General features: G+C 41.9%; 2 protein-coding genes across 2 annotated transcripts; both read right to left on the bottom strand.

The window, feature by feature from the left end:
* Nucleotides 1-77,027: 77,027 nt before the first annotated feature.
* Nucleotides 77,028-78,075, bottom strand: TMSB10 (thymosin beta 10). Its single transcript, XM_068979638.1, has 3 exons — nucleotides 77,978-78,075; nucleotides 77,586-77,700; nucleotides 77,028-77,303 (listed from the first exon to the last, which is right to left on the bottom strand). Exons 2-3 carry the CDS (start codon nucleotides 77,683-77,685, stop codon nucleotides 77,275-77,277), a joined length of 129 nt encoding a protein of 42 aa, XP_068835739.1. The 5' UTR covers nucleotides 77,686-77,700; nucleotides 77,978-78,075; the 3' UTR covers nucleotides 77,028-77,274.
* A 110,788-nt stretch (nucleotides 78,076-188,863) lies between these two features.
* DNAH6 (dynein axonemal heavy chain 6) lies at nucleotides 188,864-473,395 on the bottom strand. The gene is made up of 76 exons (XM_068975806.1): nucleotides 473,171-473,395; nucleotides 464,960-465,136; nucleotides 458,602-458,864; nucleotides 444,317-444,584; nucleotides 440,606-440,740; nucleotides 440,396-440,516; nucleotides 439,450-439,564; nucleotides 437,151-437,319; nucleotides 434,191-434,307; nucleotides 426,936-427,136; nucleotides 416,622-416,742; nucleotides 412,681-412,832; nucleotides 410,389-410,541; nucleotides 408,513-408,764; nucleotides 404,951-405,079; nucleotides 400,270-400,383; nucleotides 396,771-396,914; nucleotides 393,498-393,710; nucleotides 392,731-392,823; nucleotides 389,997-390,116; nucleotides 385,837-386,017; nucleotides 379,287-379,383; nucleotides 376,672-376,891; nucleotides 372,987-373,151; nucleotides 372,788-372,901; nucleotides 370,302-370,427; nucleotides 370,061-370,216; nucleotides 369,190-369,351; nucleotides 363,052-363,189; nucleotides 360,914-361,081; nucleotides 358,114-358,262; nucleotides 356,020-356,127; nucleotides 349,774-350,329; nucleotides 348,699-348,821; nucleotides 339,017-339,199; nucleotides 338,341-338,484; nucleotides 328,777-328,998; nucleotides 327,612-327,759; nucleotides 324,518-324,675; nucleotides 320,919-321,050; nucleotides 316,858-317,029; nucleotides 315,790-315,936; nucleotides 315,122-315,195; nucleotides 313,011-313,165; nucleotides 303,958-304,189; nucleotides 300,094-300,246; nucleotides 298,203-298,343; nucleotides 293,778-294,020; nucleotides 292,337-292,504; nucleotides 291,431-291,666; nucleotides 289,627-289,888; nucleotides 288,197-288,320; nucleotides 287,003-287,199; nucleotides 285,577-285,780; nucleotides 283,200-283,325; nucleotides 278,931-279,095; nucleotides 274,059-274,126; nucleotides 272,697-272,877; nucleotides 271,061-271,240; nucleotides 266,302-266,535; nucleotides 259,376-259,511; nucleotides 254,845-255,014; nucleotides 247,577-247,767; nucleotides 241,164-241,324; nucleotides 237,080-237,168; nucleotides 235,870-236,016; nucleotides 232,199-232,337; nucleotides 217,016-217,135; nucleotides 215,878-215,999; nucleotides 208,091-208,220; nucleotides 204,393-204,520; nucleotides 198,498-198,683; nucleotides 197,879-197,951; nucleotides 196,688-196,839; nucleotides 192,770-192,992; nucleotides 188,864-188,967 (listed from the first exon to the last, which is right to left on the bottom strand). The coding sequence occupies exons 1-76, from the start codon at nucleotides 473,393-473,395 to the stop codon at nucleotides 188,864-188,866; spliced, it is 12,465 nt and encodes a 4,154-aa protein (XP_068831907.1).
* Between the last annotated feature and the right edge of the window lie 27,285 nt (nucleotides 473,396-500,680).

Below are 500,680 nucleotides of genomic sequence, written 5' to 3'. Positions count from 1 at the left end.
TTTATATTTGAAATTCCTTTGTGTGTGTGTCTGTGCGTATGCAAAAACCAGAACTGTGCCCTTTAGCTAAGTCTACCTAAATTGGATTCTAAAGTACTTCTTGCTTTGGGATTATTCTTATTCCTTTCCACCATTACTAGCTGTGTTACCTGGAGAAGATGAGAGCCTTCTTGTGTCTTTCCCATCTTTAAAATGGGCGTTAAAAAAAATGGGCGTGATTACAGATAATAATAACAGCAAGTATTTGGTGAATTAAGAGCTAAAGTGTATATAAACTAGCAGGGGACACAATAAAAGCAGTTTGTTACAGTATTTCTTAAATCTGATTTAAGAGACATCTTGATTTCAAAGATATAAAAAGCTCGACAAGGCAAGGAAATATTCCGTCACTCAGCTCTACCCAAGGGCTTGTGTGTGTTTGGTGGTAATTAATGATCAGCCAAACTAAGGTTTAAACAAACACGGCTTTAAATGAGGACTTTGTCACCAGAAATATTTCCAACGCATGTATGGAGCTTTTGCCTAAGTCCAGTCCCGCACAGCTTGAAAAGGTTCATCAAGGCCATAATGGGGTTTGGTGGGATAGAAAGAATAGGGCTTCCAGGGACTTCCCTGGTGGTCCAGTGGTTAAGACTCCATGCTTCCAAGCCTGGGGAGTATAGTTCGATCCCTGGTTGGGGAACTAATTTCCCACATGCCCTGTGGCGTGGAAAAAAAAAAATAGGGCTTCCGTCAAGGATCAGTTCAGTTCAGTTCAGTCGCTCAGTCGTGTCTGACTCTTTGCGACCCCATGAATCGCAGCATGCCAGGCCTCCCTGTCCATCACCAACTCCGGGAGTTCACTCAGACTCGCATCCATGGAGTCAGTGATGCCATCCAGCCATCTGATGATTGTCTCCTGCCAGTGACTTTCTACGCATCTTAGAGTATTGTGTGTGTGATCTAAGGTATACCAAACTATTAATACCCTTGGGCTATAAAAGAAAAGACAGCAACATCCCATAGTCCTGTGATAAGTAAACGATGTCTGTAAATATAATATGATAGAGATTAAGGCACTATCAATAATATAGTCAGACAAAATGCTGGAGCAGGTAGGAGAGCTGACAAATACAACTAAACTCCAGGAAGGAGTAAGAGTTTGTTTCGGTTTGGGAAATTGTTAGCTAATCTATTAAGGAGTGCATACAGATGACTGTCTAAACCTGAAAGGGATATCAGATGTTTGACAGTTACTGTTTTCAATCAGGCAAGAGTAAGAAAATGAAGAATCTGATTAAAATATTTTTTTTCTCTTTGTTAAGAGTAAGCAGGAATATTATGATTATTCAGGGTTTTCATGACTGGACGAAACATTTCCTCAGTTCAACTAGAGTCAGCCCTTCAGTTAAAACAACCGCTTGCTCTCCTGCCATATAGGAGACTCCATTTGCCAAAGGATTAATGTAAACGTTCATACCAAGTTGTTCATCAAATGATGTTTGTTCAGAAATGTCTCCTCCAGTCCTTTTCCTGCATTTACTTGAGTTCTCCTTCCATCTCTAAATCCATATTAGGGGCTTTGCAGGAGACACTAGTAAAGAACTCACCTCTCACCTCTCGCAGAGAGTCAGACAAGACTGAAGTCAGCACATCCTCACATGTTCCTTGAAAGTGAAAGCGTTACTCACTCAGTTGTTTCTGACTCTTTACGACCCCATGGACTAGCCCACCAGGCTCCTCTGTCCATAGAATTCTCCAGACAAAAATACTGGCGTGAGTAACCATTCACTTCTCAAGGGGATCTTCCTGATCCAGGAATCAAACGTGGGTCTCTTGCATTGCAGGTAGATTCTTTACCATCTGAGCCACCAGGGAAGCAATGTACATACATCAAAACATTCACGATAGGCATGTTCAAAAATTATAGTAATCTTACAAGTCAGGGTGGTCAGCCAAATTTCCCTTTATAATAAGAAAAATGGTGAAATTATTTCTTGAATTTAAGTTACAGGCACTGTACCAGATAAGCACACCTGTATCACTTCCTGGTGTTTAGTCACTCAGTCTTGTCTGACTCTGCGACCCTGTGGGCCGAAGCCCTCCAGGTTCCTTTCTCCATGGGATTTCCCAGGGAAGAATACTGGAGTGAGTAGCCATTCCCTTCTCCGGGGGATCTTCCTGACCCACGGATTGAACCTAGGTCTTCTGCATTGCAGGTAGATTCTTAACTGTCTGAGCCACCAGGGAAGCCCAATTATGTTCCTTAAAGCAAGCTAATGCATGTAAACTTTGGTGAAACCAGAACAGTTTCCTGGTTTGATATGTTCTGTAGTTTTGTAAGATGTTACCATTGGATGGAGCTGGGGTAAGGGTATATGGGCTCTCTGTGTAACTTCTTGTGAGTGTATAATTAATTTTATAAAGTAAAAACTTAGGGAATATCCTGGTGGCCTAGTGGTTAGGATTCCAGGTTTTCACTGCCATGGCCCAGGTCCAGTCCCTGGAGAGATCCTACCAGCTGTGTGACATGGCCAAAAATCAAATAAAAACAAACTAAAAACAAATCAGATTAATAGTTACCTGCAGCTGAGAAAGTGAGGGTTGGGCATTGGCTACATAGAATTTACTGGGGTGATGGGAGTATTGTCTTGGTTTCATTAGTGTTTTCTGTATACCTTTGTCACAACTTACAGGTCTATAGACGTAAAAGATTATTACATTCTACTTCCGTGTAAATTGCAGCTAACTAAACCTGTGCTTTGTTGTACTGTTTTAATTCCTGCCTCTGGTCGTGGGCACGTGCTGTTCCCTCTGCTTAAATGAGCACAAGAAAATTCAGGCCTAAATTCAAATTGCTTGTACTCTCTTAAGCCTTCTCTTGCCTCTCAGACCCACCACTCCAGCAAGTTCTTCCCCTAGACTCACTTATGCTATGCCTAATTTTTAGTTTTCATCTGTTTCTTAGCTAATCTCCTCCAAGACAGGCAGTCACACGATTTTTTTTTCTGTCGCTGGGATCCAGTAATGTTGAATGGGTGAATGAATGAATGGTTTAAAGCAGGAAGAAAGGAACTTACCTGGTGGTCCAGTGGTTAAGAATCCCAAAGATCACACGAGCCCCGGGGCAGCTAAGCCCACTAGCTGCAGCAAAGACCCAGCCCAGCCAAAATTTAAAAAATGAAGTTGGATAAAAGCTTAAAGTAACCATTCTCAAAGTGTGGTCCGGGCTCTTTAAGACCCTTTCAAAGGGTCCGTGAGTTGCTTGGGTTTTCTTACATGTTAATACTTGAAACAGCACAGCTCAATAGAAGGCAGAAGCAGCTAAGAGAATCCAGCTGTCTTCAGTTAAGTCAGCCATTAAAGATATTGCTTGCAAAGATGTAAAATACTTTTTACTTTGAAAAATTATTTTTTCTTAAAAATACTAGGAAATGGGTTACGATCAAGTTTTTACTTAGTTTTAATTTTCATTAAAATGCAGTAGATATGCAGTAGATACATGTTTGGGTTTTTTTTTTCAGTTATTTGGAGTCTTCAATAATTTTTAAGAGCAAAAAGGGATTCTGAGACCAAACAGTTTGAGAGTCTGTGCCTTAGAGACTGTTACAACCCCTTCGTTCAAGTAGGAAATGACAATGATGTTGACATTCAGGTAGTGCTCTGGTACACGTGGCAGGCCTTGTGATAAGCACTTTACTTGTCAGTGCTATTGTATCTCCATTTTACTCCTAAGACCAGTGAGGCACAAAGTGAATTGACTTGGCCACATACCTAGTCAGGATTTGAACCCCCATGTGTTTCAGAGGTCCTGCTGCCAACAGTTTTCCACCGCCTTCCCAGAGGCCTGGAAAGGAGTGGAAGGCTGGTGCTATCTGGTGCCTCCCTGCTTTGTGCTCTCCACTGACCTCAGTCACTAGGCAAGAATCGTAGAGGCCTCCAACTTTTCAGTTTTCATTTAAGACCCTGCTACCCTAGTATTTTCAAGCACAGCCTTGCAATGCCTTGGTTTCTAACAATCTAACCACGTGCACCTGTGCTTCAGCCACCCATTCCTCTCTCCGAACCACACCCAGACTCTAGTATACAACTTCCTGTTTTATTGTGACAGCCTACTTTTCTGGTTTTCTTAAGTGTGAAAGTGAAGTCACTCGGTCGTGTCTGACTCTTTGCGACCCCATGGACTATAGCCCACCAGGCTCCTCCATCCATGGAATTTTCCAGCCAAGTGTACTGGAGTGGGTTGCCATTTCCTTCTCACCTGGTTTTCTTACCCTGGAATTAAAGCTATTCTTTTACTGCTTCAGGCCCTCAATCTTTTGATATTTCCACTTGACTTTTTTTTTCCCCTTTAGCCCCATTCTCTTTTCTTTTTTCTTTTTTTCAAAAGATTTGTTTATTTTTTGCCTGTGGTAAGTCTTTGTTGCTGTGCATATGCTTTCTCTAGTTGAGGTGAGCGGGGCTGCCCTGGTTGTGGTCCCTGGGTTTATCGTGGTGGCTTCTCTTGTTGAGGAACACAGGCACTAGAAGTGCTGGCTCAATGGTTGTGTTGCACAGGCTTAGTTGAGCCATGTGGAATTTTCCTAGACCAGGGATCAAACCCGTCCCTTGCATTGCAAGGCAGATTCTTAACCACTGGAACACCAGGGAAACTCCCCATTCTCTGCTTGACCAGTGCGTTCCCTGTTGTCAGCTAAAACTCTTCTCATTCATGACCTTCAACTCTTGAGATGGTAAACTCCCAGTCCTGAATCAATTGCACGATTCCGCACACCATCACCACCTATGTTGGATTGGCAGGCAGAGCACAATGTAAAATATGCTGGAAAGATACGGAGTTGGAGCCGGGGATTGTACAATGGAGGGGGGATCTATTAGAAAAATCTAGTGGATTCAGCTACAGTTTGACCTCTGTATCACTGAGCACTTCTTATCTGATCAGCACCCTCTGTTATTCTCAGATTTCTTTAGACCTTCACCAGCTGGTGTCAACTACTTACCTATCCATAACCCCAGTAGATAACCTCACCCAATTCACAGGGGGAGTGCAGTTCACAAAATAAGAACTCCTTCCCATTCCCACTGTGAACCCCCAAAGGAATCTGTACATATCTATCCTATTGCCTCATGCTCTCACTCCCATCCCGGAAGAACTGAGAGGTCCTTTTTCCAGTTCAATCCCACCTCTGCTTAGGATCCCACTTCACCCCATCTCAGATCAGACTCCTTCAGCCACTTCCTTGACATGTATACTTTGAAGTAGTCAGCCTTGGTTAGTATGCTTCCCCTTTCTGAGAAACACCCCAACTCAACACTCCCTCTTATTACCACCCAATTGTTTCTTTCGCTTTGTAGTTAAGCTTAAAATAATTGTAGCTCCTTTTCCTTAGCTTTATAACCTGATTCATCTGATTGCTTGGCTTTTGATGCTGCAGGCCAGTCTCATTGCCTGTGACACTATTCTCATCTTCCATGTCTCCGTTCTTCCTGGATTCCTTGTTGGATTAAGCAGAGTCACCATCAACCTAGTCAGTCACCCAAGATGAAATCCAGCCATCATCTAGACTTCCCATTATCTCCCATGGCCAGTCAGTCACCAGTGGATTCTACCCGTTAAACATTGGTCATATTCATCCCTTTTCATTCCCATGGCAACCAAACCATTCCAGGCTGCTACCCTCCCTCCTTGAGGCTCATAGTGAAACTTGTCTCTTGATCACAAATTCATACCCCTTTCTCTCTTTTGTGCCACTTTGTGTGTGTGTTAGTCACTCAGTCTAACTCTTTGCAACCCCATGGACTGTAGCCCAGGGGCTCCTCTGTCCATGGGATTCTTCTGGCAAGAATAGTGGAGTGGGTTGCCATTTCCTTCTCCAAGAGGATCTTCCCAACCCAGGGATCGAACCTGGGTATCCTACACTGTAAGCAGATTCTTTACTATCTGCACTTCTAGTTTGTATTTTTCCTTTTTTGACTAAATTTCTAAAACTATAAAAGTAATACATACACATTGGAGAAATTCTGGCCAATACAGAAAAGTGTAAAGAGAAAAAACTAAAGATCACTTAGAAATTTACCAGCCAGAGGTAAACACTGTTATCTTGTTGTTTAGATACTAAGTCATGTCTGACTTGCAACCTCAAGGACTGGGCTTCTCTGTACATGGGATTTCCCAGGCAAGAATAATGGAGTGTGTTGCCATTTCTTCCTCCAGGAGCACTTTCCCACCCAGGGATCGAACCCTGGTCTGCATTGGCAGGCAGATTCTTTAACACTGAGTCACGAAAGTGAAAGTGAAGTCACTCAGTCGTGTCCGACTCTGTGCGACCCCAGAGATGGTAGCCCACCAGGCTCCCCCGTCCCTGGGATTCTCCAGGCAAGAACACTGGAGTGGGTTGCTATTTCCTTCTCCAATGCATGACAGGGAAAAGTGAAAAGTGAAAGTCAAGTTGCTTAGTCATGTCCGCTTTTAGTGACTCCACAGACTGCAGCCTACCAGGCTCCTCCCTCCATGAGATTTTCCAGGCAAGAGTACTGGAGTGGGGTGGCATTGCCTTCTCCAAACTCTGAGTCACTAGGGAAGCCTAAACATTGTTATATACATATATATATTCTTGGCCACACGTCACGTGAGAATCTTAGTTCTCCGACCAGGGATAGAGTCCACACTCCCTGCATTGGAAACGTGGAGTCTTAACCTTGGACCACAAGGGAAGTCCCAATTTTGTTATATTATGATATATTTTCTTACTAGAGCTATAGTTCAGAGTCACAGATGGATCATATATTACTGCTTATTGTTGCTGTGGTCACTAAGTCATTGGTCTGACTCTTTGAGACCCCCATGGACTGTAGCTCACCAGGTCCCTCTGTCCATGGGATTTCCCAGGCAAGAATATTGGAGTAGGTTGCCATTTCCTCCTCCAGGGAATCCTCTCACCCAGGGACTGAACGCGTGTCTCCTGCATTGGCAGGCGGATTCTTTACTCCTGGGCTACTCGGGAAGCCATTCCACAGCTTCAGTTCAGTTCAGTTCAGTCGCTCAGCCGACCCCATGGACTGCAGCACGCCAGACTTCCATGTTCATCGCCAACTCATGGAGTTTACTCAAACTCATGTCCGTTGAGTCGGTGATGCCATCCAGCCATCTCATCTTCTGTTGTGTTCTTTTCCTCCTGCCTTCAATCTTTCCCAGCATCAGGGTCTTTTCCAGTGAGTCAGTTCTTCGCATCAGGTGGCCAAAGTATTGGAGTTTCAGCTTCAGCATCAATCCTTCCAATGAATATTCAGGACTGATTTCCTTTAGGATTGACTGATTGTGTCTCCTAGTCCAGGGGATTCTCAAGAGTCTTCTCCAACACCACAGTTCAAAAGCATCAATTCTGTGCTCAGCTTTCTTTATAGTCCAACTCTCCCATCCATACATGGCTATTGGAAAAACCATAGCTTTGACTAGACAGACCTTTGTTTACAAAGTAATGTCTCTGCTTTTTAATATGCTGTCTAAGTTGGTCATAACTTATCTTCCAAGGAGCAAGCATCTTTTAATTTCATTCCACAGCTTAGAGCCCTTCAAATGGTTTGCCTTCAGTGTCCTCATCTCTTAAAATCACTCAAATTCCTACCAAGGTATAAGTCCTGACAGGGTCTGCCTCCACTATATAATTCATGTTAGACAGATGGAAAGCATACCGCAAGTATATTTCTAGCTGCTTTGAGTTTGGATAAACCATAATTTATTTAGGTTGTCCTCAATCTGTCTGCAGAGAAATTTCCTTTCTTTCCTGTCCCTGGAATGTCTGTACCTCATTCTTCTTGGAACAGCATTAACCTAAAGTCATCTCCTTAGGGAATCCTTTCCTGACCACTTTATCTGATATAAGGTCCTCCCCCCACCACAGGTTTTTTTTTTTAAGTCTTGTTTATTTTATTAATAGAAATTCACGTAAATTATTACTACCATTCCAAAACAGGATTTCAAAGAGCTGTAGAGTTTTGCCCAATCTTTGGTACAGCAATCCCACTTGAACCCACTTGGTCTCTTTAAATCATGATTGATACATGCAAAGATTTTAGATACAAGGACATTTATCACAATGTTCTTTTGGATATTTAAGATTGAAGACAGCCTAAATAAATTATGGTTTATCCAAACTCGAAGCAGCTAGAAATATATTTGTGGTATGTTTTCAATAAGAAAATCAGACTTCAAATATACACTGATCTTCTTCTAAATGATGTATTTATAGCGCAATGTCATTTTTGTTTTCTAGTAAAGCAAATACATAAAGACTGGATGGATAATATAAATTATTTATGTTATTTGTTCAATTTATACATCTTTATTGGGATTCTTCTGTGTCTACTAAGGATACAAGGATGAAAAAGAAAATCATGTACTTATTCTCAAGGCCTTTACATTCTAGTGAAAGAATTGAATTGCCATTGCGCTAAGTGTTCAGTGTCTTGAGAGTTTATGGTGTGGGTAAGAAGGGCCTTTTCCACTGAGTTTTGAAATTTTCTAAAGTGAACATGTACTGGTTTTGGAATCAGAAGGGCCCTTTTGCCTCCTGCCCTTTTGTTTGTTTCTTTTCTTTTTTTTTTTTTTTCTTTTATGTTTAAGGAAGCTTCTCACTGAAATAAATGGGAGGGACTTCCCTGATGGTCCAGTGGCTAAGACTCTTCTCCCAATGCAGGAGGCCTTGGTTTGATCCCTGGTCAGGGAACTAGATCCCACAAGCCACAACTAAGAATTTACATGCTGCAACTAAGACCTGGCACAGTCAAATAAATAAAATATTTTAAAAAGAAAGAAATGGGAACTAGAAGGTGATAAGTGGAGGGGTCCTGAGTGAAAGGGGCAGTTCTTATGGTTTGGGGAATGGGGGAGACTCCAGTGTGTTTAGAGGCTTGGGAATAGGATGTATGCATGTGAGTGTGTGTTCCTGTCTGTGCCTAGGTGGGAGAGAGGAGGAGCCCAGGTGAAGAACTAAAATCAGTTTAGATAGAGCTGTGTCTCTTGGCCTTCATTTTCTCAAAATCAAAGGTAAAGATAACATCACACCATTTTGTGTCTCTGTGCCGAGTAAGTTTCTACTTCTTCCTCCTTTAAAAATCAGGCAAAGAGGAAGTTCCCTGATGGCCTACTGATTAGGATTCAGCAATTTCACTGCCCCCGGTTCAATTCCTGGTGGAGGAACCGAGATCTCACAACCTGCACCCTGCTCTGCAGCTAAAAACAACAGTAGACCCCTGCCCTTGTGAACCATTTCCTGTCCCCTTCCTTCAGGCGTGCTAGGGCCACTTTCAGTAAAATCACTTTCGTTTTTGTGTGTGGGGGGTGGTGGGGGGTGGGGGGTGGAGCAGGTGAACACTTGCTCAGACCTACTGGATCAGAATTTCTGAGTGGTGGGGACCAAGGATCTGAATTTGAAAGAACACCCACGAGGATCCTGGCCATCATGCACAGTTGGAGACTAGCCCCACAAAGTGCTCCCAATTCATTTTGTAATTCTCCGTGATTACAATGAAACTATTGCCTTTTACCAGCTTGACACCCTTGGGAGGGAGGGAGCACAGCCCTGTACTTGGCCACCACGGAGAGTTTTGGGTGCTAATTTGTGAAATGACTGATATGTCCAAAACAAGCCCATGTATCCTGATCCCCAGGTCCACACTTGCTCCTCTCACATCATGGTTTATCCCCACAGACCACTGAATTCTTCATGAGAACCTTTCTGCTTCAACTTTGCCAAAAAATCATATGCTAACTAAAAACCTCACGAACTCACCTAGGAAGATCTTGGGAAGAATGGGACTTAAAGAGAATGAGTAGTTGTAAGGAAAGTCAGAAAATGTGACCCTTTGAAAGCAAAGTGAGTGCAATCCCCACCAAATGGATGAGTCAGCCCCTGCCGCCGGCAGCCGGGCCTCTCAAGAGTGTCACCTGTCCCCCGCCACACCCATCAAGGAGTTAAAACAAGCTCTGGAAAAGAGCTCTGGAATGTAACAGTTAATAAGGTGAATGCTCAGCAGGCAATGAGTCATAACAAAAGGCTTGTGAGGAATCCAGAAGAGGGGTGACCACAAGGTTAGAAATCATAGTGTGTCTCCCACACTGTCCAAGGACAAAGATGCTCTGATTGGTCAGAGCTGTTCATTTAGAGAATTGTTCAAAGGACAGCCAATTCATCTTAGGAGAAATGAGTGTATATTCTGATAACAGCTCATCCACTTTCTTTTATACAAGTCTTTATGGAGCACCTCCCATGGGTCAGGGGCTATACCCGCTGCTGGAGAGGTAAAGGTGGGCAACACAAGCATAGTACCTGCCCTTGAAGAGTCTCAGCATCATTTTCACTCACTCAGTTCCCAGCCTGTAATTAGGAACGCTTTGTGGACTGGCCTGGTAAGGGGAGAGGACTCTGAGCAAACGATCAGAGCCAATTATTTTGCAATTAGGCCTCCTGTTCTCACATTAATAACATTCTAGTTTTGAGCCACTTATGACTCAGATGAGGGACAGAGAGGCCTGGCATGCTCAAGTCCATGGGGTCACAGAGAGTCGGACATGACTGGGAGACTGAACAACAACAACAATGACTCAGATGAGTGTAAAATAGCCAGTTCTTCAGAGTTTGATTTCCTCTGGACCTGTGGATATGCTGGACAAATATCCCTGGCCTGGTAAGCCCTGTGAAGGCCAGCAGCCTGGCTTTAGTAGCCCTCAGTTCCCGCACAGCCTCAGCCCCACCCCCAGCACCGCTTGGACTGCCTGTGTACTTTCCTGCCCCAGTGGCCTACTGAGAGGTTGTTGGGAGGATTTTTTAATTCCTGGGTGTCTTGAATTCCTAAACGATTAGCCAGCAGAAACCACTGCTTGCTGCCCACCCCACCCCCCAGTGGCCCCGGGTTGAGTTAAAAGGCAAAGGGAGAAGGACCAACTATTTGTTGTTGTTGTTGTTCAGTTGCTAAGTCATGTCTGATTCTTTGTGACTACATGGACTGTATCCCGCCAGGCTCCTCTGTCCATGGGATTCTCCAGGCAAGAATACTGGAATGGGCTGCCATTTCCTCCTCCAGGGGGATCTTCGTGGATCAGGGACTGAACCTGTGTCTCCTGTACTGGCCGGCAAATTCTTTACCACTGAGTCACTAGGGAAGCCTGGAACCAGCTGATATTCAGTGAAGAATGAATGTAATAGGAATGACTTTGAACTGGCCACACCTGTGACATTGAGGGCAGCTCCCGGGTTCTTAGTTGCCTTGAGAGAAACCCTGAGAGCCCAAACCAGGATCTTTAGCTGCTGGTAATTCCTAAAAACAGTTTCATAGACCTGGCTCTGAGAAACATTCACTCAAAGACAGATCCAAATTTTGGAGCCTGAGGCCTGCCTGTTTCTGAGGGGTGACTCTTAAGAAAGAAATACAAAATTAGACACAAGGTCTTAGGGAGCCAGGGACCCTGAAGCATAAGGTTGGATAGTTTCATGATAAACCACCTACATGCTCATGCTAGAATATAAAAATATTGGGTGTTTCTGATCCCAAAGAATTGGAGAACTCTAGGGATGCTTAGCGGAGAAGGCAATGGCATCCCACTCCAGTAATTTTGCCTGGAAAATCCCATGGGCAGAGAAGCCTGGTAGGCTGCAGTCCATGGGGTCGGTAAGAGTCAGACATGACTGAGTGACTTCACTTTCTCTTTTCACTTTCATGCATTGGAGAAGGAAATGACAACCCACTCCAGTTTCTTGCCTGGAGAATCCCAGGGATGGGAGAACCTGGTGGAAGCCCAGGATGAAAGTGACTTAAATATTTTACCTCCTTGATCTTATTGATAAATCACACTTCCCTTTCTTCATACTCATGTCTAGTTATAGATTCAAATGCTAGGCTCTTTGATACTCAAGGACAGAAATCACCTCCCATTCATCATTGAATCCCTAGTACTTCACAAATTTTTTGTTGTTTTTCAGTCACTAAGCCATGTCCAACTCTTTGTGACCCCGTGGACTGCAGCCCACCCGGCTTCTCTGTCCTCCACTATCTCCCACAGTTTGCTCAAATTCATGTCCATTGAATTGGTGATGCTATCCAACCATCTCATCCTATGTCGTCCCCTTCTCCTCCTGCCCTCAATCTTTCCCAGCATCAGTGTCTTTCCCAGTGCATTGGCTCTTGGCATCAGGTGGCCAAAGTATTGGAGTTTCAGCTTCAGCAGCAGTCCTTCCAGTGAATATTCAGGACTGATTTCCTTTAGGATTGACTGGTTTGATCTCCTTGCAGTCCAGGGAACTCTCACTAACAGCATAAAGCAAAATACCTATTGAAGGGATGAATGGATGAATGAATGACTGAGTGAATGAAGTCTCTCAGGCACAAAGAAAGGACAAGTCCTGTTTATCCCCTACCCGTTCTTTCTTGACTGCCTCTAGGTGGCATGGGATGAGAACCTGGGCTCTAGAGTTGAACTTGACCTTGAATCCTGATTTTGCCATATACCAGCCTTGGGCATCTCTCAGCTTCAGTTTCCTTCTACATTTTATAATGGAGCCAATAATCCCTCTCTGCAAGTTTGGGAGAATCAGCAATAATGTTTGAAAACTGCCTGCTACATGGTGGGTCTCAATGTCCTCTTATTACTTTAGGTCAAGCCTAGGCAAACGGTGGCCCACAGGCCAAATATGTCCCCAACTCCTTTTTCTTGGCTTCCATGGTGGCTCAGCTGGTAAAGAATTCACCTGCAATGTGGGAGATCTGGGTTCAATCCCTGGGTTAGGAGGCTCCCCTGGAGAAGGGAAAGGCTACCCACTCCAGTATTCTGGCCTGGAGAATTCCATGGACTCTGTAGTCCACAGGGTCACAAAGAGTCGGACATGACTGAGTGACTTTCACTTCACTTCCTTTTTTGTAAATAAAGATTTATTGAAACATGGCCGTGTGTCTGTGTGTGTATGTGTGCATGCACGCTTAGTCGTGTCCAATGCTCTGAGGCCCCACTGGACTGTAGCCCACCAGCTCCTCTGTCCATGGGACTTTCCAGGCAAGAATACAGGAGTGGGTGGCCATTTCCTCCTCCAGGGGACCTTTCCAGCCCTCTCTTCTGTTTCCAGCACAGGCAGCTGGATCCTTTGCCACTAGCGCCACCTAGGAAACTCATGGCCATCTATCTGTATTTGTTACATGTTGTCTCTGGTGAGTTTTGTGCTACCATGGAAGAGCTGAGTAGTGTTGACAGAGACTGCCTGGTAAACAAAGCTTAAAATGTTGTCACTCTCTAATCTAGGCCTTCATCAGTTTACTCTAAATTTCTGCTTTACAAAAAAGATCTTCACGAACAAGGTAATCACGATGATGTGATCATTCACCTAGAGCCAGACATCCTGGAATGTGAAGTCAAGTGGGCCTTAGAAAGCATCACTACGAACAAAGCTAGTGGAAGTAATGGAATTCCAGTGGAGCTATTTCAAATCCTGAAAGATGATGCTGTGGAAGTGCTGCACTCAACATGCCAGCAAATTTGGAAAACTCAGCAGTGGCCACAGGACTAGAAAAGGTCCGTTTTCATTCTAATCCCCAAGAAAGGAAAAGCCAGAGAATGCTCAAACCACCACACTATTGCACTCATCTCACAGGCTAGTAAAGTAATGCTCAAAATTCTCCAAGCCAGGCTTCAGCAATACGTGAACCGTGAACTTCCAGATGTTCAAGCTGGTTTTAGAAAAGGCAGAGGAACAAGAGATCAAATTGCCAATATCCGCTGGATCCTGGAAAAAACAAGGGAGTTCCAGAAAAACATCTATTTCTGCTTTATTGACTATGCCAAAACCTGTGACTATGTGGATCACAATAAACTGTAGAAAATTCTGAAAGAGATGGGAATACCAGACCACCTAACCTGCCTCTTGGGAAACCTGTATGCAGGTCAGGAAGCAACAGTTAGAACTGGACATGGAACAACAGACTGGTTCCAAATAGGAAAAGGAGTACGTCAAGGCTGTATATTGTCACTCTGCTTATTTAACTTCTATGCAGAGTACATCATGAGAGATGCTGGGCTAGAAGAAGCACAAGCTGGAATCAAGATTGCTGGGAGAAATATCAATCACCTCAGATATGCAGATGACACCACCCGTATGGCAGAAAGTGAAGAGGAACTAAAAAGCCTCTTGATGAAAGTGAAAGAGGAGAGTGACAAAGTTGGCTTAAAGCTCAACATTCAGAAAATGAAGATCATGACATCTGTTCCCATCACTTCCTGGGAAATAGATGGGGATACAGTGGAAACAGTGTCAGACTTTATTTTTGGGGGGGCTCCAAAATCACTGCAGATGGTGACTACAGCCATGAAATTAAAAGATGCTTACTCCTTGGAAGGAAAGTTATGACCAGCCTAGGTAGCATATTGAAAAGCAGAGACATTACTTTGCCAACAAAGGTCCATCTAGTCAAGGCTATGGTTTTTCCAGTGGTCATGTATGGATGTGAGAGTTGGACTGTGAAGAAAGCTGAGCGCTGAAGAATCGATGCTTTTGAGTTGTGGTATGGAGAAGACTCTTGAGAGTCCCTTGGACTCCAAGGAGGTCCAACCAGTGCATTCTGAAGGAGATCAGTCCTGGGATTTCTTTGGAAGGAATGATGCTAAAGCTGAAATTCCAGTACTTTGGCTACCTCATGTGAAGAATTGACTCATTGGAAAAGACCCTGATGCTGGGAGGGATTGGGGGCAGGAGGAGAAGGGGACGACTGAGGATGAGATGGCTGGATGGCATCACTGACTCGATGGACGTGAGTCTGAGTGAACTCTGGGAGTTGGTGATGGATGGAGGCCTGGCGTGCTGTGATTCATGGGGTCGCAAAGAGTCGGACACGACTGAGCGACTGAACTGAACTGAACTGAAATCACTTCAGTAGTGTCTGACTCTTTGCGATCCTATGGAGTACAGCCCTCCAGTCTCTTCTGTCCATGGGGTTTCTCAGGCAAGAATACTGGAGTGGGTAGCCATTTCCTGCTCCAGGGGATCTTCCAGACCCACAGATCAAACCCATGTCTCCTGCACTGCAGGTGGATTCTTTACTTTCAACTGGCAGTTACCTCCTAACTGATCTTTGCTCTTCTTCCCACTCTATTCTCTTTCTATTCTGCAGATGGTTATTTTCCTAATATATATAATCCTGCTGCTGCTGCTAAGTTGCTGCAGTCGTGTCCGACTCTGTGTGACCCCATAGACGGCAGCCCACCAGGCTCCCCCGTCCCTGGGATTCTCCAGGCAAGAACACTGATGAGTGGGTTGCCATTTCCTTCTCCAATGCATGAAAGTGAAAAGTGAAAGTCAAGTCTCTCAGTCGTGTCCGACTTAGCAACCCCATGGACTGCAACCTACTAGGCTCCTCCATCCATGGGATTTTCCAGGCAAGAGTAGTGGAGTGGGGTGCCATTGCCTTCTCCAATATATATCCTACTAAGGTTTAACTCAGTGAAACCTCTGTTGGAGCCTCATTTTCTACATCTTCTTAGTGTATTTTTAAAGTTTGTTGCCATCTGGCCTCTATGTTTCCCTGAAGCCTCTCTCTCCCTACTTCCTTTCTGTGTCTTATACAACAGCCACATCACACCTCAGTGGCTTGTGTAGCTCTGTGATTCTACACCCCACCCACCTCCAAAATGTCCCCTTCTCTGTTTTCTGCTGCTCCTTGGCTTCATCTTACCAAGCATCTCTGTGAAACCTGTCCTGATGCCCTTTCTCTGTACTCTTAGATCAATCAGGAAAAGGTCAGTTACACTGCAGTAACAAACCCCCAAATCTCAGTGACTGAAACCTACAAAAACCAAATTTTAACAAAGAATAACAAGTATACAAAGGTCCCACTCCTGAAGTGCTTGACAAATATCTATGATTTTTTTTTCCTCCCAAGAATAGAAAAAAAAACAACCTAACCTTTTTTTTCTCCCCTGTATAATGATCCTTGTCATTTTGCCTAAAACAAAGGCTCTTGTAGAGGTTGTAGTTGATAAAAATTGTAAAAGGGAAATTTCATTTAAGGAAGAAAGAATGGAAAGTCCGGATAGATGAACTGTAACTAAAGAGTTGGCCCTAAAAAAAAAAAAAAAAAAGTTGGCCTTCCCGCTAGCTCAGTGGTAAGAATCCACCTGCTAATGCAGGAGACACAGGTTTGAAGGTTTGATTCCAGGTTTGGGAAGATCTGGAGAAGAAAATGGCAATCCACTCCAGTATTCTTGCCTGAGAAATCCCATGCACAGAGGAGCCTGAGGGGCTACAATCTATGGGGTCACAAAGAGTCAGATATGACTTAGTGATTAAACAGCAACAACAAACTAAAGAGTCATGATTAGCACCACTTTGGGCTACAGTAATAGCTCAGTAAGCCCAGCGTGTGGGATCATAGTTCCCCACCCAGGCATTGAACCTTCCCCCCCTGCATTGGCAGCACAGAGTCTTAACCACCAGACTGCCAGGAAAGTTCCTCGCATCCAGCTCTTGAGCCAGTCCTTCCCAAGCCCAGGTCATGGGGTTGAAAGAGGAGGGAGGGAGGACCCAGTCTATGTCTGAACCAGCGTGTGGGGTGCTGTCATCAGGATCCTCTTCCCAGGGGGCAGAAAACCAAATCTGAGCCGCTCCAAGGGTCATAGGAGAATTTCGCCAAGACTCTCTCCTCTCTCTGTTCAGAATGTCCTTGTCCTTGTCTTGCTCTCTGATACTTGGTTTCTGCCTCGTCCCTTCCTGCTGTGCAGCCCACAGGGCACACCTTCATTCTGGGGAGCACATTAGGAGCTGGGTTGTTCCCTGAGCTCTCTTGTTGCTGTTCACCATGTCTTTGTTTAATAATCTGGCCCCAGGAGTCTCTGGCCCAGGGCCACCCACTGTGCCTATGTGTTCCTGAAATCACTTCTTGCATTCTCCACGATTCCGCATCCTTGGGCTTGGCCTTTTTTAAGGTGTTACTGTTCCGTCTTGCTCTCTCCTGTGTTTTCCCTTTGGACTCTGAACACCACTTTTGGCTCCTGCCCTTGTTCTTCCAGCCAGTGCCACATCAGAACTCATGAGAAAGCCAGGCTTGGAAATCCATACTGGCCTCATCTCTGATCGACATCCAGATCTGTGCCTCATCCCACCCCTCCCCCCAATACCCCTAGACCCCAGTCTTACTCCGTATGCAGCCCTAAGAACTCTGGATGTAGAACTGGATTAAATTTACCATGCTGGGGGACTTTCCTGGTGGACAAGTAGCTAAGACTCAGTGCTCCCAATACTGAGGGCCCAGCTTCAATTCCTGCTCAGGGAATTAGATCTCACATGCCACAACTAAGGCCCAGTATACCTGTGCATGGTAATTTACCTCAGTTGTGTCCGACTCTTTGAGACCCTATGGACTGTAGCTCAGCAGTGTCCTATGTCCATGGGATTTCCCAGGCAAGACTACTCAAGCGGGTTGCCATGCCCTCTTCCAGGGGATCTTCCTGACTCAGAGACTGAACCCATGTCTCTTATGTCTCCTGCATTTGCAGGCCAGTTCTTTACCACTATCGCCACCTGGGAAGCCCCAAGATCTAGTATAGTCAAAGAAATAAATATGAACATTTATTTTAAAACATAAATAAATGCAAAAAGGCAAAATGGCTGTCTGAGGAGGCCTTACAAATAGCTGAGAAAAGAAGAGACGCAAAAGGCGAAGGAGAAAAGGAAAGATATGCCTATCTGAATGCAGAGTTCCAAAGAGTAGCAAGGAGAAATAAGACAGCCTTCCTGAGTGAACAATGCAAAGAAGTAGAAGAAAACAATAGAATGGGAAGGACTAGAGCTCTCTTCAAGAAAATTAGAGCTACCAAGGGAACATTTCATGCAAAGATGGGCACAATAAAAGACAGAAATGGTATGGACCTAACAGAAGCAGAAGATATTAAGAAGAGGTAGTAAGAATACACAGAACTACACAAAAAGGATCTTAATGACTCAGAAAACCACGATGGTATGATCACTCACCTAGAGCCGGGTATCTTGGAGTGTGAAGTCAAGTGGGCCTTAGCAAGCATCACTATGAACAAAGCTAGTGGAGGTGATGGAATTCCAGCTGAGCTATTTCAAATCCTAAATATGAATGCCAGCCTGCAGCACTCCAGGCTTCTCTGTCCTTTGCTGTTTCCTGGAGTTTGCTCAGACCCCTGTTAATTATGATTAACAGTGATGTTACCTAACCATCTAACCAGGTTGTTGTTATTATCATCATATAATTAAACTAGCCATGGCTTGGCCCCAGAAGAGGAAGACCTATATGGCAGTTAATAATCCTGGAATTTCCTTGGTAGTCCAGTGGTTAAGAATCCACCTTCCAATACAGGGGACACGGGTTCAATTTCTGGTTAGGGAGTTAAGATCCCACATGCCATAACTGGAGAGAAGCCTGCCCACTGCAGCAAAGATCCCACGTGCCCCTCAAAATAAATAAATTAATTAAAAAATAATAATCTGGGCTTCCCTGGTGGCTCAATGGTAAAGAATCTGCCTGCCAATGCAGGAGACATGGGTTTGATTTCTGATCTGGGAAGATCTAACATGCCTTGGAGCAACTAAGTTCGTGCGCCACAACTATTGAACCTGTGCTCTAGAGCCCAGGAGCTGCAACTCCTGAAGGCCATGTGCCACAGAGTCCGTGTTCTGCAGCAAGAGAAGCCACTGCAATGAGATGCCTGTGCACTGCAGCTGGAGAGTAGCCCCTGCTTACAGAAACTAGAGAAAAATCTGATGCAGCAGTGATGACTCAGCACAGCAAAAAAAAAAGAAATAGTCTTAATTGTGGGAGCTCCCTGGCAGTCCAGTCGTTAGGACTCAGTTTTCATTGTTGGGGCCCGAGGTTCGGTCCCTGGTTAGGGAAATAAGATCTTCAAGCGTTGCATCTCAGCCAAAAAAAGCCTACTGTCCAGGTAGTTGGACATCCCCTTACCCCCGCCATGTTGCCTCAAACTCTGTTCCATGCATTTGGATTGTAGGACTCACCTTGACCTTTCACAAACCAAGTGCTCTCTCTTGGTCTGTTTCTTCTGCTTTGCTCTCAGCTTGTAATGAATGACCCTTTTATCCAATCCTGTACCCCTATGAAGTCATCTCTCCTCTTCCTCACTACAGACGATCCTCCATCTGGATGAAGACTGAAGGTTAATTGTCCTTCCCCTAATGACCTTGGACAGTGTGAGGAGCTGGTGACTTGGAGAGCGCCTAACATCCCCTGGCTTCTTTCGCTATAAATAGACTGTGGGCAAGAGGTGTCTCTTAGGCAGGAATCTGGAGTCCAGTGAACACAGGCCTTGAAATAGGAAGACAGGAGGAATGGGCTTCGGGTTGTCAGGAGTTGCTGAGGCATTGCTGACAGATTCCAGGAACAGAGAAAGACCACTATGGAGGCCACATGGCCACTGGATGTGAGCTGGGAGTGGTTAAGACTCAGTGCTTCTAATGCAGGGGTGCAGGTTCAAAAAGAGAAAGAGAGAAGGAGGAGATGCTTCACCAAAGGGAAGAGCAAGCCTGGAAGAGAACACATGCAGCTTCCTCTGGACCTGGTTCTGTGCCTGGACCACAAGAGCAATGCAGAATGGATGGATGAATGGGTTCAAGGGAGAGAAGGAAAGATAAAATACAAAAGAACATATGCAGCAAATAAGATAAGTAAATGAGTCATAGCAAGATCTGGCTTCCAGTAACCTGGGACCTTCCTTCCTTGCCTCCCTCCTCCTCTCCATCTCCCTCTCCCCCCTCAATCTCTCTCTTAGTCTCTCTCTTTCTTTCAGATTGACCTTGTTCATATGTTAGAATCATGTTTGTTTATTTATTTTTTTAAAAAAATTTGTTTTGGCTATGCCACGTGGCATGTGGGATCTTAGTTCCTTGATCAGGGAACAGACCCATGCCCCCTGGTTTGGAAGCACACAGTCTTATCCACTGGGCTGCCAGGGAAGCCCCACTGTCTCTTTCTTTAATGAGGTTATTTCCCATCCTGGAGTGGCTCTAACTTTTGTCCCCACTAGAGTGGCAGCCTGGCTAAGTAGGGCGGTGTGTACAGGAAGAAAGCCAGAGGGCTGGGTCTGATGTGTGTGACGTGGGGCCCACAGGAGGGAGAACCAGAGGCTGAATCAGGCCCCTTTAGTAGCAGGGCTGAGCACAGAGCTTGGTTTCATAAAGGAACTAGCAGGATTAGCTGGACTGAAGGTTCAGGTGGAATGTACCAAAATTCTCTCTTGCACAGGGAGATCTTTGGCACGAACAGTTACGCCGAATCCACAGTGAAGTCTATTGACATAACAATGGGTAGCTGTTAAAATATTTCCTTCACATACCAAGAAGTTTACCATTTTAAAGGGTGAACCTACTAGTTTTTACTTATTCACAGAATTGTGCAACCATCTCATCTAATTCTAGAATAGTTCATCACCCTGAGTCTCTTAGCAGTCACTCTAAATTCCTCCTTTCCTCAGCCCCTGCTGCTGCTGCTGCTAAGTCGCTTCAGTCGTGTCTGACTCTGTGAGACCCCATAGACGGCAGCCCACCAGGCTTCGCCGTCCCTGGGATTCTCCAGGCAAGAACACTGGAGTGGGTTGCCATTTCCTTCTCCAATGCATGAAAGTGAAAAGTGAAAGTCAAGTCGCTCAGTCGTGTCTGACCCTTCGCGATCCCATGGACTGCAGCCTACTAGGCTCCTCTGCCCATGGGATTTTCCAGGAAAGAGTAGTGGAGTGGGGTGCCGTTGCCTTCTCCTCCTCAGCCCCTGGATACCAGTAATTTACTTCCAGTCCCTGGATTTGCCTATTCTGGACATTTCATAGAAATGGAATCATACAATATGTGTGGGGCCTTTTGTGTCTGTTCTTTTACTTAGCACAGTGTTTTCAAGTCTTATCCATGTTGTAGCATTTATCAGGATTTTGTTTCTCTTTATGGCTGAATAATATTCTGTTATGTGGATATATCACATTTTGTTTACCCATTCACATGTTGTTAGATGTTTGTGTTGCTTCCACCTTTTGGCTACTTGAATAATGCTACTCTGAACTTTTGTGTACAAGTTGTTGTGTGGACACATTTTTATGTGTCTTGAGTATATACACAGGAGTAGGCTTTCTAGGTCATTTATGGTAGGTAGTTCTAGGTTTATCTTTTTGGGGAACTACCAAACTGTTTTCCAGAGTGGCTGCACAATTTAATGTTCCTGTCATCAGTATATGAGGGTTCCAGTGTCCACACATTCTTACCAACACTTGTCATTGTGCACCTTTTTACTAGAGCTATCCTAGTAAGTGTAAAGCTATACCTTACTGTGTCTTTGATTTGTACTTCTTTAATTGCCAGTGATTTTGAGCATCTTTTCATACATTTATTGGCTGTTAGTATATCATCTGTGGGAAAATACCTATAACAATGTATAACTTTAACTCTACACACATATATTTATATTCCCCAGTACAGTCTGAAACTGTGCACAGCTTCTGATCATTGCTTCATTGGCAGTCCAAGGGGAAGGGATTATCCCTGAGGCTTCTTGGAAGGAAGAGGAGTTTTGTGTGGGTTGATATTTTTCCTCAAGGTTGCTTTTCTTGGCTGTCAGGTGGCATATTACTAGGGGTATTAAATTTGGAGTTAATATGGATAGTGTGATATTCAGCAGCTCACACGGGTCAGTGATACCAGTTATTGATGAATAAGGCCTGCCACAAAATTAAAAGATGCTTGCTTCTTGGAAGAAAAGCTATGACAAACCTAGACAGCATATTAAAAAGCAGAGACATCACTTTCCTGACAAAGTTCTGTATAGTCAAAGCTATAATTTTTCCAGTAGTCATGTGCAGATGTGAGAGCTGGGTCATAAAGAAGATTGAGTGCTGAAGGACTGATGCTTTTGAATTGTGGTGCTGGAGAAGACTCTCAAGAGTCTCTTGGACTGCAAGATCAAACCAACAATTCTAAAGGAAATCAGTCCCGAATATTCATTGGAAGGACTTTTCCTGAAGCTGAAGCTCCAATACTTTGGCCACCTGATGTGAAGAGCCAACTGACTGGAAAAGACCCTGATGCTGGGAAAGACTGAGGGCAGGAGGAGAAGGAGGTGACAGAAGATGAGATGGTTGGATAGCATCACTGACTCAATGGACATGAGTTTGAGCAAACTCCTTGAGATAGTGAAGCACAGGGAAGCCTGGCCTGCTTCAGTCCATGGGGTCACAAAGAGTTGGACACAACTTAGTGACTAGACAGCTAACAACAGCAAGGTCTGTGTCTGTTCTGATTGGTTGATGTCCATGCCATAATGGTCATTTAATATTTGGAACACCATGCCTGTATATAGAGTATTCAGCTTGCATGTCTAGTGTGAGGTTGGTAATTGTTAACTTTCTTTTTGTTTCCTTCTTTTTTTGGGCTCTGTTATGTTCCATCATCTCCAAGAGTAGGCCAGAGTTCCATCATCTCCAAGAGTTGCTAGTATCTCTTTTTCATTGTTTTATATCCCTGAGTTTTCACCTAATTCTGGCCCCTGGAGGGTGGTTTGATGCTTTTTGGTGAGTGTTCTGGTTGTTTTTCATGTAAACAAGATCTCAAGGACTTTGGCATTTACTCCTGTCTGTCAACTCAGAGACCCTTTATTATTATTAATCATTATTATTATTAGCCATGCTGCATGGCTTCAGGATCTTAGTTCCCTGACCAGGAATAGAACCAGTGCTCTCTGCAGTGGCATGGAGCCCTAACCCCTGGACCACCAAAGAATTCCTTGGCACACTTTTTCTGCAAAGGACCAGATAGCAATGTTTTAGGCTTTGTGGGCCGTAGTCTCTGATGCAACTGTTCATCTCAGCAACTGTAGTGCAAAGCCCGCCACAAACAATATGTAAACGAATGGGCTTGCCTGTATGCCAGTAAAGCTTTATTTAGGTGCTGGGCTGTCTTTGCCTGGAGTCCATGGTTTGCTGACAGTCTGATATGATATGTGGCTATGTGCTGTTAAAAAAAATCAAATAGAATTAGGTGTTTTGACAAAGATTTCCATCAAGTTATTTAAATATATATGTGTATATTTTTGTGGGGAGAAGGGGTAAAATTGCACACACCTTTGTGTGGGTCAGAAAGTCTCCAAGACACACATCCAACTGTTAAAAGTTGTCACACCTGGTGATTAGGACTGGGGAAGTGGGAGGTTAAAACAGATGAGCTCTTTTCCTGACTTTATGTATTTATTTATTTTTGACTGCACCTCCTGGCATGCAGGATCTTAGTTCCCTGACCAGGGGTCAAACCCATGCCCCCTGCAGTGGAAGCTAAGTGTCTTAACCCCTGGACTTCCAGGAAAGGCCCTCTTGACGTTGTTGAAAGTTGTGGACTGAGAGAGCTTTGCTTTTGAAATTAAGTAAAATTCATTGCGGTTTTTTTTTTAAACAAAATAATTTTACTAGTCTTAGTCATAATGCAAATACATTTGTATGCTACATAAAACAGAACAAGTTTCATAACTATATTAACCACACAATCTCCATTACGCAGTGTGTCTAAGGCATGGCATCTCATGATTATACATGAGAGTCTACAGGGATCCATGGACAAAGAGAAGGCAGGCTGGTTGAGAAGACAGATCAGAACCTTTGTAGGAAGGCACCAGTCTGTGTCTGGAGCTAGGAGGTGAGGCAGGGCTGAAGACCGAGGTATCAGCCTCAACTCAGGCCTCCTTTAGTCAGCATAACACCCCCCTCGCCTCCCCCTGACATCGAACTTCTTCTAGGTCTAAATGGTCTCAGGGATGTTCCAGCAGCTTCTGCTTTCTGGGTCATCAGCTGCATATTCACTGGTCGGAAGCCCTTGTTTGTTTCCTCATTTGCTGAAGAACTGCTGTGGGCCAGCCAGTGGGTGCAGAAGGTCTTATAGCCCCGCGGTTGGAGCAGGAAGGAGAACTTGTGAATGAATGAGGTTCGCAGTCCTGGAATACGTGCATCCCAGAGGTGAGCTCGAGTGGGAGGGAATCTGTGTGTAAGACGTCACGTCTGAGTCACAGCTGAGTCACTCTGAAGTGTGGATAGGGGTTCGCCACATCAACCAAGGCAGGGTAGGAAATTCCGGGCAGACAGAAGAGCAGAGGTGAAGGTCCAGAGACAGGAAATACTGTCAAGGGCACCCTGAGAACTTTATGAACAGAGGTGAGGCTGAGAGGAGGCCACAGATCAGGAAGGCCACAGATCAGGAAGGGGAGACAGGAAGTCAAATTGAGCTTTAGAGAGATTTTCTGGTGGAGGAGAATGAGTGGAGAGATCCATTAATGATCTCTTGTCCATGCTGCCTTTACCTCTGGTTCATTCTCAAAGCTGCCTACTCTACTCACGATGTCCCCTTCCCTTCTCTTGGTATAGCCAGTTCTCCTTTAAACTTTAAAATGCAGGCATCATCTTACTAAGAAAAGTTTACTGAGGGACTTCCCTGGTGGTCTAGTGGCTAAGACTTTGCATTCCCAATGGAGGGAGCCTGGGTTTGATCCCTAGTCAGGGAACTAGATCCTTCATTCTGCAACCACAAAGATCCTGCATACCACAACTAAGACTCAGCACAGCCAAAAATAAATAAATAAATAATTTAAAAAGAAAAGAAACGTTCGCTGACATTCCCACCACTCCCAGCTGGCCTCCTGCTCTGGGCTACAGGAGGCCTTAAGCATTTCTTTGTTTCTGCATGAAACTCATTGCTTTATGGTTGTATTTTTGTTCTTAAATCTTCCTAAGGCAGGGGCCAGGTCTCATTAGTCTTTGGTTTTCAATCCCTGGCATAAAACCTGGCACAGAAAAGGTAAATATTGAACTGGATAAGTAAATCTATGAATAAAAGGTAGAGACAGGGGATGAGAGCTATTTGGGAGGTTGCATCAGGACAACTTGGCAAGGTCTTGTGCAGGGTTTGCGGTAAGGGTGGGCATTGTGGTGTGGCATCTAAGATCATGGCAGGTTTTCTGGTTTGGGAGTTGGGGCGGCCTGAGCTGTTTTTCCTTAGGATTCTCTGACATTAGTGTGTGGGTGTTTTCCTCACAATAGCCAATTAATTCTCCAGCTCTCCAGACACCAGCTGGGTGTCCAACGATTCAATTCAATTCTGATAGTACTTACCTGGAGTTAGTGTCAGATCCCACAAGTTAAGGGTTCAGTCCTGCAAGCATGCCTCTACTTCAGATGCCAGTAGCAAGGCCCAGGTTCCCAAGTGTACACCTGACCAACCAGCTGTACATCGGGTTTTTTTTTACCCATCCCCCCCCACTTCAGGTTCAGTAATTTGTTAGAGTGGCACATAGAACTCAGAGAAACACTTAACTTGTCTTCACCAGTTTATTATAAAGGATGTGACTCAGCAACAGCCAAATAGAGGGGTTTTGATATTTAAATGTTTGTCTCTCTAGGGGAATACAGATGCAAAGACAAAACCCTTAAACATGGGGAAGTTGTAGAGTCAAGAAATCTCTTAAGGTTAATACGGCTTTAGTCCTTATTCTGCAGTTTCCAATTCTTCCTCCTAGACGGAAGCTAGGAGCCCAATTTATTTATTTCTTCACTCATCTAATAAACATTTATTGATCACCTGCTCAGGACCAAACCCTGGAGCTGCGGAGGTGGATAAGGCCCAATTTTAGCTCTTGTGGGGTTCACAGGCCAGAGCTGGGGAGACTGACCCAATCTGGCTTTGGATGTCTGCGAATATTCCAGTCATAAAGGAAGAGTTTAGGAAGGAAGGAATCCCCTGTTCCCCTGGGGCTGAGCTGCCTGGGCAGATTCTCAGCACAGTTGAAATCATCTCAATTCCTGCCTGGAACATGTGCTCTGAATTGCAAGTGGGGGATAAAGTTGGCATGGATTTTGTGTAGGTAAATTTGACAGTAAGGAGCAAAAATTTTCCCAGAATTTTCCCTTCCGGGAATGTATCTTTCTTTGTATGCGTAAGAAGTTACCTATGCACAGGTTTTTTTCACTGTAACACTGTCAGTAATAACAAAGACTGAAAATTATCTTAATGTTCAACGTGAATAAAAGAGATGGTGCAACGACACAAAGGAATCCTATGCAACTATAAAATCGAAGAGGAACTGTATTTGTACTGATCAGGAACATTCTTTATGACACACTGAGATGTGAAAAAGCAAGTCTGAACTGTGTTATAATAAGCTACCCTTTAAGAAAAAAAATATATATTTAAGTATATTAAGATAAATCATATATATGTGTGTCTTGTATATGTATAAACTAGTTCTGGGAAGAAACAAAAGAAACAGTTCTTTTGGGAAGGGGAACTGGGACAATGAGAGGGAAGTTTCAGTGTGTACTTTTTTTAAAAAAAGATTTCTTTATGAGTTTTTGGCTGTGCTGGGTCTTCGTTGCTGCACGTCGGCTTTCCACAGTTGCAGCAAGTGGGGGCTGCGCTTTGTGGCAGTGCACTGGCTTCTCACTGAGGTGCTTCTCTTGTTGCAAGGCACAGGCCCTAGAGCACAGGCTTAGTAGTCGTGGTTCATGGGCTTGGTGGCTCCGGAGCATGTGGGATCTTCCGGGACTGAAAGGGGAATCAACCAGTGTCCCTTGCATTACAAGGCGGATTCTTAACCGCTGGACCACGAAGGAAGCCCTCAGTGTGTACTTTTATCACTTAAAATTTCAATATATTGTCTATTTTCATTTTTTTTTTTAAAGACACCCCTCTCCTTCTTTTCCTAAGGTGAGGATGGGGAGGGGGGTGGCAATTTGTGTCTCTGGGAGGGTGAGCTATTGCTCTGGGTGAGTCTATTGCAATGATCCCTTTATCCTGCAGCAGAAAGGCCACCTGGGGCATCTTTCTTCACGTGGACTTGGCCTGAACTTTCAGTGTTACCCGTAGCTGCTCAGTCTAATGTCAGCTTTCATTTCCTGTTCCACCCCCTATAAAAGGCTCCGTGCTTTCACAAGCCTCAGGGTTTGGTCTGCATCATGTCCCGAGTCTCCGATCTCAGGGGCCCCTGGCTGGTTCCAGCTGCTGGCAGCTGTGTGGACAATCGAGCATCTTAGGCTTATTGCTCCCCAGCTGTTTGAACTCAGCTTCCTGTGTCCTTGCTGTGGGGCTGTTCCCGCTGTCAAACCTTCCTGCTCTGATGAGGAAAGTCCCATTTTAAGCCACGTGCTTAAAACTGAAACCAAAGTGTAACAACCACAGGTCACCACCAGGGCGGGTCTCAGTGTGTCAGTCGCTTCGTGGTGTCTTGACTGTTTGCGATCGATCCCACAGACTATATAGCCCACCAGGCTCCTCTGTCCATGGAATTCTCCAGGCAAGAATACTTGAATGGGTTGCCATTCCCTTTTCCAGGGGATCTTCCTGACCCAGGGATTGAACCCAGATGTCCTGCATTGCAGGAAGTTTCTTTACGAGCTGAACCACCAGGGAAGCCCTGGTGCCCTCTAAACCTCACTGATGTCCTGCTGCAGTAGCACACTCAAGCCCAAGGTGGCTCGAGGAACCCAGTTGCCGGTAGTTTTGAAATCTAGACTTGTTTTCCCTCCAGGGAGGAATTTTGTCCTTTGCCTCTCTCCCCACTAAGCCTTTTCTTTACTGATTCACATTTCAAATTTAGCCAAGAATTGGAGAGCGTTTTTAAAATTTGACTTTAAAAATATCAGATAGTAAAGAATCTGCTTGAAGTGCAGGAGACCTGGGTTTGATCCCTGGATCAGGAAGATCCTCTGGAGAAGGGAATGGCCACCCAGTCCAGTATTCTGGCCTGGGGAATCCCATGGAACCTGGTGGGCTATAATCTGTGGGGTCGCAAAGAGTCAGACATGACTGAGTGATTAACACTGTGTGGCAGGTATTTGCCTAGAAAATATGTAGAATTTTAAATATGAATATTTAGGATATTTCAGGGTTTCATGGTCTAAATGAGAAGATGGCTCATAAAGATGACTAGAATGCAAATGCAACAATTCTGTATTAGAGCTCTGGCTGAACAGTTTTTAAAGGAGAAAAGAAGCCACAGGAAGATTTATCCCCTCTCTCTTTTCTCTTTCAAGTCAAAGAAGTGAGTTGATGAGCTGACTCCCTTCCCTCATTGCCATTAGAAACCTTAACTGAGGGGTTGGGATGCACCTTGGGGCCAAGCAGGTAAAGCAAGTGAAAGTAGCCACCAGGAGTCAGGTAAGAGTGGCAGCGGGACACTTTGGAAGATGTGAGAGCCATGCCTTACACAGGAGGCGGTTGCTACCCTGTTCCATCCCATCTGGGTATACGGATTTTTTTTTTTGAAAGATGGAGGCACATGAGATTTTGATATGAAACTTCATGCATCTTTAAAACATTATGAGTGTCCCAATCCAGTGTAGGCCTCCTGAGCGCATGCTCTTCCCTAGGGAAGCTGCTGTTTCTGCCAGCTTTCTTGGAAGTCCCTAAGCAGGAAGCCTTTAGTCTGGGACTAGTCTTAGGATGGTTGCATGACACTTGACCTCTGTCTTGGTCCATACAGGCTGCTAGAACAAAATGCTATATACTGGGCAGCTTCAGACTTTATTTTTTGGAGCTCCAAAATCACTGCAGATGGTGACTGCAGCCATGAAATTAAAAGACGTTTACTCCTTGGAAGGAAAGTTATGACCAACCTGGATAGCATATTAAAAAGCAGAGACATTACTTTGTCAACAAAGGTCCATCTAGTCAAGGCTATGGTTTTTCCAGTGGTCATGTACGGATGTGAGAGTTGAACTGTGAAGAAAGCTGAGCGCCAAAGAATTGATGCTTTTGTACTGTGGTGTTGGAGAAGACTCTTGAGAGTCCCTTGGACTGCAAGGAGATCCAACCAGTCCATTCTGAAGGAGATCAGTCCTGGGATTTCTTTGAAAGGAATGATGCTGAAGCTGAAACTCCAGTACTTTGGCCACCTCATGTGAAGAGTTGACTCACTGGAAAAGACTCTGATGCTGGGAGGGATTGGGAGGCAGGAGGAGAAGGGGATGACAGAGGATGAGATGGCTGGATGGCATCACGGACTCGATGGACGTGAGTCTGAGTGAACTCCGGGAGTTGGTGATGGACAGGGAGGCCTGGCATGCTGTGATTCATGGGGTTGCAAAGAGTCGGACACGACTGAGCAACTGAACGGAACTGAACTGGGTAGCTTATAAACAATGGAAATTTAAAAAATGTATTTATTTATATGTTTATTTATTTTTGGCCTTGCTGGGTCTTAGGTGCTGCAGTGGGCTTTCTCTAGTTTCCGAGAGCAGGGACTTCTCATTGTGGTGGCTTCTCTTGTTGCTCAGCATGGGCCCCAGGTAGTTAAGGCTTCAGAAGTTGTGGCACATGGGCTTAGTTGCCTTGCAGCATGTGGGATCCTCACGGACCAGGGATCGAACCTATATCCCCTGCATTAGTAGATGGATTCTTAACCATTGGACCACCAGGGAAGCCCCAACAATGGAAATTTATGTCTCACCATTCTGGCAGGCTGGAAAGTACAAGTTCATTGAGCCAGCAGATTCAGGGTTTATTAAGGGCTTGCTTCCTGGTTCATAGATACCTGTCTTCTTGCTGTGTACTTATATGGCTAGGGGGCTCTGTGGGGTGTCTTTTATATGGCACTAAATCTGATTCATGAGGGCTCCATCCTCACGATCCAGTCACCTCCCAAAGGCCCCTACTTGCTAATATCATCACCTTGGGGTTTAGGATTTCAACATATAAATTGGGAGGGACACAAACATTCAGACCACAGAAACCTCACACAAATTCCCAGTGCCCTATGAAACCAAAAGCTATTTTATGAATATGGCGTCTCAAACAGAGATCAGCCCTAGATTTGAATGTTTTAATTTTTGTTTTGGTTGATTTTATTATTTAATCTATGTCTCTACCTTTCAGCATTTCAAAATTATTTAAAATTGCTCACACCTTTTAAGATTGCTTCTACCGCCCCCACCCCATTTACTGTTTTTAGTAACACTTGTATTGAGACAAAATTCACATACCCTCCAAATTTTCCTGTTTAGATTGTACAACTCATGGCTTTTAATAGATTGACAAAATTGGGCAACCACCACAATCAGAAAGTTTTCATCATTTCCAAAAGAAACATAGCCAGCAGAACTCCACTGGAGAATCCTGGGGTGGGTACTCATTTACGTTTACTCCCCAGGAGAAAGGTTCCTCAGCCCCAGGCACCGCTTTCATTTCCTATAGATAGATTTGTATATTCTGTTTTTTCATGTAAATGGAATTATGCCATACATGGCTTTTGTCTTAAGCATAATGTCTTCAAGCTTCATCAGTGTTGTGACATGCATCAGTACATTGTTCCTTTTTATTGCTGAATAACAGTTTGTCGTATGGACATACTATCTATATATTTTTGGCTGCACCTAGTGGCATGTGGCAGAGAAGGCAATGGCACCCCACTCCAGTACTCTTGCCTGGAAAATCCCATGGGCAGAGGAGCCTGGTAGGCTGCAGTCAAGAGTCGGACACAACTGAGCGACTTGACTTTCACTTTTCACTTTCATGCATTGGAGAAAGAAATGGCAACCCACTCCAGTGTTCTTGCCTGGAGAATCTCAGAGTTGGGGGAGCCTGGTGGGCTGCCGTCCATGGGGTCGCACAGAGTCGGACACGACTGAAGTGACTTAGCAGCAGCAGCAGTGGCATGTGGAGTCTTAGTTCCTTGACCAGGGATCGAACCAATGCCCTTGCATTGGAAGCATGGAGTCTTAACCACTGGGCGGCCATGGAAGCTCCCTGGATAGACTACGTTTTGTTTATCTCTTTATCAGTCAATGGACATTTGGATTGTTCCTACTTTTTGACTGTTGTGAATAGTGCTGCTGTGAACATTCGTGTCTGTTTTTTTCTTCATTGTGATAAAGTATACATAATGAATATTTACCATTTTACCATTTTTAAATTATTGTAGAATTTTAAGTGTATAAAATAATTTGCTTACATTTATAGAACTGTATTTCTTTTACATCCACTTCTTTTAAAAGCTTCTGGTAATTATTTTTAAAATTATGATAAAATAGACATAAACATAAAATTTGCCATCTTAGTCATTTCTAAGTGTACAGGTCAGAAGCATGAAATCTGAAGTACTTTCACATTGTTGTACAACCACCACCACTACCTATGTCCAGACTTTTCTTTATCTTCCCCAGTTGAAACTGTATCCGTTAAACAATAATGCCCCATTCTACCCTCCTGCCAGCCCTTGACAATCACCATTCTACTTTCTGTCTCAGTGACTTTGCCTGTTCTTAGCACCTCATTTAAGCAGAATCATACAATACTTATCCTTTTTTGACTGATGTTTTATTTATCATGTCATCAAATTTCACTCGTAGCATGTATCGAAATTTCTTTCTTTTTTAAGGCTGAATAATAGTCCGCCATAGATATATGCCTCATTTTGCTTATCCATTCATTATGCACAAGTGTGTATGTGGACACATATTTCTATTTCTATAGGGAATATACCTGGGGGTGGAATTGCTGGGTATTGTGGTTATTCTATAATCATCTGAGAAACTGCTAGACTATTTTCTAAAGTGACTGCACATTTTGCATTCTCTATAGTGGTGTATAAGGGTTCCAATTTCTTCACATCCTTGTCAACACTTGTTATTATCTGTTTTTTGAGTGTAGTCAGCCCAGTGGCTGTTCTATTGACTTCTGTAAAGATTTGGGATAGATAGAAAGGCACAAATAGGAAAAAAACTGCCCATAATCCTACCATCCTACCGGAGGTACCCACTTTTAGCTTTTTCATCTTAATTTTTTCCTTTGTATGTATGTATGTGTGTGTGTGTGTATATAAAATATATGGAGGGCTTCCTGGTGGCTCAATTGGTGAAGAATCCACCTGCAATGCAGGAGTCCCAGGTTCAATCCTTGGGTTGGGGAGATCCCCTGGAGAAAGAAATGACTACCCACTCCAGTATTCTCCAGTATTCTTGCCTGGAGAATTCCTTGGACAGGAGTTTGGACGGAGGGCTACAGTTCATGGGGTCACAAAGAGTCAGACACGACTTAGCAACTAAACCACCACCACCACCATATACAATATATACTGTCATTTAGTTGTATTCCAATGTATGTACAAACATATCCCAATGTATGTACTTTAATAGGGAGCAACGTAGAACCTGAAAGGTGGCCAGATGCTTTGCCCCTGGCAGCCAGGTTGCTGCCATGTGACAGGCTCAGCCACTCCAGAACTCCCCTCAGGTAGAAAAATTTAAAAAGACTGACTCAAAGATGGCTGACAAGTAGAAACTTTCTCAGTAGCCATAGCAATGAGTACAAACTGCAGTTTCAAGTAAGTTGACCCAGATCTCAGACCTAGTAACTAGCAGGTCTATCTGACCCTAGACCTTGAACTTGTAACCACCACCCAATTTAAAGCTTTTATTGAGATTTCTGAGTTTTCCAAATTTGCTGATATATTTGGAAAACAGCAGTGGCCACAGGACTGTAAAAGGTCAGTTTTCACTCCAATTTCAAAGAAAGGCAATGCCAAAGAATATTCAAACTCTGTACAATTGCACTCATTTCACATGCTAGTAAGGTTATGCTCAAAGTCTTCAAAGCCAACAGTACATGAATTGAGAATTTTGAGATGTACAAGCTGGATTTAGAAAAGGCAGAGGAACCAGAGATCAAATTGCCAACATCTGTTGGATCATAGAGAAAATAAGGGGATTCCAGAAAAACATCTATATCTGCTTCATTGATTGCGCTAAAACCTTTGACTATGTGGATCACAGCTAACTGTGGAAAATTCTTTAAGAGACAGGAATACCAGACCACCTAACCTGTCTCCAGAGAAACCTGTATGTGGGTTAAGAAGCAACAGTTAGAACCTTACATGGAACAACTGATTGGTTCAAAATTGGAAAAGGAGTATATCAAGGCTGCATATTGTCACCCTGCTTATGTAACCTCTCTGCAGAGTACATCATGCTAAATGCTGGGCTGGATGAATACCAAGCTGGAATCAAGATTGCCAGGAGAAATATCAATAACCTCAGATATGCAGATGATACCGCTCTGAAAGCACAAAGTGAAGAGGAATTAAAAAGCCTCTGGTTTTGTTTTTTCAATTTGGAGGAAATAAAGAGCCTCTTGGTGAGGGTGAAAAGGAGAGTGAAAAAGCTGGCTTAAAAGTCAACATTCAAAAAACTAATATCATGGCATCTGATCCCAACACTTCATAGCAAATAGAAGGGAAAAAAGTGAAAGCAATAACAGATTTTCTTTTCTTGGGCTCCAAAAATCACTGCAGCAAGTGACTGCAGCCATGAAATTAAAAGACACTTGTTCCTTGGAAGAAAAGCTGTGGCAACCCTAGACAGCATATTAAAAAGCAGACACATCACTTTGCAGATAAAAGTCCATATGGTCAAAGCTATGGTTTTCCCAGTAGTCATTTCCGGATGTGAGAGTTGGACCATAAAGAAGGCTGAGTGCTGAAGAATTGGTGCTTTCTAATTTTGATGCTGGAGAAGAATCTTGAGAATCCTTCGAGCTGTAAGTAGATCAAACCAGTCAATCCTAAGGGAAATCAACCCTGAATATTCATTGGAAGGACTGATGCTGAAGCTGAAGTTCCTGTACTTTGGCCACCTGATGTGAAGAGCTGATTCACTGGAAAAGCCCCTGATGCTGGGGAATATTGAAGGTAAAAGGAGAAGAGGGTGGCAGAGGATGAGATGGTTAGATAGCATCACTGACTCAAGGACACGAATTTGAGCAAACCTTGGGAGATAGTGAAGAACAGGGAAGACCGGCCTGCTGCAATCCTTGGGGTCGCAAAGAGTCGGACACGACTTAGCGACTGAACAACAAAGCAAGCACTGAGTTTCTTAGGCCCGGAATTATTGAGCCCCATTCTCGGCTCTACTTTGTCTTCATCTTCATCTTTTTTTTTTTTTTTTTTGGCCACAGTTTTAAATTTCTCTTTGGTTATAAGACTGAAAACTGCCTCAAACCCTTTCTGGAAGAAAATGGCAATTAGATGAGTAGATGTATATCATATAATTCAGTTCAGTCGCTCAGTTGTGTCTGACTCTTTTTGACCCCATGGACTGCAGCACACCAGGCCTCTCTGTCCATCACCAACTCCCAGAGCTTGCTCAAACTCATGTCCATCGAGTTGATGATGCCATCCAACCATCTCGTCCTCTTTCATCCCCTTCTCCTTCTACCTTCAATCTTTCCCAGCATCAGGGTCTTTTCCAATGAGTCAGTTCTTCGCATCAGGTGGCCAAAGGATTGGAGCTTCAGCATCAGTCCTTTCTATGAATGTTCAGGGTTGATTTCCCTTAGGATTGACTGGTTGGATCTCCTTGCAGTGTAACTCTCCCTCATATGTAAGTTGAAGTGCCTGAGCTACAAATGGTGTGAGAAACCTCTGGATCTTGCACAATGAAACCAAGACTATTTGCATGGGTAAGGGATTCTAATCTCCTGACAGCAACTGTTGCTTGTCTTGGCACTAATAGCAGTGGAAGCCTTCATTTATTCAACACATGTATATTCAGTACCTGCTAAGTGCTAGTCAATGTTCTCAGTGCTGGGGAAACAGCCATGAGCGAAAGTTAAAAAAAAACTATATCTGCTTTCACTGATCTTGCATTCTAGCAGTGTGACGGAAAATTTTCTGAGAGTAAAATTCCACCACTACCATTTAATAGTTGGCTACAAATTTCTCATGAGGATGATGTCTAACCTGTAGTATTATAAGAGTAAATAACATATATAAATATCAGTAAATGAGACCCACATGATGGGAGGCAGTAAACCAGAGTCTTTACTATTGGCATGGCATCTGGAGTTGGATTCCTGTGTGTGTGGCCTTGCTTCACAAATTACTTAACCTCTCTGTGCCTCATTGTCCTTATTTTAAAAAATTGGAATCATAACGGCACCTCTTTCATAGGACTGTGAGGATTAAAAGGGTTAATAAATGGAAATCCTAGCACATAGTAATCACCCAATAAAAGTTAACTATTTTTCATTACATTCAAGTGGTTAGCCCTGTATCTCATATTTCTTTCTATCCTCTAAAAAGAAAATAAAATAATAATTATATATAGATAATATGTAATCATATCTAGTTATATATATAAGTATATACAGTTATTATATAATCACCCAGTCAGGGCTGTATATAGGGTAAGGAAAAATAATGACGTTTCAAGCACCAGGTGCACAAAGGAAACTTGGAGTGGGTGTGAGATAGGGTGAGATGGAGGGTCGGTGGTGCTAGTGGTAAAGAACCAGCCTGCCAATGCAGGAGACATAAGAGATGCAGGTTCGATCCCTAGGTTGGGAAGATCCTCTGGAGGAGGACATGGCAACCCACTCCAGTATTCTTGCCTAAAGAATCAGGGGAACCTGAAAGGCTACAGTGCATAGGGTCACAAAGAGTAGGACATGACTGAAGTGACTTAATACGCATGCATGCAAGAGAAAATACTCTTGGGTGGGTAGAGCAGTCCACACTGAGAAGTTTCTGTGTATGGTAGCAATCTGTTCAGATCATTATCGTTACCAAAGAGAGCAAATTGATTTAACTGAGCTTTCTTCTCCACTCTATTTGTGTATCAGAAATGTTATTTGGAAGAACTACTGATTCTGGGTAGATTGTGTTTTCTAGGAAGACGTTTCAAATGCTGATTTAACATGCATCTCTGAATGTGTTGCTACACACCCTGTAGTTTTTTAATTAATTAATTTGGATGTATCGGGTCTTAGTTGCAGCACACAGGATATTCCGTTGCAGCTCTCAGGCTTAGTTTCTCCAGGGCATGTGGGATCCTAGTTCCTCGACCAGGGATCAACCCATGCTGCCTGCATTGCAAGGAGGATTCCTAGCCACTGGACCACCAGGGAAGCCCCCACCCTGTGTTTTTTTATATTTTTTTAATATGTGATTCCATTTATATAATTTTTTGAAGGCAGACTAATCTATAGTGAGAGAAAGATGATCACTGTTTGTCTGGGGAAGAAGCATAAATTTAAGCAAAAGTGGGGAGGAGGGTTTACTAAAGAACAGAATGAAGTTGTTCATTTCCTTAACTGTGGTGATTATTACACAGGTGTATATACATAGGCCACAATTTCTCAAATTAAATGTTTTAAATTGTACAGTTTATTGTCTTTAAACCTCAACAAGTTGTTAAAAAATAAAAATGAAAACAGAAAATAATTAAACATGATAATAAATTTGATCATATTGAGATGCTTGAAAGCTTCAGAATGAATTGATAGAACACTAAGTAAGGAAAATATGAAGCAATGACTAATTACAGGAAAAACATTTGATCAAGAAAGGAAATGTAATTCTGATATATGCTATACTGCTTTGTTGTGAATCATATTTATGTAGTAATAATTGAAAAGCAAAGGAGAAAAGGAAAGATATTCCCATCTGAATGCAGAGTTCCAAAGAATAGCAAGGAGAGATAAGAAAGCCTTCGTCAGTGATCAGTGCAAAGAAATAGAGGAAAACAACAGAATAGGAAAGATTAGAGATCTCTTCAAGAAAATTAGACACCAAGGGAATATTTCATGCAAAGATCGGCTCGATAAAGGACAGAAATGTTATGGGCTTAACAGAAGCAGAAGATATTAAGAAAAGGTGACAAGAATACACAGAAGAACTGTACAAAAAAGATCTTCACGACCCAAATAATCACGATGGTGTGATCACTCACCTAGAGCCAGACATCCTGGAATGTGAAGTCAAGTGGGCCTTAGGAAGCATCACTACCAATAAAGCTAGTGGAGGTGATGGAATCCCAGTTGAGCTATTTCAAATCCTGAAAGATGATGTTGTGAAAGTGCTGCACTCAATATGCCAGCAAATTTGGAAAACTCAGCAGTGGCCACAGGACTGGAAAATGTCCGTTTTCATTCCAATCCCAAAGAAAGGCAATGCCAAAGAACGCTCAAACTACTGCACAATTGCACTCATCTCACACGCTAGTAAAGTAATGCTCAAAATTCTCCAAGCCAGGCTTCAGCAATACATGAACCGAGAACTTCCAGATGTTCAAGCTGGTTTTAGAAAAGGCAGAGGAACCAGAGATCAAATTGCCAACAACTGCTGGATCATGGAAAAAGCAAGAGAGTTCCAGGACAACATCTATTTTTGCTTTATTGACTCTGCCAAAGCCTTTGACTGTGTGGATCACAAAAACTGTGGAAAATTCTGAAAGAGATGGGAATACCAAACCACCTGACCTGCCTCTTGAGAAACCTATATGCAGGTCAGGAAGCAACAGTTAGAACTGGACATGGAACAACAGACTGGTTCCAAATAAGAAAAGGAGTACGTCAAGGCTGTATATTGTCACCCTGCTTATTTAACTTCTATGCAGAGTATATTATGAGAAACATGGGGCTAGAAGAAGCACAAGCTGAAATCAAGATTGCTGGGAGAAATATCGATAACCTCAGATATGAAGATGACACCACCCTTATGGCAGAAAGTGAAGAGGAACTAAAAACCCTCTTGATGAAAGTAAAAGAGGAGAGTGACAAAGTTGGCTTAAAGCTCAACATTCAGAAAACGAAGATCAAAAAAAAAAAAAAAAAGAAAATGAAGATCATGGCATCTGTTCCCATCACTTCCTGGGAAATAGATGGGGAAACAGTAGAAACAGTGTCAGACTTTAATTTTGGGCTCCCAAATCACTGCAGATGGTGATTGCAGCCATGAAATTAAAAGACACTTACTCCTTGGGAGGAAAGTTATGACCAACCTAGATAGCATGTTCAAAAGCAGAGATATTATTTTGCCAACAAAGGTCTGTCTAGTCAAGGCTATGGTTTTCCAGTGGTCATGTATGGATGTGAGAGTTGGACTGTGAAGAAGGCTGAGCACTGAAGAACTGATGCTTTTGAAGTGTGGTGTTGGAGAAGACTCTTGAGAGTCCCTTGGACTGCAAGGAGATCCAACCAGTCCATTCTAAAAGAAATCAGTCCTGAGTGTTCTTTGGAAGGACTGATGCTGAAGCTGAAACTCCAATACTTTGGCCACCTCATGCAAAGAATTGACTCATTGGAAAAGACCCTGATGTTGGGAGGGATTGCGGGCAGGAGGAGAAGGGGATGACAGAGGATAAGATAGCTGGATGGCATCACTGACTCGGTGCACATGAGTTTAGATGAACTCCGGGAGTTGGTGATAGACAGGGAGGCCTGGCGTGCTGCAGTCCATGGGGTCTCAAAGAGTTGGACGTGACTGAACGACTGAACTGAACTGAATAAGAGTTTTAAAATAAATATTTACTACTCAATTATCAAACAACTATACTGAGGGTTTGGGGAAACAGTCTTTGTAGATGGTGGTATAAAGGAGATAAATGATGCTCTAGCACACTAAGAAGTGTATATAGATGTGTACACATCCTGTTTTAAAAGAGAACCCATTAATATGCTATATTTGAAAAAACACTTTTTTTCTTTAAGGCATTTAATGAAAGTTATGATGAATGTTTTTGATGAGAAAAGAATGAAATGAGAGACCATCCTTAACCTGGAGACTGAAACAAAGAAGGTTTATCTAGTCTTTGTGTGAGTGAATCCTAACCCACAAACTCAGGTACACAGAAATGTAATTTTCTTTTTATCTCTTGCCATGTGGCATGTGGGGATCCAAGTTCCCCAACCAGGGACTGAACCCATTTCCCATCAGTGGAAGTGCAGTCTTAACCACTGGACCACTGGAGTGCTGAGGAAGTCCTGAAATGTAATTTTCTGTACTTAGAGAATTCAACCTAACTTCTATTTTTCAGTTAGGGTTTCCTGGATTAATTTTTAGAGTTAGTCTGATTTTTGAGGAACATGGAGAAGGAAATGGCAATCCACTCCAGTACTATTGCCTGGAAAATCCCATGGACAGAGGAGCCTGGTAGGCTGCAGTCCAGGGGTCGCAAAGAGTCAGACACGACTGAGCAACTTCACTTTCACTTTCACTTCGAGGAACATGGAGGGGATCATGGCATCAGGTGGGGATTTGGATAAGGAGTCCATCCTTGCTGTTGTCTGTCAGGGTGGTGCCCACTGTGGTGGACATTGTCCTCTGGTCCATGAAGGTCACTGCTGTGTCGTTGCTTCTGCTGACTGAGGGTCCCCACAGGTCTGGTTCTATCACAGCTCCTGCAGAGGAGAAATTTGGCCATGCTTCCTCAGCACCAGCCTGGAAGGTCAGGGTCCTCTTGGGCCTCTTCTCGCTCCGTGTTCCTGTCATGCTGGGCACTGGGGAACTGCAGAGGCCCTCCTTCCCTAAGAAGGGAAAGATAGGCCACTTTGCCCTTGGACCATCGCACACCTCTCTGCATCACCCCCTTTCCTTGACCTCTCTTGAAGCTTGGGGGCTGCTGCAGACTGAAAGCTGAGTCCCTCCTGAACTTGTATGTTGAAGACCTAATGCTTGATGTTATAGTATTTGGAGGTGGGTCTTTGGGAGGTGATTTATGGTTGGATGAGGTCATGAGGGTAGGGCCTTCATGAAGAGATTAGTGTGCTTATAAAAGGAGAAAGAGACATGAGATCTTTCCTTCTCCTTGTGCACACACCAAGAAAAGGCCATGTGAGGATGTAAGGAGAAGGCTACTATCTGTAATCCAGAAGGGGGGCCCTCACCAGACACAGAATCTATCAGCACCTTTTTAAAAAGAGTAATTTGATTAATTTACTTACTTTTGACCATGCTGAGTCTTCACTGTTGAGTGGGCTTTTCTCTAGTCTCAGTGCTCGGGCTTCTCATTGCGGTGGCTTCACTTTTTGCAGAGCATGGGCTTTAGGGTGCAGGGGCTTCAGTAGTTGTGGCTCCTGAGCTCTAGAGCACAGTTCAGTAGTTACAGCACACAGGCTTCAGTAGTTGCCCCACGACATGTAGAATCTTCCCAGATCAAGGGTTAAACCCATGTCCCCTGCACTGGCAGGTGGATTCTTTACCACTGAGCCATCAGAGAAGCTCTGCCAGCACTTTGATGCTGGACTTTCCAGCTTCTAGAACTGTGAGAAATCAATATTTGTCATCTAAGCCACCCAGTCTATGGTGTTCTGTTAAGGCCACCTGGGTGAACTGAGATGTCGAGATTCTCAGGTCTTTTTAACTCTCCTGCTTCCCCTTCAGCTTTTCTCTCTCCAAGAAATTTTTTCCCGCTTATTCCTCCATGGAAAAACCTTACCAAATGGACTGAATAGTCTTCTAAGTCATCTTTGGATTTTTGAAACCCCAAAGCCAAAACTCAGTCTCTTTTCTTCATTTCTCTATAATTGTTCTGCCATTAACCAAAGGGCCGAGTGGTTAAGGAGATGGACTGCTAATCCATTGTGCTCTGCACCCATGGGTTCGAATCCCATTCTGATCGGCTTGCAGCTTCCTCGGCGCTCCTTATGTTGGGCTTCCCTGATAGTTCAGTTGGTGAGGAATCCGCCTGCAAAGTGGGAGATCTGGGCATGATCCCTGGGTTGGGAAGATCCCCTGGAGGAGGGCATGGCAACCCACTCCAGCATTCTTGCTTGGAGAATCCCCATGAACAGAGGAGCCTGGTGAGCTACAGAACATGGGGTCCCAAAGAGTCAGAAATGACTGACTGACTAAGCACAGCACAGACATTCACCAAAGGAGGGGGAATACTCTTGGTTTAGCTGCTGGATAGAGAGGTTCATCAAATATCAGGAAATCACGGGGGAAAATATTTATGGTTGCTTTTATCACAATGCTGGGGCTACCTGGTAGCTCAGCAGTAAAGAATCTGCCTGTAATGCAGGAGACATGAGTTCAGTCCCTGCATTGGGAAGATCCCCTGGAGAAGTGCATGGCATCCCACTCCAGTGCTTTTGCTTGGAGAGTCCCAGGGACTGAGGAGCCTGGTGGGCAAGAGTCCATAGGGTCACGAAGAGTCAGACGTGACTGAAGCAACTGATCACACATATCACAATGCTATCCATCAATTAAATATTCATATTTAAAAAATTAACAGATCACTTTTAGAACAGTTTTAGATTTATAGAAAAATGAACAGAGAGTAAAGGGAGTTCCCGCAATACCAACCTCCCACACAGTTTCTCCTGTAACTAACATCTTGCGTTAATGTGGTACAATTGCTACAACCAAAAAGCCAATATTTTCAATACATTATCAGTAGCTAAAGTCTCTAGTTTATATTAAGGCTCACTCTGTGTCTACAGTTCTATGGGTTTTGCTAAGGATATAATGTCTTGTATCTACCTTTAAAGCATCATTTAGGATAGCTTTGCCATCCTAAAATCTCCTGTGCTTAATTAATCATCTTTTCATCCCCTACCCCTGAGCCCCCAGCAACCACTGATTTTTTTTTACCATCTCTAACAGTTTTGCCCTTTCCAGAATATCAGATGGCTGGAATCATACTGCCTTTTCAGACTGGCTTCTTTCATTTGGTAATATGCCTTGACTTGATAGCTCAATTCTTTTTATCCATTAATAATATTCCAGTGAAGCAAAAATATAAAATGGGAAAAAAAACCAGTCTCCTCAGCAAAGTAGTGTGGGAAAGTTGGAAAGCTGCATGTAAATCAATGAAGATAGAACACACCCTCACACCATGCATGAAAATAAACTCAAACTGGCTTAAAGACTTATAAGACTAGAAGAGAACCATAAAACTCCTAGAAGAGAACATAGGCAAAACATTCTCTGACATAAATCATAGCAATTTTTCTTTGGTCAGTTTCCCAAGGCAATAGAAGGAAAAAACCAAAAACAAACAAATAGGACCTAATCAAACTTACAAGCTTTTTCATGGCAAAGGAAACCATAAACAAAAGGAAAAGACAATTCACGAAATGGGAGAAAATACTTGTAAATGATGTGACCGACAAGGGCTTAATCTCCAAAATAAACAAACAGTTCATACAACTCAAAAACAAGCAAACAAAAGCAAGTGACCCAATTGAAAAATGGAGAGAAGACCTAAATAGACATTTCTCCAAAGAAGACATACAGATGGCTACCAGGCACATGAAGAGATGCTCAACATTGCTAATTATTAAGTGAAGTGAAGTTGCTCAGTCGTGTCCAACTCTTTGCAACTCTATGGACTGTAGCCCACCAGGCTCCTCTGTCCATGCGATTCTCCAGGCAAGAATACTGGAGTGGGTTGCCATTTCCTTCTCCAGGGGATCTTCCTGACCTGGGGATCGAACCAAGTTCTCCTGCATTTCAGGCGGACGCTTTAACCTCTGAGCCACCAGGGAAGCACCAATGCAAATCAAAACTATAGTTAGGTGCTGCCTCATACCAGTCAACTCAGTGATCATTAAAATGTACACAAATAACAAATGCTGGAGTGTGAAGAAAATAGAACTCTTTCCCACAGTTGGTGGGAATGTAAGTTGGTGTAGCCACTATGGAAGACAATATGGCAACTTTTCAGGAAACTAAAAAGAGCTACCATATGAGGCAACAATTCCACTTCTGGGCATATATCCAAACAACAGTATAAATAAAAAATATGCTTGTAGCCCTATGTTCATAGCAGCACTATTCACAATAACCAAGACATGGAAGTAATCTAAATGTCCATTGACAGAAGAATGGATAAGGAAAATTTGGTTCATATAAGCAATGGAATACTACTCAGCCATGAAAAAGAATGAGATAATGCCATGTGCAGCAACGTGGATGGATCTAGAGATTATCATACTAAATGAAGTAAGTCTGAAAGAGGAATACCACATGATATCACTTATATGTGGAATCTAAAATATGAAACAAATGAACCTACCTGTGATACAGAAACGGACTCACAGACATAGAAGACAGACTTGTGGATGCCAATAGGGGCGTGGCAGGGGAGGGGTAGACTGGAAATTGGGGTTCAGTTGAGTTCAGTCGCTCAGTTGTGTCTGACTCTTTGAGACCCCATGAATCGCAGCACGCCAGTCCTCCCTGTCCATCACTATCTCCCAGAGTTCACTCAGACTCACGTCCATCGAGTCAGTGATGCCATCGAGCCATCTCATCCTCTGTCGTCCCCTTCTCCTCCTGCCCCCAATCCCTCACAGCATCAGAGTCTTTTCCAGTGAGTCAACTCTTTGCATGAGGTGGCCAAAGTACTGGAGTTTCAGCTTTAGCATCATTCCTTCCAAAGAAATTCCAGGACTGATCTCCTTCAGATTGGACTGGTTGGATCTCCTTGCAGTCCAAGGGACTCTCAAGAGTCTTCTCCAACACCACACTTCAAAAGCATCAGTTGTTCGGTGCTCAGCCTTCTTCACAGTCCAACTCTCACATCCATACATGACCACAGGAAAAACCATAGCCTTGACTGGACGGACCTTAGTCGGCAAAGTAATGTCTCCGCTTTTGAATATACTATCTAGGTTGGTCATAACTTTCCTTCCAAGGAGTAAGCGTCTTTTAATTTCATGGCTGCAGTCACCATCTGCAGTGATTTTGGAGCCCCCCAAAATAAAGTCTGACACTGTTTCCACTGTTTCCCCATCTATTTCCCAGGAAGTGTTGGGACCGGATGCCATGATCTTCGTTTTCTGAATGTTGAGTTTTAAGCCAACTTTTTCACTCTCCTCTTTCACTTTCATCAAGAGGCTTTTTAGCTCCTCTTCCCTTTCTGCCATAAGGATGGTGTCATCTGCATATCTGAGGTTACTGATATTTCTCCTGGCAATCTTGTTTCCAGCTTGTGCTTCTTCCAATCCAGCATTTCTCATAATATACTCTGCACATAAGTTAAATAATCAGGGTGACAATATACAGCCTTGACATACTCCTTTTCCTATTTGGAACCAGTCTGTTGTTCCATGTCCAGTTCTAACTTTTGCTTCCTGACCTGCATACAGATTTCTCAAGAGGCAGGTTAGGTGGTCTGGTATTCCCATCTCTTTGAGAATTTTCCACAGTTTATTGTGATCCACACAGTCAAAGGCTTTGGCATAGTCAATAAAGCAGAAATAGATGTTTTGCTGGAACTCTCTTGCTTTTTTCATGATCCAGCAGATGTTGGCAATTTGGTTTCTGGTTCCTCTGCCTTTTCTAAAACCAGCTTAAACATCAGGGAGTTCACAGTTCACATATTGCTGAAGCCTGGCTTGGAGAATTTTGAGCATTACTTGAAATTGGGGTTAGTAGATGCAAACTGTCACGTACAGATTGGATGGTCCTATCTTATAGCACAGGGAACCATATTCAGTGTCCTGGAATAAGCCATAATGGAAGAGAATATAAGAATGTGCATCTATTATATATATATGTATATATATATGTAACTGAGTGACTTTGCAGAAATCAACACAACATTGTATATCAACTGTACTTCAATTAATATTATATTCCTTGCTTCCAAGTCTTTGGCAATTATCAGTTCAGTTCAGTCGCTCAGTCATATCTAACTCTTTGCGACCCCATGAATTGCAGCACGCCAGGCTTCCCTGTCCATCACCAACTCCTGGAGTTCACCAGACTTGCGTCCATTGAGTCAGTGATGCCATCCAGCCATCTCATCCTCTGTCGTTCCCTTCTCCTCCTGCCCCCAATCCCTCCCAGCATCAGAGTCTTTTCCAATGAGTCAACTCTTCACATGAGGTGAAACAACTATAAATAAAAATGCCATAAACATTTATGTGTAGCCTTTTGGGTTCAGAATTTTCAACTCAACCGAGTAAATACATAGGACTGTGATTGCTGGATTGCCCAGTAAGGCTGTGTTTAGTTTTATAAAAAATGGCCAAACTGCCTTCCAAAGTGATTGTATAATTTTGCATTTCTACCAGCAATCAATAATCACTCCTGTTGCTCCACCTTCTCACCAGCATTTGATATTGTCAGGTTTATTTCTTATTGAAAACATTTTTTAGCCATTCTCTTGATATAAGCATGGTGCTCTCTCTGCTGTTTTAATTTGAAGTTCCCTAATGATATATGTAGGAATATATAGTAGGAAGTCAAGAAACACCTGGGGTAACAGGCAAATTTGGCCTTGGAATACAGAATGAAGCAGGGCAAAGGCTAATAGAGTTTTGCCAAGAGAATGCACTGGTCATAGCAAACACCCTCTTCCAACAACACAAGAGAAGACTCTACACATGGACATCACCAGATGGTCAACACCAAAATCAGATTGGTTATATTCTTTGCAGCCAAAAGTGGAGAAGCTCTATACAGTCAGCAAAAACAAGACCGGGAGCTGACTGTGGCTCAGATCATGAACTCCTTATTGCCGAATTCAGACTTAAATTGAAGAAAGTAGGGAAAACCACTAGACCATTCAGGTATGACCTAAATAAAATCCCTTATTATTATGCAGTGGAACTGAGAAATAGATTTAAGGGACTAGATCTGATAGAGTACCTGATGAACTATGGACGGAGGTTTGTGACATTGTACAGGAGACAGGGATCAAGACCATCCCCACGGAAAAGAAATGCAAAAGAGCAAAATGGCTGTCTCAGGAGGCTTTACAAATAGCTGTGAAAAGAAGAGAAGTGAAAAGCAAAGGAGAAAAGGAAAGATATTCTTATCGGAAAGCAGAGTTCCAAAGAATAGCAAGGAGAGATAAGAAAGCCTTTGTCAGTGATCAATGCAAAGAAATAGAGGAAAACAACAGAATGGGAAAGGCTACAGATCTCTTCAAGAAAATTAGAGATACCAAGGGAACATTTTATGCAAAGATGGGCTCAATAAAGGACAGAAATGGTATGGACCTAACAGAAGCAGAAGATATTAAGAAGAGGTGGCAAGAATACACAGAAGAACTGTACAAAAAAGACCTTCATGACCCAGATAATCACGATGGTGTGATCACTCACCTAGAGCCAGACATCCTGGAATGTGAAGTCAAGTGGGCCTTAGGAAGCATCACTGCGAACAAAGCTAATGGAGGTGATGGAATTCCAGTTGAGCTATTTCAAATCCTGAAAGATGATGCTGTGAAAGTTGCACTCAATATGCCAGCAAATTTGGAAAACTCAGCAGTGGCCACAGGACTGGAAAAGGTCAGTTTTCATTCCAATCCCAAAGAAAGGCAATGCCAAAGAATGCTCAAACTACTGCACAATTGCACTCATCTCACACGCTAGTAAAGTAATGCTCAAAATTCTCCAAGCCAGGCTTCAGAAATACATGAACCGTGAACTTCCAGATGTTCAAGCTGGTTTTAGAAAAGGCAGAGGAACCAGAGATCAAATTGGCAACAACTGCTGGATCATGGAAAAAGCAAGAGAGTTCAAGAACAACATCTATTTCTGCACATGGATCACAATAAACTGTGGAAAATTCTGAAAGAGATGGGAATACCAGATCACCTGGCAAAGTGACAAAGTTGGCTTAAAGCTCAACATTCAGAAAAAGAAGATCATGGCATCTGGTCCCATCACCTCCTGGGAAATAGATGGGGAAACAGTGGAACCAGTGTCAGACTTTATTTTTTTGGGCTCCAAAATCACCACAGATGGTGATTGCAGCCATGAAATTAAAAGACACTTACTCCTTGGAAGGAAAGTTATGACCAAGCTAGATAGCATATTCAAAAGCAGAGATATTACATTGCCAACAAAGGTCTGTCTAGTCAAGGCTATGGTTTTTCCAGTGGTTATGTATGGATGTGAGAGTTGGACTATGAAGAAAGCTGAGCACCAAAGAATTGATGCTTTTGAACTGTGGTGTTGGAGAAGACTCTTGAGAGTCCCTTGGACTCCAATGAGATCCAACCAGTCCATCCTAAAGGAGACCAGTCCTGAGTGTTCATTGGAAGGACTGATGCTGAAGCTGAAGCTGAAACTCCAGTATTTCGGCCACCTCATGCAAAGAGTTGACTCATTGGAAAAGACCCTGATGGTGTAAGGGATTGTGGGCAGGAGGAGAAGGGGACGACCGAGGATGAGATGGCTGGATGGCATCACCGACTTGACATACATGAGTTTGGATGAACTCTGGGAGTTGGTGATGGACAGGGAGGCCTGGCGTGCTGCGATTCATGGGGTCACAAAGAGTTGGACACGACAGAGAGACTGAACTGAATTCAACTGAATGATATATGACAACCCACTCCAGTACTCTTGCCTGGAAAATCCCGTGGACAGAGGAGCCTGGTAGGCTGCCGTCCATGGGGTCCTGAAGAGTCGCACACGACTGAGTGACTTCACTTTCACGCACTGGAGAAGGAAATGGCAACCCCCTCCAGTATTCTTGCCTGGAGAATCTCAGAGACTGCGGGGCCTGGTGGGCTGCCGTCTATGGGGTTGCATAGAGTCGGACACTACTGAAGCGACTTAGCAGCAGCAGTAGCAATGATATATGATGTTGAACATCTTTTTTATGTTTATTTGCCATCTGTATACCCTCTTTGATGTGGTATTTTTAGATCTTTTGCCCAATTTCTAATAGGTTGTTTGTTTTCTTATTGTTGACTTTTAAGGATTTTTGGTATATTTTATACAAGTTCTTTATCAGATATGCGCTTTACAAATATATTCTTCTAATCTGTGACTTGTCTTTCATTCTCTTGGTGCTTTTCACAGGGCAGAAGTTTCTAACATTAATGAAGCCCAATTAATTGTTTTCTTTCTTTCATGGATTGTGCTTTTGACCTTGTATCTGAAAAGTCATCACTGTTTTCAAGATCATCTAGATTTTCTCTTATGTTATCTTCTGGAAGATTTATAATTTTGCATTTAGATCTATTATACATTTTGAGTTAATTTTTGTAAAATATGTCAGGTCTGTGTCTAGATTTTTTTTGCTTAACTCATGTCCATTCATTTTAGTTCCGTTTGTTGAAAAGACCATCTTTTCTCCACTGAATTGCTTTGTTCCTTTGTCAGATGACTACATTTGTGAGGGTTTATTCTGGGTTCTCAATCCTGTTCCATTGGTCTATTTGTCTATTCTTTTGCCAATACCACACATTGCCTTGATGATTGAAGCTTTAAAGTAAATTGTGAAGCTGAGTAGCGTCAGTCCTCTGATTTTGTTCTTCCTCCTTAGTATTGTGTTGACTGTTCTGGGTCTTTTGCCTTTCCATATAAACTTTTGAATCAGTTTGAAGATATCCACAAAATAACTCGCTAGGATTTTGACTGGGATTGACTTGAATCCACAGATAAGTTGGGAAAAACTGACATCTTAACAATATTAAATGTTATCCATGAACATATCTCTCCATTTATTAAAATCTTCTTTGATTTCTTTCATTAGAATTTTGTGCATGCGTGCTAAGTTGCCTTAGTCATGTCTCACTCTGTGCGACCCTACGGACAGCCGTCTGCCAGCCTCTTCTGTTCATGGGATTCTCCAGGCAAGAATACTAGGGTGGGTTGCCATGCCCTCCTCCAGGGGATCTTCCCAACCCAGGAATCAAACCTGTGACCCAGGGATTGAACCTGTGTCTCTTACATCTAACCTGCATTGTCAAGAGGTTTCTTTACCACTAGCACCACCTGGGAAGCCCTAAAGTTTTGCAGTTTTCCTCAAACAGATCCTGTACATATTCTGTTATATTTATTCCTAAGTATTTATCTTTTGGAGATGCTAATGTAAATGGTATCGCATTTTTAATTTTAAATTTGAATCATTTCATGATACCATATAGGAAAGTAATCAACTTGTATACTAACCTTCTGTCTTTCAACCTTATTAGTTTCAGGAACTTTTTGTTGTTGTTGATTCTTTGGGCACATAGACCCTCATGTCATCTGTAAGCAAAGATAGTTTTATCTTTTCCTTAGCAATTCACATACCCTTCTCCCTCTTTTCTTTATTTTATTGCACAAACTAGGACTTCTAGTATAATGCTCAATAAGAGTGATGAGAACGGATTATCTTTTCCTTGTGTTTGATTTTAGGGGGAAAGCATCTAATCTTTCACCGTTATGTATGATGTTAGCTGTAGGTTTTTTGTAGATATTCTTTATCAACTTGAGGAAGTTCTCTTGTGCTTCTAGTTTGCTGATTGAGTGTTCATTTATCATGAATGGTTGTTGAAGTGGCTTCAGGCAGGGCCACATGAGGAAGTACCAAAGTTGGTCAGAAGGCAGAGGGAGTGAGAAAGCCTGGGGCAGAGCTTTTATTGTGTTTTCCATGAAAAAAGCAAGGCCAAGTAAAGGAAACAGTTTAGGACTGGCCAGTTTGAATAATTCTGATGGGCTTTGGACATCAGGGCTGTTTCTAGTTGTCCAGTTTTTGGCCCTGGATTGACTTAGGGAAGGAGAAATATTGTCTTAATTTGTGAGAACTAGGTAAAGGATAGAGGCTCTGGATTGAAGGGGAGATGTAAGTAACCCTGGTCATTAGTTTGTCCCTATGACTAATGTATGACATATAAATAAAAATCTAAGAAAACATAGATCAGAAGTGTCCTCTCTGCTTCCATTTTCTGGAAGAGATTGTCGAGAATTGATGTAATTAAAAAAATAACATCAAAAAATTGATGCTTTTGAACTGTGGTGTTGGAGAAGACTCTTGAGAGTCCCTTGGACTGCAAGGAGATCCAACCAGTCCATTCTGAAGGAGATGAGCCCTGGGATTTCTTTGGAAGGAATGATGCTAAAGCTGAAACTCCAGTACTTTGGCCACCTCATGCAAAGAGTTGACTCAGTGGAAAAGACTCTGATGCTGTGAGGGATTGGGGGCAGGAGGAGAAGGGGATGACAGAGGATGAGATGGCTGGATGGCAACACTGACTCGATGGGCGTGAGTCTGGGTGAACTCCAGGAGTTGGTGATGGACAGGGAGGCCTGGCATGCTGCGATTCATGGGGTCGCAAAGAGTCAGACACGACTGAGCGACTGAACTGAACTGAACTGAACTGAAAAAAATATTGGGGTAGACTTCACCAATGAAACTATCTCCATTTGGTACTTTCTTTTTTGGGAAGTTATTAATTATTGATTCAATTTCTTTAATAGCTACAAACCTATTAGGATTTTCTATTTCTCCTTGTGGGGCTTTTGGTAGCTTATGTCTTTCAAGGAACTGGTCTGTTTTCATCTAAGTTACTAAACTTGTGGGTGAAGTTATATCCTTTATTATCCTTACAATAATTGGTAGTGACGGGATCAATAGTGATGACCCCTCGTTCATTTCTGTCATTAGTGGTTTGTGTCTTTTCTTTTTTCCTTTTTTTTTTTTTCTTGCTTAGCCTGGCTAGAGGTTTATCTGTTTATTGGGTATTTTCAAAGAACCAGCTTTTGGCTTCATTGGTTTTCTTTATTGATTTCCTGTTTTCAATTTCATTGATTTTTGCTCTAGTTTTTATTATTTCTTTTCTTCTCTTTCCTTTAGGCTTATATTGTTCTTCTTTCTCTAAACTTTTAATATGAACCTTTGATTTTTAAATTTTTAGATATTTCTTCTTTTCTATTATATGCATTCACTGCTATAAATTTCTCTTTAAGGACCACTTTTTGCATACCACAAATTTTGATAAGTTATATTTTCACTTTTGCTTAAAATATTTAGAAATTTCTCTTGTGACTTCTTTGGCTCATTATTTTGAAATGTGCTATTAAAATGCCAAATATTTGGGGATTTTCCAGCTATTTTTACTCTTACTGATTTCCAGTTTGATTCCACTGGGGTTTGAAAGCATACTTTGTACAATTTGTATTCTTTTGAACCCACTGAGGAGTGTTTTATGGCCCCAGTATGGTCTGTCTTGGTGAGTGTTACATGTGAGTTTGAAAAGAATATGTATTCTGCTGTCGTTGGATGAACTATTCTACAAATGTCAATTAGATCCAGTTGATTGATGGTGCTGTTCAGGTCAAATATATCCTTATAATTTTCTGCCTGATAGATCTGTCAACTACTGACAGATGCTGAAGTCTCTAACTAAAAGAGTGATTTTGTCTTTTTCTCATTGCATTTCCATCAGTTTTTGTCTCATGAATTTTAACACTCTGCTGTTTAAGTGTACAGATCAGAATTGTTACATCCTCTTGGAAAATTGACCTCTTTATCATTACATAATACCTTCTGTATCTCTGATAATTTTCCTTGTTCTGAAGTCTGCCTGGTCTAAAATTAACATAACTATTCTAGCTTTCTTTTGATTAGGCTTAGCATGGTATGTTTTTCTCTGTCCTTTTACTTTTAATCTGTCTGTATCATCATACTTAAAATGGATTTTTTCTATACAACATACATTTGGGTCTCTTTTAAAATCCACTTGGGGACTTCCCTGATGGTGCAGTGGTTAAGAATCTGCCTTCCAATGCAGGAGATGCAGGTCTGACTCCTGATTCCTGATCAGGGACTAAGAGCCCACATGCCTTGGGGCAACTAAGCTCGAACACTTCAACTAGAGAAGCCTGAACACTGCAACTACTTTTAGATGAGTATTTGCTAAATTTTACTTTTCACAGCATATCAAGTATATTTCTTTACTTTTTTTTTTTTTTACTGATTACTCTAGAGTTTACTAGAGTAAACTCTATGCATTTACAATTAATCTAAGTCTATTTTAAAATAAGATTATACTGCTTCACGAGTATCACGAATAGTGCAGGTACCTTAAAACAGAGTACTCTCAATTCCTCCTGCTAGTCCCTTATAAATTGCTGTCATTCATTTTATTTACCCCGATGCTATAATTGCCAAATACATTGTTGCTATTATTATATCCTTGAACAGTTATTAATTAGATCTATTTTTGATTTTCCACAACTTGAATATATGACTAGGTGTAGACATTTTGGTATTAATTATGACTGGTATTTGCTAAGCTTCTTGGATCAATTTTGAAAAATTCTCAACTATTACTACTTTAGCTATTTCTCTCTTCTGCTTTCTCTTCTTCTTGTGTTCTCATTACCTGTACGTTACATCTTTTGAAATTATCCCACAGTACTTGGATCTTATGTTTTTGTTTTTCTTTCTTTGTTTGTTTTACATTATGAAGTATCTGTTGACATATCTTTAAGCCCATTGATTTGACTTCCCTGATGGCTCGGTGGTAAAGAATCCACCCACCAAGCAGGAGATGCAGGGGACATGGGTTTGATTTCTGGGTCAGAAAGGTCAGAAATGGTGACCCATTCCAGTATTCTTGCCTGAAAAATCTCATGGACAGAGGAGCCTGGTGGGCTACGGTCCAAAGGGTTGCAAACAGTCAGACACGGCTGAGCACACACACTTCTATCCATATGGCTATCAAAGGCAGTCTTCATTTTTGTTATTTTTATTTCTAGAATTTCCTTTAGATTCTTTTTTAGAGTTTCTATCTCTCTGCTTCATTATCCACCCGTTCTTGTCTATTGTCTACCTTTTCCCTCAGAACCCTTAACATATTATTCATAGCTATTTAAAATTCCCTGTTAATTTCAAGATCTGTGTCATATCATATCTGAATCTCTTTTCTTTGTTTCTTTAACTGTATTAAAATTTTTTTTTAGGATGACTTACAGTTTTTGTTGAAAGCTAGACATGATGTATCAGCGAGGTGATAGAAACAAAGAAGCTTTTATGTGAAATGTTTATATTAATCTGGCTAGGTGAAGCTGGGCTTTGTTTAATGTATACTAAAGCTGTAGGTGCCAGAGGCTACAGTTTACTCTAATATCCTTAATTTTTCCCCTTTCATTGTTGTCTTTCGTCTTCTCTGATAACTCCTTTTTCTTGAGATGGTTATTTATTTTTTTGGCCCTGCTATGCAGCATGTGGGATCTTAGTTCCCTGACCAAGGATTGAACCTGTGCCCCCTGCATTGGAAGGATGGGGTCTTAACCGCTGGACCATCAAGAAAGTCCCATCTGAGAATTCCTTGTAAAAAACTGTGGCAACGCCCCCTCCCCCCACAACCCCGCAAAACGTAAAATTCACCCTCTCAACATTTTTCAAGAGTATACTATAATACTGTCAACTGCCATGCAACTGATTCCTAGAACTTCTCTGTTCTAAAAAATACCTCTACATCGATGAACACCAACTCCCTACCTCCTATTCCCCTCAGCCACTGGCAACCACCATTTTCTTTCTATTTCTGTAAGTCTAACTATTTTAGAGACCTCATATAAGTTCAATCAACACAGTACTTGTCTTTCTGCGATGAGCTTATTTCACTTAGCATAATGCCATCAAGGTTTGTCCATATTGTATTAATAGCATATGACAGGAATTCCTTGTTTTTAAAGAATGGATAGTTACGTTCCACTGTATGTATACACCACATTTTCTTTATCCATTCATCTGCTGATGGACCAGAGATTGAATCCATGTCCCCTGCATTGCCAGGTGAGTTCTTAACCTCTGGACCACTAGGGAAGTCCCTCTCTTCATTTTTCATCGGGCAGATTTGCTCTACCACCTCAGTATTTTGATGTATCAAAGAAAAGTTGCTAATTTTCAGTTTATTTTTTTCTTGTTTTGAGGATAGAGTGACAATTTCCCAGATGTTTGTGTTCTAGCTGAAACTGAAAGTCTTCATATTTTTTTTAAATGAAAACAAACATATTCAAAAGTACAGAGAATAGAAAAGGAATCCCCATAAACCCATTGTTCAGATTCAAAACATACGAACATTTCCTCACATTTATTTTGTCTTTCCATCTATTCCTTTGCATTTTGCTTCTTTTAGTCTCTATGGAAATAGTTTACAGCAAATCCCAGACATCAATCAGTATGCAATCAGTTTGAAGCTCTAAAAAAAAACCAAAAACAGGTTTTTCAGGTTGTTGGTGATTTTGCTCATGTAACTTTGGTATTTTAGCACGTAGTTTTCTTGTTTCATTTTGCGGAAATATTTGATGGCTGAAGCATTTTCTTTTAAAAATTAAGATGTGATTTTTAATATTAAATATTGAAATGTCCTTAAACCAAGTTTTCTACACAAAACAATATTTCTGAAAATGTTTACTCAGAAAACACTATTACTGTACCTGGCAACTGCTTGTGAGTTTAGGTCCATTTTGCCACTAGCTGCTGGCTGAAACAACATTTTGACAACACTTGCCTTATTTTCTGTCTGCTGTTCCCCTTCTATGACCTGAGGGACTTCCCAGGTGGAGCTAGTAGTAAAGAACCCACCTGCCAACGCAGGAGACATAGAGGTGCGGGTTTGACCCCTGGTTTGGGAAGATCCCCTGGAGGAGGGCATGGCAATCCAGCATTCTTGCCTGGAGAATCCCATGGACAGAGGAGCTTGTCAGACTACAGTCCATAGGGTTGCACAGAGTCAGATATGAGTGAAGCGACTTAGCACACACACACATGACCTGAACACAACTCTCATACTCACTTCCACCCACTCCTTTTCCAACCTGGGTATTTCCTTCCCTCACTAATCACTCATTCATGGATTCAAGACTTATTTGTCAGTATACATATCTATGGACTTCCCAGGTGGCGCTAGCAATAAAGAACTCTCCCGCCAATGAAGGTAGGCATGAGACACAGGTTTGATCCCTGCTTGGAGAAAATCCCCTGGAGGAGGGAATGGCAAGCAACTAACGTATTTTTTGCCTGGAGAATCCCATGGACAGAGGAGCCTGGCAGGCTACAGTCCATAGAGTCACACAGAGTAGGACATGACTGAAATAGGACAAATTCATAAACATGTATACCACAACTTATGCCACCATAGATTTAAGGTGATTAAAAGTGATTAAATCTTAAATCGTAATTAAATTAAAAGATTTAAGGTGATTAGATCTGCTTTTCTTAAAACGCCTTCAGACCTGCCTTCCCATCTGTCTCCTAGGGGTGGTCAGCAGTAAGGGTGATAAAAAGGACCCATGTGTCTGGGTTTGGGACTCTACCCACTTAGATCAGGCTTGTGTTGAGTGAGGCCCAATTCACATGTGTGAGTGTGGGTGGAAAAGCAGCTTTGGAAAGGAGGAGAAGCCCCACAGTAGACCCTGCCAAGGCCCCGTGACTGTACTAACACTCGCTTGTCAGGGTCCTTTGAAAACCACCTCTAGGGAAGTTGCATCTCCGTCTACTTCTAAATGCCTCTCAAGCTTAAAGGTAAACAAGCTATGCAGTGTTGAATAAGAATGTGTAGACAGCAGAGATCTTATAGGGAAGCTCCCTGGAAAATAGGAGACCTCCTGAGAACCCAAACTTAACTCCAAAGTTGAGTCAAAGCAGGAGGTCAAGCACTCATAAAGGATCCTCCACCCTCAACCCTCGCACCAGTGTGAACTGTTTGGGGAATATGAAGGAGGTCAGTTGTGATCAGAGAAGAGGAAATGTGTTAAATTTGTTGCTTCTGGCCTTTAGGCTGTTTAGTTGCTCAGTTGTGTCCAACTTTTTGTGACTGGGGACTGTAGCCTGCCAGGCTCCTCTGTCCATAGGATTTCCCAGGCAAGGATACTGGAGCGGGTTGCCATTTCCTTCTCCAGGGTTCCTGATCCAGGGATCGAATTCACATCTCCTGCATTATAGGCTGATTCTTTACCACTGAGCCACCTGGGGGAAGCCCGCAGATACTACACTACTTTCTGGATTTTTTTATTTTTTTTTTCTGCTTTGCTGAAGACCTGAAACAGAATTGGAGTAAAATACAGAAACGTGTCCCACTTCTCTACGGCTACTCCAGAAATGGCCACAAGATGGCGCTCGTTCCCTCTTTAGGGGTCTTCAGTGTTCCTTCCGCCCAGTAGCCACCACTTGCGCCCTGTTGTACCTGGAACCTGCTTGTGGCTGCCTGCAGGCTGGTGGTTTGAGTTCTTTCGTGTCCCTCCAATCTTGCATGAAAGAAGTCTGCTCTCCTGCACTGGGAGCCCGGAGTCTTAACCACTGGACCGCCAGGGAAGCCCTTCAGAACTTTTTTAAACATTGTGCTGGCCTAAAACTGCATATCTCCAAGCCACTTATATTTAAAATGTCTGGCCCAGGATAAAACCTGAATTCCCCAGTATGGCCCTGGGGACCCTTCACAGCTATCCCCGCCCTCCTTTTCCATCCCCATCTCAAGCGCTTAGGCTCTAGGTAGACCCAACACGCCTTCCACAGCCTTCGCCCTGGGCGCAAATCCGTTGTCCAGAAAGCCCCTGCTCAAGCGTTCCCGCTCCTCCGCTGGCTTGTGGGGTCCTCACAGGCTGAGACAGGACCGCTGCCTAGCTTCACTCCAAGGGGCAATTTTCCACTGGACTCTGTCAGAACGGTGTCCCCCGGGGCAAGTTGTGCAACGTCGCCGCCGGCATGGAGCCGGCTCTCGGCGTGACACGTTACCGGGCTCGCTCAGTCTGTGGCCGCCTCCACGGCCCGCCGCCAGTCGGCGCTCATCCTCCCCTCGGGGGCTCTGCGGCGGCCGAAGACCACGGAGGCAGGTCTGTGGCGCTTTTGAATCTCAAGCCGCCCTTTGCCCCTCATGTCCCTAGAGCCCTGAGCCCACCAGAGACCGGATTTAGGGTACATTCCCCTCCCTTCTGCCCCGTGGTTGGTTCTAAACACCCCCAGGCTCAATTCGTTTCCATGTGGACGCTGGTGCTGACTCAAGAACTTGTTATTGGAGTCATCAGAAACTCTCATGATGATCAAATTGACAGTGCTAGCCCTGCACGTTCCACTTGCCTAGACCAGCCCTGTATCCCCCGGGGGTGGCCAGGCTTGAGGAAGTGGACTAAGTGGACTGGTATCTAGATAGGCCAGGCAGACACCCCAACTCCCCACCCCCAGAGTGTGACCGAGGGGTTCTGGAAAGACCCTTTTAGCACTCTGAGCAGGCCGGCAGAAGGGGGAGATGCAGCCATGGGGGGGCTTCCAACAGCCGGGAACCTCCAGGCGAGCTGAGCATAAGCAATGGGACAGCCTTGTCTAAAGGGCCATTCATCTGCCTTGTGTCTATGTTCTGTGAAGTGAAAGTGTTAGTTGCTCAGTTGTCTCTGACTCTTTGGGACCCCATGGACTGTAGCCTGCCAGGAGTCTCTGTCCACGGAATTCTCCAGGGGAGAAAACTGGAGTGGGTAACTATTACCTTATCCAGGGGATCTCCACCCAGGGACCAAACCCTCCTCATCCTGCAGGAGGATTCTTTACCATCTGAGTCACCAGGGAAGCCTTTCTATGGCCTTTAAGACCTCTAGAATTTCTAAAAGAAGGGGCTAGGCAGCGATCTGTTTGGAAGAGGGTGGCCTATGGCATGGGAATGAGGGAGGCGCCTACAGACTTGCTTTGCAAGGATCCCCTTTTGCAGCTTAATAAAAAGAATAAGATTTTCTAGCATTGGTTTTGGAGAAGGCAATGGCACCTCACTCCAGCACTCTTGCCTGGAAAATCCCATGAACGGAGGAGCCTGGTGGACCGCAGTCCATGGGGGTCGCTAAGAGTCGGACACGACTGAGCGACTTCACTTTCACTTTTCACTTTCATGCACTGGAGAAGGAAATGGCAACCCACTCCAGTGTTTCTTGCCTGGAGAATCCCAGGGACGGGGGAGCCTCATGGGCTGCGGTCTATGGGGTCACATAGAGTCAGACACGACTGAAGCGACTTAGCAGCAGCAGCATTGTTTTTATTACATGTACATAAGGGTATTCTTGTTCAGATGCTCAGTCGTGTCCAACTCTTTGCAACTTCATGGACTATGGCCCACCAAGCTCCTCTGTCCATAGGATTCACCAGGCAAGACTACTGGAGAGGGTTGCCACTTCTTTCTCCAGGGGATCTTCCTGATCCAGGGATGAAACTCATGTCTCTTGCACTGGCAGACGGATTCCTTACCACTAATGCCACCTGGGAAGCCCCAAGGATATTCTTATATGTGTTTGTATACTGCTACTGCTAAGTCACTTCAGTCGTATCCGACTCTGTGCAACCCCATAGATAAAGATTGATAAAGATTGGTCTTCCCTGGTGACTCAAGTGGTAAAGTGTCTGCCTGCAATGCAGGAGACCCGGGTTCAATCCCTGGGTTGGGAAGATTCCTTGGAAAAGGAAATGGCAACCCATTCAAGTACTCTTGCCTGGAAAATTCCATGGATGGAGGAGTCTGGTGGGCTACAGTCCATGGGGTCGCAAAGAATCAGATATGACTGAGCAACTTCACTTTCTTTCACTTCTTTCTTTGATAAAGATTATAGTGGGGTTGGGACTTCCCTAGTGGTCTAGTGGCTAAGACTCTGTGCTCCCAATGCAGGGGGCCAGGGATGGATCCCTGATCAGGGGACTAGATCCCACACGCCACAACTGAAGATCCCATGTGCTGCAACAAGGAGATCCAGTGCAGCCAGCGACTAACACACACACATAAAGATTATAGTGGGACAAACGTCCCTTGGCACCAATCATGTTCTGGGTGACAGATGCATTGGTAAGCAACGCTGATGAGAAGCAAACTGTGATGGATTTAGCATACATCAATGGCAACCTACTCCAATACTCTTGCCTGGAAAACCCCATGGATGGAGGAGCCTGGTAGACTGCCGTCCATGGGGTTGCTAAGAGTCAGACACGACTGAGTGACTTCACTTTCACTTTTCACTGCATGCATTGGAGAAGGAAATGGCAACCCACTCCAGTATTCTTGCCTGGGAAATCCCATGGACAGAGGAGTTTGGTGAGCTACAGTCCACCGAGTTGCAAAGAGTCGGACACGACTGAGCATGCGTACACACGCAGGCAGGAAGTGGCAGGACCTTCCGTTTCTCTAAAAACCCTGACTAGAGAACTCTGACTAATTTCTCTCCCATCTTATTCAAATCTTACTCAGTTTCCACCAGTAGAGTTTTGGCGCGCTCTGTACATTTCTTGGTTGACTTTTTTCCTAAGCGAGTTTTGTTCTGCTTTGCTGCTGAACGAAAAACTCGTATTAAGTGGCTCTGCCTGTTTTGCTATCTGATGTATTCTGTGGATCAGGGAAATTTTTTTATTGTGGTAAAGTGTACATGATATAAAATTTCCCATTTTAACCGTTTTCAAGTGTAAAATTGAGTGGTAGTAACTGCTTTCAAAGTATTTTGTAACAATCACCACTATCTATACCCAAAACTTTTTCATCATCCCCAACAAAAACTCTGTACCCATCAACAATAACTCCGCACTCCTCCCTTCCCTTGATGGTTCAGCGGGTAAAAAATCCACCTGCCGTGCAGGAGACACAGGAGACATAGTTTCCATCCTTGGATCCGCAAGATTCCCTGGAGTAGGAAATGGTGACCCACTCCAGTATTCTTGCCTGAAAAATCCCATGGACAGAGGAGCCTGAAGGGCTATAGTCCACGGGGTTGCAAAAGAGTCAGACACAATTGAGTGACTAAGCATGCACTATTAGTTACCTCACTTCCCCCAGCCCCTGGTAACCGCTGTTCTATTTCCTGTTTTCTCTATGAATTTGCCTATTCTGGGTGCCTCATACAAGTGGAACCATACAATGTTTGTCCTTCTGTATCTGGCTTATTTCACTAAGCATAATGTTTTCAATATTCATCCATGTTGAAGTAGGTATCAAAATTTCATTCCCTTTCATGGCTGAATAAATATTCTAATATTTGTATGTATCATATTTTATTTATCCATTCATCTGTTGTTGGAGTTTAGGGTTGTTCTCCCCTTTTGGCCATTGTGATTAATGCTCCCATGATCATGAGTGTGCAAACATCAGATTCTGCCTTCAATTCTTTGGGATATGTATGTAAGAGTGGAATTGTTGTTTATTCACTCAGTTGCGTCTGACTCTTTTGTGACCCCATGGACTGTAGCCCACCAGGGTCCTCTGTCCATGGAATTCTCCATGCAAAAATACTGGAGTGTGTTGCCATTTCCACCTCCTGGAGTGGGTTACCATTCCTTCTCCAGGAGAAGAGTGGAATTGCTGAATCTTATGATTGTTCTGTGTTTAACTTTTGGAGAAATCCCCAAGCTGTTTTCCTTGGTGGCTGCACCATTTTGCATTCTGAGGGCCAAGAGTTTGAGCCGGTTCAACTGGGCAACACTGCTCCTTGTCACATCAGTTGAGGTCACTTCTTGGTACTCAGGTGGCAAATGGGGTGGTCTAGAAGTTCCAAGGTGGTATCATCACACATCTGCTCCCTTGATGGTATTGTGGGAAGGCTGGGCTCAACTGGGACTGTAGGGGGCTGGGAACTGGAGTGCTGAGAGTGGCCCCTCCAACCTGGTGGCCACAGAGGATAAGACTTCTTACCTGGCATATGGATGGGAACAGGCATCCCAGGGGAACTAGGCGTGCCCTTTTCTGGCTTAGCCTTAGAAGTCAGCTGAATTCTATTGATTCCCAGCAAGTCACAAGGCCAGATTGGGTTTAAGGGCTAGGGACCTGAACTCTATCTCTTATGAGGGAGTGGCCAGGACACCCTGAGGAAGAGTATGTGGAATGGGATTTACTGTTGCTGAGAATTTAAAAAATACAGTCTATCAGCGTTTATTGAAAATATAGTCTGCTAGGTTTTCTTTTTACTTTATGAATGGCTTTTGTCTGTATATATTCTAACTTGATTGATGTTCACTTTGTGATCTAAATAACCTCACCAGATTCTCTGAATAATTCTAACATTTATTTACCAAATCTTACTTTGGATATATATATTATTTGCAATTATGACATTTCTTTTTTATTTTTCATAATAAATTCCTCTTATTTCTTTTTATTAACTTAAAGTGATAGTTAAGACCTCCAGAATGATGTTGAAACACAGTGGGGCTAATTCACAACCTTATCTCTTTCCTGATTTTAAAGGGAACCATTCTGATGTTTCACCATTAGATAAGATGTTGGCTGTTAATATGAGCCAGATATTTTTAGTCCTTTTAAGAAAGAGCTCATCTATTATTAGTTTACCAAGAACTTAAAAAAAATCAGATATAGCTCTTGAAATTAAAAACAACAAACTTTGAGGCTCATATCAAGGTAAACATATTTTTTCCTTGACCAATGAATGTTCTGAATGATGACAATAGACTTCCTGATATTGAAATATCCTTGCATTCCTGTAGTAAACTTTAATTAGCAACATTGTTGTAGTATTATTTTGATGTATTTCCTGATTAATTTTGCTAGTATTTTTATTTAGAATTTTTCAATGATATTCATAGTAGCCTTTGTTTATAGGATCATCTTGGCTGTGTAAAATGTTTGGGTAGACATATGTTTTTTTTCTAGCTACTGAAACACATTTTGAGGTATTGAAGTTACTGCTTTCTTGCAGCTTTGAAAGAAGTCATCTGTGAAACCATCTGGACCTGGCACTCTTCTAAGTGGTAACAGTGTGTGTGTGTGTGTGTGTGTGTGTGTGTGATGTTATTCAGTGCATAAAAGTTTGCGAAGGTTTTTAAGATAGTGGCAATATTAGACAACACTCTTTAAATGTCTACTATCTTCTGGCTTGAATTTTACTTTGTTTGTTAACACCCTAACTGTTTTGAAAACTGTTGCTGATGTGCTTTTCCTGGAAAAAAAAAAAAAAGACCAAAGTTGGTTTTGACCCAATCTAAGTTAGAAAGATTTAAGAAATGAATTTATATTTATGGTTAAAAAATTTCTCTAGTCTTACTTCCATCTTTTTTTGGTGGAGGGATGGAGTGCTGCACAGCTTGTAAGATCTCAGTTCCCCAGCCAGGGATTGAACCTGGACCATGGCAGTGAAAGCCCAGAATCCTAACCACTTGGCCACCAGGATACTCCTTTATTTCTGTCATCTTGAATTATGCTTTATTTTAAAAAAGATGGTTCCTTGTTTAGTACTTTGTTTATCATCCTAAGTGAGTTGCATGTTCTGTGGTTTTTGTATTGCGTAGAATTAGGCTCATATAACAGCTTCACATAACAGAAAATCCCCCAAACCCAGTGACTTAAATATCATAGAAACTTTCTCCTCTCCCTCAAAAGAAGCCTGTAAGTAGGCAACTCAGGCCTGGAGGCTAGGAGATCCCAGGCTCAGAACAGAGGCTCCTCCCAGCTTTCTGTTTCATTAATTAATTTAATGAATGGTCTAGTGGTTTTCCCTACTTTCTTCAATTTAAGTCTGAATTTGGCAATAAGGAGTTCATGATCTGAGCCACAGTCAGCTCCCGGTCTTGTTTTTGCTGACTGTATAGAGCTTCTCCATCTTTGGCTGCAAAGAATATAATCAGTCTGATTTCGGTGTTGACTATCTGGTGATTTCCATGTGTAGAGTCTTCTCTTGTGTTGTTGGAAGAGGGTGTTTGCTATGACCAGTGCGTTCTCTTGGCAAAATTCTATTAGCCTCTACCCTGCTTCAATCTGTGTTCCAAGGCCAAATTTGCCTGTTACCCCAGGTGTTTCTTGACTTCCTACTTTTCAAATCCTGAAAGATGATGCTGTGAAAGTGCTGCACTCAATATGCCAGCAAATTTGGAAAACTCAGCAGTGGCCACAGGACTGAAAAAGGTCCATTTTCATTCCAATCCCAAAGAAAGGAAATGCCAAAGAATGCTCAAACTACCATACAATTGCACTCATCTCACATGCTAGTAAAGTAATGCTCAAAATTCTCCAAGCCAGGCTTCAGCAATACATGAACTGTGAACTTCCAGATGTTCAAGCTGGTTTTAGAAAAGGCAGAGGAACCAGAGATTAAATTGCCAACATCTGCTGGACCATGGAAAAAGGAAGAGAGATACAGAAAAACATCTATTTCTGCTTTATTGACTATGCCAAAGCCTTTGACTGTGTGGATCACAATAAACAGTGGAAGATTCTAAAAGAGATGGGAATACCAGACCACCTGACCTGCCTCTTGAGAAATCTGTACGCAGGTCAGGAAGCAACAGTTAGAACTGGACATGGAACAACAGACTGGTTCCAAATAGAAAAGGAGTATGTCAAGGCTATATATTGTCACCCTGCTTATTTAACTTCTGTGCAGGGTACATCATGAGAAACGCTGGGCTGGAAGAAGCACAAACTGGAATCAAGATTGCCAGGAGAAATATCAGTAACCTCAGATATGCAGATGACACCATCCTTATGGCAGAAAGTGAAGAGGAACTAAAAAGCCTCTTGATGAAAGTGAAAGAGGAGAGTGAAAAAGTTGGCCTAAAGCTCAACATTCAGAAAACAAAGATCACGGCATCTGTTCCCATCACTTCCTGGGAAATAGATGGGGAAACAGTGGAAACAGTGTTAGACTTTATTTTGGGGGGGCTCCAAAATCACTGCAGATGGTGATTGCAGCCATGAAATTAAAAGACGCTTACTCCTTGGAAGAAAAGTTATGACCAACCTAGATAGCATATTGAAAAGCAGAGACATTACTTTGCCAACAAAGGTCTGTCTAGTCAAGGCTATATTTTTTCCAGTGGTCATGTATGGATGTGAGAGTTGGACTGTGAAGAAAGCTGAGCACCAAAGAATTGATGCTTTTGAAGTGTGGTGTTGGAGAAGACTCTTGAGAGTCCCTTGGACTGCAAGGAGATCCAACCAGTCCATTCTAAAGGAGATCAGCCCTGGGTGTTCATTGGAAGGACTGATGTTGAAGCTGAAACTCCAGTACTTTGGCCACCTCATGTGAAGAGTTGACTCATTGGAAAAGACCCTGATGCTGTGAGGGACTGGGGGCAGGAGGAGAAGGGGACGACAGAGGATGAGATGGCTGGATGGGATCACCGACTCGATGGACATGAGTTTGAGTAAACTCCGGTAGCTGTTGATGGACAGAGAGGCCTGGTGTGCTGCGATTTTGGGGTCACAAAGAGTCGGACATGACTGAGCTACTGAACTGAACTGACTGAACTGAATTAATTTATGCAAACTCTGGGAGATAGTAAAGGACAGGGAAGCCTGGCATGCTGCAGTCCATGGGGTTGTAAAGAGTCAGGCATGACTTAATAACTGAACAACAACAAACTTCAAGTAAAAGAGATTATGGCTATAATATGAGTGGGTCTCATTCAAATCAGGTGAAGGCATGAAGAGCAAACGTTGAGGTTTTCTGGAGAAGAAGGAATTCTGCTGTAAGACTATAACACAGAAGAACTGTCCAAGTTTCCAACGTGCAGTATAGAGATTGCATTTGCCAGTCTCCATAATCCTGTGAGCCAATTCCTTAAAAACTTTCTCTCCAGGGCTAGCATGAGATCTAGCTTTTTAACCTTATTTTACTTTTTTAAAATTAATTTTTATTAGAGTATAGCTGATTTACAATGTTGTGTTAGTTTCTGCTGTATAGCAATGTGACTCAGTGATACGTATACCCACTGTTTTTAGATTCTTCTCCCACAGAGGTCATTATGGGACCTAGCTTTAAACCAGGCTCTGTCTTGCCTTCTCCTGGCCAGTGTAATTGTGTCAGGGATGGCCACTTGACCTAACTTAGGTAGTTGAAGATTAGGTGCCGGGTTTTTGTTCGAACTGGTTGAAGCTCTCTCTTCTCTGATGTTCTTACCCCTGAGAGGATGTAGCTGCTGGGCTCCAGCAGCTGTATTATCATCACGAGGGCAAGGGTCAGTCTGAAAAGAAGTTTGAAGTGAGAGATAGTGAGAGAGAGAAGCCAGGTCCCTGTGACATCACTTGACTATTGTCACGTCAGCACACCTGAAACAGAACCTAAATCTACTCCCTGGATTTTTCATTGATATGACTCAATGAAAAATTCTCTTTGCATAAGCCATGTTGGATAAGATTTTTACAAATAAAAAGCCAAAGAATCCTCATGATATGATCAGGCACTCCACTGGTTTTTTCCTAAGAAGAAGCCATATCAAATAACCTGGCATCAGGAAACAAAGTAAGAGACAGCCTGGCAGGAGATAACATTTGGATGAAAAAAGTAACTCAAAGAATAGGTTCTTTTTAGCCACAGATGCCTCCGATGAAGATTTTGGGGCTATACTGGTATGAGAGTGAGAATTTTTCTGTTTTCTAGAGAAGAGGATTTCTCCATAATGTAGGAAGTTTTCTCAAATGCGGTTTAGGGGCTCCGTAATCTTGTATAACATCCACGGGGCGAGTGGTTTTTATATTCTCACCCATAACAAAGTCCTTCTGATCTTTTTGATTTGTATGAACTGCATCAATTGAACAATACACAGAGAAAAAATGCTACAGAAATTCAGAGTAAACGCTGAGAAACCTCAGGGAAGAGCCAGCAGGGCCATCTCTCAGTGTTAAGCGTTCAGTCTTTTGAATTTCACTGTGAAGTTAAACAAAATGAGACTAGTGCCCTTTTAGTTTTAAACTGGAATATAGAGTTCTTGTATTTTGTCATTAATCTAGCTTACCTTTGAGAGTATGAGGCCCAAGAAATCCCTTTTGTTTATCCCAAGCATACTTAGCCTAGGACCCAGTACTTAACAGATGCTTAATAAATTGTGGTTGAATAAATGGAGAAGGTAATGGATCAGTTGGGCTTGCCAGGCGGCTCAGTGGTAAAGAATCTGCCTACCAATGCAGAAGACACAGTAGACATGGGTTCGATCCTTGGGTGGGGAAGATCCCTTGGAGGAGGGCATGGCAACCCAATCTAGTGTTCTTGCTTGGAAAATCCCATGGACAGAGGAGCCTGGCAGGTTAAAGTCCATGGGGTCGCAAAGAGTGGGACATGACTTAGCGATTGAGCATTCCCACGCACTATGGATTGATAATAGCATCCATGGATTGAACTATAGCATCTCCACTCTGACCAGCTTGCTGATTCTGGCCAACCTAGCCTGCTCTCCTCCCACCATGTGCTTCCACCCAGACTCCCATTGGTGTTTTGCCTGATGCAGGTTTTAGGACACTGTGATGTCTTACAAGTTCACCCTGCCCATCCCAGGGCTCAGTGCCAGAGATACCCACTTAATCATGGCCTCATTTTATTGTATCTCTGTACAATGTGCTGGTCATGAAATTAATTCATGATCCTTATTTGGGGCTTCCCTAGTGCCACAGATGGTAAAGAATGCACCTGCAATGTGGGTGACCTGGGTTCGATCCCTGGGTTGGCAAGATCCCCTGGAGAAGGGAATGGCTACTCACTCCAATATTCTGGCCTGGAGAATTCCATGGACAGAAGAACCTGGCAGGCTACAGTCTATGGGGTCACAAAGAGTCAGATGTGACTGGGGGACTTTCACTTATTTGTTGACTGTGAAATTACCCTCCAAAGTGATCCTGTGTCTCCCAGTGTACTTCCTGGGAAATGTCCCAGTTATTGGATGCTTTGAGCTTCCACTCTTGAAGCACAGAAATGAAGTCACAGAGATGAGCCAAAGTTTGTTTCTGTTTGCCTGTTTGTCTGATTACAGCTTCTGCAACTGCCCACATAATCTGGAGTTTTACTAATCCTGCCTATCTATCAGGGTTTCCTATCCACACAGCCAGGGGTGTGCTGAAGCCAGCTGGTGCCATCTTGCAACCAACTGTTGAATTTTCAGAAAGCAGAGAAGCTGGTGGTTAAACTGTTGGTAGCTTGGTATTGGCAATAATTGCTGTGCTTTGCTTAGTCCTTCAGTCGTGACCGACTCTTTGCGACCCCATGGACTGTAACCTGCCAGGCTCCTCTGTCCATGGGGATTCTCCAGGCAAGAATACTTGAGTGGGTTGCCATTCCCTCCTCCAAAGGATCTTCCCAACCCAGGGATCAAACCGAGGTCTCCTGCGTTGCAGCAGCTTCTTTACCGTTTGAGCCACCATGGAAGCTAATAGATGTTGGCAAATGCTACCAACCTGGCTCCTATCCACCTCCACCCCGAACTGAGAGCTGGTTGTGAAGCACTTACCAACACACCACTATGTGCAGGTCTTCCTCTCATTCAAGGCCTCATTACCTCTTTTTGTTTGTTTTGTTTCTGTTTGTTTTTTGTTTTGGCTGCACTGGGGCTTAGTTGCCTCGTGGCAGGTGGGATCTTAGCTCCTAGACCCGGATTGAACCCGCGTTCCCTCCATTGGAAGATGGATTCTTAACCATTGGTCCACTGGAGAAGTGCTCTCATTAACTCTTGCCTGGACTATTACAATATTCTACATACTAACATCTCTGCCCGCAGAGTCTTCCCATTCCAGGTGATTGTAGCATACTTTTGACTACCAGGAACAGAAAACTCAACTACAGATATCCTTGAATACCAGAAAAATGTATTGTTTCATATAACAAAAAGTTCAAAGATGAAGCATTTTCAGGAAAACTTAGCAGCTCCTCAGTTACCCAGATTGTTTTCATTTTTCCACTCTCAGCATTTTGGCATGGCCCTTTGTGGCTTTAAGACGACTGTTGTAGTTCAAGGTTAACATGCTTACACAGTGACATGTGCAATTTTTCCTTATTTCCTCAAAGCACAATTATCATCATCTCAGAAGTCCTCCTGAGAGTTTCCTCTTGAGTCTCTCTGGCCAGAATTGCAACCCATACGTATTCTTTAGTCAATTTCTGCAAGGGACTGGAATTACCATGATTGATTCAGACCACTGGTTCTCAGCCTCTTAGAACCAACATCTCCTTTTGTGTAAATATTTTATAGTACTCCTCTTTCCTGAAATGAAAATTGAAGATAATATAATCTATCCACACCCATACTCAAAAAACAAATCCATACAAGTCCTCATTGGAAATATAAAAGTGAAATTAAGATAATTTACAAAAATTATATGGATATACATTTCAGTATATATGGTAAATTATATTAGGACTCCAAATTATTCCCTGCCTTCGCTATATCAGAATTATATATCCCAGCCTAATGGCATGGGACTTATATTGCCTCGCTCAACTGATGTCAGGCTTGCTTTATGACGTGCTTTGGTCAATGTAATGTGAATGGAAGTGTCACTTCTGAGAAGAGCTTGAAAAGCCCTTGTGTGGTTCCGCCACTCCTCTTTCTTTCTGCATGACAGCAGCATGTCTCAAATAAGGTTGCTCCTTTGGCCTGGCTTTTGTAGTGAAAGAGCCATATGGAACAGGAGCAGAGCTTCCACTGGTGTATATATGAACAAAAAGATAAATTTTTGTCATTGTAAGCCATTGACATGTTTGGAGATGTTTGTTGCAGGAGCACAAGCTGTCAAAAGCTGACTAATATGGCACACATGAAAAGGAATGAATTTGAGTCAGTGCTAGTGAGGTGGATGAACCTAGAACTTGTTATACAAAGTGAAGCAAGTCAGAAAGTGAAAAACAAATATCATATATTAATGGGTGTATATGGAATCTGGAAAAGTGGTACTGTTGAGCCTATTTGCAGGGCAGGAATAGAGACACAGACATAGAGAACAGACTTGCGGACACAGTGCAGGAAGGAGAGGGTGGGATGAATTGAGAGAGTAGAATTGAAGAATATACATTACCATATGCAAAATAGATAGCTAGTGGGAAGTTGCTATGTAAGACAAGGAGCTCAACCCAGGACTCAGTGGCAACCCAGAGGGGCTGTGAGGGAGTGAGGAGGGGGGTTCAAGAGGGAGGGGACATATGTATACTTATGACTGATTCACATTGTTGTATGGCAGAAATCAACACAACATGGTAAATAATTATTTTCGGATTTAAAAAAATGAAAAAATATAGCACAAAAATAAGCATAAAAAAGCAATCTGTACTTTATGTATGTTTGACCTGTACGTAGCATTACCATGAACCCAGTAGCTTCAGATGAAAACTGATACAACTGTGCTGTATCAGCAATTAAAAACCAAGAGAGATATTGCTCTCAATGTGGTGATTTTCTACAGTAGTGATCAACTCTTTGTAAAACCCTGAGCTTTAAAAAAAGGCATCCCTTAATTTACACTTACATGATGGTTGCATTCTCAGAAAATGCATTGTAGAATAAAATTGTGCAAAATTTATTGTTGTTGAAGTTAATGATTACAAAGAGATATTCATCTATAGAAATGTCTAGTGGTTTATTCACAAGTCATGGGTTCATTTATGTAAAGTTCAAAAGTGACCATACTGGTGTACATTCTATCAGAAGTTAGGGTTGATGTATGACTGGAAGTAGGCACTGGGATATATTCAGTTTGTGAAGATTCATCAGGCTGCACACTTACGACCTGTGTATTTTTTTCTATACATAATTATACTACAATGAAGAGTCTTTTAAAAAGTCATGCAGGGCACAGGACAAATCTTTGGTGTGTGGGATTGTCCTGTGCATTGCAGGATGTCAAGCATTCCTGATCCTTGTCCATGAACTGACAACAGTGTCCCCTAATCATTGTGACAATCACACAGAAACAAAACAACCTCACAAATTTCTATGATGCTGAACTCCTGGATCCCTAGGTTTACATAAGCAAGACTCACTCCTGGGGCTGTGTCCCTTGAAGCTCATCAGCTGCTTCATATCTAAATACAACTGAGCTTCCATTGACCATGGAAAAGGCAGGATGGGAAAGAATGAGAAGTGTGTGGTGACATTAGACGTGGGGGTGATGGTGGTGGTGGTGGTGATGGTGGTGAGGGGGGAGCTGGTGGCGGGGGTGATGGTGGGGGTAGTGATGATAGAGGGGGTGGTGACAGGGGTCAGGTAGATAACCCTCTGTGTATGCCGCAACATCCCGCAACATCCTTCACATTCTATCAAATACATTCTAGATCACTTTGCCCCAACCTGAAATCTGCAGTGACTCTCAACTGTCTACAGGATAAAGAGCTCAACTTATCTTTCTAAGGTAATTTTGAAGCTTCTTTTGTTTTCATTGAACCATTGCTCTTTCCCCCCATGGAAGTGCTATGGTATCATTATGCATTACTCCTGTTGAGAAAGCCCTGCTCTCATTCTTGCTCCTCTGGGTCTTCATTCACATGCTTCTTCCCCATGAAGGAGCCTCCTGTCCAGAGTTAACAGCTACTTCACATAACTTCCCACGGTGCTGGGCTTATTTCTCTCTCTTTACCGTTTACTTCATTTTATCTTTCATAGTTTGTTGGCTTTTGTCTTTTACAGCTTCCACAGGCTTAGTACAGTGATAAGCACTCACTGGGTGCTCAAAAAATGCCTGCTGAATTGAACTGAACAAGAACACAGCCTCTGCATTTCACAGAAATCAGCAACCCCGTATCTAAAATCTTTGAACTGGTTGAGACTCAGTTACCATCTGGGTAATTAATAAATAGCTTTCCATCAACAGCCTCAATTGTGAATTCACTGTACTTCCCCTCATTGTCATAGGACTGCATCCTGTTCTGGTTCTGGGAGGGAAATGAAGTTGTTCGGCTTCCCTGAACCATACAACCATCATGCTTAGGGCCTGTCAATGCACAGGAGAATCCACGGTAAGACAGTGGAGGCCTGGTAGCAGTCTGACTTGAGTGTGGCCAAGATGGAGCAGGTGAGGTGGCCGGGATGGGGTATTTCAGTGACAGTTCAGTAAGTGTTATTGAGTGTCAGCTATATATTGGCTACTGTGGGAGTCACCAGTATCAGTGAATACATATCTTCTATTCAGTGTAAGGAATAAGGTGGTAGATGTGTGCCGGGACCAATAGAGAGAGGCAGGTAGGACAGAGAGAAATGCCATTGGTTGGGAAATCTAGGTGGGTTAACCGGAGAAGGTGGTGATTTGTAAGGTTTTGTAGGATGGCTAATATTTGACAAATTAGAAAAGAGATGGAGGGTCATTCAAAGTGGGGAAACACTCAAAGGCAGGGAAGAAGGAAGGAAAGGGCCAGAGGAATGTGGTTTCCTTTTGCCCCTTGGAACCAGCTATGGGCTCTGTTTATATAATTTTCTGCTTTTTCCTCTGAGCTACTAGTATGCAGTCTTACAAGCTGGGAATCCTTAGCTCTTCATAGGATTATAAAATCTTTTTACTGAAGTAAAACATACATATGGAGAAGTACATATGAGCATGAATGGTAAGTGTCCGTCTTGATAACTTTTTACACACATTTGCACTCACATAGTGACCACTTTGGTCAAGGAATACAGTGTTTTCATCACCCCAGAAGATATTGTTACTTGTATTATCAAAAGGTATTCTTGCCTTTTCTAGAATGTCATCCAAATTTAATCACACAATATTAGGTATCAGCACTTGGCTCCTTTTTACTGATGAGTAACTCAATGACTGACTGTGTGAATACATCAGATCTGTCTATTCATTCTGTTGTTGGATGTTTGGGTTGTTTTTGCTGTTACTAATATGAGTGGAACATTCTTGGACATGTCCTTTGGTGAACACATTTCTCTGGAATGCATCACTAGGCCTGGGGTCACTGGGTCATGGCATGCTCTGTTCAGCCTCAGTCTATTAAATGCCTACTGTCAAGCCAGACTTGCAGTTGGAGTCTGAAGTTGGGGGAGAGGGCAGTTTTGTGGCACTGAGCCCTTAACCTGCGTGCTCTGCTGCTAACTCTGAGTAGGCAATGTCAGAACTGAACTGAACTGTGGGACACCCAGCTGGTGTCCGGAGAATCAGAGAATTGCCTGGTGTGGAAAACCCAGCCATTTGGTGACCCGAGGTAGGGTATTCTCTGAGTAGAGTGTTGCAGTAAAGGAGAAACAGGAGAGTTTTTCCTGCACATCTGATTGAGCAGTGCAGGAAGAGTAGAGAGGAGAAACACAGGAGGGTTTTTCCCATTTAAGGGAAATGACAGAAGGTGGGGAAAAGCATGGGAACAAAGGCACGTAGCATTTTCTTTCCACTCTAAAAAGAATGTGGAGCAGCTTACAAAAACACATCTAGGGCATCAGTCGAATCGTGGGAAAACAAGACAAACCTGAATTGAGATACATTTGGCAGAGACTTGACGGTACACTTATAAGTGTCAAGGTCATTAAAAAAGAAGGAGAGACTGAGGATCGATCACAGATTGCAGGAGACTAAAGAGGAATAACTGAATGTTACGTGGGATCCTGGATAAGATCCTGGAACAGAGAAAGGACATTCATGGAAAAACTGGCCAAATTTGAATAAGATCTTTATTTAGTTAAGAGTAGGATAATTAAAATTTTTATTTTTAAGAAAATATAGTATAGTTGGAGTATGAAGTATAGTTGATTTATGATGTTGTGTCCGTTTCTAGTGTCCTGCAAAGTAATTCAGTTATATATATATATATATATATATATATATATATATGGCTTGGCAAAGAGTGGGACACAGCTGAAGCAACCTAGCCCGCGCACACACACACATATACACTATGTGTGCTTAGCTTCTCAGTCGTGTCTGACTCTGTGCGACCCCATGGACTGCAGCCTGCCAGGCTCCTCTGTCCACGGGATTCTCCAGGCAAGAACACTGGAGTGGGTTTCCTTCTTTTCCATTACAGTTTATCACAAAATAGTGAAGACAGTTCCTTGTGCTATACAGTAGGCGCTTGTTGTTTATCCATCCTACATATAATAGTTTGCATCTGCTAATCCCAAACTCCCAGTCCTTCCCTCCCCTCCCCTCCCCCGACCTCCCCCTCGGCAACCACAGTCTATTGGCTATACCTGTGAGTCTGTTTCTGCTTCATAGGTAAGTTCATTTGTGTTGTATTTTGGAATCCACATATAAGTGATATCATATGGCATTTGTCTTTTTCTGACCTACTTCACTTAGTACGATAATCTCTAGGTCCATCCATTTTGCTGCACATGGCATTATTTCATTCCTTTTAATGACTGAGGAATATTTCACGGTGTATATGTACCACGTCTTCTTTATCCATTCGTCTGTCAGTGGACATTTAGGTTGCTTCCCTGTCTTCACTACTGTGAATAGCGTTGCTATGAACATAGGGGCGCATCTTTTCAAATTGTAGTTTGTCTGAGTATATGCCCAGGAGTGGGATTAATAATAGTGTAACATGAATACTTGATTGTGATAACTGGACTATGATGAAGTAAGATGCTAACATTAGGAGAAGCTGAGTGAGGGATGTAGAGAGACTATTATTTTAAGGCATCTAATATTGCCTGGGAAGAGAAAGTGTTTGTCTAAGGGTGAGAGAAGAGTGTAGGAGAGCAATCTGGGGGACTGGGAAGTGCTGGGACTTCCTTCTGATCTAGCCTAGGTGCTCCCTGAGGCGGCCTCCATCTTGTTTCCCAGCTCCAGCAGCCTGGGGTACATACAAGGCACTGAGTGCACGCTGAATAGGAGGTGGAATGTGTGTGGGGGGACCTTCTGTCTTCCTAAGCACTCCGGTGCACCCTACGACAGTGGAAAGTCCCAAGCCCTGAGCTCTATTCACAACACGGAAGCCTAATTATCAAAGCTTGTCTTAGAAATGAAATAAGAAAATGAGAAACTTCTCTGGTGGTCCAGTGGTTAAGACTCTGTGTTCCCAATGCAGGAGGCCAAGGTTCGATCCCTGGTCAGGGAACTAGATGTCACATGCCTCAACTAAGACCCAGCACAGTCAAATAAATAAATAAATAAATAAAAAGAAAATGAAACCAGGACTTCCCTGGTGGTACAGTGGATCAAAATCTGCTTGCCAGTGCAGGAGACATGGGTTTGATCTCTGGTCTGGGATTATTCCACATGCTGGGGAGCAACTAAAGCCCACGAGTCGCAACTACTGAAGCCTGTGTGCCCTGGAGCCTGTGCTCTGCATCGAGAGAAGCCACCACAATGAGAAGCCCATGCACCACAACTAGAGAAAGCCTGTGTGCAGCAATGAAGACCCAGTGCAACCAAAAATAAATTTTTTTAAAAAAAGGAAACGAAACCAGAAATTCATCTGAGGTGTGTTTAAAAAGGAACATTACAACTGTATTCTAGTTTCAAAGCAAGCTTCATTTTGTCATTGGACCAATAACTGGTTTCTGAATGCTTAGATAGGAGGAAAAGGGCAGAAACTAGTAACTTAGTGTAACTTTCCCAAGGGTGTCACTATTCCCAGGTGGGGAGAAATAAAAAAGGAGGGGTAAGGGAGGGAGAAGGGGGAGTGAGGGGGCCTGAGGTGCTTCAACGTTCTCTGACACCCCAATCCTTGGTTCTGACACCCAAAGGATTTCCTGGGATCAACCAAGGGGAAAGAGATGGGGCCTAGGAAGATGGGCCTCCTGGCCAGTACTTGGCCTTCTGGGTCTGTCCTCTGGGGGTTCTACCTTTCAGGCTGAGAGGTACCTAGATGTGCACCCCTTGAAATAGCTCAGGAGCCTGGATAGGTTGAGGAAGGCAGCCTTACCTTCTAAACCAACGCAGTGTGATCAGCTTTCTGAAATGATAACTCACAACCGCCTTGCCCATCTGCATCTCCTTTCCCCACTGGGGCCGGGCCCCATTCAATCAATTCATTGTCTCTAAGTGGAAAAGCTAAAGTGTCTTAAATCTCCTCATTTTTGTCTTCGTAAATTCTTAGGAAGAGCAAGGCTCTCGTGGGCTCCCCACCACCTCAGAATAGAAAGGATATCCTGGGGAGGAGGTGAGAAAGTCATGGGAATCTTCTGAGAAGAGGGTGCCAGGAATGGGAATCTGAAGTTGTTCTCCTGAGTGACCCCACTGGAGATGAGGAGTCAGTGGGATCTGGGGAGTAGGGGGCCTGCGACCTGTGTCCCAGATGGAGCCCCTGGAGAGCGGGCTGGTGCAGAAGGGGCCTTAGTGGGGCGTGGGGTGTGACCAGACAGGATGTTTCATCTCCTGAGGGGTGCCTATGCAGCACCTTGGAATCGGGGGAGGGAACCCCTCAGCAGTCAACCTTCCAACAGCCCAAGGATGTCAAGACCTGCCCCCCCCTCCTGCCCCCCTCCCCCATCTCTTGGCCTCACACCTCAGCTTCTTAGGCCATGCCCATTCCAGTCCAGCTTTTTGTTTTTCCTCAGCGGCCACTGGGTGAGCATGCACTTGCTGTTCCTCCCTTAGAGAACATGCTTATCTTATCCCTCCAGGTGTTTACTTTTCTCCTCCTCGAATCCCTAGATCTTTGTTGCAGACCCCCTTCTCTGAGAGACACCCCCCTCCGACCATCCCACGGAAAGCAGCAGAGGCGCTCCCAATCTCTCTCACTCCAGCCCACTGATTCCCCCATACAGCTTTATCTTCCTCCAAAGCCCCCTTGCCCCGCAGACAACTGTGCTGTTTTTGAAGGTGGTAGTGATTTCTTATTTTCTTTTTCCTCAGTCTACCAACAATAGACCGCAACTGGTGCAATTATTAATGCTTCAAGGAGTGGATGCTCACAAAACGGACACAAGAGATATACTGAACGTCAGGTTGTTAAGGTCCCCCAAACCACACCCTTGGCCCCAGATTCTGGCTCCACTACTCACTGACTGTGTGTCTTTAGCAAATTCCTTGTCTCTCTGAATCTGTTTCCTCATCAGTAGCATGGGATGATAATCATTCTGCCTTAATGCGTTCATGCATGCATGTGCATGCTCAGTAGTGTCCAACTGTGACCCCGTGGACTGTAGCCTGCCTGTAGTCTCCTCTGTTCATGGGATTTCCCAGGTAAGAAAACTGGAGTGGCTTGCCATTTCCTCCTTCAGGGGATCTTCTCAACCCAGGGATAGCATGCATTAAGGCAGTGATCCTGCCTTGATAGTTTTTGAGAATTAAAGCTCTGAGCACAGTGCCTGGCCCATAGCACACATCCAGTAAAGATTAGTGTCCCTTCGCCTGATGGCCTGTGTGTCCCTTATTTCTTTTCCCTAGGCCCACTTAGCCTCCATAGCACAGGTCTCACTGTCAAGCCCCTCCATGTCAAAGGAGCCGTGACTCCCTCAGCCTAGGTGTCCCTGATTGTGGTCCCAGAGGTCTTACTCACTGGATTTTAAGGCCCCTTTGGACAGGGGTCACACTTCAAATACCTGCCCTCACCCACCATCCAGCCCCTGATGGTCAGGCGGTGCACTGTATGCTCAGCCCTTTCTGACTCTTTGGGACCTCTATGGACTATATAACAGGCTCCCCTAGTGGTGCAGAGGTTAAAGCGTCTGCCTGCAATGTGGGAGACCTGGGTTCGATCCCTGGGTCGGGAAGATCCCCTGGAGAAGGAAATGGCAACCCACTCCAGTATTCTTGCCTAGAGAATCCTGTGGACAGAGGAGCTTGGTGGGCTACAGTCCACGGGTCACAAGGAGTCGGACACGATTGTGTGACTTCACTTCACTTCATGGACTATATAGCCCACCAGGCTCCTCTGTCCAGGGGATTTGTACAAGCAAGAATACTGGGGTGGGTTGCCATTCCCCCTTCCAGGGGATCTTCCCAACACAGAGATTGAACCTGCATCTCCTGCATAAGCAGGTGAATTCTTAACCACTGAGCTACTAGGAAAGCCTAATGGTCAGGCAGATAGGGGACAAATCCCTACACAAAGTGTTACCACCATCCTCCTTTGAAGGAACTCCACCCCCCAAGCTCCTCCCCAACCCAGAATCACAAGCCTGTTCCTTAAGATTCAGAAAGCCCCACCATATCAGGCTTTCCTCCTTCGTGGAGGCCTGTGGGCTGGCCCAGCCCTTCCCAATGGGACCAGGGGTGTGACCCAGCAGGGTTCTGCTGCCCCTGCCGGTCCCAGCCCTCCCTCCACATCCCCACCCTTCCTGCTGATCACAGCACCCGAGGCTGCTCAGCCCAGCACTCCCTCTAATGGCTAACGCTTTTGAGCTCGGGTTAAGAGACAAAAGCTAGGCTGTCCCCCACAGCTCCTCTAGTTCTGGTGCTGGTTTCTCCAGTTCTGATATTCTGGCATTTTCCCTGGACCCCGCCTTTGTTCCTGTTCCCAGGCCCCCTCTTTCAGGCCCCAAGAGAAAGCTAATGGGGGACTTTTGTGACCTCGCCCAATTTCCAACATTGTGGATTCGGTCTTCCCCCGCCCCTTTCTTCTTTGACGTGAACTCTCTGTTCTCTCCTGGTGTTCATCAGAATTATGAGGGGTCCAGAGGAAAAAAAAAAAGCGGTGGGACTGGAAAAGCTTATCAAAAACAATTATGCCCTTTTGCCAAAGCATTTTCCAAGACAGCTTCCAGGAACTGAAAAGTGGGGTTAAATTTTGCATCGATTGCATTATAAGCAAGAATAAGTGGCTAATAACCTATGAAATCTTATAGAGGAACAGGTAAATCCAAAACTAAAAGATGGTCCCCTCCAAGCCAGCCCATTCTGCGACCCCCTCCCCCGCTCTGCAGCAGGAACTCCCGACTCCCGCGCGCCGCCGGGCTTCGCTGCAGCGGCACTACCCACGCATATTCAACTAAGAAACAAGAGCACGCCAGCCATGCCACGAGGTGTGTTTTATTTTCATTAATCATACAAATAATTTTCTATAATATTCCAGGGCAAACCGGAGAAATTTGGCAGTCCGATTGGAAGGTCCCCTTCAGAGACCCGCGGGCCGGTGGCGACGGCACGGAGTGCCCGGGTTCACAGTGCAGCTTTCGCTCGTGTACATCTTGCAGGTGGCTCTTCCTCCACATCACGGCTAGGGTCTCCAAGATGATGCGGTGGAGAATCCTCCAGGTTCGCGGAAAATCTCACTTTGCTTGCTTCTCCTGCTCAATGGCTGTGGAGAGCAGGAAATTGGACACTGGGGGATGGGGACCCCTGGCAACCCACCCAAACGGGGCGCTTGCAAACCTGGTTTGGGTAAGGCACCCACGAGGTCTAGGGATTAAGAAAGAGGAGTGGGGCTGGGAAGAGAGAGGCGCTTTGTGCAACAGAAACAGGGGCTGGGGCCGCCCGATGGGAAGCAACTGCCGGATGGGGTGTGGGGCTGGGTTAACGGGAAGGGCGGGGTAGGGACTGGGCTCGGAGCCCGCGGACCCGGAGGCGGGGGCGGACTCACTCTCTTTGGTCGGCAGGGTGTTCTTCTCCTGCGTCTCAGTCTTCTTCAGCTTGGCCTTATCGAAGCTGTTGATTTCCCCCATGTCGGGCTTGTCTGCCATTTTCTTAAAACAATCCTAGCGGGCAAATCAAGGCGGTTGGCCGGAAGCCAGCGGCCCCCTCTGCCCTCCCCGCCTCCGCTGCACGACGTGGCACTCGGGCTGGGGCGTTCCCGACAGTCCGGAGGCCGAGGATCTGGGCGCGTCCCGCACCCGGCTCCGCAGCCCCAGGGTGTGGCCCGCCCGCCCCGGCGTCCCGTCGGGAAAAGGCGCCCGACGAGGCCGTCGCGCACCCGCCAAGAAAACCCGCTCTGACCCCACCCGGACTGGGCCTCCGCCCCAGGACGCCGCTCACCGAGAAGTTCCGCTTCCAGACCGCGGTCCCGGGGTACCCGATCGCGTTGCTGCAGCAAAAGACAAAAGAGCGGCGCCCGCCCCTCGCCTTATATAGGCCGCGCCCGCCACGCCCCTCCTCTCGCCCGCCGCAGCGGGGGCGGGGCCGGCGGCCGGGGGGCGGGGCCAGCGCGGGTCGCTCACTTCCCTACCGCGCCCTCAGCTCGGCAGCCCGCTGGGCTGGACCCGGCTCTTCTCCCGCGCACGGTCCCTTCATCCAGTTCCCCCAGCTCCCTGGACCCCCAGAGAGGAGGCAGCAGGCGCCGCCAGGGTGGGTGCCACGCCCTCAGTTTTCTAGGGGACTGCACTCCCCCCTTTCCGGAAATCCGCTGCTCACCCGCAGCAGGGGCGTGGGAGGTCGGCGGGGGGAAGGGTGTACGGTTGGGTGTGGGTGTGGGTGTACTAAGTGTGCAGTGTATCGTTGTTGAGTATGGATGTGTAGACGTGCTCAGACGCATTACAGCAGTCCCAGCTTACAGGAGGCACCCAACCCTGTGCAGTCCCCACGTGTTTTGCCTTTAGCTTCCCGGAAATCCTCCACCCGCTGTCCCTCTCCTCCTGGAGGTGGACGCCTCCGGGGCTCACACGTAAAGAATCCGAGCCAGGGGTCCTAGAGATGAAAGACAGGGAAGTACAGGTAGATTTCCACTGCTCTTTGCTACTACTGGGGCCCGTTGTCTCCGTTTTCGAGCTGGGCAGTTCCTGCAGGACCCATGGCTGGTGCTCCCTTAGGACGCTTGTTACAAGCATTGTCTGAAAGGCGATGGTGAGAGCAGGCAGCCCCCAGGGGCTTGCTGTGTTCGTTTTCTCACAGGGCTCCTAGGGACGTAAGTGTCCCAAGGTTCAGTTTTTCTCCTTGAGTTAACCTTGAATATGTCCCTACAAAGGTTCTTGCTTTCCTTTTCAATGCATTATAGGCGTATACTACAACTATTCAAGTCTTTCTTAGAAAAGTTGTATCTTCATTCCGTTCAACATCTTTAGTTCCATAAATGAACAACCCAGGGGGTGAAGCTGGTCATTTTATTCGCTCTGAACTTGCCAAATGTCCAGGAGTATTATTAAGCCCTTTTATTTTTATTTTCTTTTTTGAGGGGGTTGCACTGGGTCTTTGTTGCTGCTAGGTCTTTCTGTAGTGGCAGCGAGCAGGGGCTTCTCTTGAGGTGCGAGCGCTTCTCATTGTGGGGGCTTCTCTTATTGTGCAGCCCAATCTCTAGGGCACATGGGCTTCCGTAGTTGTGGCACATGGGCTTAGTTGCTCCGTGGCATGTGAAATCTTGCTGGACCAGGGGTCGAACCTGTGTCCCCTGCAGCGGCAGGCACATTCTTATCCACTGTGCCACCAGGGAAGACCAACCAAGCACTTTTAAATTGGCATTTTGTGGAAACATCCTAAGTTCTGTCCCAGCCCTTCCTGATTTTGTCTGCTTTTTTTTTTTTCACATTCCCTCAGTGCATTTGGCACAGAAGGAAATAAATTTGGGCTTATGAATTTGATATACGAAACTTCCTGTATGCCCTTGGGCAAGTGTTTTCTTATACCTCTTCATTTATAAGAGTTTTGGCATAAAACTTAAGTGAGATAAAGAACAGGCATCAAGTGGAAGCTTAACATGGCAGCCCCATGAGCGTGACACACACACTTTATTTGTGTATCAGTCAACTGTTGCCACAGTATGTCGTGTAACAGACTATCACAAAAGTCAGCGGCTAAAACAATAATCACTTGTTCTCTCCTCTCCTCTGGAGGTAGGCGCTGCTGTGTTGGGCTCAGCTGGGCCTGGTTTCACCCTGTTCGTGGGATCTAGGTCTGCTTCTCAGGTGTCTCGTGCTCTGGCCCAGGATCTAGCTGGAGCTTGTTCTCAAGGTGATGAGAAAACAGCAAGAGGGCTGTTGCGTAAGAGAGTGCAGAATTGTTGAAGTGTGTATTAAAGCATACCATGTCTGTTAACATCCCGTAGGCCAAACCAACCATCAGTGGAATGGAGATGTGTAGTCCACTCATGGTGGGAGAGGGAGGGGAATGAACATTTCTTAAATAAACATTCAACTTCACAGGGTAGGCAAACAACCATAACAAACAATTCCCAAAGGGCCCTAATGCGGTAAAAGTTTATTCCCCATTCACTCAGCAACATTTTATGCTCTTTCTGTTCAGATCGTGTTCCTTCTTGTAGTGACTCATGTACTCAGGCTTCTTCTTTCTCATCCCAGGCTCCTCCCCGAGGTCCTGGATGTTTATTCCATCCAGTCAGTGGATGGGAAAAGAGAAAAGAGAGGACTGCACTAGAGTTTTTAGGGATCAGGCTTGGAAGTGTGGCTCAGTCATGTCCAACTCTTTGCGACCACTGTGGAGTGTAGCCCTCCAGGCTCCTCTGACCATGGGATTTTCCAGGCAAGAATACTGGGATGGGTTGCATTTCCTTTGCCAGGGGATCTTCCCGACCCAGGGATCAAACCTGCATCTCCTGTGATTCCTGCATTAGCAGATGGTTTCTTTACCACTGAGCCACCAGTGAAGCATATTCCAGGCTTGGAAGTAGTCTCCATCAGTTCTGCCCTCATCTCTTTGGTTAGGACTCAGTCACATGATGTCACCTAAATGCAAGGGAGGCTGGGAAATGTAGTCAAGCTATGTGCCCAGGAGTAAGACTTGGGAGCAGACTCTGCCATATATGATGGAAGGATTTGCCAAACTTCAGCATGAAAATATCCAGACATCCAGAGATGTCGTCTCTTCGAAGGGTCTTGGTGGCACTGGATTCCTTTTCAGATGCAATGCCAAGTGTTATTTAGGTATTACCTTCCTGGGCCCCACCTTTGGCCTGTGAAGTTGTCCTAATTTGGTTCCATGGTGAAGTACAATTCCAACTTCCTTTTATTTGGGAAACAAAGGAATCTATTTCTTCTAGATACAGTTGTGGAGATGCATATTTCAAACATATCAAGCTTGCAGGGTTTCCAAACTAAGGAGCTCTGAGTAAACTTGCAGACATTCTTTTTTGTTTTGTTTTGTTATTTTGGCCATGCTGGGTAGCATGCGGAATCTTAGTTCCTTAACCAGGGGTTGAACCTGCACCCCCTGCAGCAGAAGCACAGAATCTTAACCACTGGACCTCCAGGGAAGGCCCCACATTCTTTATTTTCACTTATTCAGTTCTGTGACTCATCTCTAAGAAAGGAGTGAGCCTCTTAGGCATTTGTTTCTTAAGAACAAAGGTCAAACCTTTGTTTGTCTAATTCAGTCCTATTGGTGGTGGTTTTAAAACATCTGCATATTTTTTTGACACTTGTCCCTCCAATTCCTGAGTGTAGACTATCCTTGGTGACTTTATTCTAGAGAATAAAATTCCAGAAATTATGCTTTTCCACTTAGGAGCCACACAGCTCTGCTTGACTCTCAGAGTGCCTCTACACTCTGAGAAAACTGAGCACCTATAAGGGTAGGTCACTTGCAGGCATTCTGGCCACAAGCCACAGCTGAGGTCTGAGCCAGCATCCACCACCAAGCACACAAGTCCATGAGGTAATGCAGAGAGGAGCATACAAGCTGTCTCAGGTCCCATTGCAGGTTCATGAGTAAAATACATGTTGCAGTTTTTATAAGTCACTAAAGTCTTGGGAATTTTTGTTCTGTGGCAATACAATTCATTTCCCCATGAGATAGTCAAAAGAGTTCCTTGGACTGCAAGGAGATCAAACCAGTTACTCCTAGAGGAATTCAATCATGAATATGGACTGATGCTGAAGCTAAAGCTCCAATACTTTGGCCACCTAAGGCAAAGAGCTGACTCATTAGAAAAGACCCTGATGCTGGGAAAGATTGAAGGCAGGAGAAGGGGACGACAGAGGATGAGATAGTTGGATGTCATCACCAACTTGATGGACAGGAGTTTGAGCAAGCTCCAGGAGGTGGGGAAGGACAGAGAAGCCTGGGGTGCTACAGTCCATAGGGTTGCAAAGAGTGTCACAACTGAGTGACTGAACAACAGCAACAGAAAAATCGTAACTTAGTGATCCCAGGGTCTTTGGTCTTGTTGGGGGATTTTCCTCTAAATATCTTCCATATACTCACACACATAACTTTTCAACAAGGGTTTATCAATGTCCATGGGGTATCTGGCAATGTTCTGGGTGTGGAAGATAGAAAGATGATGAGACTCTTACTGACATTTAGTGTAGAAACTGAATAACTCTGAATCAGTCAACAAGCTGTTGCACGTGCCCTGTGTTTCCTTATGTCTTGGGGCTTCATTTGTCTGACAACATATCAGCCTGCTGCTTGGAGCAGATTTTATTCTGTTCACAGATGGTATAGAGAAAGCAGAACCACTCAGCTCCAGTTGTATTTCCATTGAGAAGGAAGTGCTGGAAATTGAAGCACTGATAAGAAAGGACAGAAGGGAGTATTTTCTTCTTTATACAAGATCTTACTCTCTGACCCGGGATCAAACCCGGGCCCTGCTGCAATGGAAGTGCAAAGGCTTAACACTGGACCACCAGGGAAGTCCCCCAAAGAGAGTCTTGATGACTGTCAGTTTGTTGAGGGGCTGGGAGAAGGCTTTGGAGATTTACCGGGGGACTCCAGCCCTCAGACCTGGCCCCTGTGACTTCATTTTTAGAGACTTGAATGGAAATGTAGATAGAATGCTGACTATATTATTAATAGGGAGGATGAAACACTGTAAACACCAAAGCAAGTAGGAGAAATGTACAAAATATGATGACATTGGCCCAACAGGACAGACACAGAGCCTTCTCAGCCTGACCATTAACCCTACAAGTATAGGGAGACATGAGTAACAGGATTAACTCTCAAGTGGCAAGGAGATTCGTGGCAGTGTGAACAGGAAGAAAGAATTCAGTCCAGATTTCCTTGAATATAAGGAAGACATTTACACCTACTCTGTTCACTCCTGGCTGAAATGTTCATGTGAGATGTTCTTCTTAGTCTAGGTGTTCACATTGTATCCTTTCTGTTTTCATGAAGAAAGCTGCTTGAGTGTCCTTGCCTCAGAGAATTCTCCTTGACCGTTCCTGTCATTCCCTAAATTTAACCTTGTTTCATTTTTCTTCTTAAAATCTGATAAAAGTTTATATTCAGGTATGGGGAAGTCATTCTGGCCTACACAAGCATTAAGTTGAATTTTATGCTAATTCCAGTAGCCTATTTGTGGCCTATCAAACATACATTGTGTGTGTGTTAGTTGCTCAGTCATGTCTGAGTCTATGAGACCCCAGGGACTATATTCCACCAGGCTCCTCTGCCCCTGAAATTCTCCAGGCAATAATACTGGAGTGGGTTGCCATTCCCTTTTCCATCAAACATACATTCTACATCTTTAAAAAAATATTTTAATTTATTTATTCATTTGACTGCACTGGGTCTTAGTTGCTGCACACAGGATCTTTGGTTGCCACCTTCGGGATCTAGTGCCCTGACCAGGGATCAAACCCAGGCCCCCTGCGTTGAAGTGTGGAGTCTTAGCTATTGGACCACCAGGGAAGTCCCTACATCTGTTTTAATTATTGAAGAAAAGGGTGCATTGATGGGAAATAAAGAATGCCCATATTAAAAATACAGATGAAATATTTTCCTTCCCTGGACACCAGTGTTGGTACTTCTTCAATGAAAAGATTCCTGTCCCAGGTGTCAAGGCCATACTGACTTACTGTGCATGCATGTGATGATTTTTTGTTTGTTTAAATCTTGAAGGAATGTATACCTGACTTGTTTAGTGGTCTTTGTTGTGACAAGAAATAAAACTGTGCTGAAAACCATGCTTCTCTGGAGTAGTTCCTTGGAGTTATCTGAGAGGCTGTCTTCTGGGTTATAGTCCACAGTTTGGCTCAATAAAACTCTTTTCTATTCCTATTACAGGTTGTTTATTGATTATTTCATCAACTAATTGATCTCTACCAAACATATATTCAACTCTTTGTTTTTGTCTGTCTCTCACACTAGGAAATGGGAGACCTCATGTGTCTCATTTACCACCAGCACCAAATGCAATGCCTGATATATAGTAAGTGCTCAATCAATATTCCTGGAATACATACATAAAATTCTTAACCAAAATAGAATAAGCTACTTTGGGAATAGTGATGAGTTCCCTGTCTCTGGAGGCATTCAATGAGAAGTGGATAGCCAGGGGTGTGGACTGTGATAGGGACGATTCAGACCCTGGGCTCGAGTAGGTTCACTCGAGTACAATGATTACAACTGCTTCTCCCTAGGTGACCTCCCTGGTCCTTGTCAAGCTGTTGTTCCAGTTGTGAAACAAACTTCCTTTTGGCTATCAGTTCTGGCAGCCTGAAAATAGCTGTGTGACTCACACCATGGAGGTTGAGAAAGCAAAGAAATCAACAAGTTGTGTTTGTGTTTTCCATACCATCAAAACGCTGTTTATCTTTGTAGCTCATGGAGTTTAAGGACTCCCCAAGATAAAACTGAAGAAAGCAACGTGGGCCTTTGAGGTTCAGCCTCAGTTATGATTGTCCTGCTCTGGAGATGTGTGAATGAACCCCTAAATCAAGCTTGGCAGTTGCTGAGATCCCCCAAGTGGCTAACAGTCCCAGTGTGGGTGAGGATGTTATTGTTTCAGTTTTCACCTCTGGTGTTAGAATAGCAATAATAAAACCAGTCTTTTTGAGCTGTTGTCATATTCCAGGCCCCGCGAAAAGGATTTCATGTATTGTGTCACTAAAACCTCAGCAAAGCAGTGTGAAATGGCATGATTTTGATCCACTCTGCTTTACAGGGTAGGCTCTGAGGCTTGGTCAAGGTCATACAACCAGTAACTGGTATGGCTAGAGCTTGAATCCACTTCTACCTGACTGTAAACCCTGAGCTTTTAACCATGACACCACCCTTGCCTGGACTTGGCAGCAGGGTTTGTAAACTGGATCCATATGGTTTATATATTTTATTTGGTCACATTAAGTTAACAAAAAACTTCAGCCGGTACTCAACTATTGGAAGATTTCCAAGTTGACGATCCAGCAACTCTGGATCTATATTTTTTTCTCATGTAGCACCATGATTAGCAGCTGCCCCTTGAAATGGGGTGTGTCTGCTTCCCTTTACAGCACAGAGTCTTAACCACTGAAATTCCAGGAAAGTCCCAGTATGCCATTTCTGAGGTTATGTTATAAAAGATGAACTTCTAATTTGATGCCTGGCTTTCTTGCTCTTTCTTTTCTATCTCTCCTTCTTGGGAAAGCCAGCTGCCATGTTGGGAACAGTCCTATGGAGATGCCCATGTGGTGAGGAGCTCAAGTCTTGTCAACAGTCAGTGATTCGCTGAGGCTTGTCAACTAGTGAGCTTGGGAGTTGATTCCCTGGCAGCTTTTGAGCCTTCAGAAGGCTGCAGCTTTGACTGATAATCCAATTGCAATGTCCTGGGAGATCCTGAGTGAGAACCACCCAACTAAACCATTCCTAAAAACCATTAGATGATAAACGTTGTATGTTGCTATGATTTGGAGTAATTTGTTACTGGGCAACAGAAAAACTAATTCACTCTCAAAAGTGGTGAGAGCACATAGACCAAGAGTGTCATGTGGTTAAAAAAATTAAAATTAAGAAAGAGCACATGTATCTGTAGAAGTAAAGGATGTTTATATTGTTATGAAACCTGCTATAGTAAGAACTATGATATATGGGGAAGAGGAGTGATGACAGTCTTAACCAGGCCTGTCTTAACTTCTTCATACTGGCTGCCTGGCTCCTTCTAGACCTTTGAGTCTCCAAGCTTGCTGTAGAGCAGTTGTTTCAAACTGGTTTTGACCTTGATAACCACCCTCCCACCTCCCAAGAAGTACATTAAGTACATTTCACATGGTGACCCAGGACTCACAAGAGCACACAAATGAAATAAAAGTTTCACCAGAACAATACTCACTTCTACTATGAGTGCCCTCTTTCTCTGACTCTTTTTCATTTTAAAAAACTTTTACTTTGGAATAATTATAGACTCATAGAAAGTTGCAAAAACAGTACACTGAAGTTCTCTGTGTACTTGATGGTAACATCTTATACAACTGCAATGCTGTATCAAACCCAGGACACTGACATGCTTGTGATTTACAGACCTTTTCCAGATTTTACCCTGGTGGCTCAGATGGTGAAGCTTGTAATGAGGGAGACCAGAGTTCTATCCCTGGGTTGGGAAGATCCCCTGGAGATGGAAATGGCAGCCCACTCCAGTACTCTTGCCTGGAAAATCCCATGCACAGAGGAACCTGGTAGGCTACATTTCATGGGGTCACAAAGACTTGGAAATGACTGAGCGACTTCACTTTCACTTTCAAGATTTTACCAATAATTATATGCACTCTGCTGTGTGTAGTTCTATGCAATTTTGTCACATGCATAGATTTGTACAACCACCCCAATCCAGATACAGAGATATTCCATCACCACAAAGGGAATTCCTGGTGCTACTTTTACTTGCTCCTTGGAAGGAAAGTTATGACAAACCTAGACAGCATGTTAAAAAGCAGATGTTACTTTGCCGACAAAGGTCTGTATAATAAAATCTATGGTTTTTCTGATAGTCATGTACCGATGTGAGAGCTGGATGGTAAAAAAGGCTGAACGTCGAAGAACTGATGCTTTTGAATTGTCCTGCTGGAGAAAACTCTTGAGAGTCCCTTAGACTGCAAGGAGATCAAATCAGTCAATCCTAAAGGAAATCAACCTGAATATTAATTAGAAAGACTGTATATTGTCACCCTGCTTATTTAACTTATATGCAGAGTACATCATGAGAAATGCTGGGCTGGAGGAAGCACAAGCTGGAATCAAGATTGCTGGGAGAAATATCAATAACCTCAGATATGCAGATGACACCATCCCTATGGCAGAAAGTGAAGAAAAACTGAAGAGCTTCTTGATGAAGGTGAAAGAGGAGAGTGAAACAGTTAGCTTAAAGCTCAACATTCAGAAAACGAAGATCATGGCATCTGGTCCCATCACTTCATGGGAAATAGATGGGGAAACAGTGGAAACAGTGACTGACTTTATTTTTGAGGGCTCCAAAATCACTGCAGATGGTGACTTCAGTCATGAAATTACAAGACACTTACTCCTTGGAAGGAAAGTTATGACCAACCTAGACAGCATATTAAAAAGCAGAGACATTAGTCTGCCAACAAAGGTCCATCTAGTCAAGGCTATGATTTTTCCAGTAGTCAAGTATGGATGTGAGAGTTGGACCGTTAAGAAAGCTGAGTGCTGAAGAATTGGTGCTTTTGAACTGTGGTGTTGGAGAAGACTCTTGAGAGTCCCTTGGACTGCAAGGAGATCTAATCAGTCCATCCTAAAAGAGATCAGTCCTGGGTGTTCATTGGAAGGACTGTTTCATTGAAGCTGAAAGTCCAATACTTTGGCCACCTCATGGGAAGAGCTGACTCATTTGAAAAGACTCATGCTGGGAAAGATTGAGGGCAGGAGGAGAAGGGGACAACAGAGGATGAGATGGTTGGATGGCATCACCGACTCAAAGGACATGGTTTCGGGTAGACTCTGGCAGTTGGTGATGGATAGGGAGGCCTGGCATGCTGCAGTTCATGGGGTCGCAAAGAGTTGGACACGCCTGAGCTACTGAATTGAACGGAACTGATGCTGCAGCCAAAGTTCCAATACTTTGGCCACCTAAAGCAAAGAGCTGACTCTTTGATAAAGACCCTGATGATGAGAAAGATTGAAGGCAAAAGAAGAAGGTGGTAGAAGACGAAACGGTTAGATAGCATCACCGACTCAATGGACATGAATTTGAGCAAACTCCGGGTGACAGTGAAGGGCAGGGAAGCCTGGAGTGCTGCAGTCCATGGGGTCGCAAGGAGTCAGACACGAATTAGTGGCTGAACAACAACAAGTTACTCTTATATTCTCATGTACCAGCACCTCACCTCCACCCATAACACCTGGCAATCACTTATCTGCTCTCCACTTGCAAAATTTTGTATTTTGAGATTGACTTTTCCCACTGATGGTGATGCCCTGAAATTCATTACAGTTGTTGAGCGTACCAGTGGTTCATTCATTTTTGTTTCTGAGTGATATTCTGTGGTATGAATGTACCACCTATTGAAGGTCATTTTGACTTTTTCCTGTTAAAAATAATGATGATGTGAACATTTGTGTAGATTTTTTGATTTGTGTGGACGTAAGTTTCCATTTCTCTAAGACAAATGTCCAGAGGAGTGATTGCTGGTAAGTGTATGCTTAGTTTTGCAGGAAACTTCCAAATAATTTTTTCGGAGTGCTGGCTGCGAATGGGTCATTATCCATTTCTACTACCACTGTGTAAGAGATCCAGTTTCTTAGCATTCTCGCCATATTTGGTATTGTCACTATTTTTAATTTTAGGCTTAGTTGCTTAGTTGTGTCCAACTTTTTGTGATGCCATGGACTGTAACCCTCTAGGCTCCTCTGTCCATGGGATTTCCCAAGCAAGAACACTGGAGTGGGTTGCTATGCCCTCCAGGGGATTTTCTCAAACCAGGGATTAAACTCAGGGCCTTCTTGCACTGCAGGCCGATTCTTTACTGTTTGAGCCACCTAGTTTAATAGACATGGAGTTAGATCTCATCAAGGTTATAATTTGCATTTCTCTACTGGCTGGTGGGGTTGAACTATTCCTTTCCATTCTATCATTTCAATAAAACTACTAGTTATGACCTGCCAATTTGATTATATCACCTGAATTATATTATGATTCACTGTGGTCAGAAGTTCAAATACTGCTGAAGCGAGATCATTCAGTCAATGACTTAGCATCTGTGATTCAGAAATTGTCCCTTTAATTTCTAAATTCTGTATTCACCTCCAAAGACAGATGTTTCTGGAATTTGATGTGTAACCCAGATATCCTCTGGGGCCTGATAAAGACATCCTATTTGATGGTTTTCCCAAATTTTTCAGGAATATTCTCCTTTTATGTCTCTCTAAATTTTTGTGTCCATATGGATGCATATCCAAATATTGACAGTCCTTGATTTCCTTCTTTGAAGAAACTATGACTATAAGACTGGTTTTGTGGCTTAAGGGGAGGGGGGAAGATCTGTATTTTTTGTGACACAGCCCTCTGGGTGCTGTGGGAGACCCCTCCCTCTCCACTGTGCATTTCCTAGGTAGCCCCAAATGCCCACTTTCTTACCATCTCCTCTTTTCCATTCTCTGATTACTTCCTTCTTTCTACTCTTCCCTTTGATAACTCTTCCCTTTGATAAATAACAACTCCCCTCTTTCTCTCCAGCAGAACAGTGTACATATTCTCTGCTATTTTGTTTTTTTGTTGAAAGGAGATTTCTGGGCATCCCTTTGTGCCGTGAGTAACTGATGGAGATATACCTCTGAAACTGATTCCTTTCCCCAGTGAACTTGTGGTGTTAGCTGTTAAGATAATACTACTTGTGGGACTTCCCTTGTCCAGTGGTTAAGCCACTGTGTTTCTACTGCAAGGGGCACAGGTTCAATACCTAGTCAGTGACCTAAGATTCCCCATGCTGTGTGGTATGGACAAAAAAAAAAAAAAAAAGAAAAAAAAAAAAGATATTACTTGTGTCTTGTGACAGGATTGTCTGTTTTCTGTGTTTTTCTTTCATTTAAATGTTAAATAAGTGTTCCTGCCCCCCTCCACTGAATGAATATCATCATATCATTCCCCTTCCCTGCCTGTGTATATCTCGGTAGGATCCCTAAGGTCTTGGATTTTGCCTGCCCTTGATTCGTATGTGAAATCTGCTCTTGGCACCAGTACTTGCCAGTTTGCTTCTGTCCTTTATTTTCTATTCCAGTTGACCTAGTCTGTTGGGGCTGCTGTAACAGCATATTATAGACCGAGTGACTTATAAACAACATAAATTTCTCTCTCACTGTTCTGGAGGCTGGGAAGTCCAAGGTCAAGGTGCTGGCAGGTTCAATGTCTGGTCAGGATTTGCTTCCCGGTTCACTGAGAGCAATAATCTCACTGTCCTCATGTAGCAGAAGGGGCAAGGGAGCTCTCTGGGGGTCTCTTTATTACGTCACTAATCCCATTCATGAGGGTTCCACCCTCATGACCTCATCACCTCCCAAAGGCCTCACCTTCTAATACCGTCACCTTGGGGGTTAGAATTTCAGCATAGGAGTCTTGAGGACACAAATATTCAGTCTGTAGCACCAGTGCTCTTAGTTGATAAAGTTCTTTGAAAAGTCACTCTGATACAAGCTGCATCTACCTGAAAATAAATGAGGTTTTGTTTCTAAGGTTGTGACTTTCAATCTCTGTGACATGGTATAAGCCAATGAAGAGGTAGGGGGCATATCTGAGATTAGGAAATGATGAATAAAAGGACTGTAGAACAGATAAGAACATGGATTCTTTTTTTAATTTTTTTAATTGAAGTACAGTTGATTTACAATGCTGTGTTCACCGGGGCATGGATTTTTGTTTCTTCATTCACTCCACCAAGATTTTCTGAGTACCCATGCTACATCCTGTGAGTGACACAGAGATGAATAAGTTGTGATTCTTGTCCTCAAGGATCATACAGTCTGATGAAGGACACAGATCTGGAACATCAACCTAAAATATCGGCTAAATGAAATAAGGGCAACAAGAGAGGGAAGACCACTGACATCATGGAATAGGAATTAGCCTCCCAGTTGGATTCTGCCAGATTTCTTAGCCTAGAGAAACCATGAAAAATAGATGACTGCTGTTTTAAGCCACTAAGCTTTGGGTTGGATTTTTTATCAGACACACAGTGAAAAATCTCTCTTCTACCTCCAAGCCCCAAATCTTCCATTTCTTTCCCTGGAAGCAACCCTATGTTAGTTTCCTGTACAAATACAAGCCTATATGTACACACACAGATTCTTTTATTTATTTTCATAAATGATAGTGTATTATTATACTTTCTGTGTTTTACTTTATTCCTTTACCATATCTTTCAAAAATACTTATTTATTTGGCTATGTCAGGTCTTAATTGTGGCATGTGGGCTATTCCATCTTTGTTGCAGCATGCAGGATCTAGTTCCCTGATTAGGGATCAAAACCAGGCTCCTTGCATTGGTAGTGCAGAGCCTTAGCCACTGGACCACCAGGGAAGTCCCACCCTTACTATATCTTAGAGATTGTAGCACATTAGGGCAAATAATGAATATAATAATACTTAGCTAGCATATTGAAAATCAGAGACATTACTTTGCCAACAAAGGTCCACCTAGTCAAGGCTATGGTTTTTCCAGTGGTCATGTATGGTTGTGAGAGTTGGACTGTGAAGAAAGCTGAGTGCCGAAGAATTGATGGTTTTGAACTGTGGTGTTGGAGAAGACTCTTGAGAGTCCCTTGGACTGCAAGGAGATCCAACCAGTCCATTCTGAAGGAGATCAGCCCTGGGATTTCTTTGGAAGGAATGATGCTAAAGCTGAAACTCCAGTACTTTGGCCACCTCATGCGAAGACTTGACTCATTGGAAAAGACCCTGATGCTGGGAGGGATTGGGGGCAGGAGGAGAAGGGGACAACAGAGGATGAGATGGTTGGATGGCATCACTGACTCAATGGACGTGAGTCTGGGTGAACTCTGGGAGTTGGTGATGGACAAGGAGGCCTGGCGTGCTGCGATTCATGGGGTCACAAAGAGTCGGACACGACTGAGCAGCTGAACTGAACAACTGAACTGAGAGTAAAAATTTACATACCACTTCTATGCATCTAGCACTGTTCTCGGAGAAGGCAATGGCACGCCACTCCAGTACTCTTGCCTGGAAAATCCCATGGACATAGGGGCCTGGTAGGCTGCAGTCCATGGGGTCGCTAAGAGTTGGACACGACTGAGTGACTTCACTTTCACTTTTCACTTTCATGCATTGGAGAAGGAAATGGCCACCCACTCCAGTGTTCTTGCCTGGAGAATCCCAGGGGCTGGGGAGACTGGTAGGCTGCCATCTATGGGGTCGCACAGAGTTGGACCCGACTGAAGTGACTCAGCAGCAGCATCAGCAGCAGCACTTTTCTAGGAGTTCCCAGTTGGCACTAGTGGTAAGGAACCTGCCTGCCAATGCAGGAAACATAAGAGACATGGGTTCAGTCCCTGAGTGAGGAAGATCCCCTGGAGGAGGGCATGGTAACACACTCCAGTGTTCTTGCCTGGAGAATTCCTGGGACAGAGAAGCCTGGGGGGCTACAGTCCATAGGGTCACAAAGAGTTGGACACAACTGAAGTAACTTAGCATGCACACATCACTGTTCTAAGCACTTTACACATATGGACTCTGAGTCCTCTAAGCAAAGTACTAGTACTTCCTTATTACAGAAGAAGAAACTGAGGCACAGGCAGGTTAAATAAATCAAGGTCACGCAACTACTGAGTGCTAGAGTCAGGATCTGAATCCTAGCCATTTGGTTCCAAGTCCACTATTTTAAATTTCTCTAATTAAACACTGTATAATATTGTCACCATGCTTATTTAACTTATATGCCAAAAAAAAAATTTATATGTAGAGTACATCATGAGAAATGCTGGGCTGGAGGAAGCACAAGCTGGAATCAAGATTGCTTGGAGAAATATCAATAACCTCAGGTATGCAGATGACAACACCCTTATGGCAGAAAGTGAAGAAGAACTGAAGAGCTTCTTGATGAAGGTGAAAGAGGAGAGTGAAACAGTTAGCTTAAAGCTCAACATTCAGAAAACGAAGATCATGGCATCCGGTCCCATCACTTCATGGCAAATAGATGGGGAAACAGTGGAAACAGTGATTGACTTTATTTTGGGGGGCTCCAAAATCACTGCAGATGGTGACTTCAGTCATGAAATTACAAGACACTTACTCCTTGGAAGGAAAGTTATGACCAACATAGACAGCATATTAAAAAGCAGAGGCATTATTTTGCCAACAAAGGTCCATCTAGTCAAGGCTATGGTTTTTCCAGTAGTCAAGTATGGATGTGAGAGTTGGACTATAAAGAAAGCTCAGTGCTGGAAAATTGATGCTTTTGAACTGTGGTGTTGGAGAAGACTCCTGAGAGTCCCCTGGACTGCAAGGAGATAAAACCAGTCTCTCCTAAAGGAGATCAGTCCTAAGTGTTCATTGAAAAGACTGATGTTGAAGCTGAAAGTCCAATGATGCGTAGAGCTGACTCATTGGAAAAGACCGTGATGCTGGGAAAGATTGAGGACAGGAGGAGAAAGGGATGACAGAGGATGAGATGGTTGGATGGCATCGTCGACTCGATGGACATGAGTTTGGGTAAACTCTGGTAGTTGGTGATGGATAGGGAGGCCTGGCATGCTGCGGTCCATGGGGTCGCAAAGAATCAGACACTACTGAGTGACTGAACTGAACTGAACTGAAGATTCTACAATATTATATGGGTGAATCATATAATATTTAATTAATACACATTGATTTACATTTACATTGTTTTCAGTAGTTTGCTACTACACACTACTACCCCTAATGTTTGCAGATCCTAGGCCAGAATATAAATGGAGACTCACATGCCATGTGTTTAATTTATAAAGCAAGCTAGCATGCTGATAAAGAAAACATATTTTATCCTCCTGCATAAGAAATTCAATTTCATAATATAATTTAGAAAATGTGATAAGTGATGGTTTTTGTGAGTGAAAGTGGGCAAACTATCACAGATAATTGAATTTGAAAAATATTATGCAGATCTGGGCATTCTATTCATAAACTGGGGACATTTAAAAGAAGTCCACAATTAAGATATACTAATAAAAACATTTCTAATAAATTACTGGAAATTTATTCCACAAATTTTTTTCTGTTCTCACTTAAGCATAATTAGCAATTGTGTTGGTATCAAGAGTTTTACATAACTTGTGTTCCAAAGATAGTAATTAATATATTTATATATTATAAATATATGTCATATAATTATATATTATATACATATGTATACAAATGTATAAGTAATATAATAATATAATATATGATAAGTAATATAATTATATTCAAGGTATACAAAATTTAAACATACAGGTGATTTTCCTTATTCAGGGAAGTTTTGTACCAAAGTCGCTGCCAATGCTAAATTGGTGAATACCAAACTGTTGTTCCAACAGATAGGTTCCTGTAAACATCTGGTCAGAACATTTTCATCAGCTGAGCCATACGTAAGCTTGTTTTATGTGTGTTTCTGTTGAAAGACAGCTTATTTAGGATATATTGTTGATTCATTAATGTTGAATGCACACAGCCAACAGCATAAAATGCCTGTACAAAACTTATGTAACAAGTGCATTTTTCTCTGTAAAGCATGTCACAATCTTATTCTCAAGAACACTAGACAGCACTTCAGCCCTCTGGTTGGGCCATTTTAAATAGTGAAATCACCAAGAAAAATGAGAAAAATGAGGTACTAAATAGACTGCAAAAAGAATACTTATTTATAGTATAAGAGCTGAAATAAGAAGGCAGAGTGTTGCCTTGTGTGGCCTCCTCTGGGGAACATGTACCTTGGGAGCCCAAATATTCCAGCATTTTGTGTGTGTCTTCAAGTGACTACAAAACCACAGTGAGCTTGATATGGGGGTTAAAAATGAACTTTAGCAAGTGCATAATTTTCAACTATGGTATCCATGAATAATGAGACCAACTTTATTTTCATAAAAAATGTGAATTCAATAGGTAAACAACAACAAATTCATTCATGTTTTAAATGTTTTCTTTTAGAATATTAACATTAGTATTTTAAAGCAAAATACAAATAATTATTAATAAATTTCAAAGTCATGTTAGCATTTTAAAAAATAAAATACCATTTTTGTAGACATAATTGAATTCAATGAAGAATTTTATAAAAATGAAACTGTTTGCATTTATGGCATTCAAAGTCAATCTCCCGGCCATTAGAAAGAATCTGTATTTTGCTTCATAAGTATTATGTCCGGACCTACACATGCTCAAATTAAAGAATAATATGAGCTGTTCATTACTGCAAAATATTCCTTAGCTGTCACATGCAACTGTTGGGAATACTGTGCTAATCTGTGAGCAATGCCTGCAGCTGCAGGAATTCCTGTGCTAATTTTTGGAGGCGCAGACTGGAACAGGAAAAGCAGCGAGATAATGGGCGCGGGATACTCCTGGGAATCATCGTTAAGCAAGAATCTATGAGAGAAAAAGTTTGAGTGACAGAAGTGCTTGGGTAAGTGCCTCTATCATTCCAGTCATCCCTAAACACAATAGCACATCATCTTCAGTGCTGTCAGCAGCACAGCCCACAAAGCTCCCTGGCCCTGAGATGCGGTCGCCCTTTGCTTCCGGGACTTCGAGCCGAGGAAGCGTGTGCTGAGTCTGTTGGTGCTTGTGTGTGGAGTGTGCGTGTGTGCTAAGTGGCTTCAGTCACGTCTGACTCTTTGAGACGTCACGGACGGTAGCCCACAAGTCTCCTCTATCCATGGGATTCTCCAGGCAAGAATACTGGAGTGGGTTGCCATGCCCTCCCCCAGGGGATCTTCCCCACCAGGGATCGAACCCGGGTCTCCTACATTTCAGGCGAAATTCTTTACCTTCTGAGCCCCCAGGGAAGTCCTGTGTGTGGAGGGACATCTGCTAAGTGCCAGCCCCTTGCCTGGGTCTATGGAAGGGACAACCAGAAAGGATGCTGCGAATGATTTAAAGCAAACACAACCCTCACAAGCTTCTGTGAAGGATAAATTCTCTCGGCTTTTTTGAATCATTGTTGTAGTTGTCACCGATTTTCATTCATCTCTAATTTCTTTTTAATTTGCATAATTACTAGAAAACTGGCCCCTTCTGCGTACTCTTTTTTTTTTTTTTACCCTCCTACTTACGGAACATGCAAAATTTCTATTTTCTTTTTAGCTGATTTTCTCATTTGAAAATTCATATTCTTTTTCTGTCTCTTTTATGCAGTGTGTTCCTCTTTGGCTTGGAGCCAAATTTAACAGCTTCCTCCCAGTGAAGCCTTACCAAAAGCCTATTGCCAGCTTACTGGGAAGGGAGTAACAATTTATAACAGGCAAGTAGAGAAAAAGGTTTTATTTATTATCTTTGTACCTCTAGAAAGGAATGTGGCAAATGTGTGCTTTCAGGTTGTTGTTGTTCAGTTGCTAAGCTGTGTTTGACTCTTTGTGACCCCCATGAACTACAACACACCAGGCTTCCCTGTCCTTCACTATCTCCAGGAGTTGGCTCAAACTCATGTCCATTGAGTCAGTGTTGCCATCCAACCATCTCACCCTCTGACGCCCCCTTCTCCTGCCCTCAATCTTTCCATCAACATATTTTCCAATGAATCGGCTCTTCGCATCAGGTGACCAAAGTATTAGAACTTCAGCTTCAGCATCAGCCCTTCCATCGAATATTCAGGACTGATTTCCTTTAGGATTGACTGGTTTGATCTCCTTGAACGCCAAGGGACTATCAAAAGTCTTCTCCAGCAGCATGATTCAAAAGCATCAGTTCTTATGCGCTCGGCCTTCTTTAGGGTCGAGCTCTTACATCTGTACATGGATTTCAGGTAAAACTCCTCTTTTCTAATAAAGCACCTCAGACAGCATGTGAGGTCAGGAGACCTGGGTCTAACCCTGGGCTCTGGGCCAGTCACTTCATTCTCTGAGCTTCAATTTTCTCATCTAAGAAATGAAGATAGTAATTGAGCTGTCATGAGGATCAGGGAGATCAAGTATGCGAAAGAATATTGTAGGTGAGATGTACTATATGAAAGGGAGTGGTTCAACTACTTTAGTTCATTTTCATCATTTTCCCCACACTAGGCTAATTACTTCTCTGCAGCATTTTCTGAGCTACTTTCAGTATTGTTCTATTTGCATCGCTCCATGTGGCCCAATAAATGCTCCCAAGCTGAATATGAATTCTTCACAAGAGGTTTCTGGACATGTTAAAGGGACAGGGTCATTTTGGGCATAGTGATGATGGGTGGAATAAACTGCCAGAGTCCTGAAATTAAGATCAGATGATATCTGGAATTGATGGGAAAATGTTTAAGGAAGTTATGGGAGAGTTCCAATATAGAAGCGGTAGGGGAAACAGGAATGGGAACTCACCCATTGTGTTAGTTTTCTAGGGCTGCCATAACAGAACACCTGAGACTGTGTCTTAAACAAGAAAAATCCATTTTCTCACAGTGTGCATGCTGGAAGTCCAAAGTCAGGGTGTGACTAGGTTTGGCTTCCTCCAAGCCCTCTCTCCCGGGCTTGTAGACGGCTGCCTTCTCACTGTACCCTAACAATGGTCATCCTCTGAGCATGTCCATCCCTGATGTCTCTCTGGTATCCATATTCCTCCTTATAAGGGCACCAATCAGACTAGATTTGAGCCCTACCTAATAACCTCATTTTAATTTAATCATCTCTTTTAAGGCCTTGTATTCAAGCAGGGTTATATTCTGAGGTGCTGGGGATTAGGACTTCCAGTATAATGAATTTGGGGAGGCGACACATTCAGTCCATAATGCCCATCAACATTTAAATCACATGCTAGTACAGGTGCCAGGTTTGGTCCAGGACAAGAACTCTGACTCCTAGCTCTCTGTCAACTGAAGCAAACATACCAATTTTTGTCCGCAAAGCATAGCCCAATACATGCTGTAAGCGGCTGAGGAAATCAGGGAACCCTCACCTGAGAATCTGAGTGTCACTTGCCCTGGCTCATGCTTTCATTTGCTCTTGTATTTATTCAACAAGCATTTCCTAGTGCCCATCAGGTGCTGGGTAACAGACGGGGTGCAGGCATCTTGACCTCTAACCTTGACATGTTCATGGTCTGTAATGGGAAATAGACACATAAATAAATGGATGTGATGACATGTGATGGATATAACAGAACAACTCTACAAGATTCAGTGGTGACATGGGCTGATCCACATGGCTGTGGACGTTTGAGCTGAGTCTTAAGGAATATGTAATGCCACCAATAATAACTGATATTTATGCAATCTTTTCTATGTGGCCAACTTGGTGCTTTAAGTTTTAATTATGCTATCTCAATAACCACGGTTACTACTGGGTTGTTGAGTCCTTATGACTACCCTGGGGGAAGTATTATTACCTTCATTTTACTAATGAGGAAACAAAGATCTAGGGAGTTTGTTAGGGACTGAATGTTTACCCACCCACCACCAAATACATACACTGAAGCCTATAGCCTAGAGCACTGATATTAGGAGGTGGGGCTGTTGGGAGGGAATTAGGTTTTGATGAGGCCATGAGGGTGGAGACCTCATGATGGAATTAGTGCTCTAATTTAAGAAAAGGGCGAGCATGTGCTCAATTGTGTCATCTCTTGGATTGGAGACCCCAAACACTGTAGCCCTCCTGGCTCCTCTGTCTATGGAATTCTCCAGGTAAGAATACTGGAGAAGGTTGCCATACCCTCCTCCAGGGGATCTTCCTGACCCAGGGATTGAACCTGTTTCTTCTGCGTCTCCTGCATTGGCAGGTGGATTTTTTTTTTTTTTTAAATCACTGAGACACCTGGAAAGCCTCCATCCAAGAAAAGAAGGAAACATGAAAACTTTCCCCTGCCTGTGCAGGGAGGAAAGGCCATGTGGGCACCAGTAAGAACGTGGCTGTCAGTAAGCCAGGAAGGGGCCCTCACCAAGAGCTGAAATGGCTGGTCCCCTTGATTCTAAATTTCTCAGCTGTGAGAGATAAATGACTTTTATTTAAGCCACCCAGTCTACCGTGTTTTGTTATGACAGCCCAAGCTAAGATAGAACCAAAGGAACAAGCCCAGGCTCTCTCGGTCCTAAGTGACAGAGCAGCGATCTGAATCTATGTTGATATAAATCTCAACAGAATTTAGGCAGAGGGGAGCAAAGAAAGAGGCAGTGAGGGATGGAGGTTGTCCAGGTAAGAGATCAAGAGGCGCTGACTCACAGAGTGGGGATGGGGATCAAAAAACTGAAGAATCTGAGAGTTGATCACCACAGAAAATAAGCAGTGGTGGGTGTGATATGTTAGGGTTGGTCGCTTCAGCTGTGTCCACCGCTTTGCAGACCCCATGGACTGTAACCCACCAGGCTCCTCTGTCTATGGAATTCTCCAGGCAAAGAGAGGTTTCTAACTGGTTCAGGTGACGTGGCAACATTAACAGAAATAACTAAGACTGTATGTTAGGCCCTGTGCTAAATGTCCCTCCCTGTGTGTCCAAGCCTCACCCAGCTTGATTATTTTTTCATAAAATTTATCATACCATGTGACTTATGAATGGGTGTGTGTGTGTAGATACATAGTTAATAAATAGCCAAGACTATAGCCTAATCAAGAATCAAGGTGACACATTAAAAAAACCCATCTCGGGGACCCTGATGGTCCAGTAGTTAGGACTTGGTGCTTTCACAGCTGTGGCCTAGGTTCAGTCCATGGTAGGGGAACTGAGATCTCATAAGCCATGCAGCAGTTTCCAAAAAATAAAAATAAAAAAATGGCATAATGGAAATTAGGCAATCTGGCCTTGGAGAGCACCTAGTTCCCTTTACCTGCATGATCAGCTCAGCGAGTATAGAGGTCCAAGAATGCCCCAGGGCCTCAGGGAGAAATGTAGAAGTTCCCTGAGGGATTGACGTTTGCAGAGATGAGGGTATCACTACGGCAGGGGTGAACTGACCCCATAAAGAGGGCCCCAGGGAAGGTTGCCCAAGCCAGAGATGAAAGTAAAGCGGCCTTCAGATTTCAGGTGACGTGCAAGTCAGGAGATCAGCCAGGGAAACAGGCTCTGGGCTGCACCAGCGGCAGATGCTTCAGGTCAACCTCTGGCTCTTGGACATGCTTGGGGAAGAGGGAAAAAGAAAGAATGACCCAACACTGAGCATTTCTCCCTGGCAAGTGGGGGTTCGGGGGGTTGAATGAAGTCCTAGAAGACTGCTTGGTTCAGGAAGAGACTGAATTACCTTTAACTGGCTCACCCACTCACCATCTGCTGGAGTGGGCTCCTCAGCACCCCCTCCCCCAGAGAAATAAAGCAAGCTGCATCCCCCTCCCCTGAAATGTGCTTTGCGTCTTCCCCAGACACATACCATGTAAATGTCTCTCCTGTTTGCTTTGTCTTTCTTGTGGCTCAGCTGGTAAGAATCTGCCTGCGATGCAGGGGACCCAGGTTTGATCCCTGGGTTGGGAAGATCCCCTGGAGGAGGGAGTGGCTACCCACTCCAGTACTCCGGCCTGGAGAATTTCACGGACTGTATAGTCCATGGGGTCTCAAAGAGTCAGGCATGACTGAGTGACTTTCACTTTCACTCTCCTGTCCTGATATCTGTGTTTTCTGTGAATAAGGTGTAGCAGTCCTTACTGGCCCAATAAAATGACTCTCCGGGCGACTGTATTATTAATGCTTTTTATTTGTTTTATTCGAAAATTTATTTCTTTATTTTTCACTGTAATGGGTCTTCGTTGCTGTGAAGGCTTTTCTCTAGTTGCAGTGAGAAGGGGCTATTTCTAGTGGTGTTGTGTGGGATTCTCATTGCAGTGGCTTCTCTTGTTGTTGAGCACGGTCTCTATAGCAGGTGAGCTTCAGTAGTTGCGGCTTCTGGGCTCTAGAGCACAGGCTCAATAGTTATGTGGTGCATGGGCTTCGCTGTTCTGAGGCACATGGGATCTTCCCGGATCAGGGATCAAACCTGTGTCTCCTGCACTGGCAGGTGGATTCTTTACCACTGAGCCACTAGGGCTCAGGGCTGTAATGCTTTTTAGAGACAAGTAGCATTACACATTGGGTTTCTGGGGAAGCAGACCCTGAGATGGTTTAAGGCGCAGGATATTTGTCCAGGAGTGCCCCAGGATTACCTCCTGTGGAAGGGGAGGAAGTGAGACTGGGCAAAGGGAAGAGAGCTAAGATGGCTTTAGTCCCCCTTCGGGGCTCTGGAACTAGAGTTGTCCCAAGAGGGGCTGAGCAGGTGCCTTCTGCTGCTCAGGCAATACTGAAGGGCCTGACCCAAATCTGCAGACAATGCCCCCAGCCAGTTAGGGCAGCTAACCCTCCCTTGAACTGGGATCTCAGCTATGCTTCAAAGTGTCCATCCCAGGAGATTTAGACTAAGAATGGCTTAGGGCTGGAACCTGACAGCTGCCAGCAGCCCCCTGGGAATTTTGAGCACCCACCGCTACTAACCCCACAGCGTTCATGATGCTTGTGCTTCCTCTGTGGGTCTGGCCTGCTCTTTCCTGGGCACTACCTGGATCATCCTCACTGTGTTCTTCTGACCAAGTCCTGGAGGAGCTACTCACAATGACCTAGGTCTGGGATTCCCAAACCTTTCTATGGGATACTGATACTAGAGATGCTAGCATGATCTTCACAAGCTGGGTGATATGTACACACTGGTTCATACTCTTCCCCCTTCTTTTGTGTGTGCTTACAATCCCACTCCTGGGCATATACTCAGAGGAAAACATGGTCTGAAAGGATATATGTACCCCAATGTTCATTGCAGCACTGTTTACAACAGCTAAGACATAGAAGCAACCTAGATGTCCATCGACAGAGAAATGAAAAAACAAGATATAGTACATACATACAATGGAATATTACTCAGCCATTAAAAAGAATGAAATAATGCCCTTTGCAGCAATGTGAACGGACCTAGAGATTGTCATGCTGAATGAAGTAAGTCAGATAGAGAAGGAGAAATATTGTATGACAGCTCTTATATGTGTAATCTAAAAATAAATGATGCAAGTGAACTTATTTGCGAAACAGAAATAGACTCACAGACTTAGAGAATGAACTTATGGTTGCCATGGCGGAAGAACAGGGTTGGGGGAAGAGATAGGGAATTTGGGATTGACAAATACACAGTGGGTATGTAAAATGGATAACCAACTAGATCCTGTTCTATGGTGCTGGGGACTCTGCTCAATGTTATGTGGTAGCCTGAATGGAAGGGGAGTATAGATAAATACTTGTATATGTATGGCTGTCCATCTGAATCTATCACAGCATTGTTAATTGGCTATACTCCAGTACAAAATAAAAATGAAAAAAATTATCCACAATACCATTATCATCTTTAATAGCATAAACAATAATTCCTTATGATGAACAAAAACCCAGAGTTCAAATTTCCCCAAAGTCTCTTAAATGTTGTCATTATAACTCATTTGTTTGGATCGGGAATCAAATAATGCCCAGTTACTCTAATGGGTTGACAAGTCTCTCGCGGGCCTCCATGCTCAGTCGCTTCAGACATGTCAGACTATTTGCGATGCTATGGACTGCAGCCTGCCAGGCTCCTCTGTCCATGGGGTTCTCTAGACAAGAATACTGGAGTGGGTTGCCTGTGCTCTCCTCCAGGGGATCTTCCCAACCCAACATGAACTCGTGTCTTCTGCATTGCAGGCAGATTCCTTACGGCTGAGGCATTGGGAAAGCCCGACAAGTCTCTTAAGTCTCTTTAAACCTCTAGTTTCTGCTTCCTCTTTTTTTTTTTTTCCTTGTAGTTTATTTGTTGAAGAAAACTGACCATTTGTCCTGTAGAGTTAGTGACCACACTAATTGAATTTTGCTATTTGCATCCCCGGTGGTGTTGTTTAACATGCTTTAGTGTTCCTTGTATTTTAAAGAAAAAAAAATTTAGTAGGAAAAATAATGATCTAATGTAATTACCCGAATAAAACTATTTTTATTCTTGAAAAAAATCTTCATAATGGAAGATATAAAGAAATATATCTCCTTAAAGAAAATACGAGCTTGTAATGAGAGGAGGAGGTACAGGGAAGCAGGTGAAAGTCTGGATTCTGAAGTCAGAGTATGTGAGTTTGACTCTAGCACCTACCAGAGGCAGTGACTTGGACAAATGACTTAACCTCCATGTGCTGTACTCTGCTTCCCTGAACAAGGAGGGTGGGACTTGACAGATGGGGACACTGTCCATGTCCACGTGGTTGTTTTGTGGAAAAAATATCAAATATGAAGCCCAGGATGTATTTTTTTTTCAAAGTTGTATATGTGTGCATACAAGGGCCAACTGAAGAATATAATTTTACAGATGCCTCATTTCTGGGAGACTGTAAAACATATTTCTCTCTGTAGATGTACCTTTGGTTTTGGACTAACTGTGTCCATACACACATGGAGAGAAGCTGACCCTTGGACTGGAATTCTGGGCCACAAGGGAGATTAGATTAGAATCTAATCTTTGTTAGATTCAAACTCACAAAGAAGTGAGTTTCCTTCTTAGGAATAAGGAAAATAAATCTCTGAGCCCCTGGGAAGGATGACTTATGGCCTACAGATGAGAGGGGATGTGAGCAGAGACGCTTCCTTACTAAGGCTCCCAACAGTCTGTGAAGCCAGGCTGCATGTTAAAAGAGCTTGGGATGCTGGGGGGCAGCCAAACTCTGGCAAGGAATGAAGAAGCAAAAATGAGAAGCCTCCTCTCTCCATCATGAAAATATCAGATGGCAGGTCAGTGGCATTCAAAGTGTGGTAGGGTCTCAGGGGCCAGCCTGGGGTCATGGCAGAGGCCAGCTGAGAGAAGTGGCTGAGAATGCTAGTAGCACGATGCATCTCTTGAAAGAGGCCAGCCACTCGGGGCCACTGCTCCTAACAGATAAGTCAGAGTCACAAGAATACCCATGGTTTCCTCTGCCCTGCTTCTCTCCCCAGCACTCTCCCCTGCAGAATTATTTATGGTCATGAGAAATGACAGGGAGGCCCTATTGTGGAGAGCACTGTAGCTGCTGGGAAGAACAAGGCTATTAGATTTTGAAGTGGAGGAACCTTCCCAGCTGGACAAGCCATAGAGTGAGCGCTCAAGAAGCATTCAGTCAAAAAAAAAAAAAAAAATCATTAAGGGCTTCCCTGGTGGCTCAGTGGTGAAGAATCCACTTGCCAATGCAAGAGATGTGGGTTCGGTCCCTGGTCCAGGAAGATCCCACATGCCATGCAGCAACTAAGCCCGTGCACCACTACTCCTGACCTTGTGCTCTACAACCGGGAACCTCCAACTACTGGAGCCTGAGCGCCCTAGAGCCTAGACTCTACAAGAGAAGCCACTGCAACAAGAAGACTGTACATTGCAATGAAGAGTAGCCCTAGCTTGATGCAATTAAAGAAAGCCCACGGAGCAAAAATGACCCAGCACAGCAAACAAAACAAAACAAAACAATAATTAAAAAAATTATTAAAACTAAATGCATTATAAAAGTTGTGCTTGGTATAAAAAAATCAGCAACATAGAAGCTCCCTGTAGTGGAAGCTCAGAGTCTTAACCACTGGACTGCCAGGGAAGTAATAAAGAAGCGCAGAGAATCAAAACGGAAGTCCCTCCGCAGAAGTCACGAGTTTGGTGTGAACGTAAAGATCTTCCTCATTTGTTCAAACAGCCATGTAACTTTTCATTTTAAGGACTGTTTGAGGTTGTTTTTTTGTCGTTCTAATGCTCCAGTGAGCCCAGCTTCACTTCTAATGCTTCAGAGTGTGTGAGTGAATGTGTGTATGTGCATGTGTGTTTGCACATATGTGTCAATATTTCCCTTGGACAGATTCCTGCACTGGAATTTCTAGGTCAAGGGACATCCACATTTTAAATGGTGCTGGACAGCATTACACAAAACCTGTATGTTTCGACTGAATGCTGCCATGCTTTTACTTCTGCCAATTTAAGCGGTGAAAAAACGTAATCCTTAGCTGTTTTATTTTGCTTGATTAAAGGAATATTATATTTTATCTTTTAAACTGTGGTAGAATACGCTTAACAATATTTACCATATTGATCATTTTTGAGTGTACATTTTTGTGAAATTAAATTTATGTTTATTGTTGTGTGACCATCACCACCATCCTTCAGCAGAAGTAATTTGCTTTTATTTGATTAGTTAATGAGGGGCTTCTCATTTATCCATTGGCTATTGTATTTTTCTTTTTCTCTCTTTCCTCCCTCCATCTCTCCCTTCCTCCTTCTGTTTCTTTCTTCAGCCTCTTTATGATCTTTGCAGATTTTCTAACCTGGCTTGTCCTTTTTTCTTTCTTCTCTTTTTTAAAGAGAAGTGTGCTTGGGCTCAGTGACCAAGTTGTGTTTGACTCTTTTCAATCCCATGGACTGTAGCCCACCAGGCTCCTTTGCCCATGGGATTTCCAAGGCAAGAATACTGGAGTGGGTTGCCATTTCCTTCTCCAGAGGATCTTCTGATCAAGGAATAAAACCCGAGTCTCCTGCATTGGCAGGCAGATTCTTTATTACAGAGCCACTAGGGAAGCCCTTAAAAGAGATGAGATTTCTACATTACCGGTATCATCTGTTTTTAGTTTTCTACAATTTGCTTGGTTCCTTCTATGTTACATTAGTTCTTAATCTTCACATCTTTACAAGTGTTATTATTCCCATTTTGCAGATGAAGCCGCTAAAGTTTACTGAGTTTCCATGAGATGGCTTGCAAAAGTCCATAAGGGTAACAGGTGGCAGAAATGAGATGGGACTCTAGGTCTCTGGCCTTTTCAGTTTGGGGCCAAAGGGAAGCTGCTTGAGGCAGTAAGACTCTGCTAAGGGTGGGGCAGCAGGGGGAGTTCAAAAGACTTCAGGGGGAGGCTGTGGTGAAGGAGTTGGGAGGATCTAGAAGTGGGTGTTTCTAAGCATGGAGGAAATAAAGAGACAGGCTCCTCTGTTCCTCTCCTGCTCTTACTGCATGAAGGGTCACTGCAGGACCTTAGAACTGAGAGTCTTGTGGCTGCTGAGTAGAAGCCGGAGGGTGTGGTCAGGAGGCCCTTTCTGGTGCTAATTCCAGAAAGTTTCTTGTCCTTCTCCCCCATTCAACTCACCATCTAGTGCGGTGGGGTTTCACTTCCTTGTTATTACTTCACTTTTCTTCATCCTCTGCCAGGGTCTGGCCAGGGGCCCCCATCATCTCTCCTAACTGGTCTTAACACTTCCATTCTGGGTCCCTCCAATTTCCCCTCCCACCCTGGCCTGAGGGATCCTTCTAAAGCTCACATTTTTCAGCCTGGATGGGAGGGGGCTTTGGGGGAGAATGGATACATGTGTATGTATGGCTGAGATCACCTGAAACTGATCACCTGAAACTGATCACCTGAAACTATCAACATTGTTCATTGGCTATACCCCAATACAAAATGTTTTTGGTGCTAAAGTGCACATTTGATTGTGCAACTCCTTTGTTTAGGACCCATGGGTGCTCAGCAGTGCCTTGTGGATGGGGGCCAACTCTGCCCAGCGCACAGGCCCTTCACCTACTGGTGACTCTTATCTCTCTGCCTCTCTATCACTTGCTTCCATTGATGGGTCCACCAAGCTGAATTCCATGGACTAGGTAACTCTCACTCATGCCTCAAGGCCTCTCCCTGGAATTCTGTTTTCCTACTAACTCCTACTCAAAATATAGGGCTCTATTTCGATAACATTCTGCTGGGAGGCCCTCCCTGGAGGGAGGGCCTGGTTACGGGCTGCATTAGATCTTTGTCACATACACTCCACCACCTTGTAATTTTCTTTTTGTCAGTCTGTCTCTTGATCCTGGCTGCATGTAGCATCGCCAGGGCTGCTTTTAAAATACTGATGCTTGGGGAATTCCCTGGCGGTCTGGTGACTAAGACTGCACTTTCACTGCTGAGGGCATGGGTTCAATCCTTGGTCAGGAAACTAAGATCTTGCAAGTTACATGGCATGGCCATAAAAAAGAAAATACTGATGCTGGGGCCCCAGAAGGTTCTGAGCTAACTAACCAGTGGTGAGGCCTGGGCTTCAGTAGATTTGGAAGTCCCCCAGGTGAGTCTGATGTGCATCTGTGGATGAGAACATTGTTCCATCGTGGGGCCAAGAGTCCTGGTAGAGTCATCATTCTAAACTCTTCACTTGGCATTGAAATGCTCCTGTATTAATATTTAGTAAGTGTGTTGAAGAAATGAATGAAGTGGTTTCTAGAAGGGATGCATGAACCACTGGAGACAAAATACAATGTACCCGATACAGACGCTGGGTGGGAAGTTAAGGGTTTTTGAGAGGTTTTAGAGGACAACTGGGGCTTCCCAGGTGGCTCAGCAACAAAGAATCCATGTGCCAATGCAGGAGGCTCAGGTGCAATCCCTGAGTCAAGAAGATCTCCTGGAGAAGGAAATGACAACTCACTTCAGTATTCTTGCCTGGGAAATTGCATGGAAAGAGGAGTCTCTTGGGCTACAGTCCATGGGGTTGCAAAGAATCAGACATGAACTTAGTGACTGAACAACAACAACAACAAGAGAACAATCACTCACCTGTCATGTAAAAATGCACCAATTATTCAGGTCACTTAAAAAAATGGTAGTTTTGTTTAGATTCATAATAAAAATGACATTTAGACTGTTGTCACTTGTGTGTGACTCATCCATCTTCTGGAGAAGGCAATGGCACCCCAGTCCAGTACTCTTGCCTGGAAAATCCCATGGATGGAGGAGACTGGTAGGCTGCAGACCATGCAGTCGCTAAGAGTTGGACATGACTGAGCGACTTCACTTTTACTTTTCACTTTCATGCATTGGAGAAGGAAATGGCAGCCCACTCCAGTGTTCTTGCCTGGAGAATCTCAGGGACGGAGGAGTCTGGTGGGCTGCCGTCTATGGGGTTGTGCAGAGTCGGACACAACTGAAGTGACTTAGCAGCAGCAGCAGCAGCAGCATCCTTCTTTGGAAGCCTTCTCTCTTCCCCAGGCCTCCTTGAAGTCAAATGCTGCACTGTCAAGAGACTCCAAAGTTCACCTCCCAGAGACTGTATGTAATTTAAATTTTACTGAAAATGTCCTGAATTTTTCATTACTCATGGACAATAAAACATGATAAAAAAACTCCCTGACCAACACCCTGACTTTCTTTCTTCTCCAATAGCCTTCTGTGGTTTCCTTGTCTCTAGTCTCTTTGTCTTTCCTCCCATCTCTGGAAAAAAAATTTCTCTCCAATGTCCAGCAATCCAGCGTTTTGCCTCTGCCTGCATATTCCACTGAGAAAACCAGAGTCAGAAGTTGGCTGAGTGGTGACCACTCAGTATCTCCAGCACTCTCCCAGGAGGCCTCAGTTCATCCAGATGTATCATTAAGACCCTTCTGTCAAAAATCAGTCACACAGTCACCATCGATATGCCAGGTTTCTGGAGACAAGGTACCATTCACCTCATCATTGAGTCACCCATGTGGACGTAGGGACGGAAGGAGTTGGAGAAGAAGAGGGGCAGAGAATGGAAATATGCCAACACTGGGAGAGCTTCTCCCCACACCAGGTCCACATAAGCCCAGTGAAAACACAAGGGATGGCTTGCGGTGCGGGCCAAAGCGGCTTCAAGCAGAACTATAGTTATCAACACCCTTCAGGCAAAGACCACCAGAGACACAGCTGAAGTTGAATTAGTTGGATTTCTTGCTCTTTGCAACTAGGAAGAATGCATACTTTGAGGAATGTGTGTGCCATCTCAGAAAGAGGGTGTTGGGAGGGCTTATTAAAGGATTTGACTTTGTTGTTAGGTGATCTTGGGAGAGGTTTAAGGAAGCAGGGCTTTGCTCTGCTTTGAGTGTTTTCAGGAAGTCAGCGTAATTCTGAAATTCTGATTGAGCATCTATAAGAGTTTGCTAGGGCCCCGTAGACTGGGTGGCTTGAACATCAGAAGTTAAAAATGTCTCATGTTCTGAAGGCCAGAAGTCCAAAATCAAGATGTTGGTGGATTTAGTCCTCCTGAGGCCTCTTTCCTTGGCTCAAAGATGGTCATCTTCCTGCTGTGGACTCACATGGTTGTCCCTCCAAACCCAAGTGTCCCTGTATGTCCAAATCTATCCTGTGTGCAAATTTCCTTTTCTTATAAGGACAGCAGTCAGATTAGATTAGGACACACCGTGTGTGTCTGTGCTCAGCAGTCTCTGACTCTGCAAATCCATGGACTATAGCCCCCTAGGCTCCTCTGTCCATGGAAATTTGCAGGTAAGAATATTGGAGTGAGTTGCCATTCCATACTCCAGAGGATCTTCCCAATTCAAGGATCGAATCTGTGTCTCTTGCATCTCCTTGCATTGGCAGGTGGATCTTTACCACTAGTGCCACCTGGGAAGCCCAGGACATACTATAACAACCTCCTTTAACACAATCACCTCCTAAAGACCCTACCTTCAAATACAGTCACCTCCCGAAGTACTGAGGTATGTACTTCAGCATATGAATTTTAGGGGGACCAAAGTTCACCCTATAATAGCATCTTAATACATCTTGTTTATAAGGTGGGGAAAATGATGGAGACCAGAGCTGGGATTGGTAAAGAAGCATTAGTCACTCATTCATCAGGATAGGTGATGTTTAGTTCTTTTTGTGGTTTGGATAATACTCACATTTTGTCTGTGTTGTACAGTGATTGTGGAGTGGTCTTGTTTTTGTCTTTATCCATCATGGTCACAGTGTGGCCTTGGCAAATGTTGGTATTCTCTGAATTATTTATGCTCAGCAGGAGAACATCACAATCTGGCTGTGGATATTGTATAGCAACACCAAGTCCTTGTTGATAGAACCAGGTCAGCTCCTGGCTGTCAGAAGATGTTTCTTCCTTTTTGAGATTTGTGTAGTTACTAAGCCAATGCAGCTTTGGGATCATTGCCACCCTTTCCCACTTAGAAATTCTGATGCCAAACTTGGGTGACCAAGAGTATGGCAAGACTCTAGCCCCCTTCCAGGAATGCATGGAGCCTGAAGACCGAGAAGTGTAGGGAATCAGTCTTCAGCTGCCCACTTCTAAAACACACCCTGATGGTGGAGTGCCATGCTGGAACTTCTGGGAATTCCTTGGCACTCCACTTCACCTGGTATATTTGTTTTCTGTTACTGTGTAACAGAGCATCTCTAACTCAGTGGCTTAACACAGCACACACTTATCTTGCAGTTTCTCTGGGTCAGGAGTTCAAGCATAGCTTAACTGGATCCTCTCACAAGGGAACAGTCAAGGTTTACCCAGGACTGTCTTCTCAACAGAGGCTCTGTTTCTGAGCTGTTGCAGGTTGTTGGCAGAAATCATTCCCCCGTGGCTGTAGGATGCATGGCAACTTATTTTTCAAAGACGCCAAAGGAGAGAGACTCTAGAAACCTTGTTACTCCATGGATATCACATCTCTCTTGCCACATTACACTCTTTAGAAGGAAGTCACAGGATACCCTCTTCTGCCACATTCCACTCGTTAGACAACAAGTCACAGGTTAGAAGCAAGTTAGGACAGGGGATTGAACAGAAGTATGAATACCAGGAAGCAGCTGTTTGGACCATTTCTGGAAACCTGTCATGTAGTAAGTGACTCAGGACTTAGATGGTTGGTATAGCCAGGCTGGGCAAAGGCACAGAGGTGCAGAGGAAGCCATGGCAAATCTTCTGTGTATCCTGAAAGCTTTGCTTTTGAGGAAAGATCTGATTTTGGGGAAAGAACAAAAAGATATCCAGGGTATTATTTCCTCAGGTGACATTTATGAAGGGACCAAGACTCACAGGTTGGTGTAAATTCAGGAAGCTATTGGTAGGAGCACAAAAGAATTTAAGAGTAGGTGGACAGAAGGAGGGTTGCTGGGGTATCAACTATACTTGAAGGAGAAACAGAAAGGAGCAGGGAAGGACTTAAAATTGGGTCTCTGACAGTGGGATGTAAGTGGTATGGATCAAGAAAAATGTTCAAGTGAGGGAGTTGAACCAGATACAAAAACTTTCCGGAAAAAAAAAAGCTTTCTGGAGAGGCAGAGAGCAGGCTACAGGGATCTTTAGCATCTCCTTCCTGACCATGAAAGGGAAGCAAGGAAGACCTTCAGCCCAGATGCCTTTAGAAGGTAAGTGAGGACCAGGCCGTCCCCACCGGCTGGTCACCAGGTCAAAGGTAGTACCCTAGAGTGATGGGGGACAATGTATGTAGGGTAGATGTGATTCTCTGAACTTCTGAACACAGAATGACTTGTGGAATAAATCCTCTATAAGGATGGGTCTTGGGCTTCCCAGGTGGCACTAGTGGTAAAGAACCCACCTGACAATGCAGGAGACATGAAAAAAAAAAAAAAAAAGATGTGGGTTCGATTCTTGGGTTGGGAAGATCCCTGGAGGAGGGCATGGCAACCCACTCCAATACTCTTGCCTGGAGAATCCCACGGACAGAGGAGCCTGGTGGCCTACAGTCCAAAGAGTCAGACATGACTGAAGCAACTTAGCATGCATTCAATGATGGGTCTAACAAAGGCAGGAAGTCCTACTAAAAAAGTGTTGAAACCAAACAAAATTATCTATATACCAGATGTTTCAAATTCAGTGTCTGACCATATCCTGGGCCATGAAACAAATCCCAGTAAATTTAAAATATTTTAAGTTATACTTAGTTTGTTCTCTGATTATAAAGGAGTTAGATTGGAAATCAACAACAACAAAATATCTAGGAAAACCCCATAACTTGGAAATTAAATAACACTCTGCTAAACTATGCATGATCAAAAAAAAAAATCAACAAGGAAATTAGAAAGTATTCCCAACAGCATGGTAATGAAAATAAACCTTTTCAAAATCTGTGCGATGCAGCTAGAGTAGTGCTTCAAGGGAAATTGATAGCTGTAAATAATTATATTAGAAAAGGAGAAAGTTTTAAAGTCAATGATCTGGACTTCCTGGTGGTCCAGTGGCCAGGACTCTCTATACTCCCAATGCAGGGGACCCAGGTTCCATCCCTGGTCAGGGACCTAGATCCCACATGTTGCAACTAAGACTCTGAGCAGCCAAATAAATATTTTTAAAAAGTCAATGATCTAAGGTTCCACCTTAAGAAGTTATTAACAGAAAAAGAAGAGAAAAGTAAATCCAAAATAAGTATAAGGAAGGACATAATAAAGGTAAGAGTAGAAATCAAAGGAATAGAGAAGAGACTTTTCTTTTCCAAAGAGACTGGGCTTCCCTGGTGGCTCAGATGTGAAGAATCTGCCTACAATGCAGGAGACCCAGGCTAGATCCCTGGATGGGGAAGATATTCTGGGGCAGGGGATGGCTACCCACTCCTGTATGTTTGCTTGGGAAATCCCGAGGACAGAGGAGCCTGTCTGGCTACAGTCCATGGGGTCACAAAGAGTCGCACTGGACAGAATGACTAAAACTTTCACTTTCACTCAGAAAAGAGACAAGAGGAAATTAACAAGCTCAATCATGTTTTCTGACACATTATTCCCCTCCCTCTTCCTTCTAGTCTCTGCACATTGGATGAGAATTCATTTGGAGTGGGGGAAAGAGTATGAAATAATAGTTAATTCCTTCCTTAGGGGTTCTTGATGCTTGTACCTCACAACCAGAGAACTTTTTTTGCCAGTAGGTGGCGCGGCTGTCACCTTGAAAATTGGGACAGGCTGCCTTCTGGGTCGGCTTGGGGACCAAAAATTAGCCTGGGGCTGAAAGGAAGGCATCATTTCAAGATAGGAGAAGTCAATTCTAGAAAGTAAATCCTCACTTTTAGATCAGGGAAGTTAGAGATTATACACGCACAAACACACACATGCACAATTCCTAAGCCGAAATCCCCGTGGAATCAAAGTTTGAAACACCTATCCTTTAAAAGCTGGGTTTCTGGGGGACTCCCCTGGCGGTCCAGTGGTAAGGACTCCGGGCTTCTAATGCAGGGTGTTAGGGTTATATTCCTGGCTGAAGAACTAAGACAAAGCTTGCCACACGGGTGAGGCTATCCCCCAAACAAAACAAGAGAACGCCAAAACAAGCCCCCTCCCCCGCTTAATTGGAACTATTGTAGGTGGGAACCTGAGGCTAAGAAAACTCCTCTCATTGTGTGCAAATCAGGGCTACCCTCTCCTCGACCCCCATTCTAAATTTCCATCAGATTTCCCAAACGCACGTAGAGGACCGGGAATTAAAACAATTAAGATCCCCTGCCTATGAATGCGCCATTAAACAACACTAAGAAGTTAATCAAGCAGGAGTCTGGGCTGTCAAGGGAGGTGGAGTACCCTCAGGCCTTGGGTGGGAGGTGGGAAAGGCCAGTTGCTTTTATAATTTTTTTTCCTTCCAGGGCCTCTGCTGTTAAAAGCCCCTTGGGGAGTTTGGAGTGGAAAATTTGCAGACCTACTGTGTGCGCCTGCGTTCTTGCTAAGTCGCTCAGTCGCGTCCGACTCTTTGCGACCTCATGGACTGTGGCCTGAACGGCCTCTGTCCATAGGATTCTCCAGGAGAATGCTATGCCCTCCTCCAGGCGTTCTTTCCGAACCAGGGATTGAATCTGTGTCTCTGGCATCTCCTTTACCACTAACGTCATCTGGGAAGCTCTGCGGAGGTGCTTTTCCTAAATTAATCATTTAATCTTTGCAGTAATCCTTTTTATTACCCCTCCAAATCCCTTAAGAAAGCACTTAATGGAGTGCTTGCTGGCTTTCGTGGTTCCGGGTTTTAAGTGAATGCACGCACTGATTATTCCCCTTTTACACACACACAAGACTTCCGCGCGATTCCCTCGTTTAAATGAACTTGCCTTTAAAAACAGCCTTTCATTTATTTCTTTGGTCTATTTCTTTCCAACAAGAGTCACCCTCAGGATTGGCAGCAGGAACGTAGACAGGACAGGAGGCAGTACGATTTTCGTTCGAATTTAGAAGACAGTCCTGGAGTCTCACTTTTCCCTTCTATCCGGCTCACAAAGTGTCGGGCTGCCAGGGCTGGGTTTGGGCGGGAGAAGCCGGGCCAGAGCTCCCGAGACCGACTCCGCGCGGGGCTGGTGGGCCGCAGAGCGGTTGAGTGGGGTCGGGATTTAGCCCCTCGTGGCAGCCAGCCGGCTCGCTCCAGCCCCGCCCAGAGGCGGCCGCGCCAACCGTGAAGGGAGCCGGCGAGAGGCTCCCCGGATCTCTAGTGCGCCACGGACGGCGCTCAGCGAGTCCGCAGCCTCTAGGTCGCCGACTAGTTGGGATGGGCGGCCACTGCTGAGTCCTTCCTTGCCTCTGCGTCCCGGGCCTCGGAGTCGCCGAGAGGAGGAGTCCCTGGAGCTGGTTCCTGCTGCGGACCCTCTGCCTCCGGCCCGTGAGCTCAGCCCCTCCGCGCGGCGCGCCCGCCTCTGCCAACTGCGAGCTCCAACCCCCAAACAAGGCGCGCAGTAGGCGCGGACGCTGCAGCCTCCTGGCACCTCCCGGGGGATGGGGTGGTTACCTCCCATCCTTGCCAAACTCCGCACTCTCGGACCCGGATCCGACTCGGCAGGCCAGACTCCCACCTGCCTTGGCGGTGCCTCCTAGCTCGCACTTCTCACCCCCGGTTCCCCTTTCCGGCGGGGGCGCAGCCTTCCGGCCACACGAGACTCTGTCCCACGGCCCAACCGTTTGTCAACCGAAGGGTCTCGGGCCAGAACTCCTGAGTCTCGCCAGCCTGCTTCGCTGGAGATTTGGGCTCGAACCCGCGAAGACCCGGTGGGCCCGGAACTTGGGCTCATTTTCTTTGAAGTTTGAGCTGCCCGCTCTTCCCTAGAGTTTCATTTCTGCTCTTACGGAATGGTAACAAGCCCGCAGCAATTGCTTGATTTAACCTTTGTCTATTCAGTGCCTGAATTAGGAGGGATTTGGAGCTTCCCTGATAGCTCAGTTGGTAAAGAATCCGCCCGCAATGCTGGAGACTCCGGTTCGATTCCTGGGTCAGGGAGATCCTCTGGAGAAGGGAAAGGGTATTCTGGCCTGGAGAATTCCATGGACAGTCCGTGGGGTTGCAAGGAGTCAAGCACGACTGAGCACACTTGAACTTAGGAGGGATTTGGGAGAACTGGAGTCATCCCCCTAATTTACTGATATGGGAAACTGAGGCTCACAGAGGGACATTTGTGCTACACGTCACGGAGCGCTTTCCTGGATAGACCGGGTCTGACACGCACTGTGCGCCTTGTTAGAACGCGTTTTGCGGTGAGGGGAACCTAGGTGAGAGAGGGCCAGTCACCTGCTCGGGCCCCCCCAGCGCTATTGGAGCAGAAGCCGAGCGGAAACCCCGTAGGTCTGGCGTCTCCGGCGCTGGACGTCTTTCGAGGAGAGCGCTCCCTTTCCATGATCAATTTTCTTACTCTCGAAATTTTCTGCCTTTCTAAAGTCCCTCTCTTATGAGCGGTGTGGAAGTTGAATTTTGCGAGTTTGCATCAGTGGTTTCAGTCTCTGTGGAGCCCTGGTGTGGTGGGTGGTCGTAGACCTTGCGCCCTCGGAAGCCCACCTTCTGTGATTCCTGCGCAGCATCAGAGGTCGCGTGATTTTATTTATTGTCCTAACCACAGCGAGGAAGAGGGTGACCTCACTGAGCCATTTCTGGCGAACGGGTTGCCCAGGAAGCCACACTGTGTTCTATAACACCCTGGGCTAGGGACGTGGGAAGGCCATCTAGTGGTGATCAGACAGTCAGTAGCAAAGCTGTTTGATCACCTGCAGGCTGTAGAGTACGCTGTGGATGGGTTCCTCAGGGGATGCTGAGATTGTAGTCAGACTCTGGAATCTAGCTTCCCACCCCGTGTAGCTGCTTCCTGGTACATTCTGGAAGGATCGTGGCTTGAGAGCTGGCTTGGTTTTCAACTTTCGTTAATCATTAGGGAGATCTTCTGAGCCAACATCAGCCACAAACAAGGCAGCCTTGACCCAAAGCACGTCACAGGTTGTTGTTATTGTTCAGTTGCTCAGTCGTGTCTGACTCTTTGTGACCCCATGGACTGCAGCACACCAGACTTCCCTGTCCTTCACTGTCTCCCAGAGTTCTCTAAAACTCATGTCCATTGAGTCAATGAAGCCATCCAACCATCTCACCCTCTGTTGCCCCCTACTTCTCCTACCTTCAGTCTTGCCCAGCATCAGTGTCTTTTCCAAGGAGTTGGTTCTTCTCATCATGTGGCAAAGTATTAGAGCTTCAGCTTCAGCATCAGTCCTTCCAGTGAATATTCAGGATTGATTTCCTTTAGGATGGACTGGTTGGATCTCCTTGCAGTCCAAGGGACTCTTAAGAGTCTTCTCCAGCATCCCAATTCGAAACATCAATTCTTTGGCACTCAGCCATCTTTATGAGCTTTCTTCTTTCCATATCAACACTCAAACACAACTCTGGAGTTCTTTATTACCCCTGCTGGAGTCTGTGCCACTTACTGTTTCTTCCCACAGATATCCACATGTTCCCACACTTCTAGCTGGGCTTTGCTCAAATTCTCTCAAGAAGATCCTTCAGGATTACCTATTAAAAATTATGTCATCTCCATCCCTCCACCCACCTGCCCTCTTATCTGCTTTTCCAACTTAATTTTTTTGACTTAAAAAATTACTTATTTATTTTTAATTGATTGATGATTGGTTTACAGTATTGGTTTGATTTCTGTCATACATCAACATGAATTAACCATAAGTGTACATTTGTCCCCTCCCTCTTGAATCTCCCTCCCACCTCCCGCCCATTCCCACCTCTCTAGGTTATTACAGAGCCCCCGTTTGAGTTCCTTGAGTCATACAGCAAATTCCCATTGATATCAACTTACATATGTTAGTGTATATGCATTCATGCTATTCTCTCCATTTATCTCACCCTCTCCCTCTTCTCCACCAGCCTTACCTATAAATCTGTTCTCTATGTCTGTGTCTCCATTGTTGCTCTGCAAACAGATTTGTCATTACCATCCTTCTAGATTCCATGTATGTGTTAATATATGACATTTGCTTTTCTCTTTCTGACTTACTTCACTCTGTATAATAGGCTCTAGGTTCATCCACCTCATTAAAACTGACTCAGATGGGCTCCTTTTTATGGCTTAGCAGTGTTCCATTGTATATATGTACCACAGCTTCTTTATCCATTCATCTACTGATGGACATCTAGGTTGCTTCCATGTCTTGGCTATTGTGAACAGTGCTGCAATGAGCGTTGGGGTACATGTGTCTTTTTCAGTTTTGGTTTCTTCAGGGTATATGCCTGGAAGTGATATTGCTGGGTCATATGGCGGTTTTATTTCTAGTTTAAAGGAATCTCCTTACTGTCCTCCATAGTGACTGTATCAATTTACATTCCCACCAGCAGTGTAGGAGGGTTCCCTTCCTTCTACACCCTCTTCAGCACTTCTTTTTGGATTTTTTTGATTATGGCCATTCTTAGGCTCCAGAATCACTGCAGATGGTGATTGAAAGTGAAAGTGAAAGTGAAGTCAGTCAGTTGTGTCCGACTCTTTTTGACCCCGTGGACTGTAGCCCACCAGACTCCTCTGTCTATGGGATTCTCCAGGCAAGAATACTGGAGTGGCTTGCCATTTCCTTCTCCAGGGGATCTTCCTGACCCAGGGATCAAACCCAGGTCTCCCGCATTGCAGGCAGACACTTTAACCTCTGAGCCACCAGAGAAGACTTCTTGGGCAGATGGTGGTTACAGCTATCAAATTGAAAGATGCTTCCTTCTTGGAAGAAACGCTATGACAAACCTACACAGCATATTAAAAAGCAGAGACGTTACTTTGCCAATAGACATCTGTATAGTCAAAGCTATGGTTTTTCCAGTAGTCTTGTATGGATGTGAGAGTTGGACCATGCCAAACAACTGATGCTTCTGAACTGTGGTGTTAGAGAAGATTTTTGAGACTTCCTTGGACTGGAAGGAGACCCAACCAGTCAATTGTAAAGGAAATCAGTCCTGAACGTTCTTTGGAAGGACTGATGCTGACACTGAACCTCTAATACTTTGGCCACCTGATGGGAAGAACTGACCCACTGGAAAAGACCACGATGCCGAGAATTACTGAAGGCAGGAGGAGAAGGGAACAACAGGAGGGTGAGATGGTTCGATGTCATCACAACTCTATGGACATGAGTTTGAGCAAGCTCTGGGAGTTGGTGAAGCCTGGCATGCTGCAGTCCATGGGGTGTCAAAGAGTTGGACATGACTGCACAACTGAACTGAACTGAACTGATTCTGTCTGAGGTGAAGTGATATTTCATTGTAGTTTTGATTTACATTTCTTTAATGATGAGTGATGTTGCGCATCTCTTCATATGTTTGTTAGCCATCTGTATGTCTTCTTTGGAGAAATGTCTGTTTAGGTTTTTTGCCCACATTTTGACTGGATTGTCTGTTTTCCTGATATTGAGTTGTATGAGCTGCTTGTATATTTTGGTCATTAATTGTCAGTTTTTCCATTTGCTATTATTTTCTGTCATTCTGAAGGTTGTCTTTTCACCTTGTTTATAGTTTAAGAAGCTTTTAAATTTAATTAGTTCCTACTTATTTATTTTTGTTTTTATTTCCATTGTTCTAGGAGGTGGGTCATAAAAGATCTGGCTATGATTTATGTCATATAGTGCTTTGCCTATGTTTTCATCTAAGAGTTTTATAGTTTCTGGTCTTATATTTAGGTCTTTAATCCTTTTTGAGTTTATCTTTGTGTATGGTGTTAGGAAGTGTTCTAATTTCATTCTTTTGCATGCAGTTGTCCAGTTCTTCTAGCACCACTTATTGAAGAGACTGTCTTTTTCCCATTGTATATTCTTGTCTCCTTTGTCAAAGATAAGGTGTCCTTAATGTGCGTGGGTTTATCTCCAGGCTTTCTATTCTGTTCCATTGGTCTATATTTCTGTTTTTTTGCCAGTTCCATACTGTCTTGATGACTGTATCTTTGTAGTTTAGTCTGAAAGCAGGTAAGTTGATTCTTCCAGCTCCATTCTTCTTTCTCAAGATTGCTTTGGTTGTTCAAGGCCATTTGTATTTCCAACGAACTGTGAAATTTTTTGTTTTAGTTCTGTGAAAAATGCCATTGGTAATTTGATAGGGATTGCATTGAATCTGTATGTTGTGTTTGGTAATATAATCATTTTCACAATATTGATTCTTCCAACCCAGGAGAATAGAATATCCCTCCATCTGTTTCTATTATCTTTTCCAACTTAATTTTTCTCTGTAACCACCATCTGATGAAAAATTTTGCTTCTTGTACCCACTCTGCCACCCCCAGTCTTCACCAAGGTAGGAGTTCTAGTCCATTGTTTTGCATCCCCAGTGCATACAAGAGTGCTTGGCCATGTGGATGTACGGTCAATAAATATTTGTTGAGTGAAAAGGGCAAACTAAAGCCAAATTATTTTTTAATTTAATTTTTAAATTAATTAATTAATTAATTTGTCTTCCTCTGGTCATAGTTGTGTCATGAGGGATCTTTGCATATTATCTGCATATCAACCTTAAATATGCAGATGATACCACTCTAATGGCAGAAAGTGAAGAGGAACTAAACAGCCTCTTGAGGGTGAAAGAAGAGAGTGAAAAACATGGCTTGTACTGCAACATTAAAAAAACTAAGATTATGGCATCCGATCCCAACGCTTTATGGTAAATAGAATGGGAAAATGTGGAAGCAGTGTCAGATTTTTTTTTCTTGGGCTCCAAAATCACTTTGGATGGTGATTGTAGCCCTGAAATTAAAAGACACTTGCTCCTTGGAAGGAAAGCTATGACAAGCCTAGACAGTATATTAAAAAGAAGAGACATCACTTTGCAGGCAAACGTCTGTATAGTCAGAGCTATGTTTTGTTTTTTCAGTAGTCATGTACGGATGTGAGAGTTGGACCATAAAGAAGGCTGAGCACCGAAGAATTGATGCTTTTGAATTCTGGTGCTGGAGAAGACCCTTGGGAATCCCTTGGACAGCAAGGAGATTAAACCAGTCAGTTCTAAAGGAAAACATCCCTGAATATTCATTGCAAAGACTGATGCTGAAACTGAAGCTCTAATACTTTGGTCTCCTGATGCCAAGAGCCAACTCATTAGAAAAGACCCTGATGCTGGGAAAGAATGAAAGCAGGAGGAGAAGGGGATGACAGAGGATGAGATGGTAGATAGCATCACTGACTCAATGGACATGAATTTGAGTAAACTCTGGAAGACAGTGAAGGACAGGGAAGCCTGGCGTGCTGCAGGGTCATAAAGAATCAGACACAACTTAGTGACTAAACGACAACAACATAAAGTCGATTTACTTCAATATAATTGCAACTGGTCTCCTGAAGGGTCCTCTTGGAGAAGAGGAGGTATCACAGGTCCAGGAGCTGGGATGGGAGGAGCTGAGATGGGCTGTGGCTTAGAGTCTTAGCTCGTAATACACAAGCTGTCATTGTGCGCCTTTGTTTCAGTGCATGGATTACACTTGTGTGTGTTTAAAATCTTTGGTGATTCAGTCAACAGAGTTTCTTGTGTCTCTATCATCCATGGACAGGTGTTTTTCTTTTAAAAGAAACCTGTTCATGGTATATGTTTTTTTTTTTTCTTTGAAATCATCAAAACCTTAAGATACATGGCTCCATCTAGTAGTATCTGGGGACCACAATTACATTGCAAGTAGGGTGGAAGAGCCATTTTGGTTTTTAGCTTTTTTGGAGACAAATAGCCCTTCCCCTGAGGGTGTCCGTGTGAGGGAGTCAGGGACAGCTGCTGCTGTAAAGTTACTGCAGCAGCCTAGGGGATCACCTGTTTGCAAAGGTGAGGTAAGGACTTTTCGATCAGATGCCCTACTTGTCTCTAGATGGGCTAGTAGGGAGGTGTCTGTGGCCAGAAGGAGAGACAGGGTGCCCTTCTGGGTCAGAACAGAACAAGATAAGGGTCATTTCTTTAAAAACACTCAAAATCCTGGCTTTAAAAAAAAAGTGAATTCTCCCCAGGTTGTGTTATCCTGAAATGAGAGATAGGAAGACTTGACCCCCTGAGGATTTAAAGATGTCAACGTGGATTCATTCATGCTACGTGGCACAGCCAAAAAAGGGTAGATGCAGAGTCAGGTGGTCCTCCCGAGTGATGGCAGAGTACTAATTGAAAAAGATGTAAGTCTGATTGTCAAGGCATGTCTGTTGCATGTTAAGGGAGAATAATGTGGTGTTTAATACCTGGGGCTCAGGAACAAGCCTGCCTGGCTTCAAATCCTAGATCCATTACTCAGCAGAGATAAGACCTGGGGTAACATAATAAACCTCCTAAAGCCTCAATTTCTCCATCTGAAAATGGCCAGTGTCTTACTTAGGTCTGTATCCTCCTTCCTCCTCTCTTTCCCATCTCTCCTGCATGGACACCAGGCAGGTGTTCACTCCCATCATCCCCCCAAAACCATTCTTATCTGGGCCCCCATTGACCTCAGTGTTGCTGCAGCCAGAGGTCAGTTGTCAAAATCCTCAACTTGTTTGGTTCACCAGCCACACCCAACCTACTGGCATACTTTCTCCTCTCCGAAACTTTCTTCTGTGGGCTTCCTGTTCTGATTTTCCCAACCACCTGGTGGGCTGTTTCTCTTTTTCTGGCTGTTCTTCTTTCCCTTGACTTCACAAAGTTGAACCATTTCTAGACCCATTCTGTTTGCAATGAGTCCCTTGGCGATCTCCTCCCAACCCGTGCTTTGCTGCTGCTGCTGCTAAGTCGCTTCAGTCATGTCCGACTCTGTGTGACCCCATAGACGGCAGCCCACCAGGCTCCCCCGTCCCTGGGATTCTCCAGGCAAGAACACTGGAGTGGGTTGCCATTTCCTTCTCCAATGCATGAAAGTGAAAAATGAAAGGGAAGTCGCTCAGTCGTGTCCAACTCTTAGCGACCCCATGGACTGCAGCCTACCAGGCTCCTCCATCCATGGGATTTTCCAGGCAAGAATACTGGAGTGGGTTGCCATTTCCTTCTCTAACATGTGCTTTAAATAATATCAAAGTGAAAGTGAAAGTCTCTCAGTCGTGTCCGACTCTTTGCAACCCCATGAACTAGTTCGTGGAATTCTCTAGGCCAGAATACTGGCATGGGTAGCCTTTCCCTTCTTCAGGGAATCTTCCCATCCCAGGGATCGAACTGGGGTCTCCAGCATTAGCAGGCAGATTCTTTACCAGCTGAGCTATTGGGAAAGCCATTTAAGTAACATCAAGATGGTGCCAAAATCCTCATTCTTATCTGTAGCCCAGACCTCTCCTGGACTCCAGACACATGCTTCTGCCTACCTGCTCGGCTTCCGCACTTGAATGGATGCTCTGCTTGACACTTCATCTCACAGGGCCCAAACCAAACTTTTAACCTTCCCTCTGAGTCTTGTTCTGCCCCATATTCTCCATCTGGGTTGATGATAACTTCATCCTTTTAACACATTATTGATGGGGGGATTTATGCAGAAACTAATGCCTGTGGCCAAAGATTTGTTATGTAAGTGAATATTGAAAGATTCTGGTCAATAATGTTTGGGTAACAATAGATGTATTAATACGTCTCTGATCAGAAAGTTGTTAATTAACTGATTCATCATCAAATCCTATTGGCTCTCGCTTTCAGAGTACAGCCAGCATCTCACTCTGATCACTTCCCATCAGTTCTGTGACTCCCACTCTGTTCTCTCTCTTGGATCATTTTGGTAACTTCCTACCTACCTTCTTTCGTCTGCCTTCTGTAATGTGTTCATCACAGCCACCAGCATGGTCCTATCAATACATTAGCTCATTTCACTTTTCTCATAAAAACCTTCATGAACTTCCCTGTTGTTAGCATAAAAGCCCCCACTGTTCCAGGAGTTCAGGGGCCCTATGCGGTCAGGCGTTGTTGCCCTGTATGACCTTTGCCTCCCGCCTGCCTCTTGAAATGCACAGCTGCAGTCATACTGGTCTCTTTGTTCCTGCAGAAAATTGAGGGCCTTTCTGCCCCAGGGTCGTTGCACTGCTGTTGCCTCCTCATGGAGGGAACACTCTTCTCTGAGATAGCCCTGTGCTTTGACCTCTTATCTCCTTGTCGGCAAGGCTTAAGCGTTCTACTGGACATTTAGGGACTTTGCTGCTCACCTTATTTAAGACAACATCCCCTCCCCCCTCCACCAGTACTTCCTGCTCGCTTTCTGCTTCAGTGTTCCCCCCAGCAGTTCCCACTAAAATACCCGAGGCAGGGACCTGTGCTCCGTTTACTGCTGTATTCCTGGTGCCACATGCCTAGAGCTGTGCCTGCTGCTTGGTGGGCACAGCATCAGTAGTTGGGAAACAAAGGAGCGTTGGACAAATGCAGGGAACCATCCACGTGCCATGCCTGGATGGTGTCTGACACACAGTCAATATCAGCCAGCTGCTTTCAGTATCATTACTATCAGCACGTGGCTAGATGCCAGAACATGAGTGTCTTTAAAAACATCTGAGCAGTTTTGGGGTCTTCCTGACTGTCCAGTGGTTAGGGCTCTGCACTTCCAATGCAGGGGATGTGGTTCAATCTCTGGTTGGGGAGCTAAGGGGTGCCCCCCTCACCAAAAAAAAACCTAAAAAAACTCTGAGCAGTATTCATTGAAAATATCATACAGGGGCCCTATTTCTAGACTAATACTAGTTGAAAAGGCAACAATAGAATAAATAAGGAATAAACTAAAAATGGACACATATAATTGAACAGAATTTGTTTCTGAAGAGAAGTGCAGGTGTTATGAGTAGGATGGGATGTTAGGAAGCTTAAGTGTGTTGGGTGAAAACAAACCAAAACCAAATCAACATGAAACACCCCCTCACTCCCCCACCCCACTCCCACACTATAATCCTGCAGTAAAGGTTTGTTTTTTCTGGAAATATATTGGCTTATTATACCTGGATGGAGGACAATAAATCAGGTGCACATGGATTTAGTATTTCAGCTTTTTACCATGTCTTCCTATGTAGAAGTCCTTTGGTAGATTATGTGGAACTATGTGACCAGATGCAGAGGTCAGTGGTCTCCAATCATATTGTTATCCAAGACTCCTCTGTTATCACTGACAGATGATCAGATAAACCAAAATGAACAGATAAACCAAACTAAATCTATGCTTGGAAGGCCATGTCTAGCAAATCAGTTGCAGTTTTTGGATCTTTGTTGCATGATGCAGGATATTCCCTTGTGGCCCACGGACTCTCTCATTGTGCACAGGGGCTTAGTTGCCCTGAGGCATGTGGAATCTTAGTTCCCCGACCAGGGATCGAATTCTTGTCCCCTGCATTTGAGGGCAGATTCTTAACCACTGGACCGCAAGGGAAGTCCCTTTGTTACCCATTTAAGATTAACCAGAGCCAGAATTGTCAACCTCAGCTTTTGATTACCATCTAAGCAGTGTTTTTCTACCAGCTTGATCTAATTCTAAGCAACAAGGAGATATTTCGCTGCTTAATTAGCCTTGGCAACCATTTTCCGGTAGACTTAGAATTTCCATTTGGCTTTTTGAAGTAGTACTTAAACCCTGGGGGCTCTCAATACTCCCTAAGATTCTTGAGTACTGACTGGAGACCCTGTACACAGTTCATCTCTTAATACTAATTCAACCATTAACAGGTTTTAAAAATTATTTGAAAAATGTAGTCTGTCTCTCATTTGTTCAATCATTTAACTGTTAATTGTTTAACTTATTACTATTACCTATGATAAAGGTTCTGGAGGAGGGCATGGCAACCCACTCCAGTATTCCTGCGTGGAGAATCCCGTGGACAGAGGAGCCTGGTGGACTATAGTCCATGGGGTCACAAAGAGTCAGACACGACTGAGCAACTAAGGACAGCACAGCATGATAAAGGTTACTAACTGACATTCACTGATGAGAAACTAAGTTATAGAGAAATGAAGTGGCTTTAAAAAATTTCAGTGGGGGGAATTTCTTGGCGGTCCAGTGGTCAGGTTTGATCCCTAGTCAGGGAACTAAGATCCCATAAGCCACACAGTGTGGCCAAAAAAAAAAAAAAAAAAAATCTCAGTGAGGGTGGCTGAGTCAGAATTAAAATTTAGACTTCTTTTGTTCAATTAGTACATTCTTGAAAAAAATAGCTGTGTGAGCAGAATTATAACTTCAATACTTTAAAAAACAAGGTTGGGACTTCCCTGGTGGTCTAGTAGCTAAGACTCCATGCTCCCAACTGAGCTAGAATGCTGTTTCCTCACCTATAAAATAGGGATGATACTGCCCATGTTGTAAAGTCCTGAGGATTCTGTGCAAGATTATCAGCAGGCCTGGCTCATAGTGGGCACTGTATGTTAGTTTTCTTCCCCTTAAATCTGCGTAGTATTTATGAAGTGTTTTCTATGAAGCGCTGTTCTATTTGCTTCTGACAAAAGAATGATAGGGCAATTATTATTATCACCATTGGAAAAGATGAGAAAATAATTTTGAACAGGACTTCCTTGGTGGTCCAGTGGTTAAGAATTCACCTTCTGATGCAGGGGACACAGGTTCGATCCCAGGTCAGGGAACTAGATCCCATATTCTGCAACTAAAGATCCCACACTTGCAATGAAGACCCTGCTTGCTGTAACTAAGACTTGGTGCAGCCAAATTAAAAAAGAAAAAGAGTTTATAGCCTGGAGGCCTGTGAGATGAGTTCTGTCTGGTGTGCTTAGAGTTAGAGAAAACTGAGACCTTGTTTTCCAACTGGAAGATTTTATTTAACATCAGGATTTCTAGTCTCCGTGGAGAAGTCCCTTCTGGGGCACCAGGCCTGTTCCCCTGTGGCCAGCCCTGCTTGGGCTGCCTAGACAATGTCCTTTGTGGAGAGTTGGGGGCCACTGACTGGCCCCACCTTATTATGCCACCCCCAGCCCATATGTTTTCCTATCTGCCTCTGCCCTCGTCTGAGTGGTCAGATGGTGTTTTTGTAAAGATGGCAGAGGCACAGATGGTAAAGAGCAGGCTGCATGCTGTGAGGGTAGGGCCCCTGTCCCAGCCAGCTCCACCCTCATCACTCTTACATTTTGAGGTTCTGTGTAAGTTTTTTACTTGAGACTAGACTGCTGCTGCTGAAAGAGCCACACAGAAATGCAAATATAGTTGATCCCCATCATTTGTGGGCTTCCCTGGTGGCTCAGATGGTAAAGAATCTGCAATGCTGGAGACCTGGATTTGATCCCTCGGTCAGGGAGATCCTCCAGTATTCTTGCCTGGAGAATCCCATGGACAGAGGAGCCTGGTGGGCTACAGTCCATGAGGTATAGTATAGTATATATATATATATAGAGAGTAGAGTATTGAGTATACTATATACAATATACAGTATACTATAGTATAGTATACTCTCCATGCATGTATAATCACATGGAGACCTGCCCAGAACTGTGAAAAGTTTGAGTGGTCTGATGCACATGCTCCCAGCTGAAGTCCAGTAAGTCAATGCTGTGTCTTGTCGTTTCAAACTAGAAACAAGTAATCCCACGTTGAAGGTCAGGAACGGCCGCGGTAAGGAGATACCCCTCGTCCAAGGTAAGGAGCAGCGGCTGTGCTTTGCTGGAGCAGCCATGAAGAGATACCCCATGCCCAAGTTAAGAGAAACCCAAGTAAGATGGTAGGTGTTGCAAGAGGGCATCAGAGGGTAACACACTGAAACCATACTCACAGAAAACTAGTCAATCTAATCACACTAGGACCACAGCCTTGTCTAACTCAATGAAACCAAGCCATGCCTGTGGGGCAACCCAAGACGGGAGGGTCATGGTGGAGAGGTCTGACACAATGTGGTCCACTGGAGAAGGGAATGGCAAGCCACTTCAGTATTCCTGCCTTGAGAACCCCATGAACAGTATGAAAAGGCAAAACGATAGGATACCAAAAGAGGAACTCCCCAGGTCATTAGGTGCCCAATATGCTACTGGAGATCAGTGGAGAAATAACTCCAGAAAGAATGAAGGGAATGGAGCCAAAGCAAAAACAATACCCAGTTGTGGATGTGACTGGTGATAGAAGCAAGATCCGATGCTGTAAAGAGCAATATGGCATAGGAACCTGGAATGTCAGGTCCATGAATCAAGGCAAATTGGAAGTGGTCACACAAGAGATGGCAAGGGTGAACGTCGACATTCTAGGAATCAGCAAACTAAAATGGACTGGAATGGGTGAATCAAACTCAGATGACCATTATATCTACTACTGTGGGCAGGAATCCCTCAGAAGAAATGGAGTAGCCATCATGGTCAACAAAAGAGTCTGAAATGCAGTACTTGGATGCAATCTCAAAAACAACAGAATGATCTCTGTTCGTCTCCAAGGCAAACCACTCACTATCACAGTAATCCAAGTCTATGCCCCAACCAGTAACACTGAAGAAGCAGAAGTTGAACAGTTTTATGAAGACCTACAAGACCTTTTAGAACTAACACCCAAAAAAGATGTCCTTTTCATTATAGGGGACTGGAATGCAAAAGTAGAAAGTCAAGAAACACCTGGAGTAACAGGCAAATTTGGCCTTGGAATGCGGAATGAAGCAGGGCAAAGACTAATAGAGTTTTGCCAAGAAAATGCACTGGTCATAGCAAACACCCTCTTCCAACAACACAAGAGAAGACTCTACACATGGACATCACCAGATGGTCAACACTGAAATCAGATTGATTATATTTTTTGCAGCCAAAGATGGAGAAGCTCTATACAGTCAACAAAAACAAGACCAGGAGCTGACTGTGGCTCAGATCATGAACTCCTTATTAACAAATTCAGACTTAAATTGAAGAAAGTAGGGAAAGCTGCTAGATCATTCAGGTATGACCTAAATCAGATCCCTTATGATTATACAGTGGAAGTGAGAAATAGATTTAAGGGCCTAGATCTGATAGATAGAGTGCCTGATGAACTATGGAATGAGGTTCATGACATTGTACAGGAGACAGGGATCAAGACCATCCCCATGGGAAAGAAATGCAAAAAAGCAAAATGGCTGTCTGGGGAGGCCTTACAAGTAGCTGTGAAAAGAAGAGAGGCAAAAAGCAAAGGAGAAAAGGAAAGATATAAGCATCTGAATGCAGAGTTCCAAAGAATGGCAAGAAGAGATAAGAAAGCCTTCTTCAGCCATCAATGCAAAGAAATAGAGGAAAAGAACAGAATGGGAAAGACTAGAGATCTCTTCAAGAAAATTAGAGATACCAAGGGAACATTTCATGCAAAGATGGGCTCGATAAAGGACAGAAATGGTATGGACCTAACAGAAGCAGAAGATATTAAGAAGAGGTGGCAAGAATACACGGAAGAACTGTACAAAAAAGATCTTCACGACCCAGATAATCATGATGATGTGATCACTCATCTAGAGCCAGACATCCTGGAATGTGAAGTCAAGTGGGCCTTAGAAAGCATCACTATGGACAAAGCTAGTGGAGGTGATGGAATTCCAGTTGAGCTGTTTCAAATCCTGAAAGATGATGCTGTGAAAGTGCTGCATTCAATATGCCAGCAAATTTGGAAACCTCAGCAGTGGCCACAGGACTGGAAAAGGTCAGTTTTCATTCCAATCCCAAAGAAAGGCAATGCCAAAGAATGTTCAAACTACTGCACAATTGCACTCATCTTACATGCTAGTAAAGTAATGCTCAACATTCTCCAAGCCAGGCTTCAGCAATACATGAACCGTGAACTCCCTGATGTTCAAGCTGGTTTTAGAAAAGGCAGAGGAACCAGAGATCAAATTGCCAACATCTGCTGGATCATGGAAAAAGCAAGAGAGTTCCAGAAAAACATCTATTTCTGCTGCATTGACTATGCCAAAGCCTGTGACTCTGTGGACCACAATAAACTGTGGAAAATTCTCAAAGAGATGGGAATACCAGACCACCTAACCTGCCTCTTGAGAAATCTGTATGCAGGTCAGGAAGCAACAGTTAGAATTGGACATGGAACAACAGACTGGTTCCAAATAGGAAAAGGCTTACGTCAAGGCTGTATATTGTCACCCTGCTTATTTAACTTATATGCAGAGTATATCATGACAAATGCTGGACTGGAAGAAACACAAGCTGGAATCAAGATTGCTGGGAGAAATATCAATAACCTCAGATATGCAGATGACACCATCCTTATGGCAGAAATTGAAAAGGAGCTAAAAAGCCTCTTGATGAAAGTGAAAGAGGAGAGCGAAAAGGTTGGCCTAAAGCTCAACATTCAGAAAACGAAGATCATGGCATCTGTTCCCATCACTTCCTGGTAAATAGATGGGGAAACAGTGGAAACAGTGTCAGACTTTATTTTTCTGGGCTCCAAAATCACTGCAGATGGTGACTGCAGCCATGAAATTAAAAGACGCTTACTCCTTGGAAGGAAAGTTATCACCAACCTAGATAGTATATTCAAAAGCAGAGACATTACTTTGCCAACAAAGGTCCGTCTAGTCAAGGCTATGGTTTTTCCAGTGGTCATGTATGGATGTAAGAGTTGGACTGTGAAGAAGCCTGAGTGCTGAAGAATTGATGCTTTTGAAGTGTGGTGTTGGAGAAGACTCTTGAGAGTCCCTTTGACTGCAAGGAGATCCAACCAGTCCAATCTGAAGGAGATGAGCCCTGGGATTTCTTTGGAAGGAATGATGCTAAAGCTGAAACTCCAGTACTCTGGCCACCTCATGCGAAGAGTTGACTCATTGGAAAAGACTCTGATGCTGGGAGGGATTGAGGGCAGGAGGAGAAGGGGACGACCGAGGATGAGATGGCTGGATGGCATCACTGACTCGATGGACATGAGTCTGAGTGAACTCCGGGAGATGGTGATGGACAGGGAGGCTTGGCGTGCTGCGATTCATGGGGTCGCAAAGAGTCAGACACGACTGAGCGACTGAACTGAACTGAGTGCCACATTTTTTTTTGTTGTTGCATTTTTATGCTTTTTAGAGGTCATTTGACTTTTTAAAATAAATTCAGGCTTAGTGCTGAAGTGCTGTCTAGTGTTTTTAAACACAAGAAGGCTGTGATGTGTCTTAGGGAGAAAATACATGAGTTAGATGAGCCTCAATCAAGCATGAGTTATAGTGTTGTTGGCTGTGAGTTCAGTGTTTGTGAATCAACAAAATATATTAAATAAGGTGCTTTTCAACAGAAGCATACTTGACAAGGTTTATGTATTGACCTGTTGATGAAAATATGACCATAGTGACTTCCCTAGTGGTCCAGCAGTTAAGACTCCGAGCTCCCAGTGCAGGGGGCACAGGTTCGATACCTGGTTGTGGAACTAAGATCCTACATGCCACACAGCGAGGCCCCCCCCCCCACCCCAAAATAACTTGACTACAGGCTCATGAGAACTTAACCCTGTATTTTCCCTAGGAGTATTTGGTAATTTAGTCTTCACACTGACTTTATAGAACATAACTATGATAAATAATGAGACTGATCATAAATTGAAACCCCAAAACCCAGGAAAGCATGTTGCATAAAAGGCTACTGAAATGAAGCCTTTGTAAAGAGAATGCATTCTAAATTTTCTTTCCTATAAAACCTGTATTTTCCCATTTCTGTGTTGCTGAATGTGTGACTCATTCCATGAATATATCTGACATTTACACTTGAACTTCTTTGCTTTTAAACTTTTTAGCTATGTCCCTAAGCATGTGGGATCTTAGTGTCCTGACCAGGGATTGAACCTGGGCTTCCTGCATTGGGAGCAGGGAGTCTTAGCCACTGGACCACCAGGGAAGTCCCTGTTAGTTAAAGTGCATTAAATACCTCTAGGGGCCAGTGGAAATTTAGCAACATGAAATAGGTGTTCTTGTTTTGCAGACAGTCTCAGTGGTTGGCTTGTATGTTGGTTCTCAGAATAAAACCCATTCAGCCTGCAAATTATGAAGTGCTGAAACTGAATTGTTACTTAAAGGTTTAAGGACATTCAACAGCCTAAAATGGGCTTCCCAGGTGGTGCAGTGATAAAGAATCCTCCTGCAAGGCAGGAGAACATGGGTTTGATCCCTGGGTTGGGGAGATCCCCTGGAGAAGGAAATGGCAACCCACTGTAGTATTCTTGCCTGGGAAATCCCATGGACAGAGAAGCCTGGCGGACTATAGTCCACAGGGTCCCAAAGAGTCGGAAAGGACTGAGTACACATTCTCCAACTCTCTCAACAGCCTAAAAATGGTGTTCTGGAATTGAAAATGAAAATGTTAAAAAATATTTATTCATTTATTTGACTGTATTGGGTCTTGGCTATGGCCCTGGAGATCGCTGTGGTGCAGGGACTCTTTGCCTTGTGCAGGTTCGGTAGTTACAGGGCACAGGCTTAGTTCCTCCTCTGTATGTGGAATCTTAGTTCCCTGACCAGGGGTCAAACCTGAGTTCCCTGCATTGCAAGGCAGATTCTTAACCATTGGACCACCAGGGAAGTCCTGATAGTGAAACTTTTAGGGACTACCTTGCTAAAATTTTATAGCATTAATAGATACTCAGATGCTAAAATATACTGTTTGTTTGGCAAGTTAAGATCTATAGACAAGATGGGGACCACTGATTCTATCAGTGACCTGGGGGTGTTTTCTTGCATTGTTTTGGAAACCCCCAAAGCCAATATTATAATTTTTTTATTGTCTGCATTTAATACAAATGTTTTAAAAAAGACAGGTGCTTTGATTTAAAGGTTCTTTGATTTTGACCTTACCAGTTTGAAATTTCTGAGCATTTTTACCTGAGCCAAAGCCTTTTGTACTTCCAATTGCAGGGGAAAAGGCTTGGAAGTAACATATTAGCTTGAGCAGGATATCTTTGCAGTCAGCTATGTAGCATCATTTTCTTGGTGATAGGTCTAAGAGACATTTTAAGCACTATAATTATGCACTAAGATGTCATGTTGATTTCATGACATCTTTTTGAGGGTCATGTACATTCATAAACTAAATTTCTTATAAGACCTTTTTAAAATTGAAGAATAATTGACTTAGAATGTTAATTTCTGCTGTAACGCAAAGTGACTCAATGATGCATATATACACACATTCTTTTTTATTGGGTTGGCCGAAAAGTTCATTTAGGTTTTTCCATAAGATGTTATGGAACGAGCTTTGTGGCCAGTCCAATATATTCCTGTCCATTATGGTTTACCCTTGCTGTCCATCCATTCTATATGTAATAGTTTGCATATACCAACCCCAATCTCGCAGTCCATCCCTGCCTGACTCCCCTCCTCTTACAAGACCTTGAGGTTAAGCTAGTGAGGTTAGAGTTATTTAAATTTAGGAGAAAAACGTTATATTACTTGTTTCTGAGACTTTTTTTTTCTTTTACTATACCTCCCTCATGTTTCGTTTTTAGAGATAAACAATAAAATACTCACAACCTAAGTGTCCAGCTCAATGCGTTTTGACACATGCATATACTCACCACTAGATCAAGAAGATTTCCATCAGCCCAGAAAGTTGTATAAAAGTTTTCACTGTAACATAGCTCTACAGAAAATTGCACTTGATGAATTTTCACAAACACAAGCCACGTGCTGCCTGTCCAGGGCAGGAAACAGAAGAGCTCCAGCTCACCATAAGCCCTGAGGTCCTGCCCTTGTCCCCACCCCAGGGATAACCCTTACCCTGAAAATTTTTGAGCATAAATTAGTTTGACTGTCCTAGAACGTCACATCAGTGCAGGCACCCGGTGTGCCCCTTTGGTGCTTGTCTTCTTTCACTCAGCTTTACCTTTGTGACTCACCCATGTTGCTGTGTGTGGTTGTCCATGGACCATCCTCATTGCCGTGACACACTGTAGAATTCCATCTGACTTTCAGGGTGATGGTTGATGGAGGCTCCCTTTTCAGTAAGCGAGATCATTTGTCCTTTTTTTTGGTAGAAGACAAACCCTAATGCATTCTGTAGGACCCCCGACTTCTCTTGCTCATTTGAGGGGCGGCTGGTTGCTTTCTCCTTAATCTGTAGCAATCGCCTGTCGTTCTGAAGAAGGACGTCATAGGGTGTTGACTGTGTAGTCACCCTGAGAGAGGGAGATGGCTAACCCTGTAGGTTTCTGAGCCCATTTCACAAACTAGGAAGAGGCCAGAGAAGCAGAAGGAAGCAAACAGCAGAGCAGTAATGAGAGTCGGAGTCTTGCCTTTGAGGACTGGGAGGAGCCCTGAGGCCTATGCTTCAGGGCCCCTCACCTGCCTCTTGGACTGTGGGATATAGGGAGCTCGAGACTGGGGCTGGCACACTGCCAGTGGAGGAAGCCCTGGGTCCAGAGCCAGAAGAGCTGGGCTTAGCATTCCCACACTGTCACTTACCAGGGTGTGACTTTGAGGGGGTTCACTTAACTTCTCTCAACGTTCTTTTTTTATTTATGGCTGTGCTGGGTCTTTATTGTGGCACGTGGCCATAGTCACCTGGTGGCATGTGGGATCTTACTATGCAGATGTAAGGGGAAGAGAACTAACGTAGAGTGCTCACTATGAGCCAGGCCTTGTTGGTAATTTTACTTTGAATCCTCAGGATTTTACAACACGGGCAGTATCATCCCCATTTTATAAGTGAGGTAGCTAAGGGACAGTGAGCTTCAGAGCACTGAAGAGTAGCCCCCGCTTGCCACAGCTAAAGAAAGGCCCATGCAATAATGAAGACCACAGCTGAAAATAAATAAATAATTTTTTGACAAAAAGGCATGCTTGATCTGCCCTTCAGTTCCATAAAATTTAGAGTTGAAAAAGGACATTCAGGTGCTCAAGTTGTTCCAAACATACATAAAAGTTTTCCAATTGATGCATCAAGTATCAGCTTTTCAACTTTAATTCAAATTAAGTAAAATTAAAAGTTCACTTCCTTTGCCATAGTAGCCACAATTCAACTACTCAACAGCCAACCTTACATGGCCAGTCACTGATGCATCGAACAACTTAGTCCAAAATCCTTTGCTACAACTCAGATCTCCAGGGCCTCACATTGACCACCATATCCTATTGGACACTCAAGGTCACCAAGACTTTTAACACAGCTAGAATCAAATGCAAATTCCTCCATGCGTTCGCTCTGTAATCATGGGCTGATTTTTCTTTTTTTTTCATCTAAAGTTCATGCCTACTTGATACTACTGGCAGCAAAGCCATTCCCTGTGTGAAGAAAGCATGTTGATAGCTTTAGCTTAGCCACCAAGATGATAGCTATACCTTGTCTTGGGATCTCAGTGAGTTGCCGAGATGATAGATGAAAGCTTATGGTATTCCACCAGATTTGTGGTCTCTGAAGGAGAAGATTTAACTCAGGGACCAAAGACAGTCTCACTCACTCAGAGCTTTGTGTAGTAGAAATTTTATTAAAGTGATAGTGACAGATAAAGCTTCTGACATAGACATCAGAAGGGGGTAGAAAGATTACCCACCTTGTTAGTTTAAGCAGGTCTTTATATACTTTTCTGCTAGCTGCTGAGAATAGAAAAAAATACTTCAAGGTTGTGAAAATTTTGCCCAGATCCTTTCCCATAACATACATCCTGGGATGACATCAGCACGAGATTAGCCAGAAGGAATGGGTTAACCCAGAGCTCAAGGCTGTGGAAGTTTTACCCAGACCTTCTCCCACAACATACATTCTGAGCTCCAAAAAGCTTGTTCTTGAGCAAGAAATACTGCTGCCTATGAGGCCTACATGTCTAAGGCAAAAGAATGTGAAAAAGAAAGAATGTTCACCTCTTCCTTAAAGGGGGCTTAGGCTTGGACTCCTTATCAACCTGCCTAAGGTAACTCTCTTAACATGAGCTCAGCCGTGGGTGTCACTTCACTTCCCTCTCCTTCTGCATAGATTGGTTCCCATTCAAGATTCTGAGTTTCTTAGAGACGTGATCTTTCTAAATTCCATTTCCACAGTCACGTACCACCAGGCAGTTATGCTCAAACTCCAGACATGGTACATTATATACTTCCTCTGAGGAACTAACCAGAATGACTGTCCAACCACAAGATTCTCCCACCTGCTTCCCGAGTGAGGGACTGCTGTCAGGGTGTAGTGTGGTAGGAATTTGAGACAGCCCCAGTCCCCTTGGCATAGGGGTCCATCCTTGGGACCCAGTCACACTTGGGTCTGTGGTCTGAGTCATGGGATCTGAGAGCTGATAGGAATGCAGCCAACAGGTCTGGCGTTGCACTGTGTTCCATGTGCAAGGCCTTGTTTCTGGGCTTCCAGTAGCCTAAGAGGCAGTTAGTGGGATATGAGTCCTTTGCGAACCTCACAGTGCTCTTTAGATGGTGTGTTTGTGTTCTTATCCTCTGAATTGCTGTTGGTAAAGAATGGTTCCTTTGTATATTGTTTATTCTTGCCAATGGGCTTCCCTAGTGTTTCAGATGGTAAGGAATCTACTTGCACTGCAGGAGAATCAGTTTCCATCCCTGGGTTGGGAAGATCCCCCAGGAGAAGGGAATGGCTACTCACTCCAGTCTTCTTGCCTGGAGAATTCTATGGACAGAGGAGTCTGGAGGGCTACAGTCCATGGGTCTCAAAGAGTCAGACACTACTGAGCAACTGTCACTTCACTTTTTCATTCTTGCCAATACATGGCACTAACATATTTGCCATGGCAGCAGTCACTGTTTCTACAGTATGGTCCAGCAGTAGCCGTGTCACTACCAGTTCCTGCCCTCTTTATCCCAGGACCTAATAACTCCATCACTCTTTCAGCTGAGAAGTCCTTTGTTTTTTTTACAAAATGAAATCTTAATTAAAAAAAAAACAAACACACAACTTTTGGCTGTACCACATGGCATGCGAGATCTTAGTTCCCCAGTGAGGGAGCTAACTTGTGCTCCCTGCATTTGGAGGGTGGAGTCTTAATGACTGGACCGCCAGGGAAGTCCCACAAAATGAAGCCTTAAATGATGGTTTCATCTGGTGGACATACTTGGAGGTGCGTTTCTTGAGTCACAGTTTTGGAGACGATGTAGATCTTTCTTCTGTGGAGGAAGCTCTCTTTAGGCAGGTCAGTTACTTAACAGAAGAAAAACTGGTTCTAGGTTGGAGCACTGGAAACGTCCAGGGCAGGGCGGAGTTGGGGAGGCAGCCCCTGCCCCCAGAAGATCATGGTCTGGCTGGTGAGGCTGTGCAAGTTCCTCAAAAGATGCCCCATGTCTCTGTCCTTGGGTATTGTTGATGGAGGCTGGAGAAGAGGGAAGTTGGGAGGTGCTGGTGAAGCTGGGTTGGTGCTCCCTCCCTTGAGAAAGCTTCCTGAGGAGAGAGGGTCAGAATCTTTGTGAAGAAGGCAGACCCGCCAGGCCCAGGGGAGGCTGAAGGCAGGAATACTGCATGGTGCCTTTGTAGTTCTCTCTGCATCTTCTCCCATCAGTGTGTTGGATCTTAAGAACAACCCTGTGGGGTGGGCAATTCTCTGTTCTCAGAGGCCATGAGGGTGGGTCAGCGAGCAGAAGCCGATGGGCACAGTTTCCTGTTGGAATGACCCTGGTGCTCGGCCTGGAGTCTAAGTGAGACTGTGCAGGGCTGGGCTGCCCTCTTGGTCTCCAGTTTTCTAATCTAGTTCTGCCTCTGAGCACTGCCACTCTCCTAGATTTACAGTCTGATTTGTTGAGGGAGTTCCTGCTGCTCCCAAGTCATAAATTCCAATAAAAGCAAGCGATTTTATCTTTGAGACTGACCATGTTTTCCATCATTGAGATGGAATGTGCTTGAAGATGGAGATCTTGATACAAATAAAATTATTTACAAAACAGAAACAGACTCACAGACATAGAAGTCAGACTTATGGTTCCCAAAGGAGTAAGGGAGAAGGATAAATTCGGATCTTGGGCTTAGCAGATACAGACTACTGTATATAAAACAGATAAACAACAAGAAGCTACTGTAAAGCACAGGGAACCATATTCAAAGTCTTGTAATAATATATAATGTAATAGCATCTAAAGAAGAATATATAGACATGTATGTATAACTGAATCACTTTGCTGTACACCTAAAATGAAGATAACCTTGTAAATCAACTATAACTTAAAAAAGGTGGAGATCTTGATGTTGTATCTTTCCTTGGTAGGTTTTATTTACAATAAAGATCTAGAAAAAAGGTATGTGAAATCTCTGAAAGGGACGTGCGTGCTCAGTTGCTAAGTCATGTCAGAGTCTTTGAGATGTCATTAACCATAGCCCGCTTGGGTCCTCTGTCCATGGGATTTCCCAGGCAAGAATACTGGAGTGGGTTGCCATGCCCTCTTCCAGGGGATCTTCCTGACCCAGGGATCCAACCTGCATCTCCCACATTACAGGCAAATTATTTACCACTGAGCCACCTGGAAAGCGCTCTCTGAAAGGGAACTGGTTCCTAAAATACGGGCAGATTTGCTTTTGAATAAGAACATCCTTCCAGGAATTCCCTGGTGGTCCAGTTGTAAGGAATCTGTGCTTTCACTATGTAGGGCCTGTGTTTGATCCTTTGTCAGGAAAGCCAAAAAGAAAAGGAAAAAGAAAAAACAAAAGAAGACATTTCCTAGCCTAGTGAAAGACTCAGGTGAGCTCAGTGTAGGCACACACTGTTCCCTCTGCTGGGAACCCTTGCCATGCTGCACCTCTGGCCGACAGCTGATTCAGCTAACATACTGTGTCCTCTGTGAAGGCCCCCCAAGCCTAAAGAACCCTCTGCTGTCCTCTCAGTGTCCCCATGGCAGCCTCTGCCCCTGATGACTGCCTCCCCCAAAGGTGCAGGCTCCTCCAAAGCTGGGCTATGGTCTCTTGGTCCTTGTACCCTAACTTCTAAAAGGGAATCTGGTGCCTTGGAGGGGCTCATCAGAGGCTGTTGGCTAAAGAGTGAGCTACTGCTGAATGTGTCAGCCACGTAGGATGTGTGAAAGTCCGACCTCAGTGGGCACAGCTTGGAAAGAGCAAGGGGAAACCGTGAGCTTGTGGATACCTTGCTAAACTGGGATACAACTTGAGTGTGTGCTGATAATTTACAGAAGTTGAATATAGTCTTTCTGACAGCTGTTTATAATATATATAGACTGGCACCTTAAAATTCACATTAAGCCCAATCTTTCTTGCTTGTATCAAATTCTTTTGCTTTTTAAAGATTCTTTCTCCCACATAATATTTTCATGTTCTTTTTTTAAAGTTAAAAAAATTTTTTTGGTTACACCACATGGCATGCAGGATCTTGGTCAGGAATCAAACCTGTGCCCCTTGCAGTGGAGATGTGGATTCTTAACCACTGGACCACCAGGGAAGTCCCTATTTTTGTGTTCTTATGCAGAGCTGGGTGCAGTGTTGAAGTTACTGTAAATGCCCCAGGAGTGGTAACATCTCTTCCTTGATTTAACCTGTCCCTGCTTTCACATATAGCATCCACACCGGTGTTGGAGGTGGGCACAGTCTTCAGAAATTGGAAGTCTGGACTGGTCTATTAGCCAAGAAGAGGTTTTCCACAGCATACCTTGGCCATCCTTTTAATCCCTTATTTTTTGACCAGTAATGGAAAACTGAATCAATGGTGTCCCTATGGCCGGCTGTGATGTTCAGATGCTGTAGAGTTCAGCTCTGTGTTCCCACCTGGGCGCAGGCCTACCTGGGACCTGAGTCATCGTTCCTTTCATTTGTGAGTCTTTATTTGGGACACATCTTCTGAAGCACTCAGCGTGGACTGGACTCTCTGTTTCTCATTTTCAGGATTCAAAGACAAAGCAGGTATTGATCTCGCCTTTCCCTGCATCTCGGTGGCCCTTCTAAAGTATAAAGTGAACTAAAAAAAAAGTCTTTTTGTACAGGTACCTGGATCCCACATGTGCTGCTGGGGTTCTGACCTCAGCTACATCTGACCCTGCTTGGCTGCCTTTGGGGTCACAAGAGAAAACACTTCAAGGGAGGCTGCAGTTTCATTTTGGCTCACTTTAACTTAATTACCTCTTAGGCATCATGGACTTGATGAACGTGAGTCTGAGTGAACTCTGGGAGATGGTGATGGACAGGGAGGCCTGGCGTGCTGCGATTCATGGAGTCGCAAAGAGTCAGACACGACTGAGAGACTGAACTGAACTCCAGAATTGAGGGTTGGACCATAAAGAAGGCTGAGCACCAAAAAATGGATACTTTTGACCTATGGTGCTGGAGAAGACTTTTAAGGATCTTTTGGACAGCAAGATCAAACCAGTCAATCCTAAAGGAAATCAACCCTGAATATTCATTGGAAGGACTGTTGCTGAAGCTGAAACTCCAATACTTTGGCCACCTGATGTGAAGAGGCTACTCCTTGGAAAAGACCCTGATGCTGGGAAAGACTGAGGGCAGGAGAGAAGCGAGCGACAGAGGATGAGATGGTTGGATGGCATCACCATCTCAGTGGACATGAGTCTGAGCAAATTCTGGGAGATGGTGAAGGACAGGGAAGCCTGGAGTGCTGCAGTCCATGGGGTCACAAAGAGTCAGACACAACTTAGCGACTGAACAATAAACCAGAGTCACATTCTAAAGTAGTTAGGGTGTTAGGGATTCAACATAAATTTAGGGGAACATGATTCAGCCTGTCATAGGATCCAGGGTAAAGTTGCATAGTTTGGGCAGAGGGGGTAGATTTTGGCATCATTTCAAATGTGTGTTGTTACAGGAACTAACTCAAGGTAAAAACCTATATGCAAAATAGAAAGCCCAGAGATAAATCCACACACCTATGGACACCTTATCTTTGACAAAGGAGGCAAGAATATACAATGGAGAAAAGACAATCTCTTTAACAAGTGGTGCTGGGAAAACTGGTCAACCACTTGTAAAAGAATGAAACTAGAACACTTTCTAACACCACACACAAAAATAAACTCAAAATGGATTAAAGATCTAAATGTAAGACCAGAAACTATAAAACTCCTAGAGGAAAACATAGGCAAAACACTCTCTGACATAAATCACAGCAGGATCCTCTATGACCCACCTCCCAGAGTAATGGAAATAAAAGCAAAAATAAACAAATGAGACCTAATTAAACTTAAAAGCTTTTGCACAACGAAGGAAACTATAAGCAAGGTGAAAAGACAGCCTTTAGAATGGGAGAAAATAATAGCAAATGAAGCAACTGACAAAGAATTAATCTCAAAAATATACAAGCAGCTCCTGCAGCTCAATTCCAGAAAAATAAATGACTCAATCAAAAAATGGACCAAAGAACTAAACAGACATTTCTCCAAAGAAGACATACAGATAACAAACATAACAAACACATGGAAAGATGCTCAAATCACTCATTATCAGAGAAATGCAAATCAAAACCACAATGAGGTACCATTTCACGCCAGTCAGAATGGCTGCGATCCAAAAGTCTACTATCAATAAATGCTGGAGAGGGTGTGGAGAAAAGGGAACTCTCTTACACTGTTGGTGGGAATGCAAACTACTACAGCCACTACGGAGAGCAATGTGGAGATTCCTTAAAAAACTGGAAATAGAACTGCCATACGACCCAGCAATCCCACTGCTGGGCATACACACCGAGGAAACCAGAATTAAAAGAGACACGTGTACCCCAATGTTCATCACAGCACTGTTTATAATAGCCAGGACATGGAAGCAACCTAGATGTCTATTGTCAGACAAATGGATAAGAAAGCTGTGGTACATATACACAATGGAATATTACTCAGCTATTGAAAAGAATGCATTTGAATCAGTTCTAATGAGGTGGATGAAACTGGAGCCTATTATACGGAGAGAAGTAAGTCAGAAAGAAAAACACCAATATAGTATATTAATACATATATATGGAGTTTAGAAAGATGGTAACAGTGACCCTATATTCAAGACAGCAAAAGAGACACAGATGTAAAAAACAGACTTTTGGACTCTGGGAGAAGGCAAGGGTGGGATGATTTGAGAGAATGGCATTGAAACATGTATATTGTCATATGTGAAACAGATCGCCAGTCCAGGTTCGATGCATGAGGCAGGGTGCTCAGGGCTGGTGCACTGGGATGACCCTGAGGGATGGAATGGGGAGGGAGGTGAGAGGGGGCTTCAGGATGAGGGACACATGTACACCCATGGCTGATTCATGTGAATGTATGGCAAAAACCACTACAATATTGTAAAGTAATTAGCCTCCAATTAAAAAATATGTTAATAAAAAAAACCTATATATGCATGGTTGGGAGAGGGGGTGTCTAGCAGCACTGAGTACATTGTAGGCACTTTTGGTGTGGCTGAATCTCTTGAAGCAAAGTGATTTTTGAGGATGTCACTAAAGGATGTTGTCAGGTGGCAGAAGTAGTGGAATAAAATAGCAAGTTTCACGAGATGTTAATATTTACATTAGAGGGCTCAAGGTGGAGCCCAAATGGAAGGAGATGTGAGAACTGCCATTGGTTAATTTAAAATGTCCAAGTAGAAAAAATGTCATCTAGCTAGCTGATTTTTCTCATTTTGTGTTATAACTGATTTAAAATGGTATCTTTAACCTTTTTGTGGGTGTACTGTATCAAATTGACCCCGTAATCCAACCTCTATGAATTTATCCAATGAAATGATGGAGCAAGTGACAAAGATGTATGTTGATTGTGATTAACTGCAGTGTGATTGATGCCAACTATGGGCCCAGCCACTGAGAACTGGTTAAATTATGGTCTGTCCAGGCTGTTGAATCCCATATGGTTATTAAAGGTACTTATGTAGATCATCGGAGAAGGCAATGGCAACCCACTCCAGTGCTGTTGCCTGGAAAATCCCATGGGTAAAGGAGCCTGGTAGGCTGCAGTTCATGGGGTCGCTAAGAGTCAGACACGACTGAGCGACTTCACTTTCACTTTTTACTTTCATGCATTGGAGAAGGAAATGGCAACCCATTCCAGTGTTCTTGCCTGGAGAATCCCAGGCACGGGGGAGCCTGGTGGGCTGTCGTCTATGGGGTCACACAGAGTCGGACACGACTGAAGTGACTTAGCAGCAGCAGCAGCAGCAGCAGCAGCAGCAGCAGCAGCAGCAGCAGCAGCAACATGTAGATCATGGATCATAGGGTCTGGGTAGGCAAAGGCATGAATGCACCTGGCCTGTGTTGGGAGTGGGGAGTGATAGGAACTATGGCATTTGAGGGGGTGAAAGTGCCGAGTGAAGATGACTGGCTACTTGGTTCTAGTTGCTTCCTGGCCATGTGGAAATGTGCACCCAGTGTGGTCAGACCTTCCCATTTAAAAAAATTGTAATTTGGAAGAACATTATAAAATTTATTTATTTTATTTTATTTTTTTCCGTTTTAGTCAGATGGGCTTCCCAGGTGGCTCAGTGGTAAAGAATCCACCTGCCGTGCAGGAGATGCAGGTTGGATCCCTGGGGTGGGAAGGTCCCCTGGAAGAGGGCATGACAACCCACTTTCAGTATTCTTACCTGGGAAATCCCATGAACAGAGGAGCCTGGTGGGCTACAGTCCACGGGGTCACAAAAGAGTGGGACATAACTGAATGACTAAACCACAGCAATGACAACAAAATTGACATATAGCCTTGTGGAAGTTTAAGGTGTGCTAAGTCGCTCAGACATGTCTGACTTTTTGTAACCCGTGGACTGTGGCCCACCAGGCTCCTCTGTCCACGGGGTTCTGCAGGCAAAAATACTGGAGTGGGTTGCTATTTCCTTCTCCATTAAGGTGTACAAAATGATAATAATTTGGTGCACATAGATTGTGAAATGATTATCACAATAAGTTTAGTCGGTTGTTGCTCAGTTGCTAAGTTGTGTCTGATTCTTTGTGACCCTGTGGACTACAGCACATCAGGCTTCCCTGTTCTTTACCATCTCCCAGAGTTTGCTCAAACTCATGTCCACCGAGTCGGTGATGCTATCTAACCATCTCATCCCCTGCTGCCCCCTTCTCCTTTTACCTTCTATCTTTCCCAGCATCAGAATCTTTTCCAATGAGTTGGCTCTTCACATCAGGTGGCCAAAGTATTGCATGTTAAGTTTAGTTAACACTCATCATCTCCTATTGGTACAAAAAAGAAGAAAAATGTACTTTTTCTTTGTGATGAGAACTCTTAGGATTGACTCTCTCAGGAGCTTTCTTTTTTTTTTTCTTTAATTAAAAATTTTTTTTTGGTGGCACCAAGTCTTTTTTGTGGCACTTGGGCTTCTCTGTTTGTGGTGCACAGGCTTAGTTGCCCACAGCATGTGGATCTTTGTTCCCTGACCAGGAATCAAAGCCACATCCTCTACACTGGGAGGTGAATTCTTAACCACTGGACCACCAGGGAAGTCCTTAACTCTCTTAACAGCTTTCATCTACACCACACAGCAATGTTCATTGAAATCATCATGCTGCTGGTTATATCCTTAGAACATATATTTATCTTATAACTGGAAGTTTGTGCTTTTTGTCCACCTTCCATCCAATTCCCAGATTTTCTGTTTTTTTTTTTTTTTTTTTTTAAAGAGAAGTCAGAAGTCTGGAATTTTCTGGAAAATGTTCTGATTTTTTAAAGTTGGTAAAATGCTTCCCTGGTGGCTCAGTGGTAAACAATCCACCTGCCAATGCAGGTAATGCAAAACGTTGGGCCCAACTCCAGACTTCCTGAATTAGACTCTGGAAGTCTGGAATTTCCCCGACCAGAATACTGGAGTGGGTTTCCATTTCTTACTCCATGGGATCTTCCCGGTCCAGGGATTGAACCTGCATCTCTTGCATCTCCTGCACTGGCGGGTGGATTCTTTACCACTGTGCCACCTGGGAAGCTCCTCCTACTGTCACAGAATTCTTTCCTAATTGTTATCTGCTTACTTAAATGAGCATATTAGAATTTGAGCTGATTTCCAAGGTAGGACTAGGACTTGCCCAGGTGGAAGAAACAGGGAGATAGTTCAGATGAGCCAGCAGTACTGGCAAACCCGGCCTAAAGCCTGATGCGCTGGTAGTGGGCTGGGCTTGTAGGGTGAGGTGGGGGATGAAGCTTGAGAATGAGTGTGAGGTGGGGAACCCCCCATGCGCCCTGAGGGCAGTGCCCCCTCGTTCAACCAAGGGATTGGGATGTTAGGGGGATGACATGGCTACTTTCTAGGGACAGTGAGAGCACAGGAAGCAGGATTGTAGGACATGCACCTGGCAGCTGAGTGTGGGCCAGATGGGGCCAAGATGCTGGTCACTTCTGCAGGGGTGTTGGCGTTAGTTAGCCTCTTGGCTGAGTGCTTCAGTTGTGTTAGCCCAGGACCTTGGGCCATCAGGAGGGAGATGCCAGGGGCCTGGGGGAGAGAAACAGGAGAGGGGGATGGATGTCTGTCATTTAGTGTTGCTCTCTGTGTGGACTTGATCATGAGCATCATATAGGTTGTTGTATAAAGGAAAACCTACTACAATTGCTGATACTGGAGAAAATGCAAAATAAGAGAAAGGCCAGAAGCAGCCTGGATTCCAGGAGTGTTGACTAAAGTTAAAACACACAAGGTGAGAGCTGTGAGTTTGGGTTTTATTTGGGGGCCTTACTGAGGCTGGTAGCTCAGATGGTAAAGAATCTGCCTGTAATTCAGGAGACCTGGGTTTGATCCTTGGGTCGGGAAGATACCCTGGAAGAGGGCATGGCTACCCACTCCAGTATTCTTGCCTAGAGAATTCCATGGGCAGAGGAGCCTGGCGGGCTACAGTCTGTGGGGTTGCAAAGAGTTGGATGTGACTGGAAGACTACCTCGTCCGCTTTCTCTTTTCACTGAGGACTATAGCCTGGTCGGCAGCCTCTCAGACAGCTCTGAAGAACTGCTTCCAAGAGGAATGGGGGTGCAGGGGGCAGTCAGTATATATGTGATTTTGATGAAGAGGGGATGTGTAACCAGGCACACATCTTGTTAAGAAAGTAGCTGCTAGTCACAAGGAACAGATGTCTCTGTTAGTGATTTTACTGCTTTTTCTAAGTATGGGAAGATGTTGGAATCCAGGTCCATTAAACATTTCTCCTAAAAATATCTGTCTGAAGGCCTCTTCTGCCAAGTTTTTCCCAGCGCACAGAATGCCTTGCTTCTGATCTCCACCCTGAACTCCTCTCAGTGTGGGTTAAAGGTCAGTGACTGCCGTGGTGAGTGACACAACCACGCCCACTCCCCGCCCCGGAGCCAGATGGCGGGCAACATTCTTTGGCAGAAGCAAATACAGTGTGTAGCTGTTCAGTGAGCTGCTGTCCACTTACCCCAGTCACAGGTCCAGACGTGGTTTAGTGTGTAAAGTCAGCTTTTTGTTCTTCATATGATTCTTTGCAGTTTATTGCTCCCAAGGCTTGTCTGTCTTGTCAGAACTTCAAACAATTCAAAGGGAAATTACCTTTCAGGGCCTTCCTGGCTCAGTGGTAGAGAATCTGTGTGCAATGCAGGAGACCTGAGTTCAGTCCCTGGGTTGGGAAGATCCCCTGGAGAAGGGCATGGCAATCCACTCCAGTATTCGTGCCTGGAGAATCCCTTGGACAGAGAAGTCTGGCAGGCTATATAATCCATGGAGTTGCAAAGAGTCGGACATGACTGAAGAGACTTAGCACCAGCAGCCACCTTTCAGGGCAATGTAGAAATAACAAGAATGGAGATTTCTAGGAAGGGACTGAGACAGTCCTGAAGCGCTTAGCAGAGGTTGTCACTTTTACTGGGGCTTGGAGGTGGAGAGATTCATGTCGGTTCTTATTGTTACTCCAGCATCCTGTGGGATCTGGGCGGAGGAAGTATGCTTGACTGCTTGGACTGCCATCATAGGATACCACAGACTGTGTGACTTAAAGAGCAGAAATTGATTTCCTCATAGATCTGGAAGCTCCAAGTACCAAATCAGAGTGGCGCCTGGTTGGTTTCTGATGAGGCCTCTCTCTTTTGTTTGCAGATGGCTGTTTCTTGTTGTGTCCTCACATGCCCCTAGAGGGAGCAAGAGAAAGCTCTGGTGTTTCTTACTCTTCTTGCAGGGACACCAGTCTTATTGGATCGAAGCCCCACCCATATGACCTCATTTAGGGCTTCCCAGGTGGTGCAGAGGTAAAGAATCTGCCCTCCAATGCAGGAGCCGAGAGAGACAAGCATTTAATCCTGGGATTGGGAAGATCCTTCTGGAGTAGGAAATGGTAACCTATTCCTGTATTCTTGCCTGGAAAATTCCATGGACAAAGGAGCCTGTTGGGCTACAGTCCATAGTGTTGCAAAGAGTTGGACACGACTGAGCACCCGTGGGTGCTCCCATAATCTTAATGACCTTCTTAAAGTCCCGTCTCCAAATATAGTCACCGGAGGTTGAAGTTCACAAGAGAACTTTAACATATGAACTGGGGATGGGGGGAGGAATGAGGGAAATAGTTCAGTCCACATCCATAACAGAAGACAGTGTGCTCAATCACCCATGAAGTCAGGGCACATGTGGGCTGGATGGAAGGAGAGGTGGTCGGGGGACCTGATCAAAGGGAGAAGAGGGCTTGGAGGATGTGCAGGGGGTGGCAGGAGTTGAAAGAGGAAAGGCCCAGTGTTCTCTTCCAGCTTGTCTTCCTGTGCTCTCCTGGAATTCAGGAATCGTCATCATCAACAAAATGACACTTCTTCAGGTTGGAACATCACTGAAGATCAGTTTCTCTGGTCCTCATCGGAATCCTTTGGCTGAAGTATTCTCAGGTTCAAGTTTTGAGAAGCATCTTTTCCTTCTGAAAGGCAGACCTCATGTCCAGTGAAGCGCGTGGAAGCTTTAGTTCCCAAGTCTGGCAGCATCTATTAACGTGACAAGAAAAGGAGTCAAATTTCCCCCATCATTTTGCTATGAAGGGTCAGTTTAGACTGTTCGAAGGGCATGGTCCCTTTTCAGGCAAAGAAGAAAAGAGATTTTTCAGAGCTGCCGAGGGGCTTCCCTGGTGCCTCCAGTGGTAAAGGATCCGCCTGCCAATGCAGGAGCCTCAGGCTTGATCCCTGGTCTGGTGGATCCCACATGCCAGGGGATAAATAAGCCCTTGTGCCACAACTGTTTTGTTTGTGCTCTAGAGCCTAGGAGTTGCAACTACTGAGGCCTGTGTGCCCTCAAGCCCGCGCTCAGTGACAAGAGAAGCCACTGCAATGAGAAGCCCGCACACTGCAACGAGAGAGTAGCCCCTCCTCACCCCAACTAGGGAGAAGCCCGCACAGCAACGAGCACCCAGCGCAGCCAATAAATACGTGAATACATAAATAAAATATTAATAAAATAAAAGAGTGGCTGAGAGAGGGTGAAGTAAATGAGCTTGAGGTGGGAGAGGTGAGGACCAGAGGTGAGGTGGGAGAGAAGAGCACCAGAATCCTCAAGGTGTCTTGAAAAATGATGTGAGTGGAATGATCTGAGGGTGAGAGAGAGCTTCCCCTCTGCTCCCCTACTCTACTTCAAGGAACTGAATGGCCCACAAAAGTGAACTGAGAAAAATGAAGATGCAGCAAGCCAGTGCCCCAGAAGGTGAGGGCTGTGCCTAAACAGATGCCAGGGTCTTTGTTGAGAGCAGCAGCTGCCGGAGTGGGGTGGGGCTGATGGGAGCCACATTATGGGTGGTGTTTTTCATATGCAGAGCAGCCCTTTGATCTGAGGGGTATGCAAGTGCTGGAAACTGGAGAGGCTCGGTGGAGGGGGCCTTTGTCTGTGACAGAGAAAGCATCTGCCTGACTCCAGCTCCCTTGCCTGCCCCTTCAGCCTGTGAGCTCCCACAACAATATCTCAATGGGAACCTGGGTCTCCTCACCGCTGAAGAAGTCTCAGGAAAGAGAAAGAAGACTGCTGCAAGTGTTGGACAAGGAGCTTAATCAATTCTTCCCAAAGCCCCGAAAGCGAGAAGAGAGGAAGTGCAGAGGTGAGCTGAGAGTGGAAAGGGAGACTCAGCAGGGAGCAGGGGAGGAGAAGCGGCATTGGAACACTGAAACAGACGTTTGGGTAATGAGCTTGCTTTCCCAGTGAACACGACTCTTCAGAAAAAAGTGCAGGTGGGATGAGTATGTGTCATTGGAGTGAGGGGGAAGAGTATTCAGCTGACAAGACACGGTTTTTGATGGACTGATAATTCTTTTTTCCCCTAAAAGGCAGTATTGTTGTTAGTCACTAAGTCGAGTTAGTCACTCAGTCATGTCTGACCTCATGGACTGTAGCCCACCAGGCTCCTCTATCCATGGGATTTCCTGGAGTGGGTTGTCGTTTCCTCCTCTCGGGGATCTTCCCCACCTAGGGATCAAACCCACATCTCTTACATTGGCAGGCGGATTCTTTACCACTGAGTCACCAGGGAAGCTCGCTAAAAGACAGTATAATACAAGGCAAACACTAAAGTGAAAGCAGAAATCTGTTTATCTAGCTGTGTTTTTGCAGGGTGAAAGAAAGTCCCTGTAAGTCTTTGCACTGTTAGAAACTTCATGCTAATTGGAATTTTATCACAATCACAATAGTTTACAATAGTTCTTCCTTTCTTGCTGTTTCTTACTCTTCTTACAGTCTCAACCAAAACAGATTAAGAGACTTGAAACAAAGCAATGGCTTTTTGGCCTGAAGATGAGTATTTTCTGCTTGTGGAGATTTTCGAGTGCATCCTGTGGGGTAGATGTAATCTTTGGGTGTACATCTCATACACTATTTGTATGAGCATGTCCACTCATACTATATCTTTAAGTCAGATGTCTGCCCAGACATGGGCATTTGGCATGGCATGGGGTGGGGAGGGGAGAGGCAGAATTGGGTCCTATATTGGATTGTCTCTTTAGGGGCTCTGGTTTGGGTAGCAGTTTGGGAGAGCAGGGAGCATGGTGATTTGGCACTTCGTGAACACAGCAGAAGAGAAAGGTCTGAAATAAGAGAATGGTTTTGTGGATTTTTTTTCCTCCTATAGGTGGAAATCGACCTGACACAGTGATCTAGGCGAGGGCCGCTAATTAACAGATCCAGAAGGTGGATTTGGGGCTGTTTCTAAATCATTACACCTGAGTGGTACTGTTATAACCAGGATGGAGCATTCAGGAGAAGTAGGCATACTGCTTTCAAAGAGGTGCTGGAGAAGACTCTTGAGAGTCCCTTGGAGAGCAAGAAGATCAAATCAGCCAATCCTAAAGGAAATCAATTCTGAATATTCATTGGAAGGACTGTTGCTGAAGCTGAAGCTCCAATACTTTGGCTACCTGATGAGAATAGCTGACTCGTTAAAGAAGACCCTGATGCTGGGAAAGACTGATGGCAGGAGGAGAAGGGGGTGACAGAGGATGAGACACTTGGATGGTATCACCTACTCAATGGACATGAACTTGGGCATACTCCAGGAGATGGTGAGGGGACAGGGAGGCCTGATGTGCTGCCAGTCCAGGGGGTCGCACAGGGTCAGACACGACTTGGCAACTCAACCACAAGAACAGGCACACTGCCTCTCCCTGCCTTAGGGGTACATTTGCTCTGAGGAGTCAGACCTTGCCTTGGGCAAAGTCGTCTTTGGACACCTTGAAGAGACCAGGGTCAGTCCTGCTGCTAGACCCACCAGCAGCTACCCAGCTTCTCAGTGGAAAGAATATGAAGTGTGGGGACCACAGATCTGGGTTTGAGTCCTGGCTTCCCTGTTTCTTAGCATTGTGACCTTGAGCCGTATAGTCCTTGAAAGATAGTCCTTTCTGTGTCTGATTCCTCATCTGTAAAGTGGGTGTGATGAAACAAACCTCATAGGATTGTAACGAGGAATAAACAAGAGGACCTTTATAAAGTGCATCAAAGACGTTTGGTAAAAGTTTGTTTTGCTTTGCTTCTGCTATTGTAAAGTGGTTGGCTTTTCCTGTAACTAGTGGGTCTACTCTTATACCTCATCCTTGCTGACACATTTTACTGAATAAAACTTTTCCCCCCAGCTGAGGCATGTGGCATGCAGACTCTTAGTTCCTTGACCAGAGATCTAACTGAGGCTCACTGACACATTTTAAACCCTTGGTTCCCCTTGCCATATTCCATTTCTTTATTCCTGGGCATTATTTTCAAACTGGCAAGAGAAACTGGGGCAGGGTTGGGATTGAATTCTGTTTTTGAACCCAACAGTTTGCCATCTTACTTGTTTTTACTCCAAGTGTCCCTCTTGGAGTGATTGGTCTGGGACCCAATCTTCTTAGTGATTGGTTCAGCAGTCTGGGTTTAAGCCAGTCAGCGACAGTATTCCTCTGTCTACTTTTGTGGGTGTGGGTGTGAGCATGTGTCCTATGTTGGGTTCACCTGGTCAAGCAGAGGTTGGAAGGGAGTTCTTGATGTTGTTTTGTTTGTTTTTTGCTGAGACTGGTGTTGGATTTTCTCGTTATAAGGGCAGTTACATAGACCAGGGGAGTCCTGATCTCTCTATGCTCCTCTGCTTTTGACTTTCTGCAGTGTGACAGTCTGTTCCATTATTGTTTAAGCCAAGTTAATGCTGGGATGTTTGTGTTAATCACTCAGTCATGTCCAAGTCTTTGGGACCCCTGTGAACTGCAGCCCTCCAGGCTCCTCTGTCCATGGCATTTTCCAGGCAAGAATACTGGAGTGGGTTGCCATTTCCTTCTGCAGGGGATCTTCCCGATCCAGGGATTGAGCTCGGGTCTCCTGCACTGTGGGCAGACTCTTTACTGACCGAGCCACCAGGGAAGCCCTGATTCCAGCTGATTCCTGCTGTCTCTGTAACAGTCCCATATAAACTCCCTATGCATTACCTGAAGTCACTACATATGTATCCTAAACAGTGTGTTATTGGTGTTGTTTTTCAGTTGTTCTATACATGTGAAGAAGGCTGAGCACTGAAGAATTGATGCTTTTGAACCGTGGTGTTGGAGAAGACTCTTGAGGGTCCCTTGGACTGCAAGGAGATCCAACCAGTCCATTCTGAAGGAGATGAGCCCTGGGATTTCTTTGGAAGGAATGATGCTAAAGCTGAAACTCCAGTCCTCTGGCCACCTCATGCGAAGAGTTGACTCATTGGAAAAGGCTCTAATGCTGGGAGGGATTGGGGGCAGGAGGAGAAGGGGACGACAGAGGATGAGATGGCTGGATGGCATCACTAACTCGATGGATGTGAGTCTGAGTGAACTCCGGGAGTTGGTGATGGACAGGGAGACCTGGAGTGCTGCAATTCATGGGGTCACAAAGAATCGGACACGACTGAGTGACTGAACTGAACTGATACACGCAATTACATGATGTACATTCTTTTATGCCTTGCTGGTTTACTGAACATTTTGCAACATTCATTAATGCTAATGAATGTGGCCACAATTCGTTTTCTTTGTTGCATGGCATCTCACTGATACGTATACCACCATCTATCCTGCCCCTTTTTAATGGACATTTGAGCTGTTTTCAAGTTCCTGCTGTTTCTAATTATTTTGCTGTAAACATTGTGGTATTGTGTCCTAAAACACATGAGAGTTTTATGCTCAGATTCTATGGATTTCCTTTTATTTAATTGAACTGAAGTAAGGAAAGCTGGAATGACTCTGTAGGGATACTTCTCTGAGTTGTCTTCTGCTCTCCTTTTTCTTTAACCTGCTCCAGAGATTACTGCCTTCTTGGTCACAGGATTTAGGTACCTGTGATCTTTAGCCTCTCACCACCCTCTGATGTACTTCTGTTTTTCATCACAGTCTTAGACACACTGTTCCTTTCACCAAAAGTTGGGGCCCTTTTTAAAAAAAATTGAAGTATAATTGATTTACAGTGTTCTTATATACAATATTAGTTTCAGGTATATAACAGTGATTCAATATTTTTATGGATTATACTCTATATAAAGGTATTATGAAAATTGACTTACTCTGTGCTATACAGTATATCCTTGCAGCTTATTATTTTATACAGAGTAGTTTGAATCTCTTAATCACCTGCCTCTATCTTGCCCCTCCCTCCTTCCCTCTCCCCATTGATAACCACTAGTTTGTTCTCTATATTTGTGAATCAATTTCAATTTTGTTATATTCATTCATTTTTTTCCCAGATTCCACATTTAACTGATAACAGAGCATTTGTCTCTGACTTATTTCACTTAGTATAATACTCTCCAGGTCCATCCATGTTGTAGCAAATGGCAAATTTTCATTCCTTTTTAATGGCTGAGTTGTATTCCATTGTATGCATAAACCACATCTTCTTTATCCATTCATCTGTTGATGGACACTTAGATTGTTTTAATATCTTTGCTGTTGTAAACAGAACTGCTATGAACATTGGGATGGATGTATGCTTTTGAATTAATGTTTTTCTTTTATTCAGATAAAAAAATCAGAAGTGGAATTGCTGGATCATGTGGTAATTCTATTTTTAATTTTTAGGGGAACCTTCGTACTGTTTTCCAGTAAATGTAAATTGGCTGCACCAATTTACATTTTCACCAACAGTGTACAGGCGTTCCCTTTTCTCCACATCCTTGCCAACATTTGCTTTCTGTGGTATTTTTTATGATAACCATCTGACAGGTGTTAGGTAATCTTTCATTGTGGTTTTGACTTACATTTCTCTCATGATTACTGATGTTGAACATGTGCCTGTTGGCCATCTGTATATCTTCTTTGGAAAAATATCTATGTATATCTTCTGTCATTTTTTAACTAGGTTTTTTTTGATATTCAATTCTGTGTGCTGTTTATGTGTTTTGATATTAACTCCTTATTGGTCACATCATTTGCAAATATTTTCTTCCATTTAATGCATTGTCTTTTCATTTTGTTGATGGTTTCTTTTGCTAAGCAAAAGATTTTGAGTTTAATTAGACCCCATTTGTTTGTTTTTGCTTTTGTTTCTTTTGCCTTGGGAGATAGATCCATAAAAAACATTGCTGTGATTTATGTCAGAGAGTATTCTGCCTATGTTTTCTTACAGGAGTTTCATGGTTTCTGGTCTTATATTTAGATGTGTAATCCATATTGAGTTTATTTATCTTTTTATGTGGAGTGAGAAAATGTTTTAATTTCATTCTTTTACATGTAGCTGTCCCCCAACACCACTTATTGAAGAGACTCATTTTTCCATTGTATGTCCTTGCCTCCTTCGTCATAGATTAATTGACCAAATGTACGTGGGTTTATTTCTGGGCTCTTGATTCTATTTCATTGCTCTATATATCTGTTTTTGTGCCAGTACCATGCTGTTTTGATTACTGTAGCTTTCTTTTTTTTTTTTTGATTACTATAGTATAGTAATCAGAAGTCAGAGAGCGTGATACCTCAAGCCCTGTTCTTCTTTCTTAAGATTGCTTTGGCTAGTTGTGGTCTTCTGTATTTACATACATATTTTAGAATTATTGGTTGTAGTTCTGTGAAAAATGCTGTTGGCATTTTGATCAGGATTGCGTTGAGGGCCCACCAATTTTGGAGTAGGACTAGCTCTTTCAAATTTTTCAAGAGAGAGCCAGCCCAGCTGGGTTTCTAACCTATAGAACCTGAAGCAGCTGTAGATCAGCTCATCTCATTTGGGGTGTCCTAGACCCTTCCTCGGAGAAGGCAGTGGCAGCCCACTCCAGTCCTCTTGCCTGGAAACTCCCATGGACAGAGGAGCCTGGTGGGCTGCAGCCCATGGGGTCGTGAAGAGTCAGACACAACTGAGCAACTTCACTTTCACTTTTCACTTTCATGCATTGAAAAAGGAAATGGCAACCCACTCCAGCGTTCTTGCCTGGAGAAGCTCTAGAACGGAGGAGCCTGGTAGGCTGCTGTCTACAGGGTCGCACAGAGTCCGACACGACTGAAGCGACTTAGCAGCAGCAGCAGATCCTGCCTAGTGAGACTGTGGTGCGAGCAGGAGCAGGTCTGTTCCCCAAGTGTTAGGGCTGTGATGCCACAAACTAGGATGGCTTAACATGATAGAAGCTTATTCTCTCACAGTTTTAGGGCCTGGAAATCTGAGATCAAGCTGTTGGCAGGGCCATATTCCCTGAGAGATCTGGAGGAAAGTCATCCCTCCCTTCTTCCAGTTTCTTGTAGTTGTCAGTAATCCTTGGCTTGCAGATGTACACTCCAGTCTTCACTTCTGTCAACACACGGCTGTCTTTACACTGTGTTCCCTCTCTGTGTGTGTGTGTCTGTCTGTGTCCAAGTTTCCCCTTCTTTTAAGGACACCATAATGGAGTAGAGCCCACTTCAGTGACCTCATTTTAAATTGATTACATCTGCAAAGACCCTATTTCCAAATAAGGTCACATTTGAATGTCCTGGGGGTTAGGATGATCTTGCCTTTTGGGGAGATAAAATTCAATCCATAAACCCTCTTTTTGCCCAGTCTAGTAGCTCTACACCTGGTTAAGGAGATGGATTTTGGGTTGACCAGCTTTCTTTGTCCTGTGGTGACTTCCACCTGTCCTGTGGTGATGGTGACTCTTCCTATCATTAAATCTTTTTTTTCCCTCTTTACTTTTTATTTTGTATTGGAGTATAGCCAATTAGCAACATTTAGTTGTGATAATTTCAGGTGTGATAGTTTCGGGTGCACAGCAGAGCAACTCAGTCATACATATACATATATCCATTCTTCCTCAAACTCCTCTCCTATCCAAGCTGTCTCATAACATTGAGGAGCTCTATATTTCTTTTTCCTCTGGGCCTCAGCTTTGGCCCAGCAGGCTCTGGCTTCCATTTTGCTCACTTATGGAGTGTTCACTCTGCGTGGTTGAGAAGAGAAGTCCCATCACCTGAACATTAGCTGCTTCCCTGGTGGTTCAGGTGGTAAAGAATCTGCCTGCAAAGCAGGAGATCTGGGTTTGATCCCCGGGTTGGGAAGATCCCTTGGAGGAAGGCATGGCAACACACTCTAGTATTCTTGCCTGGAGAATTCCACGGACTGAGGAACCTGTTGGGCTGCCATCCGTGCAGTTGTGAAGAGTTGGACATGACTGAAAAGCTAACACTTTCACTTTCACCACTTACTACTAGGTTGGTGAAAAAGTAATTGCAGTTTTGGACCATGAATTTTAAGTCATAACTAGGCTCAAACGCATCTTTATTAATCAAAATAGGAACCTCTACAATCAATACATTTTTGCCAATGAGAAATAAATTAGTGTATTCTTGTAGCATAAAAATCCTTGGTTTAGAATTCAACAAACTCTTGGAAAGCATTTTCTGCCTCTTGCTTGTTGTGGAAACTTTTTCTCTGCAAAGAGTTGTCAAGATGCTTGAAGAAGTGGTAGTCAGTTGGTGAGAGGTCAGGTGAATGTGCGGAGGGTAGGGCAGAACTTCGTAGCCCAGTTTGCTCCACTTTTGAAGTGCTGGTTGTACAATGTGCAGTCGGGCATTATTGTGGAGAAGAATTGGGCCCTTTCTGTTGACCAATGCTGGCTGTAGGCATTGCAGTTTTTGGTGCATCTCATTGATTTGCTGGGCATACTTCTCAGATGTAATGGTTTCGCCAGGACTCAGAAAGCTGTAGTGGATCAGATAGGCAGCAGATCGCCAAACAGTGACCATAACTTTTCTTTGGTGCAAGTTTGGCTTTGGGAAATGCTTTGGAGCTTCTTCTGGGTTCAACCACTGAGCTGGTTGTCGCATAAAATCCAATCCGATTGAGAAATGGTTTGTTGTTGGGTAGAATAAGAGAAGATGACTTCAAAGTGACGACTTTACAAATTTTCATCAGCTCATGAGGCACCCACTTATTGAGTTTTCGCCTTTCCAATTTGCTTCAATGCCTGACAACTGTAGAATGGTTGACGTTGAGTTCTTGGGCAACTTCTGGTGAAGTTGTAAGAGGATCAGCTTTGATGATTGCTCTCTATTGGTTGTTGTCAACTTCCAATGGCTAGCCACTGAACTCTTCATCTTCAGGGCTCTTGTCTCCTTTGCAAAACTTCTTGAACCTCCGTTGCACTGTACAGTCATTAGGAGTTTCTGGGCCAGATTTGTTGTTGATGTTGCCAGTTGTCTCCTCTACTTTATGACCCATTTAGAACTCAGATCGCTCGAATTTGCTTTTTGTCTAACATCATTTCTATAATCTAAAATAAATATCAAAAAAACGGCAAGTATATACAGAGTACATCATGAGAAATGCTGGGCTGGATGAAGCACAAGCTGAAATCAAGATTGCCAGAAGAAATATCAATAACCTCAGATATGCAGACGACACCACCCTTATGGCAGAAAGTGAAGAACTAAAGATCCTCTTGATGAAAGTGAAAGAAGAGAGTGAAAAAGTTGGCTTAAAACTCAACGTTCAGAAAACAAAGATCCGGTCCCATAACTTCATGGCAAATAGATGGGGAAACAATGGAAACAGCGAGAGAGTTTATTTTCTTGGGCTCCAAAAATCACTGCAGATGGTGACTGCAGCCATGAAATTAAAAGACACTTACTCCTTGGAAGAAAAGCTATAACAAACCTAGACAGCATTTTAAAAAGCAGAGGCATTACTTTGCCAACAAAGGTCTGTCTAGTCAAAGCTATGATTTTTCCAGTGGTCATGTATGGATGTGAGAGTTGGACTATAAAGAAAGCAGAGCACCAAAAAATTGATGCTTTTGAACTGTGGTGTTGGAGAAGACTCTTGAGAGTCCCTTGGGCTGCAAGGAGATCAAGTCAGTCCATCCTCAAGGAAATCAGTCCTGAATATTCTTTGGAAGGACTGATGCTGAAGCTGAAACTCCTATACTGTGGCCACCTGATGAGAAGATCTGACTCATTGGAAAAGACCCTGATGCTGGGAAAGATAGAAGGTGTGAGGAGAAGGGGTCAACAGAGGATAAGATGGTTGGATGTCATCACTGACTCGATGGCCATGAGTTTGAGTAAGCTTAGGGAGTTGGTGATGGAAGGAAGCCTGGTGTGCTGCAGTCCATGGGGTCACAAAGAGCTGGACACGACCGAGCGACTGAACTGAACTGAAACAGCAAGTGATAGGTCATTAGCAAAAAACATAAAGTGAGTAATGCACATTAAAATGATGTATAACATAACTACATTTATTTAAGAAAGTACTTCAATATCAAACGGCAAATTTCAACAGTACAAAACTGCAATCACTTTTGCGGCTACCTAATAGTTGTTTTTGCAGTTGCCACACTCCTGCTGCCCCCTAGGGGAGGACTGATTCTTGGTGACATGCGGGAAGCAACCCCCAGGACAAGCTCGCAGCACTTACCCTCACAGGCCCCACCCCGTGATCATGCTGGTTCACTTCCTCCTAGACTCCTAGTGTTGCTGTGGTTGTCTCTCTTGGGCTTGCAGACTTGGTTGATGCCATGCTCAGAGCAGCTGCTGCATTCCCTGTGGCTACGCCTGTTATTGCCCCATTTGAAGCTCTATAGGTTTCATGGCTATAGAAATGTGTGTGCTTGGGATGGGTACACTGGTCCTGTGGTTTTTTTTTTTTGGTGTTACATTGGATTCCCTCTTCCCAGCATAACCAGAAGAGGAGGCCCAGACACATCAGGGACCACTTGGAGGTTCCTGATGGGCACCTGGTCCTGATCCCTTTCTCCATGGAGCCTCCGTGGCCAGTGCCGAGGGGCGGAGAAACAAGGGAGGCAGAGAGGACAGAAGGTGAGGCCAGAGAGCCTGCTATTCCTGAGATGCACTTCCTGAGATGGAGCAACTCAAGGGCTTGTAAGTGGAAGAGCATCTGAAGCCATCACCTCCACTCTCCTGTCCTGTTTGATGCAGTAATCCTCTCTGTGTGGTGATTCCAATTTTGATTGAACAGTCCCAGTGCCAGGGAGTGCTCTGTTACAGTTCCCCAGGGACCATCCTCATGCACTCACATATTTCTTATGTACTTGTGCTCATGTTTCTTTCTTTCTTCCTCCCTCCCTTCCTTTCATTTATTTGGCTGCACTGGGTCTTACTTGTGGCACATGGGATCTTTAGTTGCAACATAGGAACTCTTAGTTGCACTGCAGCATGTGGGATCTAGTTCCCTGACCAGGGATAGAACCCAGGCCACCTGGATTGAGGGCACAGAATCTTAGCCACTGGACCACCAGGGAAGTCCCCGTGCTTGTGCTTCCATGGGAGAGATTCCTAGAAGTGGAACATGCACATTTTCCATTTGATGGTTAACAAATTACACACGTGTGGAAACACATACTATTGGTATACACAGAAAACAAGTACAGGGTAATCATGATGAGATATGGAGCTCAAAATGTAGGAGGGACTTCCTAGTAGTTAAAAATGTCTCCCAATAGACCAGAGCACCTGACTTGGGGTAGCAGGTGTTCAAAAGGTAAAGCTTGGCACACTCCGGAGAAGCACTGGGAAACTCTCCAAGGAGGCAAGTGCCCCAGTGGTGGCTTTGATGGCCTGGAATCCTTCCAAATGCAATGATTTTCCAGGTGAGGCTTGGAGAACAGCAGTGGTTCTGCAGGACCCATCCCGAAGCTCTCTGAGCCCCTCTCTTTGTAGAGGCTTTTCCTGAGCTCTGCTTGTCCTCTGCTGTAGACATGGCCCTGTCCACTCTATTCCCAGCTGGGATGCCCTGGGCTCTGCTGGGACTCTCCATTGGTAGCCTCAAGAGATACATGAGTTTTCCCCAAAAGGTCAGAAGTCTTCCTATGAGCCATCTTTCTCCCCAAAGCAGCTCCACCTCCCAGGGGACAGGCTGACTGCAGGGTGGGAGAGGGCTTGCTGCTGCTATTATTATTATCATCATTATTAATTAATTAACATATTTGGGACTGCACTGGGTCTTAGTTGTGGCATGTGGGATCTAGTTCCTTGACCAGAGATCCAACCTGGGTCTCCTGCATTGAGAGCACAGAGTCTTAGCCCCTGGACCACCTGGGAAGTCCCTACTGATATTATTATTATTGTAAATGTATCATGTTGACCCCTGGTTGTCCCCTCCATGTTGCTCAGAGTCCTAAGATTCTACCACCTCCATCTCATCCTCTCTTCTCTAATGCATCTTGCTTTGCTTTCAGGTGCTTTTAGCAGATTGACAGTGAGTGACAAGGGCCGCTGTGAAGTCAGCTGCCCGGCAGTTTTCCTTTAAGAGAATCTGTTGATGCTGTGTCAGCACGGTAGCTTGGCAAGAGAGCAACCATATGGGAAACATTAGGGAGGAATTCTTGGCGCTTCCTGGTACATTTCCAAAGCTGGGCTGGAGAAGGTAGAATGTGGGTTTTTTTTTTTTTTTTTAATAATGTTTTACCTTTTTAGTATTTATTGGAGTTTAGTTGCTTTACAATGTTGTGTTAGTTTCTACAACAAAGTGAATCAGTTGTACGTATACATGTATTCCCTCTTTGTCACCATGTTACCGAGTCTAAGTTCTTGCTGCTCATCTCGTGGCAGGCCAATAATTCTGAGAGACAAGGTGTTGAGGTAAGCAATACTACTTTATTTGGAACGCTAGCGGACCGAGAAGATGGCAGACTAATGGCAAACTAATAACTGTCTTATCAGGGTTCGAATGCCAGGTTCTTTTATAGAACAGAGTGTGGGGAGATGAGAAAGTAAAGTAAAAAGGCTGTTAATTTTGCTAATACCTTCTGGAATGGCCTCTGGAAGGGGATGTGTCCATTTCTTGCTTGCTTAGCCATCCACAGGTGGACAGCATCTTGAACAAAGCCATTTTGATTTAACATTCAGGCAGGGGGGCAGGGTTCTCCGAGGCAGGTGTTTGTGACAGAAGCAACAGGAAGCAAATGTTAAAGTAAAAGAAACAGGTCTAACATGGAGTCAGTTCTCTCCTGTAAAAACCACAGAACATTGGGTAAAGTTCCCTATGCAATACAGTAGGTTCTCATTAGTTACCTATCCACACAAACATAAGCCTTTCAGTGGACTCAATTTACTAATACATTATTTCAGGGAGGCGCGATGAATTGGGAGATTGAGATTGACATATATACACTACTATTTCTCAATCTCCCAATTCATTCCGCCTCCCTGAAATAATGTATTAGTAAATTGAGTCCCCTGAAAGGCTTATGATTGTGTGAAAAAACCATAGAAGCAGTACTGTTTCAGAAGCATGCTGGCCCCCTCTGCCAGCACCCTGACAGCCCACATCCTTCCTTGTGAGGACATGAGTCAGACCTTGAAAACTCTGGTGCAGAGAACTGTCAGTAAGGGCCAGAGCACTGAGCCAGGAACTGACTGCAGCTCTCGGGAGACAGTTCACATCTGAACGAGTTGAGTCTGATCTGTAAGCATCTCTGGAGGTTCTTAGAGCTCTGACCCTGGCTGAATTCAGTCAATCGCTCCCAGCCCTGCCTGTGTGTTGGAGTCATCTGGGGGTGTTTGTAGGCGGTGATTGACACTACCGGAGCTGTCAGGACAAAGTGGGGCATCCTAGGGCGCCTCTCCTGATTTACAGGCAGCCCTTAGGAAGCATGAAGCGACCCAGGAAGTGCACTGTGTGGACTGCTATCTGGGTGAAAGGAGATGAACAAGCTACAGAGCGGTGGCTGGGGCCTGCCAAGATTTCTGTCCACCATGACATGATGGATAATGAGTTGTAAACCATGGTTGGGGAAAAAAAAATTGGCTTAAGAGGTTTCTGGGAAAAAAGCAAACCATCTGGGTGTCTGAAAGGTATGGCTTATTTGAGATCTTGAAGGAATGAGTCTGAATCTTTGTAGGATTGTGTGAAATCTTCAACTGTTGACTTCTGCCTGGATATCTCTTGGGGTCAGCCTGAGTTAGCCTGAGCCCAGAGCAGAGGTCCCATGACAGCTTTGGATTAAGGGCCATGAGGTTACCTCCTGGGTGTCTCCAAGGGACTTGTGCATCCAATCTGCTTTCTCACTGGAAAGGCAACCTTAATTTCATCTCTTCTTGCTCTCAGAAATTTCCCTTTTCCTATTCTATGCTTTAGCTTAGTCACTGATATTATCTTGTGGATAGAAAGTCTCAGATTCCATTTATTTCAAGAAGAGTGGAGAGTATTGCTGTTTGCCGAGATTTGGCATTTTATTCCTTGGTGGTTCTCCCTTACATTGTAATATACAGCTTCAGTATTTATTTATGGAAAGGTTTTTATTTGACTGCTTACAAACCAAAGGGGCAAAAATAAAAACAAAAAAGTGGAGGAGATATCTCTGTTTCTGTCTCTCTCAACTGTCTGTCCACGTATGTATCTAGTGGCTTTACATAGAGACTACTCTTGGAAAGAGATACAAGACACAAGCAGCAGTGATTACTTTTGAGGAGGGTGATTGGGGAACAGGAATGGGAGGGAGATTAATTTCTTTTTACTCTCAGACATCTTTACCGTATGCATGTGCGTGTGTGCTAAGTCACTTTAGTTGTATTCAACTCTTTGCAACTGGTGGACTGTAGCCCACCAGGCTCCTTTGTCCATGGAATTCTCCAGGCAAGAATACTGCAGTGGGTTTCTCTCTTCCAGGGGATCTTCTTGACCCAGGGATTGAACCAGCATCTCCTGCATTGGCCAGTGGAGTTCTTCACCACTAGTGCCAGCTGGGAAGCGCACGGTATGCATGTTAGCGATTAAAAAAGAGAGTAGAGCTGTCTGTGCAACTTATCATGGCTCTTCTAAGCTGGCGAGGAGTTTCTCAATGCTCTATAAAAATTATTTGTGTTTTATATAGTGAGTTTGTCCAGTAAATATGGCTTAATGTTTTAATTTTTAGAATGTATCTTCTCTATGAGATGCAACTCAATTCTGGTTTTTTTGTGTGTGTGTGTAAAATGACTTGCACAGATCAACTTCCTCTTCCCTCACTTAACAAAAGACCAATGAGCTGTTAATCAAGCTGTTATCTCCATGGTATTACTTTGCTAAATGCACTGATTTCATAAGCATGTGGAATCCTCTTGCTTTTGAATCTGTGTAGCATATATAAGACTGAATCTATTTAATAAACACTGAATAACAAACTGAAAAAAAAGAGTAGAGCTGAGATTGATACGTTTTATGAATTGACTTGTGTTGCTAGATCTTACATTGAAGTACTAACCCCAAGGACCTGTGAATGAGACCTAATTTGGAAAATGAGTTTTTGCAGATGAGGTCACCAGAGTGGGCACTAATCCAGTATGAGTGTGTCCTTATAAAAAGAATAAATTAAGACACAGAGTGACCCACAGGAAAAAAAAAGCCATGTAAATACTGGAGCTATGTTTCTACAACCCAAGAAACTCTCAGAAGCTAGGAGAGAGGCCTAGAACTCTAGTGCCTTCAGAGGGCACATGTCATTGCCAGCACCTAGTTCCTGGACTTTCAGCTCCAGAACTGTGAGACAATACATTTCTGTTGTTTCACTTCCTCAGTTTGTTAAGACAGTCCTAGCAAATAAGTGTAACATGTGAGAAAATGTTAGCAGAAACTGCAGAGAAAGGAACTGAATGGACACAAGGGGTAGTAGGCAGGGAGGGGCTGCTTGGGGAGGAGGTGGGGGGCAGTATGCATGGCCACTGACACTCGCTCAGACCCCTTGCCTGCCCTTTTGCCTCATTCCTCTTCCTGGTTGCCTCCTCCCACCCGGTCCTGCCCCCCATCCCAGCTGGACATGCTTCCCACTGCTCCTGGGCCTTTTGGTTGTCCAGTTAACAGTCATTGTGCCCCATTTGTGATCACCAGTTACTGATCCCACACTGTAGGAATTTAGAGCAATGACCTAATATTCCAGGTTCCTTCTGAATGATCTCATCTGGATGAGATGGCTGAATGGGATCACTGATTCCATGGACATGACCTTGGGCAAACTCTGGGAGATAGTGAGGGACAGGGAACCCTGGCATGCTGTAGTTCATAGGGTCACAAAGAGTCGGACGCAATTGAACTTAGCAACTGAACAGCAACAACAGGTCACTGACAATGCCTGTCAGGAGGGACTTCCTGGACTCGGCCTTTGTGGTCAACTCAGTCAAACACAGTTGCTTCTGAGGAATCTGCTTCTCTGTGAGTCATATCCTGAGACCCCACATTTGTGAGATTGCCTCAGCCTCTGGCAAGCACAGCAAGAAGAGAAAATTACATGAGGATGATTGACAGCTGATAACCATTTGGAGATGCCACTGCAGGTTTCTGAGGAGGCTAGGTCTGGCTCTCAGTGGCTTTAGCTGGGCCGAGTTTTGTTGCTTAGTTGCTAAGTCTTGTCTGACTCTTTGTGATGCCATAGACTGTAGCCCACCAGGCTCCTCTGTCCAGGTGATTTCCCAGGCTGGAGTGAGTTGCCATTTTCTCCTCCAGGGGATCTTCCCGATCTAGAGATCGAACTCGCATCTCCTGCATTGGAGGGCTGGTTCTTTACTGTCTGAACCACCAGGAAAGTCTTCCTCTGGGTTTCTTTCAGTGTGTTTCATGAAACAGATAAAAGCACTTGGGATCTGCCAGGGAGAACTGTGGGCCAGGCTCCTTCCTCTTCCCAGCCAAGAAAACCCAGCCCCCTCCACCAAATCTCCTAGGTGGGGGCTTGAGACACAGTAGTAGTCAGTAGCTTTCCTGTGCTGACTTTTAATCTGTAAGATGCATAAGGCCTCTCGGGAGTTGTTAGGCTACAAATAAGCACAATATAAAAGCCTCCAAGGTTAAGTTAGAACCATTGTAGCAGCTCTAAAAGGAAAGACTCGATGACTATAGAAAATCGTATTAGAGATTCAAAAAGGGCATTTGTGTATTTTTTTAGGAACAAGAGAAGGACTTAGCACCAACTCAGACACATGTCCAATTCATTGTTCACACTTACTTAAAGTACACTGATTTGTAGTATGGCCTCCTCAGAGTTGCTGGGTGACACAAGATGATCTCCTTCCTGCCAAGGAAAAGCAGCAAAGGGCTAACTTGGGAAGTGTTTTGACTTGCGGTGGATGGATTGTCCCAGCAAGTCTGGCATCATCGAGTGAAAGTTTATTTTGGGCCACTACCTCTGGGAGGAAGACGTCCTTCTGTGATATCCCAGGTCCCTCTCCCCTCCCTGTCTTCTTCTTGACATCACCTCCCACACTTCCAGGTAAAATGAAACCCCAGGAGGGCAAGGATATGGTCTTTCTTGTTCATTACTGTATCTTCAGTGCTCGGATCAAGTTGGCATCAGTAACAATTTATTGGCTGAATTAATGAATGGAAGAGGAATGAATGAGCTTCAGGAACTTTTAGCACTATACTTGCTGCTGTGATTCTGTTCTTCAGTAGTTGACACAAGAATGGTCATTGACATTTCTCATGACACCTTTCACGATCCATTACACTCTCTTGTTCTTGATGATGCTTTGCTGACCATCCACTCAATTTCCAGAATTCTACACTAACCCAGGATTATGATTGGCATTTTGCTCCCTAGCCTGTGCTCCCCACCCCTGTTCTCAGCCTCTGCTGTCCCCAGTCTTTCTATGACTTGAGGACCACAGGCTGACAGGGAACTTTCATGATGAGCACCACTAGCCAGGTTACTATCTGGATGTCCTTCCACCAAGGACTGTGTGTAATTCTGAATAGGGATGCATCCGATATCATGAATCTCTGTAATGCACTAAGCTCCCCATCAACTGTTTTAATGTCTCAAGGACATTCTCTCTCCTCGGCAAATGGAAAGAATACATTTCCCAGCACCCTTAAGGATTAGGCAAGACCATGTGACTGCTTCTAGTCAATGAATTGTGGGAATTCAGGCAAGCTGTAGGTCACCTGCCATATCCACTCCATGGCACCCCATGGAAACCATATATTGGGATGGCAGTGTCACAAGATAAACAGAACTGGATTCCCAAGGGACTAGATGGATGAAAGAGCCGCTAACTCACTCGGATTGTGTGAGCAAGCTAAATATTATCTGTTAAGCCACTGAGACTTCAGGTTTAATTTATTACTGAGACATAGCTTACCCAATTTTCCAGGTAAGAATACTGGAGCAGGTTGCCATTTCCTACTCCAGGGGATCTTCCTGACCCAGGAATCAAACCTGCATCCCGTGTGTCTCCTGCATTGGCAAGTGGATTCTTTACCACTGTGCCACCTGGGAGGCCCCTATCCTGACGTATACCAGGCGAGAAAATGGGAGTTTAAGAGCTTTCAGGCTTGGTCAGGACAAGCATTTAAGGAATAAACCCAAATGCAGATGTCCCAAAGCTGGCTGAGAGATAAGCTCAAATAAAATATGAGTCTCTAGGGAGTAAGACTCTCTTCCCTCCCCCATTAGGCCCAGCATTCCTCCCCTGGCCTCACCCCCATTTACTTCTCTGAGAAATTTGATGGGTCTGGGTTTCCCGGAAATGCTTCCTGTTTGTCTTGGCTGGCGAAATTTTGTTGAGCTTCCTTTATGAGTCTCCAACCCACCTCAGACTTCAGTTTTTGGCAGAGTCATTTCTAGATTTTATTCATTCAGTCAAAATTTATTGAATGTTTGCAGTATGTCAGGTCCTGTGTGCCAGATGGGAAGAATAGAGAGGTGAGTAGGGCGTGATTGCTGCACATGGGGTGACAAAACAGGGCGATGCCATTAGTGCTGTGATAGAATAGTCGCAGGATGCTCCGGGCAAAGAGGGGACGGTCTCACTGTGCCCCGGAGTGCCCGCAGGACCGTGGCTTCCTGAGGAGGAGGCTCCCCTTTCGATTTCCAAAGGACAAGAGTGTTATTTGTCACAGGGAGGAGGGTAGGAAGAGCCTCCCCGGCGGAGGCAGCAGCGCGCGTGCGCGGCCACAGCAGCGTGTCTGCACTGGTGCCCCACTGGGGGTATCAGTACAGAGGCACAGATTGCATTAGAGATGGAGCTTCTGTATAAAACTGGCTTTGGGAGATTGTCTGTGTTACCACTTAATGTGTATCGAATTTGTTTTAATGGAGAATTAAATTTTTACTAAAAAAAAAAAGCACAAGTTAAAAGAAGTTTTTAGAAGAAAGAGAAGTGACAATCTTTTGACTGGTTCATGCCCATTGACTCAGTAGGCCTGGTCTTAGGAATCTATACTAAGGAAATAATTAGAAAATAGAAAGAACTTTCTGCTCCTGGATGCTCTTGATGGTGTATTCATGATTGTTTAATTAAATGATGGCATGTAGTGTGATGCTAAGGACTCCATACTCTGGTGAAATGCTTACACTGTCACACAAAAAGTGTAGGATACTAAATTTTATATATTTTATATATATATATATATATACATATAGTAATTTTATATATAGGGATCCCCAGGTGGTGCAGTGTTAAAGAATCTACCTGCCAATGCAGGAAAGACAGGAGAGGTTGGTTTGATGGCTGGGTGGGGAAGATCCCCTGGAGAAGGGAATGGGAAACCACTCCAGTGTTCTTGCCTGGAAAATTCCATGGGCAGAGGAGCCTGACCGGCTATAGTCCATGGAGTAGCAAAGTCAGGCGTGAGAGACTGAGCATGCAATAATTTTATATATAAAACAATTGATTGCATAAAATAATAAACTGAAAGGAAGTAAACTCAAAATATACTCACAGGTTTTAAAACCAATTATAACCCGAGTGTTGAAATTATCGCTAGTTCAACATTTCTTCTGTGTAACATCTTCTGTTTTCTAGATATAGTGTGCTTGCTGCACTTACCCGGATGAAAAAAGCTTTTGTGTGCCCTTCCTTCTGTCTCCTTTTCTGCCTTCCTCTTTCCCTCTTTTCTCCCTCTTGTCTCTCTCTCTCTCCCTCCTTCCTACCCCCCCTCTCTTCTTTCCAGTTTCAGATTCTCAGGTCTTTACTGTAAGCCTAATAATTTAAATTAGACCATGTGACAGAAGTCAGTTATGCAGCGTACCTCGTGTACAGCATGGTGGTGAAGATCTCAAGTTCTGGTGTTGAACTGTTTCCGTTCACACACTTTGTGGGGACACTTTGGTTTACTAAGCTTTGTGATCGTAAGCAAGTTATTTAACTTTCTTTCCCCTCATTTTCTTCTTTTTAAAAATAGATTTAAAAATAGTTACTACTTCAGGATGTTGAGAGGATTAAATGAGCACAGAAGTGAACTATTTAGCAGGGTCTATAGTTAGCACTCAGAAAATCACTTATATTATGGAACTTATGGTTGCTGGGGGGAAGGATAGGGAGAAAATATAGTTAGGGAGTTTGGGATGGATATGTACACACTGCTATATTTAAAATGGATAATCAACAAGGGCCTACTGTATAGCACATGAAACTGTTCAATGTTATGTGGCAGCCTAGATGGGAGGGGAGTTTGGGGGAGAATGGATAAATGTATATGCATGGCTGAGTCCCTTTGCTCTCTGCCTGAAACTATCACAACATTGTTAATTGGCTATAAGTCCAATGCAAAATAAAAAATAAAAAGTTTTTTTAGAGGAAAATCATTAATGTTATTGGCTTAGTTTTGGTATGCAAACTTCTTTAAAGCTTAATCATCAAAAACAAAGACTAACATCCCAGCAAGTCTTTGTAAACTTCTCATGAACAGGTGGACACATGAATATGTTGAGAAGGGCCTGAATAAACAAAGTTCTTATTTACTGTATAATGTCCCTGCGACTTAGCACACACACCCGCGTGCATGTCCCATACAGCGTTCCCCAGTTTGCAGACAGCTGTGTCCATTAGAATGAGTGGCTCAGTCTTCTTTAAATACCAAGCATTTCAGAATCAGTGGCAACACTTGGAGGAAGGTCTCAGCCACAGGTAACCTGGGCTTGTCCTTAATGTCTTTAGAACATCCAAAGCCATCAGCCAGTGTTTTTGAGTTGAGCCTGGGGATCTGGAGGAGTTAGACTGAGACGGAACATGTGAGACCTTAGCCTGGGGCATGGCATACCTGAGAGGTACTTCATAATACCCCCTGGCACTCCCCTCTGAAGATTTCTTCCTCTAGCTGATCGTAAGTCATTTAGCAATCCCTGGTGGTGGGGATAGGTCCTCATTTTATGGTTTTAGAACCCAGAAGCTCATCTTGAGTTTCCTCACTTAGACCAAAATTTGCAGACCTGTCCATGAATGGACGTATCTGCCTCTGTCAGCTCATGTCACCAGCAGAGGGGTAGGAAGGGTGGGAACAGATCATAGTTTGGGTATGCATGCTTGTTCAAAGTTTAATTATAACAAAGACAAACATCCTAGTATGGCTTTGTTAGTTTCTCGTGAATAGGTGAGAACCCCCAGGGCCCATAGAGGGTCCTGTCCCAAGACAGAAGAGGCTGGTCTATAGATCCTTGGGGAGCTGACCTCTGGGAGAAGGTGGAGGTGTCTCTGATGGAGGGGGCATGTGGCAAGAAGAGAGTAGAGGAAGGGATTTTATAAAGAAGGACCTGCTCCCTCCCTCTTTGGTTAAGGCCCTGATGGGGACAGAATAACTGAGGGCGGAAAGGATGATGAAGGAGGGTGTGTGGTAGGCAGGCCCATGCACAGTGGCCTGTGAGGAGCAAGGTGACAAGAGTCCTGGCCTCTTGGCCACTCAGAATGAAGAGGAGAAAGCATGGAAGGAGAAAGAAGGCGATGGGGGCTGCACAGTGTCATTGCATGGCTTGAGACTTGCAATGTGTTATCTCCAGAGAATTGAAAACTTGCTGCTGAAGACCTCAGGGTCAGACAGGCCCTGCCTGCATTTGAGCCAAGTGGGTGGGGCAGGCATTCCAGCAAAGGCAGTATCCTATACACTGCCTACAGGGGTATCTGTCAAAGGTGGTATATCCACATCTATACTTGGGTGAATGAGAAAGAAAAAGCCACAGATCTCTGGTGCTGTCAGAAGTCTTGTGGAGGGTGGTGGTGGTATTAGTTGCTAAGTCATGTCTGACTCTTTGTGACCCACGGACGCAAAATAGCCATGGGGTTGCAAAGAGTAGCACATCAGGCTCCTCTGTCCATGGGATTTCCCAGGCAGGAATATTGGAGTGGGTTGCCATGCCCTCCTCCAGGGGATCTTCCCGACCCAGGGATTGAACCTGTGTCTCCAGCATGGAGATTCTTTACTGCTGAGCCACCAGGGAAGCCCTGTGGTGGGTGTCTGACCCAGTTCCCACCTGGTGCCATATTCTCTGTCTTTCCCTGTCTAACCTAGCTCTCCAGTGCCACAGAGAGTTCACAGCTTTGTAAAACTTCTTGAGTCTGGATTGTCCCCAAACATGTTCTGTGTAACCCTTCTCTTGTGATGTGTCTCCCAAATCATCTTGGGAAACCCAGCACACCCTCCCCCTCCTCAGGGAGAAGCACAGTGCACTTTAGTGTGTCAAGACTCTGGGGAGTTTTGTAAGGATAAAAACCTGTTTGTCTCCTACACTGTTGGTGGGAATGTAAGTTGGTACAGCCAATAAGGAAAACAGCATGCATGTTCCTCAGAAAGCTAGAAATAGAATTATCATATGATCCAGCAATCCCACTCCTGGGCATATATCCAGACAAAACTACAGTTGAAAAGATACATGCACCCCTATGTTCAAAGCAGCACTATTCACAATAGCCAAGACATGGAAGCAACCTAAATGCCCATTGACCAATGAATGGATAAGGAAGATGTGGTACATATCTACAACGGAATATTACTCAGCCACGAAAAAGAGTGAAATAATGCCATTGGCAGCAACATGGATGCAACTAGAGATTATCATACTAAGTGAAACAAATCAGAAAGAGAAAGACAAATACCATATCGTTTATATGTGGGATCTAAAATATGACACAGGTACACTTGTCCTTGAAACAGAAACAGACTCATGAATGTAGAGACCAACTTGTGGATTCCAAGGGGGCGGGAGGATGTGGGAGGTTGGGGTTAGCCGATGTTAGCTATTATATATAGAACGGATAAACAAAGTCTTACTATATAGCATAGGGAACTGTATTCAGTATCTTGTGATAAACCATAATGGAAAAGAATATTAGAAAAGAGTCTATATATATATGTATAACTGAATCACTTTGCTGTGCAGCAGCATTGTAAACAAATTATATATCAAGTAAAAAAAAATTTAAAAAGATAAAAACCTGTTGGATTTTGTGTGGCCCTCATTTCTCCCTTCTTGTGCCATAATAGAGGCATCCCAGGTGGCGCTAGTGGTAAGGAGCTGCAAGAGCTGTGGGTTTGATCCCTGGGTCAGGAAGATCCTCTAGAGTAGAAAATGGCAACCGACTCCAGTATTCTAGCCTGGAGAATCCCATGGACAGAGGAACCTGGTGGGCTACAGTCCATGGGGTCACAGAGTCAGACACGACAGTGTGCGTGCGCGCGCGCGCACACACACACACACACACACACACACACACACTGCCATAACAACTTTCATTAACATCCTGTGGCCCAAATAAACTCATTAGCCCTCAAATGCTGCCCTGATGGTTGGAAAAGACCTGTGTGTATTGTGTATAATTCTATCTGGTTGTTCATATAATTCAAACCTGTTGGTATGTGTGTCTGTGTGTCCCTCCCTGCCTCACTTCCCCAGCTTCAGCTGGTCCTCACGAGCCAGCTCTTTGGGTCCCTCCCCTCTTGGTCACTCTCTTGAGAGAGTTTCAGGTTGTCAGTCTCCCAGGTGTCATCTGATGGGCTGATGTGGGCAGAACTGTCCTCTTTTCTTTCTTTGGACACCATCCGGGGATTTGAGTTCCTTTTTTCAGCAGCAGGGACCATGTCCTTACATAACCAACACAGGTGAGGCTATTTGCCAACCGCAGTCAGAAGAATTAAGATGGCAGCTTATTTTTGCTGCATCAGTGGACTTAAAAGAGACCTGAGTTTTCTTCCCTCAGATCATCTTTGCTTTGAACCAGACCTGCCTGCAGCAAGAAAGCCTGCGAGCAGGCAGCCTTTCAGGTCCCCTACACACAGAGGACCTCTTCAAACACTGTGACTGTGGGGACCTCGGCTCCATCATCTTCAGCCATGGCAGCTCCCAGATGAGAGCCCTTGACCCCTGCCCAGCTCAGCACACATTTAAGTGCAAGAATAAGGACATTACCTGCCGACACTGGGACATCCTGTGTACAAAAGATTGAGGTCACGAAGGGCTCTAAAAATAACCGTGCCATGTATGTGTTGAGTGAGATGCTGCAGTCAACAAAGACATTCTTTAGGAAACTGAGACATTCTTTAGGAAACTGAGGAACAGTGGGAGAATTCATTCCAGATGAAGTCAAAGGATAAAGCTTCGTGGGACTGGGCAGAGGCATCATGAACCAGCCTGCAAAGAGGGGAAGGGGACTGAATCTGAAAGCTTCCTGGCTGACTTAGGTAACGTTTGATGGTAATGATGGAGCAGAGTGTTGGTTGTGGCTTTCGGTGGCTTTCAGAAACATGTGAGCACAGTACAACAGAAGTGTTCATGATATTCTTACAGTGGGGTGAGGGGGGCACACAGAAAAAGCTGGGGAGGCTGCTAGCATTTCCAGACATGGATTGCATCCTGCAGTGTTACGGTGAATGTGATGGAGCTAGTGCCACGAGTGTAGACACAGGACAGGCCTTACCTGGGGACAATCTAGGGAAGAAAGCGGTTGGCCAGGCCTCAGAGGAGGCCTCGCTACAGGAGGGAGATGGATGGGTATTTGTTATGCTTTGATCAACAAGCTTCCCTTGAGACAGATCCTGGCTTCCTTCCCTCCTCTACTAAGATCAAATGAAAGTGGTGAGCCCAGCCGAGCTTCTGATTTGGGGAAGTGTATTGTCTCCCTCACTTGTAGGAGGAAGAGAAGCGGGGGGGTTGCTGGTGGGTGTGAGTGATGCTGTCTGGGTCTGTTAGATCTGGGAATCCTGTCATATGCAATGTGAGTGAGTGTAAGATGCAAAAAAGGAATGTCCCATGGAGAGGGACTTGCCCTGCAAATGTCAAAAGAGAAAATGAACTTTCCAGGGAGTCTAGAGTGGGAGAAAGTAGAACCAAGGCAAAGCAAACAAGAGGAAGGGGAAAACAAGAAATACACTCAAGAAAGCACAGCAGAGTTTATGGTGCACTCTGAGTGGGGATGGGGGAAGTGGGGAGAAGGGTCAAGATCAACTGGGAAATTAAAATTTGAAGCTGTAGGTAGAAGCTAACATGGGCGGGGGGTGGGGCTTGCAAGTTACAATGGGCGGATGGCAAGGCAGACAGAGCCGTTAGTGGGTAGATGTCTCATGTGTTCCTCTCCTGTGGCTCCTCACTGCCTGTCCTGCTCCCAGGGCCCCTGTGGGTGATGTCGGGTGTGCAATGTGCCTGCCCTTGTGGAATGAGGGCCAGCCGAGTGTCTGAGTGGTATAGGTCCTAGGTCACGTCTGGCATTTAGAAACTGGGGCAGGATGGCAGGAGGCAACCACCTTGCACATTCGGGGCTGTTTCTGTGGAGAGGATACTGGGGCAAAGGGAGTGCAGTGCAAAAGAGAAGAGATTTTTGGGAAACGGACAAGAGGATCTTATATAAATGACATGACTTAAAAAAAATGACAAAAAAAATGACAAAGGGGAAGATGAAGGTATTTGACTTGAAAGTGAAAGAATATCATTGCAAGGCAATAGCAGGACAGCTGTTATCCATAAAGTGGAAGCGGATGGCTACATTACAGAGAGTGAGGACTTCCTAGGTGGCACTAGTGCTAAAGAACCCTCCTGCCAATGCAAGAGACATCCACAGGTCGGGAAGATGCCCTGGGCTAGGAAATGGCACCTACTCCAGCATTCTTGCTAGGAGAATCCCATGGACAGAGGAGCCTGGTGGGTTACAGTCCCTTGGGGCACGAAGAGTGAGACACGACTGAAATGACTGAGCACGCATACCCACTTGCAGAGAGCGAGGATTTTCGAAAGGTCTTTTGGAAGTTGCTGGAAGTTGGAGAAGGAGGAAGGTGGATGTCTTTTTCTGTATTGGGCTAGGGCAGTGCTTAAGAGGAGGAGAGGAGGGGTGGGGCAGGGAGGCCGAGGTTTGAGGCTGGAGAGGGAAAGTGGTGTGTCAGCCTCACCCACAGCCACTGTGTTGCAAAAACCACCCCTGGTTGGCACAGTTTTGGTGTGACAGCAATCTGTTGTTAGCCAAAATACTGAAACTGGTTAACATGTGCAGCAGAATCAGGTGAAATACTTTACCAGTAGGGTAAAGAACACTGGAGAAAGCATGAGGGAGAAACAGGAATTAAAGAAATAAGGAAAATATAAAGGTATGGAATTTATAAATCAGCTGAATGTCTATAGAATTTTCATGTATTTGGTAATTGAATCATAATGGTTGATTCTAAACTATGTAAATATGTAGTTATTTTCATGAAAAGAATCGCATGTGAATAAAACAAGTTAAAACCACTGATGAATGAATAAAGAAGACATGGTACATAAATATAATGGAATATTGTGCTCTTGTAAAAAGAATGAATGCCATTTGCAGCAACATGGATGGACCTAGAGATTATTATACTGAATGAAGTAAGCCATACAGAGAACAAATGTTATATATCACTTATATGTGGAATCTAAAAATTAATACAGAACTTATTTACAAAACAAGCTCACAGACATAGAAAACAAACTTAAGGTTACCAAAAGGGAAAGAAGGAAGAGAGGCATAAATTAGGAGTATGGGATTAACAAACTACTATACATAAAATAGAGAAACAACAAGGATTCACTATACAGCACAAGAAACTATATTAGTGTCTTCTAATAACCTACAAGGGAAAAGAATTGAAAAAATACATGTATAACAATCATTTTGCTACATACCTGAAACTAACACAGTGTTGTAAATCAGCTATACTTCATTAAAAATACAAAAAACCAAACAACTGTGGATGTGCTGTGCACGGAAATTGTTTCCTTTCTTTCCCAACCCCCCACTCCCAACCAGGCTGGTGCTTAACATTGAGCAGAGTTCGATGTGCTATGCCATAGGTCTTTGTTAGCTATCCATTTTAAATACAGTCCCTTCAGCTTTTCACCTGAAACTATCACAACATTGTTAATCAGCTATACCCCAGTACAAAATAAAAAGTTTAAAGTTAAAAAAAAAAGAAAAGATTGTTTCCTTACAGAAACAGGTGGCATAAAACAGAATCATTTAGGTGGAAAAACAAATACTCTTTGAAATAGCCTAAGAGTTCTTTCAGGGCACTTTATTTGATATTTTTCACTTGAGTTACAGGAAAAACAGCAGGCAGGGGGCTCCCAGAATAGTGTGTCAATCTTTTTCTTTTTCTTGACGACATCTTGACTCTTTGGGCTGGGTGATATGATGCTCAAAATTAAGCAACTTCATTCATAACTCTGTTGTCCTTATTTCTCTTTATATTAATGGAGGTTTTCAATTTTATTAACGCCACACTACTACTGTAGGCTCACTTCACTGCTCAGGAGATTGACAGCTACTTCCTCCGGGGAAGGTTATCTACAAGAGAAAGTAGAGGATGGGGAAGCGGGTGAAGGCCCTTTGGGAGGAGTTCCCTTGACAAAGGCTTTTTCTTTGCCTTTGGAGCTGGTGAGTTGTAGGTTATCTCTGATCAGACTCAGGACTCTGCTGCTTCTGCCAAGGAGGGGATCTTGAGGAGGGCCCTGTTGTGTGTGAGAGGAGTGATGCCTTCTTTGACTTTTTTTAAATTAAACTTTTTATTTTCTACTGGAGTATAGCTGATTAACAATGTGATAGTTTCAGGTGGACGGCAAAGGAACTCAGCCATACGTATTTGTGTTGTGTTCTTATTCATGTCCAACTCTTTGCAGCTCCGTGGACTGTAGCCCGCCGGGCTCCTCTGCCCATGGGATTTTCCAGGCAAGAGTTCTAGAGTGAATTGCCAATTTCTACTCCAGGGGATCTTCCCAACACAGGGATCAAACTCTCATCTCTCCTGCCTCCTGCATTAGCAGGCAGACTCTTTACCACTAGCGCCCCCTGGGGAGCACCAACCGTACGTATACATGTATCTGTTCTCCAAACTCCCCTCCCGTCCAGGCTGCCACATAACAGTAAGTAAGCAGAGTTCCATTTGCTATACAGTATGTCCTGGTTGATTATCTATTTTAAACATAGCAGTGTGCATTTGTCCATCCCAAACTCCCTAACTGTCCCTTTGATGGTGACTGTCCCTTTGCTGGATGAGCTGGTGCCTGTTACATTAGTTCTCTTTCCACGAGGGTTTCCTGATACACTCCCTGGCTGGAAAGGCACTTACCTGGCACTTAATCCTAACTTTTTCCTGGCACCTTTCTGTGTTTTAACTTTCCCTAAAATTTTTCTTCTCTGTGCTACCTGACTGTGAGCCTCTCAAGCCTAAGGTACATCAGCTATTATTAACTATTAGTAGTGTACATGGAGATAGATTGGAAAAATTATTTCCTTTTGTGGGAATATTGAAATATATTCCTGTATTTCTTGAGCGATTCTAACATACCTTGGCAGCTTCCAGAATTAAGGATGGAAATGCCGGAGGCTGGGTAATATGCAGAAGGAACATTTGCTTTCTTCTTTCAGTTCTTCCACTTGCTTCTTGAAATTGGACCCGTCACCCCATTTGGTTTTTTTTCTTACCAGGTGCAGCGACTGAAGAGAAGCGCTTCTGGAGCGGCAGAGTGAGTGATCGAGTGTCATCTCCTGGTCTCATGACCCTTAGCTTAATTATATCTGCAAACTACCTACCTGCCTTTTTTTTTTTTGGCCATGTAAGATTTCTCCCTGGTAGCTCAGTGGTAAAGAATCTGTCTGCCAATGCAGGAGACCCTGGTTCGATCCCTGGGTTGGGAAGATCCCCTGGAGAAGTGAATGGCTATCCACTCCAGTATTCTTGCCTGGAGAATTCCATGGACAGAGGGGCCTGGCGGGCTACAGTCTGTGGGGTTGCAGAATTGGACATGACCTAGTGATTAAAACAACAATAAGATATTTACAGGTTCTAGGGGTTATATAATTAGTTTACCACGACATCTGAAACTCAATTAATGTAGTATCTCATATTGATGGAATGAAGGACAAGAATGACAAGATCATCTCAAAAGGTGCAGAAAATGCATTTGACAAAATGGAATCTTTCGGATAAAATCACTCATCAGACTAGGAATGGAATGGGACTTTATCAACCTGTTAAAAAAATTGATGAAAAATCCATAGTTGATATCATATTTAATGAAGAAGACTGAATCCCTCTAAGATTAGGAACAAGACACAGATGTCTGCTCTCTCCACTTCTCTTTGACCTTGTGCTGAAGGTTGTAGCCTTCAGGGAAATTAGACAAGGACAAGAAATAAAAGCTATTCACATTGGAAAGGAGGAAGTGAAGCATCTTATTTTCAGAAGACATCATCTTAAGTATAGAAAATCCTAAGTAATATACTCACACACACACACACACACACACACATAGAAACCTATTAAAACTATTAACTGAGTTCAGGATATAAACAAAAATTATTTGTATTTCTATACCCTAGCAATGAATAATGTGGAAATAAAGAAACCAGTTCCACTAGATTTGATATCTTACAATAACCTATAATGGTAAAGAACTAGAAAAAGAACCCATCTATGTACAACTGACTTGGAATTAATATTCTAAATTAACTATACTTCAATTAAAAAAAAAGGTTAAAAATAAAAGAAACCAGTTCCAGATGCAACAGCACAAAAAATCTTTAGGACTCAATTTAGTAATGAGCAAGATGTACAATAAAAACTAAAAACATTATTTGGAGGAATTAAAGAAGATCTAAATAAATAGAAAGACATCTCATGTTTGTGGCTTGGAAGACATAATACATAGTGTTAAGATGCAGTATTCCCCAAATTGAGCTTCACATTCAATGCAAGCCCTATCACAACCTCAGCCGATGAAAATGTTTTAAAATTAGTGGTAAGGGTTGCATACACTTTATGAATGTTCCCCAAATCCTGAAATCAATGAATTTTATGTTATGAATGTAATGTTCAAATAAAACTGTTTTAGAAAAAATAAAGAGTCAGATTTCTTCATCTTGTTTGTTGAAAAGTTCTACTTGAAACAAATGGCTTGGTAGCCCTGGGTGGGTCTGGGAGCGAGTTTCCTCCTCCTGAGTCCTGTATGCTGTAGTTGGATGGCAGACTGTGCTGTAGGGCCCAGGTCAAGTTTGTCTCAATGAGCTGTCAACCATTGCTCTGCAGGCACCCTGACAAGGCTCAGGTCTCAAAGGTGTCCGTGGCTTGTCCCCTAGTTGGGTGGTGGAGGCTCTCTGTTAGGATTCGGAGCTGGGGACTTTGTTCCAGGAGGCTTGCTAGGTCTGAGAGATGAAACAGAAGGGAGCCCAAGGCTGCCTGCCTCTTTAGTGTGGGTTTCTGCCTCCCACTCCTGCTGACTTGGCTGATGTTTTAAGAGCTTCCCAGATGTCCAGTGCTGGGACAATGGGGTGCTGGGGGCAGGGACCAGGAGAGGCTTTGAGATGACATAGGCTTGCCAATGTGAGGAGGGCTGGCCCCCCAGATGGAGACTGTACTGGACGGATGGCACAGGTGACACCGGGGCACCTGGGCTCGCCTGACTTTCAGGCGTGGTACTTCGTACAGCTGCAGCTCTGGGTGGAGACCTCACAGTCCCTGGGCCCTCTGGCTGTCGGGAGTGTCCTGGAAAGCCACCAGGGCTCAGCTGTCTTCATGGGGCGGCTTTCTCCCCTGCATGTGTCCATTTCTCCTGGTGCCTTTCTGAAGGCTGAGTTGATCAGAGGGAACCACAGAAATTCAGAAATTGCTCCCAAACTCTTCGCCTTGCCAGTGTGAGATTTAAAAACCTGTGTGGTTAGCACACTTTTAATTGTAAAGTGAGGATAAGTCCAAACTGAAAGCTCCAGAGGTTTAAAAGGAAGCAGCAGCTTTTTTGTCATGGGGACCTGCAGGTGAAAGATGAGATGTGGCGCTTCTCTTTGGAGTAGGAGGAAATTGAAGTCAGGCAGTATAGTATATTCCATAATGATAACAATTGCTGATAGGGACTGTTCATTTACTGGACAATTACTGTTTTCATTCCTGTTTGGTTGAGAGTGTGGACGCTGGAGCCAGACCACCTGGGTCTGAGTTGCAATTTGCTTAATCTGTCTGTGCCTCTTCCTTATCTGGATAATGGGGTTAATAATACACCTGCCTTATAGGATGGTTGGGGGGAGGCAGAATGTTGTGTAAAGCACCAAGAACAGTGACGCACACCTTGTAATGCTCAGGAAATGTTAGTTGTTTTTATTGTTGTGGTTTCTTCTTGTTAACATGGACTGGGTAATGGCTAGGGGGCAGGGGGTGAGAGCCATCACTGCAGCACTCTGCAAGCTCAGTCCCCCTCCCCAAGTCTGGGCATACTCTGTACATGAGCTTGCTCGCTTCTGCACCGGGCCTTGCCAACGTTCTTTTCTTCTGAGTCCGTTGCATGCATGCATGCTCAGTCGCTCAGTCATGTCTGACTCTTTGTGACCCCATGGGCTGTAGCCATCCAGGCTCCCCTGTCCATGGGGTTTCCCAGGCAAGAATACTGGAGGGGGTTGCCATTTCCTCCTCCAGGGGATCTTCCCAACCCAGGAACTGAACCTGTGTCTCCAGTGTTGGCAGGCGGATTCTTTGCCACTGAGCCACCTGGGAAGCTCTGAATCAGTTGCCCCTCTTCAATCTTGGGTTCCTAGACTGTGGGTGGACCCAAGAATGCAGTAGAGCCCAGTACCTTGGCCTCTAAATACACCCTCAGGCTCCCCAGGTTCTAAGTTTCCTCTGCTTCTTTTCGCAGTGGAGTCGGGACAAGGGAGAGTATGGACGGACCTTCATTTGTTTTCCTGGTCTCTGGCTCTTAAGTATTCTGTTGTCAAAATGGCAAAGACCCTGGGGCCAAGCTGCCTGGATTTAGATTCTGCTTTGCTGCTGCTTTGTGTGTGAAGTCCTGAATCTGCTTTACCTGTTTTCCATTTCCAAGTGGAGATAATAACAATCCATCTAAGCTTTTTTCCTGGATCAGAGGATGGTATGCTGCGATTTAATTAGCTATTTAGGACATTAATGTGCCACTGTCGCAGAAGGGGACATCGTGACCTCGGAAGATCATGTCAGTTCTGAGCATCAAAGACTGAAATGGAAGAATTCCCAGGATCTACCCCTTGAAAATACTTATTTTAAGTTGCCACCGTAAGCTTGTCTGGTTGATCTTTGAGGCTTTTTATTGAAAAAGAAAAAAGCGATATGAAATTCAGGTTGAGGTTTCCAGCTATTCTGCTAAATGGAGGATTTTATTGTGCATTTATGAGTATACCGAGGGCAGAAAGGGGCTGGGGTCTTTGAGATACTCAGTTTACACAGAATGGTCAGGACTTTCAACACTGGACTCCGAGGTGGAAGGTTGGGACTCGGTGTCTCCTTAGCTGTTTGGCTCAGGGCAGTGCACTGCCTGGCTCTGATCCTCAGAGTCCTCATCTCTGAGACACGGCTTATTGCACGCTGTGGCCCCATTGCAGCTCTCCGAACTTCTGGGTTGGACAGAGGCAGCGTTATTTCTTGGTCCTTGGGCATGTGTTTGGGGGCCACAAGTGCTGCCACATTTCTGATCGTTTTTCTCACCACAGGGGATTTCATGGGCAACAGCACAGTTTTCCATCTTCTGTGATGGGAAGGCTGTGAAGTAGAACATTCCCCCACTGGACGACCCATCAACAAATAACCTTCCTGTGCTTCAGTCCCAGTTGGGGAGCAGTTAGGGGAGCCAAGTGCCCCATGGGGCTGCCTGGGCACCAGAGCGAGAGGTGTCCAAGGGGTTCCAAGGGCTCCAGCAACAGGCCATTAAGCAACCTCTTGGCCCCCGGTCAGCTGGCGCCCCCATGTGGCTGGGACTGTGTCAGACAAGTTGGCTGGTGGAGCACTTTGGGCAGCAGAGGCTCCAGTGGCCCTCTGTCCCAGAGCTTGGGGAAGACACGAAGGTGAAGGTAATTCTGTTCTGTGGCCCTGGGTCCCAGGCAGGGTAATTCAGCTCAATGCTCTGTCTTTGACCAGGACCTTTGTGAAATTTTAGGGAGGCATGAGGTCAGTCATAAAGTAAGGTGGAGGGTGGTGGTGGGTGGTGGGGGGGTGGAGGGTGGTGGTGGGTGGTGGGGGGGTGGTGGTGGGTGGTGGGGGGGGTGGTGGTGGGTGGTGGGGGGGGGTGGTGGTGGGGTTGGCGGTGGTGGGGGGGTGGCGGTGGTGGGGGGTGGCGGTGGGGTGGAGGGTGGTGGTGGGTGGTGGGGGGGGTGGTGATGGGTGGTGGGGGGTGGCGGTGGTGGGGGGTGGTGGTGGGGTGGTGGGGGGTGGGGGTGGGGGTGGGTGGGGGTGGGGTGGTGGGGCAGAGATGCAGGAGTGCCTGCAGGCCCATCTCTGAGACAGCAGCAAAGCCCCTTCTCTTTCTCTGAGCTGTTTCTTCCCTCCACGTCTGTTTATTTCTCATTTTTTATGCAGAGTCAGCCTCCTGCCCTGTGGACCCTTCTGTAAAGAATTCAGGAGGCCAGGATCCCCCACTCTCAGCAATGCTGCCGCCCGGTGCTGGCCACCCTTCTAGTCTCTGCCCCGTGTCCAGTCCCTGTGGGCACCAAGTGGCCCTTTCCACCCACCTCTGTAGGTCTGATTGGGCTGCCATAACAAAACACCACAGACTGGGTGACTTCAGCAGTGGAAATTAATTTTCTCATGGTCCTGGAGGTTAGACTCCAGGATCAAGGTGTCGGCAGTTTTGGCTTCTCCTGAGGCCTCTCTCTTTGGCTTGCAGATGGCCACCTTCTCACTATCCCCAAGTGGCTTTTCCTCAATATAGTCCTGGTGTCCCTGTGTCCACGCTTCCTCTTCTAAGGACACCAGTCAGATTGGCCTAGGACCCACTCTAAAGGTCTCATTTTAATCTCCTCCTTAAAATTCTTGTCTCCGAACACAGTCTTACTTTGAGGTTCAGGGGTTAGGGTTTCAGCATGTGAATTTTGAGGAACACAGTCCGTTCAGCCTGTAGCACACCTTCCGGTCCTGGCTCACTCTCTCCAGATCGTGGTCACCAGCGCCCCCTCCTGGCAGAGTCCTCAGCTGTGGCGAGAGGACTCAGGAAGAAAATGCCAGCCCTTGGCTGGGCTGAGGGGCTGGAGGCGGGATCCAGCTGTGGTGTCTGCCTGATGCCTGCCCTTCTCCAGGTGCCCTCTTTCTCTTCGGAAGACCCCCCTTCATCTCATGTTGTCTCAGACCAGGTCCTCCGCTATCCCCTCACTCCAGAAGTTCCTCCTTGGGAATCCACTTTCCATCTTAGGAGCCAGGATTCTCTGGGTCTCCCTCAGCGGGAAAGCCTGGCTACATCCTGGGCTTGTCTCACCCCCACCTCTCTCGGCATACTGCATTCTGAGTATCAGTAACAACAGTTCCTCACACAGTACTTTCTAGTTTACAAAAGCCCTCACGTAAGACTTCTCATTTTCCACCTCCACCAGGCCTCTAGCTTCTTCTAGTAAAACCTCTCCCGGATTTGCCCCCTTTGTTCCTAAGGTCGTTGTCCTCTGGTCACTCCTCCTACCTTTCTGTGGGACTAATCTTGCAAGTGTCTCTTACCCAGAAGCCTTCAGGCTTTCTTGTTGCTCTCTTCATGCTGACGCCCTGGCACCCGGACCCCCTGTTTTCCCAGTTCTGCCTCTGATATTCTGCCTCAGAAACCTTATGTCCCTGCCGTTGCCTCGCCACCTTTGCTAATGCTCTTCCTTTCCATTGACGCAGTGCCTTCTCCTCTCCTTCCCGTGCTGAGAAAATCCGGCCCCAGGTCTCCAGCCGTCTTTCTCTCCTATTCTCCTTCAGCTCTGTGGGGAGAGCCAGAGCTGAATAGAATCCGTGGATCTTTCCTCACCCCCTGGACTGAGTGCTTGGGCAAAGCAGAGTGGGTTGGACCCTCTGATCGTTTCTCAGCCTCTGACCCCAGGCTGACTGGCAAGGCTGGGATTCGTCACTCTCTTTGGGTTGTGTGTGTGGGTATTGCTACTTGCTCCCCGACTCCTTAAATCTGCCTCTAACCCTGACACCTGCCCCTGAAGGAAGAGAGCTCAGGAGTCAATATTTTAAAAATCTGTCCATGAGATTCTGACACACCATGAGGGCTAAGAACCAGTCCTATCATTTATGGGGCTGCTCTCACTTCCCAGGGGAGGAAGGAATATTTATGGGTTGATTGGTGCTAACTGGTTCACACAGACTCTCAGTCCTTAAAACTGTAACCAGGAAGGGTTAATTTTGAATTTACATCGGATCTGCTTCTGTGACTTTAACCCTTACCTTGCTGCTTTTGTTATTATAGGCATACCTAATGACCTGCCTCAGGGAGATAACTTTACCCCATCCACCTGTGAAGGACTGTGACATTCTTGAATTCTTTGTGTGGCTAATGCGCAGCACCCGGTGCCCCTGTTTGCCCACTTAGTGGCCCAGAAATTCACATTTCGGGAGGCCAGAATTACAGATAGATATGACATCTTTGTTTGTTGATATGACAGGTGATGTTCCATTTCACACCACCCATGAAATGACTGTAAGGAACTGAAACTAACACATCCCCATATCTGAGGCTTGCCATTCTAGGAGATATTTGCAGGAATTAAATGGTGTTTTTACTTTGTTTCCTCACCTCCTCCCATCTCTGATCCATAAAAGAACCTGGCATTCAGGCCCCAACAAGATGGTTATTTTGAGGTTCTGACCTACCATCTTCTTGGTCAGCTGGCTCTGGAATAAAGTCCCTTCCTTGTCTTAACACCTTGTCTCTGATTTATTGGCCTTTCGTGTGGGGACCAGAGCAGCTTGGACTCTGTAACAAAACCAACCTCTGAGGTGGTGGTTTCTTCTTTACTGATGAAAAAACTGAAGGTGACGCAGCTCATCAGCCAGGAGACAGTTCCGAACCTTTGCTTGTACCGCCCTTCTCCTTCTGCCTTTTCTTCTCCTCCTTTTAGCTCTCCAGCCCCTTCCTCTTTGTTCGTGCGGGTTCCCCTGCCGTGCTCTGTTAGGGGAAGCACCCTGACTGAAACCTCCTACGCTGGCCAGGCACCATGGGAATCATTTGCGTGAGTTATTTTATGACAGGAGGTTCTGTTAAGGAACATGGAACTAATAAACCACCACTGACCAGAAGAGTTCGGGAAAGGTCACAGGGAGACATCACACATCCAACCACCTCTCAGAATCCCTCTCACTGGCATCCACTTTAGCTGAGCAAGGCATGCACTACCAAGAAGAAGTCTAGGTCAGAATGATTGGCCAAAGACAACCTGGAAGCTGATCCCATCACCATAAAACCCAAGACTTCGAGCCAGGAGCTGAGCAGTTCTGCTGGGTTCCCTTCCCCTACTGCTCTCCACCAGGGCACCCTTTCCAATAAAATCTCTTGCTGTGTCGGCTCATGTGTCTCTTTGGGATAATTCATTTCTGGGTACTAGACAACCACTTACAGGCCCTAGAAGGGGTCCCCCTTCCTGCAACAGATCCATTCAGTGCCCCCACCCCTAATTCTATCAGAGTCTGTGAGAACCAGTGCAAAGACCTGGGTTCCCCTCTCATGTGATCCTGGGGAGTTTGGTATATGAGGCTGCAGCAGCTGTCCTGACTGTGCCCTATGAGGGTTGCATCAAAGAGTTTTCAGTAGTGATCTTGCCTGCAGTTCTCTCAGGTGAGGCAGCAAGGGAGCACGAGGTCTCCAAAGACGCTCCTCTTCAGGGAGAAGAAGAGATGAGGGGCTAACAACCCAGAGCCAGGGAGACACCCACAGTGAAGGGGTGGGTGAGGGGGCCCAGGGCAGCGGCTGTGGAGAGACTGCCTTCCTTCTTCCCCTTCTTGGCAGCCATGTGCTAATCCTTAAGGAGGATTCTGAGCATATGACACTTGAATCTAGGCAGGGCTCTGTGGGTGTTAAAGAGCCTCTTTATGAGCAGGGCCCTTACCGGGATTCAGGAGGGATTAACAGGGTTAAGGGCCACTTCAGTTGTTCTAAGTAAATAGCATTTAAATATTTTTCATCCCTCTTTAAATGCTGTAATCTTCAGTGACTTTCTAGATGGTGGTGATCCATTGCTAGGCAAATGCAGTAATTATAAGCCGTTAACAAGGAATCTTACATTTCTTCCCCAGAGCTAGGGGATCTGGAGAGAATACAATGATGGCATATGAAGGAGAAACAAAGCTTCAAAAGTGGTCTCTTCTCCTCCAGGTGGCTTCCAGACCCCTCCCTCCCCAGCCTTCTTAAACTTTCACATTATCTGCCTTTGTGAGGTCCTGAGCCTTAAAGGTGTGGGAGGGCATCATGCTGAGGGACCGTCCTTCAATCCCTTGCCCTGCCTCTCCAGAAACCCATTGCCTCTTCAGCTATCTTGGCTACAGAAGTGCCTGCCCTGAAGAGCTAGTACCGGAAACTGGGTCTAAGGGGGCGCTCACTGTTGCTGCCTCTCGTGTCTCTGCCCAGAAGTGCCCACCTGCCAGGGAAAGCACCAGGAAAGTTCCAGAAGAAGTGGAGGTGGCCGCAGCAGATGCAGGGCTTTCGGCAGTTTAGCAACCAGGGGGTCCGACTGGAAGAGAAGTGAGGCGACTGGGCTGGCCAGAACTGTATCCTCTGATGGGTCCTTACTCCGTAAGTGCGGGTGAACAGCAGTCCAGGATTGTGAGTCTTATTTGCTTAGGCAGAGGTTCAAGGCCGTGGTTGGGGTGAGTGTCCCCACCGTTAGGGAGCAGCCTTTCCTGTTCCTCACAGCCCTGGGGCAGGGTGGGAGGGGTTGTCTTCTGTCCACTCTGATGGAAGGGAATCCAGATTAAATTTAACCGTCCTTCACTGATGGAGGTATACACTGACCGGTTTATTACTTTCTCAGACTGGGGTCTTTTGTTTCAAGGTGGCCATGCAAGTGTTGGGCACGTTACACCTGAGCTGAGTTCAAAGGGCCAGGTGAGCCTGAGGTCATACCTGAGATGGCTGCATGGTGTTCACACCAGACCCAAGCTGGGATAGGGGAGAGAGCCAGAGAGCCAGGGGGGAATCATACTGGCTTGGTGGTGCCTGTGTGTGTGGTCAGGGCCGTTGCCTGACATTGCCCAGATGCTGATGATTAGCAAGTTTGAGTAACCTAGTTTTAGTAATGCTTGAACCAAGAAGCAGAGAGCTGAGGGAGAGTCGTCCTGCTAGTCTTAGCACCTGTACCATTTTGTTCTCTTGTGGCTGGGGTAAAAAGGACGGGATGTAGGAAACCTATTAACATACTGAAATCCAGTCCTGTCTTTGGAGGAGAGAGCTGAAAAAAAAGCCGTGCAGGCCTCTGGGGGCCTTGGAGTGTCTAGTTGCTCCTGTTGTGCCCGAAGACTCTTTTTCTTTGTCAACGAGTGCTGCAGTCCCACAGTTCAAGGTCCTTATTCTGGACAGGCCCTTCTCCACTGATCTGTTGCTCCTCATCCCAGGCAATAACCCCACAGCTAGATGGTGGCCAGCAGTGCCTGCCTGTCTCTCTGGACTCCTGCATTCTGGGAGCTGGTGCTGGCTTTCCAAACAGAGACATACTTCCTATATTGACCAGAGGAGTCAAGCCAAGACCCTGACCCCTTGGACTTGAAGGACAGCCCTTCCTGTACTCCACATTCTGGGCTGGCCCTGATAGGCACAACCCAGAAGAGACTCAGAATAAAAGCCAGCACTGATTCTTTTTTCCAAGGAATGACTTTGGGTTATCTAGTGCTTGGGGGAAGTGTATAGTTCTGTAACATAATGAGTAGTATGATAATAATTGTAAACCAATTGTATGAAAATCTTTTTTTGTGTGTAGATTTCCCCCCCTACATTGTGTTTATCAATCAGGCAACTCTTTTTTCTCACATGCTCTGAATCCCACCTCTGCTGCACTCCTAGCCCCATACCTGAGCCTGCCTGCAGCCATGGACGCTGCCCCTTCTCCCTGCCACCCCTCTCCTCATCATCTCCTGGTTCTGGCTGCAGTGGAGTCAGCAGGCCCTGGGACTTCTGTTCTGCTCCTCTCTGTTCAAGGTCTGGTGACTAGGGTGCCTCCCACACTCTGACAGATGCTTTCATCAGGTATAATGTGTGAGGATGTTTCATCCACATGTGAAGACTGGTGGATGGTAGGGTTTGTCAGAGGTGCTGTGCGAGCAGGTGGTTTTCAAACTCTCCTCCTACCCTTGCCTTGTGTGTTATTTATTATTTATATGTTTTTGTGTTTTCCAAATAAAGTCTTATGGAGAATATCTCTAAAAAATGAGTAAAAGCCAAACTGCCCTGATTGAGTCTGAAATAGAAACTTTCAGCTAGTCTCCACGCACTCCCCCCGACCCGGCCCCTCATCCTCTTCCCCGTGTTCCACCTCGGTTACCGACCAGGAACTCCTACATGTGGCCAAGTTTCTTTATGGTTCTCCTGGGCCTCTGAGCAGCTCACAGAAACTCAAGAGGACCTACCCAGGACTTGGACGGGGCTGATAAGCAGCAGATGTGTTTCTTCCTAATCTTGTTTTGGTTACCTTGATTGCCTGGGCTTGCAGCTCTGCTTTCCTTTCTAGAGACTTTATCTCTCTCTCTTTTTTTCAAACTTTTTATTTTGTATTGGTGTATAGCTTATTAACCGGAGAAGGCAATGGCACCCCACTCCAGTATTTTTGCCTGGGAAATCCCATGGATGGAGGAGCCTGGTAGGCTGCAGTCCATGGGGTCGCTAGAGTCAGACACGACTGAGCGACTTCACTTTCACTTTTCACTTTCATGCATTGGAGAAGGAAATGGCAACCCACTCCACTGTTCTTGCCTAGAGAATCCCAGGGATGGGGAAGCCTGGTGGGCTGCTGTCTATGGGGTCGCACAGAGTCGGACACGACTGAAGCTACTTAGCAGCAGTAGCAGCAGCATAGCTTATTAACAATGTTGTGGTAGTTTCAGGTGTTCAGTGAAAAGACTCAGCCGGATGTATGTGTATCCATTCTCCCCTAAACCCCACTCCCATCCAGGCTGCCACATAATATTGAGTTGCATGTGCTATACATCTCCTTGTTGGTTACCCATTCTGAATATAGTTGTGTGTACATGTCCATTGCAAACTCCCTATCCTTGTCTCCCTGGCAACTGTAAGTTTATTTTCTAAGTCTGTGAGTCCCAGAGACTTTCTGTGGGTTCATTCTTTGCCATTTCCAGGGCTGGGAACGTCTCTGGGGTCCCACAGAAAGAGTACTGTGATGGCAATCGGGACCCATGTCCACCACCTTTGCTCCACTCCATGCCCTCTGTGGGAGGGCTGGGGTGGGAGGGCTGAACTTTGACAGATACCCTTGCTGCTGTGATCAAGAATCTTCTCATGAGATACACTGAGGGAGATTCAGAAGGTGAAAGGGGCAGAAGACTGTTTTCTTCAATAGTGGTGGCAGTTATGTGCCGGCTCCAGCAGACACAAGTGTGTGCAGTGGCTAGGCTCTGCATGAGGTTGGCACAGTTTCCTGCAGCTTTCTGATCTCAGATTATAGCTGCTCCGGTCTCTAATGTCAACCATCTGACTTCTGCAGCTGCAGCCACTCCCATAGCTTAGGAAGCACCAAGAGGAGCTGCTGATTTCTGCACTGATGTAAGTGGTGCTCCTTGCTTCTCAGTGATTTGAGTCTGTTCTTAACTTTGGTAGGTAGGGGGATGAAGGTGGGGTTGTTGTTGCTGTTCAGTCGCTCCATCGTGTCTGACTCTTTGCCACTCCATAGACTGCAGCACACCAGGTTTCCCTGTCCTTCACTATCTCCTGGAGTTTGCTCAAAGTCATGTCCACTGAGTCAGTGATGCCATCCAACCATCTCATCCTCTGTTGCCCCCTTCTTCTCCAGCCTTCAGTTCTTTCCCAGCATCAGGGTCTTTTCAATGAGTCAGCTCTTCGCATCAGGTGGTCAAAGTATTGGAGCTTCAGCATCAGTCTTCCAATGAATATTCAGGGTTGATTTCCTTTAGGATGGACTGATTTGATCTCCTTGCTCTCCAAGGACCTCCCAAGAGTCTTCTCTAGCACCACAGTTCAAAAGCATCAATTATTTGGTGCTAAGCCTTCATGGTCCAACTCTCACATCCGTACATGACTACTGCAAAAACCATAGCTTGGCCTTTGTTGGCAAAGTGATGTCTGTTTTTTAATATGAACGTGGAAGAGGGGAGGTAAACAGGAGGGAAGGATTACTGTGGCTGATCCTGTTCTTTCAACTTCCTGTTAAGCGGGTGTCATGGCTTTCTCCAGAGGTCCACATCCTAGCAGAGTGGTACCCAAGTTCGTGGCTCATATTAGGGCAAGGAAGCAACAGATTCTATTGGCAAAATAGTTTGCAAAACACAGTGGTTGGGCTTCTCTGGTGGTACAGTGGGTAAGAATCCACCTGCCAATGCAGGGGACATGGGTTCAGGGACATGGGTTTGATCCCTGGTCTGGGAAAATTCCACATGCCACAGAGCCACTCAGCCTGAATGCCACAGCTACTGAGCCTGTGTGCTGCAACTTCTGAAGCCCACATGCTTGGAGTCTGTGCTCTGCAACAAGAGAAACCACCACAAGGAGAAGCCCACACACAGCAACCAAAACTAGCCCCCACTCGCCGCAGTGGAGAAAGCCTGTGCACAGCAGTGAAGGCCCAGCACAGCCAAATAAATAAGAATGAAAAAAACAAGCCACCCCAAAGTGGCTGCTCCATGTCAGCACTGGCCCAGCAACCTCTGAGGTGGCAGGGGCGCCAGTGCACCTGGGGGGGACTTGGCCAGTTTTCACTTGAAAATGTTAGTGGCTCAGTCGTGTCTGACTCTTTGCAACCCTATGGACTGTAGTCCGCCATGCTCCTCTGTTCATGGGATTCTCCAGGCAAGAATACTGGAGTAGGGAGCCACTTCCTTCTCTAGGGGATCTTCCTGACCCAGGGATCAACCTGGGTCTCTTGCTTTGCAGGCATCTGAGCCATCGTTACCATCTGAGCCACCAGCAAAGCCCAGTAGTTTTATCCTAAAGTGGAAAGTTCCTCTGTACTTGGGCAGGAGCGACTTGCTCTTTCCTGAGAGCACCACAGGCTCTTCTAAGAATTGCAATCCAGCCCCACAGGGTGGAGGAATGTCACCGTGGGCCCAGATCTCATGCACTGGGCTCTTGATCTGGTCTAGAAATGGAAGGACCTAGGGCCATGTGACTGACATGTACACTGGGCCTTTTATATTCATGTAAAAGGAAGGAAGCCCTGATAGATGAGGAAGTCCTGGGCTCTGACTCTGCCCAACCCCTCTCTGCCCCTTCATGCTGGGCCCAACTCCTTACAAATGGGAAGCTGCCTCTCACATAGGGGAGGGGGAGTAGGCTTAAGATGTGAGGGTTAAACCCACTGCTTTCACATCAGAGTTTAAATCAACAGCAGAAAGAAAGAACTCAAACACTTTATTCTAGGTTATAAAAGAAATAAAAGCCACACTTGCTGCGTTTACGCCAGATCACAAGTAAACCCCTTTTGCTTATTTGTAAGTTATACAGAATTTTCTCCCCATTAGGGAAAGATCTCTGGTCTGGTTCTTTTTCAGCACAGAGGTGGCATGTTTTCACTCATTTAGCTGGCAGAGCAAAGCCGATCCTTTGGCAATCCAGTAATCTTTGGACCGCTTGGAGGGTAAGAGGACGGTCACCACAAAGTTGGTTGAATGACCTAGTTAAGGACACAAGGAAAAAAGTGTTAAAGAACAACCCCTTAATATAAAAATCATGGTGCCAGGAGTCAAGAAATCTGGGTTCCAGACCTGTCTGTGCCTCTAAAGAGGCAACAATCCTCTGCGGATTTCAGTTTTATGCTCCATAGAATGAAGATGTTAGAACAAATGATCCTTTAGGACCTGTCCAGTTTAGAACTTGTACAACCTTAGAAATTATGTTTCAATCTCCTTTCAGTCTGTGTCTGAGCATTAAACTAGGATTGAGGCCTGAGCTTTTAGTGAGACTCAGGGGATGTGGTTGGTAGGTTAGGCATCCATCCATTTGTACATCTGCTTGTCTGTCCATCCATCCATCCATCCATCTGTCCATCTGCTTTTCCATCTATCCTTCCATCCATCCATCCATCCATCCATCTATCCATCCACCTATCCATCTGCTTGTCCATCCATCCATCCATTTATCCATTCATCCATCCATTTGTCCATCTGCTTGTCTGTCCATCTATCCACCCATCTATCCATCTGCTTGTCCATCCATCCATCCATCCATTTGTCCATCTGCTTGTCCATCCATCCATCCATCTATTTATCCATCCATCCATTTGTCCCTCTGCTTGTCTGTCCATCCATCCATCCATCCATCCATCCATCTATCCATCTGCCCATCCATCCAGTTGTCCATATGCTTGTCTCCCTCCAGTCACCCATCCATTTCTCTATTCACCCATCCATTTGTCCATCGGCTTGTCTCCATCCATCCATCCATCCACCCTTTGTTCCACCCAGCAGGTAGGCACTGGGGTCCTGAGTCACAGGTAGTTTGTCCTCAACTCTGAGACATCTGAAGTAAGAGATCAGTTTTGCAGTTTCTTCATTGTAGGCCTGTGTGAGGGGACCAAGACCAGGATGAGAAGAAGAGAGCCTTGTCCTCAAGATGGGTGCTGCTATTTCTGGCATTCACAGCAAACTTCACCTGCCTGGAAGCTGGGGACACTGGGGGTGTCCCCAGCAGAGAATGCCTACGTCTCCCCTCTCCTTATCCTTGTATGTCATTCCCTGCATGTGCCTTGGCGAGCGCTGGAGTAACATTTTATAGCAGTGTTACAGTAGATATATGGATAGTAACCATTTCTTTGGTTTGAGATACAAATAAGGTCCACACTGTACAACAGTGATGTGTCTCTTGGATCTCTTTCTATGGTAGTATCCCTCTGTGTTTCTTTTGCCACTTTGTAATATATTTGTTGGAACAACCAGGCTGTTTGTCCCATAAGGTTTCCTGGAGTCTGGCTTTTGCTGACAGTGTCCCTTTGGTGATTTTACACATGTTCCCCTATCCCTGTAAGAGTGGTTAGATCTAGAGGTGTGATCACATTCAGGGTTGAGGTTTTTTGGCAAGAATGCTTCCTAAGTGGTGTGCACTGCCATCAGGAAACGCCTCGTGTCTGGTTGTCTTTTTTTGAAAGGAATATCCACAGAAGCTAATTATTACTTGTTGTTTAGTCACCAAGTTATGTCTGACTCCTTTGTGACCCCATGGACTGTAGCCTATTGAGCTCCTCTGTCCAGGGAATTCTCTAGGCAAGAATACTAGAGTGGGTTGCCATTCCCTTCTCCAGGGGATCTTCTCGTCTCCTTCATTGGCATGTGGATGTTTTACCACTGAGCCACCAGGGAAGCTCAATTACTACTTAGAGCCATTATTTCATTTAGGTTAATAATTTTAAATTTTAGTGATGATTAAGTCCCTCTGTGATTTAATTTTTGTAGTGATATGAGGTAAAGATCTTAGCTTGGCATAACCAGTTGTCCCAGGATCATTTATGGAATAATCTCCCTCTTCCTGATCAATTTTAAATGATGCTGCTATCACATGTCAAGTTCCCCATGTGCACAGTGTGTTTCTGGGCTGTCTATCCAGTACAAAATTTGATCTGTTCATTGAGTCTTGTGCCAGTGCACTGTCATCCTCTTCCTGAAAACCACAGAGTTCCTGTTGGAAGGTTAGCTAGTAATAAATAAGAGGAGAAATGACTTGGTCAAAAAATGGGCAAAAGATTGGAACAGACACGTCTGAGAAGATGTAAATAAGCACTAGAAAAGATGGTTACTGTCACTAGTCATTAGGGAAATGAAAATTAGATACCACTATATTCTATTATCTGTCTATCATCAAGCTACCTGTCTGTCATCTAGCATCAAATTAAAAGGACTGATCATACTAAGTGGTGGTGAGGATCTGGACGATCTAGAACCCCCATATGCTGCTGGTGGGGATGTTAAGTGCTGTGGTCGCTTTGGAAAACATTTTGGCTGTATCTTAAAACATTAAACATACGTTAAACACCTACTGCATGAGGCATCATTCCATTCCTAGATACTTATCCAAGATAAATAAAGCTTATGTCCCTACAAAAACTTGTAAATACCATATTAATTTAAAAAATACCTTTGAATAAGGTGTGTTTTAGACTTGCCATGGGAGTGGTAGATCATGTGATGTGAGTGGCTACCTTAGTTCTATTCTGTACCTTGCCCTGAGAGGACATCCTTTAACTGAGAAAAATAAATATCATCAGTATCTACACATCCTCCATTGAAATGAGAACAACTGTTTTAGTTCTTTTTGCCCTGCTCCCCCATCCCATATTTCTGTCATTTGGAAATTTAGTTCCAAGTTATTATAAATTCATTTCTATCATCAAATATTAAAGATTTAACTCTGTGTGTGAGTTTTAAATAGAGGATCAGTAGTGATTAATATAGAGACTTTGTATGTTCAAGACAGTTGTTATTACAGCTTTCCTTTCAGATGATAATCTGGTTGCATTTGCCATTCTAGTTGAAGGTTGTTTATCTTCAACACTTTGAAGAGGTGTCTCTATTTTCTTTTATATGCACTGTGGATCATGAGACAAGTCTGAAGTCAATCTGATTCTCATTTTCTGAAATTTTATTTCCAGCCTATTAATAATTTTATCTCTTTGAGAATTTTCTTTCTGATAATCGTAAGTATCACTTTGATATATCTAGGTTTCTTTTAAAATTTGACTGTTTATTGGCTTGTTGTATATTTTAAAAAATTACCTCTTCTACTTTGTGAGCTCTCTTAACCTGAGGACTCAAGTGTTTCTTCGGTTCTGGGAAATTATCAGCCACTTTTTCAAATATTATTGCTCTTTCATTTTTCTCTCTTTTCTCTTTATAGATTACCTACTAGATAAATGTTGGAAATTTTGACTCTTTCCACAGTGTTACGTTAAAAAAAAATTGCTTTGAGCTGTATTTTTAGGGATTTCCTCAGTGCATTCTCTTGGCTCACTCTTTAGCTATCTGCATTCAGTCTTTCAGCTTATCTGTTGATAATGGCTTTTTAAATATCTGGTTCCTTTTTTTCAGGGCTGTATCTCAGTTTCAGGACTACTAAGATTTCCCCTTTGGTACCATGGCATTCATTTATTTATTTTAAAATCTCTTTCTATGTTGAATCTCAATGTTTTAGTGTCTACTCAGTCCATCATTTTGAAATTAGGAGACGTTGCTCAATAAACTATTTTTGACTCTTTACCACCACCAGACTAATAGAAGCAAGCATTGGTTTTATAATATTAATCTATACTCAGCATTAAAATGAATAGAATTTACAGCATTGATAAATTTGTATGTTATAAGTAGCCTTATTTTAAGCCTGGCTAACTGACCCAAGATCACTATTTGTACATTACAACAAAGCATTTGGATTTTGATTGTAGTCTGCATTTAGTCATTATTTATTTGCCTATATAAGAATGTCCTTACCTGTGGTTGAGAGGGTTCCTGCTCGAGCCCCTGTCTTATAAAGTGGGGAGTGGTAGAGTGTTGGGCTTGGCTCATAATTTTGTCGTGGTTCAAAATGCACCACAGGCAGCATTGGATTCATCTGTCCTGGGAGTGCGTCTTCTATCACCATGTCCTTATTATCCCATCGAGAAGCATCCATGAACATCCCATGGACAAGAACGCCATCCTCAGGAGAGGGCAACTGAAAGATGTGCAGACGTTCAGAGGTGAGAAGAGCAGGAGGGGTCGCCCTCTTGGGCCCCCTCCTAGTCCCACATCCTCAGTCAGTTTGAGGAACTATTCTAGAGATTCTCTTATCCCTCACATCTTAGAGAGGAAAATGCCAAGGCTCCAAAAGGTGAAATAGTTTGCTTTTCAGTTTGTCACCAAATCTCATACTGTTCACACTCCACGAGGCTGTCTGGTACATGGTACCCCAGGGAAACCCACTGATGGGCTTCAGTGTCTGATACCATGATGTTAGGATTTTCCCCTTCTCATGGGAAGTGGCCAAGAGGGCTGTGATTATCAACTGTTATTTTTACAAGGCCTTTCAAAGATCTCAGTGCTCTTCCAGACGATAGATTACATATCTGTGACAATATTTGCAGAATGCTTATGGAGAACTTTTTAAAAGAAATTTTGTGAGAGAAAGAGACAGAGATCGAGACCCTCCCTATCCCTCAATGTCCTGTGAGTAGATGTCATCACTAGTGTCTAGTTTCTGCCAGGTGTGAGCTTTGTGTCTCCTTCCTCAAACACTGAGTGAATCTGGCCAGTCCTGGGGCCCTAGATCTTTTTACAATTGGAGCTTCACACCTGCAGACAGAGGACTAAGCAGTGTGGTTTTAAGTGGTATGTTTTATAGTGAATCAAAGGATGATAAGCTCTTTTTGGTTGGACTTTACTTTCTAGCATCTTGTAGTTTGTCCCATGGGTACAGCGTGGTGCTGTGGGCCTTCCTGTCATCGGGGCTGCCATATACACTTGTGCAGGTTTGCCTGAGTAGAGGCTGAAACCATCCTGCCTTGAGCTTGTCAGGCTGTGTGTAGGAGTCATCTGCACACACTTCCAAGAGGGGTGCCTTTTCCTAAATGGCATGAAGGCGGCACTGGGCTGACAGTGGCCCTGTTGTTGGTAACAGAACTCAAGTTGTCTAACAGTCTCTTGCTGTGTTTTCTGGGAGGACCAAGAGATGGGCTGACTATACAATCTGCAGTTTCCACAGGAGGCAGAGATTCCCAGGCATCGCTATGGCTCACTGTACATAACCCACGTGGAGACGTGTGTATACTGGTGTGGCTGGAGGGCAGAGACACCAGCAGTTACTGTGAACTTCTGTCTGTCAGTTGGCCTATGTGGCAGATACAGCATGCCAGGCACAGAGCAGGGCCAACATCCAGGATGGCCTGGATGAAGGCATTTATATGGGTATTGTCCTGCCCTCCTGCAGACTCACTATTCCTGACCTGGGCCTGCAACACTCTCCTGGCTGAGAAGGGTCTCAAAATAACAGCGAGTGCATTTCTAAATTGATTTCCTCCCTAGTTTTACATGCTAATACTTTAAGATAAAGATTTTTGATGCTAAAACAAATGTTCTTAAAGACATAAACTCTTTCACTGTCATTTTAAGATACAGGCAATTAAGAGGCATGGGGAATTACAATATTTTGTAGAGTAATCCATGAATATGGGATCAATCTTATCTTTGTGCATTTTTGCTAATCAGAGCAAAGACTAGATCAAGCAGTTCTGAGTGAGGGGGATACTGATTAAATTACCCAGGAGAAATTCTGAATAATACTATGATATTTTAAGGAAAGTCACTAAAAGTCACTTATCCCATCTACACTGACCGGCTAGTGAACACATTCTTAGCAAAAGCAATCTGGAACAGATCTTTGATGTCATAGCACACATAGAAAATGACATTTATAAACCCCACTGGGATGGACAGGTGCTCTGGAGGCTCCCCTGCCCCATTAATATCTCAGCACATTGGAGGCAGGCAGCTCAGATGGGCAGCAATGAGTCTCAGCCCTGGCTGTATGCTGGAAGCACCCAGGGAGCTTTAAGAAGTAGATGACCGATGTCACTGGGGTGATTCTGATGCAACTTGATGTGGTCTGGGCATCAGGATGTTTTTAAAGCTCCAAAGATGATTCTAACCTGCAATCCAGGTTGAGATATTCTAGAGTAGGGGTTCTCAAACTTGAGGGGCTAAGAACCCCCTGGGGGACTTATTAAAATATAGATTTCTGGATCCCAGTTCAGAGTTTCTGATTCCGTCTGGAATGGGTCCTTGGGACCCATAAATAAATGCTAATTTCCTTTACTTAAAAAAAAATTTTTAAATATGTTGTGTCAGTGTCAGGCACAGCGATTCAGTTATGCATACATACATATACATGTACATGTGCGTATCTACTTGTATACATGTATTTGTGTTTAGTTGCTCAGTCGTGTCTGACTCTTTGTGACCCTTTGGACAGTAGCCCGCCAGGCTCCTCTGTCCATGGAGTTTTCCAGACAAGAATACTGAAGTGGGTTGCCATTTCCTCCTCCAGGGGATCTTCCTGACTTAGGGATCAAACCTGCATCTCCTGTGTCTCCTGCGTTGCAGGCAGATTTTTTGCCCACTGAGCCATTGAGAAAGCCTCATATACTTGTATATAAATATCTTCTTTTTCAGATTCTTTTCCGTTACAAATCATTACAAAATGCTGAGTATAGTTCCCTGTGCCACACAGGAGGTCTTTATTTCTTATCTGTTTTACATATAGCAGTGTCTATGTCTTAATCCAAACCTCTTAATTTATCTCTCCTCCCTTCTCCCACTTTGGTAACCATAGTTTCCTTTCTGTATCTGTGGGTCTGTTTTCTGTTTTGCAAATAACTTCATTTCCAAAAGTGCCCAGGTGATGCTGATGGGGCTGGTCTGGGGATCACACTTCAAGAATCTCTATTCTAGAGGGAGTAAACCATGTAAGCAAAGAGCCTGAGCTGCTTCCTTAGTGCATTCCTACTGGTGATGTAATGTAGTTACAGTTGCATGATGTGTGAAGTTAGCGTATCAGTTCTGCTAGGAGACAGCTGAGTGAATGAGGCAGGAAGGTTTAACTTCTGATAATAGTTATATACCGTGAGGGCACTACATGGTGGTCACGTGACACCTGCAGTTTCATTGACAATGCACTACAACTCTGAAGTTGGTGGCACGAGCCCTATTTTGCAAATGGAAACACTGAGGTGCAGACATGTTAATCATTGCTCTAGCACACACAGCTGGGGAGAGGGGAAGGCAGAATTTACCCAGGCCTGCCTGATGCTGAAACTCTGGTTTTCAACCTCTTGCTACATTGCCTCCTCTGGTGGCTCAGCGGTAATGGATTCGCCTGCCAATGTGGGAGACATGGGTTCGGTCCCTGGTGTTGGGAATATCCCCTGGAGGAGGGAATGGCAACCCACTCCAGTATTCTTGCCTGGAGAATCCCATGGACAGAGGAGCCTGGCAGGCTGTAGTCCATGGGGTTGCACAGATTCGGACACGGCTTAGTGACTAGACAACAAATATTGCCTCCACATGAATGAGAAAGTTACTGTAAGTATCTAAAGAAATAAGCAGTATTGATGTAAAATATATTTCTACAGATCAGACTAATTTAGGAGGTTGCCATCCAGTCACTGGTAATTGGGAGCTTGTCTTGGGAGTCTGACACGACTGAAGCGACTTAGTATGCATGCACGCATGCATGCTTGGAGGTGTAGACCCATCCTGCCCTCTCCCACTCCTGCAAATGGAAAGTGGAAGGGGTGAAGGAGGGGAGATTGCTTGAGATCCTGATGACAGTAGATAGAAGCTGCTGTGCTGTAACAACGGTCAGGGGGACAGTACCTCTGTGTCCATGGGCAGTTCTTGTCCAAACTGTACTGTCTTGGCAGCTTCTATGACTGTGGCTTGATCCCGATAGACAGGAACCATGTTGTACTTGAAGCTCAGCTCATCTATAGGCAAATTGTATTTCCGAGCGTGATTTTGAAGAGTTCCTGTAAATACGAAAGCCAGAAAGCTGAGTTGCTATTATCCAAACATAGCTTCCACTTGCCTGGACCAGGATATTCTAGCATTAAAGAGCTTCCTTTCCATCTAGAAGACCCAGCTGTTAACATCTTACTCGGAATTACTGAGAGGGGTGGAGTCAAAGCATGTATGAATTTTGGTCCTGGTGGGAAAGAGAGGGAGGGCCAAGTCTAAAGTGCACTGCTCTGCTAATGGGGGAGACAAGCCAGCAAGGGCGTTTCAGAGCCCAGTCTTCCCAACTTTTAACATCTTGCTTAGCTTGTCCTGTATGGGCTGTTTCTGGGCTGTGTATGAGGGACTCGGATGAGACAGATTAAGAGCTGGGCTAATTAGCATCTAGGGCCTCCCCGGTGACTCAGTGGTAAAGAATCCACCTGCCAATGCAGGAGATGCAAGAGATGCGAGTTCAGTTTCTGGGTCATGAAGATTTCCTGGAGAAGGATATGGCAACCCATTCCAGTACTTCTTGCCTGGGAAATCCCATGAACAGAGGTGCCTGGTGGGCTAGAGTCCATTGGTGGCAAATATTTGGACAGGACTTGCAGACTAAACAAAATTAGCATCTAGGAGCCCAGAGGCCTTAGTGCCCTCTGGGACTCTCTGGCCAGAATTCCTGAGGAGCACTGGAGAGGCAGCAAAAGTATTTTTTAGAGAGAAGGAAGCTGCTCAGAGTTAGAGCCAGAGAAATTGAGCAGGTGGTGTCCTGAGCATTGGTCCCATGGGGACTTGGAGCAGCTGTGTGCATTATCAGGGAAGCAGCGTTTAGACTTGTAAACTGAGAGCAGCGGGGATTAAGTTGTTGGGGGAATGCCTGCTATTTCTGCCATCATTTTCTTCTGCAAGCGAGGAAGAGCAGGGCCTTGTTGGGCTGCCGAATAATCAATTCCCCTTGGTTTAGGCCATCAGCAGTCATGCCATTTTCCCAGTTCCCAGAAACCCAGCACAACTCATCACACACTTATTGATTTTTTCCTATGGGGATTTTTCTAGGGAAAGCAGTGATACCTGTTAGAAATCCTTGAGGAAAGAAGAAACCGGAGATCCAGAAGGACTTGGGCTGTCCTCTTTTGAGCCACAGCTAAAGGAGAAACATTATCCTATAATGTACTTTTTTTTTTTTCTGAGATAGCAACTGTCATTTAAATCAGAGTTATATTTTGGAGGGTGTCTTAGGAGGCAGAGTCTAAACCAATCCTGAGTTATCACTGGCCCCATTCTTACTGCCTTCCCTGTCCCCCTTCCTCACCTACCAGGCTGACCATAAACTCAGAACCTGGTTATTATGGAGGTTCTGGAAGAGGGAGATAACAGCAAGGTCATGCCTGGCCACTTGGACCCATATCAGATTGGTTCTGTACCTCATGGTGGGGGTCCCATGAACGAGACCTGAACCCCAAGGACGGCTGGAATTAAAATGAAAAGTGGGGATAAGGACACAGGACAAACTACACTATAATCAGTGCAAGATTTTCAAAGTGATGCTATTCCAGAAGTTTCTGTTTCTTTGGATTCAGATGATCCCTCAATGGTTGTCGATATTTCAGTTAGCAAGGGCTTCCTTAAGGACCCCAGGGCCAACCATGTCATCAGATGGATCAGACCCCAAAGAAGTAAATTTTCTTACGTCCACAAATGCAGTCCTCAGAATAAGGTCTTTGACCCAAGATCCTAGTGGCTTCAGGGATGGGTAGGCAGTATTGGACCATAGAGAGGGAACCTGGTTGTTGAGGAAACTGTTATACACCTTTTCCATTTCTTCAGACATCACCACCAACCCAGCAATGGCTTTGTTGAGTGTATCTAGAGAGGTCTGAAAGAACAAGAAAGGATTGGTGCCCTTCACTGATGTTGTTATCAGGTGGGAATGACCCTTGTTCGTGGTGGCAGGTGTTGCCTTGGGCTGAAGGGCCTGCTTGGTGGTTTGCATACTCTTTGCAGACCCTCTGCTGGGTCAGACTTTCCAATCTTCATGCACTTTTTACAACCTGTGACATAGAGGTGTAAGACCTCGGAGTGGGCATGGTTTAGGCAGTTAGTAGCATGATACAGTGAAGTGGATAGAGAAGGGAAGGTGGAGAAATGTCCCCCAAGCATTTTGAGAAATGCCACTGTCCAGCTTTCCTCCAGGCTGAAGGAAGAATGGGCCTTACGGTTAGTGATCTGGGAACCACGGTGGGGGTTGGGGTCATGGGAAGTACCTTGAACTTTATCCAGAGGGTGCCTGCAGCCCCAGCAGTTATAGCTGGAAGGGGGGATTCCTAGATGAGACCAATCTTTCAGTTGATACCAGAGAGCTTCCTTATACTGGAAATACTTCTTTAAAGGTACACTCCTCATCCTCCCCTCATCTCAACAAAAGACAGAGGCTGGCAGCAGTCCTGGGAGACACTGGGCCAGCAGCAGCCACGGGAAATACAAAGCAATATCTGTTACCAGGCTAAAGGTAAAGGCAGGGTGTATAGATTTGTATAGGGATTTCCCAGTGGCTCAGCAGTAAAGAATCTGCCTGCCAGTGCAGGAGATGTGGGTTTAATCTCTGGTCTGCAAGATCTCCTGGAGAAGGAAATAGCAACCCACTCCAGTATTCTTGCCTGGGAAGGCCCATGGACAGAGGAGCCTGGTAAGCTATAGTCCACAGGGTCTCAAAAGACGTCAGACATGACTTAGCGACTAAACAACAACATAGATTTGTATATGGCTCTTGTGGGTCCCAGTTTTGTGAAAACTGCTGCCATACACAGGGGAAATAGTACAGGAAGATATTAGAGGGCAAATTTATGTTGATGAAAGTGTCCGATTCTTTGAGAACCCATGGACCGTAGCCCACCAGGCTCCTCTTGTCCGTGGGATTCTCCAGGCTAGAATACCGGAGTGGGTTGCCTTGCCCTGCTCTCGGGGATTGTCCTGATCTAGGGATGGAAACTGCACCTCTTACATCTCCTGCATTGGCAGGCAGGTTCTTTACTACTAGTGCCGCCTAGGAAGCCCAAGTCCTAGGACCACATGTAAATAGTTCTAGAGACAAGGTGACATGCGGGTAAGACAGGGCTAGTCATCCTTCTATTCCTTCATGGAGTTTTCCCCCTCTTCACATCTCTTCTCACAAGAGACAGTGCTAGAAAAGAGGAGTTTTGAGTAGATATGCCCTTAGGATCTGAGGAATCATATGTAGCAGAGCAGAGGAAAAGAGCCTTTAGCCAGGGCCAAAATACCACTCAACCTTAGACACCAAAAACGGAAGAAGGTAGCAGAAGACGTATCTAAGGTGGGTGGAGAACACCTGAGTCAGGCTGCAAGGACCAGGCCTCCAGTGCTGTCTAGATCAGTGGAAAGCAGACAGAGGTCACGCTGCCGCCAGTTCTCCCAGAGGCAGCGGCTGACAAGCAGTCATGTTCAGTGAGAAGAATGCACTTCAGATCTTTCTCCCTTATATCTAGAGGCCTACATCCCTGAGGGACCTCATCGCTCCCAGGACCTGCCTGGTCTCACGGTCCCGTACCATCAGGAGGCCAGTGAGCTCACCAAGATGGCAGCCCAAAGCCCCAGATGCTTCCCCCCTCCCTTGGCCTTTCTTGTTGTCGCCACAGTGCAACCTTGCTGTTCGCTGGGCGAAGTGAAGGTGAGGCTGCGACACAGCCAGAGCCAGGCAGGAGTGGGTAGGGGTCAGGATGAGGGAGCTCTGTGGTGCGGGCCCAGCACCCCATGGTGGCCACTACCCTCCCTCTAATGGGAGTGCTCAGCTCTGACTCCTGATTGCCTTGCAGCCTGCTTCTCCCTGGGCTCCTCTTCCTTCTGCTTTTATTAGGGGAATCCTTCCATTAGTGGTGGACACTACTGTTTGACTAGAAGGGAGGACTTTGTTCCTGAGAGCCACATTAGCTCACTTGCATGTTCAAATATTCATGGAAGACTTAGGGTGTGTCAGGCCCTGGGGAGACAGAGATGAAAGTGTTAGTCCCTCAATTGTGTCTGACTCTTTGTGACCCCAGGGACTGTAGTTCATCAGGCTCTTCTGTCCATGGAATCCTCCAGTAAAGAATACTAGAGTGGGTAGCCATTCCCTTCTCCAGGGGATCATCCCAAAACAGGGATCAAACCCAGGTCTCTTGCATTGCAAGCAGATTATCTACCATCTGAGCCACCCAGGAAGCCCCCAAACAGATATGAATTATGTTTGGTATTATGAATACCAGTCCTTTTGTCTTCAAGTCTGCTGAGGGAGCTATACGCATGGAGGAGTAATTAGAAAGAAAGGTGGTATGCTGTACACAAATACAGTGATGGACACAAACACCTGAGAAGGGGGCCCTGTCATCCGGCAGTGCAGGGAAGGACAGGTATTCCAGGAAAACTTTATGAGGAAGTGACATTTGGACTCATCCATCCTTAAGTGGGTGACCGTGCATGAGGTGGAAGAGGCCAGAGATGAGCAGCATCCATCTCTTCTTCTTCCTTTGAACAATCCACTTGCCAAGCAGATGTGGGTTCAGTCCCTAGGTTGGAAAGATCCCCTGGAGAAGGAAATGGCAACCCACTCCAGTATTCTTGCCTGGGAAATCCCATGGACAGAGGAGCCTGGCAGGCTACAGTCCACGGGGTCGCAAAAAAGTCAGACATTACTGAATGACTAAACAACAACCACAACCACGTTAGTTTTAGTGGGCACCGAACAATCCAACACAGAGACTACATTTCCCAGGAACACTTGCAGCTGGAGTGCTGCTGTGCGATCAAGTTTTGGCTAAAGGGATATATGAAAAAATGATGTATGCCACTTCCGTCTGACATCTTTATGAGGACGCTGCTCTCCCTCGGCCCTCTTTCCCCTGTCTCAGTGGCTGGCAAAAGGGAACAGTTGGAACAGCCCCCTTAGTATCAAAGGTGGAAGTCACCCGCTGAGGCTGGAAAAGCCAGCCATCCAGTGGGATTCCTGGTTAAACTCACAAAGCAAGAGTAACTACCTGCCTTAGGCAGGGCTTCCTCTGGGCTCTTCGCAGGGAGAGAATTGAATTCCAGTCTTGTTTTGGCCACTGCATTTGGGAATCTTTATCACAGCAGTTTAATCTATACCCTGATTCACTCAATGTAGAAGGTGATGTCCCCTTCCTTACTTAACTTATATGCAAGAGTATATCATGTGAAATGCCAGACTGGATGAAGCACAAGTTAGAATCAAGATTGTAGCACGAAATATCAATAACCTCAGATACTCAGATGACACCACCCTTATGGCAGAAAGTGAAGAGGAACTAAAGAGCTTCTTGATGAAGGTGAAAGAGGAGAGTGAAAAACTGCCTTAAAACTCAGTATTCAAAAAACTAAGATCATGGTATCCGGTCACATCACTTCATGGCAAATAGATGGGGGACACAATGGAAACAGTGAGAGACTTTATTTTCTTGGGCTCCAAAATCACTGCAGATGATGACTTTAGCCATGAAATTAAAAGATGCTTGCTCCTTGGAAGAAAAACTATGACAAACCTACACAGCACATTAAAAAGCAGAGACATCACTTTGCCGACAAGGGACTGTTTAGTCAAACCTATGGTTTTTCCAGTCGTCATATATGGGTGTGAGAATTGGACTATAAAGAAAGCTGAACACCAAAGAACTGATGCTTTTGAACTGTGGTGTTGGAGAAGACTCTTGAGAGTCCCTTGGATAGCAAGGAGATCAAACCAGTCAATCATAAAGGAAATCAGTCCTGAATATTCATTGGAAGGACTGATGCGGAAGCTCCCATACTTTGGCCACCTGATGTGAAGAACTGACTTATTAGAAAAGACCCTGATGCTGGGCAAAACTGAAGGCAGGAGGAGAATGGGATGACAGAGGATGAGATGGTTGAATGGCATCACTGACTCGATGGACATGAGTTTGAGCAGGCTCCGGGAGCTGGTGATGGACAGGGAAGCCTGGTATGCTGCAGTCCATGGGGTCACAAAAAGTCAGACATGACTGACTGACTGAACTAAAAAGGTGATAAGCTCTGACCTGACTAGCTGGCCTTCTGGTGCTGCTGTTTACCTAGTAGACCCAAGGTGAAGACGTCGCTTATTCAGCTAACCTAGTTTCCCCTCACCCCCATCCCACGAGCCTGGGTATTGTCAGACAACCAGAAACATTTGGAGACTTGATTTCCTAGTAGGGAACAGTCAGTCTTTAAAAGATCTACCCTAGTGCTTCCCTGGTAGGCCACTGGTTAAGAATCTACCTACCAACGCAGAGGACATGGGTTCACTCCCTGGTCTGGGAAGATCCCACATGCCACAGGGAAACTAAACCTGTCAGCCACAACTACTGAGCTTGTGCTCTAGAGCCCAGGAACTGAAACTACTGAGCCCACGTGCCACAACTACTGAAGCCCATGTGTCGAGCCCATGCTCTACATGAGAAGCCGTCGTGATGAGAAGCCCATGCATTACAACTAGAGAAAGCCCACAAGCAGCAACAAAGACAACACAGCCAAAAAAAAAAAATAAAGTTCATTCACATTAAAAAAAAAAATCTACCGTGGCTGCCCTCTCCAGTCTTATCACTGAGCCTTAATCCTGTGCCAGGTGTTTGGTTCCCTGCTTGGCAGTAAAACTTCCCCTGTTACTGCTCAATAGTCAGTCTCTGTTTCCCTTATTCAAGTCATGCACAGAGAAACCAGGAAGTCCTGTAGCCATCATTACAAAGTCAAGGGCCTTCGGAAAGTATTCCTGAGCATAAGGCAAAAGTTTAAATAGTTATTCTCAAATTTTAGTTGCAATGATATCATCTGGGGGTGTTCATTTAAAATTCACATTTGCAGGAATTACTCAAGAATCCTCACTTGGTAGGTCTGGAGTGGAATCAGGGAATTTATACTTGGAACACAGCATAGTGGATCCTAATGCAGGTGTTTTATGGCCCATACTTAGAGAAACTTGGTTTTCATAGTCTTCACAAAGACTATGGTATTAAATGCTAACTAGACATTGGGCTTCACAGGTGGTGCTAGTGGTAGAGAACCCTCCTCTCAATGCAGGTTAGACATAAGAGATGTAGGTTCTATCCCTGGATCAGGAAGATCCCCTGGAGGAGGTCAGAGCAACCTACTCCAGGGTTCTTGCCTGGAGAATCTCATGGACAGAGGAGTCTGGTAGGTTACAGTCCATGGGGTCCCACAGAGTAGGACAGGACTGAAGCGACTTAGCATGCAAGCAGACCCTGGGAACAAGCACTGAATCTGAATCTCTCTTAACCGAGCGCTTAGGTCCCTGCTCAAATTCCTAAAGCGTCAATCAAATTCTAAGGGTGCAAGTTAGGATAATGAAGGGTTTGTAATGCCCTGCAGTCATAAGCCATTATTAGAGAAAGGGAGCACAGACCAGTGAGAGGAGGGTGAATTAAGGTTTAGACAAGTTGGGCTTGAAGGGTTGTTAGCACATCTACATGGAAATGTTCAAGCTATGGGAATGGAAACCACATTGTTATACACGCTCCACAACACTTTGATCCCCAAGAGCAAGGATGGCAGTGAGCACTCATACGTGTATTAGCCTCAGCAGATTGTTAAACCGGTCCACTTCCTGTCCAAGAACAGTGGTCAAGGAGTTAAGGCGTCCTTGAGGATCCTTGACGAAAAGGCTCTCAGAAGCGTTTTCCATCTCCAGAATTTCTGAAATACACATGGCAGATTCATCAGATGGATTATCATTGATTTCTTTCCTTACAACATTGCACTTATCTTAAGCTTTCTTAAAGCCAACTTCTCTTGTCCCTGGGCCCAGGTTGAACGGGAGTCAGGCTGTGCACACTTCAAGGGCAAATGCTACATGGTAGACAAGGGACATCCCTGAGACCAGAGGTGCCAGGGGTCTCAAGTTGTCTCCTCTGCCTTGTGTATGTAAGCCTCACTCTTCCCTGCACACCCATGTGGCATTTAGTCACTCGGTCTTATCTGACTCTCTTTGTGACCCCATGAACTTTAGCCCACCTGGCTCCTCTGTCCATGGGATTTTCTGGGCAAGATTACTGGAGTGGGGTGCCATTTCCTTCTCCAGGGCATCTTCCTGACCCAGGGATTGAACCCGCATTTCTGTGTCTCCTGCTTTGCAATCAGATTCTTTACCACTGAGCCGCTGGAGAAGCCCTCCACGTTGCATCTAGGCATCTAGGAGCGGAAGGGCTGGGGGCAGGACACCCCCCAAGAGAGAAGAGACTTGGCATTTATCTCACTGTTGTTCAAAGGGACTGACTGGATTCTGAAATGAGTCCATGGTTCAAACTGGATGAAAAATTGTGCTCTTCTCTTTGTCTATAATCCACCCAGTAGGGGCTCATATAAGCTCTGAACAAAGAAGGACCTGCATTCTCCTGACATACCTGAGCAAAGCATGAGAAGATGAGTGGTTCTGAGCTATGTACATTAAGTTCCTTCTAACCACTCATTTTGGCTGCTGTAGAGAAATCACACAGCAGTGTGGGTCCGTGCAAGCTCTTGGGTCCATAGGGCTGTGGTTACAGGCCCCTGCTCTTCTCCTTCTGTCTGTCCCCTTGGGCTACTCTGAATCTCAGTTCTCTTGTTGAGCCAACTGTACCCCTGCCCCCTCAGTCTTAACAGATGGCATTGCTTATCATTTCACAGCAAAACTACAAACTTCATGAAGCATGGAGAGAAACACCTCCTAGGTGTCAATGGAACTCTATGAAACAAGAACCGTTACTCTCCATTCATCTATTCATCCATCTACCCATCCATCCATCCATCTTCATCCCTTTTTCTACCCAGTTCTCCATCTCATGTTTATTAAAAAATGCTTTCTAAAATAATTCAGTTGCTTTGATATCTATAGAATGCTGTACTCAAGAAGAGATTCTTTTGTTTTAGGAGGAACATAACTGGCATCTGAGGTCACATAGGTCTTTTTTTGGGGGGGCCCTTAGAGTATTGGGGGAAATTCGCTGGTGGCTCAGATGGTAAAGAATCTGCCTGCAATGCGGGAGATCTGGGTTTGATCCCAGGGTCGAGAAGTTCCCCTGGAGAAGGGAATGGCTACCCACTCCAGTATTCTTGCCTGGAGAATTCCATGGACAGAGGTTACAGTCCATGGGGTCCCAAAAATTTGGACACAACTGAGTGACTTTCACTTCAAGAATATTGGTAAAGCTTAGTGTGATTGCATGCGTGCATGCTCAGTTGTGGCCAATTCTTTGTGACCTCACAGACTGTAGCCCCTCAGGCTCCTCTGAAACTGAGTTTTTCATGCAAGAATACTGGAGTGGATTGCCATTTCTTACTCCAGGGGGTCGTCCCGAGCCACGGATTGAACCTGAGTCTTCTGCACTGGCAGGTGGATTCTTGACCGCTGCACCACCTGGGTGTGCTACTATGATGTAATAAGAAATATGCATTTTGGTCTTTGTCTCCATCTTCTGGCCAGAGTACCTAAAACCCTTATAATTTCCTCATTGATAAGAGTGATAGGAGCATCTTTTATATAATTATTGGTTTTTGACCCCAACTCCTGAAATAGCTCTTGATCAATAAAGGTGAAAGGGGTATCTTTTATTATTGATAACAAACCCCTTTCAACCACATCTGAGTTTATGTTAAGGAGGTGACTCTAGTACTGACCCTAAAGATGAGGGGCTGGTTGTCAGGCAAACTAACCATGTGATTAGAGATTTGGACACTCTAGCTTTACTCTCTGACCTCCTGGGAGAGGGGAGGGGCTGGAGGTTTAGTTACTTATTAAAGGCCAATGATTTAACCAATCATGCCCATGTATGGAAGCTTCCATAAAAACCTAACTGAAGGGGTTTGGAGAGTTTCTGGGTTGGTGAACACATCCACGTGCCAGGAGGGTGGTGCACCCCGACTCCTCAGGGACAAAATCTCCTGTCCTTGGGATTCTTCTGGACCTTGTCTTATGTATCTCTTTATCTTGTTGCTTATCTTTATCCTTAATAATATCCTTTAAAACGATCTGGTAAATGTAATTAACTGTTTCCCTGAGTCCTGTGAGCTAGTCTAGAAAATTACTGAACCCGAGAAGGGGCTTGTGGGAATCCTTGATCTATGGCTGGTTGGTCAGAAATAAAGGTCACAACCTGAGGACTTGCAGTTGACATTTAAAGTGTGGACAGTCTTATGGGATTGAGCCCTTAACCTGTGGGATTTGTGCCAACTCTGGATGGTTAATGTCATAACTGAGTTGTAGGACATCCAGTTGGTGTCCAGAGAGTTTGAGAATTGCTTGATGTGTGTGTGGGGGGATAACCCATACACTCAGTATCAGAGTACTGTGAACAGAGACAGAAGCACAGTTTACTTTTATAGTCACTCATTTTTTTTTCTGCCTCATCTTTCTTTTTCCTATAATGACATTTCCAACCACGAACAATAGATTAAGACATCTAAATCTATAGTCACTCTAAGAAAAGTGTGAAAGTAGATTTCTGTGATCATTCAGGAAGATTCCTTAGCTCACCAGAAAATGAAATGAAATAATAAATTATTCTTTTCTACTTCTCACTTCGCAGGTGGCATTAGTGGTAAAGGGCCTGCCTGCCAATGCAGGAGACATAAGAGATGCAGCTTTGATCCCTGAGTTAGGAAGATCCCCTGGAGGAGGGTATGGTAACCACTCCAGTGTTCTTGCCTGGAGAATCCTATGGACAGAGGAGCCTGGCGGGCTACAATCCACAGGGTCGCAAAGAGACGGACATAACTGAAATGACTTAGCATATATGCATGCACTTCTCTTGTTGGAGAAAAAAAGTGAAATGGATTTTAGAGCAGGGCTGTCCAATAGAATATTTTATGATGATGGAAATGTTCTCCATCTGCATTGTCCAATATGGCAGCACTTAAAATGTGACTAGTGCAACTGAGGAAATGAATTTTAAAGTTTAAGTAGCCACATGTGGCTAGTGGCTACCGTCTTGGACAGTACAGCTCTAGCGACATTATGAAGCTCAGAAAAAAGTCTGTTTAAAGTTATATTGGGCTAGAAACCAACTCTCTCTTCATGCTTCTGGCAGTTGAGATGTCAAGGGGCTGCAGGCTTCAGGGGCTGCAGGCTTCTAATCTATAAATAGAGGCCTCTACATTGAAAGAGCTCTCCCTCTACCTAAAGAAAAAGTTCTACATAATAAGCAGATTTGGACACCTGCCTATCACTCAGCTTTCTGAGTTTATTCCTAAAAGTCCCATTACCCACATAAGCCAACAATTATTTACTACCTGGAACTCTAGTCCGGACAGAAGCAACAAGTTCTTGGACAATTTCATCATTGCTCTTTCCCTCTCCACCAGAAGAGGACCTTGGTTGAACCTCAAGTATAGTGTTGATCAAAGTGTTGGTCTCTTTGTACTATAATGGCGAGAAGAAACAGAACAGTGAGGACCCAAATTTTCCAAAAAATAATTTTGCAGCACATACGGTTTATTACAGAAATAATAGCTGTTGCCAAAACCAAGGACATTTTATTTTTTATGTTGAAGATAGAGTTGGTAAAATATGCTCATTGGAAATGCATAGTATTTCATCTGTGGTGTTATGTTTAAAACATTTCTGGTTGAATAACACTTTAATGAAACTGTCATTTAATCATATTTTAAAAAATGGTTAAAATGATAAATTTTATGTTATATGTTTTACCACAATAAAAAATGGTTAAACAATTTTTGGCTAATTCTTTAAAAGGCAGTTATAAAAGTGAGAAAGAAATAATGAGAAGTCAGTGTTAGAACATACTTTTATTTAAATAATGTTACCTCAATTAGAAAAGTATTATAGAACATTACTAAAAATTTAGAAAACACAGAAAAGTAAAAGGAAAAATTATTCATGATTTTGCTTTTAAGAAATATTTATAACTTTAGTTTACCTGGCCCACCCCTGAATTAGCCATCTGACTACCAGGGAAGTCCCCACTGGCTCTTTCTAATGTGATTTATTTTTCCTTTGATTTTATGCTTAGAAATTCCTATTCTAAGATCAGTTAAATATTGTTAATTTTTCCAGATTTTTCCTTTATTCAGAAACATGGTAACTTCTCATGTATATTTGTTGGAATCTCTTAGAGGTTTTCTTTATACTGGTCATAACACTCATCATTCACTTACCCAAGAAAAGAATTCAGAACCTAGAATTACAGATCTTGATTGTAAAAATTATATTTTACATGACAGATCTTCTTTCAAACATTACTTTCGACATGTTCATTAGGTCCTAAACAACTTAATGCTATAGTTAAATAGTTTGATTTCCTTGCTCAGTGCCAACCATTTAATAATGACTTTTCTGTTTTAGTTTGTGCTTCCCAGGTGTTGCTAGTGGTAAAGAATCCACCTGCCAGTGCAGAAAATGCAAGAGATGTGGGTTTGATTCCTAGGTTGGGAAGATCCCCTGGAGGAGGAAATAGCAAACCATTCTAGTACTCTTGCCTGGAGAATTCCATGGACAGAGAAGCCTGGTGGGCTACAGTCCATGGGGCCACAAAGTGTCGGACATGACTGAGCACATACACTGTTTTAATTCTTGACTTCTTGGTTAGTCAAAAGTCTTGAAACATTTAGAACAGCCAGGCCCAGCTTTCTTTACTGGTCTCTAGTATGCACCTTTGTAAGTGTAGTTTGCTGAGCTGAGGAAGGAATCATTGATATTTTTTGAATTAAGACTCTATTGATGAGATCTAATTATATAACCTAAATCAACTATAGCAAAAAGAAGGGATATGTTGGCATATATAGCTGGGAAGAAGAGAACTCAAGTCATGTGGGTTTCAGGCATGGATGGAGCTAGCATTCTCTCTCCTGTTCATGTCTGGTTGTTTCTCTCATTCTTTCCTGTGGAAGATGACCTTCTTCATGTGGTAGGGAGAAGGGGTCAGGGCATCAGGGATAAGGGCACAAAATGCTGCAGATATGCAGCATCTTAGTCAGACATTCCAGAGGAAAGACAGCCCTCTCCCAGTCCAGCATCTATATATCATGTCTCAGGAAAGGACTCTCATTCTCCTAGCATGGGCCATGGGCCTGCTTCTTTGACCAGGTCCAGTAGCTGGGTGATGCTCTGATGCCTGGGTCACATGCCCACCTCTGTGAAGGCAAAGAGTGGCTGGAGGTTTTACCAGAATCTAATAGACTGAGGAAGTGGAAGTTGTCCCAAAGGAAAGAGGTAGGAGTCAGGTGTGTACTGTGCCAGAAAAATGAAGGAAAGGAGGCTGGACAGAAAAATATACCTGGGACCTCACCACATGCTTACTGTCTCATTCTCAGTCATTCAGAACTGATGGAAAACACAAAAAACTACATTCATAGGTACACATTGCCAAGAATGCTGCTCCTCCCCAAAGTCCTGACTTCTCATTGAATGCAGCGAGTCTATCATTTCCACACTCTTCTCTCTCTTCTCTCACCTCCACATCTACCCACTCTAGAGCAAACAGTCAGATGACTGAATATTAACTAGGTTTGGCCACCTCTTTTTCCTCCTGAAAGTAGAATCAGGAAAAATGAGATATTCCAATTCTTGACTGAATGTGCTGTGGTTAGTTGTTCAGTCGTGCCCAACTCCTTGCGACCCATGGACTCTAGCCCAGGCTCCGCTGTCCACGGGGATTCTCCAGGCAAGAGTACTGGAGGGGGTTGCCATGCTCTCCTCCAGGGGATTGTCCCAACCCAGGAATCGAATCCAGGTCTCCCGCATTGCAGGCAGATTCTTTTACCATCTGAGCCACCAGGGAAGTCCTTCACTGAATAGCAAACCAATTTTTAGGGCAGAGAGCATGACATAGGTTTTGGATCACTGAGAAGTTCTACAGTTGTTTTGTACATGTTCCTTGATATCTAGGCTGACTTTACCCTCTAATTTGTCTCTTATTTGTAGAGATAAAATTTAAATTGCAAAGAAAGGTGATTCCCTTCAGCTTCATGAGGCCAATGTGGTCTCCAACATTTAGAGTATTCCAGGGCCCCAGGGACATACCTCTTTTCATGGCTTTGGTTCACCTAACGATTCCAGAACATGATAGATAATAAAACTGGAAGGATATGGAAGGGACCAGTCATGGGGGAGTCTTGAGTGTCATGCTGAGGAGCTTGGACTACCCTTAAGTAATGGCATGGCATCAGAGGGTCTTGGAGGAGTAAAATTATCCATTTTGCTCTTTGGACTTACTGCTGTAGTCAGGTTGTTGTTATTCTATTGCTAGTTCAGTTCAGCTCAGTCGCTCAGTCGTGTCCGACTCTTTGCGACCCCATGAATCGCAGCACGCCAGGCCTCCCTGTCCATCACCAACTCCTGGAGTTCACTCAGACTCACGTCTATGAAGTCAGTGATGCCATCCAGCCATCTCATCCTCTGTTGTCCCCTTCTCCTCCTGCCCCCAATCCCTCCCAGCATCAGAGTCTTTTCCAATGAGTCAACTCTTTGCATGAGGGGGCCAAAGTACTGGAGATTCAGCTTTAGCATCATTCCTTCCAAAGAAATCCCAGGGTTGATCTCCTTCAGAATGGACTGGTTGGATCTCCTTGCAGTCCAATGGACTCTCAAGAGTCTTCTCCAACACCATAGTTCAAAAGCATCAATTCTGCGGTGCTCAGGCTTCTTCACAGTCCAACTCTCACATCCATACATGACCACAGGAAAAACCATAGCCTTGACTAGATGGACCTTAGTCGGCAAAGTAATGTCTCTGCTTTTGAATATACTATCTAGGTTGGTCATAACTTTCCTTTCAAGGAGTAGGTGTCTTTTAATTTCATGGCTGTAGTCACCATCTGCAGTGATTTTGGAGCCCCCCAAAATAAAGTCTGACACTGTTTCTACTATTTCCCCATCTATTTCCCATGAAGTGATGGGACCAGATGCCATGATTTTTGTTTTCTGAATGTTGAGCTTTAAGCCAGCTGTTTTGCTCTCCTCTTTCACTTTCATCAAGAGGCTTTTTAGCTCTTCTTCACTTTCTGCCATAAGGGTGGTGTCATCTGCATATCTGAGGTTATTGATATTTCTCCCAGCAATCTTGATTCCAGCTTGTGCTTCTTCCAGTCCAGCGTTTCTCATGATGTACTCTGCATATAAGTTAAATAAGCAGGGTGACAATATACAGCCTTGATGTACTCCTTTTCCTATTTGGAACCAGTCTGTTGTTCCATGTCCAGTTTTAACTGTTGCTTCCTGACCTGCATACAGATTTCTCAACAGGCAGGTTAGGTGGTCCGGTAGTCCCATCTTTTTCAGAATTTTCCACAGTTTATTGTGGTCCACACAGTCAAAGGCTTTGGCATAGTCAATAAAGCAGAAATAGATATTTTTCTGGAACTCTCTTGCTTTTTCCATGATCCAGTGGATGTTGGCAATTTGATCTCTGGTTCCTCTCCCTTTTCTAAAACCAGCTTGAACATCAGGGAGTTCACAGTTCACATATTGGCTTGGAGAATTTTGAGCATTAATTTACTAGCATGTGAGATGAGTGCAATTGTGCGGTAGTTTGAGCATTCTTTGGCATTGCCTTTCTTTGGGATTGGAATGAAAACTGACCTTTTCCAGTCCTGTGGCCACTGCTGAGTTTTCCAAATTTGCTGGCATATTGAATGCAGCACTTTCACAGCATCATCTTTCAGGATTTGAAACTGCTCCACTGGAATTCCATCACCTTCACTAGCTTTGTTCATAGTGATGCTTTCTAAGGCCCACTTGACTTCACATTCCAAGATGTCTGGCTCTAGATGAGTGATCACATCATCATGATTATCTGGGTCGTGAAGATCTTTTTTGTACAGTTCTTCCGTGTATTCTTGCCACCTCTTAATATCTTCTGCTTCTGTTAGGTCCATACCATTTCTGTCCTTTATTGAGCCCATCTTTGCATGAAATGTTCCCTTGGTATCTCTAATTTTCTTGAAGAGATCTCTAGTCTTCCCCATTCTGTTGTTTTCCTGTTTCTTTGCATTGATGGCTGAAGAAGGCTTTCTTATCTCTTCTTGCCATTCTTTGGAACTCTGCATTCAGATGCTTATATCTTTCCTTTTCTCCTTTGCTTTTCGCTTCTCTTCTTGTCACAGCTATTTGTAAGGCTTCCTCAGACAGCCATTTTGCTTTTTTGCTTTTCTTTTCCATGGGGCTGGTCTTGATCCCTGTCTCCTGTGCAATGTCATGAACTTCATTCCATAGTTCATCAGGCACTCTATCTATCAGATCTAGGCCCTTAAATCTATTTCTCACTTCCACTGTATAATCATAAGGGATTTGATTTAGGTCACACCTGAATGGTCTAGCAGTTTTCCCTACTTTCTTCAATTTGAGTCTGAATTTGTTAATAAGGAGTTCATGATCTGAGTCACAGTCAGCTCCTGGTCTTGTTTTTGTCTACTATATAGAGCTTCTCCATCTTTGACTGCAAAGAATATAATCAGTCTGATTTTGGTGTTGACCATCTGGTGATGTCCATGTGTAGAGTCTTCTCTTGTGTTGTTGGAAGAGGGTGTTTGCTATGACCAGTGCATTTTTTGGGCAAAACTCTATTAGTCTTTGCCCTGCTTCATTCCGCATTCCAAGGCCAAATTTGTCTGTTACTCCAGGTGTTTCTTGACTCCCTACTTTTGCATTCCAGTCCCCTATAATGAAAAGGACATTTTTTTTGGGTGTTAGTTCTAAAAGGTCTTGTAGGTCTTCATAAAACTGTTCAACTTCAGTTTCTTCAGCGTTACTGGTTGGGGCATAGACTTGGATAACTGTGATATTGAATGGTTTGCCTTGGAGACGAACAGAGATCATTCTGTTGTTTTTGAGATTGCATCCAAGTACTGCATTTCGGACTCTTTTGTTGATCATGATGGCTACTCCATTTATTCTGAGGGATTGCTGCCCGCAATAGTAGATATAATGGCCATCTGAGTTAAATTCACCCCTTTCAGTCCATTTTAGTTCGCTGATTCCTAGAATGTTGACGTTCACCCTTGCCATCTCTTGTTTGACCACTTCCAATTTGCCTTGATTCATGGACCTGACATTCCAGGTTCCTATGCAATATTGCTCTTTACAGCATCGGATCTTGCTTCTATCACCAGTCACATCCACAGCTGGGTATTGTTTTTGCTTTGGCTCCATCCGTTCATTCTTTCTGGAGTTATTTCTCCACTGATCTCCAGTAGCATATTGGGCACCTAATGACCTGGGGAGTTCCTCTTTCGGTATCCTATCATTTTGCCTTTTCATACTGTTCATGGGGTTCTCAAGGCAAGAATACTGAAGTGGCTTGCCATTCCCTTCTCCAGTGGACCACATGCTAAGTCATGTCCAATTCTGCAACCCCATGGCATGTAGCATGCCAGGCTCCTCTGTCCTCCACTATTTCCCAGAGTTTGCTCAAATTCGTGTCCATTGAATTGATGACACTATATAACCATCTCATCCTCTGCTGCCCCCTTATCCTTTTCTCTTCAGTCTTTCCCAGAATCAGGGTCTTTTCCAGTGAATCACCTCTTCTCATCAGGTGGCCAAAGTATTGGAGCCTCAGAATTAGTCCTTTCAGTGAATATCCAGGACTGATTTCCTTTGAGATTGACTTACTTGATGTCCTTGCAGTCCAAAGGACTCTCAAGAGTCTTCTCCAGCACCACAATTCAAAAGCATGAATTCTCAACCTTCGTTATGGTCCAGCTCTCACATCCATACATGACTACTGGAAAACTATAGCTTTGAATATACGGATCTTTGTTGGCAAAGTGATGTCTCCATTTTTTATTATGTTGTCTAGGTTTGTCATAGCTTTTCTTCCAAGGAGCAAGTGTCTTTTAATTTGATGGCTGTACTCACTGTCTGCAGTGATTTTGGAGTCCAAGAAAATAAAATCTGTCACTGCTTCCACTTTTTTGTCTTTTATTTGCCATGAAGTGATGGGACCAGATGCCATGATTTTAGTGATCTGGTCCTATGACCTTGATGAACTGTGCTTTCATTTTAAAAATTTTAAATTATTTTTTAAAAATTAAGATATAATATCCAGGAAACTATATTCAATATCATGTGACAAACCATAATGGAAAAGAATATGAAAAATAACATATATATATGTATAACTGAGTCACTGCTATACAGAAGAAATTAACATTGTAAGTCAACTACACTCTAATAAATTTTTTAAAATTGTTGAGTTGAAAAAATTGAGATATAGTTGATGTACAATATTATATGTTACAGGTGTGCAGCAGAGTGATTCACAATTTTTAAAGGTTATACACCATTTATAGTTATCATAAAATATTTCCTACTTGTGTTGGTACAATACGCCCTTATAGCTTTCTAATTTTATACATGATAGTCTATACTTCTTAATCTCTTACCCCTGTTTTGCCCCCCACTCTTTCCTTTCCTCACTGGTAACCACTAGTCTGTTCTCTGTTATCTGTGAGTCTGCTTCTTTTTTGTTATCTTCACAAGTTTGTCTTATTTTTTGGATTCCACATATAAGTGATATCACACAATATTTCTCTCTCTCTGTCTGACTTATTTCACTTAACATAATGCCCTTCAAGTCCAACCTGCTGTTGCAAATAGCAAAATCAATGATCCGTGCTTTTAAAGAGCAGTGTTTGATTTTTCTGCCTTGGATATTTGTTATTGTACTTTTATAACCTATTCATCTGTGGATCCATAAATCCTTGTATAATATGATATAAATATCCCCAGAATGGAGGGAGAGGAGCAAAAGAGAAAGGACTGTCTGGATTACCATCCAAATCCCCATATTATGGAAGACTAGCAGGTAGATTATGGACCAGGCAGAGGCTGAAAGGTGAGGAGGTGGTCAGTGACAAGAAGATACCTAACTATCTTAGGATTCCATGAAAGATCCAGAGACAACAGGCGGCTAAATTGGAACCAAATGCTGAAGCTGAGGTGAAACATTTATTTTATTTATTTAAGAAGATTATAATTTATACAACCAGTGAGATGATTATGGATGTTTCAGGTTTATATACACAATATGAATATGCATTTAAGTTGAAAGGCCACATACCTGGTAAACTAGGTTGGCATTTTCATGCATTCCAAATATTTCTGGGTCATCTATCAAAGGCAGATTTTCAATGTAGTCTTTAAACTCTTCCAGGCTGTCAGCCAAGGGAGCAAAATAGATACCTGTTATTGAAAACACAGAAGGCAAATATGTCTTAAATAGATGACCTTTGAGTACCGCCAAGTTTTGTGCTTCTCTGTCTGTTCAGATGGTGGCTATCATCAGCTGCATCATGGAGAAACAGGGATGGTTTTTTGCAAGCCCCCTAGCTTTCATTGCTGTGTCAAATTCCTTCACATTTTCTGGAGGCCTTTAGTATCTATCAGTGTCCTAACCTTTTAAGGTGTCACCTGCAGAACATTCCAAGATTCTAAGAATTCAGGGATGTGCTGCTGAAAGGTGTGCTCTTAAGTGATAGAACTTTGAAAACACATTTAGACAGAATACAATCTACTTTAGACCAGAAATAGTTAAAAATGGTTATCACACAATAGATATCTTTGTACTCTTACAACCAAAGCTGAAGCTATGACAATCCTGGACAGCATATTAAAAAGCAGAAACATCACTTTGCCAACAAAGGTCCGTATCGTCAAGGATATGGTTTTTCCAATAGTCATGTATGGACATGAGAATTGGACCGAAGAATTGGTGCTTTTGAACTATGGTGCTGGAGAAGACTTTTGAGAGTCCCTTGCACAGCAATGAGCTCAAACCAGTCAATCCTAAAAGAATTCAACTCTGAATATTCATTGGAAGGACTGATGCTGAAGCTACAATACTTTGGCCACCTGATGCAAAGAGCCAACTCATTGGAAAAGCCTTCAATGCTGGAAAAGATGGAGGGCATGAGGAGAAGGGGGCAACAGAGAAAGAGATGGTTAGATGGCATCACTGATTCAACGGTCATGAGTTTGAGATAGTGAAGGACAAGGAAGCCTGGCATGCTGCAGTCCCTGGGGTTGCAAAGAGTCAGACACAACTTAGCAACTGGAAAAGGAACAAAGCATGGGGATGGTGAGTATGGGGGTCTGGGTGGCGAGGACTGGACACAGACAGCTCCTGGATGGAAAGCTGAGGATGCTGTTAATGACTTCTTGGAAAAGGTCTTTTTCCATAGTATTGAAAAGTCACTCACCTGATTCAGAATATTTATAACCATCTTGTAATGTTTCAGGAGAAAAAAATCTTTTCAAAACAGTACGAAGGCATCTTTGATCCCAGGTATCCGTAACTCTTCCACCATAGGTAATTTCACCTGAAAAGGAGTTTGCATTTAAAAACGTTGTTTGTTTTTAACTGATATGCATACCCACATTCTAATAGGTTTATTTATTTACACATTTGGCACATTGAGTGTCTTTCCACTAACCTATCCCTAAAGATAATAAAAGTCAATTTTTAAAAAGCAGATAGAAGACTAGTATATGTTGTTGTTGTTTAGTTGATAAGTTGTATCCAACTCTTTCATGACTCCCACCTGAACTGTAGCCTGCCAGGCTCCTCTGTTCATGAGGTTTCCCAGGCAAGAAAATACTATAGTGTGTTGCCATTTTCTCCTCCAAGGGATCTTCCTGACCCAGGAATGGAACCTTTGTCTCCTGCACTGGCTGCTGCTGCTGCTGCTAAGTCGCTTCAGTCATGTCTGACTCTGTGCAACCCCATAGATGGCAGCCCACCAGGCTCCGCTGTCCCTGGGATTCTCCAGGCAAGAACACTGGAGTGGGTTGCCATTTCCTTCTCCAATGCATGCAAGTGAAAAGTGAAAGTGAAGTTGCTCAGTCGTGAGCGACCCCATGGACTGCAGCCTACCAGGCTCCTCCAGCCATGGGATTTTCCAGGCAAGAGTACTGGAGTGGGGTGCCACTGCCTTCTCCACTCCTGCATTGGCAGGTGGATTCTTTACCACTGAGCCATCAGGGAAGCCCAAGGAGGTATATGTACTTTCCCCCAATTATTTCGCCTTTCCCAAATAATTGAAACTAAAGCTACTGAGCTCTGTTTACATATTTCTTCTTTCTTCCTGTTTTTTTTTTTTCCTTTGTTTAAAAAATATTGAAATGTTGACTTTTGGCCTTATCCCATCATTGACTGTAGTATTGTAAAACATACCTACTTTGCATCAAAGACTGCTTTTTTGGGGGCCAGTAAGCTAAATAGAACCAAAATATTTACAAGGCATTCAAAATCTATACATACCTTATACATTATTGATGTACATGGAGGAAAGGATAGATCCAAGATGAAAGAGACAATTTACCTCCCAGAAATTATATTATGGGGAATTAAAATTTATTGGTATCCCATCTCTCTTTCCACAGAGAAGTTATGCTCCATTGTCACCCTGACATTACAAATAGGAAAGATAGTTATTCTGTGCTGTAATGATTGTATTACTGATGTGGTGGTTTAGTTGCTAAGTCATGTCTGACTCTTGTGACCTCATGAACTGTAGCCTGCCAAGCGCCTCTGTTCATGAATTTCTCAGGCAAGAATACTGGAGTGAGTTGCCATTTCCTTCTCCAGGGGATCTTCCCTACCCAGGGATTGACCCTGCATCTTCTGCACTGAGGGTGGATTCTTTACACCTGAGACACCAGGGAAGTCCACTGCTGATATAATTCCTTGGAAAAATTCCAGACCCATTGCTACAATTTCTTATTCACCTCTGTAGTGCTCCAAGAAGAATTTTACCTATGATACTGATGTTGTCAACTTCTGAATCTTTTAAATGTTCATCTGCTCATCTCCATCTCTTATGATGTCAAGATTTTTTTTCATTCTCTTTCAAGCTGAGATGGTTGGTTGAGAGAAAGTTATTTTTGCTTGGATCTTTGTAGTTTATTTTTTCCAGGATAGTAATATGCTAACTGGCATCTATCTTTCGTCTCCTGTTGAAGCACCTCTGGTCCGTCTTTTTTTTTTTTTTTTTAATTTATTTATTTTAATTGGAGGCTAATTACTTTACAATATTGTAGTGGTTTCTGTCATACATTCACATGAATCAGCCATGGGTGTACATGTGTTCCCCATCCTGAACCCTCCTCCCATCTCCCTCCCCAGCCCTGAGCACCCTGTCTCATGCTTTGAGCCTGGACTGGCGATCTATTTAACATATGATAATACACATGTTTCAATGCCATTCTCTCAAATCATCCCCCTCTTGCCTTCTCCCAGAGTCAAAAAGTCTGTTCTTTACATCTGTGTCTCTTTTGCTATCTCACATTTAGGGTCATTGTTATCATTTTTCTAAATTCCATATATATGCATTAATATACTATATTGGTGTTTTTCTTTCTGACTTACTTCAGTCTGTAGAATAGGCTCCAGTTTCATCCACCTCATTAGAACTCATTCAAATGCATTCTTTTTAATAGCTGAGTAATATTCCATTGTGTATATGTACCACAGCTTTCTTATCCATATGTCTGACGATGGACATCTAGGTTGCTTCCATGTCCTGGCTATTATAAACAGTGCTGCGATGAACATTGGGGTACACGTGTCTCTTTCAGTTCTGGTTTCCTCAGTGTGTGTGCCCAGCAGTGGGATTGCTGGGTTGTATGACAGTTCTATTTCCAGTTTTTTAAGGAATCTCCACACTGTTCTCCATAGTGGCTGTACTAGTTTGCATTCCCACCAACAGTGTAAGAGGGTTCCCTTTTCTCCACACCCTCTCCAGCATTTATTGTTTGTAGACTTTTTAATAGCAGCCATTCTGACCAGTGTGAGATGGTATCTCATTGTGGTTTTGATTTGCATTTCTCTGACAATGAGTGATATTGAACATCTTTTCATGTGTTTGTTAGCCATCTGTATGTCTTCTTTGGAGAAATGTCTGTTTAGTTCTTTGGTCCATTTTTTGATTGAGTCATTTATTTTTCTGGAATTGAGCTGCAGGAGCTGCTTGTATATTTTTGAGATTAATTCTTTGTCAGTTGCTTCGTTTGCTATTATTTTCTCCCATTCTGAAGGCTGTCTTTTCACCTTGCTTATAGTTTCCTTCGTTGTGCAAAAGTTTTTAAATTTAATTAGGTCCCATTTATTTATTTTTGCTTTTTATTTCCATTACTCTGGGAGGTGGGTCATAGAGGATCCTGCTGTGATTTACGTCAGAGAGTGTTTTGCCTATGTTTTCTTCCAGAAGTTTTATGGTTTCTGGTCTTACATTTAGATCTTTAATCCATTTTGAGTTTGTTTTTGTGTATGGTGTTAAGAATGTGTTTTAGTTTCATTCTTTTACAAGTGGTTGACTGGTTTTCCCATCACCACTTGTTAAAGAGATTGTCTTTTCTCCATTGTATATTCTTGCCTCCTTTGTCAAAGATAAGGTGTCCATAGGTGCGTGGATTTATCTCTAGGCTTTCTATTTTGTTCCATTGGTCTATATTTCTGTCTTTGTGCCAATACCATACTGTCTTGATGACTGTGGCTTTGATTCCTTCAAGTCCATTCTTCTTTCTCCAGATTGCTTTGGCTATTCAAGGTTTTTTGTATTTCCATACAAATTGTGAAATTATTTATTCTAGTTCTCTGAAAAATACCATTGGTTGCTTGATAGGGATTGCATCGAATCTATAGATTGCTTTGGGTACTGCAATCATTTTCACTATATTGATTCTTCTGATCCACGAACATGGTATATTTATCTATCTAGTTGTATCATCTTTGATTTCTTTCATCAGTGTTTTATAGTTTTATATATATATAGCTCTTTTGTTTCTTCAGGTAGATTTATTTCTAAGTATTTTGTTCTTTTTATTGCAATGGTAAATGGAATTGTTTCCTTAATTTCTCTTTCTGTTCTCTCATTGTTAGTGTATAGGAATGCAAGGGATTTCTGTGTGTTAATTTTATATCCTGCAACTTTACTATATTCATTGATTAGCTCTAGTAATTTTGTCGTGGAGTCTTTAGGGTTTTCTATGCAGAGGATCATGTCATCTGCAAACAGTGAGAGTTTCTTTTTCTTCTCTGATTGCTGTGGCTAAAACTTCCAAAACTATGTTGAATAGTAGTGGTGAGAGTGGGGACCCTTGTCTTGTTCCTGACTTTAGTGGAAATGCTTTCAATATTTTCGCCATTGAGGATAACGTTTGTTGTGGGTTTATCATATATGATGTAACTGAATGACTGAACTGAACTGAATCATATATGGCTTTTATTATGTTGAGATATGTTCTTTCTATGCCTGGTTTCTGGAGGTTTTCTTTTTTAATCATAAATGGATGTTGAATTTTGTTAAAGGCTTTCTCTGAATCTATTGAGATAATCATATGGTTTTATCTTTCAATTTGTTAATGTGGTGTATCACATTGATTGATTTACAAATGTTGAAGAATCCTGCATCCCTGGGATAAAGTCCACTTGGTCATGATGTATGATCTTTTAGATATATTGTTGGATTCTGTTTGCTAGAATTTTGTTAAGGATTTTTGCATCTATGTTCATCAGTGATATTGGCCTGTAGTTTTCTTTTTTGTGGCATCTTTGTGTGGTTTTGGTATTAGGGTGATGGTGGCCTTATAGAATGAGTTTGGAAGTTTACCTTCCTCTGCAATTTTATGAAAGCATTTGAGTAGGACAAGTGTTAGCTCTTCTCTAAATTTTTGGTAGAATTCAGCTGTGAAGCCATCTAGTCCTGGGCTTTTGTTTGCTGGAAGATTTTTGATTACGGTTTTGATTTCCATGCTTGTGATGGGTCTGTTAAGATTTTCTATTTTTTCCTGGTTCAGTTTCAGAAAGTTGTACTTTTCTAAGAACTTGTCCATTTCTTCCATGTTGTGCGTTTTATTGGCATATAGTTGCTGATAGTAGTCTCTTATGATCCTTTGTATTTCTGTGTTGCCTATTGTGATTTTTCCATTTTCATTTCTAATTTTATTGATTTGATTTTTCTCCCTTTTTTTCTTGATGAGTCTGGCAAATGGTTTGTTTATTTTATTTATCTTCTCAAAGAACCAGCTTTTATTTTTTATTCTTTTTTCAAGTTTGCTTTTCTTTTTTTTTTGAAGGATATATACAATTTATTCTTACAACATGTTTCTTCTTGAATGAGCATGTGTATTTTTTGTCTTTTTTTTTTAATTTTTATTTTTACTTTATTTTACTTTACAATACTGTATTGGTTTTGCCGTACATTGACATGAATCCACCACAGGTGTACATGTGTTCCCAAACATGAAACCCCCTCCCACCTCCCTCCCCATAACATCTCTCTGGGTCATCCCCGTGCACCAGCCCCAAGCATGCTGTATCCTGCATCGGACACAGACTGGTGATTTGATTCTTACATGATAGTATACATGTTTCAATGCCATTCTCCCAAATCATCCCACCTTCTCCCTCTCCCTCTGAATCCAAAAGTCTGCTATACACATCTGTGTCTTTTTTGCTGTCTTGCATACAGGGTCATCATTGCCATCTTTCTAAATTCCATATATATGTGTTAGTATACTGCATTGGTGTTTTTCTTTCTGGCTTACTTCACTCTGTATAATCGGCTCCAGTTTCATCCATCTCATCAGAACTGATTCAAATGCATTCTTTTTAATGGCTGAGTAATACTCCATTGTGTATATGTACCACAGCTTTCTTATCCATTCATCTGCTGATGGACATCTAGGTTGTTTCCATGTCCTGGCTATTATAAAGAGTGCTGCGATGAACATTGGGGTACATGTGTCTCTTTCAATTCTGGTTTCCTCAGTGTGTATGCCCAGCAGTGGGATTGCTGGGTCATAAGGCAGTTCTATTTGCAATTTTTTAAGGAATCTCCACACTGTTCTCCATAGCGGCTGTACTAGTTTGCATTCCCACCAACAGTGTAGGAGGGTTCCCTTTTCTCCACACCCTCTCCAGCATTTATTGCTTGCAGACTTTTGGATCGCAGACATTCTGACTGGTGTGAAGTGGTACCTCATTGTGGTTTTGATTTGCATTTCTCTGACAATGAGTGATGTTGAGCATCTTTTCATGTTTTGTTAGCCATCCATATGTCTTCTTTGGAGAAATGTCTATTTAGTTCTTTGGCCCATTTTTTGATTGGGTCCTTTATTTTTCTGGAATTGAGCTGCAGGAGTTGCTTGTATATTTTTGAGATTAGTTGTTTTTCAGTTGCTTCATTTGCTATTATTTTCTCCCATTCAGAAGGCTGTCTTTTCACCTTGCTTATATTTTCCTTTGTTGTGCAGAAGCTTTTAATTTTAATTAGATCCCATTTGTTTATTTTTGCTTTTATTTCCAGAATTCTGGGAGGTGGATCATAGAGGATCCTGCTGTGATTTATGTCAGAGAGTGTTTTGCCTATGTTCTCCTCTAGGAGTTTTATAGTTTCTGGTCTTACATTTAGATCTTAAATCCATTTTGAGTTTATTTTTGTGTGCAGTGTTAGAAAGTGATCTAATTTCATTCTTTTACAAGTGGTTGACCAGTTTTCCCATCACCACTTGTTAAAGAGATTGTCTTTACTCCATTGTATATTCTTGCCTCCTTTGTCAAAGATAAGGTGTCCATAGGTGCGTGGATTTATCTCTGGGCTCTCTATTTTGTTCCACTGATCTATATTTCTGTCTTTGTGCCAGTACCATACTGTCTTGATGACTGTGGCTTTGTAGTAGAGCCTGAAGTCAGGCAAGTTGATTCCAAAGCAATTTACAAATTCAATGCAATTCCTACCAAGCTACCAGCGATATTTTTCACAGAACTAGAACAAATAATTTCAAGATTTGTATGGAAATACAAAAAACCTCGAATAGCCAAAGCAATCTTGAGAAAGAAGAATGGAACTGGAGGAAAGAACCAGCTTTTAGCTTTGTTGATTTTTGTTATGGTCTCCTTTGTTTCTTTTTCACTTACCTCTGCCCTAATTTTTATGATTTCTTTCCTTCTATTAACCCTGGGGTTCTTCATTTCTTCTTTTTTCTAGTTGCTTTAGGTGTAGAGTTAAGTTATTTATTTGATTTTTCTCTTGTTTCTTGAGGTAAGCTTGTATTGCTATGAACCTTCCCCTTAGCACTGCTTTTACTGAATCCCATAGGTTTACGGTTGTTGTGTTTTCATTTTCATTTGTTTCTATGAATATTTTGATTTCTTTTTTTATTTCTTCTGTGATTTGTTGGTTATTCAGAAGCATGTTGTTTAGCCTCCATATGTTTGTATTTTTAATAGTTTTTTCCTGTAGTTGACATCTTATCTTACCACATTGTGATCAGAAAAGATGCTTGGAATGATTTCAATTTTTTTGAATTTACCAAGGCTAGATTTATGGCCCAGGATGTGGGCTATCCTGGAGAAGGTTCCATGTGCACTTGAGAAAAAGGTGAAATTCATTGTTTTGGGGTGAAATATCCTATAGATATCAATTAGGTCTAACTGGTCCATTGTATCATTTAAAGTTTGTGTTTCATTGCTAATTTTCTGTTTAGTTGATCTATCCATAGGTGTGAGTGGGGTATTAAAGTCTCCCACTATTATTGTGTTACTGTTAATTTCCTCTTTCATACTTGTTAGCATTCGCCTTACATATTGCAGTGCTCCTATGTTGGGTGCATATATATTTATAATTGTTATATCTTCTTCTTGGATTGATCCTTTGATCATTATGTAGTGTCCTTCTCTGTCTCTTTTCATGGCCTTTATTTCAAAGTCTATTTTATCTAATATGAGTACTGCTACTTCTCCTTTTTTTTGGTCTCCATTTGAGTGAGATATCTTTTTCCAGCCCTTCACTTTCAGTCTGTAGCTGTCCCTTGTTTTGAGGTGGGTCTCTTGTAGATAAAATATATAGGGGTCTTGTTTTTGTATCAATTCAGCCAGTCTTTGTCTTTTGGTTGGGGCATTCAACCCATTTACATTTAAGGTAATTATTGATAAATATGATCTCATTGCCACTTACTTTGTTGTTTTAGGTTCGAGTTTATAAACCTTTTCTGCGTTTCCTGTCTAGAGAAGATCCTTTAGCATTTGTTGGAGAGCTGGTTTGGTGGTGCTGAATTCTCTCAGCTTTTTCTTGCCTGTAAAGCTTTTGATTTCTCCTTCATATCTGAATGAGATCCTTGCTGGGTATAGTAATCTGGGTTGTAGTTTTCTCTCTTTCATCACTTTAAGTATGTCCTGCCATTCCCTTCTGGCCTGAAGAGTTTCTATAGAAAGATCAGCTGTTATTCTTATGGGAATCCCCTTGTGTTATCTGTTGTTTTCCCCTTGCTGCTTTTAATATTTGTTCTTTGTGTTTGATCTTTGTTAATTTGATTAATATATGTCTTGGGGTGTTTCAAGTCTCCCTGGTGGCTCAGACGGTAAATCGTCTGCCTGCAGTGCAGGAGACCTGGGTTTGATCCCTGGGTTGGGAAGATCCCCTGGAGAAGGAAATGGCAACCCACTCCAGTACTCTTGCCTGGAAAATTCCATGGACTTAGAGGCTCCTCAGAGCCTGGTAGGCTACAGTCCATGGGGTCACAAAGGGTTGGATATGACTGAGCAACTTCATTTTCACTTTGGGGTGTTTCACCTTGGGTTTATCCTTTTTGGGACTCTCTGGGTTTCTTGGACTTGGGTGGCTATTCCTTCCTCATTTTAGGGAAGTTTTCAACTATTATCTCTTCAAGTATTTTCTCATGGCCTTTCTTTTTGTCTTCTTCTGGAACTCCTATGATTTGAATGTTGGGGCATTTGACATTGCCCCTGACCTCTGGTCAGTGTTATTGGCTTAGCCACTTAGAGTGAGCGTGTAGCTGATTCCCTGTATCAACAGTTCTAAGAAGGAAGAAGGAGATGCTGTTGTACTTTCCTGAGAATATTCTTCAGTTACCCTCTGGGAAGTCTTGGAACACAAAGTTGGGTTAAATCTTTGTGGTCAGTTTATCTAGCTTTGGACTAACTCGAAGCTCCTCTTGCATCCTGGGGGCTGGATAGGAATATAAAGTTCAAGTTTCTTCAGTTGTATGATGATGTCTGGGAAAGGAGGGTGGCTTGGAAAAGTCAGGTTCTAATAATTACTCAGTAGTGAGAGGAAGAGCTGGCCTAAAATGCATTATTCTAAAAAAAAAAATTCAGGGACTTTCCTGGTGATTCAGTGGTTAAAATTCCATGCTTCCACTGTTGGGTTGATACTTGGTTGGGGAACTAAGATCCTATATGCCTCGCAGCAGGGCCAAAATATTTCAAACTAAAATATCTACATTTTGAGAAGCAGCACAGAAATTATTTGCCTTAAAAATCAAATTTTGTGATTCTGTGTCCAGATTCAGTGTTATCTTTTTCTTTGCTCAAATAAGTAAACCAGGAGCCCAAATAATTTGACTCAAGGTATCTGACTCAATTTTAGGCTTACTTTTAAGCAGCAGTTTTCTGGATTTAGAATAAGAACATTTGGGAGGGGGTGTCTACCACACATACCCACTGTGTGTCCTAGCCCTAGCATGACGGTTCCTAAGGGTCTCGCTGCAAATCCTGATGTCATGGTTTTCCCCTTCTCTTCTATTCTTATCCCCATGGGTTGGCTCAGGGATGGCCTGATACAAACTGGACAGGCCTGAGGTTTGGCTTTGTCCTTGTCCACCTAGTGCTCAGATCTGATTCCTGGACTTAGACATTGCTGTAGCTTGCTCTATAAAATTTTAAGGACCGCCCCCGCCTTCCTCCAACCCCAAAGACCTTATCATATTCAAAGCCTCCTTAATCTTTCTCTGTTTATTCGCTCCTGTCTAGTCTCCCCCTTGGTGTTGCTATAATCCCCTTGTTCAATTCTTCATCTTGCTTTTACTATAGCTTTGTAAATGATTGCACCTCTTCCCAGCCTAAAGGACTGTAATTGCCAACCGTTGCTTATAAGGTAGAGTCCAAATTTATGAAGAACACACACAGGCTTTCAAGATGTGCTCGCAGATCACTTTTTTTTTTGTTTGTTTGTTTTATTGAAGGTAAAGCTTTCTTCCAAATACATGACCTCTTTAAAAAAATGATTTATTCATTTTAGTATTGGCTGTACTGGGTCTTTGTTGCTGCATAGGCTTTTCTCTAGTTATGGAGAGCAGGGGCTACTCTCTAGTTGTGGTGCGTAGGCTTCTAATTGCAGTGGCTTCTCCTGTTTCAGAGCATGGCTTCTAGAGAGCTTGGGCTTCAGTAGTTGTGATTCCCCAGGCTCTAGAGCACAGGCTCAGTAGTTGTGATGCATGGGCTTAGTTGCTCTGTGGCATGTGGGATCTTTGTAGATCAGAGATTGAATCTGTGTCTCCTGCACTGGCAGGTGGATTCTTTACCACTGAGCCACCAGGGAAGACAACATCATCTCTTTAAAGCCTGCTCCAGCACTACTGAACTATTCACAGTATCTACAGGCATAGCTCATCCTGATATTGCTTGCTGGGCTTTCCCATCAGTGTTCTCTCTGCCAGAGTGCTCTCCTGCCTCTTCTCTTCCGCTGAGCCCAACCCACTTTTCAGCATTCTGCTCAACCGTCACACCTCGATGGAGCTTCCCTAGATTCCTCCAGGTAGAGTTATTTGCTCCTTTTGAATTCCCACAGTATTGTCCTTACAACTTCTATTTTGGTAATTATACCATATTATAGTTTATTTATTATCTCTATCCATGAGTTTTTGGTAGATGGGAGCTACATCATCTTTATATTTCCAGCCTTTAACATAGTAGTACTAAGCTGTATTTTCTGGATTAATCCATAGATGGCTGTCTAAAATCTCACCATGAGCAAATATTATTGCCTGGATACAGCACTGCCTTTTTTTTTTAATAAAAAGTTTTAAAATTTATTTTATTTTTGGCTGCACTGGGACTTCATTGCTGTGCTCAGGCTTTCTCTAGTTGCAGCTAGAGAGAGTGTGACTCTTTGTTGTGGTGTGTGGGCTTCTCATTGCAGTGGCTTCTCTTACTGCAGAGTACAGGCTCTGGGCTTCAGTAGTTGTGAGGCATGCAGAATCTTCCCAGACCAAGGATTGAACCTGTGTCCCTTGCATTGGCAGCATAATCTTAACCACTCTGGACCACCAGGGAAGTCCCCAGCATTGCCTTTTTTCTCCTACTTTTTAAAAACCTTTTAAATGAGCTATACCTTGAAGATCATAAAATCACTTAAATTTCACATGTATAACTAGTTTTTAGTAAATTTACAAGATTATATAACAATCATTATAATCTAATTTTAGAACATTTCTATCATCTTCCACAGAATACATCTTGTGCCCATTTGCAGTCACAGTCCTTTTCTATTCTGCCCCATGCAATCATTCTTTCTGTCTGTATTCTACTTTCTGTCTGTATATTTGGTTTTTCTGGAAATTTCACAGAAATGGAATATACAGCATGTGATATTTTATGTCTAGCTTCTTTGACTTAGCATGTTTTTGAAGTTTATCCATGTTGGAGCATGTATCAGTACTTTATTTCTTTTTATGGAGCAATTATGGCTCAGCTGGTAAGAATCTGCCTGCAATTCAAAAGACCTGGGTTTGATCCCTGGGTTGGGAAGATTCCCTGGAGAATGAAAAGGCTACCCACTCCAGTATTCTGGCCTGGAGAATTCCATGGACTCTATAGTCCATGGGGTTGCAAAGAGTTGGACACGACTGAGAGACTTTCACTTTTCAATGCTACATTGTGGGGTTTTCCCGTTGGCTCAGCCATAAAGTATTCACTTTCAATGTAGGAGAAGCAGGAGACATGGGTTCCATCCCTAGGCTGGGAAGATCCCCTGGAGAAGGAAATGACAACCCACTCCAGTATTCTTGCCTAGGAAATTCCATGGACAGAGGAGCTTGTGGGTTACAGTCCATGGGGTCACAAAGAGTAGGACACAACTGGGTACACGTGTTGTCAATATTATTGTATGGAATATACCTGGTTTTATTCATCCATTCATCAGTTGATAGACATTCAGGTTGTTTCCACTTTTTGGTATTATGAATAATGCTTTTATGAACATGAATGCTGTTAAGAACATTTATGTACAAGTTTTAGTGTGGACATGTGTTTTCATTTTCCCTGATATATACACAGGAGTGGAATGGAATTTATAGGTCATATGGTAAGACTATTAAAATATTTTCCAAAGCAGTGGCACCTCACTGCATTGCCACCAGCAATGTATGAGATTTTCAGTTTCTTCACTTTCTTGATAACACTTGTTATGGTCTTTTTTTTTTTTATTATAGTCATCCTAACAGGTATAAAGTGGTATCTCATATGGTTTCAATTTTCATTTTCCTAATGATTAATTGAGCATCTTTTCATGTGCTTATTAGCATCAGTATGTATTTTTTGGTGAAATGTACATTCAAATCTTTTGCCTATTTTAAAATTGGATTTTTTTCCTACTGTTGTAGGAGTTCTTTACACACTTCATAGACAGGTGCCTTATCAGATACATGGCTTGCAAATATTTTATCTTGCTTTTTCATTTTCTTGATAGTGTTTGCTGAGGTGTAAAAGCTTTACATATTGAAAAAGTTGAATTTATTATTTTTCTTTAATTACTAGTGCCTTTTGCACCATATCTAAGAAGCCATAATTAACCTAAAGTCATGGGGATTTATTTATATGCTTTCTCTTAAGAGTTTTATAGTTTTAGCTCTTACATTTAGATATACCACTCAGTTTGAATTAATTTTTTTGTATGCTCTGAGATAAGGATTCAAATTCTCTTTAGCAGCTGGGTATCCAATTGTCCCAGCATCATTTGTTAAGTTGTCCTGGTGCCTTTGTTAAAAATGATGATAAATATAAGACTTTATTTTTGGATTCTCAATTTTGTTCCATTGATTATATGTCTAATGTTATGCCAGTACTATATAGTTTTTTTTAAAAAAGTTGAATTTAGTTGATTTACAATATTGTGTGTAAGGTGTACAGCAAAATGATTCAATTATACATATATGTGTATATATCTTTTTTCCAATTCTTTTCCTTTATAGTTTACTACAAGACATTGAATATAGCTTCCTGTGCTATACAGTAAATCCTGTTTTGATTATTGGGGTTTTGTATAACTTTTGATATTGGGAATTATAACTCTTCCAACTCATTCATTTGTTTTTTCAAGATTGTTTTTGTTTTCTGGGGCCCTTCACATTTTCGCAGATTTTATGATCAGCTTCAGCTGTTAAATCTGTCAGTGATTGTGTTAAATCTATGTTGTGCTTATACTTAGTTGCTCAGTCATGTCTGACTGTTTGCAGTCTCATGGACTGTAGCCCACCAGGCTCCTCTGTTCATGGGGATTCTCTAGGCAAGAATACTGGAGTGGGTTGCCATGCCCTCCTCCAGGGGATCCTCCTGACTCGGATTGAACCCAGGTCTCCCGCATTTCAGGAAGACTCTTTACCATCTGAGCCACCAGGGAAGCCCGTGTTAAATCTATAGATTGTGTTAAATCTATAGATTGGTCTGGGGAATGTTATCACTTTAACAATATTGTATCTCTCAATTCATAAGCATGTCATGTTTCTTCACTAATTTCAGTTCAGTTCAGTCACTCAGTCGTGTCCGACTCTTTGCGACCCCATGAATTGCAGCACGCCAGGCCTCCCTGTCCATCACCATCTCCCGGAGTTCACTCAGACTCACGTCCATCGAGTCCGTAATGCCATCCAGCCATTGTCCCCTTCTCCTCCTGCCCCTAATCCCTCCCAGCATCAGAGTCTTTTCCAATGAGTCAACTCTTCGCATGAGGTGGCCAAAGTACTGGAGTTTCAGCTTTAGCATCATTACTTCCAAAGAAATCCCAGGGCTGATCTCCTTCAGAATGGACTAGTTGGATCTCCTTGCAGTCCAAGGGACTCTCAAGGGTCTTCTCCAACACCACAGTTCAAAAGCATCAATTCTTTGGCGCTCAGCCTTCTCACAGTTCACTAATTTAGATTATCTTTAATTTTATTTGGCAACACTTTGCAGGTTTCAGTGTACAAATCTGCACTTTTTAAATTAAATTTATTCTTTTTGATGTTATCATGAACATAATTACAAATATTTTCAAATTGTTCATTGCCAGTGTACAGAAAAGAAGTTGATTTTTGTATATTGACTTTGTATCCCACAGCCTTGCTGAACTCATTTGTTACATCCAGTGTGTGTGTGTGTGAATTCTTTAGGATTTTCTGCATTCGAGATGTTGTCATCTGCAAATAATTTACTTCTTCCATTCTAAACTGATGCCTTTTATTTATTTTCCTTGTCTAATTTCCTGGGATAGAAACTTCAGCACAACATTGAATAGTAGTAGTGAGAAAAGATATATCATTGTCTTGTTCCTTTCTATGCTTTTCAAAACCCAGTTACTTTCATGGCAGTAGAAACAACTGAGCTAACGGAAAGGTCAAAGGTTCTAGGAAAGAAAAAAGCAGAGAAAAGCTAGGATGCAGAAATTTCAGGGTATGTACAGGGTGGCAGGGAGAATACTGTCTAGTTCACTGTTATGTTAAGCAATCTCAGCCCCACAGGAGTGGCTGGGGGCAGAAGTACAAAGGAGCTTCCCAGGTTCCATGCCCAGCCTTCTCGGTCCAGCCTGGAGATAGGTCTTCATCCATTTTCACTATTGTTTCACTGCCCTTCACTCAAGCATGTTCCAAGGTGTCACATGCTGTTCAAGTCTCTAGATCAGCTGACTCTTCTCTGCTGTTCCTCATTTCTTTTGTTCACCAATGAAAACCATCCATTCCCATTCTGCTCCTTTTCAGGCTCTCTCCCTCCCCCACCTCCTAATGGGAATCTTTTCTTCATTATTTGGGCCTGCATGGTCTAAACTGGATCTAGTTTTACCAGTAAGATCTCACAGGGCCACAATTAATATTTTCTAAAAATTATACTTCATAAAATATTTTTTCCTTTGTTGTAAGTACCCTTGACTCAATAGGTCTCTACTGGTCAACCATGTTCAGATTCTTTTGAATTTAAGAGCACAAACTCTGGAGGCTGGATTGCTTGCTTAAATCTTGGCTTCACCCTTGTAAACTGTGTGCTTCAGTTTCCTTATTTGTAAAATAGGGATATAATGGCCTTTACCTTATAGGGTTCTTATGAGCATTAAATCTGCTAATTCATGGGCTGTGCCTGAAATGTGCTTGGCATGTAGCAAGAAGTTTGCTAAGAGTTTGCTATTATTATCTGGGAAAATATCTGTCTCATCTTCTCTGTATAAACATTCTTATGATATTCTTATCACGGTCTTATCTTCTCAAAGGGAATATCAGAAGTCATCACCACCCTCACTATACACTTGGGAGGACACCATCTTGGTATAAGCCAGGTAGATGTAAACCAACAACCGTGTGGTGGAGAGCTGGACATCAGACCATGTGGGCATACTGACCAGTGATGTAAATCAGTGCATCCCAGGGAATCTTTCCTTCTTGACAGTAAAGGCTGAGGTTCAGTAGAGCGCATTCCCTGTCGCTATCATTAAATTCATAGCAGATATTCCAACCAAGAGGGCCAAACTTTTTTCTCTCCTAGAACAGAAAATGAAAATGGTCTTAAAATTTGATAAAATTAATTCTGCATAAAATACTGAAAACCAGAGTTTCTGTTGAAGCTTGGCATCCTCATTATGCAAAATGCCATTCAGCTTGAGTGAGGCTTGCAGTTTGACTTTCACCAAATAAGGCAGGCACCTCTTCCTCCAACTCTGGCCTTTTTCCAATGTTCCAAAAGATGATTAGATATTACTGGAAATGTGAAATTGTGACAGACCTGACAAAAGAACATTTGTTCTTTATGGTAAAATAAAATATTTACCCATCAAAATAAGAAAAAATATCCCACCTTAGAGTCATCTTGGTATAAAAATACTGATGCTAATCACCTGTGTGATGGAGACAGCTGCCCCTAAATCTTCTCAGAAGTCTATCCATCACGTAGGCTTTTCAGTCATGCCTGATGGGTTGATTATACCCTGACTTCTCCATAGAGACCTTTTTAAAAAAGTGGTATCCAGAATCTCAATTCCTGTTTCATGACTCTCCACAGGGAAATCTTTCCCGCTCTTTGTTATCACCCTCTCCTACCTAATTTCTTAACTCTAAACTGATTATATCAGAAGATGGGTGCCATATTCCTTCTTCTTCTTTTTTTAAAACTTATCTTTTATACAATTTTAAAAGGCTACACTCCATTTACAGTTATTACAGAATATTGGCTATAGCCCCCATATTGTACAATACATTTTGGAGCTTATCTTATACTCAATAGTTTGTACCTTCTGAGAGAGTTAATTCTTAGATAGGTTGATAAAGAGTCCCTGGCTCTCAAGGAGGAGAAAAGGACAAAAGTTTTTTTTTCTACATTCCTTCATCTTAGTCACATAAGACATTATTTTCTTTCAGCCCAGAGCTAATTATTACACAAGACAACTCATCTTGATCAAGGGTATGTTTTTCCTTAAGCTCTGTACTAATGAATATATAACAACAATGTATCTTGCTCAAGGACATATTTCTCCATCTTAAGGAGAACCTTCTGTCTAATCCTGTTATCTTATGTGGAGTGGGTCTGGTAAGACCTTTCTACTGTTACTTCTAATCCTGTTATCTTAAGATGTATGTTGTGGGAGTGGGTCTGGTAAGGTCTTTCCATTGTAGAAACCAATTGTAAAAGTATATAAGGCCTTGATAAGACTATTGAGTGGGGCACTCTCTACCCCCTTCTGATATCTATGTCAGAAGCTTTCCCTATCCCTTTTTCACTGTAATAAAACAAGGCAATGGCACCCCACTCCAGTACTCTTGCCTGGAGAATCCCATGGATGGAGGAGCCTGGTAGGCTGCCGTCCATGGGGTCGTTAAGAGTTGGACACAACTGAGCAACTTCAGTTTGACTTTTCATTTTTATGCATTGGAGAAGGAAATGGCAACCCACTCCAGTATTCTCACCTAGAGAATCCCAGGGATGGGGGAGCCTGGTGGGCTGCCATCTATGGGGTCGCACAGAGTTGGACACGACTGAAGCGACTTAGCAGCAGCAGCAGCAGTAGCACACAAAAGCTCTGAGTGATCAAGCCTTGTTTCTGGCCCCGGATCTAAATTCTCTCCTCCAGAGGTCATGAATCTGACACCATTCATCATAAACTATCACTCCTTCCCCACCCCTATGTAGCCTCCCACCTGTAACCAGTAGTTTGTTTTCTATATCTGTGAGTCTGCTTCTTTTGTGTTATATTCACTAGTTTGTTGCATTTCTTATATTCCACGTATAAGTGATGTTATACAGTATTTGTCTTTCTCTGACTTATTTCACTTAGCATAATGGCCCTCCAAGTCCATCTATGTTGCTGCAAATGGCAAAATTTCATTCTTTTTAATGGCTGATAAGTATTCCATTGTATGTATGTATATATATATATATATATATATATATATATAATCATTTTTATCCATTCATCTTTGAGGGACACTTAGGTTGTTCCCATATAATGGCAATTGTACTCTGTTTGCTCCTCTTGATTTCAAAATTTCCCTAAGTCTTAAACCACCTCCTACATCTCAGATGCTTTTGTAGTAGAACAAAGGCCTCCCACATAGATGCTCTAATCCAGAGTCTCTGATTTTCTCTAGGGTCTTGTTTACTTATTTATTTCATATCTTGCATATTTAATCTTTGCTTTTTTCTCTACTAATTCTTTCTTGGCAGACTAAACACATTTGAAAACAAGGCAGCTTACTTAGTCAAGACAGGGATACAAAGCTAAAGTCAGAGTTCCTGTACAAGGCCACAGAATGGACACCAGGTCAGGGTAGTGAGTTTGAACAGAGGGAAGGAGAAAGTAGTGCTGATTTGAAGGTCACTGGTCAGGAGACTTGGGGATCTAATCACAGGGAGGAAGCCATTAAGGGTGGTGAAAGTGAAGTTGCTCAGTCATGTCCAACTCTTTGTGACCCCAAGGATTGTAGCCTACCAGGCTCCTCTGTCCATGGGATTTTCCAGGGAATAGTACTGGAGCAGATTGCCATTTCCTTCTCCAGAGGATCTTCCTGACCCAGGGATGGAAGCCAGGTCTCCCGCATTGTAGACAGATGCTTTACCATCTAAACCACCAGGGAAGTCCTGGAGGCAAGCCATTAAGGGTGGTAAGCCCACTCAAACAGAAACAGGTGAGAGTGAAATTATTGTAATAAAAAATGCAGACTTGCTGACCAACATGATATATATGTGTAAAGGAGGAAGGATAAAAACAGTCCTGAAATTCTGGCTGTAGGTGATTACAAAAATGGGACCATCCATTTCAGGAGTAGAGTCTGGAGGGGAAGCAGATTTTGTGAGTGAAGCACAGCTGAGGAGACAGCTTCATGCTTTTGAATTTGACCTACTGCATTTATCCAGGCAATGTAGCTCCTTAGGTCAGAGCAGAGCTGGGAGGCAAAGCTGTGAGGTACAGAGGCAAGGGTCATACAGAAATCAGAGAGTGTGCATGTTAGTCGCTCAATCATGTACGACTCTTTGCGACCCCATGGACTATAGTCTGCTAGGCTATTCTGCCCATGGAATTCTCCAGGCAAGAATACTGGAGTGGGTAGCCATTTCCTTCTCCAAGTGAGCATTCTGACCAAAGGATCAAACCCAGGTCTCCTACATTGCAGACAGATTCCTTATCATCTGAGCTACCAGGGAAGTCTAGGGACTGAATTAAAACAACTTGGGTTCAGACAGAACAAAGACCTCAGCATTTCACAATGTCATTTGTAAGCTTTTAATTCTTACTTTTTATTGATTTAAAGTGTTAGTCACTTGGCCGTATCCAACTCTTTGCAACTCCATGGACCGTAGCCCACCAAGCTCCTCTGTCCATGGAATTCTCCAGGCAAGAATACCGAAGCAGGTAGCCATTCCCTTCTTCAGGGGCTCTTCCTGTCCCAGGGATCGAACCTAGGTCACCTGCTTTGCAGATAGATCCTTTACCATTTGAGCCACCATAGAAGCCCTTTATTGATTTTTAACCTAATACACTTCTCCTTGTCTATATTTAAAAAATTAGCAAATTTAGTGTACCTGAATAATTGCATGGAAGAAACAAATACCGAATATTATTTGTCTCCATTTTCCTCCAAGTATATTTTCTTCAAAAAATGAAGGCATCATTTCGGCAAATGCTCGTCTGATATTTGCACGTAAACCTTTTGGAGGCTCATTGGTTACCTGTATTTAGAGACACATGGCAGAGAGTGTGGTTGTACAGATTTTAATTTTTTTCCAAATAACACATATAGAAGCCAGTGAGGGGATGCAGGTAACTGATGCCTGGGAGGCATTCCTGCCCTGTTCCTGCCAGCTCTGTATCCCTGTCAGCCTTGTCCTCTGGAGAACAGGGGGTTCTCAGGCCTATGGTGGGTGGGTGAACCACCTCTACAAGAATCTCAGACCTTTCCATTTGGTGTCCATTTTTCTAACCACAGGCCAGAAAGGATGCTCAGGCCTTCTGCACTGGATTTTCTGGTCATCTCAATGTCCACCATCACCCTACACTTTGCCTTAATGGCATGGGGCACCAGGGAAGAGACAACCCTGGTTCCTGAGTGATCATTCATATGCAGAAGTGTGTGTTAGTTGCTCAGTCATGTCTGACTCTTTGTGACCACATGGACTGTAGCCCACCAGGCTCCTCTGTCCATGGGATTCTCCAGGCAAGAATACTGGAGGGGCTTGCCATTTCCTTCTCCAAGTTCATATGCAGAGGCTTCCCATATAAGGAAACTTTGATCCCTGGTTGGGGAACTAAGATCCTGAATGCTGTGCATAATGGCCAAAAAAGAAAAAAAAAGATGCCTTCTGGGACTTGCCTTAGGGTCTCCAGCCCTCAGCTTGAAGGTCTTTTTTACTTAGTAAGCCTCTCTATCCAAGTTTTCTGCATTATGTGAACGACAATTGAGGTTTCAACCCATCAGCCATACTGCCTGTGGGCTTTCCTGTCTCCCACATGCTGAAACATTTTCTTAACTCTGAGAAGGGTTCAGTTCTCATCTCTCTGCATCCTAGACATTTTCTTGAAGAGGGGAAGCAGGGAGGTGTTGGACGACTAGCAGAAGGGCACACAGGAAGGGCAGTGGCCTGGGAAATTGAATGGACACTGACTCCCACCTCTCCACCTTGGCTGACCAAACCCTGACACAACCCTGCACAGGCCCAGTGGGCTCCATGGATTCACTCGGGGAGCACCCTGAGCCCAATCATGTCACAGAGTTCAACCACGAACATATGTTACCTTGACCGAATTTTGAAGGACTGTCACAGGAAATGTACTACTAGGCATGGAACTTAAAAAAAGTCGAAATGTGTCCTTGATAACAACATCTGTTTAAAACAAAGACAAAAAAGAAAATGCTTAACTCAGTAATATTTTTCTATAAGAAATAATTATTATAGGATAGAAAAAGATAAGCTCTGTTTAAGGACTAGTTTATCTTTTTAAAATATGTGATGTTGTAAAATGTTCTAGAATGGAGGCGAGGGGATTCCTTCTAGAAGCTCTTCACCCAGGTGATCCTGGCAGTCTGGATGTTGGCACAGTTGAGTAAAGAAATTAAGAACTTGTTCTATTCTTTTAAAAAAATTATTAATTATTTTGACTGTGCTGGGTCTTCATTGCTGGGCATGGGCTTTCTCTAGTTGCAGTGAGTAGGGGCTACTCTCTGGTTGTGGTGTTCAGGCTCTAAAGCTCAAGGGCTTCAATCGTTGTGGTGCACAGGTCCAGTTGCCATGAGGAATGTGGAATCTTCCCAGACCAGGGATCAAACTTGTGTCCCCTGCATTGGCAGGCAGACTCTTAACCACTGGACCACCAGGGAAGTCCAGGAATGTTAACTTTCAATTCTTGATAGAAATGTTAAGGATCATTCCTCTGAAACTGGTAATTTTTCAAACGAAAAAAAGGACAGTTACTATCTTTATGCTTGTGAAGTTGTTTTAATTTTTGTTTGTTGTTAGCCATTCAACTTAGGGAAAATTCCATGAAAATGGTCAGAAAGCCTTATGGAGAATAAAGGAATGTGTTCCTTCTTCAGAGAAGAAGCAAAGGGAACTCAGTGAGCAGGGAAATGGAGAGACCTCACAGGCAGCATCAAGAAGTCAACATGCTTCCTTTTTGAGTTGTGGGCATAGAACCTAAGAAAGAACAAGCTGCATTCCAGTTTCAAAAGGCCAGAGCAGAACTGGGAAAACCACTGTTCCTGTCACAGGAAGACACAAGCATCATCCAAGGAGGCCTTTCTCATCATTGGTCTCTAAGCACAAGTGATGGTGTTCCTCTGGCATGCTCCCCCTACCTCCTTATGGGGAGCCCCCAGGCAGTAGCTGTTCCTTCTACCTGGAAGGCTCTTCCTTTAGACTCCTTGACTTTTCTCAAGTGTTGGTCAAATGCCAACTTCTCAAAGAGGTCTACCCAGACCACCCCATTTAAAACTGCTCTCCACCCTTCCTCCTTACTCCCATTCCACCCCGACCTTCCTGTTCCTCCTTACTTTACTGTTAATTTTTCCCAAAGCACCGATCACATTCTATCATACCATATACATTATTTATTTGTTATGTGGTTTGTCTATGTGGTTTCTCTGTCTCCACTCGCTAGCATGTAAGCTTGAGGAGGGCAGATGACTGTGGTTGCTTTGTTCACCAACATGCCCTAAGTAGCTAGAACAGTGTGTGGTACACAGTAGGTTCTCGAATATTTATTAAGTGAATGGCTGCAGATTAAAGTTGTATTTATGCTTCTTGGTTTAGTAATCTAAACTAATGAGCTACATTAAATAGCCAAGATTAAGTTAGTTCTAGTACTGTTCTAGTAAAGTTAGTCTACCTTTTGGTGGACCAAAAAGTTCAAGGGAAGAACCCAAACAAACTTTCTGACCAACCCAATGCAATTCCAGAGCAACATTAAAGTTGTTTCTATGGTAAAAAGTTTTCCAGTAATCATGTATGTATATGAGAGTTGGACCATAAAGAAAGCTGAGCACCAAAGAATTGATGCTTTTGAACTGTGGTTTTGGAGAAGAGTCTTGAGAGTCCCTTGGGCTGCAATGACGTCAAACCAGTCAATTGTAAAGGAAATCAGACTTGAATATTCATTGGAAGGACTGATGCTAAAGCTGAAGCTCCAATACTTTGAACACTTGATGTGAAGAACTGACTCATTAGAAAAGACCCTGATACTGGGAAAGATTGAAGGCAGGAGGAGAAGGGGATGACAGAGGATGAGATGGTTGGATGGCATCACCGACTTGAAAGACATGGTTTGAGCAAGCTCTGGGAGTTGGTGATGGACAGGGAAGCCTGGTGTGCTGCAGTCCATGGGGTCGCAAAGAGCTGGACACTACTGAGCGACTGAACTGACTGACTGATTAGCATAGAAGTCAGATATCATAAAATCTTAGGGCTAATGCTTTCATTAACTACCCCTCCTACACACACATACAAACTGAAGAGTGAAAAAGGCCAGGTTTAGAGAAGCATCTTAAAAATCCTTTTTTTCTCTCATGACTGCAAAAGCATCGAGGATCTTAACATTTATAGACATCATAGAAGTTTAGAATTGGAATAGAATAGAAATCATCTTAGTATGGACTTGTAGCAATGGGGCTGTGTAGTCACTTTATTTCTGAGGAAGCAGAGGCCCAGAGATGAGGTGTGATATATATAGTCAGGCAGTGGTGGGGGCCAAACTCTACTCAGGTCTTAGAATTTCAAGTCCAGAGGCTTTTTTCCCTTTTCTTTCTCTCTTTTTTCTTTCATTCACTTTCTCTTTTCAACTTCTTACCTGAATGTAATTTAAAAAATATTTATTTATTTATTTGGCTGCTCCTGGTCTTAGCTGTGGCATGTGGGATCTAGTTCCCTGACCAGGGATCTGACCTGGGCTCCGACCTGGGCTCCCTGCATTGGGAGCATGGAATCTCAGCCACTGGACCACCAGGGAAGTCCCTCCCTGAATGTATCTTATTTTATACTGGTTCAGGTTAAACGTTAGAACCCAAATGGTTATGTTAGTAAACGGTTGTAACAAGGACCAGAAGAGGATTTTTCTGTCTACTTAAGCACTTAAACTTCATCAACAACTTCTCTGGCTGCCGTGGCCCATCCAGCCTCCTTGTAGGTCTGGCAAGGTCATTGTGAAGGTGATTGACTGGTCCTTATTCAGAAGGCTCCCATAGTAGCTCTGCAGCAAACTGCTTTTAGATGCTTTCTCTAGCATTTTTTCTTAATCATAATCCTAATCATCAGGATAAGGAATCTGATGATTCAAGTAGTAAACACCATACCATTTTCTTTACTTATTTAAATAGAAGTAAGTCACAGACCCCACAGGAAGCAAGCCATCTCTTGTTCATATCATGAAGAGTGGAAAGAGTGGAGATTCTGGGTGGCTGATGCTACAGACTCTGTCCTTGATAGAAGCAGTCTGTAGAAGGCAGGGCATGGGGCAATCAGGGAGTGAGGGCTCTTTGGGGAAGGCTGCTAAGCCCTGTTGGTGGCTTGGTGACCAGTGCAGGCTGGCTGCTCTGTAAAGGAGAAGGTCTTCATCTTACCAGGCAACGATAAGGAAAGTCATCTGCACAGTTCTCACCTTTCTAGAAAGCCCTCTGTCAGGACACAAAGGAGGACACCAGAGAAAAGGCCCTGGATATCCCAGGTGGGCAGTTCTCTTCCATGATCTCCTGGAACAGTAAGGAAGTTTGCCCCACACAGCTTATTACCTATCATACAGTTCCTAATTCCAACTCCACTTCTCTCTTTGCAGTCCATTATACTTACTTGAGTGGGAAAGAAGGCAGTGATAGTATAGTTAGTGGTGGCAATTACGACTTATGTTGGGCACACCCATGGGGGTGTGTGTGTCTATGAGATACATGTGAAAGTTAATTGTCATGTGGGTTATAGAGGATAAAAAGTGGTAAAACACCACCATGAGAACTGGTGTTAACTTGAACTCTGTTCCTGAACGTCTCTCATTCTGTAGTGAAAAACATAATTTTCTTCTTTTGTCCTAAGTCCATTTTCTATTTCTTTTTAAAATTAACATCATGCCTAGATGTTATTTATTTTGAATTCAAATGGTCTTTCATAGAAGGTAACATGAAACAAAAATGACGCAGTTCATTGTACCCTCAACTTGGAGTCTGAACATTTTTATTTGAATCAGGGTCGTGTAACCTAACTAAACCCCTCTAGATCTCAAATTTTTCCTTTTAATATAGGATAAACAATGCCAATAATAATTGTTATAAGGATTGGATTCAACAAGAAAGGCCACATAAAAATGGTATTATTATATAAATGCTATATGCTCAACATACTTGAATCTGTGAAGGTTTTAATTAGCTCCTCCATTGCCAACATCCAAGAAACAGCAAGGTGGCAGTTTTGCAGAAACACCCAGTTTCCTGATTTCATTGCATCTTTGATCATTCTTTCAGCAATAGGTCCTTGTCCTTGTCCCAGTGAAATTGACTGCACCCTGAATTCAAAAACAACAATGAAATGCTGTTTCATATTACTTTTAAGTAATGCAACTATTAATAAATATAAATATGGTAGGCTTCTAGAATATGCATACATTTCAAAATTCTCATTCTGATAGATGTAAAGATATTTTTTCTTATTTTCTTGTTTTTTTTTTTACTATAACATGCAAAAGTGAATAAGACAAATATAGTTCTATGTATACAAATATATGAATAAAAGTGCATAGAGGATAAAAACATCTGTGCTTGAGAAGAGAACTTCCCTAACACCCCAGAGACATCTCTCCTACCTCCTTTCTATTCCAATCATCTTCCCTTCCTCCTTCCCAAAGGTACCCTTTGTCCTGACTTCTAATGCTATAGGTCAGTTTTTAAAAAGCTTCTGAAAACCCAAAGTCTAACATATATATAGGACTTCCCTGGTGGCTCAGATGGTAAAGCGTCTGTCTACAATGCGGGAGACCTGGGTTCAATCCCTGGGTTGGGAAGATCCCCTGGAGAAGGAAATGGCAATCCACTCCAGGACCATTGACTGGAAAATCCCATGGACAGAGGAGCCTGGTAGGCTACAGTCCATGGGGTCTCAACATATATACAAAAGTACACAAATCATTAGTGTTTAGCTGGATGGATTCTCTCAAAGAGAGTGTACAGAAGAACCACCACCCAGGGCCAAAAACAGAGAGAACATTACTAGTACCCTGTCAGTTAGTATCCTCCCTTTGTCTCAAAGGCAACAATTACTTTGAATTCTAACACCATAGATTAATTTTTCTTGTTTTTGAACTTATATAAATGGAATCATAAAGTGTATATTTATATTTGGTCTATTTCAATCAACATTATTTCTTCAGATTAATTCATATTACTGTGTGTCATTCATTTTCATTGCTGTCTAATATTCTACTGTATGCTTATATCAAGTTTATTCATCCCTTCTGCTCTTGCTGGACATCTGGGTTACTTCTGGTTCTTGGCTATTACAAACAATGCTGCAATAGCCATTCTCACAGATGTCTCTTGGCATAAATGTGTACTCCATCTTGTATGTATATATTCCTTGTATGTATATATGTGTATATTCCTAGGAATGGAACTGCTGTTTGACAGAGTATGTGTATGCTGAATTTTTTTATAATATCAAACTGTTTTTCAGAGTGATGACATCATTCCACACTTGTACCAGCAATGGGTGAGAGTACTTATTTTTCCACAACTTTGCCAACACCTGATAGATATAGAATGGTATCTCACTGAGGTTTTAAATTATTTCCCATTTTCATAGGTTTATTTATTGGGCATTTGGATATTTGCTTTTATATTCTTCTCTCCCCTTTTTTCCTACTGGTTCACCTGTCTTTTTTCTTACTGATTTCTAAGAGTTCTTTACATTGGATATAAACTCTTTGTTATTATTATTTTTTTAATTGTATTCATAGTTTTGCCTTTTACAGAATGTCATATACTTGGAACCATCCAGTATATATAGCCTTTTCAGATTGGCCTCTTTCACTTAGTAATATGCATTTAAAGTTCTTGTGTGTCTTTTCATGGCTTGATAGGCTCATTTCTTTTTAGCACTGAATAGTATCCACTGTGGGCTTCCCGGGTAGCTCAGCTGGTAAAGAATACACCTGCAATGTAGTAGACCCTGGTTCAAATCCTGGGTCAGAAAGTTCACCCGGAGAAGGGATAGGCTACCCACTCTTGTATTCTTGGGCTTCCCTGGTGGCTTAGATGGTAAAAGAATCCACCTGCAATGCAGGAGACTTGGGTTCAATCCCTGGGTTGAGATGAGCCCCTGGAGGAGATCATGGCAACCCATTCCAGTACTCTGGCTTGGAGAATCCACATGGATGGAGGAGCCTGGTGGGCTATAGCCCATGAGGTAGCAAAGAGTCAGACTTGACTGAGCGGCTAAGCACAGAAAGCACAGCACAGTATCCATGGTACGGATACACCACAGTTTATTCATCCATTCATCTACTGAAGGACATCTTGGTTGCTTCCAAGTTTTGGCGATTATGAATAAAGCTGCTATGCATTTAATGTAGGCTCTTGTATAACGTAGATTCTTGGGTGAACATAAGTTCTTAACTCCTTTGGGTAAATGCCAGATGGCTGATCATATGAAACATGAAACTGTTCCAAAGTGGCTGTACCATTTTGTATTCTCACCAACAATGAATGAGAGTTTCTGTTGCTAGTATGCATTAATGCAATCTATTTTAAGTCCAGTAACCTTGCTAAATCCACTAAAAATTAAGATACATTTTGTCTGAGTAGAAGAACGTCCTATTTCTGTTTTTCTCTTTTTAAGACATGATTTCTAGATTCTTAGTTTATTAGGACATTTCCCACCATGAATTCATGTCGAATTTTAACAGACGCTTTTTCTGCATATGTTGAATTAATAGTTTTCTTCTTTAAGGATATTTTGTCATTACTCTTTCAACATGGTGAATTAAATTATTTTCAGTATTTTAATGCTTATATTACTGAAATAAACCCAGAATTCTGGGGAGGTTTTTAAATAATGAATTCAATAAAAAATTCTTGAACTATTTAGATATTCTAATTATTCTTATTAGTTTTTTAAAGGTGTGCTTTTGGAGGAATTTTCCTGTTTATCAACATTTTCAAATTCATTAGCAAAGTTTTCTTTTTAAATAATATGCTTTTATGATTATTTTAATGTCTGCAGGTCTATAGTGATATTCTCTTACTCATTCATGACATAGGTTTTTTGAATTTCTCTGTTTCTTTCTCTCTGTATTAGTTTCAAGAGAGATTTATATTTTATTAAATTTTTCAAAAAAAGCAACTTCTGTTCTTTTAAATCTTGTCTATTGAATGGATGTTTTCTGTCACTGTTTCTGCTCTCAGCTTATTATTTTTTCCTTCTATTAGAGCTTAACAACTAAATTTTAGATTGCCCAATTTTTCTTAGTGGGAATATCAGCCTGAGTTCTTAGTCTGACATTTCTGGAACCAGAAGTCATTACATATGTATAAATTTACACTAAGTGTCTTATTACTAACACCCTCTGGTTTTTGATAGGTTATATTGTTTTGTCATTGTCCATTTATTGGAAAATTTCCAGTATGATTTCCCTTTAACAAACAAGCTGTTCATAAGAACATTTTTTTGCTTTCCAAATATTAAAAATATTAACTTTTAAGATTTATAAGACTTATTGTGGGCAGGGAATAAGTTTTATTCTTTTTGAAATACCTGTCTCTTAGAAAATCATTAAATTTCTAAATGCTGCATAGGTATTTGAAGATCTTGCGTTTATTTGTTGAGTATAAAGATTAAGGCTCTTCATTTCATTATTAATTTCATCAGCCAAGTATTTTACCTTTATAACACCTTTATAACCTTTATAACAAAAGTTATAAAGTTAATATATGTACCCATACCCAGCTTCAGAAGTAAAACATATGATCTGAGCTTGCATTATGCCCCTTCGTCTCACTTTTCTTATTACCCAAACTTCATCTTCTACAAGGTCACTGCTCTCCTGGACTTGGTATAACTTTTGTATTTTTCTTTATACTATTATTGCAAAAATGTGAATTCATAAGCAGCATATAACATATATCTGTTTAATAATTTTATATGATTTATCAAATTTCTCCAATATTATATAATTTTTGTGCAACTTAATTTATTTTGCTCAGTATTAGTTTGTGTGCGGAGAAGGCAATGGCACCCCACTGCAGTACTCTTGCCTGGAAAATCCCATGGACGGAGGAGTCTAGTGGGCTGCAGTCCATGGGGTCGCTGAGAGTTGGACACGACTGAGTGACTTCCCTTTCACTTTTCACTTTCATGCATTGGAGAAAGAAATGGCAACCCACTCCAGTGTTCTTGCCTGGAGAATCCCAGGGACGGCGGAGCCTGGTGGGCTGCCATCTATGGGGTCGCACAAAGTCGAACACGACTGAAGGGACTTAGCAGCACCAGCAGTTTGACCCATCCATATTAATAAACATAGTCCTAATTTATTTATTTTCTTGGCTATAGTGTATTATATTCAATTATATGAATGTGCCACAATTTACATTGTTTTTTAAGATGGACATTTTGGTTGTTTCCAGGTTTTTTTTGTTGTTGCTATTATAAACACGTTTCTATGAATGTTCCTGAATATGGCTCTTTGCCCATCCATGACTGACTTTGAACATGCAAATTCAGTAGTGAGTTGTTGGGATATGGGGAATGCTCTCTGCAACTCTGATATACTGCTAATTTCTCTTCAAAATGATTTAAACTAATTTTTCACTCCCATTTGCAATATGAATATTTCTATAGCTCCCTATCTTTGGCACGATTTTGCTAATTTGATGAGTATGAAATATCTTCTTAATGGTTTTAACTTATTGTTTCCTAATTACTAGTGAGGTTGGACTGGGTCACACGGTGCCCAGACATTAAGTCAGACATCATTCTGAATGAGTCTGTGGGGATGTTTCTGGGTGAGATTAATATTTGAATCAGCAGACTGAGTAAAGCAGATTTTCCTCCTTAATGTAGATGGGGCCCACCCAATCAAGTGAAGACTTGAACAGAATGAAAAGGTTGAGGAAGAGGGAACTCCTTCAGCCTGACTGAGCTGGGTCACTGTATTTCTTTGCACTTGAATTCAAATGAAAACACTGACTTTTCTTGGGTCTTGAGTCTGCTGGCTTTCAGACTGGGACTCATATCATTATTACTTCTGGTTCTCAGACCTTTGGACTTGGACTAGAATTACACATTGACTTTCCTGTGTTTCTCTCTTGCTGACTGCAGATTTTGGAGATTAGCCTCCATAATCATGTCAGCAAATATCTCATTTTATGTATAATATATATACACACATATATAGCATAATATATTCAAGGCCACGGTTTTTCCAGTAGTCATGTACAGGTGTGAGAGTTGGACCATAAAGAAGGCTGAGTGCCAAAGAACTGATGCTTTTGAACTGGGTGCTGGAGAAGACTCTTGAGAGTCTCTTGAACTGCAAGAAGAGTAAACCAGCCAACCCTAAAGGAAATCAACCCTGAATATTCATTGAAAGGACTGATGCTGAAGCTGAAGCTCCAATATTTGGACACCCTATGTGAAGAGCTGACTCATTGGAAAAGACCTTGATGCTGGGAAAGATTGAGGGCAGGAGGAGAAGGGGATATCAGAGAATGAAATGATTGGATGACATCATTGACTGAATAGATATGAGTCTGAGCAAACTCCAGGGGATAATGAAGGACTCAGAAGCCTGGCATGCTGCAGTCCATTGGGTTGCAAATAGTTGGACATGATGGAGCAACTGAACAACAACAACAATAGGGTAATATATATATGTTATTTGCATAATATATATAATTTGTATTATGTGTGTGTATATATATATCCATATATATCTGTTTCTCTAGAGAAGCTTGACTAATAAAGATTGTTGCTGTTTAGTTGCTCAGTTGTGTCCAACTCTTTGAACTTCAAAGAACAGATGGAATTCATTGTCTCGTAATCTCCATGCAAGGGCCTGTCGGCGCTGGAGATTACCTCCTAGATATGAGACCCTTACTCTTCCCTGCTATTCCGTGGTCTTATGTACTTTCCTACCCATCAGAACACCATCTTGGGGAGGACTTGGGAAAGAAGGAGTCAGGAAGACTGAGTTTTTATGAGAAAGGAGTCAAAACAGCTTACTCTGGAGAGATTTAAATCTGAAGAAAAGATAATATTGTAAATTCACAAGTTTAAACTTCCCCCTCTTTTTCTTACTCAGCAGAATAGAGGCTCAGGAGAAAGAAGAGATTAATAACACAACCTAAAGAGCTATGGGATTTTTTTGTACATTTGAGCATAAGGTGTAAAGTACAGACCTTTATAGTTACATTAAAATAATGTCTTAAATAGCAAATGTTTTAATTATTATTTAATTAATTATCCCTCAATAAACAATCTCCCCTTTGTTCAAATGAAGTTTACATCTGCTTTTATGAATTTACTACCACTTTAATCACATGTGTAACTAACTATTAAATATTTTAACTTATTTATATTTAAATAAATATTTATATATTTAATATATAATATATTATTTATATATATTTAAAATATATTAAATATTTTAACTTATAAGGGATACCTGAATTAGGAATTCACATTCCACAGAGGGAAGGAAAAAAAAGGGAAATTTTAACTAGGTGATGTTCATATGAATGATAAAAACGGAACAATGTGACCTTACCTTTCTGAATATCCACTCTCCCGGGCAAACCTCTGAAATGCACCCATGGGATCTGAGCCTGTGCTTAAGATAAATACCAGGGGAGTGTTGTATGACATGTCTTGATACAGAGTGGGCAGGTCCACAGGTGGTGTCTCTATAAAGGCTTTCCCAAGATTTTCTATGACAAAGTCTGTAAGAGCAAAAACCACCTGAAAGTTGAAAGAAAAAACATTAAAAGGCTACTGGATGAGGATCCATTTCAACATAGTATCAGAAGCTCTAACCAGGGCCATTAGGCAAGACAAAGAAGTAAGGCATCCAAATCAGAAAGGAAGAATTAAAAATGTCCTTATTTGCAGATGATATGATCTTATAGAGTTAACCCTCGAACAACATGAGTTTGACCCAAGACATGGGTTCATTTTCATTTTTCTGCATCTGAATATCCAATTTGCCCAACACAATTTATTGAAGAGACTATGCTTTCCCATTCTGTTTCCTGTAGTGGCTATATCAATTTACATTCCTGCTTACACCACTCATAAAAATCAACTCAAAATGAATTAAAAATTTAAATATAAGATCCCAAACCATAAAACTCCTAGAAGAAAACAGAGGGGAAAGGCTCCTTGATGTAGCTTTTGGCAATGAGATTTTGGATATGACAGCAAAAGCACAAATAACAAAAGCAAAAATAAGCAAGTGGGACTATACAAAATGAAAAAGCTCCTGTGCAGCAAGAGAACCAACCAGCAAAATAAGAAGACAACCTATGGAATGGGAGAAGGTATCTTCAAGCCATACATCTAATAAGGTGTTAAAATCCAAAAATATATAGGAAATTCATGCAACTCAATAGCAAAAAAATCCCAAACAATCCAATTAAAAAACAGGCAGAAGATCTGAAAAGGCACCTTTTTCAGAAAAGACATATATCTGCTTAGCATCATTAATCATCAGGGAAATGTAAATCAAAATCACAATGAGATATCATTTTATACCTGTTAAAATGACTATTATCAAAGAGACAAAGAATAAATGTTGGTGAAGATCTGGAGAAAAGGGAGCCCTGAGGCATCATTGCTAGGAATGTAAATTGATGTCTCCACTATGAAAAACAGTATTTATATTTCACAAAAAATTAAAACCAGAACTACTGTATGATCCAGCACTCACAATTCTGGGTATTTATCTTAAGAAAATGAAAGCAATAACTTGAAAAAAATACATGCACCCCCGTGTTCACTGCAGCACTATTTACAATAGCCAGGACATGAAAACAACCTGTGTCTGTCAATGGATAAATGAATAAAGAAAATGTGATACATACACATATAGGAATATTATTCAGTCATAAAAAAGAATGAACTCTTGCCATTTGCAACAACATGAATGGACCTTGAGGGCATTATACCAAGTGGAATAAGTCAGACAGAAAATAAACAAACATATTATCTTTCATATGTGGAATCTTAAAAATAACAACAAGAAGGAAAAATACTCTTTGACATAAAATCACAGCAATATCTTTCTTGACCCAACTCCTTCAATAATGGAAATAAAAACAAAAATAAGCAATTGGGACCTGCCACTGCTGCTGCTAAGTAGCTTCAGTTGTGTCCAACTCTGTGCGACCCCATAGATGGCAGTCCACCAGGCTCCCCTGTGCCTGGGATTCTCCAGGCAAGAACACTGGAGTGGGTTGCCATTTCCTTTTCCAATGCATGAAAGTGAAAAGTGAACGTGAAGTCGCTCAGTCATGTCTGATTCTTCGCGACCCCAAGGACTGCAGCCTACCAGGCTCCTCTGTCCATGGGATTTTCCAAGCAAGAGTACTGGAGTGGGATGCCATCGTCTTCTCCGAATTGGGACCTAATTAAACTTAAAAGCTTTTGCACAGCAAAGGAAACTATAAACAAAATGAAAAGACAATCCTCAGAATGGGAGAAAATAATTGCAAGTGAAACAATGGACAAAAGACTAATTTCCAAAATATACAAGCAGCTCATGCGGCTCAATATCAGAAAAACAAACAACCCAATCAAAAAGTGATTGAAGGTCCTGAACAGGCATTTCTCCAAAGAAGACATACAAATAGTCAACAAACATATGATAAGATGCTCAATATCACTCATTATTAGAGAAATGCAAATCAAAACCACAACGAGGTATCACCTTACACAGGTCAGAATGGCCACCAACAAAAAAAAATCTATAAAAAAAAAAAAGTGCTGGAGAGGATGTGGAGAAAAGCGAACCCTGTCGCATTGTCGGTGGGGATGTAAATTGATACAGCCACTAAGAACAGTATGGAGATTCCTTAAAAAACTAGGAATAGAACTACCACGTGACCCAAGAATCCCAGCACTAGGCACACAGCCTGAGAAAACCATCATTCGAAAAGATACATGCACCGCAGTGTTCACTGCAGCACTGTTTACAATAGCCAGGGCATGGAAGCAACCTGGATGTCTATCAACAGATGAGTGGATAAAGAAGCAGTGGTATATATATACACAGAATATTACTCAGCCAAAGAAAGGAATGCATTTGAATTAGTTCTAGCGAGTTGGATGAACCTAGAGCCTGTTACACAGCATGAAATAAGTCAGAAAAAGAAAAATGAATATCCCATATTAACACATATATATGGAATCTACTGGGCTTCCCTGGTGGATCAGAGGTTAAAGCATCTGCCTGGAATCTGGAGACCCAGGTTCGATCCCTGGGTCGGGAAGATCCCCTGAAGAAGGAAATGGCAACCCACTCTAGTACTCTTGCCTGGAGAATCCCACGGAGGGAGGAGCCTGGTAGGCTACAGTCCATGGGGGCGCAAGGAGTCGGACACGACTGAGCGACTTCACTTCACTTTTATGGAATCTACTGAACTGAACTGAATTGATGGAATCTAGACTGGAAAATCCCATGGATGGAGGAGCCTGGTAGGCTGCCGCCCATGGGGTCGCTAAGAGTCGGGCACAACTGAGCGACTTCAGTTTCACTTTTCACTTTCATGCATTGGAGAAGGAAATGGCAACCCACTCCAGCATTCTTGCCTAGAGAATCCCAGGGATGGGGGAGCCTGGTGGGCTGCCGTCTATGGGGTCGCACAGAGTCGGACACGACTGAAGCGACTTAGCCGCAGCAGCAGCAGTAGAATGATGGTACTGATGAACCTATTTGTAAGGCAGGAATAGAGACACAGCCATAGAAAACAGACTTGTGGACAACGAGGGGGAAGGAGAGGGTTGGATGAATTGAGAAAGTAGCACTGAATCATATACATGGCCACGTGTAAAATGGATAGCTAATGGGAGATGGCTATATATCACAGAGAGCTCAACACTGTGTTCTGCGACAGCCTAGAGGAGTGGGATGGGGTAGGGGGTAGGAGGGAACTTCTGCAGGGGAGACATATGTATACTTATGCCTGAGTTGTGTTGCTGCGTGGCAGAAGCCAAAACAACACTGTAAAACAATTACCCTCCAATTAAAAATAAACTTAAAAAATAGCAACAACAACAACAAACTTCTGAATACAGAGCATACACTGTTGTTTGCCAGAGAGGGGAAAATGGATGCAGAGGGTGAAAAGGTAAAAATAAAAATTAAATGTAAAAAATAAATGTGTGTGTGTGAGAGAGAGAACGCACTTCATTTCCCAAGATTGAGATTTTTAACTAGAATTACATAATCATACGTGGAAGACCATTTGTGTATTTTCTAAGAAGGCTTGCAACTTGCATCATATTCTTCAAAGGGTCCAAGAGACAAAAAAAAAAAAACACAAAACACAACAAACAAACTCTCAACATTGTAAATCAACCATACTCCAATAAAAAATTAATTAAAAACAAACAAACAAAAAATCCTTGTCCTCAGGCTGACCTGGATTTCATGACTGGGAGGGGTAGGAAATCATTGTCTACCAAGGCCCTTTGCTCCTTCCCTCTCCAAGCCTAGGTGGTGCCTGAGGGGGAGTGACTCCGCCTGCTTCTGGTGCAGAGCTCCACTCCATTTCTCATTCTATTTGTTTCTTTTTTGTTCCCATGAGCAATCACTCAAACCACAGCTTGAAGGCCTGGCTCTAAGCTATTCCTGGTCCTTCTCCTCTGGAACCCTCTTCCTTCTCCTAACTGGTCTGCCCTTGAGTCTCTGCTAGGCTTCCCCACCCAGGGGCACTGTTCCAGGTCTCCCTGCCTGACACCCTCCAGTCTGCCCCCACAGGATGTTGGTATGACACAGGAAACGATTTATATGAGCTGAGACTATCACCTCTTCAAAGAGGTCCTCCTTGGCTTCCTACTCTAGTTTCCACTCTACTACTTTTATTGAAAATTCCCTTTCATGTCCTTCTTAGAACTTTTTGCAAGCAGAAAGTATTTTATTCTTTCTGTCCCTTCTCTCTCCCACTAGAATACAAGCTTTTGGGAGTAATTTTTCTTTTTCATAAGAAAAAAGAATTTTTCTTTTTCACGATTGTATCCTCAGTGCCTGGAATACAAAAATTACTCACCAAGGTATTTGTTAAATGTTTTATGGACAGAAGCTGAGGGACAGGTACTGGTCTTCAAATGATCGAAAGTGAGTCTTAGGTCTTTTCCTGAGTCTGATCTTCTCTGGACCAGAGAAATGGGAATATTGGCTGTGGGACAAGGCCCCCTAGCAGGTGGAATCTTGCATGGATGTAGCCCACCGGCATCTGTTCTCTTCCCTAGAACTCTTGTGTAGTCATATTTCTACTGCATGATGCAATTTTCCTATCTGTAGCTGACTGGACGAGGAACAAAACTTAAGTTGAGCTGGACCAATCAGAATCTCTCTCCTGAGAATTTGAAACTGGAGGAACAATTTCATTGAGAGTTGAGTGCTATCAATGGCAATACTATAGAGTTATGTTCAGTGAGTTGCCCAGTGAGCTGCTCCTCCTGAAGTGTGATTAACTGGTTTTCCTCAAATTTAATGAGCTACCCCAGTATCCTTTTAATATATCCTTTTTAGTCTTGAATTTATTAAATTTGTTCTATATTGTTGCAACCTTAAGAACTTTAGCTCATACACAGAGACACAGAACCCGAAACAAAAACAACAAAAATTTCCCATAGTTTAGAATTTTCTAGCCTATGTCTCAGTCTTAAAACTCCTTCTTTGGGACTACTGCTGTTTAATCATCCTTTCATCTTTGTCAGTATCTGACCTGGTAGCCACTGTCGCATATCCATTGAGGACTTGCCACCTCGCTTATAGCTTCCTCTCCATTTATATCTTTTCCAGTGATTTATCAACTGTGTCTCAGGCATTGTCTTGTCATCATCTGGGGTGATACAACCTAGGTTCAGGGCCCAGAAGGACCTCCCACATCCTAACTGCACAGTAACTTGACCTCAAACTCTAGTGCACATCATCTCATCACTTTCTCAGTCACCCTTACCTATGGCCACCCTCAGGACATGGTCACCACTTGGAACTTCTCATTCGAAGTTTTAAGCTCAACTTTGATCACAACCTCTCCTGTCCTTCTAACTGTTCTACATTCCTAGTTCAACTACAGTTGCTTCCGAAGAAACTTTCAAGGTTTTCCCTCTTCTCCCAGTCTATAAGCTTTTTCTTAGAGCTCTTCCCCGTTATAGAACTACTTTTACCAACAGTCTCAATGACCTTCTATCTTCATATATTGCAATAATCGGTAGCCCAGGCCAACCCCACAGCCTTTCTGTTTTCCTAAAGAGATCGTAGAAAATCCTACAGTATAGCCTCAATATCTCCAAATTACAGTTTGACTTTCTCCAGTGCATTTTCTTTCTCCTGTTTCTCATAGAACACCCTCCATTCATTACAAACTGTTGATAATTATTGCTGTATTGAAACACTATGCCTACTTGGTTTCCACATCATTTCTTTCTCCTGGTGTTCTTCTTGCCCCTCTGCCTCTTCTTTCTTAAGGGCTCTTCATCCTTTCTCTTTGTCTTTTCAAAGTTGGTGCTACTCAGGGTTTCATCCTTTGCCCATCTGTCCTCTTAACCTATTATTCCTCTACGATTTTAACAACTCCTGTGGTTTCACTTTCCAACTCAATGTTAATGATTCCCCAGTCTCTATTTTTCAAGCTATATTTCTCTCTAAAGTTTTCTGTGCAGATATTAACTGGTCCTCAGACTACCATACAGTTTGATATTGGTAGATACTGCAGACTCGGTGACGTCTTTATCTGACATGTTTCTCCTTTCACATTTGCTTAGTCGTTGACACAACTCTCCCCTTTGGCACCCACGCAGAAACCAGGAGCCATACTAGTTGCCCCGTCTCCACATCCCCCTCCATCTCTTTAATCTACTACCTCTATCTTAATTCAGGTTGCCATAATTTTAAAACAATTTTTATTGAAGTACATTTGACTGACAATGTTTTATTAGCTTCCAGTGTACAGCAAAGTGAATTATATATATACATATATATGTATATGTATATATCGTCATTCTTTTTCAGATTCTTTTCTCATATAGGTTATTACAGGATATTGAGTAGAGTTCCCTGTGCTTACAGTAGGTCCTTGTTATCTAGTTTATATATGTAGTGGGTATATATTAACCCCAATTAACCCCAACTCCTAATTTATTATTTCCCTGCATGTTTCTCCTTTGGTAATCATATGTCTGATTTCAAGATATATGAGTCTGTTTCTGGTTTGTAAATAAGTTCATTTGCATCATTTTTAAAATTAGATTTCACATATAAGTGATGCCATAGGATATTTCTCTTTCTCTGTCTGATGTAACTTCACTTAATATGATAATCTCTAGGTCTATCCATGTTGCTACAAATGGTGCTGTTTCCTTCTACTTTATGCAAGCTGCCATAATTTCTTACATAATTATGTCAGCCATCTTCAAACTGGTCTTGGTGACTATGGTTTTTTTCTGTTCAAATGCCTCCTTCCCATTGCTGCCAAGTTCTGAAAGGCCCACCAGTCCCCTGCTAACACCATCCAGCGGAGCCCTGACCTCCCTGGCAGGAGGAACAAGTTCCCCAGGCAATATTAAGGAAGTTCCTCTAGGTCCCTGGATGACTCTCCAGCCTTTTCTCTCATCATTTCCTGTATAAAATATTGTTCTCTATTGATAACACAAAGTCTCCATTTCTTACTAACAACACAAAGTCACAAACCATTTCCCAAATTTGGCCATTGTTACTTTCTAAACAAATCTAATCAGTCCATGAATCATAACTGGCTGGTGAGCTTTAGCAAAAATAATTATAACACAGTTCTTTAATGAAAAATATCCTACCTTTTCTTCTTTACAGCATTTAATAAGGATTAATTTATGGAAAGAACTTAGTTCTGGATGCCAAAAATTATAGCTTGTGGGCACCCTTTCCGTTGTTATGAGTTGATCACTCTCCTTCATTATAGAATAGGCGTCCCGATCGGGTGGGTTAATATAAGTCTCAAAAGACCCTGGAAACACAATTTTAAAACATGCTTTAATTACAGTTGCTATGACTGTGATATTAAATAAATGTGTGTGTTTAGTTGCTCAGTTGTGTCTGACTCTTTGTGACCCTTGGGACTATAGCCTGCCAGTTTCCTCTGTCCATGATATTCTCCAGGCAAGAATACTGGAGTGGGTTGCCATTTCTCCCCTAGAGGATCTTGCTGACCCAGGAATCAAACCCACATCTCCTGTGTCTTCTGTGTTGCAGGTGGATTCTTTACCCACTGAGCCACTGGGGAAACCCATTAAATAAGTATATTTGGTAAGGAAAAAATTTCTACATTGACTATCAGTTTTTTATATTACCGCAAATGTAAATATATTACTCTCCCTCTACCCAACCTAATTAGGAAATACTGAATTCAAAATTGGATCAGAAAATGAATTCAAACCACTTATAAAACATGAAGTTAAAACAAATGACAGAGAAGTTACAAATTAAAGGATGCATAGAGATTTATCAATCAAATGTGAGGGAAAAAAAAAAAACCAAACCCAACCCTAAGTGATAAGAAGTGATGAGTAACATTGGCTATACTAGAATTCAAGGCAAACATAATTAAATGGGACAAAACAGGTCAAGTTATATTAATTACAATACAAACCCAATAATAAAAATACAATAAAATAAATCAATGTGTCAGACAATAGCATAGAAGTACATCAAACTATCACTGCTGGGACTTCCTTGGTGGTCCAGTGTTAAGAATCTGCCTTCTTATGCAGGGGATGTGGGTTTAATCCCTGGCTGGAGAACTAAAATCCCACCCGCCAAAGGGCAACTAAGCCTGAGTGCTGCAACTAGAGAAAGTCTGAGTGTCACAACAAAGCCCCAGTACAGCCCCACCTCCAACAAAGCCCAGAACCCCCATCACTGTTGGAGGCAGAAGGAAAAGCAGAGAAAAGCAGAGCAGTGATAGAAAATGGCACAATTATTAGTGTGAGACAGATGAAGCACATAAAATATTCAGGCATATATACATTTTTACCATATAAATAACATATGAATAAATTGTGTATTATACATGAGTCCTGAAGAATCGAAGCTTTCGAATTGTGGAGCTGGAGAAGACTCTTGAGAGTCCCTTGGGCTGCAAGGAGATCCAACCAGTCAACCATAAAGGAAATCAACCCTGACTATTCACTGAAAGGACTGATGCTGAAGCTGAAGGTCCACGACTTTGGCCACCCTGATGTGAAGAACCGACTCACTGGAAAAGACCCGATGCTGAGAAAGACAGGGCAGGAGGAGAAAGGGGCGACAGAGGATGAGATGGTTGGATGGCATCATCAACTCAAGGGACATTGAATCTGTGCAAACTCAGGGATATAGTGAAGGACAGGGAAGCCTGCCATGATGCAGTTCACAAGGTGGCAAAGAGTTGGATATGACTGAGCGACTGAACAAGAATTAGCACTGAAATTCCTGCAGGGCGCACAATGTGCTGCTGTTAAGCCGCTCGGCAGACCAACACGGCCATCTAGTGATGAAATAGGCTGCTGGGGTTGAATATTACACAAAATGGTTGGCTTCCACAGCAGGCTGGAAAACTACTTTCTCCTCTGAGGCTCTCCTCTGAGGGCCTAACAATAGTAGCTACAGAGCTGGTGACAGAAATTAAGTGACACTGAAGCCCATGACCCTGGAGCAGTAGGTAATTCTGTAAGACTTCTAATTTCTGTGTGAAATATAGAGAATTACATGGCATGAGACCACAGGGTAGAGCACACCACAGCACTTTTTAGTGGATGCATTATTCTGAGAACCAGGTAGTGGAAACATTTATTCCAAAAGGACTTCTTTTCCCCTCAGGTTCTCATTATTGTAATGATCACTAGGACTTTGGCTAATAAGGCAGGATAATTTGAAATTCTAACTCCCAACTAGTAGAACATGAAATACATAGGCACAAGATTAAGGCAATTAGGAAGCCTTTGAAGCTGAGTAGCTTTGAAATTAATTATGAAACTTCACCTGCAAAGATCTAAAGCTCACTTTTAGAACACAAGTCATCCTATCACACACAAACCTTCGTAATTCTGCAGGGTTTCCAGAATCAACCTTGAAATTTAACAAATGAAAGCAAGAAAGTTGTTTTAAATTGCTAAAATTTTAGTCTCAGATGACAGTAATAAATGGTGCCTTTTGTCCAAACATGATGAGTTGTTTTCAGAATTACTTTGTCTTTCCGCCTTTATCTCTTTCTTTGCCTCTATGTTTATGAAGCTCCATCTAGCCCCTTCTGCTTTGGGTCTTTCCCTAGCTGTCCATCACTAGACTTCTCCTACGAGTATTTTGATTCTGTGTTCTACCTCTTCCTCTAGCCATCTTGTTTAATTGGTCCATAATATAGAAACACAATTTTCATTTGGTTTATTTACTGAAGAGTATTTTATTCTTCCTAGTCTTTATTTAGAAATCAAATGAGCATATAAGGATCCCAGAATTTCTGGTCCACATAGCCTTTAAACCACCACACTTACTGGGTGTACTCGGGAAAAAACTCATTCAGATGAGAAGCAGAAGAATACTAAAAATAACAACAGAACACACAACTTCAAATCAGTACCAGGAAAATAAAAAAAGAATGTGGACAACAGACCCGAGGGCAAGAAAGAAGAAGTAAAAAATAAAGAAAAGCATGCCAAGGAAAAAATCCCTATAAATAAGGTGACAGAAGTCAGTCTAAATAAATGAGGATTTTCTCAACCCTTGCCACTACTGCCATTTGGTCCAAGTGGTCATTTGCAAGTGGTCAATGGTTGTGGAGAGTTGTTCTGGTTGTTTTGAGCATTGTAGGATGTTTAGTTACATCTCTGGTTTCTACCTACCGGATGCCTGCAGCACCATCCCAGTTGTGGGATCCAATAATATCTTCAGAATGTCCCCTGGGGAACAAAATCTTCCCCAGTGAGAACCACTGAAATAGAGGTATAACCAACTTTACAACAGTCGGATTAAAAATTGCTTGTTTAAAAGAGACTGCCATGTTGCTCAAAACAACAAAATCCTACTAAAGATACACTGAAACATGATGATGACCCAGAAGAGATAAAGAATGCAGAAATATACAGAGGGAATACTAATGAAGACAATCCTGCTGTAATAATATTTAATAATACTAATATTAGAAAATATATTTTAAGGCAAAAAGCACTATTCAGGTATTTTACTGGTTAGGAAGATAATCACCCTAAACCTATTTATGCTTAATTAACAACATCAGTTCCACAAGATATAATGGGAGAAATTCTAGAATTACAGAGAAATTGTCATAGTGGTGTACCTTAATGTAGCTCTCTTAGAAAATGACTGGTTAGGTGTAAAAAACAGTAAAATAAATGCCATAATTAATAGGCTTGAATTAAAGTTTACATGTGGCTTCCCTGGTGGCTCAGTGGCAAAGAATCTGCCTGTCAATGCAGGATATGTAGGTTCAATCCCTGGGTCAGGAAGATCTCCTGGAGGAAGAAATGGTAATCTACTCCAGTATTCTTGCCTGGGAAATCCCATGGACAGAGGAACTTAACAAACTACTTTTCATGGGGTGGCTAAAGAGTCAGACATGACTTAGTGACTAAACAACAACAGCAAAGATTACATACACATAGTAAAACATGGGGGAAAAGTAACATAGACGGTTATAATTCAGAGCAGGCATAGCCTTTGGGAAAGAGGGTAAGGGTTCTATGAAGGAGTAGACAGGAATTCTGTGATGAAGGTGCTCTAGTTCTTGACTTGGGTGGTAGCTCAGAATTAGTCAGTATTTTATAATAAGCTGTTGATTTTGATTTGCGTACTTTTCCATATGTATGTTTTCCTTCAGTAAGAAGTTAAAAAAAAGTACAACCTGCCGTGCTCAGTTGTGTCTGACTCTTTGCCACCCCATGGATTGTAGCCCCTAGGCTCCTTTGTCCTTGGGATTCTCCAGGCAAGAATACTGGAGTGGGATCCCATTCTCTTCTCTAGGGGAATCTTCCCGACTCAGGGATTGAACTTTTGTCTCCTGCATTGCAAGAAGATTTTTTTTTACCATTGAGCCACCAGGGAAGCCAAAACCAGTATGAGATGAAGCTAAAACAATACTTGGAGGTAAATGCATCTCCTTAAAATGGGTATAACTGTAAACATGAAATACTGAAAATTCATGGGCCAAGCATTTACCTCAAGAAACTGGGAAAACAAGTAATTCAAAATTTCTTAAAAATGAAGGCTTTCCTAGTGAAAAATACTGATACTGCAGAAGAGGCTAAAGGAGACTTAAAGTTAGGGTTCATGAATTTGTTTACAACCTCCTACAGCAGATCCTTTTTGCTGTATTACCTATGCGTACGGAAATAGGATATAATACTATATACTGTGTAAGTCCTTTAAAAACTGGAAATAATTCTTCTAAGTCACAGCAGGCGAACCACGTGGCAGTAACCAGCCAGGGAAATTCAGGCTTAGGTGGGCGTTCCTGTTAGGAGACAGAAAAAAAGTGAATAGTAATGCACAAAGACACCCACAGAATATGCTTTCACCTTGTCTAAGGGAAAAATCAAGCTCTAATAGCATATTAAAAATAACCATTTGCCCAGGACAGATATAAGATATGGTGAAATAGATATGCTGTTGAATCAATTCTACCTGTTGGTGTTTGAAATTAAGTGCAGCTGATGAAAGCTTTTCATGTTGACATGTGCTGAAAGTCATTGATCTTGTGAAGGGTTAACAATAAATCTGTCAAGTCTACTTGTAGCCTGTTCTCCAACATGCCACGCTGGTCTCTCCCCACCCCTCAAATATTCTTATATTGATGATTTTTTTCCTAGAGAACTAGTTTCCAAATCCAGTTCCTTGATGTTCTCACTGCTAGGAGACAGGGAAATCTGAGAAGTAGAGCAAAATAAGTAGCAAGACAAGTAGTACTCTCCTTCCAGCTGGGATGAGTGTGTCTATGTCTAATCATTTCACATATTCCCAGAAATTTCAGGGAAAAGTATCAATATTAGGCCACCTGGCAATATTCCATGAAGATCTTACATGTGGGTAAACAGTTTTAAAAGAGACAGAGAAACAGCTATAATTGTAGACTGAAACTAGCTCTTTGAAAATTTAATGAATATTTGCCTGAGGCTTTTATCAGTTCTGTTCAGTTCATTTCAGTCATTCAGTCATGTCCAATTCTTTGCGACCCCATGGACTGCAGCATGCCAGGCTTCCCTGACCATCACCAATTCCCAGAGCTTGCTCAAACTCACATCCATTGAGTCTGTGACGCCATCCAACCATCCCAACCTCTCTCGACCCCTTCTCCTCCTGCCTTCAATCTTTTCCAGCATCAGGGTCTTTTCTAATGAGTCAGTTCTTCCCATCAAGTGGCCAAAGTACTGGAGCTTCAGCTTCAGCATCAGTCCTTCCAATGAATATTCAGGACTGATTTCTTTTACAGTTGACTGATTTGATCTCCTTTCAGTCCAAGGAACTCTCAGGAGTCTTCTCCAAAACGGTTCAAAAGCATCAGTTCTTCAGCACTCAGTTTCTTTATGGTCCAACTCTCACATCCATACATGACTACTGGAAAAACCATAGCTTTGACTAGATGGATCTTTGTTGGTAAAGTGGTGTCTCTGTTTTTTAATATGCTGTGTAGGTTGGTCATAGCTTTTCTTCCAAGAAGCAAGTGTCTTAATTTCATGGCTGAAGTCACCATCTGCAGTGATATTGGAGCCCAAGAAAATAAAGTCTGTCACTGTTTCCATTGTTTCCCCATCTATTTGCCATGAAGTAATGGGACAAATACCTGTGAAAAGAAGAGAAGCAAAAAGCAAAGGAGAAGAGGAAAGATATAAGCATCTGAATGCAGGGTTCCAAAGAATAGCAGGGAGAGATAAAAAAGCCTTCCTCAGTGATCAGTGCAGAGAAATAGAGGAAAACAATAGAATGGCAAAGAGTAGAGATCTCTTCAAGAAAATTAGAGATACCAAGGGAATATTTCATGCAAAGATGGACTCAATAAAGGACAGAAATGGTATGGACCTAACAGAAGCAGAAGACATTAAGAAGAGGTGGCAAGAATACACAGAAGAATTGTACAAAAAAGATCTTTATGACCCAGATAATCACGATGGTGTGATCACTCACCTAGAGCCAGACATCCTGGACCGTGAAGTCAAGTAGGCCCTAGGAAGCATCACTACGAACAAAGCTAGTGGAGATGATAGAATTCCAGTGGAGCTTTTTCAAATCCTAAAAGATGATGCTGTGAAAGTGCTGCACTCAATATGCCAGCAAATTTGGAAAACTCAGCAGTGGCCACAGGACTGGAAAAGGTCAGTTTTCATTCCAATCCCAAGAAAGGCAATGCCAAGAATGCTCAAACTACTGCACAACTGCACTCATCTCACATGCTAGTAAATTAATGCTCAAAATTCTCCAAGACAGGCTTCAGCAATATGTAAATCGTGAACTTCCAGATGTTCAAGCTGGTTTTAGAAAAGGCAGAGGAACAAGAGATCAAATTGCCAACATCCGCTGGATCATTGAAAAAGCAAGAGAGTTCCAGAAAAATATCTATTTCTGCTTTATTGACTATGCTAAAAGCCTTTGACTGTGTAGATCACAATAAACTGTGGAAAATTCTGAAAGAGATGGGAATACCAGACCACCTGACCTGCCTCTTGAGAAACCTGTATGCAGGTCAGGAAGCAGCAGTTAGAACTGGACATGGAACAACAGACTGGTTCCAAATAGGAAAAGGAGTATGTCAAGGCTGTATATTGTCACCCTGCTTATTTAACTTCTATGCAGAGTACATCACGAGAAACTCTGGGCTGGAAGAAGCACAAGCTGGAATCAAGATTGCCAGGAGAAATATCAAAAACCTCAGACATGCAGATGACACCATCCTTAATGGCAGAAAGCAAAGAACTAAAGAGCCTCTTGGTGAAGGTGAAAGAGGTGAGTGAAAAAGTTAGCTTAAAGCTCAACATTCGGAAAACTAAGATCATGGCATCTGGTCCCATCATTTCATGGCAAATAAATGGGGAACCAGTGGAAACAATGGCTGAGTTTATTTTGGGGGGCTCCAAAATCACTGCAGATGGTGATTGCAGCCATGAAATTAAACCACACTTACTCCTTGGAAGGAAAGTTATAACCAACATAGACAACATATTAAAAAGCAGAGACATTACTTTGTTAACAAAGGTCCATCTAGTTAAGGCTATGGTTTTTCCAGTAGTCATGTATGGATGTGAGAGTTGGACTGTAAAGAAAGCTGAATGCTTAAGAATTGATGCCTTTGAACTGTGGTGTTGAAGAAGACTCTTGAGAATCGCTTTGACTGTAAGGAAATCCAACCAGTCCATCCTAAAGGAGATCAGTCCTGGGTGTTCATTGGAAGGACTGATGTTGAGGCTGAAACTCCAGTACTTTGGCCACTTGATGCAAAGAGCTGACTCATTTGGAAAGACCCTGATGCTTGAGAAAGATTGAGGGCAGGAGGAGAAGGGGTCGATAGAGGATGAGATGGTTGGATGGCATCACCGACTCAATCGACATGAGTTTGGGTAAACTCCAGGAATTGGTGATGGACAGGGAGGCCTGGCATGTTGCAGTTAATGGGGTTGCAGAGTTGGACACTACTGAGCAACTGAACTGAATGGGGCTGGATGCCATGATCTTTGTTTTTTGAATGCTGAGTTTTAAGCCAGCTTTTTCACTCTCTTTCACTTTCATCAAGAGGCTCTTTAGTTCCTCTTTGCTTTCTGCCATAAAGGTGGTGTCATCTGCATATGTGAGGTTATGATATTTCTCCCGGAAATCTTGATTCCAGCTTGTGCTTCATCCAGCCTGGCATTTCTCATGATGTACTCTGCATATAAGTTAAATATGGAGGGTGACAATATACAGCCTTGACGTACTCCTTTCTTGATTTGGAACCAGTCTGTTGTTCCATGCCTAGTTCTACCTGTTGCTTCTTGACGTGCATACAGATTTCTCAGGAGGCAGGTAAGGAGGTTTTATATTACATTTATAGCTCTGCATGCATGCTAAGTGGCTTAGTCATGTCCAACTCTTTGCGACCCTATGGACTACAGCCTGCCAGGCTCCTCTGTACATGGGGTTGTCCAAACAAGAATACTGGCATGGGCTGCCATTTCCTTCTCCAGGGGATCTTCCTGACTCAGGGATCAAACCCACATCTCCTGCATTGGCAGGTGGGATCTTTACCACTGAGCCACCTGGGAAGCCCGAAAATAGCTTATTGAGATACAATACACATACCACGGAATTCATCCATCTAAAGCATACAATCCAGTAGATTTTAGTAAATTCACAGCTTTTGTAACCATGACCACAGTCAATTTTAGAATATTATAGAATATTTCATCTCCTCACACACACACACACACACACACACACACACACACACACTAACCATGATGTGTTTAGCAACTTCCCTCCCACCTGCCCATGCCCTCTAGCCCTAAACAGCTAAAACTAGTTCTTTGAAAATTTAGTGCTTGGGAACTAAACTTTGAAAGGTTTCTATCTCTATAGATTTGCCTGGTCTGAATATTGCTGTTCATTTGCTAAGTCATGTTTGACTCTTTGCAACCCCATGGACTGCAGCATGCCAGGCTTCCTTGTCCTTCACTACCTCCCGGAGTATGCTCAAATTCATGTCCATTGAGTCATTGATGCCATCTAACCTCTGCCATCCTCTTCTCCTTTTTGGCTTCAGTCTTTCCCAGCATCAGGGTCTTTTCCAAATGAGTCAGCTCTTTGCATCACGTGGCCAAAGTATTGGAGCCTCAGCTTCAGTATCAGTTCTTCCAATGAATATTCAGGGTTGATTTCCTTTAGGATTGACTGGTTTCATCTCTTTGCTGTCCAAGGGACTCTCGAGAATCTTCTCCAACACTACAGCTTGAAAGCATCAATTTGTCAGTGCTCAGTCTTCTTTATGGTCCCACTCTCACATCGGAACATGACTACCAGAAAAACTATAGCTTTGACTACATGGACCTTTAGTCTAACAAAACATGATCCACTGGAAATGGGAATGGCAAACCACCCCAGTATTTCTGCCTTGAGAACCCCATGAACAGTAGGAAAAGGCAAGAAAACAGTGTTAGGAAAGGATTAATAGAATATGTATGTATGCAGGGTGAGTAAGGGTCAGGGAAGCAGGACTGTTGGGTGAAGAGGTCTTGCCTGGGCTTGACTCAGAGTGCTGGGTCAAACAAAAGCATGAAGTTCAATATCCCAGCGATACATTGAGGCTCAAATACTGGCAAGCTCGTGCAGGTGTCAGAACCGTAGGAGCCAAGGGCAGGGCTTGAGATGGACAGAACAAAGCCAAGAGTTTAGAGTTGGGCTGGATGGTAGGCAAGGGTCAGGTGGCTGTGCTTCTGTTCTGTGAGTGACCAGGTCTGTGGTATGTGGGTGGGTTACGCCAGTTAGAGGGACTGGAGCAAGTTAGACAAACATTATGTTATTACAGAAGGCAACAAGCAAGTTCTATTCTTCCCCATGTTTTATAATGAAAGATGTGTCCAGGCAAGAGAGGATCATGACTTCACAAACACTAGGGTCAGATCTGTGAATGACTACTTTTACTGGATTTTAACTCTCCCATTTGTAAATGGTCAACTTTTCAAAACATGTTCCCATCGAAACCAAGCAGGACCCTTGGGTCTCATAGGCCCAAAACCTTTAGGCTTCATTCAGCCTCCATAACCTTCCATGAGTTCCAATAAGCAGGTTCAGTTCAGTTCAGTTCATTTCAGTCACTCAGTCATGTCCAGCTCTTTGCGACCCCATGGACTGCAGCATGCCAGGGTTCCCTGTCCATCACCAACTCCTGGAGCTTTGTCAAACTCGTCCATTGAGTCTGTGATGCCATCCAATCATCTCATCTCCTTCTCCTCCTGCCTTTAGGAGGAGATCTTTCCCAACATCAGGGTCTTTTCTAATGAATCAGTTCTTTGCATCAGGTGGTTAAAGTATTGAAGCTTCAGCCTCAGCATCAGTCCTTCCAATGAATATTCAGGACTGATTTTCTTTAGCATGGACTGGTTGGATCTCCTTGCTGTCCAAGGGACTCTCAAGAGTCTTCTCCAACACCACAGTTCAAAAGCATCAGTTTTTTGGTGCTCAGCTTTCTTTATGGTCCAACTCTCACATCCATATGTGACTTTGGAGAAACCGTAGCTTTGACCAGATGGACCTTTGTCAGCAAGAAGCAGGTTCAATCAGTTGCTAATAAGGGAAGGGAGGGGATGTCCAGACAAGGGGGAAACAGTCAAGAAACAATAGTGCAGCCTTGGGGCAAAGCCTGGTTCCCCTTCAAGGGATATACATAGCAGTATTTTTGAGGTGTTTTGCAGATACTGAAACTCCCACCAGGTGGGAGAAGTTAATGTTAACGATGGTAGGCTGCCCACAAGTATGGAGACACCGGAAGGGTTGGAACCAGAGGCTGATGATGCTGACTCCCACTCACTTCACCACCAACCATTCAGAAGAATGTCCACAAGCTGATCACACCCTCTTTGAACCATTACTCTAAAACTCCTCACTATCCCCTCTAGTTTGGGACACACAGTGTTAGTTCACTGTGGCCCCCTCTGTCTGGAAACCAATAAAGTTATTTTTTTCTACTTCACCGCAAAACTCTGTCTCCAAGATTTAACTTGGTGTCAGGGTGGAGAGGCTGGATTTGGCTTCACCATATGCTAGCTCACTGGTTACTTCCAACATCCCTTTTCTATAGGTGACGACACTGCTGCATAAAGAGGTCAAATTTTATAGTCACTGCTGCTGCTGCTGCTAAGTCGCTTCAGTCGTGCCTGACTCTGTGCGACCCCATAGACGGCAGCCTACCAGGCTCTGCCATTCCTGGGATTCTCCAGGCAAGAACACTGGAGTGGGTTGCCATTTCCTTCTCCAATACATGAAAGTGAAAAGTGAAAGTGAAGTTGCTCAGTCGTGTCCAACTCTTTGCGACCCCATGGACTGCAGAGGACCCCATGGGCTCCTCTGCCCATGGGATTTTCAAGGCAAGAGTACTGGAGTGGGGTGCCATTGTCACTATACAGCTACTAAAGACAAGACTAAGTTATAGCCTGGGTCCCAGACTCCCAGTGGGCTACACCGCTGACGGTAAAACTTTCAGTTACCAGAGTCACTGTGGAGCATTGCTAGGTGCTTATGAGCTCTATCTAATAACATTCACTGTCTAAACTTGAAACAGGTACCTTCTCCAGGCCTGCAGAACCTCGGAGAAAGAAATTCCATTCAGCTTCAGTTAATCTTCCTTGCTGACGCATGATCTCAACACAGAGCATAAAGCTGTAGATCAGTTTATGTTGTTCAAAAAGTCCTCTTGACACATTGACATAAGCAGTTAGGAGAGTCTGTTCCAGCAGTATTTCCATGCGCTGCTGTAGATCATCTGTCCTTACAGACGTCTCAATTGTTGTGTTGAACAACTGTGAAAGAGAACTCTATCAGTGTCTCTGATTTAATTCAATTTTGTGAAGGAAAAAAAATCCTTGCTTTTTACCCAGACTCCCCCAAATTCAGTGACTAAATGTGTAGCAGCACAGGAGGTGAATAGTGTACAATGATTAAGTCCGGGATTCATCCCCAATTGACACATTTATTCGTAGTGTTCTGTGCATTCCTTTTTCTCTCCCCTTTTTTCAGAAATGGACCAATGCCAAATTCTTGACTATTCTGTAGGGATCATCCTGATGCGGGACAGAAAATGGAAAATGAAGGTGAGCTGGCAGAACCGGTTTCTCATATCCTCAAATCACATTTGATAATCACTTTGGATGAGAGGTCTAAGTGAAACAGGAGAGAAGGGGGCAGGGCACAACCTTTAAAACAATGACATAGCCCGACGACACAACATAAACTGATTAGAATCAAATAGGTTCAAGATGGCGGATTAGTTGACTTCCCCTAGACCTTGAGCCTCATTGTACTATATCAGCTAGCTAAAAGACACACCCACAGGTGCTAAGAAAATTCCAAGTGAAAGTCACTCAGTTGTGTCTGACTCTGAATTCTCCAGGCCACAATACTGGAGTGGGCAGCCTTTCCCTTTTCCAGGGGATCTTCTCAACCCAGGGATTAAACCCAGGTCTCCCGCATTGCAGGCAGATTCTTTACCAGCTTAGCCACAAGGGAAGCCCAAGAAAACTGGAATGAATAGCCTACCCCTTCTGTACTGCAGGTGGATTCTTTACCAACTGAGCTATCAGGGAAGCTGACAATTTCAAGGTTGACCATAAGTGTCAAAATGTGGGCAGTGGCCCAGTTCCTAGAAATCCACCCTCTTCCCCATAATAGCTGGAATACTCCTCCCACTCATGAAATTACCCACACCTACAAAAAGTGATATCCCCATACCCTGGGGCCAGTCTGGTCTTTTGAGATGGTTCACACTGTGTCTGTGGAGTATGTTTCTTTCTAAAAACATTCACTTCTTACCTATCGCCTTGTCTATCACTGAATTCTTTCTGTGATAAGACATCAAAAACGTGAGCTTCATTAAGCACTGAGACCAGGCTTGATCTCAGTTAAAAGACCGCAAGTTCAAGTCCCATTCTGGGTTGCATGGTTTTACAGCAGGGCAGGATATCAGGGTCATGCCCTCTTCTTGGCATTTCCACAAGATAATTCTTACTGTGTAGGAAGAATGTACAAGACTTTTCTTTGAAGTTTAAGAGAAACCAATTTTAAAGGGGGCTTCCTGGGTGGCTCAGTGGTAAAAGATCGGAGATCTTTTGGCAAGATTGCTTGCCAATGTAGGAGATACAAGAGACATGCGTTTGATATCTGGGTCAGGAAGATCCCCTGGAGAAGGAAATGGCACCCCACTCCAGTATTCTTGCCTGGAAAATTCCATGGACAGAGAAGCCTGGCAGGCTGTAGTCTATAGGGTTGCAAGGAGTTGGACACAACTGAGCATACACTCTCAATTTTAAAGGAGACTTCCACCTTGCTTCCTGTGTAGAAATTCTGGGAACAGGTCTACTTCCCAAAAGATTCCCTACACACATTACAAGAATATCAGGAAGGCAGCAGAGATGCTGGCATTGAGGTTTCATGTGAGAAGGACAGAAGCAGCCCCATCCATTTCCTGCCACTTCCAAGTAGCACAAAGGGATGGGGGAGAGAAGATCCAAAAATTCCCAAGGGTCTCAGACTGTGTGATAAAGCTGAGCAGAGCCTGAACTGATGGGCTTGCCTGGAAGTCGCGGGCAAGTGTATCTTGCAGTGGTGACTGGGGAGGGCTGTTCATGAGGCTTCAGCCTTGAGGATCCACAGCACAAAGGGCAACGATGTGAGGTGAGGTCAGAATGCCCAATCTTTTGGTCACCTTTAGAGGGGTCAAGATGCATTGCTCGTGGGGAGACCAGGTAGGTCAAAGGTGACTAGTTGCTGAAACCAGCTGAGGACCAAGGCAGATCGGGGTCAAGAAGTGTGCTTCACTTGCCCCTAAAAATGCTGCACAGCCCTTGTGCAGGCCTTGCTGTATCCACTTCTCCTGCCAACAGGATGGAGTACAAGAGCTGACTCTCAGGCTCCTCACCAAAAGACAAAGCTCCATTCCCTAGAATTAAAAGCCCAGAGAACTCTGCTCAATACCCTGTCATGACTTACATGAGAAAAGAATCTAGAGAAGACTCTTGAGAGTCCCTTGGACGGCAACGAGACCAAACCAGTCAATCCTAAAGGAAATCAACCCTGAATATTCATTAGAAGGACTGATGCTGAAGCTGAAGCTCCAATACTTTGGCCACGTGATGTGAAGAGCTAACTCAATAGAGAAGATCCTGATGCTGGAAAAGATGAGGGCAAGAGGAGAAGAGGGTGACAGAGGATGAGCTGGTTGGATGGCATCACTGACTCAATGGACATGAGTTTGAGCAAACTCTGTGAGACAGTGAAGGACAGGGAAGCCTGATGTTCTGCAGTCCATGGTATTGCAAAGAGTTGGACATGACTTAAAGACTGAACAAACAAAACAAAAACATGTGTACGTATAACTGGCTTATTTTGATAAACACCTGAAACTAACACAATACTGTAAATCAACTCTACTTCAGTAAAAATTGTTTTTTTTTTTTTTTTTTAAAGAGCTTCAAGGAGGCATACCCTTATTTTAGAGAACTGGGAGAGTTTGGTCAACAAAGAATAATGGAATTGCTACTTTAACACATTCAGAAGAAAAGAGGATTGGGTGTTCTTTAACAAACTGACAAGAGGCAGAGTTTAAAGTCCAGGGAAGAGGTGGTAAGTTTGGCGCTCAAATAAAACGTAGTGAATCCTGACACACCGTGAATGATTTCAGTGTGAAACGGATGGCCTGGTGGAGGATGTCTTGGCTAGGGCTGTCACCTGCAGTTGTGTTTTGGGTTTCTAGTTTCCCTTCCAAACTGCAAAATTCCAGTGTTTTGATGATTCATCCTACAATTTTTTTTTTCTGTCAGTCCAACATATTTTCAGAGCATCTTCATTTTTATTGCTCGAAGGAGATTTTAAAATCTTGAAAAGCATGGAAATTCCCTGGTGGTCCAGTGGTTAGGACTCAGTGCTTTCACTGCTAAGAGCCTGGGTTTAATCCCTGGTTGGAAAACTAAGATCCCTCAAGCTGTGAGGCATGGTAAAATGAAAAAACAAAAACCTTGAAAAGCATGAACTGCAAAACACCCAGGATGGGAAAAGCATTATCAGAGTCTTTTAGGTGGAACGAAAGGATTTACTTCTCCTTACCTTGCTTGGTCTAAAATGTGTGTGCGTGTGTGTGTGTGTGTGTGTGTGTGTGTATGTCTGTGCTCAGTCATCTCCAACTTTTTGTGGCCCCATGGACTGTAGCCTGCCAGGCTTCTCTGTCCATGGGATTTCCCAGGCAAGAATACTGGAGTGGGTAGCCATTTCCTTCTCCAGGGGATCTTCCTGACTCAGGGATCGAACCTGTGTCTCTTGAGTCTCGTCCCTTGGCAGGTGGATTCTTTACCAGTGTTACCTGGGAAGCTTGGTTTAATGTCCACCAAGTAAAGGGGGAGATGGCAACCCCTTGTGAGAACAGCAGCCCTGCCATTAGGAACAAGAGAAAATGGCTTGTAAAGCCTGCTACAACAGTTGCACATCTTGTTGGAAGAGAGCCCAGGTGTGTCTATACAACGTGCCTCGTATTTCTCTCAGTTCATTACCATTCTCTCCTCGCTACCGTTCTCTCCTGCATCTCCTATTGCTGCCGGCCCCCTGACCATACCAAGAGGACTAAACAAGACATCTAGAGGAAAAAGCGAGCTTGGTCTAGTGTATAAAAATTGTCTGAGTATTTCAACATCTTTTTTAAAATTAATTTTTATTGGAGTATAGTTTCTTTACAATGTTGTGTTAGTTTCTTGCTGTAGAGCAAAGTGACTCAGTCACTAGCATTCATATATCCCTTCTTTTTTGGATTTCCTTCCCACTCAGGTCACCACAGAACACAGAACAGAGCTCCCTGTGCTTTACAATAGGTTCTCATTAATTATCTATTTTATACATAGTATCAATCACATAGGGCTTCTATGTATGTCTATCTCAATCTGCCAGTTTATCCCACCCTTCCCTTGCCCACTTGGTAGCCATACTGTGTCTTTTTTTTGGGGGGGGAGGCACACCTTGCAGCCTGAGGGGCCTTAGTTCCCTGACCAGGGATTGAACCCATGTCCCTTGCGTTAAGAGTGCAGAGTCTTAACCACTGGACCATCAGGGAAGCCCTCACTTATTTTTATTGAGGGTCAGAAATAGCCTCTTTGCTCCTGAAGTGGAAGTGAAAATCACTTCAGTCATGTCTGACTCTTTGTGACCCTATGGACTATAGCCCACCAGGCCCCTCAGTCCATGGGATTCTCCAGGCAAGAATACTGGAGTGGGTTGCCATGCCCTTCTCCATTTTGCTCATGAGGCACTGATACATTTCTTTAACAACAACAACCACACACTTACCTGTTTAAAATATTTTAGTGAGTACTGATACATGGGATCTATTTCTGAAAGGCTTGCAATGACAAAGTACATAACAGAGCCTTGAGTGGCCACGGGACGATACTTCTCACGAGCGATGTTTATCATCCGTTCAGTAGACTCGGCTTCCTTCAGTCTGATTTTAATGGCACCGGAAGTGATCTGAATAAACATAAGAAAACAAGTCCTTGAGCATGAGCTTCCAAAGAACGGTGGGATTTAGAGAACATATCCAGTTAGGTCTAGGAAAGAAAGCAGATGACAAATTCACGATTATAATAAGGAGGCTCCCCAGACACATGACTCAGTCTCAGGACTCAGTGACCTTCTAACTGAGCTGACCTCCTTTCCAGGCAGAGTTAGGGATGGGCAGAAGAAAATAAGCAACACAGGAGACTGAGGGAGAAGCGCAGCAGAATTTTTCTGAGCCTGGAACCTGGGTGCCTTCTGAAATGGAAACACTAACACCCAGTTGCTCCCTGGCTTCATCATGAGCAGTCCTCAAGAGATCCAGGGTTCCTGTAAAGAAAGGAGATAGGAGGGGAGAAAGGATATCCGTGAAACTGCTCATGAGAGGGGGTGGAGAGAGCCCAGGAGGCAGTGGTACCACATCCCACTCTGGAATAACAAGGGAATCTAATGTTCTCTCTCTTTTCCTGGTACTCCAGGTGTACCTACAGGGAAACCCGGGGGTGGAAGCTGTTGTTTGAGAAGGGTTATTGGCTCAGTGTTAAAGAATCTGCCTGCCAGTGAAGGAGATGCTGGTTCAGTCCCTGGTTCAGTCCCTGTGTTGGGAAGATCCCCTGGAGGAGGAAATGGCAATTCACTCCAGTATTCTTGCCTGGGGCTTTGGACAGAGGAGCCCGGTGGCCTGCGGTCCAAGGGGTCGCAAAGAGTCGGACACGACTTAGTGACCCAACAGTAACAGTGTAATCCTAAGTAAGCTAGAGATGTTGTCAAGGTCTCTCGCTGCTCTCTTGGTTTTCTGTCTTGTGGTTTTGTGGCTCTGGGGAGCCTTCTGGCCAGTGGGGTTTTCAAGATTCCCCTCTCTGTCTCCTTCAGTCTCTCTGCCTTTCCCTATTGCTGTCTGTCCCAGTTCTGTTCACCACTCTCTCATCTTCTTTAGGTGTGGACATCCCTAGGTTGGGAAATCCTCTGTCTTGAAGTCACAGGGTCTAGGGCAGGGACCATGAGCAATCACTATGGAACCGCTGACCTATGAACTATAGGCAGGAAGTGGCAGGAAGTGCAGCCCAGGAGCAATCAATCCTGACTCTACTCTTTTTTTAAAAACAGAAAAATTTTAAATTTATTTTTTAATTGGAAGAAAATTGCTTTACAGTGTTGTGTTGGTTTCTACTGTACAACAATGATGTCTCTACTCTATAGGAAGGATGTCTTCAAGGCAACGCCTTGCAAACAGAAACCAGTTTACAGATACAGATGATAGGATACTGGCGAGAAGTCCCCACTCGCAAAACTAGAGAAAGCCCATGCACAGCAATGAAGACCCCACAAGTTAAAAATAAAATAAAAAAACTGGCAGGACCCTTAAAGGGTACAGTTATGTCTTTTGAAGTAACACACTGTTTATAAATAATAAAAATATTTGACTTGCCTTTGAATCCTGGAGTGTGTCAATGAGTTCTTCATTGTCCAGAATATTTCCCTCAGATGTGAAGAGCATTTTCAGGATTTTCTCTTCAATAGCTTTCAGTTGGTTTTTATCAGTGTTGATCCTCACGATGAGCTTGATCCTTTGCTCTTCCAACTCAGGCTTCTCGAGTCGCACGACATCACTGGTGCCAAAGTGAATCCCTAAGTTAGGTCTTTCTCAGGGCTCTAGGGTTCTATGTTTCTTTCCGAATTTCTCATTGTTTGTATCCTGAATACTACTTGCCTGAATATTAATGCTACCAGCCAAATCCTAGTGCATAGGCCCCTCTTCTGCTGGGTGTCCCCAGGGACTATCTGCATTACATATACAGTTTAATTCTTTATCTTAGCTCTCAGAGGCCTGCACCTGACCACAGTTCCCACGGCTTTTGCTCATCTTAGGAAAATCTGCTCAGTGCTTCATTTCTCTAATCATTCAATTTCTGTTTTGAACAGCTGCTTGTCCCAAGCTGAAAATGGTGCCTGGAACATTCTTTTCCTGCTAACAGGGGAGACTCATGAAATCCCACCACCTCTCTGAAACAAATCTTGGTTGCATCTAAAAAAGGGGCTTTATTCATGATGAGAAAGCACAGGATGCTGGCCCCAGATAGCTAAGGTGCATATCAAGGGAATGATTTCAGGCAGCCCAGATTCTTGCATCTTCCCACACATAGAAAAGCACTTAGATTCCTTAACTTGACTTAATCCAGCTTTCTTTGGTAGTGGTGGTTTAGTCGCTTAGGCATGTCCGACTCTTGCAACCCATAAACTGTAGCCCGCCAGGCTCCTCTGTCCATGGGGTTCTCCAGGCAAGAATACTGGAGTGGATTGCCATTTCCATCTCCAGGGAATCTTCCCGATCCAGGAATCGACCCTGGGTCTCCTACATCGCCAGCATATTCTTTACCAACTAAGCTATGAGGGAAGCCCTTTTAGAGGGAAGTTTTCTTTAATTAACAGCAATCTTTGGTTACTTTGTTGCAAAAACTCTTGAATAACCTGGCTTCCCTCCTTGCATCTTCAGAGCAGTCCCTCAGAATAATCTGAGAGTCCTGTCTCCCAGGCTCGAAGCCCTCAGAATGTCCACCAAATAACACATAAATCTCAAAAGAAAAAGAAAAGAATAAAGGGGCTATACCTCTAGCTTCTCTAGTCTAAACATGCAAACTGATGTCTCCCCTCACTTGCCCTTTCATCATTTACCCGCATCTCTCTGTTTGAAAGCCAATCTTTTTCTTTAAGTCAAAATTTCTAAACAAAATATTAGGAAATCTTTGCTCTCCCCGCCACTCCCTCCCCACCTGCCCTTTGTTTTTTTTACCTTAACAACTGATCCTCCAGACCTGATTTGGTTACAGTGAAATTGATGATGGTAACTTTGATGCACACCTAGAAGAGGAGCAGAGAGTAACTGGTTCAGACTAATAATATATGGACGGCTTTCTTTATTAGAACAGAGCTCATTACTGCTCAGCTGGATGTATTCCAGGTCTAATGGTGAACACACTTGCTACCCATACAAGGCAAGCAATAAAATCCTAGTCTCATTAAGTTCTCTCTTTTTTAAAAAAAATTATTTAATTATATTATTTGGTTGCACTGGGTTTTAGTTGCAGCACGTGAGATCTTTGATCTTCATTGCAGCATGTAGAATCTTTAGCTGCAGCATAATTGTGGCATGTGGGATCTACTTCCCTGACAAGGGATTGAACCCAGGCTCCCTGCATTGGGAGTGTGGAGTCTTAGATATTGAACCACCAGGGAGGTCTCATGTCTCACAAAATTATAATGCAATTTTCTCTACTGCCATGAGTGACAATCTTGCTCCTCAAATGCCACCATTAGAGAATTCTATTTTATGGAAAGGTGAGCCAGTGAAAGGTTAGAAAGAAGCAGACTCAAATTCTAGCTGTACCTGTCAGTGTGTATGTGATGTAGAACAAGCCAGTCCATTCTGAGCTTCAGGTCCTGATCCTTAAAAATTAGGAAAATAGGGGACTTCCCTGGTGGTTCAGTGGCTAAAGATTAGTGCTTCCAATGAAGGGGGTGCAAGTTCAACCCCTGGTCAGGTAACTAAAATCTCACATGTCATGTGATGCAGCCAAAAAGTTTTTTTTTTTAAAGAGAAAAATTGGGAAACTAGGAAGCAAGAATACATAGGGTATTTGTGAGGCTAAATGGGCTAATAAAAATCACTTATAGTGACTTTCACATTGTTTACCTTTGTTAAAAAGAAGCTATATGACTTTCACATAGTTTGCCTGTGTTAAAAAGAAACTGTTGATACTAGAGTTTTATATACTTTGTTTCATCATACTATTTTTATGAAAAATTGTTGCTATAATATTCTGATATCACGTGGATATGAAAACTCGGTCACTTGTGTCCGACTCTCTGTGACTCCATGGACTGTAGCCAGCCAGGCTCCTCTGTCCATGAAATTCTCCAGGCAAGAATACTGGAGTGGGTTGCCATTTCCTTCTCCAGGGTATCTTCCTGACCTAGGGATTGAACCCGGATCTTCTGTATTGCAGTCACGCTTTACCATCTGAGCCACCAGGGAATAAGTCAACAGCAAAAATCATACATGTAGTGTTTAAATGTCATGTACTTTATAAACATTCTTACAAAATTTTAAACATTTTTGTTGACACATAGTTGATTTAAACTGTGTTAGTTTCTGCTGCACAGCAAAGTGATTCAGTTTTATACATATACATATATGTAAACATTCACTTTCCTTTTTATATTCTTTCCCATTTTATGGATTGCCACAGGATATCGAATATAGTTCCATGTTCTATTCAGGAGGACCTTGTTTTTTATCCACACAGATTATTCTTATTTAATCTTCACAGACAAATCCTTGAAGTAAGCTTTATCTCCACTTTAGCTGATTGACTCGATGATCCGAGAAGTGGAATAATCTACCTGCAGTCACAGAGCGCGGATTGGGGAGGTGTGTGATATTCTCCCGAAAGTTAAACAAGTGAGAAACTGAAGGCTGTGAATCAGCACGTGAGTAGTGCTTAGTCACTCAGTTGTGTCCGATCCTCTGCTGCCTCATGGACTGCAGCCCACCAGGCTCCTCTGTCCATGGGGATTCTCCAGGCAAGAATAGTGGAGTGGGTTACTATGCCCTCCTCCAGGGGATCTTCCCAACCCAGGGATCGAACCCAGGTCTCCTGCATTGCAGGCAGATTCTTTACCATCTGAGCCACCAGGGAAGCCCAAGAATACTGGAGTGGGTAGCATATCCCTTCTCCAGGGGATCTTCCTAACTTGGGAACTGAACAGGGTCTCCTGCATTGCAGGTGGATTCTTTACCAACTGAGCTTTCTTAAATCTAAAATGGCTCTTGGGAAGTGAGCTCTGGCAGCGGCTACATATTTAAACCCATCGAGGCTGACAAGTAAACCCTGACCTAGGCTTTTAAGAGCATTTCCCTCATTTTATGCAAGAAAGGTGTCAGTTTCATTCAGCCTGAATACATCCAGGGAAGAGAGGCAGCTATGAGGTTTCAGTAATTAAAATGAAATGATACTCTTTGGAATAGTATTTTCCAAGATGACTTTTAGTGGGAGTTTTAGAGGAGTGAATTTGAGGAAAATTCTCTTCTCTCACTCCTTGGACATCACTAGCGAAGGGGTATCCTGCAGAGTTAGTGGCTGTGCCTGGAGCAGAGGCAGCCCCAGGCTATGAGTGGGTGGAGGAGGGAAGTGGGGATGGGTAGGTGGGTAGGTCCAGCCGTCCCTCAGAGCTCCCTGTGGGGAGGGAGAGAGGAATCCCAGCTGTCTTCTTTTCTGTTACAACTGCCTCCAGCTCTGCAGCACAAGAGGAGGGAACTGTCTGGATCTTACTGCGGTTCAGAGACTTGTGGATGGATGTGGGGCTCACATAGCTCCCTTCAACAGTCTGAGAGCACGAGGAAGGGGACAAGAAGCCTCTCCTCCAGAGCTCTAAGTACAGACTCCAGACATTAGAATCATGACCCTCTAATGTCATCGGTCACCAGAGTTCTCAAGCAGGCCATCTTCTCATTTGAGGCTGTCTGCCGGGCACACACAGACATTGACAGATCCCCCCACCCTTGGAGGCTCTCTTAGGCTCTGAGTCATTTCTCAGCCACAATAAGAGGGGACGAATGGCCTTAGTTCCGAGGAGAGAAAAGAATGATTCAGTTCAGTTGAGTTTAGTCGCTCAGTCGTTTCAGACTCTTTGCGGCCCCATGGACTGCAGTACACCAGGCCTCTCTATCACCAACTCCCGGAGTTTACCCAAACTCATGTCCATTGAGTCGGTGATGCCATCCAACTATCTCATTCTCTGTTGACCCCTTCTCCTCATGCCTTCAATATTTCCCAGCATCAGGATCTTTTCAAATGAGTCAGTTCTTTATATCAGGTGGCCAAAGTATTGGTGTTTCAGCTTCAGCATCAGTTCTTCCAATGAATATTCAGGACTGATTTCCTTTAGGATGGACTGGTTGGGTCTCCTTGCAGTCCAACGGACTCTCAACAGTCTTCTCCAACACCACAGTTCAAAAGCATGAATTCTCAGGCCCTCAGCTTTCTTTATAGTCCAACTCTCACATCCATACATGACTACTGGAAAAACCATAGCTTTGACTAGACAGACCTTTGTTGGCAAAGTAATGTCTCTGCTTTTTAATATACTCTTTAGGTTGGTCGTAACCTTCCTTTCAATGAGCAAGGATCTTTTAATTTCACAGCTACAGTCACCATCTGCAGTGATTTTGGAGCCCCCCCCAAAATAAAATGTGTCACTCTTTCCACTGTTTCCCCATCTATTTGCTATGAAGTGATGGGACCGGATGCCATGTTCTTAGTTTTCTGAATGTTGAGCTTTAAGCCAACTTTTTCACTCTCCTCTTTCACTGTCATCAAGAGGTTCTTTAGTTCTTCTTCACTTTCTGCCATAAGGGTGGTGTCATCTGCATATCTGAGGTTATTGATATTTCTCCCGGCAATCTTGATTCCAGCTTGTGCTTCATCCAGCCCAGCATTTCTCATCATGTACTCTGCATGTAAGTCAAATAAGCAGGGTGACAATATACAGCCTTGACGTACTCCTTTTCCTATTTGGAACCAGTCTGTTGTTCCATGTTCAGTTCTAACTGTTGCTTTCTGATCTGCATACAGATGTCTCAGGAGGCAGGTCAGGTGGTCTGGTATTCCTATCTCTTTCAGAATTTTCCAGTTTGTTGTGATCCACACAGTCAAAGGCTTTGGCATAGTCAATAAAGCAGAAGTAGATATTTGTCTGGAGCTCTCTTGCTTTTTCAATGATCCAACAGATGTTGGCAATTTGATCTCTTATTCCTCTGCCTTTTCTAAATCCAGCTTGAACATCTGGAAGTTCACAGTTCATATACTGTTGAAGCTGGCTTGGAGAATTTTGAGCATTACTTTGCTAGCATGTGAGATGAGTGCAATTGTATGGTTGTTTGAGCATTCTTTGGCATTGCCTTTCTTTAGGGTTGGAAAGAAACTGACCTTTTCCAGTCCTGTGGCCAGTGCTAAGTTTTCCAAATTTGCTGACACATTGAGTGCAGCACTTTGACAGCATCATCTTTTAGGATTTGAAATAGCTCAACTGGAATTCCATCACCTGCACTAGCTTTGTTCGTAGTGATGCTTCCTAAGGCCCACTTGACTTCCAGGATATTTGGCTCTAGGTGAGTGATCACACCGTTGTGATTATCTGGGTCGTGAAGATTTTTTTGGCATAGTTCTTCTGTGTATTCTTGCCACCTCTTCTTAATATCTTCTGCTTCTGTTAGATCCATACCATTTCTGTTCTTTATTGTGCCCATCTTTGCACAAAATGTTCCCTTGGTATTTCTAATTTTCTTGAATGATTAGATGATTGGAATTCATTAGAATTAGATGACTGATTAGAATGATTGGAGAGCAGAAAAGGAGCACAGGGAAGCGAGACAGGGTGGGGACTGGGGACCCAGCATTGGGAGGGAGTTGAGTCCCAATCAGAAGGTGAGCAGAAGGGTGACTGGAATCAGTCAGGACTCTGAAGAGAAGCAAGTAGAAGATGGTAGGAGGAGGGAGTGACAGAGGGGAAGAGGGGTTAGGAGGAGTCATTCCTTTCAGCAAGGGGAAACCCATCACACCAGCAAAACCCTCTCAGGCTGGGGGTTCCAGGCCTGCAGCTGTACCTCAGGCAGGTAGTGGGGGTTCGGCAGTTTGGTCGTCATGTAGAACCTGAAGTTTTTATCATAATCAATGTCCGAGTCTCCAAGGCGAATCAGCAGTCGTCCACCACTGATGAAAGTCTGTTTCAACAGAATGGGTTCCAGAGCTGGATCCAGGGTTTCTCTAAGCTTAAATGTTAAAACAATAAAAAAATATATTTTCAAAAGGCATTAAATGCATGGCAGCAACTTTTTCAAATTTATGTTCAAACTTTACTCTGAACAGGCAAATTTTCAGTGGTCATATTATGGATATTTCTTAAACTCCTCTCACTCCCTCTAACAGTGTACATTTTCCAGAGTTTGTTTCCTTGATACTCTAGAGATAAGAAATAGGAAGGTTATATATTTATTTGGGCTAAATTTATACACAATTCATCCCCACGAGAAAGCAGCTAAGATAGAAGAATCCACAGGGTGGTCCTTGAACAGGTCCCAGACAAAGGAAACTCTGTTCTCCTTCATGGTTTGCATGGCAAACTCCATCCTGCAGGCTGAATCTGGCCCAGTGGGGCCTGTTTTGGTATAGCTCTTGAGCTAAGAATGATTCTTATCTTTTTAAAGGGTTGTAAAACAAATAAACAAAACCCCCAAAGTAAACAAAACAAAGAAGAGTATTTGTTCAGAGACTATTTATAGACAGACCATGCACAGTAAGTTGCTTTAGTGATGTCTGACTCTGTGTGACCCTATGGACCACAGCCCACCAGGCACCTCTGTCCAAGGGATTCTCCAGGCAAGAATACAGTATGTGACCTGAAAAACCCCAAATATCTGGCTCTTCACAGAAAGTTTGTAGATCTCTACACTACATGATAGTAATTTGTACCCCCCTCAAAGCAAATCTGATTGTTGGTAAGAACATGGACATGTAGGCATTGCCAACAATCTCCATGATAAACATCTTTATATCAACTTGTGATGGGGGCTTGGGAGCTGCCAAAATTTGATGTAATTTATAGCTAACAAGACCTGGACTTCTCTGGGGGCTCAGGTGGTAGAGAATCTGCCTGCAGTGTGGGAGACTTGGGTTTAATCCCTGGGTCAGGGAGATTCCCTGGAGAACGGAATGACAACCCACTCCAGTATTCTTGCCTGGGAAATCCCATGGACAGAGGAGCCTTGGGGGCTACAGTCCATGGGGTCACAAAGAATTGGACATGACTTAGAGACTAAACAACAACAATAGCTAACAAATCTATTTTAAATCGCGATGTGGTAACTGAACATGCAATTTCTTAAAACAAAAGTTTATGAGATAAAAGTTTCCCTTACTACCCACAATACAATTTTGTGCTTTTTACTATTTTTATTTTTAAAAAAATATTTATTTTTGGCTGCACTGGGTCTTAACTGTAGCACATACAATCTTCTTTTTTTAGTTGCAGCATATGAGATCTAGTTCCCCAATCATGGATCGAACCCAGGTCCCCTACACTGGGAGCACGGAGTCTTAGCCACTGGACCACCAGGGAAGTCCCCAGTTTTGTGCTTTTTAAAGTCTATTCTATGACATGTCCCTCATGGAGGAAGTAGATGAAGCTCCACTTGAGGATTAGTTGGCTACCTGTTCAACATTCTGTTTCCATTCCCTCTGAAAATGTTTTCAGGTATTTCCTTAACTTTGTTAACATTTAAAAATCTGTATGACAAGGGAAGATAAGATTTATTTCTACCAAGTGTGACACTGTGATACTTTTGGCACTAAAGCAGAGCTAGTTTTTCTTTCCTACTTTCATGTTGGCTTAATGGACTGAAGTAGTGTTTCTTGTAAGGTGTGTGTAACCAACATTACCTTCGTGGCCTGAAGTATTCAGCTATCAGGCAGATTTTTAGTGGACTGGGTCTTTTGTCACTGAAGTGTTCTGAAGTATTAATATACACGTTGATATTTAAAAGAAAAATAGTCACTAAAGCTGGGCTTCCCTGGTGACTCAGTGGTAAAGGATCCAGACGCAGTGCAGGAGACTCAGGTTCAATCCCTGGCTCAGGAAGATCCCCTTGAGAAGGAAATGGCAACCCACTCCAGTATTCTTGCCTGGGAAGTCCCATGGACAGAGGAGACTGGGGGGGCTACAGTCCAAGGGGTCACAAAACAGGACTGAACAACGACAACTTGTTAAAGTGACTTTCATCTTCTGGAATCTGCTTTTCAAACCTCCCATCCCCTGTAGTGATCAACTGCATGTGCCAAGCCTCTAGAAATTAGTATGTTAAACTAAACCAACTTAATGGAAATAAATACCCATAGGACTTGTTTTCCAAAGACAAATATTTTTTAGAGTAGCACATTTCTAAGCCTACCTAGGAATGATGGAAAGCCATTTGAAAAGTAACTCAGAGCAAGTTTTGTGAACGTAGTGCTTAACTCACATTCCAGCTTTAAAAGTCATAATAAATGCAGATGAATTAAAAATACATAAAAATCTATTTTATTTCATTAAAAGATAGTGATTGAGATTGGTTAACTCTATTTCACACCAATGGGTACAGGCAAAGTTTGAAAATACCACCCCACAAATGTAGAAAGCAGTTAGGTGTATAGTCTGAGTGACACTAACTCACAGAAAGAAAGAGAGACTCCCTGCCAAAGATTTTTGGAGATCTCCCCCTCTCCCGTAACTTCAGGGTTTAAATGGGGGCCTGGGACCCATTACAGAACCTTGCCCATTTTGGTCAAGGTCACAGCCACACATGGAGGATTCTTGTGCGCTATGGAGCTCAGACTGGGAGCCTGGCAACTTGCTGTGGATTTTCTATACAATCAAGACTTCTCAAATGGTTTACTTCACATTTCTGTGCCTCAGATTCCTCATTGGTAAAATGGAATAATAGTAGTAACCACCTTGTAAGGTGCAGTGTGGATCAGAGTTCATACACATAAAACACCACCACCAGAGTCTGGTGTATAGGAAGCATTCAGTGAGTGATGCGTGTGTGCTAAGTTGCTTCAGTCGTGTTCGACTCTTTGCAGCCCCATGGACTGTAGCCTGTGAGGCTCCTCTGTCCATGGAATTCTCCAGGCAAGAATACTGGAGTGGGTTGCCATGCTCTCCTCCAGGGGATCAAACCCACATCTCTTGCACGTCCCGCATTGCAGATGGATTCTTTATTGCTGAGCCACTGGGGAAGCCATCAGTGAGTGGTACCTGTTTCTAATATTAGCTGCACCAGGCCAGGGTTGCAGCTAAGTTGCCCCAGGTCCTCGGTCTGTTCTGAGCTTCTCGCCATTCTGCAGCTGCAGAGATCCTTCTAGACACAGTTACACTGAGACTAAGCTCACAGTGTTCATTTACTCATTCTTCTGTTATGCAACTAGTATGGGAAATTAAGGAAATAAACTACAATTGTTTCCCAGTTTCTTTTGTGTCCAAGGCTGCTGTACATGCTGTCCTCTTTGCCTGGAAAGCCTATCTTTCTGAGTGCTCATGGTGAACTCTTCATACAGGTCACAGCTTAAATGTTACTATTGGTAACCATGACGGTAGTCAGCTCTCCCCACCCTACCTCCTTATTAGCTATGTCAGCACTGGGTTTATCTCTTCGAAGTCCCTACCACAAGTTCTCTTCGTCTCCTCTGTCTCATTTTTTCTCTCTTTTCTCTGTTTATTGTCTCTGTCCCCAACTAGATAGTCAACTTATTAAGGGCAAGAACCATCTTTGTGTTATTTGCCATTGATTCTCAAACAATGTGTATTGAATGAATGAACAGGTTAAAAAACCTCCACTCTTGGAGTGATTTGATTCTGAAGAAATAAAGCACAAAGATTTAAAAAATATATACTTTTTTTTTAAAAGTGAAAGTTTATACCATACCACTCAATTGAATTCTAACTTTATGTCTAAGTGGAAAATAATATTTATACTTATTGGGGTGCTTTACTGGCTTCACATCAGTGGTTCAAGGAGACATGCCCTGATGAGGTTGTTGCTTTGAATTTCTGGGGCTGCTAATGATCAAGAGTCACACGAGGCCTGAGAATCAGCAGTGTCAGAAGACAGTGACCATCCCACTTCACACCAAAGCAGTGTCTTCCAAAAATTGGTTCAGTGACAGACCATTCCTCATATGAGAGTGTGTTGTTTAAGGAGCAAAGCAATTGGTTTGACCATTTAGAAAAGGGAGCTGACTGGTGTCTTTGTCATAATGTAACCATTGCCTGTACAGGATTTCGGATATGGTCTGAAGGTTGGAAACTAACACAAGGAAAACAAAAAAGTGAAAAAGCAAACCTCTTCCAGTAAGACAGGTAAACCAAGTCGGATCGAATTTTCAAGTGTGCGTAAGAAATTACTATCTGTGAGCTTAATGATCTTTAAACCATTTTTGCTTTCTTTGTTTCTTATCCAGCGGTTTGCCTGTATGAGAAAGCACAGAGTAGGACATTTCATTTTGTAAAAATGTGAAAGTTTTTAAAGTTTAGAAACTATGTTCAATCTAGAAACAAATTTGAAAGATTTTACAGAGCAAAGGAAATATTTTGTTTAATGTTTTCATTCATTAAACGAAATGAAAAGACAACCCTTAGAATGGGAGAAAATAGTTGCAGATGAAGCAACCAACTAGGAATTAATCTCCAAAATATATAAACAGCTCATGCAGCTCAATATCAAGGAAAAAACCAAACAACCCAATCAAAATATGGGTGGAAGATATAGCATTTCTCCAAAGAAGACATACAGATAGATAAAAATACACATGAAAAGATTCTCAATATTGCTAATTATTAAAGAAATGTGAATCAAAACTACAATGAAGTATCACTTCATACACTTCAGAATGGCTATCATCAAAAAAATCTACAAACAATAAATGTTGGAGAAGGTGTAGATAAAAGGGAACCCTCCTACACTGGTAGTGGGAATGTAAGCTGGTGCAGCCACTATGGAGAACAGTACGGAGATTTCTTAAAAAACTAAAAATAGAGTTGTCATATGATCCAGCAATCCCACTCCTGGGCATATATCTGGAGAAAACAATAATCGAAAATATATCAATGTATGAATCCCAGTTTTCTTGGCAGCACTATTTACAATCACCAAGACATAGAAGCAAACTAAATTTCCATCACAGAGGAATGAAAAAAAGATGCGGTATACCTATACAATGGAATATTATTCAGCCAAAAAAAGAACAAAATAATGATATTTGCACCAACGTGGATAAATATAGAGATTGCCATACTGAGTGAAGTAAGTCAGAGACAAATATCATATGATACCATTTATATGTGGAATCTAAAACAAAACGGTACTAATGAACTTATTTAGAAAACAGAAATAGAATTACAGATTTAGAAAGCAAACATGGTTACCAGAAAGTAAGTGAAAGTGAAAATGAAGTCGGTCATTCGTGTCTGACTCTTTGCAACCCCATGGACTGTAGCCTGTGGGATTTTCCAGGCAAGAATACTGGAGTGGATTCCTATTTACTTCTCCAAGAGAGTAAGTAGGGGAGGGATACATCAGAAGGTTGGGATTGACATATACATACTACTATATATAAAATAGATCACTAATAAGGACCTACTGTATAGCATAGGGAACTCTACTCAGTACTCTGCAATGGCCTACAGATTCCCACTTGAAACTAATACAACATTGGAAGTCACTTATACTCTGATTTAAAAAAAATGTAAAATAAAAGAAAAATCACTCCCCTTGCAAATAAAAACACTTTTAAATTCTAATGTTTGGGATTCTTTTTTGTTGTTGTTCAAACTTGGGACAAATAAAGATTTATTTATTTATTTATTTTACCATCTAGGCTAAAAAAAAAGTTCATACAAGGTGTTCAAGATCCATCTATGAAAATAAAGCTCATACAAGGTGTTCAAGGTTGTCTCCCTTGCTTTCAAATTGACTCCATTTTCTAAACCCCATTTAGAACATGATGAAATGGTTAGATAGCACCACTGACTCAATGGACATGAATCTGAGCAAGCTCTGGGAGATAGTGAAGGACAGGGGAAGCTTGGCGTGCTGCAGTTCGTTGGATTGCAAAGAGTCAGACACGATTTAGCGATGAAACAACAGCCATTTAGGGAGTCAGATAATGGAATTCAGTAAATTCCGGGAAAGCTGGTCCCAAATTCATCACCTGAAAGTGAAAATGTTAGTTGCTCAGTCATGTCTGACTCCTTGCAACCCCAAGGACTGTAGCCCACCAGGCTCCTCTGTCCATGGAATTCTCCAGGCAAGAATACTGGAATGGATAACCATTCCCTTCCTGACCCAGGGATTGAACACGGGTCTCTTGCATTGTAGGAAGATACTTTACCACTAGCACCAAATTCATCATACTGACTTCCTTCTGACTCCTCTGACAAGGACTATACAGGAATGAATTTCTGCTCCCATAGAAAACAGAAAACAAATGGTCAACTCTCTAAATAAAACCAACTAATATCAAGTGTGCAGAGCACTTGGTCTCTTCCCTTTTTATTTTCTCCATAAAATGAGGGATGTGAACTAGAAGACATCTCGGTGGCCTTGTAGGTTTACATCCAAGATCTTATAAGTACACTGAAGTCTACTTTTCGAATTTGTAATAGAATTGTATTAAGCAGAGTTAATAAGCTGCTCTTCATCTGAAGAACTGGTTACACACCTGATCTTGGGGATCAATCATCAAAGGCCACTGTCTGCCTTGAGTAACCAGAATGCCATTTTCCGTTGATGTCAAGTCCCGGGGCAGCCCGTCTGTGTTCCACTGCCGTATTTCGTAGGGATCGCCGAGAGTGTTAATAAGACTGAAGTCGGGATTGATTGGGATCTCCAGAGACTGACAGTCCTGGATCCAATACTCTATAAGCTGTCGAAGGAGAAAAGCTTACTTGTATATGAGTCAGGAACACTTAGTAAATGAGGATCCACAAAACAAGTCCTACCAGGCTCCACAGGCATCCTGGAATCAGAGCCCAGGACATAAGAAGTGGACAAAGAATTAGGAGATCTGGGGGCTAGAACTACACCATTAGCTAGGTGTGGCTTTGGGCACGTCATACGTGCTGTCAGGACCCCAGGTTTCTCAAGTATAAAACACAGGGGGTGTCATGGTAGTCTTCACTCTGGGGAGAGTCTGAGACCACGTGGAGAAGTTGGGGGTTCCCACAATGACCTTGGGTGATCCTGGGAATTAGCAGATGAGGCAGAGGCTATTAGCATTTACCTCCTGCAATGAGTGGTGCAGACACGCACAACAGGGACCTGTCTCCCCCAACAGCACTCCTGGCCCCCTTGCTTGATTAGAATCAGTTGACCCTTGAGCTCCTGGAGAGTCTCTATGAGTCTCACACCAACTAGGTTTTAGAACTCAAGGTCAGGGCAAAACATGTTTTGAAAGGCATTTCATAAAAGTGTTTTGCAAATATCTCCAAATAATCCCTGCTCTTTCCCATTGCTGAGCCTGTGTAGCAGCCTCGGCAATTCAGAACACTTCATCCTGGCTGAATTTGGTGCCACTTCTGATCCTAGGGGTGGGAGACTCCCTGTCTCTTTTTCTTCTCCCAGGTTGCTGTGTTGTGTAAGCAAAGCTGCGAGTAACTTTCTAAGACAGGAGAGGAAAAGAAGGACTGTGTTAAGGAAGGCCTAGGGGTACAGGGGAGTCCCTTGGACTGCAAGGAGATCAAACTAGTCAATTCGAAAGGAAATCAATTCTGAATATTCAATAAAAGGACTGATGCTGAAGCTGAAGCTCAGAAAGATTGCTGGGAAAGACTGAAGGCAGGAGGAGAAGGGGGTGACAGAAGATGAGATGGTTGGATGGCATCACCAACTCAATGGACATGAGTTTGAGCAAACTCTGGGAGTTGGTGAGGGACAAGGAAGCCTGGTGTGCTGCAGTTCATGGGGTAGCAAAGTGTCAGACATAACTTAGTGACTGAAGAACAATAGGGGAGGTGGTGGGTAGTGGAATGTAAACCTAAGTTTCCATCATAGAGAACCTCCGTCTAAATCCAGAAAAATGATGCACACATCCCGCCTCCCCCAGTATCAGCTGCTTCTCAGTCCTCACAGGAAGTACGTTTGCTCACCGATTGCCTGTACTGGGCTGTGAAGGCCCCGTAGTAGGCCACACAAGCTGCTGCTATGAACACATTCCCAATGATATTCGATATCTCCTCGTTGAATTTCTGGATGCTTTCTTCCCATCGGACTTGCTCGTCTCCTAATGCAGCCGTCAGCTTTCCAGCACGTACCAGACGTGCTTTGGTCAGTGCCATTGTCTTTGCTAGAAAATCGAAAGAAAATCAGGTTATGTCATTCAGTATTTTCCTACAGTATAAGAAGTTTACTCATCTGCTTCTGCTTATAGCAGAATGACCATTATTTGGTTAATGATGTCAATACATCTCTGGGAAACCTCAGGCCAATTTAGCCCAAGTTCTCATTTCAGAGCCAAGTCCAAGTGCTTTGAATCGCCTATGCAGAGAGTTCCTTTCACTTTATTTTAAATTAATTAATTTTAAATTGCAGTATAGTTGCTTTACACAGCCGTGTCAGTTTCTGTTGTACCACAGAGTGAATCAGCCATATATATAAATATATCCCATCCTTTTTGGATTGCCTTCCCTTTTAGGTCACCACAGAGCACTGAGTAGAGTTCCCTGTGCTATACAGTAGGTTCTCCTTAGTAATCTATTTTATGGGGGCTTCCCTGGTGGCTCAGACAGTTAAGAATCTGCCTGCAATGCAAAAGACCTGGGTTGGATCCCTGGGTCAGGAAGATCCTCTGGAGAAGGAAATGGCAACCCCCTCCAGTATTCTTGCCTGAAGAATTCCATAGACAGAGTCCAGTGGGCTACAGTCGCAAAGAATCTGATATGAATTTATACATAGTATCAACAGTGTGTATATGTCAATCCCAATTTTTCAATTCATCCTTCCCCGTTCCCACTTGGTATCCATATGTTTGTTCTTCACATCTGTGACAGAGAGCCCCTTTTTGATACTCCTTTCTTCTGGCTGAAGACAGAGCTCTCTTCTTGTCTCTGTAGTATTTATTTTCTGGATCAAATTCACGTGCTGCTCTGTCTTATTCAGACAGAGAAGCTGAATGCATACAATGTACTCAGTTCTTCTAATGTGATACTTGAAGGTTAAGGCCATCCATCTAATGCAAATACGCCCATATGTTGGATGGAAACTGAGATCTGACTGTCTGAAAACACTGTCTCCTTTGGAAAATCTGGCATTTCCTAACCAACACAGATTTTATAGTTACTTACCCAGACTTTCTTTCTCATTCACACTTTTGTCATATTCATCTTGTAAGGCTTGTATTTGTTCTTCTACTTGTCTTAGTAATGCTTGCTTTTCTTTCAAAGTAGCCATAGTGATATCAAGTTCAGCCTAATACAATCAAGAAATATTTTAAGAATAAGCTCCAAAGAGGGTTGAATTTGCCCATTTATAATGGGCTATTTAAAAAAAAATCTGATTTACTTTCTCTTTCTCCCTTTGTTCTAAAAGATTTTGATATGACATACAAAATTAAACCAAATATAAAGTAGAATAAAATATAAGAGGAGGACTAAACAGAACAAAACAAAGCCCAATGAATCGTAGAAAGATTAGCAAAACAGATGTACTAAGCATTTGGAGGTGAATTAGTTACTACAATGAACTGTTAACTTTAAATGCTAAAACAAGGCTTCCCTGTAACTCTGGAGCCAGGGAGCTGCAACTACTGAGCCCATGTGCTACAACTACTGAACACCATGAGCCCTGGAGCCTATGCTTCACAAGAGAAGCCACTGCAGTGAGAAGCCTGTTCACTGAGTAGACCCTGCTCACCACAGCTAGAGAAAAGGTCTGAACAGCAATGAGGACTCAGTACAGCTAAAAATAAATAAGTATTTTAAAAATGATAAAACAAATGAAATATTCATGCAATAGTGAAAACTAATCTTTCCTAACTAGTTCTTTAGAGTAGAGGTCTGAAACTATGGCTTGCAGGCCAAATCCAGCCTGCTACCTATTTTTGTGTGGTTACAGTTTTAAATGGTTAGGGGAAAAACAAAATCAAAGGAATAATATTTCATAACACATGATAATTATATGATTTGAATTTCAATGACCATAAATAAAGTTATATTGAAACACAGCCACACTTGTTCATGTTTGAATCTTTTTTTTTTTAATGTTTACTTATTTATTTGGCTATGCTGGGTCATAGTTGTGGCATGTGGGATCTTTAGTTGCAGCATATAAACTCTCAATTGCAGCGTGTGAGATCTGGTTCCCTAACCAGGGATCAAACCGGACCCACAGCACTGGGAACGTGAAATAACAATCTCTACTAGCTACTCTGGTCTTCCCCGATGGCTCAGATGGTAAAGAATCTGCCTGCAGTGCAGGAGACCAGGTTCAACTGCTCAGTTGAGAAGATCCCCTAAAGAAGGGAATGGCAACCTACTCCAGTATTCTTGCCTGGAGAATTCCATGGACAGAGGAGCCTGGTGGGCTGCAGTCTATGAGATCACAAACAGTCAGACACGACTGAGCGACTAACACTTTTGTGAAAACGAAAAATAATCTTCAAGAGCATGATTACTATCTATATTGCATAGGGTCTCAGTGGCACCACAAAAGAAGCTTGAATGTCTGATGATCATGGTCGTTGATTCTATAAGATATCACAACACAGACAATATACCTGTGCAGCACGGAGTTTCTGTCTCTTTGGCTCGACTTCTTTGACAACTCGGGAATACAAATCCATGGCTCTTACCCACATGCACATGGATTTACATGCTTTGGATACTTTCTCAACTTTTTCAGGCACAAAATCAGGATTATTAATATACTTTTGAAGTTTTGCCAGGATTTGAGGCTTAATATTTTCCTTATCATATTCTAAAAGTCTTCTTAGGAAGTTAGAGTCACCAAGAAGTTGCTTTGCTGTTGGCCAGTCAGGTCTAAAAGACACAAATGGTAAGTTAATAGCATTGCAATAAAGGAATGTGACAACAAAAGAAATGTATTCCTTTGAGAACGTTAAGATATTATTCTACAGATATATGTCAATTATGCATGATTTTAAGGAATTGGACTTCAAGGAGATCAAACCAGTCAACCCTAAAGGAAATCAATCATCAATATTCATTGGAAAGACTGAGGCTGAAGCTCCAATACTTTAGCCACCTGATGCAAAGAGCTAGTTCATGGGAAAAGACCCTGATGCTGGGAAAGATTGAGAGCAAGAGGAGAAGGGGATGACAGGATGAGATGGTTGGATGGCATCACCAACTCAGTGGGTTTGAATTTGAGCAAACTCTGGGAGATAGTGAAGGACACAGAAGCCTGGCATGCTTCAGTCCATGGGGTTGCAGAGAGTTGGATACTACTTTATGACTGAACAACAACGTCAACTGTCTATGTCATTAGTTATGTAACAAGTTTAACTTGCTCTGAGTCTTCCTATTATAAAGGAAATACAACACAATTTACTGAAAGCATTTTGCTAGGCTTTAAGAGCACCATGAGTTACTACTTTTGTTTTCTAGGCATATATTTATGCTATTTACTTTCATAGTGTGTATAGCCTGTTTTTTCTTTTTAATATTTACAATGATGTTTCCTAAAATGTTCTTATTTACTGGTTGAAAGTATTAGGTGCTCAGCTGTGTATGACTCTTTGCGATCCCATGGACTGTAGCCCACCAGGCTGCTCCGTCCATGGAATTTTCCAGGCAAGTATACTGGAGTAGGTTGCCATTTCCTCCTCCAAGAGATCTTCCTGGCCCAGGGATCAAACGTGGGTTTCCTGAATTGCAGGCTATCTGAGCCACCAGGGAAGCCCCATTTACTGGTTGAGCTATAGTTATAAAAACTCACTTTGTTTGTATCTGACTTGCAAAATTTGTAGAATGATATTTATGTTATTTTCCACCTAAAATGGGTTTTGTTTTACTGCTACTATTACTATTGTTATTTCTAAGCAAGAGAGAAAATCGAAGATAATCTAAAGAAGCTATAAAGATAGGTGTTTAGTGATGTGTGTGTCACTTATAATTAAAAAAAAATACTATTGGAACTCCCCTGGTGGTCCAGTGGTTGGAAATCTGCCTGCCAATGAAGGGGACATGATCTGGGCAAATTCCATGACGTGCCATGGGCCAGCTAAGATCGAGCACCACAACTACTGAAGGCTGCCTGCTCTAGAGCCTGTGCTGTGCATCAAGAGAAGCTAGCACAATGAGAAGCTGGCATACTATAACCGAGCTGGACAGCAGCCCCTGCTCACCGCAGCTAGAGAAAGCCCGCATAGCAATGAAGACCAAAAATAAAAATAAATTAATTAATTAAAAAATACTATTAAAGTACCAATCAATTTGTTGGATGACTAATCGAATCAATGAGAGGGTGGAGAAAAGAATGAAACATGTAAGTGAGAATGAAGGAGAAAAGCAAAGAAATTCCACCAGGCATTTTGTATTGGGTGATTGTGAGGCACTCACTTGGCATTCAAGAGAATGGAGATGGCCTCCATCACAGTCATGACCATATCTGGAGGCTTTGTGAAAACTCTGATTTCAGATATATCCGCTTTATCTAAGGAATCCAACGCTTTGTTAGCAGCATCGAGGGCAGGGAGCGCTTCTTCAAGATCTTGCTGAGCATCGTCAGCTATGGCTTGGGTCTCTTCGGCTTTCACTTTTGCTATTGCTTCATCTTCTTGCACAATGCTACGGACCTAATCATTGAAATGTGACTGCTCAAGTGATCTCAGTATGTTAATTTCAATGTTTAAAAACAAAGTGAATGATGGATAACCAATAAGGACCTATTGTATAGCACATGGAACTCTGTTCAATGTTCTGTGGCAGCCTGAATGGGAGGTGGGTTTGGGGGAGAATGGATATATGTATATGTATGGCTGAAACTATTACAACATTGTTTCTTAATTGGCTATACCCCAAAACAAAATAAAAAGTTTAAAAAGTAAAAAAAAAACAAGGCAAATAATAGTGAGTTATATTTACCCCTTTGAATCAGACCAATGATGAAAGAAGATTAGGTATACTGCATTTTATACTCTTCTTTGTCCATCTCATGCCATGATGATAAAATAATGGAGATAGAGTCATAAGAATGAATAACTAATTCATTCTTGGGAGAAGATTGGATGCTTTTTATTTGTAGCTTGTACTTTTCTTACAACTTTCTCTGTCCCATTTCCTCATTCTCAGGGAGAGAGCCAGGATTAAAAGCATGGCTAAACTGATCTACCGGTTCATTGTTTTAGCAACATATTTAAATTAAATTTAATAACATATCTAAAAAGTCCAGTTCTTTATCATTGTACGTAAGGGGTCAGCTGGTGGTCAAAGTGTCCTCACCCACTGTCAGGTGATGCTGCATACCTGATCTGCATTTTCTTGATCCACTGCCAATTTGTCCATCAGGGCTTCAACATCTTGTGATTTTGTTAAAAGGACAGGTTCTAAAGCTGAAAGATCTAATTTCATTTTATCTACTAGTACATTTGTTTCTAATAGCTTGGTGAGACCATTCTTCACCCGTTCACGTGCCTAAAAGACAAAGAAAATAACTATTATGTTGAGTATTACAAACTATGAGTTTATTGGTATCTCTATTCGATTTATGTGCTAGAATTTTGCATTCACAGAATTAGTGAATCAGTTTGTAATACTTAACACTGAACGTACAGGAACACATGGCCCTGCAGTTCACCACAGTGGGTTTGCATCCCTGTCCCCTGGCCACGGGAGTAGGGCATCACTGAGGGATCACACTGTATTATTTTTAGCCTCTGTGGTAGCTTGGTAGCACGGTGAATGAATTAAGGACAAGTTTAGATAGAAATTCCTGGAGTTCACATCTCTGGGAGCTTGTTTCCTTAGGATGGACCAGCAGGGCTGAGGCCCAATGGAGACAGTGTCCCAGATACTTATCTCTGGTTGCTGATGTGACCACAGGGGTAGGAAACCCTTGACTAGGATCAAAGGGCAGTATTTGGTAAAGAAGCCACCTGGAAATAACTTTTTTGAGGATGAGACAGAAAAGGTGGCTCAAATAGGCTGGTTTCAAAAATATCTGTCACATTATTTTTACTAGGCATACATTTACCAGGTAATATCCATTGAAAAACACTTAAAATATCTAAATGATAAATGATTTCATTTTTGTTATTTAAAATGTTGAAAATTTTAGGTCATGTTAATGATGATTACAATGATGACAATGTAGTAAACAGTAACTATTCTGAGCACTTATTTGTATCAGATCATATTCTAATACTTCACAAACAGTACCTTATTTAAATTCTACAACAATCCAAGAGGTAGATACAGATTTTTAAAAATCTTATTTTGTACTAAGATTGGAATAGTTACAAAACCTGCTCCAAGTTGTTCAGGAAGAAAGAGTCAGAATAGAGGTGCTACCTGGTCTGCCTGACATGAGTCCTTGCTCTGAATGGGAACCACTGATAGGTAAGACAACCAAACTCCCATCTCCATTACTAAACCAAAAATTTTCCTTCTTACTAAACACTGCAGAGGTGGCTAGATATGGGCTTAATTTAATTCTGTTACAATGTCCAAATCACATCGCTGAGTCAAGGAATCTTACGTAAATGATAAAAGACAAAATATTAAGGAAGGGTAAGGCCTCTAAATGACCAACACAATATACTTTTTGGTCATATTGTAGGTTGTCAAGGGCATGTTAGGATGGAGAGATGTCCAACAGGCAAGATGGCACATAGATCTTACACATTCTGGTAAAGGTTTTGAGACCAAGCCAAAAAATTTTTTTTTAAATTAATAATATTAAACTTACAGAAACTAACTGCTTCCTCTTTTCAGTCAGCATAGACAGGTAGAGATTGATGAGTTCCAAGTAGGAAGTGGGTGTTGTGTAGTACCGTCTTCTGAGCTCCACGTAATAGCGTTCCGCCATATTGGAGACACTCAGGTGGACATTCACACACATGAGGGAAAGCTTTTCTCTCAGTTCTTCATTTGCGGCATCAACATTTGAGAAAAACGTCTTTGATACAGAAAGAAGTGCTTCTCTGGGCCACTGTAAATAAAGATATGATTTGGAAAGTCAGTTGCTCATTTCCATAATGCATGGTTTAACTATTAAGAAAAATGCACTTCTCTGCAACTCTTCCTCACCTTGGCTCCCCTTCACTGTTACTCCTACTTGTGTCCATGATGTTTCATGAACTGAATGGCTGTGTTCAATAGATGAGCGTCTGGGTCTGCATTTGCTGACCCCAGCACAGTGTCTGCTATATAGAAGTTATTCAATAACTACTGTTGGTTGAATGGATAAGTTAGTCAGTTCAGTTGCTCAGTTGTGTCCGACTCTTTGTGACCCCCATGGACTGCAGCATGCCAGGCATCCTCGTCTATCACCAACTCCCAGAGCTTACTCAAACTCATGTCCATTGAGTCGGTAATGCCATCCAATAATCTCATCATCTGTCATCCCCTTCTTCTCCCACCTTTAATCTTTCCCAGCATCAGGGTCTTTTCCAATGAGTCAGTTCTTCAAATCAGGTGGCCAAAGTATTGAAGCTTCAGCTTCAGCATCAGTCCTTCCAATGAATATTCAGGACTGATTTCCTTTAGGATGGACTGGTTGGATCTCCTTGCAGTCCAAGGGATTCTCAAGAATCTTCTCCAATACCACAGTTCAAAAGTATCAATTCTTCAGCACTCAGCTTTCTATATAATCCAACTCCCACATCCATATGTGATTACTGGAAAAATCAAAGCTTTGACTAGACAGACCTTTGTTGGCAAAGTAGTATCTCTGCCTTTTAATATGCTGTCTAAGTTTGTTGAATGAATGTCTAGGCTGAATGAATAAACGCGGCTGTTTTTAATTTCATAACTAAAATCACATGCAGGGATCTCATGTCCTTACTCTGCCTATTATACAATTTGAATTTGGTGTAATCACTGTCCTGTTCACCTCAACTCATTTGCTCCTCTCCTAACACTTTGAGCTCAGCTGGACGTCAGTCAAGTGCAACTCTCTGTTACCCTCATGTCTACAATCATGCAGCTAGCACAGCTAGAGAAAAACTCACAGCTGTGCTAACTGGCCTCATTGTCAGTTCACGACAACTAGCTCAAGCAAGTTCTTAGTGCAGCCCAGAAAAACTTCTGTGTTGTCTCACCCATCACTTCTAATTCCCCCAAGTATTTCACACCCTATGTTACTTCCTAAGACTACTAACACTTCCTCTCTCTTCTTCACCATTCATGACTTTGATCCCCACATAATTAAAAAAATAGAAGCAATGCAAATAGAATTTCAGTGAGCTTTCACCCTGTCTTCCCCTCTACGTGCATTTTATGCTTTGGGGTGAGCTATGCGTGCTCCCTGCCCAGGTCAGCCCCTTCACTGGGAACTCCGTCCCATCTCTTTTTGCCTATTCAGTCATGTTGGTCCAGCAATGCCTAACTCTGTCTGCTGCACCATCAATATAATTCTGTTTTCTGAATCATTTCCATCAGCACACGTGTGTTGCTTGTGTTCCCCACTTAAACATACTTCTCTTTTGACCTCACATACCCCTCTGGCTATTACCCATCTCTTGGTACTCTTTTGGAGCAAAACTCCTTGAAAGGTTTGTCTCTGATTCTTCTTCCTTCTCCTCTCTTGAACCTTCTCCCCCATCAGTTCAGTTCAGTCACTCAGTCATGTCTGACTCTTTGTGACCCCATGAACCACAGCATGCCAGGCCTCCCTGTCCATCACCAACTCCCGGATTCCACCCAAACCCATGTCCATCAAGTCGATGATGCCATCCAACCATCTCATCCTCTGTCATCCTCTTCTCCTCCTACCCTCAACCTTTCCCAGTATCAGGGTCTTTTCCAATGAGTGAGCTCTTTACATCAGGTGGCCAAAGTATTGGAGTTTCAGCTTCAACATCAGTCCTTCCAATGAACACCCAGGACTGATCTCCTTTAGGATGGACTGGTTGGATCTCGTTGCAGTCCAAGGGACTCTCAAAAGTCTTCTCCAACACCACACTTCAAAAGCATCAATTCTTCGGCACTCAGCTTTCTTTATAGTCCAATTCTCACATCCATACATGACTACTGGAAAAACCATAGCCTTGACTAGACAGATCTTTGTTGGCAAAGTAATGTCTCTGCTTTTAATATGCTGTCTAGGTTGGTCATAACTTTCCTTCCAAGGAGTAAGCATCTTTTAATTTCATGGCTGCAATCACCATCTGCAGTGATTTTGGAGCCCCCCCCAAACTAAAGTCTGCCACTGTTTCCCCATCTATCTGCCATGAAGTGATGGGACCAGATGCCATGATCTTAGTTTTCTGAATATTGAGCTTTAAGCCAACTTTTTCACTCTCCTCTTTCACTTTCATCAAGAGGCTCTTTAGTTCCTCTTCACTTTCTGTCATAAGGGTGGTGTCATCTGCATATCTGAGGTTATGATATTTCTCCCAGCAATCTTGAATCCAGCTTGTGCTTCATCCAGCCCAGCATTTCTCATGATGTACTCTGCATACAAGTTAAATAAGCAGGGTGACCATATACAGCCTTGACGTACCCCTTTTCCTATTTGGAACCAGTCTGTTGTTCCATGTCACACAGGTTTCTCAAGAGGCAGGTCAGGTGATCTGGTATTTCCATCTCTTTCAGAATTTTCCACAGTTTATTATGATCCACACAGTCAAAGGCTTTGGCATAGTCAATAAAGTAGAAATAGATGTTTCTCTGGAACTCTCTTGCTTTTTTGATGATCCAGCGGATGTTGGCAATTTGATCTCTGGTTCCTCTGCCTTTTCTAAAACCAGCCTGAACATCTGGAAGTTCACGATTCACGTATTGCTGAAGCCTGGCTTGGAGAATTTTGAGCATTACTTTACTAGCGTGTGAGATGAGTGCAGTTGTGCGATAGTTTGAGCATTCTTTGGCATTGCCTTTCTTGGGGATTGGAATGAAAACTGACATTTTCCAGTCCTGTGGCCACTGCTGAGTTTTCCATATTTGCTGGCATATTGAGTGCAGCACTTTCACAGCGTCATCCCCCCATCACTCCATTGAAATAACTCTTGTCAAGATCATTGATAACCTCTACATTGACAAATTTGATAGTTTCCTCTTCTTTATAGATTCTATTTGCATTTGTTCAATGATTGTCATTGTCAACCCTTGCATGTGAGCAAATTCCCAGTGGGTTTTGAAGCTAATGTAAGTACCCTTGAGTTCTTAGTGGACAGTGTGTTACCTTTTTAAAATAAAGCAACTTCAGACACATACCTGAAAAAGACAAAAACTCTAATTCGAAAAGATACGTAGCCCCCAGTGTTCACAGCAGCACTATTTACAATAGCCAAGAGATGGAAGTGACCTAATTGTCCAGATACAGATAAATGGATAAAGAAGATGTGATATACACACACACACACATGTACATATATACAATGGAATACTAATCAGCTGCAAAATAGAATGAAATACTGCCATTTAAAAGCAACATGGATAGACCTAGAGATTATCATACTAAGTGAAGTTGGACAGAGAAAGACAAATATCATATGATATCACTTATATGCGGAATCTAAAAAAACGATACAAATGAACTTACAAAACAGAAAGACTCACAGACATAGTAAACAAACTTGTGGTCACTAAAGGGGAAAGGTGGGGGCAGGGATAAATTGAGAATTTGGGATTAACATATACATACAATTATATATAGGTGGCTCAGACGGTGGGCTGCCGTCTATGGGTCGCAGTGTCAGACTGAAGCGACTTAGCAGCAGCAGCAGCAGCAGCAGCAGATGGTAGAGAATCTTCCCTCAAAGCAGGAGACTGGGGTTCAATCGCTGGGTTGGGAAGATCTCCCAGAGAAGGGGATGGCTACCCACTCCAGTGTTCTTGCCTGGAGAATGGTGGCTTATAGTTCATGGGGTTATAGAGTTGGACACCATTGAGTGACTAACACTTTCACTTATATAAAACAGATAAACAACAAGGACCTTCTGTATAGCACAGGAAATTGTATTCAATATTTTATAATAACCTAAATGGAAAATAATCCGATATATATATATATGTGCACATATGTATATGTACACACATATATAACTGAATATATATGTAACTGAATTACTTTGCTATACACCTGAAACACTGTAAATCAATTACACTTTAATTAAAAAAAGTCAAGCAAATCCAACTTCTCAAAGAGATATGTTGTGATGTCACTGACCTGGACAAACCAGTCAATGGTGCAGCAGTTCACAAGGGATGGAAACATCCGGCATCGGGACCGGAAGGCCTCCCCAACGGGGCTCATGCAGAGCACAATGTGCAGCTTCTGACGGACTCTGCTGATGAAATACTGAAACACCTGACAAAAAGAAAGATACTTTCAATTTAGAATAAGGCTGAACCCATGATGAAAATAAGTGTCGGCTAATGTATCTGACTCTACCAATAGCAAATATAAAGTTTGTGGAGTGGACGCGTGAATTGTTTTAACATCCCATTCCAAGTCCCTTCTTCTCATGCAGACTCAAAAGATTAATTATTTTTCAGACTCTGTTGCAACTTGGGTTTGGGATGTGATATGAGTACTCCTCATCAGTGGATTTAAGAGACCCCTTGAATAAAGTGGAGAGGTGTGTTCATACAAAGTTTTGCTTTGAGGTAGAAGACCACTGGGAGAGAGAGACACGGTGCAGGGCAAATATTTTTGCAGGTGCAGAGCCCAGCAGAAATGGCATGGACCTGTTGTCACTATCATTGGATGTGGCTCCTTATTTCAGCTCCTCCCAACATGGTGGGGGACACACGGCTTGGGAGCTGAAGCAGTAGCATTCTGGGTTAGAGGCTTCCTGGCTCAGCAGAATGACTGTGGCAGACACAGCAGTGTCCTTGACTGTTGACTTCTACAGTGTCATTTCATAATCATTTCAAGGAATTCAGCATGGCATCCCTTTGTTTAGCCCTCCCAATGTTAAAGCCACTTCTGCTTATAATAGTTGTCTGTGCCCATAAGTCCTGACCTAGCAGTGGAGGGAATTCTCATGAAAGGACACAGAAGAGATAATATGAGAAAGAGTGGCCAAAAAGGATAAGATGCAGAAAGAAGAGAAAGACCTGGGATAGACAAACAGTGGCTTAGAGAATCTAGCACAGTGTTGGAGAAATGAGAGTGGACCGCAGCTGTGTTTTGTGCATGTGTGTGTGTGTGAGAGAGAAAGAGAATGCATTTCATAATTCTGCTGATAGGCTATTGTTGTTGTTTAGTTGTAAAGTCATGTGCAACTCTTTTTGCAACCCTATGGACTGTAGCCTGCCAAGCTTCTCTGCCCATGGGGTTTTCCAGTCAAGAATACCTCAGTGGGTTGCCATTTCCTTCTCTAGGGGATCTTCCTGATGGACCCAGGGATTGAACCTGAGTCTCCTTCATTGTCAGGAGGATTCTTTACCACTGAGCCACCTGGGAAGCCCTCTTGCTGACAGGACATGGAATCAAAAGCACTGAACTCCTCAGGCAGGGCACTGGGGGTGTGTGAAATAAACTTGTATTTAAGAAGGATAAGAGAAGCTTTCCAGTTTGGATAGGACGATGACCCTCTGTGGAGAAGGCAATGGCAACCCACTCCAGTACTCTTGCCTGGCAAACCTCATGGACGGAGGAGCCTGGTAGGCTGCAGTCCATGGGGTCACTAGGAGTCAGACACAACTGAGCGACTTCAATTTCACTTTTCACTTTTATGCATTGGAGAAGGAAATGGCAACCCACTCCAGTGTTCTTGCCTGGAGAATCCCAGGGACAGGGGAGTCTGGTGGGCTGCTGTCTCTGGGGTCGCACAGAGTCAGACACGACTGAAGCGACTTAGCAGCAGCAGCAGCAGCAGCAGCATGACCCTCTGTAGGTAGTAGGGATTCTGTTTTGTGCTTTCCTTAACCATCTCCGGAAGTCTCATGAACCAATGCTTTAAATGTAGGAAATAAAGTACATAGGATTAAAAACAAATTACACTGAAAAAATTCTACCCATGGACTGCTTAAAAGGGTTTGTGGATGACTGGAAAAAGGCTGAGACAGCTTTTTCTTTCCCAAAATCTTATTACCATTTTGACATGTCCTACCTCATCTCTATTTCCCTCAGAAATTCCTACTTCTTTTGCTCTTGGTCTGGTGGCTGCTAAAACCTGCTCCAGTTCATCCTTTTCAAATAAATTAGGCACTTCACCTGAGTTCAGAATGTTATTTATATCTTCTAGAAACTCTTCCACTACAATCTGTAGAAGAAAGCAGAGTGGTCATTGTAAGTTAGTCAACCATTTTACATTTACTTCCTATACATGATAAAGCAAACATATGATCTAAAATTCACATTGAGTTAATTTTATCTTTAAAAGAAGATGGCCTTGGGGGATCAAACCAGTCAATACTAAAGGAAATCAACCCTGAGTATTCACTGGAGAGACTGATGCTGAAGCTCCAATACTTGGGCTATCTGATGCCAAGAGCTAATTCATTGGAAAAGACCATGATGCTGGGAAAGATTGAGGGCAGGAGGAGAAGAGGGCGACAGAGAATGAAATGGTTGGATGGCATCACTGACTCTATGGACGTGAATCTAAGTAAATCCCAGGAGAGAGTGAAGGACAGGGAAGCTTGGCGTGCTGCTGTTCATGGGTTTGCAAAAGTCAGACACAACTTGGCGACTGAATAACTAAAACAATCTTGGGAAGTGGCCAAGATGTTAAAGCAGGATAACCCTGAGCTGACCTCCTCCCACGGGCACACCGAAATTACAACTATTTACAGAGCAATGATGAATGAGAATGACCTACTTAATGCATAGAAATAAAAACAGAATTAGGCAAAATGAGGCAACAGAAGAGCATGTTGCAAATAAAAGAAAAGTGAAAGTGTTAGAGGCTCAGTCCTGTCTGACTGTTTGTGACCCCATGGGCTGTAGCCCACCAGGCTCCTTTAGCCATGGGATTCTCCAGGCAGAAATACTGGAGTGGATTGCCATTTCCAGGAATGAGATAAAATCCCAGAAGAGTAAATGATGTCCCCTTCCAGATTTTATTGGTCTACTTTGGCAGAGACTGTTCTTTGCCAGTCAGCTCAGTTTGGGTTTCTGGACATGTCAACTGGTAACATCTTTGAGCAGGTGGGACTTGCTATCAGTGTCTATTTTGGGGACATTGTGAGGACAATGCCTGAGCTCTGAGGTCATGGGTGATGCTACTGGCTGAGAACAGTTGGACAGGACTTCCGACTTGGTTTTGAATGAGCAAGGCTATAGGATGAACTTTGTGATTCCCTGGGTTCTCTGATCAGGTTTCCTAGACTATCAGAACTGGGTACTATACTTAGCAGTAGGTGGCACTAGGAATTAGCTTTCCTGTCCTGGCAGAGTGGAATAACTGGCTTCATGTGCAACAAGGATGTCTGTGGTCTTGACTCTAGCCATCCTGCCTGGCTGAGTGGGTCACTGGCTTTGCTGTGTGGATGATCTGCTCTTCCTGCCAGACTCTCCTAAGCACTGCTGGGCTACACAGCTTTCCAGGTGTTCTGGTCAGGTTCTTTGACTGGGAAGGGCCAAGAGGTACACTCAGCAGAGAGCAGAGTGTGACTCAGTTCCCCTGCCTGGGTGAGTGGGGGGCCTGACCAGGCTCCAGGGCTGGCAAGGCATTTCATTTGAGGACTTTGAATCAGGCAGATCTGCATCTGCTGAGCTCCTTGGTCAGACTGACTCTGCATATGAGTAAAGCTGCTGGCTTGGACCATTACTTGGGTGCTGAGGGTAAAAACTTGGTCTGTCATGATCGGAGTGCTGGTTATTATATCCTCAAGCCTTCTATGACACAACTGGCTTCCTAGGGGTCAAGCGCTACAGAGTTTCTCACCATCTCTGTGATTCGAGACTGGAGTGAAACCCCAACGGGGCCCAGAATACCGGGGAGCAGGATGTCCATCTTGGCCTCTTTCTTCCCACTGGAGGAACTGGTAGGCTCGGGGGAGACCTCTTAATGTGATGCTGCGATGGCCTGGGGGTAGGGCAGTGAGGTCAGTGTGTAACTGCTCCTCTTATCCTTCTAACATGTCTGTCTCAGTCTCTGTGGCGTGGGGGTACGCTTCGGCCTCCCCCCCATGTCCTAGGACTTTCTCCATGTCTTATCCATGAATGACTGTCAGTTGTTCTTGTGAGGGGGAGCAAAGCGGGGACTGAGCTACATGGCCATCTTGGTGATGTCACTTGCTGTCACTTTGTTCTTGCATTATTTTCCTGATGTCATGAAATTGTTTATCTGTGTTCTCTTGCGACTCTCAGAGAATCTTTAGAATGATTATTTTGAGTTCTTTGTGGGCCAGCTTGTGGATCTCCATTTCTTGGGGCCAGTTATAGGAGGTTTACCATGGAGTTACCTTCCCCTGATTCTTCACGATCCCTGTAGACATAAGTAGTGTCAGTGTATTCGAAGAGGCAGTCAGATCTTCCAGATTTCATGGGATGACTTTGGTAAGGGAAGACTTTTACCTGTAGCTTGGGGCACACTGGGGTGTTAGACTCCAGGTCTAGGGAGGCAGGGCATCAGATGTGGGGGCATGTGGTATGTGAAGGTTATGTCTCTTCCACTCAGGCTACTGGGGTCCACAGGATCAACTACCATGCGCACTCTGCAAACACTGCAGAAGGTTCGCAGGGGTTGCAAGGGTCACTGCCGTCCTCAGCGGTGCCTCCCTGTGCAGGGCCCAGGGCAGGGGGCTGCTGGTGGCCACATATTCAATTCTTGTTTGTAAAAGATATTTACAAACTCAGATATAAGCTCACTGCATGTAACATATGTTAAAAATATTTTTCCTATTTTGTGATCATACTTAGTCATGTTTACAGTGCTTTGGAAACTAAAATGAAGTTAAAATACTTATATGTCAGATTTATCACTTATTTTTTGGATGATTTCTGTTTAAAAAATTAATTAAAATTTATATATATGTATTAAAAATTTTTGTTGGAGTATAGTTGATTTACAATGTTGTGTTAGTTTCAGGTGTAAGACAAAGTGAATCAGTTATACATATACCTGTATCTACTCTTTTTTAAGATTCTTTTCCCATATAGGCCATTATAGAATATTTAGTAGAGTTCCCTGTACTGTACAGTATGTCCTTATTAGTTATTTATTTTCCCTAATATTAAAATACCCAAGTGTAATCAATGTAGAAAATGAAGTGAAGTGAAGTGAAAGTCGCTCAGTCGTGTCTGACTCTTTGTAACCCCATGGGCTACACAGTCCATGGAATTCTCTAGGCCAGAATACTGGAGTAGGTAGCCCTTCCCTTCTCCAGGGCATCTTCCCAACCCAGGGATCAAACTCAGGTCTCCCACATTGCAGGTGGATTCTTTAGCAGTTGAGCCACTTTATTAGAGAATAAATTCAAAATCAGTTAAATTGGTTGTGGTAGACATGAATGTAATCCTACTTTAAAGTTAATTTAACTAAAATATAGCCATTATTTTTTCCTTTTCTTGAGTAAAGCATATCTCCCTAATTGATTTCACTTAGGGAATTACTTTTTTATATTTACTTCCACAGAAAGATTTTATCACCTTCTGCTGTCTACGTCCTTCCTCTCCAAGTTAAGTCCCTTCTTAATGCTCTGAACCTCTGCTTACATTTTCTTATGTAGAATTTAAAGATGGAAGTAATAGTTGTTAAAAGAAGTAGTATTTTATAAGGTCCAAGAACTCTGTTATAAGATGGGAAGATTCCCTGAACTACATCATTCATACAAGCTATTTGAAGGACAGGTGCGATTATAACACGTGTCCTTTTCCCGTTCTTGTTTTTGTGTGAAAGTCGCTCAGTAGTGTCCAGCTCTTTGTGACCCCATGGACTATACAGTCCATGGAATTCTCTAGGCCAGAATACTGGAGTGGGTAGCCTTTCCCTTCCCTGTTCTTGCTCTTTGGTTATTTAAATACGTACCTGGGTGTCTGTGAAGAGGAAAACCATATTCCTGTCTTCTACACCAGCCAGTTTGTACAGCTTCCTCAGGTCCTCCTGAAAACTGTCATAATTATATCCCCGGCTCAACTCAATCTGCAAACATCTATAACCACATATATGAGCTGCGAGCCTTGTAAGAGACTGCTTTCCTGTGCCTCCCACTCCAACCAGCAGGGCGTTGCCTCTCTCCTGACGAATCATGCGAGCGATCCTGTGGGAGACAAAGCAGAAAAGGTTTAGTTATGGGGTACAAATGTGGCTTCTGCTCTGAATGCCCGCCCACAGTGGAAGGCTAGTGGCTGCTGGAGGGTTATCCCCCAGCCAAAGGCCACAGGAAAGAATAGGGTATGTCTGAGGTTCACGGTTGGGCGAAAAGCACTGGGGGTTTCCTTATAGCCATCTCTCGTCCATTTCACAGGCTGTTGACTTTGGTCATGAAAATTGAGAAAAACAAATATACCATATTAAATACATACATATGGAATATAAAAAATGGTACAGATGAACCCATTTGCAGGGCAGGAATAGAAATGTAGACGGAGAGAATAGACATGTAGACAAAGGCAGAGAAGGGGAGGGTGGGATGAATTAGGAGATTAGGACTGGCATATATATACTACCACGTGTGAAGCAGTTAACCTAGTGGGAAGCTGCTGTATAGCACAGGGACCTCAGCTTGGTGCTCTGTGATGACCTAGAGGGGTGGGTTGGAGTGAGGTTCAAGGGGGGAGAGGATATGTGAATACATATAGCTGATTCCCTTCATTGTACAGCAGAAATGAACAGAACATTGTAAAGCAATTATATTAAAAAAAAAATCTCTTCTCCCTTTAAAGTGTGAATAGTCTTATCAGGAATGCTGGCTGATTTAGGCCACGACTTATGTTAATCATTATATTGGCAAGCAGGTCTTTATTTCTAAGGATGAGCAAGCAGAAAAATCACTGAACATAAGAAAAGAGACTGCAGCTCAAGAAAAGATCAACAGGAACAATCTGAAGTGGATTTACTATATACAATTTCTGATTTATGTTAACAATAAAGATTTTTTTAAAAAATGCCATCATGATACTAGAATGAGCACTCAGAAGTGGGGGGAAAAAATCCAAGTTTAGGAAAAACTGATTGAAGATGGAAAATCTGACTATCAAAGTGAAAACATCAGTGGAAGATGGGTTTTAAAAATAGGATATGGTGAAAAACTGAATGGGCGGAGCAGAAGACAAACTCAAGGCATTTACCCAGAACTCAAATAAAAAAGATAATGATATTAAAAATGACAAGAGAAAATGGAATGTAAGGATGACAAATCTAGGAGAAACAAATGGAATCACAGAGACCACACTATAGGAATTGTAGAAGAAATGAAGGGACAGAGTTGAAATAAAAGAAAAAAACCTCAGAGTTGAACCCATTGATCTGAGGAAGTTACTGAGGGTCAGGAAAGAAAGTCAAAGAAGAGAAGCAAAACACAATGTTTTCTAAGAGAGATATAAATATAAAATAAACTCTGTGTGTGTGTATAGGTGAACGGATGTTTTATACATATATGAAATAGAAATCTATATATCTATATTAAGCATAATTTTGTGAGCATCTAAAAAGTAGATATAATAGACTACTCCCAAGGGGGTTTCCCTGGTGGCTCAGACTGTAAAGAATCTGTCTGCAATGCAAAAGATCCGGGTTTGGTCCCTGGGTTGGGAAGATCCCCTAGAGAAGGGAATGGCTACCCACTCCAGTATTCTTGCTTGGAGAATCCCATGGACATAGGAGCTTGGTGGGCTACAGTCCACAGGATAGTAAAGAGTTCACCATGACTGAGTGAGTAACACTTTCGACTTAGCATGCATACATGAGTCAATATATGAAATAGAAATTTACATTTTAGACATAACTAAAAATGTGTGAGGATCTAAAAAATAGATATACTAGATTACTCTTAAGGGGTCAAATAATTATAGGCTGGCTTCAAGAATCTCTTTTACAAGATGCCATTCCACAGTGGTTAAGAGGGAAAACTATCACATTATTTCTGAGACTAAACCACCTGCAAACCTATCCTAAAAGGTTCCTTGAGATATATAGAGAAGCATGAATAAAATTCAAACACTCAAGAAAGGGGAAAGGATGTCAGTATAAAATTGAGCAGTTTGTATGAGAGTCAAGTTCACTGCTGTTAAGATAAAAATGTAGGGACCTCCCTGGTGGTCCAGTGGTTGAGAATCTGCCTTGCAATGCAGGAGACATAGGTTTGATCCCTGGTGGGGGAACTAAGATCCCACAGGCTGAGGAGCAACTAACTGAAAATAATGAGAGAGCCCATAAGCCATAACCAGATAAATGAAATAAATAAATATTTCAAAAGGTCAGTAAACTCTCCTTAAAAAGAAGTTGCAAATGTAAAAACTTTCTTTGAAAAATTATCACTGAAAATCTCAGATTGGACTATAGTTTGCTAGGCTCCTCTGTCCGTGGGATTCTCTAAGCAAGAATACTGGAGTGGTTTGCCATTCCTTTCTCCAGGGGATCTTCCCAACCTAGGGATTGAACCCAGGTCTCTTTCATTGCAGGCAGATTCTTTACCATCTGAGCCACCAGGGAAGCCCCAACTGGGTCATGAGAAACTAGAAAATCATGAAATGTTGTTGTGTGTTTAGTCTTGTCTGACTCTTTGTGATCCTTTGGACTGTAGCCCACCTGGCTCCTCTGTCCATGGGATTCTCCAGGCAAGAATACTGGAGTGAGTTGCTATTTCCTCCTCCAGGCGATCTTCCTGACCAAGGGATCGGGCCTGAGTCTCCTGCATTGCTGGTAGATTCTTTACCGCTGAGCCATTGGGGAAAGCCCAGGAAATCATTCGAGAAATGTAAAAGGTTTAATTTCTCCCTCTCAATCTCTGTTTTTTAAAGGAAAGTATCTTTCTATCCTCTATGTTCTTTATCTAGTTCTAATTCATAATGCTGATAACTAAAAAAAAAAGGTTCAAATATTTGAGAAGGATAATGGCTTTATGACTTTTTTAATTAAGAAAGTAAAATATGATCATTGTAACTGATAGGAAAAAAACACTGCTAACCCTTTACTGCATATACACTCCATCATGATGGTCTGGATGTTGTCCTGTTCTCTATGGGAGTAGTGTGTAGCTCATAGGTGTTGTTGTTCAGTTGCTAAGTCATGTCCGACGTTTTGCGACCCCATGAACTGCAGCATGCCAGGCTTCCCTGTCCTTCACCATCTCCCGGAGTTTGCTCAAATTCATGTCCTTTGAGTCGATAATGCCATCCAGCCATCTCCTTCTCTGTCACCCCGTTTTCCTCCAGCCCTCAGTTGTTCCCAGCATTAGGGTCTTTTCAAATGAGTTGGCTTTTCACATCAGGTGGCCAAAGTATTGGAGCTTCAGCATCAGTCCTCCCAATGAATATTCAGGGTTGATTTCCTTTAGGATTGACTGGTTTGATCTTGCTGTCCAAGGGACTCTCAAGAGTCTTCTCCAGGATCACAGTTTGAAAGCACCAATTCTTTGGCACTCAGCATTCTTCATGGTCCAGCTCTCACATCTGTACATGACTACTGGAAGAATCATAGCTTTGACTATAAGGACATTGGTCGGCAAAGTGATGTTTCTGCTTTTTAACATGCTGTCTAGGTTGGCAAGCATGGCTAGCTTTTCTTCCAAGGAGCAAGCCTCTTTTAATTTCATGGCTTATAGTAAGCACTTCATAAACAAATTTATGTCTGTTGACTTGTATGTGTGTGTTCACAAAAATGGACTTAAACTCTATACCACATTTTGTTTTGTGAATTTTTTTGATAAGTAACACTTTATGGACATTCTCATGCTAATAATGGCAGAGTTGAGTAGGTGTGACAGGGACTATAGCAGAGCCTAAAATATTTACCATCTGGTTATTTACAAAAAAAAAAAAAAAAGGTGTGGCTCCTTTCCTTAGGAACTGCCAGCTAAAAACTGATGCTTGCCATCTGGTTCTACAATAATGGAGTCACTTGTCACTGCAATTGCTGACCTTCAACACACCCTGAAAGGAGTTCAGGGTGGAGATCAGGTGTTGCCCTAAAGGTCCAGGAGCAAGCGACGAGAATGAAAACAGAACGCAAAATCTGGTGCAATGGGTCAGGGCATCTGCAGCCTCTATTGGACTGAGGTGCAGAGTCCACTGTGAGTCCAGCTTTTATTTCTAATTGCAGACTACAAAACTTTCTTTGATCTATCTTTCCCAAGACACTACATCGACATAGTCCAGATCTCCTTGTTTATACCCCAGGTCGTTCCCTTCTGGGATAGTCTCAGTAACAAACAGCGAGTGTGTAGGGAGTGTTCATACCTAACACTGACCCAGTGTTCCAAGGACCATGCTCCCAATCATACTCCCTTCTGGGTCTGGCCTTGGGGTTTGTAACAAGGAGATTATTCTTAAGAAAAACATGAAAGATAATCATTAACACAGTTTCTTATTATATGCTGTTTTTCCAGGTGCTATTTCTGTGGAATTTCTCAAGGTTGTGAAAGTACATTATTAGAAATTCCCACTACAGTCAGGAACGAGGCACTCTGTGCTCTGCGAAAAACTGGTAGGACAGGCCTTCAGATATCCATTTTTAGGAGATTTTATGAACACAATTTCTTATATCTTCTCATATCTAGAAGAGCACTAAAATCATTAAAGGAGACATCTACTCCTTGTGACTAGCAGCAGCCTTCTGTTAAAATGTGCGCCTGACTGCATGCATCCCCCTTCACTAAAATCACCTACATACTGACTTTCCCCCTACCTCTCTGGAGCAGTTCCTTGGAGTGATCTGAGAGGCTGTCTCTGGGGCTATGGTCTTCATTTTTCCCTAGATAAAACTTAATTGCAACTCTCACAGTGGTTTGTTTTTTTTTTTCCCCAGTTGACAGATCCTTTGCTAATTCCTCCCCCAAAGCAACTAAGACCCACAGGTATGATCTCCACAGCTATGTCTCTATCACAACATACATCTAGCAGAAGACACTTTAGATCATCTGTTTGCTTATATTTCCTCAGTTACCTCTGAGAGTATAAAATTGAGGGTTCAATGGATATGTCCCAATGTTTTGTTGTTTTTTCCCATAATGCATCACAGTGCTACAGTGGATAAATATTGAATACTATTAATATCTTGCATTATTTATGTTATTCTTTCCTTTTTTCACTTACATTATAGTAATTTGTTACTTCCATTTGAGATTGAGAAAACAAATGGCTTGTCTATCTGCTTCCTAGTGTTATTTTTTTTCTGTCAACTTACATATCAAAGGATAAAAACCCCCTCCATTGAGAATCTTCCAAAGTTACATTTTCTCTACTGTAGAGGCAAGAGATACATTTCCTAATTAGTCATTTAATTTTATTATTACTTAAAAATTTTTTTGGCCATGACACACAGCATTAGGAATCTTAGTTCCCAGACCAGGAATTAAACCTATGCTGCCTACAGTGGATGCCTGGAGTCTTAAGCATACTGGACTGCCAGGGAAGTCCTGTTAATGGCTTTATAGAGAGAGCCATTTGACCATCTTTGGAGTGTGATGACAACTTAGGGGGTATGTAACATATAAATAGTCTGATGCAAACTGCTCTTTGAAAGCACAGGCTCTGAAGTCAATTCTAGTTTTTTCTGAGTTGAGAAAGCTTTTATTCAGTTTTTCAGTGCAACAGAAACCTAGAATGCTAATAAATGGAAATGTACTATCTGTTATATTACCGAATATTTGGTATTTGCCCCCAGACTGCTTTCCACCATGGAAGCCCTGTTCCTTGCTAATCAGCAGCAGGTGTTTGAAAGCTCTTATTTCCTCTAATTCCTAACTACCGATCCTCTCTAGAGAAAACATCTACATCATTATTCACATGGCAGTCTTTTTTGCCAGAAAACCAAATCTCCCCCATTCTACAAATGGTTTTTAATTTCCTTCTGTAATAATTTAAGCAAACTTTAAGTAGCCTGGTGATTCCCATTCATGAAAGTAAGAAAAGTTATAAATATAATTAAGCTGACTTTTCCTATTGTCTGGTCTATTCTTCAGGAAGTTTCTCAGACCAGGATTCCGCTGTTAGTTTATTTTCTTTCAGGCTTAGGGACTGCCTGAGCCATGGGAATAAAAGTTGTTAGGAGAAAGTGTATGGGTATTTTGGCAGGGGCAGATGGGAAGCAAGTGGTATCTTGACAACCCAATGGTAAACTATTGTATTTTACAACCCTGGAGCTGTGAAGAACATAAATCTTTGAATTAGAGTTAATTAAATAGCAGAAGTATGGGAAGCACAAAAGACTTGGTTCGCTTGTGGCTATAGAAAAAAAAAATTCTGGAGATTTGTCAGTCTTAATATGGTCCAACACTAAAATATAGTTGACAAGGGAAATAAACAAAGCAATTGTTTTCCATGGTAGTAGCCTATGGGAAATCTTGCCCTCACACACATTTTGCACAGCTTATTCCACAGAATACTACATCAAATCTGGGTATCACATGTTAAGTGAAACACTGAAAAATTATAAAGGGCTCAGTATGTTGAAGACTGGAAATAATCACTAACAGGAAACAGTGAAAAGTCTGGGATAATTGTGCCTGGAGAACGTAAAGCTAAGAGGAGCTTGGTAATGATTTTCAAGTATTTGGAGGAACTGTTATGAAAAAGAGGGATCCATTTTGGGCCGAGGCATCTACTGGTGAAGCCAGAATCTAAGCACTGGTTATGATCCCCGTAGCCTGTCACCGGCCAGCTAGAGGCTGTTGTTCAGTCACTAAATTGTGTCTGACTCTTTGCACCCCATGTACTAAAGCTGGCCAGACTCCTCTGTCCATGGAATTCTCCAGGCAAGAATACTGGAGTGGGCCATTTCTTTCTTGCCAGTTGCTACTTCCTTCTTCAGGGGATCTTCCCAACCCTCCTCGTGCATTGGCAGGCAGATTCTCTTCCACTGAACCAAATGGGAAACCTGAAACACTGCTTATGATCCTCAGCCTGCCACTCACTAGCAAGAGGGCTTGGGACAGTTGACTTAATCTCTCGGTGGCACACAATGTTATCCAAAACTGGCTGCAGTAATGTTTCTGATTCTACTTGCTTTGACTCTACGAACAGGTAGAGTTGCTGATCCTGTCTTGTGAATCCGTATGAATCTTTGGCCTGATAGAGTATGGCAGAAGCAATGCTGAGTAACTCCCAAGGCTGTGTTGTGAAAGGCCATTTACCTTCAGCCTGGTAGTCTTTTGGGGCACAAGACTTTGGAGCCCTGAGTTACCGTGTAAGAAGTCCCAACACTCTCCTGATGCCCATGCAGAGACAGTGGAGTCCACATGGAGGCAGAGATGGGCCAGGTGTTCTAGGTGCTGTCTGATTGCAATTGTGTGAGAGATCCCAGGGGAGAATGGCTGGGACCCATGAGAAATAATGAAAAAATGTTCATCGCAGCACTGTTTATAATAGCCAGGACATGGAAACAACCTAGATGTCCATCAGAAGATGAATGGATAAGAAAGCTGTGGTACATATACACAATGGAGTATTACTCAGCCATTAAAAAGAATACATTTGAATCAGTTCTAATGACATGGATGAAACTGGAGCCGATTATACAGAGTGAAGTAAGCCAGAAAGAAAAACACCAATACAGTATACTAACATGTATATATGGAATTTAGAAAGATGGTAATGATGACCCTGTATGCGAGACAACAAAAGAGACACAGTTGTGTAGAGTGGACTTTTGGACTCTGAGGAAGAGGGAGAGGGTGGGATGATTTGGGAGAATGGCATTGAAACATGTATACTATCATGTAAGAAAAGAATCGCCAGTCTATGTTTGATACAGGATACAGGATGCTTGGGGCTGGTGCACGGGGATGATCCAGAGAGATGATATGGGGTGGGAGGTGGGAGGGGGGTTCATGTTTGGGAACTCATGTACACCCGTGGTGGATTCATGTCAATGTATGGCAAAACCAATACAGTATTGTAAAGTAAAATAAAGTAAAAAAAAAAATGAAGCTACAAAGTATTACAGTGGTTTATTATATAGGATCAGACCACTGGAACATTCTCTGAGCCTCATATTTAGAAAGATCATGATAATGAGCCACAGACAAGTGTTACCGAAGTTAAATGAGATATTCCATATTATGGTTTACATTCACACTCAGTGCCATTGGTATCATTAATACTGCTCCAGAAGATGGAGTATCAGAAGTTACGGGGAACAGATCTTAACTTACCTTTGAAGGGTCATTCCAACACTTAAAAATTTTTTTATTGAAGTACAGTTGATTGACAATTTAGTGTTAATTTCTTTTGTAAAGCAAAGTGACTCAGTTATACACACACATATATATTCTTTTTCACATTCTTTTCCATTATGGTTTGTCACAGGATGTTGAATATAAGTCCCTGTGCTATACAGTATAACCTTGTCATTTTAACATTTTTAACACATATTTACAATTTCAGAATTGTTCAACAGGACAAGAGCCACTTCAAAAAGTTGTGTGTGCCCCAAGGACTGCAGATATTCAGACTCGATACCTATACATCAGGGATGACCCTCACAGGATACCTGCAGTGGGTATGAGTCAGACTCATAAGCAGATGAAATCTACGGTCCTTGCATTTGACTTGTTTTGCTACAAACAAAGTAAAATCTCCTCTTTCTTTAGGCATGCATGTTAAATCAGCCTGGCTACTCTATATATTTCTGTAAACCACATTTAGATTTTAAAAATTGTTTTGTAATGAGATAGGACATTTTCAAAACAAAAACAATCTATTAATATTTTGCAAAAATAATGACTTCTGAGATTGCATACAAAGTTCATGCCATACATATTTTAAAGATATCAAAAATAACTTTGAAGTTATAGCAAGATTTGGTAATAGACCTTTGTCCATCTAGCAGTCAATTTTAAGAGTTTATATAACTTAAAATCCTTACCTTTTAATATAAAAGAAATAGATCAATGCATTATTGGGTACTTGATGGCACTTTACCTTGAAACATGCTCTATAGCATCCTGGAAGAACACCAACTTTACTTCTTTGGGGTTTATAAGGTTATAATCATCAAGGTAGTCCTGTAGAACATTTGCGATTTTTTCCATATCAGGCATGTCATCATAAATCCGGTCAGATCTATCTGCTCCAAACTAGAAGATGATTTATTGGATAAGAACCAAGTTGGATCAATTCTGATGTATAAACATATATAACATACATAACCTTAGGAGGGGCCATTATTTTTATTTCTATTTCTATTTAATCATTTGCTTATATATGCTAGCAGGGCTGTAAAATGAAGGAAATGGGATTAAAGCAACTCAGATATTCATGGTTAACTGAAAAATTCATTTAATTCAACTTCTTCAAGTGAGACACTGGAATTTCAAATGATCTTTGCAATAAAATTCACACACAAGTTCAGAAATAATTAAAAAAATTTTCTCACTTCTCTCTCATTTAACTTAACTCTGGTTTCATACTTTTGCTCCTAGGCTGTTGACATCAGAAAAGTGAAATGGTTGAAAATTAGGTTTGGCAGACTGTTTTATTAAAAAATCATGCCAGAATGATATGTAGTTTTTGCATACTAGTCATTTGTTTAAATAAATCATTGAGAATGATATTTAGTACAAACTATAGGGCACCGAGTTCCTGTTTGGACCTATTGATAATTTATTGTCTTTGTCATAGCAACTGCCCTGGGGACATTTTCTTTTGAAATCTTTGACTAAAATACACATAGGCAATGGAAGAAGAGTCAGACTGCTCTTTTTGCTTTGCTTCAATTTCCCATTTGATAATACCACCATTAGAAACACATAGGAAATATAATCACCACCTGAAAATAAACTTTAAATTTTTAAAAAGAAACATTAAATATATACAGTTCATAGAATAAATTGTTTATTATTACCATATTTTTGTTGTCTAGGGTTATCAGAGTGGTGAGATATTGCATAAATACAATATAAAGATAAATCCATTCATTTGTTTAAACACCACCAGTTGAGAGCCACTGCTGCAGCTCTGTGTAGGAAATAGGATTTAAGTTGAACTAAACAGACATGACCCTTGCTTTCTCAGAGACACTAGTAGTGTTGTGTGTGCCCAAGCAAGAGTCAGCTTGGTAAAACAAGATGGCTGCCTGTCAACATAGGTATGGTAGTTAGTTAGATAGAAGTCTTTTAACCTATAATAAGGTTATTCACTTATAAGAAGTATATTCTAGGTAGGTCTAGAAGGTAAAATTATGTAGATGTTACTAGTGGGGACAGACTTGAGGCACTTCAGTTCAGTTCAGTCGCTCAGTTGTGTCTGACTCTTTGCGACCCCATGAATTGCAGCACGCAAGCCCTCCCTGTCCATCACCAACTCCGGGAGTTTACCCAGACTCATGTCCATTGAGTTGGTGATGCCATCCAACCATCTCATCCTCTGTCATCCCCTACTCCTCCTACCCTCAATCTTTCCCAACATCAGGGTGTTTTCAAATGAGTTAGCTCTTCGCATCAGGTGGCCAAAGTATTGGAGTTTTAGCTTCAACATCAATCCTTCCAATGAACACCAGGACTGAAGCACTTAGTAAAAGGAAAGTTTTGCTACTAATTAGAGCTACCCTGAAATGAAGGAGGCTAACTAATTGGTAAGAGAATTCCAGTTCTGAGTTAACAGACTAAACTTCTTTGCTTCCTTTCAAATGGAATACCTGATAATTCAGTCTCTGATTCACTATTATCAAAATGAATGTAAGTAGATCAGAAGTCAGCAATCTTTTTCTCTCAAGAGCCATATAGTAAATATTTTAGGCTTTGCAGGTCATATAGTAACTGTTGCTAGTACTTCAGTCTGTCTGGTCATTAGAAAGCAACCAGATAAATAAGACAGAGTCAAATGGGTCTTGTGCTCCTATAGAACTTCATTTACAAAAATGAGTGGTGAGTGGATTTGGACTATGGACTATAGTTTGCTGACCACCCCCCACCCCTCAGTCTAGGTCTGGAATCTTCACATGTGCAAAGCTCCTGTAGAATATGAACTTGAACTAGAAAACAGTAAATGTTTTATAAACTTCAAATGTAGTCAAGTCACTACAACACACTTACCTTAATGAAATCTCCAAATATGATGGGCCTAGTCAAAAAATATTCCAGGCCTATAGCAATTCCAAAATGTTTGTCTATTAAGAAAATAAAATCAATTTTTAATATAATGATTAGCTTGAATGCAGGGTATTAATGGTAAGATATACACAATAACTACCCCTGCTACTTTACTTAGAAGCCTAATTAATACACATGAAACTGAAAGCCTATAATACCACACCACTTTGGTCTGATTGATAATCTCTTGAATTTAAGATTAAGAATATTTACTATTAATAATTATTTTTATTAAATAACAGATATGAATACATATTAATTAGAAGTATCCTGGCTTCTTACCTGACAAAATGCTGTTTGTTTTCTACTTTCCCTCCTCTACTTAAAATTCCATACTGAATTAGGAATATTAATCCTTCCTGAACTTCAATAAAATGATTTTCATAACATTTCACATGTTATTATATATATGGGTCATCAAAGAAAAAAACTGTTACTAATGAATGATTACAGTTTATTTTGCTCATTTTAGAAACCAAATTGTGTCTCCTTGGTCATCTAATGGCTAGGATTAGAAAACAAATTGTTTTTCTACTAAAACAATAAAAATAACCCCTGAAAAAACCTAACTAAATAAAGAAGGATAGATTGATATAAAGATTGATATTTACTGGCCATTTCTGTCAAAATAGCATGGAAATAGTGCTTATCTTCATTGTTAATCAAACGATCATGGAAGACTCTTTGACATTCATGGCAGAAGAGTCTGAAGATCTGTATTTCTTCTCTTATTGTTCCTGGGTCACATTGAAGAATACCTGTTTTTTCAGAAAGGGAGAAAAGAAAAACTCTACAATTGTGGAATATCTAGTGATAGTTTAATTAATGAGAAAATCTGTAAGTTCAACTTTATCCCAAACTAAAGGAAATGGATAGTTGGATATATACATATAGTCATTGTGACCTCATTTTTTGAAAGCAAAATTGAGGACACATTATAAGCACAAATGAGCAGGGTAGCAGAAGGGGAATATGGAGCCTAAAGAGAACTATTATTTTTATTTTTAATATCTTCGTAGCTTATTTTATTAAAAAAAATTTTTTTGGCCACACCACTGTGGCATGTAGAATCTTAGTTCCTTGACCAGGGATAGGACCCACATTCCCTGCATTGGAAGGCAGAGTCTTAACCATTGGACATTCAGGGAAGTCCCAAGAGAATTGTGTCTTTTAAGATGGGAGGTATTATAGCAGAATTGTATGCTGTTAGGGATGATCTGACATAAGAAGCGGCACTGACAATGCAGAAGAGAAGGGGGGCGCATAAAAGCAAAATCCTAGGGTCAGCAGAAGGGGATGGGTTCAGTACCAGAGGGGCTGTTGGCACATATTAGAGGCAGGGACAGCTGAACCACTGCAGTGGGAGAGAAGGCAAGGGCAGGGTGTCTGGGAGATTTGGAAGAGGAGCCCCTTCTGGTTTGATTTTATTTATTTATTTTTCTTCAGTGAAAAAGAAGACAGGCTACCAGCTGGGAGTGAGAAATGGGATGATGGTTTGAGGAAAGTTGTGAAGCAGTCAGTGAAGGGTGGGGGTGGAGGGTGACTAAAACAGGGATACTGTAATGGAATTTCCAGGCAAATCTCAGACACCCATGTACATACACTTTTACTCAGGGATGTGTGGGCGAATGGAAATGGAAGGAGGGTGCAGGCCAGGGAATGAGAGTTCCATACACTACCTTGCACACATTTAGATAAATCCCTCAAGTTAAACACGTAATGAGACTTGGCTGGTGTTGGCAGAAGATCAATACTCATCCTGTTGTAGATTTCAACTGAGGCTTCCACAATGTTGGATGCAGTTTGCTTTACAGCTGGTGTGAAGTCATTCAGGAAGCCGTTTAAGATGGCCTAGAACCAGAAATGTAATATAAGAGGGTTGGAATGTTTTTAACCAAAATTTATCTTTCAAATACTCCAGACCTGATAAAATTCCAGTGCAAGGACCTGTGGGTGTTAAAAGTCTTTTCTGGGGAAATGGGTAAGATAGGCATTTGGGCTTCCCTGATGGTTCAGACAGTAAAGAATTCACCTGCAGTGCAGGAGACCTGAGTTTGATCCCTGGGTTGGGACGATCCACTGGAGAAGGGAATGGCTACCCACTCTAGTATTCTTGCCTGGAGAATTCCAGAGACAGAGGAGTCTGGTGGGCTACAGTTCAGGGTTGCAAAGAGTTGGACACGACTGAGCAACGAACACTTTTCACAAATCAGGCACTTGGGATCAGCATATACGAATTACTGTCTATATAAAAGAGATAAACAACAAAGTCCTACTGCAGATAGGACTGCAGTAGGAAGATCCTCTGGAGAAGGAAATGGCAGCCCACTCCAGTATTCTTGCCTGGAAAATCTCATGGATGGAGAAGCTTGGAAGGCTATAGTCCATGAGGTCGCAAAGAGCTGGACATGACTGGGCAACTTCTGTTTCACTTTCACTGACTTGATGGACATGAGTTTGAGCAAACTCCAGGAGATAGGGAAGGACATGGAAGCCTGGGGTGCTGCAGTTCATGGGTTGCAAATAGTAGGACACAACTTAGCGACTGAACAACAACAGTTGTATATATACAAATATAGTATTTTACATACAAATATAGTTGTATATATGCAAGTACAGCTATATATATATAAGTATATATTTATAATTACATATATGTTAGTTCATTTATCTATGTTATCTGTCTCTATGGTAGAAGATCTGTGAGGACAGGGGTGGCATCTGTTTTGCTTAACGTGATGTGCCAACATCTGGTGTATGGTTGATACTCATCAAGTATTTCTTCAGTGAATGAATGAAGGGTTATTAAACTGATATTCATAAATTAAAACTATCAGGTGGCTATCAAGTTTACTGAGGATCACAGCTTGGTATTCTGTCCAAAGATCTGGCTTATATGACATGTTTGGCAACTTTTAAAAGTTTTACTGAGAATATTCATACAACACAAAGACAGAATTTCCATAGTTTAAGGAAAGATGGCTTTGTCATGAGAATATTAGTAATGTTTTATGGAGTTGATCATGGCTTTTAATCACTGCTGTTATATCTTTCTAATTAGAATTTACAGTTAAGTTCAGGGACCTCCCTGGTGGTCCAGTGGTTAGGACTCTGGATTTCCAGTGCAGGATGTGTGGGTTTAATCCCTGGTCAGGGAACTAAGATCCCAGATTCCAAGTAGCCAAAAAAAGAAAAAAAGAATTTACACCTAATTTAGTGAAAACATTATCAGTTTAATTTGTTGTGTGCTATTCAATTTACCTTCAGAATATATAGTGATGCATATTTTTGCACAAAAAATCCCAGCAGATAAACAACTAAAATGTGTGTGAACTGTGGTTCTTGATTCACCTACAACTATACATAATCCAAATTGTGACCCATTGTTAATGGGACTCTCCCTGCATATATGTGTTGTTTCACTAACTTAAAATAGACTCACAAGAAAGTAGTGATATTATTGATTGCTTTAGAACTAACAGATGATTAAAAACATTATAAATATAAGCATATTATATATCATATATGTATACATATACTATGTAGACTTATAGGTTTCTTTTGTATAGTAAACATAAATCAGTTTATTTGTGTTGCTATCAACAAATTTGCTTTTACTTGTTGATTTTGCTTTTTTCAATTCTTGTTTATCCCCAAGTTCCTTCTCCTCCACACAAAGGACAGGAAAGGTGGACTCTGAACTCTTGAACTCTGCTTAGATGGGCTGTGATTAAAAAAAAAGCTTGGAATCCAAGTCCTTTCCTTCTACAGATAAAATATCCAGTCCATTTTGGTAATGAGGAAAACACATGTTCCCATGTGAATATAGTCCAGCTTAGTGGCCCCCAGAATCTCAGTTTTGCTGCTTTGCATTTCCATTGTGGCCTTGGTTAGTGCGAGTTTTAAATACTAGCATCTAAGTTATAGCAGGAAGAAGTAATTGCTGCTCATCTTCAGCTGTGACATATTTGCTGCACGATGCTCCTGTAAGTGACACATTTCTGTGGATGTAACATTCCTACAGGCAGAGGCAGGAGGCTGAAGGTTCAGATCAATTTGATTTCCAGGAGCCCAGACTCTACTTTCTTCTTCCCACCCAAGAAAGCATTTTGGAATGAGTTAAGAATGCCATTTTTGTTGTTGTTGGGATAACTCTGAATTTGGTTGAATTTATTAAAATGCAAAATAATTTGCAAGTTCAGTACTTTATCATCAGGCATAAGTTACTTGGGACATTCCCTCACTACTGATCACATCACAAGGGTGTGTTAGGACAGCATGGTTGTGAATCACTCATTTCAGACTTTAAAATATATACAGAAAGGTACTCAACAAAAAGAGGGGGTTAAAAAGTCTTCTAATACCTGTATTGGTCCCTGTTACCTGCTTCCTGTCACGTTTTTTACTTGTGGCTTAATTATGGGAGATAAGCTCCCATCTTCTCCTGTTCTAAATAAATAAATAAATGAAGTCGCTCAGTCGTGTCCGACTCTTTGCGACCCCATGGACTGGGGCCCATCAGGTTCCTTTGTCCATGGGATTTTCCAGACAAGAGTGCTGGAGTGGATTGCCATTTCCTTCTCCAGAGGATCTTCCCGAAGCAGGGATCAAACCCGGGTCTCCCGCATTGCAGGCAGATGCTTTACCGTCTGAGCCACCTAAAAGTTTTTCCAAATGTGGCATTTCTCATGTATCCTTTTGGTCTTAGATCCTAAACAGCTTATTGGAATGACTTCAAATTTATTAAAAATAATTTCCCACGGATGTAAGCTATTTCAATATGAAAACTAATTTTTATACACTGTTGTGTATGTGCCGGGTCTGGTCATTTCTCTCCTCTAAGAAGGCCCCATTGGAAGGAGAGGGAGATGCTGGTAAATGTAGAGCCTGGTTAATGCCAGCATTACTGCCTCTCTGACTCCTGGGCTATGGTCACCAAAGCCAGTTTCTCCTGACCAGTCACCTGCCTTAACTTACCTGGATGCCCACATTACCACTTCCGGCCTCTGTGACCACATTTACCTGTGTGTTTCTGATCTTCTCTGTCAATTTCACCCTGCAGGACTCGGCTCACTAGCTGTCTCCTCTAAACATCTTTGCTATCAATAGTTGGCATGACATACTCACCTTGGTCATGCTGCTTCAAGGTCTTTCATCGTTCTGTTCAGAATAATGCCGTGCACTTAATGAACACTTCTGCCGAGCACTTACAGGGCAGACACAGTTACTTACCCCTTTTAAAGGACAAAGAAGTGGTCTCCTGGGGAAGTTTGTACAGATGGAAGAAATACCGGTGGTTGTTTCTCTTGGGAGGATGGGGGCGGCAAGGGTGATGAATTCTGGGTTAGGTATGCTGAGCTTGAACTCGCTGGTTATTGGGGCTGGGCTTTGCTGGGCAAGTGGACACAGACATGGCGGTCAGGGAGGAGATGAGCACCGAGGTGGGAGCTAGGTGGGGATGATATCTCCCGAGAGTCAAGGGCCCAGGATACAGCCTTCCTTAGAGGTATGGGAGGTGTTCTGACTCTCTTTCCTCATTTATAAGACTACCTTTGAGACTATAAACAAAGACTATAAATGCCTATCAACTACTGCCCAGATGCCTCTGTGTTTACATGGTTTCTGATCAGGCAAGAATGGATGGGCTCCCTAGAAACACAACAGGCCGTGCTGATTGTGTGAGCTTTGGAACAGATAAATTTTCTTTACCCCTTGTGCCCAGACTGGAATCCACATTTACCTGAAAAATCTGTTTCAGACTGTGCTCTGAGGGCATCGGGAGGCAGAGCATGCTGAAGTGCCGGATGAAGCGAGGGGTCACAGGGTTGCGGCCGCCACCTGGAGGTGCACATGCTGATACAATTGTTACATCCTGTATGGAGAGAAATCCACTTGGGTCACCCAGCAAAGATGGAGATGAGATCTACCCATCCCAATGGCAGGACTCAACCAACATTTTTGGAGGACCTATCACAGGACATCCTGGTAGCTCAGTAAAGAACCTGCCTGCCAATTCAGGGGACCTAGGTTCGATTTCTGGGTTAGGAAGATCCCATGGAGAAGGAAATGATAACCCACTCCAGTATTCTTGCCTGGGAAATCCCATGGACAGAGGAATCTGGTGGGCCATAGTCCATGGGATTGCAAAAGATTTGGACAAGACTTAGTGACTAAACAACAACAACACCATCATAGGATAATATTGTGTTGTATTTTCCTGCACGTTATCTAACTTAATTCTCACAACCACCTTAGGAGATCACCTTAGGAGTGTTGTTACCTCCACTTTATAGATGAAAAAAAAAAATCAAGGCCCCAGATGGTTAAATAAGTTACTCAAGGTCATTCAGCTAACTCACTGACCTTGTAGAAATACTCCTATGTAAAAATTGAATTTTAAAAAATTGTAAGAATTTGTACCTTAGGTTAAAGTACATTCATTCAACAAATAGTAAGAATAGTCAATTCTTATTTGTGGTAGTTATGTTCTATAAAATCACCAGGAACACTGACTTAATGCATCCTGAACCATTGCTCCTAGGGGAAAAACAGAGCTAGGTTCCTGTGAGCCTCTGGTCACAACATGTTCAGTTGGTCAGTATATGATCTCACAGGGGCCTCTGATCTTGCCTCTTTTTTAGTCTACACCTTCCCTGAAGCCAAGGGGATCTTTCTATAATGCTTCCTCAGAGGTTCCCCATGACTTACACCAGTGGTCCCCAACCTTGTTGGCACCAGGGACCAGTTTTGTGGAAGACAATTTTTCCACCTACAATGTGGGGGGATGGTTTTCGGATGATTCAAGAGCATAACACTTACTGTGAACTTAATTTCTATTATTATTACATGAGCTCCAACTCAGATCATCAGGCATTAGATCCCGGAGGTTGGGGACCCCTGTCTTAGAAGATAAATCTACATTCCTCTTCATGGCACTATGATCCCCTGGTCTGACCTCTGCTTCTCCTGTTGCTTTGGTGCCCACATTCCATACCTTGAAAGTAGTATTCTACACCCCATAAGTAGTGTTCCAAACTATCTGCTTTGAGATGCAAATAGCCCCTTTTCCTTGGTTTGCTCTGCCTTGCCTGCAAAATCCTGTCTGATATCACCTCTTCTGGGAAAGATTCTCTGATCATCAATCCACTGCCCACTGCTGCTTCCCTCTAATCTCTCTCCACATTATATAACCCTGCATTACAACACATGGTCTTTTATAATCTGAAGCTAAGGAGGCCAGGGCTGTCACACTTGTCTATATATCTCATGAATCAAGCAGGGCGAGAACTCAGTATAGACTGAATGAAGTTACACATAGGAACACTAAGGCCATATGTCATGGGCTGACTTATGTGTTTGTCTGTACCTCCTTCCCACCACTCATGTGCTGAAGCCTTAACTCCAGGTGGTGCAGTGGTAAAGAATCTTCCTGCCAATGGAGGAGATGCAAGAAACATGGCTTCCATCCTTGGGTTGGGAAGATCTCTTGAAGAAGGAAATGGTTACCCATTCCAGTATTCTTGCCTGGAGAATCCCATGGACAGAGGAGCCTGGCAGGCAACAGTCCATGGGGTGGCAAAGAGTTGGACACGACTGAGCAACTGAGCACACATATAAGAAACATCGAAGCCATTAGCCATGGGCTGAGTGTCTCCACCTCCTTTTGGCCAATCACGTGCTCAAAATTCTTCAAGCCAGGCTTAAACAGTACATGAACCATGAACTTTCAGATGTTCAAGGTGGATTTAGAAAAGGCAAAGTAACCGGAGATCAAATTGCCAACATCTATTGGATCTTTGAAAAAGCAAGAGAGTTACAGAAAAACATCTACTTCTGCTTTATTGACTATACCAAAGCCTTTGATTGTGTGGAGCACAATAAACTGTGGAAAATTCTGAAAGAGATGGGGATACCAGACCACCTGAGAAATCTGTATGCAGGTCAGGAAGCAACAGTTAGAACTGGACATGGAACAACAGACTGGTTCCAAATAGGAAAAGGATTACGTCAAGGCTGTAGATTGTCACCCTACTTACTTAACTTCTATACAGAGTACATCATGCGAAATGCCAAGCTGGATGAAGCACAAGCTGGAATCAAGATTGCTGGGAGAAATATCAATAACCTCAGATACGCAGATGACACCATCCTTATGGCAGAAAGTGAAGAAGAACTAAAGAGCTTCTTGATGAAAGTGAAAGAGGAGAGTGAAAAAGTTGGCTTAAAACTCAACATTCAGAAGACTAAGATCATGGCATCCAGTCCCATCACTTCATGGGAAATAGATGGGAAAACAATGGAAACAGTGAGAGACTTTATTTTTTTGGTCTCCAAAATCACTGCAGATGGTGACTTCAGCCATGAAATTAAAAGACACTTGCTCCTTGGAAGAAAAGCTATGAACAACCTAGACAACATATTAGAAAGCAGAGACATTACTTTGCCAACAAAGGTCTGTCTAGTCAAAGCTATGGTTTTTCTAGTAGTCATGTATGGATGTGAGAATTGCACTATAAAGAAAGTTGAGTGCTGAAGAATTGATACTTTTGAAGTGTGGTGTTGGAGAAGACTCTTGAGAGTCCCTTAGACTGCAAGGAGATCCAACAAGTCCATCCTAAAGAAAATCAGCCCTGGGTGTTCATTGGAAGGACTGATGCTGAAGCTGAAAGTCCAATATTTTGGCCACCTGATGCAAAGAACTAACTCATTTGAAAAGACTCTGATGGTGGGAAACAGTGAAGGTGGGAGGAGCAGGGGATGACAGAGGATGAGATGGTTGGATGGCATCACTGACTCAATGGACATGAGTTTGAGCTAGCTCCGGGAGTTAATGATGGACAGGGAAGCCTGGCATGCTGCAGTTCATGGGGTTACAAAGAGTCATACAGGACTGAGCGACTGAACTGAATTGAACTGAACCTCCTTTTGGCTGAAGTCTTAATTCCTAGTATCCACAATATGACTATATTTGGAGATGGGTATTTAAAGAAGTAACTTAGTTAAGAGGAAGTCACTAAGATGGGCCTTAATCCAATATGATTGATGTCTCCTTATAAGAAGAGATGATTTGAACAAAGATGGACACAAGGAGAAAATCATAAGAAGACATAGGGAGAATGTGGCCATCTGTAAACCAAGGAGAGAAACCACAGAATAAAGAAACCCTACTGAAATCTTGACCTTGGACTTCCCTCTTATAGAACTGGGAGAAAATAAATTTCTACAGTTTGAGTTACCCAGACTATGGTACTTAGTTATGGCAACTCTAACTAATGAGTGCACCACATTTCATTGCTGTTTACATGGAGACACACAAAGTCATTTAAAACCTAAAGTAACCTGTATATCTTTCCAAAAAAGTTTGTTTCTGTCATAAAATCCACCAAAATCTTGATATTGCCGAAGTAATTCAATGGGAGGCTGAGAGCCATAGCGATCCAGCCTGGGCATGTTTAGGTCATCAACAAAAATCACAACTCGTTTGTTTCCTGGTGCTCCTAGGGAAAGAAAATGAGTTTAAGAATTATGATTTGTCTTCAGTAAGGTGGCTCAGATGGTAAAGAGTCTGCCTGCAAATGCAGGAGACTCAGTTTGATTCCTGGGTTGGGAAGATCCCCTGGAGAAGGGAATGGCAACCCACTCCAGTATTCTTGCCTGGAGAATTCCATGGACAGAGGAGCCTGGCAGGCTAATGACCATGGGGTCACAAAGAGTTGGACACAAATGAGTAACTCACTTTTGAAACTTTCAAAACATACGACAAAGCTTAGGTAAGGCTTTGGACTCAATGCACACCATGTAGGTCATAATGAGCTCAGCTCTTAAGTGTGAGGAAGGCCCTAGGGGAATCCTGAGTTGAGGAGGAGAGACCTCCCTCTGGTCCCATCCAGGCTCTGACAGGGAGCTATAGACTCAGCCAGGATACTCACATTATCAGATGGTCCCTCACCAAAATGGCAACTCACTCCAGTACCTTTGCCTGAGAAATCCCATGGACAGAGGAGCCTGGCAGGTTACAGTCCATGGGGTCGCAAAGAGTCAGACATGATTGAGCAACTGAGCATACATAATTGATTTACAGTGTTGAGGGATTCTTTTTGATTGCTTGAACCCTTTGGAAAATATGCTGAAAGTTGCAGGCCTTCTTAGAAAATGCAAGAGCGCTTTCCCAGATATGATTTTGTAATTCTAGGTTAAGAATCTCCAGCCTAGGAAATGAAGTGCATCCTAAGCACAGCACTCACTCTCACCATCCAGGTGAGATGATGATGATGCCAGCACTTTGGGTGACCTTCCTCAACCCAACCACTCCCAACCATCCTCACCAAGTGCACAGCCTGGGCACGGAGTGAAGAAGGTCATTTCATTTTCACACTAGGAAGGAGACAAATCTCCAGGTTTCCTTACATAAATGCCATCCCACTATCCTCTATAGGGAAAGCATGGCTGGATTTTCAAAAGCACCTTTATAACATCAAAACAGGGATAGTGAAGGACAAGGAAGCCTAGGAGGCTGCAGTCCATGGGGTTGCAAAGAGTCAGACATGACTGAGTAACTGAACAACAACAAACTAAGTCAAAGGGAAATCCACTGGAGCTGTACAATGTCCTATCTAACCTGAAGAAAGTCAGTATGTACATTCAGGGAAAAACAAGTGATAAACAGAGAAAAGAGAACAACGTAAGCAGAGGAAGTGACTCCACCCATGCTGGTATCTGGCATCAGTGACAACTGCAAAGAAAATAAGGTAAATCTCATGGGCTCACTTCATTTTCTGGCCTCTGGAAGTCAAGTAGCAGGTCAGGGGTATGGAAGGGTTCTAAGACAATCATTCATAAAAATTTGGGGCCCCCACCAGAAAGACTGGCATCTATTGACCTGCATCTACTTGAGCTGGAAAGGAGGAACAAAAAGGGGTTGACAGAGCAGCTGGCACAGCAAGGCTTTTGAGATGATGGCATGTGGAGGGCAGCTGGGCCTGAGCTTGGCCTAGTGCTCCACTCAGGAGGGCTGTGGGCTGGGCAAGCGGACCATAGCACAAGAGGCTGCAGGATGTGCCTCAGGAGGGTGGGACGGAGTGGGGCAGAGACTCATTGCCAACAGGGAACTTTTCAATGGAGAGGTCAGGGAATCTTCTTTGGGGGAGGAGGTCAGGGAACCTTCCCATGCAGGGGTCAGGGGAACCTTCAAGTGTGGAGGTCAGGGGAACCTTCCACTGGGGAGGTCAGGGAAGCTTCCAGTGGGGAGGTCAGGGAAGCCTCCAGTGGGGCGGTCAGGGCTTGGCCTGCACACAGTTCTTTCGAGAATCCTTCAGAGGGCCTGCTCTTGGAGCGTGTCACACCAAGGGCATGGACAGCCGTCTCGCCAACAGAGAAGCAAAGACAACCCACAGAGGCCCATCTAAACTTCACTTACAGAGAACCTTGTCCTTCCCTTCTCCTCCCATCCCGATACACTAGAGCCTCCCAGAGGCAGGGTGGGAAGAGTAAAAGAGCACTCATGCCCCTCTTCGCCTCTAGCACCTCCAGCCACAAATCTGGCTTACAACAGAGGAGAGGAAGAGCTTTTTAAAAAAGTCTTTATTGAATTTCTGACAACACTGCTTCTGTTTTATGTTTTGGCTTTTTGGCTGCGAGGCATGTGGGGATCTTAGCTCCCGGATCAGAGATCAAACCTGCACCACCTGCTTATGTCACTGGACCACCAGAGAAGTCCCTGGGAGGAGTTTTAAATTGGTTGGGGATTGATAAACAACAAGGCCCTACTGAAGAGCACAGGAAACTAGATCCAATCTCCTGGGATAAACCATAATGGAAAAGAATATAAAAAAGAATGTACATATGTGTATAACTGAGTCACTTTGCTGTACAGCAGAGATTAACACAACGATACTTAAAAAAAGACAAAAAAAAAATTAGGTTAGGGATTGAAGACTTCATTGGGCCAGACTCAAAATGACGGCAAGTGACCAGAAAGTTATGGTATTGATAGAAACAGTTGAAAAGGAAGGGTGAGGGAGATCCCACAAAGCCTGGGGGGAAAGTGCTGCCTGAAGAAACCCCATAGCAGTTTCATGCTTATTCCCTATTGGGTTCAGGTAACTCAGTGCACCAGATATAAAGAGGTTTGTTTGCTTTAAATAAAGGGAAATCAATGCAGGTTTGAAAGAAGAGCGAGTAGAGCGAGGGAGCGCCTTGGAGAGGTGGAGAGAGAAGATGTTCTGAGTTGAAGGTGATGACAGACGTAAACGACTTGCTTGCTAACAGTAAGATATCCAGATCTAAAGCCATGAAAGAATGTCATGAACAGAATTACCTTTACAGATAAATTAAGCAAAGGAAATATCCAATTGTAACTTTATTACATGTACTGTTTTTGTGAATTAGCTTAATAAATAATTCGTGTGAGGCAAATGACAAGAATAAATCTCACCTAGGATATTTTTTCTTTTTCTTTCCAGTTTTGACTCAATGATCTCTTGTGTTCTTGAAGATGAAGTTTGAGCAGAAAAGTTTAGATAAACAGGGATATAGCCGGCTGATTCTTGAATTCTATTTAGCAGTCCTTTCGCAATAACAGACTTCAAAATTTAAAAAAAGATGTTAATTGATTTACATTCAATATCTTTCAATTATGTATATCAGTAATAATCTGGTACAATGAGTAAAATCAGGATAAGAGGAGGGAGGGAGGTTAAAGCTAGATTGAAATGTCTTTTTCTTCCTGGAGATTCCATTTAATTACAGTTATCAGAACCAAGGAAATATTCTAATTAGCTCTATCTCAGCAAAAAATTTTATTTTAGTTTTATACCAAATTCCATCTTGGCTACTATCCAGGTTAATTTGATAGCAAGAGTCAGAGACTTAGAAACAATTTAGAGGGAAACAGTGGGTCCCTGTTCATATGGACTGCCCCCAAATCAAGAAGACCAAATAATCAGCATTTTCCTCTATATTCTACTTTTCCTAAACACCATCGCTGTGCCGAGTAGAAGTAAATGGGCGGGAGGGGAAAGACTGACCTTCATTAATAGTCCACAGGGACACAAATTGCCTTGACAGGTTCCCACCCTAACTTGTGAACTGGCAGCCCCAGAAATTTTCAGGGACACAACATAAAAGCTCCCAAACACAAAAGATTTGGTTCACAGGGTCCTCTGGTTTATATATATTATTGACACCAAGGATTTATTCAGAAAGTGGCAAACTGTTGAGCTGATATAGATTCAGCATAGTTATATTCTTCCTGAAAAAGTGACACAAATTCAGAAGAAATTCCCCTGAGAAATAAGGTGTTATTTATGGGGCTTACAATTCTAGGTTCATTGTGCCCTCATTTTGGACAGAGCTGCTTGTACGATGCGGGGCTTCCCCGTGGCTCAGATGATAAAGAATCTGCCTGCAGTGCTGGAGACCCAGGTTTGATCCCTGGGTTGGGAAGATCCCTTGGAGAAGGGAATGGCTAACCACTTCAGTAATTCCTGCCTCGAGCATTCCATGGACAGAGAAGCCTGGCAGGCTACAGTCCACAGGATCATAAAGAGTTGGACACGACTGAGCAACTAACACTTTCTTGTTTGATGTCGGTTTCCTACCTTGCCAACTCCAGTTATTCCAGTAAACAACACTGAATGCTTGACTGCCAGTAGTTTTTCCATTAGGTACCCAAAACGCACTGTGTCAGCTGTGGGGACAAGCATTTCAAAAAACGGAGTGTCTCGGCTATATTTGAAGGTGGGTATGATTCGTTCCCAGGGATCCAGCCGTTTGGTGTCAAAATCCATGTGAATGCTCCACAGGTCACCAGAACTGGGAAGCTAGGATACAAAATTAAACACCACTATTGAAAGGATTGACACAGTCATAGAAATAGTTACGTAGAAGCAAAGGTAGTCATAGAACATGGATGGGTTTGGATTTCTTGTTGCCTTGTAGAGAAGTAGTTGCTTAAGTATCAGAGTCCAATTCTTTAATCATGAAATACTGTACAGTAAAAGCCTGATGTTCTATGTTAAAACTACATTAAAAAATATTTAATTCAACATTAAGACCCAAAATTCAAGGGATTACTCTACACCAAATACTGTGTTTGGTGTGGGGGAAAATGCTGAACAAGACCCAGCCTTTGTCTTCAATGACTTTATAATCGACCTCGAGGATACAAACACACTAGTTAATACTCATGGAGAAATAAGGGTTCTAATAGAGTTTAGTACATCCACAGAGGAGGGATGCCTCATTTCTACTCACAGGGGCGTTGTAGCAGTGGCTAGAGATTTAGGTGGGCTTCCCTGGGGGCTCAGACAATAAAGAATCTGCCTGCACTCTGGGATCCACAGGTTCCATTCCAGGGTTGAGAATATTCCCTGGAGAAGGGTAAGGCTACCCACTCCAGTGTTCTTGCCTGGAGAATTCCATGGGCAGAGGAGCCTGGTGGGCTATAGTCCATGGGGTTGCAAAGAGTCAGACACGACTGAGTTACTAACATCTCCTAACACACTAGGGGGTGGTGATGCTACAACTCAGACTTGAAGGATAAGCAGGAGTCAGATGGGCAGAGAAGGGATAAAGTGGAGATGGGGAAAAAGGAGTCAGGGTTCACGCTAAGAAAACAGGTCTGGAAGCCATGGAAAGTGCCATGCACATGGAAACTAGAGATAAGTCTGGGCACATAGATGTGACCAAATTATAAAAACCTCATTTGTTAAAGAGCTTGCAGCAAGAGTTCAGTGAAGAATTCTAAGTGGGTAACATGATCAGATTGCATTTCAGAAGGTTCATTCTGGCAGCTGCACAAAACAGTGGTATTTCAAGCTTACTGGGCAGTGACCCTTTTCAAAAAAAATTATTTTTAATTGGAGAATAATTGCTTTAGTGTTGTGTTGGTTTCTGCTGTAGAACAGCATGCCCCTTCCCAGGTCATCACAGAAGTTATCACCGGAGTGAGCTCCCTGTGTTATATAGCAGCTTCCCACTAGCTATCTACTTTACATATGGTAATGTGTATGTTTCAAGGCTACACTCTCAGTTCATCCCATCCTCTCCTTCCCCTGCTGTGTCTACAAGTCTGTTCTCTGTGTCTGCGTCTCTATTCCTGCCCTGCAAATAGGTTCATCAGTACCATTTTTCTAGATTCCATATATATGCATTTACTATATGATATTTATTTTTCTGTTTCTTACTTCACTCTGTAAAACAGGACCTAGGTTCATCCACCTCAGTTCAACTGACTTATATTCTTTCCTTTTTATGGCTGAGTAATATTCCATTGTATATATGTACCACAACTTCCACTTTATTCATTTATCTGCTGATGGACATCTAGGTTGCTTCCATGTCCTAGCTATTGTAAATAGTGCTGCAATGAACACTGGGGTATATGTGTCTTTTTCATTTCTGGTTTTCTTAGGATATATGCCCAGTAGTGGGATTGCTAGGTCATAATGTCACTTTTATTCCTAGTTTTTTAAGGAGTCTCTATACGTTCTCCATAGTGGCTATAACAATTTACATTTCCACCAACAGTGCAAGAGGCTTCCCTTTTCTCCACACCTATTTGTGGATTTTCTGATGATGGCCATTCTGAACAGTGTTAGGTGATACTTCATTGTACTTTTGATGTGCATTTCTCTAATAATGAATGATGTTGAGCATCTTTTCATGTATTATTGGTCATCTGTATGACTTCTTTGGAGAAATGTCTGTTTAGGTCTTCTCATTTTTTGATTAGGTTGCTTGTGTTTCTGATATTGAGCTGCATGAGTTGCCTGTATATTTTTCAGATTAATCCTTTTTCAATTGCTTTGCTATTATTTTCTCCCACTCTGAGGGTTGTCTTTTCATTTTGTGTAGTTTCCTTTGCTGTGCAAAAGCTTCTAATTAGGTCCTATTTACTTATTTTTGTTTTTATTTCTATCACTCTAAAAGGTGGGTCAAAGAGGATCTTGCTGATATTTATTGACAGTGACTCAATTTCACATGGTGATCTGGTACATACATATAGCTGTGTTTGTTTAAATATGTATAATATTTACCCGAAGTATCACTCTATTTCACATTCTATTCTATTAAGAAAACCTTATTAGGATTTTCTACATAGTCAGTTACGTTTCCTTCAAATAATGACAGTTTTATTTCATTTCTAAAGTTTATATTTTATTTTTTCACCTGCCTTACTGCCCTGGCTAGGATCTCCAATATAGAGTTGACTAAAAGTTGTGATGGTGGCTATTTCATTTCTTTTTTTTTTTTCAGTTAAAAGTGATTTTTATTTGTCCATGTTCTCTTCTAGCCCTTGTGCATACATGTATATAATTTTAAAAAGTCATAGAATGGGAATAGTTTTGTAAAATATATAGATACATGTCATATGTATATAGGTATCTAAATATATATATATGATATGATTTATAAACCATATTTTGTTTTGCTTGCTTAAAATTATCACCAATATTTTTTCATTTGGTATATAATCTTTTTCATAATCATGGATGCTTAATATTTCAAAGTTCTAAGAGCTTTCTATTTTATAACTCATTCAATCCTTACAACAAGTCTATAAAATTGCTTTTATTTTCTACATTTGAAATTTTTCACTATTTCATTGGTATTTACTCTCATCTTTATTATTGCCTACCATCCACTTTTATAAGGTTTGATTTAATATTTTTTTTGGTTTTTAGTTTTTTTAAATTTTGATTGGAGGCTAATTACTTTACAATATTGTGGTGGTTTTGGCATACATTCACACGAATCAGCCATGGTTGTACATGTGTTCCCTATCCTGACCCTCCCTCCCACCTTCCTCCCCATCCCATCTCTCAGGGTCATCCCAGTGCACCAGTCCTGAGCACCCTTCCACTCAAACAGAGTCCAACAGTCTGTTCTTTACATCTCTGTCTCTTTTGCTGTCTTGCATATAGGGTCATGGTCACCATCTTTCTAAATTCCATATATATGCGTTAATATACTGTATCAGTGTTTTTCTTTCTGACTTACTTCGCTCTGTATAATAGGCTCCAGTTTCATCCACCTCATTAGAACTGACTCAAATGCATTCTTTTTAATAGCCGAGTAATATTCCATTGTGTATATGTACCACAGCTTTCTTATCCATTTGTCTGCCAATGGACATCTAGGTTGCTTCTGTGTCCTGGCTATCATAAACAGTGCTGTGATGAACATTGTGGTACACATGTCTCTTTCAATTCTGGTTTCCTCAGTGTGTATGTCCAGCAGTGGGATTGCTGGGTTGTATGGCAGTTCTATTTCCAGCTTTTTAAGCAAAAGCTGTTCTCCATAGTGGCTGTACTAGTTTGCATTCCCACCAACAGTGTAAGACGATTCCTTTTTCTCCGCACCTTCTCCAGAATTTATTGTTTGTAGACTTTTTGATAGCAGCCATTCTGACTGGTGTGAGACAGTACCTCATTGTGGTTTTGATTTGCATTTCTCTGATAATGAGTGATGTTGAGCATCTTTTCACATGCTTGTTAGCCATCTGTATGTCTTCTTTGGAGAAATGTCTGTTTAGTTCTTTGGCCCATTTTTTAATTGGGTCACTTATTTTTCTGGAATTGAGCTGCATGAGCTGCTTGTATATTTTTGAGATTAATTCTTTGTCAGTTGTTTTGTTTGCTATTATTTTCTCCCATTCTGAAGGCTGTCTTTTCACCTTGCTTATAGTTTCCTTCATTGTGCAAAAGCTTTTAAGTTTAATTAGGTTCCATTTATTTATTTTTGCTTTTATTTCCATTACTCTGGGAGGTAGGTCATAGAGGATCCTGCTGTGATTTATGTCGGAGAGTGTTTTGCCTATGTTTTCCTCTATGAGTTTTATGGTTTCTGGTCTTAAGTTTAGATCTTTAATCCATTTTGAGTTTATTTTTGTGTATGGTGTAAGAATGTGTTCTAGTTTCATTCTGTTACAAGTGGTTGACCAGTTTTCCCAGCATCACTTGTTAAAGAGATTGTCTTTTTTCCATTGTATATTCTTGCCTCCTTTGTCAAAGATAAGGTGTTCATAGGTGTGTGAATTTATCTCTGGGCTTTCTATTTTGTTCCATTGATCTATGTTTCTGTCTTTGTGCCAGTACCATACTGTCTTGATGACTGTGGCTTTGTAGTAGAGCCTGAAGTCAGGCAGGTTGATCCTCTAATTCCATTCTCCTTTCTCAAGATTGCTTTGGCTATTCGAGGTTTTTTGTGTTTCCATACAAATTGTGAGATTATTTGTTCTAGCTCTGTGAAAAATACCGCTGGTAGCTTGATAGGGATTGCATTGAATCTATCCATTGCTTTGGGTAATATAATCATTTTCACTATATTAATTCTTCCAATCCATGAACATGGTATATTTCTCCATCTACTTGTGTCCTCTGATTTCCTTCATCAGTGTTTTATAGTTTTCTATATATAGGTCTTTTGTTTCTTTAGGTAGATATATTCCTAAGTATTTTATTCTTTTCATTGTAATGGTGAATGGAATTGTTTCCTTAATTTCTGGCTATTTCATTTCTAAAAACTGGGCTGTGGCTCTTTCAACTGATTTCATGTCAATTAATGCATTGCAGCTTGTAATTTTAAAAAATAATGGTGTATAGCTTAATCAGAAAGGACAAGACCAAAAGGAAGGGAATAATTAATTTGCATTTTAACAACCCAGAAAAGAAATGAAAAGAATATGAGTTATTGAGAGGCAATAAGGATGAAGAGGAGGAGGACATGGCAACTCACTCCAGTATTCTTGCCTAGAGAATCCCAAGGACAGAGGAGGCCAGTGGGCTACAAGTTCATGGGGTCACACAGAGTTGGACATGACTTAAAGCGACTTACCATGCATGCATGTAAGGATGAAGAGAAGAGGCCACATTTGAAAAAAACTTATTAGAGGAAAAAGTTCACTCACTTTAACTCAGATGAGTAAAGAAGGAAGAATCTATAACAGTCATTGAGCTCTGGCTACTACCATGTGGCTGTCAGACCATTTATTGAGGCAAGAAACAAAAAGTCATCAGCCCACTCATTTGGGGCTTGCAGACCGAAGGAGGAATCCACTTTTTCATCTGGACTCCCTCCTGCTATCCAAGTAGAATTACCACTTCCAGGACAGGGGCTGGCACTGTCCTTCTAAACATCTTAGGTCATAATGCTTCAATAGCTTCTCATCACACCCAATGTGAAATCAAGGTCCTTACAATGGCTCACAAGGCTATATTTTTTGTTCCCCTGCTTACTTCCATGACCTCATTTTATACTACACTCCCACTTGATTTTTCCACTCTGACCTTGCAAGTCTGCTGTTTTTCAAAACTGTCAAGCAATCATTCACTGAGTAAAGGCATTCATATTTGGTTTTCCTTCTGACTGGATTGCTTTCCTCTATGGAACCATTAGAGCTTTGACTTTATTCAGAACTCTGCACATGACCTAATTAGCAAAGCTTTCCTGACTAATATTAATATATAAAACAGTTTCCCTCTGACCCTCAGTACTGTCATCCTTACTCTGCTTTATTCATCTCCATGGCACTGAATTGTCATTGATGTATACATGTCTGTGGCTGACTCCCCTGACAGTAATGTAAGGTCTATGAGGCTAGGGACTTTGGTTACTTGATTTAGCTCTCATATCCAGAATAGTGTCTACCATGTAAGAGGTTTTCCACAGATATTTGTTGAACTGACTATTTGCCCTGGGCCATCTCCCACAGCCCTTTGATGAACCCAGATCATTTCCGTTGATCCAGAGGGATCTGTCTCTCTGTCTCAGATTCTCAGTTGTCCTCAACTAGGTTCATCTTGTCCAATTATGATACAATGATCTTGAAGATCCAGCAGGGTTTCATATCTACCAGAAGGTTTTAATCCATAGGCCTTAGTTTCTTATCTTAGGGATTTTACTTTTGGGAACTTTTTATTTTGATATAATTCAAAACTTATAGAAAAGTTAAAAGAATAGTAAAAAGAATTCCCATATGTTTCTTATATAGATTAACTGACTGTTCACATTTTGCCTCTTGATTTAGTGTTTCTCTTACTCAAAGATGTCAGTTATATACACTATGCTGTATTACCCTAAGTATGTGAGCATTTCCTAAAAAGCAGGGATATTTTACAACCACACTAAAATGACTGAAATCAGAAAACTGAATATTAATACAATGCTATTATCCAATTTACATTCTATATTCAAGTACTGTCTATTAACAATGTTATTTATAGCCATATTTTTTTCAGTCTAGGATCCAATCCAGGATATTGCATTGCATTTGATTATATCTCTTTAGTCTCTTTATCTGAGAAAGTTCCTCAGTTTTCCTTCATGACAGACACTGTTAAAAAATATGGGCCAGTTTATTTTATGGAATGTTCATCAGTTTGAGTAGTCTTGGTGTATCCATAGTCAGAGTTCAGTTCAGTTCAGTTCAGTTCAGTCACTCAGTCATGTCTGACTCTTTGCGACCCCATGAACCGCAGCACACCAGGCCTCCCTGTCTAACACCAACTCTTGGAGCCTACCCAAACTCATGTCCATTGAGTCAGTGATGCTATCCAACCATTTTGTCCTCTGTCATCCCCTTCTCCTCCTGCCCTCAATCTTTCCCAGCATCAGGGTCTTTCCCAATGAGTCAGCTCTTCATATCAGGTGGCCAAAGTATTGGAGTTTCAGCTTCAACATCAGACTTTCCAATGAACACCCAGGACTGATCTCCTTTAGAATGGACTGGTTGGATCTCGTTGCAGTCCAAGGGACTCTCAAGAGTCTTCTCCAATACCACAATTCAAAAGCATCAATTCTTTGGCCATCAGCTTTCTTTATAGTCCAACTCTCACATCCATACATGACTACTGGGAAAACCATAGCCTTGACTAGATGGACCTTTGTTGGCAAAGTAATGTCTCTGCTTTTCAATATGCTATCTAGGTTGGTCATAACTTTCCTTCCAAGGAGTAAATGTCTTTTAATTTCATGGGTGCAGTCACCATCTGCAGTAATTTTGGAGCCCCCCAAAATAAAGTCTGACACTGTTTCCATTGTTTCTCCATCTATCTGCCATGAAGCAATAGGTTCAGATGCCATGATCTTCGTTTTCTGAATGTTGAGCTTTAAGCCAACTTTTTCACTCTCCTCTTTCACTTTCATCAAGAGGCTCTTTAGTTCTTCACTTTCTGCCATAAGGGTGGTGTCATCTGCATATCTGAAGTGATTGATATTTCTCCTGGCAATCTTGATTCCAGCTTGTGCTTCATCCAGCCCAGTGTTTCTCATGACGTACTCTGTGTATGAATTAAATAAGTAGGGTGACAATATGTAGCCTTGACGTACTCCTTTTCCTATTTGAAACCAGTCTGTTGTTCCATGTCCAGTTCTAACTGTTGCTTCCTGATCTGCATACAGGTTTTTCAAGAGGCAGGTCAGGTGGTATGGTATTCCTATCTCTTTCAGAATTTTCCACAGTTTATTGTGATCCACACAGTCAAAGGCTTTGGCATAGTCAATAAAGCAGAAATAAGAACTCGCTTGCTTTTTCAATGATCCAGCAGATGTTGGCAATTTGATCTCTAGTTCCTCTGCCTTTTCTAAAGCCAGCTTGAACATCTGGAAGTTCATGGTTCACGTATTGCTGAAGCCTGGCTTGCAGAATTTTGAGCATTACTTTACTAGCGTGTGAGATGAAAGCAATTGTGTGGTACTTTGAGCATTTTTTGGCATTGCCTTTCTTTGGGATTGGAATGAAAACGGACCTTTTCCAATCCTGTGGCCACTGCTGAGTTTTCCAAATTTGCTGACATATTGAGTGCAGCACTTTCACATCTTTTAGGATTTGACATAGCTCAACTGGAATTCTATCACCTCCACTATCTTTGTTGTAGTCAGAGTAAGGTTATGCATTTTGGAAGGAATAGCTCGGAAGCAAGGCTGTATACTTTTCCATGTACCACATCAGAAGGCACAGGTTTGTGCTAATACTGATGATAAATCGGTCACCTAGTTAATATGGTGTCTACAAGGTTTTTCAGTATAATGACACTATTCTTCTCTTTACAACTAATAAGTAATTTGTAGAAGATGTTTTGAAACTATGTAAATAGTGTTTTTCAAGAAACCTTCACCTACTAGTTTTTGCAACCATTGGTGATTCTTGCCTATATCAATTATTACTACAATGGTTGCAAAGTAATAACTTTCTAATCTCATCATTTCTCCTATATAGATTAGCTGGTATTCTCCTGTAAGGAAGAGCTCTTTCTCCCTAGTTTATTTGTTCATGTATATTTTTATGTGGATCAACTCACAGACTTTTATTTCATTCAGTAGTTTGTAATCCACACCATTATTATCTTGATGCTCAAATATGCCTAGATTTGTCTAATGGGAATACCTTCAAATTGGCTCCTGTGCTCTTTTGACAGGTGCCACTGTTCTTCAAGCACTTATTCATTATCCGACATAAGATAGTCTGGGCTCATTTTGAACTTTCCTCAACTCAGTCCTGGAATCAGCCATTTCACTAAGGTGCTTTGGTTCCCTTTCATGGAGAAGAGTATTCAGAAATCAGCAACTAAGTATGCTCATTGCTATTGATGTGCCATTGCTTCTAGTTCCTCTCAGCACACAGAACTAGGAAATTTATGTATGTATGAATATATACTCCATATACATATGATCTATCTATCTATCTATTTCATGAGTCCAAAAACCTCTAATTCCAATCCAATAACACAAAATATATTCTAATTTTTCTCCTCTATATTTGTAATATACCTTCTCTTAACAGTGAGAAACCTGGTTGCCATAATCTTCAATATACTGATTCATTTGCTCAGTTTTAGAACATACAGAAAGTAGTTTCACAACTGCTAAACCACAGCACTGTGAAAATATAAATTTACTAGCTAGAATTCAATATTTTTGTTAATAGTAGGGAGTTTTTCTTCACTTTTACACCTTACATTCTTCATATGGCCTGGAGAGAATTCTTAAATAATTTTAACACAATAAATGTTATAGCTAGTTTAAGAAAGTGAATAATTTTAGAAACCTTTCAAATGAAGAAATTATATTTATACTAGAACTAAAGCTTTGAAAGTTTTAGTCTTGAAATTTAATTTTAATGATTCAGAGTTATGTTAAAATTAAATTTATTTGGCTCTTACCCTGGCATCAGGATTATCATCAAATTGTGTTCTAATAAATGTATCAAAAGAATCCCAGTGATTTTCAGTTAGATTTCCACCTAAAGACCATAAGTAACAGAATACAAAAGTCTGACACAGAACAGTGTTCAATTTTGTTTGCTCCTGAAAGAACAAAGAGAAAAACTTTTAATATTTAATGTTAGCATAAAAGAATCCTAATTTGCAAAGTCTAAAGGCTGTTTTCTCTTGGTAAGACTTATGTATTTTTAAAAGGGCACGGTGCATGTTTCTTATATTTCATTCAATAGTGTACCAAGTAATGTTTTATAGTGGCATACATTTAAATACTCTGATGAGAAAATGAATGGCAAGAAGCATGGAAAACAAAAGTTCAAGGGTGTCTTTCAACTATTATAACTACGTCTATGCTTGTATGAAGTTATTTAAGTAGACAAACACTGGGAATATGTTACAGACTAAGGAAATTTAAACATTGAGAAGAGGAGTAAACTATAGTGCAAAATTCCTTCCAATTTTAGCATCTACAAATCTATTCACATGCATTAGTCCCCTAAAAAATTAACTTGAAAATCAAATAACTGTATGGCAGAAAGTTTGGAATTGTTTATTTGCAAAGAATCTATATGATAATCACATTTTCCTAGCTTTACAGCAGTAAGAAAACTCTTCCTACCATTGTCAAATTAACTCTATCTTTCTCAAGTATTAAAGACTCCAATAAGCAACAGAGTGTAGTAACTTTGCTGATGTCCACTTGTGGAATTGCTTGGTGGCATTTTTTATTGATAAAATTTAAACCATCATCAACATAACGCTGGAAAAGATTCAATATATATTCTTGAGTTTCTTCACTCAGCTGAAAATCAAACAAACAATATTTTAGCAAGACCAGATAAAATATATAATTAAGTTTAAAAATAGTTGGTTCAAACTTGAAAGCTGTGGTACATGTACACAATGGAGTATTACTCAGCCGTTAAAAAGAATTCATTTGAATCAGTTCTGATGAGATGGATGAAACTGGAGCCGATTATACAGAGTGAAGTAAGCCAGAAAGAAAAACACCAATACAGTATACTAACACATATATATGGAATTTAGAAAGATGGCAATGATGACCCTGTATGCAAGACAGGAAAAAAGACACAGCGGTGTATAACGGACTTTTGGACTCAGAGAGAGAGGGAGAGGGTGGGATGATTTGGGAGAATGGCATTCTATCATGTATACTATCATGTAAGAATTGAATCGCCAGTCTATGTCTGACGCAGGATACAGCATGCTTGGGGCTGGTGCATGGGGATGACCCACAGAGATGTTATGGGGAGGGAGGTGGGAGGGGGTTTCATGTTTGGGAACACATGTAAGAATTAAAGATTTTAAAATTAAATAAAAAAAATTAATTAATAAAAAAAAACTTGTATATTACATTATATCCTGTGACTTTTAGACTAAAGGATGTAAGCATCACATGATATGAAACAAGTTACAAAAAAAAGACATTCTATGGGAAGATTCCAGGTCACTGATAAGTGATCTTGACCTGGTAGTTGGTATATAGGTATTTTGGGTCAGGAAGATCCCCTGGAGGAGGGCATGGCAACCAGCTCTAGTATTCTTGCTTGGAGAATCCCATGGACAGAGGAGCTTGGCAGGCTATACTCCACAGGGTCACAAAGAGTCAGACACAACTGAAGCTACTGAGTGCACACGCATGTACACACACACACAACACACGTATTTATTTTATAATCATTTATTAAACTGGCAACATGTATTTCATACAGTCTTCTATACTGATGATTATCTTTCATAATTAAGAACAATGAAAAAAAGTATAAAAAGAAGCATTTAAAATATTTATTCAAGGTAAAGGACCAAAGATTTAAGAAAGAATGTTGCCCCCTCACCACTTTTATTAACATTGTACTGAAAGTCTTAGCTAACATGATAGGACAATCAAAGGGGAAAAAAGTATACAGATTGAGAAGAAAGAAAAAAAAATTGTCTTTACAATTATCCATACAAAAAATCCCAAAGAAGTGAAACAAAACTCCTCAAACTAGTAAGTAGTTATAGTAAAGTTGTAGGATACAAGGTAAATATACAAAAGTCAATTGCTTTTTTATGTATCAACAGTGAATAATAATTTGAAACTGAAACTACAAAATCATTTAATTAGTATAAAAAATGTTGGCATATTTTAAACAAAATATTTCCAAGAGGAAATGTGAGGAAAACAACACAATTCTGATGAAAGAAAACAAAGAACATCTAAGTAAATGGAGAGATTGTGCATGGATATAAAGACTCAATACTGTGAAGATGTTAGTTATTACCAACTTGATCTATAGATCTGATGCAATCTGAATCAAAATCCCAGTAATTTACTTTGGAGAGAGCAACAAAGTGAATCTTACATTTATAAGGAGAGGGAAAAGGCCCAGGTAGCTTCTCCTGGCCGCCACCCCTGGCCTCGGGTGTGGGGTAGCTCCTCTCGGCCACTCCTGCGCCATCGCAGCCTGGCACTCTCAGCCGTCGCCACTGACCTCGGACGTGGGGTGGCTCCTCTCGGCTGCCGCCCCTGACCTCGGGCCAGGGGTAGTTCCTCTCGGCCATGCTTCTGCGCGGTCCGTCGCAGCCTGCGCGCTACTGCGGTGGCTGCAGAAGCAGTGGCTGCACAGGTGCAGGAGGGCCGAGAGGAGTTACCCCACGTTCAAGGTCTGGAGGGGCGACGGTGAGGAGATAGCCCTCATCCACAGTAAGGAGCAGTGGCTGCGCTTTGCTGGAGCAGCCGTGAAGAGATACCCCATGCCCAAGGTAAGAGAAACCCAAGTAAGACAGTGGGTGTTGCGAGAGGGCATCAGAGGGCAGACACACTGAAACCATACTCACAGAAAACAAGTCAATCTAATCACATGGACCACAGCCTTGTCTAACTCAATGAAACTAACCATGTCGTGTGGGGCCACCCAAGACGGGTGGGGTCATGCTGGAGAGGTCTGACAGAATGTGGTCCCCTGGAGAAGGGAATGGCAAATCACTTCAGTATTCTTGCCGTGAGAACCCCGTGAACAGTATGAAAAGGCAAAATGATAGGTTACTGAAAGAGGAACTCCCCAGGTTGGTAGGTGCCCAGTATGCTACTGAAGATCAGTGGAGAAATAACTCCAGAAAGAATGAACGGATGGAGCCAAAGCAAAAACAATACCCAGCTGTGGATGTGACTGGTGATAGAAGCAAGGTCCGATGCTGTAAAGACCAATATTGCATAGGAACCTGGAATGTTAGGTCCATGAAATTGGACCTAATTGGAAGTGGTCAAACAGGAGATGGCAAGAGTGAACATCGACATTCTAGGAATCAGCGAACTAAAATGGACTGGAATGGGTGAATTTAACTCAGATGACCATTATATCTACTACTGCATGCAAAAATCTTGTAGAACAAATGGAGAAGCCATCATGGTCAACAAAAGAGTCCAAAATGCAGTACTTGGATGCAGTCTCAAAAATGACAGAATGATCTCTGTTCGTTTCCATGGCAAACCATTCAATATCACAGTAATCCAAGTCTATGCCCCAACCAGTAATGCTGAAGAAGCAGAAGTTGAATGGTTCTATGAAGACCTACAAGACCTTTTAGAACTAACACCCAAAAAAGATGTCCATTTCAGGGGACTGGAACGCAAAAGTAGGAAGTCAAGAAACACCTGGAGTAACAGGCAAATTTGGCCTTGGAATGCGGAATGAAGCAGGGCAAAGGCTAATAGAATTTTGCCAAGAAAATGCACTGGTCATAGCAAACACCCTCTTCCAGCAACACAAGAGAAGACTCTACACATGGACATCACCAGATGGTCAACACCAAAATCAGACTGATTATATTCTTTGCAGCCAAAGATAGAGAAGCTCTATAACAGCCAGCAAAAACAAGACCGGGAGCTGACTGTGGCTCAGATCATGAACTCCTTATTGCCAAATTCAGATTAAATTGAAGAAAGTAGGGAAAGCCACTAGACCATTCAGATATGACCTAAATCAAATCCCTTATGCTTATACTGTGGAAATGAGAAATAGATTTAAGGGACTAGATTTGATAGATAGAGTGCCTGATGAACTATGGATGGAAGTTCATGACATTGTACAGGAGACAGGGATCAAGACCATCCCCATGGGAAAGAAATGTAAAAAAGCAAAATGGCTGTCTGGGAAGGCCTTACAAATAGCTGTGAAAAGAAGAGAAGTGAAAAGCAAAGGAGAAAAGGAAAGATATAAACATCTGAATGCAGAGTTCCAAAGAATAGCAAGGAGACATAAGAAAGCCTTCCTCAGTGATCAGTGCAAAGAAATAGAGGAAAACAACAGAATGGGAAAGACTAGAGACCTCTTCAACAAAATTAGAGATACCAAGGGAACATTTCATGCAAAGATGGGCTTGATAAAGGACAGAAATGGTATGGACCTAACAGAAGCAGAAGATATTAAGAGGTGGCCAAAATACACAGAAGAACTGTACAAAAAATATCTTCAAGACCTGGATAATCACAATGGTGTGATCACTCACCTAGAGCCAGACATCCTGGAATGTGAAGTCAAGTGGGCCTTAGAAAGCATCACTACAAACAAAGCTAGTGGAGGTGATGCAATTCCAGTTGAGCTATTTCAAATCCTGAAGGATGAATCTGTGAAAGTGCTGCACTGCATATGCCAGCAAATTTGGAAAACTCAGCAGTGGCCACAGGACTGGAAAAGGTCAGTTTTCATCCCAATCCCAAATAAAGGCAATGTCAAAGAGTGCTCAAACTACCGCACAATTTCACTCATCTCACACGCTTGTAAAGTAATGCTCAAAATTCTCCAAGCCAGGCTTTAGCAATATGTGAACTGTGAACTTCCAGATGTTCAAGCTGGTTTTAGAAAAGGCAGAGGAACCAGAGATCAAATTGCCAACATCTGCTGTATTATTGAAAAAGCAAGAGAGTTCCAGAAAAACATCTACTTCTGCTTTATTAACTATGCCAAAGCCTTTGACTGTGTAGACTACAATAAACTGTGGAAAATTCTGAAAGAGACGGGAATACCAGACCACCTGACCAGCCTCTTGAGACACCTGTATGCAGGTCAGGAAGCAAGAGTTAGAATTGGACATGGAACAACAGACTGGTTTCAAATAGGAAAAGGAGTACGTCAAGGTTGTATATTGTCATCCTGCTCATCTAACTTCTATGCAGAGTACATCATGAGAAACACTGGACTGGAAGAAGCACAAGCTAGAATCAAGATTGCTGGGAGAAATATCAATCACCTCAGATATGCAGATGACACCACCCTTATGGCAGAAAGTGAAGAGGAACTAAAAAGCCTCGTGATGAAAGTGAAAGAGGAGAGTGAAAAAGTTGGCTTAAAGCTCAACATTTAGAAAATGAAGATCATGGCATCTGGTCCCATCACTTCATGGGAACTAGATGGGGAAACAGTGGAAACAGTGTCAGACTTTATTTTGGGGGGCTCCAAAATCATTGCAGATGGTGACTGCAGCCATGAAATTAAAAGACGCTTACTCCTTGGAAGGAAAGTTATGACCAACATAGATAGCATATTGAAAAGCAGACACATTACTTTGCCAACAAAGGTCCATCTAGTGAAGGCTATGGTTTTTCCAGTGGTCATGTATGGATGTGAGAGTTGGACTGTGAAGAAAGCTGAGTGATGAAGAATTGATGCATTTGAACTGTGGTATTGGAGAAGACTCTTGAGAGTCTCTTGGACTGCAAGGAGATCCAACCAGTCCATTCTAAAGGAGATCAGTCCTGGGTGTTCATTGGAAGGACTGATGCTAAAGCTGAAACTCCAGTACTTTGGCCACCTCATGGGAAGAGATGACTCATTGGAAAAGACTGATGCTGGGAGGGATTGGGGGCACGAGGAGAAGCGGACGACAGAGGATGAGATGCCTGGATGGCATCACAGGCTCGATGGACATGAGTTTGAGTGAACTCTGGGAGCTGATGATGGACAGGGAGGCCTGGTGTGCTGCGATTCATGGGGTCGCAAAGAGTCGGACATGACTGAGCAACTGAACTGAACTGAAAAGGTGGGGAATAGTGAATACAGTATTGGAGAACAAAGTAGAACTGACACTACCTGACAAAACTTACTGTGAAGCTACAGTAATTGACAGTGTCATATTGGCAAAATAATTAGACAAATAGGTTAGTGGTGTTAGAGCCCATAGAAGACTCATACAAATCCAGCAACCTGATCTTTCACAAAGGGACAAAAGCAATCCAGTGGAGAAGCAATGGTGTTTTCAACAACGGTGCTTGAATTGGGCATCTGCATGCTAAAGAGAGAGAGAGAGAATCCAGACATTGATAGTACGGCTTTCAGAAAAAGTAACTCCAAATGGATCATAAACCTAAACATAAAATGCATAACCATCAACTCATAGAAGGTAACAGAGGAAAATATTATTTAGGTGACTTTCAACTTGGACATAAGTTTTAAGATGTAACACCAAAAACACAAATCATGCAAGACAAGTTAGACCACTAAAATTAAAAATGTGTGTGCTGTGAAAGATATTATTTGAAAAAAATGAAAAGAAAGGCAGACTTGGAGAAAATACCTGCAAAATACATACAAAGAACCTGTATCCAAAATATATAAAGAACTCCCAAAACTCAGTAACAAGGAAACATACAACCCAATAATAAGTGGGAAAAAGATGTGGACAACTCATCAAAGAAGATATATAGATGGCAAATAAACATATGAAAAGACACTCAACATCTTATAAAAGAAAACTACTCACTGAAAGCAAAATGAGCTACAAATACATATGAGTTGTGTTAGTTGCTCAGTTGTGTCTGACTCTTTGTGACCCCAAGGACTGTACCCCACCAGGCTCTTCTGTCCATGGGATTGTCCAGGCAAGAATACTGGAGTGGACTGCCATTACTTTCATATTAGAATGGCTAAAATCTAAAACACTATACCACTACATGCTGGTGAGGATGCAGAGTAACAAAGTTCTTTGGAATGCATAATGGTACAGCCACTTTGGAAGACAGATCGGAAGTTTCTTCACAGTTTCACCATATGATTGAGAAATCACAGTCCTAGGTATTTATCCATATGAGCTGAAATCTTTTGTCTACACAAAAACATATATGAATGTTTATGTGAGCTTTATTAGTAATTGCCAAAACTTGAAAACTTTGAGATGTCTTTCAGTAGGTGAGTGGATAAACTTGGTAAGTGATAAACTTCAGCATACAATAACACTGAATATTATTCAGTACTAAAAAATGAGCTATCAAGCCACAGTAAGACATGGAGGAACTGTAAATACATATTACTAAGTGAAAAGAAGTCAATTTGGAAAAGCTACAGACCATATAATTCCAACTATATGATGTTCTGGAAAAGGCTAAACTATGGAGACAGGGAAATCAGTAATGTCAGGGGTTGGGAGAGGGTGTGGATGGACAAACAGGTGGAGCACAGATTTCTTGGGCAGTGAAACTATTCTGCATGATACATGATATATTCATTTATCAAAATTCATATAACTGCACAACACAGAGTGAATCATAATTTAAACCATGGACTTTAGTTCATAAGAATGTATCCATATTGGTTCATCAATTTTAACAAATGTACCCACATAAATGTGCTTAGTCACTCAGTCTTGTCTGACTCTTTGCAACCCTATGGACTATAGTCCACCAGGTTCCTCTGTCCCTGGAATCCTCCAGGCAAAAATACTGGAGTAGGTAGCCATTCCCTTCTCCAGGGGATCTTCCTGACTCAGGGATCAAACCAGTGTCTGCTGGCAGATTCTTTTCCATCTGAGCCACCAGGGAAGCCCACTCACACCAAAGAAAAATGCTAATAAAAGTGGGGACTGTGTTTGGAGGAGAGAAAGCATATGCTAACTCTCTGTACTTTCTGTTAAATTTTTCTATAAACCTAAAACTGTTCTGAATAATAAAATCTATTTAAAAAGTAAATTCAGAAAGGTTAACATGATAGTCTTAATTCTGAGAATTACTTTCTTTAACAAGGTTTTCTGTTCATTTGCTGTACATATGAAACAAATATTGTAAATCACAATATTGTGAATCAACTATACTCCAGTAAAAATTTCAAAAAAATAGGGTACTCTAAAATGGTATAGATGAACTTATTTGCAAAGCAGAAATAGACACACAAACATAGAGAACAAACATATGGATACCAAGGTGGGGAGTGGGTATGGGATGGATTGGGAGATTGCGATTGACATATATACACCAGTATGTATAAAATAGATAACTAATGAGAATAGACTGTATACCACATGGAACTCTACTCAATGCTCTATAGTGAGCTAAATGGGAAGGAAATACAAGTAAGAGGGGATACATGTATATGAGTGGCTAATTCACGTTGCTGTACAGCAGAAACTAACACAACATTGCAAAGCAACTATACTCCAACAAAAAATGTCAATTATACCTCAATAAAGGTGTTTTTAAAGAAGCTGATTATGGGGGGAAAAGTAAGGTGCCCTGAGGGTAGGTCACAATATTCTTAAAATGTTGATGCCTAAGAGTGAGGAAAACAATAGTTCTCTGATTCATCTTTGGAGGAGGAGAGGCAGAAAGATGGCTTTCTCAGAATGTCAATTGAGATGAGATGGGGAAAAACATTTTAAAAGATTGCTTATTAAGTTAAGTGGACTGGGCTGTCATTTCCTTCTCCAGGGGATCTTCCCAACCCAGGGATCAAACCGGAGTCTTTTGCATCTCCTGCATTGGCAGGCAGATTCTTACCACTGAGCCACCTGGGAAGCCCTTATTAAAGCAAAGAGAAATCCTATTTTAGAATAGAGAGGATATAGAAGAACTGCCTTGTTCTGAATAACATAAAAGTTTTTCTTCACTTTGGATGGAATCCTACCTCTCAGGTTAGAATGCATCTTAGATAAGGGGCCTAAGATTGAGTCAAAGCTATGGTTTTTCCAGTAGTCATATATGGATGTGAGATTGGGCCATAAAGAGATGGAGAAGGCGATCGCACCCCACTCCAGTACTCTTGCCTGGAAAATCCCATGGATGGAGGAGCCTGGTGGGCTGCAGTCCATGGGGTCGTGAAAAGTCCATAGAAAAGGGGCCTAAGATTGAGTCAAACCTGTGGTTTTTCCAGTAGTCATGTATGGACGTGAGACTGGGCCATAAAAAGAACTGAGTGCCAAAGAATTGATGCTTTCGAACTGTGGTGCCGGAAGACTCTTGAGTGTCTCTTGGATAGTGAGATCAAACCAGTGAATCCTAAAGGAAATCAACCCTGAATATTCACTGGAAGGACTGGTGCCGAAGCGGAAGCTCCAATAATTTGGCCACCTGATGTGAAGAGCTGACTCATTGGAAAAGATCCTGATGCTGGGAAAGATTGAGGGCAAGAGAAGAGGGCGACAGAGGATGAGATGGTTGGATGGCATCACTGACTCAATGGACATGAGTTTGAACAAACTCTGGGAGATAATGGACAGGGAAGGCTGGCGTGTTGCAGTTTATGGGGCTGAAAAGAGTCGGACATGACTTAGTGACTGAACAACAGCAACAACAAGGCTGAATGGGAAGCTAAACTGTTTTTTTCTTCCTTCTGGCTCTCAGAGGCATTGTTCTTGTGTAATTGCTAAGTCCTGTCCGACTCTTTTGTTCCCCCATGGACTGTAGCCTGCCAGGCTCCTCTGTCCATGGGATTTCCCAGGTAAGAGTACTGGAGGGGGTTGTCATTTCCTTCTAGATGGAATCTTCATGACTCAGGGATCAAACCAGAGTCTCTTGTATATCCTGGATTGGCAGGTGGGTTCTTTAGCACTGAGCTGCCAGGGAAGCCCCTCGGCGGCATTAGGGGCTTCTAAAATCTAAAAACAAAGATCTGGCCTGGATTTAAGTGTTCTTTTCCTTCGTTGTGCTTCCCCTCATTAACTCAAGCCTTCTGCAGAGTCTTTTTTTTTTTTAATGCCCTTCCTTGTTCTACCTGTGTTTGGGGAAACTAAAGGAAGTGTTTCTGTTTGTATTTGAGAGAACCCAGTTGAGGTAGGGGAGGAACAAGGTAGGGTAGGCAGAAACCAGAGTGACTAGGTGGGCTGGTGGGCTGAGGTCACAAATAATGAAGACAGCTATGGGGAGTATACAATCTCCTTGGAGGATCCCAAGAATTCAAGGGAGAGGGCCAGATACAACACCAGGATTCCCTTCATCAAGCACAGTGAGGTCGTAATCAGTTGCTATCTGGGCCCTCGAGAAAAGGGTGAGCCCTGACAGAGGGAAAGGGTGGGGAGTGTCCAGTTGCACTTACTTTTTTAGAAACACTCTGCATCCAGGTTTTAACATAAGGCATCCACTTCAGTTCTTCAGGATCCACAAACACCATTCCACATCTACTGACTGTTGCAGGAGAGGCAACCTTTAGATCTTGGACCTAAAATTTTAAAAAGTTCAACAAGGAATGGCCAACATGATACTTCCTTGTTCCTCCCAGTTCAATGCTAATAAATCACACATTTAAAGTTTAAGGTAACATACTGTTAGGTTTTGCATGCAAGAGAGTGGGAGAGCTATAAGTGATTTAAAATGGAGAAGGAAAGTTAAATGAGGCATGAGGAGAAATATACATACATACAGACATATATATATATATACATATGACAGTATAGAAGGATACTGGAGAAGGAGATGGCAACCCACTCCAGTATCAGTATTTTTGCCTGGAGAATCCCATGGACAGAGGAGCCTGGCAGGCTACAGTCCATGAGGTGGCACAGAGTTGGAAAACAACCGAAGTGAAGGATGCTGTCAGATTCTTATGGGAAGGTATACATAGTTATTCCCTTCTTTTTCCTTCTTACCTTTTTTATTCTTATATCCAATGCATAGCCTAGTACCTAGGACACAGTAGGTATTCAACTAATGTCTGATGAATGAACACAGCAGGGGTGGTATCTTCTGTAATATTTTGTAAAGTGTATTTGACCTGCATTCCTTTTCCAATCCCATTACCAAATAGTCATACCACAGAGGGCTGACTTATTCTTCTTAAACGGAACAATTATTTTTAACTTGGAAAGCATTTCAAATCATGTAAAGACACTAATATATATAACTACCTTCAAGGGGAAAGAAACAAGTAGTGGCGAAGACAGAATTTACTTTATTTCCCATTTATAGAGAGATAGGAACATTTGAGAGACTCTGGTTGTCAGAATGGAAAATCTATTATAAAAAGAAAATTTGATAAATATTTAGTGTGTAAATGAAATACCATGGTAGGCCTTACAGATAATCAAAGAGACATCAGTAAGAGAAAAAAAAATTAATGATGTTATGCCAATCTAACAAATGATTTCACTCCACAGTAAGGAATATATATTTACCTCAAAAAGCATGTGGATTTGAGGTGTGAGTTTAATCCTCTCACTGTTAGCCAAGCAAAGCATCTTGTTATCATCCAGCACCGTATTCATATTTTCAATCCAAAGAGCGTCTACTGGCCCATCACTGATGATCCATTTATGGTCTTCTGAAGTATCACTCACAGCCGCTCGGACACTTAGTGCCATTAAACCATCTTTCCATTCCAAGGTTACGTTATTAACTTCACCGTACAATTCACCCATTGTAATTGATTTAGGATTAAGAACATATGTTTTAACTGGTTGGTAAAAGGGATTGTCTACACCAAGTTTTTGCAAATTCCCTAAAGTTTCTGCTAGTACTTGGTAAACTGTGGTCTTGCCACCTCCTGTTGGCCCAACTAACATTACACCATGCCTTACTAGCATCGTTTCATAGAACTGTATCACTTTTTTAACCATACATGCTTCAGGCTGAAGATTCTTTTTCTTCATGACATCTATAATTGTTGACTGCAATATACCATAATCATGTTCTGGAATTTGGACGCCAGGAAAAAGGTCAGATATGATTCCACTGGGAAAATAAAATAATAAAATAAAATAAAAAATAAAATAAAATCAATTAGGAACTACTGGCCATTGATATCCACCCATGTTACAATTAATTTTTTAGACATTACCAAGGTTTTTATTTTTCTCATTTTCTTTTCCTCTAAACACACAGTGCTACATTATCTTATGTGTTGTACCAGAATCTATCATTTCTCTGATTTTTGTATGATTTTGCTTGTTCCTTGTACAGTGGACCAATGTTCTTAAGTATACTGGGAGCTTTTTGAGATACAGAATATTTCTTACATTTTTGTATTATACACAGTACATGGCATAGTGCCAAACATACATGCAATGATTTTTCAGTTTATTTTAAAAATTATACTTATAGCTCAACTTTTCCCAAAAAGCACTTATGTGTGATTATAATGGTATATAAATATTTAGAAAAAAAAGATGGAAATGGAAATAGAAAACTAGTACTATGTGAAAAAGGGAGTAAAGGAAAAAAATGGACTCTTTCTATGGGAAACCAAATGGCTGTACGGGTAAAAAAGAAGTGAAACTCTTACACACAAAAAAACATCTGAGAAGCAGTAAATAATTTAATATAAAATGACAAGAAAAGTACAAGATGGGGGAGATAAAGATGATGGAGTAGGAGGATGTTGAGCTCACTTCCTTCCACAAATACATCAAAAATACATCGACATGTGAAGCAACTCTCACGAAAACAAACTGGAGACTTGCAGAAAGACTCTTCTACAACCAAGATTATAAAGAAAGATTCACAAAGAGTTGGGTAGGAAGGGAAGAGAAAGAAGCAATCAGGTTGGTATCTGTGCCTGTTGGAGGGGACACAGAAGAGGAGGGGGCTTACATGGGCTTTGAGATCCTCCCTGGAGAGTGAGGGGTTGGAACCACATTAGGCACTGCCGTCCTAGGAGCTGATACTGGGAAGACAAGCCTCTTAGCTGATTTGAAAGCCAGTGAAACTAACAGCAGAGCTGTAAGAAACCTATATCCCACCTGTGAAGAGTGGTTGTTTATTCCAAGAACAAGAGAGAGGAAACAGAATGAAACTGCCTAGGGCTCTGGCTGTCTCCCGCAATCCTCACCCTTGACTTTGTGTCCCAGCTCACAATGAGCACCTACCACAGAACTGCCTGCTCTAGCACAGCTCCCCACTAGGGTGAAGGGTGCTCCTTCTAAGGAGAGTGCACAGTTAGGGGGAAGGAGCAGGCTTGGATCCAGCACTGAATCTGAGCAGGGTGAGGATGGCTATTACTGGAGCTCTTGAAGGCAGTGGGTCAGGAGTGTTCTGGAGCTCTGAGGTGCTGGGACTACCCCAGTGCTTGCCCAAGCCTGCACTTGGTACCCAGTCTGGCCCCTCTTACTCCATCACGGCTCCTCTAGAGTAAAGGTACCGATGCTGGGAGAGGTAGATCACACACTTGGAAGAGAACCAGCTCAGACCCAACCCTCAGGGCTTCTGCTCCAGTATCTTGGGACCTGTCCCTGCTCCAATAGGGCAGTGTTGACCACTGAGAACAGGACAAGCCATGGCTCACATCTGACTCTGGCTCTAGCCAGAGAGAAAATTACAGGTCAATGTCTCTGATACTATACATGCAAAAATTCTCAACAATGATACACCAAAGATCAAGTTGAATTTATTCCAGGGGTGTAAGAATGGTTCAATATTTGCAATTCAATCAATGTGATACACCACATTAACAAAAGGAACATAAAAATCACATGATCATCAACAGTCACAGAAAAAGCAATTAACAAAATACAAAAATCCATTCATGATAAAAACTCTCAAGAAGCTTCGCATAGAAGGAACATAATTCAGCATAATGAATGACACTTATGACAAACCCAAAGCTAACATTATACCCAGTGACAAAAAGCTGAAAACTTTCCCTTTAAAATCAGACCAAGATAAGTATGCCCAGTTCTGTCACTTTTATTCTACATAGTATTGGACATCCTTGTCACAGCAATCAGATTTGAAAAAGAAATAAAAGGAATCCAGATTAGAAAGGAAGAAATAAAACTGTCACTTTTTGCAGATGACATCATATTATGCATAGAAAATCCTAAAGACATCACAAAAAATCTACTAGAACTCATTAATGAATTTGGTAAGGTTGCAGGATACAAAATTAACACACAGAAACATGTTGCATTTCTATACACTAACAACAACCTGTCAGAAATAGAATTATGAAAACAGTCTCATTTACATTCACATGAGAAAGCGTAAAATATCTAGAGACAAATTTGCCTACAAAGGTAAAAGACCTATACTCATAAAACTATAAGAAACAGAGGAAAGAAACTGAAGAAGACACAAACAGATGGAAAGATACACCGTGTTCATGAACTGGAAGAATCAATATTGTCAAAATGATCATCTACCCTATAGATTCAGTGCAATCTCTCTCAGAATACCAATGGCAATTTTTCACAGAAATAGAACAAGTAGTTTTAAAATTTGTATGGAAATATAAAAGACTCCAAATAGCCAAAAATAATCTTGATAAAGAAGAAAAAAGCTGGAGTTATCACACTCCTTGACTTCCAACTATGCTAAAAAATGATAGTAATCAAAACAGTATGGTACTGGCCCCCAAACAAACTCATAGATCAGTGAAACAGAATAGAGAGCTCAAAAGTAAACCCATGCACTATGGTCAGTTAACCTAAGACAAAGGAGGCAAGAATATATAAGGGAGAACAGATAGTCTCTTCAATAAGTGGTGCAGGGAAAACTGGGCAGTTGCATGTAAAACAATAAAATTAGAACATTTTTCTCACACCATATAAAATTGAACTAAAAGTGGATTAAAGACGTAAATGTAAGACTAGAAACCATTAAACTCTGAGAAGAAAACATAGGCAGAATACTCTCTGACACAAATTGTAGCAACATTTTTTTGGAATTGGTCTCCCAATGCAAAAGAAACAAAAGCAAAATTAAACAAATGGGACCTACTTAAATTTAAAAGTTTTTCACAGCAAAGGAAACCACTGACAAAATGAAAGACTAACCTACTGAATGAGAGAATATTTGCAAATGATGAGGGGTTAATATTCAAAATATATAAATAGCTCATACAACTCAATATCAAAAACAAACAAACCCAATTAAAAAATGGTCATTAAACCTGAATAGACATTTTTCCAAAGAAGACATACAGATGACCAACAGCCTCATGAAAAGATGCTCAACATCACTAATTATCAGAGAATGAAACTCTAAGCCACAAAAAGATATCACCTCACACCTGTCAGAATGGCTATCAGTGAAAAGACCACAAATAACAAATGTTGGTGAGGATATGGAGGAAAGGGAACCCTGTAAACTTTTGGTGGGAATGTAAACTGGTGCAGCCACTATGGAAGACAGTATGGAGGGTCCTTAAAAAACTAAAAATATAACTACCATATTATCCAGTAATTCCACTCTTAGATATATATTTGAAGAAAATGAAAACACTAATTTGAAAAGACATATTTGAAGACAATGAAAACACTAATTTGAAAAGATATATGCAGCCTAATATTTATAGCAGCATTATCAAGAATTATTACAACAACCAAGGCATGGAAGCAACTGAAGAGTCGACCAACAGATAGATGGATAAAGGAGATTTTGTATGTATGGAATGTATGTTGGAATATTATCCAGCCATAAAAAATGAAATTTTGCCATTTGAAAAAATATGGGTGGACCTGGAGGGTATTATGTTTAGTGAAATAAGTCAGACAGAGAAAGACAAATAATCTGTTATTACTTATATGTGGAATCTAAAAAATAAAACAAACTAGTAAATATAGCAAAAGAAATAAACTCACAGATATAGAGAACAAACTAGTGGTTACCAGTGGTGAGAGGGAAGTGGGAGGGGCAAGACAGGGGTAGTGGGTGAAGAAGTACAAACTATTCTGTATAAAATAAAGAAGCTAAAGAATATAGTTTTCAGCACACAGAGTATAGCCAATATTTTATAATAACTTCAAATGAAGTATAATCTATAAAATATTCAATCACTATGCTATACACCTGAAATTAATACAATATTGTAAATCAATTATACTGCAATAAAAAAGAGCAAGGGAAAAATACAAGAAGAAAATATAAGAGGTGAATTTATAGTACTATATTAAGAAAGTCTATCTCAAAAAGATAAAAATTCTATAACTTTAAAAAAGTTGATAAAGTGAAAAAATAAAAACACACAAGGAAAAACCAAACTTCTGTGAGGTAAGAGGCTTTACACGTAACTTAGAGTGAATTATATACTTAAAAGAAATATTTCCAATGTTTTACCAGATAAAGTTCATGATTTCTCACAAATTGCTAGGTAAAAGAATACAACAGAATAATGCTCTAAGAATAATAAATGACTAATGAACAGAAGAAATAAATGACTAATGAACAGAAGAAATGATGCTCAGTGGTACTAACAAAATAATGTATATAAAATAGGCTACTAATTTGGTATCTCTCTCTAAAACATATAAAAGGAGATGTGCATTTTCATAAATTTGTATCTATAAACATAAAGTGCCTTTGGAGGATGTACTGATAGGATCTATCTAAATTTAAAATGTCCATACCCCATGATCTCTGGAGTGTACTTCCTAGAATCTCACTTATAGCACTATCATAAGTGTGCAATCATTAATATATAGGAATTTTCATCACTGTGTTCTGGAAAAGTGCAAAGACACATATTCTGGCAATCAGGGGATCTGATGGTGGACAAAGGCAAAGAGGATCCTCAGTAAGGTCATAAATAGACATCCCACGATGACAGATGTATATCACTGAAGGTCATTTTTGTTTTTAGGAGATTTATACTCTGGCAGAATTTTGAAATGAATTAGTGATAGAGGTATAGAAAAGTTGATGAAGGAATAAAAAACAAAAATCAAGATTAATAAATGCAGGAAAAATAAGAAGCAAGGTACTTTAATAAACAAGGGAAAGATAGCTCAGCTTTGGGTGATATTTATATCTCTAAAATAAATTATGGAAATCCTGTATATTGAGCTCCGGTTATACTGTCACATGACTACCCAGAGAGGATGGGTTGGTGGGGAGAGAAGTGTGTCCATATCTTCACTTCTCTGTTAGTAACTTAACAACATCTAAAACGGAAAAGTCATGAAATGACACAAATGTGGTACCAAAAGATGGATAGATATAGGAAAATGAAAGGACAAATAGATGAATTAAAAAGTTATTGTCTTTAGGAAGTGGAAGTTGGTAAAGGGCAGGAAACTGTTGTTTTCCCTGAGAGTAACTTAAAACAGCATTTCATTTTTAAAACCACATACATATATGACTTGAATAAACATAAAACTCAGTAATGAAAGTAGAAATAGATAAAAGCAATCACACTGTGTTGAGACCCCAATCTACTTCTTTTGAGTCTGGAACTTCTCTTAGGTCAGGAATTTGTAACCAAATGCTACTTTGCATAGCATGCAGCTTGGTGGTCAACATGTTGAAAAAATAAATGATTGGATTGATGCTAAAACTTTAGTATCTTTATTTGAAACTAGCATTTAAAAAATTACAATAAGTATCTCTAGAAAAGATAAAACCTTGCTAGAGACTGACATGTTTGAAGATAAACTATCCTTCACCTCTACATAGTAGCTATGCTTTCTCTGTAACACCCAGACATTTACCTGAATAGAATAGCATCATCTGTTAGGAATTTTGGCAAGTTAGAGTCCCGCAAAGCTCTTATTAACACCACATCTTCACTGAGGTCTGGGTTCTCTCTTTTTAAAGACCTAAATTTAAAGGAATAATTCAGATGACGTTGCAAGTACATAATATTGAACATGATTTTCTAAATCTCTGCACTGGGGATTCTGCCTGCAGAAAGCTGTGGAGGGTACCCCACTGCTGATTCTTACTAGAAGGATGGGACCATTTTCCCTGGCATGCCCAGCGTCCATCTCCAAAATAACACATGGACAAGTCAGGCACAGGCTGCTTTGACTTGAGGAGAATGATAAGGACATTTTCTCAAGGACCTCCTATCAATCCAGACTTTATCCAACCTGAATTTATAGTTCTCTGAATACATTATGATGGTTCAGATCCCTGTCACTTTCTTTTCTCTTATCCCAGAATGGTTTTTTGCTGGCTCTCATTTTTCCTTCGAAACCCAGCTCAATCATTCCCTCTTCTAGAAAATTCCCTCCACCACCCACCTCAGTGAACCCCAGGGCACAGCACCACGGTTGCCCTCACACACTAACTAGTCTAATCTAGATGACTGCTCATTTGTCTGTCTTGCCCCTGGGTTGCAGTCATGTTCTCTGAGTACAAGTATGTCTGAACTCCTCAGTATCCTTCTTCCTTCAATGGCAATCCTGTAAAGAGGAGAAATGTTGTATCTGAGAGGTTGAAGGAATGAACAGAGGGTAGAAAGGCAGGGTGATCTGTGCAGAAGCCAGGGGTATGGGAGCCAGGCAGAAGGGGCCCCATGTAAATAGAATCTAAGCCAGAGAGTCATCGCCTGATAGGAAGGAACATATGAAAGACAGATTTCCCTCAGAGACTCTGGAGAGGTAGGGGTGTCAAGAGGTTATAAAGAGAGACGCTAAGGCCTTAAGAGAAAAGGCTCTTGCTCTACTAGCTTTCCAGATGGTGCTAGGGGTAAAGAATCCGTTTGCCAATGCAGGAGATGTAAGAGAGGTGGGTTCGATCCCTGGGCTGGGAAGATCCACTGGAGAAGGAAATGGCAACCCGCTCCAGTATTCTTGCCTGGAGAATCCCATGGACATAGAAGCCTGGCAGGCTACAGTCCATAGGGTCACAGAGTTGGACACGACTGAAAGCGACTTACCATGCGTGCATGCCACTAGAAACTAGAAAGAAGCCCAGCATTGGACCAGACTGTAGTGACAGAGGAGGGGGTCTAGGACATACGCTTGTACTGAAGATAAAACTGAAGTTTCTCTGAATGCTTTAGGCTTTGTCAGTTGATGGGGATGACTTAATTGTGTATGTGCATGACAAAGTAAATGCCTTTTAATTCTCATCAGTTGGCTCAGATAGTAAAGAATCTGCCTGTAATGCAGGAGACCTGGGCTCGATCTCTGCATTGGGGAGATCCCCTGGAGAAGGGAATGGCAACCCACTCGAGTATTCTGGCCTGGAGAATCCCATGGACAAAGAAGCCTGGTAGGCTACTGTCCGTGGGGTCACAAAGAGTTGGATATGACCGAGTGACCTTCACTTTCACTTTCACATCCTGGCTCATGGTGGTTAATTAAGCCTTTAATATGCTGAAACCCATACTGGATGTACCCATACTGGATGCATTCAGGTGAAAAAAAAGCTAGCCAAAGCTTAACGGCAGCTATGTTGGTTCTCATAGGGAAGAACTGTTGTGAGATGAACAGAGATGCCCTCTTTCACTGTGGCAGGGTGAGTGTCAAGGTAAGAATGATAACAGTGGTGGCTAACATTTATTAATCATGTTGCTGGGAAAGACTGAAGGCAAAAGTAGAGGACAACAGAGGATGATATGGTAAGATAGCATCACCGACTCAATGGACATGAACTTTAGCAAACTCCAGGAGATAGCAGAGGACTGGGAAGACTGGTGTGCTGCAGTCCATGGGGTCTCAAAGAGTTGAACATGACTTAGCCATTGAACAACAACAACATGTTGCTTTAAGAGCCATCTGTGAATTACTCATGAAATGTATGAGTAATGCATGACACAGTTTGGAACTCAACTCTTGCCCACTTTGGTTTCTTACCCAGCCATGACCAGTACGGACTTTACAGCTCTCATGCCAAAGTCATAGTGATCCTGCTGAGAGAGCTGTTCACTGCAAAGCTTATACATCTGGGTCATTTTTCTTGCTAATATTTTACTGGATTCAAATCCTTCGGAATATAGAATTACCTAGAATGGAAAAAATATAATGCAATGCCTGATTATATTATACTGATAACAGCACAGTAGCATAACACCAATGCATTCAAAATCTAGTTAAGGTATTATATCTCTCCAAGTGGTGGTGGTTGTTGTCCAGTCGCTCAGTTGTGCACAATTCTTTGCAACCCCATGACTGAAGCATGCCAATCTTTCCTGTCCTTCACCATCTCCCAGAGATTGCTCAAACTCATGTCCATTGAGTCAGTGATACCATCCAACCATCCATCCATCCGGTCCTCTGTCGTCCTCTTCTCCTCCTGTCTTGAATCTTTCCCAACATCAGGGTCTTTTCTAATGAGTCAGTCCTTCACATCAGGTGGCCAAAGTATTGGAGCTTCAGCTTCAGCATCAGTCCTTCCAATGAACATTCAGGATTTATTTTCTTTACGACTGACTGGTTTGATCTCCTTGCAGTCCATGGGACTCTCAAGATTCTTCTCCAGCACAATTCAAAAACATCAATTCTTTGGCACTCAGACTTATTTATGGTCCAACTCTCACATCTGTACATAGCTTTGACTAGATGGACCTTTGTTGACAAAGTAATGTCTCTGCTTTTTAATATGCTGTCTAGGTTTGTCATAGCTTTTCTTCCAAGGAGCCAGTGTCTTTTAATTTCACAGCTGCAGTCACCATCTGCAGTGATTCTGGAGCCCAAGAAAATAAAGTCTCTCACTGTTTCCATTGTTTCCCCATCTATTTGCCATGAAGTGACTGGACCAGATGCCATAATTTTAGTTTTTTGAATGTTGAGTTTTAAGCCAGTTTTTTCACTCTCCTCTTTCATTTTCATCAAGAGGCTCTTTAGTTCTTTTTCACTTTCTGCTGTAAGAGTGGTGTGGGATATTACATAGGGATGTCTGAGAATTGATTCTGCTCTCTTTCTATAGATGAAGATGTGGTCTTGTTATGTTTGGTTTGAGGAGCTGCAGAGCCCAGTGTGAAACATTCACATCATAAAGGCTGGATGGTGTTGTGAGCCTGAGTATAAAAGCAAAACTTGCAATTCCCTGATCTGACAGTCAGTGATACCTTCCCTATAGGCTCCCTGAGAGTCAAATAAAGCTATACAAAAATGTGCAGCCTCTTTCCTGCCCTAGGAGGCCACCATGCCTCTGACAAGTTTCTGTGCTCTTGGTTATATAAACCAATGATGATCATGGAGGGGTATGTGGACCCTTCTTTCAATGCATAATCTACTCGAGTCACTGCAGTTGGCCTTGGAATGAGATTCGAGATGGTGCTGAGATTGCATGCTGGTGTCTGTTTTGCTCATTGCTTTATCACGACCTATTAGCACAGCACTCTGGGCACTGAAGGTGATTAAAAATACTTACTGACAACAGACCCTGATTTATTTGATCTGTAACAACAATAGGAATAGCTTTCAGAAGACTGGATTTTTAAATTTCTCCAATTGATTACTGAGTAATTTAACAATCAGACAAAACAGGAGATGTGAATATGATGTTGGACTGAGTTTCAAGCCTGGTTTTCTTTCTATCAGCTTTGGACAATGAGCAAGTCATTTACTGTCCTGTCCTCAGAGGGTCTAGTGTGAAGACGCCACCTGTCTTAGCTGCCCAGCACCCCATCTTACCCGCAGGGGTGTTGCAAGACTCATGAGATGCTGTAGGCATTATATTAATACTATTAAAAGTTGTAATTTTTCTAATGATAGGATTTGGCATGGTCTATTCTTAGGCAGTTACTTTTACTTCATTTAGAGGAATATTTTAAATTAGCTGTTGTCAGAAATTTACTAGCCATGGGAGTAACATGTGCTTTCTGAGAAACTCCATTCTAAAAGAGGTGGTGTCTCTTGTGAACTGTAGCATTGAGCATGAAGGGCCTTCCAGAGTCTTGAAAATATCCTATATCTTGGTCTTGGTGATCACACAGGTGAATACATATGTAAGGATACATTCAGTTGTACCCTTATGATCTGTGCACTTTACTATATGTAAATTATACCTCAGTAAAAAGTGTCAAGAAAAATACATATAAGATTTAAATATACTGGTTATTAGCTAGAATGAAGAAACAAACAAACAAAAAAACAGTTTAAATAGTAAGGTTCCTAGATAGATAGAGAAGAAACAAATATAAACATAAATAATTAACTTATTAATGATGGCTATTTTTTTTTTACTCTATTGATACAAACTAGAAACAAATCACTGTCTTTCATCATTAGTGATTGGTATTGTTTCTACTCAACACCCCTTGACTCTAATTAAAAAAATAATGCAGCAAGAGAAGTGAGAATAATATAGTCTTTTTAGGATAATCTAGACATTTTAATTCCGAGAGACAAACTGATAAATTCCAATGAAATGGTTAATTGAGTTCATTTATTTACTCCAGTTTTCAGGGCTTACAATATTCCAGATGCAAACTGGACTTTGGGGATATAACAGTTACACACACACACACACACACACACACACACACCATTCTAAGTGGTAACAATCATATCTACACACTTAAGAGGAAATAATACTGTATAACCTTGGCCAGAGTACATTCATAATGGAAACTTTCTACCATGATAGAAATCAAATACTAAATAAAAGAAACAAGCTTAAAGTTTTGCTGCTTTATAGTGTGAAGCTCACCTCTGCAATCAAGGCATAATTTGGAACCATCATTGCAAAGGGTCTAAACAGGGCTTTCAAATTATCTGGCAACTCAGTTCTGCCTGCATATCCAGGATTCATTGTGATGAAGGCTGCACAAGTCATAACCAACTTTATTTCTCGCCCCTCAAACATGAATCTAGAGAGCTGTTGAAAAGAAAGAGAAGATATAAGTTAACACTTCGCCATATATTTGTAAACTCTTCCTCATAATTACTGCTTGAGTACAAAACTTGTGTGACGTGCATTTAAGCAAAAACTACTGAATCCTATTGTTGGGAATGTTTTCATCCTGATTTTGTCCTACACACTCTCTCTCTCTTCTGGGCTAAGTATTTCCTGTTGTTTGCCTCCTTGCCCCTGCCTTGCCCCAGGTGTTTCCTCCTTCTTGGCCCAGTCATAATAAAATAAAAGAATAAATAATAACTAAAATAAAATAATTTTAAAAATTAAACAACTCGCAAGGTTGTTCTGGTTTGTACCTGCTGAATACCCGCCTGCCCTTTGGTGCCCTCATTGACCATAATTTTGCAAGGTCAACACAACAGAATGGTGGGGGGCTTGGTCCTACCCTTCACTGCCATCACCTTCCAGCACAAAATCCTTCTTCAGGAACATGCTCCAAGGGGCTAAAACAAATTTTAAATACTGTTCAGTTCAGTTCAGTCACTCAGTCATGTCCAACTCTTTGCGACCCCATGAATCGCAGCACATCAGGCCTCCCTGTCCATCACCATCTCCCAGAGTTCACTCAGACTCACGCCCATTGAGTCAGTGATGCCATCCAGCCATCTCATCCTCTGTTGTCCCCTTCTCCTCCTGCCCCCAATCCCTCCTAGCATCAGAGTCTTTTCCAATTAGTTAACTCTTCACATGAGGTGGCCAAAGTATTGGAGTTTCAGCTTTAGCATCATTCCTTCCAAAGAAATCCCAGGGCTGATCTCCTTCAGAATGGACTGGTTGGATCTCCTTGCAGTCCAAGGGACTTTCAAGAGTCTTCTCCAACACCACAATTCAAAAGCATCAATTCTGTGGCGCTCAGCCTTCTTCACAGTCCAACTCTCACATCCATACGTGACTATTGGAAAAACCATAGCCTTGACTAGATGGACCTTAGTCGGCACAGTAATGTCTCTGCTTTTGAATATACTATCTAGGTTAGTCATAACTTTCCTTCCAAGGAGTAAGCATCTTTTAATTTCATGGCTGCAGTCACCATCTACAGTGATTTTGGAGTCCAAAAAAAAAAAAAAAAAGTCTGACATTGTTTCCACTGTTTCCCCATCTATTTCCCATGAAGTGATGGGACCGGATGCCATGATCTTCATTTTCTGAATGTTGAGCTTTAAGCCAACTGTTTCACTCTCCTCTTTTACTTTCATCAAGAGGCTTTTTAGTTCCTCTTCAGTTTCTGCCATAAGGGTGGTGTCATCTGCATATCTGAGCCACCCTAATATCTTCATCTGTCCCTACACTCCTTGGCTTTTCCCGTCCAGTGACTTCTGGACCTAGGACCCCTCTCTCATTTTTTTACCAGCAACAGGCTGAGACTAGGGGCTGTGAGGAAGGCAGTAGAGTCCAGAAGAGGCAGAAATAGAGAAACAGAACAGAGAAATCAATGTCAAAGGCAAGAACAAGAAAAATAAGAGGAAAATAAGAGGTGGAGGACAGAAGAACAAGGGAGTAGAAACATGCATGTGTGTGTGTTGGGGGAGCAAAGAATAAGAGGGTTCCATGAGGGCACAGACTGAGTTTCACCAACTCTATACCCCTAGGTTCCAGCACAGTGTCTGCCATATAGTTGTTTATTGTGTTGCCTGGATGAGCAATTAATTCACCCAACTCAGTTCCACTGCTGCATACTCACCGATGACACTGGAAACATGGACTAGATAGGCCAAAGTTAGCACTGTCCTTCCTAAAATGCAACATGATATAAGTTCGTTATGAACTTCTTATTCTTTAGTTGCTAAGTTGAGTCTGACTCTTTTGTGACTCCATGGACTGTAGCCCACCAGGCTCTTCTGTCCATGATATTTTCTAGACAGGACTACTACGAACTTAAGAAACATGATATCTGCGGGCTAGAAACATGATATCTATGCCCAGCTTCTTACCTTTGCAGCTTTGGCATTCCTGATGGTAATGAGCTGCTGAGCAATGACGGACAAAACTTCTATGTCAATTCGATTAAATTCATCAAAGCAGCACCAGGCTCCTGATTGTGCCAGACCACTGAAGAAGCGTCCCATCATCTGAAATCAAAAGAATGCCACTCAGCTCGGTACTGTAGAGTTGAACTCCCAAAGTTAAATTCTGAGGTATTAAAAAGATAAGAGGTGGTATCTGCAAATAAGCAATAGCTTTCTGTGACTCCTGGGCTATGGCAGAGAAGACTCCTTTTTCTTGGAGGAAATCTTTTTGCTACTCTCTGAATGATTTGAAACTTTTTATTATGACCTACTTTTTCATAATCCTCATTCACTTATGTAAATACAGTTTCTCAAAGAAACTGACACATAGAATGCTGCTGCTGCTGCTAAGTTGCTTCAGTTGTGTCCGACTCTTTGCAACCCCATAGACGGCAGCCCACCAGGCTCTGTTGTCCCTGGGATTCTCCAGGCAAGAACACTGGAGTGGGTTGCCATTTCCTTCTCCAATGCGTGAAAGTGAAAAGTGAAAGTGAAGTCGCTCAGTCGTGTCCAACTCTCAGTGACCCCATGGACTGCAGCCTTCCAGGTTCCTCCGTCCAAGGGCTTTTCCAGGCAAGAGTACTGGAGTGGGGTGCCATTGCCTTCTCCGGACACATAGAATAGACACACTTAATAACTTAAGAAAACCTTGAAAACTTTGCTGATGGAGACTTTCGTCATCTTTACCAGGTACTACACATGGCAGGCAACATGCAGGAACAACTGAGCAGAAGGACAGTCACTTGAGCATGCTAAGTTGCTTCAGTCATGTCTGACTCTTTGCAACCCTATGGACTGTAGCCCACCCGGCTCCTCTGTCCATGGGATTCTCCAGGCAAGGATACTGGAGTGGATTGCTGTGGAAGATCCTTCTCCAGGGGATCTTCCTGATCCAGGGATTGAACCCACATCTCCTACATCTTCTGTGTTGGTAGGCAGCTTCTTTACTACTAGTGCCACATGGGAAGCCCATACACAGGGTAATGTAATGGTGGTTAGTTTCTTCTACAGCAGAATCCTAGTGGTTCAGGAGAATGAATACATACCTGTGGCTATCTACTGAGGAAAGTTCCTTTAGAGATTTGAATTTTGGATTAAGCATTAGTACAAATATTGCATCATACCACACCATCATATCTCTTTGAAAACAGAGCTAATGGTTTTTTGTTTCAAGGTGGTCAATTGAGCACATAGGGATAACATCCCTTTCTCTGAAATGACGATGTATGAAACACAGAACTCTCTCCATTTCTGTGTCTGCATTTGTACCTGCACCTACCTGATGAAAACATAATGGAAAGGAAAACCAGCAGCAGAAAGCAAGTTTTGAAAAAATATCGGGAAGATGGAAAGTTCATAAATACCGATTACTCAGCTGAGAAGCGCAGAATTCAGCCCAAGCCATAAGGAAGGTCTCCAAGAAACTCTGAACCCATCAGCAATACATGCAAGGAAAGCAGACAAGGTCCCAGGGCAATCCTTGGAAATTAGTCAAAGGTGAGTATTTGTAGTGATCAGGTTTGTGGGCCCTGCCTTTCTCTGTGCTTCTCTCTCCTCATTCCATGTAGAGTAAACAGGGCTCTTGAGGCTGGCGTTGCTGAATTTTCCCTCCAGAATAATATCCAAGGACTGCCTTGTTGAGAAAGGGTGAGATCTGTCTTTGGGAGACATCAGGAGATACTGGGAGAAGACATTAGGCTTGGGAGATAACAAAAGCAGAGAAAAGACAGATAACTTCAGACCTCCACATTACTCAACTGAGAGTCAAAAGGACAGACGGCTCCATCCATGAGTGAAACCCACTGAATTCTACTACTGTAGAAAAAAATCCTTGTTATTTTGGTATTTATAAAAGGTTTCTGGCTTCCTGGCTGCCCATGCCCACACCTTCTATGGGGAAGCTGGCCAGCCAAATATCTTACACTCTCACAGAGATCACAGGAGCTCTTTCATTGAAAGCAGGGGTGAAACAAGTTATTCTAAATGATCAACTCAGTCCCCCATCCACGCTTATGAACTAAGAAGTAAAGATCAACAGACATTTAAGAATAATCAACATCAAGAAAGAGAGAAGAAAAATAAACAAAATAAGCAACTCTGAAGAAAATGGAGGTAATTTGGGGGACAAAAGAAAAAATTTAAAAATTCAAATGGAATTCTCAGAGAGATTTTAGAGGACATTACATTACTATAGTATAAAACAAGAAGCTCTTAAAAAAAGAGCCAGAGATAAGAAACAATCCTTGGAATGTAACTATAATAGAACCTAGATTACAAAAATGAAATAGATGGACTGAACAATGGAACAGTTAAAGACCAAGCTGGCATTCTTTTTTGGCTGAGCAGCTTGTAGGATCTTAAATCCCCAACCAGGGGACAGAGGAGAGAAAGCTCACAATGATAACTGGTCATCCAGTCACAACTTGCTCATGGAAGAGCTTTCAATGGTATACAAGGACTGATGGTCAACAGGAGACAAAAAGAAGAAAATGAAATGTGTCTCTGTTAGAGTGACGTTACAGTCTCTACCATCTCTGTTGACCACTCACGCTGAAGTGAGCAGAAGTAGGACTCCAAGCAGGGGGAAAAGACATTTTCCAATAAAGGTGGGTCCCTACAGCTCTCTCTCTTAGAATCACTTAATTTTATTACTTTAAAAAGGGACTTAATTTTATTCCCTAGGCCGTTTTAGCATGACATACAGGTTCCCCTAGTTTCAGAACTCAACGCTAATATATTTGGGGCACACTGGAAGCTCTCTTTCCCTTCATGTATACTTCCTAAAAGTCCACGAAAGGACTAATGTCTAATGTCAGTAACTGCTTCTGTTATCAGCTACTTCTGTGGGAACTGACAGCTGGTTTGTGCTTCTCTGGTTTCTGATCCTGGAAGAGGCATCCACATCTACCTGTCCTATTGGGATGGAGAGGTGGAGGTGGCACAGTGTCACTGAGAAGTCTTTCTCCTCCCCCATGTCCAACTGGGAAGTTGGGAAGTTGCCAGGAATGACCTTTGTCTTTTTCTGAAGGTCCTCTACACCAGTGGTCCCCAATCTTTTTGGCACAAGAGATGGATTTAGAAGAAGACAATTTTTCCACAGATTGGGCAGGGGGGATGGTTTCAGGACAATTCAAACACATTACATTTATTGTACTTAATTTCTAATCTAATGCCACTGCTGGTATGACAGGAGGTACCAGTCCATGGCCCAAAGGTTGGGGATCTCTGCTCCACATCTTTCAGGAGATACACAACTCTCTCAATTAGACATTAACATGCTATGGGCATACCAGGCCATCTGACCTGCCTCCTGAGAAACCTGTATGCAGGTCAGGAAGCAAGAGTTAGAACTGGACATGGAACAATAGACTGGTTCCAAATAGGAAAAGGAGTACGTCAAGGCTGTATATTGTCACCCTGCTTATTTAACTTCTATGCAGAGTATAGATATGTAGATAGCATGTTGAAAAGCAGAGACATTACTTTGCCAACAAAGGTCCGTCTAGTCAAGGCTATGGTTTTTCCAGTGGTCATGTATGGATGTGAGAGTTGGACTGTGAAGAAGGCTGAGCGCCACAGAATTGATGCTTTTGAACTGTGGTGTTGGAGAAGACTCTTGAGAGTCTCTTGGACTGCAAGGAGATCCAACCAGTCCATTCTAAAGGAGATCAGTCCTGGGATTTCTTTGGAGGGAATGATGCTAAAGCTGAAACTCCAGTACTTTGGCCACCTCATGTGAAGAGTTGACTCATTGGAAAAGACTCTGATGCTGGGATGGATTGGGGGCAGGAGGAGAAGGGGACGACAGAGGATGAGATGGCTGGATGGCATCACGGACTCGATGGACGTGAGTCTGAGTGAACTCCAGGAGTTGGTGATGGACAGGGAGGCCTGGCGTGCTGTGATTCATGGGGTTGCAAAGAGTCGGACACGACTGAGCAACTGAACTGAACTGAACTGATGCAGAGTACATCATGAGAAACACTGGGCTGGAAGAAGCACAAGCTGGAATCAAGATTGCCGGGAGAAATATCAATAGCCTCAGATATGCAGATGGCACCACACTTATGGCAGAAAGTGAAGAGGAAATAAAGAGCCTCTTGATAAAAGTAAAAGAGGAGAGTGAAAAAGTTGGCTTAAAGCTCAGCATTCAGAAAACTAAGATCATGGCATCTGGTCCTACCATTTCATGGCAAATAGATGGGAAAACAGTGGAAACAGTGGCTGACTTTATTTTGTTGGGCTTCAAAATCACTGAAGATAGTGATTGCAGCCATGAAATTAAGAGACGCTTACTCCTTGGAAGGAAAGTTATGACCAACCTAGATAGCATATTAAAAAGCAGAGACATTACTTTGGCAACAAAGGTCTGTCTAGTCAAGGCTATGGTTTTTCCAGTGGTCACGTATGGATTTGAGAGTTGGGACTATAAAGAAAGCTGAGCGCTGAAGAATTGATGCTTTTGAACTGTGGTGCTGGAGAAGACTCTTGAGAGTCCCTTGAACTGCAAGGAGATCCAACCAGTCCATCCTAAAGGAAATCAGTCCTGGGTGTTCATTTGAAGGACTGATGTTGAAGCTGAAACTCCAATACTTTGGCCACCTCATGTGAAGAGCTGACTCATTGGAAAAGATCCTGATGCTGGGAGGGATTGGGGGCAGGAGGAGAACGGGATGACAGAGGATGAGATGGCTGGATGGTATCACCAACTCAATGCACAAGAGTTTAGGTGAACTCTGGGAGTTGGTGATGGACAGGGAGGCCTGGCCTCCTGTGCTGTGATTCATGGGGTCACAAAGAATCAGACACGACTGAGCGACTGAACTGAACTGAACTGATGCTAAAACAGCAGTTTCTAAAGTGTCATCTGGGGACCGCTGCAAGTCCCAGAGTTTCTTTTAGGGGGTCTGTGAGGTCAAAGGACTCATTATAATGCTAAAATGTTATTTGCCTTTTCAATCTCATTCTCTCAGGAGAGAACAGAATATGAAAATGTTTCAGTTTTTCTCAGTATATTGTTTCAGTTTCCACATCACAAGTAATCTTTAAGAAACTGCCACTTGTCAAGTTTTGGCATAGTTTCAAAGAAGAATATCAGCAATTATCTGAAGAAGCTATTAGCCTATTCCCCTCTTTTAGTGTGTATATCTGTGTAAGACTAGATTTCTCTTCAAATACTTCAATCAAAATAACATATCTCAAAAGATTTGATGCAGAAGCAGATATTCCCCCATATGGAATCTGGCCATATTCCATTATACCAAACAAGAGATTTAAAAATATATAAAATAGTGTCGCTCTTCTCACTAAATTTTTTGTTTTGAAAAATGGTTATTTTTCTCAAAATATTTGTTTATGCTAACATGTAATAATTGATTATGGTTATTTTAAAACAGGTAAATATTTAAGATGCATCAATTTTAACTTATAACATGGAAAATATCAACAGGTATAACTCATACATATAAACAAAAACTCTTTGGAGGTCTCAATAATTTTTAAGAGCGTAAAAAGGTCCTGTGATCAAAAAGTTTGAGAACTACTCAATGAAAAAACCTTTCCCTGAATTCTGACTTTCTATGCATTTCATTTTTAATACACAACTCTGAATTGCTCATCTCTCTTTTAATATTAATTTATTTATTTGGCTACACCAGATCTTAGCTGTGGCATGTGGAGTCTAGTTCCCTGACCAGGGATCAAACCCAGGGCCCCTTGCATTGGGAGTACAGAGCCTTAGCCCCTGGACCACCAGAGAAGTCCTTACTCTTCTCTTCCTGTAAGCTTATTCCTTGTTCCTAGATCTCCCTGCTATTCTGTTTTATACCTCATTTTTACCACAATTTGACAAATCCTGGCCTTGATTCCTACCTGGCCCACTCAGATTGCCTTTTGTTGACTAGTCTCCCTTGCTCTATTTATTCCACTTCAATCATTCCTGGCCCCACTAGTTTTCCCCAGTTTGCCATCACCCCCTTTTCTCCTTCTTTTGCTGTGTCACACTGCAAACAGAGAAAGCCACATGAAGCACTTAATGTTAGCATTCATACGCCAAGACTGTACCTTGTAGTCCAAACCATCAGAGCAGTTAAAGACCACACACTGGATGGCAAGGGCTTTTGCGAGGTCTTTGGTGGTCTCCGTTTTCCCAGTTCCAGCAGGACCGGCTGGTGCACCTCCCAGGTCCAGCTGCAAAGCCCCCATGAGGCAAAGGTAGCAGCGATCCTGAAGAAATGGATAAATTGTCATTATTGAAGGGAACTGACACTGGTCACAAATTTGTAAGTTGTTTCTACAGCAAGAGGGTTGTTATTTATTTTTTTAAATACATTTTTAAGTGGAGGATAATTGCTTTACAATGTCATGTTGGTTTCTGCTGTACAACAATGTGAATTACTCATAACTATATATATATATAATCTCCTCCTTCTTGATCCTCCCTCTCAGCCGCCTCCTCATCCCACTCCTCCCCGTCTAGATCATCACAGAGCAACAAGTTGAGTTCCCTGTGCTACACAGCCGCTTCCCACTAGCTATCTGTTTTACACTCAGTAAAATGTATGTCAATGCTGCTTTCTTAATTCATCCCACCCTTTCTTCCCTCCCTGTGTGCACAAGTCCATTCTCTACATCTGCTTCTCTATTCCTGCCCTGCAAGTAGGTTCATTGGTACCATTTTCTTCTAGATACTATATATATTCATTAATACGTAACATTTGTTTTTCTCTTTCTGACTTAACTTCACTCGCAAAATGTTCTAGAGCAACTGAAACATACTAAAAAATTCAGGCACATGATCAAATAGAGTAAATAAATCTCTGCGATACGAAGATGTATTCACAGCAAATTCTTTCAAGGTTTAATCTTAGAAATGTTTCAGAACTATTATGGTGGGGGAAAAAAGCAGTCATGAACCTAACGGTCAGTAACTTACCGTGAGAGGAGTAATAACTAATCTTGGGCATGCACCTAAATACTCATAGCCATAGGTGTACTGAGAGAGTGCCATCCTTGCCACACAATTGTCCAGGTCTACATCCCAGTAATAGCGCAGCTGTCTCTGCCAGTCAAAGGAGTCAACTACCTGCACCTACATAAGTGACGACAATGATACACTTGGTAGATGCATTCATTTTAGAAAGAAACATATGATTTTATTTGAATGAAACAGTTACCTTGGCTTGAACAAGTTCAGTGACTATGTCTCTTGCATGTACATCAATAGTAATTAAGGCAGTTATGATGTTTCTGTGTAATTTAGGAAGAGTGCCTCGGACTATTGCAGCCAGGGCATTTAATCTCTACAAAAGAAAAAAAATGTGATCGTTAATTTTCAAAAATCAGTTTACATGTATATCTTTTTACTATTAGGTTTGGAATAGATATTTGCCAGAATTATCTATAAAACTAAGTATCTATAAAATTAGATAGTTTTAGGACTTCCCTGAAGGTCCAGTGTTTAACATTCTGTGATTCCAATGCAAGGGGTGCAGGTTCAATCCCTGGTTGGGGAACTAAGATCCCATGTGCCATGTGGCACTGCCAAGAAAATATAACATAAAATAATATAAAGATGACAAATTTATTAATATTTTAAAAATTAGACAGTTTTGACAAATGTCTATTCCAAATTTCATAAAAATCTGTAATTCTGTGACCAAATATGACAACAGTTTAACTTATTTAATTCCAATAAGACTTCTGTGAAGTACATACTAGATTTACTGCTATTTCACGTGGGAGGAAACTGAAGGTCAGGGAGGGTAAGTAACAGTGGCAGTCACAGTCAACAAAGTGGCAAAAATGAGACTTAGGTAGACATCTGCCTTGAGGAAAGCTCTTAACCATCCTGTGATGATGTCTCCAGAGAAGACTGTCCTCCTCAAAAATTAAATGTGATTAAGGTAGTGCTTCTCATTTATTGGGCTAGGTTCTTTTATTTTGGGATATTCAGAAAACTCAGGCAGCTTAACCAAGCCAATGGCTGATGAACCAAAAGCATTCACGTTAAGTCGTTAAATCTTTTTCAAAGAAGGGCAGTGACGCTGAAAACCTTGACTGGCTGAATTTTCACTCAGGCTGATCCTGATCAAGGGTCACCTCTGTAAAGAGATCAGTGGGACTTTCCTTAGTGAGTCTTCTCTCTGGAGCTCTCTGAGATGAAATTCTATTGACTCTTATAAGAGAGTTTTCTTTTACTTCAAGGAAGCTGTTTCTTGCTTTTTCTAAGTGTGATTTTCTAAAAAAACTTATTTTGGCCATGCCATGCAGAATGCAGGATCTCAGTTCCCCAACCAGGAATCAAAGCCGTGTCCCCTGCAGTACAAGAGCAGAGTCCTAACCACTGGACCACCAGAACACTCCCTAAGGGTGAGTCTTTACAACTGCAACATTGCTTGGAAGTAGAACTGAATTTGGAATTGAAGATCTGGCCCCGCTGTAAGCTGCATTTTCTAAGGATAGCTCAAAAATTTGTGTAGAATGGTATTTAATTCATTCAATCTTTTTTTTTTTTTTTTAATATTTTAGGGCTTTTTAAAAAAATTCGTTTATAATGTTAGTACATGATTACCCGAGGGAAGTTATTTCTATAATTATAACTCCTTGGAAAGAGGGCAGAAATCAAGATAGTTTATGCAAATATCATGGTGAGGTGAGGTGAAGTCGATGGGTCGTGTCCGACTCTTTGCAACCCTGTGGACTGTAACCTACTAGGCTTCTCCGTCCATGGGATTCTCCAGACAAGAATACTTGAGTGGTAATTCATTCAATCTTATGACTTTATTGATCACGCCTGTTCTATAAAACAGTATAAAAGCATGTGTTGGGCTTAAGAACAGAAATGGCACAAATCCTGTGGTTTTCCTGGATCATATCAACTTCTGGGAGAGACATCAGGATCCAGTATACCATTTCTCCTTAAACTTGGCAAACCCTGATAATTCTGACATTTTCCTTTTGAATTGTTTTTTTTCTTCTATTTCTAAAAGTATTCATATAAATATGGCAATGCGGGAGACCTGTGTTTGATCCCTGGTTTGGGAAGATCGCCTGGAGTAGGGCATGGCAACCCACTCTGGCATTCTTGCCTGGAAAATCCCCATGGACAGAGGAGCCTGGCGAGCTGCAGTCCATGGGTTCACAAGGAGTCAGACATGACTAAGTAACTGACCACACACATAACTACTATGCAAACATCAGGAGAGTATTGCTGAGAAAACTTGACCAGAGAGAGTTTCTGTGAGCACTCCAAATCTTTGGATGTCATCTCAGAGCCTTACAATTTTTTTTAACAGTTAAAAACTATTCAGTCTTATTGGTTAATATATATTTATTTCATACATAGTTGAAATAGAGCCTTTAACAATTCATTCTGTGATCCCTGATTAAAATACAGAGTACAGGCTTTCAGAAACATTTTTGTTTATGTGACATAATGACGTAATGACACTTCATGATTTCTATGATTTACAAAACGGAGGCTAATCATTTAGTTCAGTAATGTTTCTGACTTCTCTCGTCAATATTAGAAAGATGCAGCAAGTTTTTAGTAACCTGTCACTGTTTTATCCTTACAAGAAGAGCCTTACAATTTCCGAAGTAGGCACTGGGACTATCTTGCCGAGCCATACGTCTGATATTGACCTGCCCATAATCTCACCTCAAAGTTCACTTTTTCAAAATCTTCCAGGGCCTCTAAGTGATTCCCCTCTTCTTTTTCCAAACACTCCGTCAAATCGCGGCACCACATGATTTGAGAAACGGTCAGGATCACCTGCGGGGAAACACCCTCCTTCAGTGTGGGCTTCCTCTCAGCCGAGTAAGATGCAGAGGCAGAGATTTAAAGGAGCCTAAGTTACCTGAGAAGGGTGGCCTGCGACCACCCACACTGTTCTCTGTTTCCTCAGATAGTCCGCGATGGCGGCTTTGCACAGGCGGCGCAGAGACGTGAACATGGCTTCCTCCACTTTGCCCAGCCACTCCTCCACGTTGCCTCGGGCCTTTAGGCCTTTCCCCAGGCTCACCTGGGAGGTAATCAGAGAGGTGATAACATCCTCCATACATCCCTAACAGAATCCTGAGCTCGGTAAACACGGCAGCGTGGCCACAGACACTGAAACTTTCTATAGATATTCCACTCTCACTTTACCCACTTCTACTTAAAAAAAAAAAATTGTTTGGCTATGCCTCATGCAGAATTTTTAGTTGTGGCACGTGGGATCTAGTTCCCTGCTGCTGCTGCTGCTGCTGCTAAGTCGCTTCAGTTGTGTCTGACTCTGTGCGACCCCATAGACGGCAGCCCACCAGGCTCCCCTGTCCCTGGGATTCTCCAGGCAAGAACACTGGAGTGGGTTGCCATTTCCTTCTCCAATACATGAAAGTGAAGAGTGAAAGTGAAGTCGCTCAGTCGTGTCCGACTCTTAGCGACCCCATGGACTGCAGCCTACCAGGCTCCTCTGTCCATGGGATTTTCCAGGCAACCAGGGATCAAACTCAGGCCCCCTGTATTGGCAGCATGGAGTCTTAGCTAAGGAACCTCTAGGGAAGTACCTACCCACCTCTGCTGCTGCTGCTAAGTCACTTCAGTCGTGTCCGACTCTGTGCGACCCCATAGACGGCAGCCCACCAGGCTCCCCCGTCCTTGGGATTCTCCAGGCAAGAACACTGGAGTGGGTTTCCATTTCCTTCTCCAATGCATGAAAGTGAAAAGTGAAAGTGAAGTCGCTCAGTCATGTCCGACTCTTCGTGTCCCCATGGACTGCAGCCTACCAGGCTCCTCCGTCCATGGGATTTTCCAGGCAAGAGTACTGGAGTGGGGTGCCATTGCCTTCTCCGCTACCCACCTCTACTTGGTGCGTTATTTCACGGCTTCCCTTTGGGGCCAACTCTTGGAAAGAGGAGCCATGTGTGTGTGTATGTGACTCAGTTGTGTGGAAAGAGGAGCCGTGTGTGTGTGTGTGTGTGTGTGTGTGACTCAGCTGTGTGGAAAGAGGAGCCATGTGTGTGTGTGTATGTGTGTGTCACTCAGTTGTGTCCAACTCTTTGCTCAGTTGTATCCTGCCCACCAGGCTCCTCTGTCTGGAATTCTCCAGGTAAGAATACTGGAGTGGCTTGCCATGCCCTCCTCCAGGAGATCTTCCTGACCCAGGGATGGAACATGGTCTCCTGCATTGCAGGCAGATTTTTTATTGTCTGATCTACCAGGAAAGCCCAAAGAGGAGTTTATGTGTGCTCAATGAATTCCTCCACTTTCTTTGCCTACCTGCGGCCATATGATTTTTGGCTCCAACCATTCCTCTAAACCTGGTCAGGTTATTAAGGTGATCAGGTGGGTGCGTGCTCAGTAGTGTCCGACTCTTTGGACACAAGCAGACTGCAGCCTGCCAGACTTCTCTGTCCATGGAATTTTCCAGGCAAGAATACTGGAGTGGGTTGCTATTTCCTACTCCAGGGTATCTTCCCAATCCAAGGATCATACCCGTGATTCCTGCATTGGCAGGCGGATTCTTTACCACTGAGCCACCTGGGAAGCCCCTAAGGTGACCAGTGTTCTCCCAATTGTTCACTCCAATTGACACTTTTCAGTCTTTTTCACATTTATTTCTTGGACTTTCAATGACTTGCTGTTGCTGCTGCTGTTGCTAAGTTGCTTCAGTCGTGTCCGACTCTGTGTGACCCCATAGATGGCAGTCCACCAAGGCTCCGCCGTCCCTGGGATTCTCCAGGCAAGAACACTGGAGTGGGTTGCCATTTCCTTTTCCAATGCATGAAAGTGAAAAGTGAAAGTGAAGTCGCTCAGTCGTGTCCGACTCTTCCTGACCCCATGGACTGCAGCCCACCAGGCTCCTCCACCCATGGGATTTTCCAGGCAAGAGCGCTGGAGTGGGGTGCCTGCCTTGGTTATCTGGGCTCCAGAGTCTGCTCATGTATTCTACCCTCGCTTTACATGTCCTGTCTTCCCTGAATCCTGGCCTAGGTCTTTCCTCTCTCTTCTGCACTAGTGATGAGCAAAGTCTTTTGCCAGAGAATCAATTTAGGTCAAGTAAAAAAAATTATTGAGGTATATTCTATAAGTTTCAGGAGTACAACATAATGATTCAATATTTTTTATAGATTCTACTTCATTTAAAGTTATTACTTTAATGGTTATACTGCCCTGTACAATATTTCCTTGTGGTTTATTTATTTTATATATGGTACTAGTAGTGTGTACCTCTTAATCCCCTACCCCTATAATACCCTACCCTCCTTGACTCTTCCCACTGGTAACTAATTTGTTTTCTATATCTGTGAATGTTTCTGTTTTGTTATATTTACTAGTATGTATTATTTTTTAGATCCCCTATTAAGGGAGAATATACAATATTTGTCTTTGTTTATTTCCCTTGGCATAAAACCCTCCAGGTCCATGTATATTGTTGCAAATGGTAAAGTTTTATACTTTTTTATGAAGGAGTAATATCCCATTACTCTGAATGGCATTACTGATGCAACGGACATGAACTTGGGCAAACTCTAAGAGATGGTGAGGAACTGGGAGGCCTGATGTGCTGCAGTCAATGGGGTCACAAAGAGTTGGACTGGACTTGGCAACTGAACAACAACTATATATATATATATATATTCACACACACATATATATATTCACATCTTTATCTATCCATCTGTTGGTGGACACTTAGTTTGCATCCATGTCTTGGCTATTGTAAACAGTGCTGCTATGAACATTGGAGTGCCTGTATAGTACAAGTGAAATGCCTATGGGTTCTTGCTGATCCCATAGATATACCACTGTGTTCTAATTGGATTAAAATCCTTGGCATTTCCCCGAGTGACATGTCTGTGTGGAGTGCTCTCCCTTCTATGTCTCCTCTCCATGTTCCTTGGCTGCCTCTGTGTGTGTGTGTGTGTCTGTTTGTGTGTGATTCTCCTATGTGATGTCACTTGGTTCCCTATAGTCTGCTAGTGCATTCACTTGGTTGATGCCTACTGTATTCCAGGCACTGTGCAGAAAGAGCCTAGGAGACCCTGCTGTCAAACAGTGACAACTAATACTTCATAGCACCCGCTTGGTACTATTCTAAAGTAATGTACATACAGGAACACCTGAAAAATCCCCAGCAACTCATTAATTGGGCACTATTACTAATCCTCATTTTATAGCTGAGATTAAAGATTGGGAGTGGAATCCAGGTGACCAGGCAGTAGAACCAGCTCTTATCTAGGCTACTCCTTTGCTCCTTGTGGAGAGTTAAGACTTGGCTCCAGTTCTTTCCACCCTGTTTCCAAGAACAGAGCACGTGCCTCTGTTATTACATTTAGTATGGGACTTTTCAGTTGTTTGACTATGTCTCTGCTGGACTTTGAATTCTTCGAGGGAAAGAATTTAATCATGGTTATTTTTGAAATTGTTGAGCCAGCCCAAGACCAGGGCATGTAGCACTTGGTGAATGCTTAGCATGCTGATGAATAAAATCTCCATTCTCCAACCCTGGAAGAGTAACAAAGTTGACCCATAAAGAATTATTAACAAGAATACCTTACCCTTTCTCCCTCTGGTGATAGCATCGCTAAAATATCATTAGTGTAAACCTTTTCTGGCTCTGCATCCATTCCAGGAATTTTTCCCTCAGTAGGAGGCAGGAGAGCAAATTCAAGCTTTGAAATGGAGTCGAAGCATTTCCTTAAGTGCGGCTGCACAGCTTGGGGATTTCGTGTCTGGGCCAAAATCTCCAAGAGCTCATCATTTGACAAGAAGTAAAATCTAGATTAAAGAATATACTTAAAATGTAACTTGAAGTTGAAGCAAAACCTTATATAGGCATGAAAGATGAATTCCTTGCCCACATCTCTTCCCCATCCACTGATTTCCTGGACCTATTGGTCTTAGGTTTCTGGGGAAGCCACACATCTCTAAATATGATTATGATAAAGATTAGTGTGGCTGCATCTCAAGCGTCTGGAGTTAGTGCCTGGTACATAAAAGGTAGAGATTTTTCATAAAATTTGTAAAAATGCTAGCACTTGCTATGATACTGATTTGGTCACATGTCTGTTACTTGGCTTTGAACTCTTAAAGTGAAGCTATATTATTTGTTTTCCCTAGAATCCAGCCTTGTACCTCATATATACCTGATATTCAATACATAATTTGTTGAATAGATGAATGCGTGGTTGCTGGAAGCTTATTTGATTCTGTGACTACACACATGTGGGCTGTGCTGATGTGAGCTAGCAGGGGATTTTCTTAGATCTTGCCCAACAGGGCCATTTGAAGGCATGAAGATATTCTATGAAAAAAAAAAAAAAACTGGAGAAGGGGCATACCTGGATGCTGAGGGATGAGAGAGAGGGATGAGGGTCTGGCTGGAGAAGACACTTCACTCCTATGGAGGAAACTGCCTATGAGAGATCCCTCCGGACTGGAGGAATCTCATGAGCTCATGGAAGGCCCCATGTGAGACAGGGGGCCAGTTGGGTACCAGCCAACTCAGATTGCTCCTGCTGTACTGCCTCTCCTCCTTTCCCTGCCCCAAACCTGGATATCCCAGAAACCTAATAGGAAGTAGGGAGGGTTGACCATTATACATCCTTATCATCACTAAAGGCTTCAGCCTTGCAACAGGCCTGGGCCAGAGAAGGGAAATGTTTTCACTTTGAAAGAATTTCAGAGTTTCGACGACTACAGATTGTTTAGTGGGTTAAGGCAACAAGAGGTTTTTTTGGCATTATTATCTGAGAATGGCCAGAAAATTCATGAGGTCAGCTTAAGATTCTGAGCAGGAAGAAACTAGCCCCTTGTAGGGAATGCAGAGGTAGTCTTTAGAAATAAAGATGTTTTGGGGTTGCACTCTATCAGTCCTACCAGATACAGAATAATTCATCTCCCTTTTCAACGAATGAAACAGACAACTGTCAAGATTTGACTATGAAACCTGACAGAGCAGGAACCATGCTGCATTCCTCTTGTGTCCCCAGGACCTAACTTGTGGCCCCAGGAACTAATTCATATGGTTCATAATCTGTCTTTGTTAAGGCTTGGAAAGTGAAATCAATGGTGCACAGAGCCTCTTGACCTAATAAACACTGCAGACCTAGTTGACGTTAATTCTAAACAAAAGGAAAAAATAAAAGCTGATGCTTTTGGTGTTCAGCATTATCACAGGTAAATTTGTGTCCAGGTTTCTTTAAATATCAGAAGTAGTGTACAGATTTTCTCTGTACACTGGGGAGACCCAAGCTGGGAGCCACTGATTTAAGAGTGAAATAAAAGGCACATCTCAAACATATTCCTCTATCTTTTCTTGTGTTGCCTGAATCTGTTGAACTCAATCAAATCTTCCAGATCTTGGATGTCTCATGCATACACATACCCTGGCGTGGTACCCAGAAACAAACCCTCTTAACCAAATAACCTACGTAAGTGTGTAACACTGGCTCACTTGGACAGAACTTATCAGCCATTTCTTCTACAGCTAACAGGAAAAATCCACAAAAGATGAACATTTTGTGATATTGTCTATGTTGCAGTACAATGTGCCCCAATGAATGAAGTCTGGAGCTCTTGTGATCATCAGGTAGTCATAGTCTGTTTGTACATAATCGCACCGGAACGGTGTATTTACATGACTGTCCACATGCTAACCACGAGCTCCATTAGAGCAGGGATCTGGCCTTTTCTTCTTATATCTTTAACACTGAGCAAAACATCTGGTATGTTTCTGGAATGAATGGATGAGTAAAAAATTTCATTTGGAATTTGTGAAATGACCTTTTAGATAACTTCTACAGTGACCCTCTTAGGCCATCAATTAGCCTGAAGAAACCAGCTCAGGCAACAAAGGTCTCTAACATTTTACTGATACATCTGTGGACACATGTACACATGCAGGTGCACACATACACACCCAGCAGTGAAACGGTGCTGTGATCAAGAGTTCTTCCAGCACCTACCCACTTAAACCAAACACTGTATCTTTATCCTTGACACTTACATGCCCCAATCCAGAGATGAGCTACATTGCTATTATGAAATATATTTCCTGCTTCCCTTTTTGGTCCCCTGATATTTTGAGGTTATAGTTTGTTTTAAAGTATATCTTCACAAATTCATGGAAACTCAACTACTAAAAGTGTTGTTGGTAGCTTTATAAACTTACCTTGGAAAGATAACTCTTTTTGATTCTAAATATGCCTCTAGACACTTCTGAATTTGGTCAAGTAATGCATTATTATTTTGAAAAGTCTCCAGAAGTCCTGTTCATTGGAAAAAAGGTATTGGTAAAGTCGTATTGAAATAAATAGAGAATATAATTTTAAATATGATATTAACTTTTTTAAAAGCTTTGGTTTTATTTGGTAAAATAATGGCCTAATAAATTAAAAGTTGGGAAGGTTGGTTAAGAATGTTAAGTATTTTTTAGCATCTATCTTATTCTATTTTTTAATTGAAGTATAGTTGACTTACAATGTTGTGATAATCTCTGTTGTATAGCAAAATCGCTCAGTTATACACATACATACATTCCTTTCTTTAACTTCTTTTCCATTATGGCTTACCCCAGAATACTGAGTATAGTTCCCTATGCTATACATTAGGACCTTGTTGTTTATCTAGTCTAAGTGTAATACTTTGCGTCTACCAACTCCAAGCTCCCAGTCTATCTCTTAATGATGACGTTAATTTTAATATCTGCCACTGAAGAAAACGCATTTAATTTGAAACCTTTTTATCTGGCGTCACACACTTTTGGGGATTCAGTCAGTTCAGTTCAGTTCAGTCTCTCAGTCGTGTCCAACTCTTTGTGAAACCATGAATCGCAGCACGTCAGGCCTCCCTGTCCATCACCAACTCCTGGAGTTCACTCAGACTCATGTCCATCGAGTCAGTGACGCCATCCAGCCATCTCATCCTCTGTCATCCCCTTCTCCTTCTGCCCCCAATCCGTCTGAGCCTCAGAGTTTTTTCCAATGAGTCAACTCTTCACATGAGGTGGCCAAAGTACTGGAGTTTCAGCTTTAGCATCATTCCTTCCAAAGAACACCCAGGACTGACCTCCTTTAGAATGGACTGGTTGGATCTCCTTGCAGTCCAAGGGACTCTCAAGAGCCTTCTCCAACAACAAACTTCAAAAGCATCAATTCTTTGGCACTCAGCTTTCTTCACAGTCCAACTCTCACATCCATACACGACCACTGGCAAAACCATAGCTTTGACTAGATGGACCTTTGTTGGCAAAGTAGTCTCTGCTTTTGAATATGCTATCTAGGTTGGTCATAACTTTCCTTCCAAGGAGTAAGCGTCTTTTACTTTCATGGCTGCAATCACCATCTGCAGTGATTTTGGAGCCCCCCAAAATAAAGTCTGACACTGTTTTCTCTGTTTCCTCATCTATTTCCCATGAAGTGATGGGACCAGATGCCATGATCTTCGTTTTCTGAATGTTGAGCTTTAAGCCAACTTTTTCACTCTCCTCTTTCACTTTCATCAAGAGGCTTTTTAGTTCCTCTTCACTTTCTGCCATAAGGGTGGTGTCATCTGCATATCTGAGGCTATTGATATTTCTCCCAGTAATCTTGATTCTAGCTTGTGCGTCTTCCAGTCCAGCATTTCTAATGATGTACTCTGCATAGACGTTAGATAAGCAGGGTGACAATATACAGCCTTGACATAATCCTTTTCCTATTTGGAACCAGTCTGTTGTTCCATGTCCAGTTCTAACTCTTGCTTCTGGACCTGCATATAAGTTTCTCAAGAGGCCGGTCAGGTGGTCTGGTATTCCCATCTCTTTCAGAATTTTCCACAGTTTATTGTGATCCACACAGTCAAAGGCTTTGGCATAGTCAATAAAGCAGAAATAGATGTTTTTCTGGAACTCTCTTGCTTTTTCCATGATCCAGCGGATGTTGGCAATTTGATCTCTGGTTCCTCTGCCTTTTCTAAAACCAGCTTGAACATCTGGAAGTTCACAGTTCACGTACTGCTGAAGCCTGGCTGGGAGAATGTTGAGCATTACTTTACTAGTGTGTGAGATGAGTGCAATTGTGCAGTAGTTTGAGTATTCTTTGGCATTGCCTTTCTTTGGGATTGGAATGTAAACAGACCTTTTCCAGTCCTGTGGCCACTGCTGAGTTTTCCAAATTTGCTGGCATATTGAGTGCAGCACTTTCACAGCATCATCTTTTAGGCTTTGAAATAGCTCGACTGGAATTCCATCACTCCACTAGCTTTGTTTGTAGTGATACTTCCTAAGGCCCATTTGACTTCACATTCCAGGATGTCTGGCTCTAGGTGAGTGATCACACCATTGTGATTAACTGGGTCTTGAAGATCTTTTTTGTACAGTTCTTCTGTGTATTCTTGCCATCTCTTCTTAATATCTTCTGCTTCTGTTAGGTCCATACCATTTCTGTTCTTTATCGAGCGCATCTTTGCATGAAATGTTCCCTTGGTATCTCTAATTTTCTTGAAGAGGTCTCTAGTCTTTCCCATTCTGTTGTTTTCCACTATTTCTTTGCATTGATCACTGAGGAAGGCTTTCTTATCTCTTCTTGCTATTCTTTGGAACTTTGCATTCAGATGCTTATATCTTTCCTTTTCTCCTTTGTTTTTTGCTTCTCTTCTTTTCACAGCTATTTGTAAGGCCTCCCCAGACAGCCATTTTGCTGTTTTGCATTTCTTTCCCATGGGGATGGTCTTGATCCCCGTCTCCTGTACAATGTCACGAACTTCCATCCATAGTTCATCAGGCACTCTATCTATCAGATCTAGTTCCTTAAATCTATTTTTCACTTCTACTGTATAATCATAATTAGGTCATACCTGAATGGTCTAGTGGTTTTTCCTACTTTCTTCAATTTAAGTCTGAATTTGGCAATAAGGAGTTCATGATCTGAGCCACAGTCAGCTCCCGGTCTTCTTTCTGCTGACTGTATAGAGCTTCTCTATCTTTGGCTGCAAAGAATATAATCAATCTGATTTCGGTGTTGACCATCTGGTGATGTCCATGTGTAGAGTCTTCTCTTGTGTTGTTGGAAGAGGGTGTTTGCTATGACCAGTGTGTTCTCTTGGCAAAACTCTATTAGCCTTTGCCCTGCTTCATCCCATATTCCAAGGCCAAATTTGCCTGTTACTCCAGGTGTTTCTTGACTTCCTACTTTTGCATTCCAGTCCCCTATAATGAAAAAGACATCTTTTTTGGGTGTTAGTTCTAATAGGTCTTGTAGGTCTTCATAGAACTGTTCAACTTCTGCTTCTTCAGCATTACTGGTTGGGGCATAGACTTGGATTACTGTGATATTGAATGGTTTGCCTTGGAAATGAACAGAGATCATTCTGTCATTTTTGAGATTGCAACCAAGTACTGCATTTTGGACTCTTTTGTTGACCATGATGGCTACTCCATTTCTTCTAAGGGATTCTTGCATACAGTAGTAGATATAATGGTTATCTGAGTTAAATTCACCCATTCCAGTCCATTTTAGTTCGCTGATTCCTAGAATGTCGATGTTCACTCTTGCCATCTCCTGTTTGACCACTTCCAATTAGGTCCAATTTCATAGACCTGACATTCCAGGTTCCTATGCAATATTGGTCTTTACAGCATCGGACCTTGCTTCTATCACCAGTCACATCCACAACTGGGTATTGTTTTTGCTTTGGCTCCATCCGTTCATTCTTTCTGGAGTTATTTCTCCACTGATCTTCAGTAGCATACTGGGCACCTACCAACCTGGGGAGTTTCTCTTTCAGTATCCTATCATTTTAAGCCTTTTCATACTGTTCATGGGGTTCTCAAGGCAAGAATACTGAAGTGGTTTGCCATTCCCTTCTCCAGTGGATCACAATCTGTCAGACCTCTCCACCATGACCCGTCTGTCTTGGGTGACCCCAGATGGCATGGCTTAGTTTCATTAAGTTAGACCAGGCTGTGATCCATACGATTAGATTGACTAGTTTTCTGTGAGTATGGTTTCAGTGTGTCTGCCCTCTGATGCCCTCTCGCAACACTTACCGTCTTATTTGGGTTTCTCTTACCTTGGACGTGGGGTACTCCTCACCGCCGCCCCTCCTGACCTTGAACGTGGAGGATTAGGGGTGCAGAAACTAAAGCCAAACAACTGCCTCCTCTTGACCCTCCAAACAAAGCCATTCTCTAAACGCTACATATTCTGTGTCACTTCCTTACTCATGTCTTCTATTTCTTCTGCCATATTTAGATGCTGAAATTGTGGCAATCGCATCCTATTTCTTCATCACTAAACAGGACCACGTTAAGAAGCAAGATTCATGTCTCACTTGATATTGATGTTTTGGTGCCTATCACACTACCTGACTTCCATACCTGTTCAAGAATCAAATCCAGTCTTTTCCATGGTCTCCAAGGCTCTATGTGATCAGTGACCCAATCCAATCCCCAACCCACTACCCAAGCACACTTACCTCTCTGGTCTCACTCCTAAGCCCTCTACTGTGCACTGCTCTCCACCCTGCCCTGGCTTCCTTGCTGACAGGAGTACACACTAAGCATGGTTTTACTTCAGGGTCTCTACCTTTGTTTGCTCTGATGTTAGCAATACTCCCTTATAGCCACACACATATTTCATTTCTTCATTCTTGCAGATTTCTACCCAAAAGTAGTCACTTTATCAAAATATCCTTTCAACATACACACATACACAGCAGCCCCCAGCTATTCTTTTGCCACATTGCTGCTGCTGCTGCTAATTCGCTTCAGTCATGTCTGACCCTGTGGGACCCCATAGATGGCAGCCCACCAGGCTCCCCTGTCCCTGGGATTCTCCAGGCAAGAACACTGAAGTGGGTTGCCATTTCCTTTTCCAATGCATGAAAGTGAAAAGTGAAAGTGAAGTCACTCAGTCATGTCCGACTCTTCGTGTCCCCATGGACTGCAGCCTACCAGGCTCCTCCGTCCATGGGATTTTCCAGGCAAGAGTACTAGAGTGGGTTGCCACAGCCTTCTCCGTTTGCCACATTACCCTACTTAATTTTTCCTCACAGCTTTATCATCATCTGAAATTATATATATATATATATATATATATATGTATATATATATATGTATATATATATATGTATATATGACAGTAGAAGTTGCTTAGTTGTATTTGACTGCTTGTGACTTGATGGACTGTAGCCCACCAGGCTCCTCTGTCTGTGGGATTCTGCAAGCAAGAATCCTGGAGTGGATTGTCATTCCCTTCTCCAGGGGATCTCCCTGACCCAGGGATCGAACCCAGGTCTCCTGCATTGCAGGTGAATTCTCTACCATCTGAGCCACCAGGAAAGTCATATATATATATATATATATATATATATCTCCACACTTCTGTATCTGAAATTCCTGGGACTAAATGTATTTTTGAAGTCTTTTTTTTTTTTAATTCCAAAAGTTATACAACAATAGTCCAGTAGAGACTGGGGCAGCACTATGCAATGAGACACATTAATATTATTGCAGCAAAAGGTTTGAATATGCACACTGAGTGGGGGTGCTAGACAAGATAAAAGGTCTTTCAGAGATATCCATGTTTTAATCCCCAGAACTTGAGAATTTGTTAAGTTTTTATGGGAAAAGGCACCTGGCAGATGTGATTACATTATGGATCACAGGGTGGGGAGATTATCATGGATCATGTGGTGGGCCCAGTATAATCACAGGGTCTTTATAAGAGGTAGAGGGAGATGTGATGGCAGAAACATGGACTGGAGTGATAACAGTTGTGGCTGAAAGGGAACTAGGAACAAAGGAATATGGGCAGCCGCTTGAAGCCCCAAAGTTTTAAGGTTTTCAATACTATCATCTCATAGAGTTTTTCCTGTCTGTTTCTGTAAGAGTCTTTGGGCAGAGAGCACAGCCCAGCAGCTGCTTCTGCCTGAAGGAAGCTCTCTGGGGTTATCACCAGGACAGACCATGTACTGCCATTTACAGAACAAGCCGTTGAGCTGAGGGTTTGATAGAAAACGTAAAAGTTCAATCACTGAATATGTGCACCCCAAAAGATTTTGATTCTACATCCCTAGAAACAGAACTTACTAAAACACTTTTCAATTGTAAAACCCTGGGGACTCTACTCAATACTCTATAATGACCTACATGGGAAAAGAATCTTAAAAAGAGTGAATATATGTATATGTATAACTGATTTACTTTGCTGTATACCTGAAACTAACACAACATTAAAAATCAACTATATTCCAATAAAAATCAACTAAAAAATAAATAAAACACACTTCAACCCTGAGATCAGAATTACCATTAGTGGCGTTATTTGTAAGTGGTTGTAATGAATTACTTAAAGTGTGAAAATTTGTATGGTTAGAAGTCTGTAAGAACTTTAACAGAATGGGTCAACTGAATGTAAATGTATGTTTTGTAACCTAAATTGTGAGATGGAAGCATCAGTGATACTGTGTGAGGCAACATTCCCCAATGCTACACACAGCAAAAGAAGTAGATGCTTGTGTGCCAAAACCATGAAATGAGCTGAAAGATAATGATGACAATACATTGATAGTAATAAAATAACAAGTGTTCAATTCACATTGCTTATCAAGAGTGTCAAAGGTACTACAAATGTTCCTGGTCATCAGTGCTGACTAGATGAAGGATTGAATGTACCACATATTATTAGAATTTTCCAGGTGATGAATGCTTTTGAAAGTCTTTTCGTGTGTTTCTTTTCTACCTGGTTGAGTAGCTGCTCGGAGAGCGTTAGGCAGCCGGTTAACCTTCCTCATGATTTCCTTCCATGACTTGTCCACTTGAAGGAACATCTTGGCCTCTGCAGGCAACTGCCTTTGAATATCTGGAGCATTAAAAATACTCTCTAGGTAGAGCCAGTTTCTCTGGCAGTTCAGCCATTCTTCCTAGGAGAAAAACAAGGACATTATCAAATTTTTTCACGCAAAGTTGAAAATAAACAGCTATGTTAAAAATAACTACATGAGGATTCACCGTATTTTCTACATTTTGGCAGTGTCTCACAGGCCTTAATTTTTCATTAAAATTTTTTTTATTTTATATTGGAGCATAGTTGATTAGCAATGATATGTTAGTTACAGGTATTCGGCAAAATGATTGAGTTAAACCCACAGAAGCATCAATTCTTTTTCAAATTATTTTCCCATCGAGATTATTACAGAATATTGAAATGAGTTTCCTGTGCTGTGTAGTAGGTCCTTGTTGGTTATCTATTTTAAATTCAGTAGTGTGTACATGTCAATCCCAAACTCCCAATCTATCCCTCCCCTGGCCCCCACGCTTTCCCCTCATAATGATAAGTTCATTCTCTATGTCCTCACAGCTCCTTTGAAATAACACCTCTTTAAAATACCCAAGATTCATCTCAGCTTAATTCCAACTCATTTTTTAGTATGAGTAGAGTTATAATGAGTCTACTACTGTGTGGTAACCAGAATGGACCCAAAGAAAGAGGATTAAAATGCCCAGAGGAGACATTCTAGGGGGAAGCAAGATGCTTCAAGGAATCTGAAGGGTTGGGAAGCTGTTAAGTTTAGTGATTGTTTCCAAATATATAAAAAAGGTTCTTTGCCTCAATGAGGTCTATATTCTTCCCTCTCCTTCCTTTTAAAGAAGAAATATAATTCACTTTCTTCAATTAAAAGAGTAAAACCTGCTTATAACAGAACATGTGGCAAAGACATAAGACTGGGAAGAAGAAGAAAACCATATACTCTCTCTCCTCTCAGAGATGACCACTGTTAATCAAAGACACCACAAGTGCAGGGTCAGATCTAAAGTCTGCAGACCTCACCTTTCCGCTGTGCCTCTTGCCATCACATGTGCAGGCCTGAGATTCGTAAAAGAGCATCTCCCACCTCACTCTAGATTTGGGGGCTGTGCCTAAACCCTAATATCCCAGCCACTCCCTGGTTTACTCATACTTTCTATGCAGTTAATTCTCTGGAGGGTCTCTGTTATTCAGGGATCAGATTATAAGGTGTCCATTGAAGAGGATGGATTCCTGAAAAAGGTCTCTATGAAATAAAGATGAGACAAATTGCCTTTTCCTACTTAGTGCCTGTATTAAGTCACAGATAACTTTTCATATTAGTACATATAGGGAAGTGTCACCCAGGCATGTCTGACTCTTTGTGACCCCCTGGTGGCTCAGAGGTTAAAGCGTCTGCCTGCAATGCGGGAGACCTGGGTTCGATCCCTGGGTCGGGAAGATCCCCTGGAGAAGGAAATGGCAACCCACTCCAGTATTCTTGCCGGGAGAATCCCACGCACGGAGGAGCCTGGTGGGCTACAGTCCACGGGGTTGCAAAGAGTCAGACATGACTGAGCAACTTCACTTTCACTTTCTTTTCACTTTCAGACTATAGCCCACTAGGCTCCTCTGTCCATGGAATTCTCCAGGAAAAAACACTGGAATGGGTTGGCATTTCCTTCTCCTGGGGATCTTCCTGACCCAGGGATCAAAGGATCTGCCTCCTCATTTCAGGCAGATTCTTTACTGTCTGAGACACTAGGGAAGACCCAGAACATAGAGGAACCCAAATTAATTAAGTTTAAAAAACTGAAGTAGAAGAAAGACATTGGATGGGAAAAAAATTAGAGTAAGTGGTCTTTTTGTTTTATTATGGGGTAATCTGAGGTAGAATAAAATAAAAAGGAAGTGTGCATGAAAGGAAGAGCACCATGGAGACTTCAAGGAATAGTATTCAGTTCAGTTCAGTCTCTCGTGTCCAACTCTTTGCGACCCCATGAATCGCAGCACGCCAGGCCTCCTCGTCCATCACCAACTCCCGGAGTTCACTCAAACTCATGTCTATCGAGTCGGTGATGCCATCCAGCCATCTCATCCTCTGTTGCCCCTTCTCCTCCTGCCCCCAATCCCTCCCAGCATCAGAGTCTTTTCCAATGAGTCAACTCTTCCCATGAGGTGGCCAAAGTATTGGAGTTTCATCTTTAGCATCATTCCTTCCGAAGAACACCCAGGACTGATCTCCTTTAGAATGGACTGGTTGGATCTCCTTGCAGTCCAAGGGACTTTCAAGAGTCTTCTCCAACAACACACCAAAAGCATCAATTCTTCAGCACTCAGCTTTCTTCACAGTCCAACTCTCACATCCATGACCACTGGAAAAACCATAGCTTTGACTAGATGGACCTTTGTTGGCAAAGTAATGTCTCTGCTTTTGAATATGCTGTCTAGATTGGTCATAACTTTCCTTCCAAGGAGTAAGCGTCTTTTAATTTCATGGCTGCAGTCACCATCTACAGTGATTTTGGAGCCCCCCAAAATAAAGTCTGACACTGTTTCCACTGTTTCCCCATCTAGTTCCCATGAAGTGCTGGGACCAGATGCCATGATCTTTGTTTTCTGAATGTTGAGCTTTAAGCCAACTTTTTCACTCTCCTCTTTCACTTTCATCAAGAGGCTTTTTAGTTCCTATTCACTTTCTGCCATAAGGGTGGTGTCATCTGCATATCTGAGGTTATTGATATTTCTCCCAGCAATGTTGATTCCAGCTTGTGTTTCTTCTAGCCCAGTGTTTCTCATGATGTACTCTGCATAGAAGTTAGATAAGCAGGGTGACAATACACAGCCTTGACGTACTCCTTTTCCTATTTGGAACCAGTCTGTTCTTCCATGTCCAGTTCTAACTCTTGCTTCCTGACCTGCATATAGCTATTCCCATCTCTTTCAGAATTTTCCACAGTTTATTGTGATCCACACAGTCAAAGTCTTTGGCATAGTCAATAAAGCAGAAATAGATGTTTTTTTGGAACTCTCTTGCTTTTTCCATGATCCAGCGGATGTTGGCAATTTGATCTCTGATTCCTCTGCCTTTTCTAAAACCAGCTTGAACATCTGGAAGTTCATAGTTCACATACTGCTTAAGCCTGGCTTGGAGAATTTTGAGCATTACTCAACTAGTGTGTGAGATGAGTGCAATTGTGTGGTAGTTTGAACATTCTTTGACATTGCCTTTCTTTGGGATTGGAATGAAAACTGACCTTTTCCAGTCCAGTGGCCACAGCTGAATTTTCCAAATTTGCTGGCATATTGAATGCAGCACTTTCACAGCATCATCTTCCAGGCTTTGAAATAGCTCAGCTGGAATTGCATCACCTCCACTAGCTTTGTTCGTAGTGATGCTTTATGAGCTTGTTGTGATAAGACCCTTAAGGTGGCCCCAGGACCTGGGCTTCATGTCCTTGTGTGATCCTCTCCCCCTGAGTGTGGGTGCCACCTGTGACTTGCTTCTAGTTATGGAGAATATGGTAAAGGTAATAGGATATTCACAATTAGGTGTACAGTACAGAAGGCTGTAACCTACATCTTGCCTAGAGACTTCCTCTTCCCTGCTTTACTGATGAAACAAGTCATATTGTTGAGGAAGTCCATGAAAAAAACTGAGCAACATGGAGGAGCTAAGGATGGCCTCTGATTGACAACCAGTGAGAAACTGAAGCCCCTTGTCCTGGAATTGCAAGGAAATGATATCTGTCAGCATCTTCCCTTAGCTGAACCTCTGACTGGAACCCAGTCCTGGCCGGCATCTTGATTGAACCCTTGTGAGACCCTTAAGCATAAGACCCAGTTAAGCCATGAACTCCTGACCCACAGAAACTGTGGGATAATAAATGTATCTTGTTTTATACGACTAACGTTTGTGGTATTTTGTTTCACAGCAATAATAACTAATTATTGATGGTATAATCCATTCTCCTTTTATTCTGAGAATAATAAAATGTCAATAATTGAATCTTATATCTAAACTCTATACTATCTAACCCCAAGTGAACAAATGACTTCTAAGGTCCTGTGATTCCAATTCTCTGAGTCCATGAATTGAAATTATCCTTACTCACCAGTGTTTGATTAAATAAAGCAAGCTGTTTCTGCCATTCGTCTACTCGAGCTTTCAGTGGGCCAACGTAACGTGATGAGGCAATGGTTGCAATGTTGATGGTGCTGTCATCAAGAAGGACCTTTCAGGAAAGGTGAAGAAAATATGTGCAACGTCGTATGTTAGTGCTCTCAAAGATAATTACAGATATTTAACTCCAAGAGTCTATTTATTTATTTTTATTTTTACCTAAAAATTTTTATTTTATATTGGAATAGAAATTTCTATTGGATTTACAACATTGTATTAGTTTCAGGTGTACAGCAAAGTGATTCAATTACACACGTACATATATCCATTCTTTTGCAGATTCTTTTCCCATCTAGGTTATACAGAATATTGGGTAGAGTTCCCTGTGCTATACAGTAGGTCCTTGTTGATTATCTATTTTATATATAGTAGTGTGTATATGCTGGGACTTTCCAGGTGGTGCTAATGATAAAGAACCTACCTGCCATTGCAAGTTAGACACAAGAGATGTGGCTTTGATCCCTGGGTCCATAGTGTTGCACAGAGTCGGAGATGACTGAAGTGACTTAGCACACATGCACCCAGTGTGTATATGTTAATTCCAAACCACTTAAAAGTCAACTTTCTGAATTAACAGCTTAGTCCCACCCATTATTTCTCACCAACCCATTTCCTCTCCTTCTTCCCTTCACCAGGATTTACAACCCACTATGATGTTTTCTTCAGTGTCACCATGGAACTTCTGATTGTCAAATCCTGGCTATTTCTGTCATTATTAACAGCCCACATTTCTGTTTAGCTAAGCCCTTTTCTTCAATCTTCCCCTACAAGTTATCTGGTACTTTATACCACTTTGTCATCCAGGTCTTTATTTCTCAAAGTGCTCAAAACTTGAAAAGTAGCTGCTTGCTTTATCCAATGAAACATCATTCTCCCTCAGTTATCTTGAGGAAGAGGAAAAGTGAACTCATTCATGTCAAGCTCTGGATGATTATAGACAAGTTTTCATCTACCTCCTTCCCCTACTCCTTCTCCATATGCCACAGCAACCCTTGCAGAACATGTACATTTAAAAAAACGTGTCTTCTAATCTAAAGAATTTTCACTATTCTATTTAAATTATAAACTTCTTCGGAGCAGAAGCCCCATCACCTGGTATTACCTGGTCTCATGCTAACTGATTTCCATCTTGGGTCTGCTCTCCCCTTCACCACCCAGAATACTGTCTGGTTTTGCTCTTCTAAACTACACCTGGCAAAGACATTTCATCTCCAATTCTAGTTTGGGGACTCACTAAGAGAATGGGGCTTTGCTTTAAAAAAATATTTTATTGAAGTATGATTGATTTACAGTGTTGTGTTAATGTTAGCTATACAGCAAAGTGATTCAATTATACATACATACATACATACATATATATATATATATATATATATATACACTTTTTCACATTCTTTTCTATTATGACTTATCACAGGATATTGAATATAGTTCCCTGTGTGGGATTTGTTTTTTAAATTGAGTTACAATCCCCATATTCCTGTGCTAAACAAATATGCCTTTGGATATTAAGTCACTAAGAATATTCCAAATACACGGGTTATATTTATCTTCTTTTGCTGTTAATAGAGCATGACCATTTACTTCTAATCTCAAAAATTTCAAGTGAATTTAGCTTCTTAGTGTGCTATAAACATGAAATGCTTATTCATGCTTCTTTGCCTTATTTAAATGGTTTGAAGTGCCTTCTATTCTCATCTATAACTATTAATATCAAACCCTCATATTTTTAAGGTCTAGAATGTCTCGGCTGGTCTAGCAAGGATTCTCTGATCACTTCAGCTACAACTGATCTCTTTGCTATTCCAAATTCTCCAGCAGTTACTGACTACAAGGTTTTTAACTCATATATATATATATATATATATATATATATAGTTGATAAATGAATATAGAATGAAATAATGGAAACTCTATAATTACCCTAATCTCCTCCTAATTGCCTTTAAAATTCTTAACATCTTCTTCCATTCAGTTCAGTTCAATCGCTCAGTCATGTCCGACTCTTTGCGACCCCATGAATCACAGCAAGCCAGGCCTCCCTGTCCATCACCATCTCCTGGAGTCTACTCAAACTCATGTCCATCGAGTTGGTGATGCCATCCAGCCATCTCATCCTCTGTTGTCCCCTTTATTAGATGACACTAATTTGCTTAATTTTATTGAAGAGCATTAATGCATATGGAAACTTGTGATACTTTAATGTGTATTCCTTTCCATCTTATGCTTTGATTAAAAGGAAAAAATTCTTTATATATATATATATATGTGTCATATCTATTGCTTTGATAAGTATTTCATGTACAAGCATTCATGTCCTGGTGGCTCAGTGGTAGAGAGCCTGCCTGCCAACACAAGAGATGTGGGTTTGATCCCTAGGCTGGTAAGATCCCCTGGAGAAGGAAATGACAACCCACACTCCAGTATTCTTGCTGGGGAATCCCATGGACAGAGGTGCCTGGCAGACTACTGTCCATGGGGTCTCAAAAGAGTTGGACACGACTTGATGACTAAACAAATATTCATATTCATATTTTGCCTTCTAAATTAGATTTCTCCCTAACAACTTTCATATTTCAGTCCTTCATTATAATCTCCCATAGGATATTTAGGACTAGGTCTGGCAAGAACCTTCACCATAGGTTTCAATAATCCAGTTTACCCACCTGTATATCATCTGTGCCACCCAGGATAAACACATCTTTGGAGTCACGGTGAGGCAGGACAACAAATTCAGTTGTTTTCCAAGAATCCTCCACCTAGGAGATTGGTCAAGTCTTAGTATATCTCAGTTCATTTACTTTTAGGTTGATAAATGAATATGGAATGAAATAATGGAAAACTCCATAATTATGCTAATCTCCTAATTGCCTTAAAATTCTTAAAATCCTCTTCTCCATTAGGTGGCACTTATTTGCTTAATTTTATTGAAGAGCATTAATACATATGAAAACTTGTGATACTTTAATGTGTATTCCTTCCCATTTTATGCCTTGATTAAAAGGAAAAAAAATCTTTTTACATAGATCCTTGGTAGATGTGTAGTTTTAGAGTAAGGAGGTTAAACATCCTAACGAAAGAAATCTTCTCAATGTGCTTTTGAAGCATTTCATAGAGTTAGTCTTCTCTAATATGTACTTTGAAAGATAATATATTTTGGCATAAGAGATCTTCCTTGGTGTATGGTTCTTTATACAAAGCATGCAAATGTGTTGCCATCAAGTTCCTGTTGGAGTATAAGCTAAGCAGAAAGAAGATATGTATAGTGGTGATAACAATAATAATGATAATAAATGTAAAGAAACAGCAGAAAGATAACTGATAATGAGAAGATGGAACTTGCAATGTTGACAAACAAAGTTCATAATCTTCCCACTGAATATGAAAACCTTTGTATCTCAAGACCCTCAGAATACACATTTTTCAGGTTTACCTTTTTAAGGGTTGTTTCTAAGGCAGCTTCTCCAGAAGCCTGTCCAGAAATGTCCTGAATTTCATGGCCAAAGTCAAAAACATGTAACTCAATGAGCTTCTCCAGGGTTAACGGAACTTCAAGGTCCACTAGGGTGGCATCAACTGTTTGTTCAATAGCTGCCCAATGTCTAGGCTTCAGAGTTGGGTTCCTCAGGTCAATGATAACTGGAAGCTGGAAAACACACACTCTCTGAGGCACCATTCTTTTTATCCTAAAAAATACAGTCCCATTTGGGCGTGTATAAAGCTGGAAAGAACACCTCTGATGTGTGTAAACAATGAAAAATCTGGACAAACTGCAAATTAATGACTTGTATTGAATCCATCAGAAAAGTGAGGCTGCAGCAAAACCAGCTAACTCAAAATTTAGAGACACTGGTATCCATAGTTTTCTCCACAGAAAGAAGTTTCTGAGAATTTGTTTACCTAGGAGAGATACCTTGGGTTGCCATTTAAGCTAGTTAGAAGATGTAGCTGAATTTAAAAAATAAATTGCTAAGACTGAGTGTAGGGTAGCATGAGAGTGTGAAGTCTCAGGGGCAACAAATACATAGAGGGGTTCACAGAGAAGATTGGAAGAACCCTAAGAAAGCCTATCTTACGGTATGGTCAGAAACATGCAAGTAAAAAGATAATAAGAAAATACTTTTACATTGCTGGAAGAAAACATAAAATCTGCCAATTCAGAATTATATGCCAGTGAAAATATCATTTAAAATAAAGGATAAAGACACAAATTTGAGCAGCTCATTGCTAGCATACCTACTCAATAAGAAATATTAAAGGAAGTTCTTCAGGCAGCATGAATGCTATGAGTCAGAAATTTAGATCTCTACAAAGAAATGAAGAATATTGAAAATGGAATATATGTAAAATAAATTTCACTTTATTTCCCATTTTTATTCCTTAAAATGTAACTATATAAAACAAAAATAGCAGCAACATGTTGTGTTCATACTACATATAAAAGTAAAATACATGACAACATTAATACAAAAGATGAGAGGGAGGAATGGGGAATATGGTATTATAAAATCTTTACACTCTACATTAAGCAGTATAATATTATTTGAAGGTTGATTTGGATTAAGTGAAAATCTAAAAATTGCTTAAAACAGGTGTGAACAATAATTCCATGGAGAAGATAAAATGGAATAAAAAAACATATACAATTAAATCAAGAGAGGGAAAAAAAAAGAGGAAAAAAGAAACAACAAACAAATTAAAAAACCAGCATGATAGCATTTTTAAACCAATCACATCAATAATGCTTTAAATATGAATGGTAAACATGTTAGTTAAAAGACTTAAAAAATCAGATTGTATAAAAAATCAGGAACCAATTATGCACTGTTCAAGAAATCCACTTTAAATATAAAGACAGAAAAATTAAAAATAAAAAGATGGAGAAAGTCATATCGTGCAAATTCTAAAAGCAAGCTTTACTATATATACAAATTAATATATAATTGTATTAATTTCAGACAATTCAGTCTTTAGAACAAGAAATCTTATAAAAAATAAATGAAGCCTCTCAGAAAACTAGGAAACTTTGTTATCTTAATATAAGGCATCTATAAAAATATTTGACTAAAATCATACTTAAAAACAGATTGAACATTTCCCCTTTAAGATCAGGCACAGGACAAGGATGTTTTCTCTCATTACTCCTATTCAATATTGTATAGAAAATCCTGCCCAGTGCAAGAAGGCAAGAAAAAGAAAGAAAAGACACACAGATTATAAATGAATAAATAAAATTGTCTCTATTCACAGCTGAAGTAATTTTCTATGTTTATAATTCTGAATAATGTACAAAAGCTCCTAAAATTAAAAAGCGAATTTAGCAAGATTACAGGATATAAGATCAATATACAAAGGTCAACAGTATTCCTACCTACCAGAAATGAACAATTAGAATTTGAAATTAAAAGCAATATCATTTAAGATAACATAAAAGAATAGTTTTAAATCTAACAAAGTATGTGCATAATCTGTATGCTGAAAACTATAAAACATTCATGAAAAATATAAGAAGATCTAACTAAATGAAGGGATAGGCTGGTAGGAAATTAGAAAATTCTATCTTGTGAAGATGTCAGTTCTCCTCAAAATGATCTATTGATTTAACACAGTCTCCCCCCAAATCCAAGCAATTTGTTGTACATATTGATAAACTCATTTTAACATTTATATGGAAAAGTAGAAGAATTTGAATTGACAAAATTGTGAAAAGAAGAACAATGAAGAACTTACACTACCCGATTTCAAGATTTTCCAGCTATAGTTATCAACACAGTGTGGTACTGGTGAAAGAACAGACTTACAGAGCAACAAAATAGAATAAAGTATTCAGCAACAGACTAAAAAATATAGTTAGCTGATTTTTCCCAAAGATGCAAAGACAGTCAATGGAGAAAGAATACTCTTTTCAAATAATGGTGTTGGATCAACTGAATATCTACCTGCAAAATGTAAATAACTTAAAATAAGTCATATACCTTAATTTAAAAAAAGCAAAACTATAAAACTTCCAGAAGGAAATACAAGAGAAAATTTGTGTGATCTTTAGGTTTGGCAAAAAGTTGTCAGATACTAACTAAAAAAGTAATATGTAAAAGAAAAAATACATTAATAGGACTTGATCCAAATTTAAGCCTGTTGTTTGGTGAAAGTCACTATTTACGGACTAAAGTCACTGACTGGGAAAAACATTTTCAAGTTACATATTTGAAAATGATTTATATCAGACTGTATAAAAAAAGTCTTAAAATTCACTAATAACAAAACAAACAAGCCAATTAAAAATTGAGCTAATAGCCAGACAGACATTTCAGCAAAGAAGGTGGATGAATGGCAAATAGACATGGGCAAAGATGATCACGTCACTAATCATTAGAAAAGTGTAAATCACCATTATGAGATATTACTACACATTATTAGAATAGTTAAAATAAAAAACAAAGCAAACCAAATTTTAAAAGAACTCCTTATTGATAACAAGTGCTAGTGAGGATGAGAAACAGCTAGAATTCTCATACTACTCAGTTGCATGATTTGCCCAGCTAAGGAGAAGGATGCAGTTTGTGCCTCTGTAGTAACTGAATTTGTCTGTTGCTTCTTCTCTCTGCAAAGGTAATTTAAACAAGGAAGAATTCCTGGCTTTGGTCTCATTAGCCTCAAGTATAAGTGATTGACCTGGAGTTTCTGAGATAATTTCATCCAAGCTTACCTTTTCTTTCATTTTTTCCACCTTACTTTTTAGCTGGGGCACGACACTGTTGGGTGGCAAGCCTTTTTCCAATTGAGTCACAAATTTGGCATATTTAGAAACTTGACCATTTAGAAATTCTGGATCCAAGGAGTCAAATTTGGACTATGAAAATTAGGGAGAAAGAAGTTAAGACATATGATAAAAGGCAAACTTGAAATAGTAAAAATTTCTTTACTCAGATTTTCTGGTAGCTATGTTGTCAAATCAAGTCAACTTTATGCTTTTTTAAATGGCTCTACGTATGAAGATTTCTAATAGTAGATCAGGCATTGTTTATTACTTTCATGTCCTTTTCTCACATACCATCAAATGCAGTATTGCAATCCCTGTAATTTATTCCTGAGGGCCAATCACTGTAAAGTTGCAAACAGCTAATTTTTATTCTTGTGACCTACAAACTTCTTACCCAGTAGTTTCCTATTATATTTGATTATGTACCCCTTTAATGTAACTTATTTAAACATGCACTTCAATGTATGCATGTATCTATAAATATATTTATCAGTTACATAAACATGTAAGTGTATACATATCATGTCAGATGGTCATATGGATTGAAGGCAATAGAAAATTTATAAAAATGAAAAGATATTTGATGCCCATAGATTGGAAGAATTAATATTGTTAAGATGTTTATACCACCTAAAACAATCTACAGATTCAATATGATCCTTATCAAAATTCCAGTGGCATTTTTTTTCACACAAATACAACAAACAATCCTAAAATTTGTATGGAATCACAAAAGATCCTGAATAGCCAACACAATTTTGAGAAAGAAAAACAAAGATAGAGGTATCAACCCCTTGATTTCAGACTATGTTCCAAAGTCATAGTCATCAAAACAGTATGGTACTAGCACAAAAACAGACACATAGATTAATGGAACAGAAACAAACCCACACATATATGGTCAATTAATTTATAACAAAATGGTCAAGAATATATAATGCAGAAAGGATAGTCTCCTCAATAAATGGTGTTGGGAAAATTGGATAGCCACAGGCAAAAACAAAGTAATGAAATTGAATCACACACAAAAATAACTGAAAATGAACTAAAGATCTGAATATAAGACCCAAAACTTAAAAACTCCTAAAAGAAAACATAGGTATTAATCTCTTTGAGAAGGGTCTTGGCAATGATGTTTTGGATTTAACACTGAAAGCAAAGGCAAAAAAGCAAAATAACCAATGAGAATCTAACTAAAACGCTTCTGCACAGCAAAGGAAACCATCCATAAAAGAAAAAGTCAATTGATTTAATGGGAGAAAATGTTTGCAAATTATATATCTGATAAGGGGCTAATATCCAGAACTCGTATAATTCAATAGCAAAAAAACAAATTACCTGATTAAAAGTGGGCAGAGGAGCTGAATAAACATTTCTCCTAAAAAGATGTAACAGATATCCAACAGGTACATGAAAAGATACTCAACATCACTAACCATCGGGAAATTAAAATGAAAACCACAATGAAATAAAACCTCATACCTGTTAGAATGGCTAGTAACAGAAAGACAAAAAATAACCAGTGGAGAAAAGATATGGAGAAAAATGAATACTTGTGCTCTGCTGGTAGAAATGTAAATTGGCACAACCACTATGAAAAACAGTATTAAGATTCCTCAAATGATTAAAAATAGAACTACCATATGACTCAGCAATTCCATTTCTGGACTTTTATCCTAAGAAAACAAAAACAATGATTTGAAAAGACATATTCATAGTGGCGTTATTTACAATCGCCAAGAGAAAAAGACAACCTAAGTGTGTTCACCAATGGATGAATGGATGAAGAAAATGTGTTATATGTATACAATGGACTATTACTCCACCATAAAAAGAATGAAACTTTATCATTTTGGCAACATGGATGGCCCATGAGGGCTTTAGGTAAAGTGAAATAAATCGGACCAAGAAAAATATCATATAATCTCACTTAAATGTGGAATCTAACACAAAACAAAGCAAGAGTCTAAAGTAAAACAACTAAAACAGAATAGATTGGTGGTTTCCAGAGAAAAGGGGTGGGGAGATGTAACGAGTGAAGGAGGTCAAAAGGTACAAACTTCTAATTATAAAATAAATAAATCATGGGAATGTAATGTACAGAATAGTGACTAGTTAATAACACTGTATTGCATATTTGAAAGTTTCTAAAAGAATAGATCTTGAAAGTTCTCGTAAGAAAAAAATTATGGTTGTGAATGGTAACAAATGTTAACTAGACTTACTGAGCTGATCATTTTACAATATACACAAATATAGGATCATCATTTATACACCTGGAACCAATACAGTGTGTCAGATATGCCTCCACTAAAAATTTATAAACATTCATTTTTCCCTAGATACAATGTCTACTTTTTGTGCACTTCCTGGGTAAATTTGTCCCACTTCGGAAGCCACTGCTCTAATCTCTGGTGGGAATCAGAGCACTTTCTAAGCTTCCTCTTTCCTACTCAGGAGCATTTTCTACTTCTGAGATAACCGATAAATGAGTTATACAACAGCATTTAAAATTCTCTGTTATAATAGCATATATATGTTTGTTTGTTTTCTGCTTTCTTCACCAAAAGGTAAATTCTGTGAGAGTTTAGACTCTGTTCTTTTTATTCTCCACTGCTATCCACTGTGTCCAGAACGTTATCTAGGAATCATTCTTGTGTCACTGTGGTTTAACCTAGATGTGTGACTTCTAATTTCGGGTACCAGCACAGGGAAGCTGAACCAGCAAATGTAAAGCAATATTTGTGACGCTCATGGTATTTCTAGTATGAGCATATCACACCGGAAAGAACAGAAGGTCATATATTCTGTCTCCTAGAGGATTAATCCTTGTTAATGTTTGAATACAAGAGTAGACCCTAAGAACCAAACCCTATGATACTTGTCTCCCCTTACGATACTTGTCCCCCTAGTTTACTATGATTAGAATTTACTATTGAACTCTCAAAGAAATAACCTAGATCTCATTACCATGATCCTATTTTATCACAGAGGAAAAAAAATGGCTTCCTTAAAAAAAAAAAAGACAATAAAAACAGAACCTCAGCAAACAGAAATCTAATGTTGCAGATCATAAATAAAATTCTATGATCTTTAATAACACTTGGCTGTATGTATCAGGACAACACTGTATTCAGAAACCACAAAGCAGTTAAATGCCATATGGTGAGGTCCTTTGATCCCTCCTTCATTTAATGTTCTTAAACAGAGGACCTGAGAAGCCTGCCTTAAATAAAGCATTCTTCTTTGTGGTACTTAAAGATTTGTGTAGCAGAAAGACCTCTGTGCATTTCACTGGAAAGCTGATAAATTTCCACAAAATTATAATATTGCATATTTTACTGAAATATACCAGATTATTTAAAAACTATAATGCATACTACCATGATTTTAAAATTAAATAATATATGAATGATTTAAGAATTAAGAGTTTTTCTTTTTTTACCTTTAACCATTCTTGCTGGAGTTGATCCCATTCAGATAAAGAATCCCAGAGCAATTGTTTAAGCTTCAATTCAGCACTAACTTCTTCCAAAGCATCAAACTTGGACACTTCTACCTTTAAAAATATAATAAGCAAAATGTGCAATTTAATTTTCAGATATAGAGATCTTATGTTATCTTCCTATTAGTAATTTTTGTTTTTTCATTTGTAAAAAACAAGTGACAAAACCCCACATACATTCAAATTTCTATTTGAGGGACAAAATATAACTTTATATATCCTTAGAACTTAGAAATTCTCAAAAGACACAAATATTACAGAGGTTTAAGGGCATTTTCTCTTAAGTTGGGTCATATCTGACTGGTTTTTCACATATACAAATGAGTCCTCAGAGGCATCTATATCCTTTCAGTTCAGTTCAGTTCAGTTCAGTCAATCAGTCATGTCTGACTCTTTGCGACCCCATGGACTGCAGCACACCTGGCCTCCCTGTCCATCACCAACTCCCGCCGTTTATTCAAACCCATGTCCATCGAGTCGGTGATGCTGTCCAACCATCTCATCCATTGTTGTCCCCTTCTCCTCCCACCTTCAATCTTTCCCAGCATCAGGGTCTTTTCAAATGAGTCAGTTCTTTGATTCAGGTGACCTAAGTATTGGAGCTTCAGCTTCAACATCAGTCCTCCCAATGAATATTCAGGACTGATTTCCTTTAGGATGGACTGGTTGGATCTCCTTGCAGTCCAAGAGACTCTCAAGAATCATCTCCAACACCACAGTTCAAAAGCATCAATTCTTCGGCACTCAGTTTTCTTCACAGTCCAACTCTCACATCCATACATGACTACTGGGAAAACCATAGCTTTGACTAGATGGACCTTTGTTGGGAAAGTAATGTCTCTGCTTTTTAATATGCTGTCTAGGTTGGCCATACTTTTCTTCCAAGAAGCAAGCATCTTTTAACTTCATGGCTGCAGTCACCATCTGCAGTGATTTTGGAGCCCCTCAAAATAAAGTCTCTCACTGTTTCCCCTGTTTCCCCATCAATTTGCCATGAAGTGATGGGATTGGATGTCATAATCTTAGTTTTCTGAATGTTGAGTTTTAAATCAACTTTTTCATTCTTCTCTTTCACTTTCATCAAGAGGCTCTTTAGTTCTTCTTTGCTTTACGCAATAGTGGCATCATCTGCGTGTCTGAGGTTATTGATATTTCTTCCAGCAATCTTGATTCCAGCTTGTGCTTCATCCAGCCCAGCTTTTCTCATGATGTACTCTGCATATAAGTTAAATAATCAGGGTGACAGTAAACAGCCTTGACGTACTCCTTTCCTGATTTGGAACCAGTCTGTTGTTCTATGTCCAGTTCTAATTGTTGCTTCCTGACCTGCATACAGATTTCTCAAGAAGGATGTCAGGTGGTCTGGTATTCCCATCTCTTTCAGAATTTTCCACAGTTTGTTATGATCCACACAGTCAAAAGCTTTGGCGTAGTCAATAAACCAGAGGTAGATGTTTTTCTGGAACTCTCTTGTTTTTTCGATGATCCAACGGATGTTGGATCCTATATCCTTTAGGGCTTATATGTAGATGATGGAAGAGGCATGATAGAAGATGGAGAGAATTTTTGTGTGGTAGTTGGTGCAGGGGATGGGGAGATTTAAGATGGAGAGAACATTCTGGTTTCTCACCTATTTCTAACCTAATGGACTGATTATGAACCCTATAGAGAGAAAGGTTCCAAGAAAATCTAAAGAAACCATTTTCATGGCTTGGAGATTAGTTGCACAGAAACTATGAACCTTGAGATAAGCCAAGATTTCAAACATTCCATAGAACAGCAGTAAAATACACACTCTTATCAAGAGCAGTCAGAACATTCCCCAGGATAAATCATCTGACAGGGCACAAAACAAGTCTTAACAAGTTTAAGAAGATTGAAATCATACTAAGTATTTCTTTTAGCCACAGTGGTATGAAACTAGGAATCAACAACAGTAGGAAAGGTGGAAAACTTACAAATGTGTGAAAACTAAACAACACAATCCTGAACAACTGATGGGTTAAAGAGGAAATTAAAGGGAAATAAAACAAATGAAAGTGGAAACAGCACACTATAACCTATGAGATGCTGCACAAGCAGTTATGAGAGGTGAGTTTATAGTGATAAATGGAAATATTAAGAAAATAGAAAGATTTCAAATAACATAACTTTACACATCAAAGAGCTAGAAAAAAGAGAACAAGCTAGCCCAACATTGTCAGAAGAAAGGAAGTAAGTTCATAGTGGAAATAAATAAAATAGGGATCAGAAGAATAATAGAAAAGATCAATGAAACTAAAAAGCATTTTTTAAAAGACAACTCTTTAGCTAGAACAAGAAAAAAAGAGAGGTGACTCAAATAAATAAAATCAGAAATGAAAAAGGATACATTACAACTTACACCACAGAAATACATATGATCTTATGCCTGCATGCATGCTCAGTCATGTCCAACTCATTGTGACATGTCCAACTGTAGCCCACCAGTCTCCTCTGTCCATGGGGTTTCCCAGGTAAGAATACTGGAGTGGGTTGCCATTTCCTTCTCAGGGGGATCTTCCTGAGCCAGGGATCAAACCCATGTCTCCTGCACTGGCAGGAGGATTCTTTACTACTGAGCCACATAGGAAGCCATATCATAAGAGATTACTATGAAAAAGTAACTGTATACCAACAAACTGGTTAACTTAGAAGCAGTGCATAAATTCCTAGAAACACATAACCTATTAAGACTGAATCAGGAAGGAACAGAAAAATAAGGAGTAAGGAGATCAAATCAGATATCAAAAACCTCCCAGCACATAAAAGCCCAGGACCAGATGACTTCACTGGTAAATCTACCAAACATCTATGGTGGGGGCGGGGGGAAAGAATTAATGCCAATCTTTCTCAAACCTTTCCAGAACATTAAACAGGTGGGAACACTTCCCAACTCATTTTACAAGGCTAGCATTACCCTGACAATAGGGATCTAGCCTTGTCTTCATTAAGAATTAGAAATGATTTCCTACACCTCTTAGGCCTTCACTCCTGACCCCCTAATAACCAAGAGCTGGAGAGGAAGGTTGGATATGAGGTCATCCTATGCTATGCTGTCACTCAGTCATGTCTGACTTTTTGTGACCCCATGGACTATAGTCCCCCAGGCTCCTCTGTCCATGGAGATTCTCTAGGCAAGAATACTGGAGTTAGTTGCCATGCCCTCCCCCAGGGGATCTTCCCAACCCAGGATTGAACCCAGGTCTCCCACAGTACAGGCAGTTTCTTTACCATCTGAGCCACCAGGGAAGCCTGAGGTCATCCTAAAGAATCATAAAATATAGATATGGAGTCTGGAAGGAGGGAAACACACTTCTATTTCAGGCTCTGGTTCAAGCTACACTATTCTTCCTGACCCAAAGGAGTGCTTACCTGGTATAGCTTTTTATCAGGTAATGTTTCATCCATAGTTGCCTTGCTACCTCACACTTTCCTGTCTTATATGTCAGTTAATTCAATCTGGGAACAACTTTGAACCATAATTGTCTCATGCACAAACTTCCTGCCTTAGGTATTATGTCAGCTGCACTTTCTAGTGCCCAGGTTATTATTTTGCAGGTTGCTCTACCAAGCCTCAGGTCTGGAGTGGAGACCTGCTCAGGTCTCAGAGCCCTCAGACCACTTTCTGGTCATCCATTTGGGGCTCTGAAAGAAATGGATGCATCTCCATGTGATGCCTAGGCACTTCTCTGAAATTTAGGGGAGACTATTAACACTCCTTCATTGCTGGTGGCCTCTGGTTTTGGTCTCAGGAATCTTTCCTATTTGCTTTTCTCTTTGTTCTCTCTAATAGCTATTCTGATACTTTAGCTCTAATACTTTGGCTACCTGATACGAAGAGCCTACTCATTGGAAAAGACCTTGATGCTGGGAAAGACTGAAGACAAAAGAAGGGGGTGACAAAGGATGATATAGTTAGATGGCATCACCAACTCAATAGACATGAATCTGAGCAGGAGACAGTGGAGGACAGAGGAGCCTGGCATGCTGCAGTCCATGGATTCACAAAGAGCTGGACGTGACCTAGTGACCGGACAACAACAATATCTGTTCAGATCACTTATAACTCTTACTCATTCCTTTTCATTTTGGGGGGGGGCATATCATTTAGCTTTTTAATTTTGGGGATCCACCTTTTCCCTGGCTCAGTCAAATTCTCTTCTTTCATCAAACTGGCACATCGAAACCAGAGCAAATGAGGCAATATTGATGGAATCAATAATATACACATGAATGAATGTAAAAGAAGCTAGAATATTAACAAAGAATCAAGGGGTTTCAACTGATTACACTAAAAAACCCACACGCATTTTAACATAGAAACTACAGTTCCTGGTCTGAGTATTTGTCTATAATTCACAATTACTTTTTAATAAATAAAGATACTTTTTCTCTCATGTGTCCTAATCTTTAAACACTTCAAAGACAGAGAATATACCATATTTTGTATTTCAGATTATTCCAGTACAGTGACTGGCATATAGGTGTCTAAACGTTGAGTATTATTGAAAATGAGTGCATCAGTGTCACTTCTGTGCATACACAAAGATATATTTTATAGTTCTATATTTTAAGAACAGATGTGTAGCGCTGTCATTACCTTAAAATTCTTCTGATAGGATTTATATTGAAAAGCGCGTTTTTGAAGATCATCCAGAACTAACAGCAGTTCATTCAACATGACCTTTATTTTCTCTTGGTCAGCATTAATGTCCAAAATCTGTGGATCCTGTAAAATTAAGATAGCTTTTGATCAGTCATTCCTACTTTTTGATGTATGCTATCAAATTACATGAATAAACATTTTTGAAACATATTTTTGCTAATTCCCTTTTCACTCTAATTTTTAGAAAATATATGAAAATGGTTGCTTTTCTTGAATTTTAAAACAATGCAGATACATTGTAAAAAGTACAGAAATGTATAAGGAAGTACTATGGGGATAATATAATTTTTAAGGAGTACCTAATGCATTTTGCTTCATCGTCTTTCCTATATTACATCTTTTTTCAACTAACAAGACTTCAGTTAAGGAGAGGTGAATGCAATATGGAAAAGAATGAAGGGAATATAAGGAAAATTATCATTTTACAGTAAAGGAATGATTATAATTTACAACAAAGGTAGCATTCTATTTGATTGAAGTTCATAAATAGGCAAAAACAATTTATGGCTTTAGAATTCAGGGTAGTGGTTGCTTTTGGAAAGGAAGGAAAGGTTAGTGACTAGAGGGCACCCTAAGGATACCAAGAACAACAGCTCTTGACTTGAGCAGTAAGCATATGGATATGTTCACTTTCTGAGAACTCACTGAGTTGTACAGTTATTACAGTTATGTACAGCTTTCTCTTGCAAAACACAAAAACACTTCCGTACAAAAGTAAAAGCAATGCAAAGTCCTTTAGACTAAAAGTTGACATATAATAAGTACACAATAAATGTTAGCTACTTTTAGCCATGTCAACCCATATAAATGCATGTTGTAATCTTCAACATCGGTATTGAATTCCTTTGAGTAGAAGTACCTCAACACATTTTATTATTCTGTTGAAGGACACTGAGTTTTTCCCATTTTTTTTCTGATTTGATCATAAGTTTATATGGTTTTGGGCTTCCCTAGTGGTTCAGCTGGTAAAGAATCCGTCTGCAATGTGGGAGACCTGGGTTCGACCCCTGGGTTGGGAAGATCCCCTGGAGAAGGGAATGGCTACCCACTGCAGTATTTTGGCCTGGAGAATTCCATGGACTCTATAGTCCATGGGGTCACAAAGAATCAGACACAACTGAGCAACTTTCACTTTCACTTCACTTTATATTGCTTTAAACTTTTGGGATAAGATTTAGTCAGTGTTAATAATTAAAGAGTAGATCATTATTATATGATATATTTTCACGTTTGCTTCAGTTAAGAATTATCCAGATGTCTATTCTATGGCATTGAAACATATATATTATCATATGTGAAATGAATCGCCAGTCCAGGTTCGACGCATGATACAGGATGCTCGGGGCTGGTGCACTGGGATGACCCAGAGAGATGGGATGGGGAGGGAGGTGGGAGGGAGGTTCAGGATGGGGAACACATGTACAGCCATGGTGGATTCATGTCAATATATGGCAAAACCAATACAATATTGTAAAGTAATTAGCATCCAATTAAAATAATAAATTTATATTAAAAAATAAAGTAAGTAAGAGTGAAAAAAAAGATATCTAGTCTAAGTTCTTAAAAAGTTCCTTTTATATCTTTAGGATAGTAAAATTGGTGCAAGTTATTCAAACATTCTTTATCACTTATTAATTTATACTCTGCCTCTTTCTAAGAGGGAATTTTCTAACATGTGACTAATAAAACTCTAAAATTGTGAATAGCTATAAAATATGCTAATAGGATGTAAAAACACTAATTTCAAAATAATAAATGGAAGCTAGGAAGAAGAGAATTCACTACTATTGAACTGAGTTTTTCCCACTTTTTTCTGATTTGACCATAATACTTAAAAATTTTTTTAAATTTAATTGGAGGATAATTACTTTACAATTTTGTGATGGTTTTTGCCATACATCAACATGAATCAGTCATGGGTATAAATGTGTACTCCTATCCTGAAACCCCTCCCACCTCCCTCCCCACCCCATCCCTCTAGGTTGTACCAGAGCACCAACTTTGGGTGCCTTGCTTAATACATCAAACTTGCACTGGTCTTCTATTTTACATATAGTAATATACACGGAAAAGGAGTACACCAAGGCTGTATATTGTCACCCTGCTTATTTAACTTTTATGCAGAGTACATCATGAGAAATGCTACGCAGGATGAAGCGCAAGCTGAAATCACGATTGCCGGGAGAAATATCAATAACGTCAGATATGCAGATGACATCACTCTTATGTCAGAAAGTGAAGAGAATCTAAAGAACCTCTTGATGAAAGTGAAAGAGGAGAATGAAAAAGCTGGTTTAAAACTCAACATTCGAAAAACAAAGATCATGGCATTAGGTCCCATCCCTTCATGGCAAATAGATGGGGAAACAACGGAAACAGTGACACACTTTATTTTCTTGGGCTACAAAATCACTGCAGATGGTGACTGCAGTCATGAAATTAAAAGATGCTTGCTCCTTGGAAGAAAAGCTATGACCAATCTAGACAGTATATTAGAAAGCAGAGACATTACTTTGCCGACAAGGTCTATCTAGTCAAAGCTACGGCTTTTCCAGTAGTTATGTATGGATGTGAGAGTTGGACCGTAAAGAAAGCTGAGCATTGAAGAATTGATGCTTTTGAACTGTAATGCTGGAGAAGACTCTTGAAGAGTCCCTTGGACTGCAAGGAGATCCAACTAGTCCATCCTAAAGGAAATCAGTCCTGAATATTCATTGGAAGGACTGATGCTCAAGCTTCAATACTTTGGCCACCTGATTTGAAGAACTGACTCATTTGAAAAGACCCTAATGCTGGGAAAGATTGAAGGAGAGAGGAGAAGGGGATGACAGAGGATAAGATGGCTGGATGATATCATCAACTCAATGGACATGAGTTTGAGCAAGCTTCAGGATTGGTGATGGACAGGGAAGCAGTCCATGGGGTCACAAAGAGTTGGACATGACTGAGCAACTGCACTGAACTGAACTGAATGTACATGTTTCAATGCTATTCTCTCAAGTCATCCCACCTTTGCCTTTTCACACTGGGTCCAAACAAGTCTGTTCTTTACATCTGTGTCTCCTTTGCTGCCCTGCATGTAGGATCATCGTTATGTCTTTCTAAATCCCATATATATGCATTAATATACAGTATTTGTCATTCTCTTTCTGACTTGACTCTGCGTAATAGGCTCCAGTTTCACCCACCTCATTAGGACTGACTCAAATGTATTCCTTTTTATAGCTGAGTAATATTCTATTTTGTACTTTTGATCATAAGTACTAAAGCAATACATACGTTAGTTGCAGTGGCCTGGAATTTATTCAGTACCTCAGAGAGGTTCAGAAACACTTTAAATTTTCAGTAGCTGCTCAAAGACATTGTTAATTGATTAGAATGAAGCATAAACAAAATGAAAGCTAAACCAGATTAAAATGAAATATGCTTTCTAAACGGTTTATTAAAATGTAATAGCCTTTATATAGGTTATTTTAAAAATTCTGCTTCAGCTTACCTGTGCTATCATCTTTACTTCATTCACTTCATTGTTTAGATCTTCAAGATCTCTACCCAAATGCAGACAAAATTGCTTAATGCTTGTTTCTCTGTCACCCACAGATTTATCAATGGCATTCCGAACAGCAACAATGGATGGCTTCATAGTTGCAAAAACGGCAAAGTCTTCAGGAGGTGTGGGAACCTGATACTGTTCAATGAGCTTGTACATCTGAATCACAACATTCCCTTCATCATCAAGGCTTTCGATCTAAATGGAAACATCAGTTGCTCGTTAAATAAATCAGTATCCTGTTATACCTGTTAAGAGTGACTGGTAAGAGACAGTCGCTGTGCACCACGTTGTAAAGAGCCAGCACACAGAGGAGTGCATTTAATGCAGATCAAATTGGCTGGAGCTGGCTGGATGACAAATACAGTCATTATTACGACGCAGACAATGAGGCCTAGGAGGTAAACTGTTCAGAACTGAGCACAGTTAATATTACCCTATAGGTATCTACTTTTTCTCTCTCTCTTGTTCCCTAGTAAATAGTAGTACTCAGTCGCTTTAGTCGTATCTGACCCTTTTGCAACTCCTTAGCCTGCAGCCCACCAGGCTCCTCTATCCATGGAATTTTCCAGGTAAGAATACTAGAGTGGATTGCCATTTCCTCCTCCCAGGGATCTTCTTAACTCAGAGATAGAATCCGCATCTCTTATGTCTCCTGTCTTGGGAAGCAGGTGCACAAGCACCACCTGGTAAACCTCAGATTAAACTTTAAAAGTTATTTAAAGTTTTCAGAGATGGCAGGTGCTGTGAGGATGCTCAGCTGCAACATCTGAGATTCCAGGCATGTGTGCTGAGCAGTGACTGTCCCAGGGCAGCCTCTGAGCTGTGTGGACCATGTACCTCTCTGTGTAGATTCAGAACCCTGACTGATGGAGAGCATCATGCTACCCTCTAGTAAAGGCTTTTACTACCACTATTACTGACTCCTAAACATCTCTGCTCTGATGCCCTTGCCTCAGTGGACAGTGTCTTTCCTAATTTTCTGGCAAGGTCTCCCCAGTTTGAAGGGAGCTCTCCTTGCCACCATTCTGCCACCAGGTTATAGAGGAAGCATCCAGGTTCTATAACTTGACCCACCTCTTGGCAACAACTTAACCAGGGAGCATCAAATTGGGACAAAGGTCTGCAGAGTTATAGCTATGGTTTTTCCAGTAGTCATGTTTGCAAGTGAGAGTTGGACCATCAAGAAGGCTGAGGACTGAAGAATTGATGTTTTGAACTGTGGTGTTGGAGAAGACTCTTGAGAGTCCCTTGGACTGCAAGGTGATCAAACCAGTCAATCCTAAAGGAAATCAATCCTGAATATTCATTGGAAGGACTGATGCTGAAGCTGAAGATGTAATACTTTAGTCACCTGATGTGAAGAGTCAACTCATCAGAAAAGACCCTGATGCAGGGAAAGATTGCAGGCAGGAGGAGAAGGGGATGACCGAGGATGTGATAGGAGAGGTTGGATAGCATTATTGACTCAATGGACATGAATTTGAGCAAGCTCTGGGAGATGGTGAAGGACAAGGAGGCCTGGCATGCTGCAGTCCACGGGGTCGTAAAGAGTCAGACACGACTGAATGACTAAACAATACTTCTTAAGCTTTTGTAAGGATAAAAAATGTAACATATGTAGAAAATGTAGTACATGCCTGACTAGCAGTGATCAATGTTAGCTGCCATTACAACTTTGAGGTAAGTCATCCACTTCCTTTGCCTGAAAGTGTTTCTGATATTCTGACAGCTGTATCTTGACCTTCAGTCCCTCAGTTTCTCTTATTTGCCTTCCTTCCCACAAGATTTGGAATAGTGAGTTACACAAGAATCAACTCACCCTTTCCTGAATTTCGTCAAGAAATACTAAGCTGTTAACATATTCTATGGTAGTGGTTGGGACAAATTCAAGCTTGTATTCTGCATCTTGTGCCTCAGAGATGATGGCATCCACTTTTTTCTTGCTTAGACGAGGAAGCATATAATTCAGCACCTAGAAAAGAAGAAGGAACTATGAATCGTAACTACTTGAGTATTTCTACTTTATTATACATTTTAGATAAAGTCTAACTGAATGTCTGTTAAGTCAGCAGGCAATGGAAGCAGCAGTATATGAAAAGGCTTTTTTTCCCCCACACTGAAACAATAGGATTACTTTTGAAGATTATTTCCAGAATAAGTTAGATTGCACAACTTTTTAAAAAGTTTACCTAGGGACTTCCTTAGTGGTCCAGTGGTTAAAAATCTGCCTTGTAATGCTGGGAAAATGAATGTGATCCCTGGCTGGGGAACTAAGATCTCACATGCCATGGAGCAACTAAGCTCGAGCTCCACAACTACTGAAGCCTGTGGGTGCTGGCGTCTGTGCACCACAAATTAGAGAGCCCACATGCCACAACTAGAGAGTCTGTGTGCCACAAGGAAAGATCCCGCATGACTCAACCAAGATCCCATATGCTGCAACTAAGACCAGATGCAGCCAGATTAATAAATAATTTTTTTTAAGTCTGCCTAAATGGTCTGATATTTTGTAAGTACCCTTTCTGTTACTTCGTCCTGTATAGTGAACATTGTGGTACCACCCCCAGTATCAACTCCACTTCTTTCGTGCTGGATGGTAGTAATGATTTGGAGGAAGGTGATCTCTCCTTCAAAAACAAAGATTGAGTCTAATTGGTCTTAAGGTAAAATGAGCATGGCTTTCTTTGGCTAGTGTGATTGGATTAGAGTGAACCTCTGACATTAGCTGATCCAATTAAGTAGAAACCCAAGACTTTTGTTTAAGACTGAGAGATCTCTCTCTCTCTCTCTGGACATGAATAAGGAAATAATTATCCTATGGAGCCTTTGACTACCATTTCAGAAAAGTGAGGGTATATGAGCTTTAGGATGAAGCTGCCACATCAGAAGGAAGCTGGCACACAATGAATGGAAAAAATCAGGTCTTTAGGAACCACGGAGTCACTAGATCACAGCTTCCTGATGCCCATCCATCCACCCTCTGGACTTTTTCGATCCATACATTTTCTGATTGCTGAAGCCAGTTTGAAGTTTCTTTTGTTTTTTGTTTTTGGCTTAGTATACAGTAGTACTCAGAGTGCTCAGAAATGTTTGCTGAAATTGACTTTGCTTCAATTCTCTATTGTTTTCTTTTTCAACAGATGAATCAGCAAAGCTCTAGAAAGAAGTCCAATGCCACACAACTAATTAGTGACAGAAAAGATAGTAGCACCCGGGCCTGCAGCCTTTTAGACAGAGCACTGTCTTATTTCATCTGCACCAGGGGCAACAGAGGTTTTCTGTAAGGGCTGAATAGTAAATACTTTAGATTTGCAGGATATACGGTCTCTGTCACGACCACTCAGCTCTGCCCTTGTAGAGCAACCATAGGCAATACATAAGCGAACTGTCATGGTACAAAACAGCTGGCAGGCTGGAATGACCCTGTGGGATATAGTTTGCCAATCTCTGTTCTATACCATTGTGTCTCTAGAGGTATTTTTTAGAGTCTTTATTGAATCTGTTACAATATTGTTTCTGTTTTATGTTTCGGGAGTTTTTTTGGCTGTGAGGCATGTGCAATCTTAGCTCCCTAACCAGGGATTGAACCTGGGCCACTTTTAACTACTGAACACCAGGGGAGTCCCTTTGTGGTGGGATTTGATGGTATATATGACTAAAGGAAGACCTTAAAGTTATCGTAGAAGCAATCAAATCTCCTCAGCTCTACCACTCACTAAAATACAATCAGATCTTTAGGGACAGTTTCAGATCAGGAAACCTCAGTATCTAGGATACCTCAGTATCCTGGAATCAACCAGTATTCCTACTAGGACTCTGAGCTGTTACAGCAATGCCTCCTCTGGAGGAAATCTTGAAATGCTCCAACAAAGGAAAAAGGAGTGGATGTAAGAGGCTAGTTTAAGGACTTTTGTTCCCTCATCTGAAATTGACAATACTTGGGACAGAAAGAAAAACATGGAACTTTCCCTACAAATTAAAGATGCTGAATAGACTTAAGTTAATTTTAAATAGCTGCAATACTAGAAAATAAAGATAGGCTATTTGCAGGAGAAAAATCGTAAAATAGTTGTAGAGACTATAATTAAAATTTTTCCTAGTTCATAGTTACCTCCAAGCATCGCAAAGGTGATGGAATTAGTTTTTCTTTTAGTTGCTTAGTGTCAATGAGCAGCAGTCCTACATTCCTGGTGGGTCTCAGAGCTACTGCGTCCTTGTGCTGTCTGTGATATTTTTCCAGTTGTTCACTAAAGAACTTAACACCTACATAAAATAATTCATATACAGCGAAAAACATATGTTAGATTTTAAAGGACCATTACACAGATATATCAAAAATCATTGCATTAATACACTTACATATGTATTTAAAATGAACTATCCATAGGTAGAGAACCTTGTATAATTTTAAAATGTTAATTCAGGATGCTTTATATTTTATTCTTGTAATGAAGAAACTAACATTTCATAATGTAAAAATATTTTCTGGCTGTCACTAAGAATAGCTCATGAAAATAACTTGTAATTGCATTAGAGAATCTAGTCTATAATGGAGTAGATTCTAGAATCAGGCTGGTTTGAGTTGGCTTAATCCAACGGTTCTTCCACATCATACCTCAAAATAAGTATGAATATGCATCCTTAGTTGTATTCGATTCTTTGTGACCCCATGGACTATAACCTACCATGCTCCTCTGTCCATGGGATTTTCCAGGCAAAAATACTGGAGTGGGTTGCCATTTCCTCTGCCAGGGGATCTTCCCGACCCAGGGATTAAACCTGCATCTCCTGTGTCTCCTGCATTGCAGGCAGATTCTTTACCAAGTATATAAGGATATTAACAACAGAGAAAGTTTGAAACTCAAGAGATCAGGCATAGCTAAAGTTATTTCCATTCCTCCTCCCAACACCTCTGCCAACCCTGCTCCCCACATCAAAGTTAAGGCCACTGTCAACTTTGTCTGCCAATGCTGCAGCTGCATTTTGATAATCTTCCTACCTCCAATTTCTCAAATCACCAGTGGAAGGCAGATTATCTTGAAATCATACTATTGGTCAAAAACAGCTCTTACTAATACACATATAATACAAAACAACTCCTTGTCTTTAAAAACTCAGCTACCTTTATTTCTAGTTGCTCCCTCCACTTGAGTCAGACAGTTTTCCCTACTGCTTCCTGTTCTTCTCTAACCCTCTTCAACCATCCCCAAGAGAAAAGGTTGTTGATCCTTGCCTTTATTTCCATCAGTTCCTGTTCTGGACACAAGGGGCAGTTTGACACAGTATAAAGAACACATCAGACAAAGTCTTAGAAAACCCAGGCCCAAGTCTTTAACCCAGCTGTTGCTCTGGCTAAGTTACTTAATCTTTCTGAGCTTCACCTTCCTCAAGATACAAAAAAAGGATGACAATTATCACTCCTACTCATTTTAGAAGGTTTTGATGTGTTTATTTTTGAGAAATGAAAAAATTAGGATATCAAATGATCTGAGAAAACCCCTGGTGAGGAAAGCTGTATAATGTTGCTTGATCTAGTATTTTCCAAATTTATTTGAACACAGAGCCTTTTTCATAGTATCATGTAATATCCTTCAGAATAGTGGTTCAAGGAATACCAATTTGGGAAACACCAATTTAGTCCAATACTTTCATTTTATACATAAATAAATTTAGATCACTCAAAGTTAAATGACATATCCATGTTCAAAGGGAAACAAAAGAGTAAAGCCGACAGAAGAGCTCTCTCTTGATGAGATGGGGGAGGAATGGTTTGTATAACAAACTCTCAAGTCAGGGGCAACAATTTCTAAACCACTTACTCACTGCGTAATCTTGGAGTTGCCTTATCTTTGTATTTCCACTTACCTATTTGTAAAATGAGAATATGCGCCTATATAGAATTATGAGGATTAGATAAAATAGATTAGATGAGACAGCACAGCACCTATCATAAGTGCTTAGCAAGTACGGAAAATATTAGTAGACACTGACTTTTATAGAAATTTAGTGGTTTCTAAATTTATGGCTGATTATTTCAGAAAGCCAGAGTCTGTCTTCTGATCACCTTCTGGAGCTAAACAAAGGGCAGTCTGGCTAAAAGTTTGGTTAAACAGACATTTATTAAGTCTAATAAACTCTAATATATCTTAGGGCTTCCCAGGTGGCACTTGTGGTAAAGAATTCCCCTGCCAATGCAGGAGACGTAACAGATGCGGGTTCAGTCCCTGGGTGGGGAAGATCCCTCTGGAAGAGGAAATGGCAATCCGGTCGAGAATTCTTGCCTGGGAAATCTCATGGACAGAAGAACTTGGAGGGCTCCAGTCCATGGAATCACAAAGACTTGGACATGACTGAGCATCTGAGCACAATATGTCGTAGGCAGTGTTATAGTAATTTGAGGGAATATGGTATAACAGGCAAGGCATGGTATCCAAGGGGCAAAGCTACGTTCTAATGGGAAATACTGGGTTCAGAGGTTTAGGAAGTACAAGAGAGTTCCTAAAAGAGGAAGAAAACTTTTAGGAGTCCAGGCCAATCTACTCCAGATTCCCAGACAACAAATGGCTAATACCTATGATACCCTGGTTCGGAAATTGAGACAGGATTGACAAGCCAAGGCAGGACTAGATGAAGGGCAGTCTGGGAGCGTGGTAGCCTTATCCAGTTAGGTAACTGGTGAGGGAGTAAAGCCATCCAACGTGAGGAACGTGGAGACTCAGAGGCCTTGGCTCAAGGCTGTGAGTAGGCGATCTAGATGGTTAGACCTGGTTATTTGGATTAGTCTATTTCATGCTGAAATGCCAGGCTCCACATCTTACTGTTACCACGGTGCCACCGTGGTATATAATATAATATAATATAATAAATACCGGTCAGTTCCCTTCAGTTCAACACACACTAAGTCTCAGTGTGACGGTGTTGGTGAAGAATGGTAGAAATGAACGTGTCTAATATTTTTTTAAAATTTCTTAAGTAGAACCCCACTTTTGTTTCTTGAGCAAGTTAGTGCTCTGGAGGAAAAAGGTCTGTTTCAACTTTTCAAAACTTAAGAGACATAAAAAGTAAATACGGTGTCTATTCTTGGATTAGATTCTGGGCCAAACCAGCTGCAAACTGCTTTATTTGGCAGATTCTGAATATGGACTAAATGTTGATTTTAGAGATTTTTTTCTCAGGTGTGAAAATATTTTGGTTTTGTAGGGAGATGCTTTTTGAAGATGCATATTGAAGTATTTCATTTAGGGACTGGCATGTCTAATTTATTTTAAAATACTTCAGTGTAATAAAAATAATGAATTGAAAGAAAAACACAAGAATTTACAGAAAAAAAAATAGTGCTCATTCATGAGGCAAAGTATCAGAGTAAACATTTTTGTTCATGAGAGAAAAAAAAAGAATAAAACCAGTTAATGAAACAACAGCAACAAAAGACGAATATGGGTATGCTTCACATTTTTAAACGGTAATAATGAATGCTATATACTTAATTTTCATAATCATTTGGAAACTTTCTTGCCTGAAATTTCACTTGGGCATTGTATTTTATTTTCTTTGGTTGAATAAAAATAAATTTAATAAAATAACTTCTTCATGGTTCTAATCTCATGACTAAGGTGTCGATTCATACCTACCTGGTTGCAATAGGGCTGTACAAATAGAGTAACTTGAATTCCTGAGACAGAATGAATTCTTGAGATACATGTTACACTATGTAAACATTTTTTAAGGAATCTAAGGGGAAAACATTCCTTTCAACTCCTTTCCATCTAGAGGCTATATGACCTTGGCACTGGTACAGCTTCATACTAAAAGATAAGCTCTTGGGGAAGAATTCCTTTCCATAATGTTTTGAAATAAAACATAACAGTAAAAGTAGAGAAAAAAGTGGTTCTACAGAAATTAATCTAGAAATGAATAAACTCTTGTGTTTTGTCACGCCAGATCTTTTGGGCTACCATCTCTGTCACCACACATCACAAAACAGAAACCTAGACCATGATAAAGCTTGATGTGACTCTTAGATATAATTAGCAAGGACAAATGAAAACTTACCAGGTTCTTGAAGTTTAAGATCTTGTAAATCAAGACTTTCATTTTCCTTGAAGAATATTTGAAACTTTTCAAATGTAGCTGCATATAATTGGGCAGATTCAAATGCTGCCTGTATGGCTTCCTAAACATCATATAAAATAAAAACAAACAAAACTATATTTTTCCTGAGCAGAATTTAATTTTATACAAAAAATGCAGATGCACACTATGCTGTGACCTGAAAAGTGAGAGAAAAGGTACCATCCTTGATGACAAAGGGCAGTTAATATCTTCTCTTATGAAACTTAAAAAAAACAAATCTTTAAATGTGACTTTCAAAGAATTGTTCCTTATGATTAAAAAGAAGTAAACGTGTAATTTTTTAGCTTCATGGTGAACTTATACATCACTAGTAGATATATGGCAAGAGACAATGTCTATTTATTTTCCAAATTGCAAATTTTATGTCTTGGTTTAAGTGTTTTTGAGCGAAGGCAAAACCATTTAGCATATATGCAAAATTACTTGCCTAATCTCATTATTAAATTCTCTATGCTGGCAAGTCTCCTATTTCAAAATGTCTTCAGAATTTGCCCTAATAAATACTTTCCCTCACTTTGATTAAACTTGGCGCAAACCTCCACTTCCCTACAAGACTTTTCCTATAATACCATGTCGGTACACATTATCATAGTTCAAATGGCATCATAATGCCTGTGAATGGCAGTTAGGACTTGTTTCTTGTTGATCTTGGCCTATTACTCCCTGGCTACACTCCATTGCCTTCTCTTAATATTTCCTACTAAGACTTCTTGCAAATGACTGCAATTTGCCCCAAGGAAAACTAGAGATGATCAATGGAATTGCTCATTCCCAACACACCACTGCTAGGGTAGGTAGCTCAGACTCTAGCTTTACGTACTTAGTGAGTAGTGGTAGAAATTTTAATTACAAACACTAGTACACACCCTAGATGGCTATATTTAGATATTTGTTCATTTATTTCCTTTCAATAGGCTTTGTATATAATCTTCCAGAATGTTTCTGCTGTTTATTTCTTTACATTAAAAATTGAAGGGAAGATACTATGTCAAAGTATATCTCCTTTGAGCAGATTTAATAGTGTCTCTGGTACATGATCATGCAAGCGTTAGGCAGAAACACAATGGGTGACCCCAAAATGGAAAGCTCTACCAACATGTTCAAATATGACTTTTAAAACCTCACAGCATAGTTGCTGGAGTAGTTCAAATAATTCCATATATGGTCACTGAATTCTTTAAATTTTAATAATATATCACACTTGCTTTATGACTTTCTCTCTCTATATTATTTTACTCTGAACCATTTGGAAGAAAGCTGCAGACACAAGATATTTCTAACACTAAATATTTCACGGCTTATTTAATAAACACAAAAATATTTTCTTAAATTGCCATAATATTAATATAATGACAAATCAGTAAATTAGCATTGATATTAATACTATTATCTAATTACAGACCTTTATACAAATTTGGGGAGAAGGCAATGGCAACCCACTCCAGTACTCTTGCCTGGGAAACCCCATGGACAGAGGAGCCTGGTAGGCTACAGTTCATGGGGTTGCGAAGAGTTGAACATGACTGAGCGATTTCACTTTCACTTTTCACTTTCATGCACTGGAGAAGAAAATGGCAACCCACTCTAGTATTCTTGCCTAGAGAATCCCAGGGACGGGAGCCTGGTGGGCTGCCGTTTATGGGGTCACAAAAAGTCGGACACGACTGAAGAGACTTAGCAGCAGCAGCGGCATACAAATTTTGCCATCTCTCCCAATAATGTCTTTCATAGTAAAATAAAAAAACATTTTTTCCCCCGGCCCACTATCCTATCCAGGATCAGGTATTGTATCTTGTCATATATCTTTGGTGTCCTTTAATCTGGACCAATTTCTCAATCTTTGTCTTTCATGATCTTTACCTTTTTGAAGAGTATTTTGTGTGTGTGTGTGTGTCTGTGTGTGTGCAACACTTCTTAATGCTTACATTCAGTTATACATTTTGGCAATAATACGACGGAAATGATGTATGTTCTCCATGTATCATGTTTAAAGGCACATAATGTTGATTTGTCCCATTACTAGCAATGTTAACAATACTAAAGTGGTATCTGTGAGATCTGTCGCTGTAAATGTACTATTTTCTCTTTAAATCAATAAATATCCTATGCAGAAATGTTTCGAGATAAAAGTCCTTTTTCTCACCATACCTTTGTATATCCATTTCAGTATGCATTGGAGATTCTCACCTATTTCTATGGTTGCTATAGAAGTGGTGGTAAAGTGCTATAAGGTGGTGATCTTTTTTTAGGTTTTTCTTCTACGTTTACTAGTTGGCATTTTACTGTAAGGAAGAGCTTTCCATTGTCACTCCATCGATTCATTCATTTATTCATAAAATATTGCTTATGTATTCTTACTTTCAAACACTGTTATAACCATTACTTATTTTAATGGTCAGATTGTTCTAGAGAGACCCTTCAAGTTGGCTTTTTAATCTTTTCTGCAGGTCTCCATTAGTTCTTAGACATCTTCTTATTTGTGTGTGGGAGGGTGGGGTAGAGGGCCTTTCCTGGTGGCTAGATGGTAACGAATCTGCCTGCAATGAAGGAGACTCTGGTTCAATTCCTGGATCAGGAAGATCCCCTGGAAAAGTAAATGGCAACCCATTTCAGTATTCTTGCCTGGGAAATTCCATTGACAGAGGAGCCTGGCAGGCTAACAGTCTATTGTGTCACAAAGAGTCAGACATGACTAAGCAATTAACGCTTTCACTTTCACTCATATTTTGGTTCAACAGTATGCTCTGGGCTATTCTTGTACTTCGCTTGTTCTAGGAATAAGCAGTTTCTTCAGAGATAAGGATCTTTTGCTTTGGAATGATACATAGAAACCAATGTGTGGACACTAAATGTGCTCATCACTATTAGGATGTCACTGCTTCCAGATCATCTCAGTGAGCAGAACAAGAAACACACACACACACTCCCCCCCACAAATATGCATACATACACAAGACCCTATATATAGTTCTCTTTCTACTGATTAATTAGAGATCATGAATTCATAATTCCATTTCCAATATAACACCATTCTGGCCTTTTCTCGTCCATATTTGTACTTCCCTTTCTGAGGAGGAGTAACCTCATTTAATTATCCACAATATATTTAGTTGTTTGCTAAACTAGAGAATACATAGAAAGTCATTTCAGAATTGCTAATGCACTAATACCACTGTGAAAAACAAACTAAGTGGAACCTAATATTTGTTATAATTACAGTGATCTTTAGCTTAAGGGTATATAGGCAAAACACTGTATTTATTTATTTTTAAGACCTTGATTTATTAATTTACTTAAAAAATTAATTAATTTTACTTTATAATATTGTATTGGTTTTGCCATACATTGACTTGAATCTGCCATGAGTATACATGTGTTTCCCATCCTGAACCCCTCTCCCACTTCCCTCCCCATCCCATCTCTCTGGGTCATCCCAGTGCACCAGCCCCGAGCACCCTGTATCATGCATCAAACCTGGACTGGTGATTCGTTTCACATATGATATTTTACATGTTTTAATGCTATTCTCCCATATCTTCCCACCCTCGCCCTCTTCCACAGAGTCCAAAAGACTGTTCTATACATCTGTATCTCTTTTTCTGTCTCACATACAGGGTTATTGTTACCTTCTTTCTAAATTACATATATATGCGTTAGTATACTGTATTGGTATTTTTCTTTCTGGCTTACTTCACTCTGTATAAATCGGCTCCAGTTTCATCCACGTCATTAGAACTGGTTCAAATGTATTCTTTTTCATAGCTGAGTAATATTCCATTGTGTATATGTACCACAGCTTTCTTATCCATTCATCTGCTGATGGACATCTAGGTTGCTTCCATGTCCTGGCTATTATAAACAGTGCTGCAATGAACATTGGGGTACACGTGTCTCTTTCAATTCTGGTTTCCTCCGTGTGTATGCCCAGCAGTGGGATTGTTGGGTCGTATGACAGTTCTATTTCCAGTTTTTTAAGGAATCTCCACACTGTTCTCCATAATGGCTGTACTAGTATGCATTCCCACCAAAAGTGTAGGAGGGTTCCCTTTTTTCTACACCCTCTCCAGCATTTATTGCTTGTAGACTTTTGGATCGCAGCCATTCTGACTGGCGTGAAATGTTACCTCATTGTGGTTTTGATTTGCATTTCTCTGATAATGAGAAAACACTGTATTTAAAAGTTACTTGTTTTAGTGTTTTCCCCTTCCTCACAGTGTGGTTATTCATTTGACAGATAGAATACTTCATTTGTTTTTTAATGCATCCTGTTTTAAGATTTTGTTTCCTCATTCTCATAGCTTTCCTGTTGTTATTTAGACACTAAGCTAGGTCCCACTCTTTCGTGACCTCACTGATTGTAGCCTGCGTGGCTCCTCTGTCCATGGGACTTCCCAGGCAAGAATACTGGAGTAGAGTGCCGTTTCCTTGTCCAGGGGATCTTCCTGAGCCAGGGATCAAAACCACGTCTCCTGTATTGGCAGATGGATTCTTTACCACTGAGCCACTAGGGAAGCACATAGATTTTAAAAGAACTATACTGGACTATACTAAAAGGTACGCTCAGAACTAAGTGTGACTCTTCTCATCTTTTCTACTCCAAACCCACCATCCTGTCTACACCATTCCCACTGTCTTCTCTACAGAACCAATTTCCTTAGTTTCTGGTTTATCTCTTCCTTCTCCCTATTTTCTGACATAAAAAGTAGCACACTATAGATATTCTTGTTTAATTTGATTTTTCCACCTAACAGTATATCCTGGAAATCACTCCATAGTTAACAAATTTTCATGTTACTTAGGTGTATTTCTGGGCTTTTTATTCCATTTCACTGGCCTGATAACTATGCATGTGCCAATACCACAATCGTTTAATTATAGAGTTTATATTTAATACTTGGCTAGAATAGTATCCCAAATAGCTTTTCTTTTTTAGGGTTTTCCTAGCTTCCATGGATGTCTATTATTCCTTATAGGCTTTACTATAAACCTAAAATGTTCTACAATAAGTTTATTAGTATTATTATTTAATTGGCATTTTTATTACATTTATAAATTAACCTAGGGAGAATAGAAGCCTTTATTATGTTGAGTCATTCCATCTAAGAACATTTACCTATTTTTGTGTCTTCCAGAAGCCTTTAAGAAAACTTAAAAGATATTCTTATATAGGTTTTTTTAGCATTTCTTACTAGGTTTATTCTTAAATATATTACCTACTTTGTTGCTATTACAAATGGAGATTTTCCCACCAGGCATTTTCAGTATTCTGGAACAATTTATGTGATACTGTGAATATATATGGCCTTTGGTGAGTCGATCTCTTTATATATGGTACTTTGTGAATATATGGTCTTTGGTGAGTTCCCCTGTGAACCCATTTGGGGCTGGCGCTTTTTACAAGGTATTTCTTTAATAACCTCCTCTGTTTCTGTGGATATTGGTAAGCTTTCTATTTCCAATGCTGTTAATTTAGATACCCATGTTGCCCTAAAAATACTATCCACTTAATCTAAGTTTTCAAATTTATTTGGATAAATGTCTGCAGGATGTTCATATTTATTTAGATAAGTAAATTTTTATTTTCATAAAAATCCCTTGTTTTTTTCTGTTTCAATGGTTATTTCCTTATTATTTATCACTGATTATGTTAGTTAAGAATTCTATATCCTAATTTACATTTAATGAAAGCTCCATGTGAAGACTTCTGTTCACAGTAATTCTGTTTATGTACCATTTATGTCTCATTGCATTTCTTTGCCTTTTGCATTTCCTGTACTATTTTGTGCATAGAGATTTATAGCCCTGACTCATGGGACCACAAGCCTTGCTTTCTTATGGTTACGTTTGCCTTTACAATACTGAACACTACTCCACATCTTGTCTCTCTGAATCCTTTGTCTTACATTGCACATTTGTTCTTGCATGCTGTGTGTCTGATCCGTTAGAGCCCTCAGCATATTAATCATCAGTTCAGTTCAGTTCATTCAGTCATGTCCAACCCTCTGTGACCCCACGGACTGCAGCACACCAGGATTCCCTGTCCATCACTAACTTCTGGAGCTTGCTCAAACTCACGTCCATCCAGTCAGTGATGCCATCCAATTATCTCATCTTCTGTCATCCCCTTCTCCTCTAGCTGGAAAAACCATAGCTTTGACTAGATGGACCTTTGTTGGCAAAGTAATGTCTCTGCTTTTCAATATGCTGTCTAGGTTGGTCATAGCTTTCCTTCCAAGGAGCAAGTGTCTTTTAATTTCATGGCTGCAGTCACCATCTACAGTGATTTTGGAGCCCCCCAAAATAAAGTCTCTCACTGTTTCCATTGTCTCCTCATCTATTTGCCATGAGGTGATGGGACCAGATGCCATGATCTTCATTTTCTCTATATTGAATTTTAAGCCAATATTTTCACTCTCCTCTTTCACTTTCATCAAGAGGTTCTTTAGTTCTTCTTCACTTTCTGCCATAAGGGTTGTGTCATCTGCATATCTGAGGTTATTGATATTTCTTCCAGCAATCTTGATTCCAGCTTGTGCTTTATCCAGCCCAGCATTCCTCATGATGTACTCTGCGTAGAAGTTAAATAAGCAGGGTGACAGTATACAGCCTTGACGTACTCCTTTGCTGATTTGGAACCAGTCTGTTGTTCCATGTCCAGTTCTAACTGTTGCTTCTTAACCTGCATACAGATTTCTCAAAAGGCAGGTCAGGTGGTCTGGTGTTCCCATCTCTTTCAGAATTTTCCAGTTTCTTGTGATCCACACAGTCAAACGCTTTGGCATAGTCAGTAAAGCAGAAATAGATGTTTTCTCTGGAGCTCTCTTGCTTTTTTGATGATCCAATGGATGTTGGCAATTTGATCTCTGGTTCCTCTGCCTTTTCTAAATCCAGCTTGAACATCTGGAAGTTCATGGTTCACATACTGTTGAAGCCTGGCTTGGAGAATTTTCAGCACTACTTTACTAGTGTGTGAGATGAGCTCAATTGTGCGGTCATTTGAGCAAACTTTGGCATTGCCTTTCTTTAGGATTGGAATGAAAACTGACCTTTTCCAGTCCTGTAGCCACTGCTGAGTTTTCCAAATTTGCCATCTTTGAGGATTTGAAAGAGCTCAACTGGAATTCCGTTGCCTCCACTAGCTTTGTTTGTAGTGATGCTTCCTAAGGCCCACTTCACTTTCCATTCCAGGATGTCTGGCTCTAGGTGAGTGATCATACCGTCATGGTTATCTGGGTCATGAAGATCTTTTATGTATAGTTCTTCTGTGTATTGTTGCCACCTCTTCTTAATATCTTCTGCTTCTGTTAGGTCCATTCCATGTATGTCCTTTATTGTGCCCTTCTTTACATGAAATGTTCCCTTGATATCTCTAACTTTCTTGAAGAGATCTCTAGTCTTTCCCATTCTATTAATCATAGTTGTTCTATTAATCATGCATGCATGCTCAGTCACTTCAGTCGTGTCTGACTCTCTGTGACCCCATGGACCTTGGCCCCCCAGGCTCCTCTGTCCATGGGATTCTTCAGGCAAGAATACTGGAATGGGTTGCCATTTTCTTCTCCAATGACTATTAATCATAGTTGTATGATTATTTAATCATTGTTGCTTTAAATTCTGGGTCTGATATGTCCAATACCCCTGCCATGTCTGGGTCTGATACTTGCTCTGTCTTCTAATTTTTTCCCTTTTTAATATGCCTTGTAACTTTTTTTGATAACTGGATGTCATATACTTGGTAAAAGGAATGGCTGTTAATAGGTCCTTAGTTAGAGGATGATAGGTGTCAGGGAAGGGGATATATTTTACCTTCATCCTTTGATTAGGTCTCAGTCTTTTAGTAAGCCAGTGCCTCTGGACTGTGAGTATCATCATAAATGTCTCTCGCTTTTTTTCGCCCCTCTCTCCTTAGGTGGGACAGGATGGCTAGAGTAGGCTGGAGTTGTGTATTTCCCTTCCCTCAGGTCAGTAAAGACCTGACAATACACTAGCAAATTAAACTCTGGATAACTCATTTCCTCTAAGGGCAGGCCTTGTCAAGAACAGAGTGCTCTGATGTATTTCAAATGATTCCTTTCCCCTCTCCCTGCTGGAAGCATGAGGAGATCTTTTTCTAATATTACTGTGAGAACCTGGTTGAGCTCCTGCAGGTAAATTTCATAACACTGTGGGAGTCTCCTATAACTGGGTCCCCTGAGTGCTTTATTCTGACTTGTTCACACTGAGCCTCCAGCAAAGTACCAATTACAGTTCTGGTTTTCCCGTCCTGGCACTGGTTCTCACTGAGGTTTCTGCCCATGAGTCTCTGCTCTCAGAACCATGACTCTCTGTATGTATTTCTCTGTCTCTCCAGTCTTGAGGGCTGTGGTTTTCCCTATGCCCTCGCCTCTCTTCCAGACCCATTAACAGTCTGTTCAATCAATGTGTTCAGCTTTTTACTTGTTGTTAGGATGGAGTGGCAACTTCCAAGCTCCTTACATGTGGATCTACAAATAGAAAGATCATTCTTTTTGCCAGATATCTCTTGATTGAATGAAACTCATCTTTGTTTCACAGAAACTCCAGATCAGCATCAAGTTCTCTAGGGCACATTGTCTTTCTAAAACTACTTTTTCTATGGCCTTGCTACTTGAAGGACTGGCTTATCTAGATAAAAATTCTTGATCACACTTTTTTCTCTTGAGTTTCATTAAAAAGTGCTGTTTATCATCACCTTGCTTTATATGTCATTTTTGAGAAGCCTGATGCTGTTTCCATATGTTATGTTATTATTTTGCTTTGAGACCTGGAGGAAAAAAATTTTTTTTCTTTAAAAGATAGTAGTTTCAAGAGTATGTATCTCAGAGTTAATTGGTCTGGGTCAGTTTCCCAAGGTACTCTGTATATAGATTCACAGTTTCTTTTCTGGGACTATAGTTATGTGCTTGTTCTACACCTTGTTTTATTTTTCTTCTTCAGAGACTTCAATTATATGTATATTATCTTTCTTTGCCTTTTTTCTATTTTGATTATTTTCTTTCTAACCATTTTGTTTTTCTTATATCTTGTACAGTGGTAAAGAAGCTGCCTACCAATAAAGAAGACACAAGAGATGTGGGTTCTATCCTTGTGTCAGGAAGATCCCCTGGAGTAGTAAATGGCAACTCACTCCAGTATTCTTGCCTGGAGCATTCCATAGACAGAGGAGCCTGGTGGGCTCAGGCTACAGTCCATAGGGTCGCAAAGAGTCGGACAGGACTGAGCAGCTGAGGACATGCACAAACACTAGCTTATTTTCATTCTCTTGGTTGTTTTCCTGTCTTTTAAATTTTAGTTTCAGTTTATTCACCTTTGGACACTATGAAATTTAGTCTACATTTCTTAGATAATTTTGTCTTAAAACAATACCATTTATATTTTAAAATTTGAATTTTTGATATGTTATTTCACACATATTCAGGCTTGAATATGTGTTTGATGTTATATACTTGAGTTTACAGTACAGCTTTTGTTTCATGTCTTTGAGGGGGAAAAGAAGGAATATTCATTAGCTTTTTTAATCTTCATTTTTCTGATTTTTCTTTATGGTAACTTCTCATGTATTTAATATATTTTAATTAATTTGGTTCATGGATTTGGAGTAATTTATAAGATTTATAATTGAAAGGCATTTTATTTTGTAAGTGTAGCAATGTGCAGATTATTTTATCTTCTGGTTGTGGGGAGTCAGGTATATTCTTGTTTTTTGGTTCTGTTTTGTTTAGCAGGACCTTAACTTTTCATCAGTTGCTTTATTTCTTCTGCACCACTCAATGTTCAAATAATGCCTCTTCTTCCTTTTTTTAAAAAATAATTAATTATTTATTTTTTGGAGGCTAATTGCTTTACAATATTGTATTGGTTTTGCCATACATTGACTTGACTCTGCCACGGGTTTACACGTATTCCCCATCCTGAACCCCCCTCCCTCTTTCCTCCCCATCCCATCCCTCTGGGTCATCCCAGTGCACCAGCCCCGAGCACCCTGTATCTACCTTATTTTCTCCCTTAGAAGTTATTCAAGTCTTGAATAGCTTGTGCCGTTATGTCTCTTTCCTATCATCAGTGCTCTGATATACTAGGACTTAAAAAAAATCTCTTAACCATCTAGAGATTAAGTAGCATTCAATTTAAAGATAAGACAGGAAGAAAATATGTTGCTCAGTTAATTAAAAATTTAAAGTATTGTAAAAATGGCTTTAGTAAAAGAAAATATACCTTTATTTGGAAGATAATTGTGTGAAAATTCTTATCATCATCAAACACTGCTGATAAGCTTGGACCAAACCCACAAGTTTTTTCTTCCATTTTGTTGTTAATGTAAGGGCTGGTAAAAGCATCAAAATATGAATCAGGCACGAGATTAGGAACTGATAACACAGTGTTTTGGAAATGATTAATTGCACCTGAAATACCATCCTGTTAGAGAGAAAAGCACAAACAAAAATGTAAATGCACATAAGGGTACATTTATAAAAAAATTTGAATTTTCTAAAATACTAAAATAAATAAGAATAATTCATTCAACCATACCAAGTACTACATTGACTCTAAGTATATGACAAATCAGAAGACACAGCCCCTGTGTTTAGGAACTATGTTTTCTAATTGAGAGAGAAATTGATAAGCAAAAAATTGCAACACATTAAGATGAATATATTACATTCATTTGAAATATGAACAAAACCCAGAAAAGTCATAAGGGAAAGAAGGCCAAGATAGCCTAAGAATATCAGGGAATGTTTAAAGGGTGGCTAGGGCTTGCCAGGTGGTGTTAGTGGGAAAGAACCTGTCTGCCAATGCAGGAGACATAACAGACACAAGTTTGATCCCTAGGTCAGGAAGATCCCTTGGAGAAGGGCATAGCAACTCACTCCAGTATTCTTGTCTGGAGAATTCCATGGACAGAGGAACCTGGCAGGCTGTGGTCCATGGGGTTGCAGAGTCAGACATGGCAGACTAGCAGGCAATCAATAAAAGTTCATATTCTTTGAGCAGTAGTTTCCATTCTAGATATCTCTCTTTAGAGAACAATTAGGTATGTAAACAATGATCATGTGGAACGGCACTCACTGAAGCAATACTTATAGTAAAAACTAATTAGAGAAATACTTTAGTGTTCAAAAATAGAATGGTTAAGTTATAGTATATTTATACAAATGAAAATTAGGCACCTTTTCAAAATGGTGTCTCCAAAGATTGATTAATGAATGACACGGGAAAAGTTTATAATATAATGTTACAAAGCTTATAAAAAAAAAGAGAGAGGAGGATAAAACTGGTGTATAAATCCCATTTAAAAATGCATATGTAAATCTCATGGCCAGTTAAGTCTGTTGGTATATATCAGTATGTACTAAACCAAAATTGGAGAAAACATCTAAACATGTTAAAAGGTTATTTCTATTTGTGGCACACGGGATGACCAATGTTGCTAATAATGTCTTTCTGTGCTTTTCATATTCTCTTCAGTGAGCACAAATTAATTTTTAATTTATAATAAACATCCATCTAAATGATATAAAGAAAAGGTACTTCTTGAGATGAACTTTAAAAGATGAGCAGCAGCTTCTCAAGTATACAAGACAGAAGTAGAGTTCTTGTAACTCACTGTATGTGAGAGGCCCAAGGAGGGCAGCAGGACCGTGTGCTGCAGCGTAAGTGCCAGTGTGGTTAAATGCAGTTGTGATGCAGTCGACCCCTCATGAAGGCTTGTGAGTGATGCTGAGCTGGTGGTCCAGCATTCCCCAGATTGTGACCATGGGCTGCTGCTGCTGCTAAGTCACTTCGGTCGTGTCTGACTCTGTGCGACCCCCTAAACGGCAGCCCACCAGGCTCCCCCGTCCCTGGGATTCTCCAGGCAAGAACACTGGAGTGGGTTGCCATTTCCTTCTCCAATGCACGAAAGTGAAAAGTGAAAGTGAAGTTGCTCAGTCGTGTCTGACCCTCAGCGACCCCATGGACTGCAGCCTACCAGGCTTCTCCATCCACGAGATTTTCCAGGCAAGAGTACTGGAGTGGGGTGCCATTGCCTTCCCTGAGTTAAAGGTGTCCCAAGGTCAGATAAGTTGGGGAAGAAACCTCACATTAAGCAAAACTAAACAGGATTTTCCTCTGGATCTGTTAAAAAGACGTTTTCATATTTGTTAATGTGTAAATGCATATCACAACCCCCTGTCTCCTAGTATGTCTATCAGTATCTTATAGAGCGTCCTTTGAAAATGCTACTATAGACAATGGAGAAGTTTAATTTTAAGTGACATGACAAGGTATGCCTATGGAATACTCTTGCAGTCAGCAATGTAGAAAATGGACTAGAAGCTAGAGAGGCAGGCAGGTGAGAAGAGACCATCACAGCAGGGATGGGGTTCTCATTGAAGGGAGGTGCAACTAAGGTCAACACACAGGACTTGATTCCAAAGAGTAAGGGAGGATCTAGGGTGATGCCTAGACCCTAGATCCGGGCTTTCCTGATGGCTCACTGGGTAAAGAATTTGCCTGCAGCGCAGGAGACACCAGCGACACTAGTTCAAACCCTGGGTCAGGAAGATCCCCTGGAGAAGGAAATAGAAACCCAGTCCAGTATTCTTGCTTAGGAAATCCCATGAACAGAGGAGCCTGGAGGGCTACATCCCATGGGGTCACAAGACTCGGACACGATTGATCGACTAAGCACAGGATGACTCCGAGATTGCTGGCTTGGGCATCTGGGTACTGCTTTTCATTCAAATACAGAAGGAAAAGTAAGTTTTGGGAGAAGTCGATAAGTTTAATTTATGTTGGTGTGTGTGTGCTTGGTCGCTTAATTGGGTCTGACTCTTTGTGACCCCCATGGACTGTGGCCCGCCAGGCTCCTCTGTCCATGAGATTTTTCATGCAACAATACTGGAACAGGTTGCCAGTTACTCCTCCAGAGGATCTTCCTAACTCAGGGATCAAACCCACGTCTCTGGTGTCTTCTGCATTGGCAGGTGGATTCTTTACCTCTGTACCACCTAGGAAGCCCTTATTTTGGTGAGTTGGTCTTAACTGTGGAGATTTCCAGATGACTCTAAGTCTGGAGCCTAGAAGAAAAGTACTGTATGGAAATATACATTTAAAGATGCCATTCTAGAAGCAGTAGTTAGAACAATGGGCACAGACACAAGCATCCAGGAAGAATATATAACATGTGAGGAGGAGGGAGCCTTTAAGGATCATAGCAGTCAAAGCTCAGACAAAAAAGATCTTCCAAAATAGAGGACTGAAAAGGAAAAGATGTTGCCACAGGAGTAAAACCAAGAGAAATTTAACCAAGGGGGAGTCTATTTCCAGAGGTGGGAGCAGTAAATAAGAGTCATATGCAATCAGAGGTCTGTTAAACACAACAGGAACAGGAAAGAATTGAAAAACGTGTGTTGGATCAAGTATTCAGTTCAGTTCAGTTCAGTCTCTCAGTCATGTCCGACTCTTTGCAACCCCATGGACTGCAGCATGCCAGGTCTCCCTGTCCATCACCAACTCCTGGAGCTACTCAAACTCATGTCCATTGATTCGGTGATACCATCCAACCATCTCATCCTGTCATCCCCTTCTCCTGCCTTCAATCTTTCCCAGCATCAGGGTCTTTTCAAATGAGTCAGCTCTTTGCATCAGATGGCCGAAGTACTGGAGTTTCAGCTTCAACATCAGTACTTCCAGTGAATATTCAGGACTGATTTCCTTTAGGATGGACTGGTTGGATCTCCTTGCTGTTCAAGGGACTCTCAAGAGTCTTTTCCAACACCACAGTTCAAAAGCATCAATTCTTCAGCACTCAGCTTTCTTTATAGTCCAACTCTCACATCCATACACAACCACTGGAAAAACCACAGCCTTGACTAGACAGACCTTTGTTGGCAAAGTAATGTCTCTGCTTTTTAATATGTTGTCTAGGTTGGTCATAACTTTTCTTCCAAGGAGTAAGTGTCTTTTAGTTTCATGGCTGCAGTCACCATCTGCAGTGATTTTGTAGCCCCCCAAAATAAAGTCTGCCACTGTTTCCACTGTTTCTCCATCTATTTCTCCATCTTATCTCCAGCCATAAGTGATGGGACCAGATGCCATGATCTTAGTTTTCTCAATGTTGAGCTTTAAGCCAACTTTTTCACTCTACTCTTTCACTTTCATCAAGAGGTTTTTTAGTTCTTCTTAGCTTTCTGCCATAAGGGTGGTGTCATCTGCATATCTGAGGTGATTGATATTTTTCCTGGCAATCTTGATTCCAGCTTGCTTCATCCAGCCCAGCGTTTCTCATGATGTACTTTGAATATAAATTAAACAAGCAGGGTGACAGTATACAGTCTTGACGTACTCCTTTTCCTATTTGGAACCAACCTGTTGGTCCATGTCCAGTTCTAACTGTTGCTTCCTGACCTGCATGCATATTTCTCAAGAAGTAGGTCAGGTGGCCTGGTATTCCCATCTCTTTCAGAATTTTCCACAGTTTATTGTGATCCACACAGTCAAACGCTTTGGCATAGTCAATAAAGTAGAAATAGATGTTTTTCTGGAACTCTCTTGCTTTTTTGATGATCCAGTGGATGTTGGCAATTTGATCTCTGGTTCCTCTGCCTTTTCTAAATCCAGCTTGAACATCTGGAAGTTCACAGTTCACGTATTGTTGAAGCCTGTCTTGGAGAATTTTGAGCATTATTTTACTAGTGTGTGAGATGAGTGCAATTGTGCAGTCATTTGAGCATTCTTTGGCATTGCCTTTCTTGGGGATTGGAATGAAAACTGACCTTTTCCAGTCCTGTGGCCACTGCTGAGTTTTCCAAATTTGTTGGCATATTGAGCACTTCCATAGCATCATCTTTTGGATCAAGTATTTGGATCAAGTAGTAGGAGACCATAGTTAATCCAAGCAAGAACAGTGTCAGATGTCAAGACTTAAGTATATAATTTTTCCTTTAGATGAAGCTCTATGTGTGTATGCATGTTTGAAATGCTAAGACTAATGACCAAAATAAGAGTGAGAAAAAAAATGGAAAATTCATGATTGACAGTTCTGTTTATACTGCCATTGGCTCATTTGGGGCTACATGAAGCAAAACCTTATCTGTGGTGTGAACATATGAATGTGCTTAGCCTACAACTTATCTAGGAATTAAAAATACTCCTGTTGGGCTTCCCTGGTGGCTCAGATGGTAAAGAATCCACCTGTAATGCAGCAGACCCAGGTTCAGTCCCTGGGTTGGGAAGATCCAGGAAAGGCTATCCACTCCAGTATTCTTGCCCGGAGAATTTCATGGACAGAGGAGCTTGGCAGGCTGCAGTCCTTGGGGTTGCAAAGAGCTGGACACGAATGACCGACTAACACTCATGTTGGGAGTAGGGTCCTACAATAGGAAATATTAAGTATTGACGTTTTCAAGGCCTATCCCTTGGCGCTTAAGGAGAATAGCCAGCTGCTAGCTGGACAGAGCTTTCTTGTGTTATCTTCCTATACTCTGTCTTCCATGTTAAGGCTATGAATATTCTGGCCTGGAAAGGGCACGAAAATCCAGTGCCTCTCTTATTGGGAACTCCTGAGAGAGTCCAACCATAGGGACCTCAGCAGGCTGCTCATCCTTGTAAATACCCTAAACAAGCCTGATGATCTCATAAATTACAGAGTCAAAAATTGTTGGAAGAGGAAGCAACCTTAAAACTCACCTGCCTCCTTATTTCACAGATGCATGTACTGAGCCTCAGAGAGGTAAGTGGTTTCCCCAAGGTCAAAAAGCTTACTAATTGAAAAGCCAAGACTAGAATCTAGAGATCCTGATTACTAGTGCTTTTGCACCACAGCACACCAGCTAAGGACAGAAAATATAGTCTCTGATTGGTCTATTAATCTGTGCTTGTACCTGAAGGAGGAAAGCAGAACTCTAAAATGTCTTCCAGAATCCACCCTCCCTGGTTTACATGCCCTGTATAACCCCCTTCTCTTGGATATGGGCAGTATCTGTGAACATGATGGATGCCACAGTCATGATGAGGTTACGTTATAGGGAAAGATGAAGGGACTTTGCAGACATAATTGACTGTCAGTTAATCAAGAATGTGATGGGACTTCCCTCATCGTCCAGTGGTTAAGAATCTGCCTGCCAATGCAGGGGATACTGGTTCGATCCCTGGTCTGTGAAGATTCTACATGCTATGAGGCAACTAAGCCCATGTGCTGCAACCACTGAGCCCGCGTGCTGCAACTGTTGAAGCCTGCAAGCCCTAGAGCCTGTGTTCTGCAACAAGAGAAGCCACAGTAATGGGAAGCAAACACACCACAGTTAAGAGTGTAGCCTCTGCCCACCACAACTAGAGAAGGCCTGCATGCAGTAATGAAGACCCAGCGCAGCCAAAAATCCATACATAAATAGACGTATAAATCCATAACTCCATAAATAAATAGACATATTTAAAAAAGAAAGGATGTGATGATCCATGGTAGACCTGATTGAATCAAGTGAAAGTTCTTAAAAGAGAGATTGGGCCCTTCTCAAAGGAGATTCTCCAGCTGGTCTTGAAGAAGCAGACAGACATTCTCAGCTGACTTCTCTCAGGAAACCATGGACTTCAGTCCTATAGCTGCTTAGAGATGAATTTTCACAACAACTTGAGGGAAACTGGAAGTGGATCCTTCTCCAGTAAAGCCTCTGAGGAAACCTCAATCCCGACAACACCCAAAGGGCAGCCTAGAGAGGCCCTGAAGCAGAGAAGGAGCTAAAAGGTGCCCAGACTCCTGACCCACAGAGATGGAGGTAATAAATGGCTGTTGATTTAAGTGGCCAATCTAGTGGCAATTGACTGCATAGCATAGCAAAAACTGGATATATGGAAGAAACCAACACAATATTGTAAAGCAATTATCCTCCAATTAAAAAATTAAAAATAGATACCAAAACAATAAAATCCTCTTAAATGTGACATATTTAAAAAAAGATTTCAAAGTGGTATTTACAACAGCGATTTCTTGGACTCACATCAGAAGGATGCCTATGAGTGAGTGAGTGAAGTCGCTCAGTCGTGTTCGACTCTTTGCGACCCCATGGACTGTAGCCTATCAGGCTTCTCCGTGGGATTTTCCAGGCAAGAGTACTGGAGTAGGTTGCCATTTCCTTCTCCAGAGGATCTGCCCGACCCAGGGATCGAACCCAGGTCTCCCGTATTGTAGGCAGATGCTTCAACATCTGAGCCACCAGGGAAGTCCTCTAAATTCATATACAGACTATATTCTTCTGATAGTATACCCCATCAAGCCCCTAATCTGTCTCAAATGAAAGAAAATGTGCTAAACTTTCAGATACCTTTTATGTAGAAGCCATGCTGTGCACAGAACCAATGCTCTGCCTTTTTCTTACGATCATTTTGGAGAAGTGACAAGAGTGAACCTGCTAATCATTTAACAGTAGAACAACTGCTTCATTTTCCAAGAAGTTATTTATACACAGATGTTAAGGAAGGAAACACATACCAGAATATCTTCCAAAGAAGGCTGAAAGAGCAGTGACTCGACTGTCAAAATCAGTTCTGTGAGAAACATCGGAACAAGAGACTCATCTTCTTCCTGCTTCTCCAACACAGGGGCCCCCTGCAATGAGCACATGTGCAGTGTTACAAAGATATAAGTTGTTGTTGGTTAGTCATTAAGTTGTGTCTGACTCTTTGCGATCCCAATGACTGTAGCCTGCCAGGCTCCTCTGTCCATGGAATTCTCCAGGCAAGAATACTGGAGTGGGTTGCCATTCCCTTATCCAGGGGATCTTCCTGACTCAGGGATCAAACCCACATCTCCTGGATTGGTAGTTGGATTCTTTGCCGCTGAGCCACCAAGGAGGCCATTAAAGATATTAAGTATGAAGGTCTAAAATAAAAAAGCCTCTATTACAGAAGGCCCACAGACTTATACAATTAGCTGATTTTATAATGTTGGCATGTCTTTCAAAGAATACTACCATAGAAATGAAAATCTAAAGGCAAATATGGAAAGATTATGCAATTATGTAAAACTTCTCTCCTTGTAAAAAAACTGTCAACAAAGTGGAAAGGCAAACCACAAACTGGAAAAATGTATCAGTAATGGATATAGCAGATGGAAGGTTGATTATATTTAAATACAAATATCTTGATATAGTCAAAAGGAATATATACTAATAACATGACCACTGACAGTAAACAGAAATATACTTAAATGGAAAAATGGGCCAAGGTCATAATCTGAAATTTTTTAAAGGAAATGCCAGTCAATATGCTCTTCTTTCTCTTTCTCCTGATACTTTATTCAGTAACATTTATCGAGTATTTACTGATTCCCAGACAGAGCTGCGTATTCATGTAAATTTCATACCAACCATATGTAGTGGGTCTTAGTAGGTATCATTATTACTCCCATGAGAAAGTAGGATCTGGAGAAGGTAAAAAACCCAGATTTTTCTCGTCACAGCACCTATCCTCTTGTCCTGTACAGGGGTGGTAGTTAAAGGGACATAACATTTTAAAGTAGTGAACTGAACTGAACTGAACACTACTTTACATCCACCAGATAGGCAAAGACTGAAATGAATGATAACATCTAGACTGCATGTGAGCAAAAGTTCATTCTTGAACATTGCTAGAAAGGTTGTAAACTGACACAAAAATTTCTGGGAACTTATGCATCAATTCCAAAAGTCTTAGTAAGTGAACATATTTTTGACCCAATAGTTCCAGATCTATAAATTTCTTCTAAGGGGAAAAAAATCAGAGATGCATGGAAAACGTATAGATAAAGATGTTCTTTGCAGCATTATTTAGAGTAGTGCAAAGTGATCAACAATAGAAAACTATTTACAAGATGTATAATACATTTCTATGTGAGAATGTTATATGGAAAAAAATACAAATCGACTTGGGAGATTTTTCATAATATATTGCAAAGTGGAAAAAGCAGCTGATAAAGCAGTAAGTAAAGTATGATTGCCTTTTCACCCTTGGAAATAGATGTCTTGGTATAGTAGAGAATGCTTTTCTTTGTGTATTTCTGTGTTTTTCAAATTTTCTGCACTTAGCATATATTACTTTTACAATTAGAAAGATAAACGTTACTTTCAAAATGTGATAGTATTGAAAAAAAAAAGGAACTAAGAACAAGGGAGGAGAGAAAGTAATGAAAAGACATATGCAATTAAAATTGAACTTTTAGAGAAAATGAAAACTATTCCAAAGAGCACCAGCCCTTGAAACTGCATAGTTGGGTTTCCTGGGGATATATAAAGATATGGAAGTAGGAAGCTTGATGAAACCAGATAAACATGTTTTGCTGTGTTTTTAGGTACCTGGTATGGCACCATCTTTCATATCTTTTTGCCTTTTCATACTAGATGTGAGAGTTGGACCATAAAGAAAGCTAAACGCCAAAGAATTGATGCTTTTGAACTGTGGTGTTGGAGAAGACTCTTGAGAGTCCCTTGGACTGCAAGGAGATCAAACCAGTCAGTCCTAAAGGAAATCAGTCCTGAATAGTCATTGGAAGGACTAATGCTGAAGCTGAAGCTCCAATACTCTGGCCACCTGATACGAAGAACTGACTCATTGGAAAAGACCTTGATGCTGGGAGGGATTGTGGGCACGAGGAGAAGGGGATGACAGAGGATAAAATGGTTGGATGGCATCACCGACTCAATGGACATGAGTTTGAGCAAGCTCCACGTATTGGTGATGGACAGGGAAACCTGGCATGCTGCTGTCCATGGGGTCGCAAAGAGTCAGACACGACAGAGCAACTGAACAGAACTGATGGCGCCATAATCCAGGATCGACTAGGGGAAAGTTTATTGGGATAACAGATAACAAGCCTTCTCTCTAGAATGCATTGCTACTATTCATTTGTACTATTTAATCTTAAAACATCTCAAATTACTCTAAGATCAACATCCTCCCAAGAGGTTATGCACTGAAAGCACCAAGGTTTGCTCCCATGAGTTTCTTCTTCTTGCCTCTAAAACCACTGTTTATCTCTTTCATTTATACCAATTTACCTGCTTCTCTGCCAGTTCATGCTCACAATGATCCCTGAACTATAAGCTACTTGGGGGCAAGTATTCTGTCTATGCTTTTCATCACTCTGTACCCAACACTGAGCATAGGGGTAGGTACACAGTAGATACTTAAGGAATATTTATGCAGTGAACACATGAAGAATCTTTAGCAATGCCTGTGAGAGTGACTGCAATATTCAGCACAATGGATGTTTTCTCTGCTATTAGATACTTGCTGATACGCTGATTTTCATTCTTCCATTCCGTATGTGCATAGTAGACTGTTTATACTGTGAAACCCTCTAAGCATTTCTCCTACTGTTTCCAGTACACAAAATATAGCATAATTCATAGAGCATAGCAAGCACTTCTCAATGAATGTTGCCCAGTGAATTTTCTTAATTGTATCTGAATTTACCTTTTTATCAGTGACTTCAGGTTTCTCTTCTGTAATCCATTTCTGAATGACATCTGCTGAAGGTGTTCGTTTTAATTTGTCAGTGAGGTAATTCAAAAGAGAGCTAGCAGAATTTACTGTTAGGACGTGCATTGTATTTTCAATTAGATAGTCATTTAGACGAATAAAGCTTGAGAAGAAAAAAAAACACAGCTTCAGTTTTCTATACTCACTACATATTTTTGAAAGTGACTCTAAAGCAAGTATTTAAATTTTAAAATATAATTTCTCTTTGACTTTCTATTTATATTGTGATATCAGGGATTTACTGTCCAGAAGAGTTGTTCTTAGATATTCTTCACCCTAAAACACAAACATACTCAAATATATAGCATGAATTTAGCTAGACGTTCTAGCCATTCCATAGGATATTTAGTGAGCAATATAGTTATGAAAAAAAGCACATAGCTCATCTAGCCAAAGGGCCACAAGAGGTTTTTTTTAAGATGCTTTAATGAAGAAATTAGTAAATACACATCTGTGACTTACACTCTAATGGTAATGAAATCTTTGCTATTCAATAATTATTGCTGGACAGCAACTGCTAACCCCAAGATGAAAATTTAATGCTTCCCTACTTGAGTGTTTCGAATGCAAACTGAGTCAGCAAGGCATTAGGAGTAACTTTTCATTCTGCTTAAGGGGAGCCTAAGGTGCCTCTAGCCTATGATAATAGTCTCAGGGACTGCGTCACTGCTTTCTGTTGCAATACAAGCATTATTATTCGATTATCTCACATTTGAGTGTTAGTTGCTCAGTTGTGTCCGACTCTTTGCAACTCTATGGACTGTAGCCCACCAGGCTCCTCTGTTCAGGTAATTCTCCAGGCAAGAATACTGGAGTAGGTAGCCATTCCCTTCTCCAGGGGATCTTCCTGACCCAGGGATCAAACCTGGGTCTCCTGCATTGCAGGCAGTTTCTTTACCATCTCAGCCACCAGGACTGGGACACAATTAAGGTTAATCAAATAGCTATAAAAGTTGGACCAAGTTAGTGAACACAGAGTAACAGTCATCAGTGTTTTCTAGTGCCACACACATTCTTCAGGTAGTATTTGATTATTTTGTTTGCAAGGGTTACTTGCAGTGATGAGGTTTTAGAATGATGCAGAATCCAGTTGGGTAAGCAGGTGGATCATAGCTCAGTTGGTAAAGAATCTGCCTGCAATGCAGAAGACCCCGGTTTGATTCCTGGGTTGGGAAGATCCGCTGGAGAAGGGATAGGCCATCCACTCCAGTGTTCTTGGGCTTCCCTTGTGGCTCAGCTGGTAAAGAATCAACCTGCAGTGCAGGAGACCTGGGTTGGGAAGATCCTCTAGAGAAGGGAAAGGCTTCCCACTCCAGTATTCTGGCCTGGAGAATTCCATGGACTATATAGTCCATGGGGTTGCAAAGAGTCGGACATGACTGAGTGACTTTCACTTTCACTTCACTTCAAGCAGGTGGAAGGTCCTGGTGAAGTCTGGAAGGCAGACTTTGTTCCCTGGTCTCCTGGTGACAAAACCTGACTCAGAAAGGCAGTGGAACTTGGTGTAGCCGCACAGCTGCCTGTAATTCTTTAGGGACCAAGACAGGTGGAACAGGCCCTCCAGATCACTGGAAAGTCAAAGTGTCAGTCGCTCAGTTGTGTCCAACTTTTTTCGACCCACAGACTGTAGCCCATCAGGCTCTGTCCATGGAATTCTCCAGGCAGGAATATTGCAGTGGATTACCACTTCTTTCTCCAGGGTACCTTTCCAACCCAGGGATTAAACCAGGGTCTCCTGCATTACAGACAGATTCTTTACTGTCAGATCCACTGGAGAAGACTCAAAATCTCTATGTGCCTGGCTTCTTACTACCACCTGCCTGATGCTCCTGACTGGGCCAGAGGGAAACAAAACCTTAGAGATCAACGAGGAGTCCTCGGCCCTTGGACATACATACCTACCACTTTCTCTGGATGCTTTGCTGGATGGCAGCTGGAGGGGTGGGTTTCTGGGGCCCTCATTCAGGTTATCAGGTCCCCCAAATCTCTCATCACTACTAGCAAATCCTGTGATAAAGGCTTTAACTTTAAAAAGTTTTTTTTTTTTTTGCTGTGCTGTGTGGCATGTGGGATCTCAGTTCTCCAACCAGAGATCGAACCCTCACTCTCTGTACTGGGAGTGTGGAGTCTTAACCACTGGATCAACAGGGAAGTCCTGAAGGCTTTGACTTTTAATGAAACATGAGAAGGATGGAAGCTCTAGTTTTTCTTGAAAGAAAGAATAACCATTTACCATGTCAGCCTCATGCAGTGATGCCTTTTGCTGGCCTGCTCTGTGTAGGTCATTTTCTCAGAGTCTCCTGTAGGCAACTCAATGAAACTTCCGCTTTCTGGCATTTTAAAACGACCTATGAACAACAGAAGAGGCAGTAACAAGAATCCTTCTGTAAAAATTCCATTTCTTTCAGTATGCATTAAGAGACAAGTAAAATTCAAAACTTACAAAATGCTTTGGTTCATGAGATATTTCAGACGCCAGGAAATAACCCAGTTACCCAAACAAATTCCACATCAAAGGATTTCAACTCAACAAAAGGCACTAGACAGCTTACTAACATTCCTTTTAATAGCATCTGATTTTACTCTTCTTTTCTGCCTGCGTAAAATTTTCCTTTATCCTTCCTGCCAGGTGGGGCCAGTCCTGAGATTGTCTATACTAATAGGTCGGACATACATTTAAGCAGAGAGACCCTGAGTCAACTATTAAATGCTTGTGAAAGAAAGGTTCTGTAAACCAGTTTAGAAATACTATATACAAGCAGGGGTAATGCAAGAAAGATTCAGTATTTGCATGTTTCCCCCACTTTAAAATATACAATCAGTTTATAATCTATCAAGCAATGTTTGGAATAACTGAAATATAGGATCATTATTTTAAACTTAGGGGTTCCCAGGTGCCTCAGTGGTAAAGAATCTGCCTGCAATGCAGGAGACGTGGGTTCAATCTCTGGGTCGGGAAGATCTGGAGAAGGAAATGGCAGTCCACTCCAGTATTCTTGCCTGGGAAATCCCGTGGAAGAGGAGCCTGGTGGGCTATAGTCCTTGGGGTTGTAAAAGAGTTGGACGTGACTTAGCAACTAAACAATGGCAGTTTAAACTTAAGAAAAGTAGAAAGAAAACAAGTTAACATTTCAGAAAGCCACCACTTCCCGTCCAGTGGCATTCTTTCCCTTTCATACCCTCAGAAGATTCACGTGCACAGTCATCAGGAATAAATCCTGCAGCACGCAGAGCAATTCGACAAGCTTTTCTGACCACATCTTTTGCCTTGTTTCGAAATTCTTCTAGGCGCTCTGTCACCTAGACATTGATGAATATATATCATTAGTGGCACCAAAGTATCAAAAATCGGGGAAAAACTCTTGAAACTGATAGACAAATTTTCTCACCTCTCCTAGCCGTACAACTTGTGCAGCTTTAAATTCTTGCAGGGTGTAGGTATGATATTTTTCAATAGAACACAGTCCCATAAAACTCAATTGATAACACAATTCATTTATTTTAAGGAGAGCTGGTCGCAAATACTGAATGAAAATAAAAAATTATCATTGTTTAGTTAAAAAAAGCTTAACTTTAAAGGTATAAAATATTTGGAAAGGAAGAATGGAATTAAGGAAAATAAATAGTTCTATTTGTTAATTTCAGCTACAACTACAAAGAACGTACATTAAAAAGGGACACTTCTGAAATTCTGTTCTGGAAGTATTTTTTTAATTATCAGATTTAATTTGTCTGAATTCCTTTCTTTTCATTTTGAATACACATGCTTTAGCTATAAAGTTGAGGGCAAGAAACAGAGGAGTGGGCAATATCTTAAATTTCACTAGGTTTGACTAATAGCTAGTAAAAGATTCTTAGTGTTCCTAAGGACTTCACAATGTCCAGTCACCATGATAATGGAGGTGCCCATCTATTGATCTAAGAGGCTATGATATAGAACAAAGACAAATTTAACTCTACAATTTCAGTGGGTAACAGTCACTATTAAGAATCTATTTTGCAATGTCGTCTGGGAGAATGAGTGGAATTATTTGTGGAATAATGTCACATAATGTAACTTAATCTTCCACTATGCCATCATCATAAATCTGGGTTCTAGGATGTTGGCTTTGAAGACATATGTTCCAAGATTGTTTCTAGGTCATTCCTCCTCGCTCCTAATCTAATCAGAGGAGAAGCAGATGCATTATCTTTTTAAAACGTTTAATTTACTTATATGTGACACTGGTTTAAGTATTATATACAGCACACACTTGGACTCCTTTCCAGGAGTTTTTAAAACAGGACAAACAATAGTCATTTAGACATCATGAAATAGTGTTTTAATTATTTATTCTAAGTACAAATAAAAGGAAGTTACAATTAGTAGAGTCCTCAGTGAAGAGATTTATTTGAGAAAACATCTAGGAAGTCATGTAGCCCCTGATTCATCTCAAGGAGGAATTTTCATGATAAAAAGAAGCAAAATACAATATTATAAATCAACTATGCTTCAATTTAAAAAAGAAGCAGAAGTTTACAGGCTATGTCTCTGAGTTGAAATAAGATATTAAATGAATTACTATGAAAGCAGGAGTAGAAATGAGACTGTAATCACAACTGGGCAGCAAAAGTAAGAAAGTCCAGTGTATTATGGAGAAAAAGTCCTTGAACCAAAAATATAAGTTCTGCTAGTAAAGGGATAAATAGCTAGGATCCAGGTGAACAGCAAAACTGGTATTGATGGTCTGCCAAAAAGTGAGAGTTTCACAGTGGGAATTTGGGGGATATATATAAAATCTGAGAAATTACTTTGGCTTAACTTAAATATCTGGCTATCAGCATAAAGGACAAAAGTGAAAGTTGTGAATGTAACAGAGACTGAAGCTGTTTTGTGTTTTCCTCTCGTCATTGTTTCTGCTGTTAGCAAATTTCAGATGGAATTTGGGTTAGGTGGTTCATTCCTGGGCTGGTATATCAAGAGTGCCCATCGAAAGTGATAAGCATTAGCATTATTTTAATATTTTATAATAACTATAAGTAGCATATAACCTTTAAAAATTGTAAATCACTATGTTGTACACCTGAAACATGTAATGTTATATGTCAATTGTGCCTCAATAAAAATTTAATTAATTAACTGAAACACAACAGTCAAACTACTAGAGTCAATAATAAATTCTGCAAAATTTTAGGAAAAGGCTCAATATACAAATGTCAATTGTATTGCTATATAGAATATATATATACGCACACACACACACTATTTATAAATGAGGCTTCTCAGGTGGCTCAGACAGTAAAGAATCTGCCTGCAATGTGGGAGACTCGAGTTCAATCCCTGGGTCAGGAAGATCCCCTGGAGAAGGGAAAGGCTGTCGATAGGTGGATGGATAAATAAAACATATATATCCATACGATGGAATATTATTTACTGGTAAAAAGAAATGCCATGCTACTACATAGGTCCATTTGTGTAGCAAACATGCTAAATTAAAAATGCCAGTCACAAAGGACCACATATTGCAGGTTTCAATTTATTTGAAGTGCACAGAGTGGACAAATCAAGAGAGAGAATATGTAGACTGGCGGTTGATCAGAGCTGGGGCAGGGGCTGGACTGGGGGAGTCAGGGAAACATGATGCTAATTAGGGAGAGGGATCACTCTTTTTGGAGTGATAGAAGTGTTCTAAAATAGACTATGGTGATGGCTGATCATTCTGTGAATATATTAAAACCATTCAATAGTATACTCTAAATGAGTGAATTGTATCAATTCTATTTCAACAAAGTTGTTATAAGGAAATGTGGGCACAGATGCTAATAAGGTTGGTTACTAAAAATAATAAAAAGAAAAATTTCAAGGATATCCTTTCAACATGGTCAGAAAAGAATGAAAAGAACCAGCCCTCCTAGTTAACTTGTAAATATAAGACTAGTGGTGTGTAGTAATGATAGTATCTAATATTAATAGATATTTAAACCAACACAATGGGTCTTTTGGTTGTATCAACCTAAGATTAAAATGATGTGCACTTTCTAGTCTGCTTGGACTACATAAAAGAGAAGATATTATCCAGGTCAAAGGACTATTGGTGTGAATGGTGGGCAAAGAGAATGACAACTCTCAAGCACATGATATAAGAAAACAAACTTAAGGATTGAGAGGTTAAAGGGAGGAAGAACTATTCTATTTATCTAGGAATAAATTAATGAAATACACAATGTCCAAGACATGGTAAAAGATGAAAGGTGGTAAAACAGTGGTAAAACAGGTTCAAATGATTGATAGATCCTTAGTGAAATTAGAGGTCTAGGGGCTGAGTTTGCTATCAAGAAGGATTAGAATCTATTCGACAACTCAGAATGCTTGATTGGATGGAGGACTTGAGATGGTACATCTTATATACCTGTTTTTGTACTAACATCTTATGTGAGTTGTATTTCTTTCAAGTTCATTTATTGTGCAACTGATGTCTTGGTAACTATCTTTCAGATTACCATATGCAAAGAGAAGGAAATGACCAGTAAAATGCAAACTTGAAGTTTCTGATGTGAGAGGGTGGTGATTCAGTGTCATAAAATAGACATAAAATAACAGTGATTACAGTTCATTCCCAGGGGCCAATCAGAAAACTTCTACTGCAAGTTGAAATTCAAGAAGTAGAGATTTTAAATATGGCCACATACACTTCAACAGTTCCTTTCCCATGATTATCCCCTCCTCCAAAGTAAACACTAAAAATTTCCCTACTGTTTGAATTCATGATTGAAAACATATGCTACATTGGGAGATACTGGCCCATGAAAGCAAGCCCACAAATTATTTTGGACCATAGAGTCCAGAGGGTCTCAAAGATGAGAAGAAGTAATAGGAGTTGCTAGCCTGTTCTATTCAAGAGGATACAAAATTTTCCTGATCAACAACAAAGGGAATCGTGAATCTAAACCTCTAAGGCTGCTTATAAACAAAGGGGACCTGCGCAAACCCTAGGTGAAATGAAGAAACACATTAGACTGTCAGACCCTTAAACGACAATTCTCTTAAAAGAGGAAATATTCTATTTTTGAGATTTTTTTCTGTTAGCAATTCTTTTGAAATATGATTAACAAATACATACATGGTTAACAATGAACAGATCTTTTTGTAGAGATTTTCGACATCCACTGATTTTTTTGGAGCGAACATTCTTCTTCCACACATTAAAAGCCTTCCATTTCCGAAAAAGTGAAAATATGGGAATCTTAGTGAGTTCTCTGTGATATAGGTATTCCTGTTCCCATCGATCAATTTCGATAAATTCAATGTCATTATTATAAACATGTGTTACTGCCTTTTTGCTAATAGTATAATAGTCATTTTTATTGATGTTCTCATAATTCACAACCCTATGAACAAATAAAAATTGGAGCAAGTGAATACAGTATTCAACATAAAATAAAGCAATTGCATTACTATTTTCTTTTAAAAAGGTAAAAGATTTCTGGAAAACAAATGTTTCAAAATTTTAAAAATTCTGACAGACCACTTTTAGACTGAATAAATTATTCAAGAAAAGGGAGCCGCTTTTAACAACAGTTGGACTTACCGTAACTCAAGGATTTTACAATTTTGGCAATATGTTTGATAATTTCAGTTATGTGATTTTTACAAAAACAAACCAATTATGGATTTTTAAAGTGAAAGATACCTGGAAATAAGTTATTTATTTATCATTGATTATTTAGAAACTATTCAATAATAATAGTTTGAAAGAGTTTTACTCTACCCAATATTGACAGAACCATGAAAAAGATCAAAACAAGAAAATAAGAATTAGATTAGAATCAAGACCCAGATTAAACTTTAAAAAGTCCAATTTATCATCACATATCAAAATAACTGTTAATGAGAAATTGCTTATTTCAAGATATTCCTCTTTCAACTGTCATTAAGGGTATTCTTCAACCTCATTCATAATAAGAAATAGATCAAGCAAAGAAGTAAAGCAAGAATGGGATAAAAACCAGAGCATGGATAGGAGAGGGAAGCAAAGGAATGAGAATAGAAAGGGTGATTCCCTAAAACTTCTTAAAATCTTGCTTACAGACACAAAGATATTTTCTGTAATTTTAGCTATAGCACTGAAATATTGGATATTATTGAAATGTTTATTAACAGACCAAGTGCAAAATATGACATGGCAAAAACAAACCCTCAAATTGTTTCTATGTTAAACTATGCAAAAACTGTAGTTATGCATGTTATACAACAATTCTAAAGATTACTATAAAAAATTCAGACAGGAACCCTCCAGTGAAAATCAACTGTTTCCCATTTCTGTTTTTCTCCTCCAGTCCTTAGCTCTGCATTTTGAACCTGAGTTCATGATCTTTAGCACAGCCTTCAGGTCACATGTAAAATACCTGAAATTATACTTAAACAAATTTATGTACATATGCGTGATAAGTTTTTTAAGGGATTGGAACAAAATTCTCATATGCTTTGTGTTTGTTAATCAAAAAATGATGAACCAGTGGCAAAAATGATTTTTTAGGTTTTAATTTCTATTTTTATTTTAATAACACTAAGAAAAATATTTAGAAATTAGGGCATACAGGGCCAGAATGAAAGTGAACTCAAAGCAAGAGCTCTTCAAGTGAGCACAAAAAGTAACTAGGGGGCTGGTGGGCTGTGGACTGGGAGAATCTCAAACGTCTTTCCCCCAATCCAGTGCTGTAACAGAGGAATTTCAACTTGCTTAGCTCCTACCTAACAGCACTGTCGGAGAAGGCGATGGCACCCCACTCCAGTACTCTTGCCTGGAAAATCCCATGGACAGAGGAGCCTGGTGGGCTGCAGTCCATGGGGTTGCGAAGAGTTGGACACGACTGAGCAACTTCCCTTTCACTTTTCACTTTCATGCATTGGAGAAGGAAATGGCAACCCACTCCAGTATTCTTGCCTGGAGAATCCCAGGGACGGGGGAGCCTGGTGGGCTGCCGTCTATGGGGTCGCACAGAGTCAGACACGACTCAAGTGACTTAGCAGCAACAACACTGTCTGACTCTGTCTGTGTTCTAACTGACTCACAGCAGAAACATTTGGGGAAATGCCAGGTATTACATGTTGCTGTTAAGTTGTATAGAAAATGTTAAAATGTTTTTCCTTTTTTCTTTGTTAACAGCTTAACATATAATTAGGACATTCTTCAAGTGATTCTCTACAAAGTGGGAAATTTCAACTTGTCTCTGAAACTGTAATCAACCTTAGATGTTTCATTAACTTCAGTCATCCAACCAACCTAAAAGCAGGAAAAACAGTTCACTAATGGCCCTAGTGTGTGTGTGTTTAGAAAACTTACTCTGTGTGGGTCTATATGCTACTACAGGCCCTTCGACTGATAGCAGGCATGGTCCATGACATTGAACTTTAACTTATTGGTTCTCAGTGCCACAAAGAGATCCTTTTTATTTACATTTTCCTATCTATTCAAGATTCTCATTCTGAAACCTCTAAGCCTTTTCCTCCACTCTACATCTCTGCTCCTCACAGGACAAACAAACACATGAGAGTCTTTTTAAAATTTGGATCATCAGCATAAAAATCACCTGGGGTGCTTAAGAATCCAGATTTCTGGGTCCAACACAGAACCAGAATCTTTATGTATAGAACTTGAGAGTCTAGCTTAGCAAATTTCCTGTGTGATTCTGACACACAATAATGTTTGTAAACACTGAATTCTATTTGAAAGCAAATCAACAACAACAAAACCATGGTGGTAACATGATGAGCTCTCTTTTGTACCTTCACTTGAAAGTCTTGTCCCAGAATTTCCCTGGTGGTCCAGTGGCTAAGACAACATGCTCCTAGCCCCGGGGGCCTAGGTTGGATACCTGGTCCTGGAACTAGATCCCACATGCCACAACTAAGAGTTCGCATGCCGCAACTCAAGATCCCACTTGCTCCAACTAAGACCTGGTGCAGCTAAATAAACAGTAAATTAAAATAAATATTTTTTTAAAGAAAAACTTCACTGTACCTTCACTGTGTTTTATCCCCTTGAGTACATTTTTCATGCTTTCCTCCAAAGAGAGATGGAGAGGTTTCATCAGCTTTTTCTACCTCTCCTTGTATTTGAATACTTTTTCTCTGCATTTAAAAATGTATAGAACTTCACTTTAATTTGTAGAAAGCTTTCCTTTATCTTCCTTTTTTTCTTGACCCTGTTGCCCATTTAACTTAAAATCCCATGTCATCTTCCTTCTCTTAAACTTCCTGTATAATGGTTGTATCCACCCCATCCATTCCTTCTTGTTGTTCAGTTGCTAAGTCACGTCTGACTCATGGCAACCCCATGGACTGCAGCACATCAGGTTTCCCTGTCCATCACTCTCTCCTGGAGTTTGCTCAAATTCATGTCCATTGAGTTGGTGATGCCATTCAACCATCTCATCTTCTGTCGTCCCCTTCTCCTCTTGCCCTCAATCTTTCCCATCACCAGGGTCTTTTCCAATGAGTGGCTCTTTTCATCAGGTGGACAAAGTACTGGTGCTTCAGCTTCAACATCAGTCCTTCCAATGAATATTCAGTGTTGATTTCCTTTAGGATGGACTGGTTGGATCTTTTGCAGACCAAGGAACTCTCAAGAGTCTTCTCCAACACCACAGTTCGAAAGCATCAATTCTTTGACACTCAGCCTTCTTTATGGTCCAACTCTTACATCTGTACATGACTACCAGAGAAACCATAGCTTAGCTATATGGATCTTTGTTGGCCGGCCAAGTGATGTCTCTGCTTTTGAATATGCTGTCTAGGTTTGTCATAGCTTTCCTTCTTAAAGTTTCTGAAAACTAGTCTTCTTCCTCACTACTTTAATACAGTGATTCTCTTGAGGATCAGCAGGAATTTCCTTTAAGCCCAATCCATTTGGTAGGCAGAAGGGACAGCAGGGTCAAAGAAAGCTTTGCAAAAGTTAAAGAAGCATATGCACAGTTCTCTGGAATCCTATTCTGCTTCGACTCTCTAGTTTGCTCCCGAGAGGCTGAACCCTAAATATTACTCCTGGACTGCTGTGTTTTACTCCTCACATTGTAAACCTGGGCATTCATCTATTCCGGGAATTGATCCTCTACTCCGAAGTGAGGGCTGCCTATTCAGCCCTTCTTGGCATTCAGAACTCAGCCTCAAACTTCAACAGCTTCCTTTGTTTTTGTTTTTATCTATTTATTTTTTGACTTTGTGTGGCTTGCAGGATAGTTCCCTGACCCGGGACTGAACCCGTGCCTTCAGCAGTGAAAGTGCAGGTCCTAACCACTGGATCACCAAGGAATGCCCTCAGCTGTCTCCTTTGGATATTTGCTTCAACAAGGCCTTTCTTTGAGAAAATAACCAGGAAAATTAGTCTTCCTTTAAGACCTCAAAAAAGAACTTAACTTTTTAAATTGCTGTGCTCTAAAATTCCTACTTTGCTGATAAATGACTTTATGACCCAATTAACTTAAACAGAGATCCTTGGACAGTTAATCAGTCTGAGAAGAATGTCTTGAATAAAATTATACTTAACTGTGTTTAACTGGGAAAAAAAAAAAAGATGCTTGCTGTCTTTTCTTGCTGTTCAGTGTAGAATCATGGAATCCCTTATCAAATTATTTTGTGATAGAGTCTCTGTCCATCTGAAATGAAACTTAGACTCAAGGCTTCTATGAATGTCCAAAAGAATGTGTCATGTTAAAAGACTTGTATGGCCATTATTCTTCATTTCAGATAAATGAAATCTACTATGGTTCTAAAAAGCATTAATTTCGTCTCTTGATTTTTCTAAAACAATCTCAATGTGATTTGATATTTCAAATAGCATCTTTATCTGTTGTTGTTAGTGATAGAACATGCATCCGTTCATCTTCAAACAGATGCACTAGACTAAGACTGCAAGAGTATGAGCCTTCTGATCGAGAATTCTGAACACCCTCCTACTGCTCATGTCATTAAATCCAAATTATTCTGCTGGGTGTCGTGACACTCTTCTCCTGTTCATGTTAGTTCCTTCTCTGTCCACACAACTGCCCTTTTTAATTAGGCTGGTCTCTGAATCATCTGAGGCTTAAGATGGTCGTCTCAGCACATCTTAGACTGTGCTAGAACGCATGTGCATGTCTTTGTCCACCTGTTCCCTTTGCCCCCCTTGATTTCTACAAACAAGTGAGTAATTCCTTACCTGCTTTTAGGTGTTGGGGTGAATTAGATGGGTCAAACCTAAGTTGTCTCATTATTACACAGTTTTAATCACAGTTTATTACATAATTTTATGATTTAAACATGTTTATTGGACAAAGGTAAACAAGCTAGAGCCTGTAAAGAAATTAGCTATTTCCTGAGTTTTGCATTTGTAAACCTCAATCTATTTGATGATGGTCAGTATCATGATTCAGTATGCATTTAGCTCTAACTTTAACTAGAGAAGAGTAATGCCTTGCTTTGCTTCTGGTTTGATTAACCAGAATTGGTAAAAATAACTGATAAGGAACTCCTAGAATATTAGACTAAAGCATAACTTCCAAGTTTCTTCAATAATACAGTGCTCTACGGTCAGTGGTTTTCAAAGTATGGTCCTTGGAACAGCAGCATCAACATTATGTGGGAACTGCAAATTCTCAGGCCTCCTCCAGACCAACTGAATCAGAAACTGGGAATGGTTAACAATCTACATTTTAGCAAACCCTTTAGGGCCTGCTGGAGAACCACTGTTCTAGCCCCATGGCCTACAACTGTGCTTGAATATTGGGATCATCTCAAGAGTTTTAAAGAAACGCTGCTGCTTGGGCTGCACAACTAACCAATTAAATATAACTCTGGGGGTGGGTCTTGGGTGATTCTAGAAGCCAAAGCTGAGAACCACTGCTCTAGCTTCTTCAAATATTTGTATAAAATGAAATAATCATCCACTAAATTGTAACATCGCCAAAATGGTGCGTCCGTGTGTGTGTGTGTACGTCTGTGTGTGTATTGAAAGGAAGACAGTCTGAAACTGGGATTTTTGATGATTCCAACTGAAAATACTAAAGATCTGTCGTGTTTGCACTTGATTGAAATTTCTACATGGACTAGCCCAAGAAAGCTGTTACTGTGTTAGACAACCTGGGGAGGTTTCTGATAATATGGCTTGAAACGATCTTTTCCTTATTATATAATATATGCCTCACTGTAGTATTTTTTTTTAATAGTTATGACTTCATGTAACTAGAAACACTTTCACTTGAGAAAGCTGATATTTATCTGCATATTGTTTTAGGCTATTAAACATGTAATTTAGACGAAAGGATAGAATAGCTTTAGTTTGAAATTTTAAAAGCTGTCTAAAAATTATTTTAACATAACAGGCTTAGAAACTATCTGAAAACCAACTCGATCACTGAGCCCAGTATAGACTTTTATATAGTCCTAAGTCACATAACTACGTTTCATAGAATTCTAATCCCAACAGGTATCCCACAAGAATGAGTTCTTTAGGGTACAAAGAATCAGACATAGCCGAAGTGATTTAGCATACACTCAGGCACCTAGAAGGCTAGGACAGGAACTACTTCCTGCCTTCTAAGCAGGATCAGGCTTTGCTTTTGCATGGGACTCCTTGCAGCAATCCAACAGCTATCCCAAGCTGTCCTTTCCCAAGGTGACAATTCAAATGCTAAGACATGAGATAATCAATGCGTCCACTCTGGCTTAAGAGGAGTCAATATTTCTTCCAATAAGTTTAAGCATAGATTTTAGGGTTCCTGCAGAGACATGCCCAGAGAAAGAACCAGTGTACTATGGGAAGTACAAACCTATGGCTCCCCATAGCTTATTTATAATTCATTTTTAGTTCCTCTCAATGCAGATATAATTTAGAAGTCAGGGGTCATTTTTATCATAAGCAGTGTTGCCTAGAAACAACTGATATACTACTTTGTATCAGGTTACCAGGGGAACAGAGCTTCAGAGTTAACCAAAGGTCAGATTCTCATGAGAAGAGTGAGATCCTCTAAAGCAATGCTTCCCACATTTGCATGTTCTAACGGGTTTGAACAATGATAACATTTTATAAGGCACACTGGTGAAGACTTAATTATAATTTCTTTGTACTATAATAAGAAAAATAAAACATGAAATATTCAGGGAAATATTCAATATTGAATTTTATGAAAAGTCCAGATAAAGTCTTAGCTCATAAACAACTGCACCTGTGACCATAGCTTTTTTGAAGTAGATATTGCATTTTTAATCAAGACATGATGGGTAGTCAGTTCAAATTCTTAAAAATCACCACTGCTAAGGAATACTGCTTATAGAAATGGGAGATAGCAAGTGGCAGGTGATGGTATTGCTCTGTCTCCAATGAATAGAAACTCCCTTCTCCACTGATAAGAATTTGGATCACCTGTTCTTTTGAAATTATGTGCCAAAGCTACCTGCCACTGCTGCTGCTGCTAAGTCGCTTCAGTCGTGTCCGACTCTGTGCAACCCCATAGACGGCAGCCCACCAGGCTCCCCCGTCCCTGGGATTTTCCAGGCAAGAACACTGGAGTGGGTTGCCATTTCCTTCTCCAATGCATGAAAGTGAAAAGTGAAAGGGAAGTTGTTCAGTCGTGTCCGACTCTTCGCATCCCCATGGACTGCAGCCCACCAGGCTTCTCTGTCCATGGGATTTTCCAGGCAAGAGTACTGGAGTGGGTGCCATCACCTTCTCCGGCCAAAGGTACCACCATTCTTTAATTCTAACAGCTTTTTCTTTTCTTTATTTGATGATTGCCATGTTGAAATTTCTTATTACAAAATGACTTAAAACCCAGTCAAGCATTTCCACATGAAGTATTTCAGAAACAATGGTGAAGCTGTCTCTCAGACATAGATGTTACTCTGTTTGACTTCATAACTTTTACTTAAGTTTAAATTCTTAATGACTTAAAAAAATCACTAGAGAGCCATTTGAAATTTTACCTTTCCAAAGTTGAATTTTTGCTGTGAATTCCTAATCTTTGTCAGTATGTGTTAATAAGTTTATAGGAACCTTTAATAATTTTTTATAAAGTTCATTCAGGTACTCAAATGTCAGTTAAGTAACCCAGCTGTGAAACTAAAAACTGACTTTTACTAAATCCATAAAGTTGAATCATTTGCAAAATATGTTCCAATTCTTAACAAAATTCTGCCTTGGGATCACCTATGCACTTAAGTCTGAAACAACAAATAATGGTATTCTGTTTCTATGCCTTTGTAAAAGGTGTAAAAACAAAAGGTCAGGTGGTGACTTGGATTTTATTATAGTTACAATTTTGATAATATTATTTAATTTGGAATTCATAACTGCAGAGAAACATTTACAGATGGAAGTTCCTTTGTGAATAAAATAATGTATTATGCATCTTAATCTCAGAATTATCAGAATAAACTCTACATGGAAAATGTATTTTAAAGAAGTATTTCCATAATATCTCATTTTCTTTGGATATTTCGACATCAGTAGCTTTCCTCTCTAAGAACAAACTTCTTCCAAATATTTCATTACAGGGATTGTAGAGCTGTTATCTAATAGTTATTAATGTCTGCACAGTCATCAATATGCAGTAAAATTTTAATAATGTCCTTGGCTGTGGTCATCTCTGTTATGTAATATGTGGAGCTAATGGTATTATTGATTGATTTCCTTTGCTTTTCTGGTTCCAAATAGAATAAATAATTTCCACACAGACTGGTAAAATTGCAATTCTGCAAAAGAAAGTCTTTCTGACATTAGATATTAACTTTGTAATTTTTTTTTTTTTTGGTTTCACAAAGTGGCATGCAGGAATCTTAGTTCCTAGACCAGAGACTGAACCTGTACCTCCTGCAGTGGAAGCAGAGGTCATAACCAGTGGACTGCCAGGGAAGTCCCTGAAATTTGAATTCTTGCATTCCTAGCTTCTTGAGCTTCTTGATCAGATGGTAATCTAAAAATGGAATTTGGTTTCACATTTTGTTCTTGCGCATGCCTTTGAAAGTTCAAACTCTTTAGGGGCAGGGTGGATATCTTTCAGTAAGGTGTTGATATAGCTTTCTCAGTGCTACTGACTCATTTGATAACATTTTCATACTAACGAGATATTTTTTAAAAAGGACAGGAAAATTACTGTGGTTCATAAATCCAATTTGAGTTATCCTAATTATGTTGCCTAATTGCTAATCTTTTCTTTTTTGAACACTGTGTTTATCTTATTTAACTTATTCCATTTCCTCTCTGAGCATAACTTTGTACAGGTGTCTCAGTAATGGTATGACATATCTTTGTTTGGGGTTTTTTTTTTTTTGCTATGAGAATACAACTTCCAGTGATTCCTAGTTGGTATCTCAGTTCCACCTCTCTTCATCAATTTTCTACTGAGAAGAAAGCATTATTTTGCATTTGTTCTGGAAAAATTCAATAGGTTTATCTGAGAACAGATTATTGTGCTAGATTTGGAAATTATAGAAAATGTTTCCATGCCTTCCATTATTCTTTGAAGCAAATTCTCAGTCTCATGGACTCCTAAGAGTTTCATTTTGAGAGGCAGTAGAGCAGAGAAATTAAGAGTATGCATTCCAAAGTCAGCCAGACTGTCATTTACTTATTGTACAATCTGGGGCAAGTTAATTAACCATTTTATGTCTTATCTGTAAAAGAGAGGTAATAAATACATTTATTTCACATTATTGTGAGGATTAAAATATATATATTATATATATATATAATATATATATATATACACTTTGCTTGGAATGTAGTAAACACCAATAAATCATCACTTTTTATGACATGAAAATGTGATGGTTCCACTTAGTGTCCTCTCACAAAATGGGTATATAACCAACAGCCATTCCTCCGTACCTCATGGCTACTTCTCGATTACAATCTCTCTTGTTCAAGGTCAAAGTCCTAACAAAATGGAATTACTTTGTCTTGATCTGTGTTCTCTATGCCTTTCACCCTCTCTAGTTTCTGATTTAACCTAGTTTCCTCTAAACCTAGTTTCCTTTCCCTGGACCTGAACAGAGTCACCATTATGCCCTCTTGCTGGATAAGATAATCTACAGCATGTCTGTATACAGTCCATGGAATTCTCCAGGCCAGAATACTGGAGTGGATAGCCATTTCCTTCTTCAGGGATCTTCCCAACCCAGGGATCAAACCCAGGTCTCCTGCATTGAAGGCAGATTCTTTATCAGCTGAGCCACAAGGGAAGCCCAAGAATACTGAAGTGGGTAGCCTATCCTTTTCCAGAGGATCTTCCTGACCCAGGAATTGAACCAGGGTCTCCTGCATTGCAGGCGGATTCTTTACCAACTGAGCTACCAGGGAAGTCCCACCAGGGCAATATTCCAACATATTTACAAAAGCTTATTCTTGACAAAATTGTTATGCCTAACATATTCTACTAGGTTGATTCTTTAGAATAAACTTGATAAATATAACTATTTTTCTCACTTAAAGGGACTGTGGTAGAAATTAATGTTGTAGAACCACACATTTAATGTATTTTACTAAACTTAAAAAATTATCTGAAGATATTATATTTTATCATATTACTTTTAAAAGGCAGTTGATATAACATGTCCTTATCTCATTGATCCAGTATTTACTACTTTTAACTTCCAATTTAGCTGCTTTCTACTACATAGCATCCAAATAATCATCCTTACTCATAAGGTTGATAATATTTGGAGTTCAGGCTGGGAGGAAAATTTAACATCCAACCTAAAACATGATAAAATGACAAACTGTGATTAGAACAATATCTTCTTAAATGAGTCCAGAAAAGTATAAAGCATCAATTCAATTCTCTTAGTAAAAGTTCATTAGCCCAGAAAGGCAATTAATTTCCTGAATCACATTAAAAAAAATGTTTCCATATTCATCTTCAATACTTCATCTTCTGCCAGTAAACAGATAAGAATCAATTTTATGTTTGGCAAAATCTGATCTGACTCCTCTCATAACGGGCAATTAATCACAAATGGCACTCCTTGATGTCTGGATTATTGGATATTTTTTTAAAAAGAGGAAATTGTGTCTCTTCTGGGGAGCTGATCTCTGGCTGTGACCCTCCCAGTGGATGTCGACCATCCAGAAACCCAAGAAGTCTTGGTTAGCAACGAAGTCAGGAATCAACCTGCCTGATTTCAGGCTCTACTACAAAGCCACAGTCATCAAGACAGTATGGTACTGGCACAAAGACAGAAATATAGATCAATGGAACAAAATAAAAAGCCCAGAGATAAATCCACACACCTATGAACACCTTATCTTCGACAAAGGAGGCAAGAATATACAATGGAGAAAAGACAATCTCTAACAAGTGGTGCTGGGAAAACTGGTCAGCCACTTGTAAAAGAATGAAACTAGAACACTTTCTAACACCATACACAAAAATAAACTCAAAATGGATTAAAGATCTAAATGTAAGACCAGAAACTACTAAACTCCTAGAGGAAAACATAGGCAAAACACTCTCCGACATAAACCACAGCAGGATCCTCTATGACCCACCTTCCAGAATACTGGAAATAAGAGCAAAAATAAATAAATGGGACCTAATTAAAGTTAAAAGCTTCTGCACAACAAAGGAAACTATAAGCAAGGTGAAAAGACAGCCTTCAGAATGGGAGAAAATAATAGCAAACGAAGCAACTGACAAACAACTAATCTCAAAAATATACAAGCAACTCCTGCAGCTCAATTCCAGAAAAATAAAAGACCCAATCAAAGAGTGGGCCAAAGAACTAAACAGACATTTCTCCAAAGAAGACATACAGATGGCTAACAAACATGAAAAGATGCTCAACACCACTCATTATTAGAGAAATGCAAATCAAAACCACAATGAGGTACCACTTCACACCAGTCAGAATGGCTGCGATCCCAAAGTCTATAAGCAATAAATGCTGGAGAGGGTGTGGAGAAAAGGGAACCATCCTACACCGTTGATGAGAATGCAAACTAGTACAGCCACTATGGAGAATAGTGTGGGATTCCTTAAAAAACTGGAAATAGAACTTCCATACGACCCAGCAACACCACTGCTGGGCATACACACCAAGGAAACCAGAATTGAAAGAGACACGTGTACCCCAATGTTCATCGCAGCACTGTTTATAATAGCCAGGACATGGAAGCAACCTAGACGTCTGTCAGCAGACGAATGGATAAGAAAGCTGTGGTACATATACACAATGGAGTATTACTCAGCCATTAAAAAAAATACATTTGAATCAGTTCTCATGAGATGGATGAAACTGGACCCTATTATACAGAGTGAAGTAAGCGAGAAAGAAAAACACCAATACAGTATACTAATGCATATTATGGAATTTAGAAAGATGGTAACGATAACCCTGTATGTGAGACAGCAAAAGAGACATAGATGTGTAGAGCGGACTTTTGGACTCTGAGGGAGAGGGAGAGGGTGGGATGATTTGGGAGAATGGCATTGAAACATGTATACTATCATGTAAGTAATGAATCACCAGTCTATGTTTGATGCAGGATACAGGATGCTTGGGGCTGGTGTCCGGGGATGTTCCAGAGAGATGATATGGGGTGGGAGGTGGGAGGGGGGTTCATGTTTGGGAACTCATGTACACTCGTGGCGGATTCATGTCAATGTATGGCAAAACCAATACAGTATTGTAAAGTAAAATAAAGTAAAAATTAAAATTAAAAAAAAAGAGACACAGATGTATAGAACAGCCTTTTGGACTCTGTGGGAGAGGGCAAGGGTGGGATGATATGGATGAATGGCATTGAAACGTGTATTATCATATCTGAAACAAATTGCCAGTCTAGGTTCGATGCATGATACAGGGTGCTCAGGGCTGGTGCACTGGGATGACCCAGAAGGATGGGGTGGGGAGGGAAGTGGGAGGGGGGTTCATGTTTGGGAACTCATGTACACTCGTGGCGGATTCATGTCAATGTATGGCAAAACCAATACAATATTGTAAAGTAAAATAAATAATAAATAAACAGAAAAAAAAGAGGAAACTATGAAAGCATTTCACATATTACTCAAGAAGTATTTGTAAAAATTAACAAATGAACTGTTTTTTTATGAGTCACTGTTTAAGATTCATAACCTCTTCTCCAAAAACTTACAAAAAACTAGAAAAAAAATAGTAAGATACTGGCGGAATAACAATACTATTAAAGGGATTTTTTTTTAACATGAAATGGCTTTATATTCCATTGTATGTTAATTCTGCCATCTTGAGAAAACAAGTATGCCTCTTATTTTAAGAAAAGCACATGTATACACGTAGCTGATTCATGCTGCTGTATAGCAGAAACTGAAACAACATTGGTGGGGAAACTAGGATCCCATACGTCATGGGGTGTGGCCAAAAAACCCCCCCAAACAAACAAAACACACCTAAACAGCAAAAAAAGAAACTACAGTGCTGAGTAAGGAAGAAGAGAACTCCTAAAAGAAATTTTTAGCTTCCTGTTCAGCAGAGACTGGGGAAGGCAGCTCAAAGAGTTTGGTGGCAAAGCTCAACTACAATCACCTTCAAGGAAAGACCATCTCAACAACTGTATTCATTCCAACTAAACAACCATGGGCTTCCCAGATGGCGCTAGTGGTAAAGAACCTGCCTTCCCATGCAGGAGACATAAGAGATGTGGGCTCGATCCCTAGGTGGGAAGATTCCCTGGAGGAGGGCATGGCAACCCACTCCAGTATTCCTGCCTGGAGAATCCCATGGACAGAGGAGCCTGGAGGGCTACAGTGTATAGGGCCACAAAGAATCAGACACGACTGAAACGACTTAGCACACACGCATGCAAACAACCATAGAGGAAGGCTGGCATCACCTCTAAGTCCTATATGCCTCTTGTGCTCAACTTTAAATGAGTCCAGAGACTCACATTTGGGTGACTCTTCAAATTATTTCAACAACAAATGTGTGTTTAGTAACAATAGAGAGTATATGTGAGTGTGTGTGTACTATTGATCTAAATAAATACCTGAAATTATCATTCATTTTACTTTAAAAAACTTTATTTCTACTCGATTAAGGAAAGCTGAAATGACAAGTAAAAAAAAATCATGTATCATCCATTTTTTAATGCATGCCCTCTTCTTTTCTCAATAATCACAAAATATCAAAATTGTTTGTAATACTGATTAAAGAAAATGGTATTATATTAATATAACATATAAGAAGCACAGCAGTATACCACTCCATAAAAAGTCTATAAGATAAATGGGCAAAGTAAGTAAAACTGTTGTGATTAAGATTCATTTGTCATTGGATGATAACCAAAATTATAATTTATCCTGTAAATCATTAATACCCAATTGATTATGGATAACACTTGCAACCTTATTTGTAATTTTTACTGCTAAATAAATTGCTTCATAAAAGAGAACTCACTTCAGATTATATGTATCGTATTCAATGGAAGATCTTGGCACTGCAGAGATCATATAAAGAAATCCGATGTGTTCATTTTCACGGATTATTTTAGCGATCTGCAAGGGATCTCCAATGTTGGCTTTAATGACTTCTTCTCGGTCATGGAAATAGTACTTAGGGTAAGTTAAGGAACTAGCCTCATAGAGGCCTCTTCTTCCAATGCTGGTACGTGACAGTTTAGCAGGAGAGGGAGACAACGAGTCAGCAGAGGGCCTCTGGGTCTAAACAAAGCCAATTTTTCAAAAAGTGAGTTTTTTATACATAGTATCAAGTGTATATATGTCAATCCCAATCTCCCAATTTATCCCACTTCCCTCTTCATCTCTCGGTGTCCATACATTTGTTCTCTTATATCTGTGTTTCTGTTTCTGCTTTGCAACCATATTCCAATAAAAATTAACTTAAGAAATAGGGGCTTCCCTGGTGGCTCAGGCGTAAAGAAACTGCCTGCCAACGCAGGAGACACGGGTGGGGTTCGGTACCTGGTCCAGGAAGGTTCCACACTGTAGCAGAGCAAAGAACCTTGATAGACACAACTATTGGGCCTGTGCTCTAGAGCCCAGGAACCGCAACTACTGAGCCCATGTGCCCCAACCACCGAAGCCAGCACACCCTAGCGCCTGTGCTCCACGGCAAGAAGCCACCGCAACAAAGAGTAGCCCCTGCTTGCCACAACTAGAGAAAAGCCCGAGTGGCAACGGAGACCCAGTACAGCCAATAAGTAAATAAACAAAATTATTTTAAAAATAAATTAAAAAATAAAACCCAAGTAAAAAACACGAGCTTTGGGGGTGGGGTGGGGTGGGGGCAACTACATATATAAATGACAACTATTAACCTCCAGGACTAATTACCACACTGCCTATGTCTAGGGCTTAAAGGCAAGCATTTTTTAACTGAAAAATTTCGAATTATCATTTGGCAGTGATAGATCCCTGTCAGTACCCCTACCCAGATATCTGTCCTCCTCTCACAAACCGCCCCCGCGACGACTCCCATTGCCTTCTCCCCTTCCCTTTTCAGTGTTTCTCACATCAAAATGCTCCCAGCTTCCTGGTATTCATGGGAGCCCAGCACTCCACCTTCGGAGAAGGCGATGGCACCCCACTTCAGTGTTTTTGCCTGAAGAATCCCAGGGACAGGGGAACCTGCTGGGCTGCTGTCTATGGGGTCACACAGAGTCGGACACGACTGAAGCGACTTCAGCAGCAGCAGCAGCAGCAGCAGCAGCAGCAGCAGCAGCAGCAGCAGCAGCAGCAGCAGCAGCAGCAGCAGCAGCAGCAGCAGCAGCAGCAGCAGCAGCAGCAGCAGCAGCACTCCCCTTGCCCAGCTGCTCTGCGTCTCCCCTGAGTATGGGCTTTCCCTTCAACATCCTCTTCCTTCTGACGACCATGATGTTTTCCTGTGAGTGACATCTTGGACCACTGTCATCACAACTCATGAGAAACTATTTTTTAGTGACTGTGAAGGATTGGGTACATTGGGAATCAATACGTCATAGCCTTAGAGAAGGAGATATATAGCTAACTTACAGTTGCTTTTCTGGAGTCAGTGCTTCTCACAGGTCAGTGTGCTGGAGAATTTCCCCGGGGCTTTCTGTTCAAATGCAGATTTGCCAGCCAGTGGCGGGGTGGGGCGGCGGGGGTGGGGTGGGGTGGGGTGGGGTGGGTTGGGGGGGTGGTCAGGGGGGCGGCCGCTGGGCGGGGGTCGGCGTGGGCGGGGGAGGGAGGGGACGGCCGCGGGGGTCGGGGGCCAGAGCCTGAGATTCTGCATTTCTCACTTGCTCCCAAGAAATGCCATGCTGCTGGTCCTTGACCACAAGTGGAGCCCCAAGGCCAAGCCCCAGCACGTTCACATACTTGAGTGCCTGCATAACGCTCAGTTATGTCTGACTCTGCGACACCATGGACGGTAGCCCACAAGACTCATACTGTTGAGCTTTGCTCCAATTCCTGGGTCCCACTGTCTGCCTTCAGTACCACCCCAGCTCCTTTGCTCCTGCCCCTTTGGGACAGCGTCACAAATCCTCTCTTCCTGAGGAGGAGGTTGATGACTGTGTTTGAGGGAATGTGACATCAACTTATTTAACTTATATGCAGAGTACATCATGAGAAACGCTGGGCTGAAAGAAACATAAGCTGGAATCAAGATTGCCGGGAGAAATATCAATAACCTCAGATATGCAGATGACACCACCCTTATGGCAGAAAGTGAAGAGGAGCTAAAAAGCCTCTTGATGAAAGTGAAAGTAGAGAGTGAAAAGTTGGCCTAAAGCTCAACATTCAGAAAACGAAGATCATGGCATCCGGTCCCATCACTTCATGGGAAATAGATGGGGAAACAGTGGAAACAGTGTCAGACTTTATTTTGGGGGGCTCCAAAATCACTGCAGATGGTGACTGCAGCCATGAAATTAAAAGACGCTTACTCCTTGGAAGAAAAGTTATGACCAACCTAGATAGTATATTCAAAAGCAGAGACATTACTTTGCCGACTATGGTCTGTCTAGTCAAGGCTATGGTTTTTCCAGTGGTCATGTATGGATGTGAGAGTTGGACTGTGAAGAAGGCTGAGCGCCAAAGAATTGATGCTTTTGAAGTGTGTTGTTGGAGAAGACTCTTGAGAGTCCCTTGGACTGCAAGGAGATCCAACCAGTCCATTCTGAAGGAGATCAGCCCTGGGATTTCTTTGGAAGGAATGATGCTAAAGCTGAAACTCCAGTACTTTGGCCACCTCATGTGAAGAGTTGACTCATTGGAAAAGACTCTGATGCTGGGAGGGATTGAAGGCAGGAGGAGAAGGGGATGACCAAGGATGAGATGGCTGGATGGCATCACTGACTCCATGGACATGAGTCTGAGTGAACTCCGGGAGTTGATGATGGACAGGGAGGCCTGGCGTGCTGCGGTTCATGGGGTCACAAAGAGTCGGACACGACTGAGCGACTGAACTGAACTGACATCAACTCCAACAGTCGCCCTTTGTCTCTCTGACAGGACTGACTGGCTTTAAGATAAAAGACTCACCACTGCAGACCCGCTTTGATGAACAATTGAGGTTCACATATAAATGACATTTTTATTGTGTATTAGCATAGTTAGTAGAAGCTGCCATTTGCACAGGAGAGTTACTACCATAAGCCCTCTGGGACAACCTCTCCAAAAGAAGTGTATTCATAGAGGTCATTATTCCCCATTTCTGATTAAATACCCCACTGAGTAGGAGTTTCAGAAGAGAATTCTGGAAAGTTCAGAGCTAAAGGAAATACTTCTTTGAACTCAAAAGATAAAACGTGCTTCTTTCACTTACTGACCAAGGATAGTAGCAAAGGCACTGTTTTCTTATGCAAAAGAAGAGACCAAACTGGATGCCAGAACCAGAGAAAACACACATTGCTTTGTCCTAATGTTTCAACGTGAGCTGTGATCAACTTTTTTGAGACAAGAGTGCTAATACTTTAACAGGAAATGTTTTTATTATATTCCTTAAAAAGTATACTGCATTCTAAGTGAAAGATTTCTTCAACAATAGGCCTACATAGTTACATTTGATTTCTAATTATGTAACTCAGTGTGAAGATGTCATTCAATTTAAACAGTCACCCAAGTTTGGATTTTGCAGGGGTTGGGGGAGGGAAATAAAATGTAGAAGAACTATCTTACTCTTCTATGATGGATGCCCAGTCCAACTGATAATGTGCTCATGTGCTTAGTCGTGGCTGACTCTTTGTGATCCCATGGACTATAGCCTGCCAAGTTCCTCTGTCCATCGAATTTTCCAGGCAAGCATATTGGAGTGGGTTGCCATTTCCTTCTCCAACTGATAATCAATCTTCCTTAATTACCAGAAGCAAACCCTTTAACTTTCCTCCCTCCCTCCCTCCTTCCTCATTTATTCCCTCCCTCCCTTCCTTCCTTCTTTCCTTCCTTCATCTCCCAGGAAATCCTCATTGTTACATATCCATTCTAAACTCATTCTGAGAAATCAATACCCAGGAAAATAAATATTTTTCAAAATAAATATCCTTCTTTTAAATGAAATATCCCCTTTTTTCCACATTTCCCTTCAAACTCTCTTTACTGAATTCTTCACTTAGTTGCAGTTACAATCAAACATAACCCGTGACGTATTCCTTTTCAGTTGCTTCCTTCATTCCAGATGTGCACAAAATCTCTTTTTAATTTTTTTAATTAAAAAAAAATTGTTTTTGGAGTTGATCTGGGGGGCTTCCATGGTGGCTCAGGGGTAAAGAATCTGCCTGCCAATGCAGGAGATGCAGGTTCAATCCCTGGGTTGGGAAGATCCCCTGGAGAAGGAAATGGCAACTCACTCCAGTATTCTTGCCTGGGAAATCCCATGGACAGGGGAGCCTGGCCAGCTACAGTCCGTGGGGTTGCAGAGTCAGACACAACTTAAGTGGCTAAGCATGCATGCACAGCTGATTTACAACATTGTATTAACTTCTACTGGACAGCTAAGTGATTCAGTTATGCATATGTGTGTGCATGCTAGATCTCTTCAGCTGTATCTGACTCTTTGTGACCCTATGGAATATAGCCCGCCAGGCTCCTCTGTCCATGGGTTTCTCCAGGCAAGAATACTGGAGTGGGTTGCCATGACCTCCTCCAGGGGACCTTCCCCACCCAGGGATTGAACCTGAATCTCTTATATCTCGTGCAGTGGAAGGCAGGTTCTTTATCACTAGTGCCATCAGGGAAGCCCTCAGTCAAACATATATATATTCTTTTTCATATTCTTTCCCATTATGGTTTATCACAGGATATCGAATGTAGTTCCCTGTGCTATACAGTAGGACCTTGCTTTTTTTACTCCCTATATATAATAGTGTGCATAATCTCTCTCTTTTTAAAATTTAACCTACTTTATATCAAATGAATTAACAACCTTTCTCAGCCCCACTTAAAATATCTCATTTTCTCTAATTTCCAGAAATCAAAGTTATACAATTTCATGTAAAGATTTCACTTGCCAATGCAAGAAATGCAAGAGATCTGGGTTTGATCCCTGAATCAGGAAGATCCCCTGGAGGAGGGAATGGCAACCCACTCCAGTATTCTTGCTTGGAGAATTCCATGGGCAGAAGAGCCTGGTGGGCTACAGTCCATGGGGTCACAAAGAGTCAGCGACTGAGCGACTGACCACACACACACACACACACACACACACACACACACAAGTTCATGCAGTTTATTATATGATATTCTCTCAAGATGATCTCAACCAAACCCGTGGGTGAGCCTTCTTCTAGCTGGCTTTCAAGTCCAGAGTTGTCCCATCTTATCTGCCTTGCTAACTTTTCACACATTCCTCTGAGTTCAGTGCAATTCCTTAGGATAGTTTTTCTTCCACCAATGGTCATTCTGGCCACCAGATATAAGCATCCATTCTGTTCAGTTTTCCATTATTTTGTTCTTTAAATGATCAGTGAGAGCTCTTATCACACATCTACTAGGCTTAAGTGTTTACTTGTCTATTTCTCACCTCCAGATTCTATAATTCTCAAGGACACACTTGTCCTCAACTCTTCATTCCTAGCGATCCAGCCTAAAGCCTGAAAGAGACAGCTAGCACTGAAAGATCCTCTCAATAACAAGCTCAGAGAATTCTTGGCTCTATTGGTATTTTTATTGCAAGTGTGTCCTCCATATTTTCTCCCATTTCTGTTTTTTGTTGTTCTTGTTAAATATCTACATGTATTCATGTAAAGCCATGCTCTAGTGATTTTGCCCCAGACCTACTATTCACTTGTTCCTTCCCCACTCTATAACTCTCATCAATTATAAAAGTTGTTTCTCCAGCTGATTCAGTTTCTATTTTATTGCCCTTCACCAAGGTCTTCAAAGCTTTGGGGGAATAATGATGAAAATTTCATAAAAGTTATAATAACATTCAAAACAGTATTATATCTTCTTTTAACATGTCTTCTAGAGAACATCAGAAGACAGTGTACAGACTGAAAGTTTTCCTTTATGATTTTATCCTGTTCTTGCCTGGGAAACCCCATGGAGAGGAGAGCCTGGCTGGATACAGTCCTTGAGGTTGCAAAGAGTCAGATATGACTTAAGTGGCTGAACATACATGCACAGTTGACTTACAATGTTGTATTAACCTCTACTTGACAAATTTCCCTTAAACAGGAAGAACTGGGAGTTATGTTTCCCAAATCCATTATATAACCTAATAGAAAAAGACTTTGCCACTATCATTATGAGTTAAAAGGTTAACTCATGATAACTCAGGTTACCAATGTAAGAACTAAAATTGAAAGACTCAGTGAAGCACTTTAATACTATACCTGTGTTTTCTTTTTCACAGCCTCTCCATGCTCAAGAAACTGAACAAGAGATTTGGTAGAAGTTTTTTCTTCAGGACTTCTTGGAGGTTTTAGGACACCAGAAGTGATTAACCGGTTTCGGTTCTGTTCATATATGTAATCAGGCATCTTATGATCTTGGTGGACTTTTAGTACTGGCTTTGGGAAATAAAGAGACATGTTAATCTCTCAAAAATTAATGTGAACTGGTCTTATTCTTAACTACCTTTGGGTTCTGGCTCTGTTAGAAATTGGTCACCTTCCAGGACTACTTCCTATCTAGGCCACAATCATTATAGCAGCTACCACCAGCCTGTCCATGGCCTGCTGCATGAGTAAGCCTTTTCTACTTAGTTTCCATTAATTCTGCCTTTTAAACACCAATGAATACTTCTAAGTGTGATGTTATGACAGAAAGAGTGCAAAAGCATGAAATGACATACTCACTAATTGTTCAATACAAACCCCCTACCATTCACTACAACAGCTACTGTGGGAAGGATCATACATTCCTCCCACCTTACCCAAAAGTCACTGTTCACTTTCTATAGCCATAACTGGTTGATGACCATCACAAAACCAGACAACCTGATTTTTCAAATGGGCAGAGAATCTGAATAGACTTATTTCCAAAGAGGAAGTACAGATGACCCACAGGCTCATGAATAGATGCTAAGTATCATTAATCATTAGGACGGTGCAAATCCAAACCATAGTGAGATATCACCTCACACCTGTCAGAATGACGGTTGTCAAAGAGACAACAAATAACAAGCGTTGCTGAAATGAAGAGAAAAGGGGAAAACTGCTGGTGGGAATGTAAACTGGTACAGCCTCTATGGAAAACAGTACGGAGATTCTTTAAAAAATTCAAAAAAGAACTACCATATGACCCAGCAATTCCACTCCTGGGTATTTATCTGAAGAAATTAAAATAGTAATTCAAAAAGATATATGCACCCTATGTTCACTGAGGCTTTATTTACAATAGCCAGGATATGGAAGCAACCTAAGAACCCATCAATACATACACACACACACACACCGTGGAGTATTTTACTCAGCCATTGAAAACAGTAGAATTTTGCCATTTGCAGCAACATGGATGAACTTGGAGGGTATTATGCTAAGTGAGGAGAAGGCAATGGCAACCCACTCCAGTACTCTTGCCCGGAAAATCCCATGGACAAAGGAGCCTGGTAAGGCTGCAGTCCATGGGGTTGTGAAGAGTCGGACATGACTGAGCAGCTTCACTTTCACTTGTCACTTTCATGCATTGGAGAAGGAAATGGCAACCCACTCCAGTGTTCTTGCCTGGAGAATCCCAGGGATGGGGGATCCTGATGGGCTGCCGTCTATGGGGTCACACAGAGTCGGACACAACTGAAGCGACTTAGCAGCAATGCTAAGTGAATTAAGTCATACAGAAAGACAAATACTGCATGATATCACTTACATGTGGAATCCAAAAATACAACAAACCAGTGAATATAACAAAAAAGGAGCAGACTCATAGATACAGAGAACTAGTAGCTATCAGTGGGGCTGAAGGGGCACCGCAGAGGCTGGGGAGTGGGAGATATAAACGACTGGGTATAAGGTAGGCTGTAAGAATATATTTCACAAAATCAGAAATAGGGCCAATATTTTTTAATAATTGTAAATGGAGTGTAACCTTTAAAAATTGTGTATAAAATACAACAAAATTCCAGTTATAAGATAAATAAGTACTATGGATGTAATGTGCAAGATGATAGGTGCCATACATATGAAAGTTGTTAAAAGAGTCCTAAGGGTTCTCATTATAAGAAAAAATTTTTTTCTTAAATTTTGTATCTATATGAAATGATGGCTCTTCACTAAACTTATCATGGTAAACATCTCATGATGTATGTAAGCCAAATTACTATGTTGTTGATGTCTAACTTATAGAGTACTTTATGTCTATTATATCTCAATAAAACTGGAAGAAAAAAAAAAGAGAGGCAACCAGATTCTATATGCCAGTTTAGTCAAAGAACACTGCACTTGGTATGGAAGTATTCAGCCACAGAAAATCAAACTCAAGACTCTAGACATAAATACCAACATTTGGAAATATAAGAACCAGAGAAATAGGTTAGCTACCATGGTGGGGATGCAATCAACAAAACTAGACTGTGGGACTATATAGAAAAATAACCAAATTTTATCAATAAAATATTTTTCCCAGGAAAAAATAAAAGAGTTGATGGAGAACTTATAAATCAAGAGACTTAAGAGAAATATCAACCAGTTAGAAGAAAAATATCAACCAGTTAGTGCATAGATCTTATTCTGATCTAAATTTTAACAAGGACTTTGCAAACAAAATTATTATAAGACAATCAGGGAAATGTGAATTTTTTTAACAGTTTAAATTATTGTAACAGCTTTCCTGAGATATAATAGACATACATTAAGCTGTACTTTGGAGAAGGAAATGGCAATCCACTCCAGTATTCATGCCTGGAGAGTTCCATGGACAGAGGAGCCTGGCAAGTTACAGCCCATGGGGTTGCAAAAAGTCAGACACAACTGAGCAAGTAACACACAAACACACACACAAGCTGTACATATTTAAAGTGTCCAAACTGATGTGTTGACATAATTTGAAAGTCATATTATATATATGTTCTAGTTTTTTCGTGTTTTTGGCCAACCCAATTATATATATGAAACAGAACTCAAACATGAGCCTTCTCAGGTTCCTTTACAATACTCCTCCCTAGGCAAATACTGATCTGTTTTGCATCATTATACATTAATTTTCATTTTTCCAGACTTTTATGTAAATGCAATAAAATAGTATGTATTTTTTGCCCAACCATCTTTCAGTATAATTAATTATGCTGAGATTCCTCTATGTTGTTTCATCCATAGTTCATTTTTTTTAGGCTAAGTAGGAAGCACCACAATTTATTCATTCATCTCTTGATGGACATTGTGGTTGTTTCCACTTTGGGGCTTCTAAAAACAAAATGCTGGAGGGGGATCAAGATGGTGGAGTAGAAGGGCATGGAGCTCACCTCCCCAAAAACACATCAAAAATCCAGCTACAGGTGGAACGAGTCTCACAGAAAACCAGTTGGAAACTTGCAGAAGATCTACACAACCAAAGCTGCAAGAAAGATCTCCAGGTAAAGGGGTAGAAAGAGGAGGGGGTGGGAATGGCATGCTGGACAGAACTGGCACCCCGGGAGGGATCCATAAAGGAGAGAAGTTCCACGAGGTCAGACCCTCACCCCCGGAAACCCCCTGGCCTTCTGCGAGGTCCACTAGGGCAGATAGAGAGCCTGGAGAAGGCTAATTCGAATTGGGAAGAGTGTGGGTGTGCTGACTTACTGTCAGGGCAGACAGAGACCACTGCTAGTCACTGCTGCCATACCACACTCCCCAGTTCCAAGTACACACCATAACAGGCTCACCAAGGCAAAGTGCCAAGTCTTGGACAGACACACTCTGGGAGAGGACTCCATCTACCTGTAGAGAGATAGACTGGAAGGCCTAGCATGTGATCCTGATCAAACCTTGGATCCCTTTGCCTGCACACACAGGGCAGGAGCAGGTCTGGTCCTTGTGGACTTTGTCAGCGTGCACACTAAGTGGGGCCACAGAAATGCACAGCAGCTAGGCTCCGAGTCCCTGGTAGACATGCCAGAGGCAGGAATATACAGGTTTTGCTTATTTCTGGCAGCAGAACTCTGGCCCTGCCCACTTTACACTGAAGTTTGGAGCTGGATCTGGGGAGGACAGTTCTGGGACAGGTCAGCAAACAGGCAGCCCAGGTCCCAGGTGGCAGCAAAACCACTTAGATTCCTGCAGCCACCAGCACCCTGGCCCCAGCTTCATACCAACAGTAGATGTGGGACAAACACACAGAGAGGCAAGATCATGGGCTGCTTCTGGGTGGAACCATGGCTGCCTGCATGCGCCATCCACAGGTTCACTGTGACCATATGGGCCTCACTTGCTTTAACAGTCACCTCCTGTGGGGCAGGGCATCCACATGTTGATGAAAAATTAATCAGTTGGTTAATGAAGAAATGGAAAGTTTTATTCAAGACATATTTGAGGATTACAACACAGACAGAGAACCTCAGAAAGCTCTGAGAATTCTTCTACTTGTTAGAAGTCAAGGCATAGTTATATAAGTGTTTCTGAGACAGAGATGTACATTAGATGTACATCAAATGACATATTGGCAGTTTACATGATCCAGGTCCAAGTATGGCCATGGTGGGTCATGTGACCAAGTATGAGATCAAGAAGGAATATTATCATTCAAGGAGCTGTCTTGTTGATTCTGGGAGATGTTGCTTTTTATGGTTGAACAGGTATTCCTGCCTCTGAGAGAGGTCTAGTTGATGCACATTGCAGATACACAAAGCACTGTGCAAGGAGAGAGAAGGACAAAGAGCAGAGAATTTTTTATGTTTCAATTCTTCTTGTCTTGCCATAAAATACAAATTTTATTTCATATACTCAAGGGCAATGGATCCTGATTAAACCCAACCTTCAGGGTTTCTACTCCCATAACTAGAGAACAGACCCCTCCCCAACAGGGCAGTGACAGCCATGGAGAAAAATAGAGACCTCACCCAACATCCAGCACTAGCTCTGGAGACCACAATGTCTACCATCACAGCTACTACCAAGGGATAACAGCAAACACACTCAGGATAGATGTGGCTGGCATTCAGGCCAAGCCAGTCACTACACAAAAATACAGTCTACATGGGGACACTCCTTCAAACACCAACTAGATAACTGCTTCTCCTAAATTCACAGAGACAGAGAAAGTTTAAGTGAAATGAAAAAGCGGAGGACCCATTCTCAGTTAAAAGAACAAGAGAAATTTCATGAAAGAACAAATAATGAAATAGACTTCACCACACTATTAGACCCCAAGTTCAAAAAGAAGATAATAAAAATGCTGAAGAAATTGAGAAAGACGACTGATGGAAATGCAGATCACTGAAACAAGGAACTAGAAAGTGTAAGGAAGAACCAATCAAAATTAGACAGCTCAATTGGTGAGATAAAAACCAATCTAGAAGCAATAAATAGCAGACTAAACAACGAAGAAGAGTGAAAAAGTGATCTGGAAGACAGAATAATGGGAGTCACCCAATCAGAATGGCAGACAGAAAGAAAACTGAAGGGAAAAAAAGCAACACATAAGATATATGGGGTAATATAAAGCATGCCAACCTATGCATAATCTATTTGCATACACTGTCTATGCATATCAGTCTATTTGTCTTTCTTGACACCAATAGTATAATGTCTTCGTTATTGTAGTTTTATAGGAAGTGTTGAAATCAAGAGTGTTAGTTCTTTTTCAATGTTGTTTTGCTTGTTCTAAGTCCTTTGCATTTCTCTATGAATGTTAGAATCAGCTTGTCAATTTCTACCAAAAAAAAATATTACATGGACTGTGATTGGAATTATGCTGAATTTATAGGTCAATTGGGGAGAACTGACATCTTAAAAATATTTCTTCTAAACCACACAGCATCATTCTTCATTTATTTAGATCTTTAGTCTCTCTGTTATATTTTGTAGTAGTCATGTACAGATGTGAGCGCTGGACCATAAAGAAGGCTGAGCACTGAAGAATCGATGCTTTTGAATTGTGGTGCTGGAGAAGACTCTTGAGAGTCCCTTGAATCAATCCTAAAGGAAATCAACCCCGAAAGTGGACAAGGATAATACCGAGAAAAGAAAACTGCAAGCCAATACTGCTGACAAACATAGATGCAGAAATCAATAAAATAGCAAACAGAATTCAGCAATACCTTAAAAGGAGCATACACTATGATCAAGTGGAATTTGTTCCTGGGAAGAAATGCATTTTGGGGTTCCAAAATTGGGGACTGGCATCTCTGAAGGCTTGTCCATTCAGTCTGGCAGGTGATAAAGCCTGGGACTCAATCAGATGACATCTCCTCTAGGATTCATTCCGGTGACATCACCCAATCTAAAGAAGCCTGTGGTTTGTCTTAACTAGGTTCCCGATATTATTTTCTTTACAGTAACCATCATTAGATGACATTGCTCAGTTTACTTACTTAGGATCATTAGAATGCCAAATGGAATCTTGTCTGCCTTGTTCATTGCTGTTTCCCCAGAGCATGACTCAGAGACTGGATGATAGCAGGTATCGAGTAAATATTCAACATATATGAATTTATCACATTGATATCAAATGGAGCTTACTTTAATCATCAAAGGTTCATTATACACTTTTGCCAAGTGAAGTAAATCCATCAGAGAGAAATAAGTGTAAAAGTAGATGGGAAAGTCACATTAAAAGTCATACAAAGTTCATGGGGAAAAAATAGTAGGGAGGCCCAGATACTCCCCACTACACATAGTACAGGCACACTGCTCTCTGGAGAAGGGAGCAGCTACAGGCAGTACCCTACCCACCTTGCAAATGGAAGTTCAAGGACAAGAGCATCTGTTACTTCGTAGTTTTTGTTAATCTAAATTGCAATTGGTTGTATAGCTTTCTTTGTATTTAAGCTGTTTATTTTCTTCTTAAATATTTGAATTAATTCCTTCAGTTCAATTCAGCCGCTCAGTCATGTCTGACTCGTTGCTACTCCATGGACTGCAGCACGCCAAGCTTCCCTGTCCATCACCAACTCCCGGAGCTTGCTCAAATTCATGACCATAGAGTCAATGATGTCATCCAACCATCTCACCCTCTGTTGTCCGCTTCTCCTGCCTTCAATCTTTCCCAGCATCAGGGTCTTTTAAAATGAGTCAGTACTTCACATCAGGTGGTCAAAGTAGTGGAGTTTCAGCTTCAGCATCAGTCCTTCCAATGAATATTCAGGACTGATTTCCTTTAGGATTGACTGGTTTGATCTCCTTGCTGTTTAAGGGAGTCTCAAGAGTTTTCTGCAAAAGCATCAATTCTTTGGTCCTCAGCTTTCTTTATAGTCCAACTCTCACATCTATACATGACCACTGGAAAAATCATAGCTTTGACTAGATGAACCTTTATTGGCAAAGTAACGTCTCTGCTTTTTAATATGCTGTCTAGGTTGGTTATAGGTTTTCTTCCAAAGAGCAAGCATCTTTTAATTTCATGGCTGTAGTCACCATCTGCAGTGACTTTTTTCCTAGGTTAATCTTTTTTTACATAAAGTAACATTAAAATAAAAGTAATGAAATCAGCACTATGGATCTGCAAGAATGTCTACCTCCTGCATGAATTCGTACTTAAATTTGAGAAGCAATGGAATAAGGGTTAATGTCCATTACATATATATATACAGTTAAACATATACATATATATGCATATGTTTTTTAAAACCTCAAAAGCTGATAGGAAAAAAGCAAACAACTTAATTTTAAAGTGAAAAATTGTTATGAACAGAATCCATGAAATAAGTAAGATGCGTTCCACTGAATGAATAAAAATACACTCAGTGTCCACCACATATATACTGCCTCCCACTCTTCTTTTACACTTTTCCTTCTCTCAATTCTCCAATCTCTGACTCTCTTTTCTATGGTAACTGTCATTAACAGCAATCGGATATTTATCCTTTCTCCATGGTCAAACAATTTTACATAACTTTTACATAATGTTTTATATAAAATACATATTTTTACATGGTTTGTTAACTTTATTAATAAGATGCAAACCACAACAACAATGTGATGTAATTTCCACCTATCAGTCTAGCAAAAATAAGAGAAGTGATAGCCTCAGTTCTGCCAAAGATGTGGATTCTTAAAATTATTTTTCAGACATGCACAAAATTTTTCAGGACACTAGGCATTTGCTTGAAAATAATAAAATAATACAATTATACATATTACTCTTACTGAAGTTTCTAGTATGAAATGGTACCCGAGTACCTAAAATAGTCTTACAACCGACATGGTTAAGTATCCTTATTGCACATAATGCTAGAAAGGATTTATGTGCTACAGAACTTTTTCATCACAGCATCCCACCACCTCAAACAGTTCTTTTAGAACTCAACATTTTTAAAAATAAATAATTATGTTTACATGCTCTTAAACAAGTCCTAACTTTCAAGTTTTCATTCCTTCTTTGTTAATTAAGAGTCTAGAAATTATTGCCATTCCCCCAAAGCAACTCTGCAACTTCTAGCTAAAAGTGGCTAACATGCTGGTTTTCAGCCTTACCAAAGGCTCCAGTTTTATAGGCTGCTGTCGTTTTCTCGTCCTCTCCTGAGCTTTTGTAGTGTGTTCAAATGTCAGGAATTGTGTATCACTTTGATTTTCCGTGGGTGTTACAAAACTCAGTCTTCCCTTTGCTCTTATACTATTCAGTCTTGTAAGCAAGGGGTTTTCTGACAGCTCTCCAATACTTTTCAGGTCCAACTCATTCTCTGAGAGATTAAAAGCCATCTTCCTCCCTGGAGAGGTCAGGGTCAAGAAAAGAAAAATGAAAAGTAAAGCGAAAGAATTGGGGAAGTAGGGTTAAGCAGAGATGTTTTAAGAACCAAGCAGAGCTGCATTTGTTTATCCCCAAAGAAAACCTATCAAAGTTACCCCATTCTTCCCAAACTAAGGACTTGAATTAGAGTAATGAAAACTATGCCTGGCCTTCTAGAAGACCCACAACTTGGGTGGGACCCAGGAATTTGCATTTATAATAACTTTTTAGGTGATGGTGTTGCTGCCTCTGATTTGGGGACCACATACCTGCATGCATGCTAAGTTGCTTCAGTCATGTCCAACTCTTTGAAACCCTATGGACTGTAGCCCTCCAGGCTACTCTGTCTATGGGATTCTCCAGGCAAGAATCCTAGAGTGGGTTCCCATGTCCTCCTCCAGGGGATCTTCCCGACCCAAGGATCGAACCCATACATCTCTCCTGCATTAGCTGGCAGGTTCTTTACCACTAGTGCCAGCTGGGAAGCCCACTAGTCCAGATTTGAAAGGATTAATAGAAATGAAATCATAGTGAGATCCTTTCTCACACTTGAGTGTGCAAAATATTTCTGAGGGTGGCAGTGGTGTTCAAAAGAAAGGTAATTCTAACACAGGCAATCTGAGATATCCAGCCTAGATACTTATAGATAAACCAAATAAAGGGGAAAAAAAAGAGTTGATGGCTAAATCATAAAATAGTGCTTTGGGATTTTATGAGGATGAGAATCACTTGAGAAGCTTGTGAAAAAGCAGATTCTAATTCATAAACTTTGAGTAGCAAGGCCCCAGAATACTAGAACTATCAGGCTTTTGTAATGGTCTTGTACTTTCACCAACACTCACACTCCAGTCCTGTCACATGGATGGAAATACTTTTCTTAAAAACAGTATTATCACACACAAGGTCTTAAACCAGGAGTCAGCAGGTCCAGGTTTTAGTCTAGAACAGCACTGGCCAATCAAAATACAATGCAAATCTCCTATGTAATTAAAAAATTTTACGTAACCATATTTAAAAACAAAAAGGAACATAAAAAGAATTTTTTACCTTTTTATTTTGTATTAGGGTATAGCCAATTAACAATGTTGTGATAGTTTCAGGTGGACAGTGAAAGGACTCAGCCATACATATACATGTATTCATTCTTACCCAAACTCCTCTCCCATCCAGGCTGCCATGTAACATTGAGCAGAGGTCCCTGTGTTATACAGTAGGTCCTTGGTTGTTATCCATGGTAAATATAGCAGTGTGTACATGTCTTCATCCCAACTTCTCCCTCACTACCCCTTTCCCCCGTGCTTCCCCTGGCAAACATAGAGTTCCTTTTCTAAGTCTGTGAGTTAAAAATAAATTAATTTTAATAATGTTTTTTATTTAATATAACTAAAATATTATCATTTCAACATATAATCAGTATAAAATTTGTTAATGTGATAGTTTTATTTTTTGTTACTACATCGTGGAATTATTTCACCTTTAGGACACATTTTAATTCAGAAGAGGCGCACCCCCCTCCCTGTGTGGTTAGTGGCTACCATATTGAAACAGGTCCAGATCTGACCACTCAGTGAGAGATCTTGAACAAGTCTCTTGGTATCTCTATTCCTCAGTTTCCAGCCCTGTAAATTGGTAGGTAGGTAGTAGGTATCATTAAAATACGACTTTCTCTGCCTCTCTGAGCCTTTCCTTCTATATTCCCAAGGTCATGCTGAGTCTCTTGCCTAGAAGTCGTAGTTCAGCCCCACAGCTCGATTCCTCAGGACTCACCAAGTCAGGCTAGAGAAGCAGCCGCCTCAGAGGGTCTCCTGAGACACAGCAAAGACAGATCTGGGAGTAGAAAGTTGTCTCTTAAGCCTAGACTGTTTCCCGTTGCCTAGCAGCCACCGGACCTCCACTGATGCTTACTGCGCCTGTGCGCGATCTGTCGCCACTGGCAACCCCTCAGCCAACTGCTGCTCAGATTCTGAGTCCGGGACTGTGCTGGGCAGTCGAGCCAATGACTGTCTCGGAATGTTTTCCTCGTCGCTGTTTGGTGGAGAGCCAGCACTAGACCTACCGGCTCTTGAGGGCCAGGCTGGAAGGCGGTGCAACCGAAGAAGTTGGTAACGTCTGCTTGTTCCTTCGCTTGTCAGCGGCTCCCGCTCACGACCCCTCCCTCCTCCAGTAGTGTTTTCTGTTGCTCTTCAACAGGTTTGAGACTGCCTGACATTCGCTTTAATCCAGCTTTGTCTGGTTGGAGGAATCAAGTGCTTTTGTAGACAGTTCAGGCCCCGGTCTCCGAGAGAGCGACCGTCCTGCATCTCTGTCCCACCCATTGACCTCCTTCCAACAGTGTCCTAAAACACTAGGAATGCGGGCTCTTCCCCTCAACCTCCACCCTGTCCTTTCTACTTATGTTCTTTTCTACGTGAAAGGTAATTTAGTGTCCTCAGTGTCAGGCACAGCAAGCCCATATTACTTGGTCTCTGCACTATGTTCACCAAAACAGACCCTGGATCTTGCATGGTCTTTGTGTGCGTGCTAAGTCATTTCAGTCGTGCCTGACTCTGAGACTCCATGAACTGTAGCCCTCCAGGCTCCTCTGTCCATGGGATTCTTCAGGCAAGAATACTGGAGTGGGTTGCCGCGCGCCCCTCCAGGGGATCCTCCCCACCCAGGGACTGAACCTGTATCTCTTATCTCTCTCCTACATTAGCAGGCGGGTTTTCTACCACTAGCGGCACCTAGGAAGCCCCTATGGCTTTTAGACCCACCTATTAAGGTGGTACAGTGGTAAAGAATCCGCTTGTCAGTGGAGAAGATTCAAAGTGAAGGGTTCGATCCCTAGATGGGGAAGATCCCCTGGAGGAGAAAATGTCAACTTGTGGCAGTATTCTTGCCTGGGAAATCCAATAGACAGATGAACCAGACGATTCCAGTTCGTGCGGTCGCAAAGGAGTTGGACAGGACTGAGGGATTAAACACACAACAAACAACAAGTCTCCAATGACTGCTGGCAATGCTATATGGAAGCAGCCCCACGGATGCCCCATGCAGGTGCTTACTTCCCCATGCAGTTGCTTACTTTAGATGCCTTATCCCAGTTAGTGATCAGGTGAAGCAGTCCTTTCACCTGTCTGGGGTAAATATTCCACCAGATGACAGTCTTGGTTTTCAGCCTCCCCTCAAAAATAACATAATCACCTCTGAAAGTCATTGTTTTACTTTTTCCTTTTTGGTCCTTTTTGTTTTAACCTTGATTTGTGTTTCTTGTCTTGAACGCAAAGCCGTATATGAAGTGCTCTACATATTAAACTCACAACATGCATTTTATCAATCTTAAGATACTCAGGTATGAATTTTACACAGTAGAAAGACATGTAACATGTCTCTGCTTACAAAGACATGTCTCTGCTTACAAAGTAGAGAGACATGTAACATTAAAGCTGGAAGGGATATAACAGACCACTCAATCCAACTGCTTCCCCATTTCATTAAAAAGAGAGATGAGACCCAGAGAGAAAGTAAGTAATTTACTCCAGGTCAGGCACTTAGCCCTGGTAGAGATAAAACTAGAATACAAATCTCCTAATCCTTAATCAGGACTAGGAAACAGCAAGAGAGAAACTTCAGTTTAGAAACAATCAAAAACCTCAAATGTAGACATCATAAGGTACACACAGGTAATCAATCAGAGTGAATAAAATACAAACTAATAATGAAAAAAATTAAAAACCAACCCAATATACATCAAAGCATATTATAATAATATGTAATGTGAGACACACCTCCCAAAATAGATTACATTTTGGATCTGCAATGAATATTTTTATCTGTTCCTTTCAAAGTTTATGCAGTGGGAAACAAAAATCTATTGCTCCTCAGGTCAAGAATCCCTTTGTTAGTAGATGAAGGTGTCTGTATTCTAATGTTAGTTTATGAAGCTAAGGATTTTATTCCTAGAGCCAAGAATGGTAAGGATAGGAGACATGGACACACACAGTTTTATGAAGGTATTGCTATATTGAACACTACTCATCAAATCTCTCACAACTTATTTTTTTTAATGTGGCAAGATGTTATCTCCATTATCAAATACATACATACCCAGTTGCTTCTGTCATGTCTGACTCTTTGCTATCCCATGGACTGTAGCCTGCCGGGCTCCTCTGTCCATGGGATTTTCCCGACAAGAATACTGGAGTGGACTGCTATTCAGTCCTATTGAATACCTAATATATCAACACAAATAGAAGCTTTGTTTATTGCATGTTAATTGTTTCATAGTTTCTGCAATAGCAATGATTGTTCCTATTTATTGAGTGCTTATGTGCCAGGTTCAGTTCAGTTCAGTTCAGTCACTCAGTCGTGTCCGACTCTTTGCGACCCCATAAATCACAGCACTCCAGGCCTCCCTGTCCATCACCATCTCCCGGAGTTCACTCAGACTCACGTCCATTGAGTCCGTGATGCCATCCAGCCATCTCATCCTTGGTCACCCCCTTCTCCTCCTGCCTTCAATCCCTCCCAGCATCAGAGTCTTTTCCAATGAGTCAACTCTTCACATGAGGTGGCCAAAGTACTGGAGCTTCACCTTTAGCATCATTCCTTCCAAAAAAATCCCAGGGCTGATCTCCTTCAAAATGGACTGGTTGGATCTCCTTGCAGTCCAAGGGACTCTCAAGAGTCTTCTCCAACACCACAGCTCAAAAGCATCAATTCTTCGGCGCTTAGCCTTCTTCACAGTCCAACTCTCACATCCATACATGACCACAGGAAAAACCATAGCCTTGACTAGACGGACCTTAGTTGACAAAGTAATGTCTCTGCTTTTGAATATACTATGTAGGTTGGTCATAACTTTTCTTCCAAGGAGTAAGCGTCTTTTAATTTCATGGCTGCAGTCACCATCTGCAGTGATTTTGGAGCCCCCCAAAATAAAGTCTGACACTGTTTCCACTGTACTATACTATATATTTTTCATTTGTTCTCTCAAATATATCCAACAAACCTGAAATTCCCATCACATAGCTAAAGAACTAGGCTACAAAAGATTTACAAGAACAGATTATGAAAGCAGTAATACTAAGTGAAAATGCTTAAAATTTATTGAGCACTAAGTTAAGTTTTATATGCTGGACCTTTGTAAAATGTTTTCTACTATTATACTGTTCATTGCAACAGCTCATATTGTTTTAGAGGTATTATTATACCTATTCCACCAAAAAGGAAATTGAGGCTTAAAGAGGTTGATTTACCCAAAATCACTTGAGAAGTGGTAAATGGTAGAGCTAAGATACACATTCAGATTCATGAAATTTAAGTTAAAGTTCCAAAATATTAGTCATGGAATTTTGCTATTGGAGGTATGGTAGACTATATTCTTAAAAATTCCTGAAGCAAAACTCCTGTGTATTTGGATAAACTCCAAGGCACATTATTTTAACTGTATTGCTGAACTCACAAGAATAAGAGAATCATAATAACAGAGTACTGTTGATGGAAATGTAAATTGGTGCAACCACCATAGAATAGAAAACAGTATAGAGATTCTCAAAAATTCGAGAATACAACTACCATGTAGTCCAGCTATTCCACTTCTGGCTATTTACGCAAAGAATACATATTTTCTAATATATTAGAAAAAATATATTCACCCCTATGTTCATCACAGCATTATTTACAATAGCCAAAATATGGAAACAACCTAAAGCCCATGAATAATGAAGGGATAGAGAAGATGTGGTACGTATATGCAATGGAATACTACTCAGCCATAAAAAACAAAATCTTGCCATGAGACAATAAGTATGGATCTTGAGGGTATTATGCTAAGTGAAATAAGACAGAAAAAGACAAAGACCATATTATTTCACTCATTCATATATGGAATATAAAATAATAATAATAAATGAACAATCCAAAGCAAACAAAAACAGGTATTACAGAGAGCAGAGATGTGATTGCCAGGGGGACTGCAGGGGGTGGAGAGGAAAAAATGGGGATCAACTCTATGATGATGGGTGGAAACTAAATTTTTGATGGTGAGCACACTGTAGTGTATACAAAAGTTGAAATAATGTGTACAATGTTATATACTTGAGATTTATGTCATATACCAATGTTATGGCAAAAAAAAAAAAAAGAAACCAAACTGTATACTCAAAGTGTGTGTAGCCAATTGTGTGTAAGTTACACTTAAGTAAAATTTATTCAAGAAATGATAAAATTGTATGCACAAACTTTTTAAAAGAGTAACAATTATTCCTAGAATTACACTTCAAAATCACTTGGAAGTATGAAAGTGAAAGTGTTAGTGGCTGAGTCATGTCTGACTCTTTGCTACCCATGGACTGTAGGCCTCGCGGCTCCTCTTTCCATGGGATTCTCCAGGGAAGAATACTGGAGTGGGTAGCCATTCTCTTCTCCAGGAGACCTTCCCAACCTTGGGATCGAACCCTGGTCTCCCATCTGAGCCACTAGGGAAGCCCAAAAATCATGTGAGGCTTTTCTAAACATACAGATTTCCAGGCTCATGCCAGACCTGGTAAATAGGGATCTTTGATATTGGCGTTTAGGCAAATATAAGCTTAAAAATCCCTGTATGTAAATCAAATGAACATCTCTGGCTAGGAATCACATCTACAGGTGAAAATGTATGAAGATTAAAAGATGTTACATTAAATAGGTCATAAAACAGTTTGCATAACATGATTATATTTTTACAAGCAGAAATGTATGTAAACTCAGCAAACTGTATGGAAGAAAAATATAGTAGTTTATGAGATTTGTGGGTATTTTATACTCTGCTCTTCTGTATATTCAAAAATAAAAGCTGTGTACTGCTTTTGTATACAAAAAAGCAGACGGTAGCTCAGACAAGAGACCCAGGTTTGATCCCTGGGTTGAGAAGATCCCCTGGAGAAGGGAATGGTTACCCACTCCAGTGTTCTTTCTGGAAAAGTATGTTATTTTTAAGTTAACAAAGAAAATGTATGAGCGCATAAAATAGAGACCATGAATTTGGTGGAGGCCAGGGTGAATGGAGCAGGGACACTGGTGGAGGATTTAGCCTTCAGTGTAAACAAGACACACCTTCCTCCATGTGGAGGGAAGGAAGGTGGAAGTAGATTAGATGGATTGGTAGATTTGGGCCAGATTTCCTCTTTTTCTCTGTGAAGCAGGAAGTAAGCTCAGCCGCAGATAAGAATGGACGTGGGGGTGGTCAGGCTCCTTATAATTTATATGGTGGTGGTGGGATAACCCATCTTTAATCTTGACTGTTCACAGTTTAGTTTCAGGGTCTGTAAAACTGCTTAAAATTGTGTTCATGGGTGGGAGGAATTGAGAGATTGGGACTGATGTGATTGATACTGTGTATAAAAGAGATAACTAATAAGAACCTAGAGTATAGAACAGGGAACTCTGCTTAATGCTCTGTGGTGACCTGAACAGGAAGGAAATTGAGAGAGGGGAGATAAGTGTTTGTTTAGGTGATTCACTTTGCTGCACAGTAGAAACCGACATAACGTTGTGTCGCAACTATATTACAATAAAAACTAATTTTAAAAATACCTACAAGAAATTGTAATCATGTTTTGTTCCCAGCTGTTTGACTTTCAAAGGAGTCTGTGATCAATCGCCGCTCAGAGTTGGGAACTGCCCATCGGAAGTGGTGATGGGGGTGGTGGCCGTGATGGTATCATATTCCGTTGCTCTATCACCACCCTGTGGTCAAATGGATGAACTGCCAAAGGTGGATTTGAAGCACAGAGTTTGAACTTCCCACGTTGCTCAGGGGTAAAGGACCCACCTGCAGGAGTTCAATTTCTGGGAGCTCTCCCGAAGATCCCTGGAGCAGGAAATGGCAACCCATTGCAATATTCTTGCCTGGGCAATCCTATGGGCAGAGAAGCCTAGTGAGCTACGGTCCATGGGGCTGCAAAGAGTCAGACACGACTTAGCCACTAAACAGTAACAGCAACAACAAAAATTTTTCCTTCAAAATGTTGAACCAATGTTAATTATTCATGAATGAGAAGACCCGCCCAAGCCCAGATAATTATATTCCAATTAAAGATTTTTACAGAAGTGATCTCTGAGCCAGTGTTGAATGTTTCTGAAAGGCCAAAAACATTATGTGTATTGAGACTGACTAGGAGAGTTTTGAAACCCCCTGATGCCCAGGCCAGATGCCATGCTAATTAAACTCTCTAAGAGTGAGAGACCCAAGCATCAGGGTTTTATCTAATGACCCCTTCCCGATGTGATTCCAATGTCCAACCAAGTCCAAGGGCCTCAGCCACAAGTCCTTGCTCTTCCAGGTGTGCTCCATGAGCCAGCAGCATTGGCACCCCCCCCACACCTCCAGAAGCTTGTTAAATTGTGGGATCTCAGGTCCTGCCCCACATCTCCTGAATCAGTCTGTATTTTAAATAATTCTCAGGTGACTCACTGCATATCAAATTAAATTCTGTTAAAGAGATCAGAATGATTGTCCAGTAGGTCCGCTGGATATACAAGGCAGGAATGGTGTTTAAAAGGTGGGCTTTTCATCTCTGATCACTTCCAGCTACAAAAAATGTGTAACTTCTATGCCACTGCTGAACAGTTCTAGTTGTCTGAAAGATTCTTTTCTTTTAGTAGATGTCAAAATATACTTTCTAGCCAGTTCTGCAAACTGCCCTCATGATCTCTTTTAAAATATTTGAAGGATTTCCCTGGTGGTCTAGTGGTTAAGAATATACTTGCCAATGCAGGGGACATAGATTCTATCTCTGCTCCAGGAAGATTCCACATGTTAAGAGACAACTAAACCCACGTGCCACAACTACTGAGCCTGAGAGTCACAACTATTGAAGCTCATGCGGCCTAGAGTCCTTGCTCTGAAACAAGAGAAGCCTGTGCAATGAGAAACCTGCATACAGTAATTTGAAAGTAGCCACTCACTAGAGAAAGCCTGCATGCAGCAACGAAGACCCAGCACAGCCAAAAATAAGTAAATAAAATAGAAAAACAACTTGCAAGATTACAAATCTCTCAAATTTAGAATGAAAACAGTGACACACTTAGAAGTAAAAAATAAAATTATTTGAGAGCAGAAATGTCTTGCCTTAATCTTCCTTCTTTGAAACCCTCCCTTTCAACCTTCCAGTTTCTTTCAGTTCAGTTCATTCGCTCAGTCATGTCCGACTCTTTGCGACCCCATGAATTGCAGCACGCCAGGCCTCCCTGTCCATCACCAACTCCCAAAGTTCACTCAGACTCATGTCCATTGAATCAGTGGTGCCATCCAGCCATCTCATCCTCTGTTGTCCCCTTCTCCTCCTGCCTCCAATCCCTCCCAGCATCAGAGTCTTTCCCAATGAGTCACCTCTTTGCGTGAGGTGGCTTCAGCATCATTCCCTCCAAAGAAATCTCAGGGCTAATCTCCTTTAGGATGGACTGGTTGGATCTCCTTGCAGTCCAAGGGACTCTCAAGAGTCTTCTCCAACACCACAGCTCAAAAGCATCAATTCTACGGTGCTGAGCTTTCTTCACAGTCCAACTCTCACATCCATACATGACCACTGGTAAAACCATAGCCTTGACTAGATGGACCTTTGTTGGCAAAGTAATGTGTCTGCTTTTCAATATGCTATCTAGGTTGGTCATAACTTTTCTTCCAAGGAGTAAGCGTCTTTTAATTTCATGGCCGCAGTCACCATCTGCAGTGATTTTGGAGCCCAGAAAAATAAAGTCAACCACTGTTTCCCCATCTATTTGCCATGAAGTGATGGGACCAGATGCCATGATCTTAGTTTTCTGAATGTTGAGCTTTAAACCAACTGTTTCACTCTCCACTTTCACTTTCATCAAGAGGCTTTTTAGTTCCTCTTCACTTTCTGCCATAAGGGTGGTATCATCTGCATATCTGAGGTTATTGATATTTCTCCCGGCAATCTTGATTCCAGCTTGTGCTTCTTCCAGCCCAGCGTTTCTCATGATGTGGAACCTCCAATCTGGGCTTTCCTGGTGGCTCAGCATTTGCACTGCAGGAGACACAGAAGATGTGGGTTTGATCCCTGGATTGGGAAGATCCCCTGGAGGAGGGCATGGCAACCCACTCCAGTATTTTTGCCTGGGGAATTTCATGGAGAGGAGCCTGCGGTCTACAACCCATAGGGTTACTAAGAGTCAGACACGACTGAAGCAACTTAGCATGCACCCGCTAGTGTGCAGAGTGGCAGAGACGGGGTGGGTTTGTGGGCCTGAGCCCTTAAACTGTGGTGTCCAACACTGCTTCCAGGTAAATCTTTGTCAGAACTGAGTTGGATTGTAGAGACTTGGCTGGTGTCTAAGAAGTTTGTGTTGGCATGAGAAAAACCCCTCCGCCTGCCACATGTTGGAAATGGGGTCAGAATCTTAAGAGCATAGAGCAGGGGTTAGCAAGTACCATCCCATGAGTCAAATCCAGACTGTTGCCTGTTTTTGTACACCAAGTTTTACTGGAATACAGCCATGATCATTTATTTACGTATTTGTTGTTCAGTTGCTCGGTCGCATGACTCTTTGCCACCCCATGGACTGCTGCAGCACGCCAGGCTTCCCTGTCCTTCATCATCTCCTGGAGCTTGCTCAGACTCATGTGCATGGAGTCAGTGATGCCATCCAATCACCTTGTCTTCTGTCATCATATTTACATATTTACTGTAGCTATTTTTGCACTATAACAGCAGAGCCATATAGTTGTGACAGAGACTATCCGACCCACAAATATTTACTATCTGGTCCTTTAAAGAAAAAATGTGCTGACTCCTGCTATAGTAAATAAACATAATGTAGTAAATAAAAATATAAAAAAGGACGCACCAAGTCAGGAAAAACTACAATTCTTTTTTTTTTTTTCAATTTATTTTATTTATTTATTTATTTATTTAAATTTTTATTTTTACTTTATTTTACTTTACAGTACTCTATTGGTTTTGCCATACATTGACATGAATCCACCACGGGTGTACATGAGTTCCCAAACATGAGCCCCCCTCCCACCTCCCACCCCATATCATCTCTCTGGATACAATTCTAACTTCAGTTAGATTAAATCTCCTGGGAAATGTCTCATTGCTGTCAATTTTTTTGCCGTTGTAGACACTTTATAGTTTGTATCATCATTTTTGGTCTTTAGACAAGTTGGAAATAGGTAAGCTAATACCAGTCTAGTAACTGTGTTTGCAAATGGTAAGAAGACCGTGAGTGACACCTAGTGGACAATAGCAGGAAGTTCTGAAACTTACACTGCCCAAGGCACTGAGATATTTGACTAAAAAGTGTTTGGAAAGATTATTCTTATAGACTCTAGGGCAAATGTGGCATTTTGAATATACCCAACTACTTTCATCCCTCCCTACAACTGTACAAAGGATTTTTTAAAGTTATAAACTCAGGGAAATTAGGAGAATGGGAGAAGAGACAATAGGTATAAAAATCTGGATTCTAGAAAGCAGAAATATGAGTGGTAAGTGGTTAAACAAACATAAAAATGATAGTCTAAGCAGTTGTGGGGAAAGATAATGTCCAATCTGATGGACACTATAGAATTCCCAAAGCCTCTGAAATCAGTGGTATCAGATATCTCTGGAAATAGGGCCTTTAAATAAGGATGTCGACTGACTGACAATGAAGTGGTCAGGTCTTCAAATCTGGTCCACCCTCCCCAAACCCAGCAGAAGAGTGAAAACTTATACTCTGGAGTGAGTAAAATAGTTTCTAGACTGATAGATAATATGCACATTTGAGGGTGGGTCACCATCCTTGGGGTCACAGAGAGGCGGACACAACTGAAGCAACTTAGCACGCATGCGTGCACACCATACTGAATACGACCTGAATGTGTGCATACCAAATGATGAGATCACCCAACCCTCTTTCCCCACTTAATTCCCAGAATAATGGCCCAGGGTGTCCAACCATCTCAATTTCCTGGGACTGCAAGTGTTCCCAGGATGGAGACTTGGGGTTTCAAAACCAGCACAGTCCTGAACAAATCAGGATGTCACCCTAGTCTCAACACATTAGCAGTTAGACCCTTTCATTCAGGAAACTGGCAGAATCTTTGGGGAATTTTACCAGCCCAAGGGGACCAATCTGAACATATGGGGAGTGGAGGTTCTACATCTTAGTGGTCCAGTCAGATCAACCTTGTAGGAGGGTCATTGAACAAGCTCCAAATGGGCACGTGGAGGTTCCAGCTGTGTTTTTAGATCCTCTTTCAGAAATAAGCAGACAACTAAGAATTATTAGACAATTCAGGGGAAGTCTTACACAAAAGACAGAAGCTAGAACATCCAAACAGGATAAGCAACAGGAGAGGTAAGTACCTGATTCAAATTGGGATGTCAGAGTCTTTCTCTTGGATCCCAAAAGATGCACCTGGAGGGAGAATCTTCTCTTCCTCTCTCGCCATGCGCTGTTAGGATGTGTGTGGAGCTCCTGGAGGCCCTATTCTCCTCTGTAAACGGAAGCCCACAGTTGGCCACATAGAGATGCACTGATGGGAAATGAACTCAGCCTAGCATCCCCATGGCTTCTCATAGCAAGATCATTATCCCTAAAGCTGTTTTTTATTTTTCCAAAGTTTGGCTGTATGAGTCAATAAATTTCAAGACTTTTCCAAAAAGGCATAAGTCTGAACAGATTTTTTGTCATTTGAAACCAACTGGTCCTGGTATGCCTCATGAAAGGAATTGCCCATTCTACACATCTACCTTTTTAATCCATACTCTATATCCAGAAAATTTCCAAATTAGCTTTTGCCCCTGTTTAAAATAAAGATTGCCCAACTCATGTAGGTAAAAATACATGAGATTTCAGTGAACACTGGATGCTTTTAGCAAACCCAACATGCACTAACTTTTCATTATCTCTCACGATGATGTCCTCCCCAAAATAAAATCTAGATAAATGACTGAAATATAGAAATCTGGACCATAAGGCAGAAATGAAGAGAAGAAAGAAAACTGTGCATTAACTCTGCTAGTCTTCCTCACAGTAGTGAAGGGAAAATGTGGTATCCATAAGAATTGTGTTCAATAGCAAGTAGCAGAACACCCAATTAACAGTGACTTAATTGAACAGGCTGGTTGGGAGTTATTAATGCCATGTGTTCCTATGATTCTCGGCCTTTTCATTATGATGGCAATAGCGTTATTGCAGTCCCAGCCATCATGTGCACATACAAGAGAGAAATAAGGGGATAAAGTCAAAGGATGTATTTACCTCTACAGAGGAAGAGCAAAAGCTCTTCCAGAAGCCTCTACATCAGATTAGACTTCCCCTTTGGGCTTCCTCAGTGGCTCAGATAGTAAAGAATCTGCTTGCAATGTAGGAGACCTGAGTTCAGCCCCTGGGTTGGGAAGATCCCCCAGAGAAGAGAAAGGCAATCCACTCTAATATTCTTGCTTGGAGAATTCCATGGACAGAGGAGCCTGGCCAGCTACAGTCCATGTGGTCACAAAAGAGTTGGACGTGACTAAATGACTAACAATTTCGCTATCTATGTGTCTTTTTGGCTGGAACAGGGTCCGAAGTTTACATTTAGCTGAAAACAAGACTGAGAGGGTAGGAAACAAGATTGTTGCAAATGACTTGGTACCGTCATGATTCGTTACCTAGGGCTAGACATATGTGCCCTCCTCCATGAGGCAGTATTGACACAGAAGAACAGGCAAAGTGATGCTCTGTGGGGAGGCATGCCTACCACAGGAACCAAAGTAAGTAGGTTACAGTGTTAAAAATACTGTTGAAACCGAAACTCTCACATATGGTGGGTGGGACTTCAGAAGAGTACAATCACTTTGAAAAGCAATTTGGCAGTTTTTTACCTGCCTAGATGGATTTCACAAATGTGATTAAAGATCTTGAGATGGGGGAAATTATCCTGGATTATCCAGATGGGCCCAATGTAAACTTAAGGGTCTTTACAGGAGGGAGCAAGAGAATCATAGGGAAAAAAGAAGTGAGAGGAAGGAAGCAGAGGTTGGAGGGATGCACTTTGAAGATGAGGGAAGGGGCCATAAGCCAAGGAACGGGGATGGCCTCTAGAAGTTGGAAAAGAAAAGGATTCTCTTCTAGAGCCTCCAGGAGTGATGCAGCTGTGCCAACACCTTGGTTTTAGATTTCTGAAAACTTAAAGAGTCAACTGTATAATATACACACTGCTGCTGCTGCTGCTAAGTCACTTCAGTCATGTCCAACTCTGTGTGACCCCATAGATGGCAGCCCACCAGGCTCCCCTGTCCCTGGGATTCTCCAGGCAAGAACACTGGAGTGGGCTGTCATTTCCTTCTCCAATGCATGAAAGTGAAAAGTGAAAGTGAAGCCACGCAGTCGTGTCCTACTCTTAGCGATCGCATGGACTGCAGCCTACCAGACTTCTCCGTCCATGGGATTTTCCAGGCAAGAGTACTGGAGTGGGGTGGCATTGCCTTCTTCAATATACACACTACCATATATAAAATAGGGGCTTCCCTGGCAGCTCACACAGTAAAGAATCTGCCTGCAATGCAGGAGACCCCAGGCTCCACCCTGAGTGGGGAAGATTCTCCTGGAGAAGGGAATGGCTACCCACTCCAATATTCTTTCCTGGAGAATTCCATGGACAGAGGAGTCTAGTGGACTACAGTCCATGGGGTTGCAATGTCAGATATGACTGAGTGACTAACACTATCTACAGCATTATCTATCTACCTATGTATAAAATAGATAATCAACAAGGACCTACTGTATAGCACAGAGAACTCTACTCGGTATATGGGAAAAAAATCTGAAAAAGAATGGATATATATATATATATATATATATATATATATATATATATATATAACTGAATCACTTTGCTATACACCTGAAACTAACACAGCATTGTAAATCAACTATACTTCAACATAAAAAATATTTTACAGAGTCAAGCTATAAATGTAAAACATAGCTTCTGTCCTATAATTAATTGGGAAAGCAGACTAAGCTTTTAAAAAACTGTTTAAATAACTAGTCATAGTCACTTGAATTATTTTCTTAGGATACTTCTCCTTTCATATCTAAGAGTAGAGTACCCAAGTTATACTTGCAAATCTGAGTATAAAGGTAGGCTGGAATCTTAATTATTGCTGTTGTTCAGTAACCCAGTCAAGTCTGACTCTTTTTGACCCCATGGATTACAGCACACCAGTCTTCCCTGTCCTTCACCGTCTCCCAGGGTTTGTTCAAACTCATGTCCATTGAGTCTATGATGCACCCAACCATCTCTTCCTCTGTCATCCCCTTCTTCTCCTGCCCTTCATATTTCCCAGCATCAAGGTCTTTTTCATGAGTCAGTTCTTCCATCTGGTGGCCAAAGTATTGGAACTTCAGCTTCAACATGAGTCCTTCCAAAGAATATTCAGGGTTGATTTCCTTTAGGATGGACTGGTTGGATCTCCTTGCTGTCCAAGAGACCCTGAAGAGTCTTCCCCAGCACCACAATTTGAAAGCAGTGTGTCAATTAATTTAGAAGACAAGAGATAGAGCCCTTTAAAAAGACAGCTTCGACCCATGCAAATATCCCACAGGGTCATGATGTCCTAGAGTGGGGTATTTGTCCCCAGAGATGTGCTTTCCTTTCTTGGGAGATTTCCCCATAGACAGGGACTTGAGACCAGGTTCAAAGAGTGTTGTCAGCAACTCAGCAAGAGGCTAGCAGTGCTGACTTAGTTCTCCTGTGATCTGGGAAAGTGGACCAGTCCTTGCACTCTGACTGCTTCTTCCATTGGGCCCAAATCATGTTTCCCAGGGTCTAGCTAGTGCTAAAGAACCCGCCTGTCAGTGAAGAAGACATAAGAGATGTAGGTTTGATCCCTGGGTCAGGAAGATCCCCCGAAGAAGGAAATGGCAACCCACTCCAGTGTTCTTGCTTGGAGAAGCCCATGGACAGAGAAGCCTGTCCATGGAATCAGAAAGAGACAGACACGACTGAAGTGACTTAGCACTCAGCACAGCAGGAATTTGCCAAGGGCAGGCCCTGAAGGCACCTAATTCATAGTCAACTTCTTTACCATTGCTGACAGTCTGCAAGTGCTTGGAATTTAGCAATAAATCTTTCCTATGTTGGGGCTTCCCAGGTGGTGCTAGTGCTAAAGAATCTTCTTGCCAATGCAGGAGATGCAAGAGTCATGGGTTCGATCCCTGGGTCAGGAAGACCTCTGGGAGAAGGAAATGGCAACTGACTCCATGTTCTTGCCTGGAAAATTCCATGGACAGAGAAGCCTGATGGGCAACTGTTCATGGACTGGCAAAATGTCAGGCACGATTGAACACATACACATACAAATAAGTGGGTGATGCCAAAAGCCAGACTTGGGGACTAGCTGTTCTCTGACATCCCAGTTGAAGGCCTCTCAGTATCAGGAAGTTTCTTTTGCTCAACAACTCGGGCTGGTTCAGACACACAGGCAATCCTGAATCAATATTTGTTGAGTTAACACATGATCTATTGGTTCTAATCATTAAGTTCCTTCTTAACCACTGAGTGCAGGGAACACTGCAGATAGCCTTAAAGATCCGGTTTCCTTGGGCATCTTTGTCTGTTCCAGATTTTGTTCTTCTATTGCCTTTGCAGTGAAAGTAGGCTCCTCTTTTCTTGCCACAGGAAAGGCCATCAGCTATGCAAACCTGGGCAATAAAGTTAGCTCTTAAACAGTTAGCTATTAACCAGCAGGCAAGATAACTTAGCTCCTGATCAAACTCCAGGCACCTCCCTTTCCTAACTTTTTCCAGCCCCAAGTGGAAAAGCAGATTAAGGCCTGGGGCAATCACACTGTGCATTTGCTGTCAGTTCCTCTCCATGTTGTATCCGGGTGGCAACAGGTCAGAATCAATAGCTGGCAGCTTGAGTGCTTCCCTGGTGGCTCAGACCCCACTCCAGTATTCTTGCCTGGAGAATCCCATGGACAGAGGAGCCGGGTGGGCTACAGTCCATGGGGTCACAAAGAATTGGACATGACTGAGCGACTAAGCAGACACAGGCTGAGGTGGAGGAAGGCACCAATTGGCAGGCAGTCTTCAGGCTGAGGGGTGAGTGAAGCTGGAAAGGAGCAGCAGCCTCAAGAGCTGATGATGGGGTTGGGGCGGGGGGGACTTAATAGCTTTTCATACTTTCCTGGAACTTTATTTTGGGAACTTATTTTGGACCCATTTAAGTCTGATTCCCCACTGGGCGCCCCACAAGGCATTGAATCCTTATATCTTATAATTAAAGCAAAGATACAGAATTGTGGAAAATGTTAAGCTATGTTTGAGAAAGAGTAGTGTAAGGATGTGTGTAGAAAAAGCTAATATCTCTAATGGGAAATGAGGCAGAAAAGAAGTTTGGGAAGAAGTCCCAGAAGACTTCAGGGAAAAGTATTAATGAGGGCGTGTTAAGCCGTGTCCGACTCTTTGCGACCCTATGGACTTTAACCTACGAGGCTCCTCTGTTTACTGGATTCTCCAGGCAAAAATACTGGAGTGGGTTGCCATGTCCTCTGCCAGAGGCTCTTCCCCACCCAGGGATCAAATTCGCGTCTCTTATGTCTCCTGCCTTGGCAGGTGTGTTGTTTACCACTAGCACTACCTGGGAGGCCTAAGCGTTAGTAGCCATTAAGATAAAATGAACTTCAGATGTTCAAGCTAGTTTTTGAAAAGGCAGAGGAACCAGAGATCAAATTACCAACATCTGCTGGATCGTGGAAAAAGCAAGAGAGTTCCAGAAAAACATCTATTTCTGCTTTATTGACTATGCCAAAGCCTGTGACTGTGTGGATCACAATAAACTGTGGAAAATTCTGAAAGAGACGGGATTACCAGACCACCTGACCTGCCTCTTGAGAAACCTGTATGCAGGTCAGGAAGCAACAGTTAGAATTGGACATGGAACAACAGACTGGTTCCAAATAGGAAAAGGAGTACGTCAAGGCTGTATATTGTCACCCTGCTTATTTGACTTATATGCAGGGTACATCATGAGAAATGCTGGGCTGGAGGAAGCACAAGCTGGAATCAAGATTGCCAGGAGAAATATCAATAACCTCAGATATGAAGATGACACCACCTTTATGGCAGAAAGTTAAGAGGAACTAAAAAGCTTCTTGATGAAAGTGAAAGAGGAGAGTGAAAAAGTTGGCTTAAAGCTCAACATTCAGAAAATGAAGATCATGGCATCTGGTCCCATCACTTCATGGGAACTAGATGGGGAAACAGTGGAAACACTGTCAGACTTTATTTTTCTGGGCTCCAAGATCACTGCAGAGGTGATTGTAGCCATGAAATTAAAAGACATTTACTCCTTGGAAGAAAAGTTAAGACCAACTAGACAGCATATTAAAAATCAGAGACATTACTTTGTCGAAAAAGGTCTGTCTAGTCAAGGCTATGGTTTTTCCAGTAGTCATGTATGGATGTGAGAATTGGACTATAAAGAAAGCTGAGCACCGAAGAATTGATGCTTTTGAACTGTGGTCTTGGAGAAGACTTGAGAATCCCTTGGACTGCAAGGAGATCCCACCAGTCCATCCTAAAGGAAATCAGTCCTGAGTGTTCATTGGAAGGACTGATGTTGAAGCTGGAATTCCAATACTTTGGCCACCTGATGTGAAGAGCTGACTCATTTGAAAAGACCCTGATGCTGGTAAAGATTGAGGGCAGGAGGAGAAGGGGATGACAGAGGATGAGATGGTTGGATGTATCACCAACTCAGTGCACATGGGTTTGAGTAGACTCTGGCAGTTGGTGATGGATTAGGGAGGCCTGGTGTTCATGGGGTTGCAAACAGTCGGACACAACTGAGTGACTGAACTGAACTGAACTGAACAGAAGATAAAATGCTTTCCAGCATGTCTCACAAAGTTAATATTATTGTGTAAAGTCACAGTTTTAACTGCTTTTCTATTTTTAAATTAATTAATCAATTTATTTATTTATTTATTATTTTTGGCTGTGCTGGGTCTTCATTGCTCTTTTGAATGAGCAGGGGGATTCTTATTCCCTGCATCACCAGGGAAGTCTTAATCTTTCTTTTAAAACTTAGTATCTCACAAGCATTTATCCTAGGGTGATTGAAGTTTTTTGAACATGAAGACACCTCAGTCTGTGAACCAGGAAGTCTGGATGCACATCCAATACTGAAACTGCCAGTGCCTTGATCTTGGACTTCCCAGCCTCTAGAACTGCAAAAAATACATTTCTCTTCTTTATAAGCCACCCGTCTATAGTATTCTTTGGTAGCAGCCTAAATGGACTAAGACACCACACTACTCCATCCAAACATCATGGGAAAAACATGACCTTACTCCTACCCCTGTCAACCATGGTCAGGTGGGTAACCACAACTTCCATCCTTGCTCAAGATGTCTCATCTCCTCTCAGAAGACCTATGGGGATCTGGCACTCTCCTCTCTACTCATTAATAAGAAAACCCTCTCACAAGGGTATCAGTGGAGGCCATGTGGGATGCTAAATATCCACCCCCACCCAGCAGTAATGAAGCACGCTTCTTTTTTTCCTGGGTGGTGTCAGAGGTGGCCAAATGAGAAGCAGAACTTTCACCATCACCCAATATAACAAGGCATCCTCCTCCTCCTGAATCATCATTACATTTCCTGTAAATCTATAATTTTTAATAAAAATAAAAATTTTGTTGTCTTCTCCGCATGGTTGTGCTAGGTGATTGTATGTTCTCAACCTGGGGGCAAGGTGAAGGGAGCAGATAAAGACAGAGAGACCAACCCAACATGACTGAGCTCATTTCTAATTGTTTCCCAACTGTTAAATAGTGTGAAACACTGTCTGCAACATTAGTTTATTCTCAATACCTGCTGGCAGGACTGGCATGTATGTTAAGGGCATTTAGAGGATAAACAAATGCCAAATGCCGGGGTTACCTGAGGATCAGCTGGAAAGCTTTTTGAAAACACAAATTCCTGAGATGCTTCCCTTGGGAGGTACTGAGTGCTTAGACCCTGCAGAAGCATCACTAAGCCAGTAACTCTGAGGTTCCCTTTGGCTCCAGCTATTGCTCTGACTCAGTTGCTGAACGTTGGTGTTAAGGGATATGGGTGATAATGCTTGATCTAAATAGATAACCAAGCACATATCATTTTTCTTTTCTCTTATGAGAGTATTGGTTTTGAACAAGAGAGGGGTTTAACTTCCCCAGTTTTTTGATTATCAGAATAAAATAAAATTCAATAAAAACCTGGAGTTAAATAAAATGTGCTGCCCTCAATGCCATCTCCACTTGTGTGACATCTGTGTTTTTGACTGCCTCTTCCTGGGAGCCTGAATCCTGCTGGCAGGAAAGCAAGCCAGGGAGGCTTGGAAGGTCTCCCAAGTCCCCTCTATGGAAATTGTGCTCAGAACATCATGATTGCCTCTGAACAATCAAGAACACATTGACTGCAAAACCTAGAGTGTCATTCAGAACCATGGCTCCCAGGTGTTGATAAGTGAGGTCAAGTCTGCCCCGAGAAGCTGCTTCCTGAATAGTGGTGGTTGAAGAAAATCAAACTGTGAATCTGGGGTTGCTGCTTGTCATGAGCAAGACAGCGAGTGTTGTGCTGGTCAGAGCCCCCAGATTGGTTTAAGGCTCCAGGAGGACAACCTGCTCTCAGCTCCTCACTTGAGGTGACTCTATTTAGTACCTTGATACATAAAGTGCCTGCCTGGTTTTATTTTACTTTCAGGAAGATCCAAAACTTTTAACCTTCTATTTAACCTGGAGGTATTTGTACTTAAATGTCAGCTGTAATAATGCCGTAAAAATAAGCTAGTTGGATCAGAGGGAAGGTGAACTAACATTAGCCAAGGACCTTCCACATAATCAGAGAGAAAGTAACCTGACATTGATCAAAGACCTTTCATGTGATCAGAGGGAAGGTGAACTAACATTGATCAAGGATCTTCCATGTGCCAGGAGGTGTGCAATGTAATACTTTGTGTGAGTGTTGGTCTTTTCATTCTTTATAATAACCCTGTGAGGCAGGTGTTATGATCTACATTTTATATAAAATTATATGTCTTGTGAAAGCCATACAAGAGGGATACTCTCTGGAGATTAAATTTGTGAAGGTGTATGTGTGTGTGTTGGAGGGAGGTTTCCTCTTCTTTAGGAAAAGAAATTGCCACCTATGTCACAGTACAGGAAATCTCCTGGGATCCTTTGAAAACAGCTGGGACAGAGATCTGAGCTCTGTGCAGTCTGATGGTAAAGTCCATGTGTATTCTGTTCTATATAATTGTGAGCTTTGTCCCTTTCACTGGCACTGGGTGGGCATGTAGAGGATATTTTGTTTTTTCAACTTAAATTGTGTCTCTTTCCTATTTACCATGTCATCCTGTGTCTCTTGGAGCTAAACTCTTAGGGAATCATTTTTAAGGAACGACACCATGTTAATTGTTATTAAGAGTTTGAAAGTCTCAGGCTCAAATCACAAAGTAGGAGTAAGCAGGGATATTTGGGTCAGTGTAAGACTTTAGGGCCTTGAGCCGTGAGGGCAGGACACAGATTCCAAGGGCACAGATTCACTGCTATGACTTTGCCTCTATCAGGGATGCCTACTGCCCACCTCTGCCCACTCCACTGACACCTGTACCTTCAAGTGCATGCAAGTCTCTCCAAGCACCTAGTCCCAGTGTGATTTCTAGAGAAACCAAGACAGAAGTATGCTCAGTGAAGGATTTGGTTGGAGTTCTGAAGATGTATGTATGGAGTGAGACAAGTCCTCATGACTTGGGTTATGCCTGAAGGCTATCCCCCAGATTTTTCAGTTAAATGAGCCTGTGAGCTTGTGATAATAATGGGCAACCTTTACTAAATGTTTTCTTAGCGTTTTACATGGAGTATCTCATTTCCTCCACACAAAAACTCTATTACTTTAAAAAAAAAATTTTTATTGGCGTATAGTTGCTTTGCAATGTTGTGTTAGCTCCTACCACGCAGTATGCGTACATATATCCCTTCTTTTTGGATTTCCTTCCCATTTAGATCACCATAGAGCACTGAGTGGAGTTCCCTGTGCTATATGGTAGGTTCTTATTAGTTACCTATTTTATATGTAGTATCAGCAGTGTATATGTATCAATCCCAATCTCTCAATTCATTCTACCACCCCTCCTGGATCCCCCTTGGTGTCCATATGTTTGCTCTCTACATTTGTGTCTCTGTATCTGTTTTGCAAATAAGATCATCTATACCATTTTTCTAGATTTCACACATATGCATCAATATGTGATATTTGTTTTTCTCTTTCTGATTTCACTCTTCATGACAGTCTCTAGCTCTATCCACATCTCTACAAATGACCTAATTTCATTCCTTTCTATGACTAATATTCCATTGTATATACATACCACATCTTCTTTATCCATTCCTCTGCTGATGAACATTTAAGTTGCTTCTGTGATCTGGTTGCTGTAAACAGTGCTGCAGCAAATTCTGTGGTGCATATAACACCACTATTATTATTTATAAGTGAGACAACCGAGACACAGAGATTCCCAAGTGGCATAATAAAAGTAGGAAATACTCAGCAGGGCAAGAAAACTTGAGGGGAAGTGGGTTCAAAACTTTGGAGTTACTTTTTCTGCTGGAAAGAGACAATTTGTATCTCTGGCAGACAAAAATCTATAAGCTAACATACAGGATCACAGATCATCCATAAAAACACAAACTATTGATTATTTTTTCTGGTTAAAGAAGTAATGTGTTTAACCCTGGAGGATATTTAGAAGACACTGAAAAGAATGAATCTCAAAATAGAAATTATCTGTAAAGTGTATAATAAGTGAGTTTATTACCTTTGTATGAGACATGAAGCAAAGCTAAATATATGTTCATCCTTCTAGGGAATAAAATAACAATCCGGTGGCCATATGAGACAATGTCCCAGAATGGAATTGCATCCTCTTGGGTCCGTAAAGACCCTTTCAACTTCTGTTAGGTGATACCATTCATCAAAGCCAGATACCCTCATTTATTTCACTAATATGTACAGCCTCAATGAAAAAGGCAATTTTCAGAGCCCCAGGCTATGAAAGTGCTGTACACAGAAGAGTTAAGGACCTGAGACAGAGGCTCCGTGATCTGGTAGCCCTTGGAGTTGCTTTTTGAGGAGTCCATTGTTTTCCAAGAACATGGGTTACTCTCTTTCCCTTGGAGTCTTCTTTCCGGCCATACCTGACTTCTCTAGTCTCACTTCCTCTCCATAGGCCTCAAGACTTGCTTTTCTCTCCTTTCAGTACTAATTCTCGGTACTCTTCTTTGCAGTCCACTAGATTGGAGAGTGGGACACAATGTTAGCTCTTCAGCTACATTCCAGAGTTTCAAGGAAAGTTGCTCTTTCCTGGTGTCTTAATTTTCATCTCCTACAAAAAATAAAAAAGTAAACAAACACACATACATATATATACACCTAGAGATATATATGAATATATACCTATACACATATATAAAGATACATTAATATGTGTATATATATATATGTACACACACACACACATCAGTTCAGTTCAGTCACTCAGTCATGTCTGACTTTGTGACCCCATGAATCACAGCACACCAGGCCTCCTCCATCACAAACTCCCAGAGTTTAATCAAACTCATGCCCATAGAGTAGGTGACGCCATCCAGCCATTTCATTCTCTGTCATCCCCTTCTCCTCCTGCCCAAAATTCCTCCCAGCATCAGAGTCTTTTCCAATGAGTCAACTCTTCGCATGAGGTGGCCAAAGTACTGGAGTTTCAGCTTTAGCATCAGTCCTTCCAATGGACACCCAGGACTGGTCTCCTTTAGGATGGACTGGTGGGATCTCCCTGCAGTACAAGGAACTCTCAAGAGTCTTCTCCAACACCACAGCTCAAAAGCATCAATTCTTTGCCACTCAGCTTTCTTCATAGTCCAACTCTAACATCCATACATGACTATTGGAAAAACCATAGCCTTGACTAGACGGACCTTTGTTGGCAAAGTAATGTCTCTAATTTTTAATATGCTACCTAGGTTGGTCATAACTTTTCTTCCAAGGAGTAAGTGTCTTTTAATTTCATGGCTGCAATCACCATCTGCAGTGATTTTGGAGCCCGGAAAAATAAAAGTCAATCACTGTTTCCCCATCTATTTGCCATGAAGTGATGGGACCAGATGCCATGATCTTCGTTTTCTGAATGTTGAGCTTTAAGCCAACTTTTTCACTCTCCTCTTTCACTTTCATCAAGAGGCTCTATAGTTCTTCTTCACTTTCTGCAATAAGGGTGGTGTCATCTGCATATCTGAGGTTATTGATATTTCTCCTGGCAATCTTGATTCCAGCTTGTGCTTCCTCCAGCCCAGTGTTTCCCATGATGTACTCTGCATAGAAGTTAAATAAGCAGGGTGACAATATACAGCCTTGACGTATTCCTTTTCCTATTTAGAACCAGTCTGTTGTTCCATGTCCAGTTCTAACTGTTGCTTCCTGACCTGCATACAGGTTTCTCAAGAGACTGATCAGGTGGTCTGATAATCCCGTCTCTTTCAGAATTTTCCACAGTTTATTGTGATCCACACAGTCAAAGGCTTTGGCATAGTCAATAAAGCAGAAATAGATGTTTTTCTGAACTCTCTTGCTTTTTCCATGATCCAGTGGATGTTGGTAATTTGATCTCTGGTTCCTCTACCTTTTCTAAAACCAGCTTGAACATCTGGAAGTTCACGGTTCATGTATTGCTAAAGCCTGGCCTGGAGAATTTTGAGCATCACTTTACTAGCATGTGAGATGAGTGCAATTGTGCAGTAGTTTGAGCATTCTTTGGCATTGCCTCTCTTTGGGATTGGAATGAAAACTGACCTTTTCCAGTCCCGTGGCCATGGCTGAGTTTTCCAAATTTGCTGGCATATTGAGTGCAGCACTTTCACAGCATCATCTTTCAGGATTTGAAATAGCTCCACTGGAATTTCATCACCTCCACTAGCTTTGTTCGTAGTGATGCTTTCTAAGGCCCACTTGATTTCACATTCCAGGAGATCTGGCTTTAGGTGAATGATCAACCATGGTGATTATCTTGGTCGTGAAGATCTTTTTTGTATAGTTCTTCTGTGTATTTTGGCCACCTCTTCTTAATATCTTCTGCTTCTGTTAGGTCCATACCATTTCTTTCCTTTATCAAGCCCATCTTTGCATAAAATGTTCTCTTGATATCTCTAATTTTCTTGAAGAGATCTCTAGTCTTTCCCATTCTGTTGTTTTCCTCTATTTCTTTGTATTGATTGCTGAGGAAGGCTTTCTTATGTCTCCTTGCTATTCTTTGGAACTCTTCATTCAGACACTTATATCTTTCCTTTTCTTCTTTGCTTTTCACTTCTCTTCTTTTCACAGCTATTTGTAAGGCCTCCCCAGACAGCCATTTTGCTTTTTTGCATTTCTTTTCCATGGGGCTGGTCTTGATCCCTGTCTCCTGTACAATGTCATGAACCTTCATCCATAGTTCATCAGGCACTCTGTCTGTCAGATCTAGTCCCTTAAATCTACTTCTCACTTCCACTTTATAATCATAAGGGATTTGATTTAGGTCATGCCTGAATGGTCTAGTGGTTTTCCCTACTTTCTTCAATTTAAGTCTGAATTTGGGAATAAGGAGTTCATGATCTGAGCCACAGTCCGCTCTCGGTCTTGTTTTTGCTGACTGTATAGAGCTTCTCCATCTTTGGCTTCAAAGAATAGAATCAATCTGATTTAGGTGTTGACCATCTGGTGATGTCCATGTGTAGAGTCTACTCTTGTGTTGTTGGAAGAGGATGTTTGCTAAGACCAGTGCCATCTCTTGGCAAAACTCTATTAGCCTTTGCCCTGCTTCATTCCATATTCCAGGGCCAAATTTGCCTGTTACCCCAGGTGTTTCTTGACTTCCTACTTTTGCATTTCAGTCCCCTAAAATAAAAAGGGCATCTTTTTTGGGTGTTAGTTCTAAAAGGTCTTGTAGGTCTTCATAGAACCGTTCAACTTCAGCTTCTTCAGCGTTACTGGTTGGGGCCTAGACTTGGATTACTGTGATATTGAATGGTTTGCCTTCAAAACGAACAGAGATCATTCTGTCATTTTTGAGATATACACACACACATATATATATGAATATATATATATACACATACACACACACAGAAAAAGAGAGAGAAAGACAGAAAACTTTTAAAGCTGTACTTGATGAAGAAGGAAAATTATCCTAGACAGATTAGAGAGGGGTGCAAAAGCAGCTCTCCGGGGCTCTAATTCCAGAAATTCTCAACATGAGTCACTTATTTGTGAAGATGTTGGCAATCACTGTTAATATATGAATGCGTAATTTGGGAGGGACTGTCTATTAAACTGGGCCAATAGCATTGTTCCATTTCTCAAGGTAATGAAAAACTTTGTGAGAGAATGACTGGTCCAAGCATGGACTGCTCCAACTGGACATCATGGGAAAGCACCGATTACCCTGAAAAAGGAAAGGACTTGGACTTCAGAAGGATGAGGTCACAGAGTGCGCAAAGGAGCGACACCCAAAGCTGTCTTCTTCATGGCTTTGCTAAGGGTTCTCGATTTCCCAACAGACTTTCTCCTGGAAGGGACACCTGGTTGATACTGTGATGGGTCTCCCATATGCTCCTACACTGACGGATATGCTGCCTTCCTCCTGGGGACCACTGTTGGCAGAGAATCTTCAGTTATCTCCCCAGCCACCACCACACTCTCCAGAATTTCGTGGATCCATTATCATGCCCCTCCCAGGGCTGCTCACGCATGTTGATGACCCATATTGCCTTGTTGTTTAGTCGCTAAATTGTGTCTGACTCTTTGCAACCCCCTGAACTGCAGCAGGCTTCCCTGTCTTCACTATCTCCCAGACTTTGCTCAAACTCATGTCCATTGAGTCGGAGATGCCATCCAACCATCTCATCCTCTGTCGTCCCCTTCTCCTCCTGCCCTCAGTCTTTTCCAGCATCATGGTCTTTTCCACTCTTTGCATCAAGTGGCCAAAATATTGGAGCTTCAGCTTCATCATCAGCATATTGCCTGGTTCAGGGCAATTTTTATGGGCACTGGCCAAGATTGGCATTGGGCCTGTGCTGCAGCTGGACCTGTCTCTCTCTGCCCAGTCTTGCTCTCTTCCCTTTAGCAAGAGTTGGTCCCTAGAGTATTCTTGCACGGGATATTCAGAATTTCCTTCCTAGAGGACCAAATTTGCAATAGGGCTCAAGTATGGGGGAAAGAAAT

The sequence above is a fragment of the Capricornis sumatraensis genome, chromosome 1 (genome assembly GCF_032405125.1).
Source record: "Capricornis sumatraensis isolate serow.1 chromosome 1, serow.2, whole genome shotgun sequence".
Taxonomy (NCBI): domain Eukaryota; kingdom Metazoa; phylum Chordata; class Mammalia; order Artiodactyla; family Bovidae; genus Capricornis; species Capricornis sumatraensis.
This window is presented reverse-complemented; position numbering and strand designations above follow the sequence as displayed.

Bases quoted from the DNA above. Each gene is read 5' to 3' on its own strand.
- TMSB10 (XM_068979638.1), bottom strand. From the start codon at position 77,685: ATGGCAGACAAGCCCGACATGGGGGAAATCAACAGCTTCGATAAGGCC. The intron at 77,304-77,585 runs GTGAGTCCGCCC...TGCTCTCCACAG, and splicing joins CACCCTGCCGACCAAAGAGA to CCATTGAGCAGGAGAAGCAA.
- DNAH6 (XM_068975806.1), bottom strand. From the start codon at position 473,395: ATGGCTTTTAATCTCTCAGAGAATGAGTTGGACCTGAAAAGTATTGGA. The intron at 439,565-440,395 runs GTATGAAAGGGA...TGTTGTTCATAG, and splicing joins TGCACGTGAATCTTCTGAGG to GTCGTTTTAAAATGCCAGAA. The intron at 298,344-300,093 runs GTAGGACATGTC...TCTTTTTGTCAG, and splicing joins CTGAGGGAAATAGAGATGAG to GTGTTTCAGTATTTCATCAG.